This window comes from Rhinatrema bivittatum, chromosome 1 (genome assembly GCF_901001135.1).
Source record: "Rhinatrema bivittatum chromosome 1, aRhiBiv1.1, whole genome shotgun sequence".
In the NCBI taxonomy this organism is placed as follows: Eukaryota; Metazoa; Chordata; class Amphibia; order Gymnophiona; family Rhinatrematidae; genus Rhinatrema; species Rhinatrema bivittatum.
The window spans coordinates 70,260,349-70,837,064 of record NC_042615.1 but is presented as its reverse complement, the minus strand read 5'-3'; the positions used below and the strand labels follow the sequence as shown (position 1 = coordinate 70,837,064).

The following is a 576,716-nucleotide window of genomic DNA, read 5'->3' as shown; positions in this document are numbered from 1 at the left end:
CAGCCGCGATTCGCCGCAGCCGGGCCTTCCTACCTGCTCCGGCGGGTCTAGAGAGTCTGTTTTTGGCCTCAGGGGTCAGCCGCGCCACTCACTGAGGGCTGCAGGCCGATCACAGACTCGGATCGCTTTTTTGGGAGCGTCAGGGCATGCCCCCCTCCGGGACGCGCGTGCGTGTAATAATGACGTCATTTACGTCTTAAAGAGGCAGCAACAGGCTCGAGGCTTAGAACTAGCATTGGAAGTTTATTTAAAACTGCAACCGTCTGGTGTTCCTTTGTCCTGGCAACAGTCGAGGGTGAGTGAAGTCTGCCAGTTTGCTCCAGCTTCAGTTTTTCTTTTTAGCTTCAGCTTAATTCATCTCCGTCCAGAACCTGCTTCAGCTTAATTCATCTTCGTTCAGAACCTGCTTCAGCTTGTTCCTGCTTCATCCAGAACCTGCTTTAGCTAGACCCTGTTTCGTCCAGATCCTGCTTCAGCTAGATCCAACTTCAGTCTGTTTTTGATTCAGCCTGTTCCATATCTGGTATTTTCCATGTTTCAACTACCTTTCGCTGATGTTCCCAATATCTAAAGACTGTCTCAGGGGAACGTGGACTGGTAAGAAATAATATTCAGTTTAGTTTTCTTTGCTTGCACCGCCTTCCGCTGACAAATTCTCAGGGGCTTTTCCCTTGAGACAAACTTCATAATGTCACGGAGAAAGGGTCCACGATCTCATCAGCCATCCAGTTTGTCTCAGTTGCTATGACTTTTTTTATGTTTGGATGTTTTGCTACTTGTGTTTTTCTTGTTACAATTACTAAGGCTTCTTTTTTGCCTTTTTATATTATCATGACTTCGTACTGTTTATATCTGTGAGGGAAGATTGACGTTAAATGATTGTACCCTCCTTCTTGTATATTTCTGTATTTGGATAATGGAGGGAAGGCACCCGAATGCATCATGGAACCTTGTACTCTCTAGCCAGAGAGAATGTGCAAATGTTCCATGTTCTGGTGGAAGGGGGGGGGGGGGAGTGGTCAGGGGCAGAGGGAGGAGGGGAGGGGGAGAGGGAGAGGGAGGGAAGGGAGGGTATTAGGGGGAGTGTCCTTTGTAAGTATGAATATCTTGATATTAGTGGATTTAGATGGTATGAGCGTTGCTCCATGCTTCTAATGGTGTATTCTATTTTAGGGGTGACACTGGGGGCAGATGTTGGTTGGGAGAGTCTTTTCTATACTTTGTTTGTGGGAATGTGTTTTGTTTTAATTCTTATCCACATCAATAATGGGGAGTGAGTTTAAGCTTATAATGTGGAATGTGGCAGGACTGGGTACTCTAGTGAAACATGAAAAGGTGATTTCTTACCTCGATAGGTTGCGGGGTACCGTCATGTTTTTACAAGAAACTAATTTGTCGCCATCGGAGCACCTTAAACTTAAAAAGCGTGGTGTTAATCAAATTTTTACTGCTTTCGGTACTACCCATAGTCAGGAGGTGGCAATTTCTTTTCAATTATAGTCCTCGCATGTTGACCCTAATGGTCAATATGTTATTGTTTGAGGTCCACTGTTTGGGAAGCCAATGATTTTGGGATCTCTTTATGGTCCTAATCAGTATGACCATACATTTTTTATGGATATTATCACTTGAATTCCTGCTTTCGAGACTGTCCCTGTGGTATTAGATGGGGATTTTAACTGTGTTGCAGATATATCTCTGGACAGGGTACCTATGAAAGGACACCATATCCAGGTCGAAGACAAAGGTATCCCTTTTTTATGTAATACTTTATGCTTGATAGAAAACTGGAGGATGCTCCAGACCGGAGGTAAAGATTTTACTCATTATGCTCGTGCTAGTGATTCTAAATCCCAATTGGATTATGTGTTAATGTCTGAATCTTTATTTTCTCAGTTAACTCGGACACAGATTGAGTCACTTGTTATTTCCGATCACTGCCCAGTTTCATGTGTCCTCCAGGGGACAAATTTGGGCAGAGATTTTTCACTATGGAAGATGCCACATTGGCTTATGCAAGATAAAGCTTTTGCATAATACTTGTTGTCTTGTTGGCAAGAGGTTGTTCTTTGGGGTGATATCCTTAGCTACGTTATTGCAAAGAAGCGAAAACTGGATAAGGATATCCTGTCCCTTAACAAACAATTGAATGATTTAAAGTGGCAATTAACAACTTGCCCGTCTGAATCGATTAGAACTCAAATTTTTTTCTATTCAAAAGGCATTGAATGACAACATCCATAAAAAAGCGACTTCCTCACTGCTATCCTTAAGGCTTAAACTTTTTTTATTTGGGAACAAATCGGTTAAGCTACTAGCAAACCTGGTGCGAGGTGATCATAGGTCAGATTTTCTTGCTGAGCTGCTTTCCTCTCGGGGAACCTTAGCCACTACCAATCAAGACATCAGTGCTCTCTTTAGGGAGTATTATGCCACTTTAAATGCAGCAGAAGGGGGGAAGTTTCCGTGAGGCGTCAACTTTTGAGTGCGATTAAGGTTCCTTCTTTAACTCCTCCTCAATTGACATTTCTTAATAGTCCTATTACAGATGCAGAAATTCTCTCAAATCACCAGGACCTGATGGTCTGACAGCTCATTTCTACAAGGTATTAGCTGCCTCAGTACAAGATAGTTTGAGGGAATTGTACACCGACATGATTCAACTGGGCCAGATGCCTGAGACATTATATATGGCACATATAGTGTTCTTCCCAAACCAGACCGCTATCCACAATTGGCTTCTTCATACTGCCCCATTTCTTTATTAAACATGGACATTAAAATGTATGCAAAATTATTAGTTAAAAGATTGGCAGATATCATGCCTTGTCTTGTTTCTCCTGGCCAGGCGGGCTTCGTCAAGGGTTGTCATTCTAGTATCAATATAAGAAGGCTTCATGTATTGTTGGATTTATGCAAACATGGCGCCTTGTAAACCCTGTTTTGATGGGTTTTGATGCAGAGAAAGCCTTTGACAGGGTCTCCTGGGATTTCCTGCTTATTTGGCTTCTTGAAATTTATAACGCAAGCAATTAAAGTGCTTTATGGTAATCCGATCACGAGGATATCGGTTAATGGTGTTCTTTCCGTACCGTTTTAGTTGTCCTGAGTGAGTGGGCTCCTCCAGGCACATGTTGTTTACCAAGGTATCCCTCTTTTGCCCTCATTTTTGTTTGCAGACAATATTCTTTTATTTAACCCATGGCTAAATGTTTACTTCCTAGGGTATTAGAAATGTTTGCAGAATATGGGGTTTTTTTTTCCAGACTTAAGCTAAACTTGAAAGAATCAGAAGTTTTAGATATTCTGGGGCAACTACATGAAATCTGGAGACCCTTGTCTCTGAGGTGGGACACATCTTGCATCAAATATTTAGAGGTTTATATTCACAAAGATCTCAGGTGGTATTCTGCTAAGGTACACACACACACACCCTCTCATACACACACACACACCCTCTCATATACACACTCACACACCCTCTCATACACACATACAGTGTGGATTTGTAACTTTAAACTCTTATTTATGTTGTTTACATATTTATCATGTAGTATCTGATTATGTTATTATCGATTGAATTTTATTATTGTACACCACTCAGGGTTTTCCAAACTGGATGGGTGAGGCGACATACAATTTTGTTTTAAATACAAAAATTAAGGCATCAGTGACAATCCAGTAGTTCTTTCCTCCAGATCCTTGTATTTGTTTGGAATGAGCCCCCTGTGCTTGCTTACATCAGTCCCTCTCTTCCATGTGTGTATGCACGAGCACAGACCGAAGCCTGCAGTCCCCACTCTCCTCCCCTCCCCAACGTCTTTATGCAGTCATTGTGCGCCTCCGCGGCGGATGTCCTGGTGTGCACGAGCGGAAGTCGGTCTGCTACCCCCAGAAGCCGGCTGACTCAGTAGAACTTCTCAGCACGTTGAGCCGCTGGCCACTGAGTAGGGAGAAAGATGGCGAACCCGGCCCCTCTCAACAAGCCTTCTAACCCTAGTAATCCCCGCGTATTCTTCAACGTGGAAATCGGCGGGGAGCGAGGTGAGCGGCGGGCAGAGGCCCCAGGCTGGCATTACGGCGTAATCACATTCGGAGAGCTATGGGGGAGGGGGCTTCTGCGCTCCATTCATTGGTAGCAGGTGGCGCGTGTGCGCGCTGTGCTCCTCTGGGCGGCAGCCCGGGCGTTGTATCACCTGTGCGCGACCGCTAGCGACAGGAGCTCGCGCGCTGCAGCCATTGGTGCCGCGGCAGGAGAGCGCGAGGCACAGGGATGTTCATGCTCGCTATTGATTGGTACGGCGGCCGCCAAAGTAGCGCTGGCTGTAGTGAATAAAAAATATGGATGGGGGCTGGAGTATAGATACATTTTCTTTACGCGCTATAAAAAGATTTAACTCCCGATGTTGTAAGCTAAATAGTAGACGCATCGAGAGTAAACACCAAAAAACTTACTAATCTGAAAGCGTGTGCATAAAAAATGCTTAGTGTACATAAAAACCTGATTTGAACACGTAAGCCATGTTTTCTGCGCACAAATTGTGTAATTTTGATATCCAAATGCTGACTATAGGACCTTGCTGTTCACCTCTATATAGACCAATACCACTCAATGGAATTTTGTGCTGCCGCTGAGCAGGAGTCAAACTTTCAGGCCAGTGTAGAAAGCTGAGCGTTAAAATCTGTGCTGAACATCAGCGCACAGTTTTCTAACGCATACACAGGCCAATACAATAAAGGTCGTGGGAGAGTGGGCGAGCACACAGGCCACTCTCCTGTGCGCGCGATTCAGGGGGGACAAACATGCAAATTAGGGCCCTTGGTAAAAAGAGGCGCTAGGGACACTAGCGCGTCCCTAGCGCCTCTTTTGACAGGAGCGGCGACTGTCGGCGAGTTTGACAGCCGGCGCTCAATTTTGCCGGCGTCGGTTCTCAAACCCGCTGACAGCCACGGGTTTGGAAACCGGACGCCGGCAAAATTGAGTGTCTGGTTTTCAAGCCGCGGGCCGATTTTAAAATTTTTTTTTAATTATTTTAAACTTTTGGGACCTACGACTTAATATCGCCATGATATTAAGTCGGAAGGTGTACAGAAAAGCATTTTTTACTGCTTTTCTGTACAGTTCCCTGGTGCCGGCAGAAATTAACGCCTACCTTTGGGTAAGCGCTAATTTCTGAAAGTAAAATGTGCGGCTTGGCTGCACATTTTACTTACTAAATCGTGCGGGAATAACTAATAGGGCCATCAACATACATTTGCATGTTGTGGGCACTATTAGTTTCGGGGGGGGGGGGGGTTATCACCCCTTACTGAATAAGGGGTAGAGCTAGTACGTCGAAAACGCGCGGCCAAACGCCCGAAAGGGGCGATGCAATATTTAAGGCCGATGAACAGGCCTATACAGATACGTTTAGTTCCTGTTTGGCCGTGCGTTTTAGACACGCTATTATTACCTCTTATACTGTAAGGAGTAATAGCGTGTGGAAAACGCGTGGCCAACCTCCCCAAAACTAATAGTGCTCATCACATCCAAATACATGTTGATGAGCCTATTAGTTAGTCACCCGAAAGACAGCACCGGTTAAGTGTACAGAAAAGCAGAAAAAACTGCTTTTCTGTACACTCTCAGACTTAGTACCATAGCGATATTAAGTCGGAGGCCCCAAAAATTAAAATTACCAAAACTTCTTTAAAAAAAAAAAAATCTGCCTACCAGCCCTTGGGTTGGAAAACGGATGCTCAATTTTGCTGGCGTCCATTTTCCGAACCCATGGCTGTCAGCGGGTTAAAAGACCGACGCCGGTAAAATTGAGCATTGGTTGTCGGACCCACTGACAGCCAACCCTAATGCTAATAAGGAGGCACTAGGGACGCGCTATTGTCCTTAGTGCCTCCTTTTTAGCGTGGTGCCTCATTTAAATAGAGAATCGTATGCCGGCTCTCCCGCACTTTTTATTGAATCTGCCTGTTTGTGTGCAGAGGTGTGCCTAGAATATTTGGCACCCCCCCAATATATAATTTTTAAATTCCTCTCCCCCGGAACCTACCTCCATCTCCTCCTGCTTCCTGGCACTGGCTTTTTCTGGCCACTGCCACCAGGCAGGCACGCCCTCCTCCTCTAGCTCCATGGGTTCAGCTGTGTCTGACTCATTAGTCTCAAAGTCTGCCAGCTGCTCACCTCCAGGCTCTCCCCACAGGTCAGGTGGTGATTCTAGGAACCTGGGACTTGTAGTTTTTCTCCCCTTCACCTGCTCCATCTGCTGTCCAGCTCTAGTATTACCTGCCGCCTTATAGTGTCTTGTCTGTCCCTGCCCCCGGCAGTGCTGCACTGCATCACAATATATATGTCCGGCGTAGGTGTTATGGTTATGAGGTGTTGGAGTGGATTCTTGGGTACTGCGGTGATGGCCACTCCCATGGGGAGGAGCCCCGTGAGGAACCACAGTACTAGGCTAGACTCTATACATGCAGACACAGAGAAGTTGTATTTATTGTACAGCTCGATGGTACTGCCCGGGGAGCGGGCAGCAGTGAAGGTAACCCAGAGAAGTAGTCCAGGGGTCCTCAGCAGAGGAGACCAGTCTCACACTCGATAGGCAGCGAGGCGTAGCAGGGACAGGTCCTGGATGTAGTCACAGAGTGCTGAAGGTGAGACAGACTTGAAAGGGTTAGTACTCACTGAAGCAGAAGCTGTATTGTTGAAGGTCCTGGCAGGCAGAAGTTGTTCAGTGGCAGGCACCAGAATAGGGAGAGCAGGCCCTCGAAGAGCGAGTACCCGGTATCCCACGATAGGTACCTGAAATAGAGCAGAAGGGCCCCTGAGGAGCGGGTACCCAGGTTAGTGAAGAATACCCCGAAGGGCAGAGAGAGCTTCCTGCAGCAGCTGGGAAGCGTCAAAGAAGCTTAGACCGGAGGCAATCCAATCCTTGCTAACCCAGTTTGTTAGCAAATGAAGGGCAAGCTAAATACCAGGATGTGATGACGTCACTCGGAGGGGACGCCCCCGAGGTTCCCGCCATGACGTGAATAAAGACGTGGGTGGCGTGCGTGTGCGCACCCTAGGAGGCCCTCAGGAAAATCATGGCAAGCAGTGTCGCCGTTGCCGATCCGGGGACACCGGAGAGAGCGGCATGAAGACGCGGCAGCATCCATCTTCCCAAGGCTTGAGGAGAGAGAAAGAAGAAAGGTGAGGCACAGAGGTTGAAGCCGTCTGAGACCGGACACAACAGGTGTAAATCACAGAAGCGGCAAAAAGCTTAAATGCAACTTCTGATCTTCTTGATCTATTTCTTAAATCTCTCAATGTACTTAGAGTGGATTTTTTAGTTGATCCTAAACGGAGAGGGATTCTCCTAAATAATACTATAAACGTACTCTCTTATTATGTCACTGAGTCTCTGAATCAATGTTGATAAGTTTCTTACGGGCCGATACAGTAAGGTGCGGTAGAAAGAGGTGCGTTAGTGCCCGGCGCACCCGCGTTTGCCGCACGCACAGTTCGGATCACCTACCGCTCGATACTGTATTTAAATGGCAGGCAAATGCAAGCCGCGTCCATGAAGCGCAATCCATTTTATCCTGTATAGCGCATGCACACACGGCGTGTGTGCATGCGCTGCCTAGAGCACCCATATTGGACCTATAGGTGTGCACGTATTCACCTTCGCCGGCGGGGCTGCTGAAGCCGCTCTCTCTCGCCGCCCTTCTACTTCTACAGCTGCTGCTGGGGGCTTGCGTGGCCGCGGCCAGGGCAGGTGAGCGGGGGCTGGGGAAAGTTTGGGACTGTGAAATTTCATCTCTCTCTGCTTGGGCTTGGATTGGATTGGGTTGGTTTGGTTTGGGACTGGGCGGTTAAATTTCGTCTCTCTCTGCTGGGGCTTGGATTAGGTTGGTTTGGTTTGGGACTGGGCGGCTAAGTGCGAGAAGCATTTTTTTTTTCTGTGGATTGGGTTGGTTTGGGACTGGACGGCTAAGTGTGAGAAGCATTTTTTTTCTGTGGATTGGGTTGGTTTGGGACTGGGCGGCTAAGTTCACCACACTAACGCAAGGGTCAGGGTAGGCGGTAAATTAGTATAAGGGAATTTGCATGTATCACAAATACTTTGCTTGTAGTAACCACTTGAAGATATTTATTTAAAATATTTATAACTTTCATATTCATAATATTAAGCAGGTAACAAAGTAACATACAAAAATAATGTTTACAACCAAATAGCATATAAACTATATTATAGATGTATTAAAAATTAAGATGCAGTATGAAATAAACAAATAAAATGAGAACTAAATTAACGGATAAAGTTGTCACAGGAGACTTGCTACAAGCCCGGCAGGCCTGGACATGTGTGCTTTGCTGGGGCGTGGCTGGTACATTATGGGGCCTAGGTATATAAGGGTTTACTTGAGCTTAGGCGGCAAGATAGCAGGTTAAAAAGGCGATAGTCGGGGCGCACTTTACTGTATGAGAGGGAATAGCTAATCGGATCGTTTACATACATATACATGCCACGGGCGGAAAGGGATACGTGTCTAGATAAAGAAGCGGTAAGGATCTGTAAAAACAGATAGTGAATCGCGGGTTAGACTTACGCAGCGAAATTGTGAGTACACAGCGGGTTAGAAACGGGGTTACTGCAGTCGCGCTTTACTGTATCGGCCTGTTAGTAATTCTCAATATATTTGAAAAGAACAATTCATTGCATTAATCCAAAGTAAGGAGAAACTCTCTTAAACGTTTGCATCTGTCCTTGCTCTCTGTTTGCGCCCTGTCTCTCAATATACTTAAAGAAGGTGGCTTGTTACATTAATTCCAAACGGAGAAAAGGCTCTCCTATATACTCACTGTACGTAGCCACACTTTCTTAAGAACATAAGAAATTGCCATACTGGGTCAGACCAAGGGTCCATCAAGCCCAACATCCTGTTTCCAACAGTGGCCAATCCAGGCTACAAGTACCTGGCAACTATCCAAAAAGTAAGCATATCCCATGCTACTGATGCTAGTAATAGCAGTGACTATTTTCTAAGTCAACTTGATTAATAGCAGGTAATGGACTTATCCAAACCATTTTTACACTAACTGCACTAACCACATCCTCTGGCAACAAATTCCAGAGATTTATTGTGCGTTGAGTGAAAAAGAATTTTCTCCGATTAGTCTTAAATGTGCTACTTGCTAACTTCATGGAATGCCCCCTAGTCCTTCTATTATTCGAAAGTGTAAATAACCGAGTCACATCTACTCGTTCAAGACCTCTCATGATCTTAAAGACCTCTATGATATCCCCCCTCAGCCGTCTCTTCTCCAAGCTGAACAGCCCTAACCTCTTCAGCCTTTCCTCATAGGGGAGCTGTTCCATCCCCTTTATCATTTTGGTTGCCCTTCTCTGTACCTTCTCCATTGCAACTATATCTTTTTTGAGATACGGCGACCAGAATTGTACACAGTATTCAAGGTTTGGTCTCACCATGGAGCGATATAGAGGCAGTATGACATTTTCCGTTTTATTAACCATTCCCTTCCTAATAATTCCTAACATTTTATTTGCTTTTTTGACTGCTGCAGCACACTGAGCTGACGATTTCAATGTATTATCTACTATGACGCCTAGATCTCTTTCTTGGGTGGTAGCTCCTAATATGGAACCTAACATCGTGTAACTACAGCTAGGGTTATTTTTCCCTATATGCAACACCTTGCACTTGTCCACATTAAATTTCATCTGCCATTTGGATGCCCAATCTTCCAGTCTTGCAAGGTCCTCCTGTAATGTATCACAGTCTGCTTGTGATTTAACTACTCTGAATAATTTTGTATCATCTGCAAATTTGATAACGTCACTCATCGTATTCCTTTCCAGATCATTGATCTCTGATTAGTTTTAAATGTGCTACATGCTAACTTCTTGTTGCGCCCTGTCTCCTATTTCTTTTTCTTGTAATTCTTTTAAAGAATAATCTATTTCTTCTTTTAGCTGTATAGACATTGTTTGTGCTTTTTCTATTATGAGAATCATTAAGTCCAAGGAACATTTTGTTGGGCGCCCTATCCGCATCTGGCCCACGCACGTCCTGCTTCGGAGACCCAGGCCGCCAAGCTGTAGCCAGCCAAAATCTACTCCACCTCCGTTAAGGGTCACGGACCCTCTCTGAGTATACGGTGGAGTTCAGGACCATGGCTACTGAGCTTGGGTGGCAAGAAGATTGTCTGCAAGCCATCTTCCTAGATGGACTCTCCAGCGCTCTTCGGCAGTCCGGTCCATCCAGAAAACTGCAAAGCCTGAGCCTGGCGGGGGTCCTGAGCTTAGGAGCTACTATCACCGGCCCCCAACTCCTGCTTCCAGCCTCTCTGGGCATCGAGGCCCACTCCTTCACCACCACTGCTCTTGTCGATACAGGAGCAAGTGGCAGCTTCATCATGGATGACATTGTCAAGCTTCAGAACATTCCTCTTCAGCCATTAGATGTGAACCTCCGCATTGCCTCCATTCAAGGAGAACATCTTCCAGGGCTCATCACCCATCGAACAGTGGCTGTCCGTCTTACTGTGGGCACTCTGCACGAGGAGGAGATGTCCTTCTATGTGTTAAAACGTTCTACGCATCCAGTCATCCTGGGACTGCCCTGGCTCCAAGTCCACGAACCCCAGTTCGATTGGCATTCCCTGCAGTTGTTACAGTGGGGTTCCAAATGCCAGAAGACATGTCTATGCCAAGTATCTCCAGTAGACTCTGTCTTGAAGTCTACCACTGTATCTGGTTTGCCTACTCAGTATGTTGAGTTCGAAGATGTCTTCTCGAAGCAGAAGTCGGATACCTTGCCTCCGTTACGCAAGTTCAATTACTCCATAGAACGTCTGCCGGGCACGACGCCTCCCAAGGGCAGAACTTATCCATTGTCTCATCCAGAAACCCTAGCCATGCCTGAGTATAGCAAAGAGACCTTAGAGAGATCCAAGATGGCTGCACGTCGCGAGTAGGAATGGAGAGTTGCCCTGCTACTAGCGCGAAATTCACTGTTTTCCTCTACTCGAAATGCCTCCAAAAAGGAAGGAGAAAATTAGGGTATACCCTTCTACACCCCCCACCATCATCAGCTATGCAGCAGGAAATTATCCGGTTCCTTACTTCAGCTTTAGAAACCCCAGGAGTCGAGGAGCCCTTGGTGCAGGGAACGGAGAGAGAAGTTTCAGCACCGGAGGAGACAACACTGAGCCCAGATCTAAGGCCAGCACCGATTCAAAGATCAGGGTCATTGTTTCAACCCGACACGTTGAATGAAGGAACCTCTTCCGGGTTGTCTGCAGTGATTCCAACTTTGACCGCAGCCTCTCAGGCATTACCAGCATTTGCGGTCCCCTCGGGTGAGATGATCAACGCGGAAACATCAAGACTCAGACTCAAAGAAGGGGCAGTTGGGGTAAGTCCTAATGGTATTACCCTGCAATTACCACTAGTATCTACCCCAGAATTAAAGCCCCTAATGATTCCTGAACGCCCTGAGGTCGTCACCATGACCGCTTTATGGGACTTAATGGTAGGGGTAGCAACTAAGGTGAACAATTTGAATGCGAAAGTGAAGAGTTTGGCTCGCCAAAATACTCACACTTCATATGATGTCCAAAGGAAAATTGAACAGATTACTAAGAAAGTTGCGACTTTGGAGGAAAAGGAGCGAGAGAACTTAAAATTTAAAGCTGCAGTTGTTAAAGATAAATAATTTTTAGCCAGAAGAGTGGAACCTCTTGAAAATGCTTCTAGACATTTAAATATCAGGATCCTAAATTTTCCCCGTGTTTTGGGTGAAATTCCCTGTTTCCTTGAAAAGATTTTTGCAAGAGGTTCTTGGTTTCGAAGAAGGTAATTTACCTGCAATAAATAAATGTTATTTCCTGCCTAAAGTTGCTTCAACAACAAACAGAATTAACCTTCAAGATAATTTGACTGAAATATTAGAAAGTTCAAGAATAGAAGTATTAGATAGAGCTACTCTATTGGTTTCTTTGATATCCCTGGCAGATGTTCAAATAATAATGAAAAACTATTTTAGGAAGTTCCTGACCTCTTTTCTCAATGAAAATGTAAAAATGTTTCCAGACCTCTCCTCGATAACACAAGAGAGGCGCAGGGGTTTCTTCGCCCTGCGCCAAGAAACAATCTTGTTGGGGTATTACTTCATGTTAAAATTCACATGTAAATGTGTGTTAAAGAGGGGAGCTGAGGTAAATGTATTTTTTTTACTGTTAAACAATTGAAATCCTTTCTGCAATTAAAAACTCCTATCACTTCTCCCATAAATATGTAACAAATAAGCAATAGCTGATAGACGTGCAGCATTTATTTAGTTTAAAATTGTTGTTACTTATAACTATCTCTCTATAATTTCGGATCCAATTTGAAAACACTATATTGATTTATGGATTAAGAAAGGAAGGAATGGAATAATGTAATAGAAAATCTATCACTCCTTTCTGTGTTTTCTATATTTGCAAAATTTAGTTTTTGTAATGTAAAAATTGATAGATAAAGAATTAAAAAAAAAAAGAACTTAGAGAAAGGGTTCATTCGTCCCTCTGATTCTCCCGCTGGAGTGGGCTTTTTCTGCATCAAGAAAAAGGACGGCAGTTTATTATTATTATTATTATTATTATTATTATTTATAAAGTTTTATATACTGACGCTCATCAAAGATATCACGTCGGTGTACAGTGAACAGGAACTTACGCCAGAGCGTTATACAATTAACAAAGGTAAGTATATTAATATTTGAACATAAAACAATTAGAAACTTTTAAAAAAGAACTATCATTTAGTTGTAACTTAACGGAGCTGAATTAAAAGTACTAGAGAGTAAAGGGTTCAAGGGGAATAGGTAAAGGCTAAGGGAAAGGGTTAGGAGGAGATGGAGTTCTTAGTTAGAGGTGGTAAGAGGAAAAAGATAGCGCTTCGAATGCGATTAAGAGCAATTATATGGTAGGGTATTTATAGTAGGAGCAGAAAATGGGGAAATTAGAGATGGTATATAGGTAGGGGGTGTCGGGTAGATAGGGCAGGGCAGGTAAAGGAGAGGAAGGACATATATATTTCAAGTATAGGCATGTGTGAATAACCATGTCTTGAGTTTATGCCCTTGTATTGACTACAGAGGGCTCAACGCCATAAATCGCAAACACCGATACCCCTGCCCCTTATCAGTGAGCTGTTTGACTGCCTTCAAGGGGCACGGATCTTCACCAAGTTGGATCTGAGGGTTGCGTACAATCTGGTACGCATCCAACGTGAAGATATCTGGAAAACCGCATTCAACATGAGGGATGGTCACTATGAATATACCGTGATGCCCTTTGGGCTATGCAGTATTCCAGCGGTCTTTCAACGCCTTATGAACGAAATACTCCGAGACCTCTTGTACTCATTCGTAGTTGTATATCTTGACGACATCCTGATCTTTTCCAAAGACCTTGAATCCCATCGAGATGATGTTCGGATCATCCTCCAATGTCTAAGAGAAAATCATCTCTATGCCAAGTTAGAAAAGTGCCTCTTCGAGTGAAATTGCTTACCCTTCCTAGAGTACATCATATCTGATCGAGGTTTCTCCATGGATCCAGATAAAGTCCAGGGGATCCGAGACTGGCCCCAGCCAGTAGGCCTACGGGCCTTACAGTGTTTCCTTGTCTTTACTAATTATTAAAGGAGCTTCATTGCCAATTATTCTTCCCTAGCTGCTCCACTCACCACCATGACCAAGAAAGGGGCTAACACTCGTGTGTGGACTCCCAAAGCACAAGCTGCCTTTCAGACGCTAAAAGAAGTTTTCTGTTCTGGTCCTTGTCTACAGCATCCAGACCCAAGACGTCCATTCATCGTCGAAGTCGACGCCTCTGCAATTGGAGCAGGAGCCGTCTTAAGTCAGTTTTCTCCAAAGGGTAAATTGATACCTTGTTCATTCTACTCACACAAGTTCTTTCCTACAGAGCAGCACTACACTGTTGGTGACCGAGAATCTCGCTGTCAAGTTGGCGGTCCAAGAGTGGCGCCCCTGGTTGGAAGGGGCACAACATAAATTTAACATTTTCACTGACCATAAGAATCTTGAACACCTTAAAGAAGCTCAACTCTTGAATCCTAGACAGGCCCGATGGGCGCTCTTCTTTGATTGGTTCAATTTCGTTCTACATTATTGCCCAGCTTCCAAGAACCTTCTTGCTGATGCGCTATCAAGATCCTTCGAACCAGAGGATGTTCCTGATGTTCCCAGACACATCATAGATCCTGCCTGCGTATCCCTAGCCTGTGACCACCACAGTTCTAGTGGGGAAAACCGTCGTTCCACGTAGATTACGTGAACAAGTTCTGAAATGGGCCCATGATTCCAAGTTGGCAGGACACCCGGGTCGTACCAGGACCCTAGAGATGCTGCGAAGATATTACTGGTGGCCCAACATGGTGCAAGACTCTCATAACTATGTAGATTCATGTCCCGTCTGCGTCCAACAGAAGCCACCTACCAGACAGCCTTGGGGCCTATTCCAACCGCTTCTAGCACCTACCGAGCCATGGTCCAGCATCTCAACGGACTTCATCGCAAATCTGCCTCTGTCCCAGAACAATACCGTAATCTGGGTCATCATCGACCATTTTTCGAAAATGGGTTACTTTATTCCCTTGCCGGGCCTCCCATCGGCCCCAGAGTTGCCAAGTTGTTCCTAAAGCACATTTTCCGTCTCCATGGACTTACAAAGGAAATTATATCCGACCGAGGACCACAGTTTGCCGCCAGGTACTGGCGCTCCCTATGCAAAACGTTTAACATCGCCTTGAATTTCACATCAGCCTATCATCCATAGGCCAATGGTCAAGCTGAAAGGACCAACCGGACCTTGAAAACATTCCTTCATTCCTACGTGAATGACCAGTAGGACAACTGGTCTGATTTTCTACCCTGGGATGAGTTGTCACATAATACCTACATCACTGCTGCCACCAATGTATCTCCGTTCTCCTTGGTATTCGGATGACAACCTCGGCTGCCACTTCCAGTTCCTCTGACTGTTCCTTCTCCAGCTGCACAATTCATGGCCCAAGTGTGGAATCAAGTCAAAGAACGCCTTACCCAGGCTGCTGAGTGCTCAGAGTGTACCTCTGATGCCCATAGACATCCCGCTCCACTCTTCCGTCCTAGTCAGAAGGTGTGGTTAAGCACCCGACCCATAAGGTTGAGACTTCCTTCTCATCGCCTGGCTCCCAAGTACATCGGCCCTTTTCCAGTGCTTCGAAGAGTGGGAGCAGTGTCTTATCAGCTCCAGCTGCCTCATGCCATGGGTATCCACAACACATCCCATGTCTCTCTGTTGAAGCCTTTGGTCCTCTCCTGGCCCTCTTATAATCCTTCACCTCCACGGATCTCTGCCAAACCAGACTCATCACTCCAGGTAAGAGAGGTCCTCGACGTCGAGGTAGATGGGAATACCTCTTAGCCTGGGAGGGTTATGGGACCGAGGAGAACTCATGGGAACCCTCCCACAACATTCTCGACAAAGAGCTCCTCAGGACTTTCCATAGGACCTTTCCTGAAAAGCCACGGCCGCGTAGAGGGAGGCCTAGAAGGGGGGGGGGGGGGGGTACTGTTGCGCACCTCATCCGCGTCCGGCCTGCGCACAGGCCTGCTCACCTCGCTAGCTCCTCTGCAGGTCATGGGTCGGCCTCCCCAGCGGCAGCCGCTAGCTCCTCCAGGCCTTGATGTCCTGCGGCGGCGGTTGCTGGGCCTTCAACTGCGCACCAGGCCTCACGCCGGAGTTCGGCGTCTCCAGTGGCATTGGCCACGCCCCTACGTGCGCGGACCACTTGGCCTGTCGTAGGGCCAGGGGCGGGTCCTAGCTCCGCTGCGTGCCCTGATTGATCGAACGATATAAGGAAGTCCCTGCCTGCACTTCCTTGCCTTGGCAATCGGGTCGGCACTGTAAGTGTACTAGTTTGCCTCCGCTTTCATAGTCTTGTTTCACTCTTGTTCCAGCATCCTTCTGTTCCAGCGTCCTTCTGTTCTGTCTCCCCAGGTAGTACCCTCTGACTGTGTTTCTGGTACTGACCTCGGCCTGCTCCTTGACCATTCTGTCTGCTGCCTGGATCTTGACCTCTGCCTGCCTTGTGACCTCATCTGACCTCCGGAACCTGACCCCTGCCTCGTTGACTACTCCTCGGACTGATACTCTGATTCTGACCTTGGCTTCCATTGACCTAGTCTCCTGATTCTGGCTCTGTCCCTTGCATGGTCATCGCCTATGCTGTTCTGGTCTTCCTTGCTCCTCCAGACCTACAGCCAAGAGTCCGACTGCGCTCCCTTTCTGTCCGTGGGCACGCCTCTCTACTACCTCTCCAGGAGACCCTGCGAGGCCCACCTAATTCCAAGCGGCTCGGGTCCCTACGGGCTCCACCCAGGGGGACCGCAGGCTTCCAGTGGTGAAGCTCATCCTAGCTTCGGTCTCCTCCAGTGCTCCGCCCCATGGGGGCAGGAGCTTCCTGGTCTCTACCAGGGAGCCGTTCTCCACTGCTCCAGGTCAAGGGTCCACCTCCAAGCGCAACACATTTATTAAGTATCTTATTCCAATTTTGTACAAATTTGGTGTCTTCGTTATATAACCTTGGTTTGTTTTGGGATTTTTTAGGAATAAAATCCGAACAAGTTGCTCTTCAGAATGGGGTCCCTCAAGTATCCTCCTTATCAGCCACATTATCTAATTTATATATATTTCTGTTTTGCAAACTTTTAGCAAACCTAGATGCTGATTATCGGCTATATGCCAATGACATACAATTTTTTTGTCCCCAATAACATCAAGTATTCCGGAAGCACTTAAGGTCACTTTATGCCTGCAAACGATTAAGACCTGGTTATCTGAGAAATTAATCTTGAATCAAGCAAAATAGAAATTCTGTTTATTGAGTCTCCCCACAGGAGTCCCTCTTTTACCTTCGATGGTCAGAATATAACAATCTCTAGAAAGTTACGGAATCTAGAGGTGATTATGAATGCTACCCTTTCTTTTAAACCTCAAGTATAAATGCTAGTTAGTAATTGTTTTTAAAGACTTCAATGCTGGTGCTGCTGCTGCTACTACAACTAAAGTCATATCTCTGAGCTAGACTTTAAGACGGTGATGCATGCTCCAGTCCTTGCTTTCTAGATTACTGAAATGCTTTATACATTGGATTGCCTGAGTCTACTTTAAAAGCATTGCAGTTAGTACAAACTGCTGCTACTAGGATCGTCATTGGTACAAATATTCATGAACACATTTCTCCTGTATTAGCTGGATTACACTGGTTACTGCTAAAATTATTCTTTTGGTCTTTAAAACAATTCATGGCATTGCATCCGTCTGTTTTAACACTGTTAAAGATTTATCAGCCAACTCGATTATTAAGGTCTTCCTCTCATGGTGCCATCAGTTAAACAGATATGCTTGGCCGAGTCTAGGGTCTGTTTATTATAGGTGGCAGGACCATGCCTATGGAATGAGCTCCAGATTTTGGAAGGTGTTAACAGCACACCTCTTTCAACAGGCTTATGGATGGAGGACTTTATTTGCAAGTTTGCTCCTCCCAAGCAATGCCAGTCAGGTTGTCATCTGATAAGTATGATCGAGGGAGTTTTATGTATATGTTGTTAGAAGGGATGTTGGCCAACTTTTTAAGATGTGCTTACATTTTGGAATTAACAGCACGAGATAAATGTAAGTCATATAAATGAAGTATGGAAATCCAGGTTCCTAGCGGTAGCCAGGACTCGCTCTTCTCTCTTCACTCGACCTCTTACATCAGCAATAAAACACAGACTCCAGTTTCGGATCAAACAGGCCGTAGCTTTATTAACAATACCTCCAGGTGCCTGAGCTCAAGTAAACCCTTATATACCTAGGCCCCATAATGTACCAGCCACGCCCCAGCAAAGCACACATGTCCAGGCCTGCCGGGCTTGTAGCAAGTCTCCTGTGACAACTTTATCCGTTAATTTAGTTCTCATTTTATTTGTTTATTTCATACTGCATCTTAATTTTTAATACATCTATAATATAGTTTATATGCTATTTGGTTGTTAACATTATTTTTGTATGTTACTTTGTTACCTGCTTAATATTATGAATATGAAAGTTATAAATATTTTAAATAAATATCTTCAAGTGGTTACTACAAGCAAAGTATTTGTGATACATGCAAATTCCCTTATACATATTAAAGATATGTTACCAACTTGAAAGATGAGCCTAGAATTAGAATGGAATTCAGGCATTACTGCACCTCTGACCTTATTAAACTTCTGCTTTCTTTTCAGTACTTTTCCACAGTAAGCTTCCAGTGCTAGCCATTTCATCTCATACTGTTTGCATTTGGAATATGATACATTCAATACCAAGCTAAAATGTAATAACACACACACACACACACACACACACACACACACACTCTTCAAAACCAGGCTATTTGATCTGCCCAAAGCTGAGAGCAATGCTGAATGTTTATTTACTGCAGGGGAGAGGAAACCCAACTCTCCAGAGTGATGTTGGTTTCTGTTTGTCTCTGGGGCACTATATTCATAGGTGTGACTTTGCAAAGTGCCCTGTAGTATAATACCACTATGACATTCACCAAGCTGAGGCTGTACAAAGTGTAGAACCCAGGTTCCTGCAGTTCAAGGGCTAACCCAGTGGTAAGAATAAGACACCACAAATTTGCTGAAGGAACAGACACCAAACATGGTGAGGGGTGCTAGTTAACCAAGCTCCACTAATTACCAATTATCTCAGAGCTTGGAAATCTCTGTAATAGCACTGTTCAATGACCTATGGGCTACACAATGACCCTTCTGTACGAGGGCAAGAAATGTGGTTGCCCTATAGAATAGCTCAAATGGTTTTGCTACTGGCTGCTTTTGGGCATATTTCATCTTACTACATTATCCTTAATTTAGCAGCCGAGGTTTATTTATTTATTTAAAGTATTTTATATACCGTTTTAACAAAGCAAATTGACCAAAACGGTTTACAATAATGATAATAAATAAAAATTAAAAAATTATAATTTAAATAAAACCACTGTATTTCGTAATCCTTAAATGTTTAGAAATAATTAAAAGTAAAACAAAATAAAAATTCAGTTGGAGAAAAATACAATAATTCGTGATAAATAAAAATTCAAATGTCAACTATGCAAATAAGATACCTCTAAATACTTAATTATTAATTAAAAACAAGAAACAGGTAGAATAACAGGAATCAAGGAAAGAAAAAACTTAACATAACATTTTAAGCAAATAGCCTATAGAAACTTAGCCATTGTCTACTGATTGACTATCTTGGTGCTTCAGCTTTCAGCTCTATATTTTCAAAGGCTTCTTTGAATAAATAAGTTTTTAGTAGAGATGTGAATCGTATGCCCGATCGTTTCTGCTTTCGGTTTCGTGTGGCCGCGGGAAAATCTCGTATTCCCGCGGATCAGCATTTTTTTTTTCCATGAAAAATAGTTTTTGGCTTAGTGCACGAAAATTCGGGGAAAGTGCGATCGTTTTATCAGTTTCTTGATACATGACGAATTAGGAAATATCGTACGATATTTCCATTCGTCACAGAAACGATGCATATCCCTAGTTTTTAGTGTTTTCTTGAAATCATTCCTATTTGATATTTGTCTTAGGGCATTTGGTAAAGATGGGACTTGCCACTGAAAAGGCTCTTTGCCTTGTGACATTTAATGTCACACAGAAAGTATCTCTAACAGGTTCTTAGTAGCAGATCTAAGCTCTCTCTGTGGTTTATATACTCTCAAAGTTGTACATAGATAGAATCAGAACTGTTTAGTAAAGTGTGTATTATCACAATTTTATAAAAGATTCTAAATTTGACTGGCAGCCAATGCAACTTGTATAAGATAGGAGTGATGTGCTGTTTCATTGCAGTACCAGTAAGGACCCTCGCGGCTGAATTCTTAGTTAAGTTAGTTACGTATGAGCTCATGGAGATATAAGCAGCTCCACACTAACATAAGAGAGAATCTTAATCAGGCTGATGCAATATAATGCATTAAAAATGCGTTTTTACGTGCGTCCCAAGCTCCTTATGCAAAAGGGGATTAGCACATCCAAAATGTGCGTCCTAACCAATGTGTAGCTAAATTCATGAGGGTATTGATGAGGGTATTAGCTGTTACCTCGATGCAAAAAAAAAAAAAAGTGTGTGCCCAACATGCACATTTTTACTCTGGAAAATTAACGCCTGCCCCAGAGCAGGCGTTAATTCTTGATGAACCCCTAAAGTTAACAGAAAAGCAGAAAATACTGCTTTTTTTGTTCCTTTTTTTCGGTTCCTCTGACTTAATATCGTGGTGATGTTAAGTCGGAGGAACAGAAAAAAGGAAAAAAATGTTAAAAGAAAAAAAGTCACCACTGGTCGGGCTAGGAAAATGGACGCTCAATTAATGATCTTCCATTTTCCTAACCTGTGGCTGTGCACAGATGCTCCTCCTCTGCCGAGGAGGCGCTAGGGGTGCACAATTTCCCCTAGCACCTCCTTTTTACCGCAGCAGCGCATTTAAAAATTACATCGAGCACCCCGGCGAGGTGCATCAGCATGCGTTAGGAGAGCAGGCGCTCAATCATGAGCGCCTGTTTTCCGCACCCCAATATTGCCTCGGCCTGAAAGTATTTAGAACTATTCTTAACAAAAATAAACAAATCAAAAGGAAGCCAGTTTATCTCAGTTGTTAACAGACTTACTTATCCTACAGCTGCAAGAGCTAATTTGCTTTAGAGAATGCTGCAGCTGAGCTACCGACCACTCTGGTGGTGGCGGCTGGCGATCTCTGCCCTTAAGAAGCGAATGAGCAGTTTGCAACCATGCATTGTTACAGGCTCAATTCACACTTGTTTAAATGAACTTGGAATACAGATGGGAGCTGAGAATGTTCTAGCTGTGAAGTCAAGCAGGTGCCCAGCTCTGCAGATGCCTTCTGCCTCAAGGAAAAGCTATCAGAGTATCTCTAAGGTGAAAAACTATCATTCAGTCCATCAAGCTAGTCCAAAGCAATCAAAAGTAGAGCTGTTTTTCTGATCCAGGGCAGAGACAGCAAGATCGGAATAGTGCAGGACTATCAGGGGAGCTGAACCTCCCTTTCCCTTTGGGGGCATGCTAGGGGCCAACCCCAGGATAATATCTGGGAAAAGCCCCCCCCCCTCCACACCCTACCAAAAGGCCCAGGAGGGCTAATAGGTTACCTGGCAGAGAACTCTTGCTCCAGAGTTTGAAGTTAATGTACAAAGCTTATCTAGCTGTGCAGGGGCCTATGTATTCTAGTATCTCTGGTTCCTATGGCTTAACATTCACTCCCCCCACCCCCCCTTTCCAGGGACAGCCGCCAAGAGAAAATCCTGAGCACCCCTTTAAGGTGACTGTTCTGGATCAGGCAGACATCCGAGTTTGCCATCCAGGCAGCTAAACTTTCTCTCCAATCAGTCCTCAAGACAAAGATTCTTTAAGTTTGAAATTATTTATTGTACAGGTAAATTCTACTTACAATTGTTGCATCTCAAACGCAAGCCCCAAGGCAAGGATCTTTGGTAACTGGAGACAGGGTAGCAGGAGGGAGAAGGAGGTCGATTTAGTCTTCAGAAGAAGGCAGTAAGAAAGAAGGTAAAAAACCCAATTGTTTCACAGGGTTTTACAGAGCGCTGCTGGCTCAGAAGCAAGCATGGGCAAGACTGAGCTCTCGTCGAGACCTGCTAAAGGAAACGCCTCCACAAGCTGGGGGCAGGGGGGCAAGGTCCAATGGCAGCGAGCCTAAGAACCATGTGATGCAGGGGGAGCAAGAAGTGCCGTCCTTTGAGCCTAAAAGGCACCTAGGAAGACTCAAGTTAGATTGAGGGGCATTCAAGCTCTTCTGATAGTGAGAGAAAGTGGAGGGGGGGAGGGAGCTTCTCTTAAGGGCAAAGGCTCCTATTAAAGGCAAAGGCTCACAGATTTTTATCATGGGTTACAAATAATGTTTCAGTATCAAGGCTCCTCAGAAAGGAGGACTACACCAAACAAAGCCAAACTACAGTATATATAGATACAAACATGTACCCACTGCTGGGGACAGAACAGTGACTTTCAAACCCCAGGCCTCCAGGCCACACTAATGGAGCAAGGAGGCAATAGCATTGGCCTATCCTATTATCAGGATAGTAGGCCCCGTTAGTGCTCCGGCTCTTTCTGCAAGGGCACAGACCTCATCCTGGGCAAAGGCAATTCAGCTTCTCTGGAAGAAACGGGCAAGGCAGTGGCGTGGTCATCCTTCTACCTTTTTGAACACTATAAATTGGTCGCACAATACAGGTCAGTCGCTGCCTTTGAGGCAAGGATTGGTAAGACAGCCCCATCTTCTCCCACCCCAGCAAGGGGAAGTTTTGGTAACCCCCAAATGTAATGATTGGTCTGGCAAGATGACAAGGAAGGTGAAATTATACTTACCTGATACTTTTCTTTCCTTGAATCCTGCTAGACCAGTCAGGATCCTGCCCAAGAATACAAAGGTGAGAAGAATCACTGGGATAATGGGCAATATGTGAGATATGCCTGGCTGCACTTGCCTTTTTCCTCCTCTTTCTGACTTAAACTCGTCATGCTTTTTGACTCACTCAGAGTTGTCCCTAGTACCCATTAGGATGTATTGTAAGAAAGTGACATTAAAAGGGGATATCTTGTGGTTGCAGTGTTTAGGTAGTAGGCTACTGATATTGGGCCAGGACCACATCTCCTTTATGCCTCAGTGTGAGGTCATGAAAAAGGTGTGTCCTCTGTCTCCCTCAACTGTGGAGAAGGGAAATTCCAAACAAAATGACTGGTAAAGCATGATTCAAAGAGAGAAAATTTATCAGGTAGGTATCATTTCACCTTTTTGCAGATTGTGGATTTATTTTTGTTGTACATTATTTTCTTTCCTTTCCTAAGACCATTTAGAGTTTTGTGATTGCTATATTTACATAACCAGAGATGATGTCTGGCATTTAATTCAGTTGATGAAATTTCCTAAATTGTTTATTTCCACATCTGCATCAATTTTTCCCCAGCCTGGCATTAAAGTAATCAACTATTAAAACTTGTACTTCTGGGTGATTAACAGGGTCATTCTTCAAATCACAATGGGCTGTTATTGTGTAAATGAGAGAGAGGGGAGGAGTTTGGGCGGGGTTTAAAAAATGTAGGGCCCGATAGCACTGCGGCTGATAAGGTTTTTTACATTATCGCTGGCAGTACCGCCGGAAATAACTATACCATTGTAGTGGAAGTACAGGAGCGAAAGTGTGCAGCGTGCCCGCAACTGTGGTGGGCGAAAATGCACCACCGCGATGCAGCCAGCTGCTCAATATCGACCCCCCCCCCCCCCACCGCCCCCCCTTTTTTTTTTTTTTTTTTTTTTACAATGGCTCATCATCCTGCAATATTTATAGTGGAATGATTAATCCAGGGGTTAGTTTGTTGAATTTTAAGAATGAAAAAATCCCCATTAGTGTCCTGTTGGTCAGCTGCTCATGGTTGGGATATGTCCATTTACGATTGTAATTGACTCAAAATCCATTTTTAAAAAAATGTTGTGCAGTGTGATGCTATCTCAGAGATTCAGTTGTGAAAACTAGGCGGTATTAACCCCTCTAAATGACACATGATTCTTTGCTCCTCTTGTTAGGGGGAGAGACAGGTATAGCCAGAAGTGGAAAGTTATTTAGAAAACTTGGGTGTCACCCCAAGGATCTGGCAAAGCTACCACCATATAATCTCAGAAAAATAAACACCATTCCACATTTAGAATTTTGGATCTTTAAATTGGCAAGATTCCATGATATTATTGGAAGCCTTGGACAGATCACTTCATTCTCCGTTGCTTTACTTACTTTCGAATATGCTATTTTATAAATGTAGAAAGCATATTCCTAGTTTTGGTTTCGTGCATATGTTTTACTAGGGGTGGGTGGGGGAAAGGGCAGTTTAGGAGCACTTGGTTACGGGGTTCAGAAGTATGCATGGCAGTTGCTATTTTGTAAGAGAAAATGTGTATTCTTGCATTGGAAATAAGACATGTAATCAAAGATGCATGTGTACTTTCAAAGCAGAAATATTTGATATTTTATAAACTGTACAACTCCTGCCATACAGTTTATTAAATACTAGCCGATAAGCCCGTAACAACGGGCTACATTTAAAAACATTTTTTCGGTCTATTTCCTTCCTACTTCCTCCCCCCACCCTCTCTCCTCCCTCTCACCTCCCCCCTCTATTCTCCCTCTCCTCCCTCCACCTCGCTCTCTCCTCACTCCCTCTCACCTCCCCCCTCTATTCTCCCTCTCCTCCCTCCTTCCCCCTCCCCCTCTATTCTCCCTCTCCTCCCTCCTCCCCCTCCCCCTCTATTCTCCCTCTCCTCCCTCTCTCCTCTCTCCCACCTCCCCTCTCCTCCCTCCCCTTTCAGCTGATCCACAACTGTCCCTCCCTCGCGCGCGCGCCGCCGCCGCTACTGCTCCTCCCTCCCTCCCTCGCGCGCGCGCCGCCGCCGCTCCTGCTCGTCGCCGCCGCCGCTCCCGCTCCTCCCGGCCACCGATCCTGCTCCTGCTGCCGCCGCTCCCGCTCCTCCCGGCCGCCGCTCCTGCCGCCGCCGCCGCTCTTGCTCCTAAGGAGCAGGCGCCATTTTTTTTGGGGGGGGGGGGGGCACGCTCTGCTCTGGCCGACGTGCTCGCATGCGCGGTAGAGCTGCTCTCTACTGCGCATTTGCGGCACATCGGTCCGGGCTCCCTTATAGGTATGATTAGCATTAATTTCAATGTGCCCGCTTGCAAATACAAATACTTTACCTTGGATAGGTTTGAAAGATGGGCTCTTACATTGAAAGCCCACTAGGGGAAGGGAAATACATACAGTTCCTGAATGTAAGCCCCAATGAAGTATATGACTGGTCATAAAAGGCAGAATGTAGAATAAACAAAATTGAGCAAGTTTGCTTACCGTAAATCTTGTTTTCTCTAGATAGCTGTATAAATTAGCCATGAGCTGTGGGGTGACATCATCCAGCAGCACTGAATAGATCTGTCCAAGCTAGTAGAGCTTTGAGCTCTACTGAGCATGTGCAGGAGGTCCCATGTGGGCATTGCCTCAGTCTCCTCAGTCTATATCAAAGCTAATAGGAGATTGATAGGCGGTCTAGAATCTGTCATGGAAGCGCCATATGCTGCATATAGTTGTGGAGGCAAGACAACTTTTAAAATTTCCTATGCATAGGACTCACTTGGGCGCACTAGCTGAACTGGAAAAGTAATTGAATGATCTGCTTGTCTTAATTGTTTCAAAGCAATAGAGTGAGATAGCAGAGAAAGGTTTGGAGTATATTTTGAACTGATGTGGCATACTTCCACTTCTTTCTGTGATGAGTGAGTGTAACAGGATACTTACTGTTTGTATTGATCTGAGCTTCGTTGTTGATTTCTGGTGCATCAGGGTTCCTTTTCCTTACATCTCGAGTCCTTCACCCCAGGTCGTGACAGGGACTTTGACTCATTGTGCGTCAGCTTCTTCGATGCAGTATGCATCGATAGGTGAGTTGTTCCATGTGACCCTTCCAATGCTATTTGCTTCAGTGTATTGTGCATCAAGCAGACGGATGTACCTTCTGTTGGGCAGTCTGATGCACTTTGATTCGGGTATACCAATGCACCATGCGATAGGCTATCTGGTCCAGCGTACGTCAGTGTCTTTGTGTCTTTTTGTGATGCCATTTTTGTTTGATGCTGTGTCATATCTTTTTTTTCTTTTTAGAAGGCACTGAGGCAGAATGCACTGAGTGCATCGATGAGTCTCTGTGCTTTTCCTTGATAATTGTTTGATTAACTCTGATGATCACGGCCGCCTATTACTCGATGCACCTGGGGCCATCTAGTCCAATTCATCTCAGTATGAAGAGCCTTGGCCTGAGAACTTACTCCGGCAGATTTTGGAGGATGCGGAGGAGTGATGGCTTCTTGATGCTGACCTGCTCTTACTCTTGGGCCATAGGCTAACTGCCTTTACCACTCGTGATCTTTGAGATCTTGGGAACATCTGACCACACACAGGGCAGTTCAGCTGAACTAAATCCATAATCAAGGCAAAATATTACACTGTTCATATCTATCTATGATGGACATGATTGTATTACAGGTGCAAGACTTGAAGCCACTAAATGTTTTCTTTGAAGCCATGTTCTGGAAGGTTCATCTTTTTTTCTTTTTGTTTTTTTTTAAACTGAAGCCTAGAGGCTTAGTAGCACTGAAAAGTGGTGTTGTAAGTTGCTGAAACAGCGAGCAGAAGAATGGAAATCTAAGAATGAAATTTGTGATGTGAGACAGAAACAGTGTCCCTGCGAAATGCGGACCAAAAGAGACTGAGGAAACTCTGAGGCAATACCCTCGTGGGAACTCTTGCACATGCTAGGCAGAGCTCGTCTCTACTAGTTTGGAACAAGAGAGACCCGTTCAATGCCGCTAGGTGACATCACCCTACAAATCACTGCTAATTCAGCCCTGCCTATCGACGGAAAATGTTTTTGTTTCCAATTTAAAACTTGTTTGGGAATAAGCATCAATTTTAATACTGCAGTATGCATAATTTTGTCAGGAAAGAATCTCCTGTCACCTTTATTGCACTTGGCTTCTGCAACTGGATAGGGTAAATCTGAGTTTTAATTAAAAAAAAAAAAATATATATATATTTTTAAAGCCAGTTATACAGTGTCCTGAATGTTCACAATAACCCTTTATAATAATTTGGAGTCTGCAACATGAATTTTCTCATTTATTTACAGCATGTTCCTAGATTTCCATTCCAGGTTTTTTTTTTGTCCTGGCAAAAGGAAGAATTTCACTTCTGTGTGAAATGTTATGTGGGTTTGTGAGATTACAAAAGGTTGCCTTGGTACTTTAATCAGCACAGAAATAGGGACACATCCTACCACAGAAACTATCAATAAGTAGAGTACCCCGACATGGCACCCAGCAGTATTTGGCCTGGGGTGGTGAGCTGCTGCCACCATGTTCTGAAAGTTTCTTGAAGTGTTGTCTGTCTTTTTTCAGTTGGTCGAATCGTCCTGGAACTGTTTGCAGATGTAGTGCCTAAAACAGCAGAAAACTTCCGTGCCCTCTGTACTGGGGAAAAAGGGATTGGCCCTAGCACTGGAAAACCACTGCATTTTAAAGGATGCCCCTTCCACCGAAGTAAGTGCACACAAGTCTTCCTTTTAACAATACGATTGAGTTTCTCCTTCAAACTACTGTATATGTGAGCTCTGTCATGTGAGCTCTGTCATGTTTTCTATTAAAAGAGCAATGCTATAAGTTCAAGAGGCATGCAGTAGGCTGTAAGTGAACCAGACTTGTATCAGTTTGAGGTAGAACCATGTGGTGATAGCTCCTGTCCAATTCTCTTTTTACTCAGATTACATTAACTGCCTTGTGGTGGTGCTGTTAGATAATGTCACCTTGTAGGTTCCCAGGGACTTTCTCTTAAACAGCATTTCTCCCACCCTGGTTCAGTGATGTGCCTCATTGGATGACTGGGGCCCAAGACTAGCAATTTCTGCAGTAATTTCATGCATTTTAGGTATAACATTTCTGCATGAGAGTAACCTGCACGAAGCAGCTGTTACAGTGCTAAACATTTTGCTGGACAGCCTGGATGGACCATTTAGGTCTTTCAGCTGACATCATTTACTATGTTACTGTGTCATATTAGTCTGGGAATAACATGGGTTTAGTTGCATAATCCAGCATTGAAATGGTTTATTGGCCAATATCTGTTCAAACCCACCCCCCCCCCCCCCCCGGAAGCAGTTGTTTCTAGTTGTTTACAGATACTGCATTCTCTAAAGTAGTGGTATTAGGAAAAGAAACTAATGATTTTATACAATTCAGCTACCATTTAAACAAAATCATTAAGCTTGTAATTTTTTTTATGTAGAAACATAGAAATGACAGCAGAAAAGGACCAAATAGTCCATTCAGTCTGCCCAGCAAGTTTATAAGGTAGTATCTGCCATGCTGAGTAGGTTACCCCCATACTTATCAGTTTCCCAGATCATAAAAGTTAGGGCCCTCGTTGGATGCTGTTTGCATCCAGTTCCCTGTTGCGCCTTGCCATTGAAGCAGAGAGCAATGTTTTGTTGTGATTTGTTTCGTTTCCAAGAACATATAACTGTTCACAGGTTCTGAAAGGGGCTACTACTTAGTTGCACTCAAGCTAAGTAAAACTGCGCTGCTGCACCAATTGTCATATAAAAAAACAAAAAACCCATGCAGCCATTGCACTTAGGCACACACAACGTGAGCAATGATAAACCTATGTGTGAATCACCAACCGGAAAGATTTTTTTTTCAAAGTTGGGATGTGAAAGGAATAAAGTTTCGTTTACTTCCTAAACAGGCCGATTAAAAAAAACTCCACGGGAGAGCTGGTGCTCAGAGGCGAGTGCCCGCTCTCCCGACGCGCACCCAGGCACCTCTCCTGGGCACGCAATTCTTTATTTAAATTAAGGCCCGCGCTAATAAGGAGGCTGTCAGCCGGGTCTGACAACAGTGCTTAATTTTACCGGCATATGTTGTCGAACCCGCTGACAGCCACGAGTTTGGAAAACAGACGCTGGCAAAATTGAGTGTCCGTTTTCCAACCCGCGGGCTGGCAGACAGCTTTTTTTTTTTTTAAGTTTTTTAAAATTTATTTTATTTTCGGGAACTCGGACTTAATATCGCTATGATATTAAGTTGGAAGGTGTACAGAAAAGCAGTTTTTTCAGCTTTTCTGTACATTTTCCTGGTGTTGTCTGTGATTAACTCCTGCCTTTGGGCAGGCGTTAATTTCTGAGAGTAAAATGTGTGGCTTGGGCCACACATTTTACTTTCAGTATCCTGCGGAGATAACTAATAGGCTCATCAACATGCATTTGCACGTGATGAGCGCTATTAGTTTCGTGGGGGGTTGGCTGCGCGTTTTCCACGCACTATTACCCCTTACAGTATAAGGGGTGATAATAGCGCGTGTAAAACATGCGGTCAAATGGGGGCTAAACGGTGCGCTCGGCCAGCATACCGTTCTGTATTGGCCTGAAAACTGGGGTGGATCTCCCATGCTATAAGGAGATACAGACCAGAAGCAAAAGTATATTGGCTAGTATACCACTGTAAATATCAGATTTATACAACTAAACTCATGTTATTCCCAGACTGGAAACAACTGCTTTCAGTGGGGGTTGAACAAATATTGGCCTATTCTCCTCTGTTGTCCTGCTACAATGTTTTTCAAACAGTTTGTTTTCTTCTTAGTTATCAAGAAATTCATGATACAGGGAGGAGATTTTTCCAACCAAAATGGCACTGGTGGAGAGAGTATTTATGGAGAAAAGTTTGAAGATGAAAACTTTCATTATAAGGTAACATGGATGATAAAGATAATCATGTAGAATGCGTGTGGTGCAGGATTGCTATTACTTTGATTAGTCTTTGTGTAGTTTATTTATGTTACTTTGCACGGTATTTCTTGGCACCTTATCCCAAGTGTATTCAGTAGAGTTTGAAACTTGATCTAAAGCTTGGCCTTTGCCTCTAGAGTAAGCTCCTTTTCCTGAAAGAGAGAGCCTTGAGCTTGCAACTGCTTCTTTAAACATGCATACAAACTAGTTCATCATTTTTTTAAACTCTTCTCTCAACCCAGATATATAATCAGGGAAAAGAGAGGGAAAGGGGACAGATATAGCCTCTCCCCCTCCCTCCCAGAGCTGCTCATTAAATATATTTTGATATTGCCAATAGAGTTTTGGTTTTCATGTTGCAGAGCCATAGAGGACGTGAGGAAGGATTGCATGCCTGAGTCGTGATCACTGCTGGGACATAGCACTGCAGAGTCCAGCTACCAGACTGATATCCCAGCTAGAATTTAACCAGCAGGGATCTTGAATCCTCTTCACCTGTTGGCCTGGGAAGGTTAGGTAGAAAAAATGGCATGAAATAGGCTGAAGATGATTAAAAAAAAAAAAAAAGGACACAAGGTACATCGAAAATTTCACATTCCTCTTCATCCAGCCCAACCAAACCAGAAGCATGGCTTTATGCTCCCCTAGCAGCAGATGGAGACAGAACAGGTTTGCTGATATGTCTTCATATAAGGACCCATGCTGACCTAATCCTGCCAGTATTCTCTGTCTCCAAAAGATGGTAGGCAGGCATCCTGTGCTGACACTGAGTCTGGTCTGTGCCCAGTGAAGAGGAATTTATAAGAGGATTGGGATTGCTTCTGGAGCGATGGGTCTTTGGGTCTGTTCCTTCTCCAGGGACTACTAAGAGCATCTGGGCTCCCCCCAGGAGGGCCTTTTGTAGCACCCCTCTTTCTCTCTCACCTTCCTCTGCTTCCTCCCCTCCTCTGTGGGTAGTAAAGTCTAACAAAAAAAAATAGAAGCAGAGCGAGCCTGAAAGGCTGTCGGAGCAGTCTGGTTTCAGAACACTCGCAACAAATATTCCTCAGTCAGCATTCACTTTAATATGAGAACCTAATTATTTTGCATATTTTAGTAGTCCTGAAAATTGGTGCTGGTTATGGCTGTCCAGGACAGGCGCTGTCTCTCCCTGGTCCGTATGAGCAGGCATCTGATAAGCCAAGAAGTTGCCTCAGAATGGAACAGACCATCTGCAGGTCCTTTGTTCAGGATGCTTATAAAAACTGAAATAAACTAAAACCATCTAGAAACTTCTTGTATGCTTCACCCAACTAAATCTGAGTGAATAGGAGAGACTGCTACCTTTTAAAATTTTATTTAATTTTATTCATTGAAACTTACTGCTTGCCAAAATACTTAAAATATTGTAAGCGAGGAACATCAGAATTAAATATACAATATGAACGGTATGCATAAAATATCAATAGGACAAACACATAGCAATGAATATCAAATGATGATAAAGTACATATAATAGATTTAAAAAACAAGATAGTGCCAGCTGAAGATAAATCAGGAAGCAAAAAAACAAATGGCAGCAACAAAAGTACTGACTACCAGGAATGCAATTAAAAAACTAAAAATTTTAACAGAATTCAGGCAAAAGCCTGAGAGAATATAAATGTCCTAACTTGCTGAAATCAGTCTTCCAGTGTGTCATGCAGATTGCTGATTTTCAGTAGCATTTCAGAAGGCTCATAAGAAAATATCTTGGTTCAAGATATTAATGTTAGTATTTAAAAATGAAATTCTTCTGTAGTGCTGTCACTTGGTATGCCAAGAAAACTGCACTGTGTTGGGGTGAGAATGTACCAGAAGGCATGATTGGATCGATCTGTAGCCTGCTGATGACACTCATGTGCTCTCTCTTTACAGCATGACCAAGAGGGCCTTCTGAGCATGGCAAATGCAGGGCCCAACACAAATGGGTCCCAGTTCTTCATCACGACTGTGCCCACTCCCCACCTGGACAGCAAACATGTGGTGTTTGGTCAGGTTTTGAAAGGGATGGGCGTGGTAAAAATGTTGGAAAACGTTGAAGCGAAAGAAGAACAACCTACGAAGGTAAGCGAGGGTGTCCTGGAGACATGCTGGACTAGGGTTCCAGCTGCTGCTTAACTAGGAGATGTCTATGTGAGTTATAGACTTCTATTAAGGGAGGCTTATATGGGGCAATAGATTAATGGAGAAGTGAAGTAATATGACTGTTTCAGCACAGTGTTGTCTAGCAAATATTGTGGTATGGAAGGGAAGCAGTAGCTGAGATCTGGCTGCCACATAGACTTCCCAATTGCATGGTCATTTCAGTATCTGGCAAGGAGAAGAGTGGGAGATCAGCTTTTGCATGCAGTCTAAATTTCCTGTGTTGCAAACCAGTTAGAAATGTGTTACATTTTGCTAGTTTTCAGTAAAGAGGTTTATTTTAAGGTACAATGCTTTATATATTATAATTTTCATCTTATGTAGCTGCTTTCAGCTTATCCTGTCCTCTAGCAGGATGCCAACCAACCACCTGCTTCTTTCCATTTTAGCTAACTAGATTTGTTCCTATTCTTAAGTCTGTTGCTTAGCAGACCTGTTCTGGGCCTCTACTGAACAGGGCTTTTGTTCTTTCTGCAGGTTTGTTACTTTCAATACAATTCATTTCTTGTGGCTCCAGAGTCATCTAGCTGTGAATGACAGGCATTTATATACAGACTGGCCCCAAATTCCAGATGCAACCAAAACCCTCTTGAGCTACTGTCATGCTGCTAAGCCACTAGTGTTAGGTTCTTTAATCCTTACTTCCTCAGTTGGAGTGGCAGTGCTAAGTTTTAGACGTCTCTGTCTGACTGACCTCTGCTTCTTTGGTGGCATTTTGAGCAACAACCTTGAGCTTCATGCTCACTTGGCAGTTTCCTTGCTCTCTCTGCTTGTTTGCCTCTGCTATTTCTCCTGGAGGTTTTATTTTTTTCCCGTTGATAGCAGAGCTGAATTAGCCATGCTGTCATGGGAGCTGTCTTCAGGTCCCCGGGAGGCGGAGCTTCCCCAAGCAGAGGTTAGAGTTTTTGCCCTCTGTGGCTGCGCGTGGGTTCCTGCCCAGGAAAGTAACAGATTCTCCTCAGTCTGTTTTTTCCGCACGCGGGATCACATGCGGAGCTTCTCTTCTCCTCAGGAAAAAGACAATGTCTCAAAAACAGAGTAGGCAATCGGGGTTCAAACCTTGCACATGTGGTAAAATCATGTCCATAACGGATGGCCATGATTTATGCCACAGGTGCTTAGGTCTGGACTACATTCAAATCGACTGCCCTAATTGTGGAAGGATGTCGCCGAGGGCCGGGCAACAGCGGGCCCAGAAGATTAAATCTTTATCATCAGAGAAAAAAGTGTCTTCCGCCCCCCTCTCCGATACACATTCTTCGCCGGGACAGACGAAGAAACAGGCCTCTGTGCCAAAAAGAGCAGCCTCGATAGATTCCGGACTCTCCAGGCCTGGAGAAAAGGTGAGGTCTGCAACGGGATTTGACACATCCTGGTATAAAAAACCGATCTTGGCACAGAGCAGGGACAAATCAACCCCTCTATTTGCCCCGCAGCTTTGGAGTCCAAGACAATAGAAGCGGCGTCTAAACCTTCGACACCGTCGAGGCAGCGCCACGATACTTCGCATTCCACGCCGACGTATAAATCAAGATCGCATAGTGTGTCGAAGCCGGCGCAGGATGCGTCCAAACTGAAGCATGACACATTTAAAGCGGATGCAAGGCGCGTCGAAAGACGTCCAAGACGATGCAATTGGCGCAAAAACACTTGAAAGCGACGCATGTGCCAAAACCGACGCATAGGCATATGGAAGTGACGCATCATACTTCGACACCGACGCATCTGGTGTCAAGATCGACAGATCTGCCACAAGAGGCACATCATTCACTTCATTCGATGCAGAAATGGAAACATACACTGCATTGGGGTTCCCCATCTCCACATCCTTGACAGTCAGTGGTTTCTCTGACGCATGAGACCTCCACTGCTGTATAGTCAATCTCTTCCACTAGACCCTTCACCTAAACGGAGAAAGTCTCATCTTTCTCATAAACACAAAGGTACATCACACTCCACAACCACGGTGTATGCCTGGTTTCTACGAACATAGTCCTAGCTCGTCGGGGACACAACAAACAGCCACATCCACCTCATCTTCGGAGGTGGACGTGATTCAAGTGCCATCCTCTCCTACATCCTGCAGAGTAGATCGGGTAATTCCTCAAGATCTCACTCCCATTCTGTATCTCACCACCGTCCACACTCTCATGAAAAAAGAGAGACGGTACCACTCAGAGATCAACATTCATCACACCCACATAGACAGTTTTCATCCTCACGGGAACTCTTGCATCAACCTAGTCGCCCCTACTATGCCACCGCACACACAGGAAGTGTTTTCGCATTTGTCTCAAGCGTTGCCAGGTTTTTTCGATACCTTACAAGCAACTTTTTCATTACCCATGGATTTACTCTCCGTTTCTCCAGAATCCCCGCAGCCTACCAAGGAATCATCTCCAACCTCGTCAAGATTTTCTGTTTCAATTCATTCTCCTACACCGGCTGATGATCCCATCTCACCACACGGAACCGAGTCGCAACCTTCCTCTCCATCTTCCTCTACGGGTTTCCCATCTGACCCGCCAGATCAACCTCCGGAGCCATATTCGCCACCTGAGGACCTATCATACCCAAAATGTTTAGATAAGATGGGAGCGATTCTTCAATTAGAGACCCAAAAACTACCGGACCCTAGAGCGGAAACTTTAGGTCTCTTAAAAATATTTGATGTCCCAAGTGAACCAACATCACTTCCCCCACAGCCAATACTAGACAAAGTACGGGAGAAATCGTGGGATTCTCTGTTTTCCATACCAGCGGTGGCCAGGAAAACAGATCTTAAATATAAGATGCAAAAGACACCTTGCTATTCTACGTCACAACTTCCACATATGTCTATTGTCGTAGAGTCGGCGATGCAACAGGCCAAGAAGGCCTGTTGCATCGCCGATGCAACAGGCCAAGAAGCCCCACCTGGCTGAGACAATTGGTGCTTAGATGAGTTCGCAAAAAAGATTTATCATAACACCATGCTCACTTGTCGAGTACAGCACCACCAATTTTATATGGTGCAATATCTTTACGAGTGCATTCAAGCAACCAAAGGCATGCTAGTGTCCTCAGCAGCCCCCGTCCCTCGTCGTCTTCAGGACATGGAGGAATGTACCAGACATTTGCTCCGTTCCATTTACGAAAGCTTCAAGACAGCATCAAGGGCCTCAGCTAAAGCAATTGCACGCAGGCTTATGGCGTGGCTCCGAGCCAGCGCCATTCAAGATGATCTTCATGAAAAACTGGCTAACCTGCCTTGCACCAGCGATAATCTGTTTGGAGAGCACTTTCAAGAAGCAGTAACAAAATTGAAGGAACAGACTGTAGCTGTGCAGTCTCTGGCGGGCCCATCTCAATATTCAACCTCAAAACGCCAGTTTGGACCCTTGCGCCGTCTTCAATATTCACGCCGCCCATAAAGGTCGTACCAGTCTTATAGACCCACGACTTATCAACCATACCAACGCCCTCAACATCAACAACCTCAGTTGAACAAAAGAGGTAAATCACGGACTCAACGTCCGCAGTCCCAACAATCAACGACCACAGCAAAAACTTCAAAGTCTTTTTAAGTTGTTCGCCGCCTCCTCCTCCTCAAGCGCCCTCGGGAAGAATTACAGCTTGTTTCCAAGTATTGGCTCAGATAACATCAGACTGATGGGTCCTAGACATTGTACAAAGAGAATACCAACTACAATTTATAACTACCCCCTCACTGCCACACCCACTAGAACAGACAATAAGAATGTCTCATCCCCAATTCGAGCAGGAGATCCTCTCCCTCAAACAACAAGGAGCGATCCGTCATATTTCTCCAACAGCCCACAGCATAAATTTTTATTCCCATATTCCCTCATTCCAAAGAAATCTGGTGGTGTCCGCCTGATTTTAGATCTTCGTGAGCTCAACAAATGCCTCACCAAAGAGAAGTGCAAAATGGTATCCCTCAAAGTAATCCTACCACTTCTTCAACGAAATGATTGGATGTGCTCAATAGATTTGAAGGATGCATATACTCACATTCCTATCCATCCATCCTCATGGCGCTTTCTCTGCTTCCAATACAAGAAGCAGAGTTACCAATACACGGTTCTTCCCTTTGGACTCTCGGCAGCTCCGAGGGTTTTCACCAAATGCATGGTGGTGGTGGTGGCACACCTCCGACAGAAAGGTATGAGAATCTTTCCGTACCTAGATGACTCCCTAATAGTAGCCTCGACCCCTACTACCACTCATAGATCACCTTCACCAAACAATCAATTGTTTGGACACATTGGGCCTAGTAATCAACTTTAGAAATCAATGTTGACTCCAACACAAATTCTAAAATTCATAGGAGTTTGATTAGACATGACTCGCTATAGAGCTTTTCTTCCGCCGGACAGGAACAAGAACTACAAAAGCTTCTGCTTGCTCTCAAGACAATGCACATCCCTTCAGCACGACACATACTACAAGTTCTGGGACATACGGCTGCAGCCATCTTCACGGTCCCAAACACCAGACTTCATATGCGTCGCCTACAATGGGGACTAAGACATCAGTGGAAACAGCATTGACAACCATTAACAACATGTCTCCGTCTTACCTCAGAAATGACAAAAGATGTCGATTGGTGGCTGAACAAATCCATTCTATCCAAAGGGATGTTATTCAGTGTTCCTCCACACAATGCAGTCCTCACCACGGATGCCTCTCGCAAAGGGTGGGGAGCCCATCTAGATCTTTTGGAAACACAGGGACTGTGGTCTCCATGGGAACAAAACTTACAAATAAACTTACTAGAACTCAGGGCGATCCGCTTAGCATTGAAAGCTTTTCAAACTCACCTATAGGGACGTCGAGTAATGATCTATACGGACAATCAGGTGGCCATGTATTACATAAACAAACAAGGAGGGTCCGGTTCATGGCCCCTCTGCAAGGAAACTCTCCAGATTTTTCAACATGCACATCGACATTCGATTTGTCTCCAAGCCACATGTCTTCCCGGAGTAAACAACACCCGAGCGGACAGACTGAGTCTGATATTCCATCCCCACTAGTGGTCTCTCAACCAACAAGTAGCTCAGAACATATTTCACAAATGGGGCATTCCGACCATAGATCTTTTCGCCACAGAAGAAAACACGCAAGTTCCACGCTTCTGTTCGGTATGGCCCAGCCAACTCAGGATAGCACAGGATTCTTTCCTAATCCCGTGGACAGAGCATCTAATATACGCTTTTCCACCCATTCCTCTCAGTACAAAGACAATACAACAATGTATTGTGGACGCAGCTCAATTCATTCTCATAGCTCCAGCCTGGCCCAGGCAGCCATGGTACACCTACCTACTACAACTCTTGGTAGAGTATCCGATTCGCTTACCAAACCGAATGGATCTTCTCATACAACAAGGGGGAACACTCCTCCACCCTCTTCATTCGTCTCTTCATTTAACAGAGTGGAGATTGAACGGATCCTTTTATTAGAGCAAGGAATTTCCATTGCGACTCAGGATGTAATTTTGGAGTCCAGAAAACCATCAACCAGCAGGGCTTACGGTTTTAAATGGCAGTGTTACTCCTCCTGGTGCACATCCAAGAGTATTCCACCGATTAACTGGCAACTGGAATCTCTTCTGGATTACCTTCATACACTCAATACGGCCGGTTTAGCAACGTCATCGATCAGAGTACATCTCAGTGCCATAGCAGCATATCACAAACCGTACAACGGCCAATCGATTTCAACTCACCCATTACTGTCTCGTTTCCTAAAAGGACTATCACATATTCGGCCTCCAATAGCTAAACTGCCAGTTCCTTGGAACCTTAACGAAATTTTGGAACAACTCATGTTTGATCCCTTTGAACCTATGGACACTTCTCACATCAAATACCTTACTTGGAAGATAGTTTTCCTGGTAGCAGTAACTTCGGTGCGCAGAGTCAGCGAGTTAAAAGTCTTAGTTCATTATCCTCTGTATATGCAATTTTATCATCACAAAGTAGTTCACTGTTACGCATTCAACCTTTCTACCGAAGGTGGTAACACAATTCAATTTGAACCAGTCTATTGAGCTGCCTACATACTTTCCCAAACCGCATTCCAATGACAGGGAACGCTTTCTTCACACATTGGACTGCAAGAGAGCCTTAGCCTACTACAAAGAAAGAACTCAAGCAGATGCCTGGTCGTCCCAATTATTTCTTTCTTTCAGTCCAAATGCTCCAGGCCTACCGGTAACAAAGAGGACTATATCCAGCTGGATTACACAATGTATCCAATTTTGCTATACCAAGCGGAACTTACCGCTATTGTCCCATCCAAATGCTCACCAAGTTCGAGCCGTAGCTACCTCAATTGCACACCTTCGTCACGTTCAACCTGCGGACATTTGCAAGGCAGCCACATGGTCCTCATTACACACTTTCACATCCCATTACTGCCTGAACCAACAGTCAAGAGGACGCTAAACTAGGCAGAGCAGTCCTAACATCATTGACAACAGAACTGGGTCGACAACCACCGGATCCAGATCACGCAGCAATGAAAGACTATTAATAAAATGTGATTGGGAGCTTAGGACTCCTATGACAGCATGGCTAATTCAGCCCTGCTATGGACGGGAAAAAGCAAGTTTGCTTACCGTAAACGGTATTTCTATAGATAGCAGGATGAATTAGCCATGCTGACCCACCCTCCTCCCTGGTTATTCGACCCTTCCATGGTTCTAAGAATCTACAGCTTAATTACAGACTGAGGAGAATCTGTTACTTTCCTGCGCGGGAGCAAGCAGGCAGGCCCAGAAAGAAGCCCAGTTGCTGATGAAATTGGGCAGAGAAGTACCTGCAAGACATCTCCACAATCCATATAGTAGGATCACAGAATTTTCAAGCAGATTTTTTGAGGCGCCAAAAGCTGGACCTAGGGGATTGGGAGCTGGCAGACGTTTCCAGCAAATTGTAGTCAGATAGGGACATACCAGTTCGGACTTGATGGCAACCCACAAAAATACAAAGGCAGAACAGTTCTTCAGCAAGTCAAGAAGTGGCCTAGCCAGGGGAATGGATATGCTGATGCGGTCCTGGCCACAAGGATCACTATTGTACATATTTCCGCCAGGGCCCTTGGTATCCAGAAAAATTGCCAGTCACCCAGGAACAGTAGTATTGGTGGCCCTGGATTGGCTAAGATGCCCTTGGTATGCAGACTTCTCAGGTGTAGCATATCGAAACCAATAAAATTCAGCCTGCTTGCAGGGCTGCTTCATCAGGGCCCAATGTACATGGAAGATCCAAGTCCCTTCTCACTTATGGCCTAGCTATTGAAAGGCAGGGATTATGGGAGAAGGGGTACTCCAAACAAGTAAGCTCTACATTATTAAAGGCACAGAAACCTTCTACCTCCCAAACGTGCACAAGAGTTTGGAAATGCTTTCAGCACTGGTGCGAACAGCGGGTCGCCAATCCAAGGAAGGCAGGCTTGCTATTAATCTTGCAATTCCTGCAGGCAAGCCTGGAGAAAGACCTAATGGTAAATTCTTTGGGTAGAGGTGGCAGCAATTGCCTGCTTCAGAGGACAGATTAAAGAAGTCCCTTTAGGCACTCAGGCGGATATATCTAGATTTCTAAAAGGTGCGAATTGAGTACGCCCTCTGAGAAGCAAACAAGTGCCAGCATGGGACCTAAACCTGGTGCTGAGAACACTAATGTAGCCACCCTTTGAGCCAGTCAAACAGGCATTGATAAAGGACCTTGCACTAAAAATGGCATGGAATACCAATATTGCCAGTGTTTCTGGTTGCAGTCTGTTCAGCTAGGAGAATCTCAGAACTGCAAGCCCTGTCATGCAAGAATCCTTATTTGTTATTCTCCATAGACAAAGTCACAATTATACCTGTCCCTTAGTTCTTACCCAAACTGGTGTCACATTTTCATATGAATGAGGCAATGGTCCTGCTAGGCTTTAGAAAAGAAGGGAGGGCAAGTAAGAAGCCGAGCATGAAAAGTCTGGATATAAGAAAGATCCTGCTTAGAGACCACCAACCACTTCAGAAAGTCGGATAGGTTGTTTTGTGCTGTACAGAGAGCCCGCAAAAAGGAGGCAGCATCAAAGGCCTCTATCGCAAGATGGATTAAGGAGGCAGTAGTTGCGTGCTCAGGGGGGAGCAGGAGCCAGAAGATCTTAAGGCACACTCCCCCAGGGCACAAGCAGTATCATAGGCAGAATCCGGAGCAGTTTTGCCACTGGATATCTACAAAGCAGCTACTTGGGCCTCGCTGCATTCTTTTAGTAAACACTATAGGTTAAACCTACAGGAACAGAAGGATGCGGCTTTCGCCAGGGGGGTGATGCAGGCAGCTATGGAGCACTCCTGCCCAGGATGAGTACTGCTTAGATACATTCCTGTTAGACTGGACTGGTCGGCAGGACATGAAGGAAGGTGACATCGAGAATTTTAACAAATACTAATCGGAGAGCGCACATCTCTCCCCCATTCTAAAAGATCTTCACTGGCTCCCAGTAAACTTCAGGATCCTTCATAAATCACTGACAATTATCCACAAAAATATTCACCATCAGACCCCATTAGATCTTTCACACCCTCTCAAACTGCACTCGACAACAAGACCCTTAAGAGATGCCTACAAGGGATCCTTACATGTTCCCCCAATCAAAATTGTACACCATTCAAATATCAGAGACAGGACTTTCTCTATCACAGGGCCCTCCATCTGGAACGCTATCCCTCCGGACCTCAGGCAGCAAACTTGTCTACTAACTTTCAAAAAGAAACTAAAGACATGGCTATTCTGCCGAGCCTTCCCCGCTACTAGCCCGATTTAGAACTTTCATATTGCTTATGTAAATAAACAAACACTAATCATGCTCACAGGTCATCATGAGGTTGGCTCCTTGCCTCCCTCCCATATTCCATTGTATATAGTAATTTATCTTCGTTCTCCCCCTCTTTTTTTTCCTTCTCCCAGTTAAGGCATCCTTGTTATAATGTAACTTTATGCTCCTTTAAATTGTCACTTGTTGATTGGTTGGTTATAGTTTCTGCTTAGTTCAATGTAAACCGAGTTGATTTGATTTGTATCAAGAAAGTCGGTATATAAAAGCCTTAAATAAATAAATAAATAAATAATAAATAAATTGTTTCTTACTTGCTAATTTCTTTTCTTTTAATCCTGACATACCAGTTCAGGAACCAGTTCAGGAATTTTTGTGTTTTTTTTTCCCCCCTCTCATGCCTTATTTACGGTAATTATAAAAGAAGGGAAAATATTGAGAGATGGGGAGCGGGAAGAGTAATTATTCTCTATGCTGTGAAAACCCAAGGAAGGGAGAGTGACATTAAGGCTTGGATTTTGATTTCTTTTTCGCAATGCATTTTTTTTTCGTCAGACCTTAAAACACAAGGATATAGAGTATTTTGCAGTTACTTGGGGAGTAGATAGAATCAAACAAAGTACATAACCAGGAATAGAAGGCTACACTAGTCTCAGGCATAGTAGGAAAGAATGCATAGCCAGCTTGGGCATTAGACTATTGATTCCTCCTCTTACAGGACCATATTATAGAGAGAGGTGCTGTAAAAGCAAAGAGATTGGTCCTTTGCCGCCCTCTGCTGGTAGGAGGAAATCCCCATTGGTCCGAACTGATCTATCAGGACTAAAGGAAAGGAAATTAGCAGGTAAGGACCAATTTCACCTTCTGGTCAAAGATGGAATAAAGTTTCCAGCGCTTGTGTCAGTCTATGGGCAGAAGCTGAAATTCTGACACTTGGGACTTGTAATTTGGCTTTATGCATAGAAAACATGCTTTGCACACCAAACAATACTGGTATTCCATGGTTTGGATCAATTTTACGCATTTATATACCATCGTGATCACTGTACTCATTAAACAAGGCTCTTCTGGAAATTCCTAACAAGCAGATCTTGGAGAAATCAGAGACGATGCATTCTCATTAGCTGAGAATAAAACTCAGTGCCTGAACATCTAAGAACTATGTCAGAAACTGTTGCCTTTAAAAAGGGATTGAAAAGATGGCTGTTTCAGCAGACTTTTAATCAGTCAGGAAGCCCGTTAGGCTACTCAGATTGAGCAGATGATCGAAGGAACTCCTGTACATTTATGTCTCAAGAAATGATGTTGTCAATTTATGTGTAATTATATATGATAATCACCACAGCACTGGAGGTATAATTTTGTTAGCCCTATGTTTTATATATATATTTTTAATTATATATGTTTTCTTTTGTAAACCGCCATGATCGCTTGAGTGTGCAGTGTAGAAATAAGTTTAAATAAAAAAAAAAAGCATGTTTTCTGTGCCAAAAGCATTTTTTTGTGCATGTCTTTTATGCACACACAATATAAATTTTGTGGATATAAATCACTGCTGAGAGATTTCCCCAGTCTCCTTAGTTTAAAATATTCGTTCAGCCTGTGCTGAGCACACATTTTAACTTGGGCTTGCATGTTCATTTTCTACTTTTTAAACTCCTGATGCATAATTAGCATAACAGCTTATTGCATTGGGTATTAAAAGAATTAACTTGTGCGTTAAACTGTGCGAGTTTTAACCCACACGCTATTGCATCAGCCTCACCATTAAACAGTGCATTCCATAATTCTGAGCTAGCCAACCCACCCTTTGTCCATCAGTGTTTTCTTATGTTCTCCAAGGACAAGCAGGATGACAGCCCTCACATGTGGGAGACCTCATCCAGTGGAGCCCAGCATGGAAAACTTATGTCAAAGTTTCTAGAACTTGGACTGAGCCTCTCTGAGCATGCATTTTACCACACATCCATGTGGGTCCCCTCCGTCTCTTTTCTGCGGAGCCTTGTGCGTCATAGCAAATTGAGTGTCTCTGAACTTCTTAAAGAAGTTGACTTTTTTTTCTCACTAGTTTTCTTGTGCTTCTTTTTTCGACTTCTTTTTTCGTGCTTCTTTTTTCGACGCGCGATCCCTCCCAGTTCTCCTCTTATTGTCACTAGCTGGGTTTCTCAACGTTTTTGGGTACGTTTTATTTCTCAGTTGATCCCCCAGATGGCGGTATGCTCTGTGCCCACCAGCCATCGAGAGCCTCCGCCATTGATTTCCACATTGTGTCTCTCTTATTTTGAGATGACATGTCCATGTTTAAATGGTGCCCTCAATGCATAACTTACAGGAACATTCGGGTTGAAGCAAGTATGCCCAGATGACCCCAAAAAGATGTAAAATCTGGCTCGACAGGATGGAATGACTCTCTGGGCCTGCTAAAACCGATCCATCAATATTGGCATCGAGGGACCTCTGAGTTGCACTGATGGACACACAGCTTTCAACATTGGCGGAGCTGTCTGTTCCGTCGGTGCCATGGCTGCCAAAGATACCGGAGACTGTAATGGGTTGTGGAGTGAGGTATTTGCCTTGCAGTCTGGATCATACAGACACAACTAAGACAAATAATAACACTTTACCACAATTTATGTGAAACTAAGAAAAGCTATATTTAAGCTATATTTTTCTGTATAATATATACTCAAACCAAACACTTCTGAGAACGCTCGGGAACAAACAAAACAGATAATACAGTATCGAGGACTCTGGGTCTCTTCTCTCGGTTCAGCTCATCAGCAGTCTTGCCTATCCCGCCTTGAAACTGTATATTATGTACTTGGCATGTTCAGAACAATTTCCTTTGTTCTAACTCCTGAAGTTCTGCCAAAATGGCACTCTAAAATGGTGGATTTCTTGTGGTTCATATACTACTTGTAATTGCCCATTTGTAGACATTCTCTCTCATATGTGAAACTACTTGCTCCTGCATTTTCCTCTAAAGTTAACCAAAAATGTCACTAACGTAATGTCTCGGGTAACAAGTAATCACTAATGTTAAATCACTATAAAAAGGACCTGTAAATACTGTATGCAATTCATATTGGGGTAGATTTTAAAACGTTGTGCGCGCTACTCGGCGTGCACGCATGGACACGCAATTTTATAACATGCATGAGTGCATAAGGCCCGGCCACAGGTGTAAAACCCTGGGTTTTACGCTCGTAAGTTTTGAAAATCCAGCCGATTAATCTGTTAAGAAGTATATTAGATATAGTTTTACCAAAACTAATCTGGGTATTTTCAGCTTCAACTGTAGTAAAACTATTTGTGCTGTGCTTCAAAGTCAAGATTTAACTGTTAATCTGCTAACTGGTTTTAAGTAAGTGGTATTCTTATACCTTTAAGTCATTTCTCCATTTTGTGTGCATGACCTTGAAGTTTGCAGACTTCAAGTTTAGCGAAGAGAGGGCTGTGGGCTATGAAAGGAGGGTTGCGGTGGGGGGCTACCTAACAGCCCAGAAGCCTGTAATTTCTTTAAGCAGTGCTATGTATGCACTATCTTTCTAACAAGCTACGTGCCTCCCCCATGTCAGACATTGTGTTCGCTATTCCTCAGCACCGGAGAAGGACTGATCCGAGCATTGAGGGAAGTCACAGGGATGCATCAGTTTTAGCTGTGATGCACCCGATGCATCCCTGTGGTGAGGATCACCAGTTCTCCTTTGATATCCAGGTTCACCATGGTCTCCACTGGTCCCAGTGCCCTCCATTGATCCTCTTCTCTGTTCCAAAGAGGATCTGGTCCCACCTCCTGGGTCCTAGTCTGTCTTAGCATCGGCACTCTTCGATTACTGGCAGCCGACGGCCCTTTGTCATTTTGGTTGCCTGGGTGGGCACCTAGGTGTGTGCGCATAAGTCTTGGCAGCATTTTTGTTCACATAGTTGAGCACTGAGGTGTGCATGCACAAGTATTGGATGTATAGTTTTTGGGCACCTAATTGAGCGCATATATATATATTAAAAAAATAAAAAGAGGGAGGCAAAAAGCAGCTAGATGCACGCCTCTGGCTGCCGCTCAGTGCATTGTTGGCCATGATAGCACCTGTGCCTCAGAATCCTAAGCACCTTATCTTTGCACAGCCTGTTTTCGGTGTCTCCTCTAGGAGTGCCTGCTGCTTTGTGTCAGTGCTGCTTGGAGGCTCAGAGTGCCTTGTCCTTCTCTGTTTTTGGCTAAACCTGGTTCTTCCCAGCCGGATGTGGTCTGGTTGAAGATGTCTCAGGTGGGGTGCCTGACCCTGCCCTTCCCTAACTGTTCCTCAGCAGGGGAAGGTGGCTCAGTACGTAGTCCTCAGATGCCTCTCGTTCTGGATGCTTCTGTCCTTTTTTTCATCGCTGCAGTGCCCCTCGAGTGGCAGCGGGTCCTGGATGGGAAACTCTTCCCCCGGTTTGGAGCTGTATAGAACTATGTGACAGTGCTTTCAATGAGTGAACTGCCAGCTCTGTTTTTCCAGACCTTGACGATGCTTGGCGTTCCTGGGGCAGATTCTATTTCTGAGCCAAGGAGAAATCCTAGTTTGGTTTCTTTGCACAAAGCTGCTTGTTTTTTTCCCATGATGGAAGCCCTTCAGGATTTGATTGAGCTTGAGTGCAGTGCCCCAGAGACTATTTCCAGAGGGGTTGGATTTTGGAAGGCCTGTACCCTCTGTATTCAGTGGGTACTTGCCAGGTTCTTATGGCCTGGATTGGCCACTGTTGGAGACAGGATGCTGGGCTTGATGGACCCTTGGTCTGACCCAGTATGGCATGTTCTTATGCTTCCGTTTTCCGAAGGTAGATGCATTTGTGTGTGCAGTCTCCAAGTGAACTACTATTCCCGTGGAAAGGAGGAAAGGCCTTGACAGATGCTCCTGTTAGCAGCCAGATGCTTGGTGTGGCTGCGGGTGAAAGCGATTAGGGAGGACATCCATGAGAAGCTTGCCAACCTTTCCTGTTTTCCAGACACTCTCTTTGGGGAGAAGCTGAGGTAAACAGTAGCCCAGCTGAAAGAACAAAACATCACGGTGCAGTCCCTCACCTCCAGATAGAACAACCAGCAGGTAGAAGGAGCTACTCAGCTTTTCACAGAGGATACCCTCAACCATGCATGGAGAGGACCTACTTTCCCTTTCGCCCACAGTCATACCAGCCATTCAGAGGACAGCAGCCGCAGGAAACCTGAAGTCAGAGCAGACATCGCAGTCCGCGCCAAACACGAGGGGATGCGGATCCAACCGCCTCCAAAACACAGCAGGAGTTCTAAAAATGCTCAAACCATGCCCACTGACGACTGCACAAATTTACACTTTCAATCACCGCATCTGCAAACAATACCATTGGAGTCAGATCAACGAGCATCGTCCCAGTACACACTACGCCTGTCTGGGCACTCATCATTCCCAAATGTCCCTGCCAGACATCCGGCAAGGATGGTGACCCAACTCAGTGGACAGAGAATAAGATGGCTCCTCTACCCTGACAAATGACTGCCAGTTGCCCAGAATTCACCCCTTGGTGATGCAACCTATATGTCACGAACCGGATAGTGGCTTTAGCCCCTGCGACGTCATATATGCGCCAGTTACAATAAGATCTAATAGTGAAGGAAGACCTCCAACACCGGCCATATCCTCTAACATCAAGGGGGTTGACCTGTCAGCAGCTGGTTTCCTAGATTGGCTTAGGCAAGAATGTCCTGAGAGAAGACGGGGACAGCGGATGGACAATGCTTTACATAACCAGAAGAAAAGAGACCAATTCATGGAGGATCTGCCAAGAGACCAAGCATACTTTGAAAGGGGAGAAAAAGAGGCTCACAATACCCCACAGTCTCATTCTCACAATTCCGGGGTGACCCCCACATTCGACACACACCCATCAAGCTCGCCTACCAATTGGAAGCCGGCTAGTAGAGGACAAAAGGTTCCTTCTCCACCACATGCACTGGTTCCACCACCCCCACAATGTGGAGGTCAAAAGGACAGTACTGACATACCTAAATCTACTTCCACCAATCTAAGATGTATTGGTATCATCTAGAAAGTACTCCAATAAGAAACATTATCAAGCCAAGTGGGCCAGATATTCAAAGTGATGCAAAGAGCACGGAGCAGGTCCTTTCTTCTGCTCGCCAGAGCATCTGTTGGAGTACCTTCACACACTGTTTCAGACAGGATTGGCAACGGCTTCTGTCAGAGTACACGTCAGTGCTATTGTGGTTTATCACCTTCCCATTAAGGGCTCACCAGTGTCATGCCACCCACTTGTGTCAGGAAAAGCCGCCAGTGCCATGGGATCTCAACTTAGTTTTAGAACAGTTGAAGATCCCACCCTTTGAACCAATGGATAGTAGCTATATGAGATATCTCTCCTGGAAAGTCTGCTTCTTGGTTGCCCTGACCTCAGCAAGGAGGGTGAGTGAACTGAAGGTGTTGGTCCACTACTCACCGTACTTGGAGTTCTACGATAAGGTGACATTAAGACCTCACCCTTTCTTCCTCCCCAAAGTGGTATCAGCATTCCACCTTAACCAGACAATCACCTTACCAGCCTTCTTCCCAAAGCTGCATAACTCTGAGGCAGAAAGATGACTTCACACCTTGGACTGTAAATGTGCCTTAGCTTACTACAAGCAACGTATACATTCAGAGGCCGGGGCCTCACAACTCTTTGTCTCCTTTAACCCGAATGCTCTTGGGTTACCTGTCTCCAAGAGGACTATATCATCATGGGTCTCCCAATGTATCCTGTTCTGCTACAGCAGAAGAGCGGATAATTTAGCTACCTCACCAAGTTAGGGCAATGGCGGTCTCTATTGCCCACCTATGTGAAGTACCCATACAGGACACATGCAAAGCTGCCACATGGTCATCATTGCATACTTTCACCTCACACTACTGCCTCAATCAACAGGCGACCATAGATGCAGCGGTGGGCCAATCTGTCCTTTTGACAGGAACATCTAAAGAGTCTGTCCGCAGTGACATGCCAGGTTGAGCACACCTTCCCGGGAACCAGACTGGTCTATGAACCATGCCCAGAGTCTAGACGGCGCTCAATCTTCCAGCTGGGGACTCCCCAGATATCATGGCTAATTCAACCTGCTTATCTGCAGAAAAAGCAAGTTTGCTTACCGTAAATGGTGTTTTCCATGGATAGCAGGGTGAATTAGCCATGCTAACCTACCCGCCTCCCTGGACAGCCTCCTAAAGGTGCAACACAAGCTTGGATATCAAACTGAGGCAGGCTGGGAACCACGTGGTGATATACAGAGGCAGAACAGAGCTCTGTGTGTTTTGAGGAGCTCCGCCACCTAGAGGACTGGAGGTCGTTCCCCAGATATCATGGCTAATTCACCCTGCTAGCCACGGAAAACACAGTTTACGGTAAGCAAACTTGCTTTTACTCTCTCAGATAATAGAAGGACCAGGATGCACTCCATGAATTTAGCAAGCAGCTCATTTAAAACAAAGCAAAGAAAATTCTTTTTCACTCAGCGCATAGTTAAACTCTGGAATTCATTGCCAGGCGATGTGGTTTTAAAAAAGGTTTGGATAAGTTCCTAGAGGTTAAATCCATAAACTGCTATTACGGTAATTAATAAGCAATAGTAGCTTGTGATCTATTTAATGTTTGGGTACTTGCCAGGTACATGTGACTTAGATTGGCCACTGTTGGAAACAGGATACTTGGCTTAATAGACCCTTGGTCTGACATAGTAGGGCATTTCCAATTTTTTATGTTATGTTTGCTGGTGAGCGCATACATTGGCAGCTTTCTGGCTAAAGTTATTTGAGTTTGGTTGGAACAATAGCAGTCCTAACTATACCCAGATAAAGTTAGGTTTGTAACTGTATCCAAGTATATTCAGTGAGAGACTCGTGTGCTTAAGTCTCAAAGAGCTAGGATAAGTTATGCACATAACTTTCCTCTGACAGTTTGTTGCTCACCGCTTCACTAAATATTACCTCTAAAGGTTTATTGTCAGAGTTCTTATTTCCAATTGTCCATGTGTACTTTTTTTTTTTTTTTGTTCCTGCTGTATTTTAAGTCATACTGCCCTCTTCACATAGCTTCTTCTACTCATAAACAGGCCGATACTGTAAAAAAAAATGCGGGAGAGCCTGCGCTCCGTTTTTTGTTCTGGCAGCGGATGGTTCAAATTACTCTTAAATATTCTGTCTGTGGCTTGCGATTCTCCTTGCCTTCATATACAGAGACACAGACACACACACCACTGTTTTCCAGGCATAGGATTGTACTGTGGGTACCGAGTGGCAGATGTAGCTGCTAACTTTTGTGGTACTTCTATGCTATTCTCCTCCTGGACCATATCAGTTCTACATACACTGCCAAGCCAGGTGTAAAAGAATGAGCTCATGTTGCAGCCAAGAAAGCCTGTACTTGCAGTACTGTTGGACCTCTCAGTTAATTTCAACTTTTATTAGTTTATCAATGTTTAAACTAAAAACAAACCAACCCTAGGCCTCTGTAAGGGGCACAATATTCAGCTTTATTTTCCAATTACTATCTTGGAAGTATAACAGATGAACTTGTTGGATAGATTGCTGAAATCTTTGTGCCATAAAACACGTAAAAATTTGTGAGTCTAGCTCTCCGTTGTTTTCTAGTGTGAAAAATCGGGGTTTTACTTTGAAACCTGCTGCCAGTCTCACAAGTTACACAGGCAGAACCAACTGGGGTTTTTATGAGTTCCATCAAGTCTAGACCTTACTGAACTGGTAAACCTTTTAATACTTTTAAAAGTATTTTAAGACAGTTTACATTGTTGTTAAAGATGAGCCAGTTTTTTTTTGTGCTTAGGCTGGGGAAAGGTAAGGTGATTAGGTAGGAGTCTGCATTGTTTGAGAGGGTATTGTTCCTTTAGTCTTGAGCTATCAATGTGTGTGTCTGCTGTAGGGTTTCTGAATTACTCCTCTTAGTAGTCTAGCTAAAAGTAACTTTTTCTTTTTTTCAGTGAAAATGGAATGAGAAGTTCAATGTACTCTCTTCCCTCATGACATTATCAAGTGATTGGGTGACTGGTGATTAACGTATGTCTCAAAAAGGGGGAACAGAGCTTGAGCTTCACGATGTGTTCCTATTGAGCAATAACTGAGAGGGTAAAACAAGGGAAGTTTAAATAGTAAATAAGGCAGGTTTAATGTAAAAACGTGCAGAAATATCATCAACTCAAAGTTCTTGCTTTTACTCCGTGCCTTTTCTCCAAACAGAGACACTTTAAAGCCTAGCAAAGTTTTAATAAAGGAATAGCTATCAGGTCTTTGCAGGAGAGCCTTTCTAGTCCATAAAATGGAAAAGTTATTCGGAATGCTTCATTCAATTTTGTTTTTGCAGCTGTGCATCATTGCAGATTGTGGAGAGTTGAAGGATGGTAATGAGTGGGTGATGCCCCCTGTGGATGGCTCTGGAGACAGTCACCCAGACTTTCCTGAAGATTCTGATGTGGAACTAAATGATGTAAGTATGGAGACCTTATGATTGATTGATTGATTGATTGATTGAATAGGTATGCTGGTGGTATCGCTCACATTTTCCAGTGAGCTCAGAATGGGAAAATCCCAGGGATACAGTTGGTCTGGGAAGTGCATCTAAAAGGACAAGACAGAGATGCAAACTTGTTTCTAGGAAAAAAGCATGCTTCTCTGAATTTTAAGTCCATTTGAGCTTCTACACAGCTGAGGCATTTTTTCCCTTACTGGATCTCTTTGTGAAGGCCCAGCAGGAAATTAGATAACAGCTCGCATTGTAACAAGCATATATTTATTTTATTTATTTATTAGCTTTTATATATCGACATTCATGGGTACATCATGCCAGTTTACAATATAACTGAAGGAGGAAAATATAAAAAACGAGGGTGGGAGGAGGGGTGCAGCTAGGAAGAGAGAAGGGGCGAGAGAAGAGAGGGAAAAAGAGGAAGAGGAGAATAGGAACAGTACCTGATGGAAAAACAACCAAAGCACATAATATGTAACATTGCAAATTATACACTCAAAAAGGGACTGTGTATAACATTATACACTGTGGATAACCTTATACACTATATATAAATTATATACTCCAAAAAGCACTATATACAACTATATATATATATAGAAGACACTATATATGACATTACAAATTATACGTTCAGAAAAGGCAACTATATATATGTTGTATTCCATCCCCAGGAAAAGTGTAGCAGAGGGTGAATGAAAACTGTTCATGCCTTGGATATTGCCTTTCACATTTATTGAAAAATGCTGATGAAATTTATTGAAATCATATGCATGTTTTTTCATTACAGGCTTATAGATGTATCAGTTTGCCATGAACAATTTTTAAAATGTGTATAAGCCTTTCAGGTGGTTTATTTGCCAGTATATAACCACAATTGCTTTCTGTGCTGATTACAAGAAATAGAAAAGATGCATATATGGCGGGAGAGAGGCAAGGTTCAATTTTCATAAGCCCTCATAGCTGCAAAGTCCATGTGTGATTTCTTTTTTAAACTTGAAAAGCATTCAGATATTATTAAATAGTTCGCTGTCCATCATAGATAAGTGCTAGCATGGAAACGTCCACAAGGTCGGAAGTATACCTTTTCTTGATTCAGCAGACCAGTCCAAATGCATGGGTTATGTCCATCATCCAGCAGATGAGGCAGAGATTTAACAGGTTTGCTGTTGTCGCCTTACAAAAGCTGTGCTGCCCTCAGCCTACCAGTATTCTCTATCTCCAGCAAATGATTGGAGAGCATGCCCCATGCTCTGAGATATGAGGCCTAGTTAGGCTGTTTGAAAAGGATTGGATTGGAAAGGCAGCTCCTGCAGTGAAAGACTTGTGCTCCCTCTCTCAGTTAAGCATGGCCTTAGACCCAGGGAACTTCTAAGGGTTTGGTATGGGCTTCACATTTCATTCTGTATTGCCATTTCCTCTCATTTCCCTCCCTCCCCTCTTCCCTTACTTCTCTGACTCGACTGCCTGAAAAAAAAACCAAAAAAAACCCCCAGGCCTGTTTTCTGATTTTCCCTCTACCTTATTAATTTTCATAAAGTATAAAAAAAAACCAAAACAAAACCCAAGATCCAGTTCATACCTCAAATCAGTCCAGACACATGGATTTTCATCCCTTTCAGCAGATGAAGACAGAGAAGAAAAGCTTTACTGACACTGTGTTACTTAAGATAGCATGCCACCCCATTATTTCTCTGTCTCCAGCAGATGGTAGAGGTAGAAAACCTGCAGCCTGGAGTTTGAAAAAAAAAAAAGAGGAATTAAAGAATATAAGCAAATTGCTACCAGGGATGTTAAGTTCGAAGAAGGAAAAAACAAAAGAACAAAAAAATACAGTCCTATAGTCAATAATCAAAAAACAACAAAAGGACACTGTTCAATGAATTTTAAACTCTGTGACACAATATGATCTAGAATAATAATTTATGAAGGAACCACATCAGCAAGCTTGAGAACGGCAGTGCATACAGCAAAGCTGTCTGGTCTAATCCTCATTTGCGGTGTTTTTTTAGAATAGCATAACAATGCTTTGCAGATTGTTAGAAAAGCAGTTTAGAAATATTATTAGTCCGTCTGTTCCCGTGACAAATAAATGATAGACCCGACAGTGGCCGGTGTTTTGCAAACTGACGGTTGTTTCTTCAGGAGTCTAAATGACAAATGAATATTCTGAGGACAAAGGGAAAAGCAGACAATATCTCGCCGAGAAATACAAAAAGCAATACTTAGCTTTGATGTCAGCAGCGTAGCAAACCTTTTCTTTTGGACAAATGGTCTCGACATGAATTGCAGTGTATACGGGACAGAGACCGCCCTGAACTAGTTGTACCTTTAAAAAGCCCACGCTCAGACGTCATCAAGCAAGTATGTCACATAAAGTGCGGGCTATTTAAAGGGTACAACTATTACAGACCCGCATGAAATATGCGTACTTTGCCTCGGTCCCAGTCACGATGTCTGCGCATGTCCCACAAATGACACAAATGACTCCGAAGAGCAAGCGTGCCCATCTCAATAAAATGGAGAATCTCTTCAAAAAGGTTACTCCATCTACGCAGTCATCACCGATGATACCCTCTTCCAGTGAAAAAAGTCATCGGGAAAAGAAGGACGGTGACCGCCCGTCACTGACTCCATCTGGGACATCAGGGGCCTCTTCATCGGTGCCAGGTAAAGAACGTACCGAGCATCGTGGGAAAAGACATCATAGTCATTGGATGGACTCCATGCCAAGTGGAGGAATCGATACCGCATTGGCGAAGCGGGCCTGGGTACACAAGTCTCCGTGCCCCTCTGTACCTTAGGCACCGAGGCGCTCCCCACCAGGATCAGTGTTGGAGACTGAGCCACCACATATTCATGTGGACGAGCCAGTAGCGCCTAACATGCCTTCTCCTGTGACACTGGATCCGGTCCCAGTCTCCAGGGAAGAGCTAAATAACCTGGTTAAACAAGCAGTCATCGAGGCATTCCGAAACCTGCAGCCTCCACCGATGCCAATCCCCGCACCGACGCCAGAGTCATTGGTGTTTGCGTCACTGCTAAACAGGTTCGATGCCTTGATCGGCGCTTTCCCGACGCAACCTATGCCAGTGACACCAATGAAACCACTGATGACTCCACCGAAACTACCCATTCCGGGTTCTTCGGAAGACGAGGATGTGGATCCTTATCCTACATTACCTATTCCATCCACATCGGAACCTTTACCTGGTCCATCGGGGCTTGCAAAACCCCACCGGCCGAGAATTCCATCGATGCCTTCGATGCCTCGCCCCGGTCCATTGGGGGACACCGGACGTCGATTCCCGTCGATGCCATTCGAATCACCATCGATGCCAAAGCATCCTCCATTAAGAGCATCAAAAATTTCATCGATGCCAAAAGGTCCTATTATACAGGACACTCTTCCTCCACTTGGGTCCCATTTAGAACCCCAGTAGGATCCATGGGAAGATGTGGATACAGACACAGATGATCTTATGTCAGAGCCTTCTCCACCGGAGGAAAAAAGAAAGTCTCCACCAGAAGACCTTTCTTTTGCAAATTTTATAAAAGAAATGACTGAGTCAATACCATTTGACCTAGTCACAGAAGAGGACACCATACATAAAACACTGGAAGTCCTCCAATTTGTCGACACCCCCAAAGAAGTCATGGCTATACCAGTCCATGAAGTGCTTTTAGATCTACAGCACCGACTTTGGGAACATCCCTGTACAGTTCCATCTGTTAATAGATGAACAGATGTGACATACCTTGTACAACACACACCGGGGTTTCAAAAACCACAACTATCACATTAATCAGTGGTGGTGGAGACTGCATAGAAAAAAGCCAGGAAACAGAGCCCCCATTCTTCTACCCCCACCCCCCCAGGGAAAGAACAAAAATTTCTCGACGTACTAGGCCGCCAGATGTTCCAAGGCTCCAGGTTAGTGTCACGTATAGCAGCTTATCAACTCTACATGACACAATATCAAAGGAACCTGTAGAAACAAGTACAGGATATCACAGACAATCTTCCACAACAACAAAGGGAACCACTCAATGCCATTATCCAAAAAGGCCTTAAGTCAGGAAAACACGAGGTTCGAGCGGAATATGATTCTTTCGAAACATCTATAGCATGTCAGCTACAGGAATCAGTGCCAGGAGATGGGCTTGGTTAAAGGCTTCAGATCTCCAATCAGAAGTGCAAGATAAGCTGGCAGATCTTCCATGCACTGGAGATAACTTCTTCGGTGAAAAAATCCAAGATGCTGTCTCACAGTTAAAGGACCACCATGAGACACTACGCCAGTGACCTACAACACCACCTCAACATGGACGTCCACGCCAGACAAAGCAAACCAGGACTCAACCAGTCCCGCAAACAGGGCCAGCTGCTGGATTTTGAAAAATTTCCAGAGAACAGAAGCCACTCCAACAACCCAAGAGCAGACTTGCCTGTAGGAGGTCACCTTCATTATTTCATACAAAACTGACGCTTAATAACCATGGATCAGTGGGTGTTAGCCATCATAAACCGAGGTTACCGTCTCAAATTTCTCACGATACCTCCGGATTCACTACCCACTCCATTGTGGTTACACAACAACTACAAACTTCAACTAGAGTCAGAACTCTCCACCCTGCTGAATTCCAGAGCTGTCAACGATTCCCCGGACTCAACAAGGCAGAGGGTTCTACTCCCGTTATTTCCTAATTCCAAAGAAAACAGGTGGCTTCCGTCCCATTCTAGATCTCCACAATCTCAACAAATTTCTTCAAAAAGAAAAATTCAGGATGGTCTCCCTCGGGACCATTCTTCCCTTATTGGAACAGGGAGATTGGCTCTGTTCTCTGGACCTGCAAGACGCCGACATCCCCATTTCCCCACAACATCGAAAATATCTACGATTCATTGTGGGGCACAAACATTTCCAATATCGAGTTCTACCATTCGGACTGGCTTCAGCACCTCAGGTGTTCACAAAACGCCTTGCAGTAGCTGCTGCACATCTAAGAAAAAACAGCATTTATGTTTTTCCCTACCTAGACGATTGGCTGATCTGGTGTCAGTCCAAACAAGGAGCTCTCGCTGCCCTAAAAAGCACCATGACTCTGTTACATTCCCTGGGGTTTCTAATCAACTATCAGAAATCACATATGAACCTGTCTCAGCTCCTCACCTTCATTGGAGCAGACCTCGATACCACAGTCACAAAAGCGTTTCTGCCGAATGACCGAGCACACAACCTTGCAAAACTTGCAAATTCTCTGAGCATGTGCAAAATGGCCTCTGCCCATCAATTTCTTACATTGCTGGGCCACAAGGCTTCTACAGTCCATATTACCCCTATGGCGAAGTTAGCCATGAGAAGGACTCAATGGACTGAAATCCCAGTGGCTCCAAGCGGTTTAGTCACTATCGTCCCTAATACAAGTCACCCACCACTTATGTCTCTCACTTCGCTGGTGGACAAACAAACATACCTTATAGACTGGTCTATCATTCCAGCAGCCAGCTCCTCAAGTAACCTTGAACACGGGTGCATCCACCTTGGGTTGGGGAGCTCATGTCAACAACCTCCAAACACAAGGTACGTGGACCCCGCTCGAAGCAAAGTCTCAAATCAACTTTCTAGAACTTTGAGCGATACGCTATGCCCTTTATGCCTTCAAAGACTGCCTCTCACACAAGACTGTGTTGATACAAATGGACAACACAGTGGCAATGTGGTACATAAACAAACAGGGAGGCACAGGCTCGTATCTGCTTTGTCAAGAAACAGTGCAGATTTGGGCCTGGGCCTTGACACATTCCATGCATCTCAAGGCCCCTTATTTAGCAGGCATATAAAATGTCCTAGCAGACAGTCTCAGTCGACGTTTCCACCCCCACGAATGGTCTCTGGATCACTGTGTAGCAAGCAAAATCTTTCAACACGGGGTCTACCAACCATCGACCTATTTGCGTCCAAACTGAACCACAAAGTGGAAAAGTTCTGCTCCCTCCACGGCCGTCGACAAACGTTCACCAGGGACGCTTTTGCTCGCCCCTGGAACAAAGGCCTCCTTTATGCGTATCCTCCGATACCGCTCATAGCCAAAACTCTCGTGAAGCTACAACAGGACTAAGGGACAATGATCCTCATATCCCCATACTGGCCTCGACAAGTATGGTTTCCCATACGTCTCGATCTCTCAATTCAGAAACCCATTCGTCTGGGCATGGATCCCCATCTCATAACACAGAATTACGGCAAATTACGCCACCCAAACCTACAAACCCTTGCCTTAACAGCTTGGATGTTGAAAGTTTGATCCTACAACCACTCAATCTTTCAACTCAAGTCTCTCATGTTCTCGTAGCTTCACGAAAGCCATCTACACTTAAATCTTACCATTCTAAATGGACGAGATTTACCAAGTGGTACACTCAAGAGTAGCGACCCTTTTTCCTGCCCTACTCCATCTCTGCTAGACTATCTCTGGCACTTGTCAGACTCTGGTCTCCAGACTTCTTCGGTGAGGGTACGCCTGAGTGCCATCTCAGCTTACCACAAAGGAGTTGGGGATGCCCCGGTAACAGCACAACCCCTGGTGAGTAGGTTTATGAGGGGCCTACTACAACTCAAGCCTCCTCTACAGCCACCAGTCATTGAATGGGACCTAAATGTAGTACTTTCAAGTCTCATGTGCTCTCCGTTTGAAACTTTACACTCCTGCGATGTTAAATTTCTTACATGGAAAGTTCTCTTCCTAGTAGCTATTACATCTGCTTGAAGAGTTAGTGAGTTACAAGCACTTGTCACATACTCACCCTATACCAGGTTCCTACATGACCGAGTGGTCCTACGTACTCGCCCTAAATTCCTTCCCAAGGTGGTTATTAACTTCCACTTGAATCAGTCTATATATAGTCTTGCCCACATTTTTTCCAAGGCCTCACTCTCACCAGGGAGAGAGAGTTTTACACACCTTGGACTGTAAACTTGCACTTGCATTTTACCTAGACCACATTGCAGCCCATAGGAAATCCACCCAACTCTTTGTTTCTTTTGATAAAAACAAACTAGGAGTTGCAGTGGGCAAACAAACTCTCTCCAACTGGCTAGCAGACTGTATCGAATTTTGCTATGAGAAAGCAGGCCTTCCTCTCCAGGGGCGAGTAAAAGCGCACTCAGTAAGGGCTGTCAACATCAATAGCACACTACCATTCGGTACCTATTGCTGACATCTGCAAAGCTGCGACTTGGAGTTCTCTTCACACATTTGCAGCTCACTACTGCTTAGATAAGGAAGGATGACAAGACTCTGCCTTTGGACAATCTGTCTTGAAAAATCTATTTCCAGTATAATACCCAACTCCTTCCACAACCACCTGCTGTGATTCAGCTTGCCTCATCAAAGTCAATGGCACCCCAGTTATTGTGCCTGTTGCACGAGTTGCGTGCCATTGACCTGACAAAATGAGTCAGCCTATAGCTTGCTAATCACCCATATGTGAGGACTACCATCCTGGGAGAAAGTAGAGTTGCTTACCTGTAACAGGTATTCTCCCAGGACAGCAGGATGTAGTCCTCACAAAACCCACCTGCCACCCCGCGGAGTTGGGTTCGCTGCTGTTTTATTATTTTATTTTTCGCTCGCACTTATTGCTACAAACGAGACTGAAGGGAGACCCCTGTGGCTGCAGGGATCATGGCATGCTGGGCATGCTCAGTGGGCTCAGTGTGCCAGTCAAAAGTTTCTAGAAACTTTGACAGAAAATTTTCCGTGATAGGGCTCCGTCCAGTGACGTCAGCCATATGTGAGGACTACATCCTGCTGTCCTGGGAGAACACCTGTTACAGGAAAGCAACTCTGCTTTCTCCCTTGGAAATTCCCTAGTTTATGGGAGGGTGAAAGTTTTTATTCTTACCTTGTTGCAGGATACTGGCAGGTTGAGGGCAGCATAGGGAGCCTGTGTAAGGTGATATCAGCAAATCTGTTAATCTCTGCCTCTATCTGCTGGTTGGTGCACATAACCCATGTGTTTGGACTGGACTGGCTGGACTCAAGGAAAGGAAATTATCAGCTAAGAACCAATATCTCTATAGTTTTTGAATCTTATTTTTATAAATAAAATTTGACACACTTTTCCACTTACTCTTGTAAGTAGTTAGGGTTGCTGATCACTTTTCTGTAAGTCTAAAGGATCAGTGTTAACATTTAGTGATAATACTCACCTGGAAGTGCAACAGGTTATACGAAGCAGGCATATTGCAGCTCTTGGCCATTTTACTTTCTATAAAACATTTAATTTTTTCTTTTTCTGTCTTGCAGGTTGATAAAATTGTATCTATAGCAGAAGATGTGAAAAATATAGGAAATAGTTTTTTCAAATCTCAGAATTGGGAGATGGCGACTAAGAAATACAATAAAGCTTTGAGGTATTTATATTTTAAGGCAGATAATGGCTTTCAGGCTAAAGATATGCAAAATTTATTTATTTATTTAAAACCTTTTTTATACCGGTGTTAGTGTGAACATCACATCGGTTTACAATATAACAAAATGAGTAGAAAATACAATTAACAAGGGAATAAAACAGGTGGGCGAAGAGAAACGCGGGAAAGCAGCATAGAAAGATAGTACAACTGGTGTAAGAGTTCTTAACATAGGTAACTATTGGAACATATCATGTTGGATAACATCATGAATGCTAGTTATTATATACATTATATACATTATTAGAACATAAAGATCACAATGTACAATGGTAAAAGAAGATGATAGATGGTTATAGCAGGGGGGTTTGCTAGTTAGGAAATGCCTGTTTAAATAACCATGTTTTTAGTTTCTTCCTAAATTTGAGAGAACATGATTCAAGACAGAGTGCTGAGGGCAGGGCATTCGGTCATGCGGTGGGGATGCCCCTGAGGTTCCCGCCATGACGCACGTAAAGGACAGGGCTGCGCGCGCGTGCCCTAGGTGATCCCGGGAGAAAGATGGTGAACGCAATCGCCAATGCTGGTCTGGGGACGCCGGAGGGGTCGGCCTAGAGAAGCAGAGGCAGCCATCTTCCCATAGTAAACGGAGTTAGGCAGAAAAAAGGTAAGCAACAGAGGGCACAGCCGTCTGCGACTGATGGGCGCAACAGTACCTCCGTTCCAAGGGCCCCCCCCCCCCAAGGGGTTTCGGCTTACGAGGATGAGACTGATGGAAGCGACGGAGCATGTCTTTATCCAGGATATTGGTCATGGGCTCCCAGGAGTTTTCCTCCTGTCCGTCTCCTTTCCAGGAGATAAGGTACTCCCACCGTTTACCTCTCTTGTGTACATCCAGGATGTCATCAACCGTATATGCAATATCTTCTTCTGCATCAAGTGGCGTGGGTTCCGGAGCTTTGCTGGAGAATTCAGACAGTACGAGAGGTTTCAGTTAGGGCCACGTGAAAGGCATAATGAATTTTCATGGATAGTGGTAGCTTCAAACTGTAGATCAAATTCCCAAGGCGTCGGAAGACAGCAAAACGTCCGACGTACCGCAGAGCAAAACGTGCAGATGGCAGCTTCAAGTGGAGGAACTTTGTACTAAGCCATATTTTATCCCCAGGCTGAAATTGAGGAGTCTTCCTGTGGTGAGCGTCGTAAGTCTTCTTAGCTCTTTCTCCCACTTTGAGGAGCAGTTCTCTAGTCTGTTTCCACAATTTTTGTAATTCCATTGCGGTGGCTTGAGCTGCTGGAGATGTCACGGAGAGTGGTAGAGGTAATGGAGGTAATGGTTGGCGGCCATATACCACTTGAAAGGGTGTTGATCCTGTGGCAGCAGCTGGATGTGAGTTTAGGGCGAATTCGGCCCAAGAAAGAAATTCTGCCCAGTCACTTTGTCTAGTATTCATATATGAGCGTAAAAATTGTTTGAGCATCCGATTCATTCGCTCTGTTTGGCCATTTGACTGCGGGCGATAGGCTGAGGCCAGATCCAGTGCAATGTCGAACTTCCGACACAGAGCTCTCCAGCAGTTTGCGGTAAACTGGACGCCTCTATCAGACAGAATGTGTTTGGGCATGTTGGAGAGGCGAAAGATGTGCTTCACGAATAATTTAGCCAGTTCTGCAGCAGATGGTAATCCTGGCAGGGCCACAAAATGTGACAGTCACCCAGATCATATTGGTTCCGGCAGAAGGAGGTAAGTCCACCACGAAGTCGGTCGCGATGTGTGTCCAAGGTTCCTCTGGTATAGGCAGAGCTTGAAGGAGACCCCAGGGACGTCCGGTAGGAGGTTTTTGTCTAGCAGGGGTGGTACAGGAAGCCATGTAGGCTTGGACATCAGTCTTCATGGTAGGCCACCAATAGAAACGATGGAGCATAGCCAATGTACGTTCTTGCCCGGGATGGCCGGCCAGATGGGAGTCATGTGCCCACTTTAGTAATTTCTTCCTCATTCCTAGTGGCACCACTGTTTTCCCAGCGGAGACGGTGTGCGTGGCTGCTAAGACCACCTTCTCCGGACTGATGATGTGACGAGGCTCATCGGGTGGGTCCACCGTAGAGAAGGAGTGCGAAAGAGCGTCTGCTCTGACATTTTTCTCAGGAGGACGGTATTTCAGTAAAAAGTCAAAGTGATTGAAAAACAACGACCACCTCGCTTGCCGGTGATTAAGGCATTGAGCATGTCGTAGATATTCCAAATTTTTATGATCGGTATACACCGTTATTTGGTGCTGCGCACCTTCCAGCCATGGACACCATTCTTCAAAGGCCAATTTTATAGCTAGCAATTCTTTATCTCCAATTCCATAATTCTTCTCAGTGGGCGAGAATCGTCGTGAGAAGAAGGAGCAGGGATAGAGAACATTGGCATCACTATATTGGCTTAATACTGCTCCCACGCCAAAGTCGGAGGCGTCAACCTCGACGATGAAAGGACGTAGAGGATTGGGATGGCGAAGACAAGGCTTAGTTTGGAAGGCTTCTTTGAGGGTCTGGAAGGCTGCAACAGCCTCAGCAGACCATCAAGATGGATCAGCTCCTTTCCTGGTCATGGCCATAAGTGGTGCTGTTAGAGTGGAGAAGTGCTTGATGAAGGTACGATAATAGTTTGTGAAGCCGACATAAGGCTTTTAAGCCAGTGGGTTGAGGCCACTCTTGAATACTCTTCAGCTTTTGAGGGTTCATCTGGAAACCATTCTTTGAAACGATTTGCCCCAGAAATGGCATTTATTCCTGGTGAAAAACACACTTCTCGAGCTTCGCATAAAGGCGATTGTCACGTAGCCTTTGTAAGTACCTTTATCACATCTGTCTGGTGGGCCTGGAGGTCCTGAGAGAAAATCAGGATGTCATCTAAATATACCACCACACACTGATACAGTAAATCTCGCAGAATATCATTCATCATATTCTAGAACACCGCTGGTGCATTGCACAATCCAAAAGGCATGACTAAGTATTCGAAGTGTCCGTCATGGGTGTTAAAAGCTGTCTTCCACTCATCCCCGTGACGAATTCGGACCAAGTTGTTGGCCCCTTTTAAGTCTAGCTTAGTAAACACCATGGCCCCCAGCTTGGTTATCAACGGTAGAGGGTAGCGATCCTTGATGGTGAGAGACCTCTGTAATCGATACAGGGGCGAAGAGATCCGTCTTTTTTCCCAACAAAAAAGAACCCCGCGCCAGCCGGGGACTTAGAAGGTCTAATAAACTCCTTTTGCAGGTTTTCTTGGATATAGGCCGACATGGTCTCAGTCTCTTGTTATTGAGAGGGGATATACTCTTCCCTTGGGAGGCTTCGAATTAGGTTTGAGATTTATCGCACAATCAAAGGTCCTGTGCGGAGGTAACACGTCTGCTGCTTGTTTGGAGAAGACGTCCTGAAAGGACGCATATTGCGGAGATAACCCAGGTAATGAGGGAGTTATCGTCATGCAGGGCAGCGGTGAAACATTTGCTAAACAACGATCATGGCAGACAGGATCCCACTCGGAGAGCTCCATGGTGATCCAGTTGAAATGAGGTGTGTGTTCCTGTAGCCATGGTAGGCTGAGTACCACGGGGTGAATAGCCTTCTCAAGGAGCAAGAAAGAGATATTCTCAGTGTGTAAGGCCCCAGTGCGAAGGCAAATCGTCTGCGTGGTAAGCGATACCTCCCCTGGAAGTGGTTCTCCATGTATAGAAGACAGCAGCAGAGGGGTAGCTATGGGTGTAGTAGGAATTCGCAGATGGTCTGCAATTCTTTTTAGCATAAAGTTTCCTCCCGCACCTGAGTCCATGAGTGCGAGTGTAGAGAATTCAAGGCCTCCGGAGATGAGAAAGACGGGGAGAGATAATGGAGGAGAAGGTGCAGTTAGACCTAGGAAGAGTCCTCCAGCAGATCCTAGGTCTGGCCTTTTCCCAGACAGATAGGGCAGGTCTGGACAGCATGTACATACAGAGACCTGCAGTACATAAAGAGACCTGCGCATCTGCGAAAACATCTCTTTAGAAGTCAGGTGATTGCGTCCTAGCTGCATAGGTTCCTCTTCTTCACTGGGCACGGAAGATTGGGCTGAAGTTGTGTGCTTGGCTTGAGGGCGATTACCTCCCATAGGGTGCTTCTTGTGACTCCTGGCTTCTTGTGTCCGATTGCGTATCCGGCGATCAACTCTCCCAGCTATATCAATGAGAGATTCCAGAGTGTCAGGCAGGTCACGAGCTGCTAGTTCGTGTTTTATACGAGAGTTGAGGCCCTCTAAAAATATAGCACGTAGACATCCCAAATCCCAATGAAGTTCAGATACTAGTGTCTTGAATTCAATAACATACAGGCCGATACAGTACAGTGTGCTCCGATGGAGCTCACTGTTAACCTGCCCTTGGACGCGCGTTTTCCCTTACCCCTTATTCAGTAAGGGGCGGAAAACGCGCGTCCAACCCGCGGCACCTAATAGCGCCCTCAGCATGCAAATGCATGTTGATGGCCCTATTAAGTATGCCCGCGGGATACAGAAAGTAAAATGTGCAGCCAAGCCACACATTTTACTTTCAGAAATTAGCGCTTACCCAAAGTTAGGTGCTAGTTTCTGCCAGCACTGGGAAAGTGCACACAAAAGCAGTGAAAACTGCTTTTCTGTGCACCCTCCGACTTAATATCATGGCAATATTAAGTCGGAGGTCCCGAAGAGTAAAAAAAAAGTAAAAAAAAAAAAAAAAAAAAATTTAAAATGGGCCGGCGGCTGTCAGGCCGAAAACCGGATGCTCAATTTTGCCGGCGTCCGGTTTCCGTGGCTGTCAGCGAGCTTGAGAACCGACGCTGGCAAAATTGAGCGCCGGCTGTCAAACCCGCTGACAGCCGCCGCTCCAGGTCAAAAGGAGGCGCTAGGGACGCGCTAGTGTCCCTAGCGCCTCCTTTTGCCCGTTTCTACCGCACCACCTAATTTAAATACAGAATCGCGTGCAAGGGCGAGTGGGCGTTCGTCTGCTCTCCCGCAGACTTTATTGAATCGGCCCATTAGTCTGGTAAAGGCTTGCTTCCTTGTTGAAGGTGAAGAAGAGTAGACCCTGCGATGGTCTGACGTGCTGGATCATCAAAGACTGATTTGAACAGGTTCAAGAAGTCAATCAGATCATTCAAAATAGGGTCGCTGCATTCCCAGAGGGGTGGAGCCCAGGCTAGGGCTCTTCCATCGAGTAGCGATAGGATATACGTAGTCTTGGAAACCGCATTGGGAAAGTAGTGTGGTTGCAACGAAAAGTGCGTACAGCACTGGTTAATAAAACCCCTGCACATCTGGGCATCACCAGAGAAGTATGTAGGAGCTGGTAGTGGTACAGTGGTGCGAACTGCAACCACTTGAGGAGAAGAATCTTTCTCTGGAACCATCGGCGTATTCAGTCAGGTGTTCAACTGGTTGAAAGTAGCGGCTAGTGTCTCCAGAGATTTCTGTTGCTCTGTAATCTGCTGGGCCAGGCCAGGAATGGCCTGTAAGGCTGTGAGCTGTGCTGGGTCCATGGAGTTAGCAATCTGTTGTACTTTGGACATTGAAGTGTGGGCCCTTGGTTGCTGTAAGAGATGACACCTCCCATAGGGCTCCGCCCTGTGGGGACTAACAGCGATAGGCTAGCTCTAGGCAGAGATGGACACAGAGATATATCTTTATTGTACTGCAACATGGATGGTAACCCAAGGATCGAGTGAGGATTCCAGCTAGGAGAGGAGACCCAGGTGATAATGTTCTGTCTGTAGTAGCAGAGTGGAATGGCAGTTCCACAGTTTCACCAGGCCTGCAGTGCAGGGTAGACCGGGAGTCTATGGAGAGAGAGATGAGACAAGCAAAGACAGAACTGGAGCGGCAGTACTCATTCTGATGCTGGTAGTTGTAGTAGGAGAGAACCTCGAGGAGCGGAGGTCTCGGACAAGCAAGGCCCCGAGGAGCGGGTACCTTAGGCATCCTTGTTAGTAGCAGATAACCCCAGAGGGTAAAGAGGAGTGAGGCAAGGCCCCTGTGGAACGGGTACCTAAGTTGTCCTGGAGCGAGAGTACACAGAGCGGAGGCATCTGGTAACGAGGAGAGATCAACATGGAGGATTCCTTGCTAACTCGTAGCTGGATTTGTGAATTGAGTTTAAATATCCTGAGCTTGTGACATCATGCGGTGGGGACGCCCCTGAGGTTCCCGCCATAATGCACGTAAAGGATGGGGCTGTGCGCGCGTGCCCTAGGTGATCCCGGGAGAAAGATGGCGAACGCAATCGCCCATGCTGGTCTGGGGACGCTGGAGTGGTTGGTGTAGAGAAGCAGAGGCATCCATCTTCCCAAGGTAAATGGAGTTAGGCAGAAAAAAGGTAAGCAACAGAGGGCACAGCCGTCTGCGACCGACAGGCGCAACAGTACACTTGTACTGACTTGGGGAAGAGGGTATAAACCAATCCACTGCCAGCAGCGGCCACAAATTTGACTTTTAAAACTCCCATAGGATTCCTTTTATATCTTTAGTCTTCCTTAGCATGATGACGACACCGTACTAAAATAAAATATTTTCTACCCAACTGTTTCCTCTTTCTCTCCCAGCTGAGTATTTCTTCAACTAAACATATAATGGGCATATCAATGACTTTTTTCCCATTCTTTGGGGGGAAGCTTAGTATTTCAGGCCCCAAGAATACTCAGTAGAGGTTAGGTACAATCTTATTTCAGAAGTCTTAGAGCAGGCTTTACTTAACTAAAGGAAATGTTAAAGTGGTGGATTAGCCTAGTGGTTTTTGTAGTAGTTTTACTGGGGATTTATCAGGTCACAGTTTACAACCATGCAGGGAAGTGCTGACAAAACTACTACAAAAACCTTCTTTCTTAGAATTTTTTCAGGATCTTGTACTTTTGGTTTTGGGAATTCAATGTTCAGACCACAATACCTTTCATATTGTAGATGAGTACTCTATCATTTGTGGATTCCCTCCCTATGCAGTCTTTTTGAAACATGGACCATGTCGGGGGACCGTGAAATTACTGACATGAATGATTTGGCTTGATGCTGACAATATGAACTTTTTGCTTGCCTCTAAATACAATAAAATCTTGAACCTTATAGACATTGTTTTGAACCTTTGATGTCTTTCCTCTTCTCATTGGCCATTCCTATTTGATGATTGACTTTCACCTATTATCATTTTTGAACAGAGAAAAAGCTGCCAACTCTTATATCTGAAATGGTTGTAGATTAGAAAGAGTAAAAATACAGGGGACTGAGGCTTGATTGTGTGGCAATAGTAATAAAATTGATATGTATCAAGAATTCTCTTCTATCAAACTCCTCAGTACTTGTTGGGTCATATTATTAAAACTTTCTACCTGCTAGATCCAAGGTTCGCATATCTTCGTGGTCCTTCCTTGACTTGGGCCCATTGCAGCTTTTGGGCCCATTTACCAAAAGCTATATTTCTTTATATTTATAGTCTCTCTCTCATGACACTTCAGAATGGATTATTCATTTGAATCTATCAAAGCCCACTTGTCCACGCTGTAGGGTCTCATGAAGTTGTGGATGGAGCCTTGCAGATTCTTTAAGCTGAGGCATATGGTTTTTCAGAAAAGCATTTATGAAATCTGGACAAGCTTTCCAATTTTTCTTCTGCACTTCAGAGAACTTCAAATTCATCTAGCAGCTAATTTCTTAGAGGCTAGAAAACCTACTAGTTCAGAACACAAGTAAAGTTGTTATGATTTTGTGAAGAATATGCTCGTTTCTAAGTAAAAGCTGGCTGTCTTAATTTCCGGAGAATAAACTTCCTATACTTATAATTGAAGACTTTGGGCATAACATAATGGAGATTGGTGAGAAACCAGAATGAATTTATTAAACTAATCTTGAAACAAATTTTAGGGCTAATCGGTCTGGTTTAAAACAAACAAACACCCCCCCCCCCCCCATAAACAAACAAACCCTAAAAGCTCTCCAAAACAAAATTGAAGGAAAACTGAAACTAAAGATAATGGGGTGCCAGTGTTTGAATACGTTGAGCACTTATTTGGCTAAATTATAGACAGCTAATTCATTATCTGTCTAAAATTTAGCTGGATAATGTAGGGGCTATCCTGGGGCATTCTGGGGCAGAGTTAAGTTAGCTGGATAAGTTATCCGGCTAACTCCAATATTCAGGATTAGCTGGATAACTCTGGTCATGCCATACAGTAGTCCTAAAGTTAGCCAGCTGCCTGTGTGCTGAGGGCATTACAGTTGGTTCAAAATTCAGCTGCCTATATTTTCACTGGAACCCCAATATGTGAACACGTTTTTCCTGTTCTGTATACTGTCCTTTGGTTACCTATACAATGGAAGTTAGCCAGGCCTTTATCTTTTTCCTTAAATTGATGTAATTTGGTTCAGGATATTCAGAGGCAGTGCATTCCACAAGACAGAGGTTTCATAGCTAAAGAATGAGTGATGTGTTACTTCTATTGTGTTGGGAGGGAAAATTGGTAAGGGCTTTTTCTGAGAGGAGTGGAATGTTCTCCCTGGAGAATAGGGAACTAACAAGTTAGGGAGATATAATGGAATACCTCTACAAGTAGAGCGAATGATTAGATGTATAAGATTTTTAAATTTAATCTGGCATAATACAGGAAGCTAGTACTAATTCTGTAAAATAGACTAGACATGATCAGGTTTCCACAAGCCAAAGATCAATTTGGCCACTGTGTTTTGGATAAGTTGTAACCCGCCCTAGTTTGGATGATGGATAAACCCACATATAAGATATTGCAGTAGTTTATCCTTGAAAGTATGAGAGCAAGAACTAAGACCTGTAAGTATTGGCACACCAGAAAAGTTTGTAGCTGATGAATATACCTCAAAAAGAAAAGGGAAGGTTGAATTAATGAGGAAATTTAGTTGGACATATTCTGCTTTAGATCTGTTCTTCATACCAAGGGATGAAACCATCTCTTTGAGTATGATAGTAATACTTGACATGCAGGGAGCCACAGTAGGAGCAGATTCTCTTTGGCTCACTCAGAGTGCTTCAGATTTAAGGGAGTTAAGTTTATGGGACAACAACCACTGGGCAACAGCCTAAACAGCATATATTTAAACTCCAAATTTCTTACGGACATGTGGGATTGATGTGTGCTAAAACTTGAATTTCACCTGTGAATATAAAACCTATATCCACAGCCTTGAAGTGGGGCTAAGAATAGATTGAAAAGCAAATTAATTCTGCAGAACAGTGGCTTATATGCTGACACCAGTCAGCCTGAAACATCCAGTCCTTAAGTTGAACCTGGCCAATGCCATTCCATCAAGACCCTATTGACAGTATCTGGGCAGATAATTAATGAGTAATTGATGTTCTCACAGGACAAGCAGGATGGTTGTCCTCACAAATGGGTGACATCGAGGATGGAGCCCACCACGGAAAACTTCTGTCAAAGTTTAACAGAACTTTGACTGGCCCCTACTGGGCATGCCCAGCACGGCACTGACCCTGCAGCCAGCAGGGGTCTCCCTTCAGTCTTCTTTTTTCCGCGCAGCAGTTGCCACGCGGCGAAAGGAGCTCTTACCACGTTCCTGACAGGAAATCAGAATTTTATATTCTGAAGAAAATTTGCCCCTCAGGGGTCTCCCTTCAACCAATTTTTACATCTCGCGGAACTCCGGTAAGTTTTTTGCCGTTTTTGGTCGAATTACGTCGAGTTTGGCCCTTGAGGCCTGTCGACAGTCACCAATCCCGCGACTAAATTTTTGGCCCAAGGCCATGGCGACGGTGTTTCGTCGATGTCCGGATTGTACCCGGACTATGTCAATCACAGACCCCCATAGGGTCTGCGTTTTGTGTTTAGGCAGCGAGCATGATGTCCTGACTTGCACCAAATGTGCCTTAATGACACCCAAAGGTCGCAAAGCCAGGATGGAGAAGATGGGGCTCCTCTTCCATGCTTGCACCCCAACGCCATCGATAGCATCGACGTCATCGGAACCGGCACCGTCGAAGTTGCACCATCATCGTCAACCCTCCGGTGACCGTCCACCATCGATGACTTCCCGGCCGTCGACTCCCGTCCCTTCCCCGGATGGGCGAGGGGATCGGAAAGAAAAACATCGCCATCGACGGCACAAGTCTCGGCCCGTCGAGGATCCAGAACCATCGACCTCCGTACAGACCGAGCCACCGACTAAAAAGCCTCGATCAGACCTGGCACCGTCCACGTCTCGTTCGCAGGCACCGAGGAAACCCTCACCCCCTCGGGGTTTGGGAGCCGTGATCCCACCGGTTACGGTGGTCCCTCCGGCTCAGCCTCAGCCTCCCTCTCCCGTCGAGCCGGGTCTCGTTACCCCTGGTCTCCGGGCAGAACTGGACCGGCTGGTCCAGGAGGCCATCGAAAAGGCGATGCAGAAGTTCCAACCTCCCCCGGCACCGACTCCGGCACCAATTCCGACACCGAGGAAGGAACCGACCACCGAGCCACTGGTGGGAGCACTAGCACCGCTACTACACCGCATGGAAGCGCTTCTAACGGCCCTTCCATCGGTGATTTCAGTAGCACCGACAACACCACCGTCTCCAACAGGATTATCATCGGGAGGGGAAACACCGTTCGTAATTCCCCCTTCAGGGGTGGTCCCATCGGTGCCTTCTCATCCCTTGCCACTGATATATCCTTTGGCTCCATCGATTCCAAGGCCGGCACAGATTCCATCGACAGCACCGAAGCCCTCGATGCCGTTTCCTGCTCCGCCTTCAGCACCGATGCCATCGAGATTATACTCGATACCCTCGGTGGTTCCTCTTAATATCCCGGACCCTCAACCAGGACCTTCAGGGCTTCAAGCCCCGCATGATCCCTATGATACCTGGGGTGATGATACCTCTTCTGACACGGATTTACCTTCACCACCGTCTCCTACAGAGAGCAGAAAGCGTTCTCCTCCTGAGGATCTCTCTTTCATCAATTTTGTGAAGGAGATGTCAGAGTTAGTCCCTTTTCAGCTACAATCTGAAAAAGATGACAGGCAGATGATGGAACTACTCCAATTTCTGGATGCTCCCAAAATCATCGCTTCCATCCCTATTCACCAGGTGTTTCTAGATCTTCTAAAGAAAAACTGGGAATCTCCTTCATCTGTCTCCCCAGTCAATAAGAAAGCTGACTCCACATATCTTGTCCAGTCAGCACCGGGATTTCAGAAGCCTCAACTGGATCATCGCTCTGTCGTTGTTGAGTCCGCTCAAAAGAAAGCTAAGCGTCTAAAGCCACACTCTTCAACTCCACCTACCAAGGATAACAAATTCCTAGATAGTGTAGGAAGGAAGGTGTATCACGGAGCTATGTTAATTTCACGCATAGCTTCGTATCAGCTTTATATGACTCAATATAACAGAGCTATCCTAAAACAGATGCAAGAATATGCGGACACCTTGCCTGAGCAATATCAACCACAGCTTCAAGCCCTCCTTAACAAAGGGTTTGAGGCCGGGAAGCATGAAATTAGGACTGCATAATGCATCTTCGATGCTTCCACAAAAGTTTCAGCCACAGCCATCTCAGCCAAACGTTGGGCTTGGCTAAAATCATCAGACCTTCGCCCAGAGGTCCAGGATCGGCTATCTGATTTACCCTGCCTAGGGGACAACTTGTTTGGAGAACAAATTCAGCAAATAGTAGCCGAATTAAAAGATCACCATGAGACGTTAAAACAACTCTCATCCACGCCTTCTGATGTGACCTCCAAACAACCATCTAAGAAAGACTCTAAAAAGTCGTTCTTTAGGCCACGTCGGTATTACCCTCCATCGGCTAAGCCTCGACCTACACGGTCTTCCAACAGAGCTCAGCCACGCCAGCCTCGGAAGCAAAGACCCACAGTAGCCCCACCCCCTGGGCCTGCGGCGGGCCTTTGACTTCCCTGTAGAGAGCACTTGCCAAACCCCTCTTCCAGCCATCCCTGTGGGAGGTCGACTGAGCTACTTTTTAGACCGCTGGCTACAGATCACCTCAGATCAGTGGGTACTAACAGTTATAGCACAGGGTTACCACCTCAACTTCACTACTCTTCCTGCAGACTCCCCGCCTCTACAAGCATGGAGTCTGACCAGCCACTTCGCTCACTTACAACAAGAAGTATTCCTTCTTCTGCAATCAAACGCTATAGAACCCGTCCCTCCCTCTCAGCAAGGAAAGGGATTCTACTCCAGGTACTTCCTGATACCAAAGAAATCAGGGGGGCTTCGTCCCGTCTTAGACCTTCGAGCCCTCAACAAGTACCTTCAAAAAGAAAGGTTCAAGATGGTAACCCTGGGCTCGCTTCTCCCTCTACTGCAAAGAGGGGATTGGCTATGCTCTCTCGACCTCAAAGACGCTTATACCCACATTGCGATAACACAATCCCATCGCAAGTACCTGCGGTTTCTGGTGGGCCGAAACCATTACCAATATCGAGTACTACCTTTCGGCCTGGCATCTGCACCACGAGTCTTTACCAAATGCCTCGTCGTGGTAGCAGCATTCCTCAGGAAGGAAGGTGTCCACGTCTACCCCTACCTGGACGATTGGTTAATCAGGGCCTCCACCCAACAGATTGCTCAATCCTCCCTAAAATTGACAATTCAAACACTCCTTTCCTTAGGGTTTCTTGTCAATTACGAGAAATCTTGCTTAGTCCCATCTCAAACCTTATCCTTCATTGGGGCAGACTTGGACACCTTACAGGCAAAGGCTTACCTTCCTCATCAAAGGGTCCAGACTCTGATATCCCTAGCTCGCCAGCTCCAGTCTCAAAACACTGCCACAGCTCGCCAATTCCTCGTTCTCCTAGGACACATGGCATCCTCGGTTCAAGTCACTCCCATGACCCGACTAGCCATGAGAGTTACCCAATGGACTCTGCGACACCAATGGATCCAAGCTCTTCAGCCTCTGTCCTCCATTGTCACAATTACACAAGCGCTACGCCTGTCTTTAACCTGGTGGACGACTCAAGACAACCTCCTTCAGGGCTTACCTTTTCTTCTACCAGATCCACAAGTAATCCTAACCACCGATGCTTCCCACATCGGTTGGGGGGCCCATGTGGACGATTTACAAACTCAAGGCCTCTGGTCTCGAGAGGAAGCCGAACACCAGATAAATTTCTTGGAACTGCGAGCAATCCGCTATGCGCTCAGAACTTTCCAAGCTCACCTATCCAATCAGATAATCTTGATCCAGACAGACAACCAGGTGGCCATGTGGTACATAAACAAGCAGGGAGGCACAGGCTCCTTCCTTCTGTGTCAGGAAGCTGCGCAGATTTGGGCAGAAGCCCTCTCCCACTCCATGTACCTCAGGGCCACCTACCTGCCGGGAGTAGACAATGTATTGGCAGACCAGCTGAGCCGTGTCTTCCAACCACACGAGTGGTCACTCAATCCTCTCGTAGCGACCTCTCTGTTTCACAAGTGGGGTTATCCCGACATAGACCTCTTTGCGTCTCCTCAGAACCACAAAGTGGACAATTACTGCTCTCTCATTCGGAGCCAGCACTCTCGGCCGAGGGATGCCTTTTCCCTCAAGTGGGCAACCGGTCTGCTCTATGCATTCCCTCCACTTCCTCTTCTGTCGAGGACTCTCGTGAAGCTCCGCCAGGACGGAGGAACCATGATCCTGATAGCACCGCACTGGCCACGCCAAGTGTGGTTTCCCATTCTCCAGGATCTCTCCATCTGCAGGCACATTCCCTTGGGGACGGACCCGCATCTACTCACTCAAAACGACGGATGCCTCCTCCATCCCAACCTCCAGGCCTTGTCCCTGACGGCATGGATGTTGAAAGGTTAGTCCTTCAGCCTTTTAACCTTTCGGATACGGTTTCTCGTGTCCTGATAGCTTCGCGAAAGCCCTCCACCAGAAGATCCTATTCATATAAATGGAAAAGGTACACATCATGGTGCACTTCTCAGTCCCTTGATCCCCTTTCCTGTCCAATCTCTAACTTCTTGGACTATTTATGGCATCTCTCAGAATCAGGTCTTAAAACCTCTTCCATAAGGATGCATGTCAGTGCGGTAGCCGCCTTCCATAAAGGTATCGGGGGTGTCCCTATCTCAGTACAACCCTTGGTAACACGCTTTCTTAAAGGCTTGCTCCATCTGAAGCCACCCTTACGTCCTCCGGCCCCATCCTGGGACCTTAATCTGGTTCTTGGTCGTCTAATGAAACCACCTTTCGAACCTCTGCACTCCTGTGAATTAAAGTATCTCACATGGAAAATGTTATTCCTTTTGGCTATCACTTCAGCACGCAGGATTAGTGAATTACAGGCCCTAGTCACCTACCCGCCTTACACTAAACTCCTGCAGGACCGGGCGGTACTCCGCACTCACCCTAAATTTTTACCTAAGGTAGTTTCGGAGTTTCATATCAATCAATCCATAATACTACCTATCTTTTTTCCCAGGCCCCACTCCAACTCCGTGGAACAGACTCTGCATACCTTAGACTGTAAACGAGCTCTAGCTTTTTATCTAGACCGTACAGTTTCTCACAGAAAGAGCACTCAATTATTCGTCTCTTTCCATCCTAACAAGTTAGGACAACCTGTGGGTAAGCAGGCTCTTTCCTCCTGGTTGGCGGACTGCATTACTTTTTGCTATCAGCAAGCTGGCATTCCTTTCCAAGACCGTGTTAAAGCACACTCTGTGAGGGCCATGGCGACTTCAGTAGCACACCTTCGATCAGTGCCGCTTCCTGACATCTGTAAGGCTGCCACCTGGAGTTCTCTCCATACCTTTGCAGCCCACTATTGTTTGGACAAAGCTGGAAGACAGGACTCCATCTTCGGCCAATCTGTCTTGCGTAACCTTTTTCCAACATGATGTACCAACACCCTTCCACCTTCCCGGTAGGGTGCGGATGCCCTTTCCCAAATTCCACCCCAGTTGTTGTGCCTGTTGCACGCCGTTGGGTGCCTTTGGTGCAAGTCAGGACATCCTCAGCTCGGTACTCACCCATTTGTGAGGACAACCATCCTGCTTGTCCTGTGAGAAAGCAAATGTTGCTTACCTGATGTAACAGGTGTTCTCACAGGACAGCAGGATGTTAGTCCTCACGAAACCCGCCCGCCACCCCGCAGTGTTGGGTTCGTTTTCTTTTTTACTTTTTCGGCACTGCCTGTAGCTTTGGAAATCAGACTGAAGGGAGACCCCTGCTGGCTGCAGGGTCAGTGCCGTGCTGGGCATGCCCAGTAGGGGCCAGTCAAAGTTCTGTTAAACTTTGACAGAAGTTTTCCGTGGTGGGCTCCATCCTCGATGTCACCCATTTGTGAGGACTAACATCCTGCTGTCCTGTGAGAACACCTGTTACATCAGGTAAGCAACATTTGCTATCCACAGAATCAAAAACCATACGTGGGTCAAATACCACAAATGTCATTTCCACTGTCAACCTTCGGTCTAATGTCATTAACTAGAGCTGTTAAAGCAATCTCAGTACAATCCTGATTAGCGAGGATGCAGAACTTTAGTCTTAGTGATAGTCATTCAGCTGGTCAGCATCCACCTTATGTAATTATCAAGAGAGAAATAGTAGATCCTTACCTATCATTTGAGAATGATTCATATTTGAGAAGCTCTGATATGAAAATACAAATATAGGGGATATTTGGAGAGAGAATTTCAGAGCAATTATATTCTTGACAAAACATCCTGGAACCTGAAACAGGGCCAAGATCCAATATGGAATAAAAATTATCTCCTAAATATTTTGGGATGACTTTTCAAAACATTTATGTGCATAAAATTAGCCTATACGCATGTATACGTACTACGTGCTGTTTTAAAAAAAACATAAGTATGTGCATATTTTTGGTCTTTGATTTACATATACATGTGACAAAAGGAGTGATTTAGAGCAGTGGTTCTCAACCTTTTTCCCATCGAAACACACTTGACAGACCACACTCACATGTGTGACGCACTGCTCATTACAATTCACGGCGGAAATAAAAAGTAAAGGTCCAGTATTATTTTTATTGTTAAGAATAACACAAGGAAAAGATACATATTCTGTCTGAACAGAAATTGCATAAATAGTAAACATACCACACCAAAACAGCACCAATTTCCAGCACTTAAACAGTAACCACGTTACCTAAGAAAAGGCAACACTGAAAATATTACACCAGGCCTTAAGACACCAATACATCTCCTATTAGGAAAACGGACCATGTCAGGCTGCTACCCAGAAACTTCATGCCAGAAAACCTCACCTGAATCACATGTGCTGACCCTCACCTAACAAAAAATAAAGAGACCAAAACGCATAACTAGAAGCATGCAGACAAAACTTGAATTGGAAACCACAACAAGCCAGAGTCTCTGTATGCAGTGTAACAAAAAAAAAAAAGAAACATCACCCATCCTTATAAAACAAATCAAGAGATATAAAATCAGTAGTAGTAAAACCATACTAACAAAAAGAACAGATTATTTCAAAACAGCTGATGAATGGAATATCCAATAATTAAACTCATATCAAAAATTTCTAGATACCAATAAAATATTTCAAAATAGCAGACACAAAGACCCAGTAATGAAAAATAATAAGGATACAAACATTTTTTTGCTCTGCATATCTGGGAACGTTTGATATCCAGGTGCCCTGAGATTGTTTTGAATTAGCAGGAGGAGGGATGGTTTGCTTTCAACTTTCTCCCCTCTCTCTCTCTCTCACTGGCTCTCAGTCACTCACATATGCACATGCTTTTTCTCTCTCTCTTATATAGGCTCTTAATTACACATTTACACACATGCTGTCTATCTTTTCAGGTTTACACACACAGGCTTTCAATCACACACATACATGCTGTCTTTTTCTCTTACACACAGACTCTCATTCACATGCTTACAAAAATTCTCTCTCTCATTTACCCGCAGGCTCTCAATCACATACTCACATGCTCCCTCACCTAAACCAGCTCTCAATCACACACATACACTCTTTCATATATACAGGCTCTCAATCATTCACATACATGCTATCTCACTCACACACACATACAGGATCTCAAACTCACATGCTTGCTCATTCACTCCCTCCCCCCCCCCCCCAACTAGTGACAGCAGCAGCCTTCTCCCAACCCTAAAGGCAGAAGTAACCTCCTTCATTTTCAGCCCTTGTGGAGAAAGGAGTCCCATTGGCTGCAAGGGTTGACGTTGTTCCTCATTTTACTCCGAGCTGCACTGCTCATCCTTCAGGCCGCGCCTCTCTTCTCTTCTTCGGGCTGATGCTGCCCACATAGCATGGTCTCTTCTTCCTGCGCACGCACTCCAGCTGTCCTGCTGCGTTCCGCCTGGGCTTTCAGCATTTTAAGCCCGGGCGGAGGACCTATTTCGCTTGGGTAGGGGGAGCAGCTGGGTTAGCGGGGGACCAGGAATGTGGCGACACACCTGCGTGTTTTTGGCGACACACCAGTTGAGAACCGCTGGTTTAGAATGTTCTGGGGTGGGACCAAGATCTACACGTGCAAGTTGCTATTTTACAAGAGAATTTATGCACGTACATTTGTCAGTGTATTTGTGTAATTTTAAATCTGCTAATTATATTGCCCAATTGATATCAGACTTATCTATTGTTTACTATTGGTTGGTGTGAGGTTTGAGTGAAGTAGGGGGGAGTTCAGAGTGAAGAACCAGGAGGGTTTTGATGACCTGGAGAAAAACTGGGTGAACTGGTGGTGCTTTCAGCAAATTTGTGATTCCAGTTACACAGGCATGTTTTAAAATATATCTACTTCTGCACATAAACATGGTTTTATGCAAGCAAGTTATGATTTTTTTCATGTGTAAAATATACACGCCTTTAATATAGGTAGGAAAAGTAAGCACTTTCATTGTATTGCATGTAACCATGGATACCTGTGTATTGGGGGTAGAAATGTAGTTTATTATCCGTGTGTATATCATATACACAGGTTATAAAATACTGTCATAGATTACTGTGCAGCCATATATGTGCGTTACCCTCAAAGATATTAGGAAATTATTTGAAAATAGATTTCTGGAGGAATAGGAATTACTACGTAAGTGCTCTGCAGCTTTGATGTTGTCTTATGGCTCGAGCTCATAAAAAGCTAGAAATTGAAATATAGAAACTGAAAACAAGATGGCAAACAAGCACGCCCATTCAATAAAGTCCTCAGGAGAGCTGGCGCTCTGAGGCGAACGCCCGCTCTCCCGACGCACGCCCAGGCACATCTCCTGGACGCGTGATTCTTTATTTAAATTAGGGCCCGCGCTAATAAGGAGGCGCTAGGGACACTAGTGCGTCCCTAGCCCCTCCTTATTAGTGGAAGCAGCGGCTGTCAGTGGGTCTGACATCCGACGCTTAATTTTACCGGTATTGGGTGTCTAACCCGCTGACAGCCACGGGTTCGGAAAACGGACGCTGGCAAAGTTGAGCGGCCGTTTTCCAACCTGCGGGCAGATTTTTTTTTTTTAATTTTTGGGGCCTCCGATTTAATATTGCTATGATATTAAGTCTGAAGGTGTACAGAAAAGCAGTTTTTCTGCTTTTCTGTACACTTGCCCGGTGCCATCTGAAATGAACTCCTGCCTTTGGCAGGCGTTAATTTCTCAGAGTAAAATGTGCAGCTCTGCTGCACATTTTACTTTCTTTATTGCCGGTGACTAACTAATAGGCTCATCAACATGCATTTGCATGTGATGAGCGCTATTAGTTTTGCGGGGGTTGGCCGCGCGTTTTCCACGTGCTATTACCCCCTATACTGTCAAAAACACATAGTCAAACGGGGGCTAAACGGTGCGCTCGGCTGAGCGCACCGTTCTGTATCGGCCTGAAGGATTATAAGGCTCATCAGGTCTGCCCCAGTTAATCTCTTCTCCTTCACAAATAGATCCTCTGTTTATTTCATGCCTTCTTGAATGTTGTTTGTTTGCCTTCACCACATCCACTAGAAGGCTGCTTGTATTCAACACCATTTGTATAAAGAATTATTTTCTGTTACCCCTGTCTATCTTTTTGTCATGATCTCATTCTCTTGAAATTACTTTCGTTCCACTGCTTAACACTTGGTATTCCCAAATTCTGTACTGTCCAGATTTGTTTTCTTTAGGCTGGTGTTGAAGAAAATCTTTGTTGCCATTTGTGTTCTCAGTGACCTTTTTCTTAAGCTAGAACTAAAAATATTATTTTCATAAGGACTGTTTTCCTGCCCAGCCTTTTAATCACAAGGGCCTGAAAACTGTAGATATGGCAGAAAGAAATGCTAAATCATAAGAAATTATGCTGCCAAAGACAGGACTGAAAAGAATGTGGAGAGAACTTTCAGATCATATTCTCAATCAGAACTCTGGACTTAGTTTTCAAGATTCGAAAGACAAGGAATCGTGATTCTGGAAAAAATAAACCTTTAAAACAGCAGAGTATAAGGCAAAATGCCACCAACCTGGTAACTCTGCAAGTTGGACTATCTCTGCTTGTCCATGAGGACAGGCCTGGATTTGTCAATATGCACACTAGGCATGTGCCTAGGGTGGCAAAAATCTGAGGGGCAGCGGGCTGGCTGAAGATGTTCCCTTTAACCTGGACTGAATCTCACTCAGAGGAGAACAGCATTCAGTTTCCTGATCCAGCCCTGCTCCTCTAGGCAGCATGCAGGGATCAGGAGAGGAAAGGGAACAAGCCTGCAGCAGACAAAGCAAAGGGGGATCATTTTGGAGAGACTAGGAGGGGCTGAGTAGAGATAATCGGAGGTGGGAAGAGAGGTTGTAGAATGAGGGGGATCAGCTGGGGAGTGTATGTCTGTGTGTGAGATACAGGGGAACAAGGGTAGGGGTACAGTTCTGGAGTGCATGAGAGAAGAAGAGATTGGTGCCAAGTATGTATATGAATGTCATATTGTGTGGGATGTTAGTAAGGAGATGCAAGGAGGAGCAGGACCAGAGCATGGTAGGGACACACCACCTTCCTCTTCTTCCCACCTAGCGCAATTCAGCTTGGGGCAGATTTTAAAAGCCCTACGCGTGCTGAGCCTATTTTGCATAGGCCTGGCGATGCGCGCAAGCCCCGGGACGCGCGTATGTCCCGGGGCTTTGTGAAAGGGGCGGGGTGGGACCCTGGCCTCCGGCACAGCGGCTGTGCCAGGGGATCGCGGGCAGGCACTTGGCCTCGATTTCGGAGCGGCCTCGGAGGGAACAGGGAAAGCCATCTGGGCTCCCCTAGGGCTTGGCGCGCGCAAAGTGCACAAGTGTGCACCCCCTTGCGTGTGCCAACCCTGGATTTTATAACATGCGCGCGCATGTTATAAAATAAGGCGTAGATTTGTGCGCGCCGGGTTGCGCGACAAATCCCGCTCGTATGTATTAAAATCTGGCCCATTGTCTTTCCCTTAATCTTGGATTCTATCCCCCAGATCCTGAAACCTAGTTCCCAACCCTTCCTACTACTCTTTCCTTCTTCAATACAAGAATATCCCTCTTTCCCTCCTTTTCCCCATCCCAGATTCTTAATCTTCATCTACTCCATCCTTATCTCTTTTTACTTCTCACACTTCTCCCCCTTTCTCCTCACTCCATTCTTGATCCTCCACCCTTCCTCTTCCTATCCCTGAGGTCTCCTCCCTGTACCGCTACTTGAGATCACTTTTCCTCAACAATAAAAATAATTATTAATAATTATAGTGAAAACAAATTTATTTTTATAATGTGATACAAAAGATGGAAATGTTTGTCAGTTTGCTTCAGAATTTTTACATTTTTGCCACAGATTTTATCCTGAGCTACCATAGGAAAAGAGGAGACTGTGTCTTAGACCTTCTGCCCCTTGTTGTTTAACCTTGGGGGGAAAGAGGAGTGATGGGGAAGACAGCACCAAAAGTGCCTAGGGTGGCCAAAATACTAAATCCGTCTCTACATGGGGGCTCCTTTAAAAGAAATCTTCTTTGCTAGGCCTGCAGTGACCTTGGGAGCCTTAGTCCAGGCCTTAAGCTTGCTTTAAGAAGGCCTACTTTTAAATTGCATTAGGAGAATGCAGAAGTCTATCAAGATAGGTCTTTTTGGTAGAAAATGTAGTCTTTGGCTAGATAAATTAGCGGAACCTTGCTATACTCTTCTTCCATAGTGTTATGAGAGGTGGTGGGTTGGATTTCTGTTGCTTCATCAACAAGGGACTGCAGATTGAAAGTAGTTGCTTCTGGAACAAAGGTGGTACTTCATTTTTTGGTCTTCCTCTGAAGGAGATGAAGCCAGTAAAACAGGAGGGGAGCCTCAGTTTGAGAAATTAGACTGCTGAAGCATGTGGAAAACTTGGATACCTAGGCCTGTGACACTGCCTTAGACATACTTTATTCTCACTAAGTTTCCACTGAGTCAGATGGTAACACATTGCTCGAGGGATAGAAAACTGCCTCTGTAACTGAGATCTGTCTCTTTAGCACAGTGTATTCCCTGCAGGGAAGTTCTGCTTTTATCCACCAAGTTCCTTGAGAATTTCCTCAGAAAAAAAATAGGGACCCGTGGAGACTTTCAAGCACTTTTTGTTTGTTGGGCCAGGTAGTTTGTTCCTGCTCCATTGGGCTTCCAGGTCAGTCAGAACTGGGGCAGGGATCTGTTTCTATGAGCCTTCATTTGCCACTATGCTCTGAAGTTTGATGATCCAGTGGCAGACGTTTTCATTGATCTAAGTGCCGTAATTCATTAATTTTTATGTGCAGTAAATTAAAATATCAAAATGAATACAGAAAGTGACCAGTGATGATACTTTTAGATATAGTTAATCCACTATGTTTTTTGACAGTGGTTTTCTGAAATATAAAAATTATGATATGGTGTTATCTAGATTAGGAGAGTCACATTCTAATTTCTTTAGTTACTTTAAAATTGTTTGAGAGGGATTTATTGTATCAGTCTCTAAACATTGGCACATTCAGTATAAATTGGTATTTATAACTACACCTCATGGATAAATTCCATTTTAAGAATGTATACCCACATCTGTACTCTTTGATCCTCTATCCAAGATTTTCTGGATGTCTCATTCCTATGAGAGCCTTTTTTTAACAACTGGGGCTATCCTATGGAATTCTATAACCCTGTCCGTGTATAACATAAAGCAGACCAAGGCATTTAAAAAAGCTTTAAAAATCTTTTTATTTAAAGAGGCCTTCAATCCATCGTATTAAAACTGTCTGGCTGATTTATTTGCAGTTTATTCAAGAATGTTCATGTTTTAAGATTTCTGATGTTGAATATGTGGCACTTTGTACCCCGCCCCAAACTTTGAAGGGTGTGGGAAATAAATATTTTAAATAAAATGAATAAAAAGTGAAATTCCTCTGGCAGAGGGGGATGATCCATGGGAAGTCCATTTTGTTTAGGAGAGAACTTCCCTCTATGCTTACTCAGATTTTGGCAGAATTAGATATTAAAGAGGTTCCATTAGAGCCTATGGTGAAAGGGAAGGATCCCATATTGGAAGGTCATCGCAGACCTGTTAAGACTCTTCCTTTCCATTGGACAGTAAGAGCTCTGGTGAGTGCAGAATGGTACTCGCCAGAGGCAGGTTTGCGAGTGGACAGACACATGGTGAAGTTATACCCGTTACCCTTTGAAGAGCTGGAGCTATTGAGGTATCTGAAGGTGGATGCCTTGGTTTTGGCAGTTTTGAGGAAGATGACTATCAATTGGAAGGCAGAGCAGCTCTAAAGGATGCTTTAGATAGATGAATAGAGGTTGTCTTGAAGCAGTCTTTCAAGGTGGCCACCTTACTCTACAACCTGCAGTTTGCAGAAGTTTCATGTCCTGCACTTGTTTACAATGGGTGCAACAAGGTCCCGTAAGAGATTCTTTGGCTAGTCTATCCATGAGGCGGAAAGGGTAGAGGCTGGTGTTGCATATGAGGCTAATGCTTCATGACCTCATTTGTACCTTGGCTAGGGGCATGTTGATTTCGGTGGCAACTCAGTGCTTGCTGTGGTTGCGGAAGTGGTTGGCGGGCACATCTTATAAGGCAATGTTGAGTAAATTGCTTTTTAAGGGATAGTTTTTCTTTGGTGATCTTGAAAAGCTGGTGAAGCATTATGGAGACAAGTTGCTAAAGTTGCCAGAGGATAGACCTAGAGAACTCTAACAGGCTCAAGTTTAGAGACGCAAGAAGTTACTGGCCAGAGAAGACAGCCTATTCTCAGAAGGGGTTCCTTGTTAGCAAATCTCAGTTCTTTTGCTCAAGAAAAAGTCTCTAGGGAAAGCTGCATTTCCATGGGAGAGGTCACAAATGTTCCCATTGAGATTCAGGGGTCTGGTGCCACAGTTCCTCTAATAGGGGGATATTTGTCTCAGTTTTACAGGGAGCGGGTCTCGATTATGTCAGATCAGTGGGTTCTTTCTGTGATTAAAAAATGGTTATGCATTAGGATGCCTTTGTGGAATCTCCATGTATCTCTCTAGAAAAGAGAGAAGCAGTAAAATCAACATTGGATCGTCTTCTTCGATTAGCAGCCATGGTTCCGGTTTCAAGGGAAGTTTGTCCACAGCAGATATTGAATTTATTTTGTTGTTCTGAAGAAGGAAGATATGTTCAAGCCCGTTCTGTACCTCAAACGGGTAAACGAGGCCTTAAAGGTTTCTAATTTCTGAATAGAGCCTCTTTCTCCATAATTATAGCAGTAAGAAAAGGGAATTTCTAATTTGGATCTGTCACAAGCGTATCTCCATAATTGATTTGTTCATCACATCAGTAGTTTCTCAGGTTTGCAGTCCTGGGAGGTCATTTTCAGTTTTGAGTACTTCCCTTTGGCTTAGCTGTTGCTTCAATGACCTTTTCCAAGGTAGAGATACTAGTAGCAGCAACCTAGTGCAGAGAAGGAGTTGATGGTTCATTCATATTTGGATGATTGGCTTTTACGAGTGAATTCAGAAGTGGTGGCTAAAGGTTTGATGACCAGAGTGGTTCAGTTGTTGTTGGATCTGGGATGGGTGATAAACTTTATCAAGAGCAGGTTAATTTTTTCTTAGGTCCTGGAGTACTTGGGCACACGCTCTGACACCCAGAGGGCCAAAGTGCTCTTGACATTGCCAAGCTTACATTGCAGATTTGGAATTTATTGACGTGGAAGGCACCCAGAGTCTGTGATTATTTGCAGGTGCTGGATTCCATGGCAGCGGTGTTGAATCTTGTTCTGTGGGTAAGAGCTCATATGGGACTGTTGGAGAGGTCTCGCTTAAAATTTTGGGGGCACAATTACAGGATTTCAAAGTGAGGTTAAAATTGATGTCAGAACCTGTCTGAAATGGTAGTTCTCAGTGGGGGAGAGAGAGAGTGAATGAGCGAGCAAACACAGCTTGCTCGCTCATTCACTCTCTCTCTCCCCCACCCCGGGAACTCGCGGCAGCAGCAGCCTCCTCCCAACGCTAACCTCTTCATTTTCAGCCCTCGCGGAGGTGGAGTCCCATCGGCCGCGGTTGAACCTCTTCATTTTCCTCCGAGCCGCGCTGCAGTCTTCTTTTCTTCGGGCCGATGCCGAGCGCACTAGCGTGGCCTCTTCTTGCCTCGCAGGCACCCGATACTCTCCACTTCCTCTTCCGGGCCGCGGGGGGGGGCGGCCCTGTGTGTGTGTGTGTGTGTGAGAGATTGCATGTATGTGAATGATTGAGAGCCTGTACATGTGAAAGAGAGTATGTCTGTGATTGAGAGCCTGCCTGTGAGAGAGAGAGAGCATGAATGTAAGTTTACCATTGGGAACCTGTATGTGTAAGTTTGTGATTGAAAACCTGTTTGTGTGAAAGAGTATGTGTGTATGATTGAGATCCTTTGTGTGTGAGAGAAATCATGTGTATGTATGATTAAGAGCCTGTGTGTATAAGTAAGAGAGAGATCATGTGTGTCTGTGTGTGATTGAGAGCTGGTTTAGGTGATGGAGCATGTGAGTATGTGATTGAGAGCCTGTGTTTAAATGAGAGAGAGAGATCATGTGTGTCTGTGTGTGATTGAGAGCTGATTTAGGTGAGGGAGCATATGAGTATGTGATTGAGAGCCTGTGTGTAAATGAGAGAAAGAGAGGACATGTTTGTAAGCATGTGAATGAGTCTGTGTGTGAGAGAAAAAGACAGCATGTATTTATGTGATTGAAAGCCTGTGTGTGTGTGTGTAAGCGTGAAAAGATAGCATGTGTGTAAATGCGTAATTAAGAGCCTATATAAGTGAGAGAGAAAAAACATGGGTATATGTGAGTACTGAGAGCATGTGTGTATAGGTGTGTCATTGAGAGCCAGTGTGAGAGAGAGCGCTGGTATGTGACAGAGAGGAGAAAGTTCCAAGCAAACCACCCCACCTCCTGCTAATTCAGAACAATCTCAGGACACCTGATATCAAACGTTCCCAGGTATGCAGAGCAAAAACATTTTTGTATCCTTATTTTTCATTACTGGGTCTTTGTGTCTGCTATTTTGAAATATTTTGTTGGTATCTGGAAATGTTTTATGAGTTTTTAATTATTGGATATTCCACTCATCAGCTGTTTCGAAATATGTTCTTTTTGTTAGTACAGTTTTACTGCTGATGATTTTATATTTCTTGATTTGTTTTATAAGGATGTGTGATGTTTCTTTTTTCCTTTGTTACACTGCATACAGAGACTCTGGCTTGTTGCAGTTTCCAATTCAGTTTTTTCTGCATGCTTCTTGTTATGCGTTTTGGTCTCTTTATTCTATGTTAGGTGAGGGACAGCACGTGATTCAGGTGAGGTTTTCTGCTGGCGTGTAGTTTCTGTGTAGGACTCTATAGCAGCCTGACTTGGTCCGTTTTCCTAATAGGAGATGTATTGGTGTCTTAAGGCCTGGTGTAATATTTTCAGAGACTTATTGTACTTTAAAAGTGTGATCTTACATAAAATGCACACATTTACTTGTATTTAGTTTTAAACATATTGTATGGCTCTCATGGAATTACATTTTAAAATATGTGGCGTTTATGGCTCTCTCAGCCAAAAAGATTCCTGACCCCTGGCCTAAGCATTCTAAATTTGAAAAAAGTTTTTGACAATGGATTTAATCTGAGGAATCATGGAAATGTTAGTCTAGAATTACACCCAAGTCACAAACAGATGAAGAGACTGGAATAGTGACACCCAAAGGCTATACTGAATCGGGAATAGTAAAAGGAGAATGACATTCTAAGATGAGAATATTTGTTTTACAGAGATTTCAAGAAAGCCTATTTACTTCCTTGAATATGTTCTCCAAGATGTGCAAACTAGGGAGTATGTTTTCTCTAGTGGGGCACGGGTCCTGAGGGGCAGGCTTGACTAGCTCCTTTCCTATTTGAGGGTTGCTTGGGTACTTCCGTGTGTTCTCATCTGGTTTGGTGAGATAAGGAGAAATTGTTTCTTACCTGCTAATTTTCTTTCCTTGAGTCCAACCAGACCAGTCCAGGGTCTCACCCATTTCTAGCTGACATCTGCTGTACAGGTTTCTATTTGATTATGGACATTTCAAGTTGTAGGTGTTTTTAAAGGCCTGGTTTGATTAAAGGGCCAAGTTGTGTTTCCCCCTTCTCATAGGAAGCTGAGTAAAATTTTTTGTGTTTTGACAGAGTGGTGCTGCAGGCTTCACAGTGCCATATAAGGGGTAATGTCAATGAATAAGATTGTTTTCTGTCTCCATTGAGTGGGGGTGGAGGGGGTGCAAACCCATGAGTTCTGGACTGGTTTGGTTGGACTCGATTAAAGATTAGCAGGTAAGGAACTTTATTTTTCCTTATAGGGAGTTCCCAGTTTTCACCTCCAGACTAACCATTTGATTCTAATTCTTTTGTGTTATAGCAGAAAGCTTTGGATTAAAACTTTAGAATGATAGAGAGAGGGGAAAACTACTAGAATGGCTTCTTCTTCAGATGGTATATTCTCTCAGCCTCAGACTCACTTAATTTTTTTTCATGTATAATCGTAAGATATCTCATTCATTCATCTTAACATTTATTCTCTGAATTAAGCACCCATGTTTTTGTGCAGGTACGTGGAGAGTTCAAAAGATGTGACGGGAGATGACAATATCTCAAAACTGAATCCAATCGCTTTAAGCTGCAACCTCAACATTGCAGCTTGTAAACTGAAGCAGTCAGATTGGCGGGCAGCCATTGAAAGCTGCGAGGAGGTATGTTGAAGAGTTTAAGGCTAGATGTAAGGACTGTGCAAGAAAACATGCTAGTTTTGTTGCTAGCACAATTCTTTTTTTTTTCACCTGGCAGTATCTTCCTGCTCCATCGGAACCAGGGCTGCGATCTGGCAGCATGAGACTTCATTCACAACTACCTAGGAATTTTCCCCCTATTTTAGGTTAAATCTTGTTTGTTGAAATTTTCAACAGGGTACAAATGGAAATACCACATGGGAACTTTGTCCTGATCTCTCCATGCCCATTCAAAGAGAAGTAAAAAGAAAACCCCCAGAAATACCTCCCCCCCCCCCCCTTAACTTTTCCCCCTATTTTAAATTCTCTCCCTAACTCAACATACCTAATCTGGTCATTGTAGTGACAGTCCTGGGCTAGGGTCATGCATCAAAGCTCATTCCAGAACCTTGTAATCATGAGCCCTGAATCAGAGATGTCACCTTTAAACAATGACCACATCGTCCTTCACTTCCATGGGCCATGAACGCTGCCTCTGCAGCATTCTCAAGACTCAGCTTGCAGAAGGTCCCTGGTTTAACCCTATGGTAGGGTATAGTATTGCCACTGGGTTAGGCCTGCTTGCACAATTTTGACAGTGGGTCTTTTGCCCAAGCAAATTCAGGAAGGGTAAAAAAAAAAATCTACAGTAGCAATTTTGCACACGCACACACTTCTGTGGAAATTACTTTTGAACTTTTATGAACTGTACGAAATTTAAAAATCACACGACTATAGTTCAGATGGTGTAAAATTCCAGAAAGGTAGCTATGTTAATCTTTAGCAGTAAAAATAACAAAAAGGCTGGTGGCACCTTATAGACTAACTTGTTTGAGGCATGAGCTTTAGAGGACAATCTGCTTCAGATGCATGACGAAGTGGACTCTTGTCTATGAAAGCTTATGCCTCAAATCTGTTAGTGTATAAGGTGCCACCGGCCTCTGTGTCCTAGCTCAGATTGTAAAAGCATTTCTGTGTTAAATTGTGATTTTCAGTTGATCAATATTAAAATAAAGTGTGCATTTCTGGAAACTTGGTATAGTGGTGCTAGAATCCAGTTCCTGTTAATCTAACAAATTGCAAGGAAATCTGTTCTTGAAACAGACAACAAAAACAAAATAGTAAAATGTTCCATTACAAATTGTATTCCATTAGAAATTGACCCAAAGCAGGTACGGTGTTGTGTTCAGATTAAAGTGTGGGAGTTTCAACTGGCAGTATTACTGTGCTAGACTCGTATCTTGATTCCTGATACTCCTTGATGGGTATATTTCACAGCTTCAAGAATGGCATCCCAGCCATCACTTAGCAGCAGCTGTCAAGCAGCTAAGAGCTAGGATGCATGGTCTAGAGGGGAGATAGTTAAGAATGAGGGAAAAATCCTTTGGTAACTGATGGCAGGTTTTCACTGAGCACAAAGAAACCATGTAAAATGTTTTAATATTAAGAAATACCATAAGGGGACTGCTGATGACAGATTGTGTGCACACATAATTTGCATGCTACCCTAATAGCTCTATTAGTAAGACTATGTTGCCATGGAAATTGATTTCAATAATAATGCTAATAAGTGGAAGTGGAGCAGGTGGGCATGAAGTGATCATAGCTCCTTGGATTGGAGAAGGTGAAATTACTACTTACCTGATGATTTCCTTTCTTCAAATCCAGTCAGAATGGGTTATGCATGCCATCTAGCAGATAAAGAGAGACATAATCAGGCTTGCTGATATCACCTCATACATATCTCTGTGCTGACAATAGCCTGACAGTATTTCTGTGAAATGCTGTGAACAAAATTGAATGCAACCAACAATTTAGAAATTTTTTTTTTTTAAACTTAGGACTTTCAGCAGAATAAGGAAGTGGAGAAAAACATAGGAATATAGAAATGATAGGAACATATAGAACAAGTTATACTCACCAAAAATCAAATAAAGACACCCAGCGAAACAGTCTTTGTAAAGACCGGAAAAAATAGGGAGTGTCATGGACTGGTTTGATTATATTTGAGGAAAGGAAATTATCAGGTAAGAAGTAATTTCACTTTCTTCTTCAGTCAGACCAGTCCATATAAGTAGGATGTACCCAAGTTACTCTGTAACGGGGTGGGATGCTGCCCGAGCCCCCCTGCCACACCACTGAGGTGAAGGAGGCTTCCTAACTGTGACATCCAGACAATAATATTGAGAGAAGGTATGTAAGGTAGACCAAGTCGCCACTCTACAAATCTCCAAGGGAGACACTACTGCATTTCTGCCCAAGAAGTAGCCTGTTCCCTTGTGGAATAAGCCTGAATCTGCTTCAGTAAAGGAATACCTGAATCCACATATGCTGCTGTAATCACCTCTTTGATCCAATATGCTACCTTAGCCCTAGAGGCTGCCTCGCCCTTACGCATGTTACTATACAGCAAAAAGATGATCTGATTTCTGAAAGACATTGATGACCTTGAGATACCTTAAAAGATGCTTCCCCACATCCAAGGGACAAAGGAGTGAATAGTCTGCTGTATCAGTCTGTCTGTCAGAACGAAGGCAAAGAAATGGACCGATTCAGGTGAAAACCTGACACAACTTTCAGAAGAAAGGAAGACTGTGTGAAGTTGAACCCTATCCTGAGTAATGGTCAAAAAAGGTTCCCTCTAGGACAGTGTCTGCAACTCCAATATCCTCCAAGCAGAACAGATAGCAATGAGGAATACCATTTTTTAAGGTAAGCAAATGTAAGGAAATACCCTTAAGAGGAGAGAACTGTGATCCTGCCAAAAAGGATAAGACCAAGTTTATATCCCAAAGAGGAACTGGAATACAGAATGGAGGTCAAATATGCTTACCGCCCTTCAAAAATCCAGCAACATTAGGATGAGAAAACAGAAGCCTACCTTGAACTTGACCTTTATATAAGAGAGAACCGCCGCCTGAACATTTAAGATTTTAAGGGCTAAGCCCTTAGGCCCTCTTTCAGGAAGTCCAGAATCAATGCTACTGATACCTTGTCCAGGACACACTGTCACCCCAAGCACTAATCCTCAAATTCTCCAAATTCACACGTAAGCCAGGGAAGTGGAAAACCTCCAAGCCTTCAGAAGCCGGAGAATAATATTTTTTCACTAAACATGCCCACTCATGGGCCAGATAGCAAGACAAAAAGATCTGGATCCTCATGAAATACCAAACTCTGACAAAGTAAATCCTTGTGAGATGGAAGCTGAAGAGGGCTGTTGCACAGCAGGCGTCTGAGGTCCATGTACCATGGCCACTGTAGCTAATCTGGTGCCCCGAGAAGAACCAATCCTAGATGACCTGCAGTTTTTTGAAATAATCTGCCTATCATGGGCCAAGGGGGAAACATATACAAAGTCTCCTACCTAGGCCACTTCTGCACCAGGGCATCGATTCCTGATGTCTGTGAATCTCACGCTTGAAGAACCTGCATGCTTTCACATTTTTACTGGTTGCCATCAAATTCAGGTCAAACAGTCCCCATGTGATGATGAGTAGATTGAAGGCCCTTGATGAAAGACACCCCTCCACCAGGTCCAGCACATGGCGACTGATGTAATCTGTCTGTGCATTGTCCACATCCACTATGTGAGATGCAGATAAAGCTTGCAGATTCATCTCTGACCAAGGAAGAAGCAGATCCATCTCCAAGGAAACCTGATGACTCTGGGTTCTTCCTTGATAATTTACATAAGCTCCCGCCATGGCGTTGTCTGACATCACCCTGGCTGCCCGATCTACTAATGGGAGCGTGAAGTCTAGCAGAACCAGTCGAATTGCCTGGGCCTCTAGATGGTTGATGGAGCATCTTGCCTCTTCTGAGGTCCACTATCCCTGAGCCATCAGCTCCTGACAGTGAGCTCCCCACCCCAATAGGCTTGCAGTCGTAATCACCATGATCTAGACTGGAGGAACCAGATCTACTCTGACCAAGTGCATGTGATTCAACCACCATTGTAAACTTTGGTTGACTGATGTGACGACCTAGCAGAGAAGTCATAGGACTCCACCAGGATAGGAAGGCCCTCTAAAGATGCTGTATGTATGCTCTCACCCATGGCACCAGGTCCAATGCCGCTGACATAGTTCCAAGAGTCTGAAGATAGTGCAAATGGCTGTTTGTTTCGGATTTGATCCCATAACTTCTGAATTCATTTTCTGGCAGATACTCAGCTGATCTTCACATTGAACAGAGCTCCCAGATAAAATCAGGTTCTGTGATGGCTGAAGATTGCTTTTGGGAAAAGTCGACAATCTAGGCCAGGTCTTGCAAAAATTGGATCACCCACTGAGATGCCATGATGCTTTCCTGGTAGGAGTTTGCCAACATCAGTCAATTGTCCAGATAAGGGTGCACTAGGATCCTCTTTCTACAAGTTTGCAGCCACCACTATCATTACCTTGGTGAAGGCCCTTGATGCCATAGCTGTACCAAAGGGGCAGAACCTGAAACTGAAAATGGCGATCCAACATTGCAAAATGAAGGCATCACTGGTGATCCATCCAGACTGGAATGTGAAGATACATCTCTGTCAGATCCAGGCATAATCAACAACATGGTCTCTATACTGAAGTGGTCTAGTTTTAGGTCCAGAATAGGGCAGAAGGAAATAAATGGAATAAAACCCTTGCCATTCCTCCCTAGCCGGCACGAGAATGACAGTCTTCAAATAAAGAGTAAGAATGCAAGGAAGTCCTGGCTTTCTCAGGGAGCCTGGGAACCTTTGAGTCCCCCCCCCCCCCCCCCCCCAAGCTATGGCCATCTTGTCAGACTTGTCTCCAAACTGGCCCTGAAAGAGCAAATTAGTCGAGTTGGACTTAAGAGATAATATCTGCTGACCAATTTCGCATCCAGAGAAGCCGCCGAGTTGCCACTATGGAGGCCACCCTTCTGGCAGAGGAGCAGGACAAATCATATCCAACATATGCCAGAAACACAGATCCTGGCTGAAGAAATGGGCAATTCTCCCATAGCTCTTCCTGTGCCTCTTACACAAGATGCAGCCTGGACTGTGCCACAATGCAATAGCATGCTGAGATCCGAAGAGCCATGGTAACTACTTCAAAACTCTATTTGGGTGTAGCTTCTATCTTCGTTAAGAGCCGCACCACCCACAACTGGAATGGTGGCTCGCTTAGTTACTGAGCACAGCAAGGCATCCATATGTGGAAAACAGAATTGCTCCTTCACCTGAGGATCCTGCGGATATATTTTAGCAAGTGAGCGTTCCCCCCCCCCACCCCCCCCCCCCCCCCCCCCCCCCCCCCCCCCCCCCCTAAAATTAGCCTCCAGAGCTCCCTATGCCAAATCAATTAAGTCCTGCACCACCTAGTGCAGCGGGAAAAAGGATGACTTCCATAAACTAAGCATGATGTCGTCTTTTTTGGACACAGTAGCCACATCTCTTTTGTCCTAAACAATCTGCAACATGTGTAGAGACTGAGAAATCAGGGAAGGCAGTTCATCCCTATGAAAGAGACTAAGCATAGACAAATGGTCCTCCCCATCAGGAGAACTTCCTCCTCCTCCAAGCATTTATCACCACTGCCTGGCGGGAACTGCAGAAAATCATCCAGGGAGTCCTCTAAAGGGGAGGAATTCTCCCCTGGCACATCGTACTCAAGCTCCCTCTAGGCATGCTTCCTCCCCATAGGGGGAGGGCAGGAGGAGCCGATACAAGCTGCGCTGCACCTTGCCCCACACAAGACTTGTAGACACTTAAAAAAAAAAAAAAAGACACCCATGATAGAGGAGACATCCAGCCTGGGTGGAGCAGCCACGGGCACACTAGCCCATGGTGCTTTTAAGAGAGGGGGCCCTACATCTTGATCAGGGCCCCTTTGCCCTATAATGGCCGCCAGAGCATCCCCTGAGGGGAGAGAGGCACTAACTATATTCCTCTCTGCAGGAGCCACCAACTCAGATCCCCCAGCTGATAGAAACTTGGAGGCAGGCATCTCCATACCTGGGAACTTTTGACTTCTAGTCACCCTCTCAGGGGAGGGCAACTGCACAGTGGGACCGGATGCTCTCAAATTTGCTCTCGTCAACACTCTTACGTGTTCACACTTACTTTCACTGCTCATTCTCTCACATGTCCATTTACACCTTTACTTCTGCCATTCTTCCACCAACACACACTCACTCATGTCTATCTCTCTTCCATACACATATGCCTACTCACTTTCACACCTATGCTCACTTGCACTCAGCTCTCTCCTACTTACCTACATACACTCTCAGATCTCTTCTTCCTACACAAATACACACTCACTCACTCTCACAGACAAGCTCATTCATTCTCTCTTCCCCCCCCCCCCCCCCCCCTTTCAAAAACACACTACCAACAGCAGACTCTAATTTGGGCTCCTGGAGCAGCAGCAGCCTCTTCCTTCTCCTTTTGTGCTGCGGAAACGGACGCTGCCTGTTTCTTGCTCCTCGTTTGATGCACGGGCAGGAAATCGCAATATTGATTGGCCAAGGCAAACAAGATGGGGCGGGCAAGTGTCTGGATACAGGAAACAGGCTGTGCAGGAACAGGTGGTGTCACGAGGAAGCGAAGTTAAGAGTTAAAAGGTCCGGAGATGGTAGAAATCACTGTCGAATTCCTCCTTTTTCAGCCGCTCAAGACCAATGATGTTCCTTTCTTCTTTCCGGGTCCAAGCAGATTGGTTTTACTGCAGCACGCGGAGATTTCCAGTATTGGGCCGGAGACCCGGTAATTCTTTTAGAATTCCGGAGCCTCCCGGCCAAATCCGGAGAGTTCCCTGGTATGATCTCTGGTGCTCTCCCTCTCTAACCCCTGCCTGATCCTTGGCTCTCCAGTCCTTTTCCTGTATCTTCCCTAGCAGTGCTCCCCATTCACTTGTGCCACATTGACCAAGAGCTTTGATCCAGCTTCTCCCCACAATTGCCATCCCAACCTGTGCACACACTCATAGAAAAGGCATTGATCCAGTCCCCTCCTCAGGCCATTTATCACCATCATTAATTATCATTCATATATTCATAATCATTGTTTTAATCACCAATTCATCACTATTATTCAATTCATTATTCAATCAATATAATCAATATTTAATGTTAATCATCAATTCATCAGGCAGACCAATGAAACCCTGCCCAATCCACCCACCCTCAGTTGAAAGTGTGCTCTTATTGTGGTGTATATATAGTCATCGTGTTTGCCTTCTTATAGTGCAAGCGCACGCTCTCGCTCTCTCTCGGATTGAAGCCATGCAAGCACGGCAATATAGTGGCTCCAGCATGTGTGCTGCGGCGGCCCGGAGATTTTATCGTCCTGCCCAGAGACCCGGAAATTTGTCTAAATTTCCGGAATCTCTGGGCTAAATCCGGAGAGTTCTCAGGTATGGGCATCTCTCATCAGGCTACAGAACACTCCTGGGAAATTTTGCAACTGTTTCCAGCCTGCACCAAGCAAAGGTGACAGCCTGTGCACAGTGTGGTTTTCCTCCCGCTCTATCTTGCTGTTTCCCAAGCGTGTGGTCCTGCTGCAAAAAAAAAAACAAACTAGAAAGTCTGAACTCCCCTTCAAAATGATCCCTGAAATGCCCCTTTACTTCCCTCAACGTCTGTTGTGGACTGCTGCCACTGAGCAAGGCCTCCAGGAAACCTCTTGCTTTTTTTTTTTTTTTTAATTGTTCCCTACAAGAAACAAAACCTTTTTAAAGGAACAGATCCCATATAGAGCTCACAAGGGGAAGGAGAGAGAAGATACCAGGAAGAGGGGAAAGAAGAATTGAGAAAGGGGGAAAATAGCCTTATCTTCCTGAAAGGCCTTTGGAACCAGACAGTTCAACAGATGGAGGAAGCAGCTAGCTGTTACTGCTTGGAGCCTCCCCAATCCGACTTCACCATCAGGATCCAGCTCAGCGGAGGCAGGGAGAACTAGTCCTACCCCTCAGGAATCCAGAGAGCTTCTCCTAGTCAGCATGAATCTACAGCACAGAATGTACATCCACCATTTGCTGGAGCCAGAGAATATTGGCAGGCTGGTGTCAGCACAGAGGCATATATGAGGTGACATCAGCAAGCCTGTACTCTATCTGCTAGTTAGTATGCAAAGCCCATTCATATGGACTAGTCTGACTGGATGAAGAGGAAGGTGAAGTTGCCTTAACCCTTCACCTCCTGCTTTGTTGCAAGAACATCCTGCCAGAAGGCTTGTACTGGCACCTCAGCATTACAAGTTGCTAAACTAATATGGGATATCTTTTCCACATAGTACTGCCAGAGCTGTGACTAGGCATTTTTAGCATCTGGGACAGGAACAAATATTTTTATTTATTTAGCATTTTTTATATACCGAGGTATAGCAGAGTTGCCTTCACTCCGGTTTACATTTATAACAAACTGTTACATTTAAAATTTAATTTTAACAATAAACTGTGGAAACTGGTATATAATAGTAGTATAAACAAAACAAGATATACAATAGGATAGGTTCACTGAAATATCTGAGTTCAAATCATAAAGGGGACATCTGTAGCTTGAAAGAAGGAGAGATAGTCATAGGAGGGAGATTGAATGTCAGAAGGCTATGGGATTATTTTTTAAGATCATTGTGCGTGCTGTCATTAAGAGTTTGGCTGAGTAGCCAGGCTTTTAGATCTTTTTAAAAAGATTTTATGTTTTCTTGAGCGGTTAGGTAATGAGGTAACGAATTCCATAACTTTGGGCCAATGATGAAGATGGAGATGGCTCTGTTTCTGGTGGAAGACAGTTTGGCATGTGGAAGTGATGGAATCACTAGTTGAAGTTTACTAGTTGTTCTTGTCATGCGTAGGGAACTATGGATATGTATGATGTCATCAAGGGCAGTGTAGTCTGCTTTATAAATTGCTTTATGAAGAATTATGAGAATTCGATTCTTTTCTCTATTGGTAGCCACTGTAAATGGTTGAGAACAGGTGTAATGTGTTCAGATTTTCTTTTACCCGTTCAGAATGCTGCTGCCAGTGTCCTAAGTAGCTGCAAAGGTCTTAAGGACGTCTTAGGTAAGCCAATCAGGAGAGAGTTGCAATAGTCCAAACCGGAGAAGATGAGGGTTTGTAGGACGGTTTTGAAATCATGGGGGTGAAGCAGTGTCTCTGGAAATAGACCCCCTTATGGAATGGGTGGAGTTAAATCTACAAGGGATCTTGGCCTCCCACATCACGTGAAAAGACACTGTCAGAGCAGACTTTCTCGGCAGGGAGACACTGGATCCAGGAGAATGGGCATTGTTGACCAGAACCTTCCAGCTCCTGGTAGATCACTGGGGCCTCCTATCCATCGATCTACTGGCCACATCTCACAATGGGGAGGTCCCCCAATTCTTCGGTCGCAGAAGAGATCAGCGCTCCTAAGGGATCGATGGCCTTGTCCAGACCTGTCCAAAGGGGGACTTACTGTAGGCTTTCCCTCCGTAGCCTCTACTGAGCAAGGTCATTCGCAAGATCAAACGCCAGAGAGAATTAGTCCTTCTGGTGACCCCGGATTGGCTCACACACCTGTGGTATGCAGACATATGGAGGCTTCTGGTGAAGAGCCCCCTATGCATCCCTCCGCACAGGGACCTTCTCCAACAAGGTCTGATCCTTCACGAGGACCCAACGCAGTTTTGTCTTATGGTCTGGCCCTTGAGAGGGCTCGCCTGGTGGTGGATATTTGGTGGCAGTAACTGCCACCTTGCTTTGCACATGGAAGTTTTCAACATCCTGGATCGCCTAACAGACATCGGCATCTCCGGATCTGCCCACAACTGGTTCAAGTCCTTCCTCAGCAATAGGACTTTCAAAGTCAAAATCAACAATAAAGAGTCACCCCTAACTAAATCAACTCTTGGCGTACCTCAGGGTTCCTCCTTATCTCCTACCCTCTTTAATATTTACCTCCTCCCCCTCTGCCAATTGTTAACAGACCTCAACCTAATTCACTATTTGTACGCAGACGACGTGCAGATTCTAATACCGATAACAGAATCAATCTCAAAAGCGCTCACCCATTGGAACAACTGCCTTCTATCCATCACTAATCTACTCAACAGTTTAAACCTGGTTCTTAATGCCTCCAAGACAGAGCTGCTCCACATATCCTCAAACGAAATCAATATCTCCCCACCATCTCCACACATCTCTCACATTACTTGCAAGCAGGTTAGAGACCTTGGGGTAATACTAGACAATCGTCTAAACCTTAAGAAAATGGTCAACACAACCTCCAAAGACTGTTTCTTCAGATTACAGATTCTAAAACGACTTAAACCACTCTTATTCTTCCACGACTTCAGGACAATCCTCCAAGCGCTACTGTTCGCCAAAATAGACTACTGCAGTGCCCTTTTCCTAGGCCTTCCCAAATCCACTACCAAACCACTGCAGATGTTACAAAATGCGGCTGCGAGATTGCTGACCAGTACCAGCCGCAGCGAACACATCTCTCCCATCCTCAGGAACCTACACTGGTTACCAGTTATTCAGAATTCTATACAAATCAATCACCGTAATTCATAAAACTATCCATCATCATCTTCAACTCAACCTGGAAATCCCATTCAAACTCCACTCCTCTAACAGACCAACTAGAGATACTCTCAAAGGCACCCTGAAATTTCCCCCTACTAAAGCTTCACGCCTCTCGATGACCAAAGACAGAGCTTTTTCGATAGCTGGCCCATCTATCTGGAATAGCATCCCTTCAAGTCTCAGAGTGGAGCCTTGCCTGTTAACTTTTAGAAAAAGACTTAAAACCTGGCTCTTTCACCAAGCCTTCACCGACCCACCAGACAATCACTAGTTGTCCTTCACGCTTACCCGTTATGATGATTATACTCACGAATGGACTCTGACTCTCCCAGGTTAAAGCACCATTAAGCTTTAACCCGTACGCCCTATGGCATCACTTCATATTTATTTCCTGCCTTATCTTCTTTCCAGCTTGTTGCAAGCTTCCAAGTTCTCTTCCCTGTTGATTGTAACTTTGACTCATTCCTACTTACTGTTTATCTTTCGTTTACTTGAATAGTTACCCCAGTTTTTTATTCTTGTTAATTGTAAACCGATCCGATATGGTTATTTACTGTGAAGGTCGGTATATAAAACTGTTAAATAAATAAATAAATCCTGGGTGTACATGTGGATCTGGAGAATATTTGAGGCCTGGTGCAAGGAACACGGGTTGCCCCCTCAGACGACCAAGATCCCCATGATTCTGGAATTTTTACAGGCGGCCTGAACAAAGTGTTGTCCTTCAACTCCTTGAAGGTCCAAGTGCCAGCTCTCTCCTGTTTCAGAGGCAAAGTGAAGGGGCCCACCTGTTGACACATCCTGACTTGGCCTGTTTCCTAAAAGGGGTTAAACACCGCCAACCTCCCTTAAAGTGGCCAGTCCCCCCTATGGAATCTGTCTAGTATTGGACTTTTTAGCAGGGCCTTCCTTTCAGCCGCTTTGCAGTCTGTCTCTACGCCTGTTAATGCTGAAGACTGTATTCTTGGTGGCGATATGCTTGGCTCGTCGCATCTCAACTAGAGGCGCTGTCATGACAGGAGCCGTTCCTCCGGTTGACTCCTGGAATGTTACCGCTTCACACAATTCCTTCCTTCTTGCCAAAGGTAGTATCGGAGTTTCACCTGAAGCAGTCCATTTGCTTTACTGTCCCTATAGAGGCAAGGATACGGAAGACTATTGCCTCCTATGCCACTTAAACCTGAGTAGGCTTTCAGTATGGTACTGGAAGGTTCAGAACCAGTGTGCCAGATGGACCGCTTGTTTGTTCTTCATGGTGGAAGGAAACAAGGTGAAGCAGCTTTGCAAGCTACCATAGCTCGCTGGATCAAGGAAGTGACCACGGGAGCTTATGTAAAGGGAGGGAAGCCTTTACCCCTTCAGGTTAAAGCTCATTCCACTAGGGCCCAGGTAGTATCCTGGACAGAAGCTAAGCTACTATCTCCTGTCGACATCTGACGAGCAGTGACGTGATCTTCCTTGAACATCTTCTCCAGGTTCTATTGCCTGAAGGTCCAGGCCTGAGAGGATGCAGCTTTTGTGAGGGCAGTGCTAACCGGACCAAGGGCAGCCTCCTGCCCCATTCATGAGTAGCTTTTGTACATCCCATTTGTCCTGAGTTCATCTGGCTAAACGCTAGGAAATGTAGAAATTACTTACCTGATAATTTTGTTTTCCTTAATGTAGACAGATGGACTCAGCATTCCACCCACAGCTGCCTATGAACTGTGCTAAGGAATCACCCATGAGGTGAATCCAGAGTCCAAAAGTTTACAGGTAAGCCGTTGCCCTATCCCTAGATCAGGGCATCTGTAATATCACTGGGATTCAGCCTTATGCTTGGTTGAGTACAGTTAAGGTCACCTGTTTTTAATAGTTGTATTCAGATTTTATTCAAGTTTTTCAATAGTATGTCCACAATGGCTTTTGAAGAGAATACTGAATGGCTGAGGTCACTGCAGGGGTACAAGTGACATCAGCTTTAAAACCTGTCTCTATCTGCTAGCAGGGGAGCACATAAATCATTGGTCCTGAGTCCATCTGACTACACTAAGGAAAACAAAATTATCAGGTAAGTACGGTAATTTCTCCAATGCACTGTATTTCATATTTTTGAGCCCTCATAACAAACTATTAAAAAGCCAGTTGCACATGGGGTTAGGGGAATGCTTGTCAATGATACATGCAATTGTGTAGCCCATAATTATGGATTAAGTTGATTCTCTCTCTTAATAGCAATTTTCTTTTTTCTTCTTTAACCTTGTGTCAGGGTTTCTTCTTGAATTTCCAGTTTTTGTGTACATGGATATAGTTTTCTAAATATGGGAAATTCAATCATTGAGTATGTTACCTTGCTATTTTGCTTGTTTTCTGTATCGAGAAAAGTTTAAATATTAAGGCAAATTATCAGACGTGTACTAGAGCTGCGTCCCAGAAGGTGTGCAATATTGAGACACACCTGTTGAATGCAGCTGCCCCTGTTATTTTTAGGGCAATTTTCAAAGTAAATTTACCTGTGTAAATGAGGAGTTTCAAAACTGCTTCCCCACCTTATGGCAGTTAAAAATACCCACCCTGGTCACAGTATGCCTTTTACTCATGGGGATAAGGTGGGGGGGAATGAAAGCTCCTTGGTTTCTTTTGCACCTGTTTCAAGGCGGATGCACCAGTACATGGGTAAAAAGTATCTGCAGGTGCTTGAATGTCAAAGGGTTCTTGCACACTGACCAAGATCTCTCCCTTAGTTTGCATACTAATTCTAGGCCATAGTTCTCAATATTAGGCAATGGCAGAGATATCCTTTCCCTAGCCAGCCTGCGAATCAAACCCAGGTCTTTCGCTTGAACCATAGACCCAGTTCCCCTTTTCACAATATTGGACATGTATGGTAGATGTTTTTCCATCTGGATTTCACAAAAAGTCTAATGTAGTTTAAATAATTTACCTGTGTCACTGTAGTACAGAAGTCAACTCTACAGCATTTCAGTTACCTCACTAACTATAATGGTGTGATTTGAAATTTTTTTTTTCCCCCAGGCTCTTGAACTCGATCCATCCAACACCAAAGCGCTTTACAGACGAGCTCAGGGTTGGCAGGGTTTGAAAGATTATGACCAGGCCTTGGTAATTATTAATGTTTACATTTTGCATCTTAAAACCTATCTTTCTCAAATTATACTCTTAATATTTGGAGTTCTGCTTTTTGTTTTAAGGAGGACCTTAAGAAGGCTCATGAAATAGCACCAGAAGACAAAGGTATTGTTGCCTTTACTTATATTCTTTCTCCTTCTGTTTAGGACTTTATTATATGCCTCCTTAGCCCCACTTTTGTACTATATAAAGGGTTTGGATAGATAGGAGAGTTGAATGCCAATGTCTATGCAATCTGGATTTTTGTCAGGTGTGCTATTAGAAATTATTTGAAATTTGCTAAATTCAATCACTTTTCTCAGGATTGAATAGCAGACCTTAGAGGGCTGTGTGCAAACTGCAGTATTGGCAGCCACAAGATAGTGTGAGCTTTTGAGCAACAGGAGGTGGAAGGGGTGATATAAAATGAGAGAGGAAGGACTGATGGGAAGAGCTTCTTGTCAGGATAGGGACAAGAGAGAAAAACACCTTAATATTGTTTGTTATCCCTATTTTACAGCTATCAGTACTGAAATACTTCGGGTCAAGCATAAGATGAAGGAACAAAAGGCAAAAGAGAAAGCAGTTTATGCAAAAATGTTTGCTTGAGGGGAAAGGTGCAGCTCTGTAAAATTAGTCCCACACTGACTGGGCACATGAGGTTTGTACAACTTCAGCTTGCAAAGGAACTGAAGCATAGTTTCCAGAACTCAGTGGTGGTGAATTAAACCAAAAAAGTATATCACTCATAATTGACAAAGTAGTCAATGTTGAATCTCCAGTTCCTATTCCTTACAATTACATTTTCTTTCTCTAATACATTACTTGAATAACTCTTCTTCATAAAAGGGAGACATTCTGGAAACATTGTGTGCTGCTTAGATTTCAAGTTTTGTCAGCAATGTTTTGACAATGTTCTTTGTTGCATGAACTATGCAAGTGTACTTGGTACCACTGGTTGAGTTTTATCTTTCAGTCCTGTACATTTGTTCTCTATTTCTTAAAAGAAGGCAGTCCCCTAGCCATACAACTAGTGTCTTACTAAGCAGTAGTCCCTCATATCAGCTGTACAGTGGAGAGACATCTCGGCTGCAGCAGCATTCTCAAAAATACATATTTATAAACATACTTCTGGTTTGCACTGTTTATTTTTATTTCCACCATGACACAGATCAAATATCTCATAATGAACCTGATTTTTTTTCTTTTTTTTACATTCTTTCTATTGAGATAGTTTCCAAACTTACTTTGCAGTGTTTGTTCGTGTGCATATGGAAAATAATTTTTTCTGACTGTTCATTCAGTGGAGAACAAATGTTTTTCTTTTTTTTTTTAAATGATGTAACATTTTAATGAGTCTGATTTGATGTTAAAAATTGTTACCAAAAGCAAATAAACATTTAAAGAACTAAAAGTGATGCAAGGTTGATTCCTTTAACATAGCAGTCACACTGTGTGACAATTAAAATATAGCCCTTTCTCTATTTTGCAAAAATTAAGTTTTGACACTTTGCTGTTCACCCGAAATATTTTCATCCATAAAGCTTGTACTGCAGACCACCCTCTTCTGGTGTTCTTAAGCTTCCGTTCAAGGGACCTTTGAATGTCCTTTGCAGTACTACAGTCCTTGTTGAACGTATGGATAACATTATGTGCAAGGTACATTCTCATTAAAGCAGATGGTGACATATCAGACCCGATTTTGATGAAACCACTCAATAATATTGTTCAGGATGACAAGCATCTGCCTGGGTGGCAGTCATTGAAGGCTTCTGCTGTTCCCAGACTCCAGGCTGCAGCTCACATGCCATTGTACGCAGGGCCCCCACCTCCTTCAGGCACCACCCAATTGATATTCTGGCTTGGATCTTTGATATCACATGTCTTACAGTGGACACAATTCTGTGCATTGATTTGTAACCGTAATCCTTCACCACTTTCCAAAGGCACATACTCATACACCCCTGTAACGAGAGAGTACACCATGAGTATCTTTCCAATTCAGGACCTTACATGCCAAGTTGGATGAGCAAACAGGGGGTGGGCTCGCTCCACTGTGAAAACTTGACACTGAAAAATAGCCTCTAGCAGTCTTTATACCCCTTTGCTACCACTTTGTACCTGCAAGCAAGTGGACCTGGTATGGTTAAAGTACCCATAGCAAAACAATGAAAAAGGACTCAGTACTAAACAAGTATTCAATTAAGGGCTATAGCCATGAGTTTGAAAGAAAATATTGTTGAAAGAAAAATTTTTGGAAGAGAAACTGCATCAGCAAGCCTGACACTATGTAGTGCCTTAGGCAGAGCCGTCCTGTCTAATCATTTGCGGTTTTGAGCAGGCATATTAGTATTCAAAACCATTTATTTTGAAGCAAAGATGATATTTTTGAAAAAAGTCTGTCTGTGCCCGTATAAAGTATAGAGACCCATTTTATACAGGCACAGACGGACTTATTATTTTTTCAAAAATATTATCTTTTCAAAACCATTTATTTTGAAGCATACTAATATGCCTGCTCAAAACCGCAAATGATTAGACAGGACTGCTCTGCCTAAGGCACTGCATGTCGTCAGGCTTGCTGATGCGGTTTCTCGTCCAAAAAAATTTCTTTCAACAATATTTTCTTTCAATAAACTCACAGCAATAGCCCTTGATTGAATACTTGAGTCCTTTTTCGTTGTTTTGCTATTCAATAGATAGGACCGGTTTGCTAGCTCTTTGTTCTTTTTGTGTGTTAAAGTACCCATAGGCCAGCTTAAAATGCTTTTTAAAAATTACACCCTATAGTGGAGCCACTTCAAGCTGGCCATTTTCTAAGATCAAAACCAAACAGTTTAAACTGTTGTAGAGCTGTATTAGTATGTGAATTGCATAGTTATGTAAAAGTAATACTTTAGCTAGGTGATTTTGGAATTGGTTTAAGTGAATCAGCTGCATCTCAAAATGGATATATCTGCACTGGAGAAAGTGCAGAGAATGGCGGTCAAATTAAGGGATGAGGAAAGGCTAAAGACGTTAGGGCTGTTCAGTTTGGAGAAAAGACAGAGGTGGGGATATGATAGAAGTCTACAAAATAATGAAAGGACATGAACAAGTTAATGTAAATCAGTTATTTACTCTCTGATAATAGAAGGACCAGGGGGGCATTCTATGAAGTTAGCAAATAGCTCATTTAAAACAAATCAAAAAATTCTTTCACTCAGCACATAGTTACGGTCTGGAATTCAGAGGATGCAGTTAGTGTAACTGGGTTTAAAAAAAGGTTTGGATAAGTTCCTAGAGGAAAAAACTAGGAAGGTGGACCACTTAATATACTATTGTGTTCCAGCTCACCTCTGCAGAAGGGACATGCACTGCAGCAGCCTATACTGTCCCAATGGCTCTAGAAGTTTGCACCTGTGCAGGTCTGCTAGGCTGCCTCATCAGTCTGTCTTTTTTTTTTTTAATCTGTTAGCCCACATGCTTGTTGACACACTGCCATTTGTACACACTCCCTTGGCCTAGAGCATTTCAACTAGAGACACCAGTTTTGGACAGACAGTTCTAAAAAGCTTAATTCCTTCAACTCCCTTACTAACCCCTTATAAAACAGGCTGTTCATGTTGTACTATAATAATGTGCAACCCTCTGTTTGGGAGTCTCTACTTGTGTGGCTGATCACTATCCTGCTTGTCCACAGCGAAAGCAAAGTTGCTTACCTATAACAGGTGTTCTTTGTAGATGCCAGGACAAATCAGCCTCACAATCTGATAGACCACCCATATAGAGCTGAAGCTTAGCTTGCTAAAGAGAGACTTGTGCTTGAAAAAACCTTCTCTGTCTTTGTGAGCTCTGAGAGTACATTTCTGTCTCAGCACAGTCAGCTGACATTGCCCATGTGTATGGAGGATTGGATCTTCTTTCTACGGAGAACACCTGTTATAGGTAAGAAACTGTTTTCCCAACTCTTGGGAACCATGGAAAAGAACTGAAGGGGGCCCCCACAGTGATGCAGAACATTCTACATATAGGCCACAGAACATCATAAAAAGCTCTGAAAGCACTGTTCTGACCTGGGATTTGTCTGATAACTGCTATCCTGCTTGTTCTCTGCAAACTATTACAGCTTTACAAGTCTCTAGTACGACCACACCTTGCGACTGTATAGTACAAAAAGACACATGGTGGCAGCCAACAAAATGGTGCATGGGGTATACTTATATATAAAGCCAAACATACAAAGAATGATGGTGCTAAAGATGAACTCTACACTAAAGGGTAGATATGAGACAAACCTACAAATATCCAGCAAGCTTCACTGAAGTATCAGTATTAACATTTTCTATAGAATGAAAAGCTTGAGGAGGAGGGGTTGTCATCTCAAGCTGAAGGGAGGGAGTCTCAAAAGGAATAAAAGAAAATACACATTTCCCATCAATAGCAGGGCTGAATCAGCCAAACTGTCTTGGACTGTCCGTCAAGGCCCGGGAAGGCGGAGCTTTTCAAAGCTTTCTACAGAGCTTTGCTCTGTGCAGCTGCGCATAACTTCCCGCGCAGGAAAAGCAGATTCTCATTCTGTTTTTTATGCACGCACACGGAGCTTCGCATCTACTCAGCATCATCAAAATTGGTTTAAAAAACAGATCGGAAAAAGGTGGTCAGAGAAAGCCCAGGCCATCGGGGTTCAAGCCTTGCCCCTGTGGGGAAATTGCCGATTTACTGACAGGCACTCAGCCTGTTATGTGTGTCTGGGCCCAGACCACAAACAGGAGTCCTGCAGACATTGTGGGAGAATGTCGCCCAGGGCTCAACGCCAAAGGGCGGACAAAATAGAAAAATTGAAGTTGGGTAGGGGCTTGTATGCACCCCCCTTCGGAAGCGCATTCTTCGCCGGGACCGGCAAAGCACCACCTAATCGTAAAAAAAGAGGGCAGCCTCAATAAGCCCTACCTCCTCTGGCTCGAGTGAGGCAAAAAGGCAAAAGGAACGCGCTCAAAAAGTCTGTGTTTTGGGGACTGGGTTACATGCAGGGAAGCAAAGAAACCCCGATGCAGGCGTCGAGTTTGGCTCATCGATCGACGCACCATATGATGTCGGTGCACCTATCCATGTCCGGAGACTCGGACGCCGGCGCAACCTCAAAAGAAGACTCATAGCTCGACGCAAGAACGTCAATTGAAGCATTTCTCAACGCAGGAGCATAAGAACATAAATTGCCATGCTGGTTCAGACCAAGGGTCCATCAAGCCCAGCATTCTGTTTCCAACAGAGGCCAAACCAGGCCACAAGAACCTGGCAATTACCCAAACACTAAGAAGATCCCATGCTACTGATGCAATTAATAGCAGTGGCTATTCCCTAAGTAAATTTGATTAATAGCCGTTAATGAACTTCTACAAGAACTTATCCAAACCTTTTTTGAACCCACCTACACTAACTGCACTAACCACATTCTCTGGCAACAAATTCCAGAGCTTTATTGTGCGTTGAGTGAAAAAGAATTTTCTCCGATTAGTCTTAAATGTGCTACTTGCTAACTTCATGGAATGCCCCCTAGTCCCTTCTATTATTTGAAAGTGTAAATAACCGATTCACATCTACTCGTTCAAGACCTCTCGTGATCTTAAAGACCTCTATCATATCCCCCCTCAGCCGTCTCTTCTCCAAGCTATGGAATCGACGCATACACCACCGAAGGCTCATAAGTGGCCAGGCTCTCCTAACGATCCATCGAGATCAGTGAGAGAGCGCAGAAATGACTCAGACATCAAAGGATGATTTGTCAAAACAGGTTCCAAGATCAAAGCATTCTCATAAGAGGAAGCATTTGGAACTTTCCTCGGGAGCATCTTCACTGGCTATCACCAGACATATTCAAGACCACAACAGTTTTCACCGTTACGGTCCAGAGTGGCTCATAATAGGGAACAGAGTTGCCCATGACTTCAGGAGACGAGTGGACGCAAACATCATCCCACTCTTCGTCTTCCTCTCTTCCAGTCTTATCCAACATTTCATAGTTGTCACATTCACATCACAAGGACCAAGTTATAGGTAAACGGTATGGGAAAAAACGGAAGTTTGAATATGGAATACATCCGCAGCTACCAGACCCAGATATTCAATTGGCTCCCCATCCACACTTACCAACACCTAGCGGACAGGTTCCGCAAATGCCAGATGTAGCTCAACAGGCAATAGCACAAATTTCAACAGTGCTAACGGGACTTATTACATCCATACAGGCTTCGTATCAGCTACCTTAACTTCCATCTCATAGTCCACAAGACGTATCACCTCAGAGACCTAACACACCTTTGTCTCTGTCTCCTGGACTATCCTTACCAGAACCAGAGCAACAGAAACAACCAAGCCCTCCTATACTATCGCATCAACCAATCTCAATTCCAACCTCTCCTACCTCCTCCAGGGGATACCCGTCAGACCCTGAGGCGGAACCTCAAGAACCGTACTCACTATCAGAAGACCTGACCTACCCAAGATTTATTGACAAGGTAGGTTCGGCTCTACATCTGGAAGTGCAAAAGATTCCTGACCCTAGGACAGAAACTCTAGGGCTTTTAAAAATTTTCGACATGCCCACTGAACCAACTAGCCTCCCATCGCACAAGGTTCTCGATGCATTGCTAGAAAAATCCTGGGAAACGCCTTTTAACACTGTATAAAAGTATAAAAGGAAACAGTCTTCGTTTTATACATCTCCACCGTTACCACATCAATTAGTCATTGTGGAGTCTGCAATGCAAAGGGCTAAGAAGACAAGGATGCATTCCAATGCCCCTCCAGGAAAGGACCACAAGTATTTAGACGATTTTGCAAAGAAGTCTTACCAATCATCAATGCTCGGTGCTTGTAATGGACAACACCAATTCTATATTGTCCAATACTTGTACGATTGTCTCCAGAGGGTAAAGACGTTACTACCAGATTCGAAGTCGGCCTCAGGACGTCTTCCACCAATTCAGAACATGGAGGGAGGGAGGCTTACGCCACCTTTTACGTACGATATATGAGTCGTTTGAGACTGCTTCCAGGAATTCGGCATCTGCGATAGCCGCGGTAGAATTGCATGGCTTCAGGCGAGTGCCATACAGGAGAACGTCCTCAACAAACTGGCAAACCTTCCATGTTGTGGAGACAATTTATTTGGAACTAGTCTACAGGAGACAGTGTCACAGTTAAGAGTACAGTCCTCGGTTAACCTACCACCCTTTTCATCCTTTCCTAGGCGTTATTATGCGCAAGCACATAGACAGCCTTTTCAGAGATGACAATTCCGGCCATACCTGCCATACAGAATGTCCTCCTACCAACCACCACAATGTCCACAACTTCTGCAACAACAACATAAGAACATGCCATACTGGGTCAGACCAAGGGTCCATCAAGCCCAGCATCCTGTTTCCAACAGTGGCCAATCCAGGCCATAAGAACCTGGCAAGACGAGGCAGACCCAGGACCCAAAGTTTGCAGAGACAATCTGCTGTGACTACGTCCAAGACTCGGTCATCTTTTTGAGCTCTACGGGGCCACCGCCACCTCCTACCACCATAGCAGGCAGGATTCAACAAACAACTGGGTTCTGGATATAGTACATCATGGATACCATCTTCATTTTTCATCCAATCCACCTCTGCCCTTCCTATCTTGTGGCAGAAAGGGCAGGGCAGTCCATCTGCAATTAGAGTAAGAGATCACTCAACTATTCAAGCAATGCGCAATACGGAAGATACCCAAATCATCATGGGACACAGGTTTCTATTCCCCATATTTCCTCATTCGCAAGAAGACAGAAGGCCTACGTCCCATCTTGGATTTGCACGAACTCAACAAGCATTTAGTGAAGGAAAAATTCAAGATGGTATCTCTGAAGTCCATTCTTCCTCTACTTCAACCCAACAATTGGATGTTTACTAGTTCTAAAGGATGCCTATACTCACATTCCAATGCATCCTGCTTCATGGTGATACCTGTGCTTCCAGTTCAAAGATCAACACTACCAATACAAGGTATTGCCGTTCAGTCTAGCGGCCACACCCAGAGTTTTCACAAAATGCATGGAAATGGTGGTGGCCCACCTAAGGAAACAAAAAATCCAAATATTTCCATATCTGGACGATTGGCTCATAGTTGCATCAGATCCAGAGACACTTCATTCTCAAATGCATCAGATAGTACATTGTATTCAGGAATTGGGCCTCCTCGTCAATTTCAAGAAATCCAACTCACCTCGACGCAGTCCCTTCAATTCATTGGAGCGCACCTAGTTACATTCCAAACAAGAGCTTTCCTACCACAGGACAGATCATTCACCCTGTGCAGTTTGCTACGCACCATCAAACTTACAGTGAAACCAACTGCTCAACAGGTACTGACTCTTGAGACATATGTCAGGGGCTGTATACACAGTCCAAAATATTCGACTGCATACTGGCAGAATACAATGGGGATTAAAGAGACAATGGTCACAACACTGCCAACTTTTATCAATGCACATTGCCTTAACTCAGGAAATGATTATCTATATAGACTGGTGGCTGAAACGGAACACACTCACCAGGCAAGCACTTTTCAGAACCTACCGCACAACGCAGTATTGACAACGGATGCTTCCCACAAGGTTGGAGAGGTCACCTGGATCATCTCGAGACACAAGGGCTATGGTCCAAGAAGGAAAGCACATACCAGATAAACCTACTGGAACTCAGAGCAATCCGAAATGCCTTACAAACGTTCCGCCTCCATTTGCAAGGCAAAGAAGTCATGGTATACACTGACAATCAAGTAGCCATGTTTTATATAAACAAGCAAGGAGGGTCAGGTTCATGGAACCTTTGCAGGGAAGCAATCCTCATTCTAGAATGGGCAGCGCAAAGGCAGACCGTTTAAGTTGTGTATTTCATCCCCACGAGTAGTCTTTACATCAACAGATTGCAGGCAGGATTTTCAACGGTTGGGATACTCCAGCCACAGACCTGTTTGCCACACAATGCAATAAAAAGGTGTTCCACTTCTGTTCACTAATGCCCAGTCCATACAGGATAGCGCAAGATGCCTTCCTACTTCCTTGGACTGGAAAACTCCTATATGCTTTCCCACCAATTTCTCTTCTCACTTGAACAATTCAGAAGTGCACACAAGACAGAGCAAACCTGATCTTGATAGCTCCAGCATGGCCCAGACAGGTGGTACACTTACCTACTAAGACTATCGATAGACGATCCAATTCCACTGGAAGACCGCAGCGATCTATCACAGGACCAAGGAGCTCTACTACACCCGATGCACAGGTCGTTACACCTGACAGTGTGGAGATTGAGCGGACACTACTAACAAACATGGGCTTATCTTATTCAGTCCAAGAATTCATACTGGCGGCCAGGAAACCTTCCACACGACGTAACTACTATTTCAAAGGGAAGAGATCCGCTGCTTGGTGCTCATCACACCATTTCAACCCACATAATTGTCCACCAGAGCACCTGTTGGAATACCTGCACACACTGTACGCAGCAGGCCTTGCAACAGCATCAGAAAGAGTTCACTTAAGTGTCATTGCAGCTTTGCATACGCAACATAATGGTCAATCCATTTCCACACATCCAATGGTCTCCTGTTTCATGACAAGCCTCTTCCATCTACGGCCCCTGTGGAACTTGAACACGGTGTTAGAACAGCTTATGTTATCTCCCTTTGAGCCTTTGGACACGGCACACAAAGTACCTTACGTGGAAAATAGTCTTTTAATAGCGGTCACTTCAGCACAACGTGTAAGTGAGATTCAAGCCTTAGTGCATTACAGCCCTTACACCTAGAGTTCTACCATGACAAAGTAGTTCTCCGCACACATCCGTCCTTCTTACTGAAAATGGTTTCTGCTTTCCATCTCAATCAATCGATCGAATTATCCACGTTCTTTCCAAAGCCACATCATAATGACAGGGATAAGTTATTACACACTTTGGATTGTAAACAAGCATTGGCCTATTACAAAAACAGAACCAGCGCAAACACCAGATCATCGCAACTTTTTCTCACCTTTAACCCGAACTTTCTAGGGTTGTCAATAGCAAAGAGGACTATATCCAGCTGGATTGTTCAGTGCATAAAGTTAAGAACATAAGAACATGCCATACTGGGTCAGACCAAGGGTCCATCAATCCAGGCCATAAGAACCTGGCAAGTACCCAAAAACTAAGTCTATTCCATGTTACCGTTGCTAGTAATAGCGGTGGTTATGATCTAAGTCAACTTAATTAATAGCAGGTAATGGACTTCTCCTCCAAGAACTTATCTAATCCTTTTTTAAACACAGCTATACTAACTGCACTAACCACATCTTCTGGCAACGAATTCCAGAATTTAATTGTGCGTTGAGTGAAAAAGAACTTTCTACGATTAGTTTTAAATGTGCCACATGCTAACTTCATGGAGTGCCCCTAGTCTATTATCCGAAAGATTAAAAAAACGATTCACATCTACCCATTCTAGACCTCTCATGATTTTAAACACCTCTATCATATCCCCCCCTCAGCTGTCTCTTCTCTAAGCTGAAAATTCCTAACCTCTTTAGTCTTTCCTTATAGGGGAGCTGTTCCATTCCCTTTATCATTTTGGTCGCCCTTCTCTGTACTTTCTCCATCGCAATTATATCTTGAGATGCGGCGACCAGAATTGTACACAGTATTCAAGGTGCGGTCTCACCATGGAGCGATAGAGGCATTATGACATTTTCCGTTTTATTCACCATTGGCTTTCTAATAATTCCCAACATTCTGTTTGCTTTTTTGACTGCCGCAGCACACTGAACCAACAATTTCAATGTGTTATCCACTATGACACCTAACTGCTTTCTTAGACCGCCTGCCTTCATGTTTTTTGGGACCATCGATATATGTAAGGCGGCCACCTGGTCATCTCTTCATACCTTCACATCACATTGTTGCCTTGACCAACAAAACAGAGGACGCAAAAGTGGGCAAGGCAGTGCTCAATAACCTTATTCTATGAACAATCACAGTTGGCTGTCCACATACCAAGGTCACACTCCTTCGGAACGGGGATAACAGTAACCATGTGTGACCATCTGCTTGGGATTCCCAAGACAGCATGGCTGATTCAGCCCTATCGACAGGAAAAGCAAGTTTGCTTACCGTAAACGGTGTTCCCGTAGATAGCAGGATGAATCAACCATGCATACCCACCCACCTCTGTGGACAGCCAAACTCGTACTTACGATATGTTCATCTTCTACTATATCACAGACTGAGGAGAATCTGCTTTTCCTGCGCAGGAACTCACGCGCAGCCGCACAGAGCAAAGGTCTGCAGAAAGCTTTGAGAAGCTCCGCCTTCCCGGGCCTTGATGGACAGCCCAAGACAGCATGGCTGATTCATCCTGCTATCTACGGAAACACCATTTACAGTAAGCAAACTTGCTTTCACTGACACACAAACCTCCAGAAGAGATTACAGGAGCCAAAAAAAGAGGAAGAATTTAAGTATGTTTGGGACAGACACAAAGGGAGGAAGAAGAGTTGCTTACCTGTAATAGGTGTTCTCCCAGGATAGCAGGATGTTAGTCCTCACACATAGATGACATCAGATGGAGCCCAGCACAGAACCTTTATCTCAAAGAATCTAGAGCTTTAAGAAATTGCCATGCTTTTAACATACCCTACTGAGCATGTGCACCTATAGTTATCACCCTGCCCCCTAGGCAGTCCCTCGGTCCATGATATAGTGAAGACATGGAGAAACCAACTCCCAGGGAAGGCAGGCGGGTTTTGTGAGTACTAACATCCTGTTGTCCATTGAATACTTGTTACAGGTAAGCGACAAGCAGGAGGGTAGTCCTCACACATGGGTTAATCACTAGCTATAGGCTGTCCGAGCAGGACAAAGCAGGAAACCACACAGTGCAGAACGACTACCTGTATCCCTTTTGCCTGTGAGGCAGCCAATTCACCAGGGATCCAGGCTGGAGAAGAGTTGGGTTCTACAAAGAAATGACAGACATAAAACCCTCATACATAGCAGGGGTGCCTAAGGCAAAGGAGTGATGCGATTGTGAGCAGAAGCATATCACATCACAGAAAACATTACAAGCCGGGTTCAGAACAGTAACCCTGCCTAATTAGGCCTAGAACCTCCTGGGTACAGGAAAAAGTCTAGAGATGTAAACAAGAGAAGTACTGTTAGAATAACTCCCCAGAAAGAAACTGGTGCACTGACATCTAAAGGACAAAATGGCTCTGCAGAAGTGTGCCCATGTGTGACTGATAGGTACAATAGGCAGAAAAACACAATCAGCAATGGTAGGGCTTGAGACAGACCCCACGTGCCAAAGCACCAGATCTAGCTGAACATGCAGGACAGCAGCAAAGATCCAGGGGATGAACAGCAACCCCTGAATGGACTGCTAGCTCAACTCCTGAGCAGGGAGAAAAGTTAGGCCTGAAGTTCACCCACACTGCACCCTGTCAAGGGCAGGGCCATCCATCCTGCCTACAGGATTGGTAAGGTGAGCAGGAACACACTTTGCGCAGCCTAGTGAAGTGAGAAAGCTAAAGACAGTATTGGCCAGAAGAAAGAAGGCTCTTTCTGGCCTATTCTGGACCTCAAAGGGGTGAACAAGGCTCTCAGGGTGCCCCATTTTCGAATGGAGACCCTGCGCCCTGTCACTGCGGTGGTGCACAGTGGTGCGTTCCTAGCCTCATTGGATCTGATGGAAGCGTAGCTGCCTATCGGAATCCACAAGGAACATCAGAAATTTCTTTGCTTCATGGTCCTTGGCAGGCACTTCCAGTTTTGTGCCCTACCATTCAGTCTTGCAATGGCACCACATGCCTTCACCAAGGTCATGGTGGTGGTGGCAGCGGCCCTCTGAAGGGAGGGTTGGTTGGTTCACCCTTACCTGGACAATTGGCTTATTCAAGCAAAGGTGGAGGACCTCTGCAAGCAGGCGGTGCAAAAGCTCCTGCATCGGTTGAGGTCGCTTGGTTGGATCGTCAATCACGTCACGAGTTGCCTTCCCTCGCAGACCCTGGACTTCCTGGGGGCTCGATTCGATACTCGAGTGGGCAAGGTCTTCTTTATGGCTGAACATATAGACAAACTACAGATAAAAGTGTGTCATCTCTTGGACCTCCCGGAACCCAGAGTCTGGGATTATTTACAGGTCCTTGGCTCCATGGCATCCACGCTGGAGCTGGTTCCGTGGGCCTTTGCGCATATGAGACCATTACAAGCAGCGTTACTGTCTCGCTGGGATCAGATGTCTAAGGAATTTCACATCCCCTTGCCGCTCACAGGCTCCCCCAGATCCAGTCTTGGCTGGTGGCTGGTCCTGAAGCATCTGACGCGTGGGGTGGACCTCGAGGTGCCTCAGTGGGGTGATAGTCATCACGGACGAAAGCCTCTCTGGCTGGGGAGCAGTCTGTCAATCTCAGTCGGCCCAGGGACAATGGTCGGCGAAGGAAGCCCAGTAGTTTATCAATCGCCTGGAGACCAGGGCCATATGGCTGGCGTTAAGAGTTTTCTCCCACTTCTTTGCTACCGGGCTGTGAGAGTTCTCTCAAACAATAAGACAGCGGTGGCGTACATCAACCGCCAGGGGGGAACCAAGAGTTGTCCGGTGGCTCTCTAAGCACAACGTCTGATGGTCTGGGCCAAACAACATTTAGCCTTGCTGGCGGCGTCCCTCATTGCGGGGGTCGACAACATACAGGTGGATTTTCTCTGCTGCCAGAAGCTGGATCCCGGAGAGTGGGAGCTGTCATTGGAAGCGATGTCTCATCTCCCACAGATGGGGGGGGGGGGGGGGGGTTCCCCATCTCGATCTGATGGCAACTCGCATGAATGCCAAGGCACCCCGTTTCTTCAGTCGCAGACTAGAACACGGAGCGGAAGGGGTCGATGCTCTGGTTCTCTTGTGGCCGCAACGCGTGTTGCTTTACGTGTTCCCTCCATGGCCCCTCATAGGCAAGATTCTACGGCGGATAGAGATGCATCCAGGGCGGGTAATTCTAGTGGCTCCAGAGTGGCCCCAGAGACCCTGGTTCGCCGATTTATTCAACCTCACAGTGAATGGACCCCTACAACTGAGCCATCTTCCAAACTTACTGTGTCAAGGTCCTATATTTTTCAATCAGGTGGATCGCTTTTGTCTAGCGGCCTGGCTTTTGAAAGGAGACGCCTAAGGAAAAAGGGCTATTCAGAAGGCGTGATTGCCACCCTGCTTCGGTCTCGGAAGACCTCGACTTCTATGACTTATGTCTGGGTCTGGAAAGTCTTCGAATTGTGGTGTTGTGAGCATAGTACCTTGCCTCGGTGGCACAGATTCTTGCATTTTTGCAAAATGGCCTTAGCAAACGGTTGTCTTTTAATTCCTTCCGTGTGCAGGTTGCGGCGTTGGGCTGTTAGAGGGAAGCTCCTAGGGGGAAATTTGGCAGCACATCTGGATGTGGTCCGTTTCCTACGGGGGTGGGGGGGGGGGGCGGGAATGGACGGGACATTTGAATCCTCTGGTTCATCCATCTTGGGACAGAACTTGGTCCTCAAGGTTTTGTGTGGCGTGCCTTTTGAACCTCTCAGGAAGTCCCATCCTGAAGGATTTGTCTCTGAAGACGGTATTTTTGGTGGCAATCTGATTGGCTCGGAGGGTTTCTTAACTCCAAGCCCTTTCATGCAGGGAACCTTTTCTGCATATCTCTGATTCAGGGGTATCTCTCCAGATGGTGCCCTCCTTTTTGCCCATGGTGGTCTCTGCCTTTCCCATGAACCAGTTGGTTGAGCTCCTGGCTTTTCGTAACGTTGAGAGGGATGCGCCTCACGCCAAAGAATTAAGACACTTGGATGTCAAGAGGGTCTTATTGCGTTACCTAGAGTTAACTAATCCGTTCTGATTTTTGGACCATCTCTTTGTTCTGTGGAGTGGCCCTAAGAGGGGACATATGGCGTCCAAAGTGATTATAGCCCGTTGGTTGAAAGAGGCTATTGTTTCCGCTTACATATGTTGTGGTCGTCCTGTTCCAGAGGGCATTAAAGCGCATTCGATTCGATCTCAGGCCCCTTCCTGGGCGGAATGTCAGTTACTCTCACCGCAAGAAATTTGCAGAGCAGCCACCTGGAGGTCTTTGCATACCTTTGCCAAGCACTACAGATTAGATGTCCAATCTCCAGGTGTTCTTTTCGGAGACAGTGTCATTCGAGTGGGATTCTCCAGGTCCCACCCCATTTAGGGAGGCTTTGGTACATCCCAGCTGTCTGGACTGATTCAGGTACGTGTAAGGAAAGGAAAATTGGTTCTTACCTGCTAATTTTCATTTCTGTAATACCACGGATCAGTCCAGACGCCCGCCTGGGATTTTGTTCTGGAGAGTCCGCTCGGTCTGAGTTATATTGCTGTTTTAGGTCCGCAGATACTTTGCCGGCTGTAGAAGGGTACAGGTTTCTACTTTATCCTCTTCACAGGTTTTCTTTTTTCAAATGTACATAGTTATACTTAGGTTATTTCTTCTTGTCCATTGATAATTTATTCTCACTGTTCGAGTTCTTCTGCTTTGATATAGTTTCTATTCTGAAGAGACACAGGCAGCACTCAGGCTTAAGAGGGGGTACTCTCAAAGTTTTTCTCTGTCTCCATCTGCTGGAAGGGAGGCAAAACCCAGCTGTCTGGACTGATCCGTGGTACTACAGGAACGAAAATTAGCAGGTAAGAACCAATTTTCCTATCCTGACATCAATGCATCAGATCAACGGTATGCTGGTCACAGATGGGCACTGGGAACTCTTACTGGGTATGGCCCCAAACTGTGCAGGGCAGCAAGCTTCTTGCCCAAGCTCCTGCTCACCCTCTCTCTTCAGAGAAGGAAGACTGCACTTCCATCACCAGCAAGCAGGAGGGGAGGCTATGTCATCTAGGGCTCCTGCCCATGGAGACTAGTTCCTTTGAGTGTGGGGAGGATGAGCTCCCCCCCCCCCATAGGAATGGTATAGTCCTCGATCTCTTTACTGTCTGACTTCCTTCGATACAGATCGATATGTGAAATGACATGGAACTCCTGCCCAGATAAAACTCTACCTAGTCCCCAGGTTCAGCAGCCTACACGGATGACTCACATACTGTACTCATCACCCCTGCCAGCACCGGACAAAAGGTACAAAAACAGCTAGAGCAAGGAGAGGACACAAACTAAAACACATGCAGTATGATTTATTTTTTTTATTTTAAAAAAGGAAGAAATAAACTGCACAATGACTAAGGCCCGCCAAGCAGCTGGCAGAAAGAGGACAAAGAGAAAAAGAAAATTACTGTTAGGTAAAGTAAAAAAAAAAAAAAGCTGCAGCTCTAGAAAAAAAATAATTTACAAAGACTATAGAGGAAGAGAGAAAAGCTGAGTACTGTGAACACATGGTTCTGCAGGAAAAAAAGACTGAGGGACTCCACTTAAGGGGCAAGGTGAGGACTATAGCTGCACATGCGCAGTAGGGCATGTTGAAAGCTCCAGATTCTTTGCCATCAAAGGTCCATGCTGGGCTCCATCTGATGATGTAACCCATGTGTGAGGGCTACCATCCTGCTTGTCCTCAGAGAAAATCACAGATCACACAAAAACTGACTCCCCAACAGGCAGGCACAAATAGTCTTTTTCTGTCCACACCTGTTTCTAAATAGGAAAAATGGGCAATTGATGTGGGCCTGGTGCTCCCACTGCTAATTCATATCTTTGCTTCACTCAATATCTGGTTTCTGCTGAGACAGGTGTGTGTTTGAACTGACCAGAGATCCCCTTCCCCCAAAAAATCCCATGCATTTTAGCTACATACCAGCAGGGCAGAATCTCTGTTCAGGACCATCGTATATTGCCAAATTTCTGTTCACAGGCATGCTGTCATCCAGCAGCGTTAAGTGTGGTGGCTGGTCAGACTCATGATTTGTGCCACTCAGAGCCACAGAAGAAAGAAGGTCAAAACTAATCTTGCCATCCGGCTTTGGATACTCAATTGGGGTACAGTCTTTGGCTGGTTTTAGCTGATCACTGTCTGCCCCTGAAATATAGAAAGCACACATTATTCCCACAAATAAAATCACAAAAATAAAGAAACTTGAGGACTCTCTGCAGATAAGAGTCTACCTTCAGGTTCATTTTGTTATTCCTATAGAGTATTAATATCAGGTTCAGCAGGAAAAATATTGATCACATATAAAGTTTAGTTTTTGGCTGGCTACATTCTGCCAAAATCTGAGCTGCCTATGGTTAGCAGCCAATGGACGGACATCTTATGTTTAGATATAAGTTATAGCATATGCATATTGTTTTTAAATATTTATTAGTTTTAAACATTAGGGTCCAATTTATATTTTAAGTTGTCATGTCAATACTGTTTCAGAAAAGGCCACATCTGCTAGCCTGCTGACCTTTTCTGTCAAAGTGATGCTATGCACCTGTTTTTAAGTCTGGCCCTTGGAAAATATTAATCCTATGTAAAAATCTAAACATATATAAACTAACACAATAGACCTACATTAATCCAGCAAAACTATCCCCTCCCCCCCCCCAAACCGCTAATATATCTACTTCAATGGAAATCTGTTCCCTAAAAGGAGCTTTATAATGTCTCATTCCAGCTTATCCAGCACACTGGGAACTTTCACATTCTTCTAAAAATATCCATTTGTTTTTTGACCAATTTTTCTAGTGTCCAAGAGGGTAGACCCACACCATTTTCTCTTAATGCACTTCACTTCTTTGTTCTCACAATCCCAACCCGTGTAATTTCTGCTCTATCGTCATTTAATGAATGAATGATTAGGAGATGCCAGACGCTACAGACAAGACTGGCTGCAATCAGAGGATCCCATGTAATAAGATGCACTCAGTAGAGTGCATAACTTTGGCAAACTTTTATTAGCCCGCATCTATAACCACCAACATTAGGGTACAAGGCAACAGCAACTGACTAACTCTAGCCATAAACTAAACCTGGAGAAATTAGGCCACAGCTTCAAAGATCTTTTATAATGGCACCTGAGTGCCCTGCTGCTTTTTGTCTTCTGTTTTGGCTGATGAGATGCAGCTACAGATGGGGCCAGTAACTCCTTACTCAGGCCTGAACCCACCCCACATACAGGCCGATACAGTACAGTGTGCTCCGCTGGAGCGCACTGTTAGCCCGTGCGTTTGACGTGCTATTTTTATCCCTTACACAGTAAGGGTAATAGCGCGTCAAAAACATACGACCCCCCGAAACGAATAGTGCCCGCAACATGCAAATGCATGTTGATGGCCCTATTAGTTATTCCCGCGCGATACAGAAAGTAAAATTTAGCCGCACATTTTACTTTTTGAAATTAATGCCTGTCCAAAGGCAGGCGTTAATTTCTGCCGGCACCAGGAAAGTTTACAGAAAAGCATAAAAAACTGCTTTTCTGTACACCCTCCAACTTAATATCATAGCGATATTAAGTCAGAGGCTCCCACCAAAAAAAAAATTAATTGAAAAACAAAAATTGTAAAATGTGCCCGCGAGTTGGAAGACAGACTCTCAATTATGCTGGCGTCCATTTTCCGAACCCGTGGCTGTCAGCAGGTTCGAGAACAGATGCCGGAAAAATTGAGCGTCTGCTGTCAAACCTGCTGACAGCTGCCGTTCCTGTCAAAAAGGAGGTGCTAGGGACGTGCTAGTGTCCCTAGCACCTCTTTTTACCGTGGGCCCTCATTTAAATACTTGATCGCGCGCCACGGAGAGTGGCCTGGGCACGCGTTGGGAGAGTGGGCGCTCGCCTCAGAGCGCCGGCTCTCCCGCGGGATTTACTGTATCGGCCTGATAGTGACTTGAGACAGTCTTGATGGCTGGCTGCATGCCCATTTTGAAAATGTCCAGGCCTATATATGACAGATGTGCCCTATCTGTCCCAAATAAACCTATGTATTAACATAAGAACATGCCATACTGGGTCAGACCAAGGGTCCATCAAGCCCAGCATCCTGTTTCCAATAGTGGCCAAACCTGGCAAGAACCCGAAAACTAAGTCTATTCCATGTTACTGTTGCTAGTAATAGCAGTGGCTATTTTCTGAGTCAATTAATGGACTTCTCCTCCAAGAACGTATCCAATCCTTTTTTAAACACAGCTATACTAACTGCACTAGCCACATCCTCTGGCAACAAATTCCGGAGTTTAATTGTGCATTGAGTGAAAAAGAACCCTCTCCGATTAGTTTTAAATGTGCCACATGCTAAACTTCATGGAGTGCCCCCTAGTCTTTCTATTATCTGAGAGTAAATAACCGAGTCACATCTACCCGTTCTAGACCTCTCATAATTTTAAACACCTCTATCATATCCCCCCTCAGCCATCTCTTCTCCAAGCTGAAAAGTCCTAACATCTTTAGTCTTTCCTCGTAGGGGAGATGTTCCATTCCCCTTTTCATTTTGTCGCCCTTCTCTGTACCTTCTCCATCGCAGTTATATCTTTTTTGAGATGTGGCGACCAGAATTGTACAATCGGATTGTGATACATTACAGGAGGACCTTGCAAGACTGCAAGACTGGAAGATTGGGCATCCAAATGGCAGATGAAATTTAATGTGGCTAAGTGCAAGGTGATGCATATAGGGAAAAATAACCCTTGCTTTAGTTACACCAGGGGTCAGGAACCATTTTGGCTGAGAGAGCCATAAACGCCACATATTTTAAAATGTAATTCCATGAGAGCCATACAATATGTTTAAAACTAAACACAAATAAATGTGTGCATTTTATGTAAGATCACACTTTTAAAGTACAATAAGTCTCTGAAAATATTACACCAGGTCTTAAGACACCAATACATCTCCTATTAGGAAAACGGACCAAGTCAGGCTGCTATAGAGTCCTACACAGAAACTACACGCCAGCAGAAAACCTCACCTGAATCACGTGCTGTCCCTCACCTAACATAGAATAAAGAGACCAAAACGCATAACAAGAAGCATGCAGAAAAAACTGAATTGGAAACTGCAACAAACCAGAGTCTCTGTATGCAGTGTAACAAAGGAAAAAAGAAACATCACCCAACCTTACAAAACAAATCAAGAAATATAAAATCATCAGCAGTAAAACTGTACTAACAAAAAGAATATATTTCGAAACAGCTGATGAGTGGAATATCCAATAATTAAAAACTCATATAAAACATTTCCAGATACCAACAAAATATTTCAAAATAGCAGACACAAAGACCCAGTAATGAAAAATAATAAGGATACAAAAATTTTTTTGCTCTGCATACCTGGGAATGTTTGATATCCAGGTGTCCTGAGATTGTTCTGAATTAGCAGGAGGCGGGGTGGTTTGCTTGGAACTTTCTCCTCTCTCAGTCATATACCAGTGCTCTCTCTCACACTGGCTCTCAATGACACACCTATACCCACATGCTCTCAGTACTCACATATACACATGTTTTTTCTCTCTCACTTATATAGGCTCTTAATTACACATTTACACACATGCTGTCTATCTTTTCACGCTTACACACACACACAGGCTTTCAATCACATAAATACATGCTGTCTTTTTCTCTCACACACGACTCTCTTTCTCTCATTTACACACAGGCTCTCAATCACATACTCACATGCTCCCTCACCTAAATCAGCTCTCAATCACACACAGACACACATGATCTCTCTCTTACTTATACACAGAGGCTCTTAATCATACATACACATGATTTCTCTCACACACAAAGGATCTCAATCATACATACATACTCTTTCACACAAACAGGTTTTCAATCACAAACTTACACATACAGGTTCCCAATGGTAAACTTACATTCATGCTCTCTCTCTCTCTCACAGGCAGGCTCTCAATCACAGACATACTCTCTTTCACATATACAGGCTCTCAATCATTCACATACATGCAATCTCTCTCACACACACACACACACACAGGCCCCCCCAGCTCTCAATCATTCACATACATGCAATCTCTCACACACACACACACACACAGACACAGGCCTCCCCAGCTCTCAATCATTCACATACATGCAATCTCTCTCTCACACACACACACACACACACCCACTCACACAGCCCCCCCCACGGCCCGGAAGAGGAAGTGGAGAGTATCGGGTGCCTGTGCGGCAAGAAGAGGCCACGCTAGTGCGCTCGGCATCGGCCTGAAGAAAAGAAGACTGCAGCGCGGCTCGGAGGAAAATGAAGAGGTTCAACCGCGGCCGATGGGACTCCGCCTCCGCGAGGGCTGAAAATGAAGAGGTTAGCGTTGGGAGGAGGCTGCTGCTGCCGCGAGTTCCCGGGGTGGGGGTGGGGGAGGGGGAGAGAGAGTGAATGAGCGAGGGCGGAGTCCCATCGGCCGCGGTTGAACCTCTTCATTTTCCTCCGAGCCGTGCTGCAGTCTTCTTTTCTTCGGGCCGATGCCGAGCGCACTAGCGTGGCCTCTTCTTGCCGCACAGGCACCCGATACTCTCCACTTCCTCTTCCGGGCCGCGGGGGGGGGGGGGGGGGGGGGGGGGGAAGAAGAGAGCACGCCAGTGCCGCTGACTCCAGCTGTCCTGCCGCGTTCCGCCCGGGCTGACAGCATTTTAAGCCCGGGCGGAGGAGGACAGGGGAGCAGCTGGGTCAGCGGGAAAGAGTGGCGACTGTCTGCGAGCCAGATGCAGCCCTCAAAAGAGCCATATCTGGCTCGCGAGCCATGGGTTCCCGACCCCTGAGTTACACAATGTTAGGTTCCATATTAGGAGCTACCACCCAGGAAAAAGATCTAGGCATCACAGTGGATAATACTTTAAAATCGTCGGCTCAGTGTGCTGCAGCAGTCAAAAAAGCAAACAATGTTAGGAATTATTAGGAAAGGAATGGTTAAAACGGAAAATGTCATAATGCCTCTATATCACTACATGGTGAGACCGCACCTGGAATACTGTGTATAATTCTGGTCACCGCATCTCAAAAAAGATAAAGTTGCGATGGAGAAGGTACAGAGAAGGGCTACCCAAATAATAAATGGGCTAAAACAGCTCCCCTATGAGGAAAGGCTGAAGAGATTAGGGCTGTTCAGCTTGGAGAAGAGACGGCTGAGGGGGGATATGATAGAGGTCTTTAAGATCACGAGAGGTCTTGAACGAGTAGATGTGAATCGGTTATTTACACTTTCGAATAATAGAAGGACTAGGGGGCATTCCATGAAGTTAGCAAGTAGCACATTTAAGACTAATTGGAGAAAAGTATTTTTCACTCAACGCACAAAGCTCTGGAATTTGTTGCCAGAGGATGTGGTTAGTGCAGTTAGTGTAGCTGTGTTTAAAAAAGGATTGGAGAAGTTCTTGGAGAAGTCCATTACCTGCTATTAATTAAGTTGACTTAGAAAATAGCCACTGCTATTACTAGCATGGAATAGACTTAGTTTTTGGGTACTTGCCAGGTTCTTATGGCCACTGTTGGAAACAGGATGCTGTGCTTGATGGACCCTTGGTCTGATTCAGTATGGCATGTTCTTATGTATGGATAAATAGAATGCATAGAAAGTGTTAAGAAATTACTAGAAAATTGTCTTGTCTGGGTCTCTAAACTAGACATAAGCAGACAATGGTCTCTTATACATCTACACAGCTCTGTGAACAACTAGCAGTGATACAGAAGTAGTAACAAAAGGCAGACAAAACTCGGACTGGCTCAAGTTGCCTTTATAGGTTGGCGTCAGCTGCTGCTTCTAATCAACTCATATGACTCAATACTGACATTTTAATCAAGAAAAATCACGCGGGCAGATATTACTCTAACATCTACCATAATAAAAATCTATACCAAAACAAGGGTGAAAAAGAAAACACCCATTCTGTCTTATCTACAGACGGAGGAATTACCTTTATGCTTTAGTGTCCATGGCTCCTTTCCTCTCAGTATCCAATAAAATATCCCAGTGTAAATTATCCCTCCATAGAAGCCCAGCGGGCTATGGCAGGAAGGCCTGATGTTCCTAACCGCATAGAGCTCCTTCCACACCCAGGACTTCTTTAGATTCTCCTCATACTCTGGTAAATACAGACCTAATAAGAGATTACAGTGAAGCCCATTAGATACAAACTAGATACAGCCTAATTCTGAATGGCATTTTGGTTTAAAAACATTTAAATGACCTAACTTTAAACATTTCTGGCTGCTTAGTACAGGATCTGGGTAACCGTGCAGCCTGTTCATGTTGTTCATGTCTCCTACTTGCATGCCTTGAGTAGGCATGAGAGAAAAGCTGCAGGGATCAGTCGGAATGGGCTGAGTCCTCAGTCTCGCTATGCCCTTGAGCACAGAACTGGTGGCACGAAGGTGAGAGAAAGGGAGGGCACACTGCCCATCTTCTTGTTTCCCTTCCACTTCATTTTTGGCCACTTGTGCTTTTAAATGAACATTCTGTACAAAATATTAACACTTCTGTATTCCCCTGGATTTGTTGAAATTCTGATTTTGTTTTTATGCATGATGCTTTACTTTACTTTATATAGAACTTCTAATGTTTTGTTGTACATTATTTTAGTAGGTCCTATCTGAAAAAGTGGTTTATGAATTTTCAAGTTAAATGAAGTTCTATATTTTTCTAAAAATGTTTAGAGACTGGGCTAGTCCAGTAGTAGTGCTGCCTACTGCCATACAAGGACCTAGCTTCAAGTTCTGGGTCAGAGCTGCTGTGGAGGTAGCATTCTCAGCCCTGGAGATATCCCAGTCTTGCACAAATGCAATACATAGTGGCTGGATTTCAGGGCCCAACTGAACGTGGTAAACTTTTATCTATCTACACCCAGTGAGTGGTAACCATTGTACCTGTATCCCCAACCAGGGAGAAGTCATCATATCACCAGTGTCCCCTCCAAGGGAATGATGGTACCAGTACCAGTATTCACGGAGGAAGTGATAAGATGGAACTCCCTTGAGGTACTTCTGGCTGATGTGGGTAGCCACATCTGAGTTACTGAATAGCTATGCCGGCACCAGGAGTGCAGGCAAAAGATCGGTTCCTTTTTTTACCCAACTATTTTATTTTGTTCTTACACTTGTTACCAGCCTAACAAATGATAAAGGTGTAGCCTTGAGGAAATCACTCTAACAGGGTTACAGTGACTTCCTGTTCTGGAAGCAATTCTGATGCACTCCAACATCAGAGGGGGGGGGGGGGGGGAGGGGGGTGTTATTTGTAACCAGCTGCCAATTTATGGAGTAGATCATTTATCAGAGGTTGTTAGAAATGCATGCACTGCAGCATTTTCATATTCATCCTACAGTTACGCCAAAGCACAGATTTACTGGCAATCAAAATGAAGTTTTCATTTGCTTTGAATTATTAGCTAGATAGTGCAGTCTGCATTTTACCTTTCATTGGCGACTGCAGGTTTTCATTAGTCAGCTGCTTGAAGATGGTTTCTGCAGCCAGCATGCCACTCTTCATCGCAGTGTGCGTGCCTTTGATCTTTGGGACATTCATAAACCCGGGACTACAGCCAACCAGCATTCCGCCCGGGAAGGAAAGCGTGGGCAAAGACTACAGGAGCAAAAGGGTTTGGTTCATCAGCACAGGAGATGCTTGGAAATGCTTCCCTTCATGTAATCTGAAGGGTTTACCTTTAACAACACTTTTCATTCACTGATGACACGGCAGGAGTTCACGGATGCCAGTGACCATACAAAGCTATTATTAGAGCTACTCATGGAACAGGACAGAAGATCAACACCGTTTTTAACCTGAGAATGAACATGTGTTACCTGAAAGTTCCCAACTTGGAACAAATTAGAAATTTTAAAGTTTGTTTTAATAGGATTTAAAATTGAAAACATTTTTAGGAGTTGTAAGCTGATTATTTACCTATCAAGCAAACTTCTAAACATCATTACTGTCAGAGGAAAAAGTCTTAAAATAAGTTGACTGGGGGTTTAGGTATTGGCATGCCTTGGCTACAGTCTAGCTGGGAATGCATTCATCAGCACAGGAACTTAAGAATTGAGTGCAGACTACAAACTGGGGCCTAGGTACTAATCATTTCCCACACAACAGGAAATCCTTTAATATAATCGGGCCAATGTGCTGCAGCAGAAAGCTGTGATGTAATACAGAAAAGCTGGATAAACCAGGGAAAAGCAATCAAGGTCTTGGAATGCCCCGGCTGAAAAACTGTGCTCCACGTTTCACCATCAATATAGGAATATGGAGGGGGCTGAACAAAGTGCTGCATTCAGCCATAAACCTAGTACTTCATGTTACTGGTAGACAACAGTAAAAGTTTACAAGCAGCTTAAGTCCAAAGGCAAGGGATCAGGGAGGCCATGAAGGGAGAAGAGTCTGAAATGAAGCTGAAAGGAGGTACAATTAAGGGCACTATTAGGAAGCACTATGTTTGAGGCAGTGGTAGAAAAACAATAATCGACACACAAAATTTGGGTGGAACAGACTCAAGAGCTACATAAAGGCCAGTGTGACCTCCACTTTGCCACCAGCTGCATGGCAAGCCTGCAAGGAATGGGCTTGACTTGGGCACTGCATTCCTTGTGGATTTCCCCTTCCCATTTGCTCTAACTATATTGGTTGAAAGTACACATGCATTTCATACTGTCATTTAGCACAACCCAGCAAACAATCATGGCAGCAGTCAGCGTCGTACAGTAAAGACTGAGACCCGACAGAAGATTCTGGCCTAACCCAATAATCCTGTTGAAGTGCTGCTTTAAAGCAGATAATGAAGGACCTAGACATGGACCAAAGTAGTAACACCAGTTAGCAAACACGAGCAAAGAAAAATGACTGAGGGGCACATGCTCTCACACCATAAATAATACTTACTGTGATATTAACATAGTATCACCAAACCAATATGATGTATTTAGACTTGTAGTACCCTTGTATTTTCAAATTTAGTAAAATTATTTTCAACTTAAAATCTTACCTTTTTTCCTTGCACATTTGTAAAAATTAAATTGTGAACATCTGGCTCTGCTGCGAACATAACCTACTACTGATGGAGTTAGTGGCCATGTTTCCAGCTTCCTGCCATAAATGTCCTTTAATTCCGGCAGGACCTTCACTATGACCACATTAATGGTGAGGATCCTGGACACTGAGTTGCTCTAGGTAAATACTCAAACCATTGTAGGCTTCTGAGCTTCTAGAATTTCATGGTGTACCTATTTCTTTCTGTGCTTGTAGGCGATAAGGGTTGTGCTCTCTCCCCCACCCCACCCACTGGCCTGTCTGCTAATCCATTCCTTCCCAATATTTAAAGCAGACGCATTTTGGATGTTCAGTGCATGTCATAAGAGCATTTGCTCCCCAATCACTTCTTCCTTAGAAACAGCAATGAAAACAGAAGATTTGGCCTTGGTTCCGCATTGTCTTCCCCAAAATGGTTTCCTTTCAATTCCTCCTCAGTCTGACTTGGGAACTAGTTTAACTGACTTGCAGCATGAATGTTAATTGTATTAAACACACAAGTTACACCTTTGCAAGATCAGCTTAGTTGTCAATCAGTAGAAAATGATGGAAATTCTAAGGGTGAAGGAGGTATCAACAAATGCTCCTTAAATAAAAAAGTTTCTATTGCTTCCCCTCCACCGTGTGGCCTGTCTCTACATATCAAACCCACGTACTGGGCTCTGTTAACTACAACAGGGAGCTTAACACTCTCAACCAGTGTCAGAAGGTAGGTAGAGCATGAGAGGTAATGTAGCAAATGAATGTAAGATGCAACACAATTTAGCAAAATCAGAAAGCCAGTCAGGATGAGATCCTATCTGAGAGTTATTAATTATAGTATTGTGCATACCACAATAAAAGGATTTATTAAAACAGAGTTCTTCCCCTAATTTGGGGCTTTGCAGGTGCCATGTTTGATGGCTAGACTTAAAAGTGTGTGTGTGTGGTGGGGACGTGAAGTCAGAGAGAGAAAAAAAAAAAAAAGAACACAGCTAAAAAGTAATTTTCTCCTGTGAAGACTGTATAGTGCTCTGTTTTAACAAGATAAACTGAAATACTCTCTCGAAGTGTAATGACCTGAGTCAGCAGGGCTACTGTGCCTCTTTATAAACAACCAAGTGCAGCTCGACATCTGGAAAAATTGCTTCATTTGGTCTAAAGTAGTGAAAAAGAAACTGCTTGGTTAGATTACCTGGAAACCCCCTTCATTGAGGGCTCTGGCTCCGTAAGCGATCCTCTTTCCGCCCTCCAACGTTGGTACCACACTGGGGTGATGCTTCCATTTCTGGAACTCTCTAAAGGGATTCAAGTATGGATTCTGATAGTCTAAACCAACCTTCAAAACAGAACAAAAAAGTAACCCCTGGTTCTAAAAGAGGATGCATATTTTGCTGATTTAAAATGTTCCGTTCCAACATTTTAGCCAACAAATAAAGTATTGCAATTACCTGGTTAGCTTTTCAGGTAAACAATTAAGCTCTACCTCTAACTTATTAAAGTTCCAGCCTGCCCCGCAAACTAACAGCAACAATTAAACTCTGAAGCTAACCCTTGAGAGAAGTCAATTATGGAGCTACACCAACACACATCTGAGCTATGTAGAGAAATACTTGAACCTAGAATATAAGAAATTGAAAATATAAGATTTATGTTTCATGGACTAAACATCCAAACAAATGACTACTTCCACTTCAGGAAGCAGGCAAAAGCTTGGCTTTTCCACCAGCCCTTTAATGCCAAAATCTTACCTGTGGAAACATGCACTGAAAAAACGTCCGTAAACTGCCAGTGCACCACTTGAAGTGCCTGAACACGCTGCTAAAACATACTGTTTGGTTTGAGATGCTTACGTTTTTCAAGTTAAGTTCATTCTCTTATTATGTGCAGTAGGCATTAATCTTGTTTTAAATTTTAGTAACAGGAGGCACCTTGATTGTAAATATCACTGCCTTTATCATAAGGCTTGAGATAACTGCGCGGAGTGACAGTTAATACCATAAGAAGCTTGCTGGGCAGACTGGATGGGCCATTTGGTCCTTTTCTGCTGTCATTACTAAGTCATTATGTAAATAATCCTGGATTATGTGTTGCCACTTTACTACTTTGTCCCTGCCCTGGGTGAATTTCTTATTCAAAAAGGTGAGTAATAAATCCAAATAACAAATATAAATAATTAAGAGCGAACGGGCACTTCAACTGATGCAAATAAGCAGACATTTAATGCAGACAAAAAAAAAAACCAGCTTGAGAACACTTTCACATATTGCTGGCGCCAGACCAAACACAAGGTACTAGCTGCAGCCATCTGAAAAACAGGAAGAGTGCTCCTTTGCTGGAAATTTCTCTTCTGTCTTCCTCTGCAGCGTGGGAGGACACGTGGCAGATCATGTGAGAAAAATCACCTTCCACAGTGGTATACAGAGACATGCATTCATTTGAAATGCCATTTCCTTAGCGTTTGGGTAGGTCAGTTCCAAGGAGTGGGTTATACACCTCTGCCAGCAAAAGCCGACGCCGCAGCCATATAATCCCGCCCCGACATCAGCCCGCCCGCCAGTATTCTCATGCTCCAGCATATGGTGGACATGCATGTCCCTTCAGGGGAGGGTCTGAGTATAAAAAAAAAGGAAAAGAAAGAAGAAGGAATCGAAAGGCGATAATGGAAAGACAAGAGTACTGCTTGCCTTCTGAGGTGATACCGTTCGGTCCCTCCTTCTGGTAGCATCGACTGCTGCAGACCAGAAATTCCAATAGCGGTGCAAGCCGAGAGAGGCTCAGCGGTGAAGGCTTTAGCCCTCTCACCCCCCCCCGTAGCCAAGACCTGTTTCCGAAAGAGGCTTGGTTGTGAAAGTTTTATCCCTCTTCCCCCCCCCCAATTAGCCAGAACCCATTTCTGCTCTCTGCCAGGGAAGGCTGAGCTCAGGTAAAAGATTTTTGCTATATTAAAAAAAAAATAATAATACAGCACAGAGAGGAAAGCAAGAGAAAGGGTCTGTTACCTCAGCATCCGCCTGTCCCGCTCACATCGCTGGGGAGTTCGGTGAGGAGGCGGTGCAGGCATGGCGGGTCGAGCAGCTTTTTTACTAGGCCCTGCTTCCAAGGCTTTCGTTTAGCATGTGAAAGGCCACAAGATGATTTCATGTCTTTTTCCCCGCTGCGGGCCATTGGTGAGCTCCTGCATGCCCAGTTGTGCCCCTAACGTTGATGTCTTTTTTGGGACAAAAAAAGAGCTATATAGCACTGCTTGCCTCCTGAGAGATACCCTGTGGTCTCTCCCTCAGTAAAGTGCTTCAATCCGGTAGCCTTGAAGGACCTAGCCCTAATGTGCGATTAGCGGCTGCAGGCTGAGAGAGGCTCGGTGGTGAGGGCTTATCTCGCCCCCCACCCCTGAGGCCGAGTCTCGTTCCAGTTCTCAGCCAGAGGGCTGAGCTCAAGTGAACATTTTTTCTTATTTAAAAAAAAAAAAAAAAAAAAAAGGAAAAAAATCATAGGCTAGCCCTCTCACATTTCTAGGGAGTTCTGTGAACTGAGGAGGCAGTGCAGAATGGCGGGTTGAGAAACCATTTAGCTAGGCCCCGCCTGTAGGCTTCTCTCTTTTTGAGCACGTGGTAGGCCACGATGTGTTTGTGCGCATTTTTGTGCTGTGGGCCGTTCGTTGTGCGCCCATATGAGCATCCTGTTTAGGTGCCTTGGTGTACTGGCTGCCTAGTTGGTGCTTATCTATTTGTGCTGCATGCCACATTAGGGTCATTCAGCTGCAGCTTTACGTCTGTGTCAACGTTGCCTGGATGCTCAGGGCGATTTCCCCCCCTGATTTTGCCGGTGATGGTCCATCTCCAAGGTCTGTGGGGACTGGGATCAAGGGAGACACAAGGGTATCCCCTTCCCTTGATTGATCCATGGGCCAAATTGTCATGAGCTACTAGCTGTCAGGAAGTCTGGTTTGAGCCTGTGGGGCCAGTCTTCTGTATCGGCAGTGCCTACTATTTATTTATTTATTTACTTTTATATACCGGTGTTCGATTTTACATATACTAGAGTTGGTCTATAAGTTCCAAGTCCTCCCCCGCTGATTCCACAGGTCAAGCACCATGACACAATTCAGCCTGACTAAGCTCGAATGCAGGTGAATCAAAATGGTACAGATGTTGATGGGGAACATTTTCACACCTGTGGAGTCAAATTAAAACTACTTCGTTTCTTTCTTAGAAATGAGTTGCTGAGATGGGTCTTCAGTGCCTGAGAGACCATCGGAGTGGCTGGGACTGGCTCCTTGGGAATGTAGAAGAAAGTTCCTATTTTGGTAGCCAAGCAAGGCTTCTTGTTTCTTTCCCCTCTGGGTTGCACTCCAGGAGTTGACTAATCTGGAATGGAGAGCACCAGATCCTCTTATAAAGGAGGACATGTCTTGGTAGGTTTATACACCCCTTGGATCCGCAGTCCAAAGAGTAGTTGCGTTTCCCTTGGGTGGATGCCCTGGTATGTTCTGTCACGAACTGTACCACCACTGTACCTCCTATCCTGAAGGATACTCAAGATAGGAGGCTTGAGGCTATCCTAAAGCAAAGCCTTTGAGGTGTTTTTGGCCATATAGGGGAGGTTCTTCCCAGAGGTCCCGTTCCTTTAGCAGATCTCAGTCCTTTTGCCCCAAGGGCCTCAAAAGGAAACGGATTCTGGAGGTGGAGCCCCTATGTCTTCCAATAAAGGCTTACAGGCTCACTCATCGGTTCAGGAGATAGGTGGCATCTATCCCATTTTTACACAGGTGGGTACAGATTGCTTTGGATCAATGTGTTCACAAAGCTTTTTGGGATGAATATGCTCTAGAATTTTTTTGCATTCCTCCGGCTGTCTTCATAAGAACATAAGAACATAAGAACATAAGAAATTGCCATGCTGGGTCAAACCAAGGGTCCATCAAGCCCAGCATCCTGTTTCCAACAGAGGCCAAACCAGGCCACAAGAACCTGGCAATTACCCAAACACCTAGAAGATCCCATGCTACTGATGCAATTAATAGCAGTGACTATTCCCTAAGTAAACTTGATTAATAGCAGTTAATGGACTTCTCTTCCAAGAACTTATCCAAACCTTTTTTGAACCCAGCTACACTAACTGCACTAACCACATCCTCTGGCAACAAATTCCAGAGATTTATTGTGCGTTGAGTGAAAAAGAATTTTCTCCGATTAGTCTTAAATGTGCTACTTGCTAACTTCATGGAATGCCCCCTAGTCCTTCTATTATTCGAAAGTGTAAATAACCGAGTCACATCTACTCGTTCAAGACCTCTCATGATCTTAAAGACCTCTATGATATCCCCCCTCAGCCGTCTCTTCTCCAAGCTGAACAGCCCTAACCTCTTCAGCCTTTCCTCATAGGGGAGCTGTTCCATCCCCTTTATCATTTTGGTTGCCCTTCTCTGTACCTTCTCCATTGCAACTATATCTTTTTTGAGATACGGCGACCAGAATTGTACACAGTATTCAAGGTGTGATCTCACCATGGAGCGATATAGAGGCATTATGACATTTTCCGTTTTATTAACCATTCCCTTCCTAATAATTCCTAACATTTTATTTGCTTTTTTGACTGCTGCAGCACACTGAGCTGACGATTTCAATGTATTATCTACTATGACGCCTAGATCTCTTTCTTGGGTGGTAGTTCCTAATATGGAACCTAACATCGTGTAACTACAGCTAGGGTTATTTTTCCCTATATGCAACACCTTGCACTTGTCCATGGTCTCTCTATCTCCCCTCAGCAGAGGGTAGAAGTGATAGTAACGTTACAATGGATGTTGAACCTGAAAATGGCAATTCCCGTTCCTGAATCACAGAGATATACAGTCCGTTATTCCATTTATTTGGTCATGCCTAAGAAAGAAGGGTTGTTTCAACTCATACTGGAGGCATACTCCCATTCATTGGGAACATCAGTGGTCCGTTTTGCTATTTGTCTTTACCAGTTGCAGGTCTTGCCTTCGGGCTAGCTATGGCACCCAGGACCTTTTCCCTAGGTCATGGTGGCGGTAGCGGCAGCTCTCCACAAGGAGCACATTCTAGTTCTCCTCTATCTGGACAACTAATAGATTCGTACCAAAACCATGGAAGAAAGCTTCATGCTTCCTGCAAAGTGGTCCCTTACTACAGAACTAGGCTCAGTGGTGAATCTGACCTAGAGTGATTTGCAGCCATTTTAGACCCTATAGAATCTCGAGATTCAGTTCAATACAGTCTCGGATTCATAACTTGATGCTGTGACTTCAATCCCTGTGGAACCTTGTTTGTCCAACCATGGGGTCTTATTATATAGGTCCAGGGGTTGATGGCTGCTGCATTAGAAGTGGTTCTCTGGGAGAGGATACATATGTGCCCTCTTCAGTGCCCGATTTCCTGTTGGAGTCCGCAAAGAACTGTGTATTGAGGCTGTTCCTCCCATTAGAGGTGATTACAGGCAGATCATCTTAGGAAAAGAATTTACCTGATGCTGCCAGATTGGTTGGTAATCATGACAGATGCGAGCCTCCGGGACTGGGGGGCTCACTGTCCGGAGTTGGTGGTGCAAGGGTGCTGGAATGCAGCACAGCAGCAATGGAACATCAACAAACTGGAAGCACGAGTGTTTCGGCTGATTTGCCAGCGATTCACCAAGATGCTAGAGCAGCTTCTCCTAAGCATATTTGCCTTTCTTATGGCTGGAAAGAACAACATAGAGCCAATTTCCTGATCAGGAGAAACTTGGACCTAGGAGAATGGGAGCTGGTGGACGAGACCTTCTGCTCCTGGTGAACAGCTGGGGCCTATTGGATCTAGGTGAACTTCAACAACAAGAAGATTCCACACTTCTTCAGTCGCAGGCAGGACACAAAAGCGATGGGCAGCAATGCTCTTTTTCAGGAGTGGCCATGCTGTATGCGTTTCCCCCTGCCTTTGATAGGCAGGCAGGTCCAGAAGATTGCAAGTTAAACCAACATCGGCCTTTTCATGGCTCCAGATTTGAGTTCAAAAGCTGTGATACGCCGATCTCCAGAGACTTCTGGTGGACAGTTCCCTTGGGCTACCATCTCAGACGGATCTGTTATGTCAGGGGCTCATTCTGCAAGAGGAGCCAGGTTGATTCTGTCTTACGGTTTGGCCACTGAAAGAGCTCTGTTTTTGAAGAGGGGATTTTGCCTGCTGTAATTTCCACTCTTCTTTGGGCCCGGAAATTTTCTACTTCTCTAGCCTATATTTGTTTGGAGGGTCTTTGAGGCATGGTGTTCTGAGTAAGGTACTTAACTGCTCAAGGTGGATATTCCTTTGATTTAGGAATTTTTAGAGCATGGCTTGTTTAAGGGTTTAGTCCTTAGTATCTTGAAGATTCATGTTGCTGCCCTGGCTTGTTATAGGGAAAGAGTCATTGGAGGTCCTTTGTCTTCCCATTTGGACGTGTCCCATTTCTTGCAAGGAGTTAAATATTTTTAACCCATTGCAGCTTCCTGTGCCTCTGTGGGACTTCAACTTGATCCTCTATTTTTGGGCAGGTCCAACTTTTCTACTGCTGCATACTTTTTCCTTGTGGCTGCTTACCTTGAAGACAGTTTGTTCTGGTAGCAATCTGTTCAGCACATCTGGTTTCTGAGCTGCAGGCTCTTCCTGCCGAGAGCCTTTTCTCCTTATGACTGGGGTGCAGTCCAACTTCAGACTCTGCATTCCTTTTTTGCCTAAGGTGATTTTGGAGTTTCATTTGAATCAGTCCATTTCTCTGCCTACCTTGGACAGGGACAGAGATGAAGATGAATACCGCCTTTTGTGTTCCTTTGACTTCATATGTTCTTTACAGCAGTGTTGGTAGGTAACTAAGGGTGTTTGGAAGTCTGATTGCCTGGCTGTGCTCCATGAAGGAGATAAGTAAGCAACACCAGTGACATGGACAACAAATGCCCACTGGGTTAAGGAAGTCGTTACAACAGCCTGTGTGGTTGCTAAAGTTGCCTTACTGAGACAGATTAGACCACATTCCATGTGGGATCAGTGGGAGAAACTTTGTTTGATGTTGTCTGTTGAAATTTGCTGAGTGGCGACACGGTCATCTTTGCTCACCTTCTTCAAGCATTACCGCTTGGATGCTAGGGCAGATACCGCATTTTCACAGGAGGTATTGTCTGGACCGCTGGCAGCCTCCTACCCTTTGGAGGTTAGCTTTGGTAAATCCCACTCATTGGGACTGACCAACTCGAATGCTAAGGAAGGAAAAATTACTTCTTACCTGATAATTTCCTTTCCTTTAATGAAGGGTAAGTCAATCCCAGCCCTGCCCTCGGCTGCCGGTGTTTAAATTGGTGGTTAGCCTCTTAGGGTGAGCTATGCAGAGTATGATTCCTGCTCTTCACTGTCAAGTGGCAAGTATCTTCTCTAGCCCTTAGTTTGCTAGATATGTTCCTTTTTTTTTGACTGAGTTTAGTGTTCATATTGGCTGAGAAACATGAATGTTTGCCTGTATATAATAATGTTCAAGTATAATCAGTTTGTCCACAGTTTGGCTTTTCCAGGGAATACTGGTGGGCTGATGTCTGGGCGGGACTATATGGCTGACACATCAGCTTTTGTTCCGTCTCTATTTGCTGGCAGGTGCGCATAACCCACTCATTGGGATTGATCTACCCTTCACTAAAAGGAAATTAATTTCTCCTTCCTCTTGTTTTATATCATTTTCAAAATGAATGATAGGGGAAAAAAAAAAAAAAAAAAGATTTCAGGTTTTTTTGGTTTTGTTTTGGGAAGGGGGGGGGGGGGGGGGAGAGAAAAACCCCTTGGATCACCTCCCAAACATTGCTGGGGTCAAGAACTTCCTTGGCTCCCACTTACCCCATCATCCAAAGGGGTTACAAAGATGCAGCCATTGGTCCTGTAGCCGAGGTCTAGGCTCAACATCGGGACCCTACGCCTTGGCCTGGGCCCAGCAACCAGACATCTAGACATCATCTGTCAATGTCCTCTTCAAAATGACACCATCTGCTTGGAGGTTGCCCCAGAGACACGTCTCTCCTGCACCTGACTCCTGAGTGGATGGCGCCATTTTTATATATGGCTGTGATGATGTGACACCCCATACACGGGTAAGTGGGGGGCAGGGGAGTGGGAGAAATGGGTTACAGGGAGACCTGGGAAGGCCCCCTTTTTTTTTTTTTTTTTTTTAATGTTTATGATATTGCAGAAACAAAATAAGCAAACGAACAAAATAATACCTAGGGAAAAAACCCTCTGCAAAAAAATGAAAAAAAAAAAAAAAAAAAAGAAATTGTTTTCCCCGCACATCCCTGGTGGTATATTCCTCCTTTTCTCCAGATTTACATTTCTGAAGTTTGTACTTTTATTAAGCAGAGTTGGGCAGCACCATTTTAAAGAGGGATTAGGGCAAATTTTTAATACTACTGTAAATACAAACTATAACCACTTACCATAGGAGGCTGTTAGTTTGGAAACCACATCTGTTTAAAAAAAATTGGTTTTTTAAATATTTCTTAATACATTACTGCGATAGTGAGAATCTGACATCTGCTGTCACAGCAATATCACACAAGCAATTACTTTTATGGTAAGTGGTTAAAGTGTATTTACAGTACTATACTTTAAAATACTGCCATAGACCCCAATATTTTGTGGTGTCACACTATCACCAAGATTCCATGCTGCACGTACGCTCTAACGTAAAAACTAGATCTATCCATACATTAACAATAAGAAATGAATGAGGAATGGTCATGCCGCAGTGCCTTACAGCATTTGGTTTGTTGCAATTTCTAGGTCAGTTTTTATCTGCACATTTCTATTTATACTTTATGGTCTTATTCATTCTGTATTTGTCTCCAAAAGTTAACTGACACCAGCGGGTATATTTTGTGTAATCTATATCATCTAAATAAGATCTTTTATCCATTTTTTAAATTGTTGGTGCAATGTTGTTAAATGATTTAAAAATAGTTTTGCTGGGTGGCTAAAACTGGCCTGGGCTTGCTTTATTACATGTAGGGCCCTTTGGAGTTTTTTCTTGTACTGTCTTATAGCTAAGTTGCCAGATACAGTTAATGGCAGGTGAAGGCATGCATAGTCTGGGGGGGGGGGGGGGGGGGGGCTCTACTTCTTGGTTATTTAGACAAAAACTGACATTTTTGTTGGAGATTTTTTGGCTCAGTTTTGCTAGTGCTGTGTGATCCAGGGATACAATGACCGACAGAAAATGAAAAAATGTCTCTTTATTCTGTAGATGCAGCATTTCCGTATCTAGAGAACGGGTATTTCTAAGGCCAGCAATGGAGTGGGAGGTGGGGAAACGGGGAGAGTGCTAAAGTCAGGGGGAAAGAAAGGGTGCCCATCGCCGCTAATCCATGTCAATCTGAGAGGGGTGTTAGACTGGGAGGATGACGAAGAAGGGCTGACTTCCTTACTCTTTGCGCCCGAGAAGCTGGGGGGGTTACCATCAATGATTTTTGCACACTTGCCATGGCCCAAAGAGGACTTCATCCTGCTGTGAGCCAAAGAGCTCACAGGGTAATGTAATAAAAAATGTATATTCACAGCATCCCAATCCTTACAAGGAACACTGGTAGGGAGTGGGATGCTGCTGACAGACTGGCAGAGCAGTCACAGGCTCCAGGGGAGAATGCGGACACTCCAACAAAGCACATCTAAAGAGGGATATTGCATGTCTATTAGTCAGGAGACTGAGTTTCAGGATTTCAGAGGCAGAAACAACTAATAAAGGTCAGCATGTGAACTAAGAATCCCTTAATATTAGAAAAAAGAATTAGGGGGGGAAGTAGCCAGGGGTCTGAGCCAAATGCTCAGGAGATCCTGGACATTTCATGGGTTATGAAAGTGTGATGGCATCCCGAAATCCTCTTTACCAGTGGAGAATGCAATGGAAGAGGCATTTTTATCAATAATATAAAACAAGTGTAAATGCTACAGCTGGAAGAAGCACGGAAAGCACTTTGTCAATGAATCATGTTATGGACTTTGTAAATAAAAGCAGCAGTTAGCCTCTTTGGAGCAACTAACAGGATGTGAATATAGCTCTTCCCTGAGGAAGGTGCAGGTTGAGCATTTTCCAGCCACCTGAAGTCCATTCTATCATCTGATTGACCTACTAATATTATAGCTCACACAGCCATGGCAAACGCCCTGAGATGACTACATAAAGCTTTTGTTTTAAAACAAACAGATACCAAACATTAATTTCCTGGGCCCTAGATATATTACTTACCACAAAGCCTAGCGCTATCAGAGGTTCTCCCTCATTTAAGTGATAGAGGAAGGAACCTCCGTAAGTGTGTCTGTCCAGTGGCCATCCCACGGTGTGCTCCACTCTACCCGGTTTCCACTTCTTCTCATCAATAATCCACAGCTGGGGAAAGAGAACACAGGACTCTATGATCAAAGGCTTCCTTACAGTTAGTATAACATGCCAAGTGAAGGGGGATAATGACATCATCCCAAGCCAATCTTCAGAGGCCCATGACCACTGCACATTCCCTGTACATACCTGGATCAGTCCAGGACAGCTGGGTTTTGCCTCCCCTCCAGCAGATGGAGACAGAAAAAGACTTTGTGGACTCTGTCCTATACCCCTGAGGTGCCACCTAGTGTCTGCCAGTATTTTTCTGTCTCCAGCACATGGTGTAGGGGCAAAGCCTAGTGTCTGGTGTTAGAATTTGATTTTGTCTGATTTGGTTGGTTTGTAGTGGTTATTTTTCACAGTAAAGTTTAGGTCAGTGTGCCTTTATCTCTAAATTGCAAAAAAAAAAAAAAAAAAAAGGGGAATAATTGAATTTAGCCTCCCAGGGAGTTGGCAGGTCCTGGTGGGACCATCCCCCCTTATACTTGAGGCTGGAGAGCAGAGGGTTGGAAACCCTGGAACTGCCGCGGCTGGGGGTGTTACCGGGGGTCCCGGCTCACTCGCCCTCAGGGGGACAGATTACAGCCAGGTTAAAAAAAAAAAAAAATTAAAATTGTAATTTCTTGCCTTGGGTGCTCCGGCCTAGTGTCTACTCCGTTTTTGCCGCTTTTAAGGCCCATTTTTCAACTGGGAAATTTCAGTGTTTGCCGCGGTTCTTTTTTCGGGTAGCGATTAAATCGAGGCCGTTGATATGCCTCATGGCGCGGCCTGCTCCGCGTGTGGCAGTACGTGCACACGGCTTTCTTGTGCTGGCATTTGCACCGCCCATCTGTCAGGCGGGGAAGGCCAGTCTAGGCGAATTCAGCTTTTCTGGGAGGTGTGGGCCAAATTGACCTCCAACCAATGGGTCCTAAGCATCATAGAACACAGCTACACGTTAGATTTTGCTCGGCCGATCAAGAAGCATTACATAGTGTCCCCTTGCACGTACCACCTAAACTGCAGGGTGGTGCGAGACACTCTACAGCGCTTGCAAATTCTGGGTGCCATATTTCCAGTGCCCAAAGGGCAGCTAAAGCGTGGACGCTACTCCATCTACTTCGTGGCACCAAAGAAGGAGGGTACCTTCCGTCCCATCCTCGATCTGAAGCGGGTGAATCGCACCCTGAAGATACCCCCGATTCCGAATGGAAACTCTTGCTCCGTCATAGTGTCTGTGCACAGGGGAGAGTTCTTGGCGTCGCTGAACCTGACGGAAGCATACTTACCCATACCAATACGCTCGTACCATCAGAAATATCTGTGGTTTGGGGGCTGGCTTTGGCTGGAAGGGATATCGAGCCGTCCTGGATAAGAGACTCTGAGGAAAGAAACGCAGCTGTTTACCATCAGTATCGCTAGAGGAGGAGGTGAGAAGCGAGAGAGCGAGAGATCAGCTGACAAGAGTATCGACGTCATCACCAGGGCCCGGGATCTTTAAATCCCGAGGCATGCCGGCGTGCGCGGCTTAGACCGTGTTTGATCGAGAAGAATCCCTTATAGGAGAGTGGGAAACAACTTGGAATGGGAAAGAAAAGGAAAGCGAGATACACCACCTCATCGCCAACTGTTTCCAAAACCGGACCTATGGACGCCCATGTAAATCGGCTAGAAACGCCAAGAATGGACAGTATATGTAGCACCTCTGATGCTACATTAAGTCCAGGCACTGCGCATACACCTCCACAACCACCAGGAGCAATGAAAGAGGTACTCCATGCTGGGACAGAATCGTCAAACGTGAGTGATTTTGAATCGCAACATGTTTTGGCTGAGCCTGAACCAGCCACCTACGGTGAAGTAGGGGAGGAGAATATCATTGTGAACATTGGTGACTCTCAGATAAGTTCTGTAGACCCAGCCAATGTGAATCTTGGGGATTTGTGGAAAGTGCTGGTAAAATTGGACTCTAATTTAATTCAGGTTAATTCTTCCCTCTCAGCTTTAGTAAATGTGAATAGATTATCTATTGTAAATCAAGGTAAATGAAGTAGAGTCAGTATTGAAAGATCTGTCTGTAAAAGTAAATAAGACCCAGAATTTAGAAAATATGATTATTGGAGATACTAAATTGTTACATTCTGAATTAGAAAATGTGGAAAATTTAATTAGAATTAAAAATCTGAGACTGGTTAATTTCCCGAATACTAGATTGCTGTCACCTAAAGAAATGATAGTGAAATACTTGAAAGAGATATTGTCATATGATGAAAAGGATATTCCATCTATATCCAAGATATATTATTTCTCTTCAAGATCTAATAAGGATGTAAATATACTTGAGGAAAATACTGTAGGTATCTCTACTTTCTAAGAAGAAAGTACAGACATTATAAATAAAAGATCCACACTCTGTCTCATTTGCTTTAGAGAGAGAAAAAGACGTGTTATTGGAGAAATTTTTTAGAAATAAGGATCTAAAATGTTGTGGCCAAAAAGTGTTTATTTTTCCGGACGTCTCCAGAACCACTCAGGTTCGTAGGAGAAAGTTTCTGGAGCTTAAAAGTAAAACCCTGGATATTGGTGCTACTTTTTATTTAAAATATCCTTCGAAGTGCTTTATAAACTACCAGAGTAAGAAATTTATATTTACTGAGCCACATCATTTAGATTGTTTTCTAAAAGATAAATCGAGTCCAATAGAAAACCAGGAGGGGACACCAGATATAGCGCTACAGGAAGATGAGATTGATATCCCTTCTTAAGATGTTATTATTATTTTTTGTATTGGATTAAATTAAGCCCTCGACATTATTTGTTCTTAAATAGAAAATTTGAGAAGAAATTCTTTATTTAAGTTATTATAAGTGAAATTTATGTATAATTTCTTTTTAAGATTGCCTGTGAATTGGAGAATGAGATTTAAGTTATGTTAATTTGCATTGAAAAACATAATAAAGAGATAACTGAAAAAAAAAAAAAAGAAATATCTGTGGTTTGCGATCCTCGGGCACCATTTTCAATTCTGCGCCCTCCCATTCGGGCTCGCGACGGCGCCCAGGGTCTTCACCAAGGTGATGGTGGTGGTTGCGGCCGCCTTGCGACGGGAAGGGATACTGGTGCATCTGGACGATTAGTTAATTTGAGCAAAGTCAGAAAGCCTATGCAGAGCCGCGGGTACTCTGGATGTTGGACTCGTTGGGATGGGTGGTCAACCCCGAGAAGTCATCTGATTCCCTCCCAGACTCTGGCGTTTCTGGGGGCTCGCTTCGACACGGCCTTGGGAAAGGTTTTTCTGACAGGAGAGAATTTCCAAGCTCACGTTACAGGTGGAGTCCTTGCGCTCTCTTCCTTGACCCAGGGTCTGGGACTACTTGCAGGTCCTGGGCTCAGTGGCTTCTACGATCCAACTCGTACCATGGGCCTTTGCGCATATGCGTCCTCTTCAATCAGCCTTGCTCTCCCGATGGAATCCCCGTTCACAGCATTTCCATCTTGTACTGCCCCTGACGGAGGTGGCGCGTTCCAGTCTCTGTGGTGGCTTTCGCAGCTCAATTTGTACCAGGGGGTGGATTTGGAGGAGATTCCCTGTTGGGTTGTGGTGACCACAGATGCCAGTATTTCCAGGTGGGGAGCGGTTTGTCGAGATTTGGCGGTCCAGGGCCAATGGACCAGAACTGAGGCCTCCTGGTCGATCAATCACTTGGAAACCAAGGCAGTTCGGTTGGCGCTCCAAGCCCTCCTTCCGATGGTGGAGGGCAGGTCGGTGAGGGTGCTCTCAGACAATGTGACAATGCTGGCCTACATCAATCACCAGGGCAGAACCCCGAGCCATCCTGTGGCGACGAAGACTCAGCTCTTGATCCACTGGGCGGAACAGCATCTTTAATGGATAGCGGCCTCTCACATAGCCGGAGTGGACAATGTCCAGGCGGATTTTCTCAGCCGTCATCAGTTGGATCCGGGGGAGTGGGAACTCACCGATGACACTTTTCATCTCCTGTGCGACCAGTGGTCCAGGCCGGCCATGGATCTGATGGCGACACACGGCAATGCCAAGGCTCCCGGGCTCTTCAGCAGGTGGCGGGAACCGGGGGCAGAAGGGGTAGATGCGTTGGTTCTCCCCTGGCCAAAGGACATCCTGTTGTATGTGTTCCCCACTGTGGCCGTTGGTCGGAAAGGTTCTACGCCGCATCGAGGGGCACGCAAGCAGGGTGATTCTTGTGGCTCCGGAGTGGCCGAGGCGCCCGTGGTTTGCGGACCTCTTGAATCTGGCAGTAGACGGTCCACTGAGGTTTCGTCCGTCTCCGACTCTATTGCGTCAGGGCCCCGTTTATTTCAGAAGCAGATCACTTTTGTCTAGCGGCATGGCTTATGAAAGGCATAGGTTGAGGAGTAAGGGTTACTCGAATGCGGTGGTGACCACACTCTTGCGTTCCTGTAAAACCTCTACCTCTATGGCGTACGTTAGAGTTTCGGGAGTGTTTGAGTCCTGATGCATAGACCGACAAGTCCAGCTGTCCAGGGCGTCAATTCCGGAGATCCTGGATTTTTTATAGGCAGGTTTACCCAAGGGATTGGCATTCAATTCCCTGCGGGTGCAGGTCGCAGCCCTTGGCTGTTTTCGAGGAAAAGTGCAGAGGGTTGCGCTAGCTTCACATCTGAATGTGGCCAGTTTCTTAAGAGGAGCTAAGCATTTACATCCTCCAGTCTGGAGCCCTTGTCCCTTGTGGAAACTGAATTTGGTGCTGCAAGCACTTTGTAATGTCCCTTTTGAGCCACTGAAGCGAGCAACCCTGAAAGATCTAACTTTGAAGGCGGTCTTTCTGGTGGCTATTTCTTCCACAAGGTGGGTATCCGAGTTACAGGCCTTATTCTGCAGGGAACCTTTCTTGAGGATTTCTCAGGCAGGAGTGCCTTGAGAACAGTTCCCTCCTTTCTCCCGAAGGTATCCTCCTTTCATTTGAACCAATCCGTGGAACTAAAGTATAACAGTGAATGTCTAGGAAATGAGAATTGTAATTTTGTCTTGGGGTAATAACATTATGCTGTGTTTTCACAGAAGTACTTCTGAGTGACAGATTCTTACACCTCAAGAGCGACCAATGTCATCTTTCTATTCCTAAGCCTCAGCTCCCGGTTCAGGGTCAGCAGCTGTGTGCATACAACCATGGTCTCGGGAAGCTCTGGATTCCGAAGTTTCTGTTTCTAGTTCATAGTTAACTGGGTTTAGTGTGCTTTCTTCCTTTGATGACAACTAGCTTTTGGAATGTGAACATATTGTATGCTATGTATATAGTTAACTCTTTAAATATAATTCTTTACGATGCATTGCACAGAAATAGTGACTCAGTGGTGGGGGCAAAAAATAGCAACAAATCAAGAAAGCATGGGATAAGCACAGAGGATCCTTAGTTGTGAAGAAGAGAAGGAAAATTAAATATCAGCTGGGATCTATGGTACTGCAATAGAAGTAAATTTGGCCAACTACATGACCTCACTGCTTTTTCTGAAAGGGAAATGATATCATGGGAAGATCAATTTAGCATAGATATCAATGGGATAAGTTCTGCACTTCAGAGCAGTTTGATTCAATTTCCTGATCCATCTACTGGATCCCGTGAATCATAGACCCAGAAATATAAGCAGAGCATGTTTTAAAAGGGTTTTGAAGCATTATCTTTCATGGTGTTAATCTTTTCATGACTGTCTTGTGCTGAGTGAAAACTGCAATCTTGAAATCCTGAGACTTTTCGGCTAATTGTTAAGCAACCAGGCAGTCGCTTGCAAAGACAGATCCAAGAGTGTAACGGGTACTGTAGTTTAAATTTCCAAAAAAAAAGTCTTAGTTCTGCAGAAGTAGTTTGATCACTGTCAAGAGTAAGAACAGCTGCTTCTGAATGGTCAGGAAAAGAACCATGAGGCAGTCACACCTCTTCATGAAAAATGACCATAGCATCAGAAGAAGAAATGCTCACCTATCTCTCTTTGGTGGTCCAAGGGATAAAAAGTCAAGATTTTCGAAAAATGTGTCATTTATCCAGGCAATTATGTTTTGGACAAGTGTGACTTGAAGATTAAATTCAGGAATTTATTTAACATTCTCAGCACTGCAAAATTATAGCCATTGCCTTCTGTATGGATGGTTCACCTCTGTCAGATGTGCCTCTTCACGAGACTTTGTTTTTCAGTCATAAAAAAAATGATTGTGTACGAGAGCAGCACTTTTTCATGACTGATTGTTGCTACCTCAGGAATGATCCGTGTCACCTCAGTATTCCTGAGCCTTGGCTCCAACTTAACTATCAGCAGTTCTATAAACTGCAGTCTCAGGAAACATTGAATAGGTTTTGAAACTGTCTACTTACACGTTTTCATTATTTTAGAAGTGAAAACTTAAGTAAACAAAGTTTATGAGGAGCGTGGCATGACAAGAGTCCCGCCCCACTGACCAATGAATGAAAAACTGAGGTTGGATGCTTGTATCAGTGATGTCATCAGGAGCCTTAAAGAAAGAGTGAAAAGCTAATGCTGGAGAAACAGATGGTCTCTCACCCCACACAGTGTACACTGGGGTGAGTGCAATTCATCATACTTCCACTCTACTTCCTGAACAGATACGAGCAGGAAGGGAGTACACGCACAAATACCTGGAAGGTGTTACTTTTATATACAGATATCATGGCAGAGGCACCAGCGACAAAGTCCTAAAATTCCCCATGCCTCATGACAAAGGGCTCATTTTTTTAAAAAAAAGTCAGCCACCATATGGAAACAATATATACTAATATTATTTAGCAGAGTTTGTCATTTCAATGTCCAAGTACAGTGATTAGCACAGAAAGCAGTAATACCTCTTTCAGGCCAATAGCATAGCTTTGGGGTTGACACTTCTCCCTCAGATTAAATTTCTTGTACAACTGCTTGGCGAGATGCCCATGGCAGCCTTCTCCAAACACCGTCACTTTGCCATGCAGCTCCAGTCCTCTTTCAAACGTTGCCTATGGAAGAAGAATGGGGACACCAATACACTACATTACTTGATAATTTTCTGAAGCCAGCCATGCATAGTTTTTTTTCCTGGCATTATATATTTATTTCAAAATTTATATACCACACCATAAGCAAAACTATCAGAGTGAATTACAATAACAACATCCATAAAATATATAAAAACAAACAAAAGAAAATAATCGCCTTCTTCACTGCTAAACCCATTACTTCTGCAACTCAAGCGCTAAGGAATAGGAAAGCCTTAGAATATTTCCGGAATTTTTTATAGTTCATTTCCGACCTCACTGCAATTGGTAACATAATCCATACTTGTAGAGCTGTGCTGGTAATATCTCTTTTACAAAAACATTGCAACCTAAATCCATATCCCACTGAAGCTGACAACCGTAAACCCTACGAAGACCACAAGGGCTGACCTGGAACATACCATTCCAACTTATCTTAGAAGTACTTTGGCCCGTTACTCCACAAACAGCAAAAAACCCCACTGTGTGTAATTCTCTCCAACACTGGTACCCAATGGAGGTAAACTTACAATGGAGCAGCACTCTCATTTCTACTCTTACTGCAAATTAACCTAGCTGCACTATTTTAAATAAGTTGGAACCTCTTCAACACAACAATTAGCATCCCTATCAACAAAACATTACAAAAATCGAACGCCTCAAGAATTAAAGATGAAACTACTGTCTGGAAAGCAAAATCATCCAAATAGGGCTGCAGTTGCCTAACCATTCGTAACTGCAAGTAGGCACACTGAGCCACCTGAGAAACGTATGGTACCAAAGAGAAGCTGGAATTTAACACTATCTGAAATCTTGAACGCAGCCATCCAATACAGGCTGCACCATCTGGCTCTCCAAGCCAATAAAACCCTACCCCCCCCCCATTCCAATAATTTTGGTCTTATTCAAAACCAGCTTACTAGCTTTCATCCAACAAGAGATCTTTGTCGAACACTTTCTATCCAGATCAACAGTTGCAGCTATGCTTGAAATCAGGACCAGAAACTGGATGTAATCCGCATATTTACAGTGACATCCAGCTCTCGAAAAAGATCAGCTACAGGATGCATAAAAATATTAAAACAGCAAGGGTGAAAAGCAAGAGCCCTGAGGAAACTTCCATTGCGAGTATGCCTCCTGCTATTTGCATCACCTATGTTAGGGCTTCCCAAACCTGTCCTGGGGACCCCATAGCCAGTTGGGTTTTCAGGATATCCAACCTGAACAAGCATGAGATAAATTAGCATATCATGGAGACTCCGTATATATAAATCTCTCTCATGGATATTCATTGTGGATATCTTGAAAACATGACTGGCTGTGGGGCCCCCCCAGGACAGGTTTGGGAAGCTCTGACCTGGCAATCCAGGCTAACACATGCTCACTCAAACTCAGCTGCTCATATCTCTCCAAGAGTAAAATGGTGGCCTATCAGATCAATTGCGCTGGAAAGATCCAGAAGGCTCAAAAATACTAACCAACCATCATTAAAATTAGTGAAAAAACATCTGCCATGTCCAGATCTAAAACCCAACTGCCTAGCTGACAAACCACTAAAACCTTCTAAAAATTCGGATAATGGACTAAAAACTATTTTTTCCCCATAATCTTCTCTAAAAATGGCAAATTAAAAATTGGCCTATTACATGCTTAACTGAAACCTCCTGTAGAGCCCTGTAAAGTAGCAGCACATAATGCTGACAGATTATATGACTACAACACTGGGCTAAAATTTTCAAAACCTTGCATATCTCTTAGAAATCTGTATGACCACATATCAGGTGTCTACATTCACTCTTAGTTTTGCAAGTAATTTTCAAACCTAGAAAGGGTATTGATTCTGAAGATGGCCAATGCTGGGCCATACATACATAACTCTATAAAGGGAGAGACAACTCTGGGGGAAGTTGGTATACAAAGGGTTTAGGTTTGTAACTTTCAGGCTGATACAGTAAAGACGTGCGGAAAACAGGCGCTCAGTGTTGAGCATTCACTTTCCTAACGTTTACCTAAACCCTTTGTATACCAACTTCCCCCTGAGTTGTCTCTCCCTTTACAGAGTTATGTTCTTTCTAAAACATGGATCATGGCAAGGGGAGAGAAGATATTATGAGGACAAAATAACTAAAATGGTATGCTTGTTCCTGTCTGATGTTATTGCTGCACTGCGTACATTTAAACATGCCACTAATGCCAACAGATAATTCTCTACATGGAAAGGAGCACTGGTAAGATAGAATGCACTGAACATGGCTCCTGTGAAATGAGATCCATTACACTGTACCTTCCAGTCCAGTCCCCCTTGCATTAAGTACCCCATCCTCTTTATTTCTCCAAGCACTGAATATATTAATGTGCATCTACTCGAGTGTGGTGGGGGAGCCAGAGTTTGGGGGGTAGGGAATATGTGTGGAGGATAAGAGTTTTGAGAGGTGAGCTGGGATGGGGGAAGGGGAGAGAGAGTGTTTCGTCCTGCAGAGTCGCCATACTGGTTATGGCACTCGGTAGAGTATTTCACACGCCTCTCCTCTCTTCAGAAATCCTCCCGGAAGGAGTTGCCGTTAAAATTTTTGAATATCATGCTTGTGAGTTGAACTGGATTCCTCTGCAGGGCTCCATTACATTCTCAACATATTCAGGTCACAGTGCTTACCGTTTCACTTTTGGGCTTTTGTCCCTCCCGACACAGGCCTTGTGGCAAAACATGGTCCGTGTCGGGGGACCGAAAGATTTGTCTGCAAGCAATTGTTAAATAAAGGAAGGATATGTTGATCTAATTAATTCTCAAGTTACAATCATTTAAAAATTTAAGATAAGGTTCCATGAATTTCCATACCACTATACCATTCTTTATGGTTTACTCCTAATCATATACCGCTCATCGTCTCCACTTCCTATTAATCATTCTTAGGCAGTCATGGGTGGGATGCTGAGTCCATCTATCTTTACTAAGGAAAATGAAATTATCAGATAAGTAATTTCTCCATTTCCTAGCTGTAGCCAGATGGACTCAGGACTAATAGGATGTACAAAAGCAACTCCCGATCGGGGCAGGAGACTGCTTGGGGTCTGGTTAACACTGCCCTTGCAAAGGCTGTGTCCTCTTGGGCCTGAACATCCAGGCAATAGAACCTGGAGAAGGTGTGCAAGGGGAACCATGTCACCGCTTGGCAGATGTTGATGGGAGACAGCATTACCTTCCACCCATGAGACTGCCTGAGCCCTAACCTGAGAAGGGAATGGCTTTCCTGCCTCCCATGACCACCTCCTTAATTTAGCGAGCTATGATAGCCTGCAAAGCTGGTTTGCCCTGCTTCCTTCCACTGTAAAGGATAAACAGGTGGTCCATTTTTCGGGTCAGTTCTGAAACTTCCAGATCCTGCACCAAAAGCCTACTGACATTCTAATGACGGAGGCGGCGGTAGTCTTCCAGGGCCTTGTGCTTATCTAGGGATGGTAATGAAATGAACTGATTCAAATAAAAGTCCGAGACTACCTTGGGCAAGAAGGATGGAATGGTAGCTGTAACGCTCCTGGAGACATCCACCAGGAGTCTCTACATGTCTGGCCCAGGCATCCGTAGTATGCAATCTGTATCTACTTTAGGACTAATCCCCTGTGGTTCTCGATTCTGCGAATGACCCTGCCCAGAAGGGGCCATGGAGGGAAGGCATATAGCAACTCCACTTCCAGCCAGATCTGAATGAGAAAGTCGATCCCCAGGGATCACTGATCTCTTTTCTGCAACTGAAGAATCAGGGAACCTTCGTGTTATGAGATGCAACCAGCAGGCTGATGGATGGGAGACCCCAGCAGTCTACTGATAAACGGTGCCAATGCCCGACACGGGGCCGTGTTTCGGACAACGGAGTCCTTTTTCAAGGGCTTTTTTTTTTTTTTTTTTTTTATTACGGCAGCCGTGTAGGCTGCCGTAATAAAAGGACTCCATTGTCCGAAACACGGCCCCGTGTCGGGCATTGGCACCATTTATCAGTTGGATGGGCAAAACACACCTTTTCATCTTGATAAGTTTCATCAAGGAATTTTGAAATTTGATGGAATATGAAAAATTTATAAACTCTTAATGGTGGTGGTATATGCAGCAACAAAAATTGAAAAAATAAGTTCATTTGAAATTGACCTATGATTAAAAGTAAGGCAGAGCAATAAAGTGAACCTTTGTTGAAGCCTATTATGACGGTCAGTATTTTTGCGTCTTAATAGAATTATGTAGATTGGGGGAATATAGTTGGTATACATCAGCGATTCCCGACGTTAGAGCGAGCTCAGCACTATTCAGACATATATCTTATGTACCTTTCAGGAAACCAAGGACATACAGGGAAACCAGCTGGGGAACTATGAATTCAAATATGCATCTTTTGCTGATGATATCTTAGTATGTCTCACAAAACCAGTGTCCTCTCTAGGAAGATTACTAGAGCTTTTCTCTCAGTTGGGGTTGTTTTTGGACTTAAACTGAACATTGATAAATCTGAAGCATTAGCCTTTCCATATTCCCTGAAAGAGCAATGGAGAAGGGGATTTCCTTTGAAATGGGCGGATGGGGTTTTTAGATATTTGCAGTTAATTATGTCAACTAATCCAGCTGAACTTTACAGTCTAAATTTTGATCGGCTCATAGATTATACTAAAGGTAGATTTCATATTTGGAAAGGATTGCTTCTCATTGGTGGGGAGAATAAACCTCTATAAAATGATGATTTTTCCACATTGGATTTATGTTCTCCAGAATTTCCCTATACGATTGTTGAAGAGAGATCTTAAATGTCTAGATTCTTTACTCATAAAATTTATCTGGCAAGACAAGAAACCCTCTATTCCCTTAAATTTTGTGAACCATGACTGGGGTCAGGGTCCATTGGCATTACCAGACTTATCAGAAGATAATTATGCCAGTCTCCTACACATTTTGTGTGATTGGCTTTACAATAAATCTGATTGTATAAGTTTGGAAGGAATACATTGCAAGCGATGCCCCTAGACTTAAAGTATGTGTTACATGCTACGCCAGTGAAATTACCCAATTACTCTGATTGGTGCTTTGATCTCATCAATCAGATGGGATTGGAGGTGTCTGATCAGAAGCACTCGCAGTGCTCACAGTTGTTACCCATTCAGGGTAACTTAGATTTTGTTCCTGGTAGCAATTCTAAAGATTTTGGAAAATGGGAAAAATGTGGGCTTACTCAGTTGCAACCTGTGTTAAATGATGATGGTACCATGGTTTCCTTTTCAACATTAAAGGAAACATATGGGCTGCTAGACAAGTTATTTCTCTTATATTCAGCTAAAACATATTGCCTCCTTGCTGCGGCAGGGCTTGCAGCTTACATTCTTAGAAGACTTAGAGGAACTCTTTTGTCTGGAATTTCGTAAAAGATCATTATCTAGATTGCAGAAAGTGCTGTGCCTGTCGCAAATCGGTGGTCTCAAGAAGGAGGATTTACGATTACGGAACCAATGATAGAGTTCAGTTTTCAACAACTTAAAGAGCTGTCTGGGACTATATCTCTCCATGAACGCCACCATACATGTTTGAGACGTGCATATATTTCTCAAGCCCAAGCTTGTAGGGCTAGAACAGACACAGAGCTATGTGCGCGATGTAAAACGATAGTGGGTACTTGACTCGCACTTTCTGGACATACTCGACTTCTCAATGTTTTTGGGTCAAAATAACAGGTCAAAACTCCGGGGATACAGGACTCTGATGTCCCCAGAGCCTGTCCTCTTTGAATACCTTACTCCAATAACTTTCAAATCTAAAAGAGATATATTATTCTTCGGAAAGCAAACTTGATGGGGGGGGGAAAAAAAAAAAAGCTATTTTACTGACTTGGAGGGAACCCAAAGGTCCTTCCTTCTGGCAATGGTGTAATTTGTTACATGATCTTTTACAAATGGACAATACAGCATCTATGGTATCTTTTAAGAGTCGAAGGATTTTCCTTGTGAAATGGAATCATCATCTACAATCACCTTTTCCAGTGTCATCTGAATGCCAGAAAAATAATCATGCCTTTCATGATATATTTAAGGAAGGTATAGGGGAAGGGAGGGTAAGAGGGGGAGGGATTTCAGGATTCGGATATGAACCCTTGCTACAATGTGGTTTCCTTTACTTGTTGGCTATAGAGTATATAAAGAAACCAAAACACCCCATCCTTCCCCCTTCTGTATTTACTGAGTGCAAAATAAAAACAAAATTGATCATAAAGGAAGATCAATTCCCTGAGTTTGAGCTCTATCTGAAGCCATCCATCCTCAGCATCCAAATCAAACCAATCCCATGGACACACCAAGTGTGATGCCCTGGAGGTCTCGTAGTCCCATGCCCCCTTGAGAGTTAGGTAAACAGAGAATTGATAATTGAATACACGCCGCCTTATTATGCCAAATGAAACTCCACAACTGACCATTCATAACGTCAAATGTACATTGGGGGATCCAGCACAGAATTTGTTGGAAGAGATAATCTTTCTATGTCATATTTTGAAAGTGCTGTATCTACCGGCCAAGTTTTCTCAATCTTGGGCAGCTGTTCTACCTCGAATTCTCTCTCCCTTCTCCCAGGGCCCTTCCCTTCCTTCTCAGTGGCTCCTCTCTTGGACCTACAGCCAGGAGAGTGGAAAGAGCGATCTCTGCCAGCCAGGGATTGCTTCCTCTGACCCAGAGAAGAGGGCAGGAGAGGGAGCAGTAATGTCTTCCTTCTGCTGGGCAGCCAAAAAGGACTGGGCTGTATAGGAAGAAAAGGGGGAGACAGAAGGTGGGAAACTAAGTCACTTGGGATAAAGAAAAATGAAGAGTTGGACTGTCTAGGGTCAGGGGAGAGACATGAGATAGCAAGGGGTGGGGGTGGGTGCTGGAATGGTATGAGATTTTATAAGCTCATCCACCCGGGATGCTTGCGAGCCAATGGAGGAGTGAGTAGCCTAGTGGTTAGAGCAGTGGGCTACGAATCAGGGAAACCAGGTTTCAAATCCCACTGCCGCTCCTTGTGAGCTTAGGAAGTTATTTCACTCTCCGTTGCCTCAAGTACAAATTTAGATTGTAAGCCCTCTGGGGATAGGAAAATACCTATAGTACCTGAATGTAATCCGCTTTGAAGTGCCAAAAAGCAGCATATAAATACATCAAATCAATGAGGAAAACAACAAAATCTTCACTTGGATAAACAGCGATTCCCTGCAATTGGGCGAGGTTCTACAGCAGGCAACTGGGACTTATTCTTACCAGCGTAGCGTGGAATAACTGGGCAGGCTAGATGAGTCAATTGGTCTTTGCTGCTATCTACTGTGTTTTCTATACTTGTGCTGGGCATTATAGCCTAGCAGTAAAGGCAAGGAGAATTTAAAACAAAGCATACAAAAGGAATGCTGAAGTATACCAATCTGTTCAGTTAACCTACCCAGGAAAAATCTGTTATAAGGACTGTGACAGTCACCTAGCCCCTTTGCACTAAGATTTTGTCAGAAAGATAATTTACGTACCTTAGGTGAACCATCCTTACTGATGCCTACATCATTAGTGGCAATCCCCTTCACACTGCCATCTTCATGAAAAAGAACCTAAAAAACACAAAAACCACTTCCCTTACCCAATTTGCAAACAGCTCAATATCTCTGCATCTCTTACAAGCAACCATGCCGCCTACTTACGAAATCTTTTATTTGCAGTGTGTATAAAAGCCAGCGGTAATCGATTCAGAACCACTGGAATCATTTGAATTAAATAACTCTCTCCACCTCTACAAAACACACATTCTTCCTATGCTTAGTTTAACTAAAAAGAGAACAGAGAGGTCATAGGTTATACAAATGACTGCCAGTGTCTCCCTACAAACCTGCCATGAACGCCAGCTACCTCGAGTGACTCTTCCTGCACTTCTGGTGGAGGGGATGATTGTCTCCCCCCACACTGGAAACTGACTGCCAATTATTAGGAATGCCTTTTTATTTAAAGGCAGCACAGATTTTATTGGTGTGAGTGCGCTTTAATTTACAATGGCCCCCAGTATTCTTTAGCTAGAGCCAATTTAAGTTTGCTTCCAGGAGCAATACAGATTTTTATTTAATTATGATTATAAGGCTTTGTTGCTCCACCGAGAAGCACAGAGTTCAAAACAAAAAACAAACAGTTTCCCAGGCTTGCAGAAAAGAGAGCAAAAGAAACTGTGTGGCGAGATTAAGGTAATGTGTGATTATTATTTTATTAAGTGCTTACCTCAGCAGCAGCATAGCCTGGATACACCTCCACGCCGAGAGCTTCCGCTTGCTCCCCTAGCCATCGCACCAGGTAGCCCAGTCGCACTATATAATTTCCATGATTATTCATTGGAAGTCCTAAGATTACACACAGTTCAGCCATCAGAGAAAGCAGCCTAAAAATGCTACATACTGTACTTCCCAGTACAAGTTCAATCAGGATTTCCTCTCAGAGGTGCTGAAACAGTGAAAACCAATAAAAGAAAGGACCATTCACATCACCAGGATCTAATGCACAGAATAAAATGCAGATTTTATGAACTAAAATACAAAATGGGAGGGAGGAATACAGACAAGAACATTAAAGTAATGACATGAATCACTCTACAAAGCAAGCTCAAGGCTCGTCTGTATCATAATACATGGATTACAGAAAAAGAAAAAAAAAAAAAAAAAAGATACGTTACTAAACATTGGAGTGGATGAGCAAGTGGCCTACTGGTTAGGGCAGGGGGCTGAGCAGCAGGGAAGCCAGGGTTCAAATCCTGCTCACCTTCTTTGTGACTTTTGGCAAGTCACTCTAGCCACCATTTCCTCAGGTTCAAAAAATGTAGACTGTAAGCCCCTTGGGAAAAAAACGTACAGTACTGATTGTAAATGAGCTCAAAGTGAGTTACAAAGGCAAATAATTAAATCTAAAATTCAAATAGAATGGTTGCTTTACACAGCCAGGCTGATTCTGGCAGGCAGCTCCCTAGAAATCATCCAGGTCAGTGCGAGCAGGCTGCTGGTAGCTGGGTACTGTCTAGCAAGGCCATGGAGGCCTAGACGGCCAGATGTTCGCACAACAGCCTCACCAGTTTTGGTAGCTGTTTAGATTATTACGCAGCTTGGTGGTAAGACTGGTGGGGGCGGCAGATTCAGAGTACTGGGTTAACTATGAGGTCTTGTATCCTCAGCTATTCAGGATGGTAGAGAGCCAATGAGAAGGCAACTAAAACTGACCTGAAAACGGAGCAATGCCATTCAAGCTTTTATGGCTGGCAGCTGGGTTACATCCTTAGCCGTGTGGATCAGGGGGGAAAAAAAAAACAAACACAGGCAAACTGGATAGGCCAATTTCTCTTTTGCTGCCGTCATTTATTATATCCTTCATTTATTTTAGATTTAGCTCATGCCTTTCCACTGGTAGCTCAAGGCAAGTTACAGTCACATACAGTAAGTATTTTCCCTGTCCCCAGAGGGTTTACAATCTAAGGGGCTCATTCTGTGCCTTTGGGTAAAAAGCTTAGGGGTAGATTTTAAAAGGTTGTGCGCGGGCTACCCGGCGCGCACACATGTACGCCCGATTTTATAACACACACGCGCACGTTATAAAATCCGGGGTAGGCGCATGCAGGAAGGTGCACAATTGTGCACCCTGTGCGTGCCGAGCCTGCTCCGAGCCGCGCTGCCTTCCCCCGTTCCCTCCCAGGCCACTCCGAAATCCGAGCGGCCTCGGAGGAAACTTCCCTACCCCCCCATACCTTCTCTTCCCTTACCTCAACCCGCCCTTTCCCCCTACCTTTATTTTTTCCTTAGTTTTGTTCCAAAAAACTTACTTCAGCCCCCGGACCACCCTGCCCCACCCCCTTTTTGCAAGCCCTGGGCATTGCACGCTTCCCGGGGCTATAGGCCCAGCGCGTGTAACCCTTTTAAAATCCGTCCCTTAGTAAATGAGGTCCTAAGTTTGTACCTGAGGCAATGGAAGGTGAAGTGACCTGCCCATGGTCGTAAGGAGTGGAAGTGGGATTTACTCTGTGACCGAGCACCATGGCCCAGTCTCCCTGGCAGGCAGGCCAACCTTTGGCCAGGCTGTACCTGGAAGAATTGGCACAGGAATCCGATATTTCTTTGTCAGAATCCCAAACTTGTCTTCTGTCACTGGAGTGTGAAGAGGAGCCTAGGGAAACAAATTAAAGAAAAAAAGATGGCATTAATCAGAGCAGAATGTTAAAAAACACGAGACTTGTATACTGAAAGAATTTTAACCAAGTAATATACCAGCCATTTACAAGCTTCTTGGGCTGGATATAAAGTACACATCGATACCATGAATGAAAGAAAAAAAAAATATCAATCAAAAGACACGGGTAAGAAAGCTGGTGCACATGTGTGTACAGAAGGGCATGAGGGTTCCCACAAAGAAAATGAGACCCAGTCACTCAGTGCTAAAGACAAGAAGCACGGCGAGGCAACAAAGGTAGTCAAAGCTGCCGCAAAAGAAAGATTCAGTCAGAGAAATGCACGCAAGGAAAATCTAATTACAGCAAAAGAAAGCTGCACAAGTGACCTGTATCCTGAGTATTAAATAAACTGACGCAGTTTTCCATCAGAGGTGAGCAAGAGGAGCCAATCCAGAAGGAAATTAGGAAAGCTGATTTTGGACTGCGACTGTGATACTGAACTTTTTCCAAGAGAAATCAGTGAGGCCAGCAGAGCACCGATCCTGGGCCACAGCAGTTGTGGCATGACAAGACGTTGCAAGGGAGAGAGAACAGAAGTCTGTTGTCTTGATGCTCTGTATAAACTTATTTACGTAATTATTTACCGCTTTTATGATTTTATATGTTAGCCACATCTTAATGTTATCTGTACATTTTATTTTTTGTTGCTATGTATGTTTTATGCTGTAAATCGCTTAGGCCCGCACCGTGTAAGCTATTAATAAAGAAAGGCAGGACACCTGGGATGGCCTCGAGCTAATTGACTATTATTAAACATTTGTAAAGTGCACACCAAATCTACACAGCATTGTATAGAAACACATAACGGACAGTACCTACTCCTTGGAGCAGTCAAAACAGACATCAAAAACAAACAAGAGCTGAGTTAAGAGAACAAGGCCAAAACCAAGGAGCATTAAATTATGCGGTTAGATCAGAGGTGGGTAAACTGGGGCCCACGCACCAAAAACGGTCCCCAGGACACATTTCTTCTGGCGTGACCCACCTGTTTTGGCCCACATGCCTCCTCCCGCCCTCATCCCTATGAACAGCTGATCTAACATCTTTTTTTTTTACTGTAATTGTGGAAGTGAGGATTGCAGTGAATTTTTAAAAAGGCAGCCATTTTGGCGAGGCCGGGAAGAAAGTGGCACGCGTGAGGGAGAGTCCATGACAGAAATGTCCTTGACAAGATCTTCAGCTGAGGTCCACCTCTTCTCTCCATACTCTCCCCTCCCTTGGTTGCCTCTTTCTGGCCAAACTCCTCCCCCTCCCAAATCGGCGCCAACAGGAGCAGCGAGTTATGCTTCTGCCCAAAAACCAACATCAGAATCAGCTGAGCCCTGGACCACCTCCACCGCAGCACCGCCACGAAGAAGAAAAAATGCTGCTGGTATTTTCAGCCAGAAAGGCTGCCGAAGAATCCTGTAAAATGGTTAAATTGATAATCGTAATCCCTACATTTCTCTGACAGGAAAAACTAGTTCTCGGTATTAAGGTGAAAGAAATAAACAAAAGGACACATTGTGTGCATGGAACATGTAATACACTGGGACTTAACTAAAAGAGAGTGTACGTTTTGCTGATCCAAGAGTCCGATAAGTGGAAAGCCACATCAAGGGTCTGCCGAAATAACTCATCCTGCTCTCGCTGACCAGTTAGTTACTAGTGCATTAAAACTATCCTGTAGCCAGAGCCAGGAACAAAAACAAAATCATTCTGAGTTATGATCTCGTCTTCTGCAAAAACATTTCAAAGATTCTGTGACCCCCAAACATCTGTTTACAGGACTTCTGCAAACCATTCGCAAAATCAGGGGCAGAATACCGGATGCATGCCAATGACATATAATTCTCAATCCCTGTGAGCACTACTCTGACAGAGGCACTGATGATGAATGCGAAAAAAAAAAAAGCATTTTGGTGATTAAACAATGGATATTTGTTAACAGTTACTTTGAACAGAGACAAAACAGAATTAATAGTATTTGCTAGATCAATCTGCATGGACATTCCTACTTCTCTCCAAACAGAGGAATGGTCCATTCCAGCTTCCTCACAGGGGAAAATCCTGGGCATCACTTTTGACTCAGCTCTTATTTCAACCCCAGATAAAAACTGTAGTACAGAATTCCTTTTGCAAACTATGTTTACTGCAAAAATTAAAACCATTTCTAAGATTCAAAGATTTTTGTATGGTGTTGCAGACGTTAGTTATTTCTGACTTAGGCTATTGTAATTCTGTCTACACTGAACCAGGGCTGGTGCAAGGATAGTGGATGCCCCCCTAGGCGACTTCTGCCTTGTGCGCCCTCCCAGCCCATTGGCTCTGCTCCCGCCTGTCTTGGGCCCGACTCCTCCTACCTCGTTCATGCCGTCCATCCTATGCTGCTCATGGCCCGACGGATCTCTACTCCTCTTTGCCATGAGCGGCTCCGCTCGCGGCACCATCTAGCTGCTCTTCAGTGCCCCCCCAAGGGTCGGCACCATAGGCAACCACCTAAGTTCTCCTACTGGACACAGCGGCCCTGCACTGAACTACCCAGATCATCTTAAAAGCTTTATAGGTAGTACAAAATGCTGAAACAAAGTTAGCCTGGCAGAAAGATCAAATATCTCCAGTCCTGTACATCCTGCACTGGCTTCCAATACAGTGACATTAAACTTGATACAGACATTAATCCATAAGACCTTAAACTGGGTAATACCCTTTGCGATTACTTCAATCCCAAGAATAAACGGGCCACCTTGCTTATTGAGAGCAATCTCTCCACTAAAATCTAACCTAAATTCAGTTGCATGAAATCTTTCTCCAAACACCTCTTTTCTGTAGTCACCGCATTGGCTCCCTATCTGTTCAAGCTCCTCTTACTCACAAGTGTTTTCACTCTGCAGCTCCTCATTACCTCTCCACCTATCTCTCCCTACTCCCCTCCTAATGCATTCCACTCAGACAAGTCACTCCTATCTCCACCCTTCTCCTCTACCACCAATTCCAGACTCTGTGCTTTCCACTTGGCTGTGCCAAGTGCTCAGAATAGACTTCCTGAGCTGGTGCATCTCGCCATGTTTAAATCCTATCTAAAAACACAACTTTTTTAGGCTGCTTTTAAATCTTAAGCCTGAATGTTCACCTTCAGCCTCATTAACTAAATGTAATTAATGTCTTCCTATATGAAACCCCCCCAGGTTTCTTGACCTGTAACATAAGAACATAAGAAATTGCCATACTGAGTCAGACTGAGAGTCCATCAAGCCCAGCATCCTGTTTACAACCGTGGTCAATCCAGGTTACAAGTACCTGGCAAGAACCCAAACATTAAATAGATCCCATGATACTAATGCCAGTAATAGCAATGGCTATTCCTTAAGTCAACTTGATTAACAGCAGTTTATGGACTTCTCCTCTAGGAATTTATCCAAACCTTTTTTTAAACCCAGCTTCACTAAACTGCCCTATCTACATCCTCCAGCAATGAATTCCAGAACTTAAATATGTGTTGAATGAAAAATTTTCTCCAATTTGTTTTAAAATGTGCTACATGCTAACTTCATGGTGTGCACCTATGCCTATTATCTGAAAGAGTAAATAACAGATTCACATTTACCCAAGTAGATCACTTCTAGTGCTCTTCCTCGATCCAATTTTCTAGTCACCCAATCAAAAAAATAAATTAGATTTGTCTGACAGGACATTCCACTGGTGAATCCATGCAGACTCGGGACCAGCAACTCACTGGATTGTAGGTTGTTCACTATTCCTTTCCTTCAGCAGAGTCTCCTTTAATTTTCTCCTAACCAGCCTATAGTTTCCAGCCTCCTCTGCTCCCACTCTTGCGAAGCGGGTCTACCACTGCTCTTCTCCAATCCCATGACATCACTCCCATTTCCAGGGATCTATTGAACAAATTCTTCAGCAGACCTGCCAACACATCTCTGAGCTCCCTCAGTATCCATGGGTGTATTTCATCTGGCCTCATGACCTTGTCCACTTTGTTTACCTAGCTCCTCCCATAAAACTCTGTTTACAGAAGAGAACGTATCTACTCCATCCCATCTACGGTCTTGTTAATCAGCAACAGACCTTCTCCGGGTCCTTCTTCAGTGAATACCAAAGTATTTGTTTAATATTTCTGCAATTTCTTTGTTACTCTCCACGCATTGTTCCTTGTCACCTTTCACTATACTACTTCTGACCTCCCTTCTTTCACTGATATCTGAAAAAAATGTTCTCTCTCCTCACTTTACCTCTTTGGCCATTCGCTTCCACTTGACCTTTTACTTTCCTTAATTCTTTTGTCTCCCTCAGTTTTAACAGATATTCTTCCCTTTTTTGGGATCCTTTATACTTCTTGAATGTTGTTCTTTTGCCTTTATTTTTTCAGCCACTTCCTTAGAGAACCAGATTGGTTTCTTTCACCTCTTACTCTTGTTTACTTTCCTAATATACAGAGTTGTTGCCTGTATAATAGCTCCTTTCAGTTTGACCCACTGTTGTTCCACCTCATCCATTTTCTCCCAGTCTTCCAGTTCTTCCTCCAGGTACGTCCCCATTTCGACAAAGTCTGTATTTTTGAAATTCAAAACTCGGGTCTTCGTGTGTCTTCTCTGTATCTTATTCGCAAAATCAAATCATACCATCCGATGATCACTGGTGCTCAGGTGAGCATTAGAGACATTATCACCATTAGTAAGCACTAGATCGAGCATCACACCGTCTCTCGAGGGTTCCATTAGCATTTGTTTGAGCAGAGCTCGACGGGCATCCACTATCTCTTTACTTCTCGTAGATTTCACAGAAGGGATACTCCAAGCCACATCTGGCAGATTAAAATCTTCAACAAGCAACACTTCACCCTTCTTTCCCATCTTTTGGATGTCTTATATGAGTTCTCTGTCCAGTTCTTCTGTTTGAGTCGGTGGCCTGTAGACCACATCGATAAAAATGGAAGTACCATCTTCTTTGTTTAGGACAGTCCATAACGTTTCTTCTCTACCCCACTTCCCTTGCAATTCAGTTGCTTATTGTTTTTGACATAACGAGCTACTCCCCTCACCCTTTTCTGTCCTTTCTTAGCTCGTTATAGCCGGGGATGGCCATATCTCAATGAGAATCAGTGAACCATGTCTCCGTAACCACAACAATGTCCAAATCCGCCTCCACCAGATCTGGGATTTGTTACCCAGACTACAGGCATTTGTATTCATAGTTTTCCAGCTGCTCTTCCTAGTCAGCCTTTCTGCATTTTTGAACTGATTGTTACTTCCTCTTCCTGTTTTGCTTGGGGGAGACATGTCAAGTTCCCTGGCCACTTCCTACCACCCCCATTCCTTAGTTTAAATGGCTGGTAATGTACAATCTGAAGTTTTTACTTAGCATTCTCTTTCCTGCCATTGACAAATATAGGCCAACATTACCATATAATCTTTAATTGCTCCATACAAGGCCCCAGCCTCCAATGTACACAAATCCACATTCTTTGCACCAGATTTTGAGCTAGACTGAAGTTATCTTTCCTTTCCCTGAACAGGTAATACTTCTGAAAAAGCAATAGTCTAGGCCATGTTTCTATTCTTTTTCCCTTGATTTTGGAAATTTTTCTGTACTTTATCGGCCGGATTTTAAATGCCCTGCGCGCCTATTTTGCATAGGCCGCCGGCGCGCGCAGAGCCCCGGGACGCGCGTAAGTCCCGGGGCGTGTTGGGGGGCGTTCCATAAATGACGCGGCGTTTCGGGGGCGGGCCCGGGGGCGTGGCGCCGGCCCGGGGGCGTGGTCGAGGCCTCCGGACCAGTTCCCGGGTCGGGTGATGGCGCGCCAGCAGCCCACTGGCACGCACAGATCTGCCAACAAAGGTAAGGGGGGGGGGGGGGGTGGGCGAAGGAAAGTTCCCCTCAGAGGCCGCTCCGAAATCGGAGCGGCCTCTGAGGGAACAGGCAGCGCGCGCTGGGCTCGGCGCACGCAGGTTGCACAAATGTGCACCCCCTTGCGCTCGCCGACCCCGGATTTTATAAGATACGCGCGTATCTTATAAAATCCAGCGTACTTTTGTTCGCGCCTGGTGCACGAACAAAAGTACGCGCTCGCGCAAAATTATAAAATCTACCCCTATGGGCATTGTTTCTAGCAAGGTCATTGATAAAAGATTTCTTACTTTTTTCTATAATTGTATTGACCATTTGGTTTGCATTTCTGTTAGCTGAGGATCCTAGAAAGCATTTAACTATTGTGTCCCCATCATAATGTGTTCCCAAGTTGATTCATTTAATGACTGAATCGCCCAGTAGAAGCAGCTTTCTTTTAGGACATTTAATTATGTTGAAGAATTTCTGGGTACACTGGGCAACTACTTCTCTTTCAAATATTTCATATTCTATTATTGCCCACGGGTTGGAAAATGGACGCTCAATTTTGCCGGCGTCCGTTTTCCAAACCCATGGCTGTCAGCATCGGCTGTGAAACCCGCTGACAGCCACCATTTCCGCCAATAAGGAGGCACTAGGGATGTGCTAGTGTCCATAATGCCTCCTTATTAGCACGGGCCCTAATTTGCATACTGGATCGCACGCCTCAGAGTGCATTTTTCCTGAATCGGCCCATAAGTTTGTACCTGAGGCAATGGACTTGCCCAGAGTCATGAGGAGCGACAGTGGGACTTGAACCCTGGTCTCCTGGTTCACAGCCCGTTGCTCTAACCACTAGACTACTCATGTGCAGTTCTGGTAACCCCCATCTCTACAAAGATATTGCAGAACTAGGTACGCTGCAGAGAATGGTAAAGACTATGGAACAAGTCAGTACATAGAATGATGGTAGACAAGGACCGTGAAGCCTTGGCTAATCTGCCCTATTTCTTCCATAGGAGGAGAGCCTAAACAGGTTACAGCTCTTCATCTTGGAGATGAGAAGACAGAGGGGATCTGATAAAGTTTATAAACTCATGTGGCAAAGAACCATTGAATGGGGAATGGTTATTGACCCTTTAAAATAATACTAGGACTAGGGACATGACATGAAACTGGTAGCAGATTTAAAACAAATTTAAGGTAGTGTATTTTCAAGCAGCACACAATTAGGCTATGAAATTTGGCCAGCAGAATAGCTGATTTTGAAAAGGCTTGAATGAGTTTCTGGAGGACTGGTCCATTAACCATATGGGGAGTGGAAATCCAAATGAACTGTATTCGATGGGGGGGGAAAGGCTGATGTGCACGGAGCAGGAGAGGGACCTTGGGGTGATGGTGTCTAATGATCTGAAGTCGGCGAAACAATGCGACAAGGCGATAGCTAAAGCCAGAAGAATGCTGGGCTGCATAGAGAGAGGAATATCGAGTAAGAAAAGGGAAGTGATTATTCCCTTGTACAGGTCCTTGGTGAGGCCTCACCTGGAGTACTGTGTTCAGTTCTGGAGACCGTACCTTCAAAAGACAAAGACAAGATGGAGGCGGTACAGAGAAGGGCGACCAGGAAGGTGGAGGATCTTCATCGGATGACGTACGAGGAGAGATTGAAGAATCTAAATATGTACACCCTGGAGGAAAGGAGGAGCAGAGGTGATATGATACAGACTTTCAGATACTTGAAAGGTGTTAATGATCAAAAGACAACGACAAACCTTTTCCTAAGGAAAAAAATCAGCAGAACCAGGGGTCACGATTTGAAGCTCCAGGGAGGAAGATTCAGAACCAATGTCAGGAAGTATTTCTTCACGGAGAGGGTGGTGGATGCCTGGAATGCCCTTCCGGAGGATGTGGTGAAGACCAGAACTGTGAAGGACTTCAAAGGGGCGTGGGATAAACACTGTGGATCCATAAAGTCAAGAGGCTGCCAATGAAGAGTGGGTGACTCGCCAGAATGATGGCTACTGCCTGGAGTCAATACCCTTATTAAATAAACATACACAGGCTTGACTCCAACATCGCTCTAAGCTTCAACAGCAAGAGGAAATGTGGAAAAAAGGATTCACACTCACAAAGAGGGGAGTAGCTGGCTTGTTACGGCGGTTACCACCCCAAATCAAATAAGCCTGATACTTCACTTTCAATGCATATACAGCATAGTTCTCTGATTCAACGGCAGGGGAGAAGAAAAACTGATACTTCACACATCCAGCAGAGCTCTCTGCTTCAACGGCAGGGGAGAAGAAAAGAGGGTTCGCACTCACAAAGCGGGGAGTAGCTGGCTTGTTACGGCGGTTACTACCCCAAACCAAATGGGCCTGATACTTCACTTTCGATGCACATCCAGCATGGCTCTCTGCTTCAACGGCATGGGAGAAGACTTATACGTCACGCATATCCAGCATAGCTCCCTGCTTCAACGGCAGGGGAGAAGAAAAACAACCAATAAGGGCTAATAACGTAGTCTGGGTAAAACAAATAAGCGTGGGTGCAGCTTGCTTATTGCGGCGGCTACTACCCCAAACTAATCAAGCTAGATATTTCACTTGGATGATATTTCACTTGGATGCAGCTCCATCACTGCTCTCTGCATTAAGGGTGGGGATGGAAGGGAAGTAGAACCAAGAGCTAAGAGAAACAGATAAGTATGAGAGAAAATATGTGTGAGGCTTGCTGGGCAGACTGGATGGGCCGTTTGGTCTTCTTCTGCCGTCATTTCTATGTTTCTATGTTTCTATGTTAACCACTATTAGCCAGTTAGGCATGTGGAACACCACTGCTTGAAAGCTAGGAATCAACAGGGAATGATTTGTGCCATTAGGGTCTGCTGGCTACTTACAAGCGATATGGATTGACCACTCTCGGAGAAAGGAAGCTGGGCCCGATGGACCATTTATCTAACCCAGGTCCCTCTTGTCTCACTCTAGGCAAGCGGGATTCTTAAAGGCAGAGTCTCTCTTGCAATGGATTATCATAAATCAGCTCTACAATGAGGACTGGATGTATGGCGCCACTAATGCTGAGCTGAGCAATTCCAGTGCTTAAGGACCACAAACACGTCAGGATGTAGAATATCCAACAAGGAATATGTATGTGCAGGGGTGAGGGGAGTATCACTTTTTTTTTTTTTCAGTCAATTTTTACTCATTTATTTTTTGGTTATTTTACTTTTTATTGCAACTTTCTTTACCTTTCCTTCTCTTCCCTCTGACTCTTCATTAATTGCCAATATCAGGGCACAGCCTTAATAGCAGCTCCTCGCCTGCCTGCTGACAACAGCTGCTCTCCCACCAGCACCTGTCTCCTCATCCTTCTGGCCAACAGCAGTTTCTCCCACAATCTCCTCTACTGGGCCCTGATTCAGGCACTTGGTGCAAAACTGAAGGCACCCAAGTAACTTAGCATCCAAGATTTTTCTAGCCCTGTGCACGAGATATATTTGTGCATGAAGCAGTTCGTGCATGCAAATATATCATCGATATCCTGAAAACCTATTGGTTTGTGATTCTTGAGGACTAGAATTGCCCACCACTGCATTAAAGTGTACCAGTTATGCACACACAGTAAAAGAATAAAGCTGTACTGCTCATTGCTATTTACGAATGAAACCAGAAGCCGAGAAACCGTGGGACTTCATTTATGGCCAAGTGAGATTTTCTCATCTGAAATCCCACTAGGTTCGACAGCTTCAAAACTAGAAATTCAGAGCCATTACTGTGTCTGGTCTGATGGTACTACTCAATCATTTTTTTCCCTGAGGAACAAAACAATTGAAACCAATTGCATTCCAAGGTGCAGCATGAAAACTATTCAGTGTGAGATGGAGCACAAATGACAGCACTCATTAAATCCTGGATCCGTTCACTCATGTTTCACAGGCTTCCCAGCCACAGCTCTTATGGGTGCAGAGTGTTGAGATAAAGACACTTCTTGCAGACCTCCAATCATTTCCTACAGAGTAAGGATTTTCAAATCGCTCATACCCCTCGCTCCTTCCAGTCTGGGAAAAGTTCTTCCAAGGCCCGTGGCTCCAGACAAGCTCCCGAGAGCGTGTGTGCCCCGAGTTGAGCAGCTTTCTCCACCAAACACACTCTGATCTCTTTGTTGTTTTCTGCGGCCATCTGCTTAAGACGAATGGCAGCTGACAAACCAGCGGGGCCTGCTCCAACAATGACCACGTCAGCCTCTTCTGCAAATCGCTCCATGTTCACCTCTGTGGGAGATAACAGTAATGGGGGGGTTACAGAGAGACAGAGACTAGACATACACATCATGATGTGGCTGAATGACCGTCAGTCTCCCAGCTGCATGCTCACAGAGGAACCTTCTTCTCCTGAGGAAACCAGATGTGAATCACAAGCTGGGGATCTTTAGGTCCTACATGAATTATGCCATCCCTGGCTGGTAGACATTTTTGACTGGAAGATTTTATTTAACTTTCAAACGGCCCCACCTGAAGTTCTGAAAGCCAGCGTTCATATGACCATGCGCTTGTGTTCTACAATAAGATCTGAGTTTCACGTTAGCGCACCTTTTCTTCCTAAATGAGATTAATCCCTGGTCTCACCATTTATTGCCATCTTTTAAAAAAATATTTTAGAGAAGGCCCACATTTACATTAGGAAAAATAATCAAAGAAAAAAATGACTAAGAAAAAGTAAAATACTTTCTAAGAGAAAAAGCAAAGCATCCAAGGCATTTCAAAAGGGGGGAATTCATCAAGAACTATACTCAAGGATACAGGATACAGCCCAAATACAAAACTATACAATGGTCCCTATATTAAGTTGAAGATATAACGACTCCCACCAGAGAGGATGTCATAAGAACATAAGATATAGGTCAGACCAAGGGTCCATCAAGCCCAGTATCCCAAGTCCAACAGTGGCCAATCCAAGTCACAAGTACCTGCCAAGTACCCAAACATTAAAAAGATCCCATGCTACTAATGCCAGCAACAAGCAGTGGCTATTCCCTATTGATTAAATATCAGTTTATGGACTTCTCATCCAGGAATTTATCCAAACCTTTTTTTAAACCCAGCTACACTAGCTGCCTTAACCACATCCTCTGGCAACGAATTCCAGAGCTTAAATGTGCGTTGAGTGAAAAAAAAATTCTCTCTGATTTGTTTTAAATGTGCTACCATCTAACTTCATGGAGTGCCCCTTACTCCTTGTTATTATCTGAAAGAGTAAATAACCATTTCACATTTACCCGGTCTGGTACCGGGACCTGTACTTAAGATTTATTGGCATAAATCACGGTTTTGTGTGCTGAGCATTTTTTTTTTTTTTTTTTTTTTTACATACACACATTTTCAGGTTAGTACATTTTTTAAAAAAATTCATGATGCACTAGCATAACATTATCTGCACTGGCAGTTAAAACTGTCTTTAGCGTGTGCATGAAAGCACTATGCGCTGAATTTCAACACACAGCTTAGTACATTGGTCCCAAGATTGTCAAATGTAAAAACATTTACAGGAAAAAAAGCAGAAAAAAAAAATCACTCCCCCCCCCCCAAAGAGAGAACCTCCTGCCTCATAAGTACATAAGATTTGCCTTACTGTTTCAGACCAAAGGTCCATCAAGCCCAGTATCCAACAGTGGCTAATCCAGGTCACAAGTACCTGGCAGGATTTCAAAGGGCTGACACTGCATCTCCTAGGGATAAGCAGGGGATTTCTGCAATTCCACTCTAATAATGGTTTATGGACTTTTCCTCCAGGAACTTGTCCAAACCTTTTTTTTTTTTTTTTTACACACAGCTAAGAACATAAGAAATTGCCATGCTGGGTCAGACCAAGGGTCCATCAAGCCCAGCATCCTGTTTCCAACAGAGGCCAAAACCAGGCCACAAGAACCTGGCAATTACCCAAACACTAAGAAGATCCCATGCTACTGATGCAATTAATAGCAGTGGCTATTCCCTAAGTATAATTGATTAATAGCCATTAATGGACTTCTCCTCCAAGAACTTATCCAAACCTTTTTTGAACCCAGCTACACTAACCACATCCTCTGGCAACAAATTCCAGAGCTTTATTGTGCGTTGAGTGAAAAAGAATTTTCTCCGATTAGTCTTAAATGTGCTACTTGCTAACTTCATGGAATGCCCCCTAGTCCTTCTATTATTCGAAAGTGAAAATAACCGAGTCACATCTACTCGTTCAAGACCTCTCATGATCTTAAAGACCTCTATCATATCACCCCTCAGCCTTCTCTTCTCCAAGCTGAACAGCCCTAATCTCTTCAGCATTTCCTCATAGGGAAGCTGTTCCATCCCATTTATCATTTTGGTTGCCCTTCTCTGTACCTTCTCCATTGCAACTATATCTTTTTTGAGATGCGGCGACCAGAATTGTACACAGTATTCAAGGTGTGGTCTCACCATGGAGCGATATAGAGGCATTAGCTACACTAATAGCTTTCACCACATCCTCTGGCACTGAATTCCAGAACGTAATTATGTGGTGAATAAAAAATATTTTTGCTAAGTAGTTTTAAATATATCAACTAATAACTTCTTTGTGTGTCACCCGGTCCTTGAAAGAATAAAAAACCGATTAACATTTACTCGTTCCACTCCACTCATTCTATAGACCTCTATCATATCCTCCCTCAGCAGTCTCTTCTCCAAGCTGAAGAGTCCTAATCTCTAACTTTTCTTCATAGGGGAATCATTCCATCCTCTTTATAATTTTGGTTGCTCTTCTCTGTATCTTTTCTATTTCTGCTATATCTTTTTTTAAGATGTGGTGACCAGAACTGCACACACTTCTCAAGATGAGGTCGCACCAAGGAGTGATACAGAGGCATTATGATACTCTGTTTTATTCTCCATTCCTTTCCAAATAATCCCTAGCATTCTATTTGCTTTCTTGGCTGCTGCTGCACATTGAGTAGAAGATTTCAATGTATTAACAATGATACCTATATCATTTTCCTGAATGATGACAACCAATGTGGCTATGGTGTAGCTATAATTTAGGTTACTACTGCATTTTGTAGCTATAATTTTGGCTACTATTCCCCAAGTATCACTTTTCACTTGTCCAGATTAAATTTCATTTGCATCCCCAAAGCGAGGAAAAGCTTCCTCTTATCTTTTGTCACATTGCAAACATTGGGGAAAACAAATGTTCTGATAATAAAATCAAGCATTCTGATTTCTAAAAGAAATGTCTGAGCATCCAGTCTCTGTCTGGCTCAGGAGCAAACATTGCCACTACTGTAGCCCAGGTAATTACTTCTTCCTGTAAATGCTCCAGCCTAGTAAGATTGATGCTATCTGAGATATCCTGTGAGCCTCTATTCATGCAGATGATACAAAATTGTTCAGAGTAGTTAAATCACAAGTAGATTGTGATAAATTGCAGGAGGACCTTCTGAGACTGGAAGATTGGGCATCCAAATGGCAAATGAAATTTAATGTGGACAAGTGCAAGGTGATGCATATAGGGAAAAATAACCCATGCTATAGTTACACAATGTTAGGTTCCATATTAGGTGCTACCACCCAAGAAAGAGATCTAGGCATCATAGTGGATAACACATTGAAATCGTCAGTGCAGTGTGCTGCAGCAGTCAAAAAAGCAAAAAGAATGTTGGGAATTATTAGAAAGGGAATGGTGAATAAAACGGAAAATGTCATAATGCCTCTGTATCGCTCCATGGTGAGACCGCACCTGGAATACTGTGTACAATTCTGGTCACCGCATCTCAAAAAAGATATAGTTGCAATGGAGAAGGTACAGAGAAGGGCAACTAAAATGATAAAGGGGATGGAACAGCTCCCCTATGAGGAAAGGCTGAAGAGGTTAGGACTTTTCAGCTTGGAGAAGAGACGGCTGAGGGCGGATATGATAGAGGTGTTTAAAATCATGAGAGGTCTAGAACGGGTAGATGTGAATTGGTTATTTACTCTTTCGGATAATAGAAGGACTAGGGGGCACTCCATGAAGTTAGCATGTGGCACATTTAAAACTAATCGGAGAAAGTTCTTTTTCACTCAACGCACAATTAAACTCTGGAATTTGTTGCCAGAGGATGTGGTTAGTGCAATTAGTGTAGCTGAGTTTAAAAAAGGATTGGATAAGTTCTTGGAGGAGAAGTCCATTACCTGCTATTAATTAAGTTGACTTAGATAATAACTAACCACTGCTATTACTAGCAACAGTAGCATAGAATAGACTTAGTTTTTGGGTACTTGCCAGGTTCTTATGGCCTGGATTGGCCACTCTTGGAAACAGGATGCTGGGAGTGATAGACCTTTGGTCTGTCCCAGTATGGCATGTTCTTAGATCTCTTAGATCTCTTTGATTGCAGACTTCTTGAGGCAGCCCCAGAGAGATTTCTCCTTCTGTTCCTGGGCAGATAAGACTCTTAATTTTTCTGTGGTGCTCTTCTGGGGTTAAAAAGACTCTTAACTTTCTGTGGTGCTCTTCTGGGGTTAAAAAGACTCTTAATTTTCTGTGGTGCTCTTCTGGGGTTAAAAAGACTCTTAATTTTCTGTGGTACTCTTCTGAGGGAAAAAAGAAAAAAACCAAAAAAAAAACCCTGCTAGTTTTCTTTCACTATTCTTCTAATTATTTGCTTTGTGCTCCACTAATATCTGCTCCACTAATATCTGCTCTCTGAGCAGTAGAACTGCTGTGTTTTTATACCTTTCTCTAGGTCTGTTATTATACATTAATTGTAATTGTTGCTTGCAAACTGTTATTTTAAGATCCAGTATACCTGCATTTCTATTATTGTATAGCTGTTCTTTAATAATCTGGTTAATATTGGCACAGAAGTGCTATGGGATCATTTAATAGCTAAAGGACTAACAAAGTTCCAGAAAGTGTCCTACTCTACCCAGCTTGTCCCAGGTTCAACTGTTTGTTTCCCTCTACCCACCCACCCCTGGGATTAGATTACTAATATAGACTGACTAAATTAGCATTAGCAACAAGATCAATTAGTACATTAACAGCAAAGGACATACCAATCCAAAACTTAACCAATATGAGAACTATCCAATGCAACTGTTGTAGAGCCTTTATTCTGAGGGAAAGCATCTGGAAACTTAGAGCTTGCCCAATCTGTGCACAGCTCTCTTCTTTGAAAACGGAGCTGACTGAGGTTAAAGCTCAATTAGCTTCAATTAAAAGAATTACACCCACATTGCATTACTCAGAAAATAATTCCCCAACACCAAAGAATAACCAGGAGTCAAGAAAAAGAAATACAGTAGACTCAGGTAGGATAACACATGTGTCCCACAGTCACCCATTCTTGACAGATGGGAAGCCAACAAGTATACCCCCCCACTCAATTAGTTCATCAAGTAAATCATTAAAAAACAGGATCACAGTGGGCTCTGGTAGAATTAGACCTGTAACAAGGAGACACACACAGTATCAAATGCAACAAGAACATAAAGCCCTCCCTATATTAACTGAAGAAATTCTAGAGAAAAACATTGACGTGTTACCAGAAAAGAGAAAAAAACAATGCATACAGAATTTCAAGATCCATAACCAAAAGAAAAAGCTAATTGAGATGGATAACTCTGTCATCAATGGTACAACTGCAAAAGGAAAGAGTAAAGTGAATAACAAATCTCAACTAAAGTCTCATATGGAGTACAGGAAAAGCAATAACCGTAAAGAGAGTACCTGGAAAGCTATGACTACAAATGCTCATAGTTTGGGAAATAAAATCCCAGATCTGCAGGCCCTAATGACAGAGGCAGAACTGGACATCGTTGCTATCACAGAGACATGGTTCACAGAATCTCATGATTGGGATACAGCAATACCAGGCTATAACTTGTTAAGGAAGGACAGAGTGGATAGAAAAGGGGGAGGTGTGGCTCTTTATGTCAGAAATAATATCCAAGCATCTGAGCTGCAAGGAAGTTGGGGCAAGGAAGAAGCACTATGGGTCAACCTAAAAACAGAGGATGGAGCATCCATTTATATTGGAGTGGTTTACAGGCCTCCAAACCAAAAGGAAGAGCTGGACAGAGATCTGGTTGAAGACATCCATAAGATAGGTAAGAAAGGGGAAGTGATGATCGTTGGTGACTTTAATATGCCAGATGTAGACTGGAAAATCCCATCTGCAGAATCTAAAAACAGTAGAGCAATAGTGGATGCCATGCAAGTATCTTTGTTCAAACAAATGGTATTGGAACCCACGAGAGAAGGAATTATTCTCGACTTAGTGCTCACTAATGGAGATAACGTCTCTGATGTCCAGGTGGGCGCCCACCTCAGCACCAGTGATCAAACGGTATGGTTTAATATCACTAAAAGAATATGGAAAAGAAGCACAAAGACCAGAGTTTTACAGTTCAAAAACACAGACTTTGAGGAAATGGGGAAGTACCTAGAGGAAGAACTAAATGGATGGGAAAACGAGAGAGATGTGGATCAGCAGTGGACCAATCTAAAAGGAGCAATCGCCAAGGCAACTGCTCTATATGTTAGAAATGTAAAGAAAAGCAAAAGAAAAATGAAACCTATCTGGTTCTCAAAGGAGGTGGCTGACAAAATTAAAGCTAAAAGAACTGCATACAAGAAATACAAAAGATCCCAAAGGGAGGAGCACAAAGAAGAATATCTGATTCAACTGAGGGAGACTAAGAAATTAATCAAGTTGGCAAACAGTCAAGCGGAAGAGAGGATTGCCAAGGAGATAAAATATGGTGACAAAACTTTTTTCAGATACATCAGCGAAAAGAGAAAAGTCCAAAGTGGTATAGTGAAATTGAAAGGTGGAAATGATCAATGTGTGGAGAGAGACAAAGAAATGGCAGAAATATTAAACGAATACTTCAGCTCTGTGTTCACTAAAGAAGACCCTGGAGAAGGACCATCTCTACACAACAAGAAACTGGAGGGAAGCGGAACAGAGGAAAATCCATTTACAGTAGATAATGTATGGGAAGAGCTAAAGAATCTGAAAGTGGACAAAGCCATGGGGCCTGATGGGATTCATCCAAGGATACTGAGGGAGCTCAGAGATGTGCTGGCGGGACCGCTGTGCGACCTGTTCAATAGATCCCTAGAAATGGGAGTGGTGCCGAGTGATTGGAGAAGAGCAGTGGTGGTCCCGCTTCACAAGAGTGGGAACAGAGAGGAGGCTGGTAACTACAGACCGGTTAGCCTCACTTCGGTGGTGGGAAAAGTAATGGAGTCACTGTTGAAAGAGAGAATAGTGAACTATCTACAGTCGGGAGAATTGATGGACCAGAGGCAGCATGGATTCACCAGAGGAAGATCCTGTCAGACAAACCTGATTGACTTTTTTGACTGGGTAACCAAGGAATTGGATCGAGGAAGAGCGCTCGATATCATATACTTGGATTTCAGCAAAGCTTTTGATACGGTTCCGCACAGGAGACTGGTGAATAAAACGAGAAGCTTGGGAGTGAGTGCCGAGGTGGTGACCTGGATTGCAAATTGGTTGACGGACAGAAGACAATGTGTGATGGTAAATGGAACCTTCTCTGAAGAGAGAGCGGTTTTAAGTGGTGTACCGCAAGGATCGGTGTTGGGACCGGTCCTGTTCAATATCTTTGTGAGCGACATTGCGGACGGGATAGAAGGTAAGGTTTGTCTTTTTGCGGATGACACAAAGATCTGCAACAGAGTGGACACGCCGGAAGGAGTGGAGAGAATGAGACGAGATCTAAGGAAACTGGAAGATTGGTCGAAGATATGGCAGCTGAGATTCAATGCCAAGAAGTGCAAAGTCATGCATATGGGGAGTGGAAATCCGAATGAACTGTATTCGATGGGCGGGGAAAGGCTGATGTGCACGGAGCAGGAGAGGGACCTTGGGGTGATGGTGTCTAATGATCTGAAATCGGCAAAACAATGCGACAAGGCGATAGCTAAAGCCAGAAGAATGCTGGGCTGCATAGAGAGAGGAATATCGAGTAAGAAAAGGGAAGTGATTATTCCTTTGTACAGGTCCTTGGTGAGGCCTCACCTGGAGTACTGTGTTCAGTTCTGGAGACCGTATCTTCAAAAAGACAAAGACAAGATGGAGGCGGTACAGAGAAGGGCGACCAGAAAGGTGGAGGATCTTCATCGGATGACGTACGAGGAGAGATTGAAGAATCTAAATATGTACACCCTGGAGGAAAGGAGGAGCAGAGGTGACATGATACAGACTTTCAGATACTTGAAAGGTGTTAATGATCAAAAGACAACGACAAACCTTTTCCGTAGGAAAAAAATCACCAGAACCAGGGGTCACGATTTGAAGCTCCAGGGAGGAAGATTCAGAACCAATGTCAGGAAGTATTTCTTCACGGAGAGGGTGGTGGATGCCTGGAATGCCCTTCCTGAGGATGTGGTGAAGACCAGAACTGTGAAGGACTTCAAAGGGGCGTGGGATAAACACTGTGGATCCATAAAGTCAAGAGGCCGCCAATGAAGAGTGGGTGACTCGCCAGAATGAGGGCTACTGCCTGGAGTCAATACCCTTATTAAATAAACATACACATGCTTACTGTGACTCCAACATCGCTCTAAGCTTCAACAGCAAGAGGAAATGTGGAAAAAAGGATTCACACTCACAAAGAGGGGAGTAGCTGGCTTGTTACGGCAGTTACTACCCCAAATCAAATAAGTCTGATACTTCACTTTCAATGCATATACAGCATAGTTCTCTGATTCAACGGCAGGGGAGAAGAAAAACCGATACTTCACACATCCAGCAGAGCTCTCTGCTTCAACGGCAGGGGAGAAAATGAGGGTTCGCACTCACAAAACGGGGAGTAGCTGGCTTGTTACGGCGGTTACTACCCCAAACCAAATGTGCCTGATACTTCACTTTCGATGCACATCCAGCATGGCTCTCTGCTTCAACAGCATGGGAGAAGACTGATACTTCACGTGTATCCAGCATAGCTCCCTGCTTCAACGGCAGGGGAGAAGAAAAACAACCAATAAGGGCTGTATAACATAGGCTGGGTAAAACGAATAAGCATGAGTGTAGCTTGCTTATTGCGGCGGCTACTACCCCGAACTAATCAAGCTAGATAATTCACTTGGATGCAGCTCCATCACTGCTCTCTACATTAAAACTGGGGGTGGAAGGGAAATAGAACCAAGAGCTAAGAGAAACAGATAAGTATGAGAGAAAAAATGTGTGAAGCTTGCTGGGCAGACTGGATGGGCCATTTGGTCTTCTTCTGCCGTCATTTCTATGTTTCTATGTTTCTCAGTGACACTTGTTATATAAGTATGCCCTAATGATCAAATGTAACAAGTCTCAGGTGTGCACTCCCACCATGTATTATTTTAAAATGGAATGACCTACTTGAGAGACAGCTGCCAGGATCTATTGCAAGACAGCAGCATTAATAGCAGAGGCTTCACATCCTTGCTGTCCCAAACTCCAGAGACCCAGGTGAAAGATCTCTCACAAGTCTCCATCAAGGACAGCCTGTGCTTCTGCTTTTCCCAGGCCCTAGTGTTCTGCTGCAAACTGCTCTCCGGCATGTTTACTTGTGCCTGCTTCTCCTGGTTCTGGGTGGAAACACTCCCCCTTCCAGTGCTGCTAGCCATACTGCTCTCTGGTGAATGCAACTGCAGCACAGCACCCTGCACAGGAGCCAAATGATACTGAACACAAGACCTGGGGCAATTGGCATCTTTGTCTATCCCTGATCCTCTCCTAAAATATAGGCCTGAAGCTCCTGATTAAAACCAACCGGGGCTGGTAAAACATGAGGCAGTATGTACCCCAAAAAAATTCCTTCTTGAACTAAACTTCTGAAAGATGTGACTTTTGTGCTTATTTATTTAGCTCACGCCTTTTCACTGGTATCTCAAGGCGAAATTTTGGCCTGGCTCACCTGCCTCCAAACCCCAGCTTCCCGTCTAGTCAAAACCCGCACCAGTACTGCTCACTGCCATTTATGAGAGAGAGACCAGCATTCGAGAAACCGTGGGCATTCATTTATGGCCAAATGAGATTTTCTCCCCAAATTAAGCCCCCACACACACCCCTCACTCCATAGTCCAACCCATGAAGCTACAGTCCTTGGGAGGTGGCTGCGCACCACAGTTCCCTTCAGAGCCAGGAATGTCTGCGCCCTGAATCCCAATAGCTAATATCTTCTCCTTCAGGCTGTCACAGCTGCCTTTGCAACATCCTCCGAGACTGCCAAACCCATGAGCAACCTCCTGATACTGTCCCCAGTAGGTATTAATCAATACATAAACATATCTTAACCAAGAAATAAAAACCTATCAACTATTTCGGACTATAAAAACCTCCTGCATGGGGAAGTGATAAACTGGCCAGTTAAACTGGCAAGGTTGACCTTTTCTGAACAGTAAAATCCCTCTGTAAAGGGAGAAGCAAGCAGCTGAAAAACATTTAAATGAACCGCACATGTTAGAGAAAGTGAAATGAATCCTTTCTAAAGGAGGAATAAAAATATCAAATAACATTGTCCAACAGAACAACTCTGCCCTAAAATAATTTAATTGGACAAAATATTCAGGCATCGGTTTGGTGTGTATAAATCTGCCATCCCGGTTTTATTTTATTTAAGGTTTTTTTTATATACCGCGCACGTTAGTAACATCACCTCGGTTTACAGTGGAACATAATGCAGCAACAGGCTTTACAATGAATTATATATACAACAAGGATTGAAAGTAAATAGTAACAGTTCAAAACATGGTAACAGTGATAAACATAATATATTTGGTTAATATTTACACCACAAAATTGGAAGCTAACCTGAATAAAGGATGTATTGGAGTTACTTTGGGCTTCTTCACTGGGAATATTACAATGAGGGGGGGGGGGAATGGAGGATTCCTATTGATAGAGGAGAAGAAAAGAAAAGATTGATTGGGCGTATATAAGGTGAGGGGGGGAGTCTAAAAGAGAGTCACGAGTCAGGGGGGAGGTCTAATGGGAGATAAAGTTAATCAGAGTATCGAGTCAGTCAATGGCATGCTTGTTTGAATAGCCAGGTTTTAAGATTCAGTTTGAATTTCTTGTGGCAATTTTCCTGGCGTACGTTGGAGGGCATTTTATTCCATAGGGTGGTTCCTGCTATGATAAATGAGCGTTCCTTAGTGGATACATGTTTAGTCAGTTTAGGTGAAGGTGTCAGGAGTTTCGCCTGATGTTGTGTTCTTGTCGGTCTGTTTGGCTTATTGAAAATGAGATGATCGGAGAACCATTGCATATTTTGGTTATGAATGGCTTTGTGTATGAGTGTAAGGGATTTATATATTATCCTGGATGCTACTGGGAGCCAGTGTAAAGACTGGAGAATGGGAGTAATGTGATCGTGAGGGTGCGTGTTAGTGAGTATAAGGGCTGCAGTGTTTTGTAACATTTGTAGAGGTTGTATAGAGTTTTTTGGCAGGCCTAGTAATATGGTGTTACAGTAGTCAAGCTTGGACAGTATCATGGCTTGTAGAACTGTGCGGAAGTCGCAAGGGTGTAGGAGGGGTTTGATTCTCTTTAGCGTATAGAGTTTGAAGAATCCATTTTTTTTATTGTGGCCGTAATGAATTTGTTTAAATTAAAATGGTTGTCTATCATTATGCCAAGGCTGCGGACCGGTTGTGAGGAAGAGTGGCTGGGTTGTGAGGGAGGTGAATGTTTGTGGGTGGGATTGTTCTGGGAAGAGATGATGAGTAACTCAGTTTTGCTGGTGTTAAGTGCTAAGAAGTTGTCAGTAAGGAGTTTGTTTATTTCTGTAAGAGCTGAATTCCAGACTTTCATTGCAATTAGGGAGTGAGTCAGTTATGGGAATGAGTATCTGCACATCATCTGCATAGATGAAGTGCGGGAAACCCAGTTTAGAGAGAAGTCGGCAGAGAGGGAGGAGGTAGATATTAAACAGGGTTGAGGAGAGTGAGGAGCCTTGGTGTACTCCTTGGGACAGTCTTATTGGTTTTGATTCACAGAGACCCATTTTTACACTGCAGCTCCTATCGCTAAGGTATGATTGGAACCAGAGTAGAGGAGTGCCAGAGATGCCAATTTCCTTGAGGCGCATGATGAGTGTGTTGTGATTGACAATGTCAAAGGCGGATGAAATATCAAGTAGAACAAGCATGTAGGATTGTCCTATGTCTAGGGCTTTAAGGATGAATTCTGAGAGGGAAATGAGTAGTGTTTCTGTGCTGTGATGCTTGCGAAAACCATACTGGGAGGGGAATAGTATATGGTGCTCCTCAATGTATTCTGAGAGCTGCTTGTTGATGATTTTTTCTATTTTTTTTTTTTAGAAGAAAGGGAGATTCGACACCGGGGGGTAATTGGCCGTTTCTGAGGGATCAAGATCCGGTTTTTTGAGTGTTGGCTTTATTATAGCATGTTTGAGTTGCGCCGGAACCTGGCCAAGAGTAATGGATTTGTTGATAATGTTTGCTATGGGTTTAGCTATTATATAGAAACATAAAGCTATCCCCACTATATTACTTTATTGGATCAGCAGACAGTTGGCAAAGTTCAAAGTATGTTGCTGCTGATCTGAAGCACAGCAAGATGACTCGTTATAAAATCATTCCCTGTACATGACAACAAGAGAGAGATGATGATGGACAAAAATACACAGGGTTGGGTTACTATTTTTTCCCCACAGTCCGACAAAACCTTCTTCGCCTTGGATATAGACAGTCTTTAAAATGTACCATGTTTTTGCCCTACAAATCATTTTTGACTCCGCTTTTTAAAATTGTGTTTCTCCTGCCACAAGGCTGCTTCCTCGTCAACGTACTGCATTGCGGTTTTGAGAGAGAGAGAGAGATAGGCCACAAAACTTCAAAAAGCCACAGTTGAGAGGCATTGTATGAGAAGACTGGGCAAGCCCTGCCCTCTGTTTAGTGATGTTCCTAAGCCATCTACACGGGATTCTGCTCCCACAGCTTACCTTGTCACAGCAGGGTTTACCAAAATTGCATTGGACAAACAAAACATGGAAGAGAAGGCACCAGATCGTATTTTCTCTTTACCTTAGGCTCAGGGACTGACTACCCAAATACCGCGTGTGTAAAACCCGAAAGGCCAGCTGGCTCCCTCACCTGCCCACCGCTTGTCTTGGTCCCGGGAGCAGACAGTATAATGAGTTGTAATGCGGGGCACTGAAGACGTGGAGGTCCATCTTGCAACGTACAGAGATGGTACGCACTTCTTGGCAAACTTCAGGGAACGCAAGCATCGATGTACTGTATAAAAAAAACAAACACAACAGATGGGTTTTTAACCATATAGTTGCAAAAGCCTTGCAGTTATTACAAGTCCAGTCATAATCTGTACTTTACCCATGGTGGGAGGGGGGGGGGGCTGGAGCAGCCTGTCGTCTTCCTTTTGTGCTTTTAGCCCCATGAGATTTCTCCTAAAGATCTGTGCACTGCCAGTCTGGCACATGAGGCCTCAGATGGCAGCAGCAGATGGGAAGAATGTTGCTTCTCTCATACCCTATTCTGGGTGAGCAATTTGGATCTCGGGTTCCTTTGTAGCCTGGTACAGCTCCACCACTAAGTAGATCAGCAGATATTGTTCTCCACACCCTCCTTGACAGCCATGAACTCTTGTCTCCAGAAATCCAGCTGGGGGACTAGAACGACTCTTATAACATTTTGGACTCCCAAGAACGCGTGTTCCAGGTAGCAAGACAGCGTTCTGGAAGGTTCAGTGGCATTCACTGACCGTCCTCGAGGACTGCACACAGGTCAGGTTTTCAGGATGTCCTAATGAATATGCATGAGAGAGTTGCATTCAATCGAGGGAGTGTGCATGCAAATCTCTCGTGCATATCCATGAAGGACATCCGGAAAACCTGATCCGTTTGCAGCCCTAAGGACCAGAAGTGAATACCAAATCAGTAGCCACATTACTGAAAAATGAATTCTACTTCCCAAATAACCATGAGATAATGGATTAAGCAGAAAGGACATTAATTATAAAAGTTATTTTTCAAATTATACCTATGGGAAAAAACATTTTTAATATTTTTGAACTTAAGCCTTGCTCTTTGCTTTTAAAGTGTTCCTCTAGGTCAAATTACAAGCATTTTCAACCTCTCAGTATGATGCCATCTCACAATCCTGATCATAAGCAGCTGCCAAATTTACTTTGAATCAGCATGGAGAAAACATTTTTCAAATACACAGGCATGAAATAAAAACCAGAAGAGAGAAATATGGCTCCTAGTTTTGACTATTCTAGTTGCTGCTGCTTTAAATTAAAAAAAAAAAAAACCACACACAATCTGTGTTAAGCATTTAATTAGCATACAAAGCCAGCAAAATTCACACAGACTAAGTCATTGCATTATGTTATTTTGCTATTGATGTATTTTATTATAAACTGCTTTAGGTTCAAAGGCAGCAGTCTATAAATATAACTTAAACGGCCAAAAAGGCTACTGCTTCCTCCTGACCTCATGAAACTCTGCTCACTAGCCATCAAAATAGGCAACTGGACATAGAAACAATAGAAGTGAGGCAGAAAAGGACCTTATGGCCCATCCAGTCTGCCCAGCAAGCTCCCATATCAGGCCGATTCAGTAAAAGTTGCGGGAGAGCCGCGAGCGACCGCGAGCCAGCTCGCCCGCAACTCTCAAACCCGCTGACAGCAGCAGCTGTCAGCGGGTTTGACAGCCAACGCTCAATTTTACCGGCATCGGTTCTCGAACCCGCTGACAGCTACAGGTTTGGAAAACGGATGCCGGCAAAATCGAGCATCTGTCTTCCGACCCGGGGGCAGATTCTTAATTTTTTTTTTTTTACTTTTGGGGCCTCCGACTTAATATCGCTATGATATTAAGTCGGAGGGTGTACAGAAAAGCAGTTTTTACTGCTTTTCTGTACACTCTCTCGGTGCTGGCCAAAATTAACACTAGCCTTTGGGCAGGCGTTAATTTCTGAAAGTAAAATGTGCTTATTTGTCTTCCCAGACTATACAGTTCAATGTCCTTGTTGGTTGTTATCTGAATCCAATTCCCCTTTTCCCTCTGCTGTTGAAGCAGAACACCATGATGGAGCTGCATCAACAGTATCAAGGCTTATTGGTTAGGGGTAGTATCCGCCACACCAGCAAGTTACCCCCATGCTTCTTACTTCATTTCCCTCCCCCTTGCCTTCAGAGATCCAGTGTTTATCCCATGCCCTTTTGAAATCTTGCACTTTTTTTTGTCTTCATCACCTCCTCCAGAAGGGTATTCCAGGTAAAGAAATATTTCCTGGCATTGATTCTGAGTCGTCCTCCCCGAATCTTCAAAACTGCTACGATGTCTCTCATCCAGTTCCATAACTTTGTCTGCTTTCAGTTTTGCTGGCTCACTACAAACTTGCTCCTCTGTAAATGGAGCATCTATTCTGCTACCCAACATACAGAGAAAAATATCCTGCTTCTACTAATGGTTTCAATATCAAATTGGATTTTTATGTATTCAAAGGCTGTGGTTGCCAGTACCTTTTTCCTAAAAGAAGTTTTACACTGTGGATGTTACATTTATAAAGCAGCAGTAGAATGCAGCTTCGTTGTTAACTGTCATACTTTGAATTGTCTTTATGAAGATTTGCTTTGAGATCCACCTTAAAGCCCCCTATAACCTGTTGCTGGGATCTGACCTACATGTTGAGAGCTGTGGCTTAAAATGACTGATAAACAATAAAAGATGTAAACTTGTCACTGGCTAACTGTATCTGGAACTTTTCTATTATCCTTCAAGAAACTCAAAAGAGAAAATAAGGTGCCCTAGAAATTTAAGTATACTCAAAACATATTGTTATAACTATGCATAGAGGAATTTTGGAGAAATTAAGTTATAGGTAGAATAGTTACTTGATCCTACATATGTGGATTGCTATTTATTTCCTAACAGGCCGATGCAATATCATCGCTTAAAACAAGGTGCATCCAAACTGGGCAATGTTTTTTTTAATGTGCGCACATCCACCGCTCCTGGGTGCTCGATGCAATAGACCCATGAGTTGCCGCGCTAAAAGCGCCGCGCAATTGATAATTTGGGCATCACTAGCGCTTTGCATCAGGCGCCCAGGAGGCGTGGCTGTGCGCCCACAACAGCCTGGCCACAGCTCCCTTCCCACCCCTGGCAGGGCTGTTCTCGACTGGTCCTTTTCAGGACAGCCTTCAGAAAGGGAACTGGTCCTTTCACTGACCTGTGACAGTGAATGGACTAATCAGCAGGAGATCCTGGCTTGGGGGGGGGATTTGGACTGGCAAGGGATGTTTTACCATAGGGACCTCCAAAGCGCCATTGCAGGTACAGGATACCCAGGTCTAACCCAGACCGCTTGGCTAATCGGGCCAGACCTTGGGGATGCTGCTTTTTGTGGTTCCTCGTATGACGACAATACTATTAGGAGGAATCATAGATAGCAGGATTTTTTGGTTTTTTTTCTGTGAGCCCTTGAGCGCGGCATGCTTTAATGTCAGCTCCCAGGCAGACAAATCTGCCGCATTAAAATGGGCGCCTTGACCACATTGAATTTTTGGCATTTATTTATTTATTTATTAAAGGCTTTTATATACCGACTTTCTTGATACAAATCAAATCAACTCTGTTTACAATGAACTAAGCAGAAAATATAATTAACCAATCAACAAGAGATAAAGGAGCATAAAAGTTACATTATAACAAGGATGCCTTAACCTGGAGTAAGAAATAAAGAGGGGGTGAACGAAAAAATAAATAAATAAATACTATATACAAAAGAGGGGGGCAAGGAGCCAACCTCGTTAATAGATACTATGCATGAGAAATATGGAGAAATTTGTTTACATAAGTGGGTGATGGAACAATTCTTGATCAGGCAATGGGGTTTGTAGTGGGGAAGGCTTGGCTGAACAGCCATGTCTTTAGTTGGCATTGCGGAGTAATAGCTAATAGTCTCATCTACGTGGCATTTGCGTGTGATGAGAGCTATTAGCTATGTGCTCAATTGGACACACATTTTGGATACACTAATCCCCTAATTGCATGGGGAGTTATTTTAGCAAGTACAATAGTGTGTTCCCTGGTGCACTAGCCTGAGTGCACTATATTGCACAGGCCTGTAAGATTACACAATTTTAATATAATTGTAGGGCTGTTCTGCACTTCTGTCCTTGAGTTATCAGAAGCTGTGCAGTAAGGACCATTACAAAGTCTTTGTGGCCCTTAACCTTTACTTGTGATTCACATTAAACCTGTTTAGTGCAGCTCTAATGGCCCTATTGGCCATCAGGGCCAGATTTAAGAATAGGCATATGCCTAGGTCACCAAGTTTATTTATTTAAAAGCATTTATTACCCACCCTTCCTATGTTCAGAGCGGGATACAATATATACATAAATCAAGCGGATATGGTCAGAGCATAGTATTATAATAAAATTCTGCAAGTACTCAAAAACTAGGACTTCTTGCTGTTCTCTGACGTTTGAAGTTGAAACCCATCACCCCTGGTCCTTTGTCTAGTTCTATAAATCTTAAACCCTGCCCTGTTGGTCCTAGAGAAAACTTGAACACTTTGTAGATTATAACACCTTTTAAAGGATCAACCAAATTAAAAAAAAAAAAGGAGGATTCATCTGAAGAAACGGCCTATTAGATTTGTACCCCAGCTTTTTTAAATAAAAACTATTCAAAGCAGATAAACAGATCAACAATTACATTTCAAAAATTATTACAAATATTAGCATGTGATAAAACACATAGAAAAATATCCTGATACGTATATTAGCTTCTACAAAAACAATCTATTTGATCCAAAAGCTTCGCTGGTGCTGTAAAGAGTATCACAATGTACGAGGGTTCCAATAAAGCCATACACTCGTGTCTAGTACGAAACTAGGCTACAACAAAGCCATGAGTTAGAAAGACGTGCCACTAGCCCACTGTTAGCCCGACGACCTTTGCCCTATATCAACCCGTGACCGAGAGAGGCCGCCGTCGCAACTGCTGGACCTTGACATTGCAGCTCCCTGACACCCCCCTCCCTCCAAAAAAAAAAAACAAACCCCAAAAATATTTAGCTCTGCCAGCCAACAGAGAGGAGAGCCAAGCCCCGGAGCTTCTCCCCTGCGAAGCGTTCAGACCTTACCCCGCATGGAGGACGTACACAGCGGAAACGACATGTCTGCTGCTGCCGCCTGGACGGAAATACAACGAGCAGACCCTGGGAGAGGATCGCCAGAAGCTTCAACCCAAGGATTTGCCCTCACACCGTCTCAGCGTCAACCAGCAACCCCATGCAAACACAGCGATGTGCCCGCCGCCGCTGCGTCTGCCCAAACCCCGATGCCTGCTGGGCAAGATAGTCTTTTGCCCCTGACGTCCGCCGGGCTAATGTCGCGAGCTGGACTTCAAGTCCCAGAAATCCCAGGACTCCGGCCAGGGCGCACAGTGGGTGAAAGGGCGGGAGCGTGGAGCTACGGGAGAGCTGAAGAGAAGCGGCGCAGTTACCTTCGCACTTTGGGTTCTGGGGGTTGTAGTCTCATGGTTGGAAAGCGTCCTGGAAGGCTGTGGGAATGTATGGGAACGAGCAGGTCGATGCAATACAGTGCGCTTGGCTGAGCCCACGTCTTTACCGGGTCTACCCCTCATGCAATCACGAAGCTAATAGCGCTCATCACGTGTAAATTAATATTGTCGAGGCTATTAGCTATTCCTCCCCCCCTCCACCAAGCAAAAAAAAAAAAAAATGTGCACCCGACCCGCACATTTTTATTCTCCAAAATGAACACCTGCCCTGGAACAGGCATTAATTCTCGAGGAGCCCCAAAAGTTTACAGAAAAGCATAAAATACTGCTTTTCTGTAGTTCCTCTCACTTAATATTGTGGCCATACTAAGAAAAAAGAACAGAAAAAAAACGCTCAATTGACGAGCGTCCATTTTCCTAACCCTTGGCTGTGCACAGGTTAGGAAACGAAGGCTGGTAAAATTGAGTGTCCGTATTCTTAACCTGCTGACAGCAACCTCTCCTGGGCACCCGATGTTGAGGAGGTGCTAGTAGGGATGCAAAATTTTCCCTAGCACATTTTTACCGCAGCAGCCATTTAAATATTAAATCGGGCGTACAGGAGAGGTGGATCAGCGCGTGTTAAGAGAGTGGGTGCACAATCACATGCACTGATATTGCATCAGCCTGATTGTCTAGGAAGAAGCGCCCAGAGATGGGAAGGTTCTTAACTTCTCCCTCACCCAGACACCTCATGCTGAGTTCCTGTAAGCCCCAAGCTGTGTCCCTGATTTATCCTTTGTTTTATCCTCTTCTTCCATTGTTCTCTCTTCAGTGGCACTCTTGCCCATTTGGAAATAGACCGCAGAATTGATTTTATTATATAGGCTACAATGGCAAAATAATTGTTTGGACTGCCTAGGGGTGTATTTGGTAGAAAGTTACTCAGTGTATTATTTTTCACATTTCTATGAACTTTCACAGAACAGAGGTGTGGTTGCTGTGTTGGTGCCCTTGAAATCCTAGAAGTTCACAGATTAGAGGCTAACCTATATACTACACTGGCATTTAATAACCCTATAACATCGTAATTAGGTATTTCTGTGCCAGCAGCCTATCAACTAGCCTTGATAAACGGAACACATGGTTTTTGTACTTTGTGAAACAGGAATGGCCAGGGCTCTGGAGCCCAGACCCAGCTTCAAAACCTGGAGCCAGAGCAGAACTAGTCAATTGTTTTTTAAGCTATGCTCCAGAGCTGGAGCCAGGATTGCTGGAGCAGAGCTAGAATCAGAAAGGAGCAGAGCTCTGGAGCTTGAAACTGAGGCTCTGGAGTGACGTCGCACTCTGCTATTTTAAAATTGACTAAAAGTAACAAAATGTAGTATGTAATACATTTCATAAAATAAAACAATCACACCTCACTCCAAGTATTTGAGAAAGTACATTTCTATTAATGTAATCTTTTTGATGCCTTCCTTTCCTTGATTCTAGAGTTGATTACATAATCACAGTCTGAATTTCTAAGTATGGGGCCAATGCAAAAATAAAAGCGCTGAAAGCAGGCGCTTAGTGTTCAGTGCCCACTTTCCTAACGTGCCCTCAGGTGCCTCTCCTGGGGGTGCCATGCTAATATTTAAATTAGGCGTCACGTTTCAAGGAGGCGCTAGGGTTGATTGTGCTCCCCTAGCACCTACTTGACAACTGGCGCGTGCAAGCAGTCAGCTGTCCGCAGCTGTCTGCCGGTTCTAGAAAAGGGCCCCTGAATTTATCGGCGTCCGTTTTCCTAATCAGCGCGCAGCCACAGGTTCAGGAAACGGAGGCTTGTTAACTGAGCATCTATTTCCCGAATCTGACCACTGGTACTTTAAAAAAAAGTTTGGGGTTTTTTTTTTTTTTTAAATCTTTCCTTCCTCTGACTTGTTATTGCCACAATATTAAGTCGGAGGATTTATTTAACAGTTTTATATACCGACCTTCATAGTAAATAACCATATCGGATCGGTTTACAATTAACAAGAATAAAAACTGGGGTAACTATTCAAGTAAACGAAAGATAAACAGTAGGTAGGAATGAGTCAAAGTTACAATCAACAGGGAAGAGAACTTGGAAGCTTGCAACAAGCTGGAAAGAAGATAAGGCAGGAAATAAATATGAAGTGAAGCCATAGGATGTACAGAAAAGCAGTATTTTCTGCTTTTCTGTACAACTTTTTGGGGTGCTCAGAAATTAACGCATGCTCCAGGGAAGCGTTAATTTCTGAGCGCAAAAATGTGCATATTAGATGAACATCTTTTTTTTGCATTGGGCGTGAATAACTAATAGCCTCATTCACATGCATTTGCATATAATGAGTCCTATTACTTTCCCCGGTGCATTGGACACATGTTGTGGAGGCACTAATCCCCTTATAGCATAAGGGGCTGTGCACTCGCCTACACATCCCGTGTCTAACTGCGGGTTAAACAATGCGCTCAGCTGAGCGCACTGTATTGCATCGGCCCCCATGTGTGGGGATTGGAAGGAGGTCAGGGGGAGGATGCATGGGTGAAAAAGCACCAGAGGCAAAAGTCACTTTGTCTAGAACAGATGCTGCTTGGTGGGGCTGAACCAGTGCTTATCTTTAGTTTGACATTATGGCTGAGACACAGGAACAGCAAAAGCAACATGAAGAAAGTTGTGCAGATGTTGCTAGCTGTTTTGAAAGTTTACATCAGGGTAAAGCACAGTGTAAACTCTGCCATGAGAAACTGGCTGAAAAGTCTTTCAAACAGAAGCGACATCTGGAAAGACATCACTCAAATATTTACAAGAAAATACTAAAGGAGCAAGAAAAAAAAAGTCTCAGCTGAAAGATTTGTTTGGAATTACATCTGGGTCCAAGAGATAAAAAATGCCACCAGGAAGACAAAAAGATGTGGACAGGGCTATACTGGAGTGGATTGTTCTTTATCTGCAACCTTTTTCTGCCATAGAATTACCTGCATTCAGGTAAATACATTGGTGTGTGACGTCTCAATCAGTTTTAATTTTTTTTCTATCCGCTCTACAGAAAGTTAGATTGCCCAAGCTACAGTATTGCATAGCTTCCGACTGTTTCTCTTTTAGACCCAAATTCCCCTGTCCTTCTTTCCTTTTGCATTTAGGCTGCAAAAACCCAAGGGAGAGGCACAGTATATTGGGAGTGAAATTCTCCTAAGCATAAAAGAAGAACAGGATCTGGGAATGATTACATCTGATGGTAACCAAACACGTGGAATAAAGCGACAGTAAAAACCAGAAAGATAGGGAGAGGAATGGTCAGCAGAAAAAGTGAGCTGATATTGCCCCTGTATAAGTCCCTAGAGAGACCTGACTTGGAATACTCTGTACAATTCTGGAGACCGCACCTTCAAAAGGATAGAAACAGAATGGAATTGGTCCAGAAGGTGGCTCATAAAATGGTCAGTGGTCATTGTTCTAAAGCATACGGGGACAGATTTAAAGATCTAAACATGTATACTCTGGAGGAAAGGCAAGATGAGGAAATGTGATAGAGAAAAATATATCTGAGGTTTTCGTGCACAGGAGGCAAGCCACGTTCAACGGAAAGGAGGCTTTAGAACGAGGGCTCATGAGATGAGCGTGAAAGGGGTAGGCTCAGAAGTAATCTTAGGCAATATTTCTTTATAGAGAGGGTAATGAATAATTGGAACAGCCTCCTAATGGAGGTGGTGGGAGCAGGGGGTTCTGGAGTAGTTTGGAGCTGGAGCTGAGGGTTTCTCATGGATCCGGAGCCAACCTGGAGCTAGACTATTGGAGCCAGCAAACTCAGAGCATGCCAACAATAATGTGAAATACATAGGAGCTCAGATGCTTCACACACATGATCTCATGGCAGGAAAATGGGATATTTATTAAAAAAAAATGTGTGAGTTTGCTCAAAAAGTTGAGATAGGTTCTTCAAAATTAGGACTTGCCCATATTCAAAAACTGAAAGCATTTTCTCTGTGTCCATCCCCATAATTATCCTTCTCTAGTACTACCACGGAGGGCCGATGTGATAAGGTGTGCTCAGCAGAGCACAGTTTTGCCCTCAGTTGGGCACACATTTTTAATTCCTAATGCATTAGCATACCATTTGTTGACTGCATAGGGAGTTAAATTTATTTTAGCACCTGCGTTAGGAAATGGTACACTAAATTTCAGCACACAGTCTTAACGCAGGACTTTTTACATCATCCCCGTCCTTGAGAAATGGCTGCAGCACCAGTCAAGAAATAGGTGAATGTATAGTGCAGTCTGTGAGCAGAGAAAGATATTGAGGGGCCAATGCAATAAAGTGCACACGGGTTGACGCGCTAGACCAGTCTCAGATGCAGTAAGGAGATTAGCGTGTCCAAAACTTGCACCCTATCAAACGCGAACCCGATAGTGCCCCTCAGATGTTAATTGCATGTAGATGAGGTCATTAGCTATTACCCCCAATTAAGTAAAGTGCTGGGTGTCCAACACACTTTTTAACGTGACAAATTTAACCCCAGCCTTGGAAGTGAAGTCAGCTTGCAGTCAAGGCTCATGAAAAACATTAAAGAATAGGTTCTCTGTGTTACCGTGTTTTCTCCCCACCCCTTAGTATCATTGTGACATCTTAATTACTGCTTTTGGTGGAGAAAAATAATTGTATATTTTCACTTCATTAAAAGAAACCCACTTTTCTTATGGCCACACAATTTGGACATCTGTAGCAAAGGGCGCCTAATATTTTGCTGAGGTTGCTGAATTATAGCAAAAAAAAAGGAAGCAGGATGAAAACAGACACTCGTATCGAGTGCCTGTTGCAATTGGGCACCCGATGCAATAGAGCACTACGGACGCTCAATTCTCCGTTAGTGCCACCTTTTTAATGCTACCTCTCATTTAAATATTGCAACGGGCACCCAGTGGATGTGGCTGTGTGCGCTTTAGGAAAACGTCTTATTGCATCAGCCCAAGTCAGTGCACGGAAAATGCAGGCAATGGGGCTTGCATTGCAAGAAATTGGAAGAAAAGACAAAATTACAGGACCTCTAACATAATCCTAGAAGACAACATGTGTAGGCGCTTTATGAATTAAGAGAACAAAAAGAGGGCTGTGGTATAATATGAGATGTTATTTAGTAGCTGCTTCTGCTGATGTCTCCTATGCATAGTAATTCTGGAGGACTGGCAAATTGTGGAGAGGATCTGGCTGCCGACTAGCCGAGAATGCTAAATCACACCAATAACTAGCCAAACCAAATTATCAAGGTTTAAGATTATTTTAACAAATCAGAACCCTAGCTACCCTATGGCCAATGACCATAGGTAGAGCCCCTGGTTTCTGTGGAAGATTTTTCATAATTTTGCAGCAATTATGTGGACAATTTGCATAATGTTGTATATATTTGCAATTTAAATGTTTGTTTGTTTTTTACTTTAGAAAAATAAAGTCATTTTCTGATGTTTGTGTCATTTTAATTTATTTGGTTCTTTATTAGAGGAAAAGGGATCTTAGTGACGAGTGCTGGAGAGAAAGGAAGGGATGAGGTCTGGGAATGGGGAGACATCAGTTGAGGGGAAAAATCTCAGAGGACAGAATTGAGGACAGAAGGAATCTGAGGCAAGAGGGGCATTGAGATAAGGGATGGGGGAGGACAGAGAGAGAAGAGGATCGGGGAATCAGGGATGCTAAGGAAAGGGAATAAGGAGCGGAGGGAAGAGGAAGTGGGAAGGAGTATAGATGGAGTGGAAGAGGAGGAAAGATCAGGATGAAGAGGAAAACTTGCGTTGGAGGAGGGAAGAAAGGACTCCACAGCACCTGTCCCCTCTTTCCCTTATGCCCCCATCAAGCCTTTTTGATCCCCTCATAGCTGAACAGCCCCTCCAGTCCTCTTATTCATATCCTACACGCCTCCTCCAATCTCCTCATACCACACATGGTAATCCCTCATTCTCAACTGCCGGTCCAAGTCTGTGGAATTCTTCGTCAGAACTTCGGCCGATCTCATGTGCTAAAGATCTTCAAAAAGCACTTGAAACCTTTCCTCTTGGCTGGCGTTTGGGGAAACAGTTCCATGGTCTCCCTTTTAATTTGTCCTGGTAATCACAGTTATCTCTGCCTTTTCAGTTCAGTCCTCTTATTTCACTCTTATTTTATTTGTTCACTGTACTATTATTCTTTGACTGTTTTATATTATACCTCTTGGCTTTTATGATTATGGTTGTACAATTGTAACCTACTGCAAACTGTGGAGCATGCAGACTATAAATCTTTTAAAATAAAATAAAAAATTCACTCTCCGCACCCACTACAATCTCCTCCCTCTCTCTGCCATATCCTCCCTCATTTCACAATGGCACTTTCTCCCTTCTCACTCACTCTTCCACCCAGCCCCGAGATCCCCCTCACTCCACCCTGATCCTCACTCTTCCTTGTTTATTTCCCTTCTTCATCCCCTCACTTCTGACATTCACTTCCTCCCACCTGATCCCCTTACCTTCCCCAGTTTGTTACCCCTGAATTCCCTTCATTCATTCCTCCCCACAATCTCTTTTAATCCTCCTTCCCTCTCTATGATCCTCCTGCTCACTTTTATTCACTCCCTACCTCCCTCCAATGATCCCTTCACTCCCCCTTCTTCATGCCAATCCCTCTACTCATTTTCATTTCCTCCCTCCTGATCCCCTCACCTTCCTGCATCCTACCCCTCCTCTTGAGAGCTTACAGTGCCAAGGTCCTACCAGTAAAACTCAGACTATTGTTTACTCATGACCAGTGGTTCCACCCCCTTTCCTGCATGGCCAAATTGGCAGGAGAGTGGACCCAGCAGCAGGTGATTTCAACTTCTTTCTTGTGTTAGCTCCACTTTCTCCTGCATAATCTGCATGGGAGTCAGAAAAATCAGCAGCCAAAGGTTGTGAAGTAGAGAAGTAGCCTAGAGGTTGGAGCAACAGGTTGTGGCCTAGAGTTCAAATCCCACTTCCACTCCTTGTGACCTTGGGCAAGTCACTTTACCCTCCATTTACCCCTAGATTTATCAAAATGCTATAAATATAGTGGAAATAGCGCCAGTGATAAAAAGGGGTGTGGTCAGGCTAATTTCCCTGCTCCCATGTAGGAAATTCCTACAAGGTGTGATAAATTTATCACACCTGTGCTATTTTGAGTGAGAGAGCGTGAGCCTCTCTATAGAATCAGTCTGACACTATATATGTACCACTATAGAGGGGCTCTTTGAATTGGGGTGGATTTCAGAAGGGGGAGGGGGTTAGGATGATGGTGATACAGAAACATTTTGAGGTAGTCATAGTAAAATTGACATCACTAAGATTTGTAGTCTTTATAATGGATGAAAAGTATAACTGGAGTAGATTTGTGAGGATGGCCTAACCGTCCCTCCTAGATGACGTCAGACTCCAGGTATCCGTTCAGAGGCTCCGTCGGGGCCGGGCTCCTCCTCTTACCCCCGGTATGGCTCTGAGATGGGAATCAGCTGTGCCTCCTCTCTCCTCTCCTTCTGGTCCCACAAATCCAGTGTCTGGCCAGACCTAGTGAGATTGGCTCAGCGTTATCTCTCTTGCCCACAGAGTGACCCCAGTGAAAGTGTTCTTGATGACTGGGACATCATAAGCCCTCATCGCTCCAGGCTGTCACCATCCTTGATGGAAAAGCTATTGTTCCTGAAAATGAATCTGCCTTTTCTTGGGTATCCAGATTTTGCTATGTGAGTGGCAAGACAAATGAAAGGAATTTGAATGTCCTATAGCTGCTCTGCCTGCCTATACCAGCAATGGGGCCTATAATACATCCAGCAACATCTGCCTGCTGTGTCCCCTACACCGTCAGTTGGGCCACACCCATCCTGCTTCTTCCTCCCATGTCTCCAAAACCATCACTGGGCCAAGCATGCACTGACACCTTCTTCCTGCCTTGCTCTGTTTGTCACTGGGGTCTGAATAATTCTGCCTTCTGACTTGTCCCCATCAAGACAACTGGGGCCTGTCACACACCTCTGCTGCCTCTTTACACGTCTCCAGCGTCAACGCTGGGTCCCGACACTACAGGGCTCTGGCAGCACATCAGACACCATCCTTCTACTGCCATATCCCAACTCCACAAGGTTTTTTTTTTTGGCTTTTTTTTAAAGCCCATCCCTACTGTTTGTGCTTGCACTTGCACTAGGAGTGCCCCCTCTGCACATGTAAAATTCCTGTGTTTCCTTCCTGCCACATCTCCTCACCCAATCCATACTCCTATTCTGCACGGCCTCTCTTGGAACTCAGGCCAGAAACCTCACCAGCATGGCACAGGCACTTCCTTTCTGGCTGGTCCCTTCCTGTCCTGTGACTGTAGTTTGCATCCCAGCTCCTCTGTGTCCCACTGACTCCAGAGCCTTTCCTGCGTAAAATTGTTCAGGGAAACCATCAGAAGCCCAAAAGAGATAGGGAAAGGAGGGAGTGGTGCCATATCAGACTGTCCTGCTTTGTCAGATTGAAATCTGATGGAGACTTTAGAAAGAGTTATCAGATTTATCAGTTTTGAAAAATAGATAAATTAGCTTCTTGTCACATTCTGATTTCTAAGTCTCCACCATGTCTAGTGCAAGATAATGGGGGGGGGGGGGGGGGGGGGGGGGGGGGGGGGGGAGAGCGTGGTGTTACATTGGTCTGGTCTGCCTAGGGCACAAGGGTCTGCACCCCTCTTATAGTGGAATATATATAGTGTGAGATTGCTGCTTTTAAAATAGGCATTCCCTGTATGTACCCGGATGAACCCAGACTGCTGGATTTTGCCTCCCTTCCAGCAGCTGGAGACAGAGAAAAACTTGAAGGGCACCCAGTGTAAGTATAGTGCACTACCTGCAGCCCCCTTCAATATTTCTCTGTCTCCAGCAGATGAAGGTGGCAGAACCTGCGGTCCTGGTAGTTGGGTTTTGGATTGGGGTTTTTTTTTAGTACATGGGTAAAGAAAGCATGTGTTGAACTTCAGTATGCATTTTTTCTTTTCTCATGGATCTCCGAATGCTAGTTAGGAGACCAATGTAATAAGACGTTAGTAAAGTGTGTCGACCTGCTTTAGAGTTAACTCCTGATGTAGTAAACTAATGGACTGGAAGGGTAAAACTTGAAAATGTGCTCAAAATTACAGACCATTTTTATGGGCTGAAAACACGATTTGTGCACAAGTAGTTTTGCACATAAATCCAAGTACGGGACCCATGAACCATGAACTGCAGGTTCAGTCTCAACACTAGCCACAGAAGCTTTATTCTACCTCCAGTGTTAAGCTTTACTTGTGTGGTGTGTGGCTTTATTCCCCCCCCCCCCCCCCCTCATTGGATTGCGGAAAAGCTAATGCCTTGATTTACACGGAGGAGCACTAATCTCTGCAACTTTTTTTATTCCTGTTTTACGTGCATGGTTTTTTTGTGTGGTAAATTCCTTGTTCAATCAAAGTTGGCATCTTATTTCATCAGCTTATTTTAGTTGCATATTAAGAAAAATTAGTCATGTCAAATGTAATTAACACTTTTTTTTTTTTTACCTAAAAGGTCACAAAGTATAAATAGAAAGGTGCAGATAAAACAAAACAAAACACTGAACTGGAAACCAGACTCATATGCAGTACAATAATGCAAAAACAACATCACCATTACACATAAAATCAAATATAAATCAATCATAATAGTGAGTAAACCATACCAAGAAATATTTCAAAACAAATGAAGAATAGAACATATAATTAAGAATAAGGCTAAAAAAAAGTTTCCCAAAAATTAATTAAATATTTCAAAAACAGAGGTCATATCAAGCACCCAATAATTAAAACTACTAAAGATAAAAATGTCCTTCTCTCCAAATCACAGTGAACCTGGAAGATGTAATAGGGCAGATTGACAAACAATAGGGCAGCAAATTGCCTGGACCAGATGGTTTACACCTCAGAGTTCTGAATGAACTAAAAAATGAAATTGCAGATCTATCACTAGTAATTTACCTATCATTAAAATCATCTATTGTAGCTGAATATTGGAAAGTGGCCAATGTAATGATTAAAAAAAAAAGTTGCAGGGGTGATACAGGAAACTGTAGACTTGCAAGCCTGATCCTAGCATTGAAGTCAATCATAGAAACTATTCTAAAAAATAAAATCACAGCCATGGTTTAATAGGACACACCAGCATGGATTTATACAAGGTAAGTCTTGCTGCCTCAATTTGCTTTTTTTTTTTAAGGGTTAATGAACATGTGGATAATATTGAGCTGATGGATACAGTGTATTTGGATTTTTAGAAGGCATTTGACAAAGTGCCCAATGAGAGACTCCTGAGAAAATTAAAAAGTCCTGGGATAGGAGGTAATATCCTATTTTGGATTGCATACTGCTTAAAAAAATAGGACTAGGACTAAATGGTCAGATTTGTGAGTGGAGAAAGGTAAACAGTGGAGTACCTTAAGGATCTGTTCTGGGGCTGGTGCTTTTTAATAGATTTGTAAATGATCTGGGAAAGGGAATGACGAGTGAGGTGATCGTTTGCAGTCGACACAATTATTCCAAGGAGTTAAATCACAAGTGCATTGTGAGAAATTGCAGGAGGACCTTGCAAGACTGGGAGACTGGACATCCAAATGGCAGATGAAATTTAATGTGGACAAGTGCGAAGTAATGTACGTAGGAAAAAGTAAATCACTTTGTAGTTAAATGATGTTAGATTCCATCTTAGGAGTTACCACCCAGAAAAAGAATCTGGGTCTCATCATGGACAATACTCTGAAATCCTTGGCTCATTGTGCAGTGGCAATCAAGACAGCAAACAGAATGTTAGGAATTATTAGGAAAGGAATGGAGAGTGTTAGAATACCTGTTATCACTCCATGGTGAAGACCACACCTAGAGGATTGTGTACAATTCTTGTCACCACATCTAAAAAAAAAAAAAAAATAGTTGAACTGGAAAAGGTACAGAGCATGGTGACCAAAATGATAAAGGGGATGGAATGGCTAAAGAGGTAAAGGCTGTTTTAGTGTGGAGAAGAGACGGCTGAGGGGGAGTATATGATAGAGATCTATAAAATCATGAGTGGAATTGAATGGGTAAATGTGAATCATTTGCTCTTTCAAAGAATGCAAGATTATGGGACATTCCATGAAGTTAGTAAGTAGCACATTTAAAACAAATTGGAGAAAATTCTTTTTCACTCAACACAAAATTAAGCTCTGGGATTCAATGCCGTAGGATGTGGTAAAGGCAGTTAGTGTAGCTGGATTTAAAAAAAAGATTTGGACAAATTCCTGGAGGAGATTGCCATAAACCAAACTAGGTAGACTTAGGGAAAGCCACTATTTTATCGCTGGGCATTAGCTGTTTGGGATCTTGTTAGGTACTTGTGACTTAGATTGGCTACTGTTAGAAACAGGTTACTGAGCTTGATGGATCTTAGATTTGACCCAGTTTGGCAATTCTTATGTTCTTATATTCTTAAAGTTTTGTCCACCCAACAAAGTTGGCCTTTTGGTAGATTTCACAACTTTTGGTGAGAGGGGTGGCAGAGATGAGAATTAAGGGCATATCTGAGATGTCCAATGAAGGATTAGGGACTCAAGCTTTGGATTTACAGATATAGGTGGGTGGCTATTCGTGTTTTGCTGGAGATGGTTCCAGATTACTACAGGCCAGTGGGTTGTAGAGGAAATAAGAGAAGGTTATGCAAAGGAATTTTCCAAGCCCATTTTAGATGCTTTTCTGGTGTCTCACTATATTTCCCTGTAAAGAAGATGGTGGAAAATATAACAGAAGATTGTCATTGTCACATAGGAACAATAGTACCAGTTCTGGTGTTGCTGTGGGGATAAGGAAGGTATTCCAAGAACTTCATAGTTTCCAAGAAATAAGGTACCTTTCGGCCTGTTCTGGACTTGAAGCAGTTCAGCTAAGCATTGAAGATTTTTCATTTCAGAATGGAGACTCTGAGGTTGGTCATGGCAGTGATAAGACAGAAGTTTGGATATCCTTAGACCCATATCTCTGTATTCTCATAAATGAGGAGCATCAATAGTAGCTGAGGTTCGCCACCCAGGGAGGTAACATGCAATCCTGATTACTTATGTTTGGCATGGCAACAGCCCCAAGAATCTTTTCCAAGGTGATCGTAATGGTAGCAGTTCTACATCAAGAAGGGATTTTGATCTATCTGGATGGTTGGCTGATCAGAACGAAGTCAGTGGCAAAGAGTGAGGTGGTCACTGCCAGGTGGTGCAGTTATTGTAGGTGGCCAATTTTGCCAATAACAGGTTTGGTTCCATCCTAGAATTTGGAATACCTGGGGGCTTGTTTTGACATGCAGGAAGGATGTTGTCTACCATGATGAAGGAAGCTTCAGGGTCAAGTGCAAAGTCTGTTGGCAATGTGGAGTCCCAAGATATGAGATTACCTCCAAATCTTAGGTTCAATGGTAGTGACACTGAATTTGATGCCATGGGTGAGAACACACATATGAGGCCCCTGCCAAGAACTTTGTGATCAAAGTGGTTCCCCCCAGTCTTGGGTCTGTTCATGAGACTCCCATTGCTGGTGGAAATCAGAACCAGTCTGGGCTGGTGGCTAATGGTCAGAAACCTGGAGAAGGGGGTGAAACTTGTTTCTTCCTCTTGGATAAAAGTAATGATCAATGCCAATCTTTTTGGATGGTGAGTGTGCTATTGGGATCAGATGACTCAGTCCAACAGAAGCCAATCAATCAATTGACTGGAAATAAATGATAAGGGTGCTTCTGTTTTGCTCCTGTCCTTAGACAAGTGGTCAGAATTCTCATGAGCAATGCAATAGCATTTGTTAATTTCTCAGGGAGGGACCAGAAAAGTCCTCAGACTGTGGGAGAAGCAGATCTCATGCTAAGGTGGGCAGAGAAGCATACAGAGTAGTGATTTCCTAAGCTGAAACACTCCTGATCCAGAAGAGTGGGAGATGGAGGCAGCATTCTCACTGATAATGGACAGATGAGGAGAACCAGAGATGGATTTGATGGTTACTGAAAGGAATGCCAAGGCAGAACATTTTTTAGGCTCAGGAAGGAGAAAGTCTGTCAGGTTGGATGCCTGATTCAGAAGTGACCTGTGTGGGATCTCCTGTATGTTTCCTCTGGGGCCCTTGCTGGGCAGAGTATTGTAGAGGATAAAGGTGCCTCAAAGTCTGGTGATTTTGTTGGTCCCTGACTGACTCAGATAGCCAGAGTATGCAGATCTGATGAGACTTGTCAGAATAAGAACCTTTTGGTGTTACCTCAATCTAAGTTGCCATTTTCCCAGGGTCCTGTAGTACACATAGACCTGTCTCAGTTCTGCCTTTTGGCATGGCCCTTGAGAGGGCATGTTTGAGAAAAACGGATACCTAAGAGTGATTCTTTTGCATGCCAGAAAGGTCTCTATGTTTTCTAGTGTATATAAGAGTCTGGAGAGTGTTTGAAGTGTAGTGGGCAGAGAAAAGAACTAATGGCCTGATGAGCTTTGGCAATAGCTGTCTTGGTCATCTTTTAAGCAGGCTTGGAGAAAGGTTTGGTCCTAAATTCTCTGAAAGTTCAGGAAGCTAATATTGCCTGATACAGGGCTTAGCTTTTGGGAAGAGCATTTTATCTCAGTTTCATAAGGGAAGTAAAGCATATTAGGCTTCCTGGGATTTAAAATTTGGTTCTGAAATCCCTAAGTGGCCTTCTCTTAAGCCACTCGGGAAAGTGCTGCTTAAGGATCTTGCTCTTAAGGCAATGTTTCTGGTAGCTATTTGTTTGGCTAGGTGGATTTTGGAATTGCAGGCTTAGTCACAAAGGGAACCTTTTTTGAGGTTTTCAGAGGATGCAGTTACTTCCTTTCTTCCTAAGTTGGTGTTGCAGTTCCATCTTAATCAGATGGTCTTTCTTCCCTGCTTTAAGAGGAAATTGCGTCTGGAAGTCTATGATGAGCTTCCCCGAGGGTACGTATATAGAGTTCTTCTTTAGTAGCTGAAGGTGACTAATGACTGTATTAGAATATTTTTCTAGACTGTCTTATCAGCCTAATTGGGTTGTCCAAAGCGGTGTATAGTAAAAATAGCACCATAAAATCTATTACCCTACCGGTGCAGATAGTTTCCTACAATCAGCCCAGGGGATACTGTCTAGCTCCCTCATGCACTTTCTGTGCAGCACATGCTTCAACAGCACCCAGAAAGCATGTCAAGACAAACCTTGAGGGGGTCCATCATTTGACCTAGAGCCTGGCAGATTTGAGCCAAAATATCTCCAACATAAACTTCATATTTTTTCTGAATAACTAAGTAAATCACATCCCAGACCAGGGATAAGCAAACTAAGCTGAAGATCCATTCAATGGGTTGGCCCCCTTCCTCAAATTTGGTAAATGTTCTCATATATTATCCTGGATTCCTGTTAAAGTCTCTTGTCAGCCACTCAGCTCTTGAACCAACTGTCAAGCAATGAGGTAACCATGCCACCAGCCAGTGTCAGATACACACGTACACTGTACTAATGTGCTGCTGCTCATGTGCTCAGTCAATAAGTGCCTCCTGCCACCTCATTATGTAAAGTTCTTGCTGCTGGATCTTCCCCAGTCTGCAGCAGCACGCTCCCTTTCCCGTTGGCACTATCTAGCAGACTCGCTGGTTTCACAGGCAGCTGTCTCTCAGAGCTCAGCCCAGCCAACTCAGAAGCCTCTCTAACCATGCAAAGACATGTCTTCCTGACTCACCCCTCTCTTTCAGTGACTTCAGCTTGCCTCCACCCTTCCCCTGCCCCTCTAGTGTATTCCCATTGCCTGTATGCTCCACACTTTCTATTCCTTTTATGGTTCCACAAGCTCTGCTCTGCCACTCTGCTGCAGGGGAGTGAGGGCCAGAAATGGTCCATGATACCAGCTTCCCCTGAAGCTTTGGAGAGAGAGCTACTGCCCCAAAGCAGAATAGTTCCAGATGGGAGTCCTGCTTTCCCACATGGGGCCAGTGCCAGAATATAAGGTGCTCTAGGCAAACCTTACAGCCTTGAACCCACCCTCACCACACCCAATAAAAAATTATGCATTTATAACAGATTGTACATGTAAAAGGATAGAGTACAGTCTTCTGAGGTAAAAATATCACAACTTGCATATTATATCTATGCAAGTATCTTTGTTCAAACAAATGGTATTGGAACCCACGAGAGAAGGAACTATTCTCGACTTAGTGCTCAATAATGGAGAAATCGTCTCTGATGTCAAGGTGGGCGCCCACCTCAGCACCAGTGATCATCAAACGGTATGGTTTAATATCACTAAAAGAATAGGGAAAAGAACCACAAAGACCCGAGTTTTACAGTTCAAAAACACAGACTTTGAGGAAATGGGGAAGTACCTAGAGGAAGAACTAAATGGATGGGAAAATGAGAGAGATGTGGATCAACAGTGGACCAATCTAAAAGGAGCAATCGCCAAGGCAACTGCTCTATATGTTAGAAATGTAAAGAAAAGCAAAAGAAAAATGAAACCTATCTGGTTCTCAAAGGAGGTGGCTGACAAAATTAAAGCTAAAAGAACTGCATACAAGAAATACAAAAGATCCCAAAGGGAGGAGCACAAAGAAGAATATCTGATTCAACTGAGGGAGACTAAGAAATTAATCAAGTTGGCAAAAAGTCAAGCAGAAGAGAGGATTGCCAAGGAGATAAAATATGGTGACAAAACATTTTTCAGATACATCAGCGAAAAGAGAAAAGTCCAAAGTGGTATAGTGAAATTGAAAGGTGGAAATGATCAATGTGTGGAGGGAGACGAAGAAATGGCAGAAATATTAAACGAATACTTCAGCTCTGTGTTCACTAAAGAAGACCCTGGAGAAGGACCATCTCTACACAACAAGAAACTGGAGGGAAGCGGAACAGAGGAAAATCCATTTACAGTAGATAATGTATGGGAAGAGCTAAAGAATCTGAAAGTGGACAAAGCCATGGGGCCTGATGGGATTCATCCAAGGATACTGAGGGAGCTCAGAGATGTGCTGGCGGGACCGCTGTGCGACCTGTTCAATAGATCCCTAGAAACGGGAGTGGTGCCGAGTGATTGGAGAAGAGCGGTGGTGGTCCCTCTTCACAAGAGTGGGAACAGAGAGGAGGCTGGTAACTACAGACCAGTTAGCCTCACTTCAGTGGTGGGAAAAGTAATGGAGTCACTGTTGAAAGAGAGAATAGTGAACTATCTACAGTCCGGAGAATTGATGGACCAGAGGCAGCATGGATTCTCCAGAGGAAGATCCTGTCAGACAAATCTGATTGACTTTTTTGACTGGGTAACCAAGGAATTGGATAGAGGAAGAGCACTCGATATCATATAATTGGATTTCAGCAAAGCTTTTGATACGGTTCCGCACAGGAGACTGGTGAATAAAACGAGAAGCTTGGGAGTGAGTGCCGAGGTGGTGACCTGGATTGCAAATTGGTTGACGGACAGAAGACAATGTGTGATGGTAAATGGAACCTTCTCTGAAGAGAGAGCGGTTTTAAGTGGTGTACCGCAAGGATCGGTGTTGGGACCGGTCCTGTTCAATATCTTTGTGAGCGACATTGCGGACGGGATAGAAGGTAAGGTTTGTCTTTTTGCGGATGACACTAAGATCTGCAACAGAGTGGACACGCCGGAAGGAGTGGAGAGAATGAGACGGGATCTAAGGAAACTGGAAGAGTGGTCGAAGATATGGCAGCTGAGATTCAATGCCAAGAAGTGCAAAGTCATGCATATGGGGAGTGGAAATCCGAATGAACTGTATTCGATGGGGGGGGAAAGGCTGATGTGCACGGAGCAGGAGAGGGACCTTGGGGTGATGGTGTCTAATGATCTGAAGTCGGCGAAACAATGCGACAAGGCGATAGCTAAAGCCAGAAGAATGCTGGGCTGCATAGAGAGAGGAATATCGAGTAAGAAAAGGGAAGTGATTATTCCCTTGTACAGGTCCTTGGTGAGGCCTCACCTGGAGTACTGTGTTCAGTTCTGGAGACCGTACCTTCAAAAAGACAAAGACAAGATGGAGGCGGTACAGAGAAGGGCGACCAGGAAGGTGGAGGATCTTCATCGGATGACGTACGAGGAGAGATTGAAGAATCTAAATATGTACACCCTGGAGGAAAGGAGGAGCAGAGGTGATATGATACAGACTTTCAGATACTTGAAAGGTGTTAATGATCAAAAGACAACGACAAACCTTTTCCGAAGGAAAAAAATCAGCAGAACCAGGGGTCACGATTTGAAGCTCCAGGGAGGAAGATTCAGAACCAATGTCAGGAAGTATTTCTTCACAGAGAGGGTGGTGGATGCCTGGAATGCCCTTCCGGAGGATGTGGTGAAGACCAGAACTGTGAAGGACTTCAAAGGGGCGTGGGATAAACACTGTGGATCCATAAAGTCAAGAGGCTGCCAATGAAGAGTGGGTGACTCGCCAGAATGATGGCTACTGCCTGGAGTCAATACCCTTATTAAATAAACATACACAGGCTTACTGTGACTCCAACATCGCTCTAAGCTTCAACAGCAAGAGGAAATGTGGAAAAAAGGATTCACACTCACAAAGAGGGGAGTAGCTGGCTTGTTACGGCGGTTACTACCCCAAATCAAATAAGCCTGATACTTCACTTTCAATGCATATACAGCAAAGTTCTCTGATTCAACGGCAGGGGAGAAGAAAAAACTGATACTTCACACATCCAGCTCTCTGCTTCAACGGCAGGGGAGAAGAAAAGAGGGTTCGCACTCACAAAGCGGGGAGTAGCTGGCTTGTTACGGCGGTTACTACCCCAAACCAAATGTGCCTGATACTTCACTTTCGATGCACATCCAGCATGGCTCTCTGCTTCAACGGCATGGGAGAAGACTTATACGTCACGCATATCCAGCATAGCTCCCTGCTTCAACGGCAGGGGAGAAGAAAAACAACCAATAAGGGCTAATAACATAGTCTGGGTAAAACAAATAAGCATGGGTGCAGCTTGCTTATTGCGGCAGCTACTACCCCTAACAAATCAAGCTAGATATTTCACTTGGATGCAGCTCCATCACTGCTCTCTACATTAAAGGTGGGGGTGGAAGGGAACTAGAACCAAGAGCTAAGAGAAACAGATAAGTATGAGAGAAAATATGTGTGAAGCTTGCTGGGCAGACTAGATGGGCCATTTGGTCTTCTTCTGCCGTCATTTCTATGTTTCTATGTTTCTATGTTTCTATATCCGTGGGTGCTGCTATAATGCCAACCAGAATACCCTGGTATGGAACCCATATAGCAGGGGTGGTCTTTTCTGGTCCTCAAAGCCACAAACAGGTCTGCTTTTCAGGATCTCCAGATTAAATATGCTTGAGGTATAGTTGTATGCAATGAGGTAGTGCATTCACATCTATCTCATGCATATTCATTGTGGATAATCTGGAAACCAGACTTGTTTGTGGCACTTGAGGAGCAAAGTTGGTCATTCCTGCTGTATGATATTAAGCCTATTGTATTGTGTGTGGGCTTGGCCCTCAGAAAGCCATGAATAAACTGAACTACAATTAAAATATAGTAAACCTCCCATTCCAAAAGAGCACGAACTGCCCGCACTCAATAATAACCCTAACTATGGAAAAGGCAACACTGCAGATATTACACCAGACCCCAGAACACCAATATATTTCCTACTGAGAAAAGAGAATAAGCTGGACTGCAACAGATCTCTGCAAAGACACTACACACTAGCAGAATACTGCACCTCGGTTACATACAGGTTTAAAAAAACCCCCAGAATGCATAAATAAAAATATGCAGACAAAAATCAAAGTTGAAACTGCAATAAGCCAGCCTCTAGGCCATGCCACAATGGAAAAACAGAAACATTCATCAAAACATCAAACGATAAAATGAAATATAAAACATCAATCATAATAGTAAAAGCATATTAATAAAAAATATTTCAAAAAAGCTGATGAATAATATTCATATCCAATAATTAAAGACATTCAAATTTTTAAAAATTCCCAAATACCAATACTATGTTTCCAAACAGCAGATAAATCAAATAATAGTTAAAACTAATAAGGATTTAAAATCCCCTGCTCTTCATACCTGGGAACTTTTGAATCTAGTCAACCTGAGATTGAGGATTAGTTGGATGGGGGAGGGTGTATGTGCACAGACCTCTCTAGTACAGGCATATGTATGCTGACACACATTTGCTCATTCACATGTGCACACACACACAGACATAGTCGCTTACATGCATACTCATAGACACACATGCTTGTCCATACCCATGCACTCTCTCATTGAGCTCAGTGACTCACTGACATAATTACAAATAAAAAAAAAAGTTTTATCTTACATTAGTGATGGTGGTGGTGGGGACAAAGGCATGGCCCCTGGAGAACGGATGGGCAGCCAGTTAATGCTTCAGGATGAGGTCTTCTTTGGCTTGGGAAGGGGTGGGCTACAAGACCTCCTACTGTTTTTTGTTTTCTTTTACTGTGGCTGGAGGATGAGGCCATTGGCAGAGAGCTGTAGGCGATTTTAAGGCAGTGGCTGAATGTGCGTTAGCTCATGCAACTGGAGGCTGAATGTGCAGAGCTCATGCAACTGGAGGCATTCAAATGTTTCCTGCCACCATGGCTGATGCCAAGTGTAGGAAAAGGACGAGAAAGCCTCAGAGAAATTGAAAATAAATGCAATGAAGCAGAGAGCCTCAGGGGAGATTCCTGCTCTATAAGAGCTGCTGCAGGGACCTGGTGTTGATCGCAGTGACTCCACAGCATGAGGCCACTGCGATCAACACCAGGTACCTGACCGGCCTAATAGGGCATGCCCAAAGCCCTGATAGCCCAATCTGCCCCAGCACCCTACCAACCAATTCAACTTTTTTACCATCCGTTCCCCACTGCCATCCCAAAAATAAAAATTGAAAAACAGCTCAGTCGTAATCCAAACCAAAAGCAACTCCACTCAAACAAACTTTAGTCCATGTAACTAAATATAAATAATTATAACTTTAGGACTATAACTTTATGCTATTCAGTGGTGCATCGAAAGCATCTATATAATATGGTAGGATTTTGTCTGTTATGCAGCCTCATCCTACTCTGCTGCCTCCTGCTATGACTCCCTCCTCACCAGCAGAGGCCTCTAACAGACTCTGCTTGCTCTCAGTCACTGAAGCCAGCTCCTCTATGACCAACCTATCAGCCTGTAATGTAGCTTCTCTCCACTAGGAGTCCTCATCTGGTTTGGCTTTCAGAACTTGCCAGGCTCCTCCTCCTTGCCTGTACCACACCCAGCCCCAGCTCTATTTAGACTTGCCTTGCCAGAACCTCCTCGCTGTCTCATCGAGTCATTCTTGGATCCTTGACCTGGTCTCTCTTTTTTTTTTTTTTTTGTTCCTGCTCAGTGGCTTCCAGCCTTCTGTCTTATATCTAGCTCTGTGGTCTTCCCAGGCTTTCTTGCCTTTTGTTGTCAAGCTATCTTGCTCTCTGCTTTGCCTTGTGGCCTTCTTTCTCCTTGCCTTACTTTGCTCTGTGGCCTACCCAGACTTACCTTGCTCTGTGGCCAGGCCTTCTGTCTTATATCTATCTCTGGGGATTTCTCAGTCCTAGCCTTACTCAGTGGCTTTTGGGCCTCCTAGCCTTGCTGTCTTTGGGCTTATATGTTCTGTGTTCTGTGTGATCCTTGTTGGTTCTTACCTTGCCTGCTTTGTGTAAATCCTGCTTTAGTCTGCCTTGTTTGAGTCCTGCCATTGTCTGTCTTGTGCTCTGTCCAGTCCAATCCCCAGTATCCTGTCCATAGCTCCTGTCTGTTTCAGTACCCAATCCACTGCTTCCTGCCTGTCCCATTACCCAGTCCACAGCTCTGTACCTGTTCCAGCTTCCAGTCCTCAGCTTCTTGCCTGCTTCTGTATCCAGTCATCATAGACTGTTCCAGTCTATCTCTGCTTACTACCTTTAGCCTGTATCTGTCTGGCCCTGACCAGCTTATCCAGCCTGTCCAACTAAGTCCTACTGGCTCCCAGAACCCAAGGGCTCAGCTTGTGGGGGAGTGGACTGGCTAGAATGAAGATAGATCCATTTCCTGCCTTACTTCTGAGAGTGTATTCCTAAACCCCACATTTGTGACAAATAATGGATTAAGGAAGCAATAAGATCAGCCTATGTAGCTAAGTGTCGCGCGCCGAAGGAGCGCGACAAAGGGGCTTGCCCCTTTGTGCGCCCCTTCGTGCACCCCGGAGGCACAACACGCTCCCTTAACAATCAACATCTACCACTCTTCTTCAATTACCAGTCCTTCAAATCACTCGACCATTCTCCAAGCCTACAAGCAATCTGCATTCTAACTTCACATCTCATTCAAACCTCAATCACAAAACTACTGTGAATCTCTCCTACCTATCCACCCCCATTCATACAACAAACCATTAATTCTTCTCTTCAAAAATAACAACAAGACATTCGACTATTTCTAACCATCATGCTCTGTGGTCTCTCGATTCCGATTCTCCATCACAGAAGACATAACGCAACTAGTAAGTCTCTGATTTCTCATCCTCACACCTATAAAGCCCTCATTCCCATTATTGCGTCTCCCTTTACACAATTACTAGGGCTAACATTTTTCTCACTATTTCTATTCAACGCCCAATCCATCACTAAGAAAACGCCCATTCTCAACGATCTTCTCCTAGATGCAAATCCTGACGTATGCGCTATAACAGAAACTTGGCTCAAACCGACAGACACTGCACTAATTAACCAATTACCTACACATTCATATGACTTCTTCTCAATTCCCCGACAGAAAAGAAAAGGTGGAGGAATTCTTCTTGCTACCAAAAAAGATTTGAATTTCACCCAATACACAGTCAACTCTCCTAACAAACTGGAAACAGGCCTTTTCAAATCAAACTATCTTCAAATCCTTCTTGTATATGCTCCCCCAGGCCTTCTCGACTCAGATGCCTCTCCTCTTCTGGAATTAATAGTCTCCCACATCAATCTAGATTCTCCAGCAATTATACTCGGCGACTTCAATTTACATGTTAACAATCCCTCTCTATCTACAAATGGGAAAACTCTCATTACCGCCTTATCTGCTTTAGGTTTCAACCAAATTATCAAGGAACCCACCCATAAAGCAGGTCACACATTGGACCTCATCTTCACTAATTCTGGTATCTCTAATTCAACTCAACCAATCTGCGAACCAGTACCCTGGTCGGACCACTCTCTAATCTCGACCACCATCACACTTGCACAAAAAAACAGCTCCCTCGCCCCTCAACAACAATTCTCCTATAGGAAAATATGTACATCCGAGGACCTCCACAACCACCTAATTTTAGAACTTCCCCATATGGACCTTTCCTCTCCAAATTCAGCACTTCATTCTTGGAATAATATCACAGAAACTGCAGCTAATAAACTCTGTCCTCTAACAACTAAAAAACTAAAACACAACCTTCCAAAAAAACAACCATGGTTTAATGAAGAACTACAAAATCTAAAACTTTCCCTCAGACGGAAAGAAAGCAAATGGCGCAAATCTCCTTCAGCGTCCACCCTCTCTACCTACAAATTTGCTCTCCATCACTACAAAAATTCCTTGCTAAAAATCAAAAGAGACTTCTATGCTCATAAGATTCATCATTTGATCTTTGATGCTAAAGCCCTATTCGCCTACGTCTCCAACTTAACTCAAATCCAAATACCTGACATTCCATTTAACAAAGCCCAAGAAAAAGCAGAGGAACTTGCCCTCTTCTTCAACAACAAAATAGCCAACCTTCTTTCTAAGAATTTGCTCAATACTTCTTCCCCTCATAGTACCTTTATACACCATAACAAAAACATCTCACTCAACACATTGGAACCCACTACAACTTCGGAAATCCATAGAATACTGAAAAATATGAAACCATCGACACACCCATTAGACCAAATCCCTTCCAAATTACTCCTCCTTATTCCGGACACCATATCCAAAGCTCTGGCAGACATAATCAATTGCTCTTTATCTAAAGGACTCTACCCTGACGACCTCAAAATGGCATCAATCAAGCCGCTCTTGAAAAAACCAAAGTTAGACCCAGACGACCCCTCCAATTTTCGCCCTATCTCAAACCTCCCGTTCATTGCTAAAGTCATGGAAAAACTGGTTAACTCTCAATTATCAGACTACCTGGAAGACCACAAAATTCTCTACCCTTCACAATATGGCTTCAGGAAATCGTTAAGTACAGAATCTCTCCTAATTTCCTTAACAGACTACCTCATCCTAGGCCTAGACAAAGGCCAGTCCTATCTTTTGATTCTCTTGGACCTCTCAGCCGCCTTTGATACTGTTAACCACTCCATGCTCTTAAACCAACTATTGAACATCGGCATAACGGGCTCTGCACTGTCCTGGTTCCACTCATTCTTAAAAAATAGAGGCTTCAAGGTAAAAATACACAGCAAAGAATCTAAACGCTACCCTTCATCACAAGGAGTTCCCCAGGGTTCATCCCTCTCACCTACCCTCTTTAACATCTACCTCTTCCCTCTCTGCCAGCTTTTAACCAATTTGAACCTTAAACACTACCTGTATGCCGACGATATCCAAATTGTAATACCAATCAAAGAATCCATTAAAAAAACCCTCGAGCTTTGTGATTATTGTCTACAAGAAATCAACTCCCTCCTTTCCAGTATGAATTTAATCCTAAATTCCTCAAAAACGGAACTCCTTCTCATATCCTCTGAGATCTGCCACACACCCACAATTCCTCAAACTAATTTACAAACAACAAAAGTAAGAGATTTGGGCGCAATCATCGATAATAGACTTAATTTAAAAGCTTTCATAAACCAAACTACTAAAGACTGCTTTCATAAACTGCATGTTCTAAAAAGAATAAGACCACTGTTCCACAACCATGACTACAGGACTATCCTACAAGCAATAATCTTCTCCAAGTTAGACTATTGCAATTCTTTATTATTAGGTACCCCATCAGCACACACCAAACCACTACAAATGGTTCAAAATACTGCAGCCAGAATCCTAACTAATACAAAGAGAAGAGAGCACATTTCCCCAATCCTTAAAGAATTACACTGGCTACCAATTCATTTCAGAATTCTTTATAAGTCAATCACCATAATCTACAAATCCATCCAACAAATCGCCCCTCTCAACCTACAAATCCCTTTCATAAAACATACTTCCTCCAGACCCATAAGAGAGTACTACAAAGAGTCACTACAAGTACCGCCTTCCAAAACTTCCCTCCACATAACTTACAGAGATAGGGCTTTCTCCACAGCAGGACCCACGCTTTGGAACTCCATACCAACGGAACTTAGACAGGAACCCTGCTTACTGACTTTCAGAAAAAGACTTAAAACATGGCTTTTCAAACAAGCCTTCCCAGACGCAGATTAAAAACTATTCTATCCGATTTTCAACCTCCAATCAACATATTTTATTATTATAACCATCCTGGTATCCTACCCCTAAGCATTATTATCATCCAGAATCTTCATTACTTATGATTTCGCCTTTATTGTTAAACTACATACTTGTACGGAACAATTCATTGTAATTCTCAAACATCCATTTTTGGAAATTCCTCCATTCTACAGGTTTATACACTTTGTTAAAGTTTCTATCTTGTCTTCTTCTTGCTCCTAGTTGTACGTCTCCCTGTTTATTGTAACTGCATCTATATTATTTATAGTTCATATTATTTCGTTCTCTATTCCGGTTATCACCCATTGTTTATTGTAAACCGGCTTGATGTGATATTTTCACGAATGCCGGTATAGAAAAAATTAAAATAAATAATAAATAAATAAGTGTTTGCCATTGTCAAGGGGCCACAGGCATATTCTACCAAATCACAGGCTTCTTTGTGGGTAGATTGCCGTTATTTTCTCCAGTAGAAATTTGCAGAGTGGCCATGTGAGCTTCCTTAAATTCCTTCATGAAGCATTCTCGGCTTGATGTCTGAGCCTTGGAAGAGGTGGCCTTTGGCTATGGTGGCTTGAGAACAGTGCTGGCAGTGTCTCATCCAGATAAGGCATAGCTTATCTGGATGATTTGAATGAAGAAGATGGAGAAATTGAATCTTACCTGCTAATTTCTTTTACTTGAGTCTAGCTAGACCAGTCCAGAACTGCTCTGGACTGCTAGAAAGTGAATGCAGTTATTCAGAATGGATTCAGGGTCTTAACTGGTGGCCTACCTGTCTGAGTTCAAGTTTTGATATCTCCTGTTTTGGGATTTCCCTACTTAGGGGTGGGGGTTGAAAGAAGTGGTTGACAGTTGTCCATCTTGTTACACTGAATATTGGTAGGCTGAGGTGAGCATGGGTCTCAAGGGGTGATGTCAACAAACATGATGTTCTTTGTCTCCATCTGCTGGTAGGGAAGCATAAACCCATGCATCTACACTGATCTGGCTGGATTCAAGAAAAGGAAATGAACAGACAAGCTTACATTTCTCCTTTCTGGTCTCATCATTGTACTCTGATTCTTATAAACCCAATAATTAATTCAACACCCAGACTTTCCTTTCCTGTCTTCTTACCACGTTTCCCTATCTTATTACTAGAAAGTCATGATATAGCAATAACATTCAGCCTGAACTACTATGGCATAGTTTATCTTAGGCACTAATACAAAACAATCCAACTAAGAGGGTAAAATAACCACAATACCACTGACTCAATCACGATCTAATGCTGAATGGTGTTCTATATTAATTGCTTGTATCAAATTTTAAAATTATATTATTCAATCTTGTATTAAATTTAATATTCTTATGTCAAATTTAAAAGACCCTTATAGCATGGGCAGTAGTGTCACCGTCGATCACTTACAGGGACCCATGAAATGCTTTCTTTTCCCCAATTTAGTTTATCTTAGTATATAGTGTGATAATGTGTCTTTACAGCACGATGAATTTTGTCATCATATCTGAATGGCTAAATTTAACATGCTTTAATACTTATGCCTCAAAGTGCCTCTTAGCTGATGACATTTAAGTGGATGAAAAGCAACAGAAACAAAACACATAATGATGAAATAAACTAGATGAAAGCCTTGGGTGCCTTTATTTCTAAAAGAAGCAGTATTATACACAACAGTACTAGAAACAAGATTTTTTTTCATACCGAACTGTGAAAGAATGATTTTGTTATCAAGACATTCCATCTTGCAAGCTGTAGTGTCTTTGTAATTGAAGTAAAGAACTGTTTGTGACTTTGAATGTTTCAGATTTAAAAAAAAGTGAAATGTCCAATGATGTGAATAATTCTGCGTATTAAACCTTTAACCAGAATGCTCCAAATGTAGGAAGCAGATCACTCCAAAGCAGGGAAGGCGCCTCTGCTTTTAAGCCATTCATTTCCTCAAATACCGATAATCTCGATAGGAAGAAGCATTTTATTTTATTTATTTTTTTTACATCTTTACCAAAATAAGCAAGCAACGAATTATAGTTGGCCTTAAGTACAAAAACCTGATCAATTATGCAAACCGTTACATTGAAACCTTCTATAACAAACTCGTAATATCAACATGAATAAATCATTTAACAAACTCCTTATTCTGAGCCTTTCACTCCACAACGGATGCTTTTGCTCTTTAATGTCCATCCATACACAACTTGGTATTTCTGTTTGTTTGTTTATTGAATATTGGCCAACACCAGCTAAGTACTAAATCAATAGAGAGAGCAGGCTTTAACTTCATAAAGAAAATGTAGCAGAGCGAACAGAGGTAGCCTAAAGAATTCCAAAGGGTCTAATCATATAAACACCAGATGTGACATCAACCTAAAAATTATGAAGTAGAGATAGTGAGGATATCAGATACCACACCAGGGATATAGGTGCCTTAAACTCTCTGAAAAGCCTTGAATAATATTCCTCATATATCCTCAATATAACGTATAACTCATTTGCCTTAAATATGTGAAAACTAATATGGTCCAAGTGCAATACAAACCCCAAAATATCACCAAATCCTTACATCTGTGATGTTTTGGTAAAGGACCTTCATCAGACGAAACAAATGAACAGAAAATAAATAAACTTATATGGTGTATAGCTAGAGTCTGGCAGAAAAGGTCACAGGATCTCCATAAGTGTTCAACTGTAAGATGGAGACAACACAAGTTTAGACCAGTACATTATGATGGTCATTTCTTTCTTCACTGTTGGAAGAAACAGTGAATTTGTTGTGGTGTAAAATACAATGTGAACACGATACTTGAAACACATCGTCATGCATAGGAGTTCAATTGTGTCGAATGCGAGGCAACAGACATTTCAGAGGCATCGGTATAAAGTTCTGGATGACTTAATGTTGGCGACATATTCCCCAGAGGCCACATTTCCACCCAGAATAATGAAGATCTGTATGCTGTTGGTTTGTTTTTGTTTCCTATGGATTTCCGCTGCTTGTAGTTATTCCAGATTTGACGGCACATTTCTTTGAAGGGTCTTGTTGTCAGAGTGTAGAGTATAGGGTTGAGAGCACTATTGATTGGAAGTATGAAAATCACCACCCAGGAACTTATGCTTCCTGAAAAGTATAGCAAGAATTACATGGAACATTTAACAAGACATGCATTTGAGTAAAAATTCAATAGGGTGCCTAATAGCAAAAGTACACATGTATTTAAGCCAAAATGAAATGAGTGCCGATTGTTGTGCAGCTAAAAGTATGAGAATACCTTGTATGCTTGAAAACAATGGTGTAGTTTAGGTGTGTTAACACCATACCTACAACATGTACACTGTATTGGAAGCTTAGGGCCGGATTTTATAAAATTGCACGAGTGCGTACTTTTGTTCGCGCACCAGGCGCGAACAAAAGTACGCTGGATTTATAAGATACGCGTGTAGCCGCGCGTATCTTATAAAATCCAGGGTCGGCGCGCGCAAGGGGGTGCACATTTGTGCAACTTGCACGCGCCGAGCCCGGCGTGCGCTGCCTGTTCCCTCCAAGGCCGCTCCGAAATTGGAGCGGCCATCCAGTGCTCCTACCATGTGACAGGGGCCGGCCAATGGCACGGATACCCTATCACATGGTAAGGGCAAAGGGGCATCGGCGCCATTTTTTTTTTTTAGAACAGCTGATGCCGAGAAATCTCTCCCCGAGGCCCCCATGGATCTCTCCTCTCCCCGAGGCCCCCCTGGATCTCTCCCTGAGGCCCCCCTGGACCACCAGATAATTTTAAAAGGTTTTGGGGGGGTCGGGAGGGGGGGTCGATTTAAAGGGTCGGGTGGTTTTTTTTTTTTTAGCGGCGCGGGCCTCCCTAGCAATGTGAATTGGAATCGTTTCCGATTCCAATTCACATATCTTAATGATCAGATTCCCCCCCCCCCAGCCGAATCTGATCGTTAAGACGATCTGGCACACGATTCACATCTCTAGTAGCCACACCAGGTCCCACCGCATAGGCCTAAAGATGACTATGTAGTACAGGGGTGGCCAACTGCGGTCTTCAAGAGCCACAAACAGATTTGGTTTCCAGGATATCTACAATGAATATGCATGAGATAAGATTTTTTCCCGTTGATAGCAGGCTGAATTAGCCATGCTTTCTGAGAGCATCGATGCGACCGGAGTAGGCGGAGTTTCTCTCAAGTAGTGACAGAGTTTTTGACTCTGTGCGTCTGTGCAGTCGTCTTCCCGTGCAATTCCATTTTTTCTCCTCAGTCTCTTTTTTTTCCGCGAGCTGATAGCACGCGGGGTTTTTTCTCTCTATCTCCTCGTCTCACATTTTTGCAATTTTTTTTTTTTGGATTTTTCTAATTTTTTCGTCATACATTTTCTGGCAGTGATGGTTCCCAAGCCATCCGGTTTTAAATACTGCCAATGTGGCAAAATTATGTCCATAACAGATGGACATAATTACTGCTACATATGCCTGGGCACGGATCACGACCAAGCCTCATGCAGAGACTGTGGTCGGATGTCTCCCCGGGCCCAAAGGCATCGCGCTGAACGAATAGCGCGTCTCAGATCACCTTCAACTCACTCTTCTCCGGGACCGGCGAAGACACAGAGGAAGGCCCCAAAGAGAGCTGTATCACTGGCCGGGGGACCATCATGCTGCAGCGGCCAGGTTTGAAAAACCTAAAGTGCCGAAAAAAGGGGTCGAGGGTATACCTCATAAATCCCCTCATAAATCCCCTCGGGATACAGGGATCTGTTCCCATTCACCCCCATGCGCCGAAAACAAAATCAATGCAACAGGAGCTGAAGCATCGAAAGAAGTTACACCATGGTGCATCAAAGCACCATGGTGCATCGAAGCACCACGGCACATCTGCGCAACATGACACACGGCTAAATACGGTGCATCGGCACAGACTACATCACCGGCACGTACGACTCCTTCCTCGAAGCATACAACACTCCCAGGAGTAGAACAACCTCAAAAGAAGACCCAAAAGACCAAACACATACTTTGTGCACCTTTCCTTTCTATTGCCTCGGGCCAAACAGATGAAGACTCTGAAATAGAAGTTGAACGCTTGCCAGGATCTAAATCCTCCAGAGCTCCTTCACTCAGTGGTGATGCCTCACAAAGCAACATCTCAAGACCTTCTGTAGGCGGCACTCTCTCAATTGCCTCTTCTTTTACAGCCACAGCTGCCTCTGGCATCAAAAGCTATGCTTCAAATTTCTAATGCACTCAATGCGTTGTTTCAAGATTTACAATCCGTGCACCCTCGACCCACAACTCCATCTTCACCCCCAGATGCACCGGGTCCGTCACAACCTACTCAACCACATATATCATCTCCATTCCAAGAACGTCCAGGTAGCCCAACCTCTCAGTGGTCAACATCTTCACCGAGTTCATCCACGGGTACACCTTCTGACCATCCAGAGGGTCTTCCAGAACCCTATTCCCCACCGGAAAACTTAACATGCAAAGTTTATTGAGAAGGTGGGTGGCCTCCTAAATATAGAAACTGGCAAGATCCGAGATCAGAGGTTCTGGGAATTGTCAAAATTTTTGAAATGCCACCAGAGCCTACTGCTTTACCCCCTCATACAGTTTTGAATTCGGTACTTCACAAGATCTGGGAAACATAGAAACATAGAAACATAGAAATGACGGCAGAAGAAGCCCAAACGGCCCATCCAGTCTGCCCAGCAAGCTTCACACATTTTTTCTCTCATACTTATCTGTTTCTCTTAGCTCTTGGTTCTATTTCCCTTCCACCCCCACCATTAATGTAGAGAGCAGTGATGGAGCTGCATCCAAGTGAAATATCTAGCTTGATTAGTTAGGGGTAGTAGGGGTAGTAACCGCCGCAATAAGCAAGCTACACCCATGCTTATTTGTTTTACCCAGACTATGTTATACAGCCCTTATTGGTTGTTTTTACTTCTCCCCTGCCGTTGAAGCAGAGAGCTATGCTGTATATGCATTGAAAGTGAAGTATCAGGCTTATTTGGTTTGGGGTAGTAACCGCCGTAACAAGCCAGCTACTCCCCGCTTTGTGATTGCGAATCCTTTTTTCTTCTCCCCTGCCGTTGAAGCTATGCTGGATATGCGTGAACCATCAGTTTTTTTTTTTCCCCTGCTGTTGAAGCAGAGAGCTATGCTGGAAATGCGTGATGTATCAGTCTTTCTCCCATGCCGTTGAAGCAGAGAGCCATGCTGGATATGCATCGAAAGTGAAGTATCAGGCACATTTGGTTTGGGGTAGTAACCGCCGTAACAAGCCAGCTACTCCCCGCTTTGTGAGTGCGAACCCTTTTTTCTTCTCCCCTGCCATTGAAGCAGAGAGCTCTGCTGGATGTGTGAAGTATCAGTTTTTCTTCTCCCCTGCCGTTGAAGCAGAGAGCTATGCTGTATATGCATTGAAAGTGAAGTATCAGGCTTATTTGGTTTGGGGTAGTAACCGCCGTAACAAGCCAGCTACTCCCCTCTTTGTGAGTGCAAATCCTTTTTTCCACATTTCCTCTTGCTGTTGAAGCTTAGAGCGATGTTGGAGTCACAGTAAGCATGTGTATGTTTGTTGAATAAGGGTATTGTGTCCAGGCAGTAGCCATCATTCTGGCGAGTCACCCACTCTTCATTGGTGGCCTCTTGACTTTATGGATCCACAGTGTTTATCCCACGCCCCTTTGAAGTCCTTCACAGTTCTGGTCTTCACCACTTCCTCCGGTGAAGGGAAAAACCTTTTACTACTGGACCAACATCTAGAAAAACAGATTTAAAATATAGAATGCGCAACTCCACTCTTTACGACTCCACGCAATTACCTCATAACTCGATCGTAGTAGAGTCTGCCCTCTCCAAAGCAAAACTCCATGCTAATTCGCCACCTAGTAAAGAATATAAATCTTTGGATGATTTTGGACGAAAGGTGTATCACTCCTCGGTGTTAACCACCAAAACTGAACATCATCAGTTTTACATAATCCAATACCTCTTTGAGACACTTCAAAAACTGCGTCCATTCTGCCTAGCCTCTGACAACTCCTTGATACAACCCTTCACTGACATGGAGGAAGGACTTTGGCATTTGCTCAGGACAGTTTGAGTCCTTCGAGTCTACCTCGTGAGGTGCTGCCGCAGCTATAGCACCACATAGAATAGCTTGGTTGAGGGCTAGCTCGATAAGAGAAGATGTTCATGAAAAATTGGCTGATATCTCCTGCATGGGAGAAAACCTATTTGGCGATAAATTTGCTGAAACCATTGCACATCTAAAGGAACAAAATTCTGCAGTGCTTTCACTTACAGCACCAACAGATCCTCACGCTTCCTACAAGAAATTCTACCCTAACTTTAGAAGGCGATCGTACCCAAGGACATTGTTTAGGCCTTTCCATCCTTATCGTCCTCAGCAATATACTCAACCACGATTCCAGTCTCAACCTCACCAATCTCGTGGGCGCTTTTGACAGCAACGTCCACAAAAGCAAGCCACAACAGCTCCTCAGAAACAACCACTGGCTTTTTGAGCTGTCCCGAGCCATCCCCACCACTATTCATAGGAGGTCACCTACAGCACTTCTATACCAACTGGATAGCAATCACTACCGATCGTGGGTATTAGATATCATCAGAGAAGGTTATCATCTAAATTTTATAACACCTCAAGAAATTCCCCATGTGCCTCCTCTCAAGGGAACATCATCCCAAGCTTCCTTTCTCCAAGAAGAAATAAGAAACCTACGTCTCCAAAAATCCATTCAAAAACTTCCTCTATCAAAACGAAATCAGGGATTCTACTCCCATTATTTTCTCATTCCAAAAAAGTCCAAAGGCCTTCGTCCAATTTTAGATTTAAGGAACCTCAACAAACACATCTAAAGAGACGTTCAAGCTGACCTCTCTCAAAAACATACTTCCCCTTCTACAACCCAATGACTGGCTATGTTCTATAGACCTGAAGGATGCTTACTCCCATATACCCATGCACCCTTCTTCGTGGAGATACTTTTGTTTCCAGGCCCTGAATGCACATTACCAATACAAGGTCCTGCCCTTTGACCTTTCTTTATCCCCAAGAGTTTTCACGAAATGTTTAACGGTGGTGGTGACTCACCTCAGGAAATTATCAATCCAAATCTTTCCCTTCCTGGACGATTGGCTGTTAGTGGCTTTGGATCCAACCACTCTACGTGCACACACGATCCAGACGATAAATTGTCTACAGACATTAGGTTTCCAAATAAATTACGACAAGTCCAATCTACAGCCAACCCAGACACTTCAGTTGATCGGGGCTCTCATTGACACAAAAGAAGAGAGAGCTTACCTTCCAAAGGACAGAATTCAAAATCTCTTGGCCCTAGCTCACAGATTACTCAATCAATCCCATGCTCCGGCACGTCAAATCCTCCAATTACTAGGTCACATGGCAACAGCAATCCATGTAGTCCCATTTACAAGACTGCACATGTGATGTCTACAATGGGGTCTAAAGACTCAATGGTCACAGTTCCTGCAACCCCTCTCTACCAAAATCCAAATCACCAAACAAATGCGCATGGATATGCAATGGTGGATATCCCCCGAAAAACTATCCTCGGGAGCTCCCTTTCGATTGCCTCCACATCAACTGACACTCACGACGGATGCCTCCAGAAAAGGTTGGGGAGCCAATCTGTTGGATCTAAAAACTCAGGGTTACTGGTCGCCTCAAGAGACTACATACCAGATCAAGCTCCTGGAACTGCGCGAAATCTGGAGAGCACTCCAAACCTTCTCTCCTCAATTCCGTCATAAAAGCCTCATGGCATACACAGACAACCAAGTTGCGATGTTCTACATAAACAAACAAGGAGGGTCTGGTTCATGGACCCTATGTTGGGAGGCCCTTTGCATACTTTTTTGGTGAACGCGAACGAAGTAACACTTCATGCCACTTACCTACTGGGACTGGACAATGTCACAGTGGATCGACTCAGCAGGATTTTTCATCCACACAAATAGACCTTGAATCGCAAAGTAGCTCAGAACATTTTTCAACACTGAGGCTTCCCAAAAATCGATCTCTTTGCAACTCAAAGTAATCGACAAACACGAACATTTTGCTCCATTTACCCAAGCAAACTTCGTTACACTCCGGACACCTTCCTCATTCCATGGATGGAGGGCTTGCTATACGCCTATCCACCCATTCCGCTAATCTCCAGAATGATTCAGAAATGCATTCAAGACATAGCAGATTTGATCCTTATAGCTCCACCATGGTATGTGTATCTCATGCGACTCTCCATACGCCCACCAATTCTCCTGGAGAACCGTCCACAACTGTTAACTCAGGAAGGAGGTTCCCTCCGCCATCCAATGCACCAATCCCTCCATCTGACAGCATGGAGGTTGAAAGGCAGGTATTGAGCCACTTGGGCCTCTCTTCAAATTTAGAAGACATACTGCTCGCATCTAGGAAACCCTCGACTAGACGTACCTATGCGGGGAAATGGCATAGTTATGCACAATGGTGCCAGCCACGGCACCTAGATCCTTTTTCATCTACTTCGACCCAACTACTGGAATACCTTCATACGCTCTATCTCTCTGGTCTAGTGTACTCTTCAGTTTGTGTACATATTAGCGCCATTGCAGCATTTCACCACTATCATCATGGTCTTCCAATTTCTAATCACCCGTTAATCTCTAGATTCTTGCGGGGCATGCTACACTTAAGCCCGCCAGTAACGAAACCTCCTGTACCATGGGATCTAAACGTTGTGCTCGAACAGCTCATGGCTTCTCCCTTTGAACCTTTAGACTCATGCCACATAAAATACCTAACCTGGAAGATGGTTTTCTGTGTAGCAATTACATCACATGAAGAGTAAGTGAGCTACAAGCCTTAGTTCACTATTCTCCTTACTTGGAATTTTACCATGACAAAGTCACTCTCCGCACTCATCCTACTTTCCTTCCGAAAGTGGTTACAGCATTCCATCTTAATCAAATGATTACGCTACCAATCTTCAAACCAAAGTCTCATCATAATGATCATGATAAACTCCTACACTCATTGGCCTGTAAGAGAACTTTAGCTTATTACAAACAGAGAACACATTCTCCATCCAGACCATCTCAATTATTCCTTTCCCCTAAATCCAAACAAACCAGGTCAACCTGTTTCAAAAAGAACCATAGCGAACTGGTTGAGCCAATGCATAGAATTCTGTTTTAACAAATGCTCTACCACGCTTAGCAGCAAGCCAAGGGCCCAGCAAATACGTGCCACGGTGACATCAATTGCCCATTTACGAAGAGTTCCGCTACTAGACATCTGCAAGGCAGCAATTTGGTCTTCTTTATATACCTTCATGACTCACAACTGCATTGACAAGCAAGCTTCTTCAGATGCTGCCCTTGGCACGGCAGTCTTCTCAAAACTTACTGAAACTTAGGACTGTCTACTCCACTTATGGGTTGTCATCCTGAATTTAAACAGCACACCTGTGCAGACACAACCCGGGAGCTTGGGACTCCCAGAAAGCATGGCTAATTCAGCCTGCTATCAATGGGAAAAGGCAAGTTTGCTTACCGTAAATGGTATTTCCGTAGATAGCAGGATGAATTAGTCATGCGATCCCTCCCACCTCCCTAGACAGTCCACTACTACTAAATACTTTTTTACTATACAACTTCCTTGGTTACAAAGAGACTGAGGAGAAAAAATGGAATCGCGCGGGAAGATGACCGTGCAGACGCACAGAGTCAAAAACTCTGTCACTACTTGAGAGAAACTCCGCCTATTCCGGTCGCGTCGACACTCCCAGAAAGCATGGCTAATTCATCCTGCTATTTATGGAAACACTGATTACGGTAAGCAAGCTTGCTTATATGTATTGCCTCCATTATAAGCAAATCTATGTCATGCATATGCATTATGAACATCCTGAAACCAGGCCTGTTTGTGGCTTTTGATGACTGTAGCTGGCCACCCCTGCTGCAGTGGGTCAGACACAATGGCTTCACTTCTTTCAAATGAGGGGAAGCTGCTAGTGCCATTCATGGTCCCTGTTGCTAGGACAGCATAGTGTTGGCAGGTTTTTAGAGAGCACAGGGACTATGACAAGCCTTGCATTTTATAACTGGATCAGGCCTTGCTCCAGCCTGAAGAAGGTTCTGTTAACCAATAGCACAACAAAACAGAGGTTGAAAGACTCTGCTAAGGCCAGATATAAACTGACATGGAGATAGGGCTGTGGCTTTAAAATAAACAGACAATTCTTCTGTGAGTTTTGTTTTTTTTTTGTACAGAAACATGAATCTTAAAAATGTAAGGCATGGTAAATTATGTCGGAGAGAAACTGAAAAAAAACAAAAAGAGCCCACCTGGTATTTCCACTTGAAGTAATGAGAGCAGTTTCAGTATAAAGATGGGGATCCAGCAGAGCGCATCGGTGAATACAATGAAGAAGAAGCGCTTTGCCAAAGTCATCTCCTTTTTAATATGATTCTGGATTTCTGTTGCTGTAACGGCAGTCTGGTAGATACTGTAAAACATACTGCTGTACGAAAACACAATGATGATAAAAGCTGCCAAATTTACTCCTGTTCAACGAAAAAAAAGGAAACGATAGGGTGTGATGATGTAGCTAGATCCTACAGAAAAGCATTGATACAGAAGCTAGAATGCTATTGAAGGGACTACAAACGCACAGAGTGTGTGTTTTCCTCACTTGCATCTGGATTATCAAGTAAAAGTTAGGTGTGAAACAGAAGAAGGTTGGACTCAGTAACTCTCTTCTCTCAACCTTTCTAGCTGCTATTAACTATGTAATAAGAACGAGTGATGTGTTGGAGGGTCTTCCTGGGGCACTTGAGTATCTCAGGAAAGTGAAAGCGCCATTAGAGGAGGCAGCCAGTGGCCCATTGAGCCCAACATCCTGCCTCTGACAGTGGCCAGCCTTGGTCACTTGGAAGTACCCAGTAGATCCAAATAAGGAAATGCCTTCCTTCTTGCTCTCCTACAGAAGAGATGGTGATCCTCAAGTCTACTTGGCTATTAATCGTTAATGTACCTGTCCACCAGAAATTTGTCCAGACCTTTTAAAGATCAGATATTGACAACATTTTACTGAAAAGATCTGCATATTGCTCTTCATTATCACAATAGTTTATTTATGAAATGCCTTTCCAGCCAGGCAGTTCAAGACCCGTTACAGATAGTAGAGTTGATGTAGTATCACCAGAATGATTATGTAAAGACATGTCATAATCGGAATGTTAAAAAAAAAAAAGGTGAAATACTACCCTGTCATTGTGTACCATTTTCAATGTGTTCTTGGAATTTGTATATCTATGTGTGCAGGTATGTGTTACATTGTATTAAATGATGTGGTAGGCTGCATGGAAAAGTTTTCCTTGGCATTCAGGTAGGTCAGTCCCAAAAAGTGGGTTATGCACCTCTGCCAGCAGATGGAGATGGAGCAAAAGCTGATGTCATGGCTATATAGTCCCACCCTGACATGACCCCAGCAGATGGTGGACATGCATTTTCCTTCGGGGGATTGCCTGTGAGTTAAAGAAAAAGAAAAGAAGAAAGTTGTAAAGGAGATAATGGAAAGATGAGATGTCTATGTAGCACTACTTGCCTCCTGAGGTGATACCATGCGGTCCCTCCCTCAGTAGAGTGTCTTCAGTCTGGTAGCCTTGAGTGGTATGGATCTAAATTCCAATTAGCAGTTGCAGGCCGAGAGAGGCTTGGTGGTGAAGGCTTTAGCCCTCTTCCCCCATAGCTGGGACCCATTCCTGCTCTCAGCCATGGAGGGCTAAGCTCTGATAAAACTTTTTTTAATTAAAAAAAAAAGATAATAAAAGGAAGACAGCAGGAGAAAGGTCTGTTTCCTTCGCATTCGGCTGTCTTGCTCATGTCTCTGGGGAGATCTGTGAAGTGAGGAGAGATACCGATGATGATGGGGCAGGCTCTTCTGGTGAGGAAGGGGAAATTCCCTGAGATTTGGAGCCATATAGAACTCTTCTCCATTTTTTTCAGAGAGATGAGTTGTCAGGTTTGATATCTCAGACTCTGAAGACCCTCAGAGTGGCTGGGCCTGACCTTAGGAATGCAGAAGAAGGATCCTATTTTGGTCACCCTGCGCAAGGCTTCTTCTTTCTTTCCCCTCTTGGATGCAATCCAAGAGTTGATTGATCTGGAATGGAGTGTGCCAGAAGTGTCTTTTAAAGGGGGATGCATCTTGGCCAGAGAGCAACTGTTTCCCTAGGGTGGATGCTTTAATGTGTTCTGTCACGAAAGGTACTACCATCCCAGTAGAGGGAGGTGTGGCACTGAAGGATGCTCAGGATAGGAGGATTGAGACTATCCTTAAGCAAGCCTTTGAGGGTATAACAATGAACTTGCAAATTGCTTCTTGTTGCGCTTTGGTAGCTCGGGCTACCTTGTGTCTTTGTCAAGAATCTCGTAGCACTGGGTCCAAGTTTGGATCTATGACAGAACCGGGGGCCACCTTCTTGGCTGATGTGGGCTGTAACTTAATACGCATAGCTGCCAGAGGAGCTGCTTCAGTTATTGTGATCAGCAGCAGCTGTGGCTGTACAACTGGTCCACAGATACTATTTCAAAGTCCAACCTTAAAAATCTACCCTTCAAAGGCTCGCTTTTGTTTGGCAGTGAATTGGAAAAAATGGTAAGTAAATGGGGAGAGACCTAGGTCCCTCATTTGCCAGAGGACAAGAAACCCGCTGCCCGGTCTTTTTGGGAAACTGGCTGCTCCCGAGACCACTGGTGTTTTTGGCCTTATATGGGAGGTTCTTGCCAGAGATCCTGTCCTTTCCGCAAGCCTCAGTCCTTTCACCCCCGAGCTCCTCAAAAGGATGCAGGCTCCAGAGGTGGAGCCCCCCTGTCTTCCCAATGAAGGTGTGCAGGCTCACCTGGTGGTGCAGGAGATAGGTGGACACCTATCATGGTTTTATCACAGGTGGGTCCAGATTACTTTGGATCAATGGGTTCTTGAAGTGATTTGGAATGGGCATGCTCTAGAATTTCTTTGCATTCCTCCAGATGCCTTTTCATGTTCTCGCCATACAATTCCACTCAAAAGAGGATAGAAGTGGAAGCAACGTTACAACAGCTGTTGAATCTGGAAGCAGTGATTACTGCAGTGAAATATGGGCCAAAATCGCAGCAAAATATGGGCCAGTATGCTATTTATTTTGTTGTGCCCAAAAAGGTAGAGTTGTTTATGGCCATATTGTATCCCAAGGGCATCAAACGTCATCTACAAGTCGCGCATTTCAGGATGGAAATGGTGCACTCTATCATAATGACAGTCCAAGCAGGAGAGTACCTCATGTCTCTGGATCTGCATATTCTCATCCAATAGGAACATCAGCGGTTCCTGCGATTTGCTATCCTGGATCGTCATTACCAGTTTCAGGCCTTGCCTTTTGGACTAGCCACAGCTCCCAGGTCTTTTTCCAAGGTCATGGTAGTGGTAGTGGTGGCCCTTCGGAAGGAATTCTAGTTCACCTCTATTTGGACAACTGGTTGATTCAAGCCAAGGCACTGGAAAAGAGTCTTCGTGCTTCCCACAGGGTGGTTTCCTTGCTACAGGATCTAGGCTGGGTGGTGAATCTGGCCAAGAGCAATTTGCAGCCATTTGAAACCCTGGGGTATCTCAGGTTTCAATTCGATACAAGGTAGGGCAGAGTTGATGCTGTAAGTTTGATCCCTGAGGAACTCTGTTCGTCCGACCGTGTGGTCTCATGTACAGATCCTTGGGTTGATGGCTGCTGCATTAGAAGTGCACCTTGCTCTCCCGATGGAGTCTGCAGTCACAGAACAATGGAATGAGGTTACTCCTTCCATTAGAGGTGAGATCCCATTTGGAGTGGAGGTTTCATGCGGACCATCTCAGGAAGGGAATTCCCTGATGACTCTGGATTGGTTGGTACTCATGACATATGTGAGCCTCCAAGGCTGGGGCTCTCACTGTCAGGAGTTGGTGTAAGGGTGCTGGAATGCAGCAGAGCAGCAGTGGAACATCAACAGACTGGAGGCATGAAAGGTTTGGTTGGCATGCCTGTAGTTCACTGAGTGGTTAGAAGCTTTGGCGGTCTGGATAATGTCCGACAATGTGACAACGATGGCTTACATCAATCATCAGGGTGGAACCAAGAGTTAACTGGTGTCAGAGGACATAGATGTGCTCGTGGTGTGGGCAGAGCAATATCTTCTAGGCATATATGACTCCTACATTGCCAGAAAGTATAATATCAGAGCTGACTTCCTGAGCAGGAGAAACTTGGACCCAGGAGAATGGGAGCTAGTGGACGAGGCCTTTCTGCTCCTGGTGAACCACTGGGGCCTACTGGATATAGACCTGTTGGCGACTTTCAACAACACAAAGTTTCCATGCTTCAGTTGCAGGCGGGATCCAAAAGCGATGGGCATAGACGCTCTTGATCAGGAGTGGCCACGCGATGTGCTTCTCTCTGTATTTTCACCCTGGCCTCTGATAGGCACGACGATCTGGGTCGATTCTGATTTATGGTTTGGCCATTGAAAGGACTCAGTTGTTGAAGTGGGGTTTTTCGCCCGTGGTAATTTCCACTCTTCTTCGGGCCTGGACATTTTCTACTTCTCTAGCCTATGTTAGAGTTTGGAGGGTCTTTGAAGCCTGGTGTTTTGAGAGAGGTACTCAACCGCTCAGAGTGGATATTCCATTGATTTTGGAATTTTTACAAGACTGTTTGCTTAAGAGTTTGGCCCTTAACACCTTGGAGGTTCAAGTTGTAGCCCTGGCTTGTTATAGAGGAAGAGTCAAAGGGCCTTTGTCTTCCCATTTGGATGTGTCCCGTTTTCTGCAGGGAGTTAAGCATCTTCGCCCCCCATTTGCGGCTTCCGGTGCCTCTGTGGGACCTTAAGTTGGTCTTTAAGTTCTTGGCAGGTCTGACCTTTTGACCTCTGCGTACTCTTTCCTTGTGGCTGCTTAGCTTGAAAACAGTTTTTCAGGTAGCAATCTGTTTGGCATGTTGGGTCTCTGAGCTGCAGGCTCTTTCCTGCTGTGAACCTTTTCTCCATATGACTTCAGGTGAGGTCAACTTCAGACTATGCCCTCCATTTTGCCCAAAGTGGTTTTGGTCTTTCATTTGAATCAGTCCTTATCTCTTCTGCCTTGGACAGTGTCAGAGATGAAGCTGAGTACCGCCTTTTATGCTCCTTAGACATCAAGCATTATTTGCTGTGGTACTTGGACATGACTAAAACTGTTCAGAAGTCTGATTGCCTGTTTGTGCTCCATGGTGGAGGTAAGCAGGGAGCACCGGTGATGCAGCCAACAATTGCCTGCTGGGTTAAGGAAGTCATTATGGCAGATTATGTGGCTGCTGAGGTTACCTTACTGAAAAAGTTTAGACCACATTCCACAAGGGCTCAGGCGATATCGTGGGCGGAACTTCGTTTGTTGTCACCTGCTCAAATTTGCCAAATGACGACATGGTCATGTTTATACACCTTCTCTAAGCGTTACTGCTTGGATGTTAGGGCTAGGGCAGATGCCGCATTCGTGCGGGCAGTATTGACTGGACTGCTGGCAACCTCCTGCTCTTTTTGAGATTAGCTTTGTTACATCCCAGTCAATGGGATTGACCTACCCGAATGCTAAGGAAGGAGAAATTTCTACCTACTTGATGATTTCCTTTCCTTTAGTGAAACCTGCTCCCGTTTGCTGGTGTTTGAATTTGTGGTTAGCCTTTCTTAGGTGAGCTATATAGAGTGTGATTCCTGCTCTTCTTGCTAGATATGTTATTTCTTTTGGCTGAGCTCAGTGTTTCTGTTGGTTGAGAAACATGAATAGTTGCTTGTTGCTTATAATGTTCAAATATAATCAGTTTTGTCCACAATTTGGCTTTTCAAGAGAATACTGGGGGCTGATGTCGGGGCAGGAATATAGCCATGACATCAACCTTTGCTCTGTCTCCATCTACTGGCAGAGGTGTATAACCCACTCATTGGGATTGACCTACCCTTCACTAAAGGAAAGGAAATTATCAGGTAAGTAGTAATTTCTCCTTATCCTCTGTGTTCTGTACAATATTTCAAAAGTTACATATGATAAATAATACTATTTTTATCAAGTTTTAAATTAAAACTTGACGTAATGATCAATTGTTCATTGGTACTTGGTTAAATTCAATTTGGGATTTTTTAGGTGATTAAAAACAGGTAAACAAACTTTGAGGCGAATAAATATTTCTGGATTTATATCAGCCTTTGGCTCTCCACTTTCTATTAAAGGTGGCTGGAACTCAGCTCCCTATTCTAGATTTCTGGCTCTGCCCTGATTTATTCCAGAGAGACTCTTGATTGTGTGTGGTAGACTAAGGAGTTTATGCATGTAAAGCATGTTAATTTTGGAGGTTATCTTGGGTTACCTCCCAAAAATAGTACATGCATTTTATTGGCTTTAGTATCCAATGTGTTAATACAATTATAAGCAGAGTGTGGGCATGTTTATAAAGCTGTGTTACAGGAAGCATGGCTCTTTAAGCATGCCTGCATCCTATTTATATTTTCATGTTCCACCCCCTGCTGAAAGTGAAAGGGATGTTATCTTGGCGAACCCCTCATTCCTGCACCAAACCAATATAGGACTCTTACTGCTGGTGGCAATCCTCAGTAATTTTTCCCACCCACATGAATGCAGCATGAATGTTAGATGGAGGCAAATGACAAGACCACATCACACCTATTCTGCAAAATCTTCACTGGCTTCCAGTACTTTACAAACCCAAATTTAAAGTTCTGGTCTTTAAGGGCCATGAAGAAACATCCTGAGTATTTAACAGACAAGCTAGCTACACACATTGTGATCATTATTCAAAGGGGTTTGGTCAAGTAACTTTTGAGTTACCTGGACAAACCCAAACATTTAAATTTCCTGCTCCTATAACCAGCACACTTTTAACCGGATTAAGTCAGTAGAGCAATGTTAAATCCTTCCGGGAGCTGAGAGAATCTACCGCACTCCTGGCAGACTTACAGGGTTTTCGGGTGGTTCCAGTTGCAGTGGCTGTGATGGCATAGAGCCAGGCCTGCAATTTTTTTAAAATTTTATTTTGGGGGGGTGGGGGGGGGGGGGGGGGGGGGGGGGGTGGGGGGGGGGTGGTTGGGTGAGGGTTGGAGGGAATTGAATGCTGTGAGCCAATATTTATTTTTTTTAAATTTTTTTTAGTAGGGGGTAGGGGTTAGCCCTTCTGTCCTGGCAGGATTTTTATTTTTTCACTTAACTAGCCATATGTTGAATATAGCCAGTTTTGTTCAAAGTTATCAAGGTCAACTTACCCAGGAAATTATAACTGAGTATATTCAGAGGCACGGTGAAAGCTATCAATAGAAAGTTATATACAGACAATTTTAGCCAGGCATATTCAGCAGGAGACTTGTTCTGAATATTTACCTGGATAACTATGTTGCTCACTGGCCTACCGAATATGAACCTCACTATGTCCAGGACTCTAAGATCTTTCCAACGAACTTACTTTCTTATGCTCTCACTGAAGGAAATCAAATGATCCGTCATGTGACAATGAGACCATCACAGAGTCAGCCTCTACTTTCTGGAATTCTCTCCCAGAGGAGCTCCACTGGACTCAAGGCCTACCATAATTTCTGGAAGCAGGTGAAAGCCTGGCTCTTCCATCAGGCATTTAAACTTCTGATCAATCTACCTTAGTTATAGCCAATTTACCAAACAAAGTGCCCTACAGGAATACCAATATGAAACTGAAATCCATTAACTCTACTTCCTACCCCATCCTACCCTCTCTGCAACCACAGCAAGTATGGCAAGAACCTTGTCATGCTATTAATGCATGTGTATCTGACCCATTTTTTTTTTGGGTCACTGCACCTTGCTACTGTCTATAATATCTTCTACTTAGGACAGGCTACTTTCTTTGCTTTGCCTACCTTTATAGATACTAGTTGATTGCTATTTAATTATTTTATCAATCCTCTTCTATTTAATACCTACCCCCCACTTTGTTATCGCACTGTTCATTTAATATGCTGTGAAAACCTTGGGTGAGTTTCTCTCAAAAATGCGATTAATTATAATAACAATACATATACATATATTAACATTCTGACTTATCGGGGCTTTTTTTGTGTCACTTGTTAACATTGAAAAAGGCTAAGCTCTTACCCAGGAAAATAAAGACAGAGTAAATTTGTGCCGCTGTACTTTCTGACTGCTCTGAGTGCAGAGGGAAGCAGACCCCATTAGTCCCATAGTAGTTCTGAAAAAATTCCTTGTTGCTCAGTGGGATGAAAGCCACTGCAAAGCCAATAATCCAGATCAGAATCAAAATGGCCACCGTCCTGTACTTTCCTGGCTTCCAGCACCTGAAAGGGTAAACTATGCAGAGGTATTTTTCCAACGTTAGATAGGTCAGAAGCAAAACAGATACTTCAGTGGACAGAATGGCTAAAGCTCCAACCAGCTGGCACTGGGTGCTGTCCATCCACGACTGTGCATGCTTGTTGTATTCCCCACGGTACCTCAGGTCAAAATAGCCAATGACAAACAAGTACATGCCCATTAGACAGTCTGCACCTGGAGGGGTGACATTTTTCAACAATTAGGTGCACATTTAAAAAAATAAATTTTAAATTATTATTCTTGTTGTATGACATAAAATATTATTATACTATCAAATTAATTTTCCATCCCATCAAAAAGGAAGAAAAATCACTTAATTAAAGTATAAGCATGCTCATAGTTAATTTGGGGGAGAATGTGGGGAGAAAGAACTGAGCAAAATATAATACAATTGTAACTCAATTCAATTTTATACAATTAATTACACATTATAAGCATGAGGAGCTTAAGAAGATCATAAATGAATATTAATGTTGCAAATACCTCAAAGCCAATTCAAACTAAATCTAGACAATCATCAAGTCAATTATGCAAAATATCTCACCAGATAATAAACATGATTCAAGAATAATAATATAGTAAGAAGCTTTCACATGTCTTAGCAAATCTTTTTAATTAGACCAGAACGGAAACAATTAATTCCTCATTGTTTCAGGGGACATATCCTGAAGTAAACTGAAATTTTAAATTTTAAACAAATTTCAGTTGTTTCAAATTAGATTGTACTTTATTATAGATTATCCGTTCACTTTATTCGATATGTTCCATGTTCCATGTATGTTCCATGTAAACCGCCTTCCCGGCGATAGTTATCTCTGTTAATTGTGAACCGGAGTGATATGTATTGTATACAGGAACTTCCGGTATATAAAAACCAAAAATAAATAAATAAATAAATAAATAAACCATCTGATGATTCATCCTCTTCAGATGGTTTAGAAACAGATGAAATCTGGCTTTTTTTTAAATTAACAAACTCTTTATTCAGAAATGGCCCAGCATCATCAAAATCATGGAGTAATGGCAGGCTCGGTGGCTTAGTGGGAGTGCCGTGCAGTACAACGAGGACCGACCCTGGATTTGATTCCCTGCTCAGATCATCTGCTCCCAGATTGGCTGGGGCAGTGTTCACAGCCTCTGGAGGGGGGTCCCAATCGTTAAGCAGCAATGGCCAGATATAGGGCTTATGATTGCACGTTTCTGGAAGGACGCATGCTGCATAGCCCCCAACTGAGAATTGTCATGACAATGACTGGGCTAGGTGAATCGGGAGTGGGCATTAGATGAGAAAAAACATCAGAGTAGTTGCATAGGAAAGCTCATGGCGCCAGAACTTGGCTCCAGTTCTAAATGAGCTGTAATCCCAAAGGAGAGGGAAGAAACATTCCCTCTGCCACCCCCTCCCAAAAATTAATGGAATAAGCACCTATATCTGGATCTCGGAGTTCAGTGTACAAGAATATTCTCTCAAAAACCTTTTCCCACCTGTTTTGGGTTACGTTGGCCAAATTCACAAAAATATAATTGATTCTCATGCATCAATATTCTCTTCTTTCTGATCAAGGTTCTTATGAGATCCTCATCGGCGTCAGACAAAAAAAGATGCTAAAAGTCCCACCTGGTTTCTCAGTAGCATCTAAACCACACAATATTTTACATTGCTTTTTTCCTATTTTAGATTTAACATTCAACACACTATATTTATCCATCTATTTATGTTCATACTTCTTTTTTCCAAAATATTACTCAATAGCAGGAATTTTTTCATCCAAGTTACCTGAAAATGTAGTTTCTACCCCCTCTTTTAAGCCAGTCAATCCTATATTTGTACTCTTTTATTTGCTGGAACACAGCGTTTTCTTTTACTGCTGTGAACATAACACTATTCTGGGCTGATAACATTTAAATAGCTGTGCAGATGAACTTGTACACACAAATTCCAGCTCGTGCCAAGGGATGTGGCCATTTTATACTATACGCACTTATATGCATATATGTTATAAAATTGGCAGCACGTATGCACTTTTATATGGATATATGCATGTGTGCACAAATGCCGCCTCTACGGCATAAGTGGGGGTATTTTGCCAGGCACGTGCACTGATGCAAATACTGATTTCCCCAGTTCATTCCCAGTTCGCCCTGGTAAAGGATAGGACTTCCTAACCTCCCTAACTAGATAGCCTCCCTTTTACCTTACTAGCCTCAACCTTTCAAACCCTGCTGACTAGCCCAGATTTTTTTATTTTAAAACTTACATGCCGTCCATAGCAGAAATAAAGTTATGCAGTATGGGACCCCCAGTGCATGCTTGTGTGCATAAATACTTATGTGCACATTTCAAGTGACCTTCCCAGAATGCCCATGTCCTGCCCAGACCATGCCCATGCCCCTTTTTTTAAACTTTTGATTTGTGCACATACCGGGAGATACGCGCATTATTGAGTGCTTCTTAAAATTTGCACAACATGCACCGGCCCAAGACACTCATGTATCTCCCGACTTTGGTGCGCATAAGGCTTTTAAAATTCACCTTTTTAGAGTTTTTTATTTTGCTGATGAATCTCATCAATTTTGTTTTTCAAATCTGTGACTCATGGCAGGAAGAATTAGCAAGCTCAGAGTAAAGTTTTCAGCTCACTATCCCTTTGTTATCTATCTTAAGGAAAATATTCAAAGCTAAACATTTAAATGGATAACTTGTGAGTTATCAATCTAACTGGCTTTGAATTTTGACCTCAATATTTTCCAAAGCTTGATTGGCTTTTAATAGTTGTCTACTCCTGGTCCTAATGCTATCCAAATAGCTTTCAATTCACTTACTTTTTTTGCTGAGCAAATTGCAACCAAACTTGCTACCTCAATTGTCAAAAAATAGAGACATTTAATCTAAACAATGATGGCTCCATATGAGCTGTCAATGCAATGCTCAAACTCCAAGTAGGCAGCAGCCTTATTACTTGAGATACTGAAGCTTTTGCAGCCTTAAAAAATTTGATTTGACAGGCTGCAAAGACAAGGTCTTTACAGCAATCAGAATTCTCATATTAGAAATAGCAGTCACATGAATCTATGCTTTGAAACAGAAAACCCCAAAACATTGCCATTGCCTTTAAGGCTCTTATCTGTCTTACACCAATTTGCAAAGCCCTTACAACTAAAATAATAGGCCTGTTTGTAGAGGCCTTCGTTGCATCTAACAAGCCAGAAATGACTCTGTCAGACTAGCCCTTAAATTCCAGGGCTTTCCTCTCAATTTCTAAGCTGTCCATTTCAGATATGGTATGGTTGGATGATTCTTAGACTTGTTATATCCATTTTATCTGGCAGCTTGATGAGAGGTTCCTTTCCCTTTAGGTCTAACAAGTCTGCAATCCATTAATGTCTGAGTCTACAGGGCACTAGTAAAATAATCTCTGCTGTGTTTGCTTTTATCTTTTCAAAACTCATAGTAGCATATCCCATGACTGAAGAATCTTAAGAGGGTTGTGTTGAAGGAAGTCATCATGAGATCCGCAACAGGAGTGCCACACTGATTAACATACTATTTCGAAAATTATTTTGAAAATTCCTTGATTCCTTGATTTTATTTCCATTCTCCTGGTCTCAGGAAGAACCTACTTATAATACGGGCATCCAGGACATCACTCTCTCACATCCACCCTTTTACATTCCTCAATAATCACAGACAACGGGGGTTTGGGTTTAACAAGGCCGCAGCTTTAATAATAACCTGGAGGCCCGAGCCCCAATAACATTACAAAATCAACAACAACAATCTTCCAGCCGTCCGCCACTCCTCTAGCAAGACGACTCTCCACCAGCCGCTCGGCTCGCCTTTTGCCTCCTCACCAGATTCAGACTCCAACCACCTTCCAGCAAAGGAGCCAACCCAGTGGGCCACCGCCGCCATCTAGCAAGTAGCCCGGCCTGCCGAATGACTCCCGCCACCTTCTAGCAAGGAGTCCACCACCAAAGCACTCCTCAGTAGTACATCTCTTTTAACTCGTCCCGTGAATCCAACATCTCATCAATATATAAACAGTGTACCATCAGCATTGGCTCGGGCCATCCGCCATAGACACAGACATGAAATGTCTGTGACCCCCCAAAGATGCGGCCAAAATTACAAAGGGAATAACTCCTCTAAGGCCTCCTGAATCGAATTGAGGAATAAGTCCATCCCTAGAAACGAAAGGTGTACACCGTCCTTTCCAAACAACCCTGCTACCGACCCCCAGGACCATTCATAACGAATGTGCCTGCCACCCAGCCGCACCAACCAGGCCCCAATCTGCTGGTTGGCTTTTGATCGACTCCGACGCCAATCACCTTATCCGATTCAGCAGGCCTTATCAAAATATCAGACCAACACACCACGACAGATGGTAACAGCATAGAAATCATCATGAGATCCTTTCGGACCATGCTGATGAACTGCTTGGCGGGCAACTTACCCCAATCGTTGCCCCCCAAATGAACTACCACTGCCCGCGGTAGCCCCAGCCGCTCCCGCGCCTCCCGCACACAAGGGATCAACTCATCCCATACCATGCCCCGTCTTCCCAGCCAATGCACCCGAGCCCCCCTCTTGTGTAAGTCCCAAGTGCGGCCCGTAAGGTTGGCCGCAAGCATGTCTGTGGGCCCCAGTGGGTGTAAAGAATGTCCCACAATCCACGCTGCCTTCCCCATTGCGGTCTGCACCTGGAAAAGAAACAAGAGTCATACAGTTCGCTACCGCCCCGAGCCGGGGCGAACATACCCCTGATAAGCATTAGAACGCCACCGCCCAATTCGCTGAATCACTGCCCCAGGTAAGCCCGCCTCTGCCCGCCGCGGTTGCCGCACCGATCCGGAAGGAATGAGTTCCCGAAACGGCTGACTTCCAAACCCACCGACGGACAACGCCTCGCGAAGAATCCTTTCGAATTGAAACCGCGTCAACGGGCGAAGATCCTCATGAATCAAAAAACGGTCCCCACACTGGGCCCGCAACCGGCAATACCGCGCGGCGTTGAACACAGGGCACGTACGCAAACCTGGCACCGCCCGCAGCCCGATAGACAAACCCCTTGCCACCCTGATCGGTTTTGGACTTAGGAATGAAGATCCCCACGGACCGAGTAGTGACGCGCACATGTCGCGCCAATAAACCCGGACTGTCCGTGCTAACCGCCGACCGCGACACCAGTTCGCTAATGCGAAAAGCCCCAAAAAAGGCAAACACGAAGGCCACCCGAAATAATGACGTCTCATACGACGAGAAACAGATGCCCGACAACGCCTCCCACAACCTCAACAAGTTATCGTGAGTGATCGGTAAACGCCCGTCCACGCGACACCCCACTTCCCTAGCCCATCCCACCAAAACACGACGCACAATAAATCTGCCCGCAGGGAACCCCCACCCATGGGCCCTCATAAAAAAGGAGAACCCCGCTAGCTGCTTGCCCACAGCCGCTTTCGAATAACCTGCCGCCCGGACAAACTCCAGAAAACGAAGCAACAACACATCGGACACCGGACCTCCCCCCCACCCCGCCGCAGAGAGAAAGGCCGCCACTTTCCGAGCGCCCGCCACGTAACTTGACCATGTGGACGGGGCTAATGAAGCCCGCAGCAGGGTCCAGGCCTGGGGAAACCGAACCTCCAGAGGGAAGATGGCACTGCAACTCCACAGGGATCCGCTTCGGGGGCCAATACTCGAAACAACTCCCACTTGAAACGAGAAAGAGAATCGGCCACACCGTTAGCAACCCCCGGCACATGACGAGCCCAAATAGTCACGTTTAAAGTCATGCAGCACAAGATCAATTCCCGCAACAACTCCGATACCCTCGGACACTTGGCCGCTCGCTTATTAATGACTTCAACCACCCCCATGTTGTCGCACCAGAAGACAACCCTACGGTCCCGAAGCCGCGGGCCCCAAATATGCAAGGCCACCACGATCGGAAACAGCTCAATGAATGTAATATTCTTCGTGACTCCGGCTGCGATCCACCCCACGGGCCACTCCGCTGCACACCAGGAACCTTGAAAGTAAGCGCCGAAGCCGAAAGGACCCCCGCCGCATCAGTAAACAATTCAAGCTCGTGATTAGAAAGCGATCATCCTGCCAGAGCATCGTCCCATTAAAATCACTAAGAACCGATCCCATGACCTCAAATCCTCCCTCATCAGAGCAGTGACTCGCACCCTATGATGGGGTCGCGTTACCCCAGCCATGGCCCTAGTCAAGCGCCGCAGGAATGCCCTGCCCATGGGAATTACCCGGCATGCAAAATTCAAACTCCCCACCAGCGACTGCAACTCGGAAAGTGTGACCTTAGGCCGCGCCAAAGCCCGGCCCACCAAGTCCCGCAACTTGACCACCTTGTCACTGGGTAAACGCGAAACCATCGCTATCGAGTCCACCTCAATCCTAAAAAAACCAACTTAGTACATGGACCCTCCGTCTTACCCACCGCCAACGGAACGCCAAATTCGCCTGCAACCTCCTTGAAACAGCGCAACAAAGACAGGCAGTCATCCGATCCTGCAACCCCCGCAAAAAGAATCATCCAGATAATGAACCACATTCGCTGACCCCGCCCGACGTACCACCACCCAATGCAAGAAACTGCTGAACGCCTCAAAGTAGGCGCACGCGATCGAACAACCCATAGGCATGCAGCGGTCAAAATAAAAGGAATCCTGAAAACGAAACCCCAGTAGGTGAAAATCCCGCGGGTGCAACCGGCAACAGCCGAAAAGCCGACTCAATATCAGTTTTAGCCAATAAGGCACCCGGACCACAACGGAAGATCACCCGCACTGCCGAATCGAAGGAAGCATACCGCACCGCACAAAGCTCCTTAGGGATACAAGTCGTTCACAGGAGTCCCCCGCCGGGAAGACAAATTATGAAATGAGATGATACTTTCCTGGTTCCCTCTTGGGGATTACCGCCAACGGGGACAAACACCAACCCGCTGAATGGCGGATCCGGGAATGGACCCGCAATCCGTCCCAAAGCGATCTCACTGCGCGCACTTTTTTTCTCCGCTACCACTACCAACCGGGTAATCGATGGACAATTCTCCCCACCCCCCCCCGGGACCCGATCCCAACACGGAATCCGGAAACCCTCCGTAAAACCCCTCACCAACAAGTCAGCCCATCACGCCTCGGGTAAGCCTGCAACCACGGACGCATAGGACCAATCCGGACGGGAGTGTCCGCCCTACCAAAACCCTCACTTCCCAACACCCTTGGCGCCGGAAGCGACCGCAGAACCATCGCTTTGACGCTTGACACACCTGGACGCTGGGTGGGCGGCTCCGCAAGTGGCGCAGGCATGGCGGAATTTGCAGTCCGTGAATGAACACGTGGAACGGTTAAACCGCCAACAAACATCGGAGCCCCCTGTCCCCGCCTTACCCACCCCGAGCGCGGGAAACCCTTGGCGAAAGGGCCGAGTCACACCCACACCTGCGGTCCCGCCAGCCCCCGACCCGCCCCCGGCAGCCTTAGACGCCATTTGGGTTAACCACAAACCCACATCCTGTGTGCCCCATGTCATAAACCGATTTTCCTCCATGCGATCTCTAAAACGCTCGTCATAATTGAGCCACGACCACCCATCGTAGGTCTTACTCGCGGCCAATATCGCGTCAGCGTAGGACAACATCGGACCATACTGCGTAGGGTCGCGATGCCCAATCACACTCGCCAGGCGCAGAAAAGACCGAATCCAGTTGTGACTGTTCCGAGCCACCTTCGCCTGAACTCCCGGAAAGCGCTCGCTCTTCCCGCGTTTTTTTTTGTTCTTCCGCTTTCCGCGACGCCCCTCCAATAATTGAAATATATCAATAAATTTGCGGCGCCGAATCTTCCGCCGGAGCGCCCTGGGAACCTCTTCCCACAGCTCAGAAAAAGTAACCAGCGCCGGGGCACCACAAGAAGCCTCCCCGGCCTTGGAACCGGGCAACACCCCTGCCGCCGAATCCGAAGATGTGGATGAGGAGGAAGACGAGGAAGAGGAGGTCGACTCCGAGGAACTGTCCCGCCCCCTCCGCCGTTTAGACTTGGATTTCTTGCGAGACGCTGCACGGGCTTTACCAGCTGCCGAACCCACGCCCACTCGATCCTCGAACCCACTCCGCACCCCCTTTTCTCAGGCCCCACTCGTTCCGCTCAGGCGATGCCACCGGATCCACCGCCACCTTCCCCCACCCATCGTCAGGGAAAAGGAGAAACTCACCATGGGGAAACTCACTGACTGCCGCCACTCCCGGAACAACGGACCGCTCCATCGCCCGCCGCTCCGCGGCTGCAGCCTCGTTCCTCCAGGCCTCACACCTTGATGTACCGGGGCCATCCCCCCCGGCCTCCTCCGAGACCATCTGCGAAGAATCAACAGCAGGCACAGGAAGAGGAACCGCCCGAGAGCCGACTGACCCTCCCCTCCCCCTCACGGCAGGACCCCCCGCCGTACCCAACCCTTGTCCAACCCCTCGCACCCCAAATCCCGTCCTCCCCCGCCTCGGGGTCCCCCGATAGAGGCCCCCAGCCGCGGCACCCCTTACTACAGAGAGCGTCCCAGAAGACAAGACCCGCTCAGAACCTGCAGGAACCGGCGCCTCGCGCCCCTCAACTGAGACCTCTCCACCACCCCTATCAGGCATCGACCGGCGGCCCGACTGTAAGAGCCCCCGAGCCACGGCATGCCTCTCCTGTCGCCACCCTGAAGGGGAACGCCGAGACACCCCAGACCACCTCCACCAGGGCTCCTCGTCGCCCGCCCCTTGCCACTCTCCTGCTTCCCAATCCACGTCCGCCCCAGGCCCTCCTAGCAAAAGCCCAGCCCCACGCGGCCCTCCTGGCAGGACCCCCGCCAGACCTGATCCCCAAGCCCCACGGAACCAGGCCCCGCCCCCAACGCGGGCCCAGCCGCCCCCCTCTCGGCACGCATAGCGCTCACACCCGCCACGAGGCCGTCCGACCCCGCCCCCATCTGGCACCAAGGCCCTGATCCGCTAGCACCCCCCGAAAGCGCGCCCGGCCGGCGAACTCCCCTGCCCCTGCCGCCCCCCCTGGAGCGCGAACGCGATCGGGACCCACGCGCAGCCCTGCGCCTGCCCGGCCCCGCCTCCTCCACGCCCTGCCGAAACCCCTCCGTCCCTGCACGGCCACCATCCGCAGCGCCAGCCGCACCTCCTTCGCTCACGGCGGCCCTCCCATCGCCCCCGCCCGCTTCGACGCTGCTCACCCGCTCAACTTCGGGGGAAACCAACTCCAGGCCAGAGGGGACGCCGCCCTCCTCGACCTCTCCCGGGACATAAGCCGCCTCCTCTGAAGCCATATTCGGACTCTCCGCAGCCGCTACGCCTCCGGATCGCCGACCCACCGTCCTGGGAGCACGCGCCCGCCGGCGAAGCACCTCCACCGACCGATACGTGCCTAACCGAGCCCTTTTTTACGCCTAGCTTCGCTGGGGAAACTACGCGTAGAAAACGGCCTCTGCCTACCGGAGCAGCCGCGCCACAGTGAAGGACTGTGCCGCGTTGCTCCTAGGCAGCCCTTACCCCTAGATTCGAGCACGGCCCGCTGGCCAATCAGAATTGGCCAGCACAGCCTCAGCTCCTCCTCCTGCCCTTCACTTAACCCACTGGCAGCCACCTCACCTTCCCCTGACCCTAGCTCCCCCTTCGGCTGCCTGTCCTCCTGATGACCCCTGCCTTCTCTTGCCCTTCCTCTCTTCCTAGGGCACCCTTACCCCCTAGGGACCTACCACCTCCCGAGCATGCCTGGGCCCGCATTACCATGGCCTGCCAGTCATGTCGACTGTCAGGCCCTCCATTCAGACTGCTTTTTACATTCAGGGGCATTTTCAGCATTTACTACCTTTGAATTATGGGAAGAGCCCCTGGACATTTGGGATGTGTATTTGTTTTAAAACAAATGTATATCTGAATCAAATGGGTCCCATTCATTTCATTTGTTTTGGTCCCATTGATTCCTATGGGTCTATTGGTTCATAGGAATGAATAGAATGGCAACAGGTACATTTCTTCACTATTCTGACAATTAAAAATGTTACTTTAACCATCAGCGGGACAGCTGAGTCATGCGTGATGTCACAGCCATGTGATAGACTGGTGGGCACTGGGCCAGCTTGTTGGTAAGGAGACCTCAAAGGCAACGTACCAGAGTGAAACTTCTTTCAATTCCAGCCTATTGCTGCTCTCTCAATCCAGTGATGAAGATGCTATGGTCTGGACATGTACAAGGCGGGCAGTGCTGCATGATTTCTTCTTAGACTTTCTTCTGAGAGGAGATTGTATATTGAGCTCTGTATCCACAGATCACTTCTTCATCAATTTTAGAAAAAATCTGGTTGTATGCCTGGCTTGATGCTTCAGTAGTGCTGCACTGGTATCACCCAATGTGGAAAGTAATGCCAGGCAGCCAGGCAAGCACTTTGCTGCTATTTCAATTTTCTCTTCTGGGTGAGGGTAAAACAGGGTCTATGCATAGGAGGCAGAGAGCGGGGAGAGTGGCAGTAGACCAGCAGTGCCAGTAAAGAGTTTTTTTTCCCCTCTGGGTAGGTATTGTGTAGCGGGTACTGCTGCAACAATCCAATCCAGAGAAGTGAGCACTGTTTTGAGCAGATCAATGCAGCAAGCAAGCAATATATGGTAGGCAGCAACTCAGAGGTGCACATTTGCATTGCCACTTTGGTGCCTTAGGATGCTGATGCCACTTTGGGTGCCAGTTTGCTTCTTGTGCTTTCTTTTTGGTTTGTTATACTAAGGAATTTTTGTCCTTCGACCAAAAATAAAAAAAAAAGACAAAAGATACAGATTTCTTCTTCCATGTCATCTGTTCTTTTTCTTCACAGTCCCATCCTGGTTCTCCCACCCTGATTGTTGATTATACAGGGGTGGTTAATTCACTTAAAGCCCTTGGTCTGCAAGAAGGAATACAGAAGAGCCAAAAAAAAAATACAGGAGAGAAACGATTTCCATGTTCTGAGTGTGGTAAAACTAACAGAAAGACAAAGAGAAGTCATGCAAAGGCAGAAAATCATGAAATGGAATAGCCAGCATTTAACTATAGAACATGGGAAAAGCTTTCTAAAATAATCAACTCTCACAGCTCCCAGAAAACGAAACCACGCTCATTAGAGAAACCATGTACATGTTTTGAATATAAGTTTCCTTCAGGAATCCCATTTCACAAGAAAATCAAAATTCCACCCAGATCAAGTTGAAGAAGGGAATGAAGGGAAAGCTTATACCAAGAAAATGATTACTTATCACAGTTCATTTTCTTGTACTGAATCTGACAATTGGCTAGCGTGCTTCCACAGAATGACTGGCATCTTCCATGGTACTCTGCATTGCAGCTATATTCCTCATGTTACACCTTGGGAATCTTTGTGCCACTTTATACCTTGGAGTTCTTTTTGCCACTGTGCCTTGCTGCTATACCCCAGACTTTACATCTTGATGTGTTCCTGCCATTCTGGGAGTGGGGCTGCTTTGCACCTCTCATGTTGTTTTGGTGTCTTGATGCCACTCTATGTACTGCTTGACCCCTTGCCTTGGAGCTTTCCCTGCCCTTTTCAGCTTCATTCTCCCTTCATGGTGCTGATGCCACTTTTGGTGTCACTTTGCCTCTGGTGCTGTCAGTAAGAGTTCATGCCACAGTTGCTGGCACCCTTTTTTAGAGCCTTATGGTGTTCTTCCCACACTATCATTTTTCTTTGCTCTTCTGGTGATTCCATAGGCAACTCCTACCAATGATGGTACCCTTTTCCCATTTCCAGAACCTTAGACTATTCATGCAACACTTTTTGTGCCACTTTGCCACAGACTAGGTACCTTGCAGTTCTTTTCCCCTTCTGATGATTTCTTCCCACAAATTTCATGAGAATTGATGAGAAAACACAAATTCTGGAGCTCAAGATAGGCTGCAATGCTACTTCCATTGATTTTAATGGCAAACAAAAAATGATTAGGACATAAAATCAAATTTGTTCTTTTTGTATTGAAACTAATGAAAGGAATTTAACTCCCCCATGAAAAAAAATGGAAAAAGTGAAACAAATAATTCTCTTCTGCACATCCCTACTGGACACCCTTTTTCTCTTGAGATGCTTATCCAGCTACCCTCTAAAGCAGGGGTGGGCAATTCCAGTCCTCGAGTGCCACAAACCTGTCGAGGTTTTAGGATATCCTAATGAATATGCATGACATAGATTTGCATACAACTGAGGCAGAGTGCATGCAAATCTCTCTCATGCATATTCATTAGGGATATCCTGAAAACCAGACTGGTTTTTGGCCCTCGAGGACTGGAATTGCCCACCCCTGCTCTAAAGGGTTTTGTGAAAAAGGATGATATTGCTGCACATTAGAGTTTAACCAATCAACTTCATCTTGGTTTAAGGGCAATGCCACGAGGCCCCATGAAGGACCTGGCATATTCTCACCCATGCCTCTTATTCAAGTGTCTGTGCTGTATCTTCTTCATTAAGTAAGCCATCCTCACATATTAAGCAAATTAAATTACTTGTAGCATGGTTTCACAGAGCATAAGATTTTCCTTTACTGCCAGGGCTTTCCTTTTTTCCCATCATTCCTCAACCATTCATGACTCAAATTTTGAGCTTTATTTCCTCCAGAAACACCTATCGCTGGAGTTGCTGCTGCTGCTGCTGCTGCTGCTTGCAATCCTTCCCCATTAGAGATCAGTAAATGACTGGGATAGGACTGCAGAGATATGAAAGAGGAAAAAGACCCTATTCAGGAAGTGATGTAATACAACTTCCTGTTTTGTAAGATGTAGTACTGCATTGGTTCAGATGGTTAGAAACTGTAATAAAATAGGTTTTCCACTCTTAACTATGAGTATGAATAAAGACTGTGTAGAAAGCTGAAACTAAGTACACTATTAATCCATGTTTTTAAAGTAAAAGTCTGAAAACCACCAATTTGTAATTTCAAAATGGAATAGGTCTGTAAAATGTAATTTTTTTTCCATCAAATTGGCCAAATTGGTATATCAGGGTTTTTTGAAGGATGATGATTCAGAGTCTGAAATCAGATTTTCTATTTTTCAAAATCTTTCGCAAAAAATGATGATTAGTGATAGGTTAGCTTGAAATCTGAAACCTATTATAGATAAGTTAATTGATTTTTTTGACCCCTTCCTCCCCACACCTCCAATTACATTGAATATGTATAAGACAGTGTACATAGTCTAAAATTTTCCTCCTAAGGGAAGAAGAAAAAGAACTAGCACATATATATAATTCCATCAAGGATTGCGAGTATCATATGCATGACACTCACACTCATCCAGGCCATTCTGCTCCTCTTGACCAGCCACTGAGGTGTGCTGCAGAGTAATGCGATGTGCATCATCCCCAGGGCTGTGAACACTGCCTCCACTGTGATGTTCCTAGCCTCGACTGCCCTGAGGATCGAGAAACTCAGTCCTTCCCAAACTCAGGTCTCCCACATGAAAGCAGCAGCGCAAAATGCTAAGAATCATTAAGCTAGTGCTGAGGGACAGAGAGGATTTAATGCTACACCTTAAATCCCTGCTTTAATAAGTGCTTCCTTGCTTCAAGGAGTTACTCACAGCACAGAGAAATGATGGATGTGGCATGGAGCTTGTTCTCAGATCGGAGATGAGGCCTCATGCAGATGACAAATATGTTTCCAAAGCAAGTAATTATGGACACAACCCAGACAAACACTCTCTGCACAATGCTTGCCAGCAGGTTCTCCAGTGATGAAATGCCGTCTGTGTTGGGCTTACAGTGGCGCACATGAGGAGCATAGCCACAGTACTGGAACTTCTTAAAGTATCTGATCAAATGAAAAAGAAGAGAAAAACCAGCTTAGCTTTATTTATTTACTTTTGTGTTACTTGGTAGTGATACTATATCTTCTTCTTTTGTGCTTTAGCTATGGAACCTAATCTTTAGTTCATTTTTTTTTAAATGCACATCTTTTGCAAACCTTGACAGATGCATTATTGCCACATTTTGTGTGCCCCTTTTGGAAAAGAGTTCAGTGTAAACCTGGTCTATTTACTGCAATTAATGACATATTTGTGATCAGTAGGAAATCCTATAAATGCAGACTTCTACTAAAATGCTTATTGATACATTTTATTATACCTATTCTGTGGAGGGAATAATGCATGCTGATGTATAACTCTAAAGATATGTACATATTGCTTCAGTGCAATAAAGGGGGAAGTACTGGCCACTTAGATTTTATATTTCTGCTCCTTTCTTTAGAAGAAGTTGCGAACAGCTGGTATGACACTCTACTATTTATACTACTATAAGAGGGGGCACTTTTAACTCAGAGTGGGGTTTGAGGGGATGGTTTTATGTACACAGTCGGAGGTACGAACAGCACAGTAGACATTACTGAAGATTTTCTGTCATTTCAATTGATGAAAGGTACAAGAGAGTTGATTTGTACAAGCTAGGTAGAGAGTGCATTGTACAAATCAACTCCACTTGTACCTAGGCTTTCATCAAGTGAAATGACAGAAAATCTTCAGTAATGTCTACTTTGCTATTCGTACCTCCTGTTGTGTATGTAAACCCCCCCCACCCAAACCTACCCCACTGCCCCAAATCCCACTCTGAGTTAAAAGTGCCCCTTTTTACAGTGGTTCTCTCTCTCTTAACAGCATGTGTGATTTTTCGCCTGGGAACGCACAGAAAAAAGGTATAATTATTTCTGGCATTAAAACCCACATTGCAGTATGTTATTCTATCACATTTGATGTTAGGAGCTGCTCATTACCATTAACTCCATCCAAACTGCTCCCACCTGCATAGCAAATGTCACATTTGCATACTAGCTTGGGTTGCGCTATTTAATGCGCACATTACGACCTTAACGCGAAATGGTAAATGACCCTGTAAATTAACTGGTAGTGGATATAACTTATCTGGCTAATTCAGAAGGGATATTAAGCAGCATGGCTATGCCCTGAATATCTACCCACTTTCAACCTCATCGCATGACCCCTCATTCTAAAGCCCCCTTTCCATTGAAAAAGACTCATCTCCTGTGCATGGAAACCGTTGAGATATTTGAAGGTCTCTATCATATCACCCCTATCGTGCCTTTCTTCTAGAGTATAGATCTAAACATGTATACTCTAGAGGAAAGGCGAGATAGGGATATGATAGAGACCTTCAAATACTATATCTCAAAATGCTCAAAATGCATTTTGTTTTCAAGTTACAAAAACTAACATTCAAACTGGCCAATGGGATGGGGAGGAGACAGTTATGAGGGGCAGGAAGATATATGGCTATGTCCCATGAAAATTTACATCTTGAATATATTTGTGTTTGGCTCTAAAGTTTGCATATTAGAGACTTTAGCCCTTGAATAACATTATACAGTACGGGTGTAATTTTCAAAAGGAGTTATGTGCATAAATGTAACTACTATCATAGCAATTTTCAAAAGCCATTTACTCAAGTAAAGTGCACTTATGCAAGTAAATCCTATGGACAATTCAATGGTGCATATTGTAGCAATTTTCTAAAGCCCATTTACTCGAACAAAACCCAGTTTTACTCGAGTAAATGCTTTTTAAATTCAGGCCCTAAGGGCCGGATTTTAAAAGCTCTACGCGCGTAAATCGCCTTACACGCACCGTGCCTATTTTATAAAGGCCCAGCGATGCGCATAAATCCCCGGGACGTGTCTAAGTCCCGGGGCTTGCAAAAAGGGGCGGTCCAGGGACAGGACGGGGGCAGGGCCAGAGGCCTCCGACACAGCGGCCATTTGCCGCTGTGTCGGAGGATTGCGTGCCAGCAGGCTTCCGGCAGGCGCAGAAGGTTTGATAAAAATTTGGGGGGTTAGAGTAGGGCTGGGGGGGAAAAGTTAGGGGAAGCGGTGGGAAGGTTAGGTTAGGGGGAAGGAAACGGGGGGAGCCTGCGGGCGTCGGCATGCGCAAGGTGCACTGGTGTGCATCCCCTTGCGTGTGCCGACCCCCAATTTTATAACTTGCGCACGCAAGTTATAAAATCGGGCGTACATATGCGCGCGCCGGTAGCGCGTGCACTTGTATGCCCACGCACAGGTGCAGGTCTTAAATCTACCCCTAAGTGCATAACCTGGAGTGTGTTACTCTGCATAAAATCTTTCTTTCTTTTATACAAACTTTTCTTTTTAGAAGTTATAATTAGCCGATTCATTTTGGCTGAAAAAGTAATTGGATAATGATGATTAGTTTTAAAACAAATGGAAGTCTTCTTAGAGTGAAGCAGAAATTATACAGTACAAACAGCGCATAAACAATAAACAGGGAGGGAAAATCTGATGCTGCCCATGGTGCTTCCAGATCACTTAAACCACTCTGCCCATAATAATCTGATAGAAAATACTTTGTACAGATTTTAACTAACCATACATCTTTATAACCACCTGTTGGAAGGACCTTGTAGAAGTAAGTATTGAAGCCTCAACAGTTAATTATTAACTTCATGAGAACAGCCCTCAGTACTGGGATGGGAATTCTGTGCTCTGATTGGCTGATAAACAGCATTCTAGTTACTTAGAACAGTCCATTACATGATCTCAAGGGTCTTAGAAACAAAATGCTCACCACCATGGTAGCTCTAGAGCAGCTTTAAAATTACAATAGCGACCTGTTTAAAATTTGTGATGGGAGGTTTATATGACATGCAGAGTTAGTGGGCTGGTGCATTAAGGGCCTTTGGTCTTGCCTCAGGTCCTTCACTCCTTCCATAAAGTCATGTTTCATAATTCTACATAGCAAGGAGAAACATGCAACCTGTGGCAGTCAAATCATTTATAGCTAAGCCACCAGCTCAAAAATATTTTTTAAACAGTTCGACTGCAATTTGTCTGAGGTCTCAGGGACAGTCTTATTCTCAACAATGTCATAAATGATCTCACATGGAATGAGATCTGTTGAGTTCATGTAACGTGTGTGATGCTATTTGTAACATCACAGCCAATCTGGACCAATCTGGTGACTCTTTTGCTAACACGGCTTGTCTCAGGCTAATTACCAATGAGCAATGTTACAATTTTAAAAATTAATAGCAGTAATATTTTTATATGATGTGGGGTGAACATTACTGCTTGCTGTATGAAGTTTTGAAATATTACTGAGTACACAGAAATTATAGAGGCCTCTTAAATAGCACATCCATGTGCTAAAAAAAGTAGTGAGAAGTTAAACTGGACCATTAACTACATATGGGACAGATTTCCTAGTGGTTTAAAACATTCGTCTTTGGATATTTGGAATTTCAATACCCTCTAGGCTGCTGTAAGAAAAAAAATGAATAAATAAATTCAATTGTATCAGGTAATTCATCATATAGTCAGTGACAAATATAAAATTGTTTAATCCAAAGTGCTTACTGTAGCATTCAAAACTGTAGCAAATTCACCATTATGCATAAGGCTTCTGATTTTAGGTTTTAATTGATAAATACAGATAAAACACCCTAATGCTAAAAAATAAAAACAAATAAAATAGGTGCTTTCTGATTAAACACCAGAAAAAATATCGCTTCCCCTAGTACTCTCACATCCCTCTCCTTGCCTGTCTTGGTCTTCCACTCTGTTTTTGTGCCTTTTCCACACTGCTTGTTGTGCTGAGGATGGAAGGGAGCGCTAGGGAGCGCTCCCCAGCGCGGGACAAGGAATGTGTGCCCTTGCGGTGAGACGTCCCTTCTGGGAAGACTGGAAATCCTGACCCTCTACCGAACCTGCACACTTCCGTGAGGCCACCAACGCAATGGTGTGGTCTCTGAATGGTCATCACACCGTTCCAAGCCCTTTCGGATTAGCCACTGGGTAGCGGCTTGAAGCGGCAGGCCGGACAGAGGTCATGGCCGGACGGAGACGTGGAACAAGACGTAGCAGGGCAGATGAAGATGACAGGCGTGGCAGGGCAGACGAAAAGGCATGGCAGGGCACGGTCAGGCAAGGCAGGGCAAGGCATAACAAGGCAAGGCAAGGCAAGGCAAGGCAAGAGTAAAACCAATGGTTAAAAGCCCGGAACCTCCAGGGAAGCAATGTCCATTCTGGTGCCCTACTCAGCCCAGCCGGGCTGAGTCGCGGAACACATGAGAAGGCATCAGAGCATGGAAATCCAAGGACAGGTTGAACGGGCAGGTGACCAGATCCCTCAGGTGCCCTACACAGTCCAGCAGGACTGGTTGTGGACCACACTGAAGGACAGGACCTGCCAGGGAGGAAGACATCAGGCAAGAAAATCAAGGCAAGGCAGACATCAGGCTTACGGACATCAAGGCAGACTCAGAACAAGGCAGGCCAGACAAGAGATGAGATGACTCCATGGTACCGTCGGATGGAAAGATCCACCAGCGCCCTACACAGTCCAGCCGGACTTGTCGCGCACCACTGAGGCCACTACGCGCTCTACTCAACCCAGCCGGACTGGTTGCGGACCACGAGGGATGGGTCAGCAGAGCTGAAGACATCAGGAAACAGGCGGGCATCGGAACAGACAGGCATCAGGACATCAGGATCAGACGGGCAGTCTGGAACATCAGTGAACATCAAAGACATCAGAGCATGAGATCGGAACATGGAACAATACGAAGACACGGGATCCCACAAAGAACAGAGTGCCTAGTAGGAGAAACAGATGTGGAGTCCTAAGGAGGACTTGCTCCTTGCGAAGACGATGAAGGAATGACCTGAAGAACCTTTTGTAGGCTGAAGAGGCGGATCCAGGAAGTGACATCGTCCAGGGCCCCACTCCCTCACTGGCCCTACAAGAAGGGCAGAGAGAGGCAGCCCCGCGCCTAAGGAAAGGCAGGAAGCAGGACTGCAGGACCACAGACAGCGGTCCCTGCTGAAAGACGCTGAAACACTGAAGCAGGGGAGGAGCCGGAGCTGGGCCGTGCAGGCCCTGACATGGGAGGCGGCTTCCTTGCCGCACAGGAAGGACTAAGGCAGCTCCAGCCGCAAGAAGGATACTGAAGACTGCAGCCTCTGGGCCACGAAGAGGAACTGGAGTCCGCGGCTTCCTGCCACACCAGTACGATAGTGGCTTCCAGCTGCTTCCAGGAACCCCAGCACGGCTCCTGCCGTGCCGGTGATGACATCGGGGACCAGGCCGGGCCAGCCGAGGAAGGTAAGAGCCTGCTTGCGGTGCTGTCGCAAGCAGGATCGCAACACTGCTGACTTCCCAGCATCACAAAATGTTGTATTTAATTCAAGGGCACAAGGAACCCAGCAATAGTACCTGTGTCCCCAAAGCACCTAAATTAACAATTTATAAACACTTGAGAATAGAAGCCTTAGATATACTATCTCTTTCATAATTTGTAGATTAAAAGAGGACCAGAGGTCCATCATATCCAACCTACTTCAAATTGCCATGCAACTACCTTTGCATGGTAATCCAGAGAAAAGTACTTCACTACCCCCTTGCACACACATAGGGACAGATCTTAAAACCTGCACGTGGGCATAGATTTGTTCGCGCAACTCGGCGCAAACAAATCTACGCCCGATTTTATAACATGCGTGCACAGCCGCACGCATATTATAAAATCCAGAGTCGGCATGCGCAAGGGGGTGCCCAATTGTGCAACTTGCGTGCGCTGAGCCGCGCAGCCTTCCTCCATTCCCTCCGAGGCCGCTCCGATGGAACTTTCCATCCGCCTCCCCCTCCCTTCCCCTACCTAACCTGCCGTCCAGCCCTACCTAAACCCACCTCCTTACCTTTGTTCCAAAATTACTCCTGCCCAAGGCAGGTGTAACTTGCGCCGGCCGGCTGCCGGCACGCCATGCCCGGCACAAGGCCACTGTGTCGGAGCACTCAGCCCCACCCCTGGACTGCCCCCCGGACCGCGGGCCCCGCCCCTAGACCGCCCCTTTTTCGATAGCCCCGGGACATACGCGCGTCCCAGGGCTTGCTCGGCGCACACAGGGGCAGCTTTTCGGGGGTTACACACGTATCCCTTTGAAAATCTGCCCCCTACTATTTATCTGTAGCTAATTATACTTCTTTCTTACTTCAGAAACAGCAAGCAGTCTAAACCTCTGGATTAACACTTTCCCTAGAGCAGGGGTCAGGAACCTTTTGGCTGAGAGAGCCATAAACGCCACATATTTTAAAATGTAATTTCCATGAGAGCCATACAATATGTTTTAAAACTAAATACAAGTAAATGTGTGCAATTTTATGTAAGATCACACTTTTAAAGTACAATAAGTCTCTGAAAATATTACACCAGGCCTTAAGACACCAATACATCTCCTATTAGGGAAAACGGACCAAGTCAGGCTGCTATAGAGTCCTACACAGAAACTACACGCAGCAGAAAACCTCACCTGAATCACGTGCTGTCCCTCACCTAACATAGAATAAAAAGACCAAAACGCCTAACAAGAAGCATGCAGACAAAACTGAATTGGAAATTGCAACAAGCCAGAGTCTCTGTATGCAGTTGTAACAAAGGAAAAAAGAACATCACCCCATCCTTATAAAACAAATAAGAAATATAAAATCATCAGCAGTAAAACTGTACTAACAAAAAGAACATATTTCGAAACAGCTGAGGAGTGGAATATCCAATAATTAAAAACTCATATAAAACATTTCCAGATACCAACAAAATATTTCAAATAGCAGACACAAAGACCACAGTAATGAAAAATAATAAGGATACAAAAATTTTTTTGCTCTGCATACCTGGGAACGTTTGATATCCAGGTGTCCTGAGATTGTTCTGAATTAGCAGGTGGTTTGCTTGGAACTTCTCCTCTCTCAGTCACATACCAGCGCTCTCTCTCACACTGGCTCTCAATTACACACCTATACACACATGCTCTCAGTCACTCACATATACCATGTTTTTTCTCTCTCACTTATATAGGCTCTTAATTACACATTTACACACATGCCTGTCTATCTTTTCATGCTTACACACACACACACAGGCTTTCAATCACATAAAATACATGCTGTCTTTTTCTCTCACCCACAGACTCTCATTCACATGCTTACAAACATGTCCTCTCTTTCTCTCATTTACACACAGTGCTCTCAATCACATACTCACATGCTCCCTCACCTAAATCAGCTCTCAATCACACACAGACACACATGATCTCTCTCTTACTTATACACACAGGCTCTTAATCATACATACACATGATTTCTCTCACACACAAAGGATCTCAATCATACACACATACTCTTTCACACAAACAGGTTTCATAATCACAAATTTACACATACAGGTTCCCAAGGTAAACTTACATTCATGCTCTCTCTCTCTCACAGGCAGGCTCTCAGTCACAGACATACGTCTCTTTCACAGGTACAGGCTCTCAATCATTCACATACATGCAATCTCTCTCACATACACACAGGCCCCCCGCGGCCCGGAAAGTGGAGAGTATCGGGTGCCTGCGCGGCAAGAAGAGGCCACGCTAGTGTGCTTGGCATCGGGCCCGAAGAAAAGAAGACTGCAGCGCGGCTCAGAGGAAAATGAAGAGCTTCAACCGCGGCCGATGGGACTCCGCCTCCGCGAGGGCTGAAAATGAAGAGGTTAGCGTTGGGAGGAGGGCTGCTGCCGCGAGTTCCCGGGGTGGGGAGAGAGAGAGTGAATGAGCGAGCAAGCATGTGTGTTTGCTCGCTCATTCACTCTCTCTCTCTCTCCCCCACCCCCACCCACCCCCACCCCGGGAACTCACGGCAGCAGTAGCCTCCTCCCAACGCTAACTTCTTCATTTTAAGCCCTCGCAGAGGCGGAGTCCCATCGGCCGCGGTTGAACCTCTTCATTTTCCTCCGAGCCGCGCTGCAGTCTTCTTTTCTTCGGGCCGATGCCGAGCGCACTAGCGTGGCCTCTTCTTTCCGCGCACGCACCCGATACTCTCCACTTCCTCTTCCGGGCCGCGGGGGGGGGGGGGGGGGAAGAAGAGAGCACGCCGGTGCTGCTGACTCCAGCTGTCCTGTCGCGTTCCGCCCGGCTGACAGCATTTTAAAGCCCGGGTGGAGGAGGACCGGGGAGCAGCTGGGTCAGCGGGAAAGTGTGGCGACTGTCTGCGAGTCAGATGCAGCCCTCAAAAGAGCCATATCTGGCTCGCGAGCCATGGTTCCCGACCCCTGCCCTAGAGTCTAGCTATTTTGTTGCACTAATCAATATCCTTATCCTTCCCAAAACATGTCCAGTTTTTATTTAATGTTATTCAATACAATAAATAATCACTCAATAGATGTCAAATAGTTAAATCATAATGTATATTTGGTTGTGAGCATCTTAAATCTTGCTATGGACTTACACACATTCCTTGTGTCTTGTGTCTTACCAGCGTCATATAATTGGTCTTGAATTCAGAAACAGGGGTTTTGTTTTTTTTAAATACATCTTTTAATGCAAAGTGTGCGGAGGAGTCTTGCGTCTTTCATTTATTTTTGAAAAATATATACTAATGTAAATGCATGTTAGTAAAATGACACTTATCTGAAGAGGAGTGATGTTGTTCCACAGAAGGATCATAAGTGATTTTATCTACAAGAAAACCCATTTATTTAAAAAAAAAAAAAAAATCCTGTTTCTTGAATTCAAAACCAATGATTACAATTAGGTGCCGCTGGTAAGACAAAAGACACACAGAATGCATGCAGTCCACGGCAAGATTTACGATGGTCACAACCAAATATAGTTTATGATTTAAATACTTGACATCTATTTGCTTGCATAGATTGAGTGAGTATTTTTTTGTACTGGATAATTTCAGTTCACTATTTTTGCCTCTCCGTACTCATTAACTCATTGACTGCCTTCATTAGCAAAGCTTGGTCTCAGGTACATAAGGCTGACAATGTAAATGCAGATCAGTTCAGGAAAAGCACATGGGTGCAGAGGAGGGGAAGGGAGGAAAGAAAGGAATCGTTTTTACATGAAGGAAGGTCAGGAGAGAGTTCTGTAGGTTGACCATATAGCTCCATGTCAAAAGGGAAAGACTGAGCCGTTGCAATACATGAAGGTGTAGTTCTCTTCTAAGAAAAGCAGGATAAGCTGCTAGAGAGCTACCAAAAAAAAAAAAAATGGTGGCCTAGGCATTTCTTTTCTCCTTCCCCCTTGCTCAAAGAAACCCCTCCTACTGTAATTGTTAGGCAGCCCCTGAACATTTATTTATTTATTTATTTATTATAACTTTTCTATCCGAAGTTCAAATAACAGAGTTAATTATCACTCCGGTTTACATTGCAACCATAAAAAACAGTGACAAATTGTCTTACATAGAACAGGGGAGAGAAAAACTTGCATACAGCTTAAGCATGGAGTGGAGGTAAACGTGTCAAACTGGTAAGAACTGAAGAGTTGGCTTTTTGGGTAACAAGGCATTCCGAGGGAGGGGGTAGGAATGAGGGATTGGAAGGGGTTTGGAAGGGGGGTTGGAAGGAGGTGGGGGGGGGGGGGGGGGGGAGGGTAGCGGAGGGTATAAATATTTCTATTTGCTAATCCAGAAAGAACATGATGCAATTCCTCGGGAGATTTTTCAGATCAAAATAATAGATTTTACATTTTGGCTAGTGTTGTGGATATGAAATCTGGAGATCTCTAAATTGTTTGGACGAGTGTGCTACAATTCCCTGAATTCGTCGGAGTGAGGGCATGAAGCGGGATCCCTTGCACAGGTGGCAGGGTAGAACAAGAAGACTGAGCATGTGCAGCAGCTGTTGGACAAGAGAGCCACAGTCAATCAGACAGAGCATCGGCCATTGCTCTTTCTGGATTAGCAGATAATATGTACGCTTAAATAAATGTAATTGCTTAATTGAAAAACAGGCTGAGCTGGTAAGAATCAACCAGGGGGGTGTCCCCTCTCAACAGTTTCTGCTCTCAGGGACAGAAAGCTGAACAGGGCATTGTTTGGATCTGGGGGAATCTCTGGATGGAAAAGCAGAGAAAATCTATGAGACAGAAAAGGTTTGCTAAAAAAAAATGTATTTGGAGAAAGCATCAACTGATGCAGAGTGAGCATCATATGAAGTGGAAGTGAGGAGGAGGCTGGGAACTACAGACCAGTTAGTCTGACATCCGTGGTGAGCGAATTAATAGATTTGCTGCTAAAATAGAGGATAGTACAGTTTTTGGAAACCAGTGGATTACAAGATCCAAGGCAGCACAGTTTTACCAGAGGTAGGTCTTATCAGATGAATCTGATCACATTTCTTTGACTGGGTAACCAGAAGAGTTGGATGGTCAGAGAGCACTAGACGTAGTGTATTTGGATTTCAGTAAGGCTTCTGACATGGTTCTGTATAAGTGATATAAATAAACTGAGAGCCCTTGGTATGGGCCCTAGAGTAAGTGATTGGGTTAAAAACCGATTGAGAGGGTAATGGTAAATGGAGTTCACTTTGAGGAGAGAGCCATTGCTAGAGGTGTGTCACAGGGAGCAGTCCTGGGATCAGTTCTTTTCCACATTTTCATAAGTGATATTGTGGAAGGACTATTGGGAAAGATTTATCTTTTTGCAGATTAAACCAAAATCTGCAACAGGGTAGACAGCCAGGAAGGTTGGTAGACAGGAGCGAAGGGAAGTAATGAATCTTGAAGAATGGTCTAAAATCTGGCAGCTACAATTTAATGTTAAAAAATGCAGAACCGTGTTTTTGGGCTGCAAAACCCAAGGGAATGGTACAATATAGAGGGTGAAATTATTTTGTGCATGGAACAAGAGTGGGATCTGGAGGAGATCAGAACTGATAATCTCAAGGTGGTCAAACAGGTGGAGAAGATGAATGCAAAAGCCAGAAAGGTGCTTAGATGCATAGGGAGAGGAATGGTCAGCAGAAAAGAAGATGATATTTCCTCTGCATAAGTCCCTGGTGGGACCATCATGTACAATTCTGGAGACTGCACCTTCAAATGATATAAAACAGATGAAGTCCATTCAGAGGGTGGTTTCTAAAATGGACAGTAGTCTTTGGTATAAAGTATATGGGGACAGATTTTAAAAATCTAAACCTGTATGCCCTAGGGAAAAAGCAGGATAGGAGAGATATGATAGACATGAAAATATCTCCAAGGTATCGGTGCTCAGGAGGCACTGGCAGGCCTTTTTCAACAGAAAGGAGGCTCTGTAACAAGAGGTCATGGGATAAGAGTGAAAAGTGGTGGGCTGAGGATTAATTTAAGGAATATTTCTTTACAGAAAAGGTGCTGGATGCATAGAACAGCCTCCCAGTGAAGGAAGTTGAGACATGGATGGTATCTGAATTCAAAATAGTATAGGATAAATACAGAGGATCTCCGAAGGAGGTGATAGAGATTGCAGAGCTGAGAAACTGATATGGATGGACTGACTAGATAGGCCGTCTGATCTTTTTCTGCCGTCATGTTTCTATGTATACAATATGTTTCGGTATATAAAAATGCCTAAATAAATAAAAAATAAAATAAATAAAAATGTATCTATGAAATAACACTGAGAGTGCTAAGCCTTCACAATTAAAAACGCACAATATAATACATAGAAATATCGATTATTCACCATATTACATAGAGGAAGACCCACTTTACAACTTGGACAGTGAGGCATAATGGTTGTGAATATCATGGTTGGGCCCATGCACAAGGACATGCTTTACAGTCGATGACTATCTGAATGACTTTTTCTATATATCTCAGATCTATTACCCATCACTGAATGTATAACCATTTCTATGTATTGTTGGTTGCTGTTCTATATTACTTCAATAATGGTTAATAAAATACAATTGACAAAAAAGAAATAAAGTAAAATAGGAAAAGGAATCTTAGCAGGACCCAAAAACATTGAAGCAATGAATATATACCAGCACTGATTGTGTTTAAAGATAATTACAAAATTAGAGAGCCTGTAAACCTGTCTATAATTACCTACAGAAGAAGAGAGGACAATTAACATCCACTGCACAATAGCAGAGATGGAGGTTTCATTGTTTTACAAAGTTCTCTCTGAAGGAGAAAGTGGAGAACGTTCTTGCCACTGTGTTTCCTTTCCTTTCCTGCAGGAGTCAGAGCTCAGTCTCAGTGCAGTGGATCACCAAAGCATCACGGGCAAAGATCTTGGCAAAGTTCAGCAGATGGCCTCAAATGGAAGAAAACGAAATGGATAGAGAGCCGGGTGTGGGCAAATGGGCCCTGCCAGGTCAGAAAATCGGATCCAGCCATGCCTGCTCATGATTTCAAATGATTGTGTTTAGAAATTTCTGGACCTGTCTCCACACTGTGGAAAGATGCCAGACCGATCTTACAGACTGCGTGGAGCAGAAAGTATTGGAGCCCAGACTGACAACATAGCTTAGCTTTTACAAAAAAAAGTAAATGTGCTTGAACAACATGACAGGGATGCTCTCTATTCACTTATTTATTTCAGGCACTTTAAAGCGGATTACATTCAGGTACTGCAGGTATTTCTCTGTCCCCAGGGAGCTCACAATAAGAGCCGTTATTTCCTAAGCTCGTTTTACTTAGAGACACAGAATGGGAGGAAAGCCTTACCAAATCAGGCCCTAAGTTTGTATCTGAGATAGGAGAGAGTGATGCAACTTGCTCAGGGTCTCAAGAAGCTCTAGTGGGATTTGAATCCTGGCTGCTCTTGTTCATATGCTGCTGCTCTAATAGCTCCACCCTGCTATTTTGTGTGTGTGCCATGAAACCATTAGCTGCTAAGATAAAGAACCATCCAGGTACTGCAGAAATGAGGGCAAGAGACGACACTGAACACAGAATAATGCTGTTTACTGAGGAGGCACAACGTTTTTGTTCACAACCACTTATAATCAATCCTTGCTTCCTTAATGGACACTATTAATAGAGTTTTTTGTTTTTTTTTTTCCAGGATATAGGATGATTAATTAGAGGTATACAGGGAAAGCAAATTTGTTTTGGAGTTTGGTTTTTTTGCTTCATTTTTGTTTCATTTTATTTAGTGTGTGCTAAATGGTTTAGGAGGATATTATTTACACTTTTAGTACTCACTAAATGAAAGAAAAAAAAGCACATCCCTAATATTAATAAAACTGAAGTACTGGGTTTAAGAATCTCTCCAAAAACAAAGTGGCCATTCAACTGAGCTAGACACTTGAAAGTACCTTGGGTTTGTTATCCAGTATCCTAGCAAAGCTATACATTTTAAATTACAAATCATTACCAGCAAAGGTGAAGCAAGACCTTAGAACATGGTCCCCTCATCGTTTATCCTGGATGAGAAGAATTGCAGCTGTTCAATTTAATCAGTGATTTCTTTCTGGAAAACAAGTTCTGATACTCACATTGCAGGATGCACATTTTTTTTTTATTATTATACTTTATTAAATTTTCTTCAATGATTATATCATGAAAACAATTTAAAAAATATGTATCCCAATATCAAGGCAATCATTATTAATATAACTTAGAAATATCATTGTTATACATATAACATAACTGAGGGAGAATATCACAATAATCTAAATAAATTTAGATTATTGTGACCTTGGGCAAGTCACTTTACCCTCCATTGTCTCAGGTACAAACTTAGGGCCTCATTTTCTAAAGTATCACAGGCCTGCGATACTTTAGAAGATGAGGGGCGGGGGGCCTAAACGGGGGGCGGGCCTGCGCTAGCCGGCAGCGATCACACCGTCGCGGTGCAATTGCTGCCGGTTTCGCACCCAATAGCACCACCATAGGAGGTGTAGCTATTGGAAGCGAAATAGGCAGCGAAAAGGCACTTACCTTTTCGCTGTGCGCGCCGTCGTCGCGGAGTCGGCCCCGGTGACGCCCTGACTCCTCCTCTTCCGGGGCCGACTCTGCCCCCATTTTGGTATCACACACGAAAAGGGACATTTCACGTGTGAAACGTCCCTTACCGCGTGCGATACGTTTGAAAAATGAGGCCTTTAGATTGTAAGCCCTCTGGGGATAGGGAAATACCTAAAGTACCTGAATGTAATCCTCTTTGAAGCGCTGAAAACGTGCGAAAAGTGGAATATAAATCTAAATAAATAGGAAATTCAATATCTAATACAATCCCGATTATCTATCTTCGGGTTTACTTAGACACAGAATAGCAATAGTTGGAGAAAGGAGTTACCTCTAAAATTCCAGCTTCTGATTTATCTAACAAAAAAGGCTCTAAATGAACCAGGTCTGTAAACCTAAATTTTTTCCCCTGATAATTTATATAACAAACACATGGAAACTTTAAAAAGAAAGTTGCCCCCAGAGCCACAACTCGATGTTTTAATGCAAGGACATTTTTCCTCCTTGCTTGAGTGGCTCTGGAGACATCTGGGAAAATTTGGATCTTATACCCTCAAAAAGAGACGTCTTTGTTCCTAAAAAAACTTTCTGAATAGATTATCTTTATCTTGCTCTGAAAGGAAAGAAATAGAGTTGCCCTATTCTCAATTATGTCCAGGGACTCCTCCAGGAAGGTTGAAATTCCCAAACTTGGAGGGTCCTCTGTACCAACATTTTGAATATTCCTCTCCATTCTCTTTTTAAAGTAATATATTTTAGACAAATATGGAAATTCCTCCTCTTTATACATTAATATCTCTCTAAGAAACTTTTTAAATATTTCTAGAGGAGATAGAAGGCGAGTTATTGGGAAATGTATTAATCTCAAGTTCTTTGATCTCAATAAATTTTCCATACGTTCTAGCTCTTTATGCATATTTAAACTATCACGCATAAAAGTACTCTCTGATGATTGTACCAATTGCATTCTATCATTCAAAGCTGATATATCTTTTTCACATTTCAACATTTTTATCCCATATTCATTAATTGTTTCTGTATTTACTTTGATCACAGCTGATAAGATCTATTCATTACTGTAATGTTATTATCTAACTTTGAAATTACTTTCCATAAATCAGATAAAGTAACATTATCTGGAGAGACATCCGAGACAATGCTACTAGAAAGAATTGGGAGACTCTCAACATTTAAAACTTTAAGCATAGATTTCTCAGACCCTTGGTTTTCTGCTCGAGTCATCAAGCTTACTTCCAGGGGAGTTATTCCTACCAGTTCTGTCACCATTTCAGCAGATGGGCTCTTACTTGGCTGTGGTGGTAAAGCAGGTCCTTCTCCAGGACTAAGAGATGCTAAAGATGAGCTTCCCAATGCTTCCTCTATTGAATCAATCCTCCGTCTTACGACATGTTGATCCATTGGGCCGGTACGATGTTGTGGCACTGGTGACGAAGTCAATATCTTTGCTTTTTTCTTCTTCCCCATCTACGAAGAAGGGAATCAAGGACAAAGACCCTGGCCAAACACCCAAACTAACCCGGACTAAGCCGGACCAAGCTGCGTGCCCATTCGGTGTGCGTGGCTTAGGTGTTGTGCCAGCGGCGTTAAAGCACTGCGCCTCGGCAGGATTTAAAAGCCGACTTGGCCACGCCCCCTCTGACGTCGGCAGACGCGTCTTTCTCACCACAGATGTTAGACAATTTCAAGGCCTCTCTTTCAGCGAAAAGTCAAGATTCTCTCCACAGTTGGCAAATGAATTCAAGGCCTTTCTTTCAGCGGGACACCTCGGGGCTAGGGGCCGACAGCCCTCTCCTTCTCTCCCCCAGGATGCACATTTTTATTTTTTTTTGCGGGACCAAAGGGGAAATCCATGCAGATGAAAGAAAAGGTGTCGGTTCTCAGCACCAGTGAGTATCCCCTGAAAATGAGCCCTGAATTCTCCCAAAAGCATTATTTATCTACGTTTGTGGCATAGAAATATTTTTTACACAAAATCTCATCTGTCCCTTTAACTTTTATCTCACTGTAGGGCATTCAGGAATCAGACAGGGTTAACATTTCTTTGTGAAATAAGCTCAACATTGTTAGAGGGGGCAAGGGTTTCAGAAAAAAAATTAATGAGAATTCAGCAATGTAAGCAAAAGTATAAAGCAGAATTTTTTGGGGTTGATGTTTAAGTTTCTATTGTTGAAGGGCGTGTTAAACATGGATCCTTATTTAAAAAAAAAAAGAAAAAAAAAGAGAGTTTACATATTTTGAAAAATTAGTACATGGTCCATAGTACATAGTACATAGTCAGTAACAAAGATTAACCAATGTGCTGTTCAAATGTAAGTGACATTAGGAGAGAGACATAGACTCAGAATATCTGACAATGAATGGGTAACAATATATCAGTGACTGAGCAAGGGCAACTCAATCTGTGCCACAATGCAGGAAAATGGATAGAAAGTATTATACCAGTGGTATACACAAGAAAGACTGAAGGAATTGGGATTTAAAACATCAGATAAATGTTGGCAAAACTTGTGGGGCAAGGGGGAAGGGGGTCCATGATTAAGATTTATTGATCTAAAATCATGCCATGGATATTTCAGGTAGCAGGAGTTGTTTATTTTAGTTTATTAAAATGATAGTGGTGAACAATAAAATAACATATATAAACATTAAGCAAAACATTAATGAAACAAAATAACATAATCAACTATGAATCAAATAAATATGTCAATAAAATATATAAAAATCACTAAAATGTAAGACCTAAGCTGGTTGTATTATCATACATTAAATTAGGCAATCCCTCTAATCAGGGCTGCTTTATCCTTAGGGCACTTGACCAGGACCCAAAGCCTTGGAGGGGCCTAGCTTGATAAAAAAAAAATTAAAGAAAGAATAAAATGGTAAAAAAAAAAAATAAGAAAAAGAAGAGAAATTAAAATAAGATAACTAATATTCCATATTATCTTCTTTAGGTCTTAACAAAGATTGTGATGTGGGCATGGACCCTTGGGTCGAGGTAGAGTTGGTGCAACTTGCAGGGAGGAGTCCTGTAGGTCCCTACCATTGGCTGGTGGAAATGGCTGCGACAGAGGTCCAACTGGAACTTTACCTATATCAGCCTTTGTTCCTTTTAGGTTGAGTCTTTGGGTGCTGGGGCCGGCAGGAGTTAGGCGGGAGCCTCTGCTGATGAGCTGGATGTCCAGAAAGATGGTTGAGCCACAGGCAAAGGTTTGAGTTAGGCTGGGTATAGGCATAATCAGGGGCAAGCAGTGGTTGAGACAGGCAAAGTTTGGGCAGACAAGATTGAGAGTCAGGCTGAGGTCAGTGGCAGGAAGAGTTCGGACAATGTCGAGACTCAGTCAGTGGCAAGTGGAGTTCAGGTGAAGTTGAAAGTCAGTCAGGCTGAAGGCAGAACCAGAGATCCATCTGAGGGAACACAGGATGGATAGGAAGGCAGAGAGGTGAGGAACAGCACAGGTAGGCAGACGGTGGTTCAGAAGACACTGATGAACTGAAGACTGACCACAAGGTGAAGACAAAGACCAGAAACGAAGACCAGGAACATGCTGAGACAATTTGCTCTGCTCAATGAAGTTGAGCTTTTGCCAAGGCATCTTGTAACCAGAGAGTTGCCCTTGTTAATGTCATTAACAGGGGCCATGTGGGCTTTCCCGCTGCGATCCCTTGAAATTCTCTGAAGAGGTGGCCTTCTGCATATTGCCTTGGGGCCTTCCCTGGTGTTGGTACTCCTTTGGATGGGCTTGGGAAAGAAGGTAAGTGCAGCTGTCCACGGGACAGGCCCATGGACTACCAAATGCAACAGATTAGCTGAGTTCATGGTTCATAAATTGCACAAAAATTTCATATGATGAAGAATGGGGAAGGGCCTATCCTGAAGAGGATATACTGAGGCTCCATGATATGCAAATTTATTTTATGCATATTCATTGTGGATATTCTGAAAACCTGACTGGCTCTGGGGTCTCCAGGACAGGTTTGGGAATCCCTGCCTTAAATTCATATCCTTCAATAATAAATTGAAAATAACAGCAGAATATCAGGGATCAAATCTGCAACTTCAGATGGGTAGAGCCAGAGGACTTGGTGACAGAGCCACAGGGACTCTGAGATAGTGCAGATCCCGTGGTAAATATCAAGGGAAGAAATATTAAGGAGGGCTACCTATGAAGGCCTCTCATTGGACCAGCATTAGATCTGGCTCCTAATATACAGCTGTTTATATGGAAGCCAGCAAGGCACACCTTTGCTGGTTCAACAGCCCACACAGTTTGTTCTGTGTTCTTCTGTTGCTTGCCTTAGGCCATTGATCCTGGCTCCTGTCTTCTGGTCCTGTCTTGGTTCCCTGGTGTTCTTTATATCTCTGGCCTGCCTATGCTTGAAAAGACCTGGGGAAACAGCAGCTGATTCAGGCGAAGATTCTTGCTGCAGAGTGCCCACCTTGTCCTAAGACAACAGTCATCTGCCATTATATTCACATTCCAGACCCATAGCAGAGTGAGTCATTACACAGAATCACAAAAGCTGTGAAGATAGGAAGAAAACTAAATGAAAAGGCAACAAAATAAAACATTTAGAGAACCCAAAGTGGTTCCAAAGGGAATTGGAGAAGAATATTAATGCTGTTAAAATGCTACTGATGAAGGAAGAAACATAGGGGCGGATTTTAAAAGGGTTACGCGTGTACCCCTTTAAAACCCCTCCTGTTTGCACCGAGCCTATTTTGCATAGGCCCGGCGACGCGAACATGTCCCAGGGCTTGAAAAAAGGGGGTGGGGCGTGGGCGTGGGTGGGGGCATGGGCGGGGCCTCCAGGCACAGTGGCCATTTGCCACTGTGCCCAGGATTGCAGGCTGGCCATCGGGCGGCGCGCCACCTACGCCTGCCCGGAGGCAGGCGCAACTTCTAATTTAAAGGTAAGGGGGGGTTTAGGTAGGGTTGGGGGGTGGGTTAGGTAGAGGAAGGGAGGGGAAGGTGGGGAGAAGGAAGGTGGGGGGCGGAAAGAAAGTTCCCTCTGAGGCCGGTCCGATTTCGGAGCGGCCTCGGAGGGAACGGAAGAAGGCAGTTTGGGTCGGCGCGCGCAAGGTGCACAAGTGTGCACCCCTTTGAGCGCGCCGACCCCGGATTTTATAATATGTGCATGGCTGCGCGCACGTTATAAAATTGGGTGTAGATTTGTGCGTGCCAGGTTGCGCGTACAAATCTACGCCTGCGCCTAAATCTTAAAATCCCCCACCCTTGTTTTGGAGAAATTTGATTGAAGATCCTGTAGAGCACAACAGAGAAGCAGAATATTTACTTATTTTATATTACTCTCTATGCTAGGCAAACAACAAAACTATGGAATGATCTGAAGTTACAACAATTGAGCTAGAAGCAAAGTTAAAAATATCCCCAAATTGGAAGTGCCCTGGTCCTGATGGAGTGCCCAATTTTTGGCTGAAATATTTACCTCTCTCCTCTAAGACCTGGATATCTACAAAAACCAATTCATCAGACAGCCAGAACTAACTCCACAATGTCTAATAATAGGAAGAACACCCCTCCTTTCAAAGGGAGTGCAAATAATGTCCATAAAAAATTAGCGATCAATAACCTGCTCGCCTACAATTTATAAGCTGTTCATTGCAATAGATGCAGCTGAAGTACATGATCACATCAATTCCAATAATATCTTGGTAACAGAACATGAATATATCTAAAGAGGAGCACATGGAACTAAAGAACATTTGATGCTGAATAAAACCGTTATGACCCGCTGTATAAACAGTTGAAACCTCAGTATACTATGGATTTATAAGAAAGCCTTTGATAGCGTCTCACACTCTTGGATAATAAATAGCCTTAAAATATGCAACATGAACCCTGCACTGACTGAGTGCGTCAAGTTCACCATGAAAATGTGTGAACTTTACTGCTAATGCCTTTTTTAGTATGTGTATGTGCCAAAGAGAGCTTCCTTCTACAGTTCATCAAGTGTAATCTTTACAGCAACTTATCGTGTGCTTGGAAATTCTTCTTAATCAGGCCAGTGGCAGCCAATATAATTGTAACTATTTCTGTATCTTTCTGCCACATTTTATTGGTCTCTGATTGCATTTGTTGGTACTTAAAGATCTTCACTTTCTCTACATGCTCTACAAAATAGCCACTGGGTACTGATACCACTATCAGCAATGCCGTTCTTCTGTTTTTCTTCTTCATCACAATATCCAGTTATGCTTCCTGCTATATTTGTGCTCCTGACAGTTATCTATTCTTGTTTGCTAGTCTAATTCATAAATATCTTGAAGAACTGGATGTAAAAACAAGAAAGCTCCTCCATGCCCATGTATGCTGAAATTGTATATCCCTAGAGCTCAAGATGGTATGGGTCTTATTGAAATTAATTACACATATAGAACTACCATAATAAGCCTTCAGGCAAACTAAATGGCATCAATGGACTCAAATGCTCAAATAGTGCTGAAGAATGAAAGCGAGCAAGCATCATCAGTCTCAGTCTTTAAGTTTGGACAATTATTCCAGTGCATAGAGTGAATGACTGAAAATGCACCAGCACATGGAGGAGAATGTAGCTATAGAATTAGCAAAACATGAGAAAAAACTCTAAAGAATTAGACTAGCAAACAAGAATAGATAACTGTCAGGAGCACAAATATAGCAGGAAGCATAACTGGATATTGTGATGAAGAAGAAAAACAGAAGAACGGCATTGCTGATAGTGGTATCAGTACCCAGTGGCTATTTTGTAGAGCATGTAGAGAAAGTGAAGATCTTTAAGTACCAACAAATGCAATCAGAGACCAATAAAATGTGGCAGAAAGATACAGAAATAGTTACAATTATATTGGCTGCCACTGGCCTGATTAAGAAGAATTTCCAAGCACACGATAAGTTGCTGTAAAGATTACACTTGATGAACTGTAGAAGGAAGCTCTCTTTGGCACATACACATACTAAAAAAGGCATTAGCAGTAAAGTTGAGAGATTAAGATCATTCCCAACATACCTTAGTTTATGAATGAGGTTCATTCCTGTCAAGGTATGTGCGAAACGAACCTATTTGGGGAGACAGCTCCATGTTGAGAAGTGTGCACTGTGACTCAGCTCCGGGAGAGCTTTTGAGGCGTGCAAAGGGTGTAATGCATTCTCTCCTCAGTTTGCAGGTATTTTTTTCTCAATGTGGACTGAGAAAACCCCTTTGAGAAATGGTGTCAAAGATTAAAATCTGTTCTTGCCTGGGGCAACCTGGTTGAAATTGAGCTCCTTAGTGAGGGAGAAGGAATAAGTTACAAGATATTAGAGAGAACCTCATGCATGTCTAAAGACTAGGAATTAATGACACTTTAAAAAAAATGATTATTTTTACCACTTGGCAGCTTCACTTTTGCTCATTGGCCTAACGTGGCATAGTGAATGAGGCCCTAAGTTTGTGGTTGAAAATTTCCCTAAATCTAGCCAGATAAAATTTGTTTGGCTAAATTTAAGATAGCTATTTGCATGACCCAGAGTTGTTCAGCTACATGTAACCACACTTGCTGAAGATCTGCAATAGCTGGCTAAATCTAAAATCCAGCCTGGAAACACTTTCAGAAAAACCCTTTTTTTGACTTGTCAGTAGGGGGAATTTTTCAGATTCAAAGGTTTACCCCCCCCCCCCCACCTTGTTAAAAAACAAAAAAAAAAAAAACCAACCAAACAATGCTGTAGATGTTGTTAGGTCAGCAAACTCTGACTGAGAGTTTGGCTATTTTAGATGGTATCTGGCTAGCACAGTCAAGTTAACTTTAGTTAATATAAATTTCAAGCAAAACATAGAGAAGTTGATTTTAAAACAAATGTGTGTGCGCCCATACGCGCCATATTGGCATGTGAGCGAGGATACGTGAAAATATTTAATCGTGCATAAGTATGTTCCTATTTTTTTTTTGTTAACTTTCTTTATTGGAATCACACGTGACAATACAGAACCCGAGAAAACAATGTTAGTGGAAACAACCCACCATCTTGATATGACATTTTTCAATAGTCACATATGTCCTACATAATTTTTCCAATAATTTTTTCCCCTCCTCCATGCACCCTCACTACCATACCAGCATACATCCCACATTCACATCACCATACACCCAACCATCATTTCTTATTCTTTGATAGGAATTAAGACAGAAGCACCTAAGTATCAAGAGTCTTGTACGTTTTTTTTTTTTCCACAGCTTAAGATAATTTTTTTATTTCACCACCTGTCATGGATTCAGAATCTCAGACATTTTCCTGATTTCATACTTTGCAGTTTGTATCATTAACTGTTTCCGTACAATGAAATCAGAAATGTCCTTCCCTTTCCATGATAACTTTTGTATCTGCATCTGCTGAATAATGGAGTGCGGTTGCAGAGCAGATAGTTGAAATATACTGCTAATTTTAAGAGGAACTCAAGCGTGCATGAGTCTTCCATAGGATCTTGTTGGCTTTTATACGCGTATGTAAACGAATTTTAAAACATGCTCACTCGAGGCACATTCCCAGTTTATCAATTAGTCCACCAGTTTGTCCAGTTAATATTGAGGTCTTTCAGACCCCTCTGATTCTTCTTCCTGCACACTGCCCCATTGACTTGGACCCCTCACCCAGTCATATAAGTCCTAAAACTTGAGATAAGAATATAAGATATGCCATATTGGGTCAGACCAAGAGTCCATCAAGCCCAGTATCCTGTTTCCAACAGTGGCCAATTCAAGTCACAAGTACCTGGCAAGTACCCAAACATTAGATCACAAGCTACTATTGCTTATGAAATACCATAATAGCAATTTATGGATTTTTCCTCTAGGAACTTATCTAAACTTTTTTTAAACCCAGTTACACTAACTGCTGTAACCACATCCACTGGCAATGAATTCCAGAGCTTAACTATGCGCTGAGTGAAAAAGAATTTCTTCAGTTTGTTTTAAATGAGCTGCTTGCTCCTCATCAGGAACAGCAATAAAGTTATGCGGATATCTAGCATATGCCTGCTGCAGATTTCGGTTTTAAAATTCAGAATTATAGACTTGTCTTGGCCCCGCCCCAGAATGCCTCTGCCCCTCCCATCCCCAGCCTCTTTACCCGCCCCCTTATTTCTCACGCGTGCCCGGGTACATATATGGGTATTTTGCAGCTTTTTAAAATCCACGTTGCTCGCACTCGGCCCACATATGCGCGAATGTGGGAATTTGTGCCCCAGCAACACTTTTAAAATTAACCAAGAGTTTGGATTTCATGCCAGTCAAATAAAATACACTAACAACCTTTCCTCTCCCCCGCCCCCCCCCCCCCCCCACACACAGGCATTTTGCAATTATGGCACAAGAGCTTTGATGTTATAAATGGATTATTTTTCAGTTGGAATTTCATATATTTATATGACTAATGTAAAACTGTCCTCTGTTTTATTGTAAACCACTTTGATTTATGCTTGAAAGGTGGTTAACAAGTAACTAAACTAAACTAAGCTTTGGTATTAGGCAGGCCTGTATACCACAGAAAGCCATGCAAACTTTGTTCTTAACTTTAAACTGTATAACTCTAAAAATCTCAAACAATTAGAGCACCTGCAAAGAACATCAAATAGATTTAAACAAAAGGGATGTTTTGGTGCAATATGCAATAATGAAAATAGACTATTTTAATAATTTAATTAGCAAAAGGATGGCACAGATAATGAGAGCAAAAACTGTGATCCCATCAAGTTCTAGTCCCCAGAATCACTTTTATTTTATTTTTCTGCTAAAACAGACTGGACAGTATCCCTTTAAGTCAACTCAGATCTAGTGAGCTCTACAATTTATCAGTAAAATACGGTAATAAATGTTTCTGAGCAAATTAGCAAAATATACAAGACTAAAACCATAGAATTATAAGAGATGCTTACAGTGATTTGAGGTTAATTAGGTAATCAAAATGGTCCTCTTGCATTTTGTGGACCAGGTTATATGACAGGTTCCTGCAAGGGCAACACAATAAAGGTTAAGTGTTTCTTCTTTTCCACTCTTGATAGCATTGCATTCATGGCTGGCTAGAAATACATAATAATAAGACATGCCGGTGATAAGAAAGAAAACCCACTTGTACTTTAAGCATTGACAGCTTTAAGGTAATCATCAACGCAAAAGAACTTGTGTAAAATATTGATCATTCTCCTATTGTAATCTACAGTGGATATTGACGAAAACGTCTTTGAGGACCTGGTATCATACATGTACAGTAATAGCCATCATTCTGGCTGTATGGTAAACTTTAATCATTTACCAGTCCCTCCTCATCCACATTTTCATTAAGATTTTGTAACTTGTATCCTTTAAACCAGCAGATGAATAGTTCCTTTTTTATTGTATTTTAATATGCAAATAAAAAAACTTTTTACTTATCTTCTTTCTTATGTGCTCCATTGTAAACTTTTTTATTTCACAGCATTCAGACGTTTATGTGTATGCTTGCTAACTTTTAAGCATCTAAATGTGTGTTCTCCTGGTTAATGCAAGTACCCAACATTGCAATGTTTTTGCAATAACCCATTGCCTGCATCAGGGGTTTCTTTATAATTATATTCTTTATAAACTCCTCATAATTTAAAAATGGTAAGCAGCCATTTCAGTTCCTGAAAGAAGTCAATATCCACTGTAGAGAAGGATCAATATTTTACACAAGTTCTTTTGAGTTGATGATTATATTTTTGGAACTTTGTTGTTTGCTTCCCATCGTACACTAAGTTTCAAGGTAATGACAACTGAAGTAGTCTCTAGGCAGGTCATTGAGGGTATTTGTTATGATATTATTAAATTATTCGCTGGTGAATGGGGATATGTGCTGGTCCAGTTTGTTTGCATTTTTAAAGTGCCAGTGCACTTTAGCCATGCCTGAATATAGAAAATCGGACTATCAATTTTTGTGCATGTGGTGATGGCTACTCCCACTGGGAGGAGCCCCATGAGGAACCACAGTACTAGGCTAGACTTGAGACACGCAAATACAGAGATTTATCTTTTATTATAAGCTGGATGATACTACCAGAAGTGGCAGTAATGAGGTGATCCAGTAGTAGTAGTCCAGGGACCCTTGGCAGAGGGGACCCGTCTCACAATGATAGATGTTAACAGCACACGGTGGTATAGGGAGTTCCGGTTGCAGGTTCCCAGTCAGAGCTGTAGATGAGACAGACTGGTAAAGGTTAGATTACTCACTAACAGGCCGATACAGTAAAGCGCGGCCACAATTACCCCGTTTCTAACCTGCTGTGTACTCACAATTTGGCCACGTAAGTCTAACCCGCGATTCACTATCTGTTTTTACCGATCCTTATTGCTTCTTTTACTCGACGCGTATCCCTTTCCGCCCGCGGCATGTATATGTATGTAAATGATCCGATTAGCTATTCCCTCCCATACAGTAACGTGCGCCGCGACTATCTCCTTTTTAACCTGCTATCTTGCCGCGTCTTTTACCTGCTAATTTACCGCCTACCCTGACCCTGGCGTTCACACTAATGCCAGGGTCAGGGTAGGCGGTAAATTACGAAATTTCACACGAAAATTCACAGTCCCAAACCAAACCAACCCAATCCAAGCCCCCAGCAGAGAGAGAAAACATTTCACAGACCCGGGCAAACTTTCCCCCAGCCCCCGCTCACCTGCCCTGACCGCGGCCACGCAAGCCCCCAGCAGCAGCAGTAGAAGGGTGGCGAGAGAGAGTGGCTTCAGTGGATCGGGCGCTCCCCATGTGAGGTGGCTTCCAGCAGCCCCGCCGGCGAAGATGAATACGCGCATGCCGTGACCTCCGATGTCCAGCCGGGCGCTCAGGTCACGGCGTGTGCGCATGCACCTACGCTGCCTTGAGCGCCCATATCGGACGTACAGACATGCACATATTCACCTTCACCGGTGGGGCTGCTGGAAGCCGCCTCGCATGGGGAGTGCCCGATCCGCCCTGGGCTGCTGAAGCCGCTCTCTCTTGACGCCCTTCTACTGCTGTTGCTGGGGGCTTGCGTGGCCGCGGCCAGGGCAGGTGAGCAGAGGCTGGGGGAAAGTTTGCCCGGGACTATGAAATTTCGTCTCTCTCTGCTGGGGCTTGGATTGGGTTGGTTTGGTTTGGTTTGGGACTGTGAAATTTCGTCTCTCTCTGCTGGGGCTTGGATTGGGTTGGTTTGGTTTGGGACTGTGAAATTTCATCTCTCTCTGCTGGGGCTTGCCTGACTATTGGGTTGGTTTGGTTTGGGTCTGTGAAATTTCGTCTCTCTTGCCCCTCCAAAGGAGGGTGCTTTGTTGCGCTCCCTGCCTCCGATCGCCGGCTGCTGGGGCTTGCTGGCGCCGGGCGATCAAGGCAGTGGGGTCTATAGGAGAGCAATCCACTTCCTGGTACCTGTCATTTTAAACGTTATTTCAAATGATGTTTGAAATGACAGGTTCCAGCGCACCCAGGATACTGTATAGACGCTGTATAGCGCCTATACAGTAAAATGGATTGCGCTTCATGGACGCTTCTTGGACGCGCTTTGGACGCGGCTTGCATTTGCATGCCATTTAAATACTGTATCGAGCGGTATGTGATCCGGACTGTGCGCACGGCAAACGAGCGGGCGCCCGGCACTGCTGCACTTTTTCTACCGCGTCCTTACTGTATTGGCCTGTAAGTTGGTAGCTGTATAGATGTAGATCCCAGCAGGCAGAAGTAGTTGGATTACATGCACCCAGGCAAGGAGAGCAGGCCCTCGAGGAGCGAGTACCTGGTATCCCAGATAGGCACCTGAAAGAAAGCAAAGGGCCCCCAAGGAACGGGTACCCAGGTTAGATGAAATACCCCGAAGGGCAGAGAGAGCTTCCAGCGGCATTATGGAAGTGGTAGAGTAGCTCAGACCGGAGACGTATCCAATTCTTGCTAACTCGAATTGTTAGCAAACAAAGGGCAGGCTAAACACCCGGATGGCGTGACGACACTCGAGGGGACGCCCCCGAGGTTCCCGCCATGATGTGGATAAAGACGTGGGTGGCGTGTGCGCACGTACCCTAAGAGGCCCTCAGGAGAAACATGGCAAATAGCCTTGCCATAGCCATTCTGGGGACACCGGAGAGAGCAACAAGCAGACGCGGCAGTAGCCATCTTCCCAAGACTAGCAGGGAGAGCAGAAAGAAAGGTGAGGCACAGAGGTCGAAGCTGTCTGAGACCGACGGACGCAACAGTACCCCCCTTCAAAAGGGCCCCTCCAGATCCCCTACCTGGTCTTGGTTTCTGATGATGTGATTGGTGGTATTGATGATGCATCTCTTTATCCATGATATTTGCCAAAGGCTCCCAAGAGTTTTCTTCAGGTCCATAACCCTCCCATGACAGGAGGTATTCCCAAACTCTGCCTCTCTTTCTTACATCAAGGATGGTATCAACCTTGTACTTGATGTCTTCTTCTGCATCAATAGGAGTAGGTTCAGGTGTCTTGGTGGAAAACTCGCTAAGGACAAGAGGTTTCAGTAGCGAGACATGGAACGCATTATGAATCTTCATTGCTGGAGGAAGTTTCAGATTGTAAGTGAGCATACCCAATCATCGGAGGCTAGGAAAGGGTCCGACAAAGCGTGAAGCAAACCGAGCTGATGGTAGCTTGAGTCTTAGATATTTTGTAGACAGCCAGACCTTTTCACCAGGCTGGAATTCAGGAGCTTTGCTATGGTGAGCGTCATAGCCCTTCTTAGCTCTTTGTCCAGCTTTTTGGAGCATCTCGTTAGTCTCTCTCTAGAGTTGTTGAATATCTTTGGCAGTAGAATGAGCTGCCGGGGACGACACTGAAAGTGGAAGTGGTAAAGGTGGTAAGGGTTGTCGTCCGTAGACCACTTCAAAAGGTGTAGATCCAGTTGATGATGCTGGATGGGAGTTGATGGCGAATTCAGCTCAGGGCAACAGTTCAGACCAGTCATTCTGACGTGAACCAACATAGTCTCGAAGGAACTGCTTGAGTGTTCTATTCATTCTCTCAGTTTGGCCATTTGATTGAGGATGGTATGCAGAGGTGAAGTCAAGTGTGATGTCGAACTTCTTGCACAAAGCCTTTCAGAACTTGGCTTTAAATTGGGCTCCTCTGTCAGAGACAATGTGTTTTGGCATGCCGTGCAGGCAAAAGATGTGGCTGATGAATAGTCTCGCAAGCTCCATGGCTGAAGGCAAGCCAAGAAGAGCCACGAAGTGAGCCATCTTCGAGAAACGATCCACTGTAACCCAGATGGTATTGTTACCTCCAGAAAGTGGTAAGTCACCACAAAGTCTGTAACAATGTGAGTCCAGGGCTCATCTGGTACTGGAAAAGGATGAATCAGGCCCCAAGGACGTCCAGGCAGAGGTTTCTGTCTGGCACAATTGGAACAAGAAGCTACGTACGCAAAAGTGACTTCCTTCATGGTGGGCCACCAGTAGTACTTCTGTAGCTTTGCCAGAGTTCTTCATTGACCAGGATGTCCAGCCAGTTTCAAATCGTGAGCCCATGCTAACAGTTTCTTTCTTAGAATGCAGGGTACAATGGTCTTGCCCAGAAGTACCGGATGTGTTGCGGATAGAATAACTCTCTTTGGGTCGATGATATGCTGGGGTTCATCAGGAACGTCTTCAGAGAGAAAAGAGCGAGATAGGGCATCTGCTCTGACGTTATTATCTCCAGGGCGGTATTTTAGCACAAATTCAAATCTGTTAAAGAACAGGGACCATCTCGCCTGTCTGCGGTTAAGGTGCTGGGCATGACGGAGGTACTCCAGATTCTTGTGATCAGTGTAAACAGTGATCTGATGTTGTGCACCTTCAAGCCAGGGGTGCCATTCCTCAAATGACATCTTTATCGCCAGTAGTTCTTTATCCCCAATGCCGTAGTTCTTCTCCGCTGGCGAGAAGTGTCGGGAGAAGAAAGAACATGGATGCAAGATCTTAGAGTCACTGGTCTGGCTTAGCACAGCTCCTATGCCTATGTCCAAGGCATCGACTTCTACAATGAAGGGACGTGCAGGGTCCAGATGGCGGAGGCATGGCTTACTTGAGAAGGCGTCTTTTAGTTTCTGAAATGCTGTCACAGCCTCCGTAGACCAATTGGTGACGTTGGCACCTTTCTTTGTCATCACAGTTAATGGAACTGTCAGTGAAGAGTAATTCTTGATGAAGGCTCTGTATTAGTTGGTGAATTCCAGAAATCGTCTAAGAGCTTTCAGACCAGTTGGTTGTGTCCATTTTTGAATACAATCAAGCTTCTGAGGGTCCATCTGGAAACCTTTGTTTGAAACAATGTAACCTAAGAAGGGCACAGATTCCTTGTGGAATTCGCATTTAGACAGCTTGGTGTATAAGCGATTCTCGCGAAGTCTCTGCAGCACTCTTTTGACATCTTCCAGATGGGTGTTCAGGTCCTGGGAAAAAATCAAGATGTCGTCTAAGTACACAACGACACATTGGTAGAGTAGATCATGCAGAATGTTGTCCATCATGTTTTGGAAGACAGCCGGGGCGTTGCACAGGCCGAAGGGCATCACCAGTTATTCAAAGTGCCCATCCCTGGTATTAAAAGCCATCTTCCATTCATCGCCAGAGTGGATGCGAACTAGATTATAGGCTCCTTTGAGATCAAGCTTGGATAATATCTTGGCTCCCTGTAATCTATTGAATAGCTCCAAGATGAGTGGTAAGGGATAGCGATCCTTTACAGTGATCTCGTTTAGACCACTGTAGTCAATGCATGGATGTAATGTTCCGTCCTTCTTCCCCATGAAGAAGAAGCCTGCGCCAGCAGGAGACTTAGAGAGTCTTATATGAAACCTTTTTGAAGATTCTCCTGGATGTACTCTGACATCACTTTATTTTCTACTATGGAGAGAGGGTAAACCCTTCCCTTGGGTGGTTCTGTGTTAGGCTTCAAATTGATGGCGCAGTCGTATGATCTGTGTGGAGGCAGTATATCAGCAGCTTCTTTGGAAAATACATCTTGAAAAGATGTACTAAAACACCAATACATCTCATATTAGGAAAACATTGCTGGGCCACAACCACACCAAAAATGGGTTACAATACACCTAATACCATATGGGTTCCAAGAGTCTTATTTGCAGGTGTTTCTGGTTGGCAACACAGCAGTGTATGATAGTGATATTTTTACCTCGGAAGACTGTACTTTAGAAGTCCTTTGGGAGGGGCCAGGGGGTGGGAACACAAGGCTGTAACTTTTGCCTAGGGCACTTAATATCCTTATACTGGCTCTGATTGGAAAACCAAAATTAAGAGGTAAAAAAAACAAAACAAAACAGTACAAGGAGTAAGCAGCACAATAATTGTTCACACGGGGCAGCAAAAAAACTGGCACTAGCCCTGGGGTGAGGCTGAATGCCAGTGTGTTGTGTTAACATTTTTATAAAAGCAATTATGAAGAAATTTATGAAACAGGCATGAGACTTGAAGCAATTAAGTTGTGAATGATGGAACGCAATTGTATTTTCTGTAACAGTTCTGTGCTGATGGCTAGACCTCCAACCCAGGCTCATAAGGTTCTTGATGCAACGGCCTAGGAGTGAATAGAAATTCAGCTTTAAAATCTTACAGCTGTGAGAGTTCTTTCAGGTCTCTCAGTAAGGATGGAGGAAATACTTCAATCCTGTTGTTAGCCAAGTCTCTGTGGAAAGAACCCAAAATGTCAAATGGTAATAATTGTTAGTTTTACTAGATTTTTGTTACTGTACCATGATAAATATATACATTAGGATCAGCCAGATGACCCAGTGGTAGAGGACTTCCATGGAGGCAGCCTATCAGGCATACACAGTAAACTGTGAAACTTTTCTGGAAAACGTGCTAACGCAAAACAACCTGAAATTCTAAAAAAAAGTTGAAATTTCAGTGTTTTGTGTGTGTGAGTGGGTGGGGTTTTTTTTGCCTGTTTATGTCACTTTTGAAAAATAAAATTCACAAAACTGTGAATTTTCACACATAATCCACTATACACAAGTTTACTAAAATTCTGACTTAATGAGCTACAGTGATGTAATGTCATGCAAAGCAGATCATTAATTCAGAATTGAGCAAAAACCGGTGTGCCAAGATGTCTTTGCATGCTGATTTTTGCAAAGACAGCAATACTAATTTAGATGTATAATTCACATGGCAATGTGAGAAGTGTTCCCCCCCAATGGGGGTCAATGCAATAAATGAGTGCGTGATGCAATATTTAAATAAGGGGTCACGCTGCCAAGGAGGCGCTAGGGACAATTGCACGCTCAGGGTGCCTCCTTGGCACGCCCCAGGAGAGGTTGGCTGTCAGTGGGTTAGGAAAACGGATGCTCAATTTTACGAGCGTCTGTTTTCCTAACTGGTGGACAGCCACAGGCTAGGAAAATGGATGCTCGTCACTTGAGTGTCCGTTTCCCTAACCTGACCACCGCCATGTTTTTTTAAACCTTTTAAATTTTTTGGTTCCTCTGACTTAATATCGCCACAAATCGGCGGATGTACAGAAAAGCAGTATTTTCTGCTTTTTTGGGCAACTTTTTAGGCTACTCAGAAATTAACGCCTGCTCTGGGCAGGCGTTAATTTCTGAAAGTAAAAATGTGCAGGTTGGGCGCACATTTTGTTTTTTTAGATCAGGGGTGAATAACTAATAGCCTCATCAACATGCATTTGCACGTGATGAGCGTTATTAGTTTCGCCAGGGGTTGGACGCGCGTTTTGGACACGCTAATCCCCTTATAGTATACGAGGTTGTGGATGGCATCCAAATCGCGCATCCAACCATGGGTTAAACAGTGCGCTCGACTGAGTGTATTGTTTTGTGTGGCCCCCATGAGAGAAAATGAATTGCAAACAACTGCAATTTCAGCCAAGATCCTCAATTTTGAAATTAAATCAAGCAGAGAAATCTCTTATCATTTTGCAGACAATTGTTGTGTTTATCCTGGGAGCTGAAGAACACTTTGGTAGAATGAGACATATAGGGGCCCCTGTACTAACAGCTTTCTCCCACTTTGTGTCTACGGCAACAATGCTTAGTAAACAGAGCCCTAATTAGCAACTGCATCTCATTTAATATTCCAGAACTAACTACAGTGAACTAAAAATCCTATTCTACGGTTCCTAGAATCAGTACAGAGGTAAAGTTTAAAATGTGTTTGTTTAAATTTTTGTAAAGTTATTTCTTTCGGTACTTTTGGTTCCTATGTACAAGAAGGTAGCGCATATAATCCTACATGGTTCTAACAACTAAAAGCAAAGATATCCAAGCTTAAAAAATTAAACTTACAGCTCATCCAGCTTCCGCAGAGATGAAAAGGTGTTCTCACTTATACTGTTGATCTGGTTTTTCCTCAGCACCCTGCAATGCTCAAAAATAAGTTCTTACATAATAAGTGAAAATAACTGAATAGACAGTGCTAGAATAATTTAATTTCTGCTATGCTGCATGATGGCCTATTTGATCATTTTGAATCACTGCAGCAAGCAAATACACCCTTTGTGTGCCTCTTGCATTTGGCCACAATATTAGGTTTTCTACGAAGCAAATTCTCTGGTAAATGAAGGCAGGCATGTCTGAATATGAAGGAAAGCTGGACTGAACCAAATATAATGGGGGTCATTTTGGAACAGTCTGCATACATGTGTAGGCTGCTACATGCCAAAATTACACTGACTTTGAAAGCAAAATTACATGTGCAAGCTTGCTTTGAAAATTGTCCTAGCAAAACTCTCCCTACACGTTACACCTGCTAATCTTGTGCAGGGAGTTTGTCCAAAAAAATGCATGTGCGTAAAAAGAAAAATCTGTGCAAAAAATCCAAACCTTGCCCAGACTCTGCCCCCAGAATGCCTTTTCACTACATGCATAAAATTACATGCACCAAGACTTTGGTGGTGTTCACAAAAGAAGCTAGGCTTTAAGCCTAGGAGTCGAGAGTTAGATTTACTCCCTGCATTTAAAATGAGTGGTCCCCCCCATGCCTACACTGGCTTCTGTACCAGGGAACAAAAGAAAACACAGCAAGCAAACAAAAGGTGGAACAAATGGCTAAGCTCAACCAAGAGGCATGCGCTCCTCTGCAAGTTTCATCTTTTGTACAACTAGATGTGGCAGAAAAGATGGGCAGACTTGATAGGTCATATGATCTTCTTCTGCCATCATGATTCTGTGTTTCTATGATGTCATCCTATGACATCATCCAGGCTTAAAGGCACAAATCCCATTGTATACCATCTACTACTGAAACCAATACAACTTATTACCTTCCATGGGTAGAGGTTAAGCACAGATTATATAGAGATTAGTGGCATATGGACCAGAAGTGGGACCTGGACCACATGGCAAATGAATGAAAATGTTTTTTTCAAAGTGAGACAGAGTTCTTTGCAGAAAACCAAATGTTTTAGCAAACATTAAGATGGGCAAATGAAAGGCAGAAATATCTCCCAAACCCCAATTATTTATCAGGGTAGAGATAAGTAGAGTGATCACTTGGTTCTGATTTACTAGTTTAAAGCTGTTATAGTTCTGTTTGTTGTACACCTTTCTGCTGCCACTCGGAGGCTGAGAAGTTATTGGCTTCAATTCGCAAATGAATGACTGGAGTAAAATTTAGGGTTTCTAATTATGGATTAAAACCAATAAATAACCCCTTCCTTCACAGTAATAAGTACTGTAATCTGACCTCTTCTTCCGCACTCTCATCAGCTGTCAGTTATGGTGCGTCACCTCACTGTGGTCTCTTTGCTGCTTGGGCCTCATCACAGCTGCTTCTGCAGCTCTTCTGCTGATTGGGGGCTGCAGCTAAAATGCGACATCTCACAGGGAGCTGCAGTTTGCACGATTTCTATACTCGTGAGTACAGCACAGGAGTACCAACACCAGAGTGGGAGGGAGGGGGCTCAAATTCAGTGTGAGCTACGCAGTTTAGGGTTATCAGCTGTAGCAGCACCGAATTGGAAGAGGAGTGGCAGGAGCATTTGCAAAGAGCAGCTGAAGAGGAGAAGTAGATACGGAACCGACCGGGCAACAAGGAAGGTAGAGGGGAGCATTAGATTGCTAGAGTAGAAGGTGGAGGGGGAGTGCTTAGAAAGCTAGATGGAGGCACCCAAGTGCTCTGCTGATGCTGAAGCTGGGGTTCGGGGTGGGGGGTGGGGGATTGTGAATGCTATGCATTTTTAGAAAATATGTAAAAAAAGAAAAGAAAAATCAACTTTGGGTTAACAGAAAATGTACCCTAGGAAAGTGCCCATAACATAAAAACTGATAAACAATGATTTCTATCCTGCTTAATGAACTCCTAATTTACATTTTGGGGCAATTTTCAAAACTGTGCAGGCAAGCGCAAAAGTCCGCAGGTACTTTTTTCTGTGGAGTTTGTGCCAGTTCTCAAAGGGAAAGGATGTGCTTAGATTCCCCTTAGAAAATTGTCCATGCAGAAAGTACCCAGAGAAATGTGAACCTGCTCTTTCTGCGGATAGTTTTGTTCCCAGCAGCGTAGTTTTGAAAATGCAAAACTGCATGCAGTGTTTCCCTGCCCCACCAGGAATACCTCCACCAGAAACTACGTACATGCTTTTTCACGAGTAAAGGAGGGCACTTTTCAAATAGCCATTTAAATGGGCAAACGGCTTCTTTATAAACGTCTAAGATCAGAAACCCCAGTTATACTGAAGCTATTCACTAAGCATTCTTCTTTTGTGCCTGTAAAGACCAATACAAGACTTGCAGGTCCAGCTGCAGTGATAAGACGTGCACTTGACGTTTAAGAATGTGCATTACAATTGTTTACAGCAATTATTTCCTGTTCTATAAATGATATGTGCCATGGCATGAAAATACTCACAACACAGTTAAAGTACTGCAGGAGGTAAAAGTGGTATTCTTTAAGCTGCGAATGCTGTTGCCTTCAAAATCTCTAGAAGAAAACGTCAAAATATGATTATCTTACATGAACAAATGTGCAGTTTCATCTTTTCCTCCTCTCATTGCATTCTCCCTACTCAGGTGATCCAAGAATAGCAGGATAAGAGTTGAAACCCTTCAGTATTCTCTTCTGCCAGAAGTTACCTGTTCTTCCCATGGACATCAGGCTACCTGCTTGGCAGGACTGCGTCACCTGCCAGGATATCTGACTTTGAGCCCATTTCTACTGTGCCCTCCAGCACAGCTAATAAGCCAGGGATCTGGGTCCAACAAAAACTAATTATATGCTAAACATACATTGGTCCTTCTTTATAACAATTGGGCTGCTAATGCATACCAACAAATGTCTTTATTCTTGTTGTATATCTATAGGGGGTGCTACAAAGATTGAAGCAACTTGTTTCTTCTTGGTGACTCTCTTGCTCAAGTTTTTGTCTGTGCTTCATAGTTTAGTTTCATTTCTGTTGTTATATCTGCCGGGTTGGCTGGGCTGCTTGCTCCTGCAGGTGGACTGGGCTGCTTGCTACTGAAGCAAAAAAGAGTTGTGAGATGCCATTGTTGGCATCTTGACCAAGCGCAATCTCTCCACATTACCCAGCACGGATAGGGTTACCAGATGACTTCAGGTCATCAGAGATAGGCTGAGTTAGTTCAGGTTTGACCCCAATTAAAAGCTCAGTTCAGGAGTCCTGTGAGGTAATCCCAAAGCTAAAGGCAATCCGGGCACTTGGGAACTTAATCTAACAGTTTACATTAGAATGAAAAACATTGGCTTTACATGAATTATTGATATTGCACGATGACTAGGACAACTTCCCCCCAGGGGCTGTGAATGCTACCTCTACATTGTTATTTTGTGATACTTGGTAGTGTTCGCAAGGGTTGATAGAAAGTATAGCTGAAATAAAGTTATTGCCGAATATGGCATGTTACGGTATTAGCAAAACCCAGAGCAAAAACCACACCAAAGGATCCTTGAGTTCTCTCCTATCATGCTTTACAACAGAAAGACAAACAGTACATCAGTAACCGAGGTAAGAGCTCTTTATTCTGCACTGACTTTATCCACAGAGTGCATCCCAAAGGTCATAAAGCTCTTGGGTGGGTTAACATTCACAGGCAAAATTAACTGTTTAAAAACTTCTCCTCAGTTAAGAATTACTATAACAGCTGAAAAGCACAGAACCTGCACAATAAGAAGCCTAAGTCTTCAAACATGAAAATCAAATTTGGCTGTACACCTGGGAAGTAAAGTACAGTATTTCTTTATTTAAAGCTTCTATTGAGAAGTCCATAGATAATATGGCAACTGAAGGAACTTTTGAAAAGTTGGAATCTCTCATTAAAGAGGTTTGGTGTCGCATGAGAGGATTAAAACAATATATGGACATTGATGTGTTTCTGAGGGACCGTAGGATTTTTACATTTCCTTCTTTTTATGCAGAGGATAGTAAGTTTTTAAATAAATGGGACCAAGACAAAGCTGTTTGTTCAAAAAAATTTAATTAAATTGATTATATGGCATGATGAGAAATGCCAGGGCGAAACAGTGAAAGCAATTTTAAAAAAATTAAACCATCAATCAAAATGTTGCCAAAAGATGCACTAGTGATTGATTAGAACAAAATGTTAAAGTATTTGATTGATCTTTTCGAAAAAGGATTTGTTTGCAAGAACAAACAAGTAGAAGGGGTTTCGTTCTAAAAAGCCTTGGTTCAACTTTCCCTGCATTTCCTTTTGAAAGGTGCCAGCCATGTCCCCCTTCCTGTAATCCTGCAAATCACTCCCCAACTGTAACTTTAATTCCATGAGGTTCCTCATGCTTTCTGTCCAGATATTAAGTTTCATTCAGATCAGCCCCGAGGTTGTGCAGTTCTAAGCACTTCCTATGGGCAAATTAGCAACTTTGCCCCTCCCCCCCCCCAAATCACTCACAAACTGGACATTTCATGGTTTGCAAATAAAGGATGTTGGGACATTCCCACATCTGAAACATTCTATGATAATGGATGAGATTGACATACTAAAGAGTAACAAATCATTAGGACCAGACTGCATCCACCCCAGAGTTCTGAAAGACTTAAACATGAAATTGCTAACCTGTTACTAGTAATCTGTGACCTGTCATTTTAAACGGCCATGATAGCTGAAGCCTGGAAGGTGACCAATGTGATGCTCCAGGGGTGATCTGGAAAACTATAGACCAATGACCCTGATATTGGTGTCGGGCAAAATGGTAAAAGTCATTCTTAAAAGCAGAATAGCTGGGCATATAGATAAAAATGGCTTAATGGGGAAGAGTCAACATGATATAGGGCCCAGAATGGGGCAGAGACTTTATTAGTGATTCCAAAATCTTTTTTCTGGGTGGTGATCCCTAATATGGAATCCAGCATAGTGGGGCGGATTTTAAGAGCCCTGCTCGCCTAAATCCGGGCGGATTTAGGCGAGCAGGGCCCTGCGCGCCGGTGCGCCTATTTTACATAGGCCTACCGGCGCGCGCAGAGCCCCGGGACTCGCGTAAGTCCCGGGGTTTTCAGAGGGGGGGCGTGTCGGGGGTGGGCCCGATCCGTGCGGCGTTTTCGGGGCGTGTCGGGAGCATTTCAGGGGCAGGCCCGGGGGCGTGGTTACGGCCCGGGGCGGTCCGGGGGCGTGGCCGCGCCCTCCGGACCCGCCCCCAGGTCGCGTCCCGGCATGCTAGCGGCCTGCTGGCACGCGTGGGGATTTACGTCTCCCTCCGGGAGGCGTAAATCCCCCGACAAAGGTAAGGGGGGGGGGGGTTTAGACAGGGCTGGGCGGGTGGGTTAGGTAGAGGAAGGGAGGGGAAGGTGAGGGGAGGGCGTTAGAGAATTCCCTCCGAGGCCGCTCCGATTTCGGAGCGGCCTCGGAGGGAATGGAGGTAGGCTGCGTGGCTCGGCGCGCGCCGGCTATACAGAATCGGTAGCCTTGCGCGCACCGATCCAGGATTTGCGCGGCTACGCCGTATCTACTAAAATCCAGCATACTTTTGTTGGCGCCTGATGCGCCAACAAAAGTACGCCAAGTCGCGCTTTCTGAAAATCTACCCCAGTGTGCCTATAGTTTGGACTATTCTCTATATGCATCACTTTGCACTTGTCCACATTAAATTTCATTTGCAATTTAGATGCCCAGTCTTCCAGTCTTGCAGGATCCTCTTGCAATTCCTCACAATTGGCTCATACTCTAACAATTTTAAATAATTTTGTGTTATCTGCAAATTTGATCACCCCACTCTTCACTCCCTTTTTCAAAATATTTATAAATATATTAAAATGCACTGATCCCAATACAGATCCCTGGGGCATTCCACTGTTTCTCTCCATGGAGAGACATGAGCATTCAATCATACTCTCTGTTTGTTATCCTTTAGTCAGTTGCCACTCCACAATAGGACATTGCCTCCTATCTCAAGACTTTTACATTTCCCAATGAGTTTTACATTTCCCAATGAGTTTCTTATTAGGGACTTTATCAAATACCTTCTGAAAATACAGGTACACTATCATAAGAACATAAGAAATTGCCATACTGAGTCTGACCAAGGGTCCACCAAACCCAGCATCCTGTTTCCAACAGTGGCCAATCCAAGTCACAAGTACCTGGCAAGTACCCAAACATTAAATTTCATCTACAATTTGGATGCCTAATCTTCTAGCCTCACAAGGTCTTCCTGCAAGCTATCACAATCCGCTTGTGATTTAACTACTCTGAATAATTTTGTATCATCTGCAAATTTGATTACCTCACTCGTCGTATTCGAGAAGATTCTACATCACTTGGAGAGCAGGTCCTAGTTACAGGATCATTTCCTACCATAGCAGGGTGATGCTCTCCTTGGTTCTCCAAGGCAGCACAGGGGTTGCCAGATTGGATGTGGGACCTCTGTATTATGTCCCTGAAGGTCTCTTCAATATTCTGTCTGTCTCTCTGTCTGCCTTAGCTCCTCCAGGTCTGCCACTCTGGCCTTCAGAGATCAGACTTGTTCTCTGAGAGCCAGGAGCTTGTGGCACCAGGTGCACACACAGAACCTCTCACTAACTGGTAGATACTCATACATGTGGCACTTGGTACAAAACGCTGGATAACCCCCATCTCACTGCTGGACTGCTGTCTGTGTCTGAATATTATTGCATGGCTAGTTATTTACATTTGCAAAAGGAGTAGGGATGCTTAATCTAATATAAAGTCTCTCAAATTTATTTGGTGAAAATATTCAGATACCAAAAAGTGAACTGGATATCTGCTAACATTAGAACTGCTCTCCTGCATTCCTAAAGTTATCTGGCTATGTTAGCCACATAATGCTGAAAATTTTGGTGTATTTTATGTTAGTTGTCGATGACCAGCAAGGGGACTGCAATTGATCTGTTTAGAAGGGCACGGTTACTCCCTCATTTTATCTAAATTCATAATTGAAGCTTGTGAAAATTTCATTCTTGTCTTTTTAATTGGGATAACATTCTATAAATCAGAGAATGTGCTTGCGGTGTGTGGGAGTTGAGAAGACAGGTTGGACAAACAGATGCAGGAATAATCTAATTTTTAAATTCTAGAGGCCAGGGACACAGGAGTAGTGCTCCAACTTAGCTATATACCAGCTTCAGGCAAGAGTAAATATATCTGGGGAATATATACTCAAATCATACTTAGCCGGATCAATCATACTTATCCAGCTAAGTAGCTGCCGGCTGAATATCCAGCTAAATAGTTAGCTGGATATCTTGGGGGGGCGGGCAATGAGTGGATTGAGGCAGGGTAACTTATCTGGTTATCTTAATCGTTTAAGTGCCTACATTCAGCCTATCCAGTTAAGTTAATTGAATAAGTCAGACCTGCTCAATAGCAGGTCTAAAGCTATCTGGATATAACTTATCCAGCTAACTAGAACTTATTTGGTTATATTCAGCAGCATAACAGTGCTGCCAAATATCCCTTCCAAGTTATTTGGATAAGTTATATACAGGCAACTGAATATCTTTGAATACTGGGCCCTCTGTGTCTGAAGGCTGCTGGATGTATGCATGCAGGTGTTTGTGAATGAGTCTGCCTTGAGGAAGGCAAGACTGGAGGCTTTGCAACAGGTGATAGATTTTAGTAAATGTGGTGGCACTTTTATTCAAATAAAAGAACACAAATTAAAACATCCACCAATAAAAGTCCCATACACTGCTAAGCTTACTGTCCCTTCCTCAGTCACAGAGGGATTTGTCACTTTAGCTTGCATTTAGCCACTGTTTGTAGCCTCATCAATAAGTATCAAATACATACAGTAGTCCTCATAAGCAGCAATGGACGAGTACTTAGAGCATCCTGAAGCTTAATGGCTGGAACTATCTGGATTTGGCCAAATAGCATCTGAGAGGAGCTGACGGCAAAGCTGAGAGGAAGCTAATCAAACGTTACAAATTGGGGAGAAGCCAGTGATTATTGGACAGAAACTAAAGAGTAACAAATCATTAGGACCAGACTGCATCCACCCCAGAGTTCTGAAAGACTTAAACATGAAATTGCTAACCTGTTACTAGTAATCTGTGACCTGTCATTTAAAAGAGCCATGATACCTGAAGCCTGGAAGGTGACCAATGATTCATCTGTCACTATTGTTCAAGCAAAGATGCATTCCAATATTCTTGCTCAAAAATCTTTCCAAAGAGTTACTAAGGTACAGAACATGCACATTAAAAAACTTGTTTACTAATAAGAAAAGAAACTTACAGCCAGTTTAATTTGGACATGTACTGACAGAGCGATTTGTCAGGCAGGTGATCGAGGGAGTTGTTCAGCATAACTCTGGAAAAATAAAACAGAAAAAAGTAGAATATGATAAATGCACTGACTAGAGGGACAGGCAGCCTCTAGAAAAGCACTGGGGGTGAGAGTTGGGGGGACATTAAGGCAGTGTAAGTCAGGAGCACCTCTGTCAAAATCCAGAAGTGCAGGTAGACTGGGCACCCTATGCTAAGGAGGTAATTTTAAAAGGAGTTGCACTTGTAAATGTAACATACTATCATAGCAATTTTAAAAAAACATTTGCACACATAAAGTTTGCTTACAGGGATAAATCCTATGGACAATTCAAAGGCATATATTGTAGCAATTTTCAAAAGCCCACTTACATGTGTAAAGTGCATTTACACGTGTAAAAGCCAATTTTAAGCAGGTAAATGGTCTTTAAAATCAGGTCCAATGTGAGAGCAAAAAGAAGTACCTCCCAGGAGCGGATCAGAGCTGGATTTTTCCTTTAAAAGCATTCTGCATTTTCCCAGTGCCTTGGAACAAGCACTGGGAAAATGGAAAAGCACTGCTTCCGCTCCCCCCACCTTCCCCCCCACCTTCCCCTCCCTTTCCCCTATCTAACCTGCCCCCTAGCCCTACCTAAATCCCCCCTACCTTTGTTGTCTTAGTTATGCCTGCCTCTGGCAGGCGTAACTTGTGCACACCGGCCGGCTGCTGGCGTGCGATCCTCCGGCATGGCCGCCGTGCTGGAGTCCTCGGTCCTGCCCCCGGACCGGCGCCCTGCCCTTGCCCCTGTCCCGCCCCTTTTTCAAAGCCCCAGGACATATGCGCGTCCCGGGGCTTGCGCGCATCACCGAGCCTATGCAAAATAGGAGGGGCACTTTCTCGGGGTTATGCGTGTAAGTTACGTGCGTAACCCTTTGAAAATCTGCCCCCTAGCTATTAGTGCTCATGAAAGATGCAGAATTGACTCAATGGAAATTAAAGTACTTCATTTATCCACAGTTAAAGGATAGGATAGCATGAGCAGCAGTGCTCCAAATCCACCCTGCCAATGTGCCTCTGCCTTGCTCTAGGGCCACCACTCTAAGGCTATGAGGGCAGTTCAGTCCCCATGACTATGCAATTTTTAGTCCTTCTGGTTTGCTACAGTTTGTACCTGAAAGATACTAATGCCCATCTTTGCTAAAATTAGGCAGAGACTTTTGGATAGTGGAAGGAAAACCTCTGCAATATCAGAGGTAGAAGTAATTAACACTTAGTGCCTGATTCGCTAAAGGCAGCTCTCACATTCTGTGACTAAGAAAAAGACCGTATGGGTGAATTTTAAAAGGCCCGCGTGCACAAATACTGGGAGATACGAGTGTGCCTGTGCCGTGCCGAGCGCATTTTAGAAATGACCCAGCGATGCATGTATCTCCTGAAGTTCCGAAAAAAAAAAAAGGTAGGGAAAGGGGTTTTAGGGGTCAGGGAGTCACAGTAGGAAGGAGTATAGGGAAGTTCCCTCCCAGTCTGTTCCTTAATTGGAGCAGACTGGGAGGGAACTGGGAACGGGCTGATCGCGTCACCGCATATATTTTTTTAAAATTCCCCCTCACCTTATGCGTGCGCCGATACAAAATCGGGCGCACATGTGCGTGCAGGCATCAGATTTTATAACATGCCTGTGGCGGCGCGCGCATGTTATAAAATCGGTGCATCCATGGGCGCGCGCCGGTCTTTTAAAATCTAGCTTTTAATGTCAAAATGCCATGCTGCTTTGTAATTATCCCAGATGAAGATAATTTTTGTTAGCAGGTTATGTTCCAAGAATTCAGGTACCGAGAAGGACGGAAATGCTAAAACCAGGGAGGTAACTTCCAAACAACTGCACATGGTGGTATATATGCATGTATTTGGCCACATGTAGTTTTACCATAGTATTTTAGAACCTGTGAGTATGATATATATGTGTTTTATAAAATATGCGTACCTCTACCCCACAACATGCAATTATGTAGACTTACATGTGAATAAATGGAATGTCTTGAAACACACGTGTACTTTTCTTACCTATTTAAAAAATATATGCATGTATATTGTACGTGTGAAAGTAAAGCAGGATGTACTCATACAAGTCCCGGTTTACGTGCGTTAAGTTGGACAATTTTAAAACACGTGCACAGGGATAGATTTAGAATTTTGCCACCCTAGGAACTTTTGGTGCTTTCACCCTACAGCTTCTTGTAAGAAGTGAAAGGGTAGCAGAGAGTTGTGCTCTGCTGAATGAGCTTCAGCAGAGCTGGAGTGCAGCAAATCTTAGCCAGCCTGCTGCCCCCAAATGTTTGCTACCCTAGGCACAGACATAATGGGTGCCTATTGACAAATCCAGGGAAATTACCAGTTTTAACAATTAGATCACCAGTTCAACCCAGTTCTTCTCCAGGTCATCGTGAACTTCCTGGTTGTTCAGCCTGAACTCCCTCCAGTTCACCCAGACCTCCTTCCCACTGAGTACTACACTCTAAACAGGTTTAATAGCACTTATGCCAGATAATTAGTAGGTGTAAAAATACACAAGAAAGAACATAAGAAATTGCCATGCTGGGTCAGACCAAGGGTCCATCAAGCTCAGCATCCTGTTTCCAACAGAGGCCAAACCAGGTCACAAGAACCTGGCAAGTACCCAAACACCAAGAAGATCCCATGCTACTGATGTCAGTAATAGAAGAGGCCATTCCTCAAGTCAACTTGATTAATAGCAGTTAATGGACTTCTCCTCCAAGAACTTATCTAAACCTTTTTTAGATCCAGCTACATTAACTGCACTAACCAAATCCTCTGGCAACAAATTCCAGAGCTTAATTGTGCGTTGAGTGAAAAAGAATTTTCTCCGATTAGTCTTAAATGTGCTACTTGCTAACTTCATGGAGTGCCCCCTAGTCCTAATATTATCCGAAAGTATAAATAACCGATTCACATCTACTCGTTCAAGACCTCTCATTATTTTAAAGACCTCTATCATATCTCCCCCCCCCCCCCCCTCAGCTGTCTCTTCTCCAAACTGAACAGCCCTAACCTCTTCAGCCATTCCTCATAGGGGAGCTGTTCCATCCCCTTTATCATTTGGTCGCCCTTCTCTGTACCTTCTCCATCGCAACTATATCTTATTTGAGATGCGGCGACCAGAACTGTAAATAGGAAAATGTACACGTGGGTCTTTTAAAATAACAATTTATAGAGGTAATTTTCAAAGGATTTATGCGTGTAAATGTAACATACTATTGTAGCAATTTTCAAAAGCCTATTTAGGCATGTAAAATGCATTTACCTGTATAAAACCCAGTTGTAAATGTGTAAATACTTATGAAAACTACGGCCATGCGGTAAGTGTTGGCCCTGCTCTGGAATGCCCCTAGATCCCTACATTTTTACATGCATATATGTGTGTGTGTGTGTGTGAAAGTGAAATAACATGTGTATTTTCAACTTTTATAAAATACAGAGCATGCGAGCAGAGGCCTACTTACATGCATATATACTAATTTTTATGCAAGTAAAACTTTGAAAATTCACCTTTAATGTTTTATTTCCTCCTCCTCCCCAAATATTTTTAACAATATTCAGTAAAATTCACATATTTGCAAAAAATATACACTGCAGACTATAGCAAAGTTATTTTTCTCAAGAAAATCTGGAAACTGGAGAAATCTGTAGTTTTTTCTTCTTTCACCATTTTTTTTAGGTGACAAAAACAACCTAGCAGTATTTGCTCGTTTTCACTCTATTCATTAAATATGTTTCCTACTAAATTACATAGTAAAAACATTTACAGAAACCATTTTATGTAATTAAATTCACAAAAGAGAAAAACCTAGTTTTGGCAGCAATATTTTAGGGCAATCTCTACCTGGCAGACAGCTTTGAAAGCTCAGAGAAAATACATTTTGATGTAAAAGTTAATTTCTTCTTTTGGGGGAATGTAGCATCCATGGAGATATGTTTTCTCTTCATGTACCTTCAGGGAGGGTTTCAGTTTAGTTGGCATTCTGAGTCCATCAGCTATAAAGACTCCTTAGACATTTTTGTTTGTCATTTTCTTTCAAAACTTACAGGAGAATAAGAGAGCGAAGGCCATAAAATGTTTGTGGGGAGATCTTATGTATCTTGTTGTTCTCCACGACTCTGAAAGCACAAAAGCAAACAATAAAAAGAAAAGGAATTTAGTGTGTAGACAGTTTTGTAGCTGTGGGGTTCAAGAAGAAGCTGAATGCTGCTACTTCTCTATAAACAATTTAATCCTAAAATCTGCACATAAAAGACAGCAATTTTGCAAGTAATCTAGTTGGCTAACCAAGGAGTTAGGCCATGTATATCAGGGCTTTTGGAAATGTCTGACTGCCAAGAGGCTAAATATAGCTATTTAGTTTCACTCTAAGAAATGTAAATGTCTCTATCATAGCTCCCCTATCTCACCTTTCCTCTAGAGATTAGTCCTGGGGGAATTCCTCACTACTGCGGAGCGCAGAATTTGCGTAGAATCCCCCCCCCGTGCAGTATTGTCAAATTCTGCGCAGAAAATAGCAGAGGAGACCCAGGTATGCTGCAAACAGAGCGCGTCCCGCATGTGTCGTGGGGCGCACTCCATTCGCGGTGAAGATGAAGGCCTGGCGCGCTGTTTGCAGTGAAAAGGGAAGGCCCCCAAGTGCCGCAAACGGAGTGTGCTCCGCTCGCGGTGAAAATGGAAGGCCCCCGTGTGCCGCGAACGGTGCGCCCGGGCCTTCATCTTCGCTGCGAACGGAGCGTGTCCCACGGCACACGCTCTTTTCGTGGCATGCCGGTGAGAGAGAATGTGTGTCAGAGAGAGGGGAGGGTGAGAGAGCATGGGAGGTAAGGGGGGGATGGGGGGATGCCAGTGAGAAAGAATGTGTGTGTGAGAGAGGGGAAAGGGTGTGGGGGAGGGGAGGGTGAGAGAAAGCATGGCTGGTAAGAGGGGGTGGGGAGATGCTTGAGTGTGGGTTTCAGAGAGGGAGCCTATATGAGGGGAGGGGAAGGTGAGAGAGCGCATGGGAGGTAAGAGGGAGCCTATATGAGGGAGGGGTGTGGGGAGGGGTGGGTGAGAGAGAGCAAGAGGGTTTGAGGAAGAGCATGGGAGGTAAGAGAGGGGGCTGGGGGGATGCTTGAGTGTGGGTTTCAGAGAGAGGGAGCCTATATGAGGAGATTGTGAAGGAGTGTTATGTGTGTGAGAGATTGGGAGCTCGTGTGTATGAAAAAGGGATTGTGTTTATGTGAGGGTGCTAGTCTGTGCGAAGGGATTGTGTACATGTGAGACAGAGCCTGTGTGAAGGAGTACATGAGAGAGAGAGACATAGGTAGCCTGTGTGAGGATGTATGTGTGAAAGAGAAAGGGAGCTTGTGTGGGTGTGTATGCAAGAGAGAGGGCCCTGTAGGAGGGGTTGTGTGTGTGCGCGAGAGAGTGAGGGAGCCCGTATCAGGGTGTGTGTATGTGTATTAGAGAAAGGGAGCATGTGTGTGAGAGAGGGAGGGACAGAGGGAGCCCGTGTGAGGGGCAGTACTGAGAACAGGGTCAAACTCTGGGAGTGGCAGTAGAGTGGAAGGGGTTGAGCCTAGAGGTGGAGGGGAGAGATACTGGCAGGTGGAGGAGTTGGGGCCTGAGAGGGCAAAGTGGCCAGGGGAGTAGGGAGAGCGAGTGGAAGGGACATTCTTACAGTGAATTTCTAGGGAAATTCTGCTCAAAATATTTAAAATTCTGCATCTTTAAGTAATAACATTTTTCTGTATTAATTTAAAATGTAATTACTTAAAGACTGTCATGTAAATTGTGTTGTTTTGACCAATATAAAGTTTGTAGAATTTTGCAGAATTTTAAATTTTTGTGCGCAGATTTCCCCCAGGCGTAAGAGATACATGTTTAGATCTTTAAGCCCGTCACCATTTGCTTTACAGTGAAGATCGCTGACCATTTTAGTAGCCACGCTCTGTACTGCTCTATCCTGTTTATATCCTTTTGAAGGTGTGTTCTCTAGGAGTGTACACAGTATTCTAAATGAGATCTCACCAGGGACTTATACAAGGGCAATATCACCTCCTTTTTTCGGCTGACCTTCTTCTCCTTATGCATCCAAGCATCTTTCTGGTTTTTGCTATCATCTTATCCACCTGTTTGGCTACCTTGAGATCAGCAGACGCCCTTCGTGCATAGAGGAATTTCACCCCCTAGACTATTCTCCTTTCCTGGGTTTTTGCAGCTCAAGTGCATGACTACATTTTTTAGCATTAAATCTTAGATGCCAGACTCTAGACCATTCCTTAAGCTTTGCTAGATCCCTCTTCATATTTCCCACACTTTCTTGGCTGTTTACCCTGTTGCAGATTTTGGTATCATCCACAAAAAGAAAAACCTGTAACAATCACTTATAAAAATATTTAAAAGAACCAGTCCAAGGATCAATCCCTGTGGCACACTACTAGTAACACCCTTGTCCTTGGAGTTAGCTTCATTGACCACCACCCTCCCATTCAACCCGTTTCTAACCCAATCACTAGTGTCCATACTAAGAATACTCTGTTTGCTTATAAGTCTCTGATGTGTAACTGTGTCAAAGGTCTTACTTAAGAACATAAGAACATAAGAAAATGCCATACTGGGTCAGACCAAGGGTCCATCAAGCCCAGCATCCTGTTTCCAACAGTGGCCAATCCAGGCCATAAGAACCTGGCAAGTACCCAAAAACTAAGTCTATTCCATGTAACCATTGCTAATGGCAGTGGCTATTCTCTAAGTGAACTTAATAGCAGGTAATGGACTTCTTCTCCAAGAACTTATCCAATCCTTTTTTAAACACAGCTATACTAACTGCACGAACCACATTCTCTGGCAACAAATTCCAGAGTTTAATTGTGCGTTGAGTAAAAAAGAACTTTCTCCGATTAGTTTTAAATGTGCCCCATGCTAACTTCATGGAGTGCCCCCTAGTCTTTCTACTATCCGAAAGAGTAAATAACCGATTCACATCTACCCATTCTAGACCTCTCATGATTTTAAACACCTCTATCATATCCCCCCCTCAGTCGTCTCTTCTCCAAGCTGAAAAGTCCTAACCTCTTTAGTCTTTCCTCATAGGGGAGTTGTTCCATTCCCCTTATCATTTTGGTAGCCCTTCTCTGTACCTTCTCCATCGCAATTATATCTTTTTTGAGATGCGGCGACCAGAATTGTACACAGTATTCAAGATGCGGTCTCACCATGGAGCGATACAGAGGCATTATGACATTTTCCGTTTTATTCATCATTCCTTTTCTAATAATTCCCAACATTCTGTTTACTGAAATTCAAGTATTCTACATCTAGCACTGTAAGATTCTGGACCCTTATGCTGTAGTTGGCTCAACCTACAGGGAATGCCTTGTTGGTCTTCCCTGACAGCTGGCAGATCTACGCTGGGAAGAGACGGATCAGGAGCTTCACCTATACCAATCCCTTTCCCCTCAGGTTGAGCCCTTGGGTTCCAGGGGCTGCCAGTTCTTAGGCAAGAGTGTCTAAGGAGGAGGCAAGAGCGTAGGTCCGGTATAAGGCTAGGGTCTGAGGCAGAAGGCATACAAAAAGGGTCAGTGTTTGGGCAAGGGTCAATGGCAGGTGGCAGGCAAGAATGGTTAGTATCCGTTTCAGGGTCAGAGGCAGACTGCAGGAAAAAATGCTTGAAGTCCGGCCGAAGGTCAGATCCAGAAGTCAGTCCAAGAGCAGGCAGAGAAGACAGGGAGAAGGACTGAAACGGAAGGGCAGGAAGGAAGGCAAGGGCTGGATAAGTCAAGACAGGCTGGGCTGGAGAAACGAGGCAGACTGGGCTGGAGCGACAAGGCAGGAAGAGGAAGCAGGAAGAAGAAGCAACTCACACTACACACAAGATGTAGGCGACCCATTGCTGAGGCATCTATTCATTGCATGGCAAGGGTTTAAATACCCATCTGCATGATGTAATCTCTGAGGAGGTTCTCGCCACGGGGCCTTTAAGACTAGGTGCGCGCCACGTGCACATGCCTATGGGGAATCCTGGGGCAGCATGGCTATGGCATCCTGCGAGCCAGTAAACTATGAAGCGATCTACCCCGATCCAACTCTCTGGTCACTCATTCAAAAAGATTGATTAGATTTGTCTGATAAGACCTACCTCTGGTAAAAACCATGCTGCTTCGGATCTTGTAATCCGTGGGAGTTCGTAAACTGTACTATCCTCGGTTGTAGCAGCAATTCCATTACTGTTTTCTATGTAACTGCCTGCTTACCATGGTACACTGGAAGCTGGGAGGCATGGTAAAATATGGAACAGAGTCAAGAACACAAGAACATGCCATACTGGGTCAGACCAAGGGTCCATCAAGCCCAGCATCCTGTTTCCAACAGTGGCCAATCCAGGCCATAAGAACCTGGCAAGTACCCAAAAACTAAGTCTATTCCATGTTACCATTGCTAATGGCAGTGGCTATTCTCTAAGTGAACTTAATAGCAGGTAATGGACGTCTCCTCCAAGAACTTATCCAATCCTTTTTTAAACACAGCTATACTAACTGCACTAACCACATCCCCTGGCACCAAATTCCAGAGTTTAATTGTGCGTTGAGTCACAGAGTAATGGCAAAACAACTTGCAAAAAGAAATACGAGCTGATAGCCCCAGTGCAATCAGTAGGAGGCTTTGTCAGGGTGTGCTATAGCTGTCATGCAAGTTGTTGTTGTTTGCACAGATTACGTTCTGAAGGACGGATAACTTAGTATACACTGAAAACGCTTTATTTCTTTCATTGGAGCAACATGAAAATTACCCGGAGAAGTTGATGTACATGAACTTTCAAGAAAGATTCCTCCTTCAGCTGTGAATACTTCACTTCTTGAACATGTTTCAAAATAAAACGTAAATAAATGCCTCAGATTACTCTTGCTTTGTGTGAGCTGCACTTGTATTGTCGATCCATTGGGATGATACTAGCACTTACTCTGAGCCACAGTGAAGCAATGACAAGGGAAGAAGAAATTTATAAAATCTTCAAACAATTATCATATTTGCCTTAGGGATAAAATTAACAAAAGAAAGAAAAAGTGAGTTGGGAGGTTAAGAATCATAACTTGTTTTAACTGCTGTCTGAATTATTTAAAAAGGCTTTTGACCGTGCTACAGGTTTAAGAGTGGGTGATGGAGCTTCCGTTGTCATTGGAAATTAAACTGCAGCTCCTTTTTTTGGAGGCAATTTCAGCAATTAGGTTAAAGATAGTAATTTGCAAGTTCAAAATATAAAAGTCTTTTCTTCAGAGACTTTTATGTTATATGACTGACATCTTTGACACTTTAAGTATTGCAATATTATTTTAAACGTGAATGTAAAATTACTTAAAGAGAAGTGCAGAGATGGAAACATTAAAAAAAATAATTGCTTGGTCATGTCATTCTTAACTATTGCATGTCATCTTCCCTAACTGTCCATTCCTGTAGATCGTTTTTTCTCATTCACACTGCCCCCACCAACATTCATGATTCTGCATCCCAAATTTCTGTAACGGCTCCAAAATCTGACATTGTTTCTCAAAAAATAATTCAAAAAGCAGAAACTCCTGACTTATTAAAGGTCATGTTGATCCTACAGTCTCTATAGGACCAATAGAAAACAAAAGATGCTTGATGCATTAGGAAGAAGAGACCTCTGAGATCTCAAATGCTCACCTCAAGTACTGAGCCTCTACGCGCTTAAACAATTTTGTATATAACATATGTATATAACAATAATTCCCTCGACCCTTGTACATATTTTTCCTTATGTACCAGTTTCACCCTCCCCTGCCCCCTCCTCTGTCTCGATCACCCCACCCCTCCTTCCACAAGTTATCTAGTTATTTGCTCCGTTTGTTTTGAGCTTATGTTTTATACTGTTTCTTGTAAAGGCTTTGCCTATATATCCTTGTTGTAAGTTATCTGTAAACCGGCACGATGTGCAAACGGTTGCCGGTATATAAATTAAATAAATAAAATAAATAAAATAAAATAAAAAATAAATGGATTATAATAATAATGGGTATTATTTATTTATTAGTCACCTGATGACATAAGAACATAAGATATGCCATATGGGGTCAAGGGTCCATCAAGCCCAGTATCCTGTTTCCAACAGTGGCCAATCCAAGACACAAGTACCTGGCAAGTACCCAAACATTAGATAGATTACAAGCTACTACTGCTTATTAATTACCATCATAGCAGTTTATGGATTTATCCTTTAGGAACTTATCCAAACCTTTTTGAAACCCAGTTATACTAACTGCTGTAACCAATCCACTGGCAATGAATTCCAGAGCTTAACTAGGCACTGAGTGAAAAAGAATTTTCTTCAATTTGTTTTAAATGAGCTACTTGCTAACTTCATGGAGTGCCCTCTGGTTCTTCTATTATCTGAGAGAGTAAATAACTGATTTACATTAACCTGTTCAAGTACTTTCATGATTTTATACATACCCCCTTATTCTTCCTGGCTGTTTTCCAAGCCACAGTTATGTTAGCAAACCTTACACACACCTTACACAAACCTTACACAATTAAAAATTGTGCTTTTTTTTTTTTTGCATTTTTAAATTTCTTAACCACTTTCCCAACCCAAAAAGGGAGATTTTACATGGAAAAGGATTAATTAAAGTGCAGACTTTTGAGATAAAAATATAACTTACTACAACATGTATATTTCATTTACATGCACTGCAAAGAAGACAATTTGGAACTGATATGCTATTAGGCCTATAATGAAGTGTGTTGGGTGTGGGCTAAGCCACAGAAAGTCATGAATAAATTGAACTATAATTACAATATAGTAAACCTTCCATAAAATAACTACCAGCACTAAAACAGTAACAAAATTATTCAGAGTAGTTAAATCACAAGCGGATTGTGATACATTACAGGAGGACCTTGCAAGACTGGAAGATTGGGCATCCAAATGGCAGATGAAATTTAATGTGGACAAGTGCAAGGTGTTGCATATAAGGAAAAATAACCCTTGCTGTAGTTACACGATGTTAGGTTCCATATTAGGAGCTACCACCCAGGAAAAAGATCTAGGCGTCATAGTGGATAATACTTTAAAATCGTCAGCTCAGTGTGCTGCAGCAGTCAAAAAAGCAAACAGAATGTTAGGAATTATTAGGAAGGGAATGGTTAATAAAACCCCAGTCATAATGCCTCTGTATCACTCCATGGTGAGACCGCACCTTGAATACTGTGTACAATTCTGGTTGCCGCATCTCAAAAAAGATATAGTTGAGATGGAGAAGGTACAGAGAAGGGCAACCAAAATGATAAAGAGGATGGAACAGCTCCCCTATGAGGAAAGGCTGAAGAGGTTAGGGCTGTTCAGCTTGGAGAAGAGACGGCTGAGGGGGGATATGATAGAGGTCTTTAAGATCATGAGAGGTCTTGAACGAGTAGATGTGACTCGGTTATTTACACTTTCGAATAATAAAAGGACTAGGGGGCATTCCATGAAGTTAGCAAGTAGCACATTTAAGACAAATCAGAGAAAATTCTTTTTCACTCAACGCACAATAAAGCTCTGGAATTTGTTGCCAGAGGATGTGGTTAGTGCATTTAGTGTAGCTGGGTTCAAAAAAGGTTTGGGGAAGTTCTTGGAGGAGAACTTAATGGCTATTAATGAAGTTTACTTAGGGGCGGATTTTAAGAGCCCTGCTCGCCTAAATCCGCCCAAATCCGGGCGGATTTAGGCGAGCAGGGCCCTGCGCGCCAGTGAGCCTATTTTACATAGGCTCACCGGCGCGCGCAGACCCCGGGATTCGCGTAAGTCCCGGGGTTCTCCGAGGGGGGCGTGTCGGGGGCGGGGCCCGGTCGTCGCGGCGTTTAGGGGGTGTGTTGGCAGCGTTTTGGGGGCGGGTCCGGGGGCGTGGTTACGGCCCGGGGCAGTCCAGGGGCATGGCCGCGCCCTCCGTACCCGCCCCCAGGTCGCGTCCCGGCGCGCTAACGGCCCGCTGGCGCGCGGGGATTTACGTCTCCCTCCGGGAGGCGTAAATTCCCCGACAAAGGTAAGGGGGGGGTTTAGACAGGGCCGGGTGGGTGGGTTAGGTAGAGGAAGGGAGGGGAAGGTGAGGGGAGGGCGTTAGAGGATTCCCTCCGAGGCCGCTCCGATTTCGGAGCGGCCTCGGAGGGAACAGGGGTAGGCTGCGCGGCTCGGCGCGCGCCAGCTATACGTAATTGATAGCCTTGCGTGCGCCGATCCAGGATTTTAGCGGATACGCGCGGCTCCGTGCGTATCTACTAAAATCCCGCGTACTTTTGTTTGTGCCTGGAGCACCAACAAAAGTACGCCAACGCGCCTTGTTTGAAAATCTACCTCTTAGGGAATAGCCACTGGTATTAATTGCATCAGTAGCATGGGATCTTATTATTTATTTATTTATTTAACATTTTTCTATACCGACCTTCATGGTAATAGCCATATCAAATCGGTTTACATAAAACAGGGAGGAACTTAACAGTAAATAAATAATCAATAATCATTTCACAGAAGGAGCAAAGTTACAATCAACAAGGAGGCATAGGTAGCTGGAAAAATGGAGTAGAGGAGACAGATAACTGAGCACATAATAACAGTACATAATAGTAACAATGGAGAAGCATACAACAAATAGATCAGAACATAATAACAATACAGATTAGAATTTTATATATTTTAGCTGCTTAGGAGTTTCTAATTCCAGAGATCGTGAATTGTGGCTAAGGGCATTTAGTGTGCTTCAGAAGGTTGCGGGAAGGCTTGGCGGAAAAGCCAAGTCTTAAGTTTTTTTCTGAAAGTTAGATGGCATGGTTCTAATCTAAGATCTGTGGGGATGTTGTTCCAGATAGTAGGGCCTGCTATTGAGAATGCCCGGTCTTTCGTGATAGTGAGCCGTGTGGCTTTGGTTGGGGGGGCATGTAGAGTTCCTTTGTATGCTTCTCTAATTGGTCTGGTTGAGGTGTGGAGTCTGAAAGGGATTTCAAGGTCGAGCTGTATATGATTGTGGACCGTTTTGTGTATTAAGGTGAGGGATTTGTGTAGGATTCTGAAGTTTACTGGCAGCCATTGAAGGTTCCGGAGGATGGGGGAGATGTGTTCTCTACGGTTGGTATTGGTCAAGATTCTTGCTGCGGCATTCTGCAGCATCTGTAGAGGTTTGGTGGTGGAGATGGGGAGTCCGAGGAAGAGGGCGTTACAATAATCTATCTTGGCAAAGAGCATGGTTTGTAACACTGTCCTGAAGTCGTGGAAGTACAGAAGGGGTTTGAGTCTTTTTAACACCTGAAGTTTATAGAAACAGTCTTTGTCGTGTTGTTGATAGTTTTCTTTAGGTTTAGGCGGTTATCGAGGATAAAGGTCTTCTTAGTGTTTGGATAATTGCCAGGTTCTTGTGGCCTGGTTTGGCCTCTGTTGGAAACAGGATGCTGGGCTTGATGGACCCTTGGTCTGACCCAACATGGCAATTTCTTATGTTCTTATGAGAGGTCTTGAATGAGTAGATGTGAATCGGTTATTTACTCTTTCGAATAATAGAAGGACTAGGGGGCATTCCATAAAGTTAGCAAGTAGCACATTTAAGACAAATCAGAGAAAATTCTTTTTCACTCAACGCACAATAAAGCTCTGAAATTTGTTGCTAGAGGATGTGGTTAGTGCAGTTAGAGTAGCTGGGTTCAAAAAAGGTTTGGATAAGTTCTTGGAGGAGAAGTCCATTAATGGCTATTAATCAAGTTTACTTAGGGAGTAGCCACTGCTATTAATTGCATCAGTAGCATGGGATCTTCTTAGTGTTTGGGTAATTGCCAGGTTCTTGTGGCCTGGTTTGGCCTCTGTTGGAAACAGGATGCTGGGCTTGATGGAGCCTTGGTCTGACCCAGCATGGCAATTTCTTATGTTCTAGATGCTGCGTCAGTGTGCAAGCCACGTGGCGTGGCCTGGGTAGAGGAGCACGACACTCCTGCAATGTGCAGCTTCCAGTGTCATCGGCAGTGAGTGAGGCAGCTCGTAGGACTCTCCTTTGAGCTGCCCACACTGTCTCTGTATCTTCATAGGCAACATGGATACCCAGGTATTTTCTCTTAGATCTGGTGGTATTAACAGCTTATAAATGTCAGCTATGTTGAGGCTGTGTAAGTACAAGAGACTGCAGTTCAGTCAAGTTCCTCTTTATACCGCTCATGCAAAACCCTATTGTTATCTGTATGTTACCTATGAGCACTGTGGGATTTCATATTCGTGCATAAGAGTCTGAAAACACAGCAATGTATGCCCCGTGCTAAGATATTTATATTGGACCATAATAATATTAATAAATAAATGTATTTTTAATTCACATGTCTCTCCCAAAAGGCTCATGAAGAGAATTACAATCAAGAACCATCTTGATTACAATCAAGAACCATCCCAGTTCCATTTTGCCCTCCCTGCCATAAGAGTGTGAGCTGTAGATCAAGATTTACAGATATATATGCCCATGAGCTTCTTAACTTCTAAATGAGAGAGAGAGAGAGATGGATTTGTATACTAATTCTATGGAATAAAATATACTAAGAAATTTTTGTTACAATTAATATGTTACAATATGTTGTATTTATTTATTTTTTATTTATTTAGGGTTTTTTTTATACCGGTATTCGTCGAGACATATCGGTTTACATGTAACTTATAACAGCAGGGAAATACAATAAAACAGGGAGAAAAGCGGAACTTGGAGAGTATACAGAGGTATATAGCAGGCTTTGGAAAGATCAAGTAGATAAAAATATAAAACAATTAACATGGGGTTGCGGATAATAAGTATAACATGGAGCTGCAGATAATAAATATAACATGGCTAATAAAAATACCATGGGGTTGCAGAATAAATATAAGCTAAAACATAAATAGATATATCTTTGCCGGAGGATTATGCACGAACGGTGAGCAGTTAAAGGTTATTGGCAAAGGAGAGGGGAACGGGGTGGAGAAGGAGAGCATTGGCAGGGGTGGAGGGGCAATCTAGCTATTCCGGGAAGGCTTGTTTGAAATGCGTATGCGCTCTTCCTTTTCTTATGTCCTTTGCTTTCTGTTCTGCTGATGCTGACAGGTGAATCCCCAATCCTCAAGCATTAGAAAGAAAGAAGAGGGCTCAGATTTTTTATTGTAGAGGGCTCTAGATGGTAAGGTTGGTAAAGATCGATGCCAAGGCAGGAGTTTTCAACTCAGATCTCGGGACATACCTAGTCAGTCAGGTTTTTAGGATATCTACAATGAATATGCATGAGCTAGATTTGCATGCGCTGACTTCACTGTATGCAAATCTACCTCATGCATATTCATTGTGGATCTCCTAAAGAAGGACTGGCTAGGTGTTTCCCAAGAACTGAGTTGAGAACACCTTGACTAAGGCATATTTTTGGTTTAGTATTCGTTCTTAAGTTTGGACAGGCTCCACAATAATTAATATACAATTTCATACTTGTATGTAACAATGAATAAGGCAATACAAAACTGTTTCATACCAAGGTAAAGCAAGGCAGGAAGTCCAATAATCAGAGGACAATGGAGAAGATGCCTTCAGCACACATCCAGAGATGTAAAGCACTTTGTCACAGCACCAGAGGATGCATTTTGTGATATGCATGTTGGTCTCAGATTTATAACCCTTACCTAGACTTAAGTCCTTGGTTGTATTTGTTTACAGTGATTGTTCACTGGAGGCATCTCTCCTCCTACCAGGCTTCGGGTAAGTCCTAGCACAGTATTCACTTTTTTTTTTTTTTAATTTAAAGCTGAGAGTATTTCCATATGTGCTCTGCTGCTATTTTAACTTAATAATGATAAGGCATAAGCCCCCCATAAAATAAGTAGAAAATAAATTATTCCCTTGAACTGAGTTGTTTTAGTTTGGGATTGAGAACACATAAGATAAATTAAGATAAGAAATAACCCCTTGCCCCCAACATACAACCATTGAAGGCTGTGAAGACTTTCAAAGACTCCTGGCTTCAGAGAGGTGATCCTGTTATAGCTCAGATACCTGAAAGAGAAAGAACAATAATTTGCAATCAACAGATTGTAAGGTGGACTCTGATCCTAGCCCTTCAGAAAAGTGAGGCACATTTCACATGAGGGGACTCCAGGGAACAATGGAATAATGTTGGGTAATGACTGGAATTACTGAAACTGTATGTCACAAAAGCTCTTCCCACATTTAATGGTGCTGAATGTGATAGTTGTTTCACATGGAAATTAGAGCCATTCTTTTCTGCAAACAGCGGGAATAACTTATATATCACAAAGAAAAAGAAAAAGAGTAATGTATCTGAGAACTCTGAACAGCTCCTAGCAAAATATCTGCAATGATAAGAAATCAAAAAACCTTTTTGGTGTGAAACACTAGCGAAAAATGGCTTAACAAAGACTTGAAGGAACAAATTGAAGGAGTCTCTAGGCATGTCTTTTTTAGAGGGTTTTTTTAACTTTTTAACCTTTTTACTTATATTGCTTTTACTCTTTAGCTTTTGGTAATTTTATAGTTTTAAATCTAACTTTTTAGAGATATTTATAATATAATAATTGTATTTTTTCTATTTACTTTTCTTTTATTGTGACAAAATTGTGAACCGTTGAGATGGATTTGTCCACACGACGGTATATAAAACTGTTTAAATAAATAAAAAACAAATAAATTGGATTATTTATTAATGTATTTGTGTTTTTACTTGTTTGTTGTTTAAAAACATTTATATTCTGCTTATATCAAAGCATCCAGGGACTGGAAGCAACTTCTGAATTGTGTTTCCTGTGACAAGCATTGTGAGTAAAACAGCAGCACTGATACTAAATATGAGATTTTCTTTTTTGAATACTTTGAACAGAGAAAACAATTACACATCTCCTTTTTCACATGTATTTTGCATGTTGTTCTGCAAATTATATTGACATGACAGGGCAGATCAGCTTGGTGGCTGGGTGGCACTATATCAGGGGTAGGCAACTCTGAACCTGCTGTGCCACAAACAGGCCTATTTTTCAGGAGATCCCCAATGAATATGCATGAGATTTATTTGCATACAGTGTGGAAGCAGAGTATATAAATATACCTCATGCATATTCATTGGGGATATGCTGAAAAGCAGGCCTGCTTGTGAACCTGGAGTGATTCAAACAGGATAGAAATTCTGCAGGAAGATATTCCAAGTGTGATGGGGATGAGTACAGTGTGTGTGTTGTGGTGGGCTAATATTAGTACCAGCCTTGCCAGGATGAGAAAACAAAATGTAAAATGCTAACAGAGATTAAGCAGGCTAATAAAATTGGCAACATAGTGATAATGGGAGATTTCAAATTGAATAATGGTCACTTTAGTATATGTTAGGGATGTCCCAAGACATACTTCTATTACGATTCATGGGATGACAATGAAATTAAGTTCTCAAGCATGAAACCTTGGTGTTATTATCGATTCAATGTTATCCTTTATCCCTCAAATCAAGGCTGTTGTAAAATCGGGCTTTTATAAACTTTGGTTACTATACCCACTTCAATCTTTGCTACACTCATGTGACATTTGTACTGTTGTTCAGCTGATGATTATGCCCATTCTGGATTACTGTAACAGGTTGCACCTAGGCCTTCCCTTCTCTGTCATCAAATCGCTCCAACTTTTGCAGAATGCAGCAGCTCTACTTGTTTCTGCTCTTACCATGTGTGACCATATATCTCCAGTTCTAGCGAATCTTCACTGGTTGCCTATTGAGACGAGGATCACTTATAAAACTACTAGCTTAGTTCAAGACTTTTGCACTCATTTTACCATTCCCTGGATTTCTGCTATGCTGAAGCCTTATTGCCCGCTAAGAGCTTTAAGATCCTCTCAAAAGTTCTTACTGGAGGTTCCATCGTTGCATCAAGTACGACTTACCACAACGCGCAAATGCACCTTCTCAGTTGCAGTGCCAGAGTACTGGAATCAGCTAACAGAAGAGCTATGCCTAACCCGATGTCCCAAATGTTTTCTTTTCATCCAGGTTTTTCTATTAATACTGGAGCCTTTTATTATATTAATTTATTTGAAGCTGCTTAATTTTTTAATGATTTAATGAGAATTTTAAGGCTTTAAAATTTTCTTTTAACTTGCACTGCAAGCTAAAACCTCTACAAATCCTGCAGAACTCCACAATTAAACCTCTACAAATCCTGCAGAACTCCATGGCTAGAATCATCATTGACACACGCAAAAGAGAAAACATCTCCCCAGCATTAAAAGATCTGCACTGGCTCCCCATCCCTTTCCGGATAAAATACAAAACCCTCACCGTTCTTCACAATGTGCTCTACAAAAACAATCCTGCATGGCTCAAGGAAATGCCACATTTCCGTGCCTCTAATCGCCCTTCCAGAACCACCCTTGCAGGAACCCTACACATTGGCCTGCACCATATTGCTCACTATCAACTGCTATGAACCCAAAATCTGGAATGAGCTACCATTACACCTTCAGCTTGAACCATTCTATCTAACTTTCCAGAAAAGAAAAAAACAAAAACAAAGGCATGGCTATTCAACCAGGTCTTCCCCAGCCTACCCATGAATAAGAACCTACAGTTACTATGTCTAGACATTGATTCTATGATGACTGCATCCACCCCTTTAACAAATGTTATTGATACTGTTCCTATCAGCCTACTCTAATTCAATTGTAATCCACGTTGAGGCCAATGTTGGAAAAACGTGGAATATCAAATGTTTGTAAATAACTATATATCAGGTAAGTTTTCGCATGCCTTCTGGACTTGTCCAGCAGTTCAGTTGTGGTCAACGATACTCCATAGGGCCGCTAGGCTGGGGGATCATGCGCCAGCACTGGGCCGGCGTACGCAACCTACAACTGCCCAGAGGCAGGTGCAACTTATAAAATAAAGGTTAGGGGGGTTTAGGTAGGGCTGGGGGGGCGGGTTAGGTAGGGGAAGGGAGGGGAAGGGGGGGAAGCAGCCTCGGCGGGAACGGGGAAAGCCATCGGGGCTTCCCTAGGGCTCAGCGCACGCAAGGGGGTGCACTAGTGTGCACCCCCTTGTGTGTGCCGACTTCGGATTTTATAACATGAGCATGGCTGTGCCGGGTTGCACGCACAAATGTACGCCCGCGCGTACGTCTTAAAATCCGGCCCATATTTTAAAACACATTAAACACCTATTTGCTATTCATTGAACTATTGAATACATCAATAAACATTCCATACCGTCAAATCTAAACTATTACTAATCTCAAGCTTACCTGAAATTGGGCAATGCTTCTGCTTCTAAGGACTACAATCACAGTCACTATTATATAATATAACAAAGTATCACAAGCTCTGTTAAACGATTTAACAATGTATTTCTCGATCTGCTATTCATAACCAAAAACATTTACTTATGATCGTATCACTACAGCTTGATATTTATAAGAATGTTACACCTCTTACTTTTATACGATCATAAGTAAATGTTTTTGGTTATGAATAGCAGATCGAGAAATACATTGTTAAATCGTTTAACAGAGCTTGTGATACTTTGTTATATTATATAATAGTGACTGTGATTGTAGTCCTTGGAAGCAGAAGCATTGCCCAATTTCAGGTAAGCTTGAGATTAGTAATAGTTTAGATTTGAGGGTTTGGAATGTTTATTGATGTATTCAATAGTTCAATGAATAGCAAATAGGTGTTTAATGTGTTTTACAATATGGGCCAGATTTTAAAAGCCTATGCACGTAAATCCAGGTGGATTTACAAGCTTGGGGGGGTTATGCATGCCGGGCCTATTTTCAAAAGGTCCGGCGGCGCGCGTAAAGCCTCAGGATGCGTGTAAGTATGGGGCTTGAAAAAATGGGCTGCCTGGGAGCGGGGCATGGGCGTGGGCATTGCCAGAGGGAGAAGGGAGGGGAAGGTGGGGGGGCGGCCTTGGAGGGAACGCGCGTTATGCCTTCGGAAATAAAGGTACCAGGGTTTTTTTTGTCGGGCTGGGGTAGGGAGGGGAAGGGAGGGGAAGGTGGGGGGGGGGGGCAGAAGGAAAGTTCCCCTCGAGGCCGCTCCGATTTCGGAGCGGCCTCGGAGGGAACAGGGGAAGGCATCGGGACTCCCCTAGGGCTCGGTGCGTGCAAATATACGCCCACGCGTACGTCTTAAAATCCAGCCCTATATGCATAAGTATTTTCAGGAAAACTTTAGGGATGAACATATGTAATTTGTTTTAATAGGATTATTGTTTGAATAAAAATTTACTTTAAATACTTACATACTGTTTGTGTTTTGGAGAACAGAGAATTGTTCAATGTGTTTTTTCCTTCTCCTTTTGGAGTTTTTTTGTGTCATATATATATATATATATAGAGAGAGAGAGAGAGAGATTCAGCCGTGGAGCAACTAGTTAAGTTAGCTGGATATAGCTATTCAGCTAACTAGCCGATACAGTACAGTGCGCTCCAACGGAACGCACTGTACTGTATCGGCAGGTGCGCACTGTTAACCTGCCACTGGACGCGCGTTTTCCCTTATCCCTTATTCAGTAAGGGGCGGAAAATGCGTGTCCAACCTGCCAAACCTAATAGCGCCCTCAACATGCAAATGCATGTTGACGGCCCTATTAGGTATTTGCGTGCGATTCAGAAAGTAAAATGTGCAGCCAAGCCGCAAATTTTACTTTCAGAAATTAGCATCTACCCAAAGGTAGGCGCTAAATTCTTCAGGCACCGGGAAAGTGTACAGAAAAGCAGTAAAAACTGCTTTTATGTGCACCCTCCGACTTAATATCATGGCGATATTAAGTCGGAGGTCCCAAAGAGTAAAAAGATTAAAAAAAAAAATAAAAAAAAAATTTGAAGTCAGCCGGTGGCTGTCTGGTCGAAAACTGGATGCTCAATTATGCCGGCGTCCGGTTTCCGAGCCCATGGCTGTGAGCGGGCTCGAGAACCGACACTAGCAAAATTGAGCATCGGCTGTCAAACCCGCTGACAGCCGCCACTCCTGTCAAAAAGGGTCCCTAGCGCCTCCTGTTGCCCGTTTCTACCGCCGGGCTTCATTTAAATACTGTATCGTGCGCACAGGCGAGCGGGCATTCGCCCGCTCTCCCGCGGACTTTACAGAATCGGCCCGTTAATAGAAATATTCAGTGGCACAGCCGCACCGCTGAATTTCTCCAGTTTGTCTTAAAGTTAGCTGATAAGTATATTCAACTAACTTTAGGACAACCCTATCCTTCGAACAGGGTTAGCGCATTGTGGCTAACTCTGGTCTGCCCCAAATTGCATCCTGCCCGCACCTGGACTGCCCCCGACTTTTGTGGTTAAATTCTAGCTGCATAAGTCATTATGCAGTTAGAATTTAGCCACATATGGCTTTAAATATAGCCAGCTAGCCATTTAAATGGATAACTTTTCCATTATCTTTCTAAATGGTTTTGAATATCGACCTCATATATATTATTTTCAGTGAGTACTTGATTTTCAATGTCAATTTTTATTATGATTTGGTGAGTAGAATGGTCATTTTGTGCAACTTTGTTAAAGTAATGTTACCTTGGCTGCCATGGGAAATAGTAGTAAAGGGAAACACTTGACCCAGCTATCTCTGTTTTTGTATAGGTGCAATTACTGTGTGACATTGTCATGGTTTTGTGGCAACAGATGTTGCAGGAATAGTGGTCAAGGGGAGTGTTTGATTTAGATATTTAAACAAAGTTTGCAGGCGTATTTGAGAAACCCTGAAGAAAGTTCTGCTTGAACTGAAACTTTGGTTTAAGGCTGTAAGGTAAAATATGTATATTTCTTTGTATTCATTTATTAAATTATTTTGTTGTAAAGAAGAATAGGAAAATTGGTTCTTACCTGCTAATTTTCGTTCCTGTAGTACCACGGATCAGTCCAGACTCCTGGGTTTTTCCTCCCCTCCAGAAATGGAGACAGAGAAGTTTTAATGGACTCCGTCCTATATCCCTGAGGTGCCACCTAGAGTCTGTCAGTATTACACTGTACCCAAGCAGAAATATTAAACCATAACTTTCATATAAAGCAACTTCCCCTGAAGAGCAGAGGGAATGAAAAAACTTGTAACTCATTGAACGAAACCATGCACATACACTGACCCCTAAAGGGGGGGTATTCCATAAACTTTGCAGAAAACAGACTAATCACCAACCGAGCGGACTCTCTGTTTCCCCATGGGTGGGACTCTGGACGGATCTGTGGTACTACAGGAATGAAAATTAGCAGGTAAGAACCAATTTTCCTTTCCCTGTACATACCCGGATCAGTCCAGACTCCTGGGATGTACCAAAGCTTCCCTAACGAGGGTGGGACTGAGAGAGTCCAGCTCGGAGTACATTGGCCCTGAAGGAACAGGACTCTGGGTCTGGACATCCAGACGATAGTGTCTGGCAAAGGTATGAGTAGATCTCCAAGTAGGCACCCTACAAATTTCCTGCGGTGACACCTGTTGACATTCCGCCCATGAGGCTGCTTGCGATCAAGTAGAAAGAGCCTTAAGACCCACCGGAATCAGACGGCCCTGAACAAGGTATGCTGACACAATAGCTTCCTTTAACCAGCGAGCGATCGTGGCCCAAGAAGCTTTTTGACCCTTCCTGGGTCCACTCCACAGGATGAGCAGATGGTCCGAGAGACAGAAACTGTTAATAACCTCCAAGTAACGCAACAACACCCTCTTTACGTCCAACTTCCTTAACTCCTTGGACTCTAGAGCCGAAAAATCTAGGCCCACGAAGGAAGGGAGCTCCACTGACTGATTCAAACGAAAGGAGGACACCAGCTCTTAAGGAAACTCCTGCTTCTGAAATCCGCAAGAAAGGCTCCCTGCAAGATAAGGCCTGAATCTCCGAAACACGCCTTGCTGAAGCAATGTCCACTAGAAAAATTACCTTCAACGTCAGAACTTTGAGAGTCGCTCGCTTCAACGGCTCAAAAGGAGCAGTACAAAGGGCACAAAGAACCAGATTGAGCTTCCATGAGGGACAGGGGTTCTGGACTGGAGGATGCAAATGCTTTGCTCCTCTCAAAAAACGAGCTACATCCGGATGAGAAGCCAGTGCCACCCCCCTGAGCCTTTCCACGAAAATAACCAAGAGCCGCCACCTGAACTCGCAGGGAATTAAAAGCCAACTCCTTGGCTAACCCTGGCTGTAAAAAATCCAGAACATCCAGAATTGAAGCCCTGGACGGCCGTACTTCGTGGTCTAGGCACCAGGATTTGAACACTCTCCAAGCTCTAACATATGCTATGGAGGTAGACGTTTTACGGGAACATAAGAGCATGATCACTACCGCATTGGAGTACCCCTTACTCCTTAATATTTGCCTTTCAAAGGCCATGTCTGTAGACAAAAGCGATCTACCTCTCTGAAACAAACAGGGCCCTGTGCAGAAGAGTCAGAGATGGTTAGAACCACAGCGGACCGTCCACTGCTAGATTCAGAAGGTCTGCGAACCACGGATGCCTCGGCCATTCCGGCCACAAGTATCACCTGGCCCTGATGCCCTACTACGTGGCGCAGAAACTTTCCGACCAATGGCCACGGGGTGAAAAATGTACAACAGAACATCCTTTGGCCAGGGAAGGACCAGAGCATCTACCCCTCTGCTCCAGGTTCCCATCGCCGACTGAAGAACCGAGGAGCTTTGGCATTACGGCACGTCACCATGAGATCCATGGAGGGCCTGGTCCAACACTCGCGCAGCAGACGAAAGGCCTCTTTGGAGAGTTCCCTCTCCCCCGGGTCCAACTGGTGCTGGCTGAGAAATTCGGCTTGCACATTGTCCACCCTGGCAATGTGAGAGGCTGCAATCTTGTAGAGGTGTTGGTCCACCCAGTTGATTAAAAGCTGAGCTTCTGTCACCACTGGGTGACTCCTGGTTCTTGGTTCCTTCTTGATGACTGATGTAAGCCATCGTCGTTGCATTGTCGGAGAGTATCCTCACTGAGCGGCCCTCCACTGCTTAATACTGGCATTAGTAGCATGGGATTTATTTAATGTTTGGGTACTTGCCAGGTACTTGTATCCTGAATTGGCCACTGTTGGTAACAGGATATTGGGCTTGATGGTCTGACCCAGTATGGCAACTTCTTATGCTCTTATGCTCTTAAAAGAGGACCTACAGCGCCAACCGAACTGCTCTGGTTTCCAAACAATTGATCGACCAGGAGGATTCTGTTCTTGTCCATTGGCCTTGCACCGCCGACTCTTGACATACTGCTCCCCAGCCGGAGAGGCTAGTGTCCGTGGTCACCACTATTCATGAGGGAATTTCTAAATCCATACCCCGTCGCAAATTGTCCAGACAAAGCCACCAAAGAAGACTGGAATGCGCTGAATCGTCAATGGCCGGAGCAGGTGAAATTGCTCGGAAAGAGGATTCCACCGGGAGAACAATGCTGACGGAAGAGGTCTCATATGTGCAAAGGCCCATGGTACCAGGTCGAGAGTGGAAGCCATTGAACCCAGGACCTGTAAATAATCCCAGACTCTGGGTTGAGGCAAGGACCGCAAGGACTCCACCTGAGTGAGAACATAAGAACATAAGAGCATGCCATACTGGGTCAGACCAAGGGTCCATCAAGCCCAGCATTCTGTTTCCAACAGTGGCCAATTCAGGCCATAAGAACCTGGCAAGTACCCAAAAACTAAGTCTATTCATGTTACCGTTGCTAGTAATAGCAGTGGCTATTTTCTAAGTCAACTTAATTAATAGCAGGTAATGGACTTCTCTTCCAAGAACTTATCCAATCCTTTTTTAAACACAGCTATACTAACTTCACTAACCACATCCTCTGGCAACAAATTCCAGAGTTTAATTGTGTGTTGAGTGAAGAAGAACTTTCTCTGATTAGTTTTAAATGTGCCACATGCTAACTTCATGGAGTGCCCCCTGGTCTTTCTATTATCTGAAAGACTAAATAACCGATTCACATCTACCCGTTCTAGACCTCTCATGATTTTAAACACCTCTATCATATCCCCCCTCAGCCATCTCTTCTCCAAGCTGAAAATTCCTAACCTCTTTAGTCTTTCCTCATAGGGGAGCTGTTCCATTCCCCTTATCATTTTGGTCACCCTTCTCTGTACTTTCTCCATCGCAATTATATCTTTTTTGAGCTGCAGCGACCAGAATTGTACACAGTATTCAAGGTGGGGTCTCACTATGGAGCGATACAGAGGCATAATGACATTTTACATTTTATTCACCATTCCCTTCCTAATAATTCCCAATATTCTGTTTGCTTTTTTGACTGCTGCAGCAGACTGAACCGACAATTTCAATGTGTTATCCACTATGAAGCCTAGATCTCTTTCTTGGGTGGTAGCACCTAATATGGAACCTAACATTGTGTAACTATAGCATGGGTTATTTTTCCCTATATGCATCACCTTGCACTTATCCACATTAAATTTCATCTGCCATTTCGATGCCCAATTTTCCAGTCTCACAAGGTCTTCCTGCAATTTATCACAATCTGCTTGTGATTTAACTACTCTGAACAATTGTGACTGCAGCTGCCCATCCTGGTCCGCATCTGGGAGATTCTGCGGAGGGGTCTCCTCTGAATCTGACTGTTCCAAAGATGAAAGGTCCGCTGGGCCTAAATCTGAATGAAGTGGCCGCTTGGCCTCCGTGACCCCTCCTTCCCGCGCGGCCTTGAAGCGCTTGCGAGACAAGCCTGCACCCCTACCTACTTCCAAGGGTGATGGGGCCAACCGAGAGCCCTTGCTCCCATCTTTTTTGCTGCTTTCTGAGTCTTGAAAGCCTTATGGAGTCGCAAAATAAATTCTGAGGACAATGACGAGGAACAGCCCTCCAAGGCACTGGCAGAGTCTTCCTCCGATGAGTGCTCCTGATGTGCCGGTAAATTGCCTTCCCCCCCCCCGGAGGCCCCAGGCTGTGGGGAAAGCGGCAGAGGAGAATTCCTACCTCTCAAAGCAGCCTGCTCTCTTAAAGCCACCTGTTCTTGGTCCCTCAGAGTTTTCAACATGGCCTCTGTTCCTGCGCTGAGCAGGAACGTGTCCGAGGACTGCCGCCGGCTACCAAGCCTCCCAGGCTCTCGATGACCTCGTTTCAAGCTATCGCGGGAAATTTCGTCCTCCGATCTCCCCGACGTGTCTTCTCCCTCGGAGAGGCAATCTGAAGAAACTCCGGTTCTGCTGTGATCGTGGACCCTTTCTCCGTGACATTATAAAGTTTGTCTCAAGGGAAAAGCCCCTGAGAATTTGTCAGCGGAAGGAAGTGCAAGCAAAGAAAACTAAACAGAATATTAGTTCTTACCAGTCCACGTTCCCCTGAGACTGTCTTTAGAAATTGGGAACGTTAGTGAAAAGTAGTTGACATATGGAAAATATCGGATCTGGAATAGGCTGAATCAGAAACAGACTGAAGTTGGATCTAGCTGAAGCAGGTTGTGGACGAAGCAGGAACAAGCTGAAGCAGGTTCTGGACGAAGCTGAAGCGAGTTCTGGACGAAGCTGAATTAAGCTGAAACAGGTTGTAGGCGAAGCAGGAACAAGCTGAAGCAGGTTCTGAATGAAGCAGGAATAAGCTGAAGCAGGTTCTGAATGAAGCAGGAACAAGCTGAAGCAGGTTCTGAATGAAGCAGGAATAAGCTGAAGCAGGTTCTGAATGAAGCAGGAATAAGCTGAATTTAAAGAAAACTGAAGCTGGAGCAAACTGGCAGACTTCACTCACCCTCGGCTGTTGCCAGGACAAAGGAACTCCAGACTGTTGCAGTTTTAAATAAACTTCTAAACTTCCAATGCAAGTTCTAAGCCTCGAGTCTGTTGCTGCCTCTTTAAGATGTCAATGACGTCATTAGTACGCGCATGCGTCCCGGAGGGGGGCTGTCCCTGACGCTCCCAAAAACAGCGATCTGAGCCTGCGATCGACCCACAAACCTCAGCGAGTGGCGCAACCGACCCCCGAGGCCAAAAACAGACTCTACAAACCTGTGCCGGAGCAGGTAGGAAGGCCCGGCCGCAGCGAATTGCGGCCGGGTTTTCTAACAGGTTCTCAAGAACCACGCTTGCGTGCTGCCGCGGCCCATGCAGGCCTCACCCCGGAGCTTCAAAACAGGGATGGCAGACAACTGCACAATGGGGGAAAACGGGAGAGGGAGCTAAGCAGGTCCAAACTGAAGAAGAAAGTACCCTCAGTCGCGCTGTTCTTCAGGTTTTTTTTTTTGTTTTTTTATTTAAGAAATTTAAAGTGTTATATTCCGCTATGAAGGTGAGTGATCCGGGCTCCCCGGTATCACCCTCAATGGTCAGTCAGGGCAGAATCTCGGGTTCCCAACCCTCTGCTCCTCTTCCTCAGCTACCAGGGGGGATGGTCCCACCAGGACCTAGCAACCTCCTGGGAGGCTTAACAGATCAGCTCCACTCCTTTGCCTTTGAAGCAGATAATTGTTTTTTTTTTGTTTTTTTTTTGAACAGAGGACCAAAAACAACCAAAAACTCAATCTTTCACTAAGAAAAGAGTACTTTTAAAGAACCAAATCCTAACTAACCCAGACTCAAGGGAATTGCACCTCCACCATCTGCTAGGGACAGAGAAATACTGACAGACTCTAGGTGGCAACTCAGGAGTATAGGGCAGAGACCGTTAAAACTTCTCTGTCTCCATCTGCTGGAGGGGAGGCAAAACCCAGGAGTCTGGACTGATCTGGGAATGTACAGGGAACAAGAATTTATGGGGGATTTTATTATGGCTATGCCTTCAATATGTTTTTAACATTTCCAACTCTGAGTTCACTCTTCAGATTGTAAGGCATTATCATGTTTAGGTACTTATATCAGTGTGATGTTACCGTAGGTTTTTAAAAAAAATATGAGCAGCACAGTAGTAGCCCAATTTGCCTTCCTATAACAGTGGGGAAGTCAGTCAATAGAATTTGCTTACAAAGACATCAAAGATTAAATTTTGCTTCAAGAATAAAATACCAAATAGAAAACAAGAGAATCTGAGTCATTTTATTTGATCTGAGAACCTCTATTATTCAAAACAAATATAGCTAGTACTTCTGCTTTAATCAGATGCATAGAATGTAATCTTCCTGAGCAGTAAGCCCCTTTCATCGTGTCCTGGCTGTATCTTGTTTCAGACCAGTGCTGGCATTAGTTTGGCTAAAAAATAGAACTTTATTACATGCATATATCTTACTGACATTTTGGATCTGTAGAACCTTCGTTTCTGAGGATGAAGGTATCCAGGTACCAAAACATCAGCAGCATGAGTATGCAATAAAAATTCTTATATTTTTTCTAGTATCTTTCTTACATGAAATGTCTGCCTTTTTTGAATTACCAGCTTATTTGTGGTTAAACAGAGAGTATAACCCAATATAATTATGTTTTGAGCAACCTGTAAGCTCTAGTTTAAGAATGTATGAAGTACCAATGGGGTGAACGTCTTATTACTTACAGCTTGGTCAGATTGTACAGTCCTCTGAAGGCATAGACCGACACAGTTAGGATTTTATTATGCTGCAGATACCTGAGAAGAGAACCAGGACAAAGTTTGACTGTGGTAGGGCAGCTGAAGAAATTGGACAAGACCAACATTTCAAGACAGAGCTGTGACTTCACATGCACTTGAACATGTGGACACAAGATGGTGCTGTGGAGTATCAGACACTATTAGCTTTGAAAAATACAGAGATTCTGCATATTATTTATTTGAATGCCTGTCACATCTGTCCCTAATTGACAGAGGCAACCCTGAGTTTGAGAAGGATCTTGTACTGAACCTTGTCCTAGTGCTTCCTTCTTCATCCACTAATTAAAGGGTTGGAACTTCCAATTACAGAAAAACCACTAGGTTTTTGGCTCTGATAAATCTTTGATATGATAGGGCATTTATCCTCATTACAGGTATTAAAGCAAATGAGTGGGTAACTATAACTAGTATATTAAATTTAGTACTAAATACACTTTTAAAATCATATAACTATATAAGTTTCATTGTTAAGTGAAATCGTCTTGCATTTGATTTTGATGTGCCATTAACTCAGGTTTTTGAATTGGGAAAGTAGGGGGCATGATCATCTACTAGCAGAGAAATCACATCTACTGTAGCAGCAACTATAATATATTGCATTAAAACCCCACCAAAATCACAATACACTAATGCTGCTGCTGCTCTCCTACATTTGCTCAGACTGTAGACATTCCAGCCTTTTTGCTACATTCAGCTTAAAACTACACTACATTAAATTTCACAATTTTGAGAAAAAAAGAGCTATTTATTTAACACATGATTCTGATTCACACAGACCAGGCTGAATAGTTTCAAATCTTCCTTTATCGTTCAGCTGTAGCAGATTGAAATGAAACTCCTGAATAGACTTACAGGGTCAGGCTTACAAAAGTGCTGCCATTAGACTGACAGTACACAGGAGAGGTCTATGGGGTTGTCTCTGGATGCCTTCATCTTCTGAAATAAATTTCCTTACGAGAACATTAAAAGCTCAATTTTATTAAGAACTCACACCCAATTCAGTGTCAGCTGGGAAAATCCTTATTAAATAAGGTCCTGCTTATATAATTCCACAATGGCGTGCGACACTGTGGATTGTTGCCCTGTGGCAACTTGCAGAAGGGAGCGAGACCAAAGTCCATGTACCTTCAATAACTCGAGAAGTACGAGAATAACAGCACAGTACTGAGCAGCGCCCTGTCATCATTGGTAGAAAAATGAACTGTCATATCTAAAAATATTTTCTTGAACCAAACTGCCTGTGCAGTCTAATATAGGGGTAGGTAACTCCGGTTTTCAGGATATCCACAATGAATATGCATGAGATAGATTTGCATGCAATGGAGAAAGTGCTTGCAAATATCCCATGCATATTCATTGTGGATAACCTGAAAACTAGACCTGTTTTATGGCATTTGAGGACCAGAGTGACCTTTCCACTCCATCTCTATTTTGACTGCTTATACAGCACAGTGTTAGTCTGAAAATCTCAGAGAGTTCTGATTTTGGAAACCACATTTTTTAAAGTCCTTTTTGATATTTTTAACATGATATTTTGTGGGATGTTGACTTGTGATGACACTGCAGGACTGCAATGCCCTTTCTAGAAATGATGTGATGTCACTGCATGAATGCAGACCCTACGTAGAAGTGAAGTGATGTCACTGCAGGAATACAGAGCCTTCTGTAGAAGTGATGTCATTGCAGGAATGCAGCACCCTACATAGAAGTAATGTGATGTTACTGCAGGAATTCAGCGCCTTCTGTAGAAATGAAGTGATGACACTGCAGGAATGCAACCTCAATCTGTAGAAGTGAAGTGATGTCACTGCAGGAATGCAAGCTCAGTCTGTAGAAGTGAATTGATGTCACTGCAGGAATACAGCGCCTTCTATAGAAGTGAAGTGATATCACTGCAGGTATACAGCGTCTTCCGTAGAAGTGAAGTGATGTCACTGCAGGAATGCAGCACATTCCATAGAAGTGAAGTGATGTCACTGCAGGAATACAGCGCCTTCTGTATAAGTGAAGTGATGTCACTGCAGGAATGACGCTGTATCTATGGAGGTGAAGGGATGTTATTGTAGGAACTGCATGCTTGCAATAACAAGAGGAGCCACAGTTCCTGAGAAACAGATGAAACATTTCAGACAGGATGACTGATTTTAAAAAACAGATGCTATTTCTGAAATCTCAGTCTCCTGTGATAAATGATTACAGGGTTCGTTGACAGTAATATTATTATAAAGAATCGGCAGTAGTTCTCTTACATTCCTACTGGGGAGAGATCATTAAGGTTGTGAAAGGTCTTCAAAAAATAAATGTTCATTAAAAAAAAAAAGGTAAACTTTACATGAAAATTTCAGTTTGGAAAAATTAATGATGTCAAATACAATTCAAAATGTATTGAATATGCTATCTTTGCTCTATATGTTTTTTCAGAGCATACTCGGTTTCTTTCTTATTCCTGGGTTTCCAGGATAGTCAGAGCTCTTTTGTTATCTTTTCCTTCCTCATCTCTATGGCTATCTTCTAGCTTATAAATAAATAACAGGACACATATAGCTATTCCCGTCAGAGTTCAGTACCTTCAATGGGCCACAATTATTACTGTTGAATGAATTTAGATGTCTCAGATGTTTCTTCCTTCCAGGGCTAAGCCAGCAGGCTATTCTCATTCTTGTTTTCTCATGTTACACTAGACTTTACCTTTGACTCAAGTTCTATGCAAAACAGGTAGTAGCAGATTTGGGAGGAGAAACTGTGCCAGTGCTGGCAGCAATACCACGTGCTGTGTGAGGCCTGGCATGAATATGAGGGTAGTAAATTCCAAATTGGCCTTCACTGCTAAGAGGTATTTAAGTCAACTCTGACCTTTTGGGATGATTACACTAGGGCACCATTCCTAAGGGAATAGATGAACTATAAATTACATTTATATGTCTTCTGCTAATCACAAATAAGCATATGTTCAATGTTTTTTTTTCCTAATGGATTTACCTTATATTCTGTCTTCAGCTTCTGTGTGTAACCGCCAGGTGTTACTAAGAGTACATAGTTCTCCTTTTGCAGAAAACAATACATTTTGGAGTATGGTTTAAATGTGTGTGACTGTATCTTTAAATCTTGTTATGTGGAGAAAGTTGAGACCCCAAGTGAGCAGAGTGAGGCTCTCAGAGCAGCCTGAAAGAAGGCTCGGATTCTCAGAGCTGAGGAGGTCTGGGGTTATCTCTATTGATCCTCCCCAGTCAGTTACAGCTGCTCAGCTGGTGAGCTGAGAGCCCATTAGTTTCACCTGAATACATTTTCTCAGATTATAGGGGCCAGAAGCATGTCTGAAAGCTCATGTCTCCGGATGGACTATGGAGTATCTTTCTGTGTTCTGCTGTTGCAAGTCTTCTGTACTGCTGAAACCTTCTGTAGGTGAGTGCTGGATGAGAAACAGCCTTATTTTTTTAGTTGTGTGCCTGATCTGTAAATAAAGCAAAAGTCATTTGGAACATCAAGCTGCCTAGGAGATTTGATTTTGTCAGGGAGTGGGCTGCTGTGCCGAGTGTTGCTCCCTGAGCTGCAAGAACAACTGATACATTTAATTTGTACACCTGCGAGTGAATGCTGTGAAAATACTGCCTAAATTACAGCTATCTGGAGCCCCAGGTGAGCCTGACTTCAGTGCTGGGAAAATTGTGGAAACTATTATACAGAATAAAATCACAGAACATATATAATGGAACACAGCCTGCATGGATTTACCCAAGAGAAGTCTTGCCTCACAAATCTGCTACATTTTTTTGGAAGGGGAGAATAAATATTTCCACAAAGGTGAACTGGTAGATGTGGTGTATTTGGATTTTCAGAAGGCGATCGACAAAAGTCCCGCATGATAGGCTTCTAAGAAACTAAAAAGTCATGGGATAGGAGGTGATGTCCTTTCGTGGATTACAAACTGGTTAAAAGTCGCCCAAATGGCAGATGAAATTTAATGTGGAAAAATAACCCTTGCTGTGGTTACATAATGTTAGGTTCCATATTAGGAGTTACTATCCAGGAAAGAGATCTAGGCGTCATAGTGGATAATACAGTGACATTTTCGGCTCAGCATATTGTGGCATTCAAAAAGCAAACAGAATGTTAGGAATTATTAAGACGGGAATGGCAAATAAAAGAGAGAATGCCATAATGCCTCTGTATCGCTCCATGGTGAGACTGCACCTTGAATACTGTGTGCAATTCTGGTCGCCACATCTCAAAAAAGATAGAGTTGCACTGGAGAAAGTACAAAGAAGGGCAACCAAAATGATAAGGGGCATGGAACAGCTCCCCTATGAGGATAGGATAAAGATTTAGGACTGTTCAGTTTGGAGAAGAGATGAGTGAGGGGGGATATGATAGACATCCACAAAATCATGAAAGGACTTGAACGGGTAAATGTGAAATGTTTATTTATTTTTTTGAATAATACAAAGACTAGGGGACCATAAGGTTAGCAAGTAGCAAATTTAAAACAAATCAGAGAAAATGTTTTTTCACTCAACACACAATTAAGCTCTAGAATTTGTTGCCAGAGGATATGGTTAAGGCAGGTAGTGTAGCTGGGTTTGGATAAGTTCTTAGAACAGAAGTCCGTAAACTGCTATTAATCAATAAGGAATAGTTGCTTGGGATCTATTTAAGATTTGGGTACTTGCCAGGTACTTGTGACTTGGATTGGCCACTGCTGGAGACAGGATACTGGGCTTAATGGACCCTTGGTCTGATCCAGTATGCAGATCTTATGTTTTTATGTTCTTATGTAATCCACGCCACATCCCCACATGATTATTCTAAACAGTTGTGCCTTGAAAGTCAATGAAATAGAATCATTTGGACTCGAGCTTTAGTTCCAGAGTACAGTGCTCTTTAATAAGGATACCTTGAAGGTTGAATAAAATGAATGCTATCCAATGTTATTAGGCTTATTTAAAGAGTATAATTGAAATGAAATGTTCCCACTTGAGCCCTACACTCCACTCAGGCAGTTCTACTAAGTGTCCCCTCCAGCATGTTAAAAGCTCAAAATTACATGTAAGGATGTTCTCTGAAGCTGCGTCTTCTCTGTCAAACTACGGCATTCCAGAAGAAAGTGAAATCCTGGCTTTTCCCTTTAGTAGTTTCACGTGAGGATGGCAGGGGGATGCTCTTTGTACATTGTGTGGATAGTGTTTCCATGTTTTATCCTTTGTTATTGTGTATTTGTGTTATTGATGCAGAGATTTTATTTGTACATTGCCTGGTATGGCTAACTGATTTGACAGGGAATGTGGTTTTAGCAATAATTTAAATGTAAAGACCACCTAGGTCTCCACCAGCTGGCCCTAAATCTTTGCCCTTGGGTTAGTCAGCTTTAGAGGGACAAACCATTCCCTACAGCTCTTCCCTTTGAGTATTAGTGTGGTGGTTTAGTCCCAGTCCAGAAAGGGGGGGGGGGAGGGGGGGGGGAGAGCTAGGTGAGGAGTAAGTGTGATCATTTTGGTTTACCTTTTGAGGAGTGAGGATCTTTTTGTGGTTTCCTTGTCTGAGTTAGAGCCTAGTAGTCTAACTTGGTATTTTGTTAAGAGGAGAAACCTTTCAGTGCACTCCTTGCCTGTAAGGATAAGCCTCTTGTTTTGGAAACGAGACTTTTGTTGGAAATTAGCAACTTTTGGATTTTGACTGGTGGGGAGACCCTGGTTTATACCTGGTGAGGGACATGCCCAGGATTGGAAGATCTGTGAGCCCCTCTTCCTGTGTGTGAAGGGGTGGCAGTGCCTGTGTTTCACCTCAGAGGAATATTTTGGGAATTTGACAGTGTTTTACGTTTTGTTAGTGAAGAGATTTAGTAGCTGGGCGGTAATAGCTTGGTTTCATTGTTGTATAGACCTTTCCTCAAGGAAGGTCCATCAGAAGGAGTCCAGAGAAAAGAAGCAAGATCTTTGGAGACCCACAACTGGATCTCCGACCTTGGGATACAGGACACAGGCTAGAGGAAAGAAGAAGACTGAACTTTTGGACCTCAGGCAGGATTTTTCTGGGATTAAGAGGATCCCCTCACTCTTAGGACTTTCCTGCCCTACTGGGACAGTTTATTCATTCCATTCAACAGTGATAAGCTTCATCCCAGGAGCCTGAGACAAAGGACACCTACTCAAAGAGATACAGTATATAGTGTAAACCCAGATTGTAAGTTGGTCAGTGACTCTACATGATTGGACATTTATTTATTCTGAAGAATCACTGTAAATGTTTGAACACCCAACACTGTGTCCTGCCTTATCCCTTCAAAACAGCATCGCTTTAGCACATCATCACCTAAGGGAGTTTAGTAGCAGATCAGCAAAAGGGTTTTCAGTACACCGTCTGGGCCTAGAAGGATATCCTCCCCCCCCCATAGAAAGGATCCATTCCTTGGAATAGTGAAATTGGAGAAGTGGCAAAAGGAGTAGGCCAGAGATACATTTTTTTATTGACTCTCAGGAAAATGCCAAATCCACCAAAAAAAAAAAGAGTTGCACAAATAAATAAATAAAGCCCATTTGATGATATCTGGCTGAGCAGTACAAAAGGCCTGTGGATGATTTCCAGAAATGTTTGGAAGAGAAAAGGAAGGTTAGTGATCATCAGGCCCAGCTGAGATTGAAAGATATTCTGTAGCTTTCCAAAGTGGTGACCCCCACAGTATGCTTTCTCTCATGCATCTTGAATAAAGTAGTGTACTTGCTGAGTTAGTCTACAGGGATATGTAGAAATAAAGATCATACTTCAACCTATTTGTTGACCTTCAACACCTAATACTGACCTTTCCTGTGATAGGACCAAAGAATGTGACCACGGTATGCTATTCAGTTAGAATAGTTCTCCGGAAGAATCAATGACTAGTTCCAGAATTTGTATCAGAGACTACCATTGGCCTCCCTGATTGGTTCAGGACTTATTCCTGTATTTAATTTCCTCTGTTCTTCCTCTTTTCTGCTGGTAAAAAGGATTTGTTTCTACTTCACTCTTGTATCTCTCTTCATGACCTTGAACCTGCTTTTTAATTCTACCGCAAAAACTTTTAAAGGAACAACAATGGATTTTTAATTTAAACTCTGTGCAGCCGAACGGGTTGAATCTATCTATAGAATGGTATTCTCTCATTTAAAGAGCTGGGTATTCCCCAGCAACCACTGACATCAACCTCTTTTCGACGTGGCAATTTCTGATTGGTTGGGGGACCCCCTAAATATTGGTACGAGAGCGTTCTCCTCCGGTTGAAGAAACGCATTACCGGCAGGTCGGCAATTGCATCCGCGTTCCATCAGTTGGTATCCCACATTTGTGTATCGTTGAGGCAAGTATTAAATTTTGTTGAAACTTTGGTCAAATTATGTTCCTTTTATTTTTACAGTTAATTTCGGCCCCCGATGAAGGCATAGCCGAAACACGGATCCTGTGTCGGGCTGTTAACATCCGAGCCTCTTTCATCAAACAACATGGCGTTTCTTCACGCTAATGAAAGCTAATGAATGCTAAGTTATATCAGAAATCAATACTATTTGAAATAACTTTTGTGATCTTTGTGACACTTTCAATATCTTGGGAATTTTCCTGGACTATTTCACAAAGCATAGCGAAAATGCTCATTTACAATTGACCCATGATTATACTAAATGGCGTATTATTTACATGCTTTCTAGCATTATACAACATGCCTATTGATATGAGGTCACTTATATGACGACAAAAAATTATTTTTCACCAATGGGTGTTGATGTTTAATGGATAACTAATGTGGATGCACAGTTCCTGTTATAGTTTTAATTCTACCCGCCATGATTCTTGCTTGTTCAGACTGGTTCATGTCTGTTGCTGCTTCCTGTTCTGAACTGATGTTCTAGCTTTTTGGAGAGACCTCAGATGTTAGTCTGGCTGTGATCCTGAGTCCATATGCTGCTTTGGGTCTGCTGATTTCATCGGCTGCTGTCCTTGACTTTTCTACTGCTATTCTCAAGCAACAGCTGCCATAGGTCACCTTTGCCTCAGCCCAGGACATTACAGTAATGTTGAGAGCCCTGCGACTCAAATCTTTTATCGAATAAATTGAAATGTCTGTTTAACAATAGCAGAGGTCAGAGTAAAAGAAGCCTTCCATAGAATATCTTGCTACTGTCAGTGTGTGGTGACTGTCAAAAAAATCAAATAGCTCCAAAGCAGCTACAGCCTCACCTAGAAAACCCGATATCAGCCCTCCCTTCTGTTGGTACCTTCTACATGCTACATAAAATCCGCAGACCTGGGAACCTTGGCAGACCATTTATATCTGGTATTGGCACACGCACAGAGGAAATATCTGGACTAATAGAAAGGATCCTCAAATCCCAAGTAAAAAATTCAAATAAGTCACCACAGACTTTCTAAACATTAAGCCTGACATCCATCTTGTCCCCCCTTAACTGGTATAACCACATGTTACAAACTCCAGAGAACAACTACCTTTTCCCACTAATAATAGCAGAAACTGCTGCAAAACTTACTGAATTCATTCTGACCCATAACTACTTCAGCCTCAATTTACAGAATATGCCAACCTTTTTTTTTTAATTTCAGAAGTAGAAGGGACATTCCTGAGTGGTTACCACAACAAACCTTCTGATATTACCGGTCCATCAAGGACAGCTTCATGATTTGGGCTGAAGGAGAATAAAACCTTAAGCCAAAGCTTCCCAAACTGTGGGTCACAGAACTATCAACTGAGGTCACAAGTGCCTCAAACTGCAGCCCTCCTCAGGCAACATCAGCAGCAGCAGCCACATTAGTAGTGAAGGTCAGCGTGAGGCCTACAAACTGCTTTGATTAATGATATGAAAAGGCAGCATATTAAATACAATAAACTCAACTAAGCCCTGCAGTGGCCCCGCCTTTGCATGAGTTTCTTTGGTAACAGGAGGACCTGCATGAGGAAGGATTCGAGCCACTGCAGTACCTGTGAGCTTGCACTAGCTCTTAAGCCCCATGTTGACTTTCAATACTATTGCTGCTGTAACTTGCAGATCACCGTCAGGCTTGGGACCAGCTTTGATGGGAGGGCTGAATGTGCATAGGTTGATGGAGACTATCATTTGCCTCTCTCCTCACCCACCACTGAACCTATCCAAAAGAAAAATGTCCCTGTCATCAGCCTTCCCACCAGTTGTCATCCATCTTTAGCCTAGGGCCTAAAGAAAAATGTTGCTGACCCTGGCAAAGGGATGTTTAGAGGAAGGGCTGGTTGAATGGAGGGATCAGATGAAGGAGGGGTTTGAAGGTTGGATCAGGCAAGTAAGGATTGATCTAGAGTGTGACAGGGGAGAAATGATAGAAAACTGGGGGATGTAAAATGGGAGCTGGAGGTAAGAGGGGATCAGCTGGGGGGATGTGAGAGAAAGGGTTAGAGGGGATGCAGTGAGGTTGGGAGTTGAGAGAGAGAGGGGATGGTGCATGAAAGTGAGGAGGGAACAGGGGATGGGTGAGAGGGAATGACAGAAGATCAGCTGGGGGTTATAAGAATGGCTTGGAGGTGAGAGAGGATCAGCTGGGGAGATGCAAAAAAGCCTGGAGGGGTAAGGGGGATGGGCAATGTATGAGGGCATCAGCAGGAGGAGCATGGAGAGGAAAAGATTGAGAGAGGAGATTCACAGGAGGGTTGGAGGTTGAGAGACAGGATAGACAGGAGAGGGTAGAGGTTGAGAGAGGGGATCAGTTGGAGTTCAGGGTAGGTGAGAGTGAAGGGGTATAGCATCTCTGCTAATTAATTTTGGTTGTCCTCTGGGATCATGTGAATTTTCAAGTTCTAAAATGGGTCACCCTGTCATGCAATCCAGTTTCAATCAACAATGGACACCTACAAACATATCTATACAGAAAACCAAGAGACAGATACAGCTACCTCCACCCTTCATGCACAAAAAGTCTATCAAATTGGTCCATTGGGGCTTCGGCATGCCTCAGTGGGCATGCCAAATCCCCATATTGGCCCCACACCTGTGGAGTCATTGTGTCCAACACCAGCCTGTATCAGCTCTTCTCAGAGAGTAGGAGCCTCCCCAGAGGCTCTCTGCTCAAGGCTGCTCTTTAATTTTTGTTGCGGTGGCAGCCATGGTATCGTGGTGTCTGCTTTTCCCTTTTCCTGGGACCTGCTCCCTGCTCTCCTCAGGTGCCTCTCCCGCCGCGCCTCTTCCCTGCCGGCGGGAGGCAACCAGCAGATCTCCCGCACGGCTGCCTCACTGCTGGCTGAAGGCCTTCCCCTCTCCCTGTTGCCGGCCTCTCCATACACTCAGCCCTGTGCTTGTCTCTGACACTGGATGACAGTGTGGTTGACTCATTAACTGGCAACTGGTTCAACAGCTGATTGATTAGCAAGAGACTTTAACACCAGTCTCGGAATCCAGGATTTGTATCTGAGATATGAAACTAAACTTGTGGGGGGCCCAACCGATGGAAGGAGGGACTGCAGCTCTGTTTGCTCACCCCTGGTCTAGAGTGTGCTCTACTACTTGGTTATTTAGGAAGAATGTGAATTTTTTATGTTGGAGATTTTTTGACTAAATTCTGTCAGGCTCCAGGACACATGATGTATCTCTTAAGGGTCAGCTGGCTTGCCTTTTGGAGCCGTTGAAGCATGCACTTCAGGGAACGATAGATACCCAGCTGATATTTTCCTGCAGTCTGCCCCTGCATACCGTCAAGCTACACAATACTATTTTAGAGGTTTAAGGTTTATTGTCGTTTATATACCGTTGTCTCAGCAGGGCCTTCACAGCGGTTAACATTACAAAATATACAATACAAGAAATTACAATCAATTATAATAAAACAAGTAAAATTTTAAACGAAGTTACAAAAGATATAAGTTATTAAATGAAAAGCATCTGAAGCCATAAATATTAAACCAATAAAATACTAAAAGCATAAAATATATACATCCAGCATTATTTAAAGGTTAAAAATAAAGCCACCTGTGCATGTACAATTAAATACATATCTGTTTCTCATCTTCGCTATAGGCCACATGGAACAGCCATGTTTTAAGTGCTGCTTTAAATTTATTTTTTTTCCTACTGCATCCTCAGTTGAACTGGTAATGTGTTCCACAGTTTTGATCCTGCAATTGATAGTGCCCTTTCTCTGATTTGACTAAGGTGTGCCGATTTAATGGTGGGAATTGATAAAAGTCCTTTATTAGCCGATCTAAGGCTTCTTTGAGGAATGTGCAATCGCATTCAGCCATTCTGTTCTTTCTCCATAAATTATAGTGTGTATTATGCATGCCGCTTTAAAGACATACAAGTTAATAATTTTATTGCTGTGAATGCTGGCTACTTTAAAAAAAATGTTTTTCTACATTAGTATTTCCTAAAGACATACTTGACTTTGTGCTTTTAAAAATAATGCACTGTGTACGACAATTTTGACTGTTCTGTCACAATATAGCCCCTTTTCCTAAGAATTATTTTGTCTAATGAGGACTCAAGGTGACAAAACGAATTAAAGAAGAGAAAGAGAGGGAGAGAGATTATTTTTTCTAAATGTGTTCGATTGAATAGTACAATTGTCCCCTCAGTCTTTTGTTGTAGAATTATGGATTTAAGAAGGTTGGAGAATTCATAGTACTGATGTGATTCTATTATTTTCCATTTCAATTCAGACTGTACTTAGTCTAATACAAAAGCAGAGGGATGTGATCACATGGAGTGGTAGAAAGTAAACAATTAGTTTTATTTTCGACTGAACATATTGTGCCTTTGGGCTATGCTGATCTACACTGAAGCATGATGCCACCGTGTCTCTGTGTTGTCAATAGCACTCTTATGAATTAATTTTCAAAGGAGTTCCATGCCTAAAATCAGCCTGTACACAAGGAAGTGGCTTGTATTTGCATGCATGTTATTTTTTAAACATCAAAAGCATGCGCATATTTCCAGTTTCACATGCACCTTTAGCTGTGCAACGAAGATCTAGGGGCCTTCCGGCGAGTGGTCAAAAGATGTGTGCAGACGTTTATAAGAGATTTATGCAAATCATTGGGCAACTTATTCACGCAATTTTACACCTGCTAATTATCTAGCGCAAAATGATAATCAGATTTGCCTGTTGTCTGCTATTTTTGGGTGGAAGGTCTGGGTGAACTGGGGAAGTTCAGGGTAAAGTAGTGGAGGATCTCGGTGATTTGGAGATGGACTGGGTGAGCTGGTGACACAAAATTATGCAGAGTAGTTAAAAATCAAGCATATTGTGATAAATTGCAGGAGGACCTTGTGAGACTGGAAGACTGGGCTTTCAAATGGCAGACAAAATTTAACATGGACACGTGCAAGGTGATGCATATAGGGAAAAATAACCCTTGCTGTAGTTACACAGTGTTAGGTTCTATCTTAGGAGTTGCCAGCCAGGAAAAAGATCTAGGCATCATAGTGAATAATACATTGAAATCGATGGCTCAGTGTGCTGTGGCGGTCAAAAAAGAAAACAGAATGTTAGGAATTCTTAGGAAGGGAATGGCAAATAAAATGGTGGATGTCATAATGCCTCTGTATCAGTTGAATACTGTGTACAATTCTGGTCACCGCATCTCAAAAAGGATATAGCTGCATTGGAGAAAGTGCAGAGAAGGGATACCAAAATGATAAAGGGCATGAAATGGCTCCCCTATGGGGAAAGGCCATAGACGTTAGGGCTGTTCAGTTTAGAGAAGAGATGACCGAGGGAGGATATTTTAGAAGTCAACAAAATCATGGAAGGACGTGAATAAGTTAAAGTAAATCAGTTGTTTAGTCTCTCAGATAATAGAAGGACCAGGGGGCACTCCATGAAGTTAGCAAGTAGTTCATTGAAAACAAATCGAAGAAAATTCTTTTTCACTCAGTGCATAATTAAGCTCTGGAATTCATTGCTAGAGGATGTGGTTACAGCAGTTAGTGTAACTGGGTTTATAAAATGTTTGGATAGGTTCCTAGAGGATAAATCCATAAACTGCCATTATGGTAATTAATAAGCAATAGCTTGAGATCTGTCTAATGTTTGGGTACTTGCCAGGTACTTGTAGCCTGGATTGGCCACTGTTGGAGACAGGATACTGGGCTTCATGGACCCTTGGTCTGACCCAGTACAGCATTTCTTATGTTCTTATGGGCAAACTGGTGATTTCAAGTACGTGCACATATTTTAATGAAATAGACCCTAAGGTCACGTTACCACTGAGCCCTGGGTGTTTCATAGGTTAGCCTGTGCAGTGCAGGTTAGTGAATGAGGGGAGGAATCATTCTGCAAAGCCGCTTCCCTCCTGGGAGCTCTGGGGGCAGTGTAGCTTGCTTTTGAAGTTACAGCAGGTGTGTAGGAGCTTTTCTTAAGTCTGGATTTTGGGCCTGCTCACTAGGGTCCCAGAAAACCCTGCTGAAAGAGTTGGGTCGGGGAGATCTGCCTTGCCTGGTGGATGAGGGTCTGCATCCTGGGTTGGTATTTTAATTATAGGAAGCCTGGCGAAACCTTGTGCACTGCCTGGGCTCTACACCCTCAACAAGGACGGAGGAGGGTGGTGACCCATGGCCAGGACCTTCTGGTGTTTATCTAATTTTTGGGAAGAAGATTTTTTTTTATAAAAAGATCTGGGAGGAAGTTTTGCTGCCCCTCGTCCTACGTTGGGAGATGCTTGTTCCAGGTAGGATCCCTCCCATCAGGGATCTCCAGATAAAGAAAACTAGAAGATCAGCTTAACAGTGAGTAAAGAGATAATTAAGAGCACTGAGGACACCCATCTGGAGTCTTCACACCTTGTGGAGAGAGAGAGGGAGAGGTTTGGACTCTCTGTGCAGAGACTGTGAGTTATATTTTTTATCAGTTGGGAGGAGATTTTCCTGCCCATCCAAAGGATATCCTGCCCACCTGGGGACTCCATTTATCCAAGACCTGGAGGGTGGATGTTTCCCTTGCTCTGGCAAGGGAAAAGAGACAGTGAACAAAGAGAAAATTTTGGTGCTGAGGATTAAGTTTATCGTGCCATACTTCATCAGAATTTTCAACTTTAATTTTGGATACTAACCCAGTAGCTCCAGTGTTTTATTTGGCGCACACAGTACCCATAGTGAAAGAAAAGGTCCACTCTTCCAGGGACAAGAATGAAGGTACAAAGGGTCATTCCTAGCACTCTGGCCTTGGAATCAAACTCACCCCTCCCCCACCAGCAAAGGGTCCAGGCTCAGGGAAAAGAGAAACATATTAGAGCTAGTCCGGAGTGGTTCCAGCCCCAGAAGGACAAACAATACTTTTGTGGCCCAATAGGATTGCACTCTGCTCCCCGGGATGGGCTTATATTAAAATATACCTACATCCATGTGTAAATCAGAGCTCTATGCATGCAAGTTATTTTATTTTTTTGTGAATAAAGTATGCCTACATATGTTTATAAAATAGGTAAAGGAAGTATGTGCTATCAATGCACTGCAGGCATTCACACTTAACCAAACATATGCACTTATGTTGGGGGAGGCAGATATATGCTTTTTTTTATAATTTGCGTGGACCAGTTATGCACAGATTATAAAATACTACAGAAGATATCCATGTGCCCATAAAATGTCTGTATATATGGGGCCATGGGGAGATTTTTTTGAAAGTTATTCTTATGGCTAAATAAAACAGGGAAAGATTGTATAAAGGCTGTCCTTTCCAGGACCATGGATGGATGAAAGCTAAGATCCTTCAACCTGGTTTACTACCTACTTTTAAAAGCAGAGCTTTAATTAGACTAAAGTTATTTCTTACAGATTTCTAAGGTCTGGGTATTTTTTAAAACCATCCGTGGAGAGCTTTCTTAACAAATTTCTTCGTAGTGACCTGTAATTGAACAAAAAATGCATTTTAATAATGGTTGTATAATTCTAGGCAGATTTGTAACAATTGTACTTAAGATGACATATTTTTATAACAGCTTGAGGACTGATTCACCCTTAAGATCTGGGCCTTTACAAGACGAATAGTGGACAAATATTACATATCTTTTAAATATTTTCTGTCATAAAAGGGAAATATTTGCTTGCCATTTGATGTCATTTGAAACTTTCCAAAAACTATTCCGGACCTGAATAAAGATATTTGGACTGTTCAGGAGGCGGAGCTAGTCTATACTCTCCATTACTGGGCTTCACTCCTCCTTTGGTTCTGCTCCTAAAGGGTCATTCACCTGCTTAGATTAGATGACTTTTACTCGCATCCTCAAATTCACTACCTTGAATGTATGTGCTCCTGCTCAGAGTACGAGGAAGTTCGTGTGGTCTCCCTTTTGCCTGCGCAGCTTACATTCTCTGTCGACAAGCAAGGCTGAATTCGCCATGACATGTGGGTGACTTCACCTGACAGCACCAAACGGACCCTTCTGCCTTGGTTCATAGAGCCTTTGCTCTTCTGAGCATACTCAGGAGCTCCCACGTGGGCATTGCCTTGTGAGCTCCTCAGTCTTTTTTCATCCGAGCTTCAGACAGATGCGTATCCTAGCTCTCTATTTTTCCTTAATTGAATATCTTTTATATCTCAGATTTTTCTGACTTTTTTTGATTACTTTCTTGCTTTGCTACCTTGGCAGCCCTCCAAATAGCACTTTTCACTGCTATATAAAAAAACAAAAAACAAAAGTAAAAGTTCTTCATAGAAAATGTCCGGCTCCAGCAAGCCCACCATCAGTGGCTTCAAAGACTATGTCTATGATAAGAAGATGCCCATTACTGATGGCCATGATATTTGTAACTGGTACCTGAGACCTGACCATGCCCAGTCCAGTTGCTACTTCCACAGCCAGATGTCTGTGCGCTCTCAAAAGTCTAGAGCCTGGAAAATGGAAGAACTTTGTAAGCCTCTGAGGAGCCACAGCCATTCATCTTCTAGCTTCCAGGGCACTGAGTTGAGCAGGTTCTCCTTGAGTATGAGACAAACACTGCAGAACCCTAAAGGATTTAAAAATGGGATGGTATAACATTTCTGCATGGGGGTAACCTGCACGGAGCAGCAGTTTCTACCTTTAACAGATCACATGGGGGTAAACTACATGGAGCGGCAGTTGCATGGGGTAAACTTCATGGAACAGCAATTACTACCCTTAACAGAATGCATTGGGATAACCTGCATGGAACAGCAATTACTACCCTTAATAGAATGCATTGGGGTAACCTGCATGGAACAGCAATTACTACCCTTAATAGAATGCATTGGGGTAACCTGCATGGAACAGCAATTACTACCCTTAATAGAATGCATTGGGTAACCTGCATGGAATAGCAATTACTACCCTTAATAGAATGCATTGGGGTAACCTGCATGGAACAGCAATTACTACCCTTAACAGAACGCATTGGGGTAACCTGCACAGAGCAGCAGTTATTACCATAAGCAAATTGCTGGGCAGATTAGATGGATCATTTGGTCTTTATCTACCATCATTACTATGTTACTATGTTACATACTCACCCTCCTCCCTGGAGACTTGACTACCTAACTATGAATAGCTCTAAAATCAACTGAGGGGGCTCATGAGGCAACTCCTGCATGGGAACTATTATATACAGTAGAGCAAATGTTTTATGAGCTGAGAAGGGTCCATTCGGCACTGTGAGTTGACATTACCCATATGTCATGGTTAATCTACCTTCTATGGAGAACACCGCTTATCGGAAGCAAACTTGCTTTAATTCCTATGAGAGGAAAAATGTACTTTTAATTTTTTCTGGTCTCCCCATCCTTACTCTGACTTTTGTTAACAGGGGAACTGCAACCATAAGTCAACTTGACCAAGATATTTTTCTAATCTTCTAGATTTTTAAACATTATGGAGCAGTGATCAAAAGTGGGTGCACTTTTATATATGGGGCTTGTACCAAGAATCAAAATAAAACTATGCTGGGAGTTTTGCTCTGATTTTTGCGTAACAAAAAATTGCCTGCAGAGATTTCCACCTGCTTTTGCAGGTAATATTTTTGGAACAAAACAATGCATGTAGTTTTGCATACTCAAAGCTACAGGAGTTGTTCCCTTCTCTGCCCTTCCCACATCCCCTGGGAATGTGTGCATTGTATGCAGATTAAAATATTGGCATTGCTGAAAAATGTGCGTATTTTTTACCTGCATTCAGGATATGCAATAATGGAAAGAGCCCATTTCTATGGGTAGAACATTATTTGACCCATGGAAATGCTTTGATTTTTGTCCTCCCTGTTTTTAGTACCTTGCTTGCTAATTTTTTAAACACACAAAAAAAGCACAGGCCTGAAAAACACTTTATCTTCAAGCATTAACTGTTGTCCCATAACTTAAAAACTTCAGTAGTAACCAAACAGCTATAATTAAAGCGAGCTACAATTAAGAGGCACTATACTTACAGCATAGTAACATTTGAAGCAACTGAAGGGACTGTTTGTAATTTGGCACCATCACAATCAAGCTCCAGGCCTTGGCACAGGCAATAGATTGGCACAGAACCAATGGCTAAATAAAGAAAAGGTAATAGTGATGGTGACAGGTAAGAGCAGAGAAAAGATGAGAACATGGTTGAGTACAAAGGGCACGTGGAATTTCACTAGGAAAAGTAGACATGGAGAGAGACACATTAATCTCTTTAGAATTACACCCAACAGGGCCTGTTTCATCAAGGGTTTTCCCTCATAGACACAGAATGAGAGAAAAGCCTTGGTGAAGCCACCCTGTAGTAATACTAGAATATAAAGAAACACAGAGAAGAATGAAAATGAAGTTTTACTTATGCCTTGTTTCAGGCACCTCTGTAGAACAAATCCCCGACAAATAAAACATTTTCTTTGTAGATTTATACACTCTAGAACATCCTACTTGTTTTTTTTTTTATCATCTCCATAATATTCCATGATTGTAATACTAGTAAAAAGCATGCTACAAAGCAAAAGAAAACTGTCAGCCATTCACTTTTCTCCTAAAATTTCAAATGTCCATAATTTCAATTTCTTGGATAGGAAGTGGTCTATGGAACTCTGCATTTGTGATGTCACTCAATAGTTATACATATTCTTATTATAAAACACAAGCACTAGCTCAGGGGTAGGCAACTCCAGTCCTGGAGTGTCATAAACAGGTCTCATTTTCAGGATATCCACAATGGAGATATATGGGCATACAATGGAGGCATCTGCATGTTACAAATCCCAGTCGATGTTAATGATAACCCTTTCTCTTCCTCTTTTTCAAAACAAACACTATTGGCTTGCTTTTGACTTCTAATTCAGTAGTTCTCAACCCAGTCCTCGGGGCACACCTAGCCAGTCAGGTTTTCAGGATCTCCACCAGCAATACAATAGAGGCAGTGCATGCAAATCTGTCTCATGCATATTCATTGTGGAGATCCAAGGAACGCAAGACCTAGCTAGCTATCCTAGAGGATAATTTCTTAAGTGGAGCAGCCTTATCAATAATCAGGGACAATTTATTTGTTAATGAATCAGTAAGCTGTACAACAGAAGTCTTAGTCTTCTCCTGGAGGCACATTTAACCAGTTAGGTTTTCAGGATATCCATAATGAATATGTATGAGATAGATTTGTATACATTGGATAGCCAGTGTAAGCAAATCTACTTCATGCATATTCGTTGTGGCAATCCTGAAAACCCAAGCGCCGGATTTTAAAAGCTCTACGCGTGTAAATCGGGTTACGCGCGTAAAGCCCCGGGATGCATTTAAGTCCCGGGGCTTTTCAAAAGGGGCAGTCTGGGGGTGGGGCCAGAGGCCTCTGGCACAGTGGTCATTTGCCGCTGTGTTGGAGGATTGCGTGCCGGCAGGCTGCCGGCGTGCACAACTTGTGCCTGCCCGGAGCCAGGCGCAAAAGGTAAGATAGAGGTCAGGGGAAGGGGGGTGGGTTAGAATAGGGCTAGTGGGTGGAAAGGTTAGGGGAAGGGGTGGGAAGGTTAGAATAGGGGGAAGGGAATGGGGGAAGGCTGCAGGTGTTGGCGCGCGCAAGATAAACTAGTGTGCACCCCCTTGCACACACCGACCCCTGATTTTAAATTGGGCGTACATGTGTGTGCGCCGGTAGCGCGTGCTCATGTATGCTCACGCTTATGTTTTAAAATTTACCCCCAACTGAATTGGTGTGCCTTCAGGAGAGAGTTAGGACCTAAAAGACAAAAACAGGCCAATAGTGTCCCTTATGAAAAGGGGAAGAGAAATACATTTTCTTTTTCTTAAGGTTGTCATTGACATTGATTGATATTTGCACTTTGAACCTTACAGAACAATTTTCAAATGAATGTACGTGGGTAAACAGGTGTTTTCCTGCATAGACAGCCTTGTTTGAAAATGTCTCCTGGTACAGTGGCTAAATATATTAAAAAGAAGATGTTCCTGGTGACAGGGAGAGGATAGGGAGACAATTGTGTACATACATTGCATTTTCAAAATATATGCACATTCTTCGAGGTGGTGCAAATCTATTTTGCCCTTCTAATCCCTCACCCAAAGTCTGATCAAACAAAAGTCTCCTTCCTCCTCCGCTACCAGGATTCTCTCCTGCCCCCCCCCCCCCCATGCCACAGTCTTTCCTCTCATCAATCCAAAAAAACCTGCTACAACATCCTCCCCCACTCCAACCAAGACCCCCATCTATTGAGTGCTCCACCCTCCCTCCTCCACAATGCAGTTCCCTGGTCTACCCCAAGACCTTCCTGAGGCCTTCCTGGATTCCCCACTACTCCAAATCTATCCCTTACTCTATGAAGATCTTCTTCTGAAGGCAGGCAGGTAGGAGGAAGAATACAGTATATTCCTCCTTTCACTATTCCAAATTTAAAATGTGCTGGCTGATTTGCTGATGCACCGTGCCTCGCATGGGGGATGGGGGAGACCAGGAAGTGGGGGAAGGGACAGGGCCAGGGTTTTTGATTGATGATTTTGTGTGTGATGGGACCAGGCAATGTATGAGTTGATCAGTTTTCTGCTATGGGAAGGATTGTGGCACTTTGGGGGTGTGGGGGGGGGGGGGGGCAGACGAGGGGAGTGGATTTTTACAATCTGGCCCCATAACATGGGATACATTTTCAAAAGAGCAAATCTATCTCATGCATATTCGTCGTAGATTTCCTGAAAACCCAACTGAGGCTAGGTATGCCTCAAGGACCAGTTTGGGAATCACTGGATTAAACAATAGTTAAAGATATAGTCATTCAGAGCTGACTTGCTAAGGATCAGTTTCTTGTTTGAACTATGACTACATTATAAGTTTATGGACAGTTGTTAAGTTCATTGTATTTACTTTTATTTATTTGTGCATTTTTATATTCCACAACCTTCCAAAAATATTTGTCCAGTGCAGATCACTATTTTAAATCCACAGATTATATGTAAAATGTACAACATACAAATAAACATTTACAATCAAATCAAACAGTAAAACCTGTCACTTTAAAAATTTGCATCTATTTCACTCAGAATGAATTCTGGGAGAAATTAGTACTGCTACAAGAAAATAATGGCTGCATATGAAAGACCCCTGAGCTCTTACCTGTTACAGTTTATAGATGGCTAATCAGCATTACTGTACTTCTTTTGGTATGAGCTTCTACCTACCACACTCCGTTGTTTTCATCTCAATGACATATTTGGAGCTTTTTTCATAGAGGTCTCCATAATGTTTGTCAAGTTGCTGTGACCATCCACTGTCATCCCCTGAACAGAAAAAAAAAACAACCCAACAACAAAAACAATAACAAAAAACAACAACAACAACAAAAGTGCTGAAATTAAATGGCAAAACATTTGCTTCAGATATTAGAATTTTAAAATTATTTTAGTACAGACAAATGGCTTAGTGTGCTGCTCAATTCCTTTTCATTACCAATGATAATTCAAGCCATTAAATATGTTTAGTTAAAAAAAAAATTCAGGTAGAGGAATGTTATATCCTAAGCACCTTCTAAAAGAATGTGAGTATCCTTTTGATATGCTCAAGATTTGGAGTTCAACTCTCTGATGCTAAAACAAGTGAGTATGTTATTGGATTCTATATACATGAATGGTCCATATGCACTGGTGTGAGTCTTTCAAATGCAGTGTATACATAGTAGCTTAATCCTCTCCTTTTTTTTAAATTTAAATTTTACCTCTCAGGCTTGCAGTCCCCTTCATTACATCTCCTTCTTTCAAACTGGAGCAACCCTACCTCTTTCACCCCCCCTTGCTTCCAACTAGATGAAATTTTTAATTAGTTGATTGACAGGAATTTTTTTTTTTTTTTACAAATTTCATTTACACTTGTAAGCTGCCCTTTTCCCAAAAGTGCTGTACATCAAAAAAACAGAAATACCAAAATGGTTTCCATAATACAAAGCAATAAAATACAACAAATATAATACAAAACACCCCTAACGCAGGCTATCTCCCTCCCTAGCCTCACTAGGGAGGGCACCAGACAGCATCACATAAAAGAACAAAACATGCACTCCCTATCAAAGCGTCCCCAAGGCTTCCTCTTCGCTCTCAAAGGGGCAATGCTTCTTTAGTGTAACCTGCCCATGGTACTCTTCCAGCTCTTTTACCCCAGCAGTGATGTCAGCGAAGACGGATCTAAACAGAGGGTCCGGGAGAAGGGTTTCCAGTGCAAAACTGGCCCCAGATGGATGGGGACCCATCATTCTTACCGTTCCCTGGGTTGTCTGTCTCCACCCACTGTGCTCTGCCAGCTCTACAGCCTCCTACTCTGGCAGTGATGTCATCAGGGGCCAGGTAAATTGGTGGCCAGGGCTACCCATTTTAGGAAGTCTGGATGCTGAGGCATTCTCTGTGGCCATAATGATGGCAGACCATAGTTTTGTTTTGTTTTTAAATCAGCAGCCCGAGAGAGGAAGGGGCTGTTAGAGGAGCTACCCCAGGTCACTAACACTTAAACTGGTGGTATCTCATACCAGTCCCAAGCAGCTAATTCTTGATTCACATGATCGTTTACCCTGCAACTTCTGTCGTCCCTCTGATTTCACACTTGTTTGCTCTCTCCATAAATTTGGTGCCATTCTTAATTCAGAACTACTTTTGTGCCTTACTTCTCTAATATCTGTAAATCTGGCATTTGTCCTTCTTCCTGTTTGCCTATATATCATGGGGCAGATTTTCAAAGGGGTACGTGCGTAAGATACGAGCGTACCCACCTCGAAAACCTGCCCCAAGTTCCTCCTGTGCACGCTGAGCCTATGTTGAATAGGCTCGGCGGTGCACGCAAGCCCCAGGACGCACGTAAGTCCCGTGGCTTTCCTGGGGGGCTTGTCGGAGGGCGTGTCGCAGTGGCACGTAATTCAGGGGCGGGGCCACGGGCGTGGTTCTGTCCCGGGGCATTTTGGGGGCGTGGCCGAGGCCTCCGAAACAGCTCCCGAGCAGGGGAATCGCGCGCCGGCTGGCTGGCTGGTGCGCACGAGTTATGCCTGCCTGTGGCAGGCGTAACTTTTAAAACAAATGGGTAGATTTTATAAAAAAGCGTGCGCGCATACTTTTGTTCGCGCACCAGGCGCAAACAAAAGTACGCCGGATTTGTTAAAATTCGGGGTCGGCACGCGCAAGGCTGCCCAAAATCGGCAGCTGGCGCGCGCCAAGCCGCACAGCCAGGCCTCCATTCCCTCCGAGGCCGCTCCGAAATCGGAGCGGCCTCGGAGGGAACTTTCCTTCCACCCTCTGCACCTTCCCCTCCCTTCCCCTACCTAACCCACCCCCCTGGCCCTATCTAAACCCCCCCCTACCTTTGTTGCTCGTTACATCTGCCTGAGGCAGGCGTAACTTGCGCACATGGGCCGGCCGCCGGCGCGCCATGGTCCGGTCCAGGGGCTAGTCTGGAGGTCATGGCCACGCCCCTGGAATGCCCCGATAACGCGCCTGTCGCGACACGCCCCCTGTCACGCCCCCTGACACGCCCCCAATGGCGCGCCGGCCGCGACACGCCCCCCCGACATGCCCCCCCCCCAGGAAAGCCCCGGGACTTACGCACGCAGGGGGGGTTTGAGGTAGGTTTTCGGGGTAACACTTTGAAAATCTACCCCAAAGGTAAGGGGGGTTTAGATAGGGCTGGGGGGTGGGTTAGGTAGGGGAAGGGAGGGGAAGGTGCAGGGGGTGGAGGGAAGGGAGGCAGGCTGCGTGGCTCGGCGCATGCAGGCTGCCGATTTTGGGCAGCCTTGCGCGCACCGACCCTGGATTTTAAAGGATACGCGCGACTATGCGCTTATCTATTAAAATCCGGCATATTTTTATAAAATCTACCCCCATGCTTTTTGTACTTTGTCTTATTTCAATTCTTTTTTTCTTTTTTTCTATGGCCTCTCTTAATCTCAAAATTTGTCGTCTTCATTATGTCCAAAATGCTATTTCTCATCTGCTTACCCATTCCAAAAAAGAATCAAATCACTCCAGTCCTGAGAAGACTCTTGATTATCTGTCTTTCACTGCCCAGTTCAACATTTATTCTTTTTTAAAAACCCTCTGTGAACTTGCTCTTTCTTAACTCTCTCTAAATCTAATTTCTTTTTATCACCTTCTCTACCTCTACCATGCTTTCAATTTATATTTGCTCTTTCCTAACTCTGTTGATGGCAATTTTTTCTCTATTGCTGCAGTTTTTTTTTCTGGAATGAATACTAGTGTCTTCTATGCTCTTCAACTAAAAACATAAGACTTGCCACACTGGGTCAGACCAAAGGTCCATCAGGCCCAGTATCCTGTTTCCAACAGTGGCCAAGCCAGGTCACAAGTACCTGGCAGAATCCCAAAGGGCAGATAAAGTCCATGCTGCTTAACCCAAGAATAAGCAATGGATTTCTGCAACTCTACCTTTATAATAGTTAATAGACTTTTCCTCGAGGAACTTGTCCAAACCTTTTTTAAAAGCAGCTACACTAATAGCTTTCACCACATCTTCTGGCAACAAATTCCAGAGCTTAATTATGCATTGCGTAAACAATATTTTCTCTTATTAGTTTTAAATGTAACTTCTTTGTGTGTCCCCTGGTCTTTGTACTTTTCAAAAGAGTAAACAACTGATTAATATTTACTCGTTCCATTCCATTCATTATTTTTAGACCTAGGAACATAAGAACATAAGAAATTGCCATAATGGGTCAGACCAAGGGTCCATCAAGCCCAGCATTCTGTTTCCAACAGTGGTCAAACCAGGCTACAAAAACCTGGCAAGTACCCAAACATTAAGATGATCCCAAGCTATTGATGCCAGTAGTCAACTTGATTAATAGCAGTTAATGGACTTCTCCAGCAAGAACTTATCCAAACCTTTTTTAAACCCAGCTACACTAACTGCACTAACCACATCCTCTGGCAACAAATTCCAGAGCTTAATTGTACACTGTGAAAAAGAATTTTCTCTGATTACTTTTAAATGTGCTATTTGCTAACTTCATGGAGTGCCCCCTAGGCCTTCTATTTTCCGAAAGTGTAAATAACCAATTTACATCTACCTGTTCTAGACCTCTCATGATTTTAAAGACCTCTCAGCCTTCTATTCTCCAAGCTGAACAGACCTAACCTCTTTAGTCTTTCCTCACAGGGGAACTTTGCATCCCCTTTATCATTTTGGTCACCCTTCTCTGAACCTTCTCCAGTGCAACTATATTTTTTTTGAGATGCGGTGATCAGAACTGTACACAGTACTCACGATGCGGTCTCACCATAGAGTGATATAGAGGCATTATGACATTTTCCGTTTTATTCACCAGTCCCTTCCTAATAATTCCCAACATTCTGTTTGCTCTTTTGACTGCTGCAGCACACTAAGCTGATGATTTTAATGTATTATCCGCAATGATGCCTAGATCTTTTTCCTGGGTGGTAGCTCCTAATATGGAACCTAACATCATGTAACTATAGCAAGGGATATTTTTCCCTATTTGCAACAACTTGCACTTGTCCACATTAAATTTCAGCTGCCATTTGGATGTCCAATCTTCCAGTCTCTCAAGGTCCTCTTGCAATTTATCACAATCCGCTTGTGATTTAACTACTCTGAATAATTTTGTATCATTTGCAAATCTGATATCCTCACTCGTTGTATTCTTTGCCAGATCATTTATAAATATATTGAAAAGCACAAGTACAGATCCCTGAGGCACTCCACTGTTTACCCTTTTCCATTGAGAGAATGGACCATTTAATCCTACTCTCTGTTTCCTATCTTTTATCCAGTTTGTAATCCACGAAAGGACATCGTCTCCTATCCCATAACTTTTTAGTTTTCTTAGAAGCTTCTCATGAGGGACTTTGTCAAATGCCTTCTGAAAATCCAAATACACTACATCTACTAGTTCACCTTTATCCACATGTTTATTAACCCCTTCAAAAAAATGAAGCAGATTTGTTAAGCAAGACTTTCCTTGGGTAAATCCATGTTGACTGTGTTCCATTAAACCATGTCTTTCTATATGCTCTGTGATTTTGATCTTTAGAATAGTTTCCACTATTTTTCCCAGCACTGACGTTTGGCTGACTGGTCTATAGCTTCCCTAATCACCCCTGGAGCCCTTTTTAAATATTGAGGTTACATTGGCCACCCTCCAGTCTTCAGGTACAATTGATGATTTTAAAGATAGGTTACAAATTTTAACTAATAGACATGAAATTTTATTTTTTAGTTCCTTCAGAACCCTGGGGATGTATACCATCCAGTCTAGGTGATTTGCTACTCTTTAGTTTGTCAATCTGGCTTACTACATCTTCTAGGTTCACAGTGATATGGTTCAATTCATCTGACTCAGCACCCTTGAACACCATCTCTGGAACTGGTATCTCCCCAACATCCTCATTAGTAAACACAGAAGCAAAGAATTCATTTAGTCTTTCTCCATTGGACTTATCTTCCCTAAGAGCCCCTTTAACCGCTTGGTCATCTAACGGTCCAACCAAATCTCTCACAGGTTTCTTGCTTCTGATATATTTTTAAAAGTTTTTATTATGAGTTTTTGCCTCTCGTTCCAGTCTCATTTCAAATTCTCTCTTTGCCTGTCTTATCAATATTTTATACTTAACTTGACAATGCTTATGCTTTTTCCTATTTTCTTCAGATGGATTCTTCCAATTTTTGAAGGATTTTTTTTTGGGCTAAAATAGCCTCTTTTACCTCACCTTTTAACCATGCCGGTAATCGTTTTGCCTTCCTTCCACCTTTCTTAATCATATCTCTATCATATCTCCCCTCAGCCATCTCCAACAAGTTGAAGAGTCCTAACCTCTTTAGCCTTTCTTCGTAGGGAAATTGTTCCATCCCCTTTATCCTTTGGGTCATCCTTCTCTGTACCTTTTCTAATGCTGAGATGTGGTGACCGGAACTGCACACAATACTCCAGATAAGGTCACACCATGGAGTGATATAGAGGCATTATGATAATCTCTGTTTATTCTCCATTCCTTTCCTAATAATCCCTAACATTCTTTTTGCTTTTTTGGCTGCTGCTGCACACTGAGCAGAAGATTTCACCTTATTTTCAACAATGACATCTAGATCCTTTTCCTGAGTGGTGATGCCTAATGTGGAACCTAGCATTTTGTAGCCATAATTTGGGCTATTCTTCCCTAAGTGCATCACTTTGCGCTTGTCCACATTATATTTCATTTGCCATTTGCAAATTAAATTTCCCTCTCTACTGATTCTGTCTGTAGACAGATGGCTTTGTTCTTGATATAAATGCTAATCTTATCCTTTGTTAAATTATAGCTAATTTTACTGTATCATGTGTGAATGTGTTGGTCAAGCATTTTGAGATCTATTTATACAATCATATATTCTAGACAGGGAACATAAAATGTCAACAGTCAAAAAAGTAAAACAGAAAGATATAAGGTATGGCACTTCACTATCTAGTCTAGCCCTTATTCTAAGACCAAAATCAAATCTGAAAACATTAAAAGGCTGCAGTAATGCATGAAGCCCATCATGAAGGAATCAGTTCATTAGGCCAACATCTATTGAGCAAACTATAAATATTTTAAATAAATATATAAAAATATATATATATATATATACAGTATATATATATACTTGAGTGAAAGATGCTGTATACAGCTGCACAGTATAGTATTGTAAACTTCTCCAAAAGCAATAGGTTCGAAATAATGTTCTTCCAACATTTGTACTTTTGTCTTTAAAAGTTGGAGTATTGTTACACAGAGGTGGGCTTATTTTTTGGGGATCGCGGGGATAAGGCCAGATATGTGTATTTACCATTCCTTTCCTTTTTGGATTGTGATCTGTGATTAGAGATTTGCAATCTGAAAAGAAATTAACCTCCCCCTCCCCACCTCCCAATTTGATTTGTTTCATGGTGTTGCAGCCTGTGTGTGTGTTTGTGTTTATTTTGTATGTGTATGTGTTATACTGAAATCATGTCGGGAGATGCTGCAAAACTCTGTGGACCTTGAAGTAGGCACCTCCCCATGCCTTACAAAAAAATGATTAGGGGAGGCTGGAAGGCAAAAACTAGAATTAGACTGCTATCTTGCAACTGTATCATAAATCTGATTTGTGTAAAAGGAGAGTAAATCATAGGTAAACCTGAATAATTTGCCAGGACTTTGGGGAAGAACATTAGTAGATACTAGATATCTGTCCACGTATAACTATTAGCCAAACTTTCAAAACTGTCTGTGCAGGTGTAACCCACCTTTAGTAACTGATAATGAAAATGTGAGAATTGGCACCTATGACACTGCAGGGTTACAAATGATGCACTGTCTCTTTAAGGGCTGCTAAGAAGGCAATTTGTAAGAATGACACAGGACACTGTGCAGGCAGATAACTGACTCCTGCAGCCCAAGAAGGAAGGACTTTATCCTGCTCTGTGGAAATGTTAAAAATAATCCTTTGTTTTTCCAGTAAGGTAAGCATTGTCATTTGAAGTGCACTGGGTTAATTATGATTGTTTGAGAAAATGGTAATGAGAAGTTACAGCACTTCCTTGCCTGCATATTGTGCAAACTGTTGAGATTTGTAAATGTGCAAAACTGTTAGTTGCATAAGACAGTGCATAAACTGCTGCAATACTCATGTGCTGTGGAGTTAGCAGATTGACAAAGTTTGCTGATTTAGCAAAATTTAACGCTATATGCTAATGAGGTGTGCAGTTTCATTATTGATTCTGGGCTAGAAAGTGAATTGCAGGTCTCTACAGCCTTAACCTTGCACAATATGGATCTGGTAAATCCTGAAGTGGTAATCTACGGCAAGAAACTTATATCACATATATATTGCAAAGTTACATAGGGGTGGCTGAAGGCAATCTGTTGAGTGATGCAAGGGATGAAAAGGTGCTTCCCACCATCCCAATAAAGAAAGGGACCATGATGATGGAATTGCACATTGACAGAACAAGGGCCACGACATGGTACATAGATCCTATGGAATGAATTTAATCTGGGGTACAATGTTATTATTTAATAACTTGTGAATCAACATCACAATTTTATATTGAATGCTCCAGGCCATGAGAGCTGAGATCCACTGGGACTCTTGTCACAGAGTTCTGCACAATCTTTAAGGCATTAGCTGGAAGACCAATGAGTAATGAGTTACAACAAGCTAATTCAGTTAGGAGCAGAGCCTGCACAACAGACTGAAAGTCATGAGCAGATAACAAAGGTTTCAACCTGCGAAACATCTACAATTTGGCAAAAGAGGCCTTAACAAAGATTCTAATCTTGTGGATAGATTAAGAGTCCAAGATAATGTCAAGACTGTGGACAGATGATGAAACATTGATTTTGATATCCTCAAATTTAAAGGATGAGGGAGGATCATCTGGAGGAAGCCTAGTTAAAATAAAGTTTTTGGTAGTCTCTAAATTAAGAGTGAGATGATTGTGAGTTAGCCAAGTTCTAATGGCTGAAAAACTGATTTTTAATAGATCAATAATGGCAGACCACAAAGCAAGCTTGGGCACAAAAAACTGAATGTTATCAGCATATATCTTATAGTTAATACCCAAGCCAGCCAACAATTTGCACAATTAAGTCATCTATATAAATAAAAATGTTAAAAAGTTTGTACGAAATCGCTAATCTCAGCAACCACTGAACCGATTGCTTTCAGTTTTGGACACAAGCTTCACCTCACATACGGCAAGGTTCTTCTACACTTACATTACATATATGTCACACCGGGGGCTGGTAAAAAAGTTTTAAAATTTGGTTCCACAAAACAGCGACATCTGCTGGACGTAAGCGCAAGATCTTACACCTTGCACAAACGCTCACACCCCACACACACGTGACCAATGTTTGGGATTCACACACCCTCCGACCAAACACAAATCCACCCTCCTCACCCACCCCCCCCCCGCACACATGCCAATTGTACTTACTTCACACACCCTCCCAAAACACACAAAAACCCACAAAATTCCAGCATGCTACACCAGGAGACCACTCACATGCCACATGCAATTCCCACACCCTACGAACTCACACAAAAACACCCTCCTCACACCCCCCACGCCCATGACTTTTCTACTTACTGCCCACACCCTCCAAATGCACGCAAAGTGGCAGAATAGTTTGGGCTGCTCCAGCGGGTGGGGGGGGCAACACCGCTCCGTGACACATCGCATACACTACGGCCGTCGGCTGCCAGCAATCAAAATGGCGCCGACGGCTCTGTCCCTTACTAAGACACTCGGGAACGCCAATGGCGGCAGTAGCCCATGTGACATAGTAAGGGCGAGGGCCCGTCGACGCCATTTTCTGGACTGGCAACCGGCGCACCTTCGCCCTTACTATCTGAGCGAGACGACCGCTCCCAATGCTCCACCCCACTGACAGAGTAAGTTCTAACAGCCGTCGGAGACAGTTTCAGTGCTGGCTGCCGAGGGCCCGGCGCCAATACTTCCATGCCGGAACGAACGCCCGCTCCACCGACTACCATTTTTGACAGGTATCGGCGGGCCTGCAGGGGGGGGGGCGTGGGGATGTTCTTGCATCCATGTTCGGGGGGGGGGGGGCAGGGGGCGGTTATCCCCATTCTCTTTTCTTTTTTTTCCACTTAACCTGGCTCTGCCACTGCAACGCGTGGCCGGGTACAGCTAGTATATAATAAAATAGTCATATATTGAATAAAATAGCAGAGCAGAACCCTCAGGACCCCTGTTATCATATTGTGCCATCTAGACAGTCATATCTAAGTTCACCTGTTGTGCACGAGCAGTCTTGTAGGATGAGAACCACTGAAAAACTGTATCTGAAATTCCAATTTCTGTGAGACAACAGAGCAGGATGGAATGATTAAATATGTCAAAATGCCGTGGAAATGTCAAGAAGTACCAGCAAGAAGCACATTCTCCAGTTAAAACCATGTCTGATTGTATCAATACTAGATAGCAGCAGTGTCTCTGTGCTGTACAGTTTTCGTAATCCAGACTGAAATTGGTCTGAGATGTCATGCTGCTGTAAAATGTTATTCAGTTGAGTTAAAATAGCACATTCAATATTCTTGGTGAGAAGGTAGAGCTAGGTCTGTAGTTGTTGTATAATGAAGATGGCTTTTTTAATAAAGGCTGAATAGAGGCCTTTTTCAAGGGAGGTGGCAAAACCTTTCTGTTAGAGAAAGATTCACAGCTTCCATTTTAGAGGCACTCAGATCTTCTTGAAGAATTTCTATTAAAGCAGAGGGGAGTATTAATTTAACGGGCAAAAAAAAATGGATTAACTTAAACAAAAAACGGATTAAGTTTAGCAATAATCTGCGTAATTTCCTGAAATAAATGAAATTTTAAAAATGTAATGAAATTGAATGAAATAGTGACATTGTGATCTTCTAGAAAAGAAAGGCTACTTGCCTGTAACCTATTAAAAACTTTGGATATTTTATCTTTGAAGAATTGAGCAAAATTGTCAAATTGTTCAGGATTATGGGACATGTCCATCTCATTATTATCACAAGGATAAGAAGTCAGTTTTCTGACTAGGAACAGCTCTCATGGACACAGATATTTTAGCAGAAAATATTTTTTTTCTTTGCTGCGTCTGTTGCAGTTGTTGTGGGTTTTTAATCTTTGCCAGACAGGCAAATTAAATTGATCTGCCGCTAAAGACGCTCCAGTCTATGAAGAGCGTCTCACAACTTTTCTTTCTTTCATAGAAACTCTTAGCTTCCAATTCTCTTTCCAACCCTGGAGCTCTTCTGCTGAGGGATTGTGGAACTGTCTCTCAGCAGACATATTCTCAAAACTAAAAAACTTTTCGGGGGCATTCCAAGATGGCGCTGTGAGGAGAGGACGTGGAAGCAGTAGCTCCAGAGCTGCTCGTTGTAATAATTTCCTAAATGCCTCATACGAAAAGGAAAGGACGGGTCAGAGAAGGAGCCTCGGCCTCTCTAAAACCTGCTCTTGTTCAGATGAGCATTGCTGGATTCTACCCACCTGCAGATGTAAACGTTCCAGAGGTTCCCGCAAGAGCAGAGGGAGGAGAGCAAACCCCCCCCCCCCCTTGCTCATGGGAGAGGATATCGCTGAGTCCCGGAGCTCCGACGCCGCCCTCTGCACCACTGCGTGCCGCGACTGTGGGCCCGGATGCGCCCCATAGACGGAAGGCGTCCTTAGGGGTGAGCACCTCCGAGGAGGGTCCTGCAGGGGTTAAAGCGGCGCCTGTTATCGAGGGTGGAATGTTATCCTACACCCCACGGACGGAAGGGCTAACTCTCGATATTGTGCAAGATGTTGGTGGCGTTTGGGCCTCTGCAGAACGGAGAGAGACGGAGCAAATGGCTTGGATCCAAGATGGACATTTCCCTCAAACATCTCAACCAGTAACTTTTACTTCTCAATCATTATTGGTGAAACCAAGTGTAGTGACTCTGGATTCATTATGGCAAGCTATTTCTTTTTTAGAAAATTCAATAATAACTTTGACCACGGCTAGTAAAGATACTCAAGTTCAATTTAATAACTTAAATCCTGTTGTGTCTTTGCACACAGAAAAAATTGAAGAAATGTACTCAAAAATTACTCAGATAAAATCTGTGCAGAATGGCCTGATACAAGGTGAAACAGTTTTAATTAGAAGAATGGAAAATTTAGAGAATGTTGCGAGATATTTAAACTTAAGAGTCCTAAATTTCCCAAAGTGTAAGATGGTCTCGCCGAGGGAACAATTTAGAAGCTACCTACAAGAAATACTGCAAATTTCAACAGAAGCACTACCACCGATATCTAAAGTGTATTTTCTTCCAGAGACTAAGATGGAAGGAGAAAATCAACAAGTTACTGGACCAGTATCTTTGAATGTAACAGAGTTTTTGGAATCCTTTTTAGAGGCACAGATAGAGAAAAGGGGTACATTGCTGGAAAATGTTGTATTGTCTTCTGACCGGGACAATATTTTGAAAATATTTCTTCATAATAGGAATACGCTCTATTTGGGCCAAGAGATCTGGATGTACCCAGATGTATCTAAAGCAACATAGCAGCGATGGAAGAAATGTTTAGTTAAGAACATAAGAACATAAGAAAATGCCATACTGGGTCAGACCAAGGGTCCATAAAGCCCAGCATCCTGTTTCCAACAGTGGCCAATCCAGGCCATAAGAACCTGGCAAGTACCCAAAAACTAAGTCTATTCCATGTAACCATAGCTAATGGCAGTGGCTATTCTCTAAGTGAACTTAATAGCAGGTAATGGACTTCTCCTCCAAGAACTTATCCAATCCTTTTTTAAACACAGCTATACTAACTGCACGAACCACATTCTCTGGCAACAAATTCCAGAGTTTAATTGTGCGTTGAGTAAAAAGAACTTTCTCCGATTAGTTTTAAATATGCCCCATGCTAACTTCATGGAGTGCCCCCTAGTCTTTCTACTATCCGAAAGAGTAAATAACCGATTCACATCTACCCGTTCTAGACCTCTCATGATTTTAAACACCTCTATCATATCCCCCCTCAGTCATCTCTTCTCCAAGCTGAAAAGTCCTACCCTCTTTAGTCTTTCCTCATAGGGGAGTTGTTCCATTCCCCTTATCATTTTGGTAGCCCTTCTCTGTACCTTCTCCATCGCAATTATATCTTTTTTGAGATGCGGCGACCAGAATTGTACACAGTATTCAAGGTGCGGTCTCACCATGGAGCGATACAGAGGCATTATGACATTTTCCGTTTTATTCATCATTCCTTTTCTAATAATTCCCAATATTCTGTTTGCTTTTTTGACTGCCGCAGCACACTGCACCGACGATTTCAATGTGTTATCCACTATGACACCTAGATCTCTTTCTTGGGTTCTCTGTATGCATGCACGACAGATGGGAGCCCAGATAGTTATTCGTTTTCCATGTGAATGCGTTATGAAGATAAATGGTGCCAGACATATTTTTTATGATCCTTCCCAGTTAGAGCTGTTTCTGGACTCTCATCAACAGACTCAAGGAGTAACTCAAGTCTCAGTCGTCGGTGATTGATTAGAGATCGGCCCTCTCTCCTCTTTATTACTATCTGTATGTTATAATTTGCTCTATTGTTGGTTATTCCCCCCCCACTTTATTGTAACTTCAGGACATGGGAAAATTTGGTTTCTTTGGTATTATGTTAAATGGTAAATGGTTTCATTCCATGATGTACCTGATATTTTCGGGGCATGCTTTTTGTTGTCTGTAAATGTGAAAATTTATAAATTAAAAAATTAAAAAAAAACCCCTAAAAAACTTTTCCTCTTGCTCTAGTAACAGTCTGGTTACCTCAGGTGTTGGACTTCTCTGAAAACCTTTTTCTGTGCCCACATTCTTTATAAGCTTGCTGGGCAGACTGGCTGGACTGTTTGGTCCTTTTCTGCTGTCATTTCTATGTTTCTATGGTGTCAGACTCCCCAAATTCACTTCAGATTTGGCTTTCACTTGAAGTGTGCAGTGAGCTATCACTTCCGTTTGTTCCTTGCATTTTACTTGTACTGCCTCCTGAGGTCTGTTCTCAATATTTTCTATTTTTACTAGGTGCTATTTCCCTGAGCTTTCTAAGTTGGAGCTCCCGGCACCCAAAGCTCTCTCTTTTCCTAAATGCATAGGCTCCAGAGTCTCAGTGTCTTTTGCAAGGGGAGAACTCTCAGCAAGCTGACTGATTTTTACCCTTCCCACTACATTTTGCTGTTCTGACTTAGCTTTAACTTGCGCAGTTCTTTCCCCTCTGCATTCTCCTTGTTGTCATACTCCAGCTGATTTTCCAGAGAGTCCGACTCTCCAGAAATCCCTTTGACTGTAACTTGCAGGGCATTAGCCTCATTTCTTCTCTTTCGCCGCTCCCGGCTTGCATCCACTACCGGTGACCTGCGCGACCGGCGCCGAAGCCCCATCGGGGGAAGGTCAGGTTAGTGCACGCCCTCCTCACCCGAGGGGCTCCGGCGCCAGCCGCACGCCGAGAGACGAAAAACGAAACAAAACCTGCAAGGGAAAAGAAAACCAACACAAAAAAACTTAAAAGCACCGTGCCAAGGCCCGCCCTCAGAAACGCCGCCATCCTATCAGCGACAGCCCCGCTGGGCTTTAAATCTTCGTGCTGCTTGGCGCCGAGCGCCGAAGGAGCGAGACAAAGGGGCCCGCCCCTTTGTGCGCCCCTTCGTGCCGCACCTTCGGACTGCCCTGAGGTACCGCTCCGACCTAATTCTTCGTCCCAACTAAACTACGACCGACCTCCACTACCACAGCCAGATTAGAGGTGGCTTTCCAGACAGACACAGCAGGAAGAAATAAAGGAACTGTTCTCCAACTCGTTCGCTTTGCAACCCAGTAAAAGCTGAGCAATTAAAAGGAAGCCGCGCCCCCTTTGGGTTATGAGCCCTCCATATTGGCCTCTCTCCTCTGGTGTTCCATTGCTACTGCTCTGTTTTCTCACATTCAAACAGTACCTCATGTTACCTCCTGTTTCACCCACTTTCTCTGTGCACCCACTGTGCGCTCACTTACAACCTCTCTCCACCTACTCCCCTGGATCTCGATCCATCCCCCCCCCCTTCCCACCAGCATTCTTCCAGCATTCATCCAGCCTCACCTGCAAGCTTCCAGCATTCATCCAGCCTCACCTACATGGTTCCAGCATTCATCCAGCCTCACCTGCAAGCTTCCAGCATTCATCCAGCCTCACCTACAAGGTTCCAGCATTCATCCAGCCTCACCTGCAAGCTTCCAGCATTCATCCAGCCTCTCTATCACAGTTTCTCTAATCTCACAACATTGTTCCTATAAATGGCCCCATCTTTCCCAATTCCAATTCTCCAACATAATCCACCACCCAAAAGAGAATCATTCCGACATGCTCAACAACACAACCTCAAATCCCTCTCTTCAATCATGATCACTCCCACCACTCAACTTCTAGGCCTCACCCTATTTCCCAGACCTTAAAAATGTTCGGGGTTCCTGTGACAGATTTCATGTCTGAGCCAAAGTGAAAAAAAAAATCCCATTTTGGTATCCCTGCATAAAGCCTCTAGTTTTTTTCCCTGTAATGGAGGCTATTCAAGAATTGATCTTGAGTGAGATATCCCAGAGGCTAATTTCAAAGGGGGTCTGATTTGGATGGCTGGTACCCTCTGGACCAGTTGTGAGAGAGGATTTACATTTTCCAGAAATAGATGTACTTGTGTGCAGGCTCCAAGCGGGCCACTGTCCCTGAGAAAGGAGGAGCGGCTTTGAAGTATGCTCATGATAGAAGGATTGTGACTATCCCTTAAGCAAGCATTTGAAGCTGTGGCAATGATCTTGCAGGTCGGTTCTTGTTGTTCCTTGGTGGATCGCACTTCAGCCACAGGGGTGGCTTCGATAGTAATGGCCAAGCATCAGTTATGGCTGAGAAATTAGTCAGCTGATGCGACCTCCAAGGCTAACCTTACTACCATAAAAACTCCGTCTTTAGACCATCTCTCCAACTCCTTCTGTTATACTTTACCTCAAGTTTTTAAAGACAAAATTTTAAAACTTTCATCAAATTTCCCACAGTTACCCATTCCTATAAGCAACCTTCTGCCAGCAACCAGCTCTTAGACCAAGTTTTCATTGATGTCCCCTTCCACCATTAATCATGTTCTTAGCGAAATTCAAAATTTCAAATAGTCCATATAACTCATGCCCAGGAAAACTATTAAAAGAAATCAGAGAATTTATCTCTCTTCCTTTGCACAATTGATTAATTCCTCTTTATCTTCTGGTCTTTTCCCAGATATATTAAAACAAACATTGATCTTTCCCATTCCAAAAAAGAAATCTAACGGACCCTATGATCTTACAAATTGTCATCCAATAGCCTCTTTAACTTCTTTAGCAAAAATATTTGAATCCGTAGTGTTATACCAATTAACTGAATACATTGACAACAACAATATTTTGCATCTGGATCAGTACAGGTCCATAAAGGACATAGTATGGATCCCTGCTGCTCTTTCTTTTGACTCTATAATTCATGGCTTTGATTCAAATACAGATAATATTATAATATTTCTTGACATTTCAGCTGCCTTCGATACTTTAGATCATAACATCCTATATTTTCACTGTTAAGTCTCTACTTAAATGCAATAAAAATGTGGATGTCATATATCGATTGACTCTCAACTCTGCAAAAACCGAAATCCTATACTTATCAACCATTCCAAATAGCTCCCATGCTCCACCTTCTGAATTCACATTTGATAAAATTCAAATTCCAGTTTTGAGAGAAGTATGCAATTTAGGAATAATCATTGATGCTGATTTATCTATGTCCAAAAATATTTCCTCTGTAACCAAAAATTAATTTTACAAACTGCAATTATTGAAAAAACTAAAACCTCTTCTTCACCCACCTGATTTCTGTTCAGTTCTACAAGCTTTAATGTTAACTGATCTAGATTACTGCAACTCTCTCTATCTCGGCCTCCCTGACAATACTCTACGTCCTTTACAATTAGTTCAAAACACTGCAGCCCATTTACTGACAATACTAAGGGTAGATTTTCAGAGCCCTGCTCGCCTAAATCCGCCCAAAACCGGGCGATTTAGGCGAGCAGGCCCTGCGCGACGGGAAGCCTATTTTACATAGGCCTCCCGGCGCGCGCAGAGCCCCGGGACTCGCGTACGTCCCGGGGTTGCTCGGAGGGGGGCGTGTCGGGGGGCGGGGCCGGAGCGCGCGGCGTTGCGGGGGCGTGTCGGCATCGTTTTGGGGGCGGGTACGGGGCGTGTGCTACGGCCTGGGGGCGTGGCCGCGCCCTCCGTACCCGCCCCCAGGTTCGCTTCCCAGCGCGCAGCAGGCCCGCTGGCGCGCGGGATTTACGTCTCCCCTCCGGGAGGCGTAAATACTCCCCCGACAAACGGTAAGGGGGGGTGTAGACAGGGCCGGGTGGGTGGGTTAGGGTAGGGAAGGGAGGGTAAGGTGAGGGGAGGGCAAAGGAAAGTTCCCATCCGAGGCCGCTCCGATTTCGGAGCGGCCTTGGAGGGAACGGGGGAGGCAGCGCGGGCTCGGCGCGCGCAGGCTATACAAAATCGATAGCCTTGCGCGCGCCGATCCCGGATTTTAGTGGATACGCGCGGCTCCGCGCGTATCTACTAAAATCCAGCGTACTTTGCTTGAGTCTGATGCGCAAGCAAAAGTAGGCTGTTCGCGCGCCTCTTAAAATCTACCCCTAAGTGAAGAGATCAGATCACCCCAATTCTAAAACATCTTCATTGGCTACCGATACGACACGTATCTTATACAAGATTCTTATCATTATTCACACCTTACTCTATAATCCATCGGCAATTTGGTTATGCTCTTCTCTGTGGGGTAGATTTTAAAAGAAGCGCGATCAGCCTACTTTTGCTTGCGCATCAGACTCAAGCAAAAGTACGCTGGATTTTAGTAGATACGCGCGGAGCCCGCGTATCCACTAAAATCCTGGATCGGCGCGCGCAAGGCTATCGATTTTGTATAGCCTGCGCGCGCCGAGCCGCGCTGCCTCCCCCCGTTCCCTCCAAGGCCGCTCCGAAATCGGAGCGGCCTCGGAGGGAACTTTCCTTTGCCCTCCCCTCACCTTACCCTCCCTTCCCCTACCTAACCCACCCACCCGGCCCTGTCTACACCCCCCCCTTACCTTTGTCGGGGGATTTACGCCTCCCGGAGGGAGACGTAAATCCCCGCGCGCCAGCGGGCCTGCTGCGCGCCGGCCGCGACCTGGGGGCGGGTACGGAGGGCGGCCACGCCCCCGGGCCGTAGCCACGCCCCGTACCCGCCCCCAAAACGCTGCCGACACGCCCCCGCAACGCCGCGCGCTCCGGCCCCGCCCCCCACACGCCCCCCTCCGAGAACCCCGGGACGTACGCGAGTCCCGGGGCTCTGCGCGCGCCGGGAGGCCTATGTAAAATAGGCTTCCCGGCGCGCAGGGCCCTGCTCGCCTAAATCCGCCCGGTTTTGGGCGGATTTAGGCGAGCAGGTCTCTGAAAATCTACCCCTTGCCTCTTCCAACCTCCACATCATTTATGCTCTATAGATAAAAATTACCTTGAGATTCCAAATATCAAAACAGCTAGATTAGATCTCACCCGTAGATGCGCTTTTTCTGTGGCAGGAGCCATATTATGGAATTCACGCCCAACTCCCTTACGTCTATTAAGCAATACAAAAGAATTTAAAAAAGCCTTAAAGACATACATATGCTCCACAATTTTGAATACATCCTAATCACAATATTTCTCCCCAAATTCGATCATAACCTCAACAGAACCCGAACAAAATTCTTTCTTTAATTATTCTTACCTTTTCTGTGCTGCTTTTCCTCTTTATTTTACTACCTTTATGATACTATTATCTTTTAGTAGTGACTTAAAATTGTAATCTATATTTTATTTTAACCTGTATGTTTTACTACTTTTATTTTTGACTTTTGTTTTTAATTATGTATGTTAACATTGTAAACCACTTAGACCTACATTTGTATAGGCGGTATATAAGAACTTTTAAATAAAACAAATAAATAAATAAATAACCTTACCAGATTTCCCTTTGTAGGCTCACTATCATTTGGGAGTGAGTTGGAGAACTTGGCCACTGCCAGTATGTTGGGTGAATCTACGGTTCCTCATGTGCTGGAGGATAAGAAGCAGATGCTGCACTTCTTTAGTATGAGAAGCCATGCTAGAGCTTCCAAGCACATCTGGCTCTACAGAGGAGAATCCTTTCAGAGGACCAGGCCTTTCAATAGGTCTTAGTTCTTTTGTCCTAGTCAACTTAGAAGGGGCGCAGGCCCAGGTAGTAGAACCTCCCGAGCCTCCCAATGAAGGTTTGACAACCCACCCCTGGGAATTGAAGATGGGAGACGCCTCTCTCTCTCGCTCTCTCTTTTATCAGAGAAGTGTTGAAATCACATCGGATCAAGGGGTCCTGGAGGTGATATGAGGAGGATATGCGATGAAGTTTCACAGTATTCCTCGGGACGTGTTCATGGAGTCTCCATGCCATTCCCTGCAGAAGAGGCAGGCAGTGGTGGGTACATTGACAAGGCTTCTTAGTCTGAGGGCTGTGGTTCCAGTGCCCATATCTCAAGAAAATACTGGACAAAATTCCATCTATTTTGTTGTGCCCAAGAATGAAGGTTCTTCCCGTCCCATCCTGGATCTCAAAGATGTCAATCGTCATCTGAGATTGCAGCATTTTTGCATGGAAACCTTGTGCTCGGTGATAATGACTGTGCAGACGGGGGAGTTCCTGCTGTCTCTGAATTTGTCCGAGGCATATCTCCACATTCCCATTCAACTAGAATATCAGCACTTCCTGTGGTTCGTAGTTATGGGACGCCAATTTCAGTTTTGGGTACTGCCCCCTTGGTCTGGCCTCCGCTCCCAGGACCTTTTACAAGGTTATGGCTGCAGTTGCGGCAGAATTGAGACGGACTAGTACACCCGCATTTGGACGACTGGCTGGTTCAAGCCAAATCGTTGGAAGAGAACTGCCTGGTGACTCACAAGATGATTTCCCTGTTGCAGAAACTCGGCTGGGTGGTGAACCTGGCCAAGAACAGACTGCAACCTACTCAGTCATTGGTATACTTCGGGATTCCATTCCACATGAAGCAGGTCAAGGTCTTCCTGCCAGAAGTTCGAATTCCAACTGTACTGGCTCAGTTCCATCTGATGATGAACACTGTGCCCAATCATATGATCCTACCTGCAGCTACCTGGAAGTGGTACAATTAGTAAGGTCGCATATGCGGCCTCTTCAGCGATCCCTGCTGTCTCAATGAAATCCCCAGTCTCAAGACTATTCAATTCGGCTCCACCTGCTGATGGAGGTCTCCTCCAAATTACAGTGGTGGCTGGGTACTTGCCAGGTTCTTATGGCCTGGATTGGCCACTGTTGGAAACAGGATGCTGGGCTTGATGGACCCTTGGTCTGACCCAGTATGGCATTTTCTTATGTTCTTATGTTCTTATTTAAGGAAAGGAGTTTCCCTAGTACCACCAGTTTGGCTAGTACTTACATCAGATGCGAGCACCCTTGGTTGGAGAATTCACTGTCAGGAACTGACAGCTGGAATGCTAACGAGTTTCTCTGGAGCATCAGTTGCCTGGAAGCAAGGGCAGGCGATTTGGCTTGTTGGCATTTCAAAAACAAAACAAAACAAAAAAGACACAGGCAGACTGCAGGGTCGATCGGTCCAGATAATGTCGGACAAAACAACATCTGTGGATTTTTATCAATCGGCAGGGAGGAACCAAGAGCCAACAAGTGTCACAGGAAATGGATCAGCCTATGGAATGGGCAAAAATGCATTTCCAAATGATCTCAGCCTCACACATAGCAGAAAAAGGCAATATAAGAGCAGACTTTCTCAGCAGAGAAAGTCTGGGCCCAGTAGAATAGGCTTTGTCGGACAAGGCGTTCCAACTGATTTTGGATCGCTGTAATATTCCATTTATAGACCTGCTGGCAACTTCTCGCAATGCGAAAATCATGTGATTCTTCAGTTGCAGGAGAGACTCAAAGTCATTGGGGATTGATGCCCTAGTGCAGGAGTGGCCAGAAGACAATATACTGTATGCCTTTGCTCTATGGCCTATATTGGGTGGATTGATTCGAAGGATCGAATGCCACAAAGAGATGGTGCTTTGGTGGCTCCAGATTGGTCCAGGAGCCTGTGGTATGTGGATCTGAGGTGGCTCCTGCTGGACCCCCCTTCTACTTCCAGTACATAGGAACCTGTTACAACAGGGACCTGTTCTTCTCAGAGATCCGACTTGGTTTTGGAGAGATACCTGTTTCGGGGAAGGTTTTCATGGGTGATGATTCAGATGAATTGAACCAAATCATGGTGAACCTGGAAGATGTGGTAGATCTGATTGACAAACTGAAGAGTAGTAAATCACCTAGACCAGATGGAATATACCCCAAGGTTCTGAAAGAACTAAAAAATGAAATTTCAGACCTATTTCAATTAATTTGTAACCTATCATTAAAATCATCCAATGACCTGAAGATTGGCCAATGTAACCCCTATATTTAGAAAGGGATCCAGGGGTGATCCAGGAAACTATAGGCCGGTAAGTCTGACTTTTGTGCTGGGAAAAATCATGGAAACTATTATAAAGAGTAAAATCACAAAACATTTAGATAGACATGTTTTTATGGAACATAGCCAACATGGATTTACCCAAGGGAAGTCTTGCCTCACAAATCTCCTACACTTTTTTGAAGAGGTGAATAAACATATGGACTAAGGAGAACCAGTAAATGTGGCGTATTTGGATTTTCAGAAGGTGATCCACAAAGTCCTGCATGAGAGGCTTCTAAGAAAATTAAAAAGTCATGGGATAGGAGCCAATTTTTTTTGTGGATTGCAAGCTGGTTAAAAGACAGGAGAGTAGGATTAAATGGTCAGTTTTCACAATGGAAAACAGTAAACAGTGGAGTGCCTCAGGGATCTGTGCTTGGACCAGTGCTTTTTAATACATTTATAAATGATCTGGAAAGGGGTATGACGAGTGAGGTGATCAAATTTGCGGATGACACAAAATTATGCAGAGTAGTTGAATCTCAAGCAGATTGTGATGAAATGCAGGAGGACCTTGCGAGTCTGGAAGATTGGGCTTCCAAATGGCAGATGAAATATAACATGGACAAGTGCAAAGTGATGCATATAGGGAAAAATAACCCTTGCTGTAGTTACACAATGTTAGGTTCTATCTTAGGAGTTACCACCCAGGAAAGAGATCTAGGCATCATGGTGGATAATTCATTGAAATCATCAGCTCGGTGTCCTGTGACGATCAAAAATCAAACAGAATTTTAGGAATTATTAGGAAGGGAATGGCAAATAAAATGGAGGATGTCAAAATGCCTCTGTATCGCTCCATGGTGAGACTGCACCTTGCAATTCTGGTCACCGCATCTCAAAAAGGATCTAGCTGCATTGGAGAAAGTGCAGAGAAGGGCAACCAAAATGATATGGGGCTTGGAACGGCTACCCTTTGAGGAAAAGCTAAAGAAGTTAGGGCTGTTCAGTTTGGAGAAGAGATGACTGAGGGGGGATATGATAGAAGTCTACAAAATCATGAAAGGACTTGAACAAGTTAATGTTAATCAGTTATTTACTTTCTCAGATAATAGAAGGACCAGGGGGCACTCCATGAAGTTAGCAAGTAGCGCATTTAAAACACATCAATGAAAATTCTTTCATTCAGCACATAGTTAAGCTCTGGAATTCATTACCAGTGGATGTGGTTACAGCAGTTAGTGTAACTGGGTTTAAAAAAGGTTTGGAAGTTCCTAGAGGAAAATCCTTAAATTGCCTTTATGGTAATTAATAAGTAATAGTGGCTTGTGATTTATCTAATGTTTGGGTACTTGCCAGGTACTTGTGACTTGGATTGGCCACTGTAGGAAACAGGATATTGGGCTTGATGGACCCTTGGTCTGACCCAGCATGGCATTTTATTTATTTATCGAGTTTTATATACCGTCATTCAGATTTTTTATCATAAATCCATCATAATGGTTTACAAGAAATATGAAGGTTACAATGTTAAGGGGGATAAACAGGGTTTCAATAAGATTCAAACTGTTGTTAAACATAAGGGTATCAAATGGTAGTTATTTGCAGTTCTGTTTTTTTACATTTCACTTCTTAGTTATATTCCATAGTTGTGATAAGTTCATTTATTCATTTAATCTTCATGTTGAAGTGGAGGGTGAAGTTGTTGTGTTGTTCATTGGGTGAGTTGGTATGCTTTGTTGAACAACCATGTTTTTAGATCTTTTTTGAATGTTTTTAGGTTTTCTTGAGTTCTGAGTTCAGTTGGCATATGTTAAGCATAATACACACCCATTTGAAGAACTAAACCATAAAAGAGAAGTTTAAGTAGAAGTTGATGCTAAAATAAAAATGCCTGTTATATGGGGTACCTAATGATTTTTAAAGCCTACACATAGGCTTCACAGTCACGATAGCCGTATTTTTTTACAGCATCGTATGAAGGTACACTCAGATTATTGACATCCATATAACAGGTCTCTTTTTGAATTCATAATTTTTTCATGTTATATTGTTTGGGTTTATAAATTTAAAATAAAAATGCCAGCATGCTCAAAATTCAAAACATATTTATCTTGCATACCATGCCTTCAGGATGAATAACAATCCTTCATATATGAAATCACTGTTTCATTTTCTAAACGTCTCCCTGATTGTCCAGTTGTAATGGAAGTTGTGTCCCTTTGAGGGACCTGTTTTCTATGTAGATTGCTGCCTTTTTTGTTTTCATAAAATGATTGGAGTTCGTCCATCTTATAGAAGTGAAACTACTCACCTTTTAGAACATCTACTTTGCCTGGAGTCTTTTCAGATATTGTTGCGCTGGAGGTGGACCCTTGGCCTGGTGCAGGATTGGTACGGATCTCTGAGGGATCCCAGAGGGCACCTGCCGCCAGGAAGTGATGCACACGAGGAGACAGAGGCAAGCTGGAGCTTCACCAATAACGGCATTGGGACTCCGCGGGTTGAACCCTTGGATTCCCGGGCTGCCTGGGCTTAGGTGGGCCTCTGGGGGTCTCCGGAGAGGTAGTGGAAAGGTGTGCCCACCAAGAGTAGGGGTGCGCGGCTGACGATGAACAGATGAGCTAGACTGGAACAGAGAGTACTGGAGACCACGGGAACGAGGCAAGAATTGGAGGTCCTCCGGACAGAGTAGGCAGCGCCTAATATTCTAGCTCAAGGAAGGCCACAGATAGCTTCAAGGCAGGTGGACCTGGTGGTCACAGGAGGAGCAAAGAGAGTGACCGAATGGAGTGCAAGGGTCAAAGCCAGGGTATCCATCGGAGAATGGTCAGCCAAAGCAAGGGTCAGTTCCAAGTGTCAGTCCAAGCGTGGTTAAAAGCAAGCAGGAGTCAGTTCCAGGTATCGGTCCAAAACTTGGTCAAAGGCAAGCAGAGCTCAGCTCCAGGTATCGGTCCAAACATGGTCAGAGGCAAGCCGAGGTCAGTACCGGGTAATCAGTCCAAGGAGGTACTACCTGGGTAGTGGAACGTGGAACAAGACTCAGGAACAAAGGGACTCAGGAACAGATGCTGGAACACAGGAACAGGCACAGGAACACAGGAATGCAGGAACACAGGAACAAGCACAGGAACAAGGAACGCAGGAACAAGCACAAGGACGGCAACTAGCTTCACTCAAGGCAAAGACTGAGTGAAGCTAGGGCGAAGACTGAGGGGCTGAGCCCTGCCTTAAAGGGCTCAGGTGACGTCATCGTTAGGCACCGCGGAGCATTTTCCCGCCGCGGTGCCTTTAAAGGTTGGCCTGGTGTGCATGTGCGTGCCTAGGGGCTGGGCCAAGGAGGCCGAGGCCGTGGAGCCCCGTAGTGAGCCATGCCGCGAGGCCTGGGAGCTGGAGGGAGCCAGAGACGCTGGTGCTGGGCGTCTGGGGTGCAGGTGACTTGCTGCGGCAGCCGGAGAGGAGGGACTGGAGCCCCCGGAGGGAAGAGCGAGGTGAGCAGGACCGGCCGTGGCCTTACTGAGGCCGGGATGCGCAACAGATATTCTGGATCAAAATGTGAGTTAATAACAAATATATAATGGAAGTCTCTTTTTGGTAAGCTTCTTTTCATGTTGCTTCTTTATCAGACCAATGATAAAAAGATAACACCTTTGGAATGGTTGTATGTGCAATATGGGTGTCTTTATTGATGAGCGAACTGGAGTTTCTTTTGGAGCAGACTGAGTTTATGGCTGGCAAATCTTCTTATTTTCAAATACAGGGAAATAAGTTGGGGGTTACTGCTGCCCTATCATATGCTTGCCTAGGTAAGGGGATCCCAGATTTGCATCTTACATACAGTAGACCCTGTACGCAAGGTATGATGTCAGAGTAGGAGTGGTAGGAAGTTGGCACTCCCCAGAGGGAGATGTCATCAGTTTAACAAAACGCCTGTGCCCTTGTGGTACAGGGTACTTCAGGGAGTCTCTTTCCAAGATAGAGGTTCCGTTAGTCTCTCCCTACAAGGGCAGAGGTTGTGATGTAGGTGCTTCAATCACCAGAGAGGTACTGAAGGAGTATGCTGTCCTAGAAAAGTGGCTGGAGTCCAAGGTGCGAGGTGCCCAGGCCTCTAGGACTAGAAAGATTCCCAAATGCAGAGAGATTTCTTTGGATAGGAAATCCTAAGGTTTGAGAAGCCTTAAGAGGTAATCTGTCCAGGGAGAGTGCTTCCAAGCTGGAAAAAGATTGGAGTTTCAAGTTAGAGTTCTGTGAAGATGCCAGACTTGGAGGTCTGTTTCCTGAGCTGCTACCTAAGGGGAAGCAACAGCTTTAGATGTTCCTGACTTATTTTGAGAAGATGTCAGTGGCTAGTGGGATATATATATAGAGAGAGCTGCAACCAAGGATGCAGGTCCCATGGGGCGTGCCAAGAAAGTAGTGCCTGACCTGCTGAGCTTAAGTGCTCAGGATGTGCAGCATTTGTTTAGATGTGAGGGACTGAGTTTATTTTTAATATCCTCTGGACTAGTGGACTTCATATTTTTCTGTACTACTGTAGAAGTAAGCATTCGTATACTGGATGTGGATTTTGTGTTTCTTGCAATCAATAACCAGTAAAGAACTTTATTTTCAGATAATGTCTATTGTGTGGCTTGTGGCTTTTTGTTTTGCTTGGTTGGACTGGTTTGCAGAAGAACTCCAAAGGACCTTGAAGTCTTTCAATGACCTTGAAAGACGGACACTTTGCCCTGTGTGTGGGAAGAACCCCCCCAGGAGGCATGGACCCTGTGTTTGCTTGTGACCTCCCCAGTGAGTCTCTTGCCCAGCCAGAAATCAGGACAGGGGTTATACTTATATATGTCATGATGCGAAAACAATCACGTTTTTAATGAACAGGAAAGTAAGGATCTTTTTAAAATCAAATATTGGGGTAGATATATAGATGATATATTTGTAGCTTGAGATGGTGACAGTGAGAGGCTGAAAACATTTAGTTGGTGCATTAATAAACAACGAATTGAAATTTGTCAAGCATGAAGATAAATTAAATTTAGATATTAATTTGATGGCAGATGGAGCAAAGGAGATTAATACTTAGAGCTATAGGAAAGACAATGCCTGTAAAACTTTTTAAATTGCATCAAGCTGTCACCCCTGCACAATGATAAGGAATATCCCTATCGGATATTTCCTAAGGGTTCAGAGAAACTAATCGTTATGAAGATTTTCTGATGGAATGTGTAAAGTTGAAAAATAACTTTCTTTCTAGGGGATATGAATCATTAGATATAAAAGAGGTCTGTCTCATACTTGAATAGAAATAGAAAAGATTTATTGAATATCAACATGGGTAGGAGGCAATGTGCTATTGTGGAATGAGAACTGTTTAAAAGATAAAAAACAGAGAGTAAGGCTAAATGGTAAATTTTCTCACTGGAGAAAGGTGAATAGTGGAGTGCTCCAGGGATCTGTACCGGAATCACTGCTTTTTAACATATTTATAAATGACCTAGAAATGGGAACAATGAGTGAGGTGATCAAATTGCTGATGACACAAATTATTCAAAGTTGTTAATCGCAAGAGGATTGCGAGAAATTACAAGAGGACCTTACAAAACTGGGAGATTGGGCATACCAATGGCAGATAACATTAATTGGCGTGATTTTAAAAACGCTATGCACGCCAAGCCAGGAAATATGCATGTGACTTGGCCTGGCTTGCGCTGCGTAGATTTTTAAACAACACAAGTACGCGCATATCTCCTGCTACGCGCACAAATCAAAAGTTTCCAAATAAGTGACGGGATGTAGTGGGGATCTGGGAGGGGGGGGGGGCGATGGGCAGGCCGAGTCTGTGACATAATGTCTGCGTTGCAAGTATTTACGTGCACAAGCGCTCACCGGGGTCCCCTACCATGTAACTTTACTTCTGCTATGGATGGCGTGTAAGTAATAACATTTAGCTAGTCATCAGGGTTTTAAGGGTCGGGGATAATAGGGTAAAAGAGAGGCAAGTTAATTAGGGAGTTTAGGAAGTCCTCTCCTTTACTGGGGTGAACTGGGAACGAACTGGGGAAACAGGTAATTGTGTTGGTGTGCGTATCTACTAAATCCCCCACGTTACACGATCGAGGTGGCATTTGTGCGCATATGTGCACATCAATATAAAATCATGTGCCTGTGTACGATTTTATAAATAGGCGCAAGTATATGAGCATATATGCACATATGTTGTAAAATTGGCGCGGTCTGTGCGCGAGCCAGCAAACACTTGCACATGTGTGCACTAGCGCGGATCTTAAACTTCACCTCTTAGTGTGGATAAGTGCAAAGTGATGCATGTAGGGAGAGTAATCCCAAACTATAGTTACACGGTCCAAGGTTCTATATTGAGAATCATCACCCAGGAAAAGGATCTAGGCATCATCATGGATAATATGTTGAAATCTTCTGCTCGGTGTGTGGTGGAGGCCAAGAAAGCAAACAGAATGCTAGGAATTATAAGGAAAGGAATGGAGAATAAAACAGAGAATATCATAATGCCTTTGTGCAATTGCACCTTGAGTATTGTGTACAATTTTGGTCACCGCATCTCCAAAAAGATATAGTGGAATTAGAAAAGGTACAGAGAAGGACGACCAAAATGATAAAGGGGCTGGAACGATTCCCCTGTGAGGAAAGTCTAAAGAGGTTAGGACTCTTCAGCCTGGAGAAGGAGAGCTAAGAGGAGATATCAAGCAGTTTGGAAAACAATTAAGCTACTAGGTGACACATTCAAGACAATATTTTTTTTTACTAACGCATAATTAAACTCTGGAATTCGTTGCGGAGGATGTTGTGAAGTTGTTAGTTTCAGTGAGTTTAAAAAAGTTTGTACAAGTTCCTGGAAGAAAAGTCCATAAACCATATGAAGGTGGACTTAGGAAAATCCATTGCTATCCCCGGGATAAGCAGCATGGAATCTATCGATCTTTTGGGATCCTGCCAGGTACTTGTGACATGGATTAGCCACTGTTGGAAAACAGGATACTGGGCTTGATGGACCTTTGGTCCAATATGGCAAGTCTTATGTTCTTATGGTCTTATATAGCGCCAAAGAGAATAAAGAAAGTAATTTTTTGAGGACAAAATGAAGGGAGTTCATGGATATGGGGGGATCATTTCTGTCCTTAGAAGTTTCCCTACTTGTGTCTACTTTAATTTTGAAACTAAAATTGTAAAGAATATCTTACAAAGTATGTACACAAAACAAGGGCTGGCTCTAGGCTAACTTGCGCCCTGTGCGAAAACTGAAAATGGCACCTCCCCAACCACCCAGTCCCGCATAAAACCACAAGCAGTATTTACTTATTTGTTTACAGAATATACTCCTCTCAAATAGAAAATAAGTAGCATTAAATAAATAATGAACCCTCCCCAAATGAAGTATAAAGTTTGTTTAAAACAGTCTTGTATGCATCGGTTTGCTGCTTGCCAAGAAGTCATCATAAGGGCCAGTTTCCACCACCCAGTAAGACTACCATTAAAATTATCTGATAGCATCATTCAACCAAGTCTTCTATATGGAGTGAAATCTGGCGTCTATACATGATGGGACATAATCTCAATATTATCCCTGTACTTCCAGTTCTCTAATACACACTCCATATCCACAGAAATTCCTCAACAGGTGCAGAGCATAGCTAAAACATTTCACTTTACAACTTAACATAGAATAAATAATATTATCATATTCTGGTGTCACCTCAGTAACAATGCCACACATTTTCTTCACTACCAGAAACTCTGCGCCACAACACAAAACCCTGCAAAAAACATGCTGAGCACCTATGTAGCAAAGTTTCCACTCAAGAACAGCTCTAACTTTCAGGACTCGAATTCCTACCTATGAAAAGGCAGCACTGCACATATTACACTAGACACTGAATCAGTACACCTCCTATTAAGAAAACAGAACAAGTCAGGCTGCTATAGATCTCTACATAAAAATGACACACTAGCAGAATACCTCACTATGCATGCAGAACGCAAACAGACCCTCACCAAATACAGAATATACACTCTAAAGTATAAATAGAAACATGCAGACAAAAACTGAAATGGAGTGGGTGGGAATCACAACAGGCCGGACTCTGTATACAGTACAACAATGGAAAAACAGACCCACCACAATTCCTCATTAACCATAAAACAAAAGAATCAAGAAATATAAAAATCAATCATAAAAGTAAAGCCATAAGAATATTTCATATAAAAATGTTTAATATTTTCCTAAAAACACAAATAAAATATTTCAAAACAGCAGGCATATCAAATAAAACTGAGTAATTAAAACTGGTAAGGAAAAAAATGAGAGGCCTGGTAGGCTTCATGCCTGCCCGGCCAGGATAACATGGCACCAGGCTCACTGATGCAAGCCTGGCAGGCGCTGTGCAGGGGGCTGGGGAGCCTCTAGGGGCCGGCTGGCCACCCGGGCTCCTCGTGTGTCCTGCTGCTCCGGGATTGGGTGCTTCTTTTGAACCACATTGTAGCGGAGCTGTTTGGCTCCCGAGGGGATTAGTCGGGGGGGGGGGGGGGGGGAGGGAGCTGGAAGAGGGATTACCTGACTTCTCCGGGTCAGTCCCTCTTCTCAGCCGGGCATCTGGCGCTGCATCCCACCCGCCCACCCTTGTTGTTGTTGTTTGTTTATGGGGGCTTTATCGTTGTCGTAGCTTCAATGGGGGAGGGGGGATGGCGGGTAGCCCGAGCCGATTGGTGGGGGGTTATGCTTTGGTAACCGGTGGCTGACCTGACTGGGGGCAGGTCAGGGGTCCCTAGCCAAACAACTGGGTGCAGTTGTGGCTGGTACGGCTCCTTGCTGGTCGGTGGCGGGGGTCGATTTAGTTGGCTCCTTGCTGGATGGTGGCAGGGGTCGATTTACTCGGCTCCTTGCTGGATGGTGGCGGGGGTCGATCTATTCAGCTCCTTGCTTGATGGTGGCGGGAGTCGTAGGACATGATAAAGATGGGCACTGCGTACAGGCTGGGATAGCCTGGGGAGTGTCCATCTAGCAGGCTGGGATAGCCTGGGTTCACACGATTTGCAGGCTGGGATAGCCTGGGTTTACATGATTTGCAGGCTGAGATAGCCTGGGTTTACATGATTTGCAGGCTGGGATAGCCTGGGTTGCCCATCTTGGTGGCTTGTGGCGAATGGGTGTAAATGGGGGAATTCAAGGTTATATTTGTATGGCTCGGGCTCCGGGGTATTTAATAAAGCTGCGGCCTCTGGACTCCTAAATCTGTGTTTGTGTATTATTTGGTTGTAAAGGGGTGGGCTTGGGCAGAAGCACAAGTCCTGGCTGCCCATATTATAACCCCTTACTCTCTATACCTGGGAACTTTTGATTCCAGTCACTCTGAGATTGTCATAGATTAGTTGGGGGTCAGTGGGGGGGGCACGACCTTTCTTCTTTCTCTTATACACACACACTTTCACATGTGTTCATTCTCACACACACAAAACTTGCTGGCTCACGCTCTCACACATGCTCCTTCACACAAATCAATAAGGAGCACTTCTCTACATCAATAAAGGAGGCAATGAAATAGGGCAGTGGTCCCAACCCTGTCCTGGGGGCCCGCCAGCCAGTCGGGTTTTCAGGATATCCACAATGAATATGCATGAAGTAGATTTGCATACAATGGAGATAGTGATTGCAAAACTTTCTCATGCATATTCATTGTGGATAGCCTGAAACCTGGCCTGTTCATGACACTTGAGGACTGGAGTTTGCCATCACTACTGTAGAGTGAATTCAAGCCAGGACAAACTAACTGAAAGCCAAGCAAGCAGAGATGCAAGCACCAGCACATTGCTAATTTTTTTGTGTTTCTACTTCCAGTTCCCACTATTGTTGTAAACAGGGCTTCTCTCTTAACAGAGATATGAAAATTGATGGGAAAGTTCTTCATTTGCCCAATACTTATGCACAAACCGGAGACTATTGGCTGGACACCAAATATTTATGGCTTGAAGGTGCCATTTCATGGTGGTGACAAAGAAGTAAAAAGAGATCACAAAAATAAGGCTTACAGTTCTCTGAAATCTGGAGTAGTACAAAATGATTAGATATGAACAAGGAATTTGCTATAGACAGTGTGGGACGTAGCTCACTTAAAGAAAATATTTTAAAAAGTTAAATGTCATCGCGGCACTTGTGTTATAAACGAAAAAGAAAAACACACTATGAACATGAAACCTCACGCGCTACTGAATATCTAAGCTAATACCCACTTCCGAATCATTAAATGAAGAAGAGGCAGGACCCTCTTGGTATCATGAGGCAGTAACCTGCCAACTCCGTCCCTGCAACACAGCAAAATAGACAGATTGCAAGCGTGATTTTCTGAAGAGAAATGGGGCATGAAGCGGCCCGGGCTGTCCTCAGAGGAGCGATGTAACCAGAGCCAGACTCGGGGGGGGCCTTCCCGTGGCTCTGACAGCTGGAGCGGGGCGCCTGCCCCACTGTAAACAGAGCTTCATCCTGACACCCCGCCCAGGTTGCACTCTAGGAGCGAGGCTGGGCAGAACTCATCCTCTAAGCTCCCCTCCCTTGCTCGACACTTCAAATTTATTTTATTATTTATTTATTTTTAATTTTTTATATACCGGTGATCCTGTATACAATACATATCGCACCGGTTTACATGGAACTAAACAATCATTTCAAATACAGAATACCCGGGTACAGGTGAAAGTGGCTCCTTTCCGCAGCACGAGAAACACTTTGCAGGAAGCGTGGCCTCCGACACTCCCTCTGTCCAACATCGCCTGACCCCCCCCCCCCCCCACCCACAGTAAGGGCCAGATTTTGTAATCTATGCGAGGGCGTAGATTTGTGCACGCAACCCAGCATGCACAAATCTACGCCCGATTTTATAACATGCGTGTGCAGCTGCACGCGCATGTTATAAATTCTGGGGTTGGCGCACACAAGGGGATGCACACTTGTGCACCTTACACGCGCCGAGCTCTAGGGGAGCCCCGATGGCTTTCTCTGTTCCCTCCGAGGCCGCTCCGAAATCGGAGCGGCCTCGGAGGAAACTTTCCTTCCGCCCCCCCACCTTCCCCTCCCTTCCCCTATCTAACCCGCCCCCTACCTTTGTTTCTTTATTTACGCCTGCCTCCGGGCAGGCATAGGTTGTGCATGCCGGCCAAGTGTCGGCACACAATCCCCTGTGCTGGAGGCCTTGGTCCCGCCCCCGCCCCACCCCTCACCCGGTCCGCCCACTCCCCGCCCATTTTTTCAAGTCCTGGGACATATGCGCGTCGCCGAGCCTAAGCAAAATAGGCTCGGCGTGCGCAGGAGGGTTTTAAAAGGGTTACGCGCGTATAGAACGCGCGTAGCCCTTTTAAAATCCACCCCTAAGGGCAGCTCCCATCCCAGGCTCCTGCCCTCTTTAGCAGAGCAAGGGCGAGAGAACCAGGGGGAGAGGGCCGGACACCCAGCTGCTTACTACAGGATGCCCGGGGGGGGGGAGGGGGAGAAACAGAATGACCGGAAATCTGCCCCCCCCCACGCATACCTCTCGCCACCGCCTCTCCATCACCTCCTCGTGCTTTGTGCCTCAGCTGCTGTCGGAGGGACGGGGGAGAGCATGCAGGCAGTGTGAGGCTCCAGAGGCAAGCCAATGCATGGAAATGTAGTGATGATGGCAGACTCTGGAAGGCGCCAATTTTGGAGGAGATGCCATCACACACCAAACTGGCACCGCATCACGGTGACCCCCCCACACCCACACACTGATGGCGCCCTGTGCAATTGCACCCCAAAATCCGGCTATGCACAAAACTAAACTCACAAAATTGCCAGTGTTATACAGGCTATTTCAGAAATGTCATTCATACATATGCTATCAATGTGAGATTCCAGGGAGAGAGGTTTTGAGCTGTTATAACTTCAGTTAATGCTACGGAGAAGTAAATGATCCTGTTGGCCACAGTGCTATGCCATTCGCTGACAATCAATGCATTCCTGATGACATTACATCATCAGGGGATGGCATATTATAATTAGTTCAGATAACGGAAAATTGGACTCAGACAGCAACCAACAAGTGCCCTGTCTGGGAATCTGATAAGTATGGGGGTGACCTGTAGGGTGCGGCAGATGTTACCAAAAGCTTGCTGGGCAGACTGGATGAACCATTTGGTCCTTATCTGCTGTCACGTCTGTGTTTCTATGTTTCTATTCAAAGATATCTAGTTAGGTTTCAACCTTATCCAGCTACATGTAGCCAGAAAACGTTACTGAAAGATATTCAGTGGGACTTAATCCTGCTGAATATCCTGATAACTTATCCAGGCTGACTTTAATTTTAACAACTACAAATCAACACCATTGAACACTGGAGATTGCTTTAAAACTGTAGGGCTGTCAGTACAGCCTACAAAACTGTTAAGAACAGTCCTGCTGTCTACATGTCCAGACTGTCTCAGATTTCACATGATAATTTAATAGGATTCCAAAACTTCCTGGAGATTATATCAATAACATTGCTGAAATCTCTGTCCTCAAAACAGGGCCACAGGCAGAGGTCCATCATGAAACCAGAAGTCAGTACCAATCATAATGGAAGACGCACGCTCTCATTATCATTCCGCCAGTTCCTCACATTCAGGCTGATGCAATATCATGCGCTCAGCTAGAGCACAGGTTAAACCGAGGTTGGCGTGCATTTTAGACGCGTGTCCTTAACCCCTGATGCAACAAGGGGATCAGTGCATCCAAAACAACACACAGCTAAAAATGCTAATCACATGTAAATGCCATGTTGATGAGGCTATTAGCTAGTACCCCCGATGTAAAAATAAACGTGCTCTGACGCGCACATTTTAACCCTCAAAAATTAACGCCAAACCCTCCTGAGCTAGCGTTAAGTCCTAAGGCACCCCAAAATCTGAACAGAAAGCAGAAAATACTGCTGTCCTGTGGTTCCTCTGACTTAATATCGTTGCAATATTAAGGAGGAAGAACCACATAAAGCAGCAACATGAAAGAGAAAAGAAAGTCTTGATGGCAGTCAGGTTAGATAAATGGAATGCTCGTAAAATTGGGCATCTATTCTCCTAACCCGCACGCAGCCACATCTCCTGGATGCCATGGATGCATTAGGGTCGCACAATTTATTCCTAGCGCGTCCCTTTTAGCGTGGCAGCTCGTTTGCCTTTGCATTGAGCGCCCAAGAAAGATGAATATTTGCACGGTAAAAAATGGGCATCCAGTTCGGGCACCCGTTTTTCCCATGCAGTTTATTGCATCGGCCTGATTTTTAATGTAACCATAATGCCATCCCTTTAATTTCAGCTTCACTGAGATGTTGGTAGCTAAGCTGTGCAGAACTCCGTGCTCACGTGCATACTCAGACAGGCACATTTTTGCCACCACAAGCAACTGCTAAAGCATTATAGTTTGATTGTTCAGAAGTCTGTCTAGAATGTGACAGCATAAAGTAGGACAGAGAATACCAGCACAGCTTCACATATATATCACTTGTCATTCTACATGCTCAGGTGAGCAAATACATCCCACAGGCAATATTTAAACCTCTGTCAGATCCACTTACAATGGTTACATTCATCTACATAATGTATTCCTTTTACTCACTTCATCACCAGAAGGCTGAGGCTGTAGAGCTATGAATTTTTAATATCAAGTGCATCCCATCATGTTAGGGTAAAATAGGAACAAGCTATGATACTTCTCAATGTAATTCACTCCTTAAACAGAGATCTGTGACCTTCAAGCAGCAGCATCAGTTTGGGTGGATTCTTGACTTTATTGCTTCCTCTATTACCATTTTTTTTTCAGTCTCCTTTCATTTTGGGTCAGATGTACAATACTTTCCCCCCGTAGACAGCGTTCCATGTCTATGGGGAAAAAATGCTTTGTAAACCTGGTCCCAAATGGGAAAAACCCTTTAATGTTTTGTCGCAGCATTGCCTTTTTTTTCTTTCTCAATAAAATATTAACATCTTTGCTTATAGCCAAAACCTCTACTTTAAGTAATCTTCCTTTAACTCACTTTTCAATTGCTCATGCTGTTATTACACTTACACTTTACAGTGTCAATGTGGTGCCTGGCTGGGAACCAATAAGAATCAGCAAGGCAGAGCCTTCAACTCAAAGCCAAAATACATTAGCTGCTAAATATCTTCTCATAAATGCAATAAAATTCAGGATGAAGAATGAATGCGCTCAACATGTTTTTTTTTGTGTTGATTAACCATGCTGTCTAAAAAGTGTTTTCTAATAGCTCCACAGTACACACTGTGGAGCTTTCACTACACCATCTCCATGAAAGATAACTGCTTTGAAGGATCTACAGGTAGTCATGGAAGAAGATGATTTGAATGTAGTGGCTGACGCAGAGATGTGGTTCATGGAAAACCATAAGTGGGAGATGGTTATACCATGCTACAATCTATTCAGGTAGGACTGGATAGGAAGGAAGTTTAGGAGGAGTGGTACCATATATATATATCTTCAAACATAACTGGTTAGGTTTTTGTTATCTCGCTATATGTAGCCGGATAACTTTAAGCTGATATATTCAGCGTTACGTTTATCCCACTGAATATATGGGTCAAGTTATCTGGTTAACAAAACTGGATATCTTGTCCACTAACTGGCCTTCTGAATATGGACCTCTAAGTTTAGTTAGCTGCTTGGGGAACACACTTTTCTGAAATCGAATGAGGTTAACCTCACTTCCAACCTTATTTATGTGATCTTACTCCTAGTCCTACCACAGTGAACACCAACAGAAATATTTTGTTAAGCAATTTCACTTTTTCCTCATCAGCCTCTACATATTCCTCCCCTTCACCTCTGTATCTTACAAGGCCAATTCTGCATGTTCTTTTATCACTAACATACCTAAAAAAAAGTTTTGTCTCCTTGTTTTAGCATATAATGCTATTTTTTCTTCCATTACATTTCTTCTACGTTTCAAGCTTCTTTTAGCTATTCTAGATATTGTGCTACTTAGCCAGATATCTTTAAAAGATATCTGGCTAAGTAGTGCTGTCAGCTAACAAAATAAAGGTACAGAGGGCGGCTAATTCCCTCCCTCCCACCTCCCCAAAGTGTGATATTAATGTTACCGTCCCGGTCGCGACGGTCGCGACCCGGCCCTCACCTCCTTAGTCCCGTTCCGTCTCTGAGAGCCTGTGGCCTGTTTTGCGGCGTCCCCATGGGGGGAGACGCCGCCGAGAAACCCTTCCTGGACGCCGTCTCCTTAGGTGTGCGCGCGCAGGAGCCGCGCTTATGAAGGCCTCTTCCCGCCACTGAAGGCTCCGCCTTACCCCTGATGTCAGACGCTGCGGCCTATGTAAGGCCGCCGCGGAGCCCAGAACTTTGCCTTGCATCAGGGTTCCTTGCGGTTCCCAGTTGCTCCGAGCCCCGGAGCGTGCTATTGCGTTAGCAGCTCCGTTCCTGCCTAAGACTTGCTACGCTTCTGTGTCCAAGTCCTGTCTTTGCTCTTGCTTGGTTCCAGTGACCTGTCCAGCTTCAGTTCCAGCTTGGATCCAGTACCTGTCCTGCTTCAGTTCCTGCTTGGTTCCAGTAACCTGTCCTGCTTCAGTTCCAGCTTGGATCCAGTACCTGTCCTGCTTCGGTTCCTGCCTGATTCCGGATCCCTGCCCGTCTGCTTCAGCTCCAGCCTCCGTGATCTCCTAAGTCCCAGTGGCCGGGCTCCTCCCGGGGGAGCACCGGCTTCCAGGGTGAATCCCCTAAGTCCCAAGTGGCTGGGCTCCTACGGGCTCCTCCCGGGGGAGCACCAGCTTCCTGGGTGAAGCTCACCGTCCATCGCCTGCCTGGTATCTGCCTCCCAGCCTGCCCTCAAGCAGAGACTATAGTCCATCTCTCTCCAGGCTCCCGCAGGCCAGCCCAAGGGTCCACTAAAACAGCTTATTCACAACAATTAAGACCCTGTCAGGTCATATTCTCTTACCCCTCAAAATCTTTTTAAAGATTAATAAGTGCTTGGCATTGTATGCCGAGCCTCGGTCCGGTCCCAATTGTTAAATATGCAATTTATTATTTATTCGTTTTTGTATACCGACGTTCGTATGGTACATCACATCGGTTTACAATAAATAATATTCAATTACATAGGATAACAATATACAAAAAAACATAAAATATTAAAAAATACCAATAAACATCATTAAAATACTGTTAAATATCAGAAAATACAGTAAAATTAGAGTTATGATATAAGAATACCAATAAAATATCCTAAAATACAATTAAGTGCTGTTAATGTTTCTAGTTGTTCAGTTAAAAGTAAATAAATAGCTGTATAATGAATAAAATGAGTAAAAGTTATGGGGTCGATTTTTAATCCTACGCGAGCGGGGTATATTTGTGCACGCTACCCGGGGCACAAATGTACACCCGATTTTATAACATGCGTGCGCTGCTACGTGCATGTTATAAAATCCAGGGTCGGCACGCGCAAGGGAGTGCACACTTGTGCACCTTGTACGTGCCGAGCCCTAGGAGATGGCTTTCCCCGTTCCCTCCAAGGCTGCTCCGAAATTGGAGCGGCTTTGGAGGGAACTTTTCTTTCGCTCCCCTCCACCTTCCCCTCCCTTCCCCTATCTAACCCACCCCGCAGCCCTACCTAAATCCCCCCTATCTTATTTTATTTTTTACGCCTGCCTCTTGCAGGCGTATCTTGCGCGCGCCAGCCGGCTGTCAGCACACCATACCCCGGCACAGCTGCTGTGCCGGAGGATTCGGGACCCCCCCCCGGACTGCCCCCACCCAGCCCCTTTTTCAAAGCCCCAGGACATACACATGTGCACCAAGCCTATGCAAAATAGGCTTGGCGCACGCAGGGGTAGGTTTTTGGGATTACGCACGTAACCCTTTGAAAATCTATCCCTATATGTTTCCAGTGTTATGAGAAGGCTTGCTGGAAGAGCCAGGTTTTAATGGCTTTTTTAAACATTTTGCTGTTAAATTTTAGTCTAAATTCTTAAGGTAGTTGGTTGGTTCCATAGCTGAGGGCCTGCTATTGAAATGGCTCTTTGTCTTACTGTATTCAGGTGCGCTGTTTTGGGGGAAGGGATTGGTAGTGTCCCATTATTCGCGGAACGAGTAATTCTCTGAGGGATGTGAAAATGTAGTGCTGCAGTAAGCCATTGATTTTTCTCATTATATAGTGTTTTGTGGATTAATGAAAGTGTTTTATACTGAGAGTGATATGTAATTGGAAGCCAATGTAAGTCTTTTAGAATTGGGGTAATATGTTTGGATCTTTTGGTGTTTGTTAGAATGCTGGTAGCTGACCTTTGGAGCAGTTGAAGGGGTCTAGTGGTGGAAGTAGGAAGACCGAGAAGTAAAGCATTGCAATAATCTATTTTTGAAAACAGAAGAGCTTGAAGAACTGTGATTGAGTTGCCTCTTCACCTTCTCCCCCACCCACCCACAAAGAAGAATCCTGGGCTTGCCCCACCATCCCCAGTACCCTCTTCATCCTACCCAATACCTTTTTTATCTGAGCTGAGAGAGGCAGCAGCTGGAAATATAATAAGTTGAAGTTTACGCTTCCAACGCTGGAGGCGCTGAGAGCGGGACAAGGAGAGGTTCCTTCCTTGAAAATTTGTAGGTGTAACCACCAATGTAACTCTTGGTTCAGTTAGTTGATCCCACTGGGTACTGAGGACCCATTGAAGGTAGTGGATGTGAAGACAGGTCAACAGAACCAAATGGATGGCTGCTATCATGTGACCAAGGAATACCAAGAACTGTCTGTGAATGAGCATGGAGAATACAGGAAGTTGAAGATGGAGATGTTATGGTGTTCATTTGGTCAGGAAGCAGGAATGTTCTCTTTTGTATCGAGTCTATCCAAGCTTCATACTCAATTTCTCAAAATTGATCAGAAAACCTAAGAAGAGTAGAAGCGTTATAGTGGAGGTCAGAGAGCAGAGCACTTTATCTCTTGAGTTTGCCTTGATAAGCCAATTATCCAGGTATGGGAAGACTTGTGTTCCCTGAAACAGAGATAAGCTGCCACTACCGAGAGGCATTTTGTAAAGAGCCTTGCAGCTGATGAAAGACCAGACAGGAATACTTTGAACTGGTTTTGAGAAGTAGCCACCTGGAAGCAGAAGTAGCACCAGAGTGAATGGTGGATGGGTATGTGAGTGCATGCATCCTTTAGATCCAAGGCACATATCCATTCCTCTTTCTGTATATACAGCAGGATTGTGCTGAGGGAGTTATGGATTTCTCATGGACTATATGTTTGTTCAGGCATCTCAAGTCAAGAATGGGCCACAATTCCCCTGTTTCTTGGGGATAAGGAAGTACTGGGAGTAGGAATCTAGAGCATGTTAGGATGCTGGGTTTGGCTCTATCACTTATTGCTGGAGAAGTGATTGGACTTCCAGTTGAAGTTACATTAAATGAGATGGAGCCTGATATAGCGCCGAATATTGTGAGAGGGATGGAGGCCCAGAGAAACATAACAGATTCCCAGACTGCACAATTTGGAGGACTCAAGGGTCCTTGAAGATCTGATGCCACTTCTCCTTGAAATGTTGGATTCTGCCACCTACTGTAAGAGTCGGAAACAGATTGTTCAGAGGGATCAAAAACTAGACCCTAGTTTGGATTGGGCCTGTTGTGCAGATTTCTGTTGATGGTGTTCTCTTTGTCTATACCTGGTCTGAAATGGCTGTTGATGCTGGGCTGGAAGAAGTGGTAGACGGTATTCTGAAAAGACCAGTAAGGTCTCCTATGGAAGTATGGTCATTTATATTAATAGACATGACACTGCACTGTGGCGGGCTGTTCAGGAGCTGTCGAGAGTGACTGTACCACCATATTCTACTCCTTAATCTGAGCAATGGAGCGTTTCACTAAAAAGATTGTCCCCTAAGCAGAGGAGAACTGCCAGTTTTTCATGGAAATCCTTTTGGGCCATCTTAGAGAATGTTAGAGAACACTGGCATGGGAGGGATAGGTTTCTCAAGTAGACATAGAAAGAACAATTTTGGATCTTTCGTTTAAATACAGTGGTCCTATATGAGCTTAAAAGGAAATTGAATGGGCTGTGTTCCTTTAATGGAGTTCCTTATGATGTCATTGAGGTGTTTCCCCAACAGCCATCTTAAAAGATGCCGCATGCTACCAGCCAACAATGGCAGCGTGAGAGAAAGCCGCTTGCAGCCAAGCTCCTTTGATTGCTGCCTTGATGCCATGCTGAGATAGTAAGTGTGTCATTTTTATTACCTGCAATTTATCCCCATCTTTGTTTGATGAATGCCTGGATTAAATAATTTTCCGACCTGGTTTATATATTTTGTATATTTTTTAATATTGATTTACAGTGAGCACAAATTCGGTGTGTTTCTATCTTTTGACATTTATGCCTTTGAAGCAGGCATGCTTTGCTGACACTGGGATATGTGTTGGCGTCTAACTTTATTGAAGCCCCTGAAGCAGGTCTTCTGAAACATGGTGCCATGTTGGGCATAGTGGGACTTTGAGCACAAGTGAGCATTGTTATTTACCATACACACCTTTTTGATTATTTTGATGTTTCACGGATTTTCAAAAAGCAATGGACAAAATTCATAAACAATTCTTGGGCCTATGATTACATATGACCGCTCTTGCGGAGAAAAGTATTTTACTATGTAACCGCTCCGGTGTTATGATGGCCCTTATCAATTAAATTGACAGTTTATATTTAGCCTTTGTGTCTACTCCAATATTTACATTTTATTTGTTGAGTATATATTCTTCAATTTGAGTTTTACTCAACACTGTACCCATCTTTTCCACAAACTTAGGATAGGTGAGATTTTCTGGTAATGAGGTATGGTCTGGATGATCTGGAATAAGTTGGAGGGTATGCCAGTAGAGTCTTCATTTGAGTCTAAAAGTATTGGGTTGCTTACCCAGGACTCCAGTGATGAAGAGGGCGAACCAGGATGGGCTTCAGGTTGACTTGGAGGAGGAGCAACCCAGTCTAACACCTCTCATTTGCTAGAATCCATTGCAATGGACAATGAAGAACCCCCGAGTAAGGGTTTGAATGGTGAATTAATCCCTATATGTGACATCAGGACTCCAGTCTATGATACCACCATGGTGACAGTAGAAAGGAGAGGATGGAATGTTCCTTCTATCTCCTTGGTCAGAGAGGTAAAGAAACTCCTCACCAATTCTGAATTTGGTTGAGAAATTGAAGTGTCCTTTGGACTGTCATATGTGGTGGGACATCTTCTACCAAGACCAGGATAAGCTCCTGGAGGAGGACAGCTGGCCTATTAGAAGTGAAAAGTACTATAGGGATTACTGGTTCAGCAGTCTCCAAGTGAAGTTCTTCTGCTACTAGACAAGGTGGGTTGAGTAGCCCTTCTCCCACAATCTAGGATGGGCTGTGTTGGGCAGCTTAATAAATTGAAGTCTGGGGTGGATGTGTTGATGACTTCAATTGGGTAGAGGTTTTGGACACTTTTTATGTCTTGGTATGCTTCAACGGGTCTTTAGAGATGTGCGTCGAAGAATCTGGTGAAGGTCGATGATATTGTGTTAGTTGCATTGGAGCTGTACTGTGGGTCCTTGCACTGTGTATCATGGGTCATATATGAAGGCCTCAGGCTTGTGTTGCTTTGGAGCTTTAAGCATCTGCATTGTATGTCAAGTGGATCAGTGTATTGTGCATCCAGTGGAGTTTCATGCATTGAGCAATTTGGTGTGTCCTGCATCGAGCGCTTTGTTACACTATGTGATGAAGGCATCATTGAAAGTTGTGTCAGGCGAGTTGATGCACTGTGCTTTGCCAATGTTGTTAGTGCTGTTGGTGCTGATGATGGCCATGTTTGCGGTGCCGGTGGCGAAGCACTACACTTAGAAAGTTTATCTTCTTTGACATAGGCTGTAATGGCTTCAGTGATTGATGCCACTTTGTCTTCAACACAGGATGGCTGGTGGAACTCGACCCCGCGGCTTTGGCCTGAGCGAATGGGGGAGTTTTTAAGGGGCTGCTACCCAAATCCTTTCCCGACAAAGCAGATGAGACTGCACTGTGAGACGATCACCTATTGTGGCTCTGGAGAGATTTATATAGTTCCCTGATGTGAAGCACCCTGGACCTCTGTAAGCACAGGGACATATGTCCAGAGGCAAAGCAGTTCTTCTTGTCGTGTTCTAGGCCAAGGCATTGATAAAACATTTTGTGGCCATCGATGAAGGACATAATCTTCCCATAGATACAACTTTCGAAACTGCTCACCGTAGTTGCTTTCTTCTTCTGATCGGACATGGTGGAAGTGAAGGCCACGCTTCCTTGTTATGCTATTTCTTTTTTTTTTTTTTTTTTTTTTTGTACCACTGTGGTGCTGCAGCAGCAGGGAGACAACTTAATAAGAAGAAAGCTAAAGTAAAAATATTGAATTGAGAAAGTTATAAGGATTTGTTTTTCAGAAAAAAAATAGAAGAGGAGTTCACGTCCATGCTGTACTTGGAAAAAAAATGACTGAGGAGTCTCACAAGGCAACACCTGCATGGGAACTCCTGCACATATTCAGTAGAGCTCAAACCTCTACTAGCTTGGAGAGACAAGTCCATTCAGTACTGCTGTATGATGTCACCCAAATATAATGACTACATGTAATGGCTTATTGATGGAAAAAGCATGGGATAAACACAGGGGAACTCCAAGGGAGTGATGGGAATTGTATAGCTAAATTAATTAGGTGGATGGACAGAATAGATTATTTTGCTGCCATCACATTTCTATGTGTCTATTTATGTGGCCCATCCCATAGATGGGGGTTTACATAGCCATACAATTTTGTTTTGATTACGGCAAACCTCTTGGGTATGGACTACCCATGGGATTTGCAGATGCTGACTAGTCCAAAACAATTTGTTCTATGTCACCTAATTTGTATATTAAATATGTCTTATCTAATTAGGAACTGTAAAGCAGTTACTCTGGAAGAGTGGTATGGAATATACAAATATTATGTTTAACAATATATTAATTGCTATGCAGTCAACTTAGCCAATTTGACAGTGGAAGAGGCTGTGGAAAATAGATATCTGTTGAGGTTGGGCAAATAATATCTTCCCCCAAACAACAGGATTCTCAACCAAAGAAGAGATTGTGTGGGAGGCCAAGCAGTGGTGATTTGGCTGCTAATGGCCTTACGGGAGACAGCGCAAAAGGCGATGAAACCTTACCGCACGGTCACGGCAGCTATCGCACAGCTCAAAAAGGTGTTGTTAAAATCGGTGTTACAGCTGTGCAATAGCTCTTCGCAGACAGGCTAACCCAGCCCACTCTCCGCCCCTAACTCCTCCTATTTTCTGAATTTGCATCTCACCATACGATATGGTGCTATCGCATGCGTTAAACATGTTTTCGCATGTGTTAAGGGCCTATTGCATGCGATAAGCCCTTAACGCATGCGAAAACGCCTTATCGCATTTTGATAAATGACCCCCCAAGTTACTTACATGACCAGCTTTAAATATCTACCCCAATAAAACTAACAGAAGCAGTGTTTCCTATGTCTAGCCAGTAGGAGTCTCTGTCAACTGATGAGCAGAACTTCTTCCTTCATGGCTATGAATGCTGCCTCCACAGTATCCCCCAGTTCTAACTTGCCTGAGGAGAAGCTGGATATAGGAATCAAACCTGAGTTTATCACATGGCAAGTGAAAGGTGATTTCATGCATGTATTTATTTATTATAAATACATTATTTATTGTAGCAAATTATGCTCACAGATCAAGGAAATTCTATGTGAATTTTGCAATTTATTTGTAGGGAGATAGCACAAGTCACTACTCTGCAGCAACATATGTAGTCTGATTTCACAAAATGGACGCTGACCTGTGTTGCAGCAATGGAATACAGAGATGATGATCTATGGCCAGAATAGCAATATGTGGCTGAATTATTTGCTCTGTCAGCACAGCTGTTTAACAAGGCCCCTCTGAAGGAATAACAACTTCTATCCATAAAAAGTGGTCCTGAGACAAACAGGCCACGTGTGTGTGTATAAGAACAGTTCAGAACTGCAGCAGGGCCCAAATCTGCCTAGAGACTAGGACCACTAATGCTGGATGGCAGGCTTATCAGACAGGTCAGCATACAAGTGGACTCTGTCACACAATCAGGTCATGTCTCTGACAAAGATGTCACAAGACTGGAGATCATGCAGTCAGGTTAGCTCCTTAGTCATGATGTCACAAGACCAGGTGTCACACAGCAGGAGATCACAGGGACCAGAGGGGGGAGTCTAGCAGTCTGAAATGAAGAAGAGACCCCATTTTTGTGCTCCTGTTTGACTATTTATGAGCTCTTGTATATGCATGTCCTAGCTTTTAAAAGCAGCAGGGGGGAGGGACTCAGGAGGTGGTGGCGGCAGAATATGACCCATTAACACCTGAAGATGACACCTGAGACATAGCTCCCTGCCCCTCCCCATAGCCCAACAAAAAACCTGCAGCATTTTGGAGACCACTGCATGGATGAAGCTACAGCATCTCTCCCAGCTCTATAAAACAGACATATACATTGATGAGGCTGATGACAATCTTCTAGAGTTATGGGGCTACTTAGCTATATTTATTAATTAACATCTTAAGCAAGTCAAAGCTAACCTGATGTGTTTTACCTGAGTTCTCCTATAATATGCTAAGCTTTATTCTTGTAAGTATAGGCTGTGTTAGGAATTGTAGAATAAGGATTCTGACACAAGTGGCATAAGTAGTGTGCATTATTCTGAGCAGTATGTCTGATAAATAAAGGTCTGACTCTGAGGCAAATAGTTGTCCTTTCCTGGGCTTTTGGATTGCATATAAGGAAAATAAGGGCCAACTTCAGTAGTGCTGCCCCTCCCCCAGAGACAGTGAGAGATGAGAAGGGGGAGGAAAGTGGGCTGGGACCCACAGGCTACAGAATACACTTATATTCCTACATAATGTTAATCTAGAAATGCAGCATTAGCTATTCCATACACATATGTGGACATACATACAATGAAAGGTATCCTGAAATAATGATCGGGTATATTTGCACTGATTGTTTTCCTTGAATTACCTATGGCATGCATTATATCTTCACTCCAAAAAAGCAGCTGAAAAAATATATCAAGATATAGGAATTATGGATTACATTGCAAATGAAATGTGTGAAACCTTCTTTCTGCTTATCCAAATATATTGATTCAAATGTTCTAGAATCCCATTACTCTTGATTATTTACATAGCCTCAACAGTTGTAGAGGTGGGCTGAAAATGTCCCAGTGGTACATACTATATAGTTAGTAAGAAGAATGGATTTGACATCAGACTCACCACAATTGTCTTCATCTGCTTGATTTCCACAGTCATCCACACCATTGCAATGAAGAAGCTGATGCAAACACTTGCTGATATTGCCACAAGGGAAATATCCAAGGGGACAGGTAATGCCTGAAGTATAGCCTTCTGAATTTCCGTGTACAGCTGTTAAAAATAATATAGAAAAAACACGTTAAATGAAATAAGAAATAAAATAGCTTTTGCTACTAGCATTGCTCTTCCTTATTATACAAATGACTTGATAAGTCGTTTGTATAATAAGGCAAACTCAAGTATCATCCTACCATTAAAGCAAGTCAAGCACACCATTTGCTGTACAAATCATATAGTGGCCTTTGCACTGAAGTTTAGTGTGTATGCTAAATAGTATGCAATTCATGAAGACCCTAGTGTACAGGTTAAACTGGTCCAAAGATATAACTGTGTGTAAGTGTGTGCTAAAATTAGTGTGTATGTACATGTAAATGAAGGAACACCAGATGCAAATGAGGCTTTAGTGGGTGCATACCATACTATATGGTATTGCTATTTAGTGCAGGCTTTCTAAGGACAAAAATGTAACACTTGTGTCAGACCATGAATGCTATTTCAATTGCTCAGTTAGTAGGATGCATTAGGGGTTACTGTCCAAGGAGATGGAGTTGTTAGAGCAAGAGAGATTGTGAGATGTGATGTAGGGGATTGGGAGAGATGGAGTAAGGGAGAGGAGAGACACCAACACACACTTCCCAAAAATATTCCACATTTCTTAAACACGAAAATGTATTTTCAAACCAAAGGTTCATTGATGACAACAACTGTGCAACCTCTTTAGGTTACACAAAAACTCTTCTGTATACAGAGTTTTTTCTCATGGGGGACAGAATAAATCTGTTTGGCCTTCCAGTAAATGTGGGCGCTCATTTTCCTTGTTTATCCTACTTCCCAAATGACCACTCAGATCACAGTAAATGCATGTGCGGGGCAAAAAGAAGCTTTGGATAAGCTGCTACTGTTTTGTTGTATGACAAAATTTCAATATAGTGTAGGGCTCGAGTTGGCTGGTGCCATTATCAGAACAACACTGGTAGGGCAGAAATAACTGGAGTTGCTTCTGCCCTGTGAAGACCCATGTGTAGGGTAAGAGCCCGGGTGAGAGAGTCTAGGGGACCAGCTACTAGCCAGAGGGGGGAAGGACTTTGGGAAGGGACCTAACCCTGACTTTTTTTTTCTATTTTGCTTATTTTCCATTTCTTTTATTTTTCTTTTTATCTTGTTTGCTTTTTTCATTTCAAATGAAATAAATGAAACAAACAAACAAAATTAAAAAAACAAAACAAAAAACAATATGAAACAAAAAAAAAAAATGAGTGCACACCGGGGCTACTGATAGTAAGAAAGGGGGATGTTGGGGGGGGGGGGTATCTACCAGTGGGGGAGAGTTATTTATTTATTTTTTTTTTATAATTTGAAGGCCCATCTGGGGATGTGGGGCTTACTATGTAACATTTTGGGAGGAGCCTGCTGAGTGTGTTAAGGCCTTTTGACAATGAGTGTGGTATGGGGAGGTTCAGGGTTGAGGGAGAAGAGTTCTGATGCTGGGAGGTTTAATTCAGGGTTAATGGCCACTTTAATTCCCGGGCTAGCAGGGTTAAGTATTGGCATGCCCATTTGTGTGCGATGCATCGACCAAAAAAGTTAACTACAGCTCTTGAGCTGTAGTTAACTTTTTCTGATGCACAGATTTAATGTGGCTTATACAAGCAGTGTTAATGTGCCAATGAGCTCATTATCATGATTTTTCATGGTAACAAGGTCATTGGAATATTAGGGTGAGAAATGTTTTTTAGGTCACATTCATGTTAAAATTAAATTTATTAAACTGTGTTAGTGACTTTAACACACATTAATGCTGTTTTAACATGCATAGCACTAACACAGATTAGTAAATAGATATCGTCATTGTACATTGCAAAATGAAGAAAGCACAGTGTTGTAACTACTGCAAATAAAGGCCCATCCCACAAGTTCAAATCAAATGCTCTGACTGTGCAGGAATGATGCACTCTATGCGCATGGTCCCAGATGGCACGACCAGTTTGAAATTCAGATGTTGCAGTAGAGACAAAGCTGCAAATTTATCACAGAAATAATCAAGAAAATTTAGCTGGAAAACAGACAGGGCTAGGGGTGCTCCAGGGTGAAGGCCAACATGTATCCAGTTAGCACCAATATTCATCACTTGCAAGATAAATTTATTTAGGTAAGATTGGTCTAAATATAGCTGGATAACTTTATCTGGGTAAAGTTATCCCAGTATATTTAGTGGAGTGGAGGAGTAGCCTAGTGGTTAGAGCAGCAGCGTACAAGCCAGTCTTCCTCCTGCTGGGTGAGGTTCCAAATTCAAAATGGCACCGGTGACACGCTGATCTGAACGTTAAAATGTGGTGCCGGGTGGGTTGTTCTGGCTTTTTGGGGAGGAAGAGGTGTTGTTGTTACGACTTCAGGGGAGTGTCTGACCTGGGGGAGATGTTGTGGCCTTGGTGGGAAAGAGCTTATCTGGTGATGGGGGAGGAAGGAATTGCTGTGGCCTTGGGGAGAAGGGGTTGGCTGACTATGGTGGACATGTGGGAGTGTTGTGGCCTGTGAGTAATTTTTCTTTGGAAAGCTAACATATGTTGCTCAAGTCAACTTTTCAGATTATCAATAATACATTGATCATATTTTCATGATTTGAAAGGAGATAGAAGAGAACCTTAAACAATTTTACAACTCTTTCAATGCATTTTATCCTATGATCAGATTCAATATGGACTACTCCATGGAAAGCGTTAATGTTTTGGATGCTACAATTAACACAATATGGGTGTACAGAAACCCAACTGACAAATGCAGCTACCTTCACCGTTCTAGCTTTCATCCTTCACATACCAAAAACCTTCATTATACACAGCCAAGCTACAGTATATGGTGGTATCTTCTATGTATATAACTCAGAAGAAATCTTTCACATCTTTGCACCAGTTTAGTTGTGTCACTTTTTAAGGCGCTTTATATATATGCATGTGTTGTGGTCCCGGTCGCTAAGTTAGCAACCGGGTCCTTACCTTGCCTGCCGCTCTCTGAACCGCGCCAGGATCCGCAACATCCAGGGCCTGCCAGGCCGCATGGCAGCGGCGTCTCCACGAGGGAGACGCCGCCGAGGCCCGATCCCGGCTTCTCCCCCGATAGGCAACGCGCGCATGCGCGCGAAGCCCGGGATTTTAAAGGTCCAGCACTCAGAAGTGCTGGACCGCCCTCCTGATGACGTCAGACGCCGGCAGGATACTTAAGCCGGCGTCTGCCCACTGCTCATTGCCTTGCAACGAGGCCTCTCCATCCTGGAGTGCTAGTTGCAGTTCCTGCTCCTGAGGTTCCTGTTCCTGTTGTCCTGGTGGTTCCTGCTCCGTTCCTGCTGTCCTGGTGGTTCCTGCTCCGTTCCTGCTCCGGTCCTGCTGTCCTGGTGGTTCCTGCTCCGCTCCTGTGGCTACTGATCCTAGTGTCTGGTTCGCGCCTGTTGTTCACCTGCTTCCTCGGCTGGCTCCTGACCTCGGCTCATCTCGTCTCTCCGTGTCTGCCGCCAGTCCTGACCTTCGGACTGTCACGACGCCTCTTCTCTTCTGCACGCTTAAGTCCCAGAGGTCCAGTTCCCTACAGGCTCCTCCTGGGGGGAACTTGGATTTCCAGGGTGAAAAGCTGCTCGTCCATCCAGCTGAGTGCTGCCTCCCGGCCCACATTCCATCTTCGGAGCGGCTGCTCCGCCAGGCCGGCCCAAGGGTCCACCTTCCTGTCCAGAGCCATAACATGCATGTAGCACCTCTGCCAGGTAACTTGGGAGAAAACAGAGGGAGGTGGGCTGCAACAGAAGACCCCACCATCCCACATGTAATAGGTTGCGAGGCACCTCTCGTTATTTAGAGAGAAAATTCCCCAAAATGTTGAGAAAATAGTACTAATGTTTGATATATATGAATAAAAATAAAACTTTATTAACACTTCTCAATAAATAAAATAACTGAGCACCTATGTGCCCATATTATTCACTATACATATATATGTCTTCACATATTGACATAGTGTGTACTAAAACCATTAAAGCTTTACATACATCACATCAAATGGAATCTTATCAATGTTATTATATATCATTTTTAAAAGAAACTCTCAACACATACATTAACAAACTTATTTATGATCATGTATCTTAATGAGACATTACAGTTCCAAATGCATAGGATAATATTTCATGAATGCATCCCTTGTTTACTATAAATTATTGTAAAACATAGCTGAATTACAAATCAATTAACTTGCTTGCAAATCATAGCCATGGGAAGTTATACGTGAATATGATATACTGTACTCCCTGAATATGGTATGGAATCCCTAACATCTTATTTATAATCTACAGCACTTATAATTATGAGCCGGTGTGTTGCATTTCCTGGATATGAGGTGAAATCTCCACGATTGCTGTAACTGATGGATTAAACTGAAGGAAAAATGATCACATCATCATTATTTATTTCTAAAGTTCAGTGTGTACACTGTGATTCAAAATTTGTAACTTTATTGATTTGTTGATTTTATATATATATATATATATCAAGAGAGAGAGAGTAATACATTTGTTTTTAATATTTGAATAGTTACATTTGTGCTTTATGTGGAGGTATTTTTATGATATCAATATAGTGAGGCACTTTATTTGTATAGATACACTATTATCTTATATCTATATATCTTTAAAATAGTAGGATGTCACTTTTGACAACAGAGGCAGTCCCATACATAAGCAGAAGGGATGCAAGCAGCCTGCAAAGTAAGCAGTGTAAGCTGCTATATATAAAAACAAGGAGTGATTTCCCAGACAAAACCCATTAAAATGCTGCAGGACTCTGAATTTCCTGAGTAAAATAAATGTCCACACAATGCTGCTGCGGCTGATAGATACGGACCCTCTTGGGGGAATGAGTTTAATCCAAACTGTATATTTGTTTAGGTAGGTAACCACTATTTGTCCCAGCATTTACAGCATGGCGTGTTGCTCAGGATCGAAACTCCCAGCAGTCTGTCCCTCCTGCAAATACAGTCTGAATGCTGCTGGAGGTGGCTGTAACCATATAACTGTAAGTATCCAGTGCAGTTAGACACCTTCAAGGAAAGCCTCTGGCGCTTAATCTTTGAGTCAAGATTTCCATTTTTTGTTTTTTTACTTATCTCAGTTGGCTCCTTCTGAAGGGGAACAGCAGCACCACCTCCATGGAAGCTGCAAGCACCGTCTCCTGATGTTGGGAGGATAGCCAAGGAGGAGCTTATTGCCAGCTCAACTCTGTCCCCCTGCTGAGAGAGTCTCTCTCTTTCACTCTCCCTGTTTCCTTTGTTTTAGCACACCTTCAAGAGGTTTGTGCGGAGTTCACACAAACACTGGATCCTTGTTTCCTTTCCACTTCTCAGATATCGCTGGCTCTTTTCTTTTTTAACTCAGCAGAAGCCTGCGTCTCTCTCTCTCTGTTCCTCTCTGCTCATTGGATACAAGCCCCTTGCTTTCCTGGGCACTCTTGCGGCTCCTTATTGGTCTAGGGATGTGAATCGTTTTTTAACGATTAAAATTATCGTCCGATAATTTTAATATCGTCTTAAATCGTTATAGAACACGATACAATAGAAATTCTAACGATTTATCGTTAAAAAATCGTTAAATCGTGTTAGTGCGCACTAACGGGAGTTAGTGCGCACTAACTCCGAGTTAGTGCGCACTAACTGAAAATGATACAAATTGACACTTTCCAGGTCAGTAAAGGTCAGTTAGGAATGAATATGTGTTCCTATTGGCTGGCTGCCCTCTTATCTATTGATGTTAACCAGGTTCCCACTGAGGTGATGGTTGGGGGGATGGGAAATGGAAATGGAAACTCAGGAACACTAACAGAAAATGATACAAATTATTGACACTATCCAGGTCAGTAAAGGTCAGTTAGGAATGAATATGTATTCCTATTGGCTGGCTGCCTTCTTATCTATTGATGTTACCAAGGTTCCAACTGAAGTGATGGTTGGGGGGATGGGAAATGAAAACTGTTGGTAGTTGACAAAAAAAGTAATGTGATCAGTCAATATGACTAGAACCTGTGCCCTATTCCTGATACCAGGGGTGTTGTGATCTTCCTGCACTCAGTGCCCTATCCCTGATACCAGTCTGAGATAGCTCCCTCCCTGCATTACTAGTGAGAGGCTGGCTTCACAGACAGGGGGGAGCTGCCTGACCCTCACTCCTGACTTCCCCCATGTCCCAGCTAGTGAATGGTGTGTGGGTGAGGGGGTGGGGAGGATGGTGAAGTCTGAGACAGCTCCCTCCCTGCATTACTAGTGAGAGGCTGGCTTCACAGACAGGGGGGAGCTGCCTGACCCTCACTCCTGACTTCCCCCATGTCCCAGCTAGTGAATGGTGTGTGGGTGAGGGGGGGGGGGGGAGGATGGTGAAGTCTGAGACAGCTCCCTCCCTGCATTACTAGTGAGAGGCTGGCTTCACAGACAGGGGGGGAGCTGCCTGACCCTCACTCCTGACTTCCCCCATGTCCCAGCTAGTGAATGGTGTGTGGGTGAGGGGGATGGTGAAGTCTGAGACAGCTCCCTCCCTGCATTACTAGTGAGAGGCTGGCTTCACAGACAGGGGGGAGCTGCCTGACCCTCACTCCTGACTTCCCCCATGTCCCAGCTAGTGAATGGTGTGTGGGTGAGGGGGGGGGGAGGATGGTGAAAGCAGAGACAGCTCCCTCCCTGCATTACTAGTGAGAGGCTGGCTTCACAGACAGGGGGGAGCTGCCTGACCCTCACTCCTGACTTCCCCCATGTCCCAGCTAGTGAATGGTGTGTGGGTGAGGGGGAGGGGGGGATGGTGAAGTCTGAGACAGCTCCCTCCCTGCATTACTAGTGAGAGGCTGGCTTCACAGACAGGGGGGAGCTGCCTGACCCTCACTCCTGACTTCCCCCATGTCCCAGCTAGTGAATGGTGTGTGGGTGAGGGGGGGGGGGGGAGGATGGTGAAGTCTGAGACAGCTCCCTCCCTGCATTACTAGTGAGAGGCTGGCTTCACAGACAGGGGGGAGCTGCCTGACCCTCACTCCTGACTTCCCCCATGTCCCAGCTAGTGAATGGTGTGTGGGTGAGGGGGGGGTGGGGAGGATGGTGAAGTCTGAGACAGCTCCCTCCCTGCATTACTAGTGAGAGGCTGGCTTCACAGACAGGGGGGAGCTGCCTGACCCTCACTCCTGACTTCCCCCATGTCCCAGCTAGTGAATGGTGTGTGGGTGAGGGGGATGGTGAAGTCTGAGACAGCTCCCTCCCTGCATTACTAGTGAGAGGCTGGCTTCACAGACAGGGGGGAGCTGCCTGACCCTCACTCCTGACTTCCCCCATGTCCCAGCTAGTGAATGGTGTGTGGGTGAGGGGGGGGGGAGGATGGTGAAAGCTGAGACAGCTCCCTCCCTGCATTACTAGTGAGAGGCTGGCTTCACAGACAGGGGGGAGCTGCCTGACCCTCACTCCTGACTTCCCCCATGTCCCAGCTAGTGAATGGTGTGTGGGTGAGGGGGAGGGGGGGATGGTGAAGTCTGAGACAGCTCCCTCCCTGCATTACTAGTGAGAGGCTGGCTTCACAGACAGGGGGGAGCTGCCTGACCCTCACTCCTGACTTCCCCCATGTCCCAGCTAGTGAATGGTGTGTGGGTGAGGGGGGGGGGGGAGGATGGTGAAGTCTGAGACAGCTCCCTCCCTGCATTACTAGTGAGAGGCTGGCTTCACAGACAGGGGGGAGCTGCCTGACCCTCACTCCTCCGGGGTATTGTGATCTTCCTGCACACAGTGCCCTATCCCTGATACCAGGGGTGTTGTGATCTTCCTGCACGCAGTGCCCTATCCCTAATACCAGGGGTGTTGTGATCTTCCTGCACACAGTGCCCTATTCCTGATACCAGGAGTGTTGTGATCTTCCTGCATGCAGTGCCCTATCCCTGATACCGGGATGTGTGCAAGAAGATCCCAACACCCCCGGTATCAGGAATAGGGCACTGTGTGCAGGAAGATCACAACACTCCTGGTGCCAGGGTTAGGGAACTGTGTGCAGGAAGATCACAACACTCCTGGTATTAATAGGGATAGGGCACTGTGTGCAGGAAGATCACAACACCCCTGGTGCCAGGGTTAGGGCACTGTGTGCAGGAGGATCACAACACTCCTGGTATTAATAGGGATAGGGCACTGTGTGCAGGAAGATCACAACACCCCTGGTGCCAGGGTTAGGGCACTGTGTGCAGGAAGATCACAACACTCCTGGTATTAATAGGGATAGGGCACTGTGTGCAGGAAGATCACAACACCCCTGGTGCCAGGGTTAGGGCACTGTGTGCAGGAAGATCACAACACTCCTGGTATTAATAGGGATAGGGCACTGTGTGCAGGAAGATCACAACACCCCTGGTGCCAGGGTTAGGGCACTGTGTGCAGGAAGATCACAACACTCCTGGTATTAATAGGGATAGGGCACTCTGTGCAGGAAGATCACAACACCCCTGGTGCCAGGGTTAGGGCACTGTGTGCAGGAAGATCACAACACTCCTGGTATTAATAGGGATAGGGCACTGTGTGCAGGAAGATCACAACACCCCTGGTGCCAGGGTTAGGGCACTGTGTGCAGGAAGATCACAACACTCCTGGTATTAATAGGGATAGGGCACTGTGTGCAGGAAGATCACAACACCCCTGGTGCCAGGGTTAGGGCACTGTGTGCAGGAAGATCACAACACTCCTGGTATTAATAGGGATAGGGCACTGTGTGCAGGAAGATCACAACACGTCTGGTATTAATAGGGATAGGGCACTGTGTGCAGGAAGATCACAACACCCCTGGTGCCAGGGTTAGGGCACTGTGTGCAGGAAGATCACAACACTCCTGGTATTAATAGGGATAGGGCACTGTGTGCAGGAAGATCACAATACCCCTGGTATCAGGGTTAGGGCACAAGTTCTAGTCACATTAACTGATCACATTACTTGTTTTGTCAAGCTACCAACTGTTTCCATTTCCCATCCCCCATATACTGTCAGTGGGAAGCTTGGTAACATGAATAAATAAGAGGGCAGCCAATAGGAATACATATTCATTCCTAAACTGACCTTAACTGACCTGAAAAGTGTCAAATTGTATCATTTTCAGTTAGTGCGCACTAACTGGGAGTTAGTGCGCACTAATCGGAAAAAACGATTTTTAACGATTTTTTAACTAAAAAATCGTGCCTAACACGATTTTCTTGCCCTGCCACACGATTTCTATCGTTAAGACGATATGGAAAACGATTCACATCTCTATATTGGTCCATCGTACTTCCTGTAGCAGCTTAGCTTGGCTTGGCTCAGGATGGGGATGGAGGGGAAGGGGGAGGCTTCTGAGGGCAGCGAACAGGTACATCACTCAGCCAGCTCTCTGCAGGTTTACTTACGTTTGCTATTTCAGTAAAGAACTGTCATAAATGGGGGGTGCTTTCATGCTGCTCAGACCAGAGGCACATACATGCTCTTGGGGATAGGTACCCTTATTACAGTACCTTGTCACATGCAGTAAAGCTTTTTGAAAAAAATGGGTGTCATGGTACTGAATATTTTCAATGAGCTGCTCTGAGTTAATATGAATAATCCACTATATTGGGTGAATGGTTGGCTAATGCACTATAGTTGTGTTATGATTTGTGTGCATATCATTAAAAGCCTTTTCAATTATTTTCCTCAAACTTGAATGCACCCATATTATAAGCTGATAGGTGTAGACAATTTTAAACTGCCTCTTTATCACATTTTGATTATACAAAATGCTAACTGGCAGAATACCAAGAGGTAACATCCAATCCAAAATCTTGTATAATCTTTTGAAATACTTCAATTCAAAGCTTATCTTTTTCAAGTTATATAAGGTAACAAAAGTGACAAAAAACTCAAAGCCAAGATAAAAACACTGGCCAAGTGCTTTCACAGTTCAGGCCATGTAGCAACAAAGTTTGTAAATAGTAAATCTGTCTTTCTTCCCTTTGAAGCAGGTAATTATCATAGCTCACACCATAGCAGGGAGGATATGCAGCACATGTTAAATTACAATGAATACAAGATCTTAAAAAATATGTTGTTCTAAACCAGTGTTTCTCAAGAGTGTGCCCTCAGACCTGACCAGGTGTGCCATGGAAAAATCACTACTGTCTGATGCTCATATCTAGGCCAGCACCTCACAGCAACAAGAGTCATAGCATTGGTTCCTAAACATGTAGGAGCTCCTTTCTGGGAATATGTGTGGTTCTCCCCCTTGATCCAGACTATGAATTAACTCTTGGGGTGGGCAGTATCACATGAGAAAATATATTTACTAATATAATGTATCTTCGGGTTTGTAGCTCGAGTGGGGGATGAGACAGGATCCTGGTCACCCCGATACTACAATTCATAAGTACATAAGAAATTGCCATGCTGGATTAGACCAAGGGTCCATCAAGCACAGCATCCTATTTCCAACAGAGGCCAAACCAGGATACAAGAACCTGGCAAGCACCCAAACACCAAGAAGATCCCATGCTACTGATGCCAGTAAAAGCAGAGGCCATTCCCCAAGTCAACTTGATTAATAACAGTCAATGGACTTCTCCTCTAAGAACTTATCCAAACCTTTTTTAAACCCAGCTACACATCCTCTGGCAACAAATTCCAGAGCTTAATTGTGCATTGAGTGAAAATGAATTTTCTCCGATTAGTCTTAAATGTGCTACTTGCTAACTTCATGGAGTGCCCCCTAGTTCTTCTATTATCCGAAAGTGTAAATAACTGATTCACATCTACCTGTTCAAGACCTCTCATGATTTTAAAGATCTCTATCATATCCTCCCTCAACCGTCTCTTCTCCAAGCTGAACAGCCCTAACCTCTTCAGCCTTTCCTCATAGGGGAGCTGTGCCATTCTCTTTATCATTTTGGTCACCCTTCTCTGAACCTTCTTGGGTGCAACTATATCTTTTTTGAGATACGGTGACCAGAACTGTACACAGTATTCAAGGTATGGTCTCACCATGGAGCGATATAGAGGCATTATGACATTTTCCGTTTTATTAATCATTCCCTTCCTAATAATTCCTAACATTCTGTTTGCTTTTTTGACTGCTGCAGCACACTGAGCCAACGATTTCAATGTATTATCCACTATGATGCCTAGATCTTTTTCTTCTCAAACAACCTCTCTCTTGAGGCACCACAGACCTGATAAAATCATCACACCAGAATAAAACAGTAGTTAACCCTTTTACTAGTATTGGGTAAGTAGACAGTAAATCCAACCAGAACATTAAATGGGAAAAGTACAGTAGTGAAGTATAATATACACTTGCAGTTTTCTTATTTTATATTAAGCAATGCAAAAATAACACTGGATATGGTCTGTTAACCAAGGCAACCAACATACTCATATGGATAGTAAAAAAAAAATAGGGTACACTAATAGAGAAAGGTGGTGGTGGTGGTGTGGGGAAGGCAGTGAAGTATACTATTTTCAAAAATTATCTGTATCCCTGTTAGGAACCCTGCCCGTGAGTCCCCCCGCGAGCAGGCATCTTACCCTGCTATTGCTGCTTGCTTCCCGACGCGGCTAGACGCCGCCGAAGTCGGGCCTTCTTTGCGGCCGGAGCCGTGGACTTGCGTTCCCCCTGCGGCCCGGAGGCCGCCCATCGAGCCTCCTCTTCACCGCGGCTATTGCCGTGGACCTTTAGCTCCATCGTCACGGCACGGAGCCGCCGCCACCATCTTCCTTATCTTCGTGGCCGGAGGCCTCAAGCCCCGGCCTGGATTGGTGGCAGGAGCCGCCCCTGGGGCCTCCTGCAGTGGCTGGAGCCGCTGCCGTCATCGGGGCCTGCATCCTGGCCCAGCTCTGAGCCCTACATGCTGACGTAGGTGCAGAACCACTGTCCATGGTCCTGCACATCTTCCTGCTTCCCTCTAGGTGCGCGGCTGCGCCTCTCTGCTGAATTTAAAGGGTCCACAGCCGGATATGCCCTGGGCCCCACCTAGTGACTATTTCCTGCTTCAGCCCTATAAAAGGGCTGTTCCTGCTTTTCCTCGTTGCCTTGCATCGGAGTGTCTTCAGTCTTGGAGGCTCCTGCCTGCCAGAGCTCCGTCAGGTCTTCTGTCTTCTTCGTGGAGCTCCTCGTCTTGTCTCGTTATCTCGTCATGCCATGTCTTCATTGCCTGAGGTCCCCGTCCAGGTGTCCTGGTGTCTCATCTCCTGATGTCTCGCTTCCTGGTGTTCCAGCCTTCCTTGGTGTTCGTTCTTGCTCCAGAGCCTTCTGTTCTGCCGGCCGTGGATCTCCGGATGATGGGTGGCCATCATGGGAGATGCCGGCAGTGGACTGGTGTCCTGTGCTCCTGAGCCGTCTTGTCCTGCCAGCCTTTGTGGTGCTTCGGATGACATCGGCTTCGTCATTGGAGTCCCACCTTGACTGGATCCTCTCCTGTGCTTGTCCCGCTCTCCGCATGGTCCGTGACCAGCCTCCTCAGGCTGTGTAGGGGGTGCAGTGGGACAGGGTGGTCCGCGACCAGCCCATTTGGTTCGCCTGTGAAGGTGGGCTGAGTAGGGCGCCCTGAGAGACAGTGCCAATGTCTACCTGCCCAGCTTCTCGTCTCGTCTGGACTTCGTCAAGTTCCTCGTCTCGTCTCTTATGCCGTTTCATCAGCCTTGGTGTCATGTCTGTTCATCAGCCTTGGTGTCATGTCTTCTATAGCCCTGGTGTCCTGTCTTCCCTCCAACCCTCGTCTGTGATGCCGTCGCATCAACCTTGGTGTCATGTCTTCGTGTCAAGGCCTCCGTCTGCCCTCATCCTCAGGCCGGCCTGCTGCTCCATGCTGATCTAAGCGGCAGGTCCGAAAGGGCTCAGAACGGTCGGAGGACCGCTCTCCTACCAACATCATCATGTTGTTGGCGCTGGGAGCTTGCAGGCCCGGCGGAGGGTAAGACCGTGTCTCTGCCATCCTGGGACATGTCGCCAACCCTCGGTTCGGTCCTGGATCTGTCTGGGGTTGGGCTGAGGCCCATGGGCACACTAAAACACCCCTTCACAACAATCCCTGAGTACTCAAAAAGGGTGAGGAGAGGGAACAGATCCACCCCAACATCACCAGTTGGTAAAGGGTGCACCCTGTCCCAAACACAAACACATGTGGAAAAAAACAAGCAAGAAAATAAAGAAGTCCCTCCTGATGCTAGAGCTGACTAGATGACAAACCAAATAGATAAGCACTGCAGTGTGTGAAAGATTTTTCTCTCCTGGGGAGCTTCCCCAAATGGTACTAAACAGAAAGCAGACCTGGTTTCAGTCTCTTACCGAAAGACCAAGGTCCACCAGTTTTTCCACCAGTACCTGCCAGCAAGGTTTGTGCTTGACTTCGGCTGAAAGGCTGAAGCAGTTAAAAAGAGATACTGAATTTGTGAGAAAAGGCAAGGAAATAAACCTTCTCCCTTCTCTGCTAACATATTCTCTGTGCAAAGTTTAGATTACATGACTCAGTGTCTTAGGAGGGTGATCCAGCCATGTGCCTCTTGGGCCTGAATATCTCTGGAAAGGAATTCTCTCAGTCTCTCAGCTCCTGGCTCCTTTTTCCCTTGTTGGGATTTTACAGGTAGCTTGGCTGCAAAGCAAGAACATCTGTCTGTTTCTCTATTTCTTCAGAGTGCAGACTTCTGTCTCTCCTTCTTGATAATTAGTTCTTCAGGAGAAGAACTGATTGCAGGGCTGCCAGATGCACTCCTCTCTTCCAAGTTCCTGGCTCAAACTCCTGGCCGACTCCGCCCCGCACACACAGCCAGAGATAGCCAAATTATACCTTTCTACCTAACATTCCTTTGGCTTCCTCCTCTGCTTTCTATGTAGTATTTTTCTCTGGGCAGGCTAAATAATTCAGCCTTTTTTCTAACTTGTTAACACCATGAGTGCTGGATCCTGGTTCTTGCAGAACATTTGTCATTCACAGGAGAGCACACAGGAGTTTTTGACGTATTTTTATATTCCTTCACCTTGGCTGCGGTGGCTTTCAGTCTCTGCAGGGTTGAAATCCCCCCTTTTTTTTTTGACAGGTCCAAAACACATCCCTCAGATCCAGATGCAGCTCAGTCCACATTCTAAGGCTCCACCACATGATAAGCTCATGGGGGCATGAACCTGGTTTATAGTAGCTTGCTACTAATGCATGCCTCTCCTTCTGAGCTAAGCATGATTCCTGGAGTATGTATTTAATGGGAAGTATGTAAGGCATGGGTAGCCAGGCTCCAGTTTCTTTGGCACACAGTGCACTCAGCACTTCCTCATCTTCCCTCTTCTTCCTATGTCTTATCCCTAGGCTGAATGAGATAAGGAAAGCATGCGTTGAGCACTGGATGTGACTCTTTTTGAATGCTGGGTGCAGCAGCAGGGGAGGAGCTCTGGTAGCCATATGTTGCTCCCAAGGAAACTAATTGAGCTGACCGCCCACATCACACCAACTTCTCCCTTCTCCTGCACTTGTATAAAGAGGAGGAAGGTCCATTCTGATGGGTTCATTTGTGTCTTCTCCCCTTCTCTCCTTTTCTTTTAAAATTTGGAAGAGAAACTTATGGGGCTTTCAGTGTGTCCCTAGCTCTTCTTTTGGTCACGAGTCCTCTGCATGTCTGCACTGCCTGCTCTGCAGAGACTGATGTGCCACACAACATACTAGGTAATTAGGCATGCCTTGGGCTTAAAAAGGAGGGAAAACACTGCTCTAAACCATTGGCACTTCTAGCCCCTTCTTCCATACTCCTGTGTTCAACCCCAGATGCCCAAAGGGTTCATTCACTTTTGCCAAAGGATAAATAATCGCATTCTCTACCCCTTGGGTATTACAATTACTGGGCAAGTTAACATGAACCTCTTTACCTTGCAGAGCTTCTGGTGATCAAAGTTTTGTCTTCCATTTCCTTTGTAGGAGTGAGGTTATGCATGAGCAACAGTACACCAAAGCTTAGCTCTGCTGTCTTTCTTATTCTGAGTCCACATTTACTGTCTAAATCAAGTGCTCCTTGTCTTTGACATGCAGAGTTCCTGAAAGTGGTTTAGGAGTTGTGAGTTGAAAGAGGGGCATCCTGCTTATCCATAGATTTAACATTTTCTATTTCACTCCCTCTACCATTGTTCATCTGGCCCTCTGGTTCCCTTTACTTCATTTTTCCACTGTCTAGATTTTCTCTGATGTTATAATCCTCTTCAGATTCATTAATTCTGCATCAATTGAAACTAATCATCCATCCCTGGAGGGAAACCATCAGCAATGTGAAGACCTGTAAATTGTTTTGTGCTGAACTGCTTTTCCTTGTGTCTCAATACCAGTGAATGCCCTTCTGTGTGCCTATTACGGAGTTTGCGTACTCTTGGAGGCAGTGTCTCCAAATGGGTTAATATTGCACCTACCTTAACCGAAATGAACCTCGCTTGTAAGCCAGAATATGCTAGGGATGTGCAGGCAAAAAGTTTTCGTTGCGTACGTGATCCGTATTCGTGGGGGGTCAATTCCGTTTCATGCGGAAGTATGGAGAATTCAATAAGTTGTCGATCTGTAAATACGTTACTACTAAATTAACTACAACCCCCCCACCCTCCTGACCCCCCTCAAGACTTACCAAAACTCCCTGGTGGTCCAGCGGTGGGGTCCAGGAACTCATTTTGCCCTCACTATGCCCTCACTATGACGGCGATCGGCGCCATTTTGAGTATTGGCGGGACGGCGATTTTGAGTCTCAAAATGGCGCCGATCGCCTTTGCCCTCACTATGACGGTGATCGGCGCCATTTTGAGTATTGGCGGGACGGCGATTTTGAGTCTCAAAATGGCGGTGATAGGCACCATTTTGAGTATTGGGATCGGCCGGCCGGCCTGAAAGGAGGTCGCTCCCGGACCCCCGCTGGACTTTTGGCAAGTCTTGTGGGGGTCAGGAGGCCCCCCCAAGCTGGCCAAAAGTCCCTGTGGGTCCAACGGGGGTCCCGGAGCGACCTGCTGTCTGACGCCAGGACTCAAAATGGCGCCGATAGTCTTTGCCCATACTATGTCACAGGGGCTACCGGTGCCATTGGTCAGCCCCTGTCACATGGTAGGAGTACAAGATGGCGCCGATGGCCATGTGACAGGGGCTGACCAAAGGCACCGGTAGCCCCTGTGTTTAAAAAAGGATTGGATAAGTTCTTGGAGGAGAAGTCCATTACCTGCTTTAAGTTCACTTAGAGAATAGCCACTGCCATTAGCAATGGTAACATGGAATAGACTTAGTTTTTGGGTACTTGCCAGGTTCTTATGGCCTGGATTGGCCACTGTTGGAAACAGGATGCTGGGCTTGATGGACCCTTGGTCTGACCCAGTATGGCATTTTCTTATGTTCTTATGTTCTTATGTACAGATTCCTGAGGCACTTCACTGTTTACCTTTTTCCACTGTGAAAACAGACCATTTAATCCTACTCTGTTTCCTGTCTTTTAACCAGTTTGCAATCCACAAAAGTATATCGCCTCCTATTCCATGACTGTTTAGTCATGGAATAGGAGGATGCAGGACAATTTATACATTCCAGGACAGTCACAAAACCAGAAATTTCTGTTTTTGTTTACCATGAAAAACTACACAAATGTTTTCTACTGAAACTGTGACAGGTATGGAAATTTAAAAATATTGCAAAAGCACATACTTAAAGATGTGGGACTATATACTGCCTGAGGCTGGAGTAAACATATACATGTATGAGGACTCTAGGAGGTAAAGGAAAGGATCAGCTGAATTTCCTGCTTGGCCCTGTGAAGGAATTTACAGGAGAAAACCCAAGAATACCTTAAAGGACTGGATCCAGAGATCTGCCCTGGCCTACCTTAAACCTGATAGCAGGGAATCCTAGTCTGGGTAGAAGTCCCTGGGAAGCAGTGTAATTAGCTAGGCCCAGGAAGGAACAGGGGTCCCAGGGAAGAAAAGGAAGCCTAGAGAAAGAAAACACTACTGAACTGTAAGCTATGCTACTACCTTTCTGTTATGAATTGTGCCGAATAGCAGAGCTGCTTTTGTTTGTTTTCTTGTTACTAATAAATTAATGCAAGATTTCTGTCAGAGTAGAGCCTGAATGTGTCCTCTGGTTACTCTAAGACTGCCCACAGTTCCACATATGGTGTCAGTCCTTGGATTTCTCTGCTAAAGCTTTGAACAAGCAGGAAAACCATGCCAAAAGAAGAAAAAAAAAAGGGAAATCTTTTTACTTCTGTTAATTTCTCCTTTATTGGGTCTTGATGCAGTGGCAGCTAAAAGTTTAATTTTTAAAAAGGCTAAGAAGGATAGCTTCGACTGGAGTCAGGTACTTATATTTGTAGTGAGTCAGGGCAGGTTTTGTTTTATTTTATTCTCTGTAAGGGGCAGCAGAAAACCTGAAGGGCAGTCTACACCTTGACTGAACAAGTGGTCTAGCAGCTGTGGTTGATAAGTAACTAGCAAACAGTATTGACCCAGTTGGAACAAACAATGCAATGGCCTCCACCTCCTGTTCTGTTTAAGATGAAAGTGGGGGAAGACCTGGATATGTTCTTGAAGAAGTTTGAAAGAACTGCCCACCTGACAGGTTGGCTAGAAGCCAGCTGGACCATGTACCTAGCAAAACTACTCACTGACAAGAATCAAACAGCCAATTCTGATGGGAGATCTAATTATTCCACAGTTAAAACTGCCATTCTGGAAAGAGCGGTTTATACGATGGAGACCTACCGGCAGCAGTTCCTAAGGAGTATCCTGCAGCCTGGAGAAACTCCACATAGCCTCTTTCGTTGGCTAAAAAATGCCGGATGGAAATGGCTACAGCCAGAAGCAAAAACAGAGGCAGAACACTTGTCCAGGTATCTTCAGCTGAATATCCAATGAAAGTTATATGGGTGACTTTATCAGGATTTATTCAGCAGAACACTTATCCGGGTATGTTCTACTGAATATCCAATGAAAGTTATATGGGTGACTTTATCAGGATTTATTCAGCAGAACACTATCCGAGTTTGTTCTGCTGAATATTCAGTGAAAGCTATGTGGGTGACTTTATCTGGATTTATTCAGCAGAACACTTATCTGGGTATGTTCTGCTGAATAGCCAGTGAAAGTTTTATGGGTGACTTTATCTGGATATATTCAGCAGAACACTTATCTGGGGATGCTCTGTTGGATATCCAGAGAAAGTTATATGGGTGAGTTTATCCAGATATATTCAGCAGAATACTTATCCGGGTATGTTTTGCTGAATATCCAGTGAAAGTTATGTGGGTGACTTTATCTGGATTTCTTCAGCAGAACACTATCCGGGTATGCTCTGTTGAATATCCAGTGAAAGTTATATGGGTGAGTTTATCCGGATATATTCAGCAAAACAATTATCTGGGTATGTTCTGCTGAATATCCAATGAAAGTTATGTGGGTGACTTAGCCCAGATAACCTTTCTGCTTCCCGGCTTACTCAATATAGACTGTGATCTGTTTTGAATACACTGTTGAGAAAGCAGACCTTCTGAACATGTGGAAGGTGCAGGAGATAGACCTTGAGGAAAGAGGTGACTTGCTACAAGTGACCAGTTTACACAAATTATATTATGCTGTTTTCTGAGCTTTGTAATTTAGTGTCTCTGGATAGTCATTGAGCTGGTTTACCCAAACGTACCAGTACAGGACAAGTGACTCACGATTAATCCTAGTCAAAAGCTGTCAAACCAGCAGGGAACCCATACAAATAGATACATCTCCTGTGTCATGCTAGAAAGACAATGAGACCCTGAAATGAAAATCACATTACTGCTTTGTTGTTTAGAGAAACCGTACAATAAAAGACATATCCAGAATTCTTAGTATTAATGGACACAATGCTGTACAAAAATAGAGTAGGAAAAACAGTAAGGTACATCAAGTTAGAAGGAATATAAAAAGAGGTTGGATTGCCTCTGCCTTAAAATCAGATGAAATATTACAGCAACAGACAGCATGCACAGGGAAGGATACAAAGTGAGGAACATTTATAAGGACATAAATCCATTGGGGTCCATATTCAAAGGCCTTTAAATTAACTTGTGAGTTATGTGGCTAAATGCAGACTTTTGAATATTTTAGCCACATAACTCATTATCTAACTATAATTTAGCCGGATGACATAGGGGTATTCTGGGCTGGAGTTGTTAGCCAGAAAAGTTATACGGATAACTCTGATATTCAGAGCTGGTCGTGCCATACAGTAGCCCTAAATTGTAGTCCTAAAATTTAGCCAGATAACTTTATCCGGCTATCCCTGTCCCCACAAATTAAAAAAAAAAACCCTAAAATCCTGGCTCTTCAAACAAGCCTACACATGATCCATCTCCCCTGCTCTTTGCCCTTGCCATCCATAAAGCTGTATTTATTGACACTGTAAATTCCGTTTATAATTTTATTATGTTATAATGTTATCTACTTTCTCCCTTCCCAGTTCTTCCTTATTAGCTTGCTTTATGTTCCGTTTTGTGTACTGCACAGTTTTCATTTTATGTTATACTTCTGCACCTGTTTCATGTAAACCGATGTGATGTCCTTCGAACATCGGTACATAAAAGCCATAAATAAATAAAATAAATATTTGGGTATGCTCAGCGGTGCCACCATGTTTTTCTGGCTAACTTTGCAAGCTGGCCAGTGACTGAATATTGCCCCCTGTACATATGCCCTAGAAGAGAGGATAGAAAGAAGAAATATAACAGACACATTCAAATAGCTCAACTCTATTACTAATGGAAAAGAAGTTTTAAAACAAGGAGTCATGATATGTGGCTCAAAGTGGGGAGACTGAGGAATAAAATAAAGAAATATTTATTCATAGAAAGAGTGGCGGTGGTAGAGGCCAAAGCACTGGCAGAATTAAAGAAACTATGGACCAAACACACAGGATCCCTGGTTATAAGAATGTGAGAGAAAAGCCAGAAATTTGGTAGGCCGAGGGAAGAGGAGATCGGCTTTGCAGTCCTTATTTGCCATCATTTTCTGTGTTTCTCTGAGTTTGATAGTTGCAGCACCAAGATAGCCAGGAGTTACTGCTCACACAGAATCAAGTCAAAGCACAGCATCATAATACCAAAAAGCCACACTAGCATCAATGGCACAGGTCTAAAATTACATCAGCGGTAATTCTTCTCTAATACCACCAAGTTGCTATCAAGAGCTACGTTGGAAGCTGCTGGGATCGTAATGTACCATGATCCTGGCGCAGAAAAGGTGCATGGTATGGGAAGGTACTGGGGAGGTTAGGGCTGGGGTGAGGAGGTGGGGAGGAAAGGGTATTTATTTATTTATTTTATTTAGGGATTTTATATACCGATTTTCTTGATACAGATCAAATCAACTCGGTTTACATAGAACGATAGTACATTAACAGTAACTAGTCAAACCTCAAAAGAGGAGACAGATTGGGAGCAGAAGGTAAAAAAAGTTACATTATAACAAGGGTGAATAACTTGGAATTGGAAATGAAGAGACAGATAATCAAAGTAGAGAGATATAACAGAGAGAAGGGGCTTGAAGCCAATCTCAGGAGAATAACTCTAGCATTATAACATGATTATATGACATTCTGCTAGTTATTGAAGTACAGCTGATTGAATAATATCTTAGTAGAATATAGTCTAGGAGACAGGAAAGGCTCTACCGAAAAGCCAAGTCTTCAGTTTCTTTTTAAAATTTATGAGGCAGGTTTCCTGTCGGAGGTCTGGGGGTAGTGTATTCCAAATGGTGGGGCCTGCTGTTGAAAAGGCCCGGTCCCTGATTGATAATCTTTGTACCAATTTGATTGAGGGAACATGAAGGGATCCCTTATAGGCATCTCTCAAAGGTCTAGCTGAAGAGTGTAATTTGAGAGGGTGTAGTAGGTCTAGTGGAGTCTGGTGGTGGATGTTTTTATGAATAATGGTGAGGAATTTGTGAACAATTCTAAAATTAACTGGAAGCCAATGTAGGTCTTTTAAAATGGGCGTGATGTGATCTCAGCGCTTAGTGTTGGTCAAAATCCTTGCAGCTGCGTTTTGGAGTAGTTGCAGAGGTTTTAATGTAACAGCTGGTAGACCTTGCAGGATCGAGTTACAATAATCGACCTTAGAGAACAGGATTGCTTGGAGTACAGTCCTGAAGTCATGGTGATATAGGAGAGGCTTGAGTTTTTTAAGCACCTGTAACTTGTAGAAGCATTCTTTTATAGTATAATTTATAAACTTCTTTAAGCTCAGATGATTGTCAATTATAACTCCAAGATCTCTAGCATGAGTGATGTGGGAGATAGTGTGCAATTGTTGTAAGTGTAGACTATTTTCAGGGGTGATAAGAAGGATTTCAGTCTTAGCAGTATTTAACACCAGGTTGAGGCTAGTAAGGAGATGGTTAATAGTTTGAAGGTGAGATTCCCATAATTTGATTGCTGAGTCCAAAGAGCCTGTTATAGGAATCAAAACTTGGACATCATCTGCGTATACGTAGAATTTCAAATTTAGCGACGAGAGGAAATGGCAGAGAGGGAGGAGATAAATATTAAATAGAGTGGGAGATAAAGAGGAGCCCTGGGGGACTCCATGTGGGGAATTAGTATAAGGTGATTCCATATTATTGATTTTAACTTTATAACCTCGATTACTGAGGAATGAGTCGAACCATCTGAAGACAGATCCTGAGATTCCTATATCGGATAGCCAGTTTAATAAAATAGCATGGTTGACTGTATCGAAAGCTGCGGAGATATCAAGGAGTGCAAGCAGGAAGGAGCATCCTTTGTCAATTCCCAGGTATACTTGATCAAGGAGTGATATGAGGAGTGATTCTGTACTATGTTCTTTCCGAAATCCATATTGTGAAGGATGAAGGATATTATTTTCCTCCAAGTAATTTGATAGTTGATTATTTACTACTTTCTCCATGATTTTGGCTATAAATGGCAAATTAGATATTGGTCGATAATTTTTTAGATCATCTGGGTCCAAGTTTGGTTTTTTGAGTATAGGTTTGAGAGTTGCTAGTTTGAGAGTGTCTGGGAAGATACCTTGTGAAAATGAGCAGTTAATAATGTCTGCTAGGTATTTGGAGATGGAGTCTGGTATTAGAAGCAGTAATTTAGATGGGATATAATCTTGTGGATGAGAGGAGGGTTTCATTCTTTTGAGGATAGATTCCACCTCTGTAGAATAGGTGGGTTCGAATGTTTCCAATGTAGTGAATGAGTTAGGGTGGTAGAGGGGATCTAAAGAAGGTGTGATAGGATTGGAGGGTAATCTAGCCAAGGTATTAGCAATTTTACTCTGGAAGAAGATGGCCAGTTCATTGGCCTTTGATTGGGCTATATCATCAGAAATTGGTGCTGAAGTAATCTTGGTGAGGTCTGAAACATAAGCGAAAAGGGCCTTTGCATCAAAGAACATATCATGGATACGGTGGGGTATCAGATACCACACGCGACCGGATAACTTTAAACCTAGCTGGTGATATTTAGGGATTGCCGGTTGGATTTTAACGTTAGCCAGTTAAAGGTAGCTGGATAACTTTTTTCAGGGATATTCAGCAAGACGAATATCCTGCTGGATATCCAGAAGGCCTTATTCGGCTAACTTTAGCCCAATAAATAAGCCATTTTAGGGGTTTTTGAATATTGACGCCTGAGTGAATTAGGCCCTAAGCTACATAGCTGGAAATAAGACATCTGCAAACTCTTAAATGAAATCAATGTGAAACACAATATTTTGGCATTTCTGCAAAATTAAGGTCTGAATTCTTGTTTGTAAGGATTAAAATAAATGAAACTTGTACTTAGTAATCCTTTCCTACTGTTTTGATTAGTTTTGTTACACAGAAATAGTTTTAAAGAAGCTGACTTTAATGTGATCATAAAGTCTGATGCATGAATACACCTAATGAATCACTCATAGTAGTCAAAACAACTTGACCAGCCCATGCGTCCTCTATGACATTCGACATTTTTGTCCTTGGAATGTCATCTCACTGTGCACAATAAAGTCATTTTTTTCAATGGTGTATTCATTGGCTTTGTTATTCAGTCATACAGACCATCAAGGACATACTAGGTAAGCGTAAAAATGAGAGGAGGTCATGGATTTGCAGAATTAGTTTTGTTCATGCTTGAGAGCTCTTTATTGTAGACATAGACAATACCTTCCTAACTCTAACATATAATAGAATGGCAAATGCTGGTTTAGCCCTAGAGGATGCTCTGTGCCGTGCCATCCCACATCTCTTGGTCAAAAATATGCACTATCTATTAAGAAGCATCAGATGTCCAAAACTGAAGCAATTTAAGAAAATCCATGGGCTAGGAACAAACACCACCCGCAGGGCTCCACACAGTGGAGAGCATGATCCGGTGCCCTTTCTCTACCTAAAAGAGCTGAATTGTTATTACTCTTTATTTTGAATCCAAACATATTTATTCAGGTTCCTTTGGTATTCTACCTTTTCCTGGGTAAGACACAAGGTGGATTACGAGAACTGATACGAGAAAAATTGTCACCGGAAGAGAGAGAGGACAGGGCATGAGTGAGAGAGGGTGGGGAGTGGAGTGAAAGTGTCACTCAGCAGATCCGTCTGGCTCCATGTGGGATAGGGGTCAGACTCTAACAAAGACTGCTGTCAGCCTTTCTTTTGCACATCTTTGCTGCACTTTCAGCGCTCTCCTGTAATTTTTCATTGTCTTTTGCTCTCGGAACCAGTGGGCTCAGTTCTGCAAAATTCCTGAGCCATCCCCCCTTCAATGTCCAGATGTCAGCAGAGAATCAGCCTGCACTCATCTTTCCCATGTGGTAAACATATTAAAAAAAAAAAAGAAAAGATTTAATTTTTTCTATTCCTCCTCCAAATTTCACAGTACAGAGGTCAAAGTGGATAAAATAGACTTAGATAGAAATGAAGTACCCAGGTTCATGTCAATGAAGGGCGCAACATTTGACCCACGAGTTGGAGAGAAAAGCGTAAGCAAATCTTTCAAAATATAAATAAATAAATGCAATTGAGATAGCTATGATATGGACTACTTCAGAAATCCATCTACACTTCTGAGAGGTGCTCGCATGTTTCAGAAACTCTAATGGGTCCTAGAATTCACGGAAGGAGTAAGACCAGATATTGTACATACAGTGTACCCAGGCAGATGCATTCCTGTGACCGGAACCCAGGGCTTGACAATAGAACATAAGTGAAGCAGATACAAGTAACGTTCTTATTGGTTTCAGTAGAAAGATCAGGATCACACAGCCATGTGAGATTTTAGAAAGGCTCAGCTCCGCTACCTTATGCATTGTAAGTCACAGGAAAGAGAGTTTAACCTGAGCACCACACAGCAATTCATTCTATGTGGACTACCAATGATATTGATGCACAGCTGATGAATTTGCGACAGCATTTTTTAAATTAGAAATACTGTACTTGCCTTTTAACATAATTCTAACAGATCAACACAAATGAAAGGTATACACATTTAAGTAAATTCATGTTTCACAATAAGCTAGTTTTACTTGTTATTGGCACCTGGTGGTTACTTGCTTGACCATCTAGTTTAGTGGCAGACAAAGGCTATCTGATTTCTGTTGCTTTTCATTGTAATTTTTATAATGATTGCTATACGTCTACTGAAAAACTGACTGCTGACAATTTACAATTCACCAGAGAAAGGTAGCTTTCCTAAAGAAGTGCAGCTCACTCTGGCTCTACAGTGAATATCTTTCCTTTCAACGATTCGTCTTCCTTCATAAATTCTATTTCTGTTAATTACTGACAGTGCCAGGGTTAACCAAAGTTACCTTTTCAAAATAGTTGGTACAATTCCCACTGATTCTTATCAGTTGCATAGACGGTAACTACCATATGAGTCCAATAATGAATAACAGTATATACTTTAAGTACACATAAACTCAGTGTGAACAACACAGCCAGAAAACACAGACTTACCAGGCAGTCCTGTCATCTTTACTTAACAATCCTATTATTTTTTTCTACCATTAGGAATATATTCTTTCTATTTAATTGCCTCTCAAATAGAAAAAAAAAATCTTTCACGCAGATATGCATTAAAAATAAAATCCATCATACTCACTGTTCATTCCAATAATCCAGGCGAGGAAGAAGAAAGCAGGTATCATATCTGCAGTTAACAAAAGGGAATCTATTGCTGATCTTATACGCTTTATGGGTCACACAGTGGTTATTGGATGCATTGTTTCTGACTACAGCCTCCAGGAGACTAAAAGACAAGCTTCCTTCTTTCGATCTCCCTCTGTGTCTTTGTGTGTGTGTGTGTGTGTGTGTGTGTGCGTCTCTCTCTCTCTCTCTCCCCCGTCTCACATACACATGGTGTATGCACAGTCTAAGGCAAAGAGTTTCAGACACAGAACATACAAGCACTTCAAACAGGCATCAAATAAAACTGTTTACTTTCTGTCAGGCAGGGCATAGAGGACCTAGGAGCTAGGAAGTTTCAGGCACAGAACAATCAAGCACATCTTGTACGTGAAAGACCCATCAGTTACCACATTTTATTTGTGACAGCCGATGATGGGTCTTTAACATTTTTTTTTTTTATATCAGTCCAAAACTAGTCAAGCAGATTTTTAAACAATTAAGAAAAATGTTTTATTTTAATTAAAAGTATGCATGTTTGTCTCTTAAAGGTGGCAAGTATGAATTGCAGATCAGACCAATATATATTATTACCTGGCCTCAAAATGGACCAAACTAGGGTTCTATTACCGGACAAAACAGGTTCAGGTAATCTCAAGCTGCCCTGGGAGCAGGAGGAGGCAATGGTTGCCCCGTGAGATAGTAGAAAGACAGTAGACTGCATCTAACCCATGGGGTAAGAGCAGAGGAACCGGGAGGCAGTGGTTCAACCCTCAGGATGGGAAAAGAAAGAGTGAAAAGGAGAAGATGGGAGATGAGAGAGGAGTCAGTTGGAGGGCTTTGAGTGGGAGAAACAAAAGGGGGTATAGAGGATTTAGTGGGGTAATGTGGATGAGAGATGGAGAAGAGGAATAATGGAAAGGAGATTATTGAAGAACTCTGAAGGAGAAATGAAGGGCTAACAAGTGGCAATGGGGTGAGAAATGGGATTTGGAAGAGTGAAGAAAGGAGGATGAGAGATAAGAGAAAAAGGAAGAATACAGAGAGATGATGTGAAGAAGTTATGATAGAGGGAAGGCAGAGGCGTAAAAAAAGAGATGGAGAGAAGTGAGATGAAAGAGAGATCAGAAAAATGGAGAAGGGAAAATGCAGAAAGGAAAAGATACATAGAAAGAAAAAGTAAGGGAAAGAACAATTAAAAGCAAACTCTTCTAGCGATGGAAGTAAAAACTGCGGGTAGCAGTGAGTTGAGACATTGATCCCAGCCCCTGTTTATTTTGGTATCAGGAGGTGGGATGGGAGGGTCTGGGGCGTTATGGGGAAGGGGGATTTGAACCAACAATTGGGACAGCATGTGGGTGGGAGGGTCCCTGTGGGATGCCAGATTAAGATCATATTCAAAATGGGGAAAAGGTGGGGTGGGGGGCTGACCACAGTGTAGGAGGGATTTGAGGAGTGGGCTTGCATGGCCTGACAGGGCTATATGCAAAATTTGGGTGGGGAAGGGAATCGAGCCGCAAGCCCTTTTATGTATTTTTATTTTTTTACTGAGAGCAATACTTAACCAGATATCTTTTGAAGCTATATGGTTAAGATGAAAATTATCCAGCCATACAAAGCCAGATGACTATAGACCTGATCTGAAGCAGGCATAAAGTTATCCAGCTAACTTACAGAGAGATGCATCAAACTGCGGTAGGACTCTAACACGCATTATATCTTGTTTATCATGCGATATCACCACTATAAAGCACTATTGTGGCAATATCGCGTGATATACAAGATATTTTGCATCTCCCCGCCGAGGTTCCCTTCCCTAATACAATGACCTTCTTTGCATGTGATTTGCATGCATGAATAATGCAAATGCATGCAAAGAAGGTCATGGATAGGCAATCCTATGCAAATTTTTTATCATGGCTGACTGAAAAGGTAGTCAGCCGTGATAAAATACCTACACCTTTTTTGAAAAGCAGTAAGTGTGAGACAGGAGGCCCGGGATCTTAACGTAGGTCCTGAGGCATCCACCTCACATTTAAAGAGCAGGCTGTAAAAAAAAAAAAAAATACAGCAAACTGAGAGGTAGAGCTGGGGTCAGTGCTAAACCCCCATCTCAACCCAGGGCTACCAGTTGAGGTGGCCCTGATACCCCCAAAATATAAAAAAATTAAACATGTAGGTGATGGCCCCTACCCCTTCCCCATAAACACCACGATAGCCATGAACCCCCACCCCAAAGGGTAAAACATAATAAGCTCTTCTGATCTCCACCCCCCCATCCCCAAGTCAAAGACAGGGTCTCAGTCTCTTTCGATCCCCCCGCCCCCAAGTCGAAGATAGGGTCCTGGTCCATTCTTATCCCTAATCCCCACACCCCCCTAAGTGAATGATAGGGTCCCAACCCCCTTCCCACCCCAACCCCCCCCAAATCAAAGATGGGATCTCGGCCCCTTCTGATTCTCAGGCCCATCCCTCCACTCCCCAGAAGCCATAAAATTAAATATTTAGGGTGCAGGCCCCCACCCTGACACCCCTTCCACAGCCCCCAAACTTTCAAATGGATTCCGCATTGCGGCCGGTTGCATCAATGCACCTGGCCCAGTTGGTGCCATTTTCCAAAATGGCACTGATCTGACCTTGCCCCAGCCATGTGAGTGGGTTAAGATCTGGGGATTGGACCTAGGCTGTGTAGCCAAGGTCCAATCCCCAGCTCTACCTCCTTGTTTTCCGTGACCTTTTTTTGGGCCAGCACCCTTTAAGGTGATGGCCGCCCGTGAGGTTGGGGCCACAATCAGATTAAGGGGCCGCACACTGCCTTCTTTTGTCCCATGCTATACAACCATGATTCCTTTTCAGGGCAGGGTCCCCACTATTGCAGTGACACCCCTTCACGATAGTGAGACCTCCTTCTGCGATAAAACATTGTAGCTTAGTACCTCTAGGCCTTAGCTGGTTAAAATTAAAAATTTCCTAAGTTAGCTGGATAGTCATGACTTGGAATGCCCCCAGAGTGCCTTTTTTTATTCAGTTAAATTATAGTTTGATAATTAATTATCAGGCTATTGTTTTGTGAAGTTAACAAATAGCTCATTTAAAAGAAATCAGAGGAATTTCTTTTTTACTCAATAAATAATTAAGCTCTGGAATTCATTGCCAGAGGATGTGGTTATGGCAGTTAGTGTAACTGGGTTTAAAAAAGGTTTGGATAAGTTCCTAGAGGAGAAGTCCATAAACTGCTATTAATCAACAAGGAATAGTAGTTTAGGTTCTTTTTAATGATTGGGTACTTGATGGACCCTTTGTCTGACCCTATATGGCATGTCTTATGTTCTTAGCTGGATAAGTGGCCAAATATTTAAAAAGTTGCATTTAAATTTAAATTGCATTTTAATGGAATGCCTTGGATGTTTGTGCTGTAAGTTGTGTGAGTAGCTACTTTTCATGTGATAACCTTCAGGTATTCCCTGCCAAAGCCACCAGTATTTAAAGTGAACAGAGAATTTGAAGATAACCAATCAAGCATGGTTTGTGCCTCAAACTCACAAAACCAATAGGGAAAAAGTCTACAGCCTCCAATAAAATTCCTTAAAAACTGTAGCCAGTCAGCATTGCCCTGGTCAGAAATGTGGTAAAATCAAATGAATTTAATATTACAAAACCCAAAAATATCCAGAAAGATTCACTGTAACTCCTGGTTCAAACCATTAAGCTATATAGTCTGCCAATAAGAAATCTATTTAAATCCATTGTTGCTCATGGCAACCCAAAATTTGTGAGATGTTGCCTCCCTGATTTAGATTAACTTGTTTAATAGCAGTAAAATGAACACCTTCCAAAAGATGGGCTGCTTCCTCTCTAGAGTTGTGTATGCAACTCAGGTGATCAATGATTCTTTTTTTTTTCCAAAATACTTTTTATTGAAGAGCAGCAAAAAAACCCCCCAACATATAACAATATCATGTCAACCATAAACAGATACTAGGTACAATATGATCTCAACAGTTGAAAAGACCATCCAGTGAATATCTTGTCTAATATGTGTAATATTTTAGGGTAATGAAGGAATAAGTGGTTCTTGTGTTTGTTTGTTGCATTGTCACAAAAATATTGAAAATGACTGTTTAATAACAAAAAGGGCTAAAGACTTATTGCAATTTCTGCATTTCTTTAAAAATACTACAATGAACAGTAGTATGCTAGAAATTGACAAGAAATGCTGCAGATCTGAAATAGAATGCAATATGCTCTTTTCAGTCAGACAATGATGCAGTCATTTACTGTTTAAAAATACTGCAGATGGACATCTGTTGCTAAGTGTTGCAAAATAGCCATGCCTATGTCCATGACTGTATGTGGCTAGTAGCATCATATAGGTTGGCTATTCATATAGGACGTTGTACATAAAATCCTTTTATGAGAGAAATAAATTGGAATATATATCCAATCAGAAAGATACCCTTATTCTCAACTGCATTTTCAAGGTATTGAGAGCTTATAAAAGGCAAGGTTAATATTGCATCATTGGAAACAAAGAGAAGATCAAAGGAAGAAGAAGACATCTCTGCATCCTGTCTCCTCACTTGCTATAATTTAGCGCATCAGGATGATTTGGAGTAAGTGTCAATGTAGAGATGAAAGATGGCCATTTAGAATTGCACCACATTACTACTATTTTACCTTTAAAGATCCCTAGACAATATTATGAGAGAAGCTACTTATACAGTATACATTATGTAAACTGTAATAATATGATAACGTTTATTTACTTGTCATCTATTATCAAGTTTAACAATACATTATGCAATATCCAAATCAATGATAATTTTTCTAAATTTTCATAATTAGAATATATCTAAATTTTATATACAAAATTAGAAGTAGCCCCTTTTATTGTTATAGTCCCTGTAACAACATGCATACTGTGCTTCATTCCATTTTGCAATATATGGTAAGTACCCTAGTCTTCAGAATATAGATCCCTGAAAACACATCCTCAAAACCTCTTCTTCATACCATCCCAACATTCCTGTTACAAGCATGCACGCCATTCTCTCCTCATCAATCTTCCTTTCCTACAATCATCCATCCACACGCACCCGCCCCCCCCCACCCACCCACATTCAAATATATACATCCCCATCCATACCAATACAACCTCATATATTCAGTCATGTATCCAGGACAGCAAGGACACCAGGAAAAATACTATACATTCATGAAACGTCTATCCATTTCAATTCCCCCATTCGGATGAATAACATAAATCCAATATTTGTTTCTTTATATCAGGTTGTTGTTAGGAATTGTGGACCCTTGCCCCGAGGTGGGATTGGAGCTACCTGCGGGGTTGAGCCCCACAGGTCCCCACCATCGGGAGATGAGGCTGGCCGGGAACTGTGGAAAACAGGAACTTTGCTAGTACCGGCCCTCGTTCCCTGCAGGTTGAGCCCTTGGGTGCAGGGGCTGGCTGGTCTTAGGTGAACCTCCTTGTGGCTGGTCCCGGAGAGAGCAGGCAGCTGGAAGCAGGGAGTGTCAGAGAGGTTAGGTTCAGTCCAAGGTCGAGGTACTCTCAGAGAGAGAGAGAGAGAGAGAGAAGACCTCAAGGGGTGAGATGCTACAGCAGTTCCGAAGACAGTAGAGCAGGATCATGTGGGACTGGCCCCGAGGAGAGGAAGTGCAGGAGCAGAGGCTTGTACAGTGGTATGCTGAAGCAGGGCTAGAGTGGGTAATCTGCTATATCATAGAAACATAGAAACATAGAAATGATGGCAGAAGAAGACCAAATGGCCCATCCAGTCTGCCCAGCAAGCTACGCACTTTATCCATTTTTTTTTCCTTTTTCTCTCCCCCACCTGTTACTATTGGCTTCCAGTACCCTCCGGCCCTAATTCCCCTCCACCCCACCCCCAATGTAGAGAGCAGCGCTGTATCTGCATCCAAGTGAACATCCAGCTCAATTAGGGGTAGCAACCGCTGTAAAAAGCAGGCCACACCCCTGACCCATACTCTTAACCACCCCTGTTTTTTTTTGTTTGTTTGTTTGTTTGTTTTTGTTGTTGTTGTTGGTTTTTTTTTTGGAGATGGCAGCCCTCCATCCTTCCGCTCTGTGAAGGTGGAACACCAACCACTGGCCACTGGCATCCCTCTCCGTGAATGCCTCTGTGGCTACTGCCGCTCCGTGCAGTGTTTTGCTGCCTCCTCTTTATTTACGCCCTCTAGATTTGATGGATCCACAGTGTTTATCCCACGCCCCTTTGAAGTCCTTCACAGTTTTAGACTTCACCACTTCCTCCGGAAGGGCATTCCAGACATCCACCACCCTTTCCGTGAAGAAATACTTCCTGACATTGGTTCTTAGTCTTCCTCCCTGGAGCCTCAGCTCGTGACCTCTGGTTCTGCTGATTTTTTTCTGACGGAAAAGGCTTGACGTTGCCTTTGGATCATTAAAGTTTTTCAAGTATCTGAAAGTCTGAATCATATCACCCCTGCTCCTCCTTTCCTCCAGGGAGTACATATTTAGATTCTTCAATCTCTCCTCGTATGCCATCCGATGAAGACCCTCCACCTTCCTGGTCGCCCTTCTCTGTACCGCTTCCATTTTGTCTTTGTCTCTTTGTAGATACGGTCTCCAGAACTGAACACAGTACTCCAGGTGAGGCCTCACCAAGGACCTGTACAAGGGGATAATCACTTCCCTTTTCTTACTCGATATTCCTCTTATGCAGCCCAGCATTCTTCTGGCTTTTGCTATCACCTTGTCGCATTATTTCGCAGACTTCATATCATTAGACACTATCACCCCAAGGTCCCTCTCCTGCTCCGTGCACATCAGCCTTTCCCCCACCATCGAATACAGTTCATTCGGATTTCCACTCCCCGTATGCATGACTTTGCACTTTTTGGCATTGAATCTCAGCTGCCATATCTTCGACCACTCTTCCAGTTTCCTTAAATCCCGTCTCATTCTCTCCACTCCTTCCGGCGTGTCCACTCTGTTGCAGATCTTAGTGTCATCCGCAAAAAGACAAACCTTGCCTTCTATCCCGTCCGCAATGTTGCTCACAAAGATATTGAACAGGACCGGTCCCAACACTGATCCTTGCGGTACACCAGGTTTGAGTAGAGTAGAAGCGCAGAGGTACTGCCTGAGGTGTGGCAGCGCCATAGCAGGGACCTGTGATGTAGAAGTGCTGAGAAGAGCCCCGAGGAGTGGGGTCACAGAGACACAGTCCTGTAATGTAGAAGTGCTGAGACAGGCCCTGAGTAGAAGCATGGAGACATCATCTTGTGACGTAGAAACTCTGACCCAGACCCCGAGGGGGGGAAGCGCCATGACAGGGTCTTGTGATGTAGCAGCGCTGAGCCAGGTCCCGAAGAGTGGTAGCGCTGAGGCAGGGTCCCCGATGTGGAAGCGCTGAGGTTGGTCCTGAGGAGCGGGAGCACAGAGACAGGGTTCCCGACGTGGAAGCACTGAGTCAGGCCCCGAGGAGCGCCGAGATGGTCCCAGATGTAGAGGCGCTGATCCAACCCCGAGGAGCGGGGGAGCAGAGACAGGGTCCCAGATGTAGAGGCGCTGAGCAACAATGAGGAGCGGTGATGCAGAGATAGAGTCCCAGATGTAGAAGCGCTGAGCCAGGCCCCGAGGAGTGGGCAGTGCCGAGACAGGGTCCTAGATGTAGATGCGCTGAACCAACCCCGAGGAGCGGGGGCGCAGTAACAGGATACCAACAAGAAGAGCAGAAATCTGTAGAACAGGAACAACAGGTCTGGAATACTGGAGCACCAGCTAGGAACCAGGGAACTCGTTGCCAAATCAGTTAGTGGTGGATGGAGGTAGTCCTTAAATATCCCGGGCAGTGATGTCATCAGCCCTGGATGAGCCTGAAGTTCCCACCATTGGCCCTTTAAAGGGAGGACAGATGGCGCGTGTGCACGCCTAGGGAGGCCCAGGGTCGGAACGCTGGTCAGCGGCAACCCAGCTGCCATGTGGAGCACAGGAAGGCAGGAGGAACGCAGCAGCAGTGACTGGCTACGGCCTCGAGTGTACCGGGAGGAAAGGGCCAAGCATGACATGAGTTGAGTTGAGCTGGCTGCTGGTGGCTATGGCCGGAGGGCGTAACAGTTGTAGCCCTTCAAAAAAAATTTGCCATATATAAACATAATCCTCAATAAGTTTGTGTTTGCCCCATTTTACATCTAAAAACTCCATATGCAAGAGTCCAGCTATTAGAGTGTGCCATAATTGAATAGGTGGTGCTTGTTCAACTATCCACTTAATTAGTATACGTTTGCAGAATTTCTTTGAAAAATAGGAGCAAGTTACAAGAGTATCATTATGGTTGTGCTGTAAAAGGACAGTACCTACCCCAAGAATGGACGCATCTACCTCCAAAATGAATGGCTTTGACGGATCTGGATGGAGTAGGTACGTATCAAGGATGAATTCCTATTTCAAATGCTCAAAGGCTTGGATAGCGTCTGAATTCCAATTTTTGGTGTCTGAGCCTTTTTTTTTAAAGGCTGTGAGTGGTGCTGCTACAGAGGAGTTATCATGGATAAATTGCTTGTAGTAATTTGCAAACCCAAGAAGTGTTGTAGCGCCTTGAGGCCTACTGGCTGGGGCCACTCAAGTATGGTCTTTAGTTTCTCTGGGTCCATCCAGAGGACTTATCATGAGACAATATATTCTAAGAAGGGAAGTTCTTCCAGTTCAAAGGTACACTTCTCTAACTTAGAGGTGGTGCTCATAGAGTCTTTCAAGGACCTGTTTCACATGATGTCAATGCTCAGACAATGACTTCAGGAAGACTAGGATGTCATCCAGGTAAACTACCACATGGGATTAAAGCAGATCCTGGAAGATCTCCTTTACCATAGATTTGAAGACTGCAGGAGTGTTGCACAACCAGAAGAGCATCACTAGATACATATGGTATCTATCATATGTGTTAAAGGCGCTCTTCCACTCATCACCCTCTCGGATTCTGATCAATTGTAATGACCCCGAAGGTCCAGTTTGTTAAATACTTGTGCTCCCCGAAGGCGGTCAAAGAACATGGAGATCAAGGGAAGAGGATATCAATTCTTCTTAATAATAGAGTTAAGACCACAATAATCAATGTAGGGATGCAAAAACCCATCCTTCTTCCCAACAAAAAGAATCCAGTTCTGCAGGTGAGGAAGAGGGGCAATCCTTGGTGTAAATTCTCCTTAACATACTGTATTTGATCATAGCTTCTATTTCTGAAGCACAAAGTGGGTATACTGTGCCTCTGGGTGGAACCTTGCTGGAAATCAAGTCTATGGCACAATCATAGGAGCGATGTGGCAGAAGGACCTCCGTCTGTTGCTTACTGAAAATGTCAGTGAATTTGGTATGCTGTGATGGCAGGCCTGGAAGTTCTGGCGTAACTGTCCGAGCTGCAGGTACTGTAGGGGTGATTTTGTGAGGCATTGCTCATGACATCTAGGACCCCATCTGGCAATTTTCAGGATGGTCCAGTCAATGTGGGACTGATGTAGCATTAACCACGGCAGGCCCAGGATAATTGCATTGATTGCTTTGGGCAAGACCTTGAGGCTGATTTGTTTTCCATGCAAGACCCCTGTTTGCATGGTCAGTGGTACTGTGACTCTTGTAACCTGTCCAGGTAGAGGTTTTCTGAAAATGGAGCCAATTGATAGCGAGGTTTCCAAAGGGACTGTGGGTAAGCAATAGTGTTGGACCAGGTCTTCATGGATAAAGCTGCCTCCAACACCAGTATCCTGAAATGCAAGAGATTCAACAAGAATATCACCAAGAGACAGATGTACTGGGACCAATAGTTGTGGAGAGGTGCAAGGATGACCTAGGTGCTTTGGGACTGCAGGGAGGAGCAAGGCAACGTGGAAGGCTGACTCTGGTAGCGTTCCTGCCACATCCAGGCTGAGCCACATTAGGGGTGAGTATTGTGGCTCATGAGGCCTACCCATGAGCCACAAATCCTAACATCAACATTTAAGAAATGAAGGGCCTTAAAACATCTCTGTATATTCTCTTTAGGAATAATGATAGCAAGTTCCTTCCCCCAATATCTACTCACTGTTTCTAAAACAGATATAGAAAGGTTATGCCAAGATGATGTGGAGTTCCTCTTCTTCCCTATGATACAATGAATATCTTCAAGCTACTTGTATTGTCTCAGCAGATCATCTTAAGAAATCTTCAGTGAGGAGACTTAAAGATGAATTTTAAAAGCCCAACATGTGCCGGAATTAGGGACTGCATGGATATGTTGGGTCAGTGCATGCCGAGCGGATTTTAAAAGCCGGCCAGTTACGTGCATACTTGCCGCTGCGCGCACAAATGAAAAGTTCAAAAAAGGGGGTGAGGTATGGGTGTGGTCTGGGCAGGGCATGGTCATTCCTGGATTTAAACTTGAAATTTGTGTATCTTTGTTAAAATTTATGAATTGCTTATGCATAGATACTAAGCGATGTACGAATAAAATAGACATAAAGAATATGGCTTTCACAAAATAACTTAAAAAAAGAAAACACAAGACATCACATCCTATATGCTGTACTAAGCTTGCTCTATCGAACACCAGAAGCTGTCAAAAGACAAATTAATATTAAGCCTGTTTGAACAAATGTCTTCAATGTCTTCAGGCTGTCAGCCAGAAGAGAATTCCAAAAAACTGGCTATGGATGATGTGTAACTTATAAAACAAAAAAATGTACACAGATCAGTGGGGTCTTAAGGATTGGCTCTAACAGGGGAGAAGGAAGGCTATTAAACAAGGGGGGTTTGGAAGTCCCTTACCTGGGTGAACTGGGAACGAACTGGGAAAACTGATAAGGATGTCGGCAGGCATGTCTTTTAAAATTCCCCCCCTTACGTGTTAGAAGCGGCATTTGCACGCATAGGCACATGACCATTTAAAATTGTGCACATGAGTGCACGATCAGGATTTTTTATAACATTTTCGCATATACACACAAATGTTATAAAATGGGTGTGTCCCTAGGCACTGACCGACGAATGAGTGCATTTGTGCACCCGCGCACTGATTTAAAAGTTACCACCATAGGGGTAAATTTTAAAAGATGCGCGCACACATCCATTAGCGTGCGCTTCCCGGCGCGCACACATAAACACACCAATTTTATAACATGGGCCTGCCGGCGCGCACAGGGGGGCCCAATTTTGTAAGATTATGTGCGGTGACGCAATCGGGCCTCCCCAAGTTCCCTCCCCCCCACCCATACTCCATCCCTCTTTCCCTCTCCTCTCCTCTCCTCCCCCTAAACCCTTTTTCCCACCTTTCTTTTTTTTTTTTGCTTTATTGCTTATTATTCTGTTGGAGCAGAAGCAACTTGCGTGCACTGGCTAATGGCCGCTGTCCCAGCTGGCCTCCTTCCCGCCCCGCCCCCCTGCCCCTTTGAAGAGGCTCGGTACTTATTTGTGCACCATCCTTTAGGCACGTGGCCAGGTCTCTTTGAAAATTCGCCCGGTGCGAGCAAGGCCCAGCCACACGTGTAAAGGCCGGAATTTGCACGCGTAGGGCTTCACTTGTAGAAAAGTGAAAAAATGAGAATTCAATAGATTAAATACATCTTTCAGCTGTGAAAATGAGACGTCATACTTAAATCATCTGTATATAAATGAACAATACAGTTTATGCCATTCTTTTTCTAATTTTAAAAAATACCATACTAATTTCCTGACAAAAATGCCATGTTCCCTACAATGGGCAGAAACAGAGATTGCATTGCTAAGTTTCTCCCATTTATGAAACCATCTCCATGCTATAACAGCCACCCAAATCAAAATGTTTTCTTTGGATAACTTAGATAAATGAGCATTGGAGACATGCAAAAGATAAGACCATATTTTCCACCATGCCCTTCGTGCAATAAACATATCTGCCTGTAACCCATTCCCACACAAATCTAAGCTGGCATGCTGCATTATGAAATATTAAATTAGGTAAAGCAAGCCCTCCCATCTCTTCACTCTTAGCAAATGTGTCCTATTTAATCCTGCCTTTGTATCTCTTCAAATAAAGGTGATAAATAGAGAGTGTAACTGAGCCAAATCACTGCGTGTCAACCAGCAAGGCAGTGTTCGTAATCTATATAGGACTTTGGGTATAAAAAGACTGCAGCCTTCTTCCTCTGGCCAGATCAACAGGTGAACACCTGGGGTCCTGATGTACATCAGGACTGCGCACCGCCACTGGTGCACCCAAGCTGCACGCCAAAGGGGGTGCGTCCCTTCTGATGATTCTTTATTGATGGAATGGGGGTGGGTGGGGGAGGGGAAGCCAAATTTGGTTCCCCATGTTCTCATACTTACCAGAGGACTGCTGGACCATCATTTTGCAAGAGTTTCTGCCCAAATGGAAGACTGTGGGAAGGAAGATTTGGGAGAAATAGGTGAGCTTTCCTTGGGTGTAGGTGGTCAGTCTCCTTCCCCTGTACCCCATTTGGGATCTTTGGGGGTTTCTTGGCATCTGGAATTTCTTCCAAAACTGGTCAAATAGACTTGAAATTACAACAAGGACCTCAGATTAATTTTCCTTTGTCTCTTCCTACTAGCTCTCCAATTGTACAGAGTCATGAACAAACTTATTTTTCAAATTTACAAGAGCATTTGGTAGCTGAAGGTTTAGGACCTTTGGTCCCAGTTCCCAAACCTGTTAATCAGATTTTGGATAATAAGTCATATTTGCCAGGAGAAATGGAAGAACCAATGAATGTGACTCTTAGAGACATTTGGAAAGCAGTTTCAAGAATGGAGTCTGCTTTGCTCCATCCAGTCTGCTGGATGGATCAAACCCTTTAAAACCTACCACTGTGCGCAGCCGAGCCTATTTTGCATAGGCTCGGCTGCGCGCGCAAGCCCCAGGATGGGCGTAAGCCCTGGGATGCGCGTATGTCCCGGGGCTTTGAAAAAGGGGCAGTCGGGGGCAGTTCCGGGGGCGGGGCAGCAGGCCGGGGGGTGCTCCGAGGGCGGTCCCAAGTCCTCTGGCACAGCGACAGTGCCGGGGGGTGGCGCGCCGGCAGCTGGCCGGCGTAACTTCTGTAATAAAGGTAGGGGGGATTTAGATAGGACAGGGGGATGCGTTCGATAGGGGAAGAGAGGGTAAGGTGGAGGGGGAGCGAAAGGAAAGTTCCCTCCGAGGACGCTCCGATTTCGGAGCGACCTCGGAGGGAACAGGGAAAGCCATCTGACCTCCCCTAGGGCTCGGCGCGCGCAAGGTGCACAAGTGTGCACCCCCTTGCGCGCGCCGACCCTGGATTTTATAACATGTGCACGGCAGCGCGTGCATGTTATAAAATTGGGTGTACATTTGTGCGCGCCGGGTAGCGTGCACAAATGCACCCCGCGCGCGCAAGATTAAAAATCTGCCCCATTGTGTTCCTCGATCCATCTCATTTAGAGAATTTTGATTGACAAATCTTCTGCTTCACAAATTGTTCAAGTCACTTGATTTTGGGGTAGAAGCCATTTAAATTGTATTAATTGTTGCAGTCTGGAATATGTATTTCCCATTTTTTATTTCCTATAGTTCCCCTAGATGTGGGCTTGAATTCTATTTGTAATAAGGGTTTACATTGTATTGTAATACCTTTACCTGATATATCTTTTCCCTTCTGTTTTTTCTTGTGTAATAATCAGAATATATCTTTCACTTCTTTTATTTTTCATGTTTATGATGAATAATTAATACATAATTAAAAAAAACATAATAACCATTTTCAAGAGAGCACAGTGACCTATCAGAGATATTGGCAGGTCTTTCCGTACTTTCAACTGTGTCTTTATCTGTAGGACTGAGTCTTTGACATTGAAATCATAAATTCTTCTAGGATCTTGTGACACCCCAATATTTCAATTTGTCTTCTGCCTATCAAAAAGGGAAAACTCCCAGCCACATATTTTTTAGTGGCAGAGCCTCTGACTTGTCAAAACTGATCTTTAAACCAGCTAATGCTTGAAAGGTAGAGAACAGAGTTTGTATAATTTGATCTTCCTTTGTGAAGCTCCAACAAATAGCAGAACATCATCTGCAAACATGGTGATTTTCAAAAGCGTAGGACTATCTGGATTCCATTTAAAGCAGTATGCTTTCTGATATAGATTGCTAGGGGCTTAACTGCTAAAATAAGTAAAAGGGGAGAGAATGGGCATCCCTGTTACACACCCCCTTGCAATTGAAAGCTACGAGAGACAGAACCATTGCTAAGGAGTCGCACACTAGGATTCTTGTAAAGTATCTTAATCCATTAGATTATGTTCCCTAGCAGCCCAATCTTGCTTAATACCCAGAACATATCAAGACCCAAGACCAGAGCCAGCTTGTTGTCTTTATGAGCCAGGGAGACAATAAGCTTTCTGATGGTTTTGACACCATATCTACTCTTGACGAAACCTATCTGGTCCTGAGCCACCACAGTGGGGAGCATAATACTACTTCTACATACGAGAACAGCTGTAAACATTTATACATCTAGATTTATTAAGGAAATAGGATGATTAGATCCAACCTTCTTATTTTTTATTTTATTTTAATTGTGTTTTATTTTGTTTTTGTTTGTTTTTTTGTCAAAATCATTTTTATTAATGGTGACCAGCTTGTACACATACAACACTCCCCAGGGGAGATCGCCGGAAAGAACAAGATGAAAAAACAAAACTCAATACATAGCTTTAGGAGACGACTCCCTATGGCAGTAACTTCACAAGCATGTCTCCGTTTTCCGTTTATTTAACAACATTACCCCAGGTTACCGGGGCACAGTAGCCATAGTAACAAACATTCCTCACTCATACCCATTCATTCATTCATTCAACCTCAGGTCCCCCCCGCCCCACCCCTAACAAACTACTACACAGTACTTTATGCATGTCCTATAGTAGCTTATAGGGATGTGAATCGTGTCCTCGATCGTCTTAACGATCGATTTCGGCTGGGAGGGGGAGGGAATCGTATTGTTGCCGTTTGGGGGGGTAAAATATCGTGAAAAATCGTGAAAAATCGTGAAAAATCTAAAAATCTAAAAATCGCAAAACCGGCACATTAAAACCCCCTAAAACCCACCCCCGACCCTTTAAATTAAATCCCCCACCCTCCCGAACCCCCCCAAATGACTTAAATAACCTGCGGGTCCAGCGGCGGTCCGGAACGGCAGCGGTCCGGAACGGGCTCCTGCTCCTGAATCTTGTTGTCTTCAGCCGGCGCCATTTTCCAAAATGGCGCCGAAAAATGGCGGCGGCCATAGACGAACACGATTGGATGGCAGGAGGTCCTTCCGGACCCCCGCTGGACTTTTGGCAAGTCTCGTGGGGGTCAGGAGGCCCCCCACAAGCTGGCCAAAAGTTCCTGGAGGTCCAGCGGGGGTCAGGGAGCGATTTCCCGCCGCGAATCGTTTTCGTACGGAAAATGGCGCCGGCAGGAGATCGACTGCAGGAGGTCGTTCAGCGAGGGTTCCGGCGCCTCGCTGAACAACCTCCTGCAGTCGATCTCCTGCCGGCGCCATTTTCCGTACGAAAACGATTCGCGGCGGGAAATCGCTCCCTGACCCCCGCTGGACCTCCAGGAACTTTTGGCCAGCTTGTGGGGGGCCTCCTGACCCCCACGAGACTTGCCAAAAGTCCAGCGGGGGTCCGGAAGGACCTCCTGCCGTCCAATCGTGTTCGTCTATGGCCGCCGCCATTTTTCGGCGCCATTTTGGAAAATGGCGCCGGCTGAAGTCAACAAGATTCAGGAGCAGGAGCCCGTTCCGGACCGCTGCCGTTCCGGACTGCCGCTGGACCCGCAGGTTATTTAAGTCATTTGGGGGGGGTTCGGGAGGGTGGGGGATTTAATTTAAAGGGTCGGGGGTGGGTTTTAGGGGGTTTTAGTGTGCCGGCTCACGATTCTAACGATTTATAACGATAAATCGTTAGAATCTCTATTGTATTGTGTTCCATAACGGTTTAAGACGATATTAAAATTATCGGACGATAATTTTAATCGTCCTAAAACGATTCACATCCCTAGTAGCTTATAATGCAACTGAGTCCAGTTGGTGCCTGCTCTCTCCTATAGAGACCAGTCCATAGATCGCTGGCATCCCTGTGTGAGTTGAAAGATTTAGCAAAGAAGAGCGACTTATTCACCGCCATTTAGTAGAGTAACCTGTAGCTAATAAATGAGCCTGAATGTCTTGAGGCAAAAGAGCAAAACATTTGGCCCAATAGCCACAATATCGTGTGTCGAGTTGATGTGAAATTGGCCAAGCGCTCCATCTGCATAGCTGTTGCGAGTTGATAGTACCAAGTCCGCATTGCGGGCTTTGCAGTAGGCTCAATCCATCAAGTCAATATGGTCCTGCATACAAGTAAGACTGCAGTATGGCCAAAGCGTTCAGCCGACACATTATATGGAGTCAGGTGGCCACGCATGCCAGACATGTTTTGAATTTTTGTACATTGCTTTGGGCGATATTTTATCTGGAAAGTGATTAATAAATGCTAATAAATAAATAAATACCTTCTGCAGATCTCTTTTCTTTTTAGGTGATACTACAATCAAGGATTAATTCAGATCTTCAAGAAAGGCTCCTGAGAGCAATGTTTCATTAAACAGTTTAGTTAAAGGTTCTAGCATTTGAAATTTTAATACTTTATAATAGTTGGAACCTAGTCTGTCTAAGTTGGACGCCTTACCCAGTCAGGGCCAGTGCTAGCTTTTTTGTTGCCCTGTGCTGCTCCACTCTCTGTCCCAGGCCCATCAAATAAAGCCCAACTCCCTCCTGCAAATCTATATTTTTAAAAACTGACAGTTTGGATACGTGTCTAAAGTTTACTATTAATTTCCACACTCAGCAAGTAGCATACCTGGATCTCTTAATTACTAGGCAGTCCAACTCCATCATTACTACATTATATCGCAAACCTAATGACCGCAACAACCTCTTGTGGTTTGATAGTTTTCATCCGCACATATTTAGACTGAACTTACCTGTCTGTCAATTTATGCGATTGAGACGTATATGTACTAGGGATGTGAATCGTTTTAGGACGATTAAAATTATCGTCCGATAATTTTAATATCGTCTTAAACCGTTATGGAACACAATACAATAGAGATTCTAACGATTTATCGTTATAAATCGTTAGAATCGTGAGCCGGCACACTAAAACCCCCTAAAACCCACCCCCGACCCTTTAAATTAAATCCCCCACCCTCCCGAACCCCCCCCAAATGAGTTAAATAACCTGCGGGTCCAGCGGCGGTCCGGAACGGCAGCGGTCCGGAACGGGCTCCTGCTCCTCAATCTTGTTCTCTTCAGCCGGCGCCATTTTCCAAAATGGCGGCGAAAAATGGCGGCGGCCATAGACGAACACGAGTGGACGGCAGGAGGTCCTTCCGGACCCCCGCTGGACTTTTGGCAAGTCTCGTGGGGGTCAGGAGGCCCCCCACAAGCTGGCCAAAAGTTCCTGGAGGTCCAGCGGGGGTCAGGGAGCGATTTCCCGCCGCGAATCGTTTTCGTACGGAAAATGGCGCCGGCAGGAGATCGACTGCAGGAGGTCGTTCAGCGAGGCGCCGGAACCCTCGCTGAACGACCTCCTGCAGTCGATCTCCTGCCGGCGCCATTTTCCGTACGAAAACGATTCGCGGCGGGAAATCGCTCCCTGACCCCCGCTGGACCTCCAGGAACTTTTGGCCAGCTTGTGGGGGGCCTCCTGACCCCCACGAGACTTGCCAAAAGTCCAGCGGGGGTCCGGAAGGACCTCCTGCCGTCCAATCGTGTTCGTCTATGGCCGCCGCCATTTTTCGCCGCCATTTTGGAAAATGGCGCCGGCTGAAGACAACAAGATTGAGGAGCAGGAGCCCGTTCCGGACCGCTGCCGTTCTGGACCGCCGCTGGACCCGCAGGTTATTTAAGTCATTTGGGGGGGGGGTTCGGGAGGGTGGGGGATTTAATTTAAAGGGTCGGGGGTGGGTTTTAGGGGGTTTTAATGTGCCGGTTTTGCGATTTTTCGATTTTTCACGATATTTTACCCCCCCCAAACGGCAACAATACGATTCCCTCCCCCTCCCAGCCGAAATCGATCGTTAAGACAATCGAGGACACGATTCACATCCCTAATATGTACAGATCACAGAGAATTCAAGAACCAAGCACAAAATATGGCTCAAAGGTTTTTACAACGAGGATTCCCTGTCTCCAGTGTCAAAAAAGCTTATCGTAGAGCATTATACTCAAATAGGGATTATCAATTTTTGCCCAAAAATCAGGAGGATTCAAACCCACAGACTATGGTGTTGCAACATACACTGGCAGCACCTGCTATCAGCAGAGCCATCAGACAACATTGGAGGATCTTGCAGGAAATACACCCACAATTACAAGACCCCATCCGGATAGCTTATTCAAGAGGCCAAAACATCAAAGACCGTGTTGTACATTCTAGCATATACAACCCACCAGCAGTGGTGGCAAACACAACATGCAGGGGCAACTGTTCATATTGCCCCCAAAAAGCGTTAATCACCTCCATTCAGACATCCACGGGCAGAATTGAATCTCTGCCTCAATCTAAATGCAACACCTCATATGTAGTATATGCAATTTTTTGCCCGTGTCCACTAACGTATGTGGGCATGACCAAACGTCCAATCCGATATAGACTCACAGAACATAAATGTTGTTTAAAAACTGGTAGAACAGATGAATCATTAGTACAACACTGTCAAGATACCAATCATGTTTACTCAGACCTTCGTTGGACCATACTGGAAATCATTACTGAACACTGGAGAAGAGGTAATAGAATCAGAAGACTTTACCAATCTGAACAAAAATGGATATTCCAATTACAGACATTGGCACCTCATGGACTCAATAAAGACATAGAGTGGATTCACTTCATGTGAAGATCCACTCACCAGGTTTGTCGATTACACACAGGTTCGTTCAACCATACACATGTGAGGCATGACAAACAACATATAAGCAGGTTCAATGCAGCAGTTCACTCAAGCAGACGCCAGAATAAGGACATGGCGTAAAGTCTGGGTGAGTTACAAACTTGTTGATTCGAAGCCCCTGGGATGCACATATTTACTTGTTCATTGTGTAAGTTACTGTGTGTCTTATTTGTATACATTGCTCTTCCAGAATCGTTATAAAAGTTTGACATAGATGTGGAGTAAAAAAACTACTATCTCTAAGTATATCCACAGTCCCTGAAGCAGCACAACTGCGAAACGTCCGTTGGACTTCTGTACACGGACTTCGGTACACAGTGCGGTGGCACTAGATGAATGCAACAGCGCGGCGGCGCTAGTAAACAACAAACGGGACAGACCCATGCAGCAAAGCAGGACCCTTCACGAACAACGCGGCAGCACTGAAATTAGACCTGTGCAGCAGCGTGACAGCGCGGCGGCGCTAGACCCAGTGCGGCAAAATAATAACGCTGAAGAAGCAGGCAATCGTTTGCTGACACGCAGGGGGTTGAAGGATCTGACTCATGACAGCGAGACTTCGCTTCAACAAGGGAAGTACTTTTCCACATACTATATAATTATAAAGTATTGAAAAGAAAAAAACAAAAAACAAAGAAAAGATTAAAATATTTTAAAGCTCGCAGGACCCATGATTAAAAATGACCCAATGTGGCTGAGAACACAGGCATTAAATGCGTGTAGACCACGGATGTTATGACGGTCCTTAATAAGTTAAGAAAAATGTATTATATTTAGTAAAAATACACACATCAAAATGAAAGCATTTACTGTACAACGTTTTTGCAATAGTGTTTACATAGTCGTTGTATTTTGAGGATATTGTTGGTGGATTTCATTGTGTAGAAAGTCCCACTGGCAGGGTTCCAAACTGGAGCCTCTGGCCAGGTTGTCTTTCTCCTGCCAACCAATGTAGACTTTCCTTTACATGCCGCGGCAATGGCAGTTTCTGCTCAAAATCCAGTTCTTGTGGTGCTCCGCTTGCTAGGAGATACTGCTGCAGTGGCTTCTTATGTGCCTTTGCCCAAGAAACTGCTTTGATGGCTGTCACCTTTGATCCCAGCACTTGCAGATATGCTCTTGCCTTGGGCTATCTGGTGGATATCAACCTGATCACCTGCCACTGCAACCTGGCTATCATTTCTTCCAACAGGAACAGCATCCCTCTGCTTCTATCAATCAGTGTCCTGAGGTACTGCAACATTTGAGATGGGCAGAGATGGCTCTTGCATTTGTTTACTATCCACCCCAAGGCTTCTAGCTATTGAATTACTCTTTCTGTTACTCGATCCTTTCTTGCCTCAAATCCGTTCTTATTAGCCAATCGTCTAGATAAGGATGGACTCTGATTCCCTCCTTGCGCAGGGCAGCCGCTATGACTACCAAGACCTTCATGAAGGTAAGAGGGGCCATTGCCAGCCCAAATGATTACGCCTGGAACTGATAGTGATTGCCTAAGACAGCAAAGCGCAAAAACCTCTGTAAGCTTTCCCTCCTAGGAATGTGTAAATAGGCTTTCAGCAGGTCCAGAGAAGAGAGAAATTTGCCCCTTCTTACTGCAGCCTTAACTGTCTCTAAGGACTCCATTCTGAAATGTGGGATTCTCAGCACCTGGTTTACCTTCTTGAGGTCCAGCACTGGGTGGTAAGATCCATTCTATTTTGGCACTGTGAAAAATATGCAGTATGTGCCTCTTCCTTTTTCCTGGCTGGGAACTGGGGCAATGGTTTTGAGATCTAACAGCCTGGTCACCGCGTCTTGAACTGCCTGCTTCTTTGCTGTGTTGCAGGGAGAGGGGATGAACTGCTCCCTTATGCTGCTCTCTAGTTCAAGGTAGTATCCATCTCAGATCGTCTTGAGAACCCACTGATCTGATGTTACTAAGATAGAACTCTTTTAGCCTGTCCCCGACCTGGGGAGGCTTCACGTGGACCTTTGCAGCGTCATTGTGCCCCCTTGGGGGAAAATGTCTGTTTCCCGTGTCTCGTGAGCCACGTCTGGCCCACCAGTGGATTCTGCCTTCCCCACTTGGCTGGAATCTTGACCATCTGGCCTGCTTGCTGTCCCTGGGGCACAGCCTACCGGCATCCTCTCTTTGTGGTCTCCTGCTTCTATCTTCTGGGAGCCTCAAGTGTTTGGATTCCTGGGCTTTCATCAGAGTCTCTAAGTCCTCCCCAAACAACAGTTCCCCTTTGAATGGGAGTTTGCATAACTTGGCCTTATATGCTGAGTCTGCTGCCTAGCTCTTCAGCCACAAGTTGCACCTGGCCATCATGCTAGTAGCAGCCTGCTTGGCTGTAATCATAATCAGATCATAGAGGGCATCAGCCACATGACTCGGGCCAACTCTTGGATACAGGCCCCTTCCACCTGACCTACTTTTTTATTTTAAATATTTATATTCCGCTTTTCATACTTTTTTTTTTTCAACCCTTCAAAGTGGATTACATTCAAGTACTGGAGGTATTTTCCCTATCCCCAGAGGGCTTACAATCTAAGTTTATACCTGAGGCAATGGAGGATAAAGTGACTTGCCCAAGGTCACAAGGAGCGACAGCAGGACTCAAATCCTGGTCTCCTGGTTCGTAGCCCACTGCTCTAACCACTAGGCTACTCCTCCACTACTTGTAGGATGGCTGCAGAGTGCAGAGAAAGGCCCTTGCTGAGTAACCTCCGCAGATTGCTGAGCATAGTGCTAGGGTAGACAATTCAAAATCCTTCCTTAAAAATGTCCCAATCTTTGTATCCTGCAAGTCGCTGAGGGCTGCCCCTCCTTCGACAGGGATAGTCGTCTTTTTGGAGATTGTAGCCACTGCTGCATCCACCTTAGGGAGTTCCAGCAGGCCCTCCCTCCCTGTCTGATCCACCACATAGAGTTTTTCCATATTCCTTCTACTCGTTAGCCTAATGTCTGGTGAGGACCACGCCACATTAATCATCTCCTGGATAGCAGAATGTATGGGGAAGGCCCTTGCTGGTTTCTTAATCCCCGTGAGGATAGGATTACCCTTTAGCCTAGGGCCCCTGGCTGTTCCTCCGAGAGCCTGAGGACCTGGGAGATCTTTGAAATCAGAGCCCCTAACTCCTCAGTCCTAAACAACTGGACTGCTGAGTCTTCCTGCTCTGGTCCCAGATCCTCCTCCTCCTCTCCTCCAGGAAATCCCACCAGGAAGAGTCCTCCTGTTTGTTTGACAGGGGCCTGGGTTTCTCCTCCTCCCTAATTGCCAACTTTTTCTTCTTTTCTCCCGGGGAGGGGTGTGGGGCTGGGGCTTTGCCTCTGGGGCCTAAGCCCATGGGCTTCCCCTTCATTTCTCTGTATGCTTTGTGCATCAGGAGTACAAATTCTGAAGAGAATCCTCTCCCCCTACCTTGGAGAATTCCTCTTCTGAGGCTGCCGGGGAGGGGGCGGGAGTTGTCCAGAGGTGATATCTGATAGCGGCGCAGAAACTAAGACTACCTCACTGCCCTCTGCTGTGCTGCTTCTTCATTCCCCAACTGCTTCTGGGTCGGCGGCTGCCGCATCATCGCAGCTTTGGCAGAAAGAGCTGGCGACGGTTGGCAAGTGCTGCGCCCTGCATGCTAGGCACTATCTGCCCGTCTCCATGCCTTGTCACTGCGAGGGGCTTGGGGGAATTTGGGCCAGGTCCTGCAGTCCTTAGGTGCTGGGCCTACTCACCGCTGCTGCTGCTGGAGCTTCCTATGTGTGGGAAATGCTAGGCCACAAAGCCTGATCACCTGACCTAAGGGAGGGAAAAGTGACTCTAGGAGGGCCTTCATTCCAAAGAGGGCCCCCAACCCAGCTCAGGTGCTTCCCCTGGGAAAACAACCTCAGGAAGGCCATTGCCCCTGCATGTTCCTCCTGTTGAACCAGCTCCACCTACTATCTGCTGGAGGCAGAGAATTACTGACTCCTTTCCTGTTGAACCAGGCTATATAGAGGAGGGCCTCAGGGAAGAGGTCTAGAACTCTGCCTCCATCTGCTGCAGGGAGACAAAACCCACTGTGAAGACTGGTTTGGCAGGAAGAAGAGGAAGCCCTGTTTGGTGGTTCTGGCCAAGGTCGAGAGGGTTTTTGCCCAATCAGAACACAACATGTAGATAAGGTTGAACTGGTAGATGTAGTGTATTTGGATTTTCGGAAGGCATGTGACAAAGTTCCTCATGAGAAGCATCTAGGAAACAAACTGCTTAAAAGACAGGAAACAGAGAGTAGGATTAAATGGACAATTTTCTCAGTGGAGGAGGATGGGCAGTGGAGTGCCTCAGGGATCTGTACTTGGACCGGTGCTTTTCAATATATTTATAAATGATCTGGAAAGGAATATGACGAGTGAGGTAATCAAATTTGCAGATAAAACAAAATTATTTAGAGTAATTAAATCACAAGTGGATTGTGATAAATTGCAGGAGGACCTTGTGGGACTGGAAAATTGGGCATCCAAATGGCAGATGAAATTTAATGTGGATAAGTGCAAGGTGATGCATATAGGGAAAAATAACCCATGCTATAGTTACACGATGTTAGGTTCCATATTAGCAGCTACCACCCAGGAAAGAGATCTAAACGTCATGGTGGATAATACATTGAAATCGTCAGCTCAGTGTGCTGTGGCAGTCAAAAGCAAACAGAATGTTAGGAATTATTAGGAAGGGAATGGTGAATAAAACATAAAATGTCATATTCCTCTTTTTCGCTCCATGGTGAGACCACACTATGAATACTGTGTACAATTCTGTTCACCGTATCTCAAAAAAGATGTAGTTGCGATGGAGAAGGTACAGAGAAGTGCTACCAAAATGATAAAGGGGATGGAACAGCTCCCCTATGAGGAAAGAATAAAGAGGTTAGGACTGTTCAGCTTGGAGAAGAGACGGCTGAGGGGGGATGTGATAGAGGTGTTTAAAATCATGAGAGGTCTAGAACGGGTAAATGTGAATTGGTTATTTACTCTTTCGGATAATAGAAGGACTAGGGGACACTCTAGGAAATTAGCATGTAGCACATTTAAACTAATCAGAGAAAGTTCTTTTTCACTCAACGCACAATTAAACTCTGGAATTTGTTGCCAGAGGATGCGATTAGTGCAGTTAGTGTAGCTGGGATTAAAAACGGATTGGATAAGTTCTTGGAGAAATCCACTACCTGCTATTAATCAAGTTGACTTACAGGTCGATACAGTAAAGTGTGCTCCGTCGGAGCGCACTGTCAGCCTGCTCTGGACGCGTGTTTTCCCTTACCCCTTATTCAGTAAGGGGAGGAAAACACGCGGCCCACCCGTGGCACCTAATAGCGCCCTCAACATGCAAATGCATGTTGATGGCCCTATTAGGTATGCGCGCGGGATCCAGTAAGTAAAATGTGCAGCCAAGCCGCACATTTTACTCTAAGAAATTAGCGCCGACCCAAAGGTCGGCGCTAATTTCTTCCGGCGCCGGGAAAGTGCACAGAAAAGCAGTAAAAACTGCTTTTCTGTGCACCCTCCGACTTAATATCATAGCGATATTAAGTCGGAGGTCCCCAAAAGTAAAAAAAAGTAAAAAAAAATTTGAATTCGGCCCGCGGCTGTCGGGCCGAAAACTGGACGCTCAATTTTGCCGGCGTCCGGTTTCCGAGCCCGTGGCTGTCAGCGGGCTCGAGAACCGACGCCGGCAAAATTGAGCGTCGGCTGTCAAACCCGCTGACAGCCGCCGCTCCAGGCCAAAAGGAGGCGCTAGGGACGCGCTAGTGTCCTTAGCGCCTCCTTTCCCTCGTTTGCACCGCGTTGCCTAATTTGCATACTGGATAGCTCGCACCGGCGAAGGGCCGGTGCGTGCGCCGGGAGAGCAGGCGTTCATCCGCTCTCCCGCGGTTTTACAGTATTGGGCTGATAGAAAATAGCCACTGCTATTACTAGCATCAGTAGCATCGGATTGACTTAGTTTTTGGGTACTTGCCAGGTACTTATGGCCTGGATTGGCCACTGTTGGAAACAGGATGCTGGGCTTGATGGACCCTTGGTCTGACCCAGCATGGCATGTTCTTATGTTCTAACCTGTCTGGCGGGAGTTATCTCTCTGAGTGCATTTGTTGAACCTTTACCTTTTTGAGTATAGGGACCTCGCTGGAGCCTGTTCAGTTCCTGGACTCAGGGCACGGGGAACTCTGGGTCTGGGCAGGTTAGGGAAGACCTGCCTCTAATTGCCTCGGTGAGGAAGGGGGTGCCAGGGACCTGTTGTGAGCCACCCCAAAGTTCTCTTCAGTTTTGTAAGCCTAATTTCAAGATCCAGGTTGGAAGTTCTGATTGCCTTTCTTCCTGTTCCTCGACTGAGAATCCTGTTCCAAGGGATCCCTCCCATCAGGGATTCGAAGAGAAGATCTAAGAACTGCATTAAGACTTAAGAAGAAATTATACTTCTAACAGCGAGTTAGGATACCCATCTGGTTATTCTTCAAACCCTGGGGAAAGAGAGAACTTTAACTCTCTGTGTGCAGCAGTTTAGTATCCTGGCCATGTGGAAGGGGTGTTCTCCCCACCTGGGACTCTATTTTCCCAAAACCCTGGATAGTGGCAACACATATTCCTGCACAGATTGAGGAAAATCCTGTAAAGAACATATTATGGTGTTGTGGATCAGTATTGTGCCATTTTACAACCATTTGCAACAGTAAAGATTTATTTGAACATTAACACAGTGGCTCCTTTGATTTCTTGGGCACACAGTGTACAGCACACAGAGTATCAGACTTTCCCTAACCCATGAGATTCCAGAGGGCGAGTTAGTCACCCTGCACTTGGTACAGAGAGTTCTCCTTTCATCCAAAGCCTATACCCTGGGAAGGAAGGTGGGTTGGAGAGCTAACCTGGGTTCCTGCCGCAAAGAACTTATACATTCTTTTATGGACCCATTGGAGTGCAGTCCAGATCTATAAGCTCAAGCTGTTCTGCCTGCACCATCTTGGCTTCTTGGGCTGAAATGCCAAATGCGAAACACAATAATTTAATTTAATTGATTGATTTATTCACCATATTTTTCAAATCAATGATCCGTACAAAGTGGTTAGTAGCATAAAATACAGGCAATAAAAATGTACCATTGCAGCTAATATGGAAGTCATGACAGGTTGAAGATGTATTTGTTTACTGAAAGCTGTTTTAACTTAAACTTTCACTGCCTGTGCACCACTACACGAACTGTTAGAGCGGTTCAACCTAAACCCAATAGCCGTTCCTTTACTCAGAGGGGAACAAAGCTATGGCTCTTTTTTGTACTGGCTCATATTTACAACAGCAGAACACATTATCAGACATGCCAGGCTCATGCATCAGAAGAAGGTCTTACGAGGTCACCAGGGACGGCCCAAGACAATCTGCTGCCAGAGGCGAGGGGTGAGACAGGGCCCCTTCCCCCCCAAAAGGCACAGCACAGGTTTAATTACTGGACAGGGCCAGGGGAGGGGGGTTCCCCTTTAGAGTCTGGCCCTTTCAGTGATTTCATATACTGGGAAGGCAGGGGCAGGCTTTCCAGAGGAGTTGGCACATAATATTTCTAGGAAGCTGGCAATCCTACCACCCTCCAGAGAATCCTACCACCCGCCTTCCACAGTTTCCCAAATGCCCAGCATCTGCCCCCTGAGGATATGGGTGAATGGTGGGAGTCTGCATGTGGTGAACTCTCTCGGGGCAGGTGCAAGGGTATTAGATGCCTGTAGTCAACCATAAAACCCTGCAGAAAAGCACTTGGAACCAATATGGTATTAGGCCTACTGTAAAGCACATTGGGTACAAGTTAGCCCTATAAAGCCATGAGTAAACTGAATTAAAATATTGTAAACCTCCCATTCCAAAATAGCACTAACTGCCAGCACTCAAAACAGTAACAACCCTACCTAGGTAAAGGCAATGCTGTAAATATTGCTCCAGTCCTTAAAACACTAAAACACCTCCTTTTAGGTAAACAGAACAAGCCAGGATGTGATAGATATCTACACAGAAACTAAACATCAGCAGAATACCTCATCTCAGTTAGACATGCAGAACACAGGTAGACCCTTACCAAATAAGAATAAAAATACCATAAAGTCAGGGCTGGATTTTAAATTATGGTACACATAGGCAGAGAACTCAGGGTAAGGGGATTTTCCTCTGGAAATCAAAGTACAGTGAGGGGACTCCCAGTTTTCAGGTGCCTCCAGAATTTGGTACCCAAGGCACATTGCTATGTTGCCTATGTCTAAATCTGGCCATGCATAGAAAGATGCAGTCAAAAACTGAACTGCAAACCACTACAAGCCAGACTCATATGCAGTACAATAATGCAAAAACAGAAACAGCAACAGTCCTCATAAAACAAAATCAAGAAATATAAATCAATCATAAATGGAATATAATAATAAAAAGAATATGCCAAAACAGATAACAAACAGAACATCTAATAGTTAAGAAAAATAAAAAAAAACTCTTTGAATGTTTCCCCAAAATCAATTAAATATTTCAAAACAGCAAATGTATCAAATGACACCAATAATAAAATCTAATAAGGCTAAAAAATTTCCCACTGTCCATGCCTGTGAAACTTTTGATTTCCAGTCACTATGAGATTGTTGTGGATTAGTGGAGGGGAGGTGGAGTGGCAGAGAGGAGGGAACAGTCAAACATTCTCTTCTCTCTCTCTCATATCCACACAAGTTCATTCATTCACACACACCCACACCCACACACACACACACAGTTGCGTCCGTCGCTGCTCGACGCCCTCACTCCGCCCTCTTTACTCCTGTGGCTACTCCCTCCGGGTCTGATGGACGGCTGGCTGCCGCGGCGTCTCCATGCCGTCTCCCTCCGGCTTCCACGGACCGGCTCGACATTGCAGATCTGCCATGTTGCCTGAAGACCTAGGGCGCACGGGCGCGTGCGCTCTGATTGAAGTACCAGCAAGGGTGCGAATCTCAGGGGCGTTCCCCTGAGATGACGTCATCCGCTTCCAATATTTAAAGGACTCTATTTCGCTATCTAATTGAGTTAGTAAGAGGATAGGATTCAGATTCCTCCAAGCTACTCTGCCTCCATGGACTTACCAGAGGTACCCACTCCTCGGGGGCCTCGCTCTTTTCTTTACTTTCAGATTACAGATAGGAACCGGTACTCGCTCCTCGAGGGCCCATGTTCCTGGACACTGAAGATTCTCTACTGCTTGGAAGCTATCGCTGTTACAAACAATTGTGAATTACCATCGCTCTTTCAGAGCTTTCCCTGGAACCAGGTACTCTTTCCTCGAGGGCCTAAACCATTCCAGCTCCTGAGCTTCCTAGAGACCTTATGTGAGTTTTGTCATCAAGCTCAGTTCATGAACTCTGTCTACTCTGCCTATTCACTTTCTACAGTTTCTCAACAGCTCAGCCACCCTGGATCGCTGTTCCAGTACCTGAGGGACTACAGCCCTGCCGGGCATATCAGCTCACTACTGCCACCTCTGGTGGTTTCAAAAACCTGTTTAATAAAAGAACTATGTGTGTATGTCTCCATACTAACAGTACGAAATAAGCAACCAAATGTCCGATCTTCTGAAAATTGTTTATTAAGTGGAATCAAATATATGCAAATAAGCCCGACTCCAGCCGAGTTTCGCCCTCTTTCAATAGGGCTGCATCAGGGGTCTTTGCATGTATGATTGCTATATCTTCGTCACAAAGTTGTATCTATGGGCTATGAGCGATGCGAAGTTTCGCCAGTCTGTGCGATACAAGTCACAAGAGATAAATTATATCAAAAGTGAGCCTCCCAAACTCAGGAGTGCATATTCACTGCGATCTCTTTCTTAGCAAATCACATCGCTCATAGCCCATAGATACAACTTTGTGACGAAGATATAGCAATCATACATGCAAAGACCCCTGATGCAGCCCTATTGAAAGAGGGCGAAACTCGGCTGGAGTCAGGCTTATTTGCATATATTTGATTCCACTTAATAAACAATTTTCAGAAGATCGGACATTTGGTTGCTTATTTCGTACTGTTGCTCTCACGGCTTTATTAAGCAACCTTCCTTGCTGCTTTTTTTGTTTTCATACTAAGCCTAGCCGATGGTCCCTCTCGGATATCCTCCTGGGGGCGTGGTCATCTGCGTTTGGCCCAGGGATCCACGCACAACTATATCAGATCTTGAACAGATTGCTAACTACATAGCAAGATCATATCTGAGACATTACAAGATTGCTGACTCCTCCTTCTTTAGGAGCCAATGCTAACAGATTGCTACTCCCAGCTTTCTTAACAGAGCATTTATAACAGATTGCTCTCCTAGCAGAAATGCTAACAGATCCCTTCAGGCATCAGATTTATAACACACACATACACACACCCCTTTTTACTCTCTTTTTATCACACACACACACACACACACACATACACACACACACACACACACACACACACATGCCCACACCTTTTTACCCTCATTCCCCTCTTAACCCCTTTTCTACTCTCTCACTCTCCTTTCAGTTATTCACTCCTTCCCTTCCCTTCCTTTCCTATTAACCTCCCTATCTCTTTCTCACCCCTCTCTGACACTCCCCTCTACTCTCCTCCCTCTCCTAATGTTGCGTCCATCAGGCTCAGACGACTTCGCCCAACATGCCTCACCTTTCAGCTTTCTCCACCAGCCTCGGGAGTATGGCGTCCATGATGCCTCCTTGCCGTACCCTCCGGCTTCCCCGGAGCGGCTCTGGTGCAGCGTTTGGCTATCTTGACCCGAGGCCTCCTAGGGCGCATGTAGGTGCGCGTCCCTACCTTTGTAGCAGTGTTGGCGCGAACCTCGGGGGCGTCTCCCTCGAGTGACATCACTGCTTCCGCATATTTAAGGTTGCTCATTTGCTGACTCTCGCCGAGTTAGCAAGGATCGGTATGGCCCGGTCTGAAGCTATTCTGCCACTTCTATCCATTGGAACCCATCTTCACCCTTCGGGGTTCTCTAACCTGGGTACCCGCTCCTTGGGGGCCCTCTGCTTAATTACAGATGCCTATCCTCTTACAGGTTCTTGCTCCTCGAGGGCCTGTGTGTCTTTCCTGGTGCCTGCTCCATTCTTCAATCTGCTGGAAATCCATCTATCAGCTACAGAGAGTGAGTACAACTTCTACCAGTCTGTCTCTCATCAGTTCCTCGCTACCTCTCTGCATCAGGCCCTACACCACCATTGTGGAATGGGTCTCCTCTGCCGAGGACCATGGACTGCTAACACTGATCCTCTCTACTGCTCATTGGGATTCTCTCTAATCAACTATGGGAGTGTGTTTAACATCTGCCAGTCTGTCTCTCCTACATTGGACATCTGCATCGGGGCCTTACACCACCATTGTGGGTTGGTTCTCCCTCGCTAAGGATTACAGACTGTTACCAGCTAACCTGCTCTCTACTGCCACCTCTGGTGGTCATCCTAGCTGTACAATAAAAGGAACTCTCTCTGTGTTTGTGCTATTGAGTCTAGCCCGGTGCATCAGTCTCCCTATGGGGCTCCTCCCCGTAGGAGATAGCATCACTGTTGCCCCTGAGAATCCACCAAACACCTCGATATCATAACACCTAATTACTGCCCATCAGTCACCCCTCCCAGTAACACTCCTCACTTCCCCCACCCTCTTCCTTTCCCTCATTCTCACCCTCTTCCCTTTCCTCTGTCACACACACACCTTCACTCCCACTCACTCCTTTTCTTCCCTCTGTCACTCCCACTCACCCCTCCCAGTCACTTACCTCGCCTCACCCCACCTTTTCCCTTCCTTTGCCTGTCACACAAACCCACTCACCCCTTCCCTCCTAGTCACTCACCTCATTATTCTCCTAATCACTCTCTTCCCTTCCTTCTGTCACATATTCCCTTATTCCCACTCACCCCTCCCCTTTTTGTCACTCACCTCCAATCTCCCTTCCCTCTTCCCTCCATCTCATTCCTTCCCTTTCTTCTGTCATACATCTTCACTCTCACTTACCTTCTCTTCCTTCTGTCACTCACACCCACCCCAACCCTCTGTCACTCACCTCATCCCCTTCCACTCAACTTCACTCACTTTTCCCTTTTCCCTTCCCACATTCTCACCCCTTCCCTTTCCTCTGTCACATACACCTTCACTCTCACTCTCTCTCTTCCCTTTGTCACTCACCCACTCCCAGTCATTCACCTCCACACCCCCTCCCCACAGTCATTCAACTCCACATCCCCTCCCCACTCATTCACTTCCACTCACCTTCTCCCTGTCACTCGCCTTTACTCTCCCCTCCTCTCCTCTCTCAACATTCAACTCCACTCACCCCTTCCTTTTACTCTCACTTACCCCCTCACTTCCTTGCCTTCCCTGCCACTCATCCCTCCCCTCTTTCACTCTTTACTCACTCCCTCCCCTCCCAGTCACTCACCTCCACTCAGTCCCCTTCCTTACTCTGTCATTCACCCCTCACTTTCTTGCCTTCCCTGTCACTCACCCATACCTGCTCTTCCATCCACCCTCTCACTTCTGTTCCTCCTCTAGGTCACTTACCACTCTCATGCTCACCCCTACCTTCCTACTTACCACCCCCATCTTTCCATCTCAGTAGCAATCTGCCATATAAGTTCTCCCTCCGAGGTCCTCGTCATTTTCTTGATGCTGCCATACTGGGCCTCATTGGCTGGCAGAAGATGCCTCATTAGATAGTGCTACCATTTGGGGCCTTTTTTCACTAGCAGGGGATGAGAACCCCGCCAGTGTGTCATCAGAGGGTGGCACAATGCAAAGCTTCATCTCACTGGTGGGGGTGGGAATCCCACCAGTGCATTGTCAGAAGCTGGCGTGGCATGGTTCTTCTTGCTGGCCAGGGTGAGGCCACTGCCGCAGGGTATTTTGGTGAGCTAATTTATGCCTCCTCCAAAATTTTACCACCACCCTACCTCATTAAAGAACTGCCCCTAGCTCTCACACTGTAAGCCCCTCTGTTCATGCATTTGAACTGCGGCCAAGCAGTGAAGATGGCCCCCGTGAAGTTCTCACTCCTGTGAGCAGGAGACTAGAACTGCGGCGGTGTGATGATGATATACACCCACTTATTTCCCAACTCTCCATGGGCAGAAGACAAGACAGCAGTGTAGTGATGACATGCTCATGGGAGTTCCCACCTGCTACAGGCAGCAAGTAAGAATTTAAAAATGCTTATATGAGTTTAATTAATATTCTATTTTTCAGCTTTTTTGAAATATTTTTTCTTACTATGTTTTTACTGTAATGACTGATGTTTTATATTTCTTAATTTTGTTGTTTGATGTTTTATGAGGCATAGTGATGTGTCTGATTTTTCCATTGTTGCATTGGCTTGTTGCAATTTTCAGTTTAGTTTTTGTCTGCATGTTTCTATTTGTACTTTATGGTCTTTTTATTCTGTACTTGGTGAGGGTCTGTTTGTGTTCTGCATGTGTGATTAAGGTGAGCTGTTCTGCTACAGTGTAATTTCTGTGTAGCAGTCTATAGCCAACCAGTTTTGTCCTGTTTTCCTAATAGAAGGTATATTGGTGTTTTAGGGCTTGGTGTAATATTTGCAGTGCTGTCTTTTTTCATAGGTAGGGTTATTACTGTTTGAGTGCTAGAAATTAGAGCTGTTTCGATATAGCTTTACTATATTGTAACTGAAAGTGTTTATTCATGGCTTTCTGAGGGACAAGCCAACATGCATTACAATAGACTTAATATAATATGGGTTCAAGTTTCTTTTTTGCATTTTTGTTGGCACCACAGCAGTGCATGTAAATATAATATACATGTTATTTTAAGTGATATTTTTACTCTTGTACTTTGAATGTCCTTTTTCATGTAAAATCTGTTGTTATGCATAATTTTTAATTGTGTGTGGAGAAGGCTGTGAAGGGGAGGTCACAAGGCTGTAAGATTCGCTTAAGTCACCTAATACCCTTGTACCGACCCTGGCCCAAAGCCACATGCAGAGAGTTCTCATGGAGAGCAAGAGGAAACCATAGCAGTGCCTGGAGCCACACAAGAATGGAAACCAAGACAGCAGGAGACTGGGAGCTGAAATGGAGGTCAATGATATATTTCACAAATTGTTGTGCATAGCAGAGTCTGACTCTAATTACTGTCCCATGACAGGGAAAGCACCGTCTGCCTCCCATGGTACAAGGAGCAGTCCACAGAGAATCAGGAGAGCCCAGATTTATATCCCAGACACACTGCCTGAAAAGTCTCACTCTTTGGCTTACAATCTCACTCATTGGGGCAGAAAATCTCACTCATTGGGATGGACCACTGCATTATAATAATTTAAATGTTATATGTTTAGCTTAGCATGTATTCTAGCTTAGAGCCTCCTGTATTAGTCTTTGCAGCTGATGAAGACTTTATGCATTGTGTGTGTGTGTGTATATGTGCAAGCAACACAAGTGGGCTTTGAGTTCCTACATAAATCTGTATCATTTTATCTTCTGCCCTTCTTTCCTCACTCTGAGTGTGCCAAGTGGATTTACTACCACTGGAAGTGCACTTGCAGCTATTTGCTTCCTTCTTTTTTTAACTAGAGTGTGAGTAGAGCTATGGGGTTTATACAGTACCTATGGTCAGGATCCTAGTCTCCTGTGGTTCTGCTGTCAAGGCAAAAGCCACGAGGTTTGTGCCTTGACGTGGAATAGTGCAGTGCTCCACAGAAATGCAGGAAAACAGGGGCCAGTTAAAGGGACAGCAGCTGGCTGGGCTAGCCAGGCACTGGCGCACGGATATGCAATTTTCACGCCCAACCTTCTGCATGCTGATTGGCCGACAGTACTAGGAGGAGAGTGGCAGCACCTAAGGCTGCATCCTCTTCATCTGCTATCTGAGACTCAGCTCAGAACTTGAACTGCACTACAGTATGGTGTCCTGCATGGTTCAAATTGTGATTCAGGCCCCAGGTGACTGATAAGTAGCATGCAGCCCAAGATACTACCATGCTCCTCCTCCTCCTCCTCCTGTTCTCCAATACACATGGGAAGAGGGAGAATTAGCAGGGGAGAGAAAGGGATTCATGAGGGAGGGGAGAGGATGAAATACAATAGGGAGCAGAGAAATGTTAAAATCAGCAAAAGGAAATGAGAGTGAAAATCAGGAGGGGATAAGAGGGTGAAAATTGGCAGGGAGACTAGAGTGAGAGCAGAGATGGGAACAAGTGGGGTGTGTGTATGAGAAAAGAGAGAGAGGGTGGGTAGGGGTGTGTGAGAGAGAAGGATTCAGGGTTTTTCCGATAGACCCAAAATAGGAGAAAAGCCTTAATGAATCTGGCCCTTAGTTTCCTCTTTCTCTCACTCTGTAACAGTCTCTCTGTGTATATGTGTATCATTCTCTCACCTGTCTTGAACTTTATTTCTGTCTGTACTTCTGTCTCTTTATTTTTCTGTATCACAGCTTGTGTATGCGGTTGGTCCTTTATAAATGCAGCTTGTATTCAGAAGAAAACCTGAAGACGCCTATAGAGGGTGAAACAGAGGCCCCTCATCAAGGGGAGACTTACGTATACTGTTAAAGTCCAGTAACTACTGAGGAAATACATCGTGGTTGCAGCAGAGCTCAAAGGATTTATTGTTGATAAGCTCTACCAGCTGTGGATCGGACCTCTTTATTTGGAGACTTTTATGACATTTTGGGATATTATAAGAATGGAGCAAGCATTTAAAGCTAGGATATATATATTTTTATGTGTACTGCCATTTTAAGGTCTCATGTATTACATAGTTAATGGGATATCTTTTGTGTTGTTTTGGAATAAAGACTTTTTCTATTACAGAGCATCAGCATAGTTTAATTTAGGTTAAGAAATTTTGTTAAGCAATTTCTTTCATTATTAATGTTCGTTTTACTATTTTTTTTACCTGTATTGAGTTTCAACACTTAAATTCATCATTTCAACCGCCCATTTTATCTCCCTTAATCCATTGCAGCATGATACTGCCATCTCCCCAGTTTCTTTCCATCTTGGACAATTATTCAAAGACATATTTCTTCACAGATGCATTCAACTGTTCAAGTACACTTTACCCCTCTGTCACTAGGCTATGGCTGCCATCTCCTCTGATCCTTGTCTCATCTATTCTGTTCAAGTATTGCACCACTCCAGCATCCAGTCCCTCTACATCATATTTTTTGTATGCCTCCTTTTCTTTCCATTTAGACTGCAAGCACTTTGATGAATGAAACTCCGATGCTTACTGTACCTGTAAGAATTGGGTTAATCATCCCTAACATATTTAATGTTTGCCTTGCATAGAGCTCTAGACATTAGCAGTGATTAAAGTACAATATATAATAATAATAGTCAAAGCAACTCATGTAAATTAACCCCATAATTCTACTTTGCATTAAGAGTCATATTATTATGGATTGATTTTATATAAGTGGCTTTTGCCAAGATGTAATTTATATTGATTATAAACAGATCAAGATGATTTTCAAATGTAATCCAAAGCTATTTTTGAGTTGATCTCATTATTTGCTGCAAGCCAACAAAAAATTAGAATTACGGTATGGTTTATTACATCATTCTTTGACCACTGAGATAAATTAATTAGTGGAGCAATTATATAAAATCAAATAATTGGAACAACAATGATTCTTGTATAGCATGTATCTGTAAACTATCAACCTACTCTAGATGCCTTATGAAAATATATAACAGGCTGCTAATTCTTACAGCAAGACTTTCTCTTCTGTCATCTACATTTTTAATACAATTAATCCTTTAGTTTATGAAGTTCTTTAGTTCGTTTATTATTCTTTCTCCATCCCTACCCATTCTCTGCAACTACCTTTGTTATACTCTCTTTTTTGTCTTCAGAATTTGTAGGGATCTTTATTTTCAGAGGCATAGATAGTATATCCTAACTTAAAAGGAAATATCAAAGCAGAGAAGATGTTGACAGATAAAGGCCACTTGGGTTCACTCAATCTGCCCATTGTGCCTGCCTACTATGTTGTCATTTTGTACTTGATCTGTGGTCTTTTCCCTTCCATCTTCCACCACTCAGGGCCCTTAGTGGTGCATTTTCACAGGGACCTAACTGCCTAACTATGTGTTAGGGGAATTTGTAAACAGCCTGCCTACGCGATTTAGTTTACATTTTTATTGTTTCTGATTTTGTCCTGTTTATTCCAGGTATTGTGATATAAATTTTGTACATTGCTTTGAATGACCTTCTTATGGCTGTGAAGGCGGGTCTAAAAGAATTGATAAATAAATAAAATATGGTAAATGGCTGCAAAGGTCAAGGATACAAAGGACCCATGGAACTTCTATACAGTTTTCAAAAGGAAAATATGTTATTGCATCTGTTGGATGCATTTTTTTATTAATTTATTTTAGTTTTTTTATGTATTTACAGAATGTCTAACTGTATCTCCATGAACAGATATCTCAGGAGCTACAAAGAAAATCAGAAATTACAAATAAATACAAACTGATAAAACCCCCATTCAGGATAAGGGCTGAATTCTTATGGGGCCATAAAAATCCCAGGGCTAAGTCCTAATATTACAGTCACCAGTCCTTATGCCCTAGGGTGTGGGTTATAAGAACATAAGAACATGCCATACTGGGTCAGACCAAAGGTTCATCAAGCCCAGTATCCTGTTTCCAACAGTGGCCAATCCAAGTCACAAGTACCTGGCAAGTACCCAAACATTAGATAGATCACAAGCTACTATTGCTTATTAATTACCATCATAGTAGTTTATGGATTTATCCTCTAGGAGCTTATCCTCTTTTAAACCCAGTTACACTAACTGCTGTAACCACATCCTCTGGCAATGAATTCCAGAGCTTAACTATGCACTGAGTGAAAAAGAATTTTCTTCAATTTGTTTTAAATGAGCTACTTGCTAACTTCATGGAGTGCCCCCTGGTCCTTCTATTATCTGAGAGAGTAAATAACTGATTTACATTAACTTGTTCAAGTCCTTTCATGATTTTGTAGACCTCTATCATATCCTTCCCCCCCATCAGTCGTCTTTTCTCCAAACTGAACAGCCTTAACCTTTTTAGCCTTTCCTCATAAGGCAGCTGTTCCCTGCCTCTCATCATTTTGGTTCTTGATCTCTTGATGGAGGGGGGGAGGATATCTTTCAAGGCCCCGGGTTTGGGTGAAATCCCTTCCTTTTGTGTTATTATGCTTCTTTGGGGCAGGTACACTGACAGAACAAACTGAACTTACTGATTGGATGTTCAAATAAAAGTTTCCTGTGATATGGTGCAAAATAATAAGTGGCATAAATAAAGTGATATCCACTTACACCCAGGTTTAACTGTCATCTTGGAGTATAGATTTAAGGTCTCTTTATCTTGTGGAAGATTCCCTCAGTGCTGTGTCCTGAGACTGGCGCACAGTCTGCCTCCAAGGAGTGGAATGATAAGTGACTCAAGCTGGCTGTGGGTGTCCTAGCTGTGGATGGATTCCCTTTTCCACAGTATCTGAGGTCCAAGGGTACTCCCAATCTTCAAAACCTGGCAGTGTCCTGTGTCTTGGGGTAAAATCTCCTCTTTTCTCTCTCAATTTCCTCTCCAAAACAGATCACTGTAGACCGACCAGTAGGAAAGGCCTCTCACTGAGAAGATAATTCTCAATTCTTCCCAATTGTAGAGTAAGGAGGGGGATGGCAGGAAAAGGACTTTCTTCCTTACTTAGGTAGACACAACACAAGCTTGGGAAAAAATATTCTGGATCTCTCTTTTATCAACTTGTGATCACTGCAATCTCCCCCTGATCTGGGTGAAGTGGTATACAGATCTCTCCTGGCCTCCTTAAGAGGGGAAATCAACCTCCCTTAAAAAGCATAGGTCGTCTACAGAAAAAAACTCTGAAAAAAAGTCCTGCAAAAGCAGTGCCTTTCCCTTCCTGTTCTAGGCTGGGGCCTAAAATAAGAGAATACCAAGACCCTCCTGACTACTATTACTACTAGCTAAACTCCTCCTCCCTTAGCCTCAGGAGTGGTGCTGTTACGAATGGTACGCCCTTTCTCCTAAGCTCTCTACCCCAGGGTGGAACTAGGGCCACAGAAAAAATTCCCTATACTGTAGCCCTGTATCCAAATCCATCATAAGCAGACGTTGTAGTACAACACAAAATAATTATAGAAGAAAATAGGAAAAAAAAGGTATAATTATAGTGGCCTATTAAATTAAGGAGAACATTTTGGGCTCAAGAAGTTGGTGAGGTTACAGACCACTTAGAAGGAATTTGTCCCTGAGAGACAATTTTATCACTCAGAAATAAAGTTAATTGACCATATCAGTTCTGTTACTGAATTGCTAGGTACTCAGTGGTGGTGTGCTATCTGGAGCTAAAAATGCCTATCTTCCAGTTTGAATGGAAAGACAGAATTTCAGAAAGTGGAAATGAATTGAATATGAGACGGGGATAGCTCATCTGTCCCCGAAGAGCTTTAGTTATTTGCTGGGAATGTCCTCATTTTGGAGAGCAAAGAAGTGAGGGAGCTTGAGGATTACTTTGCAATATATTAAGGGGTAGATTTTAAGAGATGCGCCGATTTTATAACATACGCGCAGCGACGCGCGACTGTTATAAAATACGATACCCACGCGCACATGCGCAGCTGATTTTTATATCGGTGTTCACATGTGCGGGTGGGTGGCATCTTGCATGTGCAAGGGGGGGATTTTGAAAAAAACCCATGGCGACATGATCCAGCCTTTCCTAGTTCCCTCTCAGTCTGCTTCAATTAAGGAGCAGACTGGGAGGGAACTTCCCTACCCCCTTTCCTAGTCTGCCTCTCTTTCCCCCTTTCCTCTCTTCTCCTCCCTGACCCCAAAACCCCATTTCCTACCTTTTTTTTAAATTTTGGAACTTACTTCATCTGAAGTAAGTTCCGCGCACTGGCTGGCTGCTGGCGCGTGCTTCCCCGGGACAGGGTCTAATGACCTCTGTCCCAGTCGGCCCCTGCCACTGGGCCCAACCCTTTCATAAAGGCTGGCACTTCTGCATGTATCTGGAGATATGCGTGTGGCCGGACTGTTGCAAAACTGTGCTTGGCACGTGCACAGCCGGCCATGCTCATATCCCCTGGTTTCTGCACGCGCCGGGCTTTTACAGTTTGGGCTTAAGCCTAATTCTGCACCAAAAGCATATAAAATCTCACATCCCACACTGCATACCATATCTCATAAGTGAACAAATTCAAACTCATTAATTCTCAGTCTTTGCTTAAGTAGAGTCTTCCAAAGTTCAATTGACGTCATCTATTTGATAGTGTGTCTGTGACCTATGCTTCTTTTGACATAACTAGCAGTCCAAATAATTAAGCATTTTTCCACATTTAAATGATTCCCCCCTTTCATTGCTGATCTTGCAAGTCTATGGGTATTTTGCACCCAGGGGCCTAGAAACTCATTTCAAAGGGAAACTCTCTGTATATGTGTGTGCGAGTAAAAAAAAGGGGCAGAGTTGAGGGCGAGGGTGTTCCACAGCGGGGCCAACAGTTACACACATGATGCTGTATTTTAAAACCGGAGGCCACAATGCTTCCTCCGTGTAACTTTACTGCTGCTGCTACTGATGAGGAGCGAGTCTATAGATCTCGCATTTTTGGGCTTATATGACAGGGTGAGGGGTCTGGGTCAACTGGGGGTCATGCAGGATGAAGAACCAGAGGGATATGGATGACCTCAAGATTGACAGGGCAAACTGGTGGACTAATTGGAAAAATTGGGAATGTCCCTTTTGCAAGCTTGTTTTAAAATCCGCTTACGTACGCGCGATAAAGCCATCAGAGTCCTATGGGAGATATGTGAAGTAGGTTTGCTTGAGTAACCTCTTAAAATTAGGAGCATACTTATTTGCATTATGTATTTTAAATCATGCACACGCACGATTTAAAATCCAAGCGTATCTCTGCTTGCGCACCAATAAGCACGTGTATGGGCACCCGTATTCTCATTTTAAAATTAGCCTGTGGATGAACACTGCAGTCGCTTGCCATAGGTAGCTGCGATCAGGACACAGCATCTGTTTCAAGCCTTAAGTTGTTCTGTGCAATGGGATAACTGCAGAGATAGGAAGGTGGCTTCTGATGATATTGTAGGTAGTTCCTGCTATGAGATCAGAAGCCATGTTCCCTTACTGCTGTACCATATTAAGGAATAAAGTAAAAAAAACAAAACAAAAAAAAACAGGTGTTGTTTCCACAATCACAGCCTCCTTGGGCAAGTGATTACAGGGTTTATTTATAGTAATATTCTTAACAAAAAGAAAATGGTGATCATGCTTTGATCACCTCCTGATTTTCCCTTTAAAGTGATACATAGGCCTCTAATAAGCCTTAACTTCTTTTGAATTGTCCAGTTGTCTTTTTTTATTTGCTACTTATTTTTAGCATTTGCTCCCTGTAATCCTCAGGTGCTGCTTGTTTCCTTTTCTTTTTTTTTCATAATAGCTATTAGATTCTTTGTGACATGAAACTTGTGTGCTCCCTTATAAATGTGAGAGGACATTTGGTTGGGAAAATTACTACTTGGGCTTTTGGCAGAAGGAAGATATTTTGACTGGCTTTCAGTAGAAAGGAATGAACAAAGCGCTTTGTGAGTAGGGAATGTTAAAAGTGAATGGGAGGGCAATTGTGAGAGCTGATTTCCGTGGGTAAAACGCATTTACTTCCTTAAATCAGCTTTTTAAAAAAATGATCGCCCACATTGCAGGTAAAAAGCACGTGTGGCATTCCACAAGGTGCAGGCTGCAGTCTTTACCCGCATTGTCAGGGGAGGAAAAGAATGAATAGAGACTGCAGTTTCAAATCTACACAAGTTATTTTCCTTTACATTCTTTCCCGCAAAAATAAAAAAGCAGATGCATGTGCCAGGGCTACTTTGCATCCACGGCAATAAAACAAAAACTACGCACACAATTTTGCTTTCATTATTGATGCAAACCCCATGGCTAAAAAAAAAAAAGTGCAAGGGGTATTTGCACTAATGCCCTCTCTGCCTTTTCGTGCCATGGCCTATGCGACTAGATCTGCTTCAGGGCAAGTGTATTTGGTTTGGAATTTGGATTCATGATCTGAGCGACGTATGCTTCTGTGACAGTGTTGGGATTCATGTTGTGAAAGGATATTCTTGGTGCCGAAGGAGCCGTTAGTAGAAGATGCTTGAGAAGTACAGTGCAAGTCAGTACATGCCTTAGCTGTGATAAAGGGTACTGTGCATGTGTGAATGTCTGTACGATTTTTCAAAAGGCTCTGAAAATTGACAAGGCCTGATCAGGTAAATTTACCCTACATTTCACTAGGAAGTTAAATGTAACCTGCCAAATTCTGGGCAGATTCAGGGGCTGGGTTAGGTGGAGGGGTGGGGGAGAAAATCAGGAGGCTAGTGCTAGACACAAGCTACATACATAACTTGGTCAGCCAAATCTAGACACCGCAGTAGCAGCCCAAAATCTGACTGGCCATCCTCCCTCCTGACATACCCCCCCCCCCTCCCAAATCTCTGATGCCCCAATCCCTGCATCCTCCCTGTCATCCTGCATGAAAAAAGGATAATGGGCAGTGCCCAGAATTCCTCCTCCTGATTCCCCTTTCCTGCTTAAAAACTATGTGACAAGGGTACCTGTCCCCATGAGTATGTACAAGTCTCTGGCTTGAGCAGTACAAGGACTTTAAATGACTTGATATTGACAAGCTGCTTTTAAGTTCCATTGCAGAGAACTGACAGTGAATGCAGAATAAATGTTCACTGCGCTTTAAAGCCTCCCCCTCCCCTCCTCAAGACAGCCAAGCTGTGATGTTGCAGGAAGTGTGTTGGACTAATGGGAGCCACAGAAGGGTTATGACCAATGGGAGAGAGGAAAAGAGGAGGGGGGGGGGGGGGGGGAAGGACAGAGGCAACAGGGAACTGGTAGTGAAAGGAGACCAGTATCTAATTTTGTGTGAATTCCATGCAAAAACCTCATAGAGGCTGCTACCCTAAGAGGAGCACTGCTGAGCACCAGTGAAAGGGGACAGGGTTGAGCTGGGAATAAACTCCTCCCTTGCTGTCCTTCCCCACCTCAGGAGACACTGGCTGCAGTTTCTGTGGAGGGGTGGGGAGTGTCATTCCTCTGCTGAAGGAGCCAACTGAGATAAGTACACAACCAACAAAGCAATCTAAATCTTACTTCTAATACAGGCCGATACAGTACAATGCGCTCCGACGGAGCGCACTGTTAGCCTGCTCTTGGACTCGCGTTTTCCCTTACCCCTTATTCAGTAAGGGGAGGAAAACGCGCGTCCAACCCGCGGCACCTAATAGCGCCCTCAACATGCAAATGCATGTTGATGTTTCTACCGCACCTCCTAATTTGAATACTGAATCGCACGCACTGGCGAGTGGCCGGTGCGCGCGCGGAAGAGCAGGCGTTCATCCGCTCTCCCGCGGACTTTACTGAATCGGCCTGATAGTGAGAATTGGAAGGTTTTCCCTAAAGGTATATTCCTTAAATGGATGCTACACTGTTTGTGCTGTGCTAGGAGTTTTAGCCCAACATGCAAATGCATGTTGATGGCCCTATTAGGTATGTGCGCGGGATACAGTAAGTAAAATGTGCAGCCAAGCCGCACATTTTACTCTAAGAAATTAGCGCCTACCCAAAGGTAGGTGCTAGTTTCTGCCGGCACTGGGAAAGTGCACAGAAAAGCAGTAAAAACTGCTTTTCTGTGCACCCTCCGACTTAATATCATAGGGATATTAAGTTGGAGGTCCCGAAGGGTAAAAAAAAGTAAAAAAAAAAAAGAAACAAAAATTAAAAATGGGCCGGCGGCTGTCGGGCCGGAAACCGGACGCTCAATTTTGCCGGTGTCCGGTTTCCGAGCCCGTGGCTGTCAGCGGGCTCGAGAACCAACGCCGGCAAAATTGAGCGTCGGCTGTCAAACCCACTGACAGCCGCTGCTCCAGGCTAAAAGGAGGTGCTAGGGACACGCTAGTGTACCTAGCACCTCCTTTTCCCTGTTTCTACCGCACCTCCTAATTTGAATACTGAATCGCACGCACCGGCGAGTGGCCGGCCGGTGCGTTCATCCGCTCTCCCGCGGACTTTACTGAATCGGCCTGATAGTGAGAACTGGAAGGTTTTCCCTAAAGGTATATTCCTTAAATGGATGCTACACTGTTTGTGCTGTGCTAGGAGTTTTAGCCCTACACTTGCAAATACTACAGATGGAACAAACTGCAGGGGGATTTCAATCCAGAGAAACCCTCTGTGCATTTCAACTTTGGGACCAACAGTGGCTGCCTGCTCAAATAAATATGAAGTTTGAACAAGACCCATTTTCACAGTAGGGTCCATATCAATCTGCCATGCTTTTTGTTTTTTCCTTGTGCATGCACCACCAGAACTGAGGAAACTGTTTTTTATTTCTAGCAACTTACACTGGGGCTTTGAGGTTGCTTGTATGCCTTTTGCATTTTCTAGGGTTGCCGTTATCAAAAGTGACATTCTGCTATTGTTTTATATATATATATATATATATATATATATATATATATATAGTCAAAAAACCAACGAACAGAGAATAAATCTAAATCAATTCCAGCAAATTACAAAAATGTACATAAGAACAAAAACAAGGAACAAAATAACATCACAATATGCAAAAACATGTATACAAAAATCTTTTATTCACAAAAATCTGTTTGTTAAAATGCTCAAAAAGCTATAAAAACAGTGTTCAAGAATAAACATCCAAAAAAATTATTCTATCAATAATATCGGGACTATGCTATACATTTTCATGCCTGGTCTGTGTTCTTTCATTTTCTCAGAGATCTTATCAAATACAATGTATCAGCTGTGATTATTGGCACATTCTACAGATGTATGAAGTTATTAGAGCTTTTCCAATTTTTGTATGTACTTGTGGGGCTAATCTGAGAGACAAACTTGTTAACAATGCCATGGATGATGGACTCTACCTGAGTAACATCAAGCTAGGTTGAGAGAACATTGTACAAATCTCATTGTTGTGTGTTTCTTCACTCCGAAGGACATCAAATCTTCACAAGAGTGTACTGTTCTGTTTGTATGTCTTACTCTGCATGTAAAAGTGCCCCCTAACCCCTACACTACTACCTAAACCTCACCACAAGTTACTAGGTGGTCCTCCTATAGTAGCATAAATAGCTGCTTACTATGGGGCCACCCCCAGAGTCTCAGTCTCTCTCTCTCTCTCTCACACACACTTCAAGCCCTTCCCCAGCATTAAAAATGCCCAAAATAGAATTTGTGATTTTTTCGCAAATTGTGTTATGGGCATATCGCACAGCTTAATGCAATTGAAAAAGGTGTAGTTATTTTCTGTTTTAAAACTGTGTGATATCATGTGTTCAGCCCACTTTTACGGAATTCCCGCCCCGACTCCTCCCCAATCCCTCCCCTTTTAAAAATTTGCATCGCACCATGCGTTATGGTGTTTATCACATGCATTAAGGAGGTTTTCGCATGTGAAAATGCCTTAACGCATGCGAAAACGCCATAACGCGATTTGGTAAATGACCCCGTAAACTTGCTATTAAAACCCAAAACTACCCAAAAAAAGTCTTCTATTCGCACTAATTGTCTGGAATCGCCATTAGTGAAACATTGGTTGTCATAGAACCATACTGTTGAAGATCTGTTTTGCAATGCATTTCTTTACCTCACAGTGGCTTGGATTTGTCAAGAAAGCTTCAAGATGGTTGGGATGCATTCCCATTGCAGTGGGCACAAGAGAAAATTAAGTGTTTAGGAGTAATAATGTACCGGGATCCAAAACAGTGGTACAAATGCAATTTAATGCCTCTCATTAGGGAATTAAGCATAAAACTCAGGTTTGGATGGATTTTCCAATATAATTTATGGGCCATGTGGCCTTGTTACAAATGATACTGATTCCAAAGCTGTTATTAGGGGTGTGCATTCGTTTTGAACGCATATGTAAAACGCAACTTATATTTTTAAAAGAGAAAAAAAAGGTTTGAGGAGAAACGCATCGCGAGTTCCAACGTATTCAACATAGCTATGTTGAATACGTTGAACCTAAATAAACACTTAAACCCCCCACCCTCCTGACCCCCCCAAGACTTACCAAAACTCCCTGGTGGTCCAGCGGGGAGTCAGGAAGCCATCCCTGCATTCCTTTGCGAGGAGCACGTGACGTCAGCGTCACGTCGAGTGACGCCGACGTCACGTGCTCCTCCGCGCCTCCGCTCCCGGACCCCCGTTGGACCCAACCGGAACTTTTGGCCAGCTTGGGGGGGTCAGGCCCCCCAAGCTGGCCAAAGTTCCGGTTGGGTCCAACGGGGGTCCCGGAGCGACCTCCTGCCACATGACCTACCTGTCACGTGGTAGGAGCACAAGATGGCGCCGGTGACCATGTGACAGGGGCTGACCAATGGCACGGCAGCCCCTGTGACACAGGCTATCGGCACCATGAGGAAATCACAGACAAGTGCAGGGATGGCTTCCTAACTCCCCGCTGGACCACCAGGGAGTTTGGTAAGTCTTGGGGGGGGGGGGATTAAGGAGGGTGAGGGGTTTAAATTTTTATTTAGGGAACCGGTGAACATATGGACAGACCCTCAACTTATGGAATTCTCCAAATGTCCATATTGAACGAAATCGACACCCCACGAAAACTTATCAACGAGTCAACGAAAACTTTTTGCCTGCACATCCCTAGCTGTTATAAATCTTGCAAATGATTCCCACCACATTACTAAGGAAAGATATTAATTATATAAATAGTCTCTGTTCTAGATTTATAAGGAGGTCAAAGAAGGCAAGATTTCCAGTGGCAAAATGAAGCTATCCTAAAACGAAAGGGGAGTGGGGTTTTTCCCATATAAAATACTATAACACGGCATGTAATCTGGTAATGGCTGGAAAGGGGGACGTGAGGGTAACAGTACTTTGGAGTTAGAGAGGCAGTTTGTCTCCCTTCTTAATTTAGAGTATATATTGCATGCTCTTTTAATAAGCACCCCACTTTGATTTCTAAATGGCCGTTTTTCAGATCAGCTAGAAAAGTATGGAAATTTATTAGGAATTTATTAAAGCTATCTGTTTGCCATTGACTGGGAATCCTCAGTTCTGCTCAGGTGAATCACAGCTTATGTTTAAACAACTTGAAGCTTGGGGGGGGGGGGGGGGCAGATTCACTACAATCATTCTTGGATTTAAATATAGGAAAGTTGCATTCCTTGGAGCACTGTATTCAGTATCTAGGAATGAGTGAAAAGGATTACAGCTTATTTTCGTGCACTTTAAGGAGAGAAGTGTCTAACTGCACTGCTGGTGCTTTTCAAAGGGTTTTGCACTTGCTAAAGGCAGGAATAGTTTCCATGTCGCTGGCACATAAATATATCCACTCTATTACTCAATATAATTTACTGCAGACGTTAGCAGATGTGTGGGGGAAGGATATGTCTGAGGATCTTCAAGATGATGATATTTTGCTGAGATGAATAGTGGACGATAAAGCTACAGAGAGCGTGACACCGAGAGAAATGCAATTTAAAATAGTGCATAAGTTGTTCTTTTGGCCTTTAAAAGCCTATAAAGCGCACATTGCTCTGTCTGGTGAATGTTTGAAATGTTCTGGTGCTGGTGCCACATTTCTGCACTGCTTGTGGGAATGTACATATATTCAGGAATTTTGGCAAAATATACTAAAACTATTACATTCTATACGGGAAGTGCATTTTGTTGCACTCGGTGGACGGGAGCGCCAGAGGGCGCTCCTAAGTGCGGGACAAGATGTGTGCCCCTGAGGTGAGACTAGTCCCCAGCAGACCTGCACACCCCGGAAAGACCACCAACGCTACGGTGGTCTCTGAACGGTCCTCCGACCGTTCCCAGCCCTTTCGGACCTGCCGCAGGGAGCAGCAGAGGCGGCAGGCCGGTCAGAGGTCAGATTAGCTGCGAGGAAGTCAGGCCGGACAGAGGTCAGATTAGCTGCGAGGTAGTCAGGCTGCGGCCCGGAACTGCGGTCAGGAATGGCAAGAGGTAAGAGGCAGCTCAAGGCTCCGGCCATAGCCGCATCGCAACACATTTCTCACTATCAGTGGATTTGTGTCTGCTGTGTGTATGAAGGAGGACAAAATTATGGCAAACAGGGTCCAAAAGGCCCTGCTAATAAAACCTAATCTAGTGGCGAAGAAATGTATTATGACTAAATGGTTGGATAAGACTTGGCCCCTCTGGGAGTATGTGGAAAGCGAATATGTTAAGAGTTGTTCATATTAGAACATAAATCTGTTAATCAATCCTTTACTTTTAAATAGCAATAAAAACGTTTTTACGAGATTTGGAAACCATTTTTTAAGGAGGTATCTGAGGAAGTACAGAAATCTCTGTCTTTGGAGGGAGAGGTGCAAGTGAATTAATATCACTGGAGCGCTCCCTTAATCATTGCGGGGTTGATGGTATTTTGAAATTCTGCATACGAGTGTTAATGCCATGAACTGCTTGTATTATTTCTGCTGTGATATTATTATTGATTTCCTTGACAGAGTATTTAAGTGATGAATGTGTTAGTGGCTCATCTAATGACTCACATGCTGTGCAGGGGGCTTGGAAGGAATGGGGGAAGGGAAGGGAAGGGGAGGGGTTGGGTGGGAGAAATGGGGGGTTCATAAAGTTGCTATGTTAGGTCCTGTTATGAGATATTTTGTCAGATAAATTGCCAAATTGTGACGGATTGTTGTGTTGTATCTATTTTCAAATATACCAATAAAAATACTTTAAAAAAAATGTTTCCTTCTGTACAACATTCTCCTCTTCTTTAGAATATAAAGCTACACAAAACCTTTGAAAAATGGTTAAGGGTCTTCCAGATCTTGCTCCTTCTTCCTGATTTCCTTCTAAATGTGACCTCCCTGGAGTGAAGGGCTGATGGAACAGGACCCAGGCGACTACAGCCCAGCTTCCCATTGAGGAGGGTGGATCAAAATAATCTCCTCACAATGCAAAGCAGGAGAAATCTCTTCAAAGTAAAAAATCTCACCCTGGATTGATGCTGTCACTACTGCTCCTTCTCTGGATTAGAAAGGAGACACACAGGTCTTCAGCTCCTGGCCTTTGGGTTCAGGGAATGGCTTTTACCAAAGGGTGCAGGGTTTCACCCCAGCAACTCGAAGGTTAGCAAAAAATCTCAACAAAGCTTCTGATTCCAAAAGGAGGGAAACCCTAGCAGGCAGGGAGTGCATCGAAGGGATCTCCTCAAACAGAAAAAACACCAAGTCAGAGTAATAGGCCCTAACCCAGCAAGATACTAAAAATAGATCCTTATTCTTCGACATCTGATTCAAACTGACCACGCTGATCCTACTCATAGCCCCACTAAGTAACCTGAGACAACCAATCACAGCCCTCCAGGGGCTGTAAAGGAACGTAGTCCCACTAAGATGTTATAGCTCCTAATGAGCAGAGACCTAAGGCCATCTATTAGCTGTCCAGGGGGTCCACCACATCTGAAAAATGTATGCCTTCGAAACAGAAGAGTAAAAGAGGTTCTCTTTTGCAGCATTATTTTGCACTATAAAAATTGCTTTCTGTTCTCCAAAGTCTTATTCCTAGCCAATGTCAATCTTGCCTCCCTAAGTTGGTTTTCCAATAAAATTACAGCTCTGTTCAACATATCTTTTTGTTAATTGCATAAGATATCTTTCTGATCAGGATAGCTTTAGCAATTTCCCAATATAACTTTCTGTTTACAGATGTTGCATATTATGTCTCTCAAATTCCTTCCAGTTACACACTAAAAACTCCTTCAATTCTGCATTTTCAGACAAATTGGTTGGCATTTTCAAACACTAAATCTATCCAATCTACCAAATCTTTATTTTTTAATTTAATCTTTATTGGGTTTTACATCACCATACAAACTATACTGTAACCCTTAGCGGTGTGTTTTAAGTCCCAGGGCACACAAACTCATCTATTTTTCTTTGGGGCTGCTCCGGCTAGCACTCCTCCCAGGCCCTGAGTTCTCGATCACAGAGGTGGATTCCTTTTATGGGGGGGACACTCTCATCTATGGTCCAAACAGTGGTGTGATTTATCCCTTGAGTGTGTTGGCAGCTGTGGCAACTCCTGGAGAGAGTTGCTATAATAAACCAGGCAGGACCAGGCACTGGGTGTTAAATAATAATTTACTGATTAGTTAAAGGCAAATTAAAGCCCATTATTAAATTAGTGTGCAGATAGAGATGATTCTTTGTACAGTTAGGGTGTTTTATGTTGACCAGGTGTCCTTTTCTTCAGCAAGCTGGTTGAGCTTCCCATCATGCTGGTAAATGTGCACTGAAAGCTCTCTCAGCGGTTTACCTGGGATTCCTATGTCAGAGGTCCCCTTGTAGCATAGCAAAAACCATCCAACCTCAATCTCCAGATTCTCACCGATCGCCCAGTCCTGTATCCTGGTCCCTTGGTTGGGGGAGAGGGAAGGGGATCTGGATGGGGTCTCTGATGATCTTACTTGATTCCTTTTTGATGTTCTGAAAAGGGTGACTCCTCGTGTTGAAACGTCTGTGCTTCGGAAGCCTGCTATTCCAGCCTGGCTCCTAGTGAAGAGGGGTAGCTGAAAAAGCTTCCTCCCAAACAAAAGGATAATTTACTTTCCTAATCAAAAATCTCCCTAGACTGGTGTTCTGCTGTCACGGGTGCTTGCCACATTCATGAGGTGGATGGGCTCACTGATCTTCAGCCCCTGTCTTCTGAGTACTGCCAGCGAGGGTGGCCTTTCCCAAAGGCAGGCCCCTTCCAAAAATAGGATTCTTCTATCTTTCATTCATCTCACACAGTCAAGCCTGTTACAGGTGCTTGCCTCATTCAAGGTGTGAATGGGCTCACTGGTCCTGCAGTGAGAGCCCCTCAGGGGTTCCAGCTAAAAGAGGTCCTTACTGTAACTAAACTCCATGAGAACCTCTGGTGGGATGTGAACAGAAGAGACTCCCCTCAAAAAGCAAAAACCTGATGAGGCATGGAGTCATCGCCAGGGAGAAAAAAAATGTACATCTCTACTGCTTGGTGTCTGCACTGAAACTGAGACAAGCCACACTTTAAACAGCAAAATGGCTGGTTATAAAGCAAAAAGCAGCCAATCCCAGCTCTCCTAAGTGGGAGAAGGGCAAGGGGGATAGATAGCTCAAAGGTGTTAAATGACAGAGAATGGAACTAAGGGCTTTCAGAAGCAGACTGGATGGTACTGCCATGATATAAAAGAGGAAAATCAAATAATTCCAAGTAATAAACAATTTTCTATACAACAAAAAAATAACATAATTGAACAAGTGCTCATACCTAAGGAACAGTATATTTAAGAAAAACCAAAATGAAAATCAAAGAAAATAGCCCATCTATTTATTTATTTATTTGCAGCAACTTCTAGACTGCCCAATTACCAGACCTCTGTTCTGGGCGGTTTCAACATAGCAAACATAATATAAAACAAATAAACCATTGAAAACAGCTTTTCACTCTGTTCCAGCCTTCTCATTCCTTGTTGGTCTTGGTGTCTACCCCCGTTTCTCATCCCTTGCCAGCCACCAGCATCCATGGACCTATTTACCTATTCCTCAATATCTCAGGTATTCAATTAGGTCTTAACAATTAAAAAAACTTCAAGATACTGAGGGTCCACAAAAATAAACCAGTTACCCTGATAACCTGTCACACTTCTATAGGGAAATGTTAAATAAAATGAAGCCCCAAAGCTAAAACTTGGGGTTTCATTTGAAGAAACATTTCCTCCTTAATTGAGTCTCTCTAGAAACATCTGGGAAGACTTGAATTGTTTGCCACAGAATAAGCTCTCCTTGTATTTGAAATATTGATGAAATATCTTTATCTATCTTTATCTACCAAATTGAAAGTGTATAATCACAGGTGCATGGCTGGAAATAGCAAACCCTCCACTTTCTTATGTGTGGACGATAGAAAATATTTTGTCTGAGATTTAGAATGTAAACCAATGTACTCTGAGTCAGTGAGCTCTGGATATAGGCGTAAATTCCTTCTGACTGGGATGTAATACTCTCCAGACATCTAAAAGATTCAAATTTTCACATAGAAAGGGCTCACCGTTACGAGGACCCAGACCAACCACTGACCCAGTGCTACTTTTATCTAGGATGGGGTCAAGCACACAGTTCATATCTCCTCCAATCGCAAGGGGAATGTATCCTAAATTACCCAGTTCTTCCACCATTTAAAAAAAAAATTATGACAGTATATGTTAGGAGCATACACAGACGGGGCCAGTGCAAGGGTGTTAGTCGCCCTAGCTGAACCTTCTGCCTTGCTCCTGCCCCTTCCCCCCCCCCAGTCCCAATCTCATTCACTAAGATGCTGCTTGTGGCCTGCCGAGTGCTTGTTTTTCTTAGCCATGAGCAGGATGGGCACTGCTCACAGCCAGCAGATTCTATGCTTCTCTGGGCCGCGAGCAGGATGGGCACCATTTGCGGCCCGCCGAGTGTCTATTCCTCTCGGCCACGAGTGGTATAGGCTCTGCTCACAGCCCCACATACCTGCTCTTTACCATCCCCTTAATGGTTGGTACCCTAGGCGACCACTCAGTTTGCCTAATGGGACGCACCGGCCCTGCGCACAGAACAAAAAACCATCCTATCACCAAAAATTGAATCAACCCATACCTACCCTCTCTATCACTAATAACTTGTTCCTCTGTAAATGCCACTGCCTTATGTACAGGCGCTTGTATTTAAATCTACACTCAATGGGGCTGTCCCACTTTATACTACAAAATACCCATTCAACCCCCTTATTCTTGAATTATCCATAAAGCTATCTCTATGGGATACTGATTTTTTTCTTTGTTTTTTCTGTCTTTTTATTTACTTCACCAATATATATTTTTATTATTTTTTCAAACAAAAATTTTTTTAAAGATGGAGGTGGATATCTCATTCAGTGACCCTCTCAATTAACTTCAAATCAATAGAGTTAATGTTGGTCTGGTTCATATATTTAATCATTGACATTCCACCCTACCATCCTGTTTTTTAATTCAAAATCTAAAAATCCCATTTATTTGTTTTAATTTATTTCAATGTAGCAAAGTGCTTCCTTAATTGTTTAAATGTATTATCCCGTCGTTTACTTAGCTTAGGGGCGGATTTTCAAACACTACGCACGTGGGTACTTTTGTTCGCGCCACTGGCGCGAACAAAAGTACACCAGATTTTATAAGATACGCGCGTAGCTGCGCGTATCATAAAATCCGGGGTCGGCGCGCGCAAGGGGGGTGCACATTTGTGCAACCTGCGTGCGCCGAGCCCAGCGCGGCCTGCCTGTTCCCTTCGAGGCCGCTCCGATTTCGGAGCGGCCTCGGAGGGAACTTTTCTTCGCCCTCCCCCCACCTTCCCCTCCCTTCCCCTACCTAACCCCCCCCCGGCCCTATCTAAACTCCCCCTTTAACTTTGCGCGCGTCGCCGGCAGCCCCGCTCCGTCCTCCGGTCCCGGGGGCGTGGTCCGGAGGCGACCACGCCCCTAGGCCGGCACCACGCCCCCGGGCCCGCCCCCGAAACGCCGCGTCATTTTGGGAACGCCCCCGGACACGCCCCCTCCCTCCCCGTTTCGAAAGCCCCGGGACTTACGCGCGTCCCGGGGCTTTACGTGCGCCGGCGGCCTATGCAAAATAGGCGCGCAGGGGTTTTAAAATCCGCCCCTTAGAGCTGTGTCACTCCATCTTTTTATAATAAAAACAGATTTAACATAAACATTTTTTTGTTTGAAAAAATAATAAAAATATATATTGGTGAAGTAAATAAAAAGACAGAAAAAACAAAGAAAAAATTGGTATCCCATAGAGATAGCTTTATGGATAATCTAAGAATAAGGTTGTTGAATGGGTATTTTGTAGTATTATGTACAGGCGCGGCATGACTGGGTGTGCATACCGTGCATTTGCATGGGGTGGCACACCCCGGGGGCAGCGGCAACAGGAGAGGCTGCAGGGCTGCCAGCAGAGCCAAACCCGCTGGCAGCTGAAGAGGAAGAGAGGCGGTGGGCTGTCGGCAGAGTTCAACCTGCTGGCATCCAAAAATAAGGAAATACCATGCAGCCGCAGTACTCCCTGTAATCTCCAGGAGCCATCTCCTGCAGGCATGGACAGCTTCAGCCCCAAACCTCCCCAAGAGCAGAAAGGTTTGGGGCTGAAGCTGTCCATGCCTGCAGGACATGGTTGGGGATCATCCCACCATGGCCAGAAGAAAAGAGGAGCCTGCTGGACCGTTATAGAGCTCATCCCACCAGACCCAAAGAGAACAGGAGGCCGTATATGTGTGTGTCTGTGTGAGAGCTTATGTATGTGTGGATGACTGTATGCGAACCTGTGTTGTTCTGTGTCTGTGTGAAAGCTTGTGTGTATATGTGTGAGAGCCTATGTGCTTCTATGTGTGCCTGTATGAAGCCTATGTGTGTGTCTGGGTGTGGGCCTGTGTGTATGTGTATATGTGTGTGTACGTCTGTGAGAGCCTATGTATCACATATAGGCTCTCACAGGCATTCACAAGTATTATGTGTCTTTGAGGGAGAGAGATCCTGTATATGTGAGAGAGCGGGAGTATGTGTGAGAGCACAGAAATTTTATGAGACAGGAAGTGTGTGAGAGAATCAAAGTGTTATTGTGTGTATGTGTGAGAGGGAGAGAAGATAAAGCTTGTGCGGCCCTACCTCCCCGAATCCATGACAATCTCAGGATGACTGGAAATGAAAAGATCCCAGGTATGGAGAGCAGGAGACTTTTTAGTCCTTATTAGTTTTAATTATTGGATGTAATTTGATGTTTTTGTTGTTTTGAAAATTTTTTTTAAAAAATATTAGAACAATTTTTAATTAATAGATTTTTTTGAAATATTTTATTGATGTTTGGGAAATTTTGGATATTCTATTCATTAACTGGTTTGAAATATGTATTCTTGTTATGAATATGATTTTACTAGTATGATGCTTTATATTTCTCAGTTTTATTATTTAATGTTTTATGAAAAATGATAGTTTCTGTTTTGCCATTGTTGCTCTGCATATAGAGGCTGGCTTGTTGTGGGTTCCAATTCAGTTCTTGTCAAAATGTTTCTATTTATACTTTTCTGGTCTCTTTATTCTGTATTTGATTAGGATCTGTCTGTATTCTGAATATGTGACCGAGGTGAGCTATTTTGCTGGCATGTAGTTTTTGTGTAGGGATCTATAGCAGCCTGGCTTGTTCAGTTTTTTAATAGGAGGTGTATTGATATACTAGGGCCTGATGTAATATTTGCAGTGTTGCCTTGGTTGTTACTGTTTGAGTGCTGGCAGTTAGGATTGTTTTGGTATGGGAGGTTTTACTATATTGGTAATGGTAATTACGTTTATTCAAGGCTTTCTGAGGTGCCATTACAAACTCCATAGGAGTTTTAAATGTCTTTTTTGCAGAGTTGTCTGGTTAGCACTACAGCAATGCATGTAAATATAATATACATGTTATAACCGATATTTTGCCTCAGAAGACTGTACTTTTGAATGTTCCTTTTCATGCAAAATTTGTTATAAATGCATAATTAAATTTTGTGTGGCTGTAGAGGGTGTGGGAGTATGTGTGTGTGGTGGGATGGTTGTCGTGTGTGTGCAAGGCTGTAAGTTTTCCTTAGGATATGTAATACCCTTCGCTTGACCATAGGTTCCGTGGGGGGGTGTACATATTTAGAAACTGTCGTGGGCCACCTCTGACGTCACTCAGAGGAGGGTATTCCAGTGCTGCACTGTCCCCATTCTCTCCCTTTTACAGGGATCTCCGCTGCTGGGCTCAGCTGCCCTTCTCTTTTCTGGAACCCGCTGTGGGCTAGGGATGTGCAGAGGGACGCCATATGTTGCATTCAGGATTCATATTCATTGGGGGGGCAGATACGTTGCATTCGGCAAGGGGGGTTCCCGATACATTTATACGTTTATTCTTATTTGTTTCCTGGCTAAAATTAAATTAACTACAACCCCCCCACCCTCCTGACCCCCCCAAGACTTACCAAAACTCCCTGGTGGTCCAGAGGGTGGAACATCTCAGTTATAAAGAAAGGCTAAACAGATTAGGGTTCTGCAGCTTGGAGATGACTGAGAGGGGATATGATAGAGGTTTTTAAAATCATGAGTGGGGCGAAATAGGTAAATAGGGAATGGTTATTTACCCTTTCAGATCGTACTAGGACCAGGGTACACTCTATGAAACTAACAGGTAGCAGATTTAAAACAAATTGGAGAAAGTATTTTTCACACAATTCAGCTGTGGAAGTATGTGGTCAAGGCATCTAGCAAAGCTGGGTGTAAAAGGGGATTGTACAAGTTCCTGGAGGAACCATTATTAACCAGGTGGACTCAGAGAAAAACCACTGCTTGTGCTTACTCCTGGGAGTGAGCAGCAAGGAATTGGATTTACTCTTTGGTTTCTGCCAGGTACTTCCTAATGACCCAGGTTAACCACTGCCAGAGACAGGGTGCTGGGCTTGATAGACCTTTGGTCCGACCCAGCACAACACATCTGATCTTCTTACGGCAACAATAATATTCGTAGGAAAACAAAAGAAGAAAAAACTGTCGGAAATGTGTAAATATAACTTGTTTTAATTGCTTCTTCCCAGTGGGGGGAAAAAAAAAATCATTATTTCTCACAGTTAATGCAATAAGGGAACATGGAAGGCATAGATTTAATATACCGCAATTAAGGTAAGATGATCAATATACAGGGCATGACTCACCACTTGTATCTAATGAAAGAATTACTAACTTTCATGACTTAACAGAATGCAGTCTAAATAAAAACACTACCTTAATATTCCCTCCTCCTTCCCCTAATGCGTGATAGAAGCATCAGAAACACTGCAAGCATGATAACAAAAACACGTTCAAAACCTCAGTTCAAGGGATACAACACAGCGGGGATCTTGACTTTTCAAGAGATCATTGATTACAGTACCAGGACCTTAATTCACCCTCAGGGTCCAATAAATTGGAGGTTTTCGTATATATAAAGTGATCTCATATTTTCCACAGTTCTATGGGGATCACCCTATTGATAAGGCTACCAAATAGCAGTCTGACAGCTTTTAATAACACTGGAGTGACAACCCAGGGCTGGAGAGATGCGAGACTGGATGTGGTTTGGGAGGCCACCAAGGTCAGGTATCAAGCCAGTGGCACTGGAGGGGTTTACCACTGGTATAACAACTCATATGGTGGTCCTAATAGTTGAAATCACCATTATTGAAGACATCAACTTGGGGCTGCAAGCTAGTAGTCAATTTCACCTTGGAGAGACTAATCTGATTATAGCATTGTTCAATAATTCTTTTAGTAGCATTGACGTATCATATCTTTCACTTTGGATTATCACAGCACGCCTATAATTAAACCTTCAAGGACATACATATATATTGACAACCTTCTCATAATGGAGATCACATCAGACATGCAAAATGATAACAAAAGCCTTCATTTTAAACCACTGATAAAACTACTATTGGCATGCAATTTGTTTTAATTGGCAAGAGCTTATGGTGGACTCTTTCTCTGCAGTTATGTATTTACAAGGCAGCTCCTCCCTGGAGGTGCTACAGATCTCAATTTAATCTTTACCTTCTGCTACACAAAAACCTTCACTGTCTCTAGAAAGACTCACAAAACCCAAAAGAAACCTTCAGGAAGCATTACTGGAAATGCATTTTTGTGGCTGAGTGATATGAAATCCCGGGTAGTCACAAGACATCTTCATTTATGCTGCTATACTTGTAAAGCTCATGATAAGTTCATGGCAAAAACAGTGCTCTATGTGATCAAAATCCAGGAATTTTGCCAATATTTTTTAATAGTTCTTTATTCAACTTTAAGGGGCTTATGCAAACAAACTCATGCTAAAACGTTTTCATGTGTAATTCAATAACATTTTAATGTGCCCGTTATGATGGGACTTATTGTGTTACAGTATTAGGCATGTGCAATCGTTTTTTCTGAATTAGGCAATGTCAATGAAATTGCCTAATTCGGAATGGTTCGGGAGAACCGAAATATGAATGAATTTTTTCTGAAATTTCGGCAAAAATTCATTTTTGAGTTAGTGCGCGCTAATCCGAAAATTGGGGCCCCTGAAAAAAAAACCTGAACCGCGGGAAAAACAAAATTCCGTGGGGGGCCCTGAAACAAAGCCCGACACGAAATGTTTACCTGAAGCACATCTCTGTACAGTATTAAACACATTTTACTGAGAGCATAGCATGGCCTCAGTACTAACACAGACATTAACATAAAAAAAGTGCTCATTCAAACTGCCAGCAATTTTCCAGTGCTAACCAAAGTAAGAGGAGGGCTGAAAAGGCCCAATAGCATGCACTAAAACTACAGCCTGTACCACCCAATTACAAAAACGTTCCACCCTGGGCTTTCTCTCACCCCACGGACTCCCTCCAACTTAACTGCAATGATAGGGGAAAGAGCTCTTACCCTGCCACTGTGGTATTTAAAATGGCAGCATTTTGAGAGATGGTCCATAATTCAAAATTGTGCCATCCTTGGTTCAGCCAGTGCCATTTTTAAATACTGCAGTGGTTTGCAGGAGCAACTAGGGATTGCTCCTGCCCATTTTTGGAACCCTATCATTGTGGGCAAGCTAGGGAATGGCTGGGGGGTTAAGGGGGTGGTGAAATAAAGCTGGGGGCTAAAGCTTTTGTGTAGTCAAGCAGCATGGTATTTCTTTTTAAATGGTGGCTAGGTAAGGACCATAATAAAATTAAAATTTAATTTTTCTTTCTTTGTAAAATGTTGTTGACATTTTCTGTCGGCACATACCTAGCAACAACTCACATTCTATTAGTACTTTTGGGACACCCTTACACATATATCACCTGTATCCATCCATGGCATACTTGGAAAATTAATTCATATGCCCAAAATATATATAGTCCTTATTTTATGATACATGTCCAAACACTAAAGGCATCATGGGAAGCATAGTAAGTAGTTCACTTCTGCACAGAATTTGCTGGAAAGTATAGTTCAATTGTTTACCATGTTTGTATTTCTTATATCAGCATGTATCTTAAAGACATCATGAGAACATATATACATACAATCACCTCAAACATATAGACAGAAGACACATGGGGCCGGATTTTCAAAGCTCTACGTGCATAAATCCAATGGATTTACGTGCATAGAGGGGGTTACGCACGCCGGGCCTATTTTATAAAGGCCCAGTGACGTGCAAAAAGCCTCGGGATGCCTCTAAGTCCCAGGGCTTCAAAAAAAGGGGCGGACTGGGGGCGGGGCAGGGCCAGAGGCCTCCGGCACAGCGGCCATTTGCCATTGCATTGGAAGATCACGTGCCTGCAGGCTGCTAGTGCGCACAACTTGCGCCTGCCTGGAGGCAGGCGCAAAATGTAAGATAGAGGTCGGGGGGTTAGAATAGGGCTAGGGGGTAGGAAGGTTAGGGGAAGGGGTGGGAAGTTTAGAGTAGGGAAAAGGGAAGTTCCCTCACAGGCCGCTCTGATTTTGGAGCGGCCTGTGAGGGAACGGGTGAAGGCTGTGGGCGTCGGCGCACAGTGTTGTGCACCCCTTGCGCGCGCCGACCCGATTTTATAACATGCGCACACCTGCACGTGCATAGAGGGGGTTACGCACGCCGGGCCTATTTTATAAAGGCCCGGTGATGTGCAAAATCTGGCGTCCATGTGTGTGCGACGCGTTGCGCACGGGCATGTACGCCCGTGCGCTTCTTTGAAAATCTACCCCATAGAACACACTTTTCAACATTCATACTAAGGGAGATAAGTATTCTCTGGTTTCTTAAATTTAAGTTTTATTGAAATACACATATATGATGGTGAAATTTTATTTATTTAGTTATTTGACATTTTCTATACCGATCTTCATGACAAGATTCATATCAAACCGGTTTACATGGAACTTAGGGATTAACAACATAACCATATAACAGGAAGGCCAAAGCACAGTTACATATAATAGGGAGATTAAACAGGGAGATTAAACATATAACAGGGAGATTAAATCAGAGTATAATGGATGTAACATCAAGAAATATTAATATAATGGTATGATTGACCTTTGGATCCAACAAATGTCCCCACAATGGCAACTAATATGTCATCTATAATACAGAAATCCATACACATAGGGGCAGATTTTAAAAGCCCTACACGCGTAAATCCAGCTGGATTTACACACATAGGGGGGTTATGCACGCCGGGCCTATTTTTAAAAGGCCCGGCGGTGTGCGTATGTCCTAGGGCTTGAAAAAAGGGGCCATTTGCTGCTGTGCCCGGGATCGTGGGCCGGCCATCGGCCAGTGCGCGCAACCTACGCCTGCCCAGAGGCAGGCACAACTTATAAAATAAAGGTTGGGGGGTTAGGTAGGGCTGGGGGGCGGGTTAGGTAGGGAAAGGGAAAGGAAGGTGGGGAGGGGGGAAAAGGAAAGTTCCCTCTGGGGCCGCTCCGATTTCGGAGTGGCCTTGGAGGGAACGGGGAAAGCCAGCAGGGCTCCCCAAGGGCTCGGCACATGCAAGGTGCACTATTGTGCACCCTCTTGCGTGCCGACCCTGGATTTTATAACATGCGCGCGACTGCGCATGCATGTAAAAAAATCGGGTGTACATTTGTACGCGCTGGATTGCGTGCACAAATATACGCCCGTGCGTAGGTATTAAAATCCGGCCCATATTGTGTTAGAATGAAGGGACGGAGGATATGAAGACATCTATGTGATGCATAGGGATAGTAGCTAGCACCCTATCTAAAATGACTGCTGTTAAGTGATATATATGAATCTACTGTACTTAAAAGATAACAGTATTATTGCATCCATGAGATAACATTTTTTTATATATAGTGAAGAAAATGGCAGCCATAATAAAGCTTAGACACACAATAAAATAAAGAATTATAGTTACATATAAAAAACTGCTTTTGCTTAACTACATAGTAGAGAGACAATTAATTGCTTAAATATAGAGACAGTTGAAGTGCAGAATATTATTGTTCTTAGAAACAATTACAGTTACATTCTGTAAAGCTGTTTTTGTTTAGATAAGTTGAGAGAGAGAGACAGATAAGAAAGTCTTACTAGCAAGCAGCAAACTTACAAATGATTATCAGTACCTTCTAACAAGAGGTTACCAGACCCTTTGCATAACACCCTCCAGCATAGAGATAAGGGAATGCTTTGAATTCTCATAGTTAAATAACAGAAAACTACTTTAAAATATTACTTTGAAACACTTAAGTAGAAATTGCTTTCCTTTAGTATGTAGAAACTTTCAGGCCGATACAGTACAGTGCGCTCCAGCGGAGCGCACTGTTAACCCGCGATTGGACGCACGTTTTCGATGTGCTAGCGTTACCCCTTATTCAGTAAGGGGTCGAAAACACGCGTCCAATCCCTCCCTAACCATGCCCCTTTTTAAATTTTTATTGTGGGCGCTATTTCTGCTATAAATATAGCATTTTTATAAAACTAGGTGTTAGTTTGCATGGAGTAATCTGATCAGTCTTAACTAATGAGCCTGTCAAAAAGCATATCAGTGCTAGTTGGCAAAAGAAGACTTTAGCTGACCCTGGAAAAAGCTTGATCTGTGTCATTCTGAAATGATATGAGTAAAGACTGCCACATTTTGAGAACCTTTGAGCACAATTTATACACATTGGAATCCTGCCAAATATTTTTGTATTTAAAGGTCACCACAGAGAAAATATTTTGCTGTCACTTTGTGTGATCTTGACCCTGTACATTGTATCCTTCCTTCCCCTCTTTGGAGTCTATCAAATATATATATATATATATATATATATATATATATATATATTATATATAGATATCAACTTCCAAAACTAGTGGCTAGACATTTCAAACAAAGGCAACATGCATGGTTGTGAAATGCACTGGTAGCCTGTGAATGTAAAAGGAGCTATGTAAATGCAAATTATTTTTTAAATGATTGCAAAGGTCTCTGGGATTTCTTTTACTTTAAAAAGAAGACCATGGCCTTTTCTTGGCTTGCCACTTACTACTTTTTTAGATTGCTTTTGGAAATATACATTTAATGCAACAATACTTTATCTTAGCTGAGGAAATAAGGATATCTTGATTAGCATATCCAGGGCAATTTGCTCTTGACCTGCATCAAACAGAAATGTGAATTTGCAAACATGGAGTAAAAATAAAGATGAAGATGAAGCTTTATGATGGGTTTGCCACAAGATCTCACAATGAGAAAATGGTCTATGAGGAGAAATCAGAGGCAAGCACTTACTTTCTAGTCCAAGAAATTTATTTTATCTTCGCCCCAAATTTCACAGAAATACATGGATTATTTTTAGGGTTCTCCCAAGGCATTCCTCTTAAACCGCCAGAGGTACAGTCCTTGTTTAATTTTCTTGCAATGCCCTTGAAACTGGTTTCAAACCAGTTTAGGCTGCATTCCTTCAATCATACTCCCAGACCATTTCAGAATTCCCTCTACATTTAGCAGCAAAAATAGTGTAAGCTTATGACTCAAACAGAATAGTTACAACCTTTATAAGTAATCAGTTCAGTATAAGGGCAGTGATTGCCCTTGGAAGAGGCACAAATGACAAGAGGATCTATCTAATCTAGAATAATAGCCTACAAAAATATAAGGGGAGGAAAACTTAGCAAGTTTACATATCAAATGAAGAAAATGAGTGTGTATTGTTTGTGGTAAATATCATTGACCTGATTCTTTTCAGATAGTTATATTTTAAATTTTTTTTAGTGTGGTAAATACATTTCCTATTGCTCCTATATGATGTCTAATTTATTATACCCCTATATTAATTTATTATGTTTGCTTGGTATAGTGTTCTATATACTGTCAGCTCTGTTACGGTTCTGGCCGCGAGCGCCGCGACCAGACCCTTACCTCCGTGCTCCTGGACCTGTTCCCACTTCTGGAAGCCTGGTTTGCGGCCTGTTCGGCGGCGTGCCCGCGGGGCCCACGCCGCTGGGAAGCTTCCCATGGATGCCCTGCCTCTAGGCGCACACGTGCGCCACTTGGGCGCTTTTCTAGGCCGTTTCCCGCCAGTGGTGACTCCGCCCAGTTCCTGAAGTCAGATGCCGTGGCCTTGATAAGCCGGCCGCGGACACTCAGTCTTTGCCTTGCAACGGGCTTACCTACTGGTCCCCTGTTGCTCCGTGCCCCAGAGTGAGCTGCCTTGGAACTCGCTCCGTTCCTGCTTGCCTGCTACAGTACCTGCTTGGTTCCTGCCTGCCTGCTACAGAACCTGCTTGGTTCCTGCTTGCCTGCCACAGTTCCTGCCTGGTTCCAGTACCCGAGTCTTGCTACAGTTCCTGTCTACTGTTCTAGTCTGGTTCCAGTACCCGAGTCTTGCTACAGTTCCTGTCTACTTTTCTGGTCTGGTTCCAGTATCCGAGTCTTGCTACAGTTCCTGTCTACTGTTCTAGTCTGGTTCCAGTTCCCAGTCTTGTTCATCAGCCTGCTCGTTCCAGTCTCAAGTTCCTCAGCTCGCCTAAGTCCCAGCAGCCAGGCTCCTACGGGCTCCTCCTGGGGGGGCTTTGGTTTCCAAGGGTGAAATCACCTAAGTCCCAGCGGTTGGGCTCCTACGGGCTCCTCCTGGGGGAGCACCAGCTTCCAGGGTGAAGAGCACCACTACGTCCTGCCTGAACATCTGCCTCCCGGCCTGCGGTGTACCAGAGACATTGAACCCCTTTCCCAGTCTCCTGCAGGTCGGCCCAAGGGTCCACTAAACTGAGACTCCATAACAAGCTTTATATATAAAACAAAAATATAGGGATCAATTCACCCATTTAGATGTCAGGAAGGAAGATGGAGTGAATAGCTAATTGAATGAATCAACTGAATATTGTGCTTTAGAGATGTGCATTTGTTTTGATCTAAATAGAAAAAATGCAACAAATGAGTTAATGTTTAGTTTGGGGCAATCAAACTGAAGAGGTGCAGTTTCTTAAATAAAAGGAATCCTTTCAGGGCCATTTGAATCATTAAAAAACTATGTAAGAAGAAAAGCAATGCATGTTTTGGACTTGAAGCCAGACAGAATGGAGCCGATTGGGAATGAGATAAGAAAAGAGCAGGATCAATCATGTTTCAGCACTTTTTCAACCATTCTATCCCAACTGGCAGCTGCATGTCATAACATCATCATATTTTTAGGTGAAGATAAAACTAAAAGCATTTTTAGCAGTGACCATTTTGTTCACTCATTCCTCTGTTGTATCTCAGAGAGGGAAGGCAGAGATTCTGAAGCTCTTTGCTTCAAATTTTAGAGTAAGATTAGAAAAAAGATAATTTACAGAAGAAAGTAAAATGTGCTGTTAGAGTGGGATAAGTAAACTTTTTTTTTTAACTGAGGCTATATTATGACTCTCATCTGCACCAGGAGCCGAGGATGTAGGTTCCCCTTGGAGCTCCTCCAACTGGAGGGGAGGGACTTCCCTGGAAAATGGAATAAAGAAGAAACATTAAAACCAAATGCACACAACTTCCCTGCTATTTGGCAGGAAGATAGAGGGGTATCTTGGACATCAGATGAAAGTTTGTTCCTGAGGAAGGGACCTAATCCTAAAAAGTTATAGAAGGGAAAAACAGTGGCTCAAGACCAGGAATACATCTATAGATGATAATGACATGAGAAAGGCAAGGAAGGCAGTAAGTAGGCATGCAGTTGAATATTACAAGAACTGAAGAAGCAGAGAAAAAAATCATTATGAAGGAACAGACCCTACCTAGATTTCTACTTAATTACTTAGCAGACTATTTCTTTTAAGTAGTTTCATAGAGCATGCTGGAGCAGTATGGCAAGGAAATAACCCCTTAAAAAATTGTAGTGCAAGAATGGGGTAGGTACTAGGACTGCAGAGTCTCTTCTCTCCGACCTTTCTTCTTGGGCTGCACTAATGGATAGGATGGCTGTCAGTAGATAGGAAAAAAGCACTGCTGGCAGAGCAGGCTATTTTTTTTTTTATTTTAAAAAACAACAGCTACCTTTTTAGGGTTAGCTATTTATGTATCAGTGAGTTGCTGGCTGCATCCCCCTGCAATTAGCACCTCCCTCCGCAGGGTCTTGAAAAGAGGCCATTGCTACCATAGTGAGGAACCTATTTCAAAGGTGTTCTTCATTATCTCTGTATTGTCGCCACACCATTACCATCTTCCAGCAGCCTGCTTGACATCATCAGCAAAAGTCCAAAATACTGTGTTGATGTGCATGACATCAGAACATCGCTGATGATGTCAGGGAGAATGGTAGTGGCATCAGAGATAATACAGAATGTGGATGAGGCAGGTGAACTGAAAAGAAAAGGGGGAGATGGTTGCTTCTTGCCTATGGGCTGTAGTTTCCCCATCCTTGATGTAGACAGACCATGCAAGTGGTGGAACTGAGAAAGGAGGTGGCAAGATTGAGAACATCCAGTACAACATTGGCTATATAGAAGCATCAAAGATGAAAAACTCAAGCAGAAGGGAAAGTGAACCTGGACCACAAGCTGACAGCTGACCCAGATTACTGAAGTCACTTAATCCTACTACCAGACTCCAAATTTCCTTGGGTTGAAGAAACAGGATGCAAACCTGGAGGGATAAGTAACCATCCCAGGTAAAGGAGGAATAGAATTCATAAACTCCAAAGTTGCATGCTCAGCAATCCATGCACCTAAGAAACTAAAGGTAGTAGTGGTTGGTGACTTCCTTCTGAGGGGCAAAGAGGCATCTATCTGGTGACTAGATATATAGTCCTGGGAGGTGTACTGTCTGTTGGGTGCCAAGATAAGAGACATTATGGAGAGACTGCTAAGAATCAACAAGCTTACTGACTACTGTTTTGTGCTGCTCATCCATGTTGGCATGAATGATACTGCTAGGTATCATACATAGCAAATCAAAAGTAACTTCATGGTTGTGGGAGAGAATGAAGTGGATAGATACTTAGGTAGCATTCTCCGCATTCCTCACAGTCAAAGATACATCTTGTATTTATTTATTTGGATTTATTACTGCCTTTTTGAATAAGAGATTCACCCATGGCAGGAGACAGCATATTAGAATGGTATTAACATACACTTGTTACGATCCGAGGCTTGGAGGCCTTCGGATCCTGATACGATCCGAGGCTTGGAGGCCTACGGATTCTGTTACGAGCGCGGCCTCGGCTGCTGTTATGCACCGAGGACATGGTCATTTCTGAAGCGGGTGTTGTGAGCCCTTGGGCCACGGCATGACTCAGGGAAGAGCCCCAAGACACACTGCGAGAGGTGAGCTGGTGTGAGCATGGGTAGCAAGGAGCAGGACAAAGCTGAAGCGAAGACAAGGATACAAGGTCTTACCCTCTACCAGGATGACCAACAACGCAATGTTGATCGATGAACAGTCCTCTGACCATTCCAAGTCCCTTTGGACCTGCCGCTGGGTAACGGCAAAAGGCAGCAGGCTGGACAGAGGATGAGGGCAGACGGAGTCCTTGGAACACAGAAGACTTTGAATGAAGACTCAGGCAAGGACACTGTAGATGAAGACTGAAGCGAGGACACTGTAGACGTAGGCTCAAGGCATAGGACCAAAGTGCTGGGTCGAGACTGCGATGCAGCGCACCCTACACAGTCCACCCACGGGACTGGTCGCAGACCCCTCTGGGCTCGAAGCAGACTCCAGGAGGGATAGTGGAAGCTGATACCGGAACATGACAAAGATACTGAAGAGGCCTGCACCAGGGCGCACCCTACACAGTCCACCCGCAGGACTGGTTGCAGACCACACTGGTGCGGAGCAGGTTCAGAGTCTTGACATGGACGGATGCGACATGCAATAGGCTCCGAAGACCGGGACAAGACTCAAGCACGGGATTCACGATTCTCAAGGGATAAAACTTAGGACTGAAGCAGAAGTCTTCCGGAGGGTTGCACTCCAGAGATGAAGATAGCCTTTGTATCGTGAGGTGCCCTACACAGCCCACCCATGGGCTTGTCGTGGACCACAACAACGGCACACCAGGAAAGTGGACATCAAGGAAGTGAGGCATGGAGGCAGAGACAAAGACAAAGGCATCAGAAAGGACATCGGACATCAGGAGGTACGAAAAAAGGACATCAAGAACCTGAAGACATCTGGAAGCACAGATGAAGGACATCAGGAACCTGAAGACATCTGGAGGCACGGATGAAGGACATCAGGAACATGAAGATATCTGGAGGCATGGACGAAGAACATCAGGAACATGAAGACAGCTGGAGACCTGGTCGAAGAACATCAGGAATATGAAGACGAAGCAGTCAAAGCAGGAGAAGACCATGGAGGACCTGGACCAGAGAGAAGACATAGACGACTGTGGAACCTGATCCAAAGGCCAGGAGTGACTGAAGAGGAGGCCCTCTTATAGGGCAGAAGCAGGAAGTTGTCATCAGGTGAAGCCCGGGGCATATCCGGTCGCGGGCCCTATAAATGAAGTGAAGAGACGCATGCCGGCACCTAAGGAAGGCTGGAAGCAGATGGAAGCAGCACCACGGTCAGCGGCGTTCTCCTGCACTCGACACGGAGGCGCAGGCTGGCTGCAGGCACCGGCAGGGACAGCCTGCCTGCTGGTCGAAGACCCCGCAGCGGCGAGGATGGCTCCCTGCCGTCAGAGGACCCCAGGAGGAAGGTCAGGGAGCCAGAGAGGTATCGGCCGCGTGAAAAGGCTCCCGGCTGCTTGGCCCTGCCAAGGATGTCCGGGGAGGAGCCCGGAGGCAGCGGCAGGCTTGCCATGAAGAAACAGCATCGGTGGCCCGACTGGTCGCAGGAGGTAGGGGATCTGCCCGCGCTCCTCGCGGCAGGTTCACAACAACACTCAGAAACCTGTAGGTGTAGCAGCTCAACAATTCTTGCCTGAAGGAGACAAGAGTAGGACTAAACTTGAAATAAATCTGCAACAGACAGTACTTGATAAAAATACACAACATCTCAGTAAATAATAGTGTAGTTTATTGACTTATTACTCACATCTACAAATAATAGTCAAGGTGAGGTACAATTAAAACATACAATAAAATATATAGTCAAAAACAAATAAATGACTTGAGCTCATTGATAGCTGAATGAGATTTGGTAATATAAAATAGTACAGAGTTAACATAATTGCAATATCTTGCACCATATGTCAGCTATGCTATCGACATAATACAAGGAACCTAATTAAGCAATCTACCCGCATATGTTCAAAATTAAAAGGGTTGTAGCATCATGTTTATGGCACTCATATAAGGTGCCAGGAGGTTTAGAGCAGTTATTTTAATTCTAATACATGAAGGGAGCAGGTTTTAATTGCTTTCCAGGGTGGAGGTAGATATGGGTTTGGTATTAAGGGCCTGGTTGAAGAGCTATTTATTTATTTATTTATTTAAATAGTTTTATATACCGTTATGTAGACAAAAAGTCCATCTCTACGGTTCACATTTTGAACATCAATTAAGACAAAAAGAAAATACAGTTTCTCATAATTGTAAATCCCTAAAAGCAACAATTATTTACAGTAAAAATTATAAAATTCTAAAAATCACACATCTATCTATAAGGTTATAAAGTTTTCACAGACTAAAAGCTGTTAACTATAAAATTTTTAAAAAAGGTAAAACAGTGAAAGAATAGATAAAATTAAAAGTTTAAAGTTTAAAAAGTTTTTTAAAAATCTGCCACACATTGCACAGGGGCACTACCATTTACTCGACTATAAAAGCTTGACGGAATAACCATGTTTTTAGTAGGGATGTGAATCGTTTTTTGACGATTTAAAATATCGTTCGATATATTTGAAATCGTCAAAAAATCGTAAATCGGGGGAAGGGGGAGGGGAAGGGGGAGGGCGGAAAAACCGGCACACTAAAACAACCCTAAAACCCACCCCAACCTTTTAAAATAAATCCCCCACCCTCCCGAAACCCCCCCAAAATGCCTTAAATTGCCTGGGGTCCAGAGGAAGGGTCCCGGTGCGATCTTTCACTCTCGGACCTCCGTGCATTGTAGAAATGGCGCTGGCGCTACCTTTGACCTGTCATATGACAGGGCAAAGGTAGCGCCGGCACCATTTTGCTTTTTTTTGTCCCCCGACGGCAGGAGCGTAGGAGATCGCTCCCGGACCCCCGCTGGACCCCCAGGGTCTTTTGGCCAGCTTGGGGGGGCCTCCTGACCCCCACAAGACTTGCCAAAAGTCCAGTGGGGGTCCGGAACGACCTCCTGCAGTCGAATCGTGTTGCCGTACGGCTGGCGCCATTTTGCGCAAAATGGCGCCGGCCGTACGGCAACACGATTCGACTGCAGGAGGTCGTTCCGGACCCCCACTGGACTTTTGGCAAGTCTTGTGGGGGTCAGGAGGCCCCCCCAAGCTGGCCAAAAGTCCCTGGGGGTCCAGCGGGGTTCCGGAACGACCTCCTGCAGTCGAATCGTTTTTTCCGTACGGAAAATGGCGCCGGCCATATGGTTGGCCGGCGCCATTTTCCGTACGGAAAACAATTCGCGGTAGGAGATCGTTCCGGACCCCTGCTGGACTTTTGGCAAGTCTTGTGGGGGTCAGGAGGCCCCCCCCAAGCTGGCCAAAAGTCCCTGGGGGTCCAGCGGGGGTCCGGGAGCGATCTCCTAATCTCCTGACGTCGGGGGACAAAAAAACAAAATGGCGCCGGTGCTACCTTTGCCCTGTCATATGACAGGTCAAAGGTAGCGCCGGCGCCATTTCTACAACGCACGGAGGTCCGAGAGTGAAAGATCACACCGGGACCCTTCCTCTGGACCCCAGGTAATTAAGGCATTTGGGGGGGGGGTTCGGGAGGGTGGGGGATTTATTTTAAAGGGTCAGGGTGGGTTTTAGGGTTGTTTTAGTGTGCCGGTTTTCCCGCCCCCCCCCCACTGGACCCCAGGTAATTTAAGGCATTTTGGGGGGATTCGGGAGGGTGGGGGATTTATTTTAAAGGGTCGGGGTGGGTTTTAGGGATGTTTTAGTGTGCCGGTTTTCGATTTACACGATTTACATGATATTTTAAAAACCCAAACTGCGACGGTCCGATTCCCTCCCCCTCCCAGCCGAAATCGATCGTTAAGACGATCGATCACACGATTCACATCTCTAGTTTTTAGATCTTTCCTAAATTGCTTCTTATCCTGCTGTAATCTCAGGTCCGTTGGCATTTTATTCCCGTATTTAGGACCCGCAATTGATAGTGCTCGCTCTCTGACTTCACACAGGTGGGCAGATCTAATATTCGGGATCGAGAGAAGACCTTTATTTGACGATCTCAAATTGCGTTGTGGTACATGTAATCTTATTGCTGTGTTTAACCAGTCTGTCATGTCTCCATATAAAATCTTGTGAATAATACATAAAACTTTAAAAATTATTCTCTGTTCGATCGGAAGCCAATGTAGCTCTTTCAGAACTGGAGTAATATGGTCCCTCTTTCTGGTGTTTGTCAATATACGTGCTGCAGTATTTTGTAGAATCTGCAGAGGCCGTAAAGTACTTTTTGGCAAACCTAGCAACATTGCATTACAATAATCCAATCCTGTAAATATCAGTGCTTGTAACACTGTTCTAAAATTTTCTTGGGAGAGCAATGGTTTAAGGCGTCTCAGCATCATTAATTTACAGTAACCTTCCCTAACTTTCTTCGTGATGTGGGCTTGACCATTAAATTCCGTATCTTTATAGAAACCTAAATTTCTTGTTACATTTACTACTTTGTCCATATTATCATTATTTAAACTTAACTTTGGTTCATCATATCTCTTTTTCCTATCTAAAATAATAAACAGTTTTCTCTAAATTTAAAATTAATTTTAACTGTGTTAACACTTGCTTAATTATTTCTAAGTACATTTTTATCAGTTTACAGGTCTCAACAACATCCTTCTCAATAGGGAACAAAATCTGAATATCATCAGCATACACAAAATACATTAAATTAAGGCCTGTTAGCAGATGACACAGGGGAAGTAAATAGATGTTAAACAATGTTGCCGAAAGTGCCGAGCCCTGGGGAACACTTGTTGTTAGCTTAATGGTGTCTGAGAGATTGTCCTTTATTTTAACTGCAAAAGATCTATTTTCTAAGAAGGACCTAAACCATTTTAAAGTTACATCAACTAAACCAATTTCTGAAAGTCTTATTAACAGTAATTCGTGATCAACCGTATCGAAAGCCGCCGACAGGTCTAAAAGCACTAGTATGTACCTTGTACCACAATCAAATCCTCTCAATATAGTATCATTTAGTGATAACAATAATGACTCAGTATTATGATTTTTTCGGAAGCCATGTTGTGTAGGAAAGAGAATGTTATTATATTCAAGATGCTCTATTAATTGTTTATTTACCATTAGGCTTTTATTTGCTTCTGAGGTAAGACTAATTATGGGGTTTGGCAGAGCTCTTCTGGACGTGAGCTCCATAGGACAGGCTTTACTCCCGATAGAGTTCATTTACAGGTATCTGTTCTTTTGATTTTTTTTGTCGACGGAGTCATTATGGAGTCAGGATCTTAGGGGTCTGGAAAGGCTTGTAGAAAGATAGCTTTTCTCTCAGATAGTTAGGTCAGTTTCCTCTTAAAGCCTTGAAAATCAGCATCAAGGTTTTGAATTTGGTTGTGTAGGTGACTGGTAGCCATTCCAGTTTTTCTATGATAGGTATGATATGGTCATGTAGCTTGTATTTTTCTATCAGTCAAGCACCAGAGTTTTGCATTAGCTGGAAATTATAGAGGGCCTTTTTTATTAATCCCTTACACAGTGTGTTGCAGTAATCCAACCACATGGTTATTGTGACATAGACTACTGTCACGATAACGACATGAGAAGATGGAGTCTACAGAATGTGCATAATTGACAGAGGCAAATCTTGAATGTTGCCTGAATTTATGGGATCATGGTTGATTCTGTGTCAACTAAATTCTAAGACTTTTAACCTAGCAGGAAAACTTGCATTCTGGAGATGAATGAATGGCTGTATGCATCGTATTGATGATGAGAGTGTTTCAGCTTCCTGGGCTATGGGTTGATGTTCCAAGGACTCCTGAGGAGAGATGGGGTCCACCTGCCGAAGGAAGGGGTGCAGTATCTTTCAAAACAAATTGGCAAACCTGCTGACAGGGTTTTAATTAGGATCATCAGAAATGGGTGGACAAAATCCTAAGGTAAGTAAAATAATTCAGGTAGGTAAATCTTTAAACACTTATAAGGGACATTCCATGTCAAGTGAACCGATTTAGAAAATCATCCACGCTTGACCTCCTTCAAATTGAATAAACTTTTGTGTGGATGTTCGCTAGTGCCTCAAACAAAACTATGCAACATTCTTCGGCTGGATCTCTATTGGTTGAGGAGCTAGAGGCAACTGAATGAAGGTCACTTTTAGAGTACTGTACTCCACACAACACAAAACGGCCACTTTGTCTGGGCATTGCAGCCAAACAACTTCTGTTAGGGGCTGAAATTTTGTGGATTATTACAACCTCTGGTGTTAAGTTCCTATGCAAAGTTTGGAACCTAACATGAGCTTGCCACACTTTTATGGGCTAGCAAAGTATGTGAAAAATTTTACAAAATAAATTTAAGGCCTACTTTGACTCCTCATTGCTCCTGATATATACTTTGATTCAGGCCATAATTGGATCAGTAGTCTTGGCCCATAATGTTCATCTAGGATTTTCACTAGGAGGCTTTGCAGCCAACTGGAAATAAAGATATAGTTACATAAATTCATGATGTCACCTTTTTATGCAAATTTTCATCATTTTTTTGGGTGCAAATATCTCTATTGTGTAGTTTTTAATTTTTTTCTTTCTAATGTCATTTGACAGAGCACATTTTTTGCTACAAAAGTCACCCCATTTTGTCTTGGACCCAGCCTAGCTGTGGTCAGAATTACAATCCCAAAAACAAGCATCATTTGCATGCGTGAATACACTATCTTAAAAAGAACCATCTTTGGCACCCAACTGTGAAACATGCAAATGAGCCAGAGATGTAAACTTTACAATGCATCTCAGTTTACTGTGCTTACCACACTTTTAGCTTTTGACACATATTTCCTTTAGACATATTCTCATAAATTAGTCATCAAAGTCAGTGCAAAGCTTGATATGCTAATTACTTACCTTGCATTGGTCAGTGGTGATTGAGCCACTGCCAATTCAGCAAAATTGACAACCCCATCACCTAGGTGCCTCTCCAGACAGCCAGATAAGGTACCATCACAGGTTTCCAAGATTTTATTTAAGCACAAAACAAGAAAAGGCAAGACACTACATATGAGAATTGCTTAAACTCCAGATTTCACAAAAATTCACTTAGTCTTTTTTCCTATGGCACCGATAGCCCATGTCACTAAGGGTAAAGGGCCATTGGTACCATTTTGATTAGTGGCAGCCGACGGCCTGAGAGGGGGAGATCACTCCTGGGACCCCCGCTGGACCACCAGGGACTTTAGGCAAGTTTTGGGGGGGTTTGGAGGGTGGGGGATTGTAATTAATTAAATTTGAAGGGTTGGGGTGGGTTTGGTTTTTTTTTTAATGTGCCCTTTCTCCCCCCCCCCTGAAAACGATAAGAAAAACCACATGAAATTTTGTTGGTTTTCCTATTGTTTCAGGGACCCTCCGAACGCGACGAAATAGGAAATATCTATATTTCCAATTTTGTCGAAATCAATGCACATCCCTAGTGAATATGCTCCAAAACAGGTAAAACACCCTTCAAATGCTCAATGAGTGTTCTCAACAACTTGTGCACAGCTATAGTGTCATGGTGCAAGCAGTCACTGATCGTGCATATACAGAGACATTGGACATCAATGTGAAAACCATCCTCAAAAGTGGTTTTCACAAACTAAATGTCCTGAAAAAACTTAAGCCACTGCTACACTCTCAAGACTTCTGCACTGTTATTCAAACCTCCATACTTGCTAAACTCGATTACTGCAATTCTTTACTCTTAGGCCTCCCACACACCACGATCAAACCACTCCAAATGTTGCAAAATGCAACAGCCAGAATCATCACCAACTCCCGTAAAACAGACCACATCACCCCCATTCTGAAGGGCCTTCACTGGCTGCCCATCCCCTTCAGAATTCTTCACAAAACCCTAACCACCATACACAAATCCATCTTCTCACACAACTCTCTTTGGCTCGACATACCATTCAGCCCTGTCACCCAGACCCGTCCTACCAGATCAATCCACAAAGGAACCCTGCTAGTACCTCCTCTAAAAACAGCTCGCCTCTCTTCCACTAGGGAAAGAGCTCTCTCTATTGCAGGCCCTACCAAATGGAACTCCCTGCCCATGACGCTTCGATTAGAACCTTGCCCAATCAAATTCAGATCCAAATTAAAGACTTGGCTATTCCATCAAGCCTTCCCTGACTAATCGACCTCCCCAGCAATACTGCCCCGCTATCTGTAATTTTTCTCCCCTATACCCGTCCTTTCCTTTGTACACTACCCCTGCCCTCTTGTAACACACCCCCCTGTCCCAGCCCTTTCCCCCTGTCTTTTCCTAACATGTCGCCTCCATTCTGGAGCTCACCCGCACCTCTCCCTTTATATTAACATATCTTTATGTAACCCCTTATATTAGAATTTGCAATTATTATTTATTGTAAATACATATTTATCAGTTGTTTTATTTGTTTTCTAGTTGTAGTTTCCCCTTTTCCGGCTTTTCTATTGCTCTAACCAGACTTACATTCCCTGTTATAATGTATTTCCTTCGCTTTTGTTAATATGTGACCCGGCATGATGTGCCTCTCTAATGCCGGTATATAAAAGTTACTAAATAAATAAATAAAGGTTGTAATAGTATACAACAAAAGCGTGCAGTGTTGCCTGACTATTTTCCCAATGTAATCCTTGTACTGCATCCTGAACAATAAAGGAATAATTTTCGATAGTTTCATCAAGATACATAAAACATCAGGATGGGCCAGGACATCTGTCAAGGCAATAAGTATACCACAAAGAACACATTGGAGTCACAGGTCAGGACATGTTCCAAAATCTCTGCCACATGACATTGCCATAGTTCCTTGTGAAGGTGACACTTTTGCATGTTCAGGCTTGCATGCAGTAAATAAGACAGCACAATAAAATGGCCATTTTGAGGGGTCATTTATAAACGTATGTCAAAGCAAGATGTGTCATAAGCTACAAGTATGGTAAGCACAACAAGTTTTGCCACACTGTAGAATTTCACATCTTTAGCACATTTATGTGTTACACAGCAGAGTGCCAAAGATGCTTCTTTTTAACATAGTATGCCCACACATGCAAATGATGCGTATCATTGGGGGCCTTAATTCTAACCAAAGAAGATCGGGTCCAAAATGAAACAAGGTGACTTTTGTAGAAAACAAGATGCTCTTTCAAATGACATAAAAAAAGAAAAAATTCAAAAACTACACAGTAGAAATATTTGCACCTGAAAATTGGCAAAAATTTGCATAAAAAAGTGACATTGTGTATTTATAAAATTATATCTTTGCTTCTAGTTGCCTGAAAAGCCTCTTAGTGCAATTATTATATGTATATGCTATGGGCCATGACTACTGGTCCAGTCAGGGCCTGAATCAAAGTATAGGTCAAGAGCAATGAGGAGTCAAAATAGGCCTTATATTCAGGGCCGATGGTAACATCTTTGCTGTCCTGTGCAAACAATTACTGTGCTGCCCCTTCCTCATCTTTTTTTTAACATAGAATACCCCACCTCAATTAAACATGCAGAACACAGACTGAAATTCAGAATAACGAGACTATAAACTATAAACAGAAACTGAATCAGAAACCGCAAAATGCAACAAGCCAGACTCTGTATTCAATGCAGCAATGAAGAAATAGAAACATCACCAGTTCTCATAAATCCATAAATCATTTATCAAACAGTAAAATCAAGGAATATAAATGAATCATATTAGTAAATCCAAACTTATAAAAATATTTCCAATGATATAAGGAATAGAATAACTAAACATTCAATAACTAAGAGCTCATACAGAATTTTAAAAATGTCCCAAACAATATATTATTTCAAAATAGCAGACACAGACATCCAGTAAGTAAAACTAATAAGGATGGAAAATTCACCGCTCTACATACCTGAAAATGTTTTATTTCCAGTCATCCTGAGTAAAGCATGGATTAGTGAGGCAACATAAATTTTCTTCACACCCCCCAACCCCCAGGCAGGCTCCTATTCATACACACAAACAACCCCAGACAGTTTCCCATTTGCACACACACACCCCAGACAGATATATATATATATATATATATATACACATATACTCAGACACACACACCAGACAGGTTCCCATTTATTCACATACACCCCAGACAGGTTGCCATTCACACATAGAACCCCCCCCCCCCCAGACAGATTCCTACTTCCCCCCACACATAGACATCCCAGTCAGATTCCCATGCACACAGAAATACACACATATATACATATACCCCAGATAGGTTCCTGTTCACACACACACAACCCTCTAGTCAGACTCCCATTCACATACCCCCACTCCAGTCAGGTTCCCATTCACATACCACCCCCCCCCCCCCCATTCAGGCTCCCATTCACACCCCCCCCCACACCCCAGTAAGGCTCTCATTCATTCATTCATTCATTCATTCATTCATTCATTCACATACACACACATACCAGCGGGAGCCATTCTGCTGCTCCTCCTCCTGTGCCGGCCCGGGCGCTAATCAAACCACGTGAGCCTAGCACTTCCTCTATGCTGATCTTGTGCATCAGGAGATCAGCATAGAAAACGTGCAAGCTGCACATGTTTTGAACAGCGTATGCCAGCACCGAGAAGGAGTAGGAGAACGGGCTTCTTCTTTCTTCAGCCGCTGGTGGGATGGGGTCCACTGGTGGCCTCGGAGGCCTCATCCTCTTCTGAGCTGCCGGTGAGATGGGGTCCACCGGCGGCCTCATTGGTTTCTTCCTCTTCCAGGCCATCGGTGAGATGGTGGTCCACCAGTGGGCTCACGAGTCTCTTACGCTTTTGGGCCGCCAGTGAGATGGAATCCACTGGCAGCCTCATGGGCCTCTTCCGGGCTGCTGCTAAGATAGCATCCACTGACAGCATCGTGGGCCTCCTCTTCGTCTGGGCTGCCGATGGGATGGGGTCCACCAGCGGCCTCACAGGCCTCTTTCTCTTCTGGGCCGCCAGTAGGATAGAGACCATTGGCAGTTTCACTGGCCTCCTCTACTTCTGGGTCACCGGTGGAATGTGATCTACCAGCAGCTTCACAGGCCTCTTCCTCTTCTCAGCCACCAGTGGGACAGATCCACCAGCAGACTCACGGGCTGCTTCTTCCACCGCCCCTCTGGGTGTGCCACCCTGTGCAATTGCATGGTATACATACCCGATAGCGCTGGGCCTGCTTATATTTCTTTCCTAAACTTTTTCACATACTTTGCTAGCCCATAATAAAGGAGGCAAGCTCACATTGTATTACAAACTTTGCACTGGGACTTACCACTAGGGGTTGTACTAATCCACAAAACATTCAGGCCCTTGAGAGGTCAGGCTGCAGCACCTGGTAAAAATGGCCATTTTAGGTTGCACGGAGTCTGGTCCTCAGAGGTGATCTCCATTCAACTGCCTCTAGCTCTCCAGCCAATGGACATTCAGGTGAAACATTTAGTACAGTTTGTTTGAGACCCTAGAGAACATCCGTGCAAAATTTTGTTCGATTTTGAGGAGGTTGAGCATGGATCTCTGGTCCACTTGATATGGAATGACCCATAAAGAAATGTGAAAATAAGAAACATCTGGAAAGCTATATAGACCAAAGCTCATAATATGGAAATAAAGTCCCAGATCCAGACGCAGTCCTGGAAGAGGATGATTTGGATAAAGTGGAAGTCACAGAGATGTGGTACACTGAGAACCATGATGGGGATATAGTTAATATCAGACTACAATCTATTCAGAAAGTACAGGGTAGGAAGAAAGGAAGGATGAATGGGGCTCAGGGAAAGTAGGATGAGTGGTGGCTCAGGGAAAGTAGCAGGGATCTCTGTGTTGTAAAGCTGCAGGTTCAACTCCTGCTTTCATCCTGCTTTCATCCAGGAGGAAGGAAATCAAAAAGCAGGCACTAGTAGACTTTTAGCAATGGTTACATGGAATAGACTTAGTTTTTGGGTACTTGCCAGGTTCTTATGGCCTGGATTGGCCACTGTTGGAAACAGGATGCTGGGCTTGATGGACCCTTGGTCTGACCCAGTATGGCATTTTCTTATGTTCTTATGTTCTTATATATATCTATAAATAATATTAAACCAAGAGAACTGCAAGGTTTATGATATAAGGAGGAGGCAATGTATGTTAATTTGGAAAGAGGGAATGAAACATCTGTTTATATTGGTGTGATATTCAGGTTTCCTCACAGGCAGAAGAAATGGATGGAGATTTAATTGAAGACAGTCATAAAATTGCTTTGAAAGGAGAGATGCTAATAATAGGTGATTTCAATTTGACAGTTTTTGATTGGAATATCCCAGCTGTGGTGTTATCTAGAAGCGGGGACATCCTGAATTGTTTCCTGGAAGAACTCTTCAGACAACTGAGAACAGAACTGACACATGAAGGGGTGATACCGGAGCTGGTGTGTACAAATGAGGAGAGTGTTTCTGATGTCACAATGACACGGATCACCAACAACCTTCCCAATAAATACGAAATCGCTCTCTTCGACTCCGATTGCCTACAGATTTACCTGATCTACTGTCCCCCCAAGCTTCTAGAAAATGATATCTCCCCACTACTGGAATACCTAATCACAAACATCAACACAAAGAAACCCACAATAATCTTAGGAGATTTTAACCTCCACATAGATGACAACCCCAGATCACAAACCAGCCAAACCCTAATAGACATGCTTGCCAGCCTTAATATGACTCAACAAGTAAACTTACCCACCCACAAGGCAGGACACACCCTGGACCTAATCTTCACCAGTCACCACTTTTATGACACATCCGTCTCAGCCAACCCAATCCCATGGTCAGACCACCTCCTACTACGATGCAGAACAAGCAAACAAGACGACACACCATCAAATGATAACAATATCACCTCTTTTAATTACCGACCTCCTTTTCAAATAAACCTATTAAAACAAGAGCTAGGAAAACAACTTAATAACCTAGACCTCTCTACCAGCAACAGAGCAATCCAATCCTGGATACACCTAACGGAACAAACAGCTAATAACATAAACCCCATAAAAACAAAACTGCTAAGTAAAACCAGAGATTAAAAAAACCCATGGTTTAACACACAGCTCAAATCGTTAAAAACAAGCCTCAGAAGACTGGAAAAAGAGTGGAAGAAAACAAAATGTTCAACAACCCTTCAAAGATACCGCACTCAACTTGCCATCTACAAAAAAATCGATCACAAACACCAAACGCGACTACTACAGCCAAAAGATAAAGAACGCAACAAATAACTCCAATGCATTATTCAATATCGTCAGAAACCTCACGGAAGAGAACAATAACACCAACACACATACCTCAAACAACCTAAGCCATGACCTAGCTATATTCTTTAAAAACAAAATAAACAAAATAACAAGCAATTTTCAAAACAACACATACACAGAAGACAGGCTCGGAACAAACTCCATAACCCCGTGGTCAGAATTCAAGACCATTTCAAACTCAGAAACAGAAAAAATGCTAAAAAAACCCAACCCTGCTCGCCATGACCTCGATACTATCCCAACACGCAATATGAAAGAAATAGCTCACATCATCACACCAACAATTGCCGCCATCATTAACAAATAGCTAGAAGAAGGAGAGCTACCAGCAGAATTAAAAACCGCAACTATCACCCCTATACTAAAAAAGAAGAACCTAGATCCCACAGATCTAAACAACTACAGACCAATCTCAAACCTCCCCCTTCTCGCAAAAATGACCGAAAAAGCAGCTCTTACACAACTCAACGAACACCTTGAGGACAACAACATTCTCCACGACGCCCAACACGGATTTAGGAAAAACCGAAGTACGGAAACTCTCCTCGTCAACCTAACAAACAAGATAATAAGGGGTTTCGACAACAACCTAAGCCACATCCTCATCCTACTCGATCTATCCGCAGCCTTCGATACCGTAGACCACACATGTCTACTTTTGAGACTAGCCAGCATTGGGCTCACTGGCAAAACCCTCAACTGGTTCAAATCGTTCCTGAAAGACAGATTCTTCAAGGTCACCATTAATAACCAATCCTCAAATCCTCTCCCACTCGAAACTGGCGTACCACAGGGATCTGCACTATCGGCGACACTCTTTAACATATATCTACTCCCTCTATGCCACCTGTTATCAACCATCGGAGTTACTTTCTATATGTATGCCGATGACATCCAACTCCTCTTCCCAATAACATCCACAATAGAAGAAACATTAAGCACCACAGCCAAACACCTAAGCACCATAAAAGACATGCTGAACCACCTAAAGTTATGCCTCAACATGAATAAAACAGAATGCATACTCATAGGAAGAAATAACCCTATACAATCCTCCACATCCCTCTCTCTACAAATAGAAAACATCAACATCCAACTAAAAAATTCAACAAGAGACCTTGGAATCTGGATCGACAACGAACTCAACTTAAAAAAGAACATCGCTTTCAAAACCAAAGAAGGCTTCCACAAACTTCATATCCTCAAACATCTAAAACCGCTTCTACACCAACATGTGTTCCGAACAATTCTACAATCACTCATCTTCAACAGCCTCGACTACTGCAACTCCCTCCTGATTGGCCTACCAAAATCTACCCTAAAACCTCTGCAACTACTACAAAACGCCGCAGCAAGAATCCTAACCGGAAAAAAAAAATCTGACCATATCACCCCAGTCCTCAAATCACTTCACTGGCTCCCAATCGACCAGAGAATCAAATTCAAAGCATTAACAACAGTTCACAATGCATTACATTCAATGGACAACACAGCCCTCAAAGATCTAATCCAAACACACAAACCTCAAAGAATGACCAGATCTGCCAATAAACTTCACCTCGAAATTCCATCTCTTCCTCAAGCCAAACTCACCAACACCAGGAACAGAGCCTTCTCAATAGCAGGCCCAAACTTATGGAACAACCTACCACAACATCTAAGCTCAATCCACGACATCAAAGCCTTCAAAAAAGAACTAAAGACATGGCTTTTCAGTCAAACATTTAGAGATGGCGTGGGATAAGAAACCCACCCCCTATTGAACCATTACACCTTGACGCTCCCATTCTTTCGATGATACTTTCTATTAACACTTTTCCCCCTCCCCCCCCCACAACACACCCTTCCCCCACCACTCCCCACACCTTGCCCTCCTCCCCCATCCAACCAATCCCAAGACTTCACTTGATTCAATCAACATACTCTGAGCTCCTATTCAGACCCATCCCAACTATAAATCACTTCACATGCTCAGCACTTACGTTGTTAATTTTGTTCCATATGATATTTAAAGAATCTGATATACTAACTCTTTTATGTTTTATCTCTCATATAAATCGTCAATTAATATGTTAAATAAGGTTCTATGTTCTGAATGTTAAATACAGTTCTAATGTTAAATACAGTTCTAAGGTATTTGTATGTATTAGGTTGTTATCCTGTAAACCGGAGTGAAGGCAAACGCTATACTTCGGTATATAAAAGAATCCAAATAAAATAAATAAATAAATCATGGGGGATCAGCTGGGATCCAGTGGTCACAGGATGGCGTGGTTCAGCGTTAGAGCACAGGCAGAGGTGGTTCATTCAAAGGCAAGGGTCCTGAACTTCAGAAAAACATAATTTTGTTAAGGTGGAGGTGCATCTCAAGGTTGCATTAATTGAATGCGATAAACTAGGGGACATAGAAGAGCAGTGGGCAAAATTAAATGGAGATATTGTAAAGGCAACTAGTCTTTTTATTAGAAAAGTAGGCAAAGGTAACAGGAAAAAGAGGCAACTGTGGTTTTCAAAAGAAGTGGCTGAAAAGGTAATGGTAAAAAAGTTAGCATTTATAAACTACAAGAGATCGCAGGAAAAAGAAGACGGGCAACAATGTCTGAAAAAGGCAAGAGAAGCAGGGAAAGTATTCAGGAGAATGAAGACATAAATGGAAGAAAAAAAAATAGTAAAAAACAGTAAAACACGTGATGTGGTAGCCGGAAGGTAGCGCTTCTTCCAGGCTCTGGCTTCACCCCACCAATCGCGGTTAATCCGCTGGACAAAACGACTTATTTCAGCCCTAAAAACAAGTCGGGGAAAGTGTGTATGTCCGCGATTTCGATTCGGGGGAAGTTGCGGCCCTCGATGACTGCAAGGAGCATAAAAAGAGGAAAGGAAAAAGAGCAGGCACCCGTGGACAAGATGGCGGCCGCGACGATCGGTGAGTCTCCCTCCCCTCACACGCCCTTAACTATAGAAGAAATAAAGTTGGCGATTCGGGAGGCACTCGATGAAAAATTAACACTGCTTACCAATCATTTGGGGGAGGTGAGAGACTCGCTGGCTGCGATCCCTCCTAGGCTGGACATGGCAGAGGCCAGGATTTCAGAGCTGGAGGAGACTGTGGGGCAAACACGTGTCAAAATGGTGGCAGGAGAGAACAATATACAGGCGTTGCAGGCCAAAATAGAAGACCTGGAGAATAGGGCACGCCGGGACAATTTAAGATTTCTGGGCTTCCCAGAGGTGATAGAGGAGAGGTCTCTGTGCTCATTATTGGAATCTTGGCTCCCAGAAGCGCTGGCCCTGCCTCATTTGCAGGGAAAGCTGGTTGTGGAGCGCGCTCACCGGCTGGGAGCAAGAACCTCGGTGGCAGGAAGGCCCAGGCTAGTAATAGCCAAGATTTTAAACTCAGCACATAAGGCAGAGCTTTGGAGGGCGTCGTGCTCAAAAAGAGACCTGCATTATAAGGAGCATTCTATCAGAATTTTTCAAGATTTCTCAGTGGCTGTATCAGAGGCAAGGCGTGCTTTTTCACCTCTCTGCTCAACGCTGCATAAGCGGGGAATCAAATTTGCATTAATGTTCCCAGCTCATCTCCGGATCTGGTTTCAGGACACTGTCCAAACCTTTAACACAGTGGAGTCCGCAAAATGTTTCCTGGATTCTTTGCCCACCTAATACTTTTTTTCTTTCTCTATAAACTAACTGTTGTGGCAGCAAGTCCGCGTTTGGCTGGCAAGGCGTGAATGTAGTAACATTTGGGTGCCTTCACACTGATAATGGGCGAGGATGGAGAATTCCTTTACGGATTACAGCTGTTTGGGAATGGCGTGTTTCCAGTGGGAGGTATTTGAGAGAACCCAGAATTGTGCTAAGTTTCCATCCTTGGACTACAGTACACATTGCGACCGGACGGACTTGCCAGTCATCTCTATGACTTCTTGATTTTGTTACTGCCTAGAGAGCTTTGGGAACCATGACCTGTACATCACTTTAGATTTTGATTCAGTTAAGATATCTCTCTCTTTTGCTGTTTTATTACCAAGAAAATTCCATCTTATTTGGTTGTGGTTCCAGAGTTTGTTTTTTTTTCTGAGCTTGGAACGATAGAAAGGACTGACTTCCTCACCTATAATAAGCGTCAGGAATTTTTGGATTTGGAAAGCGGTGTTTTTGATTTTAGTGAAGCACCACAGCAAGAACTTCTACAGCTCCGGTTGATTTCTCGCTTAGACTTCTTTTCACTGACATTTTTATTTGGTTCACACATTATTTCACAATATCTTTCATTAAATTTGGTTGGGCTGTCCCTGCCCATATTATTGGCCACGATTGGGGAGTTTGGACGTTTTTCCAGATTACGTTTAAATGAGTCTAAATCCTCAGTCTTGGCTTACCCCAACACGCTCCCAGCACAGTGGCAGGGAGATTTTCCATTGCAATGGGCCCCAGATACTCTATCATATTTGGGAATCAATCTTCCTGCGGGTCGTGAACATGTATATCAGGTAAACGTTCCACAGAGATTGCAGGCTACCATTACACAGTTACATGGACCAGGTTGCCGCTCTCTCTGGTAGGCAGGATAAATCTCTTTAAAATGATGATATTGCCCCGTTGGCTTTATCTCCTTCAAAATTTGCCAATTCTCCTACGGCGGAAGGACCTTCAGCGCTTGGAAGGAGCGCTTGGAAGATTTCTGTGGAGAGGAGGGAAGGCACGTCTTCCGTTATCCTGGTTGAAATCTAGGTGGGGAAGGGGGGGGATGGGGGTACCTGATTTGGCTGTATATAACATGGCTTATAATATGAGGGTTATTAGGGATTGGATGCTGGGTGCCTCTGCTCATGCCCCGTTCTATGCGGACGCTGCCTTGATGAACCCAGTTGCGCCGGCCTACGTTGTGCAATCTATGTCGCCGGCTATTCCCTCTTTTTTAAAGCAAACAATGTTGGTGTGCCCACTTAGGCAAACGTTGCAGTGGCTGATGAAACTTCTAAAGCTGCCGGCATCCTGTGCTTACTTTTTCCCGGTGGTGGTAAATCCTGATTTTACCCCGGGGTCTCAGTCCTCATCTTTTAAGATCTGGAAAGAGAGAGGAATCACGCACTTGGGTCACTTGTGGACAACCACGGGAGAAATACTTTCCTTTAAAGATTTCCAAACCCTTTACAGTTTTGGGATAAAGCAAACCTTCCCCTATATGCAAATTGTCCACTATTTACGTGCTCTTCCAGCTTCTTACAGTGATCCCTTGGTGTTTCATCGGCTAGATGATTTTTTTCGGTTTGTGGAGAATAAGATACCCTCCTTATCTCAGTATTACCAGCGCCTGAAAAAATGTATGGATGTGGATATATACCCCATTTTGGTCACTCGCTGGGCGAGGGATGGTGACTTTACTATCACCCAGGCTATTTTGAAAGTAGGTTTTGGGCGAATCACCAGGATCTCAACTAATATGTATTATAGAGAGTTGCAATTTAAATTTCTAAGTCGGGCCTATGTCTCCCCTCAAGTGGCCTTTCAATTAACCATAGCGTCTTCAGCGAACTGCTCCAGGTGTCGCGGAGCGCTGGGGATGTTGTCACATGTCTTTTGGACGTGCCCTGGGGTACAACGCTTCTGGCGCAAAGTGGCAGACTATCTGGCAACGCTATTGGATGTTGCATTTCCAGTTACCCCCCATTGGATGTTATTTGGCTGCATCTCGCCTATTCGGATATGGGATTCTGGCTCGCACCTTCTCCTACAAAAAGCCTGCTTGGTGGGGAAAAGGGTGATTTTATCAGTTTGGCAGTCGACAGAACCCCCGTCCTATTGGGCTTGGAGGAATTTATTCCATGCAATGATGACTATGGAATCCTTGGCCTCTCAGGTATCGGCCCGTTGCAGACATCATTTTTCGTTGGTGTGGCAGGCTTACCTGCAATCTCTCTCTCAGAGCCTGAAGTCTCGTAGTGAATGATTAACCTTGTGGGTGGGGCAATTGAATTGAGGGATGGTGGTATATTTCACTCTGTGTGGGTTGGGGTGGGGGGAAAGGAGGGGGCTGTTCTGTACAGTTGTATTGTATTGTATTTTTGGTCTGAGGAGGGATCAGATTCAACTCTCCTCACTGTTGTATTCTTATTGGAAACTCAATAAAAACTGTTCAAACATAAAACAGTAAAACACATCTTGTCTCCAAGTTATTGGGTCTCTGCAAGACCAGTATCTAAACTGGGACTCAGAAGCTCTTTCCTCCCCCATTTGCTTTTTGGTTTGAATGGAAGTATATGGATGGGGAAGCCATGGAGGCCATGACCTCAACTCTCACTGTGTTCCTGTCCAGCTAAATGCAGATACTAACCTTGTAGGAATCCTTCAGGGGCAGCGGTCTCCTTGGCTGCAGATGATCCTCCTTCTCTCACGGGGTCAAAGTGGGGCAGAAAAGTGCTGAAAAGGAGTATTGGTATATATTGTCTCGCTTTCAACAGTGACCATACTGCTTCCAGGAGCTCTGCAACTGATGGAGAGACATTTCAGAATATTTACATCTCTAGAGAGAAAAAATAAAGACAAGTGTTCAAGCCTTAGAATTCCATTAACATAAACCCCTCATGCTTGGTAAGTGAAGGCGAGGGACGTTTCACATCGGCATACAGACAAAACAAAAATATGCTTGCAACAATTCAGAGCAGCAACAAAAAGTATTTTAATCATCTAGCAGTATGTTGCCAAATACCAATGAATGCATTAATCAAGTCTATTGCTAAAAGCAGAATTTATAAGGAGACCTGCCTTTAAGGAAAAAAATCATGCATCATACTGAGCCAGAACTGGCATTGCTTTTCCAACATGCTTAATTCTTTAAAATAATTTCCCTCTGTAGTATACTAAGATAAATATGAAAAGCTAAAGAGGAAGCCATAATTATTTTTAAAGAAATCTGCAAAGATCCTTAAAATTCAAATGTCTATTTAGCATTCACATTGAATGTTATCTATTATAACACACCATATTCAAAATGGCTGTGTAAGTAGCTTTAATTTCTGTATAATTTTTTTCTAATGTTTTAAGAAGTGTGGTTGTTGTGTTTGTTCACTGAATGGATAGAAATAAATGTGATCCAGGTACCATTTCTGCTCCATATGCCACTAATATTCTCACCACTGAACCTCTACGTAATCTATGCATAACTTTTACCCATAATAAGTAACAGGCTATGCTGATTTTAATTGTTATAGTTTAATATGGTATTTGTATATTACCATATTAAGATTGTAGTCCCTTTTATAGGCATTTTTTATTGGTAACTTAAAAAATGTAAAAAAAAGGATTTTTTAAAGTATATATAGTTAGAATGAAGTCTTTTCTTTTTCACTGTTGGGCTATAAGAGTTCTGATCTTTATAAATTTTATGAATGTGATTTATAAACCTCTGAGCATTGTGGATGGACCAAGCATACATTTTTAAATAAATAAATACATATCTATATCACTCATAAGCCTATGGGCCTTATTTTCTAAGGCTATTGCATGCTTGCGCTACCAGCGCAAGCGTGCGATAGCTAGAAATCATAGCGCATGCCTGTGAAGGGGCCGACTCCACCCCGATGTCCCCTTCACAGGCATGCGCTATGATTTCTAGCTATTGCACGCTTGCCCGGGAGAGGAGGAGTCGGGGCGTCACCGGGGCCGACTCCGCGAAGATGGCACAGACAGCGAAAAGGTAAGGAGCCTTTTCACTGCCTATATCGTGCCGAATAACTACACCTTTTATGGTGTAGCTATTCGGCGTGTCACCGGTAGCGATTGCACCGCAGCTGTGTGATCGCTGCTGGCTAGTGCAGGACTGCCCCCCCCCCCCTGTTTCACTGCCCCGCCCCCTGTTACCACCGGATTTTCTAAGTTCTGCGAACGTAGAAAATCCGCCCCTATGTGATGCCATATAGGGACCCTTTGCAAGATACATACTTTTATTTCTATTTATTTTATTTTGCCTTTCTAAACTTATAAAAAAAACCCTGAAGCCATTTCATAGAGACATGAGAGGCTTCTAGGAAAAGTAAAAAGTCATGGGATAGGTGGCGATGTCCTTTCGTGGATTGCAAACTGGCTAAAAGACAGGAAACAGAGAGTAGGATTAAATGGGCAATTTTCTCAGTGGAAGGGAGTGGACAGTGGAGTGCCTCAGGGATCTGTATTGGGACCCTTACTTTTCAATATATTTATAAATGATCTGGAAAGAAATACGACGAGTGAGATAAACAAATTTGCAGATGACACAAAATTGTTCAGAGTAGTTAAAATTGCAAGAAGACCTTGTGAGACTGGAAAATTGGACATCCAAATGGCAGATGAAATTTAATGTGGATAAGTGCAAGGTGCTGCATATAGGGAAAAATAACCCATGCTATAATTACACAATGTTGGGTTCCATATTAGGTGCTACAACCCAAGAAAGAGATCTAGGTGTCATAGTGGATAACACATTGAAATCGTCGGTGCAGTGTGCTGCGGCAGTCAAAAAAGCAAACAGAATGTTGGGAATTATTAGAAAAGGAATGATGAATAAAACAGAAAATGTCATAATGCCTCTGTATCGCTCCATGGTGAGACCGCACCTTGAATACTGTGTACAATTCTGGTCGCCGCATCTCAAAAAAGATATAATTGCGATGGAGAAGGTACAGAGAAGGGCTACCAAAATGATAAGGGGAATGGAACAACTCCCCTATGAGGAAAGACTAAAGAGGTTAGGACTTTTCAGCTTGGAGAAGAGACGGCTGAGGGGGGATATGATAGAGGTGTTTAAAATCATGAGAGGTCTGGAACGGGTAGATGTGAATCGGTTATTTACTCTTTCGGATAGTAGAAAGACTCGGGGGCACTCCATGAAGTTAGCATGGGGCACATTTAAAACTAATCGGAGAAAGTTCTTTTTTACTCAACGCACAATTAAACTCTGGAATTTGTTGCCAGAGAATGTGGTTCGTGCAGTTAGTATAGCTGTGTTTAAAAAAGGATTGGATAAGTTCTTGGAGGAGAAGTCCATTACCTGCTATTAAGTTCACTTAGAGAATAGCCACTGCCATTAGCAATGGTTACATGGAATAGACTTAGTTTTTGGGTACTTGCCAGGTTCTTATGGCCTGGATTGGCCACTGTTGGAAACAGGATGCTGGGCTTGATGGATCCTTGGTCTGACCCAGTATGGCATTTTCGTATGTTCTTACGTTCTTATTAACTTATGCCTATAGATATATCCTGTGAGATAGAGACACAAGCACCCAGAGCCATTTCTTAACTCAGAAGTTAGAGAAACAAAGTCAGGAAACTGAAGAAGAGGGGTAGAATGGGTCAGTATAATGAATCTGAGTTTAGTTTATTTTTTTATTTAATATGTTTTGTATACCGTCATTCGGTTTCACCATCAGAATGGTTTACATAAACATGCTAGACAATATCCAATATTTTAGACGCTCAAAAATTCTGATGAAACTGAATTCATATGTTTATGACCGTCAAAATAGGCATCTTCGTTATTGCTTTCGCGTATCTCAACTCTGCCTTATGTTTAATCATATGGTCATTTCAGTTCTTATTAGAAGAAATTTTGCATTTTTTTGCACTTAAAAGTTATTTATGTGCTAAAATACTGCACTTATCTTATTTCTTATCTTATTTCTTATTTCTTCAATCTTGCAGATTGAAGCAAGACTACTATGAAGGTCAATGCAGGGGCTGGTCCAGAGGTTGGGTCCTGAAGACTGAGCCTCGGTCCAGACCATACTCTGGACTGGGTTCTGGCATCGGTCCTGGGCCCAGGCCTTGGCTTAGGCTGAGAACAAGGCATCAGGACCCAGCCTCTGGGCCAAGCCCCAGATTTAGGGCAAGGCCTCCAAGACTGGGCCTTGTGTAGGGCCTAATCAAGGTCACTTCCCCCTGGGCCTAGGCCTCATCATTGATCCCCCTAGACTGGGTAAATAGGGGCCGAGGAAGATCCTGTTTTCAGCATTTTTTCGGGTGGGAGGGATGGGTGGAGGGGATGGAAGGCCTTAGGAGGTCCCGTTTCTTGTTTATTTCTGTTTTTTTTAATGTTTATTTTGTTTTTTGTTTTTAAACTAAATAAATGAATATACATTAAGCAAAATAAAATTTGGAACCTCCCAAAATGAAACAAAAAACCAAAACAAAATTTTTACTTTTTCCCCACTCCTAATTTTACATCAGAAGAGTTTACTTTGAATGTCCTTTTTTATGTAAAATCTGTTATTTATAAATGCATCATTTTAATTGTGTGTGGGGAGTGCTGAGGGAAGGGGGTGTCACACAGCTTTAAGTTTTTTCCAAGATGCCCAGTATCCTTGCACCTGCCCGGAGGGAGAGTGTTACACACAGACCCATACCGTTCACCCATCTCCCACTTCCCCAAAGGGCAAATGCTGGGGAAGGGTGGGAGGTAGGTGGTAGGGTTCCTGGGAGTTATTTAGTTAATTAAAAATTCTTGCCTAGGTAAGCAAATAGTGTGCCAGGGTTGCCAGCTTCCTAGAAATATCACTAACAGTCTATCTGCCACTCCTCAGGGAACCCTGACCCCCACCTACCCTCTTCCCTGGCATTTCAAGTTGCCAAAAGGGCTAGACTCCAAGGGTGACCTCCCTCTTTGCTCTCTCATAGTTTGTGTTTGGGGGGGGGGGGGGGGGGAGGAGGGGGTGACGATTGCCATCGCTTTCCTTACTTCTGGCAGCAGATTGCCCTGAGCTGTCCTATTTGTAACTCCTTAATGTTTCTTAAACAAATTATTCCATTCTTGATTTTACACTGACCTGTTTCTGGCAGCTATTCCCAGTAAGCTATCCCTCCTTTCTGCTTTCCTTGTCTCCCAGAGTAACTCTGGGGAAATTCCTTTGCCCTCATTAATTTGCTTAAATTGTGCCCAAGCTCTATTAAAGTCATATTGAACATCTGACAGCTGAAAAACTGAAAGATTGGCTTTCCATCTTTCATTTTCAGCCTCTTTAGTAATCTGTGTTGACTGTATTTCCATAATCACTCAGGCATAATACACAATTAGAAAGAGGCATATTTCTACTTTCCTAAAAGCCTGTACTTGAGAGTCCCCTAATAGAAACATATTGAGTTTTGAATATGTATCATGCCTCTTTGACTAGAATGTGCAGTCTCTAAAGTTTGGATTGCTATGTCTCCAGGCAGCAATTAACTGAAATCTCTCAATGCCGTTTCTTAGCTCCTTATCTCTACACATGTAAGAACCAAACTGTCCTCAACTCAAAATGTACAATTTGTGACACCTGCCCTTATCTTCAGAATCTAAGAGATGGGTATTATTACAAGATCATTTAGAACCTTTTGGGGCATTCAAGCTCAGAGCAAACAACTCAGATTATCTTAGATCATTGCCGTGTTCTGATTACACTTGCGTTCGTTAGGTGACTCTTCTGTTGAAAGTTCTTGGAGTCTTAAGCTTTCTCTATTAGGGAACGATGTGTTTAGTGCCTGATTGAACAATTGGTTAAAGATTATATGGAATATAAACCCTTGACAAATATTCACCCTATCACACAGTGGAAGTGCTGAAAATGGAATTATGGGGCCCTATAATTTTTTACTCTATTCTCATTATTAAAAAAAAAATGGTTGAAAAGCAATGACAGTTCACAGATTCTAAAGAAAATAGATAAGGCAGAGCTTAGTTCCTTGCAAGAATCCCAAATCTTAATAAAAAATATTTTGAATAAGGAGATAAAGCAGGACACCTGTTAGTTGGGTTAGTCAAAAAGAAACAATCAAAATCCTGTATAGGGACATTAAAATATATTTTGGGCAGCTTAAGACTGATTTAAAAGAATAATGGAGACGTTTTGCAGTTTTTAGACAGTAGTTCTTTATCTGAAGATCCGTTTAAGATATTTTATTTTAATGTATTTCACTTGATAAAGCTGATTTGAATCAAATTAGTTTTCTGAATGGTTCTATAATGTTAGATGAAAATGTTGCAACAATTAGCTAATGGGAAGTGTCCAAGCCCAGATGGACATAACTTAGACTTCTATAAAGCATTATCTTATATTTTTATTCCAATTTTGGGGAATAATTTTCCAGGTTTTCAAAATACAGCAGAACCGTCCTATTATTTACTGGCTACAATCATACATTTGATGTACAAAAAGAGTAAAGTTAAGTCTCACTGTGAATCCTTCAGGTCTGCCCTCAGATTTCATAAAAAAGCTTTATTTTTTAATTCCTGACCAACAGCTTAAGTTTTAGTGAGTGGCCATGGTTCTGGTCATTTCCAAGCCACTGTCTAAGCTGAGCAGTATCTTGGTTGAGTCAACTTGATATTGTAAAACATGCACAGTCTCTGAGCTTAGATTTGGGAAAATTAAGTTTTTCCATCCTTTATATTGCTTGTGTCTACTTTACTGTGCTTAACTTATGCCTTACTCCTATTCTTGATAGCTAAGCAAATATACAGTAGTAACTTTCTTTATCTTTGTCTCTCAGTTTTTGATTGAAATCTCTGTGCATGTACTCAGTTTTATAGGATACAGGCTAAGTCTTTAGGGAAAGCACTCCAGCAATACATTTCTGACAAAATTAATAGGATCTGGATGTTCTTTTCCTTCAGGAATGCCCAAAACACAGAACTGTGATTTCCAATATCTATTTTATCTGTCTTCTACTCTTACTTTCAGCTGTTTAATATTTGTTCTCAGTATTTTAACTTCCTTTTGTCAGTTGGAGATATTGCCCTTCAGTACATTTAAACAGTGCTTCCTTTCCAAGAAAAGTCCTTAGTTTTACCTCAATAGCAATGATGTCAGTCCTTATGCCTTTAATTTTAGTTAAAAGAGTATTTACATCTGTCTCTGTTTCTTTGCTGGTCTTATGCGAGTCTCTCTTTTCTGATCCTGGTGAGTCAGGTGACATTAGTACCATAAAAAATGACAGGAGTCAAGTGGTACCTTATATAGACTAACCAATTTATTAAAGCATGAGCTTTCAAGGACATAGTCCACCCTGTTGCGTCAGTAGACATTAGGACCATTAGTGATCTGACATCTTTTTGAAGGTAGAAAGCTGAAATCCAGAACCTCCAGGGTGGCATTCTCTGAAATGCTTCCTGTTCCACGCGCAGGTCACCAGAGTCAGGCAGAGCTCCGGAGTCTCAATGCATGGATGAGATGATGGTGCAGGGAAGAAAGATTCAGTTTTGAAAGGAACTGGACCACCTTTTGGAGAAGGGGGAGACTTTTCTGAAAGGACAGGCTCCACCTTAACCAGAGTGGAACCAGGCTGCTGGTGCTAACTAAAAAATGAGATAGAACAGCTTTTAAACTAGAACAAGGGGGAAAGCTGACAGTCACTCAGCAATACATGGTTCAGAGGAATGTATATTTGAAGGATACTAAAGAAACAGGAGAGTGTGGGCATCCCAACAGAGAGGTTCCAATAAAAGCAAAAGTAGTCCATGTGCCTATAAGCAAAGAATCACCTGGGCTAAAGAATTCCAAATTATCCCTATCAACTGAAAAGCAGGTTGTTAATACAAACAAAAACACACTTTGAAATGTCTGTGTGCCAATGCCAGAAGTCTAAGATGTAAGATGGCAGTGAAAGATGAGATAGACATAATTGGTATCTCAGAGACCTGGTGGAAGGAGGATAACCAATGAGACAGTGCTATATCAGGGTACAAATTTTATCACAATGATAGGGAGGAGATCAACTTGGTGGGAATGGCACTTTATGTCTGGGAGGGTATAGAATCGTACAGGATAAAGATCATACAAGAGAGTAAATGCTCAGTAGAATCTATATGGGTAGAAATCCCATGTGTGTTGGGTAACAGTACAGTGATAGGAGTATATTACCGTTCACCTGGCCAAAATGATCAGGCAGATTTTATTTATTTATTTATTTATTTATTTATTTATTTATTTAACATTTTTTTATATACCAACAACCATTTGCACATCGTATCGGTGTACATTGAAACTCAAAAACAGGTAGGCGGGAGCCTTTACATGGAACATTAACTATAAAATTTTAATTAAAAAGGTATAACTGGAGGATTTACAGGAAACAAAATGGTAGGCAGAGCAATTCCTAGAGCAGTATCTATAAAATTAGAGATAAAGGTATCTCATACAGAAAACACAGGTTTTATAATAGTTATGAACTATATGTACAAGATATTTACAAAGGAAGTCAAATAGTCTTGTGGAAAAAGAAGATTTATACATTATATGGATGGAGTAGCGGGAGGGCAGAAAGAAACAGAAATGCTAAGAGAAATCAGGGAAGCTAACCAATCTGACAGTGCAGTAATAACTGGAGATTTCAATTACCTTCCTATTGACTTGGTAAATGTAACATCAGGGTATGCTAGAGACATAAAGCTCCTGGATGGAATAAACGATTGCTTCATGGAGCAATTGGTTCAGGAACCAACAAGAGAGGGAGCTATTGTAGATTTAATTCTTAGTGGAATGCAGGATTTGATGAGAGAGGTAATGGTGGTGAGGCCACTTGGCAATAGTGATCATTACATAATGAAGTTTGAATTAATGACTGGAAGGCGGACAATATGTAAATCTATAGCTCTAAACTAAATTTTCAAAAAATAAGGAAAATAGAAAAAAACTGAAAAGTGCACCTGCAAAGGTTAAAAGTGTACAACAGGCGTGGACATTGTTTAAAAATACAATCTTAGAAGCGCAGTTCAGATGTATTCCACGCATTAAGAAAGGTGGAAGGAAGGCAAAACGATTACCGGCATGGTTAAAAGGTGAGGTGAAAGAGGCTATTTTAGCCAAAAAAGCATCCTTCAAAAATTGGAAAAAGGATCCATCTGAAAATAGGAAAAAGTATAAGCATTCTCAAGTTAAGTGTAAAACATTGATAAGGCAGGCTAAGAGAAAATTTTAAATGAAGGTGGCCATAGAGGCAAAAACTCATAATAAAAACTTTAAAAATATATCCAAAGCAGGAAACCTGTGAGGGAGTCAGTTGGACTATTAGATGACCGAAGGGTTAAAGGGGCTCTTAGGGAAAATAAGGCCATTGCAGAAAAACTAAATGAATTCTTTGCTTCCATGTTTATTAATGAGGATGTTGTGGAGATACCAATTCATAAGAACATAAGAACATGCCATACTGAGTCAGACCAAGGGTCCATCAAGCCCAGCATCCTGTTTCCAACAGTGGCCAATCCAGGTCATAAGAACCTGGCAAGTACCCAAAAACTAAGTCTATTCCATGTTACCGTTGCTAGTAATAGCAGTGGCTAATTTCTAAGTCAACTTAATTAATAGCAGGTAATGGACTTCTCCAATCCTTTTTTAAACACAGCTATACTAACTGCACTAACCACATCCTCTGGCAACAAATTCCAGAGTTTAATTGTGCGTTGAGTGAAAAAGAACTTTCTCTAATTAGTTTCCAGAGATGGTTTTCAAGGGTGATGAGTCAGATGAACTGAACCAAATCACTGTGAACCTGGAAGATGTAGTATGCCAGATTGAAAACTAAAGAGTAGCAAATCACTTGGACTGGATGGTATGCCCCCTGGTTTTTGAAGGAGCTCAAAAATGAAATTTCAGATCTATTAGTTAAAATTTGTAACCTATGATTAAAATCATCCATTGTACCTGAAGACTGGAGGGTAGCCAATATAACCCTAATATTTTAAAAGCATTCCAGGGGTGATCTGGGAAACTATAGACCAGTGAGCCTGAGTTCAGTGTTGGGAAAAAATAGTGGAAATGATTCTAAAGATCAAAATCACAGAGCATATAGAAAGACATGGTTTAATGGAACACAGTCAGCATGGATTTACCCAAGGGAAGTCTTGCCTCACAAATCTGCTTCATTTTTTTGAAGGGGTTAATAAACATGGGGATAAAGGTGAACCGGTAAATATGGTGTATTTGGATTTTTAGAAGGCGTTCAACAAAGTCCCTCATGAGAGTCTTCTAAGAAAATTAAAACGTCATGGGATAGGAGGCGATGTCCTTTCGTGGATTACAAACTGGTTAAAAGACAGGAAACAGAGAGTAGGATTAAATGGTCAATTTTCTCAGTGGGAAAGGGTAAACAATGGAATGCCTCAGGGATTTCTACTTGGACTAGTGCTTGTCAATATATTTATAAATGCTTTAGAAAGGAATACGATGAGTGAGATAATCAAATTTGCAGATGATACAAAATTATTAAGAGTAGTTAAATCACAAGTGTTTTGTGATAAATTGCAGGAGAACCTTACGAGACTATTTATTTTATTTAAAGTCTTTTCTATACCATCGCTAAGTTATATACCATCGCAACGGTTTACATGTAGGCACATAAAATAATGTAGGAGTAAGCGTACTATAGTACATTCTAACGGGTGCCAAGAAGTTTTGGTTACATTAAATCATAAAAAGACTCACAATTGTTTAGTGATGTAGGTCCTGGCCAAGTGTACCTATAAGGTACTTTTACAGGTAAAATTCACATTCTCTGTGTTTTACTGTTACGTTAGTTGTGTAATAAAATTTGTTAAAATCTTATAATGCACATTTTGAGAATGGTGCTGTGTGCTGGTGCTCTTCTGTTTATTCCTGTATATTTTCTATTCTCCGGTCTCTTTATAAAAGGCTTGTTTAAAAAGCCGTCTTTAAACTTTTCTTAAACGTTTTGAGGTCTCTCTATAATCTGGTCTCTAGCGGCATTGTGTTCCAGAGTGTGGGTCCTGCTAAAGACAATGCCCTTTCTCTTACCTGGGTTAGCCTCGCTGTCTTGACTGAGGGAATGGTTAAGAGAGCTTTGTTTGCTGTGTGGGACGTGTACCCGTAGTGCAGGGTTTAGGCAGTTCGCTTTTTCATCATGAATTAGTTTTATGTATGGTGCATAGTGCTTTGTATTTTATTCTTTGTTCTATGGGTAGCCAGTGTAATTCAGCTAGAATTTCAGTTATATGGTCTCTTCTTCTTTTTCCAGTAAGTATTCTCGCTGCTGTGTTTTGTAGAATTTGAAGTGGTCTTAATGTTGTATTTGGGAGTCCTAGTAAAAGTGCATTACAGTAATCGGTGCTGGAGAAAACTAGTGCCTGAAGCACTGTTCTGAAATCTGCAGGTGTTAGTAGTGGTTTAAGTTTTCTGAGGATCATGAGTTTAGCATAGCCCTCTTTTACTTGAAGAAGATTGGGCATCCAAATGGCAGATGAAATTTAATGTGGACAAGTGCAAGGTGATGCATATAGGGAAAAATAACCCATGCTATATTTACATGATGTTAGGTACCATATTAGGAGCTACCACCCAGGAAAAAAGATCTAGGCATCATAGTGGATAATACATTGAAATCGTTGGCTCAGTGTGCTGCAGCAGTCAAAAAAGCAAACAGAATGTAAGGAATTATTAGGAAGGGAATGGTGAATAAAACGGAAAATGTCATAATGCTCCATGGTATCACTCCATGGTGAGACTGCACCTTGAGTATTGTGTACAATTCTGATTGCCGCATCTCAAAAAAGATACAGTTGCACTCGAGAAGGTGCAGAGAAGGGCAACCAAAATGATAAAGGGGATGAAACAGCTTCCCTATGAGGAAAGGCTGAAGAGATTAGGGCTGTTCAGCTTGGAGAACAGATGGCTGAAGGGGATATGATAGAGGTCTTTAAAATCATGAGAGGTCTAGAACAGGTAAATGTGAATTGGTTATTTACTCTTTTGGATAATTGAAGGACTAGGAGGCACTCCATGAAGTTAGCTAGTAGCACATTTAAAACTAATTGGAGAAAATTATTTTCCAATCAATGCACAATTAAGCTCTGGAATTTGTTGCCAGAGGATGTGGTTAGTGCAGTTAGTGTAGCTGGGTTCAAAAAAAGTTTGGATAAGTTCTTGGAGGAGAAGTCCATTAACTGCTATTAATCAGGCTGACTTAGGGAATAGTCACTGCTATTAATAGCATCAGTAGCATGGGATCTACGTAGTGTTTGGGTACTTGCCAGGTACTTGTAGCCTGGATTGGCCACTGTTGGAAAAAGGTTGCTGGGCTTGATGGATTCTTGGTCTGACGCAATATGGCAATTTCTTATGTTCTTAACATAAACTTTTTTAAAATGTTTTTTTAAAATTATTTTTGTAGATTTATACTGGATAGGGTTTTCTTACTATTGGTGTTCATATTTATATACCAAAGCTGAAAGTTCTGGGTTTTCAATTCCAAATTAGAAGTGGGATCATGAGGGTAAAACAAATCTCCCCACATGGCTTCCTAGTAGGGATGTGAATCGTTTTTTGACGATTTAAAATATCATCAGATATATTTTAAATCGTCAAAAATCGTTAGAGCCGTGATACAATAACAATTCCCCTGTACGGCCGGTGCCATTTTGCGCAAAATGGCACCGGCCGTACGGCAACACGATTCGACTGCAGGAGGTTGTTCCGGACCCCCACTGGACTTTTGGCAAGTCTTGTGGGGGTCAGGAGGCCCCCCCAAGCTGGCCAAAAGTCCCTGGGGGTCCAGCGGGGGTCCGGGAGCGATCTCCTACGCTCCTGCCGTCGGGGGACAAAAAAAACAAAATGGCGCCGGCGCTATTTCTACAACGCACGGAGGTCCGAGAGTAAAAGATCACACCGGGACCCTTCCTCTGGACCCCAGGTAATTTAAGGCATTTTGGGGGGGTTCGGGAGGGTGGGGGATTTATTTTAAAGGGTCGGGGTGGGTTTTAGGGATGTTTTAGTGTGCCGGTTTTCGATTTACACGATTTACACGATATTTAAAAAACCCAAACTGCGATGATCCGATTCCCTCCCCCTCCCAGCCGAAATCGATCATTAAGACGATCGATCACACAATTCACATCTCTACTTCCTAGACCAAAACTTTGCAGTTTCCATGTATGAAATGCTTGTTTTTAAAGGATGAGCAGAGTTGTAGTTAAAGGATTAGATAAATTTCTCAAGGAAGTAATTGTTTGTTTCCATCAGAATTCTGTAGACTTCTAGATCTCACCATATTCTTATAAACAGAGTAATAATCACTATAAAATCTCCAACTATTTTCTCCTTTAATGAGTCTATTTTTTGCTGTCCAGTCTCACTTTTGAGTGGTATATATTCTCAATGGATCAAGTGATCCCCTTAAATTCTTGACTTTCAGGAAGGTAAACTATCTCCTAGAGTCATCAAAAATGTTATAATAACACAGAAAGAGGGGCATGTTTATGGTAATTTTAGAACTAGCACACTGCCCTCTAACATAGTGCTTCGCATGGGTGGTATCGCGGGGTACGATAAACTTTTCGCATCCGTGATACTTCTGTTTCACAGCTCACGAAGTGTCCAGACAGATAGCAATTACTATTGGAGGGGGGGGGGGGGGGGGGGCGGAGAGGGAGAGAGAGAGAGAGACGAGAGAGAAACAGAGAGAGGTACTATCAAGCTAGAGCGAGGGAGCATAGTTGAAATCTGAATGTCAAATCCACCTAGGTGTCCTGTGCTGTTCGTATATCTCATTCTGCATGTACAACTTACCACTAAACCTTAAACCACCACTAAAATCTCACTTTGACCATTTAGCTGGCCCTCCTATAGTGATATAAATAAGTTGAAGACTGCAAAGGCCTCCCCTGAGGCTCTCTCTCTCTCTCCCTCTCCCGCCCCCTCCCCCGGGTCGGAATTCAAGTTAAGCTACTCTAATTAATACAAATAATTGTTGAAATCTTTTCTGCCTTATTGTTTACTTCTCTGTTTAGAGAAACAAATATTAGAGAAGTGTGCATGACATTTTAAACTGTATGTCACTGCATTATTAATGTGAATCAGGGAAAAGCAGAATTTTTACATTTGATTTCCTCTCTGCTTCACATTAATTATGTTATGACATACAGTTTTACATTCCATGCCCAGTCATCTCATATTTGTTTGTTGGGTGTGTTTTGCCAATAGACTATTTAGACATGGTGTCATCGGTATTACATGTTATTCTTGGCTGGTCATACCTAGTTCTGGAGTAGTATTTTTATTTTATCTTATACACTGATCTTTTTAACTCATTTCTGAGATTAAGGCTTTGCCTATGCTGTGAAAAAAGAAGACACTAAGGATTTTCTCAACAATGTCAACAAAGTTTTGAAGTTCAAATTCATCGAAACTTTGTTCAATAGTGCAGATTTCAAGAGTCTGTCTTTTTAAAAATAAACTGGAAAAATAAAACTGGAAAGTGAAACCTTTTGCACTGCTCTAGTCATGATGTTTTATACCAGGAAATAAGTAACAGTTTAAGAATTATTGCTATTTTTTATTTCTTATAAAGCATCATAAAACTGTAGAACACAAGGGAGAAAAGAATAAAAACTTTATACAAATTAGATAGTTGCACACAGATCATAAAGACAAATACTGTATTTAAAGTGAGTATCAAGTTTCTTCCCTGCAAAGGCTTACCGTTTAGGTGTGGTAGGATAATGGATAAGACACATTGGAAACAACCAGTTCAACAATGACGGAACAGAGGCCACCAACAGCTGATGTTCTGGTCGAAAGATTTATAGAAGTAGTGGGTACCAAGGCAGGATTTGCGGGTGAGAGAATAAGAATTTTAAAAAATTAGGTTTAGCATAGGTAGGATTACCAACTGGCTCCCCTTTTCCAGGACAGGCTACTCCAGTCCTGGTTTTACAGCATTGCACACTTTTGTTAATAAAATCAAAATTGCAAGTCCATTCATGAACCAACCTATTCTGAAAAAAAAAATTAGAGAATGCCTGGAAGGTGCATAAACAGATAAGGAGGCAGCGACAGTAATATTTGGAGTTCATGAGGCAGAAAGGGGCATAGAGAGACTGAATTATAAGGTGGGGCATGAACTATAACATTTTGAAGGACAGAGTGATTATACCTCATAGTTATGCTGGTAATCTGTATGCATGAAGATGGAAGGTGGTTTAATATCTAGTAAAATGTGTACAGTAGGTTAATGTGCACTATTTTGACTTTTAGTGCATGAAGTGCTGTTTGCAAAATTATGCATGCTTGCAAGCAGTAACATTTTAAGTGTAATACACTACGTGTGAAAATCAATGTGCTGCTGCAATGCAAGTTCATGCAAAGCAGTTTGCTAATTATGAATTTAGTGAAAAGCAATGAAAGAAAAAGGCTTTGCATGAGGTGTAGTTATCTTTTAAGCAAAAACTCAGTAAGGTGTAGTTATCTGTTTTGGTAAAATATTTCATTGGTAATTTCATGCAAAAGTTTGGTACAGTGCTCAATTAACAATCCCTTATGAGTAACCCCACGGGTTAGCAAATAGCCCTCAAAGAAAGACCCACTGGAGAGTTCATATAATTTAGCAAGTCCTGTAAATAGTTATTAAGAATACATATTCCATAGATCAGTGGTTCCCAAACCTGTCCTGGGGACTGTCAGCCAGTCAGATTTGCAAGATATCAGAGCAATGAATATGCCTAAGGGAGATCTGCATGCACTGCCTCCATTACTTGCAAATTTATCTCATACATAAATATCCTGAGGTGCCAAATCAAAGAGAGCCAACAATCAATTCTGTATTTCTAGTTCTACTTTTTTATTTTATTTTTTTTTAATATTACTTCCATTTATGGATCTAAAAATAATAGCTATTTCCTTGATACCTTATTAAGTATGTATAGGGAAACCTCAATATTTATTTATTTATTTATGGTTTTTTTATATACCGGAGCTCCTGTATACAATACATATCGCTCCGGTTCACAGAGAACAGTAATAATTACTGCCGGGTGGCAGTTTACATGGAACAGTTTACATGGAACAGTTTACAAGGAACAGTTAACAATAGATTAATAGAGATTAACTACTTAATCAATAGAGATTAATCAATCTCTATTGATTAAGTAATAACTACTTAACTACTCTTACTACTTAACTACTTCAATAGAGATTAACTACTTAAGTGGGTAATTTTGAAAAGGAGTTATGTGCATAAATGTAGCAATTTTCAAAAGCCATTTACTCAAGTAAATTGCACTTATGCGAATAAATCCTATTGACAATTCAATGGCATATATTATAGCAATTTTCAAAAGCCCACTTATTCAAGAAAAGTGCATTTACTTGAGTAAAGTCCAGTTTTATTCAAGTAAAACCATTACAAATGTTAATGAATTCAGCTGCCAGGGTTTTGTCAAACTCATCGAGGAGGAATCACATCACTCCAATACTTTACAACCTCCACTGGCTCCCCATCAAATATAGAATCATCTATAAAGTACTTACCATGACACATAAAAACCTACTCAATCTTGCTCCTCTAGATCTTACTTTCCAAATTCGTCATAATCATTCCACTAGACCCTTGAGAAAAGCATACCTAGGGACCCTCTTCATCCTTCAAGCTAAAACAACTCTAAGAAAAAGGGCCTTTTCTATTGCAGGTCCTTCTAACTGGAACTCTCTCCCTCCAGAACTCCGACAAGAGACTTGCCCTATCTCGTTTAAGAAGAAACTTAAAACGTGGTTATTCAAGCTTGCTTTTCCAGAACCTTCTTGTTAGCTCATAGCATTACCTCCTTCTTTAGCTACACCTCTCTGCTTATTTCTCACTTTTTTGGTTTGCTTTGTTTTTAGTCTCCTTCTTTTTTTCAGGTTCCCTGGAAGAATCCTTCAGTTACTCTCAACCTATTTAAGTTCAACACAAGGACATCAAATGTTCACTTTGATTACCATTTAATTCAATTTGTATAATTAGTTGACTCTCTTGACAATGTTATTTAATGTTGCATAATTGTTCATTGTTTTATGTAATGCCTTTTAGCAAGTTTCTTCTTGTTCTATGTAAACCGGTTTGATTTGCATCTAATGTAGGAAGATCGGTATATAAAAACCAAAAAAAAAAAAAAAAAAAAAGTAAATGCTTTTAAAAATCAAGCTCTAAGGCTATTGCCATACGATGAAGAGCTATACATTTTCTATGTTTTAATTGAATCATCCTACAGATATCTGGGAAAAGCCACATTTTAAGACCCAGAAAAGATACATCCTTTAGCATGAAATAACATCATAGAATAGTATATTTATCAGACTCTAAAGGAATATAGCTGGTTTAATCTCATTTTCCTATGGAATTTTAAAAAATGTGTCAGATCTAAAGAATCAAGTCTGTAACCAAAATAAACACTTCAAAATGGAAGTTTAAAGATCTTTTATTAGAATATTCCAGGAGAGGCAATTTAGAACCAGTCTCAGAGAGCATTGTTTACACACAATAGGTTAAATCCAATTTATACACTAAAGAGCTAGTTTATTTTCATAACATTTTTCTAATTGGTTGACATTAATATAACATCATCTTAATATGATGGTATTTTTTATTTTATCTCATATATATTAATGTGCTAGAATGGATTCATGCAAGTCATGTGATTTTTTGTAAATTGAACCCTGAAGGCAGGAACAAACCTTAAGACTAAACTCAACATGCTTTTTGACTTTTGACCTACATTTTAGCATTTTAACATATTTTGTCAGCAACCTTCAATAATTCTACAAATCTAATCAGTGTAATTTTTACAGTACAGCGATGATAGCTTCATAGGAAAACCTTTACAAAGCTTCTCTTTCTACTGCTTGATTCCCAATGACCCATTAAGAAAGTGGAAGACAAAAATTTAACCATAAGGACTGGGGGTATAGCTTCACATGGTAACTTTAAAACCTACTGAAAAAGTGTTTAAACAGTATCAGTGGAGCAAGATTATGCAGATGGGGACCATTGATCATTCCCAAATTCTTTTTTTAACTGCATTTTTTTTTACTTTCCTAAAAAGTATAATTTAAGACTTAACAGAAACCTTATTCAAGGCTTGTCACAAGGTATCTTGTTTACCAGGACTTGAAATCTTGAAACAGTGTTCTCCAAGGTTTCTTTTTGAGTCTTCATCTGGGAATTAAACTCAGTTGTGGATTTATCTATAAAGTCCATATGACCTGAAATGCAAAATTAAAGCCATATCTGTTCCTTCCAAATTTCCTCCAGGGCGGTATCCTGAGAGATGGGCACTTCGTCCTCCAAACCCCTACCATGGCTGGCAGCAAATCCTTGATTTTACTCCTAGCTTTGCAGCCATAACTACTTCCCAAGCTGGGGCCAAGGCTATTCCTGGTAGGGGAGGAGGAAACCATCTTACACAGCTTCTTCTTCACCACCTGATCCTAACTATTCAATCATAACATGATTCAGATTGTACATGCCCCTTACAATGAGAATATCAGTGACTTATTGAATGCTGAGCCACAGTGATCATTTCTGTATTGCACCACTTCTAGCAGCATAGGGGAGACTTACTGCTCCAAGGACAGGGAAGTTCCCATGACCAAGCATCAGGCCCTAGTTAGCCTTGAACCTGTATCCTTTGGGCTTCTGTAGAAATAATTTGATCTCCAGTGGAAATGCATTGCAGCTATCTTTCACCTATCTGTGTTGCAATTCTGCTCATGGTCAGGCCGCGAGCAGCCTTTCACCTCCAGCTCGCCTAATTTCCCAATGCTGTATCCTATGCTCCGCGGCGGTCAGTGCCGCTGCCCTTCAGCTTGTGCGGCCTGGAGGCTGCTGCCGGTGTTCCTTCGCGGTCCGAAGACCGTCCACGCCATTCTCCTGCATGGCGGGCCCTGCTGCTGTGCTCCCATGCAGCCTGGAGGCCATCAACGCCAATCAGCCTCCTTCCAGGGGAGCCTGGGAGCCGCTGTCATCATCCTGTCTTTGCGGCAGGAGCCGCAAACGTCCTTCTTTCTCCCTTGCGGCCAGGAGGCCGCTGCCGCTTTCTCCAACAGCTGGGGTGCCGCCTCAGGCGCCTCGGGCCTGCTCCTTCTCTGCAGTGTGGCTGCCGCTGTCCCTGGTCCTGCCTCCTTAGGTGTGTGACCTCGCCTCCCTCCTTCTCTTAAAGGGCCTGTGGTGGGAGTAGTCCTGCGGCCCCTCCTGGTGTTGTAATCAAGGTGTTTCCTCTTCAGCCCTATAAAAAGGCTCTGCCTTTAGTTCTTCGTTGCCTTCGCTAGTCCTCCCTAGGATTCCTCATCATGCCAACTTCTCCTAGGCACTCTGTTCTTCGTAAGAATTCCCCTGTATCTGTGGTTCCTGATCCTTCATCTGCATCTTCGTTTCTTGTTCTGGTCTCTCATCAGATCCTATGTCCTTGTCCTCTGATGTCTTCATTGTCTGACCTTCCTGATGTCCTCGCCTTCAGATCTTCCTGACGTCCTCGCCTTCTGATGTCCTGTCTCTCCTGAAGTCCATCATCCAGTTGTCCTGCCTCTCGGTGCCTCCTTGATGCTCTTGGTTGAGTGACCTGGGGGTCTGAAGTCCAGATGTCTTGTTCATCATGGAGGTTCTCTCAAAACCTCCATGATGCTCTTGACTGAGTATCCTGGGGGTTGAAGTGCTGATGTCCTGATGTTCCAGACGTCTTTGTGTCCAGATGTCCTCGTCTTCAGATTTTCCTGATGTCCTTGTCTTCAGATCCTTCACTTTCAAGCATTCAGACCTTTTGGCTCCTTTTTCAGGGAAGCCTTCTTCTCAATGTCCTGGTTCCAGATTTACCTCCTAGTGGCCTGTTGTCCTCTGTTCAGCTTCGAGATGACCTTTGGATGCGTCTTCCATGCCGGGTCTGAAGTTTCGTGTTCTTCTGTTTGGCCTGTCAGGTGCGTCGACCATGTAGGGTCACTGACGCCCAGGCCAGGTCGGCTGCTGCTACCAGTCATGGCCAGATTCCTATTCATGCTGAGTTTTAACTCTTCTAATGTCTTTCCACTAATCAAGTGTCTTCATCAATGTTCTTCTCTTCAGCCTTGCTTCAGCCTTGTCAAGTACCTTTGTCTGATCATGTCTTCAAATATCGTCGTCTGACCAAGTCTTCAATCTTCAAGTCATGTCCAAGTCTTTGAGTTCCTGTCTTGTTCCAAGTTCCAGTACCATCACCTGTCCTTGACCTCTGTCTGTCCTGACGCATTTGCCGTTCCCATATGGCAGATCTGAAAGGGCTATTGAGTGGCCGGAGGGCTACCCCAGAGACCAGCATTGCGTTGTTGGGTCTCTTCTGATGCGTCAGGTTTGGCGGAGGTCAGAGTCCCTGGTCTTCAGCTTGTCCACCTGAGCTTGGACATGTCTCACCTGCCTCGACGCTTCTACAGAGCTCTCTGCAGTCGCGCCATGGTCCAAGGGCACACCTACCTCTCCCCGGATTTGGGACTGCTTCCTAGTGCTCCCGCAGCAATCTTTTAATATGTATGCTTTTTTTAGGCTTCTGTTCCAAGACTGGCCCAGCAAGAGACATCCTAGATTAGCTTGGATATTTCTTCCCTGCCTCTGGCTATGCTTCTCCCTGGTTCATTGTCAGGTCGCAGCAGCAGGTCTGGGTCTGGGCTCTAGCCTAGGCTGAGGCCCAGGCATCGGGACCCGGCCTCCAGCCAGAGTTGCGGAGTCGGGCCTGGGTGCAGGCCAATACCCGGCATCGAGACCCAGCCTCGGACCTGGATCTGGGCTCCGGTCTAGGCCGAATTCCCCTTCTTCATTGCATTTTTGAAATTTGTTTGAAATGAATGTACATCTTTATTGGTCAGTGCCTGTAAGCCCAACTTGTGCGCACATCCCTTAATTGATGCACAAGCCTGACTTTTAAACTTCATCTCATAGTTTTCTCCCACAACCTAACTCTACCCCAGGAAAGCCTTCAAACTTTCTAGCACAAACTGCGAACTTTTACACTCTGGGTACAGGGTGAGAAATTTTCAGATGACTGATTTCCATGTGTAAAATTCTTTTCACACTTAGACAATCCTTTGAAAACTGTCCTCTAGATCAGGGATGGCCAACTCTGGTCTTCAATTGCCACAAATAGGTCTGGTATTTCAAGATATCTATAATGAATATTCATGAAATATATTTGCATACAATGGAGGCAGTGCATGCAAATCTCTCATGCATATTTATGATAGATATCCTGAAAATCAAACCTGTTTGTGGTTCTAGAGGGCCGATATTGGCCACTCCTGCTCTAGATACATAGTGTATGCATATTAAAAATGTCCACATGAATATTTTACCATACTGTGCTAAGGTTTAGTATGAGAATTTTGTACATGTCATATTTAGCATGTATTCACTAGGTCGCATGTACATGCTACATAATTTTTCATGACACTACCCTCTTCCAGAAAACAATAAAAGGCTGTGTCCCACAGCTATTCCCCTCTTGTGCTGCGAGATGGGATGAGGAGAGCATCTGGACCCAGAAGTGGATTACATTTTTTTTTCCTTAAAAAGAGGAGCTTGGATTTTAATTATTAAATATACTGCATTATGTTGGTATTTTTCTTGATTCTTTCATTCCCTTTTGGATTATCCTTGTCTGCTAGATTGCTTGAGTGTGTGAAAGTCTTTGTGCATTGGCCTATGTCTGGTCATATTGGGAAGAGGTACTTTTCACTTAATTCATACTGGAATTTGAAAAGAGTAATTTTTTGACAGCACTGCAAGGTGTGTCTTAGAGATCAGGCTCCAAATGAATAACAGTTTAAGAAAGATGAAAAGAAAAGGAATAACAGCTGAGAAAATCTTTACAGTGTCCTTGAATGAAGGACTGCAGTATGTAAAGTAAAATAATTGTAATGCTATTGTTTTGCATGATACCATCAAAGATGAAGTTCCACACAGAACGAATGGGGTCTACTTTCTGGACTGCACATATGTATACATGTGGATCACCTCCAGGGCTGGCGTGACCATTAAGCGTAAGTTGCCTAGGGTGTCATAAATGGGCGGGGCACCAAGGCACCATTTTCGAAATGCCAAATGAGGTATGAGAGCAGTCATGGAGCACAAACCAGATGGAGGTAGTAGAATTGGTGAGTGCGACATGGCGGTATGCAATTTTGAAGGGAGCGAGAGAGAGAGGGAAAGGGAGAGGGGGAGAGAGAGAACTGTAAGAGGGAAAACATGACTATATATATCTTCACTATAAGAGGGGCATTTCTACCCAGGGTGTGTTTTGGGGGGCGGTGTTACCTTGGTCTGCCTAGGACGCTATAGACCCTTGCACTGGCACTGATCACCTTTCTCACATAAAATACCCTTGTTAGAATCCCCTTGCACCTTCTGTCACATCCTGAAACTTTGGTGTGGATTGGTCACTAAACACATATGTTACCGGGTGGGGGACAGATGGCAATCTCATAAGCCTTCCTCCCTTCAGAAAGGAGGCTAAAATTGGAAAACTCAGTTATTCTTAATGTCCTTAAATAAGAGGAAGATAAAGCAGTGTTTACACCCTTGGTCTGTCTATATAGGCATAGAAATAAGGAAAAGGGGTAAAGGGAAAACTGATAATGCATGGAGCGGCAGTTGCAACCATAAACAGAAGACATGGGTGTAACCTGTACAGAGTAGCAATTTCATCCCTAAAAACTTTGCTGGGCAGGCGTTATCTTCCAACATTTACTATGTTACTATAATAACATCTTCTCAAAATCTAAATACAAGAGAAGAAATAGTATAAACAGAGAAACATGGAAACACAGAAATGACAGCAGAAAAGGACAAAATGGTCCATCCAGTCTGCCCAGCAAGCTTATGGTTGTATCTGCCATGTACAGGTCATCCCCATGCTTATTAGTTTCCCAGACCATAAACGTCAGGGCCCTTGTTGGTTGCTGTCTGAGTCCAATTCCCTGTTACCTCTTGCCATTGAACCAGAGAGCAATGTTGGAGTTGCATCAAAAGTATCAGGCTTATTAGTTAAGGATATTAACAGCAACAGGAAAGGTGTTAAGGTAGTGTGGCTTGGTTTGATTAGGTACCAACATTTGTTAATCAAGACAGCAGTAAGTCACTCTGGCTGAATAACTGAAGTTAGACTGTTTGTATTTTTAAATAGTCAGTAAGGCAGCTAATACACAGTAGTTAGTGTGTTTATTTTTAATAGTCTGTAAGGCAGCTAATAAGCAGAAGTTAGTGTGTTTATTTTTAATAGTCTGTAAGGCAGCTAATAAGCAGAAGTTAGAGTTTTGTATGTGTGTGTGAGGCCTGGAGTTCTCCATTGATTCCTATGGAGTCAGGCTGAGTAAGTGTTGAAAAGAGTATATGAGTGAAGAATAGACAGCTTTGTTTCGCTTATTGCCCTTAGTTTGCACTAACCTCATAACTTACACTCGCACAGTGCCATTTTTCTAGATTTTGCTATAGGGGAAAGATATTTCTGAAAAGGCATAATGAGCATCATGCATATAATCATCCTGTAATGCAATCTGGGGCTCAGAGCCAGCCTGGCCACAAATATCTCAATTTAGGGCCAGATGTACTAAGCAATTTTTCTCATAGACACAACTTGGCTGTATATGCTTACTAATTGTCAAATCATGATCTTTGGCTTCCCAGCCAGCATCTGCTCAGGTGTTGAGTCCTCTTCATTTTACTTGTCCAGCCTTCCTGCATAACTCTTTTCTGTAGCCTCCTTTCTTGCTTCAAATTGGGCGATTCAATTCCATAGAATATAAATGATATATTTCCTCCTCTGTAACAGGATTTTGCATTTGGATGCACACAAGTGACTATTTAATTGAAGTATATTGTAACATGCTTTTATGTGTGGTCCATTCAGGTAGGGTAATTTTATAACAGGCTGGGTCGGTTTAACTCTGCAGGTTCTTTCAAAATACCATCTTTGGCCAAATTTACAAAGTAGGCTTCTGCTCACAAGTGCGCTTTGAAAATTCGCAGGTTGTCCCTGTATGTTCCTGAGCAGGTTGTATCTTTCTGAATGTATATTTGTGCATGTATTTTTGAAAATCTAAAGTGTGCATATAAATGCTTTTCCCACCCTGACTTTGCTTCCAGGAATGCCTCTTGATATTGTGAGTTAATGTGAACGTGAAATGAGGTTTCATGCATACTTTTACATGTACAACCCCCAGCGGATTTTCAAACTGCCACTTAACGTGCATAAAAAAAGATTTTATGAGCATGAGTCACTTTTAAAATCAAGCCTTACGTATTAGTTATCTTTTGGTTGAAAAGCAGTACAAATAGTAAAAGTTAATAGGAGAAATAAATCAGAATATTTGCTGATGAAGACTCATGGTGCTATATAGCCCCTAGTACAGGTCTGATCTGATTGAGCTGCAAGCTCAAAGGAACAGGAAGAAATTGACAATCCAAAAAGGAAAATAAAAAAAACTAAAGGAAGTAAAGAAATCCTGAAAGCCAGATGTCAATTTTGCAACATTTCTGAACTTGCCACCTTGGTAACTGCAAGTATTTTAAATTCATGAGCCTGGAAGATGTATTGCAAGATCAAAATATTTTCTCTGTGCTTGCTGCTGCCATGGCTTCTCAGGCTGCAGGTCTGTATTTTATTTAGTCCTGTCATTTTAAAGACACACATCCAAAGTATGATAACATAAATCCGTAAATTATTCATTGCAATTCAGACACCTTATCTTAAAATGCGCTATTTACAGTGCCAGTAAGGTTTTTCAATATTATATTATATTTAGTTTGGCTGATTGAAAGGATTCTCTTTTTTCTACATGTTACCCATATTTGGACAATTATTTGTTCATAGCTTTCCAGAAGACAGTGAAAAAGTTTATAAACTGACCTTCTATCTTCCATGCAACAACCGGGCAGTAGTCTGGAAATCACACCCTGCCAGCTCTATTTCAAGATACGTTCTTGCTAAAGACTTCTGGTCATCCCTGTCCCTCCCTTTGCAGCTATCTGCGAAACACAGCCCATAATAGGGGACTTATTGTGGAATACAAATTGTAGTCATTGAGCTTGATTTATATGTCTACATGCTTGCTGCCTTTTCTTCATCTCGTGGCCTGCTTAAATAAATATGATGAAGATGTTTGCTACACTTGATTGAAATTTGTGGCAAAGCTGAAACTTATTCAGCCACACACCTTTCCCTTGACTGTCAAAGCAGGTAATCAGAGCAAATCCCCTGGATCAGTGCCTTTTAGAGCAATTAGCATTTCAACCCTTCTGAATACCCATTAGCCTCTAGAAGTAACTCCATGTTGCTGTTAAAACTGTGCCCTAAAGTGGCTAGAACTCAGCCAGCACTGCCTTAGGCCTTACCCATTTCCTCTATGTGTGATTTTGCTCATTATTACCTGTTATTGATTCAGCTCGAATTGCATTAAATTGCTCACCTGCTTGGACTGTGAATTATTAATCTAGCCAGAACAGTTCACGCAGGGCAGTGCACAAGTTTACCCAAATATGTCGTACCCTTTTAGACTATCAGTAGCTGTTTCTGAAAAGCTAATAGTCAGCAAAGCAGGGTTTTGGCAGCCAAATGATTGTTGACAGATTATTGTTTATGCTTTTCCTGCTATTTTGAAAGGGCAGTACCAAATAACCCTTAAACTTCCACTATACATGGGAACGGAAACTTTAAAATGAGAATGCACACATGGGTGCAAGCACACATACGCTATAATTTTAAATCAGCCACTCAAGTGCTCACATAGAATATAAAATATGCCTAGTACCCATATGTGTGCTCCTAATTTTAAGCAGTTACGTAAGCAAACTTTATTCGCTTATCTCTCCTTAGGACACACACACAGGGTCTCAAACTCACATGCTCACTCACTCACCCTCCCACCCCCCATCCCACCAAAAAACAACTGGTGGCAGTAGCAGCTTCCTCATCTTCCAGCCATTGTGGTCTTGAGAAAGGAGGACCATCGGCCGTGGGGGTTGACGGTGCTCCTCTTTTTCTTCTGGACTACGCTGCTCTTCTCCTTCGGGCTGATGCTGCACACACTTGAAACGTAGCATGCTCTCTTCTTCCTGCACGCGTGGCCGCTGCACACCGCTTCCTCTTCCGGGCTGCAGGGGTGGGAAGAAGAGACCATGCTGCTAGTACTGCAGAGTACTAGCAGCATGAGTAGTACTTCTTCCAGATCTTCTACCACGTCCTGCCTGTGCTATCAGCATTTCAAGCCCGGGCAGAGGAAGAGGTCACATATTACTGGGGCAGGGGGAGAGCAGCTGGGTCAGCAGTAGATCGGGAAGTGTGGCGACACACCTGCGTGACCTTGCCAACACACTGTGCGGTGAGTGTGAGAGAGACAGCATGCATGTAACTGTGTGATTGAGAACCTGTTTGTGTGAAAGAGAGCACGTGTGTGTGTGATTGAGAGCCATCCTGACCCAAGATCAAGACATGGACACCAGGAAAGCCCCCCCCCCCCCCCCCCGTAAAGGTCAAGTAGTGGTATAGGATACCCAACCAGGTGGGAGAGTCTACTTATTTCTTCCTTAGCAGATCCTGGCCTCAGCACAGGAGAGGCGCTGCAAACACATCAGGAAAGAGGCAGGAAGTGCGCCTCCTATGCCGACACAGAAGGAAGTGCCAGGCCAGACATCTGGCGAACGAGATGGTGATTGTGCAGCAGGAGATGGGAAGATTTTTGTTCAGGAAGCTGGCACTGCAAGCAGAGAGGTCCCAGAATAGCTATGGTCCTTTAGAATCAGACAGCATGCGAGACGCTGTGAAGATCACTCACTCCACCCACATGGAGCACCTACATTTGCAATTACAACAAAGTGAAGGCGTTTTTCATTGTGAACTGCTGGTCTGGTCACCAGGTTTCAGAGGACCTCTTGATTAACTACATAGTGCATGCCAAATAGCAGGGATTGTCCAGGAACATGGTTCATTCACACCTAGTGGCTCTAGTTTTCTCGAAGCTGGAAACAGGCCGAGTGGAGTAGTACTTCGCAGTAAAAAAAAAAAAGGATAATGCTAAGCGGGGCCAGGGAGTCCCTTGCATTGGCACAACGTGTGGAGACCACTGATCCATGACCCACTGTTACTGCTTCAGCGCATTTTGCCCTCGGTAGCAATAGATGATTTCTAGACTATGCTCTTCTGGGTTGCATTTGCACTGGCATCCTTTGGTAGTAATAGATGAGTTCTAGACCATGCTCTTCCAGGGTGCATTCGCGCTGGTATTCTTCGGAGTTTACATGGTCATCACATTCATGCTCTCTCTCACACAGGCAGGCTCTCAATCACAGACATACTCTTTCACATATACAGGCTCTCAATCATTCACATACATGCTATCTCACTCACACACATACACACACAGGATCTCAAACACACATGCTTGCTTGCTTGCTCATTCACTCTCTCTCCCTCCCTCCCTCCCCAGAACTAGCGGCAGCAGCAGCCTCCTCCCAACCCTAACCTCCTTCATTTTCAGCCCTCGCGGAGAAAGGAGTCCCATTGGCTGCGGAGGTTGATGTTCTTTTTCATTTTTCTCCAAGCCACGCTGCTCATTCCTCAGGCCGCGCCTCTCTTCTGTTCTTCGGGCCGACGCTGACCACACTAGCATGGTATCTTCTTCCCGCGCACGCACCCGCTGCTCACCACTTCCTTTTCCGGGCCGCCGGGGGCGGGGGCGAGAAGAAGAGACCATGCTGGTGCCGCTGACTCCAGCTGTTCTGTTGCGTTCCGCCCGGGCTGACAGCATTTTAAGCCCGGGTGGAGGAGGACTGGGGAGCAGCTGGGTCAGCGGGGGACCGGGAAATGTGGCGACACACCTGCGTGTTCTTGGCGACACACTGGTTGAGAACCACTGCTGTAGCAGGCTGCAAGTCTCATGGGAGGTTTCCCTTTTCTTATCCATTGTGGGCCATCCAAGGTTTTTGCTGGGCATGAGGAACACAGTCTTCTTAACTTGTGCTGAAAAGGGACTGGCCTCTTTGCGCCAGTTTCTTCAGGAGGCTATAGGGAATGTCCACTGCTTTAGTGATCTTAAGTCTGAGTTTGAGCTCTCTCATAGGGAGTTTTATGCTTCCTACAAGTTAGACATTTCATTGAATCTGATTTATTTCAATGATCCCAGTTCATTAATATTCCTAGGGTGGATGGGTTTTTCTCAGTGCCACTGGGAAAGCAGACATCTTGTGCCTCCTTAATGAAAGCACTCAAAGGTTTTGGTTATCTGATGAAACCAGGAGCAAGATGTTTCCATTTCTCCCAAACTGTTAAAAGCCTGTTTTGTTCACCTTAATGTATCTCTGAAAATGTAATACTAAGAGAATCACACATTAAAGTTTTTCGCCGAGAGTTTGTATCTGCTACTTGAGCCTTTAACACCAACTTGGTCTACAATGATCAATGTACGAAATATAGTGCTTCTCCATTTAACCTCTTTCATTACTTCTGGGACTGTGCAAATTCTGGAAAGCATTCCTTGGTTTCTTAAGCAGACTGCTTCATTTCGCTATACCGGAATCTTCTCTTCTGTGCCTGTTTGAAAGTGTGGAAGAGCTGGTCATTTCAATAACTAAATCACAATGGTTGTTTCTACGGAAAGTGTTTCTATTGGCTAAAAAATTGATTCCGGAACACGGACTGTTGTAGTGAGTCCCTCTCTTATCTACTGGAGGCTAAAATTATATAAAAAGGCAGTTTTTGAATATTTAGCAACAGAATAATGTGTGGCAAAGATTATACTGAGCAATAACAGTTACCAATCAAAATTTTTTTATTTTACATATGCACACATTGATTGTGCACAATATTCGATACCACACGGCTGTGTTTCACATCAGGGCTGTGTCAGGGGGACCAGAAATTTCACAACTCTATAATGACGAAAACATTATGCAGTTATTGTGCAGGTAGGCGACCACAGAGGTATAATTTTATGTGAACAAATCTTCAAAAGTGGGAGGGGGAGGAGGATCCAGGGCACAGAAAGGGAGATGGACCATATGTAAATACATTTATAGGAAAATCATATGTAGAGAAAAAAAACAAATTGAAACAACAAAGCAGGTAGAGTTGATTAAAGTAAAACATGTAAAGCCAAAAATAAAAACTGAAAAATAAAAATGAGAGGACAAAACCTTATCCGAAGTATCAGAATCGAGAGCTTAAGTAGGGTACTAGAATGAAGCTTATGAGTATAGCACAGGATCAAGTATCAGGAAACTCACTTGTATGCTGTGAATCCAGGCAAAATGTCACAAAGTGGGTAAACAGCTTCATTCTAGTACCCTACTTAAGCGATTCTAGTACCCTACTTAAGCGATGCAAAGAGCTCCTGGCTCTCAGAGAACGAGTCCGATCTCTGGAGGCTAGAGTGGCAGACCTGGAGGAGCTGAGGCAGACAGAGAGGTATATAGATGAGACCTTCAGGGACATAGTAGTCGTCCCAACTTCAGACTGGCAGCCCTGGTGCTGCCTTGGAGGAAGAAGGTCTCATGATGGGAGAGCACCAACCAGGTGCAGCAGGAAAGGATCCTGTAGCAAGGACCTGCTCTCCAGGTGATGCATTGTCCTTTCGCACTGAGGATATCTCCCCAAGGCCTACTGCCCAGGAGGGAAGGGTTAGGTTGGCCGTCTTAGTTGGTGATTCGATTATTAGGAATGTAGATAGCTGGTGGGCGTGAGGATCACCTGGTAACATGCCTACCTGGTGCGAAGGTGGGGGACCTCACGCATCACCTAGATAGGATTTTAGATAGTGCTGGAGAGGAGCCGGCTGTCGTGGTTCATGTGGGCACCAACGACATAGGAAAATGTGGGAGGGAGGTTCTGGAAGTCAAATTTAGGCTCTTAGGTAGAAAGCTTAAATCCAGAACCTCCAGGGTAGCATTCTCTGAAATGCTCTCTGTTCCATGCGCAGGTCACCAGAGGCAGGCAGAGCTCCGGAGTCTCAATGTGTGGATGAGATGATGGTGCAAGGAAGAGGGATTCAGTTTTGTTAGGAACTGGGGAACCTTTTGGGGAAGGGGGAGTCTCTTCCGAAGGGATGGGCTCCACCTTAACCAGTGTGGAATCAGACTGCTGGCGCTAACCTTTAAAAAGGAGATAGAGTAGCTTTTAAACTAGAACAAAGGGGAAAGCCGACAGTCGCTCAGCAGCACATGGTTCAGAGAGAGGTATCTTCAAAGGATACTAATGATGAATTAGAATTAGGGCATCCCGACAGTAAGGTTCCAATAATTAGAAAAATAGTCCAAGTGCCTGTAACTAAAAACTCACCTGAGCTAAAAAATTCTAACTTATCCCTATCAATTAAAAAGCAAAATGAAAATACAAATAAAAAACAAACTTTGAAATGTTTGTATGCTAATGCCAGAAGTCTAAGAAGTAAGATGGGAGAATTAGAATGTATAGCAGTGAATGATGACAGACTTAATTGGTATCTCAGAGACATGGTGGAAAGAGGATAACCAATGGGTCAGTGCTATACTGGGGTACAAATTATATCCCAATGACAGAGAGGAGCACCCGGGAGGAGGTGTGGCACTTTATGTCCGGGATGGCATAGAGTCCAACAGGATAAACATCCTGCATGAGACTAAATACAAAATTGAATCTTTATGGGTAGAAATCCCTTGTGTGTCGGGGAAGACTATAGTGATACGGGTATACTACCGTCCACCTGATCAAGATGGTGAGACGGACAGTGAAATGCTAAGAGAAATTAAGGAAGCTAACCAAATTGGCAGTGCAGTAATAATGGGAGACTTCAATTACCAATCATAAACAGAAGCACACCTTGCACATAAGCAAGTACTCAAGAACACTGGTGCAGGTAAATGAGTATATTTTCCATTCAATGGTAAATAACTGTTTTATTATGGCAGATGTTCCAATATCCTTACAGTGGCAACTCCATACAAAGTAACAGTCAAGAGTTACAGGTCCCCCGACACGGTCCCGTGTTTCGCGGTGGCTGCATCGGTGCAGCCACCGCGAAACACGGGACCGTGTCGGGAGACCTGTAACTCTTGACTGTTACTTTGTATGGAGTTGCCACTGTAAGGATATTGGAACATCTGCCATAATAAAACAGTTATTTACCATTGAATGGAAAATATACTCATTTACCTGCACCAGTGTTCTTGAAGACTTCAATTACCCCAATATTGACTGGGTAAATGTATCATCGGGACACGCTAGAGAGATAACGTTCCTGAATGAAATAAATGATAGCTTTATGGAGCAATTGGTTCAGGACCGACGAGAGAGGGAGCAATTTTAGATCTAATTCTCAGTGAAGCACAGGACTTGGTGAGAGAGGTAATGGTGGTGGGGCCGCTTGGCAATAGTGATCATAATATGATCAAATTTGATTTAATGAGTGGAAGAGGAACAGTGTGCAAATCCAAGGCTCTCGTGCTAAACTTTCAAAAGGGAAACTTTGTTAAAATGAGAAAAATTGTTAGAAAAAAACTGAAAGGAGCAGCTACAAAAGTAAAAAATGTCCAAGAGGCGGGGTCATTGTTAAAAAATACCATTCTATAAGCACAGTCTAGATGTATTCCACACATTAAGAAAGGTGGAAAGAAGGCAAAACAATTACCAGCATGGTTAAAAGGGGAGGTGAAAGAAGCTATTTTAACCAAAAGATCTTCATTCAAAAATTGGAAGAAGGATCCAACAGAAGAAAATAGGATAAAGCATAAACGTTGGCAAGTTAAATGTAAGACATTGATAAGACAGGCTAAGAGAGAATTTGAAAAGAAGTTGGCTGTAGAGGCAAAACTCACAGTAAAAACTTTTTAAAATATATCCGAAGCAGAAAGCCTGTGAGGGAGTCAGTTGGACCGTTAGATGATCGAGGGATTAAAGGGGCACTTAGAGAAGCTAAGGCCATCACGGAAAAATTAAATGATTTCTTTGCTTTGGTGTTTACTGAAGAGGATGTTGGGGAGGTACCCGTAATGGAGAAGGTTTTCATGGGTAAGGATTCAGATGGACTGAATCAAATCACGGTGAACCTAGAAAATGTGGTAGGCCTGATTGACAAACTGAAGAGTAGTAAATCACTTGGACCGGATGGTATACACTCCAGAGTTCTGAAGGAAGTAAAAAATGAAATTTCAGACCTATTAGTTAAAATTTGTAACCTATCATTAAAATCATCCATTGTACCTGAATTCTGGAGGATAGCAAAAGTAACCCCAATATTTAAAAAGGGCTCCAGGGGCGATCCGGGAAACTACAAACAGGTTAGCCTGACTTCAGTGCCAGGAAAAATAGTGGAAAGTGTTCTAAACATCAAAATCACAGAACATATAGAAAGACATGGTTTAATGGAACAAAGTCAGCATGGCTTTACCCAGGGCAAGTCTTGCCTCACAAATCTGCTTCACTTTTTTGAAGGAGTTAATAAACATAATGGTGAACCGGTAGATGTAGTATACTTGGATTTTCAGAAGGCGTTTGACAAAGTTCCTCATGAGAGGCTTCTAGGAAAAGTAAAAAGTCATGGGATAGGTGGTGATATCCTTTTGTGGATTGCAAACTGGCTAAAAGACAGGAAACAGACAGTAGGATTAAATGAACAATTTTCTCAGTGGAAGAGAGTGGACAGTGGAGTGCCTCAGGGATCTGTATTGGGACCCTTACTTTTCAATATATTTATAAATGATCTGGAAAGAAATACGACGAGTAAGATAATCAAATTTGCAGATGACACAAAATTGTTCAGAGTAGTTAAATCACAAGCAGATTGTGATAAATTGCAGGGAGACCTTGTGAGACTGGAAAATTGGGCATCGAAATGGCAGATGAAATTTAATGTGGATAAGTGCAAGGTGAGGCATATAGGGAAAAATAACCCATGCTGTAATTACACAATGTTGGGTTCCATATTAGGTGCTACAACCCAAGAAAGAGATCTAGGCGTCATAGTGTCTAACACATTGAAATCGTCGGTTCAGTGTGCTGCGGCAGTCAAAAAAGCAAATAGAATATTGGGAATTATTAGAAAGGGAATGTTGAATAAAACGGAAAATGTCATAATGCCTCTGTATCGCTCCATGGTGAGACCGCACCTTGAATACTGTGTACAATTATGGTCACTGCATCTCAAAAAAGATATAATTGCGATGGAGAAGGTACAGAGAAGGGCTACCAAAATGATAAGGGGAATGGAACAGCTTACCTATGAGGAAAGACTAAAGAGGTTAGGACTTTTCAGCTTGGAGAAGAGACGGCTGAGGGGGGATATGATAGAGATGTTTAAAATTATGAGAGGTCTAGAACGGGTAGATGTAAATCTGTTATTTACTCTTTCAGATAGTAGAAAGTAGGGATGTGAATCGTGTCCTCGATCGTCTTAACGATCGATTTCGGCTGGGAGGGGGAGGGAATCGTATTGTTGCCGTTTGGGGGGGTAAAATATCGTGAAAAATCGTTAAAAATCGTTAAAAATCGAAAAATCGAAAAACCGGCACATTAAAACCCCCTAAAACCCACCCCCGACCCTTTAAATTAAATCCCCCACCCTCCCGAACCCCCCCCCAAATAACTTAAATAACCTGCGGGTCCAGCGGCGGTCCGGAACGGCAGCGGTCCGGAACGGGCTCCTGCTCCTGAATCTTGTCGTCTTCAGCCGGCGCCATTTTCCAAAATGGCGCCGAAAAATGGCGGCGGCCATAGACAAAAAAGATTGGACGGCAGGAGGTCCTTCCGGACCCCCGCTGGACTTTTGGCAAGTCTCGTGGGGGTCAGGAGGCCCCCCACAAGCTGGCCAACAGTTCCTGGAGGTCCAGCGGGGGTCAGGGAGCGATTTCCCGCCGCGAATCGTTTTCGTACAGAAAATGGCGCCGGCCATACGTGTATGGCCGGCGCCATTTTCCGTATGGAAAATGGCGCCGGCAGGAGATCGACTGCAGGAGGTCGTTCAGCGAGGGTTCCGGCGCCTCGCTGAACGACCTCCTGCAGTCGATCTCCTGCCGGCGCCATTTTCCGTACGAAAACGATTCGCGGCGGGAAATCGCTCCCTGACCCCCGCTGGACCTCCAGGAACTTTTGGCCAGCTTGTGGGGGGCCTCCTGACCCCCACGAGACTTGCCAAAAGTCCAGCGGGGGTCCGGAAGGACCTCCTGCCGTCCAATCTTTTTCGTCTATGGCCGCCGCCATTTTTCGGCGCCATTTTGGAAAATGGCGCCGGCTGAAGACGACAAGATTTAGGAGCAGGAGCCCGTTCCGGACTGCTGCCGTTCCGGACCGCCGCTGGACCCGCAGGTTATTTAAGTTATTGGGGGGGGGGGGGTTCGGGAGGGTGGGGGATTTAATTTAAAGGGTCGGGGGTGGGTTTTAGGGGGTTTTAGTGTGCTGGCTCACGATTCTAACGATTTATAACGATAAATCGTTAGAATCTGTATTGTATTGTGTTCCATAACGGTTTAAGACGATATTAAAATTATCGGACGATAATTTTAATCGTCCTAAAACGATTCACATCCCTAGTAGAAAGACTAGGGGGCACTCCATGAAGTTATCATGGGGCACATTTAAAACTAATCGGAGAAAGTTCTTTTTTACTCAACGCACAATTAAACTCTAGAATTTGTTGCTAGAGGATGTAGGTAGTGCAGTTAGTATTTAAAAAAAGATTGGATAAGTTCTTGGAGGAGAAGTCCATTACCTGCTATTAAGTTCACTTAGAGAATAGCCACTGCCATTAGCAATGGTAACATGGAATAGACTTAGTTTTTGGGTACTTGCCAGGTTCTTATGGCCTGGATTGGCCACTGTTGGAAACAGGATGCTGGGCTTGATGGACCCTTGGTCTGACCCAGTATGGCATTTTCTTATGTTCTTATGGTTTTGTCCTCTCATTTTTATTTTTTGATTTTGATTTTTGGTTTTACATATTTTACTTTAATCACCTCTACCTGCTTTGTTGTTTTAAGTTGATTTTTTCTCTATATTTGTTTTTTTCTCTCTATATGGTCCATCTCCCTTTCTGTGCCCTGGTTCCTCCTCCCCCTCCCACTTTTGAAGTTTTGTTCACATAAAATTATGTGATCACCTACCTGCATAATAACTGCATAATGTTTTTGTCATTATAGAGTTGTGAAATTTCTGGTCCCCCTGACACAGCCCTGATGCAAAACACAGCCGTGTTGGGGTCCTTCGTTTATACATTTATTTACTGTGGTATCGAATATTGTGCACAATCAATGTGTGCATATGTAAAATAAAAACATTTTGATTGGTAACTGTTATTGCTCAGTATAATCTTTGCCACACATCATTCTGTTGCTATTTATCTATATGTGTGTGCTATCTACTCCGCCCTTTCCTTGTGAGTTTTCGAATATTTGACAGCTTGCAGGACATCACCATGGAATTACGCCCTTTTCTTGGACATTTGGCGAGTATATCTGATGTCCTTATCTAACAAAGCTCAAAATGACTTGTTGGCTCTAGGGATCATTGCCTCACTGTAGGGTGTAGCTGGAAGGTATGGTGTATACCTTGTACACAATGAGGGGAGTCAAGATGCATTATTCACATATTTCTTATGCTTCTGATCCAGTTCCATTAGTACTTAGGGCAGGGGTGGGGGGAGGTAAGGACGAAAGGAGAGATATTAATGTATCTTGTTCTCACTTTACAATTTTTTATGTTGTACTTTTTCTGGAAAATAATATATACAATTTTTTAAAAACAACAACCACAAAAAACCTCCAAATATCACACTACCACAGTCACACATACTTCAAACATCCATACTGGAGATTTGTGCCTTCCTTTCTCTGCTCCACTGTTGTGTATTTCTGGGATTTCAGAGCAATCTCTGAAGAGAACTAGCCAGGTGCCTTCTACTCTTTCACTTGGTCAAACCCAGACTAACTGAACTCTTCAACTGTCACACCTAGGAAGATCTGTGCTCCTGTGATAAACAGAAAACAATAGTTCTAAGAGGCATTTTAGGTTCAGTTTTAATATATTTTTAACCTATGGACACCCTCCATTTTTGTATGAAGTTGTAGAAAAGAAAATTTGGAAATTTTCAGAAATAGTTTGAGGCTGAGATGGAATCTGAATTCTTTTATAAGTGAGAAACTTATAAAAGAACTTATAAACCCCTGTTTTTGTTGAAACAGGAAGTGCACTTTCAGGTCTGGGACTGGGACACACAGGCTGCTTGCTTTACTTAGGATGAAGCTTAGATCAGCTGATAGCTGCTTTTGATTTCCAAGAATGGGTGAGGGAGACCTTCCTGTAATAGGATGGGATAAAGAATGCTCTCAGGACAAACACTGGGGTAGATTTTATAATTTTGCGCGAGCGCGTACTTTTGTTCACGCACCAGGTGCGAACAAAAGTACGCGTAGCCGCGCGTATCTTCTAAAATCCGGGGTTGGCGCGCGCAAGGGGGTGCACATTTGTGCAACTTGCGCGCGCCGAGCCCGGCGCTCGTTGCCTGTTCCCTCCGAGCGGCCTCGGAGGGAACTTTCCTTCGCCCTCCCCCCACCTTCCCCTACCTAACCCACCCCCCCGGCCCTATCTATCTATCTATTTATTTATTTATTTAACAACTTTTAATATACCGACGTTCGTATGGCACATCACGCCGGTTTACAAATAACTCAATTAAAGGAGGAATTACAATGAACAGGGGGCAGGGGATGGGAGCAGGCCAGAAAGAGGAGGGGGCTAAAGGGGACAGGGGAAGAGGGAAAGATAGGTAGCGTGAAATAGAGAAAAAAGAACAACCGTCAAAATAAAAGGAACTTATTTACAGAAGGATCTATTTACAATAGTTGCAACTAAAGTAAGATTGTTTACCTCAGTTTATCTGAACAATTTTGTAAAATTGCTTTGTTGCCAGATTTACGCCTGCTGAAAGCAGGCGTAAATCTGCGCGCGCTAGCGGGCTGCTGGTGCGCCATCACCCGACCCGGGGGCTGGTCTGGAGGCCTCGACCACGCCCCTGCGCCGGCGCCATGCCGCTGGTCCCGCCCTGAACCGCCCCCTGACCCCGGTCCCACCCCAGACATGCCCCCTCCCCGCCCCTTTTACGAAGCCCCGGGACTTACGCGCGACCCGGGGCTGTGCGCGCGCCGGCGGCCTATGCAAAATAGGTGCGCCGGCGCGCGCAGGGCATTTAAAATCCGGCCCACTGTGTATAACCTCTTGTTGAACTTTGGAAACTTGTTTATCAAGTGAAGAACAGTATCAGCGGGGCTTAGGCAGGTGGTTGTGGGGGAGAGTAGCTTGTCTGTGCCTGGGACCTGACTCAACAGGAGGAGGGATGCCTGGCCAGCAGCCCTACCCTGGATAGGAAGGTTCCCAGACTCAGGCAGTGGATTGTCTTTGCACCTGCACTTGTTTACTTAGCCCTATAAGAGATCGGGCCTCTCCAGCAGCAATGAGAACCTCGCCTGTAGCACTGACGAGGTTCTCATTGCTCAGGGTCTTTCCCGTTGTAGCTGTGCTCCTGTTTGCGGTCGCCTTGGGGTTCCCTGACCGAGGAAAGGAAGGATGCTGATTTGGTATGTATTATCGATCACGAGAAACTGACATGCATGTGCTGTAAATAAAGCTTTAGTCAGTTATAGTAAATTGTATATTACTTTGTGTGTGTGTGTGGTCTGTGTATCTCTTACTTGGGCATCTTGTAACGCCTCCCTCTCTCTTTCCTTTTATCTGCAGCACCCTGCTGCTAGATAATGCTGTTCCGCTCCCCCCTCCCCAGGTAAACATAAGGGGAGGCGAACTGGGCTTGTCCCGGGGCGACGAGGTTAACATGGGCTCGAGCGGTCGGCAAGGCGGCGAGGAGGGGGTGGAGGGGGTCGGGGGAGGGGTGGATAGGAGGGAACCAATGGTAGTGCAGCAAATTCAAATGCTGCGCTGCCATTGGCTGGTAGTGAAGAAAGGCTTAGGTAGTTTGAGGGTGAAGGGGCAGTTGGGATTTCGGCTGCGGAGCAAGCAGAGGGGTTTTTTGCTTCCCTCCCTCCCTCCCGAGAATGATATGTTCACGGTTGTATCATGTATTTAGTTCTTGTCGCAGTTGAGGCGGAAAACCCGAGCCATATGTTGTATTGTATTGTTTGAAATTGTGAAGGACATTTTGGAGGGGGGGGGGGGGGGGGGGAGGAATGCTCGTGTAGCTTGGGGCTGCTACACGGGAAGGCCTAAAGAGCAAGGGGGGTGCTGATGCTCAGGCCGCAAGCTTACTCTCGCTGGTGACGTGGCGGGGTAAGTAGGGGGGGGGGTGTTAAACGCTAGCTTATCATCGGGCCGTGGTGGTAAGCAAAGAATGGCACGCAGCGGAGGAGGTGGAGGTGTGGTTATTTGGATTTATGTTAAAGATTACGGCTTGGGTTAGGTTTAATAAACTGCGGCCTTTTATTTACTACCATACAATTGTTTGTGTATGTTTATTTATAAGAGGGGAGAGGGAAGCCGAGTGTGAGCCTGAACGACTGTCTCGAGTCCCTATGTTAAAAAACAATGCTGCCTTTCTTCTGCAACTCTGCACTATGCAGCCCTGCATGGACTATTACAGCATGAATGCCTTCCAGCATTTACAGCAGAGATACAGCCCGGTAAATTTGTATTTTAAATTTACTTTCCCGGTCTCTTTTCTTCTTCCTGCTAGTTTTTAAGGAGCCTGGGATGGCTCAGCACAGCCTCCCTTCCCTGAACGGGCTATAAGAACTCTCACTCTAGCCAGACACATAAACTTTCAATCTTTTTTTCCTTTCCTGCTTTTACAGCAGTAGACTATCTGCTTTTGATTTCTTGAATTTCCCCCAGGGCTGTGAAAGTCTCCCAGGGCACTGCAGCCCTCTATAATCCAGCAGCTTTCCAGAGCCGAGGTTAATCTTATTATTTAAAAAAATATATTATACCTCCCTGTCTTTAAATTTTAAACCTGGGGTTACAAAAACAAATTAAATTTTATTTAGTACTTTAATTTTAGAGTGAAATGAAATGAAAACATGTGGCTACTAAAGTGTACTGAATATCATACAGTCCATGTTGAACTTAAAAATGGAAACTTGTATGTGTGAGTTGATCTTAGGTGTACAATTCTCCCTCCTTACTTGCAAAGCAAACTTTGTGAAAGATTTTGGCTTTGCATGTAATAAACCTACATGTGTTTAAGTTTACTCTTGAAAACATTTATGCAAAATCAAAGTGAATGCACTGCTGTAATGCAAATTCTTGTAAAGCAGTTCATTTTTGCAGCGCTAAAATATGCATGAAAAAGCCTTTGTAGGCCAGTTTCCCTAAAATATCTAGTCAAAAAATATCTTTTTTGTCTATAGGTACCTTCTGCAAGTAAATTTTCTACTGGATGTATTTGCATACAAGTCTTGGTAAAAAAATGTAGGTGCAGAAAATCGCAACTTCTGTGCAAAATTTAGCTGTCTTCAGTATATCAGCTCCTTAGTGTGCTAACAACAAATATGGTGTATGGATTTCCTAGGTATACATGAAGAAAGAATAAGTCATTGAGGCTAAAAAGCTTTCTTTAGAGTAAACAAGAAAAAAAGAAAGTGAACACACGGGACCTCTTTAATCATTTAAAGGGGCCCTGAGCAAACCTTTGTGGATGGACCCCCTTTTATTTTTTTCCTATTAAACTCCTTTGCCTCCCTGACTCCAGCACTCCCTTCCTTCCTTCTCTCTCACTCTCCCTTTAATCTAATGCTGCCAGCCTGCTGCTGCAGTTTCCCTCTTCTGCACGGGCTGCCAGGAGGGCTGCTGCCTCCTCCTTCTGACCAGCATGGGCTGATGCAAGAACGCAGTGACCTTCTTCTGGTCCACCTAGCTCCATGCAGGTATGGCACGAGGCACCTTCCTCCTTCCAGCCTGAATGGGCTGGTTTGAGTTTGGGGGTAAGGACTTTGCACTAAGAGCAGGGCTGGTGCAAAGGTATTAGGCACTCTAGATCAGTGGTTCCCAAACCTGTTCTGCAAGACCTCCCCTAGTCAGTCAGGTTTTCAGGATATATACAGTAAGTATACATGAGATAGACTTGCATGCACTGCCTCCATTGTATGCAAATATATGTTATGCAGATTCATTGCAGATTTCTTGAACCTGAATAGCTGGTGGTCCCTTAGGACAGATTTGGTAACCACCTTTAGCTTTCCCACTCTCCTGCTCCAGTTCAACTAAAAAAATCAATATGAACCCGCCATCACCACTCCCAGAACAATCCTGTATCAATATATAATTAGACATCAGAACAGGGTTATTCACAGCATAGATGTTGAATATCTCATGTAAGTTAGCCAGTTAAGTCTGAGCCGGCTAACTTACATAGATTTTTAGGTTTAAATATTGACCTCAATTAGATTAAAATAATGGAAATATAGGAGACGAACTGGACTCCAACGGCTTGTTTAAATAACCAAGGGGGTTATTTTCTAAAGCTATCGCACGAGTGTGATAGCTAGCTCGGGGCGGAGTCGGCCCCGGAAGAGGAGGAGTCGGGGCGGCACCGGACAGACAGCAGCTTCTCAGACAGACAGCTGACTTCTCAGACAGCGAAAGGTACGCATCCTTATCACTGTCATTTTCGCGCTGAACAACTACACTTTTTATGGTGTAGTTATTTGGTGTGACGCCGGCAGCGATCACACCACCGCGGTGCAATCGCTGCCGGCTATCGCAGGACCGCCCCCCGCCCGTTACCACGGGATTCAGAGAGCCCGGCGGTGTTAGTGAATCCAGGCCTAAGTCTTGATACTTTGTTAAATTCAACAACTTTTGGGCGGCCGACTTCAAGAGGGAGTTTGTTCCGCAAAACAGGTAAACAAAAATAAAATGTTTGATTCCTTGTATGAGACAGGCATGACGGATGGAATCCACCCTGAAGTTCTGAAAGAACTAAAACTAGAAATGGTAGACACACACTGATTTGCAATTTGTCATTAACAACGGCTGCTGTACAAAAGAACTGGAAGATGGCCAATTGGACACCAATTTTTAAGCAGGGCTCCAGGGGAGAAATGGGAAATTACAGACCTGTAAACCTGACATCACTACAGGGTAAGAAACAATTACCAAGATCAAAACTGTGAAACACATTGAAGGAAATGGTGCAATTAGGAATAGAATTATCTCACTGGGTGAAAATTGCACGTTATTCCCAATTTACCCTAATAATACTTAAAATAATGGGAAATATCCATACAAATACAAAACTTGTTTTTTACAAAACAATATACAAATTTTTATTATTACAGCCACTCAAAACATATATAAATACAACACTATCTCACTCACTCTTCATTCATACATTAAAATAAAACACACCATAAAAGCAATGCTTCACAATATAAGAAAATTACCATCACTTTGCAACAAATATCTCAAATGGTATATTATTCCATCATAGCTAGAAATGCCTTAAATTTACTACATGTATATATACTCCTTTAACATAATGTACACATGTATCAGTTATACAGTTTCCCCTCACTTATAAGATTACATTCAATCTTATACATGTATTGCGGATGTCATAGTATCTATCATATAACCCAACATAGATCTTTATCAGTTAACTAAAGGCAATCAATGATCACCCCGAACATCTCAAAACAAAATATGTCACATCAACAACCGGTATCCATCGTTCCTCAACGAAATCCCCTGTTACTTATATTAATAATCGATCTTCCCCGTTTTTCACGTATTCAAACAAACTTCCCTGGTGTGTCACATCAACATTAGGTATTCCCATTCCTCACATTGACAATCGATCTTCCCCATCTTTCACGTGCTTGAACAAACTTCCCCATCTTTCATGTGCTTGAACAAACTTCCCCTACAAGGGACCCTCGTTTTGCCCTGTCGGGCTTCTTTGAGGGGATGAATATGTTATATAATAGATATAATAAACAAATCACTACAAACCTAAAATGTCGCAACAACAATAAGATGCAAAAAGACATAATATTAATCTTCTTTCAAAATATGTAGCGTATTTTATCTCTCATTACTGACTTCACAGGGCCTACAATTTCACATCAGCTGCCGAAATAGAAATTCGAAATCAAATATGTTTAAAAGCTATCCCACAAATCATTACAAAACTATAGATTCACTAATTACAGTTATTCCCAGCTTTTCAGAAAGATACAAACCGTCTTTTACAAACAACCAGATGCCATCATCCTCTATAACGTGCCAAAACCTATGTGTCTGTGACCGAATATCCACACTCTCTATGGCATGCCGACACATTCTCATTCCACTGCTGTTATATACCAAAATTAGCCAATCAAAAGGACATACAAAAAACATGCAAAAAATTCAACAATAATATTCAATCTATCTTTAATGTATCAACCAATGGTATTTGATCATATCCTTTACTCATATCACCTTCTAGACATGATCGAACGTAACTGCTAGCTATAGCATATAGACACTTACGTGTCTGGCATGCTACCATTTGTGTATCCAAAAAATTTGGCAATAAAAAATAAATGCACAACAAAGTCAAATGCACAGTAAACCCACCAGACATGTAGTTTGTCCCTTCTTCACCTGAAATAAATAAAATCACATAAACGCCGACCATTTTATGGCACTATTTAACCCAAAAGGCACCAGTATCTGACAATTATAAATGAAATATTGTTCCCATTACCGTAATCTGTGAGAAATGTCCCCACTCCTTGTGTTATGTAGTTGTTTGATCACAAAAAGTTTAATATCCTCAGCAGAATGTAAAGCCTAGATCCAATAAGCCACAAGAGGGGCTTTTTCTTTAACTGTCTGCGCACTACATTTATGTTCAATTATTCTCTGTTTAATTTGTCTTTTAGTTTGTCCAATGCAGGGTCATATAACTGCATATATGACACACTTAGAAGTGTAAGAAAAAAGTTCAGGTAAAACATATGGGTGCTGTAAATTCTTGTGATTAAAACATTGAATCACCAAAGCATTCTCACAAACTGAGCATCTCGTACACTGAATTTGGCCTTTTCCCCCAACCTGATCACTATAAGTGGACAGGCAACTAACCAATCTCTGTCTCAAACTCTGACCTTTCTTAATAGAAAAAAATGGGTTTATCCATAAAAGATGGTAACGATTCTAACACAGGCCAATGTTTTTGTATAATGCGTTTTACTTTAGTCATACGGGATGAATATGGCAAAGTACAAATAATATGAGAAATCGGAACCTTTTCAGTCTTAATCAATAAATTCTGATGGTTAGCGTACAACCCTTGTTTAAATGCTTTTTTAACACATCCAGATGGGTAACCTTAATTAATTAATCGATTTGTCAGTTCTCTAGTACAATGTTTATATACAGAAACTGAAGAACATAGGCGACGGTATCTCAAAAACTGACTACACGCTATGCTTTCTTTAATATGATGGGGGTAGAAACTCTGAAAATGCAACACAGTATTCCTGTCAGTTGGTTTCTGATTAACCAACATGCTAAGTAAATGGCCATCCTCGTATATAATCGTATCCAAAAACAATATACTAGAATCATGATTTTCAAATGTGAACTCCAAATTGCCATCTAAACCATTAATCCATAATTCAAAACTCGATAACAAATCAGCATCTCCTGCCCAAAGGAAAAATAAATCATCAGTATAATGATGCCAAAACATTGTATGTTGGAAAAAATGAGAAGAGTAAATGAATGTTGTTTCAAAATGTGCCACATATAACCCGGCTATTGAAGGCCTAAAATTATCCAGTTAACATTATTCAGCTAATTTTAAAATAGCTGGCTGTATGCAATAGTGCAGCTGAACTATTGAACATACCTCCAGAATTAGCCAGATAAGTTTAGCTGACTAATTTTCTATCTAGACAATGATATCTTTGAAATATATCTAAAAGTTCTGTTGGTTTGCATTGTGGAGTCAGGTAGTATGGGGTAGTGATATTGAATCTTAGCAGTGTTAAAAGAGAGGATATTAAAAAAAAAAATCCCCAAAAAAGAAAAAAAGTATATATGTATATATATATATATATATATATATATATATACCATTTTAAGTAAACAGAGGATCCTACAAAATCCCTATAGCTCCATGTAAGCTAAAATTATAGTAGCTAATACCAAATGTTTAATTCCCTCCCACCCTACCCTTCTACCCACCCACCACAGGGTTTGTTTTACTAATATAGTCTGATTGGAATACATAATTGGTAGCAAGATAATTTGCTAATTTGGTAATTCTTAAGGTGTTATCTATCAAATCAAATGAGCGAAATGAGGACTATCCAAAGTATCAATTGTGGAGCCTTTACCTTGAGGCAAATCATCTGGAAACTTAGGGCTTGCCCCATTTTGTTGAGAGCAGCCTCGAGAGCCCTTGCATTCTGTTGAGAAGGGGGTGTTTAGTGTGCACTTGGGCCTCAGTCTGACCCCAGACGAATCCAGGGCCGAGCCGAGGGGTGACGGCATGCTCCAGCATGGCTGAACATGATCTTACCCTCTGCCAGGCCTGCAAGCTCCCAGAGCCAACAACATGTAATGTTGGTAGGGGAACGGTCCTCCGACTGTTCCGAGCCCTTTCGGACCTGCCACTTGATCGGCATTGGAGCAGCAGGCCTGGACTGAGGTTGAGGGCAGACGGAGGCCTTGACACGTAGACATGACAGCAGGATCGATGCAACGGCATCACGGATGAAGACATGACAGCAGGATCGATGCAACGGCATCGCAGATGAAGACATGACAGCAGGCTCAATGCAACGGCATCGTGGTCGAAGACATGACAGCAGGATTGATGCAACGGCATCCAGGACGAGAAACTGACGAAGTCCAGACGAGACGAGAAGCTGGGCGGAAGGACATTGGCACTGTCTCTCAGGGCGCCCTACTCAGCCCACCCACGGGACTGAGTCATGGACCACCCTGTCCCACTGCGCGCCCTACACAGCCCGAAGAGGCTGGTCGCGGACCACGCTGAGAACGGGACGAGCACAGGGAAGGATCCAGTCGAAGCAGAACTCCAACGACGGAGCCGGTGTCGTCTGAAGCTCCACCCACGGCTGGCAGGACATGACGGCTCAGGAGCACAGGACAACAGTCCACCTGCAGGCTAGTCCAAGCTCGGGCACACATCATCCGAGGTACCCCCAGCCTAACAGGTACCAGAAGGCTCAAGAGCTTTGAAGACGAAGACGCAGGAACAGAACATCAAGGAACCAGAAACAACAGGAACAGAAGATCAAGACGAGACACCAGGACACCTGGACAGGGACCTCAGGCACGAACATGACTTGGCATGACGAGATGAAGCAACAAGAACTCCATGGAGAAGACAAGGAAGACCTGACGGAGCTCTGGCAGGCAGGAGCCTCCAGAGTGAAGCAACTCCAATGCAAGGCAAAGACAGACTGAAGTTGAAGTCCTTTTATAGGGCTGCAGACCGGCAACTCCCTGGGAGGAGTTTGGCAGGCCCACACCTAGCTGGCCCTATAACTACGGAGAAGTGCTGTGGGCCGGCCCCTAGGGAAGGGCGTGGCTCAAACCAGGAAGTCCATGCAAACACAAGCAGTCTCAGGCAGGCCCCAAGGACATCAAGGCCTCCCAGGCCCTGGAGCAAATCCTGGACAGATCGCAGGCAAGACCCTGGCTTGGAGCAGCCTCCAGGAAGAGGTAAGGCACCTCCCATAGCCCCGCTACAGGAGGGTTCATAACACATTTGTACAGAACTCTCTACCCTGAAAAAATGAGTTGGCTCACCTTAAAGCTGAATTAGCTGCAATAAAGAAAGTATCATAAACCACCAAATAATCCTCACCCACTTTACAGCATTCAGGAACCCTTTCCCCCTTACCACAGAAAATTCAAAAGCCCAGAAAAAATGGTTTTCAGTGGGCTCAGATAGAATAAGACCTATGACCCAAAGACACCCATTCTTCACAATTATGAAAACCCCACCTCCCCTACTAACACTGAACATATAGGAACCCAAGAACAAATGGATTAGAGTGGGCTCTGGTGTGAGTGGGCTCTGGTGTGAGACAGAGACACACTCTCTCTCAAGTGACACAAGTACAAAATGCCTTCTCTCTCTCTTAAATAATGAAGAAGCTCTAGCAATGCAGATTGAAGTGGTATCTGAAAGGAAAGAAGAAACCCAATGCATGCAGAAATTCAATTATACAACCAATAAACATAAGAAAAAGCTCATTGTGCTGGATGACCCAGTCATCAGAGGCACTAATATGGGAACTCTTTTTGAGGGAAACACTATAGTTAAAAGTCTTCCAGGATCATTGGCTGGTAGAAATGCTATTCAACTAGTCAATGCAATCCACAAAGAAAGTAAGGATTCTGAAGTTGATATTATCACCCATCTGAGAACCAATGTCCTTGCTAGAAACAACATCCAAGTGGTACAGAGAGATTTCCAGACTCTGGCAAAGCAGATTACATAGCAAAGACTATTGCCTTTTCAGAAGTATTACCTATTCATGGAAAGGGAAAAGAGAGGCTAAGCCATATAGATAACTTCAATCATGACTCAAAACTTGGTGTAAGGAACAAAGTTTTGAATATATTGGAGGCTGGGGCCATGTATGGAACAGTAAAAGGCTCTATGTCAAAGATGGCTTGCATCTGTCTCTGGCAGGAAAAAGGATCGTAAGAGATAAATTCAAATCCTATGCCATAAGGCATTTAAACTAGACAATGGGGGTGGCAGAAGGAAATTGGAATGCCACCCCCCAAATCTAAAGAAAATGGGTGAACGGGATAACAAAAGTCAGCTGAATAAGGCACAAAAGAAGTCCAAGAACAGTAGTAACCTGAAGAAGAGAAGCTGGAAAGCTATGAGCACAAATGCTCGTAGTCTGGGCAATAAAAGAAGTGTTGATTGTTGGTGATTTTAATCTGCTGGACCTAGACTACAGAATCCTTTTTGTGGAATCTAACAGACGTAAAGAGATAGTGGATGCCTTGCAAAGGACTCTGCTCAAACAAATGGTAATGGAACCCATGAGGGAAGGAGTTATATGTGACTTAGTGCTCACTAATGAGGATAATGCTCCTACCTCAGCTCCAGTGATCATCAAACGGTATGGTTTGATATCACAAATAGGATATGGAGAAATCTCATGAAAACCCGAGTTTTGAATTTCAAAAATATGGACTTTGTTGACATGGGAAGAATCTGGAGGTAGAATTAGAAGACTGAGAGAAAATGAGAGAGGTAGAGCAACAGTGGAACAAACTAAAAAGAGTAATTACAAAGGCAACAATATATTAGAAAAGTAAACAAAAGCAAGAGAAATAAGAAACCTATCTGGTTCAAGAAATAAGAGTTCAAGAAATATATAGGATCCCAAAAAGAGGAACACAAGGAAGAACATCTGTTGAAACTGAAGGAGACGAAGAATGTAATCAAGAAAGTAAAAAGTCAGGCAGAAGAAAGGATTGCCAGAGATAAAGCGAGGTGACAAAACATTTTTTAGATACATCAGAGAAAGGAGAAAGGTCCGAAGTGGTATAGTGAAATTGAAAGGTGAAAAGGATCAATATGTGAAGAGAGATGAAGAAATGGCGGAAATATTAAACAAATACTTCAGTTTGGTGTTCACTAAAGAAGACCGTGTTCAGGGGCATATTGGCCTATCGGGGGATCGGGCATCCCCCGGTGGGCCAGTTGTGCTAGTCACGTGGTCTGCTGAGCGTGGCCGTGACAGAGCCGTGCTCGGCAGACTACGTGGTATCTCCTGGGCCGGCCTGGGCGGCGTATCCCTGGGCAGATTTTCATCGGGAATCTGCCACTGACCCTGGAGAAGGACTGTTGCTAGTTAACAAGACAGTGGATGGGGGTGGAGTAGACAAAACTCCATTTACAGAAGAGAATTTATGGGAAGAGCTATAAAAACTGAAAGTGTACAAAGCCATGGGGCTTGATGAGGTTCATCCCAGGATATTGAGGGAGCTCAGATATGTGCTGGTGGGTCCGCTACATGATCTGTTTAATAGATCCCTGGAAATGGGAGTGGTGCTAAGTGATTGGAGAAGAGCGATGGTGGTCCTGCTTCACAAGAGGGAGCAGAGAGGAGGTTGGAAACTACAGGCCGGTTAGTCTCACCTCAGTGGCTGGAAAATTAATGGAGACTCTGCTGAAAGAAAGAATAGTCAAGAGGATTGCTGGACCCGAGGCAGCATGGAATCACTAGGGAAAAGGACCCTGTCAGACAAATCTGATTGATTTTTTTTGTTTGGGTGACTAAAGAATTGGATCAAGGAAGAGCGCTCGATGTAATCTACTTGGATTTCAATAAAGCTTTTGATATGGTCCTGCATAGGAGGCTTGTGAATAAAATGCGAAACGGGAGTGAGTGCCAAGGTGATGGCATGGATTACAAACAGGTTGATGGATAGAAGACAGCATGTGATGGTAAATGGAACCTACTCTGAAGAGAGAATGATGTTAAGTGGAGTGCCACAAGGATTGATGATGGGACCAATGCCAAGAAGTGAAGAGTCATTCATCTGGGGTGTGATAATACAAAAGAACTATATGTGATGGGAGGTGATGGGCTATTGTGCCTAGAGCAAGAGAGGGACCTTGGGGTAATAGTGTCTAGTGATCTAAAGATGGTGAAGTAATGTGACAAGGTGATAGTGAAAGCCAGAGAAATGCGGGGCTGCATAGGTAGAGGATTAACTAGTAAGAAAAAGGAGGTGATAATCCCCTTGTACAGGTTCTTGGTCCTTGGTGAGTCCTCACCTGGAGAATTGTGTTCAGTTCTGGAGATAGTATCTCAAAAGAGACAGAGATGTTCCAGAGAAAGGCAACAAAAATGTTGGGAGTCCCCATCAAATGACTTATGAGAAGAGGTTAAGGATCTAAATATGTATACCCTGGAGGAGAGGAGGTACAGGAGAGATATGATATAGACCTTAAGAAACCTGAAAGATTTTAATAATGCACAATTGACAACCTTCTCCGTTGGAAAGAAATCAGTAGAACTAGGGGTCATGTAATGAAACTCCAGGGAGGGCGACTCAGAACCAACATCAGGAAATATTTCTTCATGGAGAGTGTGGTAGATACCTGGAATGCCCTTCCGGAGGAGGTGGTGAAGACAGAATGGTGAAAGATTTCAAAGTGGCATGAGATAAACACTATGGATCCCTAAAGGCTAGAGGATGGAAATGAGGAAAAGATCGCATCAGGGTAACTTGCTGGTAACTTAACCAATAAGCCTTCATACTGTGGATGCAACTCCATTATTGCTCTCTGCTTTAACGGCAGGGGGAAAAGAGGAAAAGGGGAATCAGTTTCGGACAGCAACCAACAAATCATTGAATTTTATGGTCTGGAAAACAAATAAGCATGAAAGTAACTTGCTAATGCGTCTGTTACAACCCTTAACCAATAAGCCTTATACTTGTAATGCATCTCCAATACTGTTCTTGTTACGAACCTGCCCGCGGCTGCCCGCGAGCAGGCTCCTCACCTTCTGCCTGCTTCCCGATGCAGCTGGACGCCGCCGAAGTCTGGCCTTCTTTGCAGCCGGAGCCGCGGACTTGCCTTCCCCCTGCGGCCCGGAGGCCACCCATCGGGTTTCCTCTTCACCGCGGCTGGTGCCGCGGACTTTCAGCACCATCTTCGTGGCACGGAGCCGCCGCCGACGTCCTGCACATCTTCATGGCCAGAGGCCGCAAGCCCTGGCCTGGATTGGCGGCTGGAGCCGTCCCCGGGGCCTCCTGCAATGGCTGGTGCCACTGCAGTCATTGGGGCCTGCGTCCTGACCCAGTCCTGTGCAGGACCGCTGTCCACAGTCCTGCACAGTTCCTGTTTCCTGCCTTCTAGGCTTGTGGCCGTGCCTCTCTGCTACATTTAAAAGGCCCATGGTCAGATATGCCCTGGGCCCCACCTAGTGACTATTTCCTTTAGCAGCCCTATAAAAGGGCTGTCTTTGCATTATTTCCTGGCCTTGCATCGGAGTGACTTCAGCCCTGGAGGCTCCTGCCTGCCAGCGCTCCGACAGGTCCTTATCTTCTTCGTGGAGCTCCTCTTGTTTCGTCTGCTTCTCGTCATGTCTTCATGCCTGAGGTCCCCGTCCAGGTGTCCGGGTGTCTCGTCTGGATGTCCCGCTTCCTGATGTTCCTGGTTCCTTGGTGTCCTTGTTCCAGTGCTCCTGAGCCTTCTCTTCTGCCGGCCTTGGATCTCCGGGTGACGCTTCTCCATCTGTGGAGATGCCGGCAGTGGACTGGTGTCCTGTCCTCCTGAGCCGTCCTGTCTTGCCAGCCTTTGTGGGTCTCCGGATGACAGCGGCTCCGTCATCGAAGTTCTGCCTCAGCTGGATTCTTCCCTGCGCTCGTCCCGCTCTCCTCATGGTCTGTGACCAGCCTCCTTGGGCTGTGTAGGGTGCGTAGTGGGACAGGGTGGTCCGCGACCAGCCCACTGGGTCCGCCCGTGAGGGTGGGCTGAGTAGGGCGCCCTGAGAGACAGTGCCAATGTCTTCCTTCCCGGCTTCTCTTCTCTTCTCTGATGCCGTTGCATCAGCTTTGGTGTCATGTCTTCAACAGCCTTGGTGTCATGTCTTCAACAGCTTTGGTGTCATGTCTTTGCATCAAACCTTGCCTGTGATGCCGTCGCTTCAACCCTGGTGTCGTGTCTTTGTGTCAAGGCCTCTGTCTGCCCTCATCCTCAGGCCGGCCTGCTGCTCCATGCCGATCCAAGCGGCAGGTCCGAAAGGGCTCGGAACGGTCGGAGGACCGTTCCCCTACCAACATCATCTTGTTGTTGGCTCTGGGAGCTTGCTGGCCTGGCAGAGGGTAAGACTGAGTTCTGCCATGCTGGGACACATCGGCAACCCCCGGTTCAGTACTGGATTCATCTGGGGTTGGGCTGAGGCCCAAGGACACACTAAAACCCGCCCTACACAACAGTTCTCTGTTTTAACAGCAAGAAGTAATGGGGAATTGGACTTAGACAGCAACCAACAAGGGCCCTGACTTTGAAGGTTTGGAAAGCTAAGTATGGGGGGGTAACTTTTATGGCGTGGCAGATGCCACCTCCTGATGCTACCATTATGGGGGACCCGGTCTGGCGTGGCTGATGGTACCATAACCTTGCTGGGCAGACTGGATGGACCGTTTTGTCCTTTTCTGCCATCATTTCTATGTTTCTATGTTTCACTTTAAATGTTTGATTAGCTAGAAAGGACCTAAAACTGTACCCCTAAGCCCAGTCTCATACAGATGATTTAGGAGTGCAATACATGGTTCACAGTATCAAAAGCAGAACTCATACCTAGAGAGACCAAAGGGCATCTGCCTAACAATACCTTTATATGATACATGCATTAATAGTGTAACAAATTGGGGCCTCTCATTTTGTTATAGCTTTATTTAGTGACAATTCTCATTGAAGAGGGGGACCTTGAGATGATGAGTGGGCCAGATTGTAAGGACCAGGCAAGGGAAAATGCAGAACCAAGCAGCCCTGATACCAGAATATGGAAGCATGGTCTTCCACCTGTAGCGGTTACCTTCCCCTTGGTTGAACCTCAGGTGTTGATGGTTGTCAGGGAGCTAATGCTGGGGGTAAGTTTCCTAAGATAACCAAACATAGCCATGAGGAGAAACCATCTGAAGATGCACCTTCAGGGAGGCTCTTTGGAAGGAGGGCTGATCCACAACCGGAGCCAGAGCCTGAGCAAAGATAATCCAATGAATAGTCTAGATTCAAGCAGAAGCAAGGTCAGCGCAGAAAACGATGGAAGTACCAGGTACACACTGGAGTAGACTAAACTCTGATAAAATCTAAAGTCCACAGAACATATTCATAACAAACCAGGAAAAAAGATAGTCCTGAGATGAAGTGGAAACCATAGATTTGGCATGTGAACCAAATCAGCCAGAAAAACATACTGGAATCTGCTGCTGGCAGAAGTTCATGCCATCATGAGGTCCACTTGGGCAATAGCAGACAAATCCTCACAAATTTATTGTGAACCATGTGTTAATGGTTATTAGCCTATGTGTACACAATGTTTGGCATTTTTTGTAGAGTGCCCAAACACACTTTGGTGCTTCATATTAGTAAAAATAATGTATTAATAAAAATGCCATTTCCACTTTGAAAGTTGTGTACTTGATATGCCTTAGACATTACTCATTCCAAACCGCAGGAGGGAGGTTCGGAGTCTGGGTAAATATAATTCTGATCCCACAGCATGAATACTCTCTAATGGATTTCCTGTTGTTCTTCAGCATTATAAGAATGACCGACAGAGTTTATCCTAATGAGGAATGATTTATATTTATTGTATGGTAAACAATAAAACTCCTGGCTTGGCTAGGTGTTAAATTCTGTTTTATTAAATAAAACAAGTCAGCCAATCAGCTTGCCAGGTAACTGGTCTTTATTTATTGTTAAAAAAGCTTTTCAAAGCTATTTTTCAGTCGAAACAGAACTATAATATATAATTTGACTTAACTCCAATCAAAACAGATATTCTTCAATAAAGTTTTTTAAATTATTTTTTATAATAATAATTTATTTGTATTTATAGACCATCTTTCCAATTTTAGATCACGGCACATTATAACAATTTTTATGGTAAGTTCTTACTCTAAAGAGATTACAATTTAAGTGGGTGTCTTATTTATTTATTTATTTATTGATTGATTGATTGATTGATTTAAAATATTTATTAACCACCTTTCTACAATTCTAAGCAGTGTACAAATTTAATATTCATAATTATGGTACATAAAATCATAAAATATTATTCACATAAATACTACAAACTTTAAAAATAGCACATAATTTCCCTAATTCTTCAAGAATTATCAGCAGCATCATTATATCATGTCAGTGCTTTCTGTGCTATCAACCTAATAAATGAAGCTTGACCGATGTGCCGCAAATGCGCAGTAGAGAGCAGCTCTACCGCACTTGTGCGGGCGAGCACGTCGGTCAAGCGGAGCGTCAGCTGTTAAAAAACATGGCGGCGGTGAGGAGCACTATCGGCGGTGAGGAGCGGCGGTGGCGACAGCGAGGAGCAGCGGCGAACTCGGTGGTGAGGAAGGTGGGTGGTGGCGGCGGCAGCGAGGAGCGGTGAACTCGGTGGTGAGGGAGGGAGGGAGGCGGCGGCAGCAGCAGCGAGGAGCAGCAAACTCGGTGATGAGGGGAGGGGGCGGCGAGGAGCAGCGAACTCGGTGGTGAGGGAGGGAGGGTGAGAGTGAGGGGCGGGGAGGGGGAGGAGCTGTGAACTTGGTGGTGAGAGTTCGGGAGGGTGAGAGTGGGAGAGGGAGGGGAGGGAGAGTGGGAGAGGGAGGGGAGGGAGAGAGAGAGGAGGGGAAGAGGAGCTGAGGGAGGGGGGGAGGGGAGGGGATGTGAGAGGGGATGTGTTTGAAAATGGACTGAAAAAAAATGTAATGCAGCCCGTTTTAACGGGCTTAACGGCTTGTTTCACATATTGAAGGCTGCCTGGAAAAGGAACGCTTTTATAAATTTGTGAAATTTCAGTAAACCAGTTTCGGCTTTCAGACACCCTGGTAAAGAGTTCAAAATTAGGGGACATGGAACGTAAAATAGCCTATAGTGTACTCATCTAACCTAGCTAATTCAATAGATGGCACATCCAATAATAATTGAGAACTAGATCTTAAAGCTCTAAAAGGCTGGAATAGCTTTAAAGTGGAGTTAAGGCCACTTGAAGCTAGCCCTTTTATGCCCTTGAATACCAAGAATGCCACCTTGAACATGATTCTCCATATGATGGGCAAGCAATGGCATTTTATTAAATACGATTCTCCATATGATGGGCAAGGTATGGCATTTTATTAAATATGATTTTATGTGCTATGAGGTTGGGATTCCAGTAACCATATTCAAAGGTAGGCCAATATATAGTGCATTGCTACAATCAACTATTGACATTACCATAGAGCATATAACTGTCTTTAAATCATCTTCATTTAAGAACGGACACAGTTGTCGAAACATTTGTAACTTGAAATAGGATGAGCGCACCACCTGTTTAATTTGTGGGTGAAAATATAGCTTAGTATCAAGAATTATACCCAAATTGCGGGTTTCATGAGAAATTTTAATATTAAAATTATGAAAAGAAAAATGTGATGGCATTTTGTCAGAGGGGAATCTAGAGAGAGATATAAAATCTCAGTTTTTTTCCATGTTGATCAGCAGCTTTTTTTTTAGTTAGCCAAGCTTGTAAACTCGGCAGACATGAAGCAACCTTCAGCATCGCATCACGGAAAAATCCTCTAATTAGAATGTAGAATTGGATGTCGTCTGCATAAATTCTGTGTCTGACATCCTATTCAGCAAAAACCTGACATATTGGTTTTAAATAAATATTAAATAAAGGCAACAGGAGATAAACAGCCCAATTCACTAAAGTGCATTAATGGTTAAAGCGTGAAAATTCACATCATTCACCACTGCTCCCATTATTTCTAATAGGGCCTATTTCCTAGCAACTCACATTTTCCACCTAACACAGTCATGTACCATTATGAATAGGGCTGAAGGTGACTTGCTCAAGGTCGCTAGGAATGACAGTGGGATAAATGGGATTTGAACCCTGTTTTTCCTCAATTCAGTGAAGTTCTTGGGGATCAGCTAGAAGTGAGCACACACCTTATTGTCCCCATGCAACTGAAAATGTTATTCATCCACATGAGAGACTATGGGAATTCTGTAGCCTGAAATGAGCACTGGATTTATGTTGGTGGCTACATACAAGGTAGCTTTCTAAACTTTTACTTGTTTGACCCCCAGACCAAATGAAAAATCAGAATGAAAAGAGGGACATTTAATGATTTTTTTTAAAAGTTTTCGAGTAAAGCTGTTTTTAAAAACATGCTCAATCTTTTTGTGAACGAGTATAAAAAATGTAAAATCAAAATAAGGTTTACCATTGGGGGGAGTGGGCATCCATGCCTAAAGGTAACCCCCTGGCAGGGTGCAAGGTGCCCCTGGAGGAAAGCAAGCAGGCTGGGGCAGACATAAAGTTGCTGCTGCGGCTCACCCAATAGTCTTGGCAGAGAGAAGGAGATGCCGGCAGCTACAGGGAGGCTTTGATCCCTGCCTCCCACGGACCCCGTATATCACATGGGGGGGGGGGGGGGGGGAGCGGGGGATGTCAGAGAGAAGCGGCCCAAGTGAGCACTACTGCCGTGGCTCCTGTTCTAGCTGCAGCAGATAAGGAAAAGCCTCTGCCACAGCTGTAGCACCACAAGGCCGGCAGGGAGCAGAAGTGGCAGGGAGCCTTAGCCAAGCTCCTACCATTTTAAGATGACCTCTGCTATGCCTGTTGGCCTGGCAATGATGTCATCACCCAGCGCCCTCTTAAAGGAGCCAGGTCAGACAGAAGAGAAATTACACATAAATAAGATAAAAATAAAAAATGAAAATAAAAAATAATAGAATAAAAATAGTGGGTGGGGGGGGGGGAGGGGAAGCAGCAGGGACACAGAGCAAACTCCAGCCATGGACCCCTATGCCTAAGAAGTATGCCAGGGCATCGCAGGAGGATGGGAAAGCAGCAAAGGACCATGGGATAGCCCCTATTGCTGCTACAGACTGTGCCGGAGGCTAAATGGAAGACCTGGAAGGTAAGTCCATGCAGCCCCCATGGGAAAACTTCTTAAATTAAATGTTTAAGCCAGGATTGGTGTTGGGGTGGCCAGTCCTAGCCCCCACAGTCTAAGCAAGGGTATTTTTGAAACTTTAATGTGTCCAGGAACAACCCCTGTGCTGGGACTCCAGTATAGGCAGGAATCCTATCTCCATTGCCGATCCCACCATCTGGAACGCTATGCCCCTAGACCTAAGGCTGGAATCTAACACTATTAATTTAAAAAAAAAAAAAAAAAAAAGCTGAAAATCTGGCTCTTCAAACAAGCCTACCAATAACTCTCATACAATCTACTTCCACTTACTCAATCTATCCCCCCCACAATCACCTTTCAGAATTTGAGTCCCCCAGTCAACATCCTAACCGCTACAGTATTATTAGTTATAGAATTTAATCTCCCCAGTCAACATGTTAACCACAACAATATCAATAGTTATAGTTACTCGTTTCCTCTCTGACTTTGTACTCTTTTGTTCCTGCATCCTCTCCGCCCTTGCTGACTTCAGAGTACTCCAATTTTGTTAACTCCTAGCTACCCGAACTGTTATGATGTAATTTCCTTTCTTAGTTCAATTGTTCTAATGTAAACCGATGTGCTGTGTAAACGAATGTCGGTATATAAAAGAGTTAGATAAATAGAATAAATAAATCCATGCCAGATTGTGCCTGCAGCAGTGTCTATCCCCTGTAGCAAGCTCTAAAGCATGAGGGCTAGCCTTGTGGCTTTTGCAGTGATTTGCCAAGCGTAAGGACACTAAAAGTAAGGTGACCAGCCCTGGGAACATGGTTTGGGACAGCATAGCTACTGAACAGATCAAGAAATTAAATAGAAGTGGCTGACACCTCTGCCCTATTATTGGGAAGGCTGGGAATGCCAGTACCAGGAGAAGAAAGAATGTTTTAAAAGTGGCACTACTTGGGTGACATAAGCAGAGCAGGGATTTGCTCTCTCAAGAAAAAGGGTCTGTAAGTGGTGACTTTAGGAGAGAGCTGGAAGATGTTAGAGAAGGCAGGAGTACTGATAACCAGCTTTGTCGTATTCCAGAGGATTTGTGGTGAAGCCAGCCTGCATCAGAGGGGAACAGCTACAGGAGCTAGTAACACTGCTGTTATTGTGTCCATGAGGAGACTGAAATAGAGAAAGAAGAGAGAAAAAAAAATGAAGTTTGATTACAGATTCCAAAGTGACTTATGTGCCCTGGAAGGTAAAGACAAAAGGGACAGGGTATTTAATGGTAGGGATGTGCAGAAGGAAAAAATTTGTTTCGATTCATATTTGTTTCGCCAGGACCCAAATTTGTTGCATTCATTTCATGGGGGGAAAACCAATTCGTTTGATTAGTTTTATTCGTTTTCCCATTAAAGTCAATGGGGGAAGTATTTGCAGCCTATTTTTGGTTGCAGAATTGGGGTTTTCTTATCAATTCTGATGAAACTTCTGGGGAGCAAACATCAGAACGGAAAAAGAGCTCCAAGGTACTTAGACTGTGGCAAAGTGGCACCAAAGTGGCATGAATAGCCTAAGGCACTGTAAAGGGGCAAAGGGGTACCAGGAGTGAATAGAGTACTTTAACAGAGGTGCAAAGCAGCAGCAAGAGTGTCAAAAACACAGCACAGCTTCAAAAGAGAGCACCGATAACAATTGCATGAACCCTCGAAGGCAGCACGACAGGCAAAGTGGCAAGCAAGTGGCTTCAACATCCTACAGCACAATGAAGGGGGAACATAGCAAGAAGAATGGATGTAAGCAAAAAACCACAAGGTGCTGATAAAGGGACAAAGCAACAGAAAGACTAGCATCAACACACTGAGGAACCATGATAGTGGCAAGAACACCACAAGGAGTAGAATTGTCTGGTGTATGGCAGCAAGGCAGAGTGGCAGAAAGTTGATAGGGGTAAGACAGGCTGGCAGAGCAGAGGTAGTCTGGTCCCTGTGATTTTGATAGGGGTAGACAGGCTGGCAGAGCTGAGGTAGTCAGGTTGCTGTGGTTTTGATAGGGGAAAGACAAGGAGGCAAAATGAGGCTCAGCATGCAGTGCAACTGTCAACCGGGACATACTGTCCACCTGACCCGTCTTGACCAAGGAGTCTAACGTGTGCTAGGACCTGAAATATGATGAACTATGCCTGGGTAGGGTGGAGCGTTGCTGCTGTGCATAGGGCCGGTGCAAGGGTATTAGGCACCATAGGCAAGCTTACAGCCTGGCGCCCTACCCCCACCTCCCCATACACAATTTTAAATTATGCTTTTAACACATATTTTACATGAAAAGTGACATTCTGAGGTAAAATTAATATATACGTAATTGTGATAATTTCTTGAATTGTTGTGATGCCAACAAGAAAACTTTGCATCTTGGAATTCATATGGCATCATACCTATTGTGATATATTTCGGCATGGTCCTCCCATGCCAGCACTCAAAGAATAACAACCCTACCTATGAAAAAGAATACCACAAATATTACACCAGAATCTAAAATATCAATACACCTCCTATCAGGAAAACAGAACAGGCCAAGCTATTACAGATCCCTACAGAGAAACCACATGCTAAAAGAATGCTTCATCTCAGTCTTTACATGCAGATCCAAACCCTCACCAAATACAGAATAAAGCCACATAAAGTATAAATAGAAATGTGCAGATAACAACTGAACTATAAAACACATCACACCAGACTCTATACAGTGCAGCAATGGAAAAACAAAAATTTCACCATTCCTCATGAAACAATCAATAAAATCAAGATATATAAATCATTAATCATAATAGTAAAATCATACTAATAAAATAATTTTAAAACAGCTGGTGAATAGAATATCCAATAATTAAAGACTCATGCAAATTTTGAAAGCTTTACCAAACACCAATAAAATATTTCAAACAGCAGACATATCACATACTATCCAATAATTAAAATGGTAGTCAATCAAGAAAAATGAACTTAAAAAGCCACCTTTACTAACCCTCTCCAACAGTTCTCCTACTCCTTTCCCTTGCAGGCCACACCAGAAATCGCAGTAGCTGCTGAAGCTGTCCTCACTGTCCTCTTCCTTAGGGACCACAACCAGTCTCTTCTGTCTCTCTCAGACATACACCAGTCACACCCTCAGGACCAGGTTCTGTCTCTTCCACACCAATCATCTCTCCAACCAGTCTTTCTCTCTCTCACACACACACACACACACCAGTCATCTCCCTGATCAGTCTTTCTCACACATACACACGTCACCTCTCTGGCCAGTCTCTCTCAATCACACAATGCTCTCACTCTCTCTTACACACAGGCTTTCAATCACACACATGCTCTCTCTATTTCACTTACACAAAAGCTCTCAATCACACACATGTTCTATCTCATTACAAACAGGCTCAATCACACACATGCCCTCTCTCACAGCCACAAGCTAGCCAAAAACATGCTCTATCTCTCTCTTGCACACACACAAGCACCCTCCCTGACTCACATATACACCGCACACATACAGAATTCCCCTTCCTATCACACATACATGAAGCACCTTCCCTGTCTCACACATAGAAGCACCATTCCTTTCTCACAATCACACCACATACACACAAACACAGAAGCACCATTCCTTTCTCATAAACACACCACATACACACACACAGAGAAGCACCATTCCTTTCTCACATACACACACACAGAAGCACCATTCCTTTCTCACATACACACACCACATACACACACACACACACACACACACACATAAGCACCATTCCTTTCTCACATACACACCACATACACACACACACACCACATACACATACCCACAGAAGCAGCATTCCTTTCTCACATACACACCACATACACACACACACACAGAAGCACCATTCTTTCTCACATACACACCACATACACACACACACACACACACAGAATCACCATTCCTTTCTCACATACACATACATAGAAGCAGCCTTCCGAACTCAAATACATATACACACAAAGGCCCCAGCTGAACAGCTCGTCTCTGTCGGCAGCTGGCTGCGCTGGTCTTCATTTCTCCGGCGGTGTCTGACAGCGGCCATCTTCTTTTCTTTGGCCTGTTCTCGGGCGGTGGCTGGCTGTGCCGATCTTGTTTTCTTCGGCCTTGCCAGCCTGCTCTCTGTCGGTGGCTGACTGCGCCGGTATTCATTTCTCCGGCAGTGGCTGGCAGTGGCCATCTTCTTTTCTTCGGCCCTGCCGGCCTGGTCTCTTCATTTCTTCGGCCCAGTGCCCTCAATGGACTGGAGCAGAGGAGGCCACGTGATCAGCTAGTCTGGCCCACAGGGGGAAGCCCAATCCCCCGATAGGCCAATCCGCCCCTACTTTCACATGGCCTTCTATTTCAAATGGCCACTAAAAAACTGTGGCGTGAACCAAAAGAATGAAACTAATGATATGTTGCATTCATGGGGGTTCGCCATGCGTTTCGCGGACCCACAAATGGAACGAATAGGGACATATTAGTTGCAGTTTGCGCATTCATTCAAAACGAATGCACATTACTGAAGAGGAATGCGATGTAATAGAATCTGTTATAGTTAAAGGGGAGTGTGAAGATTAAAAAATTTAAAAAGTAAATGCTTTTTACTGAAATTAAAGGCAGAGCTTTTGATTATATTTTGTTTTCCATAGCCAGTTCACCAAGCCACTGATCACCAGCACTAGAAAGATCTTAATTTTGCGGAGGATATTCAGTGCAAGGGAGGCAGTTTTATTATTGATTTCTTATTGACAGGTAATAGGTAGGTAAACCCCCTGGAGGCGGACACCGACGAAGGAAGGCCTGATGCAAGTGACCATGGGATCCATTATTGGAGAAGATGTTGACTGCATCTGAGACACAGCGACAGACAGAGCTCAGAGAAAGACCTGGAACCACAGATATCTATGTGCACACATATCTGAGGGGCACACCCTAGGTCTGGCCAGACTGGTGAAAATTACAGAGCTCAATAGGAAAGTGACAGAAATGACAGCACAGAAAAAAAGATCAACATACTGTACAATGAAGAGAAGACAGAGATACTTACCATAAAAGGGACTTTCTTTGTTTCAGCAGTGTCTGGAAGAGAAAATATAACCCACAAGGACTCAATTTCTTAAAATACGAATTTGAAGTTTGGATACAAGTTTGGGACACAGTTAGAATAAACTAAAAGTGATACTTATCTGATTCTGAGTTGAATCCAGCCTGAAGTTCTACCAGAAAGAAAATAGAATTATTAATATTTGTTTAGCACTGCTATGTGTAAAAGAACAGTTTAAAAGCATTTACATTCTAAATAGTTGTTTAATTGATGATTACTGTAAAAGAAGAAAAAGAGGAATTTTCCTTGAAAATTGTTTCACACTTATTGAAAAAAAACCTTAAATATTTGTTATTGTTTATTGTAATTCCTTATCCTTTCTTTTTAGAAAAATAAAATTTGTTATAGATATTTCAGGAATTGTTTATTGAGGTTCTCCAGATAACATCCTCCCTCAGGACAGTTATGTTCTGTAGAAGTAGGAGGGAGCGCTAGGGGGCACTCCCAGAAGTGTGCCTTTGGACCTCGGCGAACCAGGAGAGGAGCTCCTAAGAAGTGCCGAGGCAAGTGAGATGAAGTCCCGTCTGGGATGAGACCGAAAGCCCAGGCCTCCGCTGACCTGTACTGCCTCAGTGAGGCCAACCACACAAGGTTGGTCTCTGAGCAGTCCTCTGACCACTCCAAGCCCTTTTGGACCAGCCGCTGGGTAACAGCAGAGGCGGCAGGCCAGACAGGAGACAAGGGCGGACAAATACTCGAGAGCATGAAGACTCAGACGAGGAACTTGGAATGTGAAGACTCAGACAAGGAACTTGGAACGTGGAGACTCAGATGAGGAACTTGGAAGGACTCAGACGAGGATTCAGGAACAAGGTACTGAAGATGAGGATTCAAGATCAAGTACTAGGTTGAGGCTGCGATGCAGCGCGCCCTACACAGCCCCCTCATGAGGCTGGTCGCAGACCACGCTGGATGCGGGGCAGACTCCAGACGAGAAGTGAAGCAAATGCGAGAAACATGTCCCAGATACTGTAGAGGCCTGCACCGGGGTGCGCCCTACACAGCCACCTGTGGCTGGTCGTGGACCACGCTGAAGCGGCGCAGGTTCCAGCAGCGTCTAATACATTGACGGAGCAGGCGCAAGGGAATCTGAGGGCCGGGACAAGATTCAGGACACAGGACCAAGATGGGACTTGGCTTCAGGCAAGGATGACCCTCCGGAGGCATGTGCTGCAAATGAGAAGGCAGGCCTTGTGCCACGAAGTGCCCGTGGGACTGGTCATGGCCACGACATGGCACGCCAGGAAGGGTGGCGACTAGGAACCAGAGGTACAGGACATCAGGACTGGATCATGGAACATCAGGACTTGGATCATGGAACATCAGGATACAGATGGACAGACATCAGGTACATCTAGAAACATCAGGAACGTCAGCAGAGACCAGGAACACAGACAACGAGGATCCCACAAAGAACACAGAGAGATGCCTGGCAAAAGCAAGAACGAGGAGTCCTAGAGAGGACTAACCCCTTGCCAAGGCAAAGAAGGAATGACTACAGGGCCCTTTTATAGGGCTGAAGAAGGAAGACGCCCAGGGAGGAGTTCCAGGTAGGGCCTGGGTCATATACGGCCGCGGGCCCTTTAAATCTAAAAAGGAGGTGTGGCCCTGCACCTATGGAGCAGGAAACAGGAAACAGCAGGGCCCTGGACAGCGGCCCTGCCAACGACGCTGAGCCTGAGCAGGCCTTGACCAGGCCCGTCATCAGCAGTGAAGGAAGATCAAAGGCAGCCCCCTGCCGTAGCAAGAGCCGGAACTGAAGGCCCCTCCCGCAGAGGGGACAAGGAAACATCGGCGGCCTCCGGGCCACGAGGAAATGATGTCGGCGGCCTCCTGCCACATGGGAGCACGGCGGCAAAGCCCGCCATGCAGAAGATGGCGTCGGGAAGAGGCCGGCTGGCTGAAGAAAGGTAAGAGGCTGCCTGCAGCTCCGGCTGGGGGCAGCATCGCAGCAGGTTATCCTAACTTTATCCCTGCTGCCCCGCCCTACCCCTGGGAGACTTTACTGGGTGGGTTCTGGACCCCATTTCTGCACAGGAGACCCAGAAGGGAAGAGAGCATCAAACAGAGCATCCTGATAGGTTCCAACTAGAGACCTTGCAACGCAGAAACATTTAATACCCCCACCAATCTTGACCACGATAGTGGGAGGTCTCTGCTGCCACAGGGAGGTACTGTTTAGATTTTGTTTGCATTGGTGGTTAATTTGATTTTTTAATACTGTTCATGCTGTCTTAATGAAACTTGCTTGCCTAATAGTACACTAGTTTTACTAAGTAACACAATCCTCAGTAACAGATGATACCTAAACTCTCACATCTTTGCTACTCATTCTTAGTTCTTACTGAGTCAATTTGACACTGAGTTGAGCTTTAAAGCATCTGCTCTTTTCTCTTTATACTGCAAGTTTAATCTGCCCACCATATTCTGTTTTAAGAATTGTTGTGGTATAAGACAAAAGTCACACATCAGGGTGATGAACCACAGGTTGTTGTCACAGTGTGATAGACTATGGATGTATACCTACGGGAAAATGATCTATTTAAAAGAGATAGTTGAGTCTGTTATTTCCACAACCTTAGTCTTCTTCCATGTAACTGTTAATGATAAATTGCTTTCGCTCAAGGCTGAAGCAATGTGAGAAACAGAATTTGTGCGATCAGTATTTTTCTTTTCAGCACTCCATTACCTCAGACATTCATTTAGCACTGCAAACTATTGTGCGCAATGATCCATTAAAAAGCTGAGCTGAAAAGTAATCGGACATTGTTGACTTAAAAAAATGTTCTCAACTGCTTTGTTTCAAGGAGACTGTTATGGGGTAACCTGCATGGAGCAGCAGTTAATACCATAAGCACATTTTTGGGCAGACTAGATGGAAAATATGGCCTTTATCTGCTGTCACTACTATGTTACTATGCTTGCTGAATGAAACATATCGAAAATTTACACTAGATAAGCATTTTTGTATGTTTTCCTATTTACTAGCTATTAATAGAAAATAAGTCTGGTAAAAAAAACCCTGTAAATTCCTTGTTACACTCCGCGGCTTGTGGGAATGTCCCACGAGCTGCCTCACTTACCCCCAATGCTGGTGGCAGCATTTTGTGGACGAGAAACTGCCAGCAACCAGGCCTCATGCATGTCCCATGAAACACCAACAGCCACCACTCCCACACAGCAGCTTACATGCACATGCACAGTGCACTTGGACTTTTAAAGGGGCTGTAGTGGGAAAGTCATTGTAGCGCCCCCTGATGACATCAGCAATGTCTCACTACTTAAGAACTACGCAGATTCCCTATTGCTGCCTCAGCAATGGGTCTTCTGACTAGCAGTGCTTGTTGCTAGCAGTCCCGTTTCCTGTGTTCCTGGTTCTTCATCCAGCCTTGCCTTGTCCGCCTTACCTTCATCCATGCTTTGTCCAGCCTGGTGTTCTCCAGCCTTCCTCGTTCAGCCGTTCCCTGTCCTACCCATCTCATCCCGTGTAATTATGTCCATCCTTGGCCTGACTCTCTGTACCTTGACCTCTTGCTTGGACCTGACCACGATTGCCTGCCACCTGGATCTGACCCCCTTATTTGAACTTGACCATGATTGCTTGCTGCCTAGATCTGACCCTTTGCCTAGACTGATCACTCTTGTTAGCTGCCTTCCCCGACCTTGGCCTGTTCCTGTCTGATGCCTTTAGTTTGCTGCCTGCTCTGATCCTGGTGTGCCTTTGGACTGTAATTTTTTTCTCCACACTGGGGACCCACCTGTTGTGCTGGCCCACCAGAACTCAAGGGCTCAACCCTGCAGGGGAGGTGGCAACCTGGTAACGATGAAGCTTCAGACTGCCCCACTACAAGGTGCCTTCGCCTGTTGCTGGTGTAGGCCTCGTGGCATAGGCTGCATCAGCTATGCCACAGCAGAAGGCTTACACTCCTGCTACCCTTCATGCTCCTAGAGATAACTGTGAAGAGGAAAATTCCTGAAGATCAACCCCAATAGAGGAAAACAAGTAGCAGAGCAAACAAGTCATGAAGCAGATTATCAGTAAGCACACAAATCTGCTAAAGGTTAAGAAAGGTGCTCAGATGCTGATGATGCCTGCACTTATACAACCATGAAAACACCTGTCGCAAGAGCAGTGAAAAGCCAAAATGAACATTCTAATTTGTCTGTGTGGGGATCTGAATCATGGGAAAATTAACCAGAATATCTCAAAAGGATCTTTAAGCAGAAAAACTACCTGGCTGCGAATTGGTGAACTCTATTTTTGTCAGTTAAACCGATATCATTAAAAATGCTCCTTCTCCTTCTCTCATGTCAGATGCACTTTGTCGATACGAGACATATAGAGGATGGCAAAGTTCAGCTAAATAATTGTCCTCTTAAATACAAATATCTTTTTTTTTACTATTTGAACAGATTATAACAGTTCATGATTATTCCACAGAAGTTTTTATCATTGATTATTTCTATTAATTACATTTCTTTTCTGTGATCTAGTGGTGACATATTTTAAGGCCTTTCTTTGTTTTTATCATATCTATTAACCTAAAATGCCTTATATTTGTATGCCTTTTAACATGGTAACAACCTAAGTTTCTGCCATTTTGGTCCTATAAGAAAACATTTTTACAGACTAGGTCCTTAACCCTTTAAATGCCTTTTAGATTTTACCCCTCTGGTCAAAGGAACTATGTGTTCAGGGCAGTTTTACCTATGGGTATAAGGGGCAGCTGCCCTGCATAACAGGGGGCCCATTGCATGAGCACTCAGGGCTCTGCCCCACAACTCTACTGGCCAATGTAAGAATCTCAGGAGGTAGAAAGCAGCCCTCTGATTCCTGTTCTAGCACTTCCCCTCCCAGACAACATGTAGGGAATGGGGGCGAGGAGGTACTAGACTCTTAACAGGATCCAGAAAATTAGATTACATCTCTCAATCTCTGATAGCTCTACACCGACTACCTGTGCGATCCTGAATCCATTACAAAGTCCTAACATTAATACATTCCATCCTCCACTGTAACAACACTGGAGGGAGGAGCTAGCAGTATGTTATGGTTAAACTCCTATGAAGGGGAGGAGTTAGCAATCTTGTAAGGAAAGCTCAGTGTTAGAGCTAGGAGTAGCAACCTGTTGTATACTAGCTCCAGAAGGAGGTGGAGTTAGCAAGCTGTATGAATCTGTTGCTGAAGACCCGTGGTATGAAAGGAGTAGCCATCTGTTACCAGCAGAGTGCTTGGAGTGGACACTCAGCTGTAGAGGAATGTAGATAGGTGAATCCTTGGGCCGATGGCAGATGACTGCGCCCCCAGGAGGATATCTTGAGAGGGACCACCAGCTAGGCTTGAGTATGGAGACAGACACAGATAATTCTTTTATTAGACAGGTAGTAGAACCACCAGAGGTGGCAGTAGTGAGCTGCTACGCCCAGCAAGGCTGAAGTCCCTTAGGTACTAGAACAATCCCAGGGTAGCTGAGCTGTAGAGAAACTATAGATAGTGAATAGGCAGGCATACTGTGTTCATAGCCAGAATAGGATGACAGATCTCACATAAGGTCTTTAGAAGGCTCAGTAGCTGGAAAGAGTTAGGCCCTTGAGGAGCGCGTACCTGGTTCCAGGGAAAGCTCTGAGAGAGCGATGGTAACTCACAATTGTCTGTATCTGTGATAGCTTCCAGGCAGTAGAGAATCTTCAGAGTGTTCAGGAACATGGGCCCTCGAGGAGCGAGTACAGGTTCCTATCGGCAATCTGAAATAGAGAAAAGAGAGCGGGTCCCCCGAGGAGCGGGTACCCCTAGTAAGTCAGAGGAGGCAGAATAGCATAGGTAGCAAAACCCTTTGCTAACTCAATCCATTAGCAATTTCTGAGACCTTTTATATTGGAAGTGGATGACATCAGTTCAGGGGGACGCCCCCGAGGTTCGTGCCCTTGTTGGTACATCATTCAGAGCGTGCGCGCCCTACGTCACCAGGAACATGGCGGATCCACAGCGTCGTGCCGCTCCGGGGACGCCAGAGGAAGACGGCAAGAAGACACCGCGGCAGCAAGCCGTCCATCAGGCCTGGAGGGAGTCGCCACAGTGGTAAGGAGGGCGGAGTGAGGGTGTCGAGCAGCGACGGATGCAACACAAGCATTCTAAATTTAGTTGCTAAGCAGTGCCACTCTTATTACTGCACTTGTTTGTGATTTTAATTACCAATGCCACTACTTCTGCTGTTCCAAGATTCTCTTGTATCTTTGATTGGTTCTGCCTCTTTTTCAACTGACTTCAAGATTCTTTCCAAATTCCCTTCCCTTGGGGTACATTCCAACTCTTGGTCTTGCCATGACAATCTGATGCCTTGCACATTTGCTGCACCATTCTTGGACCCTTGGGCTATGTTCATAGCACTCTTGGTATGGTTTTGCTCCTCCTGATGCCATTCTTCTCCCTGCCATTGGTGGCATTCTTGCTGTGTTGCTCTGCACCTACTGTTTATAATTATAATTACAAGTGCTGCTGCTGTTCCATGTCTCTCTTGGTCGCTTTGGATGGTTCTAGCTCTGCTCCAGCTGTCTTCAGGGTTCTTTTAAAATTCTTTTATGTTATTTGTTGACTATAAGTCTTTCTGTGACAATCCAATGCTTTACACATACCTTACCCAGTTACCTTTCACAGTTTCATGTCCTCTTGAAATTTTTCTTCTAACTCCTTTCCCTTGCAGTTTTTTCTTTCAATTGGTCTCATCTGGTATTTAGGCTTCAATGGATTATAATATAGAAAAAGGCAGGGGCAGCTGAAGTGCTGCTATTTGCAAAAACCTCTTCAGAAGAAGAATCATGTCATGGATTCCCTGAACCATATAAAGCAGCTAGTGGCTGAAGAGAATTTGAGCCCTCTCTAGTCAGAAGCATCTTAGCCTTCATTGACGAGCTGGAGTAAGCAGATGACACTGGCAGGGCTGAGATTATACTATAGTAAAGGGAAAGTCCAACTCCAAGCATAAATATCCAGCTACCTCCCCCAATGATGCAATATAGAAACTACATCAGGCCTTCTTCAGGAATTTCCTCTGGCTTCTCCTTGTCTGTTATTTTGCACCAGTTTGGTTGGTGTTTTTTGCTTCTCATTTGGAGCCTTGGGGTGTTATTGCCACCTTAGGTGGCTGCTTTGTACCTCTCATGATACTTTGGGGGTCTTCGTACCATTTGTTCTGCTGCTTTGACCTTCTATTGATGCCTTGGGTTTTTTCCTGCCATTTGTGGTGCTTTGATCCCCTTTCATGGTGCCTTGAGCTGTTCATGCCACACTTAGTACCACTTTGCTCCTTTCCTGTTGGGGAGAATATAGTAATATGAGTATAACTACCATCCACCTGGCCAAAATGATGAAATGCTAAGAGAAATTAGGGACGCTAACAAAATTGGTACTGCAGTAATAATGGGAGATTTCAATTTCCCCAATATTGACAGGGTAAATGTAGCATCAGGACATGCTAGACAGATAAAATTCCTGGATGGAATAAGTTACAACTTTATTGAGCAATTAAGAAAGGTGGAAGGAAGTCCAAACTTGCTGGCATGGTAAAAGGTGAGGTAAAAGAGGCTAGTGTGGCTAAAAGATCTTCCTTCAAAAATAGGAAGAAGGCTCCATCTGAAGAAAACAGGAAAAACAAAAAGCATTGGCAAGTTAAAAGTAAAATATTGATGAGACAGGCTAAGAGAGAATTTGAAAAGAAGTTGGCCATAGAGGCAAAAACTCATAATAAAGGCGTTTGAAAATATGTCTGAAGTAGGAAGCTTGTTAGGGAGTTGGTTGGACCGTTAGATTATGGAAAGTTTAAAGAGGTACTTAGGGAAGATAAGGACATCGTGGAAAGACTAAATTAATTCTCTGTTTTGTTGTTTACTATGAGGATATTCTGGAGACAGTTTTCAAAGGCATTATTTACTAGGGATGTGCAGAGCAAAATTTTATGTTCATATTTTTTATGTCCGAAAGGGGGTCCCACTTGCGGCCAATATGGACATAAAAAAAATCCAATGAGTTGGGTATATGTACATATGTGCAAAAAAAAAATTTAAACCCCCTCACCCTCCTTAATCCCCCCCCCCAGACTTACCACAACTCCCTGGTGATCGAGCGAGGAGTGAGGACGTCATTTCTGCAATCCTTGGCGAGAAGCATGTGACGTCGGTGGCACGTCGAGTGACGCGGCGTCACGTGATTCCCGGCTCGTTCGCGCCGGACGGCTCGTTCGGCCCAAAAAGAACTTTTGGCCAGCTTGGGGGGGTCAGGAGGCCCCCCCAAGCTGGCCAAAAGTTCTTTTTGGGCCGAACGAGCCGTCCGGCGCGAACGAGCCGGGAATCACGTGACGCCGGCGTCACTCGACGTGCCGCCGACGTCACATGCTTCTCGCCAAGGATTGCAGAAATGGCGTCCTCACTCCTCGCTCCATCACCAGGGAGTTGTGGTAAGTCGGGGGGGGGGGGATTAAGGAGGGTGAGGGGGTTTATATTTTTATTTTGGCTCAACAATCGCGATTTCCCACATATCGAACATATCTATGTTCGATATGTGGGAAATCCGATCGTTTATGTCGAATCAATTTTTTAAGTAAAAAAAAAATATGAGTTGCGTTTTACTAATGCGGTCAATCCGAATGCACACCCCTATTATTTACGCCTGCCTCCTGGCAGGCGTAATGATAAAGATAAAGATAATGAAAATGCCTGGTCCTGCACAGATTATGGAGGGAATATAGGGTCACACCTTCACACCACGATTTTTCCTGGTACTAAAGTCAGGCTCATTGGTCTATAGTTTCCCAGATCATCTCTGGAGTCCTTTTTAAATATCAGGGTTACATTGGCCACCAGTCCAGTCTTCAGGTACAATGGATGATTTTAATGATAATTTACAAATTACTTGTAATAGTCTGAAATTTCATTTTTTAGTTCTTTCAGAACCCTGGGGTGTATACCATCTGGTCCAGATGATTTGCTACTCTTCAGGTTGTCAATCTGCCTACTATATCCTCCAGGTTCACCATAATTTTTTTTAATTCAGATGAATTAAAAAATTTTAATTCAGATGAATTTAAAAAATTTAATTCAGCTACCCCAGAGCGCCTAAGGTGGATCTAAAGATCCATATTGCCCAGGGCAGAGATGCCCAACTAAATACATCCTGCATTTTTGGAGGGGTTTTGTGAGGTTTCAGAGGCTATGCTCTGGAGATGAGCAGAAATGGAGAAAGAGGACCCTCTACATATTTTATTTTAATGAAAGTTTGAGTAGGGATTTTTAAATATATTATTGTGTTGTAGGAAGTAGGTTTTACAGTAAAGAACAAATCTGAAACACTGGAAAATGCTGTGAATCACTTCAAAATTCTTTCCAAATTATTTGGAAGAGAAAAATTTGGATTCCCAAATAAATTTTCTTAGTGAAAGAGAAAAAAAAAATCAAAGTTCATTTTATCACTAGAATCCTGAAGAAAGTGTCTGTCTTTGCAAATGAGCTGGTGATACCATTTTGTGAGCCAGTGTTGGAGGGAAAATTATAGGGGTGTGCATTCGTTTTGAACTTAAATGGAAAACGCAACTTTTTTTTTTTTTTTAACTTAAAAAAAAGATGAGGCTTAAACGATCGGATTTCCAACTTATTCAACATAGCTATGTTGAATACGTTGGAAATCGCGATTGTTGATCTAAATAAAAATTTAAACCCCTCACCCTCCTTAATCCCCCCCCCCCCGACTTACCAAAGCTGGCCAAAAGTTCCGTGAGGGTCCGGGAGCGGACGCATGGGGAATCACGTGACGTCGGCGCCACGTCAGAGTGACGCGGCGTCACGTGATTCCCCTCGGGTTCGCTCCCGGAACCCTCGTTGGGCCCAAAAGGCACTTTTGGCCAGCTTGGGGGGGTCAGGAGGCCCCCCCAAGCTGGCCAAAAGTTCCTTTTGAGCCCAACGAGGGTTCCGGGAGCGAACCCGAGGGGAATCACGTGACGCCGCATCACTCCGACGTGATGCCGACGTCACGTGCTCCTTGCAAAGGAGTTCAGGAATGGCGTCCTGACCCCGCTGGACCACCAGGGAGTTTTGGTAAGTCTTGGGGGGGGGATTAAGGCGGGTGAGGGGTTTAAATTTTTATTTGCACATATGGACATAGACTCAACTTATGGAATTCTCCATATGTCCATATTGACCGCAAATGGGACCCCCTTTCGACTTATGGACTTATGAACTTAAACTTTTGGTCTGCACATCCCTAGAAAATTATGTGAAGGGGCTAGTGGACTGACACATATAGGGGAGGATTTTAAAAGGGTTACGAGTGTAATATACGTGCTTAACCCTTTAAAACCCCTCCTGCGTGCGCGAGCCTATTTTGTATAGGCTTGGCAACGCGCACAAGCCCCGGGATGCGCGTATGTTCCGGGGCTTGAAAAAATGGGCAGGGCGGGGGCAGGGCCAGAGGCCTCGCCACTGCTGCTGTGCCAGGGGATCGCATACTGGCACTCAGCCAACATGTACAACCTATGCCTGCCAGGAGGCAGGCGTAAATAATACAACAAAGGTAGGTGGGGATTTAGATAGGGCTGGGGGGCGGGTTAGATAGGGGAAGGAAGGGGAAGGTGGGGGAGCGGAGGGAACTGGGAAAGTCATCGGGGCTCCTCTAGGGCTCGGCGCACGCAAGGTGCACAAGTGTGCACCCCCTTGCGCGTGCCGACCCCAGATTTTATAACATGCACGTGGCTGCACGCGCATGTTATAAAATCGAGAGATTTGTGCGCGCCGGGTTGCACACACAAATCTACGCCCACGCGTAGTTTACAAAATCTGGCCCATAAGTTTCTCAATGATAAAGAAATTCAGATTCCATCTCAGCCTCAAGCTATGTCTCACAATTCCCAAATTTTCTACAACTTCATACAAAGATGGGAGTTTGTCCATAGGTCAAATGTATATTAAAACTGGTCCTAAATGCCTCTTAGAACTATTTTTTGCTGAGGTCTGCACAGGAGCACTGATCTTCCTGGGTGTCAGTTAAGATTTCAATTAGTCTGGGTTTGACTAAGTGAGAGAGCAGAAGGCACCTGGCCAGTTCTCTTCAGAGACTGCTCTGAAATCCCAGAAATACACAACAGTGGAGCACAGAGGAAGGCAACACATCTCTAGTATGGTTGTTTGAAGTATGTGTGACTATATTAGTGTGGTATGTGTTTAAAAATAAGGTAACTTGCAGGTAAGGTTCAGAGTAGGCAGTTTAATTGTTAAGATTAAATTAACCTGGCTGTATCACGGTGAATATCTACCAGCCATTGATAGCATTACAAGAGTTCACTGGAAATTTGGCAAATGTAATGTAGACAAAGTGAATGATTTTCCAATCACTAATTCTACGTATAGATGTATATGCCACTGTTATGACTTGCTTTGAAGAAATATATAATAATAATTGATCTCTAACGAGAAGAGGGCTACAGCTCTCATAATATAGGAGAATACACATATCTTCTAAAAAGTGTGTTCTCTCCAATTGAACTGATCTAGGAGAACCAGAATCTGTCACAGACGAAGAGTCTGTCACAGGAGAAAGTCTAGTTTACTGTAGTGGTGTGCTGGGTGAGAGACAAGCTGGGTATATGAAACTGTAAACTTGCTTATAGCAAAGCTTATCACAGAACCCACTGAGAAAGCTAAGAGAAAAGAAAGGGATGACAAACAGCAGAGCTGCCTCTAAAATGAAAGGAACCATTTTGTTATTTAACTTAGGTAGAAACAGTCTGACACTGAGCAGGATGAGAACATAGGCAGAGTACACAGAAGTACAGATAATAGTGCTTTAATACTTTTAACATCCCCAATATGAAAATACTTGGCACCTTATCAGATTACATATATAAATATACAGCTACTGGTGGTGACTACCTATTGATGAACATCTGAATCTTTACTCAGTGCACTGTGGTAATAGTGTGAGAGGAGAGTGAAAGAAAGTGTGAAAATAACCTTCGCGCAAGCATCTGAATTTAATTCCTCTGTGCTAGCTAGAATAAGGATATTTAATTATCTTTTGTTTTCCACAATCAGCTAGCCCAGTTCCTGTTAGGTGCCACGAATAAACACTGAGGGAACACTTCTAGTACACTCCGGAAGATAAACACGGTTAGTGTAGTGGAGGATCACCTCTTTTGTTATTTAAAAAGTATAGATAGATTTCTGACTACTCCAGAGACAATGTACCCAATACAGCATGAGGAAAACAATTGAGGAGCAACATCCAGGACTTTCTGACATTCAAGCCTTGCCCACAAGGCACAAGCAGCATTGCATCAAGCCACACCCCCTATCAGCGGCAGAGGGTATGAAGATTCGTCCTAAAGAAAGTCAGCTTAGTGTATACTTGCCAATATGAATACACCCGGAAAGGTGGGTGGGTCAATATGAATACACCTTTCCGGGTGTATTCATATTGACCCTCCCACTGCGGTGGCAGAGGCAGCATTGGTGCAGCAATGGGGTTTCATGTGGTATCACAGGAGTCACCAATTTTAATTGCCCAGAGGGGGAAAGGATAGAAAAGGAATTCTCCTTCTTACTGGGTCTTCCAATATTTGGGTTCTGCCTTCTTTCTTCTATGGCCGCCTGCAAGGGTGGTGGGGTGGGACAGGGGTTCTATGCAGACTCCAGGAATATTTTAAATACTTTTGGGGGTGACTCAGGGATAATAGGCTCCTTTATGGCTAGGTCCCAGGATCATTGGGATGTGCATTAGCATCCCAATGGTCCCAGGAGAAAGTTAGCTACAAGCTGTGTTATTTGATTTGCATTGTTTAGGGTATTTCTGAGTTGATTAGCATGAATTTGCATGCTAATCAGCTCGTTTAAATACTTGCAATGCTGGGCCCAGAATAACATGATGTGAGGTATTTGAAATACCAAGTGTTATCCCCGTGTTAAGCAATGTACCATGCATGTGGTAAATGGCCTAACGCAGCTTAGTGAATGAGGCCCAGATTGTAAACCTTTTGGAATTATAGTAATACTTGAATGAAATCCACTTTGAAGTGGAATATAAATCAAAACTTATTATTATTATCAGTCAGGTAGTTTTGTAAAAAGCCATTTCAGTGCATAAAATACTGTTTTACCCACAGAAGTCCCTTTGAAAATTATGTTCCCTATTTGTCTGTGATCTGTTGAAATGAGCTTAGAGTGCCCTATTCCAAGAGTTATCTCAGGAGCTCTAGTTCTGTTTTCTGCCAATATTTTGAGAAAATATCATGAAAACAATTTGGTATGTTTGAATTCTTGTAGATAGGAGTATGTGTGTGACGTTTAGTTGAACCTGGATAACAGAATTTCAATCCATAGTACCAAAAAATGTCATATGAGTGAGGCCATGACTTTTGTACTCATATTTGCTCAGGAATCTGAAAGGTTTGCTTGGCCAAGTCAGTGTTGCCAAAGCTTTGGACAACTCCAGAGGTTCTTTGATTTCATGAAAGAGGAAATTGTCAGGTTTTAAACATGCAGCTCAATAACAGAGTCTGAAGTCTGGGGTTACTAATCTTCCTATTTCGAAGGGTCTGACCATTGTTTGTACCTCATTCTGTGCTCTGTGTTTCTATAATATCTGTACTACAAGTTTTATTTTCAGCTGAACAAAGAACTAAGCCAATCAGCAACATTTGAAAGAGAAATAACAATTTGGGCAGCACGTTTTAAGGATATTCGTTCTTCCTACTAGGGTAAGCTAGAACTAGTTTCAACTTTGCATGTTTTTCCTTGTTTTCATTATTTTTAATATATATGTATCTAGTTACTACCCTTCTTCCTGGCACCAAGGGGAGTAGAGATATGAATCCCTATTATGGGGTCATGAAGATGGTGAATTGGACCCTTGATGAAGGGGAACCCAAGGGAAATGCAATACGTTGACTGGGTCATTCATCAGTACGAGTTAGGGGCTCAGCGTGTGCTAAACGGGGTTTAATGTGCGATGCACACAAGTTGCTTACTGCAATGCGTGTTGGTATGTAAATATGATAATGAGTATGCAAAAGCTAGAAAATTATGCAAATCAGGGCTTCCTACTGCATTTTGTGGAGAAGTAACAACATCTATTTGATTTATGGTAGCCTGGAAGAAAAAGTTTTTATCATGCAACAGCGACCGTTATCGCAGATAGCAGAAAATATCACGCATGATAATAAGAAACCTTGGAGGGACATACCTACAAAGCCCTGTGGGCCACTAAAAACACCTTTTCTTACCTGCCTTGTCTTACTAAAGCTACAATGTTAGCGGGAAGTGTACTAGGAGAGGGATACTGGCTGCTTCAGGCTGCTCAACAACAACAACAGGAAAGCGAGGTTCAAGTGCCTCCTTGGGAAGTACCTGCACCAGAGCCAGACCTGCAAGCCTCACTGATGGAGCACACTGGCTCACACCTGGGCTTGTCATGCAGGAGACCACGCAGGTGGAACAGGGAGCACATCTTTCATCTGTGCACCACTTTTCTGAGGATGCTGGAGGACCGTGTTGTAATGAGGAATTGCCTTAGCTCTCAGGCTATCGTGAGATTATATGAAGAATTCTAAAGGGTCCTGGATCGGGTCATAGAAGTTTCCCATGCTATACCGGGCCTCACCAAACTATTGTGCACCCTGCATTTTATGGCATCTGCTCTTTCCAAACAACAGTCGGGGTCGTCAGAGGAATGTCCCAAACATCTTTTTCACACTGTCTGGGCTGAGTCCTAACAGCTGTATGTAGCCGCATTAATCGTTACATAAGGTTCTCTTGTGACAGGCAGGCCTTGCTGGAGTTATAGAGAGGTTTTTATAACATGGCGAACTTTCCCAGTGTTCTGGGAGCTATTGACTATACTCACGTAGCCATCATCCCACCCTGTGGCAGGGAGGAGATCTCTATTGCAACAGAAAGCTCTTCCATTTCATCCATGTGCAAGTGCTCTGTAATGCTCAACTGCACATCATCGTAGTGGTCGCCAAGTACTCAGGAGTTGTGTACAATTCCTTCATACTTAGGCAATTTGGCCTGTTTGAACAATTTGAAGACAGCCTCTACTGTGATGGTTGGCTCATAGGTAAGTGTGATCCCAATTCACATCTCTAACGATCAGATTCCGCCCCCCCCCCCCCCCCCTCCCCAGCTGAACCCAATCGTTAAAACGATCGGGCACACGATTCACATCCCTACTATACACCTCTTTCTCTTTATAACAACATTATATGTATTGAGGTCCATCATCAATTGCCAGTTAGATGGCCAACTGTAAAGGGAGCACTCTAAATGACTAATGTGATATATGCAGTCACTTATATGGCTACATTCTAGCCACATACGTCATTATCTGCCTGTAGTGTACATCTCCCCCCCAGCATCTGAGGCTCTCCCACCTTGTACCTTGAGTGGGCCTATTTGTATTGGTATTTGGGGCTGTGCCTGGTTGAAAGAGCGTCAGCTGCTGTGGAGGCAGTAATGTTTTGGGGGGATTTAGATGATGTCAACTTATTTAGGGGATGCAGGGATGGAGGGAAAGGGGAGGGCAAATGGCGCCGTCATGACAGGTTCTTTCATGTTCACAAGATAAATGGGTTGGGGGAGGGGTCAGGGCCTATGGGTTGATGATACCTGAGGGCGGGAGGGTGGCAGGAGGCCTATCAGCACCCCTGTTTGATGTTCTGTTTTTCTAGCCTGAGGCCTTCTTACCTACTTATCTGTAGAAGATATCCTGGTAATTAGTCAGTAAGCCAGGCACACAAGGCCACATCCCTTGAGGCTGGTTAGACCTACATATAATCTGCTATATGTATTTGCATAAATTTTGGGTGCACAGATTAGGTGGCACTTTTGTCCTGCTGATTATAGGGACAAGTCCTGCTGCTAACTGTAGCTGCATCACTTGTCTACTACCCAGCCTATTGAATATGCACCTCAGTATAATTTCAGCCTGCTAGAACACCGTGTCATCCCAGAAAGTGGCCTATATGTAAAGCTTATAGAAGCTACTGTGTAACAACTGAGGAGGAGTCATGGAGTTGTGGAGGATAGAGATTCCCCATTGCCCGAGAGCAGACAGCGATGAGGCCTGCTGTTGCTTGGGACTAGGCAGACCTCAACAGATTGGCTCCCACCCCTGCACTGCCTTGGGTTGTAGTTTTGTACATACTTATTAGCCTGCACACGCCTGCTTCAGGGGACCAGATCAGAAAAGCTACATACCAGCTTCAAGGGGCCCCGCTTAGCTTCCTAGAAAATGACACTGAAGCAGGCGCCAAAACATTGTTAATGTCTGGATCTCTCTAACTGCACTCAGTTGTTGAATCTATGGGTCACAATGTGACTAAACAGTTATTAGTCTACAGATAAGTAGTGCATTTTTTACATATTTAAGCTTTTTGCCTTAGAGATGCTTTTTTAGAGGTTTATCATTATAAATAAAAATATAGTTTAATAGAGAGTTACGTAGTATACATAATAAATAAACAAAAAATATATATTTTTAAATAAAGTAGATTTTGCAGCTAGGAAAAGACAAATGAGATGACCAAGAGAGCTTTATCAATAATACAAGTTGCAGCCCATTGTGGGCCACAGCCTGTGGATTAAGATTTTGAGGCCCATATAAAATCTGATACCATTCCCAAAACAATTTTTTTGTGTTCTTTAATAGAATTGAGAAGGTGGATAGCTTTGTTTACAAGCAGTAAAATTTTCCATGTAGTCTACTATGCATGGAAGTTCATTCAAATTCAAAATGAATAAGCTGCTGCACTGATATATCATACAAAACATCTAATTAATTAAGAATTTTGAAAAAACTGGTACATGGAAATGGTCAGTTTTTGCAAAAAGAGTAACTGTACTTCAATGAGATAGTGGGTTTGTTTGCAAAATTTTGCTGTGGGCTCATTTGTATGCATAACAAAATATGGTGTTTAATTTTCCTGATCTACTCTGAGAAATCCCATGGCTTCGTGCATGGACATATAAACAAAGTATGGAGCCAAACTCCTATTTTCATTTAATTGGATGGAAAATTATTGCTTATCCGGTGAAGACCTTTTCTGAAATTCTATGTCTGGACAGGTTGAAAAAAATTACAAGTATTATCTTTGTGAGGGGTACCCATGCCCCCTGTAAGAGCCCCGCCCCCATCAGTGCCCCTTGGCAGAGACTGGTTTAGTTGGAGGAGAGACTATCCAAGCCCCAGTGAGGCAGGGCCCGCAGCTGCAGGGAGGCTTTCCCTCTGCCTCCTGCAGCTGCCACAGGAGCATTTTCTTTGGCTCCTGCAACAGACAGAAAGAGTGGGGAGAGGCTTTCCCTCTGACTCCTATGGTCTCTTGGGAGGAGGAGGAGAACTGGGCCACATCAGTGCTGCCCGAAAATTAAAAGCAGAACTAAACTAGAAAAGGAAACAAAATTAGAAATACATTAAAATAAAGGTATGGGGGAGGGGTGCAGGAAGAAGCAGATCCACCCCTGGCAGTGGCGTAGCCAGAATTGATTTTTTGAGTGGGCACAAGGTTAACATGGGTGGGCTGTAGGCATGCAGGTCTGAGACCTATTAGTTGTTTTCTTATTGATAAATAATGCCATATACTGCACCCTAGAATGGCTTAAGTAATTTGCAACAGCCATTATGCATCATGCGTGAAACTTTAAAATAATTTACTTCAGTTATTTCAAGTATAGAAAACAATCAGATCCAATCATGTAATAAAACAAAAATTAATGTATTCTTTCATGAACCGTCTTTGCAGAAACCCAGAAATATTCATAAATGCAATAAAATATAATTAATCATCAGAACAGGTGCAGCGCAGAGCTAGGGCAATTCACATTACAGCTAACATGAAAAAAAAAATTCAAATTCTGGTGTCATCTCAGCAAAAAAATAACCCTCCACTGCTATTTTGTGAAGTAACACAAACTCTTGCAAAGAAAGAGGCATCTAGAAGCTTGCCATACAGTCACAGCACCTACTCTCAGGATTCAAACAGCAACCTTATGAAAAAGCAGCAATGCAAATACTACACCAGGCCCTAGAACATTAATACATCACATACGGGAATAACAGAACAAGCTGGACTACTACTACAGAGAAACTACACAGTAGCAGAAATACTGCATTTCTGTCACCCACAGGCAAAACTGAGACCGACCCTTACCTAATATAGAAATAAGAGACTATAAATTAGAAACAGAATCATGCAGATAAAGCCAAAATACAAAGCCTGAGAAACTAAAATGTCTGAATGGTGGAATACTTAAGAAAGAGCAAAATTCAAAAATATAAGAAAAGCACATTCCTAAAGATGACATATTTAAATTGCTAACCCTCAAAATGAGCACCAAATTGATTTGGAGGAATTATTGATTCAATTGAAAAACCACAAATCAAATCCTCCGTGATAGGTTATTTGTTGGAATGTATGAAGCTTCTAAATCCCAAACTCGGGTAAAGCACTTTAAATGATATTTAAATGGGTATTTCAAGAAAAAGATTTTTAAGACGAAGAGAGGAATGTTTCATATATCGTTGTCATAGATCCCCACCAAGGGTAATATGACTATAATTATAATCATAAACGGACCCCCTCCGTCCAAAGTATTTTTTTGAGATGAAAGTGATAATATAGTGAAAACCTTTATAATGTGTTATTTAAAAATTCTTTCTTTCTTATTAATGGTGGTGAAAAAATTTTCCTCCAACAGCTGTGAAAAAATTGTGAATGTCCTGGCAAAGTTATAATAATCCCAGAAGGGTATAAATAGATGGTGTTAAATGCTGATTATCAACCCAATAGGTATAGAGAAATGTAAATAAGGGCTTGAAAAAGCTCCTTCAACATCCCGACTTAGCTGATATCAGATAAGTCGGGATGTTGAAGGAGCTTTTTCAAGCCCTTATTTACATTTCTCTATGCCTACTGGGTTGATAATCAGCATTTAACACCATCTATTTATACCCTTCTGGGATTATTATAACTTTGCCGGGACATTCACAATTTTTTCACAGCTGTTGGAGGAAAATTTTTTCACCACCATTAATAAGAAAGAAAGAATTTTTAAATAACACATTATAAAGGTTTTCACTGTATTATCACTTTCATCTCAAAAAATACTTTGGACGGAGGGGGTCCATTTATGATTATATTTATACCCTTTTGGGATTATTATAACTTTGCCGGGACATTCACAATTTTTTCACAGCTGTTCGAGGAAAATTTTTTCACCACCATTAATAAGAAAGAAAGAATTTTTAAATAACACATTCTCTGCAGACATACATACAAGCTCTCACTTTCTCACCCCTCCCCAGGCTTATATTCTTATGCATACACACACACACATTTAAGGTCCCATTCTCACCCACACACACACATTTAAGGTCCCATTCTCACCCACCCACATATTCAAGCTTCCATTCTCACCCACAAATTCAAGCTTCCAATCTCACCCACAAAGTCAAGCTTCCAATCTCACCCACATATTCAAGCTTCCATTCTCACCCACAAATTCAAGCTTCCATTCTCACCAACATATTCAAGCACCCATTCTCACCCACATACTCAAGCACCCATTCTCACCCACAAATTCAAGCTTCCATTCTCACCCACACACATTCAAGCTTCCATTCTCACCCACACGCATTCAAGCTTCCATTCTCACCCACACACATTCAAGACTCCATTCTCACTCCCATACACACCCAGGCTCCGATTTTCACCCACACACACACCAAGGCTCCCATTCTCATCCACACATACACATTCAAGCCTGTGTACAGCTTCCGCTTCCTCCCCCCAGAGCAGGAAGATCAGTTGGCCTCTCCTGCTGCCACCGGCCTCCTGCTATCTTCGGGCCATTTGGCCGACCGATCTTCCTGCTGGGGGGGGGAGCGGAAGCTGTGTGCAGCACTTCTGCTCTCCTCCCCCCAAAACAGGAAGATCGTACGGCCCGAAGATAGCAGGAGGCCGGTGGCAGCAGGAGAGGCCAGCTGATCTTCCTGCTTTGGGGGGAGGAAGTGGAAGCTGTGCACGACGCTTCCGCTCCCCACCCCAAACAGGAAGATCGGTTGGCCATATGGCTGCAGGACCGCTTCCCCATGTGTGCCATGATGGCGCGTAAGGCCTGGGTCCTCCTCTTCATTGTCGCGGGGATGGGATCCCGCGACAGCCTTGCAGTTCCAGTGCCAGTTGGGTGGGCCTGGGTCTAAATTGGGTGGGCAGCTGCCCACCCAGGCCCACCCGTGGCTACACCACTGACCCCTGGAAATCCAAGGCATGCATCAGGACACAGGGAAGAGCAAGGTTAGCAACAAAGGACCATAGGAGATCTCCTGCTGCTGCTACAGTGCGTGTGCCTGGGAGAAAAGTAAAACCCGGGAGGCGAACCAGTGCAGCCTTCTGGAAAATCATTTAAAAGTAAACGTTTGGGCCAGGATTGTTGATGGGATGGTCAGTACTAGGCCCCATCATCTGTGCCAGGGTATGTTTTTGGAATTAGGGAAAGCCCCTGTACCAGGACTCCAGGTCATACAGAATTTCAGTCTGCGTTTTCCTGCGGCTCACTGTATATTTACTGTAGCAAACCCAAAAGCATGAGGGCTAGCCTCATGGCTTTTGCAAGTGAAATGCCAGTGTTAGGGGCACTAAAAGGAATAAGGTAGCCATCCCCTGGGAACATTTTTTGGAATAGTGCAGCTCTTTGACAATATGCATAGAAATTAAATAGAGGTTGAAAGGAGCAGGGATGAAGTACATGACAGTTTTTAAAAGTGGCACTACTTTATAGTGATGTTAGTGGAGCAAGGATCTGCTCTGGGAAGAAAAAGTTTCTCATGTGGAAACTGTCAGAAAAAACACTGGAGTACTAGAAGAAGGCAGAAGTGCTGTGGCCAGCTGTGCCAGACTTTGGAGAAAACTTGGTGGAGGCAGCCTGCACCAAAGGGGAACAGTCACAGGGTGTGGTAACATCTGTGTTACTGTGTGCCTGAGAGATATGAAGAGGGAAAATGTGAGTATGATTTTGAGTGCTTCCTGTGCCTAGGCCAAGGTAAGGGGGCAGAATAGTTAATTGTAAAGAAATTAACAGGAACACAGTCCTTTTTTATCTGTTCTTATTAAAAGGGAATGGAAAGTTTGGAAAAAATCGTGAACGCTATTCCCCTAACAAATTTAAGACAGGGTATTCTTGCTTATAATTTATTTTCTATAGCAAACCAGTTCAATTAGCCATCGGACACTTCAATAGAAAGACATTTAGCTGACAGAAGATTTACAGTGCTTGTAAACTGCTGTGGATAAAAATTAGGATCAGTGAAATATAAATATGATAAATAAATATATATATATATAGCAAGTGCCCAGGACTATATTTTTCAGAATTCCCTAATTGTTTCTGACTTTTGCTTAATTGGCTAACATGGATTAAGATATTTCAGTTAGGAAATCATTTTATACTTTACCCAATTTTAGGGAAGTCCCTATCTGGTTCCAGTTGAGATAGTTTCATTTGGAAGAAACATTATGCCTTTATATTTATATTTCATAGTGGTAAACTCAACAATGCTGGGGTACCACAGAATTTTGTTGCGAGCAGAGTTCAGCTAAAACCTCAGAGATTCTTTCCTAAAAATGAAATAAAAGCTAATCATACCTTGAAATTAAAGGCTTCATCAGGTAAGTTTTCTACAAACTAACATTTCCTTCATATTTTATGTTACAATATATCCTGCAAAGAAATCACATTTATCCTTGGAATTCTGAAATTTACCTCTTTCAAATGATATAAAAATATAAAATATACCAATACCAGAAATAATCCCAGAGAAATAACTTGTGTTAGGATGTCTTGCTGTAAAGACACTTTTTTATCTGGGTATTACGTTGTATGAGTATTAAATTGTATCAAGGCTAATCAGTGGGCATTATTAGCCTTGATATGATTTAATACCTATATCTGTATTGCTTTCTGAATCGAACACCTGAACAATAAGACAGCTTGGAAAACATATTTTCTGAAACTGTACAAAATGCTGGTTTCAGAAATATGTGAAACTATTTTTCTGTTGCAAAGATTCCATCTACATAATCCCACTTGACTTAGAGCAAAAGTATAGGAAAACAGTGCTTTCCTGTCATAATCTTTCAATTCAAGTGAGATTATGGGTGAAAAAACTTTGCAAAACAAAATAAATTGCTCTCCATTTTGTTTAGTTTCAGAAAACATGACTGTGGAAGGATGTCTTATTGTGTAGCCACTATACTCACAGAGAAAAGGTCTGGGCCTTAGGTGCTTTCTAAATGGTCTGCAAAACACTGCTGAATGATTGTTTGGGATGCTGTGATGGGCTTTTAATTGGAGTATTGATAAAATAGAGGCTTTCCACCTGAAATATGCTTTTAAAATATGCTATTGTAGCCTCTGTCCTGATTTCTGACCGGGAGGTGCTGATCTCTCACCGGGGAGGTCATGGGCAAGAGCAGTACTCATTCCTCCTGGGAAGTTCTTTCCTGACAAGGGCCTTGGAGTTCCTGACAAGGGCCTTGGAGTTCTTTCCTTTCAAGGCCCTTGGAGGTTTTGATCTCCTCTGGAGCTCTTCTGCCAACCAATCCGGCAAAGCACTTCAAGCATACAGTAGATATTGTCCAAAATATAATCCTTTACTGGTCACTGACTGTAGGTAACAAAAATCTACAGCAGCACACTAAGGTTTAGTGCACAAAACAGTACAGAAAATAAAGTCCAGCAGCAAGAAAAAATGAACTCAGTCTCTTACATTAGCACAGGCTCTACACCCTGGGCAAGTAAGCTCTCTGGGGAAGGAACTGCCTTCTCTGGGATTTCCCCTGGTACCTGGTTCTTCTCATGCAGTTCTCTTTCTCAACCTCTCTCTGGAAATGATCTCACGTCTCACAAACATTGAGCCTCTGGCTGATTCCTTTTGTCAAAACCAAAAAATCAGGGAAACTAGTTTCTAATTAAACAATATCCAAAAATAGCTAGTGTATATAAAATATTGTATTCAATTAATAATTTGTGCATGATTAGTCTCCAAAATATTTTTGCAAAAATGTGACAACCTCATAACTACTCAATTTCTAGTTTCTTATTTTTTATTTATTTTTTTGTCTTATATTTTCTGTTTTTGATTAATGTTTTTATGAAGAGGAGAAGACCTCAGCACTGGTTAAGAATATCTTAATTCAAATTCTAAAAACCAGTCATTGCAATCTTGGGTCAAAAACCTCTTATTTTTTATTGCAATAATAAAAATCTTTGATCCTTTCCTTTTTTAATCTTCTTAGTTTTTGTTCATAAAAATAAGTTTTCTCCAAATATCATTTTTCACCATTTTACAGGCAGTAATGTAACAATAATGCAGACCATTGCATGCTCTTGTGTCTATCTTAAAAAATTACTGCTTGGCTAACCATGCTTATGCATTAAGTGCCAGATCTTAAAATCTACATCTGCCTCAGGGGTTATCTATCTCATTCCAAATGCTCACATCTCTTTCAAAATCAAACGGGATGAGCTACATCTCTTTATCTTAACTGAGGCAGATGTACGATCGAAACATGATATCATGTCAGGGTCGGATCGGGCTTTTGATGACAAGATAAGTACAGTTATTATGTGAAGCTCAATTAAAAGAGAAAAACTGTGTTGGAGCGATTGGGACATTGTTTTGGAGTGGTATCTTCAAAAGAGAAAATTATATATATAAAAAAAGTAAAGTGGACTTTCAACTTATAGGGGCTTTTACAATTTTTTGAGCCCATTTAGTGTCGGTCATACATAAATATTTTCAAAAAAAGAGTTAAATTCACAAAAGTGGCATATAGCACAATAATTTGAAATCTATGACCAGTAGGCCCTTTTTTGTTTTTAATGAGTATTGTATTGTAACCTGCCACAGCTTAAATAGATTGTTTAGTATAATACTAGCACCTATAAAATGAGATATTTTTCTGTTCAGTTGCTGGAATGTCCAAGGTCTGACATCCTTGAGATAAAAGCAGAGACCCTGATTTCATCGATAATGTAATAGATCATAACATGAACATGGTCATATTGGAGGAAATCTGGTTAGGTAAAGATTCAGGCACCCATTGCCCCACAGATTTCAAAGAAGTATTAATTCCTGCTACAAAAAGTAAAAACAGGGCAGTAACTTGGTGGCAGTGAGGGAGGGGAGGGGTATTAAAAAAATGGTACAGAGAGGAGTTAGCAGGATTTATTGTGCCTATTAAAGAAGGTGAAACACATTGGTGAGTCAAAATATCAAAAGATCTACTCCAGATGCCACAAGATACATCTCTGTGCCCTCTGTATACCTCCACCTGATTCACCCTGTTTTGACCCTGCATGTTTTACAATCATCCAAGCTGAAATTGCTACCTTCCAAACAAAAAGTAAAATCAAAACATATAGGGACATAAATTCATGCGCAGGAAAGGATCAGGACAGGGCAGTAATGGGTGTGCTGGTACATATATACATGTGCGCATCAGCATGCGCCCAGAGATGGGGTCATTTTATAACATGCACGCACATATGTGTGCATGTTATAAAATAGCCTAGGTGCATGCATGTGTGAGCCTAATTTTAAGCTTGTGTGCACCTTGCAGGGTAAGTCAGCTTACAGACATGCAATTGCCTGTATTTTAAAACAGACGCACGTCCAGCCGAGGACCAGTCCAGTTCATTCACTAGTATGCCCAGTGTTCTCATTGGTCCTCCCATACCCCCTTGTAATACAGCCTGCACTCCTCCCATGTACCCCAAACCCCTCAGACCCCTCACAGATGCCTGTATTTCTTTTTTTAACTTACACCTCCTCCATAGCAGAAGTAAAGTTACGTGGCACTGGACCTGGGCATGTGCCCAGGCATGCAGGTACTTGCATGCGTATCTCTTGGTCTCGCTCCAAAACGCCCATGTCAAACCCACACCACGGCCTTTTTCTTCCGATGCAACATGTACGCGCATTGGCACTTGTGGACACATCTGCCTGCTTTATAAAATAGAATGGATACACGCTAGTGCTAGATGCGTGACCATCTCTCGATTTCGACACAAGCCCAGCTTTTAAAATTCACCTCTTTATTTCTAACCAGGGGAACAATGCACATATTTGAGAACAAGACACCTGATTTTACTATATCAGATAAACAAAAGAACAGCTATGAAAATGTTGTTAACACAAATGTAAAAAGACTCCTTAACCTATGTAAATCATTAGGATGATATATCTTGAATGGCAGAGGGAAGACTCCCTGGGTAGATTTACCTTCTACTTAATGCAGGGACAAAATGTTGATTACACTATAACAGACATGGACATTAAGAAGATTAATGCCTGACTGTCAGATCCCAATCTTATCTAACAGACCACAGCCAGATGGTCCTGTACAAAACAAATACCAGCACCCAATGCCTCACTTCGAAATATTCTCAGACTTCCTCCAAAGTGTATATGAGGACACCAAAGTAGCAAATTATCAGAAAAGCCAGCAGTAAAATACCAAATTCATACTTTCCTGGCTCAGAACTTTAGTCACACCCAATAGGACCCTGGCCAAGCCATTATAGATATAAATACAATTTTCCACAGGATAGGAAGGGAATCAGTAATTACCAAACCAAAATTAAAAAAAAAAGAAACAAAACCCATCAAAGACTGCTTAATTTGATAAGGAATGTAAAAGCTTAAGAGAAAAGGTTACGACAACTCTCTAACAAAAAGACATCAAGACCCCCCTCAGAGAAGATTTACACAGCATCTACTTTCAGAATCATAAAATTATAAAACAACCCTAAAAAAGAAAAATGTGAACACGTGAAAAAAACCTACTGTCTGAAATAGAGGCGGCCATAGATAACAATTCCTTCTGGGACACATGAAAGGGCCTTAAAGCCAATACCAAACAAAGATTAACAATCCAAAATTAAAGAATGTGGACTGAGCACTTATAGCACCGATATGAAAGAGATCAAAGCTGAAGATCTCACATAAGATCAAAAACACACCCAAGAGAAATTATGCCTGCTGGAAAGGGCAATCAAAGAATACCAAACACTTCTTGACACAGAAAATCAAGTGTCAAGATGCCTTGGATCCATACTAGGAACAGGTGAAGGAGCAAACCACTTTTGTTCTGGGAGGAAACATAATAACAGTAGAGTGAGTGTAGAGCTCCCCCATGTGGAAGCTGGTAAATGGTACGCTCCTCTGGCACATAAAGCCTTGCCACCATCTTAGAGTGTGGATTTTAGTTTCTTTTTCTGGAGTCAGCATGTCTTGGCTGTCCTCTGCTATTTTCTGTTGTTTGCCTCTTAACTTCTCCATACAGGCTTTGATTTTGGATATGGGAATTTCTGTACACCCTCCCTATCCTTTTTGTATTTTTGATGATGATTTCTTTGAATTCTAAATACCCATTAACTAGGGACTCTGTTAAGTTATTTTCTTTGCAGATCTAACATCAAAAGGAGAGGTTGCTTCCCTGAGAAGAAACCTATCGTCAGAGGAGGGATGACTTACAGTCATCCACAGGAGAAGAAGGAGAAAGAAGAGAAAGGATTTGGATGGACCTCAACAGGGCCCATTAATATCTACTGGAGATTTGGAGAAGAGGAGTAACAATAGTATCGCTCTGATACTAAAAAAGAAGAGGAGGTAACTTGGTACCATTCAAGTAATGTGAGGAAACTAAGGAGTTTGAAGGAGAAAACTACATGGAGAGGTAGGAGACAAATGTGTATTTGAGCAAACATCTAAAAATGGATTTCCCCTTTAATACTACACCAACATTGGAAGGGAAGTATAAAGCTTGCCTTATGCCAATAGGATGGGAGAAAGAGTAAAGACTTAATCAATTGGCTTTTACATCTTAAACTTAAGCAAGACTGTGAGAAATCACATATTATTTAAAGTATTTTCATCATCGAAAAATAAACAAAATTGCTGTAAAGAATATTTTTATCATTTCATACTATATCAGTAAAAGTACTGTTTGAAATCATGATAGCTTCCAGCGTGTTTCTGTTGCGCCTGTCGGTCACAGGCGGCTGCGACCTTTGCTGCTCACCTCCTTTCTCTGTGCTGATCCAAGCCTGGGGAGAATGGCAGCCTCCGCTTCCACACGCCAACCCTCATGCGTGCCCGGGATGACGTGGGCACTCCTGGCAGCCATCTTACATCCGGAGTTACCTAAGGTGCGCGCGTGCACCTGCCCCTTCTTGAACGCGTCATGGCGGGTACCTCGGGGGCGTCCCCACTGCATGACGTCATCCGCTTACCATACTTAAGCTCAGCTGACTTCTTGCACTACGAGTTAGCAAGGATTCCGGTCCTGCTATTTCCGCTACTGGGACTCCATCTCGCTAACCTACTGGGTGACCTAGGTACCTAGGTACCTGCTCCTCGGGGGCCTTGCCACATTCAGGGCTATCCACTCCTCGGAGAGCCATTACTCTTTGCTTCTCTGTTCCAGTGAGTTCCTGCATCGTCCTCGGTCGACCCTTGCTGTTCTTGTTTGGACCTCCTCGGTGCCTGACCCTCCATCTACTTCCTCAGTACTGGCGTGAGTACAGATTCTACTCGTTTACCTTTATGGCATGGATTCCCAGCGGGCCACTACTGGATCCCTCCAGCCTTGTGCAGCTTTCCATCGGCTTCCGGCCTACCCGGAGTGCCAGCCCAAGCTACGCTTAGATAAGGTAATCATCGAACTACTCCACACTGAGGATTCTGCTCAGACCAGCCAGCTGCAGGTCACCCTCTCGGATACGGACTCTATTGATCCGGTCCTCGGATCCTCAACGGCTGTATAATAAAGTTATTTCTAGAGATATGAATCGTGTGCCCGATCGTCTTAACGATTGGGTTCGGCTAGAGGGGGGAAAAAAATCTGATCACATCGTTATTTTTTTTTTAGTGAGGCCCGACCCTTTAAAATTAACCCCCAGGTAATTTTAAAATGTTTTGGGGGGATCGGGAGGGTGGGGGAAGCTAAGGGGTCGTTTTCAAAGGGTCGGGTGGATTTTTTTTTTATCGGGCCATCGGCGCCATTTTTGAGTGGCAGCCAAAATGGCGCCGATGGACCGAGAGCGGGAGATCGGTCCCTGCACCCCCACTGGACCACCAGGTACTTGTAAAAAGTTTTGGGGGGGTTCGGGAGGGTGGGGGAAGGTAAGGGATTCGTTTTATAGGGTTGGGTTGGGTTTAGGGGTTTTTTTGGTGTGCCGGTTTTCCCCACCCTCCCCCCTCCCCCGATTTACGATTTTTCACGATAAATCAGGGGAATTTCTATTGTATCGCGACTCTTAACTATTTTTGACGATTTAAAATATATCTGACGATTGTTTTAAATCGTCAAAAAACGATTCACATCCCTAGTTATTTCCTCTGTTGTCCATCACTGCTGAGACCTTGCCTGTTGTGGTAAGGGCCCATAGGGCTCCTCCCTGTGGGCGAAGTCTTCACTCGCCACGATCCAAGGGCCCACTCCTAGTTTAAGGCACACAGAACGTAACAGTTTCCTTGTTTAATGACTAACGTTCATCTGTGCAGTTGATATCACTGCAGTATACAAGAACTTTGAATTGGGAATTAAAAATAGCAACTCAAGGGCCTTGAATTTTAACTCTTCCCCCCCTGCTCAGGAAACCCTGCAGTTTGAGATATTTTAATTTTTTGAGAAGTTTACCACCTGAAACTGTGATTTCAGATATGGCTTCTGGTACTACTATCTGGGTACAACCAGCCCAGGGGTTACTCAAAGAATGCTCTAGACACTTAAGCCCAAAAAAGCAACTGGACTTGATAGGATATTAAATGAAATGCTTAAATACAGCAAAGCATAAATCCAGGAAGCACTAGTAAAACTAGTTAACATGATTCTACATTCTGGCCACTTCCCTAGCACATGTAAGCCAGCATGCACTCATAGGCGCAGCAGTGATCCTGCCAGAAAGGCTAATTACATGGAGATATCACTAAGCCAAATAACTACAGAGGAATCTGTGCCAACAGTAATATTAGCAAACTGTTCTGTGATGTTTTCAAGAAATGAATACTAAAATTCTCAACTAACAGCAAAAGTTTACAAGGAAATCAAATTGGGTTCCTTTCAAAGCACAGAACCACAGACCACATCTTTAGCTTACAAACACTGATTAACAAACATGGAAAGAACAGTCTCTCAGGGCAAATATTTGCATGGTCTTTTGACTTTAGAAAAGTCTTTGACTCTATCTGACATCTTGAAATCAACTTTATGCTATTACAAACTGGGCAGGAGGAGCAAAGAGAGACAGAGTGATGTAACCTGAGCCCCATCCTCTTCAACATCTACCTCAATGACATCCCCAGAGTACTAGAGAGCTCCTTAGCTCCAGGACTAAAACTTAATGATAATGAGCAGGGGAATGAACAATGATTATTGGATGAATAGATAACTAAGAAAATATAATAATATACAGTCATAAGAACATACAGATAAAACTAATGTGGAAAGGATAATATGCAGACCATCATAAAGCCATAATCAATAATGATAACTGGAAGTTTCCTTGGCAGTATGAGCTGCTGTATTTATGTGACTTTTTTCAAAAAAAGATGAAGTAAGCTGTTGTATGGTTAGAGTCTGAAAGACCTAAAGTCCATGTAGACAAGAGTCTATTGAATATACTTCAAAATTCTCAAATTAATGGGTCTTTAAACTCACCCTTTGCTTACTGTGACCATCACTAAGATCATAATCTCTCTTTTGGCTACACCAGTGGTTCTCAACCTTTTTTTGGCCAGGATACACCTGACAGATGGTTCTCCCATGCGTGACACACTGAACATGTGACCATCACGGGGCTAAATGTAAACATGCACTCTGCATCCACAGGAATCCCCTCAACCCCCAGCAATGAGTGCAGAGCAGATCTAGGGCATTACCCTGCATAACTCGCCATACAAAAAAGATATTCTGGTTCTGATGACATCCCAGTAAAAGCAAAACAAACTCCTTTTACTACCAGGCAAAATAGCCTTCCTTATGAAAAGACAGTAATTTACCACTAATGCATATCCTATTGAGAAAACACAACAAATACGATCGATACAAATGCCTACATGCTAGTTAAATACCTCACCTTGGTCACACACCCTTCACCAAGTACAGAAAAACCACAAATTATAAATATGGAGATAGAAACTGGAATGGAAAACCAAAAAAGCCACTCTGCATGCAGTGCAAACCTAGAGAAATAGAAAGAGAAATATAGCACCTAACAGACTCTCAGGATTTGAAATAATGCACATAAACTAACCCGCACAAAGTTACACCTGTATGATGGAACACACTCAAACAGATATACCTACAAATGTAGGTAACACCCCCCCCCCCCCCACCTTTAAATAAATAAATAAATAAAAAAGTAACAATCCTATCTAAGAAATACAACTATTAAACCAGGCCCTAAACACTAATACATTTCCTATTGGGAAAACAGAATAAGCCAAGCTGCTATAGAGCCCCACACAGAAATAATTGTAAAGCTATACTAAAAATGTTACAAAACAGCTGCTGAACAGAATAATATCCAACAATTAAAAACTCATAAAAATTATTAAAACATGTCCAAATATCAATAAAATATTTCAAAACAGCAGACATCGCATAATACCCAATAATTAAAATGGCAGTCAATCAAGAAAATAAAGTTAAAAAGCCACCTTTACTTGCCCTCTCCAGCAACTCTCCTACTCCTTTCCCTTCCAGGCCAATAGCACTCACCAGAAGCAGCAAGGGCTGCTGAAGCTCTGTCCTCACAGTCCTCTTCCTTAGCGCCCACAACCAGTCACTCACACACACACACCCCCAATTAGACCCCACGACCAGTCTTGGTCTCTATCACACCAGTCATCTTCCTGACTAGTCTCTCTCTCACATACGTACACTAGTCATCTTCCTGACCAGTCTCTCTCTCAATCACACTCATGGTCTCTTATATATACAAGCTCTCAATCACACACAAATGCTCTCGCACCCATTCACACCAGCTCTTATCCAGGCTTCCATTCACACCTACACACAAGCTCTCACCCAAGCATCCATTCACACCAGCTCTCACCCAGGCTTCCATTCATACCCACACACACAAGCTCTCACCCATGCATCCATTCACACCCACAGACACAAGCTCTCACCCATGCATTCATTCACACCCACAGACACAAGCTCTCACCCATGCATCCATTCACACCCACAGACACAAGCTCTCACCCATGCATTCATTCACACCCACAGACACAAGCTCTCACCCATGCATCCATTCACACCCACAGACACAAGCTCTCACCCAG

The 576,716-nt window shown here is 43.8% G+C and overlaps 3 protein-coding genes across 3 annotated transcripts; 1 reads left to right on the top strand and 2 right to left on the bottom strand.

Annotated features, from left to right (window-relative positions):
• Positions 1-3,849: 3,849 nt before the first annotated feature.
• Positions 3,850-100,682, top strand: PPID (peptidylprolyl isomerase D). The gene is made up of 10 exons (XM_029616638.1): positions 3,850-4,044; positions 27,121-27,261; positions 29,362-29,468; positions 31,404-31,592; positions 49,887-50,009; positions 58,362-58,468; positions 85,492-85,633; positions 99,193-99,279; positions 99,369-99,411; positions 99,806-100,682. The coding sequence occupies exons 1-10, from the start codon at positions 3,960-3,962 to the stop codon at positions 99,892-99,894; spliced, it is 1,113 nt and encodes a 370-aa protein (XP_029472498.1). The 5' UTR covers positions 3,850-3,959; the 3' UTR covers positions 99,895-100,682.
• ETFDH (electron transfer flavoprotein dehydrogenase) lies at positions 100,546-182,029 on the bottom strand. Its single transcript, XM_029616515.1, has 13 exons — positions 181,837-182,029; positions 176,809-176,952; positions 163,726-163,955; positions 153,720-153,801; positions 151,879-151,997; positions 151,146-151,223; positions 143,467-143,613; positions 136,502-136,642; positions 126,444-126,587; positions 123,661-123,829; positions 122,166-122,348; positions 116,118-116,339; positions 100,546-101,249 (listed from the first exon to the last, which is right to left on the bottom strand). The coding sequence occupies exons 1-13, from the start codon at positions 181,868-181,870 to the stop codon at positions 101,086-101,088; spliced, it is 1,857 nt and encodes a 618-aa protein (XP_029472375.1). The 5' UTR covers positions 181,871-182,029; the 3' UTR covers positions 100,546-101,085.
• A 26,640-nt stretch (positions 182,030-208,669) lies between these two features.
• Positions 208,670-476,494, bottom strand: RXFP1 (relaxin family peptide receptor 1). The gene is given in 19 exon segments (XM_029603880.1): positions 208,670-209,781; positions 218,042-218,260; positions 225,877-226,287; positions 239,749-239,978; positions 243,376-243,404; positions 243,406-243,448; positions 263,850-263,921; positions 270,528-270,599; positions 272,221-272,292; positions 274,781-274,852; positions 280,597-280,671; positions 284,710-284,781; positions 296,605-296,676; positions 309,099-309,170; positions 323,946-324,017; positions 326,549-326,654; positions 329,757-329,855; positions 374,995-375,144; positions 476,176-476,494. Coding segments are annotated over 19 exon segments (2,559 nt in total). The 3' UTR covers positions 208,670-209,479.
• Positions 476,495-576,716: the final 100,222 nt, after the last annotated feature.

What these genes read in the sequence shown, in the direction of transcription:
- PPID (XM_029616638.1), top strand. Translation starts at nt 3,960, where the DNA reads ATGGCGAACCCGGCCCCTCTCAACAAGCCTTCTAACCCTAGTAATCCC. An exon ending in GGAAATCGGCGGGGAGCGAG is followed by an intron (nt 4,045 to 27,120) that starts GTGAGCGGCGGG and finishes GTCTTTTTTCAG; the next exon opens with TTGGTCGAATCGTCCTGGAA. An exon ending in AAATACAATAAAGCTTTGAG is followed by an intron (nt 58,469 to 85,491) that starts GTATTTATATTT and finishes GTTTTTGTGCAG; the next exon opens with GTACGTGGAGAGTTCAAAAG.
- ETFDH (XM_029616515.1), bottom strand. Translation starts at nt 181,870, where the DNA reads ATGTCGTTTCCGCTGTGTACGTCCTCCATGCGGG. An exon ending in TGATAGCGCTAGGCTTTGTG is followed by an intron (nt 126,588 to 136,501) that starts GTAAGTAATATA and finishes TCTGTTTTGAAG; the next exon opens with GTTGGTTTAGACTATCAGAA. An exon ending in CCTGCAGTCGCCAATGAAAG is followed by an intron (nt 122,349 to 123,660) that starts GTAAAATGCAGA and finishes ATCTCTTATTAG; the next exon opens with GTCTGTATTTACCAGAGTAT.